General features: G+C 36.0%; 1 long non-coding RNA gene across 1 annotated transcript; it reads right to left on the bottom strand.

Annotated features, from left to right (window-relative positions):
* Positions 1 to 113,546: 113,546 nt before the first annotated feature.
* On the bottom strand, positions 113,547 to 120,142 carry LOC309627989. The gene is made up of 2 exons (XR_014244092.1): positions 117,544 to 120,142; positions 113,547 to 117,401 (listed from the first exon to the last, which is right to left on the bottom strand). It is a non-coding gene; the product is annotated as an uncharacterized lncRNA (long non-coding RNA).
* Between the last annotated feature and the right edge of the window lie 456,574 nt (positions 120,143 to 576,716).

Here is a 576,716-nt window from a genome sequence, read left to right as displayed (position 1 = left end):
GCTACTGGGAATTTTTCACTGGCTGTGTTTTACCGGTAGATCATTTACAGTACCCCTTCACCATGGTGCTTTCCCCACTGTTCCCCCTTTTGCCCCCTTCTAGCTTTTGGTGTTTACCTTTTGCAAAATTGCTCAAAACCAGGTTTCTTCCCTTCAGCCTAGTTTACCTCACCCTATTTAGCTCAATTCCCCTAACTTTTCTTTGGGACTCTGTTTTCATATCCAAAGACCTATTAATGTTTCTGGTAAAAGGAAGTGTCACCACTCTCTGTCTTGCCCTTTAGCAGACCCAAATGTTGGATGGTCTTTTCTTCCTCATTCCACTATACTCATGTTAAGTTAGCAGAAACTAAGACAATATTTTTGGACATTATTTAAGGTGTATATTTAGACAATATTTCAGAAGTATATTTTAGAAATATAGACAACATATATCCCCAAAGATGGGCACGGCTGTGTTCAGTCAGCTTTGGTTTAAAATTATCAAAATCATGGTACATTTGAAACTTAATTTGAATTTTCTCTTCCGGTAAAGAATAAATATCTGCTACCATGTTTTTTAGACTGTATTTCACCAATGTGGGCATTTAATTTTTAGGCAAGACTTCTGGAAAAGGGAAGATTAGAAATAGTTCTAAATCTTTTCTAACTGATTATGTATTAGATATACTAGTCTTTTAAGTTTGAGTAAGAGCATAGTTAAATACTATTGAATTATTTTCCAATTGCTGGCCCAAAGAATTGCCAGTGCAAGAATAGTTCCAGTGAATATTTCAAAACAAGCTAAAACATGTGCTTCTAGTCATCTTTTGAGATGTTCTGAGAACTCTTTTTAACTATGATTATTTCCAAGCCAAAGGTAGAAGTGCACTGCTACATATGAAAGTATTGCACGGATTCAGGCCTCCAGGTTCTCAATAAATTTTCAATGGCTCTGAAAGGGAAGGCATGAAGCTTCTCCACTTTGCTTCATGGTTGGTTATCTCAGTTGGTGATTTTTTTTCTTGTTTATTCATTTATTATTTGTTTCCCTTCTTTTTCCTAAAAATATTATATTGCAAGATGACATAAATTAGACATGAGAAAGAAGAGGCAAAGAACAAACAAAGAAATAAAGGGCAAGGAACAAAGAAAATAGAGGCAGGGAACAAAAGAGCACATACAATGAAATAGGGATAAGGCTTGAACAAAATGACAAAATATCATACTACAAAGTCTTAAAGGTATGTATACCAAGAAGTTGGTAAGAAATGGTAATTCGAGATAGTTCATTTGGCTTTGTTCACGTAGGGGTAGGGCCATAGTTTACAGATTTAATCCCAACTAGGTGCTCACAAATTTGTTCTGATTGTTATGTCAGGGTTACCCTTATGTTAGTTTAGAGAGACTCTTTTGATAATGGCATATTCAGAAGCTTAGAGGGAAGAATGCAAAGAAAAACTCCAAATATGTTATCTTTCTGGAATGTCTTCATGGTGTTCACATTTATTGGAAAGAGTACTAGTGATGCTTTCTTTAGGAAAGCACAAGACATCACATGATAAAACTGTGAGTGGTAAAAAGTCTTTGCAAACTCTTAAATTCAGTAACTTCCAGGTAGGAATATACTTTGAGTCATATAAAAAGAAAGTTACTTTGCTTTTTTGAGTGAGTCTGTCGATATCTTTGAAGTGATTTTGTGATTTTTTTTCTGTGAGTCCCACTAACATTGGCTTTCTAGAGCTTTGGAGCCAAAGAGAAGTTGTTGCTCAAATTAAGGGGGTAAAAGATTTGAAAGAAAAAAGGAATTAAATGTTTTTGACATGTGCACTTGGCTGATTGCTATAGTAGTCAAAATTAAAAATATGTTAAATTAACTATTGATAATATAAAATGGAAAAACAGGATATGTATGTGATTGTGTGTGTATGTGTGAGTCTGTATTTGATGAATTAAATGCTAACTGTTTACATACTATGGGATGGATATGTATATGATAAATTATCATTTTATCAGATCATTTTATGATCATTGTTCAATCATTTTATTATTATTAAAATAATTATTTTCATAGGGAACCACTCCAGAAGAATTTAGTATAACTTAAAATTTAACACACATATTTTCAAATATAATTGGGCTCTGATTTTTAGATAAAAGTGTATCAGATACAAAGTATGATCAAGTCTTTTTGTGTTTAAAATACTGCTTCTTAAAGGGACTATAACAATTAAGAATGTGTGGGGATTCAGGACACGTGTGTTTGCGTGAATTGGTGTAGAAAGTAGCTTTATTTTTTTAAAGGACAAGACTAAGAATGGCCTAAATCTGTAATATTTCCTTATCTACTAGCTTTAGTAAATTATTGAAATCCAATTTTGATTTCTCTTTTTAAGAAATTTTGCATCTATTGGCCAAAGCTTGGCTCCTCTAATTGCTAATATTATAAACTTGGCCAATTTATATGACCTCTATGTCTGTTTTAACTCAACTGTAAAATAAAGATGAAAATAGTACCTACCTGGTGAGGTTACAGTGGAGATTAATGAGAATGCCTGAAAGAGTACCAAGTACCAGCTGCATAAATGTTAGTTACAATTATTACTTTGTTACTTAAATGAAAGATGAATTCAAAAAAAAAAAAAAGATGAATTCATATGATGTTTTAGATACTTTCTTGGGAAACATGCTATGAGAATATGTGTGCTTGGTGTAATCCAGCTCCAGAGGAAACACCTTTGGTGCCTGCTGATGTACCTTGTAAGGCTGAAGCGTAATTGGTTTATTTTTTGGACCAAGAGTTTTCTAAGACTGTTGACTATTTACCTGTTCTAAATTTGCACTCTTCCTATGAATGTAACCAAACCTGCACCAAGGGGAATGATTTTCCTTTATATATCACAGACTAATGAGAATCTATTGACCCTGTTTATCAATATCATTCTTAAAATCTTTCCTCTGCCCTGCTGTTCTTCACCTTGGATACAGATGGTACATTTCATGTAATACATTATTCTGTTTCTTATTTTATGGCCTACATGGGGATTTGGTTTATATATTTTTTGTGTATGTGAAAGTCACTGGAATTTCAATTAAACATTTAAAACAAACAATTACAATTCTAAAAGTTATATAAATTGGTGTGCTTTAGACTCTACTGTAGGGATTGTATCAAAGGCAGAGAAAGAAGAATTTCATTGAGATTCTGTTTCATGTAATAACAAAGCACTGTCTTAGTGGTAGGAAGAGCAGCAAAGGAAAGAAATATATTGTATTCAATTTCAACTTTTATAGGCTTCAGTTTTTATCAGCTAATGTGGAAAATTTACAACGAAGTTGCTTTGAATCCTTATTTGTTTGTTAATTTATTTACTTTTACATAGGCAACGAGAAGGCTATATTTAGTATATACTATTAAAAATATTGACTCAGTTTCGCAATCAATGGAAATCTTAAACTCTTCATAAATTATTTAATAGGATAAAATTTAGAGCCAATAAATAAATAAATAGATAGATAAATAACCTTTTAATACCACATTGCAATTACAAAGATAATATTTTTTGCCATTCACAAAGTACCATGATTAGAATTTCTTTAAATGCATCCATTTGCACATATATGAGAAATACAATTACTCTGTTTATCCTCATAGGGATGAGATGTACTGGACAGATTTTGCTTTTTAATTACAAAGGAAAAGATTATTTCTAAGCAGTTTCTAGATATCAGCCTTGGACAATTTTTTATTCAGTTCTTTCTCTAGAAGGACAAATAACTTCACAAGTAGGCCCTTTAGAAATATGTTTTATAATCAATTATAAAAACACTGAATGTTTCCTTGAGACAGCCTTTTAAAAGGTACTATCATAAATCACATGACCTTAATTTGCATATCCATTTAAAATTCCAAGAAACTACAGTGATACTGAGAAGCACATTGATAAGGCAGTGTTAAAGGTAACAATGAGGAAAGTTTAATGAATGACAGAGGGAAATCAACATATAGCATTTACAATGTTTCAGATATACAAGGGGAAAAAACAGAATATGCAAATACTATCCAGTAATATTAGATAGTAGTGACTAGTTTTGTGATTTCCACAGGTGACCTAATGAAGCTTTCTGTTTCTGGTTTAAGAAAACCATTTTCTCTCTCTCACACACACACCTCAAAGTATTTTTCCATTGTTTCTGTTGTTCAGTGCAGCAGTGTCTCTGTTCTTCCTCTGTCTAACTCCTTTATCTCCCTTTGACCTGTTGTTGACCTCAGCTCTAAATTGCATAAAGTCCCTTTTAGGAGTAAAATTCTTAGATTCTGTGATTCTATTTCCATTCTGCACACATCAGCTGTATTTATCTATTACCAGCACATGGACGTAGAGGCAATTTTAGATTCCTTTTCTATTTCTTTTCCTAGTCTACTAATTTTTCAGGAACATATATAGCATGATAGAAAAATCATAGGATTTACATGGTGAAAAACAGAATAGATGGCTTATATTCACTCATTCATTCCCAAATGATTGCTTACTACATGCCAAGCACTGCACTGGATACTAGAGACTCAAACAAGACATGCTTTCAATTCACCCCACCAGAAAGCTCTCAGGAGAAGGCAGACATATAACAAGTATAAATGAAATGATGTAAGTGGCTTCATCTTGAAAGATAGTGGACTTTTGTCATGTGCTGAGAAAGTCATTCCAGGCACAGGAAGATCTGTGACCAGTAAACATAGATGTGAAGCCACTGAGTGTACTTGGGGAACTACAATAATTTGGTTCAGCTGGAATGTAGAGAGGGCCTCCCATGTGGAGGAGTTTGTACTTTATCATCTAAAATATTGGTCTCCTATGTGTGGGAATGCATGTGGTTGCTTAATATATTCCATCAGAGTATGTAAGAATATATTAGAACTTCTATGTAACATTATATCATCCTTTAATTTTTATTTTAAAGTATACTTTGTCATATATATGTTTCTAACTTATAAGTAAACAAATATACCATGTTGGGAGTATGCTTAAAAGTTGTTTAAGGATGGAATGGATGTGCCACTGAAATGTTTGGAGGTGACTACTCTAGGAATTAGAGCCTTTGAAGAGTTTTAAACCCAAGTGATCTGTTTGGCATTGTAGAAAGGGCCAATCAAATTGTTAGGAATTACTGGAATTTTACATTTAAAAATGCAGCACAATATATAATATAGCACGTGGTCATTGAAGAGTACTTATCGTTGTTACCATCGTCATCCATAGTAATGATAGGTATAAAGAGAGTGTAGTTTAGAGGAGCTAATACTGGCTTTGGCATCCGGCATGCTTGAATTCTGGCTCTGTCAACCATGTGAATTTTTGGCGAGATACTTAAGCTTTTGGAGGCACAATTTCTTCATCGGCAACATGAGGATAACAATTTCCACCTCACCAGTTTGTAGTGAAGATTTCAAATAATGCACATGAAGGACCTGGTATAGGCCATGGTCAACACTCCATAAATACTTACATAAAGAAACAAAGATATTGCAATCACAACGTAATTACTGTCTTCTTATTCACAAGACTTTGCTGCTTGTTTCTTTTTTTTCTTATTTGGATTTTTAAATATTCCCATCATCTTTCAAGTCCTTGACTTTTACAGATGACAGTGATAAGGGCAATTTGCTTATGTTTCTTCTAAAACAAATAAATGTTTATTTTTACTAATGGCCTTATATTCTATTTATAAAAATATAAAATAATATCTTCACATGGAATATTTTGCATAATGGAAAGAGATTTCAGCGAGTGTGATTACTCTCTTGACCATGTTCACACTTTTGAACATGTTGTGCAGAAAATGGCTTTCTTTGGCTTTTACTCAGACTGACTCTGTAAATAAGAATCAGTTTGCCCTGAGTTCAGTAGCATGGGCTAGGCCCTTGGTGACTGATATCTATGTAGAATTGTGTCTTACTAGTCTTATGAAAACAAGGGTAAGTTAGAATGTTTCCCTGTTCAGCAGATAATTTCAAAGAGTGTAAAACACAGCTGTGTTTGGACCTCTCTTCCTTTTGTCTTTTATATAAATATTTTGAATTGATTTTGGCTCAACTGCATACATGGGCCATGATATGGAAAGCAGAATTTTTAAATTGTGAACTAGGCATGACTTTATTGAAGAATTTATTATTCTACCTAGGTGCTATCAAAAATTATTGATAAAAATCAATAAAACCTGTTAAAAAAATAACTAAAATAATTATTTGTGGCTGACATCACTTGGACTTTTGATTATAGCATAGCCCATAATTTCATAAAGAACTTTAACTTGTTTAATTACACAAAGATACACTTTGAAAATAATTTATTATTGGCAAGGTCACCAGTGTGTGTGTGTGGGGGGGGGGGGGGGGAAACCCCATATGTTTCAGTTTAGCCTTAAATAGAAAATGTAGCAGAAGCAAAAGTAGGCCTCAGTCACAAGAAGAGCCTTGCTAGCAGGGGAATCTGTTAACATAGGAGTTTCAGAAGCCAAACCTTGGAGAAATTTTCATCTTAAGTAGATGAATATTTTTACATAGGTGTGATTACAAAATGTAAATCAAATCTTTATTCTACTTCTTAGCATAAAGTTGAGTCTCTCTAAAGCTCTATGCTGGGGATTCCCTGGTGGCGCAGTGGTTAAGAATCTGCCTGCCAGCGCAGGGGACACGGGCTCGAGCCCTGGTCCGGGAAGATCCCACATGCCGCAGAGCAACTAAGCCCATGTTAAATCCTTTATATTGAACATTTTGTATGATGGTTTCAAAAAATGTTGCGTTGTAAAGTTGAAATCAGTTTTTTTTGGTTCTTTCAATTTTTGTTTTCTGATATAGACAACTACATTTGTTAAAATGTTTGTTGTAGCAAACGGTTCTCTCCAAATTGTAAACTACAGTTATGATAAGAGATTGAATTTAACCATTAATCTGGTGATAATTCACTATACATAACTAGCAATTCTAATTAATCCAACATATATAGAAGAACTAGGTAGGTTTTCTTAAATTTAGGAAGAGTACTAAAGGGCATATTTTCTTCTTTTAAAGTGCCCTAAAAAGCCAAATAAAATGACTAATACATTAACTTTAAAACACAATGCAGAATCTTAGTTTCTGATGAATAGGGGGAAGTACTTGGTTCAGTGCTAATTGTGGGATTAATACTGCAGTATTTAAAATTTGAGAGTATTTTAAAATTTCTTATGCAAAATTAAAAAATACTTCTGTGTATTTTAGGATAAAGAAAAGAGCATTATAGGGATATTATTTAGAAATCTTGCTAAATTCTTTACTACTTCTAATAATTTACTTCTAATTTTTTTTTTTTTAAACATCTTTATTGAAGTATAATTGCCTTACAATGGTGTGTTAGCTTCTGCTTTATAACAGAGTGAATCAGTTATACATATACAATATGTTCCCATTTCTCTTCCCTCTTGCATCTCCCTACTTCTAATTTTATATCTGTGTAGACATTTATATCTTCCTTTACATATTGAAAGTCATAGTTGTACCTTTTCATTCTGTATACATTTTATTTGTCTTTCTTTTTTCACTGTACTGGCTAATACCTTTAGAACATTGTTGAATAGAATTTGTCATGGTGGGTATCATTGTGTCTTTTTCTGATTTTAAAAAGAATGTTTCTAGCATTTCATTATTAAGTATGATGATAACGATTTAGATTTTTATTAAGATTTTCAGTAGTTGCCTTTCTCCTGTTCTTAGTTTTCTAATCATCTGGTTTTATCACAAATAAGTATTGAATTTTTATTTAAACATATTTCCTCTTTTTAGTGAGATCAAAGTATGGTTTTTCTCCTTTAGCCTGGAAATTGGGTGAATTTCCTTTAATAGAGTTAAAAAATATTAAGGTAATATTTCATTCTTGGATAAAATCAAGGTAGACATGACATATAATTTTTTTAAGTTTGCATGATACAGTTTGTTATTGCTTTTTCTAAGGATTTTTAATGTTATCACCTTGTGATTTTTCTTATACTGTTTTTGTTGGTTTTGCTGTACATGTTGTACAAGTATTTTATAAATGAGTTAGGATGTATTTTCTCCCTTTCCATAATTTAGAAGACTTTGTGTTGGATAGAAGTAATCTTTCTTTCAAAGTATAAAATAGCCAGGGTCTGGTGGTATCCCGGTGATTTTAACAGCTTCAATTTCTTTAATCATTATGCCCTGATTCAAATACTCCAAATGCTACTAAGCCACTGAGACATTTGGAGGTAGTAGTATCTTGGCATTTGTGCAATGTGGGACTACAGGAACATTCTGTTTTAAAATCTTTGCAGTGGTCGTAGTCATTGACTCATTTATTTATGCTTTCTGCCCTTTTTCTTAATCAGTGACACTAGAGGTTTGCTTATTATTAATTTCAAAGAATCAATTTGTAGTTATTTTTATCTTACATGTTATACTGTGTTTTGCTATTTAATGAATTATACCGTTTTATTTGTTGTCAGTATTTTCTTTTAATTTGTTCTGTTCTCCTTACAACTAAACTTGGATGACAGTCTCCTAATTTTCTGGCTTTCTTCTCTTCTACAATAAGAACACTTTAACATTTTTTACAGATACCTTCTGTAACCTATGAAATATTTAGAAGTGTAATTTTAAATTTCCCGTATTTATTCACCAATTGATTTAGTTAGATAGTATGTTAATGATTGTTTGAAAAATTTTCAGATATGCCTTATGGTCTAATACACCAAATTTTTGATCTAATGTTCAATTTTTTAAATGTTCCGTGTGTGCTTGAAAAGAAGGGCTATAATCTGTGAGGTGCAATGTTAAATATTTGTTTATTAGATCAAGATGTTTAATTATGTTGTCCCAATTTTCTGCATTCACACTAATTTGTTTTTCCTGCTTGGCCTATCATTTATGGAGAAAATTGCATTTAGGTCTCCCAATGATGGTGAATTTATGAATTTTCATTTGTTTGTGTGTTTAACTTATACCTTTAAAGAATATTTTATTAGTTGCATATGTTTAGAAATTTTAAAATCACATTGTAAAAGGGAACTTAATCATTATTTAAAAATCTTACATAGCTTTAATAATGTTTTATGTTTTGTTGGCTGATATTAAACTAATATCAGTATAAATAGTCCAGCTACCTTTTGGTTTTTCTTTGCTTAGTTTGCCTTTTCTAGCCTTTTACTTTCAACCTCTTTAGTTTCTTATGTTTCACTTGTCTGTTGAAAGGCATATCTAGCTATAAATATGTAACACATGAATATTCTATCTGGAAATTATATCTGGAAATCTTTATGTATTAATTGGTGAATTTTGCCCATTTATGTTTTATATATATATGGATTTATTTTTACCATATTATTTCATGCTATGTATGTCATTTGTCTGTGTTTCTTTTCTTCCCTCTTTCTCTTTTTAGAATAGATTATTTTTTTAATATTCTTATATGTTTCCCTCAACTAGATTAGAATTTTTGTACACTCTTTTCATAATTTTTATTACTACTCTTGAGATATTACCATGAATACTGAATTTCAAAGTCTAAAGCTAATCAATATTTTCTTCTCACCACAAAATGGAACAAGAACCCTAGTATTTTTAACTGTTACAAACTCTCATTAAGCTTTACAAGTTATGATTTTTCTAGTGTATTATCTCTGTTGTTTATTTTAGCCTCACACTTCAGGTTTGTTTGTAATCTTTGAATCCAACTAATTGTCCATTCTACTAATTTTTTATTTTCTGAGTCACAGAATTTATTAAATCTTTTCTTTTATCATGTACTGTACTAAGCATTAGGGACATGAGACGAAAAGGGTGGGATCCATGCCATCAATAAATTTTACATTCGACTAAAAAGAGTGTGATAGAATCTTCATCAAGGGACTTCACTAAGAGTGATGTGAGCACAGAGGATAATGTGACCAAATAACTGGAATTATGTATTACGTTTGATTACTGGTATTTTATAAACAATGCTTTTTAGATTTTTTCCATTTTATGTATATGTTTTTACTCACAGTTCCTTCTTAATCTGAAATTTTTTCTATGTGGGTAACTGCATTGCAAATAGACACAGTTTTATTTCCCCCACCCCCATTCTGTATGTCTTTTAAAAGTTTTATTGTCTTGTACTGGCTAAGGCCTCCAGTCTTTAGTTCAGTAGGAGTAGTGGGAGTGGCTTTATTCCCGAACTTAAGGAGGAAGCATTCATTCTCTTACCATGTATGATGTTACGGTAAGATCTCTTTGTAGATGCCCTTTAACAGTTAAGAAAATTCTTTTCTAATCCGGATTTGCTGAGAATTATTATCCTGCTTGTAAATTGAATTTGGTCAACTTTTTCTTCCATATCTTTTTTATGTGATCGTATGATTTTCTTCTTTAGTCTGTTATATGGAAAAATATACTGACTTATTTTTTAATATCGGTTGGTTTATGGCTCAGATTATGGTTTATCTTGGTGAATGCTCCATGTGCAATTGAAAAGATTGTCTACTCTACTGTTGTTATGTGAATTATTCTACAACTGTCAATAAACATCAATTAGGAAAGTTAGGTTGATAATGCTGGCCTGGCCTTCTATATTCATATTGATTTTCTGTTTGTTTTATCTCTTAGTGAGAAAGAGTGTTAAAAGTCTCCAATTATAATTGTAAACTTGTCCATTTCTATTTTTAGTTCTATCAGCTTTTGTTTTATGTGTTTTGAATATCTGTTGTTATATACATATACATTTAGGATTATTATGGCTTTTTGGTGTAATAACACTTTCACCATTATAGAATGTCTCCCTTTATTTCCAATAACATTCATTTCTTGAAGTTTACTTTCTCTGATGTTAATATAGCCACTCAGGCTTTCTTTTAATTAGCATTTTCATGATATATCTCTTTTCATCCTTTTAATATATTTATTGCTTTATATTTGAAGTGAAATTCTTATAGATGACATATACTTGAGTTTTGCTTTTTATCTAATCTATCTCTGTCTTTAATTGGCATGTTCAGATGATTTACATTTAATATAAATATTAATATAGTTGGATTAAAGTCTACATTCTAATTGCTTTCTATTCTGTTTGTGGTTTGGTCCTCTCACCTTAAAAAAATTTTTTTTTCCTGATTGATGTTGAATTATTTAAATATTTCTTATGATTCCATTTTAAGCCTACTATTGCTCTTTTTAAAATTGGTACCTCTTTTATTTATTTATTTTTTGCATCCTTATTGGAGTATAATTGCCTTACAATGTTGTGTTAGTTTCTGCAGTACAACAAAGTACATCAGCTATATGTATACATATATCCCCATATGCCCTCCCTCTTGAGCCTCCCTCCCACCCTCTCTATCCCACCCCTCTAGGTCGTCACAAAGTACCGAGCTGATCTCCCTGTGCTATGCAGCAGCTTCCCGCTAGCTATCTGTTTTACATTTGGTAGTGTATATATGACCATGCTACTCTCTCACTTCGTCCCAGCCCTCTCTTCCCCTCCTGTGTCCTCAAGTCCATTCTCTACATCTGCATTATTCCTGCCCTGCCACTAGGTGCATCAGAACCATTTTTCTAGATTCCATATAAATGCGTTAGCATACGGTATTTGTTTTTCTCCTTCTGACTTCACTCTGTATGACAGACTCTAGGTCTATCCACCTCACTACAGATAACTCAATTTCATTCCTGTTTATGGCTGAGTAATATTCCATTGTACACATGTGCCAAATCTTCTTTATACATTCATCTGTTGATGGACTTAGGTTTCTTCCATGTCCTGACTATTGTAAATAGTGCTGCAATGAACACTGGGGTGCATGTGTCTTTTTGAATTATGGATTTCTCTGGGTATATGCCTAGGAGTGGGATTGCTGGGTCATATGGTAGTTTTATTTTTAGATTTTTAAGAACCTCCATACTGTTCTCCATAGTAGCTGTATCAATTTACATTCCCACCAGCAGTGCAAGAGGGTTCCCTTTTCTCCACACCCTCTCCAGCATTTATTATTTCTAGATTTTTGATGACGGCCATTCTGACCAGTGTGAGATGATATCTCATTGTAGTTTTGATTTGCATTTCTCTAATGATTAGAGATGTTGAGCATCTTTTCATGTGTTTGTTGGCAATCTGTATGTCTTCTTTGGAGAAATGTCTACTTAGGTCTTCCACCCATTTTTGGATAGGGTTGTTTGCTTTTTTGATATTGAGCTGCATGAGCTGTTTGTATAGTTTGGAGATTAATCCTTTGTCAGTTGCTTCATTTGCAAATATTTTCTCCCATTCTGAGGGTTGTCTTTTCGTCTTGTTTATCGTTTCCTTTGCTATGCAAAAGCTTTTAAGTTTCATTAGGTCCCATTTGTTTATTTTTGTTTTTATTTCCATTACTCTAGGAGGTGGGTCAAAAAGGAACTTGCTGTGATTTATGCGATAGAGTGTTCTGACTATGTTTTCCTCTAAGTTTTATAGTGTCTGGCTTTACATTTAGGTCTTTAATCCATTTTGAGTTTATTTTTGTGTATGGTGTTAGGGAGTGTTCTAATTTCATTCTTTTACATGTAGCTGTCCAGTTTTCCCAGCACCACTTATTGAAGAGGCTGTCTTTTCTCCATTGTATATTCTTGCCTCCTTTGTCAAAGATAAGGTGACCATAGGTGCATGGGTTTATCTCTGGGCTTTCTATCCTGTTTCTTTGATCTATATTTCTGTTTTTGTGCCAGTACCATACTGTCTTGATAACTGTAGCTTTGTAATATAGTCTGAAGTCAGGGAGCCTGATTCCACTAGCTCCTTTTTCTTTCTCAGGATTGCTTTGGCTATTCGGGGTCTTTTGTGTTTCCATAAAAATTGTGAAATTTTTTGTTTTAGTTCTGTGAAAAATGCTGTGGATAATTTATACGGATTGCATTGCATCTGTATATTGCTTTCAGTAGTATAGTCATATTCATAATGTTGATTCTTCCAGTCCAAGAACATGGTATATTCCTCCATCTGTTTGTATTGCCTTTGATTTCTTTTCATCAGTTTCTTATAATTTTCTGCCTACAGGTCATTTGCCTCCTTAGGTAGGTTTATCCCTATGTATTTTATTCTTTTTGCTGCAGTGGTAAATGGGAACATTTCATTAATTTCTCTGATTTTTCTTTCTTAGTGTATAGGAATGCAAGAGATTTCTGTGCATTAATTTTGTATCCTGCTACTTTACCAAATTCATTGATTAGCTCTAGTAGTTTTCTGGTGGCATCTTTAGGATTCTCTATGTATAGTATCATGTCATCTGCACACAGTGACAGTTTTAACTCCTGTTTTCTAATTTGTATTCCTTTTATTTCTTTTTCTTCTCTGATTGTCATGGCTAAAACTTCCAAAACTCTGTTGAATAATAGCTGTGAGAGTGGGCAACCTTGTCTTGTTTCTGATCTTAGAGGAAATGCTTTCAGTTTTTTACCATTGAGAATGATGTTGCCTGTGGGTTTGTCATATATGGCCTTTATTATGTTGAGGTAGGTTCCCTCTATGCCCACTTTCTGGAGAGTTTTTATCATAAATGGATGTTGAATTTTGTTGAAAGCTTTTTCTGCATCTATTGAGGTTATCATGTGGTTTTTATCCTTCAGTTTGTTAATAACAGTGTTTCACATTGATTGATTTGAGTATATTGAAGAATCCTGGCATTCCTGGGATAAACCCCAGTTGATCATGGTGTATGATCCTTTTAATGTGCTGTTGGATTCTGTTTGCTAGTATTTTGTTGAGGATTTTTGCATCTATGTTCATCAGTGATTCTGACCTATAATTTTCTTTTTTTGTGACATCTTTCTCTGGTTTTGGTATCAGGGTGATGGTGGCCTCATAGAACGAGTTTGAGTGTGTTCCTCCCTCTGCTATATTTTGGAAGAGTTTGAGAAGGATAGGTGTTAGCTCTTCTCTAGATGTTTGATAGAATTCGCCTGTGAAACCATCTGGTCCTTGGCTTTTGTTTGTTGGAAGATTTTTAATCACAGTTTCAATTTCAGTGCTTGTGATTCGTCTATTCATATTTTCTATTTCTCCCTGTTCAGTCTTGGAAGTTTGTTCTTTTCTAAGCATTTGTGCATTTCTTCCAGGTTGTCCATTTTATTGGCATATATTTGCTTGTAGTAGTTTCTCATGATTCTTTGTATTTCTGTGGTGTCAGTTGTTATTTCTCCTTTTTCATTTCTAATTCTGTTGATGTGAGTCTTCTCCCTTTTTTTCCTGATGAGTCTGGCTACTGGTTTATCAATTTTGTTTATCTTCTCAAAAAACCAGCGTTTAGTTGTATTGATCTTGCTATTGTTTCCTTCATTACTTTTTCATTTATTTCTCATCTCATCTTTATGGTTTATTTCCTTCTGGTAACTTTGGGGTTGTTTTGTTCATCTTTCTCTAATTGCTTTAGGTGTAAGGTTAGGTTGTTTATGTGAGATTTTTCTTGTTTCTTGAGGTAGGATTGTACTGCTATAAACTTCCTTCTTAGAACTGCTTTGGCTGCATCCCGTAGCTTTTGTGTCGTGTTGTTTTCATTGTCATTTGTTTCTAGATTTTTAAAAATTTCCTCCTTGATTTCTTCAGTGTTTCTTGTTTATTTAGCTGTGTATTGTTTAGCCTCCATGTTTTTGTAATTTATACAGTTTTTTTTCCCTGTAATTGATATCTAGTCTCATAGCACTGTGGTCGGAAAAGATACTTGATATGATTTTAAGTTTTTTAAATTTACCAAGGCTTGATTTGTGACCCAAGATGTGATCTGTCCTGGAGAATGTTCCGTGTGCACTTGAGAAGAAAGTGTAGTCTGCTGCTTTTGGGTGGAATGCCTTATAAATATCAATTAAGTCAATCTGGTCTAATGTGTCATTTAAAGCTTGTGTTTCCTTATCTATTTTATGTTTGGATGATCTGTCCATTTTTGTAAGTGGGGTGTTAAAGTTCCCTACTGTTATTGTGTTACTGTCAGTTTCCCCTGTTATGGCTGTTAGCTTTTGCCTCATGTATTGAGTTGCTTCTATGTTAGGTGCATAAATATTTACAATTAGTGTATCTTCTTCTTGGATTGATCCCTTGGTCATTAAGTAGTGTCTTTCCTTGTGTCTTATAATAGTCTTTATTTTAAAGTCTATTTTGTCTGATATGAATATTGCTACTCCAGCTTTCTTTTGATTTGCATTTGCATGGAATATCTTTTTCCATCCTCTCACTTTCAGTCTGTATGTGTCCGTAGGTCTGAAGTGGCTCTCTTGTAGACAGCATATATATGGGTCTTATTTTTGTATCCATTCAGCCAGTCTGTGTCTTTTGGTTGGGGCATTTAATCCATTTACATTTAAGGTAATTATTGATATATATGTTCCTATTACCATTTTCTTAATTGTTTTGAGTTTGTTTCTATAGGTCTTTTCCTTCTTTTGTGTTTCCTGCCCAGAGAAGTTCCTTTAGCATTTGTTGGAAAGCTGGTTTGGTGGTGCTGAATTCTCTTAACTTTTGCTTATCTGTAAAGCTTTTGATTTCTCTGTCAAATTTGAATGAGATCCTTGCTGGGTAAAGTAATCTTGGTTGTAGGTTGTTCCCTTTCATCACTTTAAATATATCCTGCCACTCCCTTCTGGCCTGCAGAGTTTCTGTTGAAAGATCAGCTGTTAACCTTATTGGGATTCCCTTGTATGTAATTTTTTGCTTTTCCCTTGCTGCTTTTAATATTTTTCCTGTGTGTTTAAATTTTTTTAGTTTGATTAGTATGTGTCTCAGCTTGTTTCTCCTTGGGTTTATCCTGTATGGGACTCTCTGTGCTTCCTGGACTTGGTTGACTATTTCCTTTCCCATGCTGGGGAATTTTTCAACTCTAATCTCTTCAAATATTTTCTCAAGGACCTCTTTTAAAAAGTTGTGTTTTGTGGACTTCCCTGGCGCTCCAGTGGTTAAGACTCTGTGCTTCCACTGCAAGGGGCATGGGTTCGATCCCTGGTCAGGGAACTAAGATCCCTCATGCTATGTGACATGGCCAAAAAACAAAAGCAAAAAGACAACCACCCCCCCAAAAAAGTTGTATGTATTTTGTTTTATTGGTTGCTCTAAGGTTTACGATAGAAATCTTTAATTAATTGTAATCTATCTTCAAATGATATCATACTGCTTCACACCTAATCTAAGCACCTTACAACCATATACGCTCTATTCCTTCCTCGCACTTTTTGTGCTATTTTTGTCATACATTTTAGTTATATATATACTTAAAATCCTCAGTATATTCTTAGCATTTTTACATATACAGTCCACTACACTTGAGAGTGATTAAAAATAAGAAATATGTGTTTTTTATTTATCTTCATTTTAACTATTAACGTCACAGGTTCTCTAAAACTGTCTTGGGGCCTCCAGGAACTCCAGGATCACACTTTGACTGATGTAAATCTATTAGGATTTATATAAGCTACGTTATCTTTTCCTTATAATTTTCAATTTTTATTGATCTGAAGTTTAAGACATCTTTCTAACTTAGTACTCTACTTTTGGCAGCAGATGCAAAAGATGTTTTATTAAAAAGCATCATAGTTTGCCTTTGGAATACTAAATCAAAATGTACTAATTAAGGAGATAGACACCTACATATTCCTGAGAAATATGTTTAAGAACTAGTGATTTTATTACTCTTCAGCACTGTGAGCCATTTGTCATAAACACATAGTATTATTGTATATTCTTTTATCTTTTAAGTCATAAGACATATCACCATAGGATGTGGTCCAGTTCTTGGACCTTTTAATTTTTCTTTGGGTAACTCAGTTTATCCTTTGAATTAGTTGAACCATTTCACTGCATTATGAGGTGTCATATAGCAATTGGATCCACTCACATGAAGTAGTGACATCCTGTCAACCATGTAAAGGCTCAAGATTATCAGCTTGTTTATCTACTTCTCAATTGCTCCCAAAGCTGATACTTCCAAATGGAAATAATGAACATGTGAAACATATCTTCTCCTATGCAGATATGGGGCACAGCTCTTACCAATTACACTTCCTACATAGAGTAATGGCAGTATACTTTGAAATATTTGAAATATATAAAACTGTTAGGACATAATTTTATCTAAAGATTTTCAAAATATATATTTTGATTCTCTGCTTTTTGCTTCTAAAACATGCCATCTTCTGTTACCTGTATTCTTTTTGGTGTTCTTTATTGTCAGTTCTTCATCATTTGGGAAAAAGTTATAGAATATCTCTGTGCCTCATCTTTATTTGATGGAAACATTTTCCTTTTTGCTTTCAGGAAATTGCCACTTATAATATGATTATGTAAAATTAAATGGCTTACAGTTTTCAGGTTTCCAGAAATGTTGACATGAATTGGATTTTTACACAAAAATATAGTAGTATGTAATTTTAAAAATCACATGTTAAGATATCATAATTACAATCTACTGAATCAACCTCATTATTTGTGAATGTGAAAGTTCTAGCACTGGGTAATAGATGTGAACTTAAAAGTAAGGCATTAGTCTAGGAATCATTACTTTTTAACCTCTAAAAAAAATCTGTTCTAAAGAGCTTAAATATATATTTGACGTAATTTTCATGTTTATGAAATAGATGGCTGCATAAATGCTAACTATGTGTTTGCAAAGTATTACAAAATACGATATCGCGATAATAAAAATAGCGAGTTTAACAGATTTACAAATTAAAATCAAAGCAATATTTTTTTAAAAACTGCAAGGATCTTTACTTGCTTTTCAGAGACATCATTGAGCTTCAAGTAATCCTATCAAATCTGATTAAAGATGTAAGAGATGTCATTTAATGCTATGAGGATATGATTTCTTATGTTGTTACAAATACTTTTTGAAGTATTCTATAGTAGATCTTAACTAACTAAAGATGAATATTTTTATGGGTACTCATTTTCTAATGTTATTTTCAAGGAAATTGGAAAACATATCTCATTTAATTTTAAACAGTTTGATTTAGTTTATCATGCAACTGAAATCAAATTTCAAATCTTGGGCCAAATGACAGTCTCTTGCAAGTAGATTTTTTTGTTCTATTGGTTATTTGTTGTTGTGTAACAAATTACTCCAAATTTAAAGGCTTAAAACAACAAATAATTAATATTTCATAGTTTCTGTGCATTAGATATCTGGGTACAGCTTAGCTGGGTGCTTCTGGTTCAGGGGCCCATAAGGCTACAATCCAGGTGTTGACTGGGGCTGTGCTCTCATCAGAAGGATTGGCTGAGGGAGAATCTATTTTTAAGCTCGTTTAAGAATCTATTTTTAAGCTGTGCTTATTGGCAGGATTTAGTTCCTCATATGGGATTGTTTGGCTGTGGACCTCTAATCCTTTCTTGCTGTTGGCTCAAGGGTTTCTGAAGGCCCTTGACACATGGGTCTCCCCATAGATGAGCTTATAATATGACAACTAACTTCCATCTAAGCAAATAAGCAAGAAAGCAAGAGAGGCATGCAAAATGGAAGCCACCATCATTTTTTAACTTCTCCTTGGAAGTGACATCCTATCACTTTGCTACATCTTATTCATTAGAAGAGAATTACTAAGTCTAGCTTATTTAGTAGGAAGGGATTACATAAGTCTGTGAATACAAGGAGATGGGGATCATTAGAGGCCATGTTAGAAGCTTTCTACCATGCTTGTTTAAAACTCTTTTTCATTTCTTACACACAGAAAGAAGAAATTTAAAATGAACGCACATTTGGTAAACGTCACTAAATAATGTTGAAGTAGATGCAGTAAAGGGACAATATTTTGTTTCTTTTAGAAAGTATATTTATTTTATTTGTTCAATACAGATATCAAAATTTTTCTGTCTAAATCTTTTACCTATTTTTATTTTACCCTTTTATTTTTGGTGGCATGAGTTCGTAGAGGGCAAAATTTGTATTTCTAATTCTCTTACCATTTCCTACAAATGCAGTGATTGATCTGCTTAAATTCAATTTATTTATAGGTCAGAAAGCCCTAGGGAAGTGTTCTACTTCAACAAGAATACACCTTCAAGATTATGACTTGGAGCTTCTCAATGAACTATTGACCATCCCTTAGCTTTCTAACATGCAGAAGGTTGTATTATCTAATCTATATTTCAGGATCAAGAGAGAAACATCTCTAGGTGTGCTTAGTCTAAGTTCTCTGCGATAGAGGCTAGAAAATCATGAATATGCCTACATTTGCTCTCTTAATAATTCTTGATCTTCCAGATGGACATTTTTAATTTGCACAAAAGGCAAGACTATAAAGAAAGAGACCAACTGATTTTATTAAAATGGTGATGTTTAAATTCCCTTTAGCTTGCCATTAGTTCTCCTATGCTCTGATTTCTCTTCAACAATCCATTAAAATTTTATCTTGCAGAGTGATAATAATAGTCTTTGTCCTGTCATTAATGTTAGCTGTCATTAATGTGACCCAGTCACTATGGCAAGGAATCCCAGAGCCAAGGCAATGAACTATAAAATATAAGACTATCCAAACTAGAGCTTCATTAGATTTAGTGCTTGTCTAATGGCACAGCTTCATAATTTAAATACAGAGGTTCCCAAACATTGCATTCTATGACTTGATACCATTAAATGCTCATCAGTGTGCCTTAATCTGTCTAAAATATTTGTAATGAGCCTAGATTTACATCCCTAAGAATTAGCACTTAGGACGACCAATGACTTCTTTCATTATTCATCATTTCTTGCTTCCCATTAGCACAATTAGCTGCTGTTCCACCCCAAATGATGAGAATAGTTTCAAACTATTCAACAATGTGGACTGAGCCAAAGAGTTTTTAATTTTGTCTGACAGATATTCAAAGGATTGTGAGTCTTCCTGTTGGGTGATAATTTAAAATGTAGATATTAGTGGCCATAATTGCAAAAATTATTCTTTTGCTTATCAGAACAGATTGTAGTAGGATAATATTGATAGCTAAACTGCCCCTATATCTTAGTATGAAACTGAAATTGAGGTAAGCTCCACATATTTTATTAATTCTGCTTATTTTATTTTTATTAATAAAATCATATCTGCCTTATTTTTTCTTTTACATCTTCCAAGATTGTATTTGAAAGTAGTTTTCTCTTTTTAATGAGATTTATATGATCAGACTTCCTTTGATGTTGTTCAGATGCTTTCAGAAGTAACAGTTAGGGATTGCTATTCCCTAGAATGCAATTAAGAAACATGTATTTTTGATAGTCTCCTTCCTTCTCTCGTCTTTTGTCATTTAACTTATTTTCTAGAATTGATAACTTACAATGAGTCCATCAGCCTGAACTTTACTTCTCTTTCAACTCCTGACATTTATAATTCTTCTTATTGGTGAAAAAAAATGGTGGAATCAATGGATTGGAGAGTCTAATAAGGCTAACTCTGTGTGTGTGTGTGTGTGTGTTTGTGTGTGTGTGTGTTTAGTCAGATTAATACAGTGAATAAACAGGTAGAAAATGATTGGAGAATGAGATGTTGAGTTCTTGGAACAGAGGTTTCAGAAATGGTGCAGTTGGTGGTGGTGGCAAGGGCTAGTTTACCAAATGAAGTAAGTACCTGAGATGATGGCAAGGATATCCAGAAATTGAGAAGTCAGGGATGTACTATATTAATGTTAAAAAAAAAAAGAAAGCTAGTATGAATATGAGTAAAAGAGGGAAAAATCATGGAGTAAGGGCCAAAGGCATCGATAAATTGAGAAGTTACTAAATAATAGGAGATGCAAGCAATAAGCAGAGGGGAGATTGGTATAATCTGGTGGTTTATAATGACCATATGTATAGTACAGAACATATTTTTCCTACCACTCCTCTTATCAGGACAGAAATTATTAACTCTGTTATTTCCTGTGTTGCTCTCACAGGCATTTCTTATTGTGTTATGCTGTCATGTTTTCCTTTATGATTATTTTAGGCACATTTAAGTATGTGCTAACACCAGAAATTCACAGAATAAAAAGGGGAGAAAAAAAAATTATAACAAAGGGTTCCACTGGGCTTTGTTGCTTTAGGAGCAAATCAAATACTTTTGATAAATTGTGATTTTCATAACTAATTAGTCTTTGGATTCCCAAATCTTTGCATCTTCCATTACCTGTCTAGCTCCAAACTTGATTGGAGTTCACGATTCCAATTCAACTCCTCTGTGGATATTAACCCTGTAAGATTAATTACCTTAAAACCCCCAATGAAATAAATTCAATGACATTTACTGTACCATTCAGCCATTTACCCCTTTTCATCAATCTTACAATGCTTCTTGAATTGCAATTAAAACCTGTAATAAATAAAGATGCTGAGAGGTTCAAGCAGCATTTCTTAATGATTTAACATTTAGATTGTTGTCAGTGCCCAAAAGCAATTTGGGAAGTAAATTCTGCACAATGAAAGAAGGTAGACAGAGGTCTTCATATTTTTGTTGTCTCTAATTTTTTTATAATGGGTCTGAACTATAGTGATATTTACAAAGATTAGCAATCTTTATAAACAAAACTGCTCTTAATTTCAACTAGGATTTTTCAACAGAAGAGTTTACTAATGAGGGAAGAAAAATTGGAATGGTCTTTGATGTTGTTTCTGTATTTAGAGTTGTTAATGATCTGTTACTGATGCTATTTAGCACCTTATTATTCTCTTAAAACAGTTTAACACCAGTGGAAAACTTGGAGAAAAAAAAATCCAAGTGGACTAATTGAACATAATAATGCTGTATGATTTCTGTGTGATTTCCCTCTTGTCCTGTTCCTGTATATCTTATTATTTTTTTTTTTTAATAAAAAATGGGAATTGCCAAGAACCTTTGTCTTTACTTGAATGGTATAAGTTTAAGTCCCATTCTCACAGGCAACAATTTGTCAAAAGCCCTAATGCTAACACACCATCTGAAAATACTTTCCCCATGGAACCTTGATTTTTAGAATTATGTTTGATTTCAAATTCTACTCTTCTCTTGAAAGTAAAGGCAATGTTGACAATAATATACTCCAGATTAGAGCACAAAGATGGGCCTCGTAAGAAACTCATTTTGTAGTACTCATCCACCCGTACTTTTCATTTGAAATAGATGGCATTATGAATGGAAAATTTTGACTTGATGTGAACCTCAAAAATGACATAAAAAGTTAAAAATAAGAGTCAGCCTAGGAAGGACCGTAAGTTGTCTGATGGTCTATTTCTTTTAATCGCTGCTTAATGGGTACACGGAAGCAATAGTCAATATTGTTAAAAAACTGAATTATTTCATGAGTTAGTCTCTGTAGCAGTAAAAGCAAAGCTTATTTTACCTTAGATAAGCAAAACTGTGTAAGAGCCTAAAGCTTCAAAGAAGTCACATAATAGTCTTCCAACTTATTGCTACCTTTTCCAATTCTTTGGAATAGTTGTATTGTTATCAAGTAATGAGAAGTGTATGATTTATATCTTGCCAAGGTAGAATTGATGAGCAGAAAAAGAAAGCTAAATGAATATATATGATTTTATAGATTTCTATAGAGAGATTGGGTAAATCTGGGGCCATGGGTTCTTATTTTATTTATTTATTTTTCTTTCAATTTTATTGAGATATAATTGACCTACAGCACTAAATTTAAGGTGTACAGCATAATGACTTGGCTTACATATGTTATTGAATAATTATCACAATAAGTTTAGTGAATATCCATCATCTCATATAGATACAAAATTCAAGAAATAGAGGAAAAATATTTTTGCTTGTAATAAGAACTCTTAGGATTTACTCTTTTGACAACTTTCATATGTAACATATAGCAGTATTAATTATTTTTATCATGTACATTACATCTTATTACTTATCTATCTTATACATGGAAGTTTGTACCTTTTGACTGATTTCATCCAGTTTCCTCTCTCCCCAACCCTGACCTCTGGTAACCACAAATATGATCTCTTTTTCTATGTTTGTTTATTTGTTTTTGGAATATAATTGACATACAATGCTATGTTAGTTCCTGTAACACAACGAAGTGATTCAGTATTTCTATACATTTCAAAATGATCACCACGAGAAGTCTAGTTACAGTATGTCACCATACAAAGATATTACATAATTATTGACTATATTCCCTACATTATACATTTCATACTGGCCATTCATTTATTCTGCAACTGGAAGTTTATATCTCTTAATCTCCCTTATCTATTTCTTTCTTCCCTCCCACTCCTCTCCACTCAGACAACTACCTGTTCACTCTCTGTATCTATAACTCTGTTTCTGTTTTGTTATGTTCATTTATTTTGTATTTTAGATTTCATATATAAGTGAAATCACACAGTGTTTGTCTTTCTTTGTCTGACTTATTTTACTTAGCATAATACCCTCTAGGTCAATGCATGTTGTTGCAAATGGCAAAATTTCACTCTTTTTTATGGCTGAGTAAGATTTGTTATATATACATGTACCACACCTTCTTTATCCATTCATCTATCGATGGGCACTTAGGTTGCTTCCATATCTTAACTTTTTAAAATAATACTTTGGTGAACATAGGGGTGTATATTCTTTTGTAATTGGTGTTTTTGTTTTCTTCATGTAAATACTGAGGAGTAGAATTGCTGAATTGTATGGTAGTTCTATTTTTAATTTTTGGAGAAATCTCTGTACTGGTGTCCTTAGTGGCTGCACCAAAATACATTTCCACCAGTAGTGCATGAGGGTTCCCTTTTCTCCATATCTTCTCCAGCATTTGTTATTTTCTATCTTTTTGATAATAACTACTCTGACAGGTATAAGGTGAAATGTTTTTGTGGTTTTGATTTGCATTTCCCTGATGATTAGTGATGCTGGGCATCTTTTCGTGTGCTTGTTGGCCATCTGAGTCTTCTTTGGGAAAACGTCTATTCGGATCCTCTGCCCATTTTTAATTGCTGTTGTTGTTGTTTTTTTTATGTTGAGTTGTATATGCGTTCTTTGTATATTTTGGATATTAATCCCTTATCAAATCTATCACTTGTAAATATCTTCTCCCATTCAGTACATGGCCTTTTTTGTTTTGTTGGTGATTTCCTTGCTGTATCAAACTTTTTAGTTTGATATAGTCCCATTTGCTGATTTTTGCTTTTGTTTCCTTTGCCTGAGGAGACATACACAAAAAATATTACTAAGACTGGTGTCAAAGAGCATACTGCTGTGTTTTCTTTTAAGACCTATGGTTTCTGGTCTTACGTTTAAGTCTTAATCCATTTTGAACTTATTTTTGTGCATGGTGTGTGAGAGAAGTCCAGGTTGATTCTTTTGCATGTAGGTGTTCAGTTTTTTCCCAAATACCATTTATTGAAGAGTCTGTCTTTTCCCCACTGTATATTCTTGCCTCTTTTGTCATAGATTAATTGCCTATAAAAGTGTGAGTTAATTTCTGTGCTCTTTATTCTGTTCCATTTACTTATGTGTCTGTTTTTGTGTCAGTACCATATTGTTTTGATTACTTTGGCTTTGTAGTATAGTTTGAAAGCAGTGTGTGTGATACCTCCAGCTTCGTTCTTTCTCAGTGTTTTTTTTGGCTATATGGGGTCACTGTGTTTCCATACAAATTTTAGAATTATTTTTCTAGTTCTGTGGAAAATGCCATGGTATTTTGATAGGGATTGCATTGAATCTGTAGATTGCCTCAGGTTGGTCATTTTAACAGTATTCTTCCAATCCATGGGCATGGTTTATTTTTTCATTTATTTGTGTTGCCTTCAATTTTTTTCATCAATGTCTTACAGTTTTCTGAGTACAGGTTTTTTACCTTCTTGATTAGATTTATTCCTAGATATTTTATTCCTTTTGATACAATGGTAAATGGGATTGTTTTCTTAATTTCTCTTTCTGTTAGTGTATAGAAATGCAATAGATTTCTGTATATTAATTTTGTGTCTTGTAACTTTACTGGATTTACTGAAGAATTCTAGCAGTTTTTTGGTAATGTCTTTAGGATTGTCTATGCATAGTATTGGTATAATGTCATCTGCAAATGGTGACAGTTTTACTTCTTCTTTTCCAATTTGGATTATTTTTATTTATTTTTCTTGTATGATTGCTCTGGGCTGAACTTCCAGTACTATGCTGAGTACATGTGGCAAGAGTGGGCATCCTTGTCTTAATCCTGATCTTAGAGGAAATGCTTTCAGCTTTTCACCATTGAGTATGATGTTAGCTGTGGGTTTGTCATATATGGCCTTTGTTATGTTGAAGTATGTTTCCTCTATGCCCACTTTCTGGAGCGTTTTTATCATAAATGGATGCTGAATTTTGTCAAAAACATTTTCTGTTTCTATAGAGATTATCATATGATTTTTATTCAATTTGTAAATGAAGTGTAACACATCAGTTCATATGTGGATATTGAACCATCCTTGCATCCCTGAGATAAATCCCACTTGATCATGGTGTACAATCCTTTCAATGTATTGTTAAATTCCGTTTGCTAATATTTTGTTGAGGATGTTTGTATCTATGTTCATCAGTAATATTGACCTGTAATTTTTTTTGTGTGTGATATCTTTTATTGGTTTTGGTATCAGGGTGATGGTGGCCTTGTAAAATGAGTTTGGAATGGTTTCTTCCTCTGCAGTTTTTTGGAATAGCTAGTGGATAATTGTTAACTCTTCTCTAAATGTATGGTAAAATTCATATGTGAAGCCATCTGGTCCTTCACTTTTTTTTTAGGAGTTTTTTAAATTACCAGTTCAATTTCATTACTGATAATTGGTCTGTTCATATTTTCTATTTTTTTCTGAAGTCTTGGGAGGTTTTACATTTCTAGGAATTGTTAATTTCTTGTAAGAATTGTTTTATTTCTTCTAGATTGTCTATTTTATTAGCCTATAATTAGTAGTCTGTTATGATCCTTTGTGTTTCTGTGATGTTGGTTGTAAAGTCTCCTTTTTCATTTCTGATTTTATTGACTTGGGCCCTCTCTTTTTTTTCTCAATGAGGCTTGCTAAATATTTATATATTTTGTTTATATTTTCAAGGAAGCACCTCTTAGATTCCTTGATCCCTTTTATTGCTTTATTAGTCTCTTTATTTCTGCTCTGTTCTTTATAATTTCTTTCCTTCTACTAACTTTGAGTTTTGTTTGTTCTTCTTTTTCTAGTTCCTTTAGGGGTAAGGGTAGGTTGTTTACTTGAGGTTTTTCTTGTTTCCTGAGTTGGCTTGTATTGGTATAACCTTACCTCCTAGAACTACTTTACAGCATCCCATAGATTTTGGATCATTGTGTTTTCATTTTCATTTGTCTCCAGTTATTTTTTATTTCTCCTTTGGTTTCTTCAGTGATCCATTGTTTAGGAGCATATTGTTTAGCTCCACATGTTTATGATTTTTGCAGTTTTTTTCTTGTAGTTGATTTTTAGTTACAGCATTGTGGTCAGAACAGATGCTTGATATGATTCAATTTTCTTAAATTTACTGAGGCTTGTTTTGTGGCCTAGCATGTGCCCTATCCTGGAGAATGTTCCATGTATATTCTGCTGCTTTTGGATGGAATGTTCTGTATATATCTATTAAATCTGTCCATTCTACTTTGCCTTTTAAGGTCAGTATTTCCTTATTGATTTTCTGTCTGGATAATCTGTTCATTTATGCAAGTGGGGTGTTGAAGTCCTTTACTATTATTGTGTTACTGTCAATTTCTCCCTTTAGGTCTGTTAGTATTTGCTTCATGTTTTTGGGTTCTCCTATGTTGGGTGCATTTATATTTACAATTGTTATATCTTCTCGGATTGATGCCTTGATCATTATGTAATGTCCTTCTTTGTTTCTTGTTGCAATCTTTGTTTTAAAGTCTATTCTGATATAAATATTACTACCCTGGTTTTCTTTTGATTTTCATTTTAATGGACACTTTCAGTCTGTGTGTGTCTTTAGATATGAAGTGAGTCTCCTGTAGGCAGCATATATGCAGGTCTTGCTTTTGAATCCATTCAGCCACTCTATGTCTTTTCATTGGAGCATTTAGGTCATTTGCATTTCAAGTAATTACTGACATGTATGTTGCTATTTTGTTTATTGCTTTGGGGTTGTTTTTGTAGTTCTTTTTTGTTTCTTCTTCTTTTGCTCTTTTCCCTTGTGGTTTGATGACTGTCTTTAGTGTTATCTTTAGATTCTTTTCTACTTTTGTGTGTGTGTATCCATTATAGAGTTTTAGTTTACCATGTGGTTAACATGAGGTTTACATATAGCAATATGTATGTGTGTGTGTGTATATATATATATGATTATTTTAAGTTGCTGATTTCTTAAGCTCAAAAACATTTTAACAACCCTGCATTTTTACCCCACCCCCCATGTTTACAGTTTTTGATATCATATTTAACCTCTTTTTGTTTTGTGTTTCCCTTAACTACATATTGTTGCTAGAGATGATTTTACCACTTTTGTCTTCTAAGCTTTATACTAGCTGTATATGTGATTGATTCATTACTTTTACTGTGTACTTGCCTTTACCAGTTAGATTTTTCTTTTTGTAATTTTCATATTTCTAGTCATGACCTTTTTGTTTTCTCTTAGAGAAGTCTTTTTAACATATCTTGTAAAGCTGGATGGTGGTGCTGAACTTTTCTAACTTTTGCTTGTCTGTAAAACTTTTGATCTCTCCATTAAATCTGAATGAAAGCCTTACCAGATAGAGTATTCTTGGTTGTAGGTTTTTCCCTTTTATCTCTTTAAATTATCATGCCTCTCCCATTGGTCTGCAGGGTTTCTGCTGAAGAAGTCATTTGATAACCTCACTGGAGTTTCCTTGTATGTGACTTGTTGCTTTTACTATTGTCTCTTTATCTTTAATTTTTGCAGTTTTAATTACAGTGTCCCTTTTTGTGGTTGCTCTTTGGGTTGATCCTGTTTGGGACTCTCTACGCTTCTTCTACTTGTATGTCTGTTTTCTTTCCCAGGTTAGGGAAGTTGTTAGGTATTGCATTTTCAAAAATGTTCTCTGCCCCTTTCTCTTCTCCTTCTGGGACCCCTATAATGATGCAAGTGTTAGTACTCCTGATGTTGTCCCAGAGGTTTCTTAACCTATCCTCATTTTTTTTTCTTTTTACTTTCATAGATTCTTATTTTAGCGATGTTAAATACATTTTTTATGTTCTTAATTTTTGACTGAAGCTCTATAAATTGGCAGTTAAACCCATGAGTTAGGATAAATTGTTCTGTCTCCCACATTCATTCTCTCTTATCTAGGTAAAATTTTTAAAATAAAATTGAGTAAAATATAATTATCAATTTAGCATGATAATTCATCAAGTTCTGCTATTAGAGAGGTTCAACATTAGCCCAAGAAGACTTTGTTTTATTAAGGGCCTTTCACTCCAAAGAGAGTGAAAATCTAAGAAATGTAAGAATTCATGTCACCATTGATAAATGGATGAAATCATCAATCTTGACCTCAGGGAAAGAATCCAGGATGGGTGGGAACAGGATAGTTGGATCAAAAACAAAAACAAAATAGCTGTCTGTTGTACCTGGGGAATGGCGAAGACAAAAAAACTGGGGGGAAAGGAGAAAAGAGACACCCATCTGAAGCCAACTTTGAAAGACAGTTTGATGAAACAAGTTAAGAAATGTTTTGCACCATCTTCTATACTCTTTGTGAGTTAATGCTAGGGACTGAGTTGTGTTCCTCCCCAAAATTCATTTGTTGAAGCCCTAACCCAGAAAGTGATGGTGTTTGGTGATGGGGTCTTTGGGGGACAGTTAGGTTTAGATGAGGTCAGGAGGGTCGGAAACTCACGATGGTATTAGTGTACTTATAAGGAGAGACACCCGAGAGCTTGCTGTCTCTCTTGCTGTGAGGACACAGCAAAAAGGTGGCTATCTATCTGTAAGCCAGGGAGGAGCTTCACCAGAACCTAATTATGCTGGCACCTTGATTTTGGATTTCTAACCTCTAGAATCATGAGAAAATAAATTTCTGTTGTTTAACCCCATCTGTAGTATTTTATTATGGCAGCCTGAGCTGACCAAGACAGTCTATGACATATTAATTGTAAGATTTTTTTTTCTGGTAGTGTATTAACAGTAATTGTAAGGGCATAAATAAAATAACTTACAGAGGCCAACTGGTAACTTTGATACTTCCGTATTTGAAAGTCATTAGGCTCTGTGACTTCAGTAGTCATTCCTTTGGTTTAGACTTGAAGGCAACTTTAGCTTGCATTTGCTAGGGAAAAAATGGATTCAGAAAAAAAGAATCCATGGAACTACTTCCATTCATTTAATGGCACATATTTATTGAGTGCCTGCAATTTACCAGGCACTATCATGGGTAATGAAGATCTAGGGAGCACAAACAACCCAAAACCCTGCCCTTGTAGAGATAACGTTATAGAAAGGGGATGCACACAATAAACTGAACAACACAATCTATATGGTATAATAGATGTTGATATCTTCTGTTAAGAAAGAAAGAGCAGGAATTGGGATAGCTGAGGATGGGGTTCAGTTTTCATGAGGGCGATCAGAGAGGCTATCAATGAAAAGGTGCCATTTTGGCAAAGACCTGAAAGAGCTTGAGGACAAGCCATATACAAATGGGAGAAGATCCCAGACATAGGGAATGGCAAGGACAAAGGTTCATAAATGGCAGTGTGTCTGTATGTTTGAAAATAAGCAAGGAACCCAGTGTGGCTGGAGTGGAGTGAAGAGGAGAGAATTAGAGAAGTGTTTGTAGGTATGTGTGTGGTGTGAGAGAGCAAGTGGTTAGAAAATTGGCTGTGTTAATGTTTTTGTGTTGACTTTTCAAAGGAATGCTAATGAATCAAACTCAAATATAATAACACATAGTCACAATCACCAGAAGACTTAATTCCTAGAAAACTTTGCAAGTGAAACAGGGATTATAACATTTTTGTGCTGACGGTTTTTTAAGATGGTTGTTTGGTTAACCTGAAGCTCAGCTTCTACATGCTGTGTTTTAAATAGACAAGGATGCTGCTAATTGAGCAAAACCTTTAAGCTGCAATCTTTTTGACGAGGCAAGGTAAGCCAGAGTTTACATTTGAGGCCAAATCTATTCTCTTTGAGGCTGAGGATGGCATTCTCAATCTGTGCAATTTTCCGGATGTGGTTGATATAAAATGAAGCAAGAATGCACTTTACACAGCATAGTCAATACTCTGAATAAAATCAGTGTTTTACAGTCACCATTAGATATTTATTTTTAGCTCTTGGGTATTGATTCTGGACTTTTAATATGTATTCAGGGTGTTTTGTTGCTAAAAATGGTCACTTCTAATTAAGATAATATAATTGTTTTAAAATCCAGGTTAGCATTTTAAACAAATATTTGGGCTATTTATAGTTATAATATTTTGAGAATTGAAACACCATTTAAGGAAAAAAAGAAACTGGGAGGATATCTAAGCTGTAAGACCTGAGACGGATGGGTGTACAGTAGAAACACTTTTGAAAGTTCTATGTACATGGTTGTTTTAACATTTCTTCTTTTTTTTTTTTTTTCTCAAGGTTTTTCTTGAGCTTTTTCTTTTTTTTAACAATTTTTATTTATTTATTTTTTAACAGGCAGTAAGTCTTTTTTTTTTTTTAATTTATTTATTTATGACTGTGTTGGGTCTTCGTTTCTGTGCGAGGGCTTTCTCAAGTTGTGGCAAGTGGGGGCCACTCTTCATCACGGTGCATGGGCCTCTCACTATCGCGGCCTCTCTTGTTGCGGAGCACAGGCTCCAGACGCGCAGGCTCAGTAATTGTGGCTCACGGGCTCAGCTGCTCCGCGGCATGTGGGATCTTCCCAGACCAGGGCTCGAACCCGTGTCCCCTGCATTGGCAGGCAGATTCTTAACCACTGCGCCACCAGGGAAGCCCAACATTTCTTCTTAAAAAAGTTTTAAAGTTATGCTTTTTGCTCTATGCTTTATGAAGATTTCCTGAAGTATTATGGTGAATATCTTACCCAAATTTTATTCTAGGTGATTTTGATTATTATGGAATGTGTTCAGCAGAAAATTAGAAAAAGAAGTGAGATCACACAATAACCTGTCCATGGTAATATTTTCCTTTGATTTTGGAGGAAGGCAGTGGAGACATACACAGCACCAGGATGAGAAGGATGATGGCTAACCCACTCTGTGAACTGTGTCTCAGATTCTGCTTTTAGTATTATTATGTATCATTAAGCCTTCATTGTTTCACGTTGAGGCAATTTTAGTAACATTCTATCTGAACTCCTTGCCTTTCATTTTCTTCCATTCTTTCAGTCCATCCTTCACATCACCACAGAATTCTAATTATAGAATTTATCTTCTAAACTCTGCAAAGACTTGTTAATGTTCCTAAAATAAATTCTGGACTCTGGCACTAAAACCCAGACCCTCATGATCTGGTACAACCTCTCTCTGCAAACTTGCCTGGAAAGATTGGATATCAAAAGGCAATACTTCCCTTCAAAATGTCGTTCTGATGGGCTTACATGTTGTGCACACAATGTGATTATCCTTTTTTTTTTTTTTTTTTCTTTTAAGCTGGCAGCTCCCATGGTAAGAACAGCCCAAGGGAAAATATTCTGTAAATGTTTATGTAAAATTTTAGACCCGGATAGAGGAGTAGCAAACTCTATTTCAGGAACTTGGGCCCTTGATTCATTTTATAGACCCAAAGCAAACTTATTCACAGCTCTTCATCCTCAAGGATAAAAAGGGAAATGTGACAGCTCTCTCTGTTTTCTTCAAAAAGTTATTTTGTGGATTAGTGAGGCAAAATTCTTAGAGTGTTTCCAACGTTTAATATGGGTCATATAAATGTAGATTATAATGAGGGTAGGCAGAAAAATTAGTTGGTTTACAGCATGGTGAGAAAGTTAATGAATTCAGCAGAAGCAACCCATTATGCAGAGACATCTAGGAGGAGTCAAAAGAAACTGTTTACTCCTATTTGCAAAATGACCTTGAAAATTCATTACCTGACCTCACTGTATGCATCGATAAATTCTGCTGTATTTGGAAAAGCCTGAGGGAAATGAGGCATTACCAGAGTACTGGCAGTGTTTACAAGGTCTGCAACAGTAGGACAAATGTTTTCATTGTGTGGAGGGTCTGTGTTGTACGACAGTATAATTAGGTTTGGTCTGATTTCATTTTCAATTAAAGTGATCAGCTTAATTCACTTTTCTTCCAGTTACTAACAAGGTAAATTTGATAATATTTCAGGCTTATTAACAGTGTATCCTTGTTCCTTGTAACTCTTTAGAATATAGTTTTATTTCTCTGGGTTACTAAATGTTCTTGGGTTACTAAATGTTCTCTGGGTTACTAAATAGTTCTTGCCTTATTGTAGATAAGCATCCAAGCTCAAGTTGGCCAACCGTTACTGAGGGCCTACTGTGTGTCAGGACAAGAGAGAAAGCAAGAGGAAATACATGAAAGAACTTGCTGGGTTTGGAGTAGGAAGTACAGAATGTGCAAAATCATAATGTGCTTGAGAGAAGCAGAAGTTGAGGCTATGTAGGTTGGTTAGCAACAGATTGTAGAGGGCCACTGATGTTACATTCTGGAGTTTCCACTTTATCTTTAGATGATGGAAAAACAAACAAGTATAAAAAACAATCAGAAGTATGGTTTTGAAAAGTCCCTTTATTGGTAATATATAAGAGATACCATGCCTATCCCCAAATCCCTTAATGCTAAGACATGAATGGTTAAACAACATGTCTGTAATCCATTCACTCACTTTGGCGAGTGGGCTTGGGAGGCAGACAGGACACTTCTGAGGTGAAGAGGGGGAGAAGGCAAGAGATTGGGTCTGATCTCCTTATATACAAACTAATAATAGACTGCCAAACAAACCAAATAGTCTTTGCTGGCAGGAGTGTCACCTATCTATGGAATGCTTTTAATGAGATATACCTAGTTTCTAGGATTGCTTAGGGTAAACATCTATGGAATCTATGGATTATTGGAGCATGGCTCCTTGAAAATGTCACATAAGGTATGAAATTATTTTATTATAAAATGGACATGTTTTACAACCCAAATGTCACCTTCTAGGTAAGTGAGGTGACATAAGTTATTTGGAAATCTCATCTGTTAAACTGGGCTACACCATGCTTGTGTGCTTGGCGTGCTGGAAGAAAGGGCCTGGGTAGCTGTGGTAGAGGCCCCAGAACTCATATTGCTTGTATTCTTGGAACTATTAGTAAAAGTTGTTGCTGGGTAAGATCTTGATGCCTATGAGTCTGATTTTATAATATGGTCTTTAGTGTTACCTCAGGTAATACAGAATACTCATGAATATTCAAAAAAAGAAGATTTTTCAAGAGTATTGGAATTGTAGAATCAGAGAAAGACTTTAACTGACTAAACCAGTCTGTCCTCAGTACTCTCTAGCCTTATATCCCTTAGTTCTTTTCTTTTTATATCTGTATGAGGATAGCAGCATATCTAGGTAGGGGTGTGGATAATAACAAGTACATTTTGAGATGTGTGGCCATCTTAGAAACTTTGTTGTACTTGGCAGTGGGAGAGGATGAGACAGAAATGGTGGGATACCTATCAACATTTTAAAGTGGAGGGAAACTCTGTCTTTCAGGTGTTATATCTGGCCAAAGAAAAATTATATCTGATTCAGGTCTATTTAGAGAACTTGATTGTTGAGACTGGAGGTCTCCCATACTAGACCAGCAGAGCCACATTATATAAATATCTATAGGAAACAAATTGAGCCCCTCCAGGTCTGGAGTTGAGAGGTAAATCTGCTATCTTGTAAGTCAAATTTCAGACTATATACTCTACACACATTGTCAGAGAAAAGACCAAGTCTGAATAGATTTCTCCTTGTTTAGGGATGAGGAAAGAAAAAGAAAGAAAAAGAAAAAAGATCTAGAGGTAATAGGGAAGAAAATTCCATAATATAAAGGAAAACAAGCACTTTAAGGAAATGAAACTTTTATCTCTAAAAATTGTTTACTAGAGGAATATATATTACTTGTTATTAATAAAACTCAACAAGACTTGGCCTATATAAAACTAGAAAAGGAAGTGATAAGTGCATAATAGATAAGGGTCATATGTATATATGGAATGCATAGAAATGGAATATATAATTTATATATAGTGGAATCTTATAGAAATAAAAAAATGTTTCAAGGAAAGACAAAGTTTAATAATTGAATTGATACATTAAAGACATTGAAAGAACATAATTGGTATTGCAGGAAATCAAATTATTGCTCTAAAGACAAGTTTGAAGAAGCCTCATAGATGTATAAAAATGAAAGATGAAAATGAAGAAAGATAGTGAAGAGTAAGACATATATGGTAATATATTGAATTAATAGATGTTCCCTCAGAAGAAACCAGAACAAATTATATAATAACCAAAGAAGAATCAGCAGAAATAAAAATCACACTAACCTTATTCATCTAATATTTAATACTAACAGGCGAGGATATACAGAATTATACAAAGAAGGCTGCATCTCACCCAAATTTGGAAGCATATGTCAAAATACTAGAAAGATATCCTCATATATACCCTTTCTGAAAAATATTATTCACAGGTCTGTATTAATTGAACAAGAGTATAATAAAAATTAACAATTAAAATCTTTTTTATGTAATGGGGAAAGCAGTACTGATTTTTCCCTTAACTTTGATAATTTAAAACTATCTAGATCTCCTATTTAATAGTCAAATAGTTTCATACCAATAAAATTTAGTACTCAATAGGAAAATAAAATTAAATATGATTCACATGATGAGAGAGAAATAAAGGAAATAATAAACAACAAAAAAATGACAAAAATATAATAAAGATGTATAATAAACAAATAATACCAAGCATATGTTAGGTCAATGAAACTGTTTATCACTGACTTAAAAGTTAGATATTATCAGATTGAGTTAAAAGACAAAATTAAAATGCATTCTACTTGTATTAAAAATACCTTTAAAGTAAGGATATATAGCATCATAAAGATAATAGTCATAAATCTGTATGAATCGAGAACCTATACAGGAAGCAAAAGATACAAAAATAAGATATATATTAACATGTATAAATAACAAAGTTGCATAAAGAAAAAATCTCTTAACTTTACTAAGAGATTACCATTTGTAATCTGATAAGCAGATAAGCATATCTGATGAGCATATTTATAAATGTTCACATATAGGTAGTTTTTACCATAGAAAGAATAATTATTTTAAGTTCCCTTAGAAAAAATGCAAAGTATGATCATAAACTAGGCTGCATATAAATTTGAAAAAAGGCAGACATCACTCAGGGAAGTTCTTAGATTATGATGAAACAAAAATATAAATATATAAAAGTACTCTACACTTTGGAGATGAAAGAGTTAGAAGGCTTAAACTACTTAAACTACCTTAAACTACTATTGTTGCATAGATTAGGTCAAATTATATTTACAGACAATATTTTTTGAGGAGAAATTACATTATATATAAAAATAAACTTGTTATAATAAAATCTATACCTGGAGATAAATACATTGCTTTAAATGTGTTATACATTAAAGGATAAAGAAAGAAAATAAATGGACCAAACATTTAACCTCAGAAATTAGAAAACGATTCAGTGTGTGTGTGTGTACGCATGTGTATGCATGCAGGGAAGGAAACAATAGATAGAAAACAAAAGAAGGAAAAAATATAGAGTTTAGTGTTACCTAGTTAATCAGCCAACCAACCAACCAATCAACAAATGCAGAAAACAAATTCAGAATCAATAATGAAATCTGCGATATTTAAGAATAATTGAGAAAATTGTTCAAAAAGTGAATCTGTCAGCACAATCTTTGTTAAAATGGGAGTGGGTGGGTTTTGTTTTGAGTATTGAATTCAGTTGTTCACAGCATTGTTGCAGAGAGAGTTGAATATGAGACACTTTCATAGACTAGCTTCATCTTTTGAAGAGGCAAATAGATTAAAATCTAATTGTTATTGTTTAGGGCTTGCCCAGTTCAAAATAATAATTTGCTCTAATGTTATTAATTAAATTATAATTCTACTTCAGTCAACATTTGCCTAATGTTACTGATGAATGTTTTTACCATACCATATTACTATAGTTGTAAAATAAAAATTTAGCACTTTGGTATCTTTCCTCTTGTTACAGATTATGAGTTGTTTTTCTTTATAAAATGAAGCATCCATTCACCTCTGGCCTTACTAAGTAGTATCTCATCTTGCCTATGTCTTTCTTCTATCAACAGTAAACTTCTTTTCTTGCATCTTCAATCTTTCCCCTGCCTTCTCTATGGTACATCAGATTTCCTCTGTTCTTTAAAAACATTTTTAAAATCCTGTCACCCAGTCTCTTCTCTTTCAAATTACTTATATACTCATTGCCTCCAATATCTTATTCCCTATTACCTTTGAACTCTTTGTGATTTGAATAAGATAGATGAATAGATGGATGGAAGATGATAGATAGAGATAGATAGATAGATAGATGTCAAGAGCAGCCAGGGATGTAGGAGAATATGATGTGATGATAGTCAAGAGATGAACATGTTGATTTTCTTGAGAAAATGAGTTCCCAGTAATTTTCATAAAATTAATTTCACTTGAAATTTTTCATTTATTTATATGACTCTTTGATGACTGTTTCAACCACTAAACTCATGTCTTTTTTGTATACCTAGTAAAACATATAATGCAATGAATGTTACATAGTAGAAGCTCAATATGGGTTTATTGGATGAAAAATGCATTTGTTGAATGAATCATTGGTCAACTTAGTCAAATGCGGTTTAGATGTGAAATAAGAAGATGGAAAATAATTCAATGAATTTTGTAGTATGGAGGTATCTTGTGATTCTAACCAGTGGTGAGTGTGAAATTATGCAGTTTCCATATTGAATAGGAGATGAGAGTGAGGATACTGCATATGTAATCAACTCATTTGAGCAGTTTGACTGTGAATTTGAAGGAAATAAATGGAGGCTACAAATGGGGTCAAATTAGAAGAGTGTATAAACTGAAATTTATGAGATAAAAGAACAAAATTCCTAATCTTTCTCCCAAACCTGTATCAAACGCTAATAATGTTTTGCCTAGAATACTGCAAAAGCTATTTGTTAGTGATCTCTCCATAATGTATTATTCGCACAGGATATGGACTCACATTTCTTTTTTGTTTTTTCCAACTCAGCATAATTTTAATTGTACTTACAGATATAGGTTAGCACATTAATATTTAACAATCATTTTCACCCTCCAAGCAGACATCATCACTGATTAAAATCTTTTGAAAAACTATTGAATCTTTCAAATTTTCTTGGAATTATAATAACTATAAATTTGTGCTTATAATTCACCAAGCAAACTTCCCTAGAGTTTTTTCCATCATAAATTTCTGAAAATGTGAAAATTATTTGAAAGTTATTACATTTTTTTAAAATATCTTTATTGGAGTATAATTGCCTTACAATGGTGTGTTAGTTTCTGCTGTATAACAAACTGAATCAGCTATACGTATACATATATCCCCATATCTCCTCCCTCTTGTGTCTCCGTCCCACCCTCCTTATCCCACCCCTGTAGGTGGACACAAAGCACCGAGCTGATGTCCCTGTGCTATGCGGCTGCTTCCCACTAGCTATCTGTTTTACATTTGGTAGTGTATATATGTCCATGCCACTCTCTCACTTTGTCCCAGCTTACCCTTCCTCCTCCCCGTGTCCTCAAGTCCATTCTCTACGTCTGCCTCTTTATTCCTGTCCTACTCCTAAGTTCTTCAGAACCTTTTTTTTTTTTAGATTCCTTATATACGTGTTAGCATACAGTATTTGTTTTTCTCTTTCTGACTTACTTCACTCTGTATGACAGACTCTAGCTCCATCCACCTCACTACAAATAACTCAATTTCGTTTCTTTTTATGGCTGAGTAATATTCCATTGTGTATATGTACCACTTCTTTATCCATTCATCTGTTGATGGACACTTAGGTTGCTCCCATGTCCTGGCTATTGTAAACAGAGCTGCAATGAACATTGTGGTACTCTTTGAATTATAGTTTTCTCAGGGTATATGCCCAGTAGTGGAATTGCTGGGTTGTATAGTAGTTCTATTTTTGGTTTTTTAAGAAACCTCCATACTGTTCTGCATAGTGGCTGTATCAATTTACATTCCCACCAACAGTGCAAGAGGGTTCCCTTTTCTCCACACCCTCTCCAGCATTTATTGTTTGTAGATTTTTTGATGATGGCCATTCTGACTGGTGTGAGGTGATACTTCATTCTAGTCTTGATTTGCATTTCTGTAATGATTAGCAATGCTGAGAATCCTTTCATGTGTTTGTTGGCAATCTGTATATCTTCTTTGGAGAAATGTCTATTTAGGTCTTCTGCCGTTTTTTGGATTTGGTTCTTTGTTTTTTTGATATTGAACTGCATGAGCTGCTTGTATATTTTGGAGATTCTTCGTTTGTCCATTGATTCATTTGCAAATATTTTCTCTCATTCTGAGGGTTGTCTTTTTGTCTTGTTTACGGTTTCCTTTGCTGTGCAAAAGCTTTTAAGCTTCATTGCGTCCCATTTGTTTATTTTTGTTTTTATTTCCATTTCTCTAGGAGGTGGGTCAAAGAGGATCTTGCTGTGATTTATGTGATAGAATGTTCTGCCTATGTTTTCCTCTAAGAGTTTTATAGTGTCTGCCCCTACATTTAGGTCTTTAATCCATTTTGAGTTTATTTTTGTATAAGGTGTTAGGAAATGTTCTAATTTCATTCTTATACATGTAGCTGTCTAGTTTTCCCAGCACCACATATTGAAGAGGCTGTCTTTCTCCATTATATATTCTTGCCTCCTTTATCAAAGATAAGGTGACCATATGTGCATGGGTTTATCTCTGGCCTATCTATCCTGTTCCATTGATCAGTATTTTTGTTTCTGTGCCAATACCATACTGTCTTGATTACTGTAGCTTTGTAGTATAGTCTAAAGTCAGAGCCTGATTCCTCCAGCTCCATTTTTCTTTCTCAAGTTTGCTTTGGCTATTCAGGGTCTTCTGCATTTCCACACAAATTGTGAAATTTTTTTTCCAGTTCTGTGAAAAATGCCCATGGTAGTTTGATAGGGATTGCATTGAATCTGTAGATTGCTTTGGGTAGTAGAGTCATTTTCACAATGTTGATTCTTCCAATCCAAGAACATGGTATATCTCTCCATCTGTTGGTATCATCTTTAATTTCTTTCATCAGTGTCTTATAGTTTTCTGCATACAGGTCTTTTGTCTCCTTAAGTAGGTTCATTCCTAGGTATTTTATTCCTTTTGTTGCAATGGTAAATGGGAGTGTTTCCTTAATTTCTTTTTCAGATTTTTCATCATTAGTGTATAGGAATGCAACAGATTTCTGTGTATTAATTTTGTATCCTGCTACTTTACCAAATTCATTAATTAGCTCTAGTAGTTTTCTGGTGGCATCTTCAGGATTCTCTATGTATAGTTGATGTCATCTGTAAACAGAGACAGTTTTACTTCTTCTTTTCCAATTTGGATTCTTTTTATTTCTTTTTCTTCTCTGATTGCTGTGGCTAAAACTTCCAAAACTATGTTGAATAATAGTGATGAGAGTGGGCAACCTTGTCTTATTCCTGATCTTAGTAGAAATGGTTTCAGTTTTTCACCATTGAGAATGATGTTGGCTGTGGGTTTGTCATATATGGCCTTTATTATGTTGAGGTAAGTTCCGTCTATGCCTACTTTCTGGAGGTTTTTATCATCAGTGGGTGTTGAATTTTGTTGAAAGCTTTTTCTGCATCTATTGAGATGACTATGTGGTTTTATCCTTCAATTTGTTAATATGGTTTATCACATTGATTGATTTGTGTATACTGAAGAATCCTTGCATTCCTAGGATAAACCCCATTTGCTCATGGTGTCTGATCCTTTTACTGTGCTGTTGGATTCTGTTTGCTAGTATTTTGTTGAGGATTTTGGTGTCTGTGTTCACCAGTGATATTGGCCTGTAGTTTTCTTTTTTGTGACATCTTTGTCTGGTTTTGGTATTAGGGTGATGGTGGCCTTGTAGAATGAGTTTGGGTGTGTTCCTCCTTCTGCTATATTTTGGAAGAGTTTGAGAAGGATAGGTGTTAGCACTTCTCTAAATGTTTGATAGAATTCACTTGTGAAGTGATCTGGTCCTGGGCTTTTGTTTCTTGGAAGATTTTTAATCACAGTTTCAATTTCAGTGCTTGTGATTGGTCTGTTTATATTTTCTGTTTCTTCCTGGTTCAGTCTCGGAAGGTTGTGCTATTCTAAGAATTTGTCCATTCCTTCCAGGTTGTCCATTTTGTTGGCATATAATTGCTTGTAGTAATCTCTCATTATACTTTGTATTTCTTCACTGTCAGTTGTTACTTCTTTTTCATTTCTAATTCTATTGATTTGAGTCTTCTCCCTTTTTTTCTTGATGAGTCTGGCTAATGTTTTATCAATTTTATTTATCTTCTCAAAGAACAAGCTTTTGGTTTTATTGCTCCTTGCTGTACTTTCCTTAATTTCTTTTTCATTTATTTCTGATCTGATCTTTATGATTTTTTTCTTTCTGCAAACTTTGGGGGGTTTTTGTTCTTCTGTCTCTAATTGCTTTAGGTATGAGGTTAGGTTGCTTATTTGAGATTTTTCTTGTTTCTTGAGGTAGGATTGTATTGCTATAAACTTCCCTCTCAGAACTGCTTTTGTTGCATCCCATAGGTTTTGGGTTGTTGTGTTTTCATTGTCGTTTGTTTTGAGGTATTTTTGATTTCCTCTTTGATTTATTCAGTGATCTCTTGATTATTTAATTGTGTATTGTTTAGCCTCCATGTGTTTGTATTTTTTCAGTTTTTTTCTTGTAATTTATATCTAGTCTTATAGCATTGTGGTCAGAAAAGTTACTTGATATGACTTTCGTTTTCTTAAATTTACCAAGGCTTGATTTGTGACCCAAGATATGATCTATCCTGGAGAATTTGCCATAAGCACTGGAGAAGAAAGTTTATTCTGTTGTTTTTGGGTGGAATGTCCTATAGATATCAATTAAGTCTATCTTGTCTAATGTGTCATTTAAAGCTTGTGTTTTCTTATTTATTTTCATTTTGGATGATCTGTCCATTGGTGAAATTGGGGTGTTAAAGTCCCCTACTATGATTGTGTTGCTGTCAATTTCCCCTTTTATGGGTGTTAGCATTTTGCCTTATGTATTGAGGTGCTCCTATGTGGGTGCATAAATATTTACAATTGTTAAAACTTCTTCTTGGATTGATCCCTTGATCATTACATAGTTTCCTTCTTTGTGTCTTGTAACATTCTTTATTTTAAAGTCTATTTTATCTGATATGGGTATAGCTACTCCAGCTTTCTTTTGATTTCCATTTGCATGGAATACCTTTTTCCATCCCCTCACTTTCAGTCTGTATGTGTCCCTAGGTCTGAAGTGGGTCTCTTATAGACAGCATATATATGGGTCTTGTTTTTGTATCCTTTCAGCCAGTCTATGTCTTTTGGTTGGAGCATTTAATCCATTTACATTTAAGGTAATTATCGATATGTATGTTCCTATTACCCTTTTCTTAATTGTTTTGAGTTTGCTTCTATAGGTCTTTTCCTTTTCTTGTGTTTCCTGCCCAGAGAAGTTCCTTTAGCATTTGCTGTAATGTTGGTTTGGTGGTGCTGTATTCTCTTAGCTTTTGCTTGTCTGTAAAGGTTTTAATTTCTCCATCAAATCTGAATGAGATCCTTGCTGGGTAGAGTAATCTTGGTTGTAGGTTTTTCCCTTTCATCACTTTAAATATGTCCTGCCACTCCCTTCTGGCTTGCAGAGTTTCTGCTGAGAAATCAGCTGTTAACCTTATGGGGATTCCCTTTTATGTTATTTGTTGTTTTTCCCTTGCTGCTTTTAATATTTTTTCTTTGTATTTAGTTTTTGGTAGTTTGATTAATAAGTGTCTTGGCATGTTTCTCCTTGGTTTTATCCTGTATGGGACTCTCTGCTCTTCCTGGACTTGATTGAGTATTTCCTTTCCCATAATAGGGAAGTTTTCAACTATAAAACTCCTCAAATATTTTTTCAGACCCTTTCTTTTTCTCTTCTTCTTCTGGGACACCTATAATTCGAACGTTGGTGCATTTAATGTTGTCCCAGCAGTCTCTGAGACTGTCCTCAATTCTTTTCATTCTTTTTTCTTTATTCTGCTCTGCAGTAATTATTTCCACTATTTTATCTTCCAGGTCAGTTTCATTGTTTTGCCTCAGTTATTCTGCTATTGATTCCTTCTAGAGAGTTTTTAATTTCATTTATTGAGTTGTTTATCATTGTTTGTTTGCCCTTTAGTTCTTCTAGGTCCTTGTTAAACGTTTCTTGTATTTTCTCCATTCTATTTCCAAGATATTGGATCATCTTTACTATCATTACTCTGAATTCCTTTTCAGGTAGACTGCCTATTTCTTCTTCATTTGTTTGGTCTGGTGGCTTTTTACCTTGCTCCTTCATTTGCTGTGTATTTCTCTGTCTTCTCATTTTGCTTAACTTACTACTGTGTTCGGGGTCTCCTTTTCACAGGCTGCAGGTTTGTAGTTCCCATTGTTATTGGTGTCTGCCCCCAGTGGGTAATGTTGGTTCAGTGGGTTGTGTAGGCTTTCTGGTGGAGTGGACTGGTGCCTGTGTTCTGGTGGATGAGGCTGGATCTTGTCTTTCTGGTGGGCAGGACTGCGTCCGGTGGTGTGTTTTGGGGTGTCTGTGAACTTACTACGAATTTAAGCAGCCTCTCTGCTAATGGGTGGGGTTTTGTTCCTGTCTTGCTAGTTGTTTGGCTTGGGGTGTCCAGCACTGTAGTTTGCTGGTCGTTGAGTGGAGCTGGGTCTTAGCATTGAGATGGAGATCTCTGGGAGAGCTTTTGCCATTTGATATTACATGGGACCAGGAGGTCTCTTGGAGACCAGTGTCTGGAAGTCAGCTCTCCCACCTAAGAGGCTCAGGCCTGACACCAGCTGCAGCACCAAGACCCTGTCTGCCACACAGCTCAGAAGAAAAGGGAGGGAAAAAAAAGAAAGAAAAAAAAGTTATTAAAATAAAAAAGAATATTATTAAAAAATAAAAAAGTAATAAAAAAGTAAGAAAGAAAGAAAATAGAGAGCCAACCAAACTAATAAACAAACCCACCAATGATAACAAGCACTAAAATCTATCCAAAAAAAACGGACAGACAGAACCCGAGGATAAATTGTAAAAGCAAAGCTATACAGACAAAATCACACAAAACAGCTTACACATACACACTCACAAAAAGAGAAAAAGGAAAAAAAAAATATATATATATAAAAAGGAAGAGAGCAACGAAATCAATAAACAAATCTATCAGTGATAATAAGCTCTAAATACTGTACTAAGATAAACATAAAACTGGAATCAGAAAGCAAACCCCAGGTCTACAGTTACTCCCAAAGTCCACCGCCTCAATTTTGGGATGACTCATTGTCTATTCAGGTATTCCACAGATGCAGGGTACATCAAGTTGACTGTGGAGGTTTAATCCACCGCTCCTGAGGCTGCTGGGAGAGATTTCCCTTTCTCTTCTTTGTTCGCACAGCTCCGGGGGTTCAGCTTTGGGTTTGGCCCCACCTCTGCCTGTAGGTCGCCTGAGGGCGTCTGTTCTTTGGTCACATAGGACAGGGTTAAAGGAGCACCTGCTTCGGGGGCTCTGGCTCACTCAGGCCGGGGTGAGGGAGGGGTGCAGAATGTGGAATGCGGGGCAAGCCTGCGGCGGCAGAGGCCAGCGTGACCTTGCACCAGCCTGAGGCGTGCCGTGTGTTCCCCCGGGGAAGTTGTCCCTGGATCACGGGACCCTGGCAGTGGCGGGCTGCACAGGCTCCCGGGAGGGGCGGTGTGGATAGTGACCTGTGCTTGCACACAGGCTTCTTGGTGGTGGCAGCCGCAGCCTTAGCGTCTCCTGCTCGTCTCTGGGGTCCGCGCTGATAGCCGCAGGTCGCGCCCTTCTCTGGAGCCTGTTTAGGCGGTGCTCTGAATCCCCTCTCCTTGTGCACCCCGAAACAATGGTCTCTTGCCTCTTAGGCAGGTCCAGACTTTTTCCCGGACTCCCTCCCGGCTAGCTGTGGTGCACTAGCCCCCTTCAGGCTGTGTTCACTCAGCCAACCCCAGTCCTCTCCCTGGGGTCTGACCTCCGAAGCTGGAACCTCAGCTCCCAGCCCCCACCTGTCCCGGTGGGTGAGCAGACAAGCCTCTCGGGCTGGTGAGTGCTGGTGGGCACCGATCCTCTGTGCAGGAATCTCTCCGCTTTGCCCTCAGCACCCCTGTTGCTGCGCTCTCCTCCGTGGCTCCGAAGCTTCCCTCCCCCACCCACACCCCGTCTCCACCAGTGAAGGGGCTTCCTAGTGTGTGGAACCTTTTCCTCCTTCACAGCTCTGTCCCAGAGGTGTGGATCCTGTTCCTATTCTTTTGTCTCTGTTTTTTCTTTTTTCTTTTTCCCTACCCAGGTATGTGGGGTGTTTCTTGCCTTTTGGGAAGTCTTCTGCCAGCGTTCAGTAGGTGTTCTGTAGGATTTGTTCCACACGTAGATATATTTTTGATGTACTTCTGGGGAGGAAGGTTATCTCCGTGTCTTACTCCTCTGCCATCTTGAAGGTCCTCTTGGACTCACATTTCTGATGGGGTGATTTTGCCACCTCCCTCTTTAAATCCCTCCAATAACTTCTCACTAACCTTAGGATATAAACAAATTTCCTAAACATGTCCCACAAAATTCAGCATCCTCTGTTGTCTTCTAACTTCTTGGCCTAATTTCTTGTGTTTTTCCTCTTATTTTCTTTGCTCTACTAACACTTGTCATTTTTAGGACCTTAGGATAATTTTTCCATTTTTCTTTCTAGAACTCACTTCTCTTTTCTCTTGGTCCAATTAATATGTACAGATCCTCTGTATGTCAGCTAAAATCCTACTTCCTCAGGGACTTCTCCCCTGATTTCTCTGAAGAACTTTTATTGCATTATTTGGTTATCTTATAGCAGTTAACACAGTTATAAGTTAATGTTTATTTGTGTGATTGTTTGATTAATGTCTTGGGCTTCCAGCATGCTGGAAGCTCTGTGAGTGGAGGGATTATGCTTCTCTGTGGCCACTATTGTATTTCCAGAACCTTCCATGGTGTGTAGCAGAGAATAAGGGCTCAGTAAAGATATTTTGACTCAATAAATGAACAGCATTCCTTTAAAAGCTGATGAAGGACAGATTCCAAAACTCTTGCATAAGAATTGGACTTTCTTAAAGAAAGATTGAGTTTGTCAGTTGTAAGAGGAGGAAAGAAAAATATGGAGTTAGATGCAAATTATTCTGTAGACTTGTGTTTGGAAGACAATTACGTTCTTGCCTAATGATTTCTCTTAGTATGAGGCAGTCATGTATCCAGAACTTGTGGGATATAGGAAATTTATGGAGAGAAATTAAGGTATGAAATAATCATCTTGTAAAAGGGAAAGGCAAACTTCCTTGAAACCTGAAGGAAGAATGAAGAAATGAACATTCTTATTCCCAGTTCTTTTTCAATCTCTTGCCCCCATGCAGCTTTTTATCCATGGCATTTAAAATGGGTAATTAAATCTTAACATGGTTTTGTCCCTTTCTTTCTTCTTTATTGTTTATTCTCAGTCTTCTTTCTTTAGATGTTGGACATTCAAGCAACTGCCATTGTTTTGGTATATAGCTCTCATATCCCTGATCCCATATCTAAACTTGGATTTCTAACTTCTTTGTAGAAGAAATGAGCTTCATGTTTTTGTCAGAAAAGAATCTGTTAGAATAACAGTTCATTTTCATAAACAGGACTATAAGGAAAAAACAAAGTCAAAAGATCTTAAGGCTTTTTGACTACCAAGCAATGGAATTACAGACTAAATTTAAGTAGAGAACAGATAATGAGCTAATTAGCATATTGTTGTGTATATAGCAAATTCAGGTGTGTATATGTCATTTCCTGTTAAGAATGTTTCTTACATATTCAGTTTTCTATTAAAAATGTAGTAAGTAAATAAAATTTCCTATTAAAAAAACTTGTAAGAAAAACTGTATTAAAAAAACCCCTATAAGAAATGAAAAAATGAAGCAGAAGTAACAAGAGTAGAATATTACAGGGGAGCTTTTTTTCTTTCAGCAAATAAAATAGCCCCAAATTCTATTTCATTATAAGATAGAGTAGCTGATTGCTATTTATTCATTGTGTCTTTATGGTAACTGGTATGTAAGTAGTCTTCAAATAACTCCTTTTTTTTTTAACAAAAGGTGGTAAATAGTTCAGTAGTTTATATTCTCAACAGGGCTTATAAAAATAATATTTTTTTCTTAGTTTCTTGATTATGAAAAATGTCAAGATTTCTCATTAAATACTCTTTTGACTTTGGCTTACCGTTTCCAGAAACAACTTTAATTCTGAAAAAAACGTATTTTGGGACACACGCATAATACGTGTGCATATTTTATTTTCACATGTTGACACCATCTTGAAACTATAAGAATTCCATTATTTTTTGTTTTTACACTCTCCTCCGACTCTGTTTCCAAATACATGTTGTGTATTTCTTTTCTGATATCCTACGAGATGAACCTCTTTGTATTTCTTTGAAAAGTGTATCTTAAGGAGCATTTCCTCAGCATTATTGACACATATACACAAATTCTTTTTGTCAGTATTATTATGAAACCTTGCAAATTTCAATTTCCAAGATTCCTATTACGTTCCATCTGCAGAAGATAGTTTTCAATTTTTGACTTGTTCTGGTCTGTTAGTCTCCTTTCTTTACGCATTGTATACATCCTCATCTTTTACTGGCTAGGATAAAATTAAAAGCCATATTTTTTAATAGAATCATTGCTCTAATAACTACAATAGCTTATTGTAGTTAGGTCTAGAAAAATAGGCATATTCTTGCTGACTTCTTCTAATGTATAAAGCACATCTTTTATTTACCTAATAAACTTGGAAATCACATTCATTGGAAATATCATTGCCTCAAACTCTTAGTTTCAGTTATGTCTCAAAGTTTGCATTAATTTCCTTTGGGAAGCAAGAAACCAAGAAATGGCATGGCTGGAGTATATTTTCTGTATCAAGTGTTACAGAAGCACATTGGTAGCCATGGATAGGCAGATATCCTACAAATGAAACAAGCCCCTTATGATTCATCATACCATCTTCCATTAAGTTAATGGATTACTAAGGACTTGAATGATTTTTGAGTGCTGAATAGGTACTTCAAAACACTTCTTAGTAACATAGAAAACTGTTATTAGCATCACATACTAATCCAAAGATAGTAGTTACTGATGGGTACCTCTGAATTTTGCCACTGCTAATGTGTTTTGAAAGATCAGTTTGTAATATAGGTTAATACATCCCAGAAAGTGTAAATTTTGAGTGTCCACCTCTCACACTTGTTATTCTGGGTGAAAGACCTGGATTTCCCAATTATGTTCAGTCTTAGTCCTAGTCCTCTTTGGTCTATAGTGGAAAATCTGAATCTTACAGCATACAACAAAACGACATAAAACAGATTACAGGAGAAAAACTGAAATTCCATGGCAATATTGCTGTGATTATATTTATGTGCTCAGTAACTTTTATTAGGTCTCATCTATGAAGGAGTGTTACAAAATAATAAGATCACTCATTCTTTATGCATTGATCAGTATGCATTTCTTGGTGTGACTTGGGTATGGTAATATTTATATGATGATAAAAAAAAATGGTATCTTTCTCTGGCAGAGAAGAGGTTACCAGTAATCACTTTATTCTTGACCCTGCTCATGATGGGGATGGCTAAGCCCTTACTTCTTCCTAGGAATAATTACTTCTCTGCACTTTGGAATGCACTGTTGCAAACAGTGCAGCCAGAAACATGCACAGTGAAAAGCAGACTCTTTCAGTCAAAGAGAAGTGGGTTAGGAAAAGTCTTTTCATGTACCATCTATTGAAGAACCCACTTGAAAAAGTCTTGGTGGTTTGGAAGCAACTTATAACATTTGAGGTATATTGGGCCAGTATTTGGAGACTGACCGTTGAATGCAAGTAGATTCACAAATGCGAACTTCATGAGGAATCCAAGGGAATGCTATAGGTAAGCTGATCTGTTTCTTATGTCAAGCATAAGAAATGGATAAAAGATTAAAAATAAAAAACTTCAACAGTATCCATCTGCTATCATTAGTGAACTTCTGACGTCATTCAACACGAATACCTGGTTTGGGATCTATTTCCCTTTGCAGTTTGTCTTCTGTTACTCCAATCCATGTCCCTGATGCTTTAACCTAACTGTGCAGTGCAAAAATGTGCCCTATATTTTATATCTCTAATTATTCTGCTGCCATTTTCCTCCTGGGAAACTTTCCCACATCTCTGCATGTCGGAGATGCACCTCCTCCACAGTTGGTTCCAAGAAGTCCCAACCTTAAAAATATCAGTTTCCTTTAGGTGAAACTTTGCAAATAGTCGTTAAAAAAATCTTAAAATTATATGGACAGTATGTTTCCTATTTATGTTGCACCATCTGATTTGACAGGAGTTTTAATGAAAATGATACAAGTGGAGAAGAATTAGCTTTTAGAATGAGGGAGATAATTATTCTGTTTAAACAAACATATGCACAATCACATCACAACTTCTGTGTTGTTGAATGCTTGGTTTGAAGATTAATTTTGTTGTCAGGTCATTAAGCTTTCTTTGTAATTTAAGACAAATTAGATACTGGCTTTTGGATCTGATGTGTCTGTTGAAGCTGTTACATATAAATAACCTCCAAAGTCCCCCCTCCACTTTTTTTGGACAAGTTGAGTTTTCTTTATTCTTTCTTTCTTTATTATGTTTTAATTGGCAATTTCTTATGGCAAGGTAAGTTCAGAGAGGTTTTGTAGCGGTTCCTCATGTGCAACAGAATGGACCAACTGTGGAAGTAGAAATAGGTCCATCCTTTTAGGATAGAACAGGTACTATGAGACCTCAATGGTCAAAGACCTGATGAGTAACATTGCCAGTATTGGAATAATGATTGCTGTAATTTATTAAATCTGTTTCCAAATGTGTTATGAATATATACAAAAGTCAGTTTTGCATATATAATGAACCCTATTAAAGTGAATGAGTGAAAATATTGTTGGATAAAATCTCAATTTATCCAAAATGTTTACCTTAAAAATGAGACTGGGAATTGTCATTGGACAAAAGAGAATTGCTGATGTTGGGCAAAGATCATGTTATATTTGGCAAGACTCTGCTTTCATGGAAAACAACTGAACCATCAATCAAAAATGATATCAGTATGTAGGATACAGTGCACATTTAGACACACATGGTAATATGAACTGGGATGCGGGTAATACATAGCAAAGAAGAAAAGATAAATAGCCCAGATGCACATGCACAGCTCCTCTAGGTTTTCTGTAATATAAAAATTGCTCTCTATATTTTCCTAGATCCAGAATAAATGTATAGGAACAATTTTGGCTCCGTTAATAGTAGGTTAAATGAAGGATATACATTTCTTACCAAATATGAATGCAAGAAATAGGCTGTTGTTGGTATTAGTTCTCAGTTCACTTGGCTTTCTTTTCATGGTCACAAGATGGCTTACCACCTCCAAGCATCACATTCTCACATTATCAAAGGCAGAAAGCAGGAAGACAGGTGATTTGAGTGAACTCTCCTTATGTATCTGTTATTTTAATAAAGGAACAAGAGCTCTCCTACACCACAGTATATTTACCTTCTATTTAATTGGCTAGAACAATGGGTTGGGTCATTCCTTGCTGTGAATAAGAGGCTGGAAAAATTAGTATCTGTAAAAAGAGGACAGGATGATTACGACTGCCTTAAATCAATTATGATTACCCCTTGGCGCTAGTCACTGTGCAATCTCAAAAAAATTACTGAGTAAGAAGCAGCAGAAAATGGCTATTGGGAAAAATCTAACAATTTCTATGACAAAAAATATAACCTGAAAAACTAGTTGTCGTGTACAGTTGCCAAATCCTTAAGAAGTTTTATCTTGAATCAATTCATAAACAAAAATATGTGTTCCCAGCCAGAACTATAGAATGGCTGAATACAATTTGGAAGACAGTATAATATACAGAGAGCCAAAGATTTCCAAATAATTTTCTTAATTTTTATTATTTTCTCTTTTAAAATTTTAATTTAATTTCTCTAAACGAAAACAAAACAAAACAAAAAACCTACAAAAGCAGTTCACCCATTTCTGCCATCCCTACCCCTTCTTCTTGTGACCACCAATCTGTTCTCTGTATCTGTGAACTTGGCGTTTGTTTTGTTATGTTTTATTTTTAGATTTCATGTATAAAAGAGGTTATATAGTATTTGTCTTTCTCTGACTTATTTTACTGAGCATAATGTCCTTGAGATGTACCCATGTTGTTGCAAATGGTAAGATTTCCTTCTTTTTTTCTGCCTAAATAATATTACATTTTATATATATACAGCATTTTCTTTATCCATTAACCCATCCATGGACATTAGTTGTTTCCTTACCTTGGCTATTGCAAATAATGCTGCAGTGAACATGGGGGTATGTATATCTTTTCAAGTTAGTATTTTCATTTTCTTTGGATAAATACCCAGAAGTGGAATTGCTGTATAATATGGTTGTGATGTTTTTAATTTTTTGAGGAAATGCCATACTATTTTCCAGAGTGGCTGTACCAATTTACATTTCCACCAACAGTGCACATGGTTTCCCTTTTCTCCACATCTATGCCAACATTTTTTTTTTTTAATGATAGCCATTCTTAGAGGTGTGAGGTGATATCTCATTCTGGTTTTGATTTGCATTTCCCTGATGATGAATGATGTTGCGCATCTAACCTGTTGACCAAATGTATTATATATCTTTTTTAGAAAAATGTCTGTTCAGATCCTCTGCCCCATTTTTTAACCAGATTTTTTTTTTTTTTGCTATTGAGTTGTACGAGTTCTTCATATATTTTGGATATTAGCCCCTTTTCAGATATATGATTTACACATATTTTCTCGCATTCAGTAGGTTGCCTTTTCATTTTATTGACAGTTTCCTTTGCTATGCAGAAGCTTTTTAGTATGATGTAGTTCCAGTTTTTATTTTTGCTTTTGTTGCTTTTGCTTATACTGTCAGATTAAAAAAATATATTGCTAAGACAATGTCAAGGAGCTTACTGCCTATATTTTCTTCTTAGAGCTTTATGGTTTCAGATCTTACATTCAAATTCTTAATATAGTTTGAATTAATTTTTGTGTATGGTGTAAGAGAGTGGTCCAGTTTCATTCTTTTGCCTGCAGTTGTCCAGTTTTCCCACCACCATTTATTGAAGAAACTGTCCTTTCTCCATTGTATGTTCTTGGCTCCTTTGTTGTAAATTAATTGACCATATATACATTGGTTTATTTCTGGGCTTTCTATTCTGTTTCGTTGATCTGTGTGCCTGTGTCTATGCCAATACCGTACTGTTTTAATTAATATAGTTCTATAATGTAGTTTGAAATCAAGGAATGTGAGGCCTCCAGCTTTGTTCTTCTTTCTAAAGATTACGTTGACTATTCAGGGTCTTTTGTAGCTCCATACAATTTTTAGGATTGTTTGTTCTATTTCTGTGAAAAATGCCATTGGGATTTTGATAAAGATTGTATTGAATCTGTAGATTGCTTTGGGTAGAATGGACATTTTAACAATGTTGATTCTTCCAGTCCATGAGCATGGACTACTTTTCTATATTTGTGTATTCTTCAAATTTTTTTTTCATTAACGTCTTGTAGTTTTCAACATACAGATCTTTCACCTCCTTGGTTAAATTTATTCCTAAGTATTTGATTCTTTTGACACACATGTAAATGGGATAGTTTTCTTAATTTCTTTTTCTGATAGTTCATTATTAGTATGAAGAAGCACTGCAGATTTGGGGGCATTGATTTTGTATCCTGCAACTTTACTGAATGCGCTTATTAGTTCTAACAGGTTTTTTTTAGATGGAGTCTTTATGGTTTTCTATATATAATATCATGTCATCTGCAGATAGTGACAGTTTTACTTCTTCCTTTTCAGTTTGGATGCCTTTTATTTCTTTTTCTTGCCTAATTGCTCTAGCTAGGGCTTCCAATACAACATTGAATAAAAGTGGCAAGAATGGACACCCTTGTCTTGTTCCTGGTCCTAGAGGATGAGCTTTCAGTGTATCACTGTTGAGTTTGATATTAGGTATGGGTTTGTTATATATGGCCTTTATATATGAATGTGGAGATACGTTCCCTCTATACCTACTTTGTTGAGAGTTATTATAAATGGATGTTGAATTTTGTCAAAAGCTTTTTCTGCATCTATTGAGATGATCATATGATTTCTATACTTCATATTTTTAATATGGTATGTCACATTGATTGATCTGCAGATGTAGAACCACCTTTCATTCCTGGAATAAATCCCACTTGATCTTGGTGTATACTTTTAATGTATTGGTGAATTCTGTTTGCTAATATTTTGTTGAGGTTTTTTTGCATCTATGTTCATTGGGGATATTGGCGTGTAATTTTCTTTTCTTTGTGGCATTCTTGTCTGGTTTTGGTATCAGGGTAATGCTTGCCTCATAAAATGTGTTTGGAAAAGTTCCCCCATCTTCTGTTTTTTGGAAGAGTTTGAGAAGAATAGGTGATAACTCTTACTTAAATGTTTGGTAGAATTTACATGTTAAACTGTCTGGTCCTGGATTTTTGTTTCTTTGGAGATGTTTGATTACTGCTGAATCTCCTTGCTAATAATTGACCTGTTCAGATTTTCTGTTTCATCATAATTCGGTCTTGGTAAGTTGTATGTTTCTAGTATTTATCAGTTTCTTCTAGATTGTCCAATTCGTTGGTGTATAATTGTCCACAGAAGTCTCTTAAATTTTGTCATATTAAATTTCCATTTTTGTTAGTCTCAAGATATGTTTTGATTTATATTTTTATTTCTTCTTTGATCCCATTGGTTGTTTAGTAGCATGTTGTTTAATCTCCACATATTTGTGAATTTTCCAGTTTTCTTCATGTCATTAACTTCTCACTTTATACTGTTGTAGTCAGAAAAGATGCTTGATATAATTTCAATTCTCTTAAATTTATTGAGGGTTATTTTTTTGCCCTAACATATGATCCGCCTTGTCAAATATTTCATGTGAATTTGAGAATGTGTATTTAGTTTCTTTTGTGTGGAATATTCTGTAAATATCTGTTAAGCGCATCTGGTCTGACATATCAGTTAAGGCCAATGTTTCCTTCTTGATATTCTGTCTGGGTGATCTTTCCATTGATGTAAGTGGGGTATTAAATTCCCCTACTATTATTGTACTGCTGTCTATTTCTTTCTTTAGGTTTTTTAATATTTGCTTTGTATACATAATATGTACTTCTGTGTTTGGTGCATACATATTTACAAATGTCATATCCTTTAGTTGGATTGACCCCTTTATCATTATATAACTCTTTTTTTTTTGTCTCTTATTATGTGGTCTTTGTTTTAAAGTCTATTTTGTCTGATATAAGTATAGTTACTCCAACTTTTATTGGTTTCCATTTGCATGGAATATCTTTTTCCATCTCTTCTCTTTCAGTCTGTCCTTCCCTACATCTTAAGTGTGTCTCTTGTATAGCTAGACATTGTCTTTTTACCCATTCAGCCATTCTGTGCCTTTTGAATAAAGAATTTACTCTATTTACATTTAAAGTAATAATTGCCGATTGGTATGTGCTTATTGCCATTTTGTTCATTGTTTTCTGACTCTTTCGTTCTTCCTTTGTTCTTTTCTTTTTCTCTTGCTTTCTTCCCTTGTGATTTGATGACTTTTTGTAGTGTTATGCTTAGATTCCTTTCTCATTATCTTTTGTGTGTCTGTGATAGGTTTTTGTTTTGTGGTTACTGTGAAGGTCACATATACCAGCCTATATAAATATACTGGTCTATTTTACATTGATCGCAAGTTAAGTTTGAATACATTCTAAAACTCTGTATTTTAATTCCCCCCCTCAAAATTTTATGTTTTTGATGTCACATTTTGTAACCTTTTATCTTGTGTATTCCTTAGCTAATTATTGTGATCATAGTTATTTTTATGATTTTTGTCTTTTAACTGTCATACTAGTTTTATAAGTAATAAATTACCTACTTACTACATATTTACTTTTCCAGTGAGATTTATTGTTTTATATGTGTTCTTGTAACCAATTAGCACGCTTTCTTTTCAGCATAAAGAAGCCCTTTAACATTTCCAGTAATGCTGGTTTAGTGGTGATGAACTTCTTTAGCTTTTGCTAGTCTGGAAAACTCTTTATCGTTCCTTCAATTTTGAAAGTTAAATTTGCTGGTTAGAGTATTCTTTGTTGGAAGTTTTTTCTTTTAGGACTTTGAAAATATCATGCCACTCCCCTGGCCTGCAAAGTTCATGCAGAAAAATCTGCTGATAATCTTATTGCAGTTCTCTTGTACATAAGTTGTTTTTCTCTTGCTGCTTTTAATATTCTTCTAATTTTTAGGGGAAAAAAACATGTTTCTTATTTTGTTGGTATTCAAGTTTGTAAAGATTAAAAACTGAGGTACATTTGTTATCATTTTGCTGGACATCAAGAACTTTTATAGGGTGACATTATTTTCATGATACAGGTTTGGGGGCTTGGCAAGCATGTAAGCTGGGTTTAATCAGTCAATATGGAGATGATTAGATATACTTTTTAAGTTTACTGGAGATATATTTATAATCTAGGATGCCAAATTATTTCTCTACAATGAGACATTTCCCTTTTTGGTAAAAAGACAATGTGCGCTTTCTGATAAAAATATTCAGTGTTGATATAAATGTACATGGGTATCTAAATTTAGTTAATTATAACAATGTTTGGTACAAATGGAATTAGGAAGGCAAATAGTCTTAAGTGATATCATTTAAAGTCCAGGGAAGAGTCTGTAATATCTTTCTGCCACAGCAGAGTGTGTCTCATTAGTAACTGGATTATTTGTGTCTGCCAAAGATATATTTTAAAGTGCTTGAATGTTGATGAACATGGATTATCAAAGCTTGTTTTAGGACTTGCTTTTTCCATATTTCATTTCTAAATATGACCCTTTGCTGATGTTTCAGTCTTTCCTTAGCTATGTTAATAATACTGAGTAGACTGGATAAATAGCTTGATACTATGAGCATAGACGATATTCCTTCTCTTTCATTTTATGTTGTACCAATTAGTATGAATTTTCCAGGGTAAACTTATCTTTTTTTTATCTTTATTTCCTTGCAGATCAACTTATTTTTTAAATATATTTTATATACACCCACCCCCCCATATATACCTATGTACATATATACACTTGTGGTTGAAGAATGAGATGTTTGGTAACAATTTAAAGAAAAGATTAAAAATGTAGGAGAGATGGGAAAATAAGATCTCTAGGGCTACAACTGAAAAAAATCAGGGAAAATAATGACCAATCAGCTAATACTTGGCCAGAGAAACAAGGTGAGGTAGATAATGAGAGTGATCAATTAAAGTGAATGAAGGTTGTGAATAAGAACTAGAGGTAACTTTAGGTTGGGAAGAGAAAACAGAAACAATGGATTGCACAGCATGAATTAAGTCTTTTTGACAATGCAGCACTGAGACAGTTAAATGAGCTTTGGGTACATTTTTCTTTCTCTTGGCAGAAAAGAGGTTGAGACATAGGGATAGAAGGCAGCAGAGTCAGCAAATTGTGTTTGGCTAAAACTTATCATTGAGTAACAATCATATCTGTTATATAAATCCTTGTTTTTGGTGATATATTCAGTGAAGTACCACCCTAGACACACCAGAAATATCCCAGAATTAGTCTCATTGGGGTTGTGAATTGGAAAAATTAGAGTCGTAACATAGAATCTTATACAAACCATACTTCATTGTAAGAAGCTCAGAGGATACAGGTTTCAGCAAAGGATACAGGGATATATCTGGATGGAGTTGTTCAGTTAGTGCTGGAATTTTTCCCAATTTCATTAAGGAAAAGATACTCAGGTGGTGGCAATGATTGCCAGCTTCTCCACAGTGAGATCTGCCATGCTAGGAGTTTCTGAATGAAGGTTTTCTCAGCTTCTGGTACCCACATCCATATCACTGAAAGCTCCAGCATTATCTTGTGTAGTTGCAAAAGCAGCCATGGTAAGCCATGCCACCCAGATCAATTTCTAGGTTTAATATCTTACTTTGCTACCAACCTCATGTTGCTCTATTTCACCTTGAATTATATAATAATGACCAGATCCTGCTCTATTCATTGAAGCAACATAAAAATGACCAGTCTTAGGCAAAACTTCCATTACTTCTTTCTTGTGCAAAATGTTGATGGAGGGGGTGCCAGGGACACCAAACGCAGCAGGTCTTCACTCCATTTTACCTAATGTCATCTTTTGCTATCTCAAGCACCTAAGTTAGTCAGCATGTCCAGAGCCATAGTGAATCTGAGACATGGGTATCAATACAAAGAGCATTAGAAGGAACTGAAATATCAGACAGATGTGGTAAAAACCATGCTTTAATTTTTATTACTTTTCACTTATCTTTAAGGAAATCAATGTGGGAAACACATTAAGAACCGGGAAACCAGATAGGCTTCATCCTGTATCTCTGCTTTCTTCAGCTGGTTGCAGCACTTGGGTTGAAATGACTAGCTTCCCTCTGGATTTTTATTTTTTATGTTTTAATTTAATGATTCAGATTACTTTTCTTCCTAAATATATAAGACAAAGTATAATTTCTACTATTTTTTGTTAAATTGGCTTTACTATATTCATATAAAGATCAAATATAGATGATGAAGGAAAACAGGCTACTTATTGATTCCTTCTCACATTTTATCGTGCACATTCCTCCCACCCAGTGTGGTTAATTCTGCTATGATTTTTAGTTTAAAGCTAAGAATACAAAGGTCCAGAGAAAGCACGTGACTGCCTATGGTCACTACTTTATAAGTAACACGGATGTGACTAGAATCAGGTACCCTGATTATAAAGACTGCTTACTTTCTACAATACTACCACCTTATTATATCCACTTTTGTAACTTCAGTGTCTCATTCTAATATGTTAATTCATTTACTGTAGAGCTCTTTCACAAAGATGTTACAGAAATATCATGGAAGGTTGATTAGCAAAACTTTCTACCTCTGTTGGGCCCGCAGGACATATAGATTCTCTTACTGTGCTACCAGAGGGATAGAGCCAGCTCCAGTGTATGTGCAGTTGGTGTTGCTGTCACTCATGCAAGGGCCTTTCGGTACTTGGCCAACTATATGTCAGCATGGCTGTGCTTTCAAATCTTGAAATTTGTTTGTTCCATTCTGAAAACGTGAGTGTTCAATTTAAGAAAAATGTAGAGGCATCTATTCAGAAAACAGATCCTGTGAAAAAAGCAAACATTTCTTACCAGAGGTGGCTTATAATTTAGTTTTCCACATAAAGAAATGTTTCAGTGTTACACATGATAAAAAAAAAAAATCGAGGTAGAAGCAATATACACTTAGCAAGGAGGGTGAGGAAACATGAGGCATGAAGCATCTGCTAGTCTATCAAATCAAGTGACGGATACAACATCTAAAAAAAGAAAGGTTTTGTGAGATGAGTGTGAAAACGTTGAAAATAAAAAGAGCCTAGAAATTGAAACAAGTTCCGTATCTGCAGGTAATAGCACAGAGGGCTTGTGAGACCTCCATCTATTTTATTGCATATTTTTGCTACACCATTATTAAAATGAATTATCAGTTATGCATAAGTAACTGATATTTCCTCTTACAATTTTGTTTTAAAAATAACTATTCTAAAATCTTATCCAGCTCTTATGCCATCATTAATTCTCAGGATAAAGCTTAATAAAATATTCTGAGCCAGATTCATAGGCAATATCAACATGATTCAGATTTGCTTCTTACGTATTATTTTTGTTGGAGGCTCTTCTTTTGGATTGAACGAAGAAATACTTATTGAAATGCAGATTCCTTGGCCCCATAACAGACTTGTTGCATCAGCAGGTCTGGAATGGGGTCTGAAATCTGGATTCTTAAGAATCTTGCCAAGTGAGTCTTGTAGTCATGCAGGTGTGGGAACATCTGCACTATGTAGACCACTTTTGATAGTAACTGGATTATGAAAAAAATACGGTAGTGTTTAGCAGCAGGGATGTTTATTTTAATGGCTTTGTGTTTTGTTGGAAATATGACTGGGGGGTAGGAATGTATAAGAAGAACTGTGGTAGTGAGAAAAGACCAGCCATTGCTCTTGAGTAAACGAAAGAAACTTTTGAAGTTTGGGTGACATAGGGATGTTTAGTTTCCAGATGCGATGTTTAGTTTTTACAGCTTTTATGGTTATAAAAGCATTTTTTAATTTAAATATTGCAGGAAAAATAACTTTTTTTTTTCCTGGTCTGAAGTTCCCTTGCCCTTAATTTTTTCCACTAGTTTTATTAGAAAATAAATATAATAAAACTGTTATATTAATATTTTGATTTTGTTTTGAGTTCTCTTAGGAACTCTTACGTTATAGCAGAGAAGGCTGCATGCTACTTTAATACTCACACACCTATGAGATACCCATTATTATTCTCATTTCATAGATAAATGAACAGAGCCTCAAAGAGGTTAATTAACTTGACCAAAATCACACAGCAAATAAGTGGTAACGCCAACACTGATTTCAGGCTGCCGGGCTCCAAGTCCAAGGAACTTTCTGTAACATCATGCTACTCACTTCAAAGAGTGTACTTGTTGTTCTTCTTTAAAATGGACATTCTTGTCTTCTGTGCCCCATAAGCAATGTAAAAATCCACAAATTGTATTCTTTAAAATCAGTTTGGTCAGATGGTTTGATGGTAGTACTCTTTTAAATAGAAATTCTGAGAACAAGTTCACAAAGGACCACTGTAGTGTGTGTGTGTGTGTGTGTGTGTGTGTGTGTGTGTGTGTTCTGTGCTGCAAAGTGAATGAGGGGTGGTTATGCTATGAGCAGTTTTGTCTAAATAGGCAGATAATTTTCCGTTCTGTCACTATGTACTCTTTCCCTCATGATGTTTTCATATCCTTTATTGCAACTTTCCAAATGGAAATTGCATGATGTCAGGCTAGTTGTACAAGCATGCCTTTTCCATTTTAAAAGCATATGTGGAACTCTGCAAGAAATCAACCACAGACTACTAAAATTTTGTCAGATTTGAGCCTTCTGCACTATTCCAATTAAAGTGGATCTTTCTCTCCACCATGGGAATTACACTGTATGACTGATTACCAAGCACATCATGTAAACGGCTCTTAGAAACTGCAAACAGCCATTATGGAGAATGCAACTTATTAACAAAGGTCATATTAGAATTTCACCCTGGTAACTAATCGCATCAAAGGTACAGTACATCAATAGGCACATAGACTAGGAAGCAGTGTTTTCCAATTAAGTGAATCAGTTTCACCTTCTGAACTATAAATAAACTGCAGCAACAGCTCCTGATTAGGCTTAAGGAGTCTGACTTCCATGGCAAACAAATGCCTCAGAATTTAAGCATACTTAGAAAGGTAATCCTGTAAGGAGTCAATGAACAGATTTAAAGTTTCAGCATTAATGCCTTGGACCTGAGTTTCCTCAAATTTCTGCAGTGCAGGCAGAATGGGAATGTATCCCTCTGAATAGATAAACAAGCCCTGAATTAGTTTTCAGCCTCCCTCAGGATAACTAATTTAACAGAAGTAAACCCATTCTCAAAACAGAATAAAAATATTTACTTCCCTAAGTATTTTACTTAGCAAATAAAATATTTGCTTTCCCAAGTAATAGCTTGGTTGGGCTCCTGCCCCTTCATGAATAAGTGCAATTAACTGTACTCAGTGGAAATTTTAACAAGTATGTTAAAAAACAGATTTTGACCCTTGTTTATTTTTATTTGATGTCTGTCGTTAGAACTAATTCAAAACCCATTCATTCAGTTTAGATCTGAATTTAAAATGTAATCCAGTTCCTTAATTTAAAAGCATTGTACTTAGTAGTTATATAGGGCCGACAATGCTGGCCCATCTTCAAGGGAGGGTACACTTGAGCTGTTTTTCTAATGTTGGTACTGGATTTCTGTAAACTTTGTAGGTCTCAGTTTTCTCATCTCTTAAATGAAAGCCTTGGACTAAATAAGATTTAAGCCTCTTGTAGCTAAAATTTCTATGTATCTATGTACATACATAGCTAACAAAATTTCAGACATTATTTAACCAGCCCGGATAGAAATGATTAGTTTTCAGTATCTACAGTATTCACTGTAATTTTTATTATAATAATGTATGGGAGAGAGATGATAAATACACAAGAATGTAAATTTCTGCAAATTCAAGGAAATAATGGTTAGTATATTTTCCTATTAGGAAGATAAGAGGTTTATTAATTAGAAATACAAGCCCACTTTACATAAAAATCATTTTAGAATTTTTATATAAAACATTCAATTTCTGAAAACAGCTTTGAATAGCTTTTTGTGCTCTTTAAATTTGCATAAAAAGTCCTAGCCTAGGGCTCTGACTGATGATAGGAGATAATAGGAACTGGGTTTTTTCATACCATTTCCTCTTTTACAGAAACACTGGAAACAACAAACTGAACTTAGAAATCTCCCATATCAAATTCCATTATTTAAATTTATAATCTCTTTACCTACTGGGTTTAACAATTCCAGCAATTCCAAGGCAGGGATAGAGGAGGGGAGAAACATTTCCTTTTTTTTTTTTTAACTTTTTATTTTATAATGGAGTATAGCTGATTAACAATGTTGTGATAGTTTCAGGTGCATGGCAAAGCAGAAACATTTCCTTGAACTAAGATTCAAGAGTATTTATTTCAAGTGTTGAGAAAGGGTAATGTGAGGTTGATTGATCATACAGTAGGTGGTTTTGGGGACAGACAAAATTGACCTGCATCACATGAAGTTGCAGATTGAATGTTTTATTTGACATAGAATGGTCCCCGACTTGGTAATAGTTTGACTTATGACTTTACAGTGATGTGAAAGCTATACACATTCAGTAGAAACCGTACTTAGAATTTTGAATTTTGAATGTGTATCTTTTCTGTGGGCTAGAGATACTCAGTATGATACTCTCTCACGATCACGAGGGTAAACAACCAGTATGCTTACACCCATTCTGTACCCACACAACCATTCTGTTTTACACTTTCAGTACTGTATTCAATAAAGTAGATGAGGTATTCAACACTTCATTATAGAATAGGCTTTGTGTTAGGTGATTTTGTCCAACTGTAAGCTAATGTAAGTGTTCTGAGCATGTTTAAGGTATGCTATGCTCAGCTATGATATTCAGTAGTTTAGGTGTATTAAATGCATTTTTGACTTATGATATTTTCAACTTACGATGGGTTTATTGGGACATAACCCCATCCTGAGCTGAGGAAGATCTGTAGTGCAATGGTTGGAAAATGAACTCATCATCTAAATATTCTAGGGTAAAATCTTGGCTTTTGATAAGGTTTTTCCTTAAAGTTTTGTACACATGAATGCAGAATTACTTACCATGACATGCACTGATGTGTGAAGTGAAATTATAAGGTGGGAAATGTTTCTTCATTTTGCCCTCTGTCTGTGTACCTTTTTTGTGTCCTTAAGCACTCTTGTCCTCTAGATACCACTTTTTTTCCATCTCAAAGAAAGACATCTGACAGGTAGATTTACACGAAGCTCTCATGACTTAATATATCATTCCTTCCAGAAGATTTAATATACTTAATTTAATATTTAATGTATTTAAAAGAGGGTTAGAGGATTAACTCAAGTGACTGAGTCTCTACTAATAATATGCTACCTGGATCCAGGAGGTATTTCTAATCAAAAGGATCTTCTGGATGCTCTTCTTATTCTATAACACAGGCAGGTAGCTATTATTCTTTCTTTTCGCAAAGCTGTGAGAAGATGCTGAGATAGTGTAAGCTCATCAGGGTTAGCATTTTTGTTCACTTCAATTACTATTTTTCCCTAGCACTTAGACAAGTGCCTGACACAGAGTAGGCACTTAACGCATATATATTAATTTATGAGTCCTTACTATCTCTTACTATCAAAATTCAGGTATGTCAACTCAGGGCCAGTAGGGACTGCAGCCATCTGTCTGTGAAGCTTAGTATATTGGGAAGCCCAGATATAAGTGGAAACTGGATGAAGAACGATAATGGGCCAGTGTGGTGGAGACTGCCATGGACGTACCAAAATAATTTTCTCTTCTTCCTGAGCAGATAGCTAGACTACATTTCCCAGCCTCCCTTGCATTTAGATGTGGTGGCCATGTGACTAAGTTTTAGCCACCTGAATGTGGGCTGAAGTGATTTGAAATACTGCCAGTCCTAGTTCTTCAAAACCTCCTTTATGATTCTTTATACTTCCTCTTCCCCCATTTGCCATCTGGAAAAGGATCCTACAGAACACTTCACTTTCCTAGGGGAAACTGGATGCCGAAATGATAATGTGGAAATCACCCTGACTGAACAGGAACATCTGTGTTGGATTTCGTGTGTGTGAAAGATAAAGTTTTTTACTAAGCCATTATGGCTTTTAATTTAGGGGAGAATGGAGGACCATTCAGAAAAGGAGTGGTGAAGCAAGATAGGGCAACAGGTAGGAGCAAGGCCGGAGGGATAGAAATGTGGTTGAAACATTAGTCTGGGGAGTATGAGAAGTAAGCAAGTGGATAATTTGGGGTCAGAGTCTGATGCTAGGGAATGAATGACAAGAAATGGAGTTACGCTGAAAGCTACTGATATTAGTTAGTCTTAATATTTGGGGCCAGAGTCTTCCTTTGAAGTTAATAGTTATTACATAAGCTCAGCCCCAGCTGTTCATGAGTGTTCGTCATTCTACCACATAAAACTTAAGATCTCACAGTCTTATTGCCTAACAAGTCTTCTCTTAGCAGATAAAAGCTTCTCCAAAGACCTTGTTTAGAGGTAACACTGAAGTAATTTTCCTTTTATCCATTAAAGTTTTAATTAACAGTTACTTTGTCCTTGAACCTTTCATATTTAGTGAGAATTTATTTCCAATAAGCCATTATTGGAATGCCATTAATGTCTTAAAGTCTCCACCTGTTGTGCTTAATTTGTCTGGTTTATGTATTTATGGAGAAAAACAGTGTAATAATTTTTGATTCTTCTGCCAACTTACTTCAGTGACATTTTTTTGGCCATTTTTAAAGAGTTTCTTTACTTAGATTTTAATCTCTATAAGTGCATGTCAAGCTCAACCATCTCCTTAGGGAGGCTTTCCCTAATACTCCACCCCTCAGACTTAGTTGTTGACCCCACTTATGTGTTTAAAAAACAACAACAACAAAAAACACCCAGCTTTGTCTTCCCTAATCATAGGAATTCTACCCTGATACAACTGTACCTAAGCTTATATGTCTCCCCATACTAAACTGTGAGCTCAAGGAAGTGTTATGTCTTATGCCTACACTTTCCACAAGGTAGATGCCCCAAAAAGTATTACTGAAGAAATAATCAATGAACTAACTAAATATTGCTATTGTATTATATTATTTTAGTGCTTAAAGCTAGTGCTCTATAAAATTTCAAGAATATAATAAATGCCATTTTTGTGATAATGATAAATGAAAAAAAAGCCTTAAAATTTTTTATCAAGGTATAATATATATAAAGCATATAGAGTGTGCTAATCTTAATTGTACAACTCAACTAATTTTTCATATATATTCATGCATTAGCCTCTACCTGTTTCCCACACCCCAGGAGTTTCCTTTCTGCATCTTCCCAGACAACACCAATCCTTTCCTCTTCCTGAGATACACACTATTCTTACTTCTATCAATTATTTTCATACTTAAAAAAAACTATACTACAGTCAATACCAAATATTGTTGTTGGTGAAATAAATTACTGTGAAGTAACAATAATGTGAAGACCTGACCTACAATACAGACTACTGCCCAATTCTCAAATAATCCCTTGGGGCATTTGATATAAGATAAAAATTTAAAATTAAAAAACTCAATGCGAAACAGGATAATTTCAAAGAAATACACACCCAAACTACCGAAAAACAAGGATAAAGATAACAAAGATAAAGGTTCATTCTTTATACATGCATACACCACTTATTATCTATTGCTATGATAATCCCAAAAGATTGTCAATGACTGAAAGCTAAAGGAACATAAAAATGTGCTTATAGGAAAAAAATGTAAAGTGTAAGATATGTTTTATGAGAATGGGACAGTGGTGACACAAATCTTTGAAAACCAAAATTTGATCCTTATACCCTAAGTGCTATGTTTCTCAACAGAAAGATGAAAGAAAGAAAGGGAAAACAGAATATCATGAAATACAAAGTCCACTTGGTGTTTAATTCTGTTTTTTTTTTTTTTTTAATGTTGGAACCTTCAGCAATATTAGGTTAAAAGTTCATTGCTCTTTACAATGTGGAATGGACTTCAGTTCGTCACAGTGCTAGACAAATGCTTTGAAGAAGAGAAAGTCATAGGTTTGTCCCATGTAACTAGTTATTTTGGGATGTAGTGAGGGAGTGTCTGTCTGCACTTTAAGATGCAAAAGGAACATGAACTGTGAGAGGCTTTCCCATCAGGGCAAATGCAAGTATACAGACTGCTCCTTTGTGTTTTGGTAGGTAATTTCATCTTTGTCATAGGTTTTTTTTTTTTTTTTTTTTTCTTTAGGGTATTAGAATTCTATAAAGTTGAATTTTCAGGTACTGAATGGCAGGTTCCCGGAAATAGGAGAGGAAATTGTTCTAGCTAACTCTGCCTCTGAGGCAAATGTTTACTGAAGAACAGCCACTAATTAATCTTGGAACAATAAAGCCCTTTTCCTGTCCTGTCTCCTGTTAATAATGCATGACTGAAAGTTATGTTCTAACTGTAAATCAGGACAAACAAAACATACCACAAACTTATTTTCCTCTCAAGTCCAATAGCTTGATATGTGTGTTGTTTTAATATTCCCACTTGGGGCTGTACATCTAATGTTATCTTTGAAAATGTGCTAACAAGCCTGAAAGTATTGGGGCTTTTTATCACATTTTTATTACAATGGAGGATTTTGAAAAATGAAATCTGATGCTTCTTACTCAGAATGTAATGTGAAAGCAAATTAGGAAATAAGAACATGGCAGTAGAATTTATGCCACATGGTAGAATTGTCTTAATTCATTATCTTGCATGAAGTACATTTTTTCTTTCATTTATGACATAGCTATTTTTATGTTGCTAACATATTTTTAATAAGAATGCTGTTCAGTGTTCTTTTTTTATTTTCCTCCAGAAGATCTTTTATAGTTAAACAGATCTCTAGGAAGGGGGCTTGGATGACCCAATAGTAATGTGTTAAGGCCACTGTCATTGCCTTTAAAAATGTAGCAGACTATTAGGAATAATACTGAGGTGAAGTTTTAAAATTCTAGAGAAGATATTTTGGAACTCTGGGGAGAATTGTTGAGTTGGAAATTAACTCATCATTCAGATACATAGTAGTCTGGTTCAAACGAAATGGACTTCTTTACAAATATCAATAATGCTGACAATTATGAGTTATAAATTCATAAATTTACCATAATAAGAAATGTGAGGCCACATTGAACACTCTAGGACAGTCCAGTTTAACTACTAAATGCCTTTGTAAAGTGGATAATTTACTGAATTCCACTGAGACTTATTTCTACATAGTAAAATGCAAAGATCGAATTAGACCTGTGTTATAAAAAATATAATTCAAGGACCCATTAGGTTTCATAGACTGATATCTGGGAACTTGGTGGGGAGAAAACTTGTGTGGTATTAGGATCTAAATTGAATACCCAGTTGCCATAATTGGAATTAATATAGCTTGTTGTGTGGATCTTATGCCTCCAAAGATTTTTAGGAAAAAAAAAGAAAAAGACTTATGATAGATCTATTGGTTTTCTCCTTACCTTAGGAAACAGACATTCATCATAAAGCTACAGATAGTGCACCTTAGTTAAAGTGAGGATGAATCAGATTGTTTATCCTAAGCCTAGTTGTCATCAGAGATGATGTCAGAAAAGAAAGAACTATGGGCAATATCTGTGATAGTTTCCCTTGGTGAGGGGTCTTCTCTGTATCCTAATAGGGGAAACTTTTAGCGGTAACAGAGGCCTACACTGTGGCTCCTGTGTGTATGGATATTTCAGGAGCTTCTGGTCAGTCATCTGGGCAGGACTGGAAATATCTGGAGCAATAATCTGGGCAGAAAAGCAGCAATAGAAGCAGGCATTCAATCTGCCAAAAGTAAAAAGAGATGCAAACTCTAGTTGTGCTGCTTTAAACAGGCACTTCCAGTAACAATGGGGATGGTAACATCGCTGGCAATCAACTGTTCGTTATTTTACAAGAACTTTCCCAAAGATGGAAGTAAAGTGTTTTATTTTTGCACAATTCATATATCAATATATCATTCTCCTTTGACTTATGAAAGAGGAATGAGTTTGATAACTGAAAGAGCTCATTTATCTAACAAATTTAAAATTAGCTGTTTCTACATGACAGTCTTATTTTTTATTTCTTTGAAATTGAGAGGAAAAAGATTCTCCATTGTAAGTGGATTAGTTAAGTTGATATATAATATTCTCCTTTACATCATCTTGCCATATGTTTATAGGACAAAGATCATATTGCTGAGTTCACAATATAAATTACAAGTATCTTTGTTATTACATGAACCACTATGTAATAACTAATTATCACTTGTTGTGGTAGTTAATTTTATGTGTCATTCTGGATCATGAGATGCCAGGTATACGGTTAAACATTATTTCTGGGTATGTTTGTGCAGGTGTTTCCAGAAGAGGTTAGCATTTGGATCAGTGGACTGAGTAAAGGGAAATGACCTTCCCAATGTAGATGGGCTTCATCCAGTGGGTTGAGGGCCTGAATAGAACAAAAAGGTGGAGGAAAGGAGGTCTTTCTTGTTCTAGCTCTCTTTTTCTTTCTCTACCTGACTACTGAGCTGGGGCACTGATCTTCTCCTGCCCTTGGCATTCCTTGTTCTCAGGCCTTCACACTTGGACTGAAATCTACACCACTGACTCTCCAGCTCTCAGGCTTTGTAACTACACCATTGGCCTTCCTGGGTCTCCAGCTTGGAGACTGAAGATCATGGGACTTCTCAGCCTCCATCACTGTATGAGCCAATACCTTATAGTAAGTTTCTTTATATATATTCTTTGCTTCTGTTTCTTTGGAGAACCCTGACTAATACACTTAAATCACAAAACAGACATTGCATAGATATGAATTATCATAACTATAAGTACTTATAAATTATCAGGTAATTGGCCAGTTGTTTTTGAGCAAATGTTCTATTGTTGGAAATTTTGTCAGTGCAAAAATTATCTACTGTTAAAATTTTATGGGTAGGGCTTCCCTGGTGGCACAGTGGTTGAGAATCTGCCTGCCAATGCAGGGGACACGGATTCGAGCCCTGGTCTGGGAAGATCCCACATACCGTGGAGCAACTAGGCCCGTGAGCCACAACTACTGAGCCTGCGCATCTGGAGCCTGTGCCCCGCAACAAGAGAGGCCGCGACAGTGAAAGGCCCGCACACCGTGATGAAGAGTAGCCCCCGCTCGCCACAACTACAGAAAGCCCTTGCACAGAAACGAAGACCCAACACAGCCAAATAAATAAATAAATAAATAAATAACTAAAGTTATCTCCTTACCATGAACCTCCCAGTAAAGATTTAAAAAAAAAAAAAAAATTTATGGGTTTATTATGTTCATATTTTTTCAAATTGTTACACATTTTTAAATAATTTCTAAGTTATTATATGGTATTTTTCTCATATGTCAGGATAAAAATGTAGGTTTTAGAAAACAAAATGGAAAGCCATCAGAGAAGTAAACAAAAGAAAATATTTTGTATTATTTAGATACATTTTTGGAGAAAATCGATGTAATGCTATAAAAAGGAGATTTCAGAGCTATCAATCTCAGTGTAATGTAGCACTAATGTGTCACTGATGAAGAAGGATGCGAATTCAGCTTCTAGCTTCATGTCAACCAGAAATGGTAAATTTCAAGAAAAACTGGGATAAAATGTACATGAAGATTCATTAAACCAAATATATTTTCTGGAGATCTGGATACTTGATGTAACATGAATATTAAACAATGGAAAATTTAAAAATTACCAAATGACAGAACAGACTTTAGAGGCATTAATGAATTCTTCCAAATTGCTAAAAATATACTAGATACTTGTTACTTTATTACAAACCAAAGGATTTTATATATGTTTTTCTATTTTGCAAATTAGGTGGGGATGTAAAATGTTCAACTGAAGAATGAGAAGGGGCAAAACATAGACAACATTCATGACAACATCTTGACAAAGATGAAAAGAGTGAAAATAGCGTTGTGTTCAAATTTGAAATCCGATAAACTATTGAAACTTTCTAAACAGAGTAGAAGTGAACATAAGAATACTGGCAAGGTTTTGTTGAGCAAATGATATACAAAATTTAGTTTTTGCCAAGGCAATGACTAGTGTTCAGAGGATAATCCAAGAAGCTCTATGATATTTATATCATGGGATTTTCTTCTACTGTAGAAAAATGTATCAAAATGAACATTTTAAGTTTTCTTTTAAATCCAGCAAAAGACATAGTCATAGAACAATCATACATATTCTTGGAAGAGTACTTAAAGAAAAAAAGAACAACCAAAATCTAGATATAAAAACATAATTTGAGGTGTAAGAGATACAATAATACTGCACATATGCTTGGAAAAGAGAATGGGTAGAAGATACTCAAAATAGTTAAAGATATTTTACACGTCTGTGCATTGTCTAAATTTGTGGTAAATAGTAAGGTATTGGGTGGGCCAAAAGTTTCGTTTGTTTTTTTCCATGAGATGGCTCTAGTAGCACTTAGTTGTCTTTAACTTCATTCAGTTTTTAGATTGTATATGAAAGCTGTCATATCAGCATGCATCTTGAAAAAGACATCAAAATTGGTGAATTTTTGTGTAGCCATTTTAGTATTGAAGATGGAAGAATAAAAAGCAACATTTTCTGCGTATTATGCTTTATTATTTCAAGAAAGGTAAAAACGCAACTGAAACGCAGAAAAAGATTTGTGCAATGTATGGAGAAGGTGCTGTGACTGATCGAAGATGTCAAAAGTGTTTGCAAAGTTTCGTGCTGGAGATTTCTCGTTGGATGATGCTCCACGGTCGGGTAGACAAGTTGAAGTTGGTAGCAATCAAATCGAGACATTAATTGAGAACAATCAATGTTATACCATGCGGGAGATAGCTGACATACTCAAAATATCCTAATCAAGCGTTGAAAATTATTTGCCCCATCTTGGTTATGTTAATTGCTTTGATGTTTGGATTCCACATAAGTTAAGCGAAATAAACCTTCTTGACTGTATTTCTGCATGTGATTCTCTGCTTAAACATAATGAAAATGTTCCGTTTTTAAAACAAATTGTGATGCATGATGAAAAGTGGATACTGTACGATAATGTTGAACAGAAGAGATCGTAGGGCAAGGGAAATGAACCACCACCAACCACACCAAACGCTGGTCTTCATCCAAAGAACGTGATGCTGTGTATATGGTGGGATTGGAAGGGAGTCCTCTATTATGAGCTCCTTCTGGAAAACCAAACGATTAATGCCAACAGGTACTGCTCCCAGTTAGACCAACTGAAAGCAGCACTCTATGAAAAGCATCCAGAATTAGTCAACAGAAAATGCATAATCTTCCATCAGGACAACACAAGACCGCATGTTTCTTTGATGACCAGGCAAAAACTGTTACAGCTTGGCTGGGAGGTTCCGATTCATCTGCCGTATTCACCAGACATTGCACCTTCGGATTTCCATTTATTTAGGTCTTTACAAAATTCTCTTAATGGAAAAAATTTCAATTCCCTGGAAGACTATAAAAGGCACCTGGAACAGTTCTTTGCTCAAAAAGATAAAAAGTTTTGGGAAGATGGAATTATGAAGTTGCCTGAAAAATGGCAGAAGGTAGTGGAACAAAAGGGTGACTACGTTGTTCAATAAAGTTCATGGTGAAAATGAAAAATGTGTCTTTTATTTTTATTTAAAAACCTAAGGCACTTTTTGGCCAACCCAATAAACATCTATATTGGTTCCTATACATTTAAAATGCTTTTCAGTGTGAACTAATACTGAAGTATACTAAAAATATATTTACCTGCATAAGTTTGCCACCATTGTCAAAACAGCAATGAGAAAGTCGAATTGATGCCTTTGTGCCATAGAATACTCATTAGTGGATACTCTTCTAATGCTCTTTTAGAAATTGTTGATGTATTTATAAAGATCTAAATCCTGTAATGAAAAACAAAGATATATTTTGAAAATATACTTTAAAAATTTGTTTGGTCTGCACTGATGATATTTTAAGCAAACTTAATGTTATAGGCAAAATGATGCATGAACAAAAATCAGTGTATAACAGTCCCTGAAATCATTGAAAAGATTATGAAATTCTTTGAAGAAAACAAATGGTTGACATTTATGAAAAATATTATTGATGCCACATAAATTACACACTACCATTACTAACACCAGTTTATCCAATTCAAGAAAAAGGATAAAGAAGACTCATTTTGAGTGTGAACCTCATAATCAGCACATCTGTGATTCAAATATAATCTGAAAATCAATTTTTCCATGTCAAATGCAGTTTCTTCCTTATGAAAGGCTTACTGTGTTGAAAGAATTAGATTTTATATGTTTAAAGTAGCATATATATTTACCAATAAAATTGACTGATGAACATAGTAAGAAATGTGCTATTGATGATACCTCTATTCTTGAAGAACTAAAATGCTTAAATTTTATAAAACCTAGTACAGCTTTCATTATCATCTTGTGATATATTTGGACACAAACTTGCTGGACATCTTTTAAAATACCTTCATAGCCCTTGTTCTATATTACCTTTGCCAGCAAAGGAAGAAGTTCCTCATAAAATATATTAAAAATGACTTAAGATCCACCCTGTCACATTAATCAAATTTATTTTTTGATAGAAAACAAATATTGGAGCAAGTATGCATGGAAGTTGTAATAAACACTTTCATTTCCATGAAAGCAAGGAGTGTAACTCACAACAAATTATTATATCCTAGTGACCTTGACTTTTAAATAACTGTAATTAAAACTTCAAATTTGTTACATTATTTTCAAATTTTGATTTATAGTAGTTGTACAGAATGACTTTGTTTTTTGTCACTGTTATTATTAAAAATGAAAAAAATACTTTCACTTCTTTGAGTTGAGGATGGTATGATTCTTTTCTAATTTGCCTAAAGACTGTCTGCTCCAAATACTCCCTTTTACATTTCAAGAGCCGTGTCTGGGGTTCTCAAATCATAGAATTTTATTTTTAAGTCATAGTTAGGATTTAAGATATGATGGAAGGAAAGTTTCCACCAGACAAAGAGGTGAAGGAGAAAGTGCTGTGCTTTTGTAAATGGGGCCAGAGGAAGGGTGACTATGATGAGAATTCTGCCTAAGACCACCATGGAAATAAGGAGAAAGCAGAGTTTCTTTGAAGAAGCAGGAATATCTGCATAGATAGGATATTAGATTTTTAAAATTTACTGTGTATTTCCCAAACAACAACAGCAAAAAAACAACAACAAGCGTCCAAAAACCACTGTTTTAAAACTGAGATAGACTAAGATAATTTTGGTGCTGAGTTGAAGGTCTCATCACACTGCTTCCCCTCTTCCCACTATTGAGTGGGAATGGGGAATCTGTAGTAGAGATTAGATCTGTTTCTGGTAAAAACACAAACAACATATTTCAGCCATCTAAATTGTAGAGTGTAACTTTAAACTCATGCTACATTAACATTTAACGTTTATTATGCATTAAAAACACTCTGAGTCTTTTATATCTGTTCAGTTATTGTTCATAAAAACTTATGAAGTAAGTTTAAAGAGATTAAGCAAATGCCCAAATCATAGAAAATTACTTGCTCCACCAAAAATGTGTGCTCTTTGCACTTTATATTACCTCTTGATAACAAAAGTTTATTTTATAATTATTTCTGGAGAAAGAAAAGCAGATGGCAGTGGGGGGGTGGTGGTGAAAGAGAAGTAAGCCCAGGCAGAGGGAGGATGGGAAGGAAGGAAAGAGTGGAGGAAGAGAGGGAGGGAGGAAGGGTAGAAGGGACTGAGAGAGGAAGGTGAGAGGGAAGGAAGGAATTGAGCCCACTCCTTGGGTTTAGAGGTATAAATATACATGAGAAAGATGTGAAGAGATTATAACTGCTCAAATTGTTGTCCTCTCACTCAAAGCAAATACCTGGAAAGGAAGAAAAAGGAGAAAACACCTCCAAAGGATGAAGAAATTGTAAGGGAATGATTGGATTCTAAAAGTAAGTGTTTACATTTCTTTTATTCTAGGATTAGATTCTGTTCTATGAAAGAACTTGTAGAAGGACTATTAGAGAGTAGCTTTTAAGAATTTTAAAGATTAGGAATTCCCTGGCAGTCCAGTGGTTAGGACGCAGTGCTTTCACTGCCAGGGCCCAGAGTTGATCCCTGCTGGGTGACCTAAGATCTCACAAGAGGCATGGCCCGGCCAAAAAAAAAGAAAAAATTATGAAGACTAAGATGAATGTCAGAAAAGGATATTGGAAATTGTAATTTGAATTTTTACCATGGTAATATGGGTCTAGAGAAAATAGCATTATCAGATGGATATATAAAGGATTGATGGTATCTAAACAGTCATGATGAATAGCTTGATATTAAACTGGAGCGAGAATTTTAATGCAGAAACAATGAGTTTGCCTCTCAACACTGGCAATGGCCTACATTTTATAGCAATGACCTATATGGAGAGAGATGTGCCATGTTTGAATTTGCAAATTACACAAAATTGAGAGGGACGGTAAAATATTGCATGATAAAGAAAACTAGAGGCAAATTAATGTCAATATGTTGCTGTGATAAATATAAAAAGATATAAACCATTCTGCAGTTTATTTAAAGAAAACACAAAACTTTACAAGTATAAAATTGGCTTAGACCAGTGAGCTTTCAGATGACCTGAAGCTCAATATGAATTGTTATTGTCATGTGGCTGTTGGTAAATCTACTTTGAGCCTGGACTTCATTAAAAAGAGGCACATTATCTCAAAAAAGGAAGTACCATGGCTAGTTCCGTACACCATTCTTTCAAAGAGACACAGGAAAAGAAGCAAAGGGTAGATTTGGAGAAAGTGACCAGTCCAGAGGCAGAGAGCATTGCAGGCCTTTAAGGAGCCAGGCTTCTTTCAAACTGCCTTCTGTATTTAAAAGCCTGTGTGGTGAAAAGTCAGCACACTTACTCAGTAGGATCTCTGGTTCTGTGGAAGTAGTGTTAATGAATAGAAATTGCAAAGTAACTCATTTTTTACTTAATTTAAGGCAGTATTTCTCACATCACAATTGCCTGAATGAGCTGCTTCAGGAGGTAGTAGGTTTCCTTTCACTGGAGGTCTTCAAATAGAAGTTTGATGACCAGTTGGGGGAATGTATTTAATACTGTTCATTGCTTTGTCACCTGTTCCCAAAACAATGTGTGCCACACATTATTAGCCACCAACAAATACTTATTGAATGAATGATTGAATAGAAGGAAGTTACTTATAATTAACATTTATGGAGCCCTCATGATTGGTCAGTGACAGCTAATTTTCCAAAACTTTATAGGAGGGGACAGTTACTTTTTTCATTTGGCAGACAGAGAAGTGAAAGCTAGCAAAGGGAAAAACACTTGCTCAAGTCACCCAGAAGTGAGTGGAAGAGGCAGGATTTTGATTGTGCTGTATCAGTGTCCTGAGCCTGTTTCAAGTTTCAGAATGTGGTTGACCTAGATAATTTATAAGATTCCTTCATCAAACACTCCCTGATATATGCTGTTATTAATTAAAGAAGGAGGCCAGGAGATGAGGTGGTTCTAATACCTTAGCAGCCTTTATAACAAAACCAAAACCTAAGCCTGTAAACACCTCAAGGTTGAGAAATCAAAACCTAAGTGCAATCAATCACAAACAGCCAATTAAACTTTTCCAAATAAGGCAAAAGCTTAAGCTATAGCCAATCAAATAATTTTCTTGTTTTGCTTCTTCCTTTTCTCCGTAAAAGTGTCTCTCCTATTTCCTTTCAGTGGAGAGCTCTAACCACTTCCAGTTTGCTACTGCCTGATTGGAATTGACTTTTGCTCAAAAAAACTCTTAAAATTTTTAATATACCTTAGTTTCTCTTTTAACAATGCTGGTAGGAAGGACTTGAATTTACCAACTCTTAACTGCATTAGAACCAATTTATTGACAGAATTTGTTACCATTAAAATAGGTGGGTAGGGGTTTGGTCTCTGAGACAATTACATAAATGTTATGGACATTATACTTAATTAGCAGGAAGAAGCACAGGAAGGCAGCCAGGCAGATTAATAACAGTGTATATATAGGTTTGAGTAGCTGGAGGCCAGGATGGCTCTGGAGCTCTGTTGTATCTTGGATGCCTAGAAGAAGTGTATGGCGATAGTGGAAGGTGGAGCTAATAACAGATTGCACTACTTTGCAGTCTTGCTGGGTTTAAGCTGTTAGTTACATTTTGAGGATTAATGCAGAGTGTGAGCTCTTTGAGGCCAGGTTTAACACCTTACTAATATTTACATCCTTTGAGCCTTACACTGTGACTTTCAAAAGTATCACACGAAGGATATAGTCAGGATAGGATAAATGTGTGGTGATTGCCATTGTCCTTAGGGCAGCTGGAATGGTACTGGCTTTACTTTGTAACTCTTACTAGTAACAAGCCCTTGCTTGTTACGGTAACCCTAAAATTTACTAGTAGCTTATCTTTAAGATTTACCTCAAATTTTATTCTGGAAAGTATTACATGACCTACTTGTTTAACTACCTTGGTTTGTTTGCTGTTTTTAAAATTATTTATCATTCTGTGTATCCATTTTATAACACCACTATGACAGATTGTAATGACCTCTTTAATTATCTGCATGCTCCCACTTCCCTCGCTCCCAACTCCGAACTCCTTGATGGTGTGGTAAACATGCTACTCATCTAGGGTTACCCTCAATGTCTAGCAAAATGCTTAACAAGTAATTAATGCTGCCAAAGCAAAAATTGCACCAAGATAGGCAAGGAAGACTTTATTTGAAGCTACTGCAATAGAGGAGAGAGGCCAAAACTCAGTCTAAGGTCAACCCTACTGAACCAAAGGGTGGGAGAGTTTTTAAGAGCTGGATGGAAAGATAAACTTTTTCCTGTCTTCATGACAGAGGGTCGTTTTACAGCTTGGAATAAGTTAGGCTTCTGCCTTCCCACAGAAACTGAGAAATAGGGTTCTGTCTTGCTTGATGATTACATTTTAAAGGGATGGCTTGTAGGTCCTTGAGAAAGACATTCTTGGGTTGTAAAATTAGAAAGAGTCTTTTAAACAAATTACAACTCAAAGGGTTAGAGAAGTAATTTATATTTGCAAGTTTTCTAAAGTAAATTCTCTAAGTAAAGGGAGTTCAAGGGCATAGAGTCAAGAAGAAGCTTGTCTAAAGTCTAGTTAAGCTGAGGGGAACATTAAGGCCATTTTGGTCAGTGCTCACTCAGTAAGTTGTTGAATGAACGAACAAATGAATAAATAAAGTTCATTCCTTAGGATCCTAATATTAAATGTGTCATCTTATTGAAAAAGTAATATTAAAAGTAATTAAAGCAAATTAAAATAATATTTAAAAGCCTTCTTTTATCTCTTGTTCATTTGATACTTCATTTTGTAAGTTCCACACCCCCCAAAATATGTTACATGTTGAATATGCATAAGGTTTTAAAAAATTTAAAAAACTCCCCCATTTTTCAACTAGAAGCATCTTTATAAATCATTTCTTGCAGTGGAGCACACAATGATATATTAAATAACTTAAAAAAATTTTTTTTTTCAGAAACTGTTGTATTTTCAACATTTTTCTTCATTCTCAAATCAAAAACATTACATCAGACTCTGAAATATTATGTACAAACTTTCTCTGTGGTAGCTACAGCTATAAAATAGAAATAATAATGCTTTCTCTTCCTACCTTGATGGGTTGTTTATGAGGAGCAAATGAGAATGTGAAAGCACTTTAGAACTATAAAAATAACTGTAGAAATGCAAGGATAAAATGAATAATGAACATATAAAGTCGATTATGGAGATATTTTTATTTTCTTTAATAATAATTTCTAAAGATATGATATGAAGACTCAGGCTATCTCCTAGGACATGGAAAATAATATTTGGTAACCATTACCTTAAAATTATTGGTAAGTCTGAGTTAGTGATATGTTTATTGAATTTTTAACAATCAATACAGTTAATGTTTCAAATATACTGAGTAATGGTCTCTCAAAACACTATAATTTCTAGAAGAATAATTATCAGGGAGATAGTGTCAAATGCTTGTTAAGATTACAGACTTTATTATTTGGATCCTGGTAGTCTATTTTCAAATCCCAGGTCTGCTACGTTTCAGGTCTATAATCTTGAAAAAGTTATATGAACTCTCTAAGCCTCTGGTTTGTCATTTGTGAAGTAGGAAAAATATCTACCTCCTTTGGTTGCTGTGAGGATCAAATGGGATGGAATATGTAAGGCACTGACTGAGCACAGTGACTGACTCATAGGGAGGTCTCAAAACTTGTATAAAATACACACACACACACATACACACACATACACACTTATACATAATTAGACCTAAAACACATATATGTAATCCTAACCTGTACAGATTAACTTTTGGTTATATGTCATTGGAACTTCCAGTGGTCTTGAAACAGTTCATTTTTAAAAATTTAAATGCCAATATTTATAAATCTTTATCACACAATCATTTGACGTATGTTTTCTGTTTCTGCAGAAATTTTGATGGTGCAGAAATTTTAGCAAGCCTCATATAGTATATCATTAATTTTAAATTACTCTTGAAATAAAGACATTTACCAGACCATATTTGGAAAATGTATGAGAGGTACTGTAGTACAGAAGCAATAATACTGGTTGGAGTTTTTGAGATACAGGCTTTTCATTTACCATCTGCCTTTGAGGAAGTCACTCATTTTCTAGAATCCCAGTTTACGGATCTGTAACCACTTAGATAATTAAAACCACCTGAAAGGATTATTGTAAAGATCAAAGAGTTAATACATTTAAAAACACTTTATAAAATTTAAGAGCTTGTTTAAGCCATCCCTCAGAAAAATGATGAACCCTCCTCAAAATTTGGTTTGGATGTCAAGACTGATGTTACTACATACACACCAAGAGGGTATAAAAAGGTTTATGACTCACTTAAATGAGGTTTTCTGGGCAGAGCAAGACAGACTCCCAAGATGGTTAAAAAATGGCTTGAGAAAGCAGGGAAAGGAGACTAGTAAGGGGTTTTTATGGTGGTTAGGCAATGGAGCCAAGGTGAGGGTCCCATGGTGCCAAATGTGGGAGTGCCTGGGATTATTTCGTATCAGCTTGTCCAGATGGGGGGCAGAAGGGGTGGGCCTTAAAAAGCTGTCAGCGACCAAACATCAAAAGTAGAGCCAAACTATTCGTTTAGCCAGTGCAAAATTATGAACTTTATTATTAAACTGTCAGTGCTGGTACTGTGGTGCTGTCTGCTGCTCCACAGCCACTTCCTTTCTTCCTCTTTGTTGAGAACTGATCTGCCACAATAAAGGCTGAAAATGAAACCTGGCCAATGGGACCTGAGAGGAAGTCTGCTGGAGGGCTATTAGGAATGATTTTACTCTCTAATAAGAAGAGTTGCATAGGAGTCAAAATGCTTCATTTCAAAATATCATCAGGATATTTTGTGATTCAAATTCACAATTGAATACATTAATAAAATTTAGATTTATTCAAGAACATTTCAGCATGAATCCAGAAAATCCAATGTGTTCCAAAAAGTCTAACCTGAGTAACTTAAGAGAAAAGTAAATGAAGGCAAATATGATGTTTCTTTGTGGTACCAACTCATTTTAATAACAGTAGCTACCTCCTGGTAATCAAACGATCTAATTGTTGGTAGTAAAGTACTTTGATTGATAAAAGCACAATGAATTTCTGGTCACTTAATAAATATACTTTGTAGACTAGATACAAAATTTCAAAGTATGGAGTCTGTGTGTGAAGCATTCTTGGCTGTGATCAGTTTAGATAGATTGATTTAAAGTATGACTCCTTTCTTTGAGAATCAGTACTTTAAAAGGGGATTGTAGTAGACAGAATAAAATGGCTTCCTAAAGATGCCAAACCAAAAGTCTGGAACCTGTGACCATGTTACATTACACTACATCACTTTGCAGTCAGTGAGGGAAAGAGTTTTAGGTGCAAAGTCCTGCATTCTTCAAACACTATCACAGACTTGGCGGTCTAATTTCATTCTCATAATCTTAACCCTGAAGTCATGGGCAAACATAACTGTATTTAACTGACTTTATGGGTTTCGTCCCCCTGCCAGTCTTAGTGAGGTGGCATCATGGAGATATAACTTTTGAATATCTATCTGACAGTTTTCCAACCAAAATTATTTATGTAAATAAAACAGCCTGCATTCTCATGGAATTATTTAAATGTATTGAGGAGAAAAGTATTATTTTCTTCCTCAGTTGAAGCCCAGGAAAGTAAAGAATTTGTAGATCCTTCTTTGTTCTTAAATCCTAACATCAGCTTTTATATATTTTTAAATGTTAATTATTGGAAATAGACAAGCTGTGAATAAAAAGCTTCAAATGTTTTTTTTTAATTTAAAATTTTCCAAATATCTTTTCTACTTCAGAACCTCTTTTTTAAATTCCATCTTCTCCATTTTCCCTTTTTCTGTGTGACATTTGAGGGAGAAATGTTGAAAGCTAAAATGCTGTTTTGCTTCTTGGTAGTTGTAGCTTCTACTGGGTATCCTTTGACAATACAATTATGTAATGATAATAAAAATAATAATGCATCATCATATACCTTAAGGTTATGTTTCTGATTTCTCCATCCAGTCATCTTGTTAAAGGGCCCTCAATTCAGAAACTATAAGGAAACATAAGTCAAGAAATCTATTTTTTTCCCTTCTGTTTCTTAATTCTCCATTTCTTAAATTACATGGCAACATTTCTGTGTTAAATGTTTGGAAAATTGTATACTTGTTTTTGCATGAATAAATAGGAAATGAGGCTGGCTCAGTTTTTCCTGAGGAATGGTCCCTGTCTTAGAGTCCCTTTCTAAGTATATATTGATCATTTTGTAGTTACACAGGCAGCCATGCATAGCTGAAACATGATCATATTAAAGTTGTTTCTTAGATATACAGTTTTGGCTGGTAAATTGCAATTCTGAAACCATATCTGTAAGTTACAGTATCTGTCTTAGAATAGCATAAAACCTGACATCTTATTTCATCATTTGGGTTACTTGTCCCTTGCCTTATAACCCTTATCATTAACAATGACGTGAAGAAGTAAGCAACTGATTTTCCCTACAAAACCCATCAATCTCATGTGCTTAGTTATCCCAGATGTATTCTGAGAGAATTTATGCCAAAATGATAAACTTGGAAAGTCCATGTTATGTCAAAAAATATCCGTAAAGGAAAACTTTCCAGTATTTTACTATTAAGTGATAAATCTGCATTCCTTGTGAACTTTACTGTAACTGTTAATTGCCATGACTCCTACGTATGAATCAAAGTGTCAGCACTGTATTGGTATCTTTACATTCAGAAGACGTTATATACTTCTAGAAGTCATATTTCCTAGTCCTCACCTAGGAAATATGAGTCAAAATATATTTTGACTCCATTGCATACCATAAGAAACCATTTTTGATATATCTGGATAATATACACCATTGTGGGTGGTGGGATGTGACTCCAGGTAGCTCATTTAATAATAATATTCATAGCATATCTAAATTGTGCAGTTGGCTTGAGATAAGCATGTTGATACATAACATCTATTTTAAGAGACCAGTAAAATACGGGTAAACAGAGGCCTTCTGTAACTATTGAAGAACATTGTTATATTCCCAGGAGTAAAAACTGACTCACAGACACAGAATATGTAATGTGGAAAAGAGTGTTACAGTTCTAATCCAATATATCAATCCAGTTAAGTTCCACTGTAGCACTTATTCATCTCTGTCTTATGGCAGAGTTAGTCATTTTATATGTCTCTCTCTTCTACTAGACTACCACTAATTGAAGGGTATGTCATATGTATTTAAAAGCAAAGAACAGGTATTCAGTATATGATTGTGGGATTCAGTTGCTTAATGTAGTAGAGAAGAGAGAAAAGTTGGTGAAAGGTGAAAAAAATAGACTAAATTCAATTTGTGGTACTTGCCATTGATGCTTTATGTGCAAAAGACCATTGAAAGAAATTGGAGGTTATTACACATAGTACCAAGCACCTCACTTATTAGTAAGTCTCCTCTCTGGCAACGTCAACTACATAGAATCCAGATGCCTTGGACATATGCTTTTCTGTCAAGCATCTCTTTAGGGAAATGGCCCCACTTTATTCTTGGTCTATGTGTTTAATGTAAGGTTGATGTCACCTGCTAGGTCTAGGTATGAGAATATCCTGTACAAAGTCTGTGTAATCACAACACCTCAGAGACAGGTTCAGGAGTTCATGACTCAAGCAAAGTTGGTAAGAGACCTACTCAGAGGATTTTGTTAGAACTGTTAGAAAATAACATCCCTTTATTTCCTAGAATTATTACCTCTCCAAAAATTTAAGCCTAGAGCTGCCAGGGATCATCCTCACCTTCTCATAGAAAGAATTTAGCCCATAAATAAGCCAACATGGGAAAAGTAGAGTAGAGCGATAGAAAGAGATGCTCAGATGACTTGTTTAAATCATCCTTTGAGTTCAGCAGCCCCTCTAGCCAGTTGTACCCAGAACTTTAGATTTATGATATTTGGAAACATAAGAAACCTAACCAATATTATAAATAGGAAACGGGCTTGTACTTTCCAAGTGGCAGACCCGAAAATGTGGAATGTGCTGAATAGAGATAGATTGACTGGCAATGGAGATTTCCCTCCCAAGGTTGCAATGTTGGCATATTTTTATATACATAATCGAAGTAGTCATCAAACTGCTACCTATTTTAGATAAAATGTCTTTCAAGGTCTATATTTTAGGTCCCTAAAAATTGCCAGACTGTGAATAGCTTCTTGTAAATGTGACTTGGTGAAATAGACATCACTCACAGGTGTTAGTCATCGAGCTAGAGGCAATAATTAGATAAAACCTTGGGTTAGTTCCCTTTGTAGATAGAGTGTTTTGTACTTTTAATTGAAGTTGGAATAGTAGAGTTATGTTGAAACTAGAATTTTGAAATTCTGTGGGAAGAGAAGTGTGCATTCACAAAGTTTGGAACGTAGTGGACACAGTGACCACAATGACTATGTGAAGCCACGATTCCACCATTTTTAAATCATGGGGCTCAAGGGAACCTGACTCACCCTGTGAGTTCAGGAAAAAGCACGAGGCACAGTCCTGACTATCAGAGTAAGATGGAGGTTAGTTCAAGGATAGGGATACAACCAAACCAGGCCAATCAGTGCCCACCTCAAAACATTTGCAGCATAAGAGCACTCTTCTTTTTTTCTTTTAAATTTTATTTTATTTATTTTTTATACAGCAGGTTCTTATTCGTTATCTGTTTTATACATATTAGTGTATACATATCAATCCCAATCTCCCAATTCATCCCACCACCTCCCCCATCTCCCCTTGCTGTCCATAAGTTTGTTCTCTACATCTGTGTCTCTATTTCTGCCTTGCAAACCGGTACATCTGTACCATATTTCTAGATTCCACATATATGCTTTAATATATGATATTTGTTTTTCTCTTTCCGACTTACTTCACTCTGTATGACAGTCTCTAGGTCCATCCACACCTCTACAGATGACCCAATTTTGTTCCTTTTTATGGCTGAATAATATTCCGTTGTATATATGTACCACTTCTTCTTTATCCATTTGTCTGTTGATGGGCATTTAGGTTGCATCCATGCCTGGCTATTGTAAATAGTGATGCAGTGAACATTTGGGTGCATGTCTTTTTGAATTATAGTTTTTGTCTGGGTATATGCCCAGTAGTGGGATTGCTGGGTCATATGGTAATTCTATTTTTAGTTTTTTAAGGAACCTCCATACTGTTCTCCATAGTGGCTGTATGAATTTACATTCCCACCAAAAGTGCAAGGGGGTTCCCTTTTCTCCACACCCTCCCCAGCATTTGTTGTTTCTAGATTTTCTGATGACGCCCATTCTAACTGGTGTGAGGTGATACCTCATTGTAGTTTTGATTTGCATTTCTCTAATAATTAGTGATGTTGAGCAGCTTTTCATGTGCCTCTTGGCTATCTTATGTCTTCTTTGGACAGATGTCTATTTAGGTCTTCTGCCCATTTTTTGACTGGGTTGTTGTTTTTTTTAATATTGAGCTGCATGAGCTGTTTATATATTTTGGAGATTAATCCTTTGTCCATTGATTCATTTGTAAACATTTTCTCCCATTCTGAGGGTTGTCTTTTCATCTTGTTTATAATTTGCTGTGCAAAAGCTTTTAAGTTTCATTAGGTCCCATTTCTTTATTATTTTTTTATTTCCATTAATCTAGGAGGTGGGTCAAAAAAGATCTTGCTGTGATTTATGTCAAAGAGTGTTCCGCCTATGTTTTCCTCTAAGAGTTTTATAGTGGCCGGTCTTAGATTTAGGTCTTTAATCCATTTTAAGTTTATTTTTGTGTATGGTGTTACGGAGTGTCCTAATTTCATTCTTTTACATGTAGCTGTCAGGTTTTCCCAGCACCTCTTACTGAAGAGACTGTCTTTTCTCTATTGTATATCCTTGCCTCCTTTGTCATAGATTAGTTGATCATAGGTGCGTGGGTTTATCTCTGGGCTTTCTATCTTGTTCCATTGATCTATATTTCTGTTTTTGTGCCAGTACCATATTGTCTTGATTACTGTAGCTTTGTAGTATAGTCTGAAGTCAGGGAGTCTGATTCCTCCAGCTCCGTTTTTTTCCCTTAAGATTGCTTTGGCTATTCGGGGTCTTTCGTGTCTCCATACAAATTTTAAGATTTTTTGTTCTAGTTCTGTAAAAAATGCCATTGGTAATTTGACAGGGATTGCACTGAATCTGTAGATTGCATTGGGTAGTGTAGTCATTTTCAAAATATTGATTCTTCCAATCCAAGAATATGGTATATCTCTCCATCTGTTTGTGTCATCTTTGATTTCTTTCAAGAGTGTCTTATAGTTTTCTGAGTACAGGTCTTTTACCTCCTTAGGTAGGTTTATTCCTAGGTATTTTATTCTTTTTGTTGCAGTGGTGAATGGGATTGTTTCCTTAATATCTCTTTCTGATCTTTTGCTGTTCGTGTATAGGAATGCAAGAGATTTCTGTGCATTAATTTTGTATCCTGCTACTTTACCAAATTTATTGATCAGCTCTAGTAGTTTTCTGGTGGCATCTTTAGGATTCTCTGTGTATAGTATCATGTCATCTGCAAACAGTGACAGTTTTGCTTATTCTTTTCCGATTTGGATTCCTTTTATTTCTTTTTCTTCTCTGATTGCTGTGGCTAGGACTTCCAAAACTATGTTGAATAATAGTGGTGAGAGTGGACATCCTTGTCTTGTTCCTGATCTTAGAGGAAATGCTTTCAGTTTTTCACCATTGAGAATGTTGTTTGCTCTGGGTTTGTCATATATGGCCTTTATTATGTTGAGGTAGGTTCCTTCTATGCCCACTTTCTAGAGAGTTTTTATCATAAATGGGTATTGAATTTTGTCAAAAGCTTTTTTTGTATCTATTGAGATGATCATATGGTTTTTCTTCTTCAGTTTGTTAATATGGTGTATCACATTGATTGATTTGCATATATTGAAGAATCCTTGCATCCCTGGGATAAATCCCACTTGATCATGGTGTATGAGCCTTTTAATGTGTTGTTGGATTCTGTTTGCTAGTATTTTGTGGAGGATTTTTGCATCTATATTCATCAGTGATATTGGTCTGTAATTTTCTTTCTTTGTAGTCTCTTTGTCTGGTTTTGGTATCAGGGTGATGGTGGCCTCATAGAATGAGATAGGAGTGTTCCTTCCTCTTCAATTTTTTGGAAGAGTTTGAGGTGGATGGGTGTTAACTCTTCTCTAAATGTTTAATAGACTTCACCTGTGAAGCCATCTGGTCCTGGACTTTTGTTTGTTGGAAGATTTTTAATCACAGTTTCAATTTCATTACTTGTGATTGGTCTGTTCATATTTTGTATTTCTTGGTTCAGTCTTGGAAGGTTATACCTTTCTAAGAATGTGTCCATTTCTTCCAGGTTGTCCATTTTATTGGCATAGAGTTGCTTGTAGTAGTCTCTTAGGATGCTTTGTATTTCTGCAGTGTCAGTTGTAACTTCTCCTTTTTCATTTCTGATTTTATTGATTTGAGTCCTCTCCCTCTTTTTCTTGATGAGTCTGGCTAAAGGTTTATCAATCTTGTTTATCTTCTCAAAGAAACAGCTTTTAGTTTTATTGATCTTTGCTATTGTTTTGTTTGTTTCTATTTCATTTATTTCTGATCTGATCTTTATGATTTCTTTCCTTCTGCTAACTTTAGGTTTTGTTTGTTCTTTGTTCTCTTGTTCCTTTAGGTGTAAGGTTAGATTGTTTATTTGAGATTTTTCTTGATTCTTGAGGTAGGATTGTATTGCTTTAAACTTCCTTCTTAGAACTGCTTTTGCTGCATCCCATAGGTTTTGGGTCATTGTGTTTTCATTGCCATTTATCTTTAGGTATTTTTTGATTTCCTCTTTGTTTTCTTCAGTGATTGCTTGGTTATTTAGTAAAGTATTGTTTAGCCTCCATGCGTTTGTGTTTTGTACGTTTTTTTCCCTGTAATTGATTTCGAATCTCGTAGCATGTGGTCAGAAAAAGATGCTTGAAATGATTTCAATTTTCTTAAATTTACTGAGGCTTGATTTGTGACCCAAGATGTGATCTACCCTGGAGAATGTTCCATGTGCAATTGAGAAGAAAGTGTAATCTGCTATTTTTGGGTCGATGTCCTATAAATATCAATGAAATCTGTCTGGTCTATTGTGTCATTTAAAGCTTGTGTTTCTTTAATAATTTTCTGTCTGGATGATCTGTCCATTGGTGTAAGTGATGTGTTAAAGTCCCCTACTGTTATTGTGTTACTGTTGATTTCCTCTTTTATAGCTGTTAACATTTGCCTTCTGTATTGAGGGTCTCCTATGTTGGGTGCATATATATTTATAATTGTTATATCTTCTTGTTGGTTTGATCCCTTGATTATTATGTAATGTCCATCCTTGTAACCTTCTTTATTTGAAAGTCTATTTTATCTGATATGAGTATTGCTACTCCAGCTTTCTTTTGATTTCCATTTGCATGGAATATCTTTTTCCATCCCCTCACTTTCAGTCTGTATGTGTCCCCAAGTCTGAAGCGGTTCTCTTTTAGACAGCATACATATGGGACTTGTTTTTGTATCCATTCAGCAAGCCTGTGTCTTTTGGTTGGAGCATTTATTCCATTCACGTTTAAGGTAATTATCGATATGTATGTTCTTATGACCATTTTCTTAATTTTTAGGGCTTGTTTTTGTAGGTCCTTTCCTTCTCTTGTGTTTCCCACTCAGAGAAGTTCCTTTAGCATTTGTTGTAAAGCTGGTTTGGTAGTGCTGAACTCTCTTAGTTTTTGCTTGTCTGTAAAGCTTTTGATTTCTCCATCAAATCTGAATGAGATCCTTGCCGGGTAGAGTAATCTTGGTTGTAGGTTCTTCCCTTTCATCACTTTAAATATATCGTGCCACTCCCTTCTGGCTTGTAGAGTTTCTGCTGAGAAATCAGCGTTTAACCTTATGGGAGTTCCCTTGTATGTTATTTGTCATTTTTCCCTTGTTGCTTTTAATAATTTTTCTTTGTTTTTAACTTTGTCAGTTTGATTACTGTGTGTCTCGGTGTGTTTCTCCTTGGGTTTATCCTGCCTGGAGCTGTCTGCACTTCCGGGACTTGGGTGGCTATTTCCTTTTCCATGTTAGGGAAATTTTCAACTATAATCTCTTCAAATATTTTCTCGGGTCTTTTCCCTCTCTCTTCTCCTTCTGGGACCTCCATAATGCAAATGTTGTTGAGTTTAATGTTGTCCTAGAGGTCTCTTAGGCTGTCTTTATTTCTTTTCATTCTTTTTTCTTTATTCTGTTCCACAGCAGTGAATTCCACCATTCTGTCTTCCAGGTCACTTATCCATTCTTCTGCCTCAGTTATTCTGCTATTGATTCCTTCTAGTGTATTTTTCATTTCAGTTATTGTATTGTTCATCTCTGTTTATCTGTTCTTTAATTCTTCTAGGTCTTTGTTAAACATTTCTTGCATCTTCTTGATCTTTGCCTCCATTCTTTTTCTGAGGTCCTGGATCATCTTCACTATCATTATTCTGAATTCTTTTTCTGGAAGGTTGCCTATCTCCACTTCATTTAGTTGTTTTTCTGGGATTTTATCTTGTTCCTTCAACTGGGACATATTCCTCTGCCTTTTCATTTTGTCTGTCTTTCTGTGAATGTGGTTTTTGTTCCACAGACTGCAGAATTGTAGTTCTTCTTGCTTCTGCTGTCTGCCCTCTAGTGGATGAGGCTATCTAAAAGGCTTGCGCAAGCTTCCTGATGGGAGAGACTGGCAGTGGGTAGTGCTAGGTGTTGGTTGTTTCTCTGGTGGGCAGAGCTCAGTAAAACTTTAATCCTCTTGTCTGCTGATGGGTGGGGCTAGGTTCCCTCCCTGTTGGTTGTTTGGCCTGAGTTGACCCAGCACTGGAGCCTACCTGGCTCTTTGGTGGGGCCAATTGCGTACTCTGGGAGGGCTCACGCCAAGGAGTACTTCCCAGAACTTCTGCCAGTGTTCTTGTCCTTGAGGTGAGCCATAGTTATTACCCCCCACCTCTGCAGGAGACCCTCCAACACTAGCAGGTATGTCTGGTTCAGTCTCCCATGGGGTCACTGTTCCTTCTCCTGGGTCCTGATGCACACACTACTTTGTGTGTGCCCTCCAAGAGTGGAGTCTCTGCTTATCCCAGTCCTGTCGAAGTCGTGCAATCAAATCCTGCCAGCCTTCAAAGTCTGATTCTCTGGGAATTCCTCCTCCTGTTGCCAGACCCCCAAGTAGGGAAGCTTGGTGTGGGGCTCAGAACCTTCACTCCAATGGATGGACCTCTGTGGTATAAGTGTTTTCCAGTTTGTGAGTCACTTACCCAGCGGCCGTGGGATTTGATTTTATTGTGATTGTGCCCCTCCTACTGTCTCATTGTAGCTTCTCCCCTGTCCTTGGATGTGGGGCATCTTTTTTGGTGAGTTCCAGTGCCCTCCCATCGATGATTGTTCAGAAGTTAGAAGAGCACTCTTTTTTAACCTGCCATTAGCTAAGCTGCTGGTGACTACTTTTACAAATGTGGAGAAAGCCTATTTTAAAGTGAAAACAAAACAAGAAATCAGAGGTGAAAAATGGAGAAAAAATGATGGTGAAAGAGAGAGAGGAAAGAAGAAAATAAAGGGAGGAAGGGAGGAGAGGATGAAGGAAGGGAGGGAGGACAGAGAGGAAACCTGGCAGTATTCTTGGATCCAGTCTTTATTGAGGCTAGACATATTTCTGATATTGTCTACAATGTGAGTCAATAAATTGTCCTTGGTCTAGTCAAATTTGAGTCAAAAATAAAATCGAGTTGTATTTCTGTTTTTTTCAACCAAGAGAGTAGTTACAAAGATCACATTTTAAGAGACAGATTTCCAAGTAGATAAAAGAAATATCAAAAGGTTCAACTTCAGAAGCTCATGTGTTCCTCTCATGTGAAAAAAACCTTAGATCTTAATCCACAGCCAATACGATAGTATAATTTTGCAAGCAATTCCAACAAATTTGATTTTTTGAGTTTTCAGCTTTAAGTAGATAAAATACAGCTGATTTGTTATAGGGAAAATGCTATGGACAGGCATATTAATGACAGTAAGTTATAACTGACTACATGATATAAAAGAAAAGATATAAAATCTGTGAAAAATTTACACAAATACTAGAAAAATCTATAGTTATATAAGGACAACTAAAATATGAATAAAGTCCTTACAATGAGTGCCATTTATTGAGACATAATCAGTTAATTTTATTGTTACCTCATTTAGTTCTCATAACCATTCTGTGAGTTAGGTGTGATCATGTTCCCTATTCTCCAAATTGGAAGCTGACTCTCACAGAGGTGGCCTTAATCATCATATATTGCTGGTGAATTAGTTAGGGTAATACAGGTGAAGCTCTAGTAACAAATACATCTCAACATTTCTGTGGCTTAACCCTGTAAGTCCTTGCAGGACATTTGGTCCTATCCAAAACATCCGTAAGACATTTGGTTTATGCCGAAACTTCCTTGATATTTCATCGTATCCAAAACCATTTGGCATGGATCAAATATGCTCATGTATGTTTTGGATAGGACCACATTTTTAGGACCTTTTGGCATGAACCAAATGTCTTATGTACATTTTGGACAGGACCAAATGATTACTAACCCTGTAAGTGTATTTCTTGCGTAAGAGTTTTGAGCAGATAATAAGGTCTGCAGAGTAGCTCTCCTCTCTGCTATCCTCGGTACTTGACTTTGAACATCCCAGTCACAGAAAATAGAGAGACCATGGAGGAGCCTGTGAGGGAAGTATTTATGCACCAGATCTTGAAGTGGCACATACCATTTCCATGATATTCCATGCACAGAACTTACTGCAAGGGAGGCTGCTTTATGTTGCCTAGCTGTGGGCTCAAAAAAGAACGGACCATTTTTAATGGATAGCTAGAGGTATTGCCTTCCTTGTTTACTTTAAAAATTTTAGTTAATATAGTGTTAATAAAATTACAGAGAAAGGTGCACTGGAAGAAGAAGAAAACAACCATAAAAAATTTAAAAATAAATCCCTTTCAAGACACTAGAAACTAGAACAAGTTCCTGGATGGATAATTGTCAAAAGTAAAGATAGGGTAAAACTGAAAATTCCCAAAGGAAAAATTATTATTAAGTTGCTTCTGTTTTCACATTTCAGAAGATCAGTTAAGTTTTAGAAAGAGCATGGGATTTGAGATCAGAGAGAACTGGGTTTAAATTCTAGCTTGAACATTAACTAACCATTTGATATTGGATAGCTGTCTGTCATCTCTGAGCTTCTGTTTCTTTGGTGGAAAATGGGTACAATACATACCAAATAAAATTCTTGTAAAGACTAAGTTGATATAAATAAAGGATCACTATGTGTTAATTGCTACTCTTAACATCGTGTGTAAAATAAAAATTGAGTAGCTAGTTCATTTTAATTGTATTTCACTGTTTAAAATGCTCAGCTGTGGATTTTTATATTTCCCCTGTAGTACAGAATTTACCTTGAGCTGGGATTTGGGGGAAGGAGGGATGTGGTGAACAAATAGTTTTAGATGGAAAAAGCAAAAGACTGTAGGGGCAGAGAATGAGGTGGTTCAGGGGTGTGTTTTGTCCTCTAAAGCCACATAAAATTCATGTGACTACTCTAAATTTCTGTGGTGGACTAAATTGTTTGTCGTGTTTTTAGATTCACTGAATTAAGTGGCTTCAAAGCTTGGTTTTCTCACTTTCTTGGAATCCAATCTCATATAGTGTTTATGGGAATATTTATTTGTCCATCAGGATTTCAGCAAGAGTAAATACTGTGAGAATAAAAGCTAATTAGAATAAAACAAACCGTCACTAACTCCCCAACAATAATAAAAATTAAGCTTAACTGTGGACCTCAGCTGTCCTTGAAGATTTAATTTGCTTCTTCTAATTCTTTGTAGTTACCTTATTTTGGGTATCTGCATTATTAATTGTGAAATACTGAAGTAATGCTTTGAGGTATAAATCTTTATAGTTTCATTGTCTCTAGCATAGAGCATAATGCCTTATATGAAGCAGATTTTGCATGTACTTATGTATGTATGTATGTGTATTCAATATTTAATGTACTCAGCCTATATCTCAGAAAATGTGAGACTGAAGAAATGCAAACACAGTATGTGGTTAATTGGTTGCTTTTAAAAATAATGTTATCATTTACTTTCATTGTTATATTTTAGCACATTAAACTCCCTTGACCAGGAAGTGTTCTTTCTTACTTTCTAGTTGGTAACCAGGCATTCATCCATTCATTCATTTATTTATTCATAATTAATTCATTTATTCATTTGTTTAGCATAGAACCCTTTTCTTCTCACCATTTTCTCTTCAATGACTCCTATTTATCTTTCAAGTCTCAGAGTATAGGTTTCTCCTTCTGGAAAACCCTCCCTTATCCCAAATTCAGGAGAAATATTCTTTTTTTTTTTTTTAACATCTTTATTGGAGTATAATTGCTTTACAGTGTTGTGTTAGTTTCTGCTGTATAACAAAGTGAATCAGTTATATATATACATGTATCCCCATATCCCCTCCTTCTTGTGTCTCCCTCCCACCCTCCCTATCCTACCCCTCTAGGTTGTCAAAAAGCACAGAGCTGATCTCCCTGTGCTATGCCGCTGCTTCCCACTAGCTATCTATTTTACATTTGGTAGTGTATATATGTCAATGCTACTCTTTCACTTTGTCCCAGCTTACCCTTCCCCCTCCCCGTGTCCTCAAGTCCATTCTCTACGTCTGTGTCTTTATTCCTGCCCCTGGGTTCATGAGAACCATTTTTTTTTTTTAGATTCCATATATATGTGTTAACATACGGTATTTGTTTTTCTCTTTCTGACTTACTTCACTCTGTATGACAGACTCTGGGTCCATCCACCTCACTACATATAACTCAATTTCGTTTCTTTTTATGGCTGAGTAATATTCCATTTTATATATGTGCCACATCTTCTTTATCCATTCATCTGTTGATGGACACTTAGGTTGCTTCCATGTCCTGGCTATTGTAAATAGTGCTGCAGTGAACATTGTGGTACCTGACTCCTTTTGAATTATGGTTTTCTCAGTGTATATGCCCAGTAGTGGGATTGCTGGGTCATATGGTAGTTCTATTTTTAGTTTTTTAAGGAACCTCCATACTGTTCTCCATAGTGGCTGTATGAATTTACATTCCCACCAACAGTGCAAGAGGGTTCCCTTTTCTCCACACCCTCTCCAGCATTTATTGTTTGTAGATTTTTTGACGATGGCCATTCTGACCGGTGTGAGGTGATACCTCATTGTGGTTTTGATTTGCATTTCTCTGATGATTAGTGATGTTGAGTATCTTTTCATGTTTGTTGGCAATCTGTATGTTTTCTTTGGAGAAATGTCTATTTAGGTCTTCTGCCCATTTTTGTATTGGGTTGTTTGTTTTTTTGATATTGAGCTGCATGAGCTGCTTGTATATTTTGGAGATTAATCTTTTGTCTGTTGATTCATTTGCAAATATTTTCTCCCATTCTGAGGGCTGTGTTTTCGTCTTGTTTATGGTTTCCTTTGTTGTGCAAAAGCTTTTAAGTTTCATTAGGTCCCATTTGTTTATTTTTGTTTTTATTTCCATTTCTCTAGGAGGTGGGTCAAAAAGGATCTTGCTGTGATTTATGTCATAGAATGTTCTGCCTATGTTTTCCTCTAAGACTTTTATAGTGTCTGGCCTTACCTTTAGGTCTTTAATCCATTTTGAGTTTATTTTTGTGTATGGTGTTAGGAAGTGTTCTAATTTCATTCTTTTACATGTAGCTATCCAGTTTTCTGAGCATCACTTATTGAAGAGGCTGTCTTTTCTCATATTCTTCTTTTTTAATTTGATAGAGCTGACTAGTTCCTCTGTTAAACCATACTGCATTTGCATATTTGTCTCTTCTCATATTAAATTCAGTAAAGAAATCAACAACCAAAATTATTAAAAAGAGATCCATTCTTTGCTCACTATTTCTCAAAGAAGGCCAACTCTAATTTTTAACCAAAGCAATAGTTCTTAAAATTGTTTTCCATAGTAGATGCCCTTGAAGCTTCTCTCCAAGCCCTATTTTTCCTTCCTCACCAAAAATACTTCCCCAAATTGAGGACAAAGTACTCTTGGCTCTTTCACCCCTCCTGTCACCTACCTGGGCCTATGGTTTTCTTTTCTTCCTTCTTCAGTATGATATCTTCCCATGCAGTGCTCTTCTCAGAGCACTGTGCAGATTCATACTGATCCTAGAAATAAATGTATGCTGCCAACAGAAATGAGAAAAGTAGAGAAACTGAAAGGAAACACTTAGAATCCTTTATAGCATATTGATAAGTTCTTTTGTGTGATGAATCTAGTAACCAAACATGGGCTTGAATTTTGTCTTTTTTAATTTCATTTTTATATTACTTTATTTTTATTGTATTTAAAAATTATATTGGTGTGCGATGAATTGGGGAAAAAGCTAGCCCTTCAGCACAGTTTGAAAAACATTGTTCTAGTTTCTTTTGGGGTTGATATCCAATGTATTTAACTACCTTTACAGCACATATACCATCTAATTGGAGTGGAAGCCAAAACAAACCATGTTTTTTGCCTTCTGAACAAGTGTTTGAATATCATCCCCACCTCTCCTAGAAGTCTCTCTTTCCTGATTTCCCCAATCCTATAAAACAGCTCAGGAACAAAACAAGCCTTTACATGGTGAGGCAGCAGGAGAGGCCAAGAAGCCAAAGACAAAGTCCTCTTTTGCAGCCTGCTAAAAGTCTAAGGAGGGTGGCAGGCAAGAGAAGTAGAAAGGGTCAGAGGCTAGGGTTTGTCAAGTACATATAATTTAGCATCTTTTCTTCTATACCTATTACAAACTATAAAATTATTTTAGAGGAAAAGGACCGAAGACCTGATATACATTTATATATAAGATTAATCTCTTTTGTTACGGATTTGAAATTTCAGTTTTTTAAGAGATAATAGCAGATATCCAAAGGGAAGGATGTTAACAAAGATAATGCAGGAAGATAAGAAGAGATATTGAGTTTAAAAATGACTTTAGTAGATACTTTGTATTTTGTGCTTCATTATAAAGATTTTGAATAAGACCATAGAAGTCAAGATGATTAACTAGAAGGAAACTTCTGTTTAAGTTAGGTTACTTTTCATGTGTCTATTATTATCCAGTTTATTTGATTGTGTCTGATTTTATAACAAAAATTCCACAAACACTCTAGCTACTGCTGTACTTTTAATCCAAACATGCTATATATTCTACTTTAAAACAATTCCTTTAATGGTCTATTGAGCTGTTTAAATTCTTAGATGGCAGTGTTTCTAAAAATAAAATGTTTATGAGATAAATTGTCTTGAGAGATATGTATTTGTAAGGGCATTTGCATCCCATTTTGAAAATGGCTTCAGGTTGGCTTTCTACCCCGTCCTTTGTTTTCTAAAAGCATTTCCTTGGGACCCACATACTTTGCTTTCTCAAAGCTTTTATTATACAGGAAATACTTTGCATTATTTAGGAAGGCATTTGAAAATAACATGGTTAGCCACCTTCCTTCTAGCGTCAGTAATCCCTTCCTTTTGCTCACATCATCGTTAGATTTCAAATGTTGATCCATGTTATAAGTTGATCATTTTATGAGGTAAGTAGGCTGTATAACCCATTCTCCACTCATATACGCTGGCTACATCTTTCTCTTCCATTCATATTTACTGCTTAAAATATCATCACATTCAGATAGCTCTCAAATCACCTTCAGTTGTAAGCATTTTCCTTGTTGACAATCTCAATTGTCAAGAGCCTAATGAATACCTTTACTTGCATATACCTGGATTCCTTAAACACAGTACAGTTGAAATGAAATGAATTTTCTCTACCCACTCTCATTCTCATCCCTGATGGAATAATTTACTCTTTTTTATTGTCATTATTTTTATTAGTGGTGACACCAATCTTCCAGTTGCCTAGGATACAGTATCTTATCCTTCTCCCTTTCCCCTTTATGTGATTAGTCACTAAATCATGATTTTACCTCAAAAATGTCTTTTGTATCTTATCTCATCTTTTCTCTTCTTACTTCTCTTCCTTTGGCCTGCACTTTACTTCTTACTTTAAATTTCTTGTCATCAATTTCACTCCCCATTCTACCACTAATATTTTCTTTCTGAATCACAGGTTGGTTCATAATGACCTTTCCTCATCTCAAAAATCTTCCTGTTTTCTACTACTTGCAGAATAAATCTAAACTCTTTAGCATGGAATTCAAGGCCTTTCAAGATATGTGGTTTAATATAAATAAGAACCTCACTGAATTCAGTATCTTCCTCATTTCTAGGACTTGCCCTTTCACATGTCTCTATTTTTTGGAATATTTTTCTTTCTAATTCTTTTGTTCACATATCATTGTTCTCCTAAACTTTCAAAGTTTACCTGAATTGCCTCCTTATTTACATAGGAGGCTCATTCCTGTGAAATCCTAGGGTAATTGGTTTGTATCGCTGCTTTGCTTTGGCTTTATTACAAATATAGTGTAGTTTTATCACAGATTCATTTAACTTAATCACCTATATATGTGCTCAGAATTTCAATAGTACTGTTGAATCTACCTCTACCTGCCATCCTTTTCAAAGAAAACATGAGTTGAAAGTCATAGATTTTGAGTTCTCCATATTGGTCTCAGTTCCCATGGGCTTTTGGTAGCAGTATCTTGCTGAGTTATGGCCTGATGTGGTCCTTGTTTGGAAGAATGTAGCATATTTTGTGTATTTTAACAATGTCCCAAAATACTAGTCAAATGGTAAAGAAATAATTCTTACTACGTCATTCCTTCTCAGCCTGTGCTGGACTAATTTAGAGATGTATGTTCATTTCCAGTGTGGCATTTTCCTAAGGAGATTTTTGATTTTTGAATATGAAGCAAATCTGCAAACTTTTAGGTTTTAAACTTTTAGTTTTAGAGTTTTGAATTTCCTGTGGGCATCTGTATGTCATTTGTTTCCTTTTTAGTATGTATCGCAATGCTCTACTCATAGTGTTTGGGGCATGCTTTTTAAGCTAGATTTATTTTGGCTGTGTCTAAACAACATGGGCCTCAGAGAGAGCAAATAGTCTCAAGCAATATTAGGATTCTTCTATTCTTCTGTTTTTGTTGTATGGTAGGAATTCTATATATCCTCTCCTTTAACACTACATGATCAATTGAAACATTCTACAGGAAGCCCTTACTACTGCTTTTGTGAATTACTAGAATTGGTAAGAATCTTAACTTCTTGTTTCAGTAAGTAAAAGTGCTGGGCTGATCTGATTGGATTTGCTTGAAATTTAAGGAGAAGAAAGTTCACCTCAGCCCTTCAAAGAATCAGAAAACAGTGTCAAGTGGCTCACAAATGTGGTGAATTTGTGTCATGTGGATTCAGACTCACAAATTATAGTTAACTGTGACTTCCAGGCATTCTCAGTGCTTTTAGTTTGATCAAGAAAACAGTGGTTTAATGTACTTACATGAATACATATACATATATATATAACTTTATATATGACATATAACCATATAACATTATTACATTTTAGAAATAATAAACTCTCCTTTTCTATGATGTTGTGACATTTTAATGCCTTTGCAGGAAAAAATGGCATAGAGTCTTCTGCAAGTTATAACATTTCAGTTTTACACTTTAGAGATTTCATCTTTTGATGGAATCCTTTTTATAACCTGACTAATGTAAGGTTATGTTGTCTCTCATTCCACCTTTGATCATCCTCTCAGCAGAGCAAGGCTAATGTCATCATCATTAAGCTCTGGAAGAATTTCCTGCTGGTTTTTTAGATAATCACAATATTTTTCATTTTATGAAAAGCATGAAAGGAGTTTCTACTTCTCTCTCTTATTTCTTATATTGAGTGTTTGGGATGGAGGCAAAAAGGAGTAATAAAATAAGGATCCTGAATAAGGCAATCTTAACTATCCTTCTAAATTAAACCTTCTCCCAGAAGTATTATCCCATGTGATTTCTGGATGGGCCTCTGCCTGAAAATGAGGCTTTGGATTTAGGAACCAGGTTAGATGTTTATCTAAATTGTCATATTTCAACTAGATCTTTAAACCTCATCGTGGATAGCCAAGTACAGTAGCTACCAGAAATCTAGCCTGAAACTGAAAGCTTATTGTTTTTAGTGTTTGGCTTGCTATCCTGCCTAATATTTTCTACCACCGTTCACATTCCAATTAAGCTATTGAGAATAGATTACAGTTTTATTATGTTAATGCCATATTTTGTGTTGTTTTTGTAGAACTTTTTCATAATTGGAATATGATAAATACTATATGAAATTATTTCATTTATGCAAAGCATATCTGCTGTGCTTATATCAATGTCAAGGAATATTATTAGTATCTGGACTGCTCTAGAATGATGGTGGAATCTGAATAATTAATTGTCTGCTGAAAGGTCAGCTTGGTTGTCTCCACAAACGTTTCAGAAGGCACATTATGTTTCAGTCATAAAGTACTTAACCATAGCTTTGATTGTTTATTTCTTACCGCCATTATATGAGGTCAGAAAGAATTATCTTTGTTGCTGTGACTCTATGAATAGAGGAATTGAAGGATATGGAAATAGATGGATACTGTGCTTACGCCAGTTACCAAAAGTTATACCAAGGTCACAGATACAATAGAAATCTGAAATTACGTGTCTAAGCCCCTGTGTGTTGTTTCATTGTTCAATCAAAGGAGGCAGATTACTTCTTAGATGTGGTATGTTTGCAATTTTTAGCTTGGAACAAAACAATATCTTATATTTATATAGCACCTTTAAACTTCATCTCATCCAATCATTCAGCAAATACTTCTTTAGTGTCTACTATGTGAACTGCACTGTGAAGGAGTGTGTACATGACAATGTCATATTTTCTGTCTTTAAGGAGCTTCATATACCTAATTCATCTTAATATAAGACATAAAGGAGGGGAAAGACACAGTAACCATTGAAAGGAAGCATTGAATCAAAGATCAAAGGGCAGAAGTTGATTTTAAATCTTTTAAATCTTTTAAATCTTTCTTCGCTTTCCTAAGTTCAGGTGTAGGCCTGAGGCCAGGGTGTGTGGCCACCTGGACAGCAAGTGATTTGGCATGCCTTTGAATTAATAATCTTTAAATAGTTGTTTAATATTTATTTGAGTAGATAAGAAAAGTTAATTTCCTATTTACTAAACTTATAAATCTTTTTTAGTTTCAAAATGAGCCATTTATAAGTTGCTAGGATGAATGAATCTTGGTTCAGAGTCTCAGATTTGAGATTTAATGTTTTAAATTTTTAAGTCATCCATTTAATTTTTGCTTTTGAACCCTTGGTTAGTGCTATACTGATGAAAAACTTTGGGCCTTCCGTGAGTTCCTGCCATCCTAGAGTCATGTCATAGTGACAAGAGAGGGATAGAGTATATTAAGTTCTCAAGTACTGCTACAAACTGAGTGCTAATAAAAGAAATGGAAAAAAAGTAGGAGCAAAGTGTGCACAGATTAATATCTCAGAATATTATTTCAGGCACATTCTCTTTCAGTAAATTGTTGTATAGTCATCAAGTTTTTTGATCTAGGTTCTTTTTCTCAGAGCTGTCCAAGAAGATCAGACATGACTTCTTATCCCAGGAAAGTAACTAGCAGGTTTTGCAAGTCTAATAGAGTTGAGTAGGTTCCTCAGCAGGTGATGCAGCCCCGTTTCCCCATGAGATCCTCTTTCCTCCCAGCCTTGGGCCTCTGCTCTTACCCCTCTTCAGAGAGCCAGGCACAGGCAAGCAGAATTCCCCTTGCAGGACTGGAAGATAAACAACTATCTGTGGTTTAAAGCCATCCATGTGGGAATTTTAGGTGTTAAGCTGCCAGAGGCATTATCACTTACTTAAAACCCTACTGTCATCTCTTTCTTTTAATATTCCACCAACTCTCTGGACTTCTTAGTCTGAGCTATCACCCCAGGCCGCATCAACTCTGTCTAAATTTGCCCACAAAGAGTTCTGGAAAAGTAGGAGAGCTCTCAATCAAGTGACCAAGTCCTTATACCTCCACATTTCCATCATGAGTGGGCATTTCTGACTCTTTTACTTCCTGGCCCATGTCACTATTATCTGGCATGATGGAGAAACTGGAGTGGAATGTCACTAGATCATTATGGAATTAGAGAGGCTCCATTCCTGTTCCATCTCTGGATTCCTGAGACCACCCCTAAAAGCCTTAGCTTCCGTGTCATTCGATGTGCCCCCTGACCCCTGTGTACAACCCGTTATGCAGTGTTCTTCTACTCCATGGGCAAATCAAAGAGGAGTCCTTCCATTTTACTAGTTGCTAGTTGCTGCCCTAGTATGTTCATCCTCTAAGACTCTCTACAAAGAGAGCTGCCTGGCCTTAGAGGGCGAAACCAAAACTTACAGAAAAGAAGGGAAACAAAAACTTGCTAACAAGGGAAATAAAAAAATACTGTAGGTTTTGGTTTCTCTTCCATATTCTTTGGTAATTTCCTTAAATACACAATTTCTTTGGAAGACATACCAAAGGGCTTAATTTAGATAATAAAGTAAATCTTTAAATTTGTGCTTTGCACCCTCTGGTTTTTTAATTTCAACTGACTGCAATTTCTGACTCAAGGTTCCAGGGCTGGCTGATGGTTTGACCTATAGTTGTACCCCTGAATTTGAACATCTGAACCAAAAAAAAAACCAAAATAAAAAACAAAAAAACACACACTGTACAGAGATAGGAGTCATTGACAAGTGATCCTAATTCAGAAGGAGCATGATCAATGTGCATTTTGCCACTTTGTTAATTATGTTATAAATATTTCCTATTTAACTTGTATCATATTTTCGATTCTGTCCAGTGATCATTTTAGCAACTTTTGCTGTTGGTATCTCAGACATCTGCCTGATTGGTCCATCCTCTAATCTAACAGTTTGGTCCACCCTCATGTCTTGCTTGGACCCCTGTAATAGCCATCTAATTAGTTTCCTGTCTCTGGTCTTGCCTTATTCCAGTCATTCAGCCACAGGGTATCCAGAGGTGTGTATCTAAAATGCAGATCTAAGCATGTTACCCCCTTGCTAGAACCTTTCAAAAACTTTCCAGAATCTATGATAGTGAACTACATAAGCTACATGTTTAGATTACCCTGGAATGTCTTTAAAAGTGCAGAATACTGGGCCCTGCTTCACACATACTGATTGAGAATTTCTAGTGGCACTGGGAAATCTCTGGTGGGGTTTGGAAATTTGCATTTGCATTTGAGCAAGAACCCTGGGAAATTCTTATGACAAAGTTTAAGAATCACTAGTTTAGAGACAGTAAAAAAATAAAAGTCATTAAATATGATAGCCTTGCTTATCCCTATACTATTATTATGGACTCTCTGTTCAAGCCATGCTTGATTACTTGTAATTTCCTATTTCTTTTATGTCTTCATGCTTTTGCACAAGCTATTTCTTCTTTCTTGAATGCCCATTCTTATCTTTTTAACTGGCTAATTCCTACTTGTTCTTTAAGAGACAGTAGGAACAATTTTTCATCTGTGAAGCCTTCCCTGACCTCCCACCTCCCACAGAGAACCATTTTCACCCCTTTAGGTGCTCCCATCACACAATAAATACTATCATTACAGTGAGAAAAGGTTCAAGTTAAAGTTAGTGGGCAGCTGTGAGTATTGTGACCAAAGACAGAGCATGAACTTATGCACCTGACTGTAACTGTGAGGGTGGTAATTATACCTTATCCATCTTCTATATCAGCATGCACTACAATGGCTGTTGTGTAGAAGCTATTCAGTAGTTTTTTTGAATAATGTATTAAAAAATAAATGTGTAGTAAGAAAAAGATAGGACTTTGTTTCCTAGGACTTAACAATTCAAGTCAGGCCAAAGCTGAACAAAAAGTCACTAAATGCATTCCATTCTAAAGATAGCTAACAAAAACTGGTACCACATTTCTCCTGCCAGGCCTTACTAAGTGCCATTGGAATCAGGCTTTCTTTTACCACTGATGACCTCAACTTTACTTTCTGCTCAGTATATCTAAGAAGTATAGAGAGGCAAGGGATAAAGGGAGTGTTTTCAGCATCATGGGCCTCATGGGAAGTAAACTGTGGCTGGTGAGAAGCTTTTCCGCTGTGAGGATGAAAGGTGGGCACTCTGCCACCAGTTTTAATAATGGGGACACTCTAAGGGAATCACTCACATACCTGTACTACAATGAAAGAGACTGGTGTTCTTTCCCTCGACTGAATATACACTTGGGCAGTGGGTTTCTAACTGTTCCTCTGCCTTTCTAAGTAGCGGAAAATAATTGGAGAGAGGGAGCAGGGCAGGCTGGTGTGGGTGTAAAGCATTCTGCATGCTGACTGGCGTGGTATGGATGTGTGAATTTCCCTTGTGTCTGGTGCACAGTATGAAAGGTAACTGATTTTTAGCCACCCTTGTGAGAACCAACCCAGGAGGGCTGATGGCCAAGGAAGATGCCTTTACATAAGGCAAACACCTTGGGGTGGAAGCTGGGAGGATAGTGGTGGAGGAGGATGAGCTTGAACTCCCATATCCGGGAACTGTGGAGTGGAAAGACCTGTGAAGGGTGGTGGTACTCTGAGGCAGATGTGCCTCATGAGAGAGGCGCACTTGACAAGCAGAGGCCATCAGTCCCTGTTGGTCAGAGAAGCAGCAATAGCCACTACAGAGAGAATTTTAGCTGTACCAGTTAAGTTCACTGACGTTCACCATTTCCCATTCTTTCTCCTTAGCCTCATTATTAGAGTAGCTATTCCTAGAAGAGGAAAAGAAAAGAAGGACTAAAAAAGCAGACATGACTCCTTTCCAATGAATGTTCCTGAAGCCATAATTACAGCCAACAATGGGGACAGGGAAAGCTTTAAATAGATCATCATGTGAAATTTTAAACGGAGTTGGACTAACTATATAGTCAACAATGTCCAGAAGGCTATAGAAATTTCCTAAGATGGTCGTGAAAGAATCTGGTTCCCAGTGGGGAACAGCAATTCAATAGAACATTTTGGAAGGCAGTGATTAAAGAAAAATAAACCATTCTATATTTTTATACCATCAAGTTGAGCTTTCTTTTAAAAAATCCAGTTTACTTGAATGAAAATAATGAACACTAGAAGCAACAAGCATTCACCAAGGGCTAGTTATATCCCAAAAATATGATTCCACTTTTTGAACGTGTTTATAGAGGTTTGGAAATACTCAAGTCCAATCAAGATGAACAAAGAAGCCTCAGGATAAGAATGAAGATAAAGAAACTTGTAGTTTGTACATGTGTCTAAGGGAATAAAAGTGTCAACCAGAGGAGAGTAAGGTTTATATTGAGTTTAGAAAAGGAAAAATAACAAAATTTCATGGACAGTTTTTACTTGGCATTTCACATTAAGGAGAAGCATTGTATTGAAGTGGAGAGTTTAAGAGTATAGCAGGGAATAGGAAGTTCCTAGGCTGGGCTTTGATGTCAAAGGGACCTGAATATGCATCCTGACTCCACTCCCTAAAGCAATGAGGTGTTCTCTGGACTTCAGATCTGTGCCTAGTAAGTGAAAATAACACCATCACCCACTTTGGATGCAAATACTGTTGTGTAAATAAGTGAAATTATGTATATGCATAATATGATAGCTGACACAGAGTAAATCTTAATAAATGTGAATTTCTTTTTTTTCCAAGAGAAGGGTATTCCACTGCTAGAGAAGGTATTAGTTCCTCGCAGTTTTCTAACAGATGAAACCTCTTTCAAAAATATCCAACTTTAACACTGGTTCAGCCCCCATCAGGCTACATTTAAATAGTAAATTCTGCCTTCTAGATGTTTTGATTCTGACAGTGGGTGATTTGGATCAAGACACCAGTGTAGCTAGGTTTATGAAACCCAGAGCTCCATTCTTTCTTAGTGAATCATCATTCTCTTCTGGGTTTGGTTACTCACATCCTCACTTGAGTCCCCAAAGACTGATCAGTTCTTGATGACATGATAAAATTAGGTTTCTGGGTTAGCAAAGCTAAGGGCTAGCCCTTGGAAAGTGGTGACCATGTGAGGGTGCGACTTCCCACTCTCTAAGGACCAGTTAATCTTCATGTGTCAGATTGCCGCTACCTCTCTTTTGAATTGCTCTGGGGAACCACAGTATGACCTTAAGAACAGACAGTTTGGGGAACAAAGCAAATCTAGACTGTTTCATGAAACTATAGCTATAATATAGACATGCACAAAATGGCAAACTCATCAGGCAGGATAGTTAGGCAGATTAAACAGCAGGCACACTCTTCCCCTCAGGGCAGAAAATGACATGAAACCGCAAGCCGGCATTAAGGACAAAGGTTGGCAGTGGTAAAAAATTGTTAGCCACCTGCCAGTTCAGCAGAACAGCAGGTGCACATGTTAAATGTCCATGAAATCAGAATGATTTTTTAAAGCTTTTGTGTGGTTATAATGTCACTTTTCACCCTTTGGAAACAAGACAGTGCTGAGGTGTGTTTTTAAGTCTTTGTCTTGAGAATAAATGATAATTTTATTTCTTAAGTTGAAGAAAAATGTTAAAAAAAAATTCTGAATCAATCCATGGACATGCATTCTTACAATAAACTTTCAAAATTTAACCTTTCCCCCCATTATAACATTTCAAGAATGTTAGGAATTATTTGGTTAACTCTGCCATTAATTTTGATTTCTTATATAAAAATAATTACTTTTACCCAAATTGCTGCTTGATAGTATTCCTTGTGGTTTGCTGATGGCTTGGTATGTTAAAAATGTAACTTGCAAAACGAAGCTTTCTGAAATACTTCCTGGATTATGTGTTGAGCCCTTGTCTCACTGAACTTTGCGTCTATGTTAAATTATGGTATCTGACAAATAGACACTCAGTAAATATTTTTTCAATCAATTCATTAATTATGTTGCTTAATAGATTTCAGAAGATGTCTTTAGGAGGATAAAACAATTTGAGTTGAAAAAAAGTTCGTGGATGTTTCATAAAATCATAGATGTTTAGTGTTAAAAAATATATCAAAGGCCATCTATTTCATCTCCTTAATTTTAAAAAACAGCAAACTAAGGGCCAAAAAGGTGAAATGACTTGTAAAACATTATCGGCTAATCTTTTAAAGATTCAAATATAAAAATAACTTCTTATTTAAATATATAATTTTAAGCATATAGTCGTCATTATACTAATTCCACTCCTACTTAAAGAACTCAAGAAAATAATTTTCTTTCTGTTTTTTTTTTTTTTTCAAAGCTTTTAAAACTTTTTTTTACTTTTCTCCTTTCCTTAACTACCAGGTCTTATGATGATGATATACAATATTCCTTTACCAACTAAATATGTAACTACATTATTCTTGTAAAAAAATGTGAAACATACAGATTCAAATGATTATTTCGACCAGAATTTTGAATCAGTACCATTTGTAAAAATCTTAATTTTCTTGGTGAAGGTCAATGAGTTGCTGAATGTATCTTGCAATTCCATATGATTAGCAATGTAAGATACATATAAAAACTATTTCTTGAAGGTTTTATCTAAAATCTCCTTATTTGTTTGGTTTTTTTTTTTTTTTTTTGGAAAGAAAAAATCAAGAATTATGTATTTTTTCCATCAGAGAAAGTTATTTTAAAACATAAAAAAAAAATTATAAACACAATCGTACAAATAAAACAATGCAACATTTTGCTACTTTACTTATTTAGGAACATTGGTACCTAAGAAAATAATTTTTTAACATCTTTAATCCATCTGTGGATGATGCAGTTCTCGTCTGATTTCCATTGGTGATTTATAATATCAGCTGAGGATCCATTTAACCTCAAATGAGTAACACAGTCTAAACTTTTCTTCAGTATTTTCACTAAGGTAATGTTTTATAATAAATATACCTCTATATTCACAACTAATGTGGATATGTTTAATATTATGAAATAGACCCTCAAAACATTAAAATATTTACATTCTGGCCCTCTGGAGAAAAAGTTTGCTGACCATGCTCTAAACTTTGAGAAATACACCTGTGAGATCTTGTGATTTTTCTCTTAGGTTCCAAATAAAGTTTATTTAAAATTAGGTTTTTCTTTCAAACCTGAAGCACATTCTCAATCTTCTGTAACCAGGTCAGAACTGGAAAGAGAATGCCAACAATAAAGTGACAATATTTTAATAATCTATTAAAATACATCAGATATAACCTTATTTTGTAATATCAGGAAAATAAATAAATATATTAATTGTTTCACAATTCATTCAGTAAATTATTTCTTTTTGAGCACCTAATCTATGTTGGGAATTGTTCTAGTGTCTGGGTATACAGTGGTGCCTTTCATATAGTTTATATTCTCCTGGAGCACTTAGTCAATAAGTGCTAAAACTACGTAAATAAGTTAGGTAGTTTTGAAAGTAATCTGTTTTGAAGAAAACAGAGTGAACTGAAAGTATAGCTAGTGGCTTGTGAAGGACGGGGGAGTACCATTTTAAATAATTGCCAACATTTATCAAACAACTACAGTGTGCCAGGTAATGTTCTTTGCAGTTTACACTTACTCACTGAGGGCTAGCAACCACCCTGTGTAAAAATAAACCCATTTTACAGATGAGGAAACTGAGACAAAGAAGAGATCAGTAACTGCCTAAGTCACACAGCTAACTTGTGGTAGGAGCCAAGATTTGAGTCTAGGAAGTACAAACTCAGAATTCACCATTCTGCTGAGCAATCAGTGAAGATTACACTAAGCATACTTACTGAATCATAATATGGATCAAGCCATAAAAACTCCTTGTGGAAGAGAGTGCTGGGCAGAGGGAATAGAAAGAATACAGGATCGGGGCTGAAATGAACTAGGGCTGTTTGAAGAGTAGATAGTGTGGTTATTGCAGAAGGCAAGGGGAAAAATAGTAAGAAATGATGTGAAACTATATCGCCACATGAAGGCCATGGAAAAGAACTTAGATTTTATTCTATTTGGGATGGCTTTAAATCAGGAAGTGACTTGATTCGATTTATGTTGTAAAAAGACCTCTCTGACTGCTCCTGGGAGATGGACTTCAGGAGAACAAGAGTGGAAACAAGGTATAGAAGAGACTCCTAATCGCCTACCCAATATCCCTTCCTTCTTTTTTCTACTAACATAACCCCAATTTTCTTCAGGTTGCAATGCACACTGGTAAAAATTCCATTTCTCAGTGTCCCTGGCAACTAGGAATGGTCATGTAATTGCTATGGCCAAAAGAGACTAGCTGAAGTCATTTGGTGCGACTTTGGGCAAAAGCTCTATATGTGGAGCTAACTCTGCTGGCAGCTGTTTTTCCTTCTCCTGCTGCTTCTTCCTCCCCAGAACATGGAGATAAAGGATGGAGATGCAAGGACCAAATTGCAACTGTAAGTAGAACTACAGTGTGGAATCTGTAATCAAGGACGTCTGAGGGACAGAATGACTCAGGGACGAGGACTGTTGCACAAGGCCTGAACCACTATATTACAACTTCTAGCTTCATGAGAGAAAAATCATCTTCAATTTTATCTAAGCCACTCTTATTTTCCAATATGCAGTCAAATTCATTCTCTGCAAACTGAAAATAAAGGGTTCTCAAAGTAGTCCAAGCAAGAGAAGTTAGTGGTTTGGATACAGTGGTATCTATGGAGATGGTAATTCAATGTAATGCTGGTTTAGAGAATGCACTCCATAAATATTTACTTGAAAGAAACAATGAATGAATCAATAAATGAATGAATTGAATACTTTAACTTGCTAAAATGATAAGGTAGTTAAAAGACTATAAAACTAATATTCACCATGATTGCAATCATGTTAGAATATCTTTTAAAAATTAAGTAACGTACAAAAGGGAAATTAGTAATGTCTTTCTAGTTAAAATAAAAATGACTGAAAAATTACATTTAGCTTCTTAAAGCCTCATTTAATCATAGGTTCATTTGGAAGAGAAAGCAAACTAAATCCATCTAGGCCACCATATACCGGCAGCTTCCCAGCGACAGAAAAACATTTAAATTCTATCAGATGGGGGAAGCTGTCTTTTTCTGAACTCTAAGGAGACAAAGTCATTAATCTTTTCCTTTCCAATCCTTACAGCTTTACATATGCCACATTTGCCAGACCGATACTTTTGGTGGGTACATTAAAGACTTTTTAATCCCTCTTCTTGTGAGATCAATGTAATCTCCATCTACTGCCTGCTTTATACATTAGGGGATTCTATAAACCAACCAAAGAATTTAATAACAGTGATGGCTGATGCACTGGATAATTTAGAGATGCAGCCACCTGACAGCTGATTCTTCAGTGACTCCACTTCTACTGAGAGAGGTAAAAGAAAATGCTGAAATTGTCAGTCCGCTTCTATTTTTTATGAGCAGATTTTGTACTTTTTGGAGCTATGGGATGGAAGTGCATTGAAGGAATGAACTTCATGTGCCAATCTGCAAAGCAATCCTTGCTCTTTCTTGTGATGGGAATAATACTTGTGGAAGCATTTTTCACCTGAGGATGGCAAAGCTCCTCATTAAAAATGAATTTATTAAACCTCCAGGGCCCTCTGTAGAAGAGGAATGGTCAGCTGTTATTTTATCAAGATGGGAAACCTGGGCAAAAAGGAGTACGAGTGACCAGATTACAGTATCAAAATTTGGCAAACTTTATATGCTTTCTGTCCTGGTTTTATAACTGAGGTCAGTACAGCCATGAGGCATATTGGTACTTTAATCACCAATGGTGTACAAGAAAGAGGAAAATGTTAGATGCAGGATTTCTCAATCTCAAGACTACTGACATTATGGGCCAGATCATTCTGTTTGGGGGGTGAGCTGGGGGCTGTCTTATGCCTTATAGGATGTTTAACAGCATCCCTGGTCCCACTAGATGCTAGCGGCATCCCCCATTGTGACCACCAAAAAATGTCTGGGACATTGCCAGATGTCGCACAGGGGACAATATGCCCACTGTCTGTTCATCAAGAACCACTTAAACTGATGTAAGCTCAACAGGGAACTTAAAAACAATCTAGATTCTAGAACTGGCACTTTCGAAGAGTATCCAGCTTCACATGTAGAACGTCCAAAGATAAGATGCAAACACAAGCTTGATTTCAGCAAACATCATAATAAAACAGTGAGATGATTCAGAGCCCAAGAAGGCTTCGGGTGGCAAGTAGTAGTAAAGGCATTGGAGAAGGCAAGAGTGATTTAATTTGAGTGATCCATCCATTCAGCACAAGTGAAAGAAAGTTGGTCAAAGATAGGTGAGGTCTCGGGGCCTCACTGAGCAGGCTGGGATACAGGGCTGGGTGAATGTCAGGCAAGAAGCTGAAACCTGACTAGTGACGTAGAATGAACCAGTAGAGTAGGATGAGAGCTTTCTCTGTCACTCTAGACTGTGCCAGAGGATAACTTCTGTGGCTGAAGACACCGCACATAAACTTCCTTGGGAAGTGAGTGGTGCTGAGACTGGTAGAGAAAGGCATCAATAATGATTGAGGACAAGGGGGAGTTGGGGGTCATCATTGATCAAAGTTTCACTCTCTTCATAATTAATGATTAGTTGCCAGATCCTAATTTATCCCCTGAGTCTATATGAAATCAATTCTGAAGCTGTAATTACTGGGAGAAAGTAATTTTTAAATATTTAAATACCATTTAAAAAATTTTAAATAGCAACTGTAAAAAGCATTACTATCATTGTCATCTAGTATCTGAAAGAAAAGCTTTCCCTTTGGGGCTGGCAATCCTTTTCTCTCTCTGTGATTGTGTATCTTCTTTCAAAAGTACTAAGAATATTTTTTCCCACAGTAAAATATATTCAAGCCAGCTTAGAATTTATATGGGGTGTGGTAATTTTTACAGTAACCTGTCACTCACTAATTCATTTATCCATCCATCCAAACAGTCCAACTACAAACATTTTTTGAGCATTTTTTGGTGTTAGGCACACATCTAAATATGGGGCGTGCAAATGTAAAAGACCTCAGTTAGATCATAGAATCTTAGGGATATGATAATTAATTATGACAATGTTAATTCATGCCATTTGCAACACATTGCAGATAACCATGCCAAAGGCACAATATTTCAGTTAAAATTTGAAGAATTACTGACGTTTCACTGGATGAAAACATGGATTTTAGGACATAACAGTCAGAACCAGCAGGGAATACAGAGGTGTGAAAGAATGTCATGATGAGAAAAAAGGAATACAGTTGACAAAAGCAGTTGGAGCTAAGCCTAGGAAGATGGGCAGGAGCAAGTTTGTGAATATTCTTATTTGGCAGGCTAAGAGATGGAGATTTTAACTTTTCAGCAGAGGACTTACAGCAATGGAGTGACTTGACCACGTTCGTGTTGTAGAAAGATAACTCTGAAAGTAGAGTGGAAGATTTATTAGACTTGAGACAGAGACCAGGAGAGACTGATTAGCTGGTTATTGCAGTAGTGAATGTGACAAGTGATGATGGCCTGAACTGAAGGAGTGACAGTGGGATGGAGAGAAGAGAGTTGGTCTGAGATATGTTTAGGTGGTAGGAGTAAATGGATTTGGGAATTGGGTTGGTTTTATATGAAGATGTTAGCAACTGAGGAATCCTGGGCCAGTGTTCCGAGTCTGCTTTTAGATCAACATGATCTACCTGTGAATAGTTTGGCAGTTGTTATCAGCCACAAACCATGGACATTTCCCTACCATTATCAACTATCACTCAGGAATTTCTGGTTATTTTTGCCACAAGTGTTTTATCTTATTCTGTTTTATTTTCTTAGCTTTGACTTAAGGTATTCATTTGGCCCTAGGCTCACCACTCTTTTTCTCTTGACTATCTGGAGACAGGACTGCTGATCTCTCCCTCGTTTCTTGGACTCAAATTCTAACATGGATATACCTTATCTATTTAAATAGATAAACAGCAGTCCTTATGGCAAGTTTTTATATTGGATGAGTGGATTAATGGAGATCCTTTAATTTATAAGAGAATATCCAGTTGTAGATGTCTAGTACCAATTACATATTCATCTGGTAGCTCAAGAATCAGGACCGGGCAAAATGCAAGTATGAGTATTCTCAAGTTTTATTTGGCCATTGAATTCATGAGAATAAATATGACCTTGAGAGGGAAATGTATAGAATAACAGAAGGTCAAAGATAGAAGTTAGGAAACAAAGTACTTTAGTGCTGAGTGAAGAGGTAGGGTTAAATGAAGGGAAAAGAGGGAATTGGTAATAGACTTAGGAAGAGAACGATATTCTGAGTTCAAGAGGGGAAAAAAACATTCTTAAGAAAACAACAGTGGCAAATACCTCTGAGAGATCAAGCAAAATAGTAAATTTAAAATGCCCACCAGGACCTAATGAAACTTAAAAGCTTTTGCACAGCAAAGGAAAACATAAACAAGACAAAAAGACAACCCTCAGAATGGGAGAAAATATTTGCACATGAAGCAACTGACAAAGGATTACAAAATATACAAGCAGCTCATGCAGCTCAATATCAAAAAAACAAACAACCCAATCCAAAAATTGGCAGAAGACCTAAATAGACATTCCTCCAAAGTAGACATACAGATTGCCAACAAACACATGAAAGAATGCTCAACATCATTAATCATTAGAGAAATGCAAATCAAAACTACAATGCGATATTGTCTCACACTGGTCAGAATGGCCATCATCAAAAATTCTAGAAACAATAAATGCTGGAGAGGGTGTGGAGAAAAGGGAACCTTCTTGCACTGTTGGTAGGAATGTAAATTGATACAGCCACTATGGAGAACAGTATGGAGGTTCCTTAAAAAACTAAAAATAGAACTACCATACGACCCAGCAATCCCACTACTGGGCATATACCCTGAGAAAACCATAATTCAAAAGGAGTCATGTACCACAATGTTCACTGCAGCTCTATTTACAATAGCCAGGACATGGAAGCAACCTAAGTGTCAATCAACAGATGAATGGATAAAGAAGATGTGGCACATATATACAATGGAATATTACACAGCCATAAAAAGAAACAAAATTGAGTTATTTGTAGTGAGGTGGATGGACCTAGAGACTGTCATACAGAGTGAAGTAAGTCAGAAAGAGAAAAACAAATACCGTATGCTAACACATATATATGGAATCTAAAAAAAAAAAGAAGGTTCTTAAGAACCTAGGGGCAGGACAGGAATAAAGACGCAGATGTAGAGAATGGACTTGAGGACACAGGGTGGGGGAAGGGTAAGCTGGGACTAAGTGAGAGTGTGGCATGGACATATATACACTACCAAATGTAAAATAGATAGCTAGTGGGAAGCAGCCGCATAGCACAGGGAGATCAGCTCGGTGCTTTGTGACCACCTAGAGGGGTGGGATAAGGAGGATGGGAGGGAGACGCAAGAGGGAGCAGATATGGGGATATATGTATATGTATAGCTGATTCACTTTGTTATAAAACAGAAACTAACACACTATTGTGAAGCAATTATACTCCAATAAAGATGTTTAAAACAATAATAAATAAAAATAAAATCTAAACAAAGTGTTTGCACATAAAAAAATAAAATAAAAAAATAAAATGCCCACCAGATTCTGAACCTAAGAAGTACCTAGCTATAATATTAAAATAATTTTATTAAGTAATGAAGGCAGAAGTCATCTCTGGATTAAGAAGGGAATGGTAAGTGAGAAAGTGAAAAAAAATAATTTTAGTCTGTTCTTTGAAGGACTTGGGCAGTAAGGTGAATTACAGAGCAAGGATTATATACTCTGGGAAGAATATATGGCAAAGAAAATATATTTAAATGGGAAAGAATAAATATGTTTAATATGCTGAGAAGAAAATTGCGAAGTCCCAACAGAAAGGGGGTATCATCAATCAAGCAGGGTCCCAGATGGAGCAGTGGTGAATGAGATTGTTAACATAGATGGAGCTGTCTGTCTTGGAGGTGAGGTGGGGCATCTAATTTGAGACATAATGGAAGGAAGAAAGAATAGGTGTGGGGGAAAATAGTAGGTTGGTAGATAGTAGATAGATGAGTTTGAACGTGGTAAGAGGAAAGTTGATGGAGTTTATGTTTCGTAGCCTATTAGATTCTCAGAGGAGTATGAGGCAAAATAATTTTCTGGGACTGAGGGTAACAGACTGAGATAGGGTTGTAAAAATATAATAAGGACTTAGAATAACTAAAAGAAGGTACAAAGGGAACAGCCTAGAAAGCAGTAAAAGGAATCTCAAGCTTTATTGGAATTGTTTAGTTGAGGCCAGATATGTTTTTATTGCATCAAGTTTAATAGCATAGTTGCAGAAGCGTTCCTGTTAGTTGGCTAGGTCTTAGGGTAGGAATTAGCAGTGAATTCTTCATAAGGACAGAGAAAAAGAAGAAAGGAAAGGGGCAATTAACCTTTATTTAGCCTTTATATCTACTGATCAACTTTACACACATTATCTCATTTAATCATCACAGAATGTTCAGAGGCAGACATTATTTCCATTTTACTGAAGAAGAATCTAAAGTTGAGAAATTATAGTGCCTTAGAGAAGGTCACAAGTTCCAAATGGCAGACACAGGATTTTAACCTGTATATGTCTTATTTTACATTCAGTGCCCTTTGAACTAAATTATGCTAGGTAGGAATTAGGAATTATCTGAAGTCATTAACCAGTGGGTCTAGATAGAGTGAAGAAAGCAGATGAAACATAGACAGGGCTTTTGAAGGAATAGAATAGAGTAGGGTCAAGAGAAAGGGTAATTAAACGTTATTGAATAATTGGTGCATTTAGTGCATAGCCATAGAGGATGTAAAAGAAGAGAAGGATATAGCCAGAAAGTAGAAATTGGAAGGTCGAGAATCCAAAGGTGAAGAACATCCAAGTGATAGAGAATCCTAATGTGAGGTCCTAAGAGTCCTTCCTTACCGTAAAGGTGAATTATTCTGGATTCCAAGGAACAGTGATATTAGGACATTGATTAAGTTAACCAGTTAACCATGTGAAAGCTGAAATGGTCCTAAAATGAAAGGACTTAGGTTGGCAAAGAAGAGGATGAACCTCATGATTAAGGTACCAGAAAGACAACGGTAAAAATTCTCACTCTGCCACTTTTATTTATTTATTTATTATTTTTGGCTGCTTTGGGTCTTGGTTGCTGTGCGCAGGCTTTCTCTAGTTGCGGTGAGCAGGGGCTATTCTTCGTTGTGGTACGCGGGCTTCTCATTGCAGTAGCTTCTCTTGTTTAGGAGCACGGGCTCTAGGCGCATGGGCTTCAGTAGTTGTGGCTCATGGGCTCTAGAGCGCAGGCTCAGTAGTTGTGGTGCACGGGCTTAGTTGCTCCACGGCATGTGGGATCTTCCCAGACCAGGGCTCGAACCCGTGTCCCCTGCATTAGCAGGCGGATTCTTAACCGGTGCGCCACCAGGGAAGCCCTCTGCCACTTTTAGATGCCACCTTTGGAAACTTGAAATCTTCTCTAAGTATTGAGAGACAAGAACCTCAGGAACAGATGGAGAAGAAGGGTTTTATTTTATGATTTGTTTTTAACCAGCCTTTACTTTCAATCAAATTTCTACTCCCAGTTAATCTTTCATTAAACCCATAAAATTACACTTTTTTGTAATCTTTTAATATGTTTTGTCTAAACCTGGAAACCTTTTTTTTTTTCTTTTCAACACTAATAAGTGACTTTTAAATCTCTTTAGTTCACTTTAGGTAACAGTGATTAAAGCAGGATGGCTTCAGTGGAAAATTGGAAAATCTCCTTGCTCTGTTGTCTTGCCCCTCCCAATTTATTTTGAAGTACAGAATAATGGAATAGATTAATCCTGCTCAATTTATAGTGCTGCATTATTAACCAAAACTGCTTTTTTAAGTCTGTTTATGTTTCAACAAACCATAGATAAATGGTTTTACTATAGGGGATTTATGCTAAGTCAAATTACTGGGAAGGAATAAAATCTCTATGCTTCTAATTACAGCACTTCCCATTATTATTAGAGAAGAAGATGATTTCTCTAGTGGGTGCCAAGGATATGAAAAGCATTTTTATTCTTTCTTTAACAGAATCAGAAAAGGAAAATGCTAAAACCAATCATAAAGGTCCATAAGTGACCTAAGCACAAGTTCCTGTGTAGAAGAATGAGCCCCAATACCACAGATCGGTTGGTTACCTCCCACTGTGTGCTACTCTTTCAGTGCCATCATACATAACTTTAATGTAGTTATTTTTTCATCATCATCACCTGTTAGTGTCTTCTGGATGTCATCTCTGGCCAGAAGAACTAATACTAAAACTAATAATGTAAAATAGGGTGTTACAATATTATTTGGTAACTGGCACTTATAAATGGGAGAAAAGTTTTATCTTTTACAGTCAGAGAACACATTAACAGCATCTTTCCTTAGACAAAAAGGACGCTCTTAATCTCCAACCTATTAATAATTCTCATGTATGCCCTATAGGTTCATTTTGTCCTTTGAATTTACTCTTTTTTTTTTTTTTACTTAGCCTTATTCAGTATATTTTCTAAAGGTGCTATAGTGGACCATTTACATCACTATCCTTGAAAATACTGCTCTTTCAGATTTTGTTTAGATTCCTTTTGTGTTGCTCGTGACTAGGTGGGATGGAAAGGAAGCAAGTTGGTGGTGAATTAATGAGCATAAAGGTAAATTTGGAGACTTAAAATTTTGTATTATTGCAAAAGACAATGAGGATAAAAATCAACACTTTGGGTTGATAAATATATAAAATAAAATTTTAATTTCAAACCTGTGTAACCATTGTGGGGCACTCTTGAGTATGGAATGGAGCAAAGTCAATAATTAAGCCAGGACAACAGAATTAATCCAGGATTGTCCTAGGCAAACCAAATGCATGGGAACTCTGCTTTTATGCCCTGTACACCATTTCATGCTATTTTATGGTTATTTATGATGCTGCCTTATCTGTTTTTGGTCAGTTGAAAGCTTCCTGAATGTGATGTTATTTCTCTCTGCATGCCATTGTATTTTCCACAGTGATTTGCATGTAGTACATCGTCAGTACATCTTTTCCCAATAAATGATGAATATTTGAAATAGGAATTAGCATCCTCTACCACAATGTGACCAGCATGGCACACAGCAACTTCAGTTTCACATGAAAGACATTTTTCTGATGTCCTGCCTCTTTCCTTTGTATGATAATCCTGTTAGAAATCTTATTATCCTCCAGAACTCCATCCTAATTTTTTATCTTAAGCTCACTTAAAAGTAATATTTTTGTATTTTGTTATCTGTAATTAGATATATATTCTACTTGGCTTCCACTTGTTGAATGTATGAGGTCTTGTCCCAAATTCACCCAGTTTATACAAGATCAAATCCTTGGTAATCTCTCTAAAATACTTTCAGTCTCTTCTCTCAGCTATAACTGATTCAATTTACAGAGCAGTTACAAGTGAAGGAATACTTATTTTTCAATTACATTTGGACCTGTCATGGAATTCTAGAACTTTAGATGGAAAAAATTCACTTAAATATTACTTAAGTCAACTATCTCACTTTTGGATGTTAAGATCCTGATAATTAAAATTACTTACCCTAGGTCAAATAGTGGTAGAACAGAGACTTACATCAGTAAATCCTTTACATTTATATTTTAAATCTTTATATGTGGATTGTAAAGATTTCCTATTTAGAAAAAAAATAATCCTTTTGGATAGTGTATCCCCTGCAATGATCAAAAGTTTGCCTATAGTGGTTTAATCAAACAAAAGCCTATGTGTCATAGATAAATAAAAGTCTAAGACAAGTGATATAGTGATGATACAGGAGCTTTAAAACATCAATATTTCAGGCTTCTACTGTCTTTCTTCCTGTCTGTCCATAGCCTGTAGTTTAATTCTCCTGATTTTCCCATAATCTCAAAGAAGCTACCCAATTTACACATTTCCATCCAATTTTTAGACAGGGAAGAAGAAGAAAGTACAGTATGTATATTTGGAAGGCAAAACATTCCCAGAAGTCTCTAGGAGACTTGAATCTCATTGGCCACCATGGATGTGAGAAAGGGTGGGACATGTAGGCTGTTTCTTTTTAAACTGATACATTACCACTCAAAAAACCCTACAATATTTTTCTAATAAGGAAAAAGAATAATTGAGTGTTCAGTAGGCATCTAGCAGTGGGCTTAAGTAGGAAGGGAATTTATAAAATTATCTGAGTATATCTAGGAAGATCAGAGAGTCTGACTCAAACCATGGGACTAGGAGTGACACCCAAGCAAGCCTCACTGTCATTCTGGTACAAACACCATTCCTACTACTTGACACCAACATCTCACCATGCCAGGACTTGATAATTATCCACTCTACACTTGCTTTCCCCAAGGAGCTAGACTTACAACTTATTTTCCTGCAAACATTCTTTTTCATATTGATTATTTGCAAAACTTGTATCCCTGATGGTTTAACTTAATGAATTCAGTCAAATTTGGTTGATAATGACTGAAGATGATCTGAAGCTATGTTGATATGTTACCACTTTTTCTGACAATTTTACATCCACAGGTCCTTCTGTGGTTTTATGCAAGGGGAAACTAGTGATGTGGAGAGTTTAGGTTCCACTGCAAGGCTTTAGTATAGACATGTTTTAGGAGACATAGTCTTTGCTAAAGTGTCTGAAAGAACATTAAGCAGGGAGTTAACCTCGGTCATGTGATTTATCATAGGGAGAGAGCACATGATTTTGGTTTTTGGAGTCAGAAATTTCAGATTAACATCCAGCCACTATAACTACTGTAATGTGACCTTGTACAAGTGTCTTCAACCAGTGTTTCAGAGGTAAAATGAGGGAAAGGAAGTCTTCCTTAATAGGCTACTCTGAAAGTTAGAAACAACTATGTGTGTGATGACACTGTCATAAACTGTAAAGGGCTATGCACCCTTTACGTGCTAGATTTTATTAGTAAAAGATAAAAATATGTAAACTGAAAACAGGTGCTGACCTTCCTTTAAAGAACAGCTCTGTCAGGGCCATGAGCTTTGTTTTAAACATTTGCATGCTCCCCTTGCTGCCTCTGCTGAAATCACTTAAACATTTCTGGATTTCAACTTCTTCATTAGTAACAGAGAGAATTACTTGCTTTTTGTTATCACAAGAAGGATGTGGTGTAGATGTTTAAGAATCCAAAAAAAAAAAAAAAAGAAAAATTTACTGGTCTCCTAGGAGTTGCATAGGAAAATGTGTTTACAGTGGAGAAGAGCATAACCCTAGGAGAATGGAACCAACGTACCTCGTCAAATCATAGAGATCAAAAACATACACTGGACATACATTTATAAGACACTGATGAAAGAAATTGAAGACAACACAAACAGATGGAAAGACATACTGTGTTCATGGATTGAAAGAATTAATACTGTTAAAATTTCCATACTACTCAAGGCAATCTGCAGATTCAGTGCAATCCCTATCAAAATGACATTTTTCACAGAACTAGAACAAATAATTCTAAAAGTTGTACTGAAACACAAAAGACCTCCAATAGCCAAGACAGTTTTGAGAAAAAAGAACAAAGCTGGAGGTATCATGCTTCCTGGTTTCAAGCTATACTATAAAGCTACTATCACCAAAACAGTATGGCACTGGCACAAAAAAAGACATATAGGTCAGTGGAACAGAATAGAGAGCCTAGAAATAAGCCCACACTTACATGGGCAGTTAATCTATGACAAAGGAGGCAAGAATATACAGTGAGGAAAAGACAGCCTCTTCAATAAATGGTGTTGGGAAAACTGGATGGCTACATGCAAAAGAATCAAACTGGACTTCTCTCTCACGTCATGCACAAAAATAAATTCAAATGGATTAAAGACATACATTGAAGACCTGAAACCATAAAACTTCTAGAAGAAAACATAGGCAGTACTCTTTTTGACATTGGTCTGAGTAATATTTTTTGGGATGTCTCCACAGGCAAGAGAAGCAAAAGCAAAAATAAACAAATGGGACTACATCAAACTAAAAAGCTTTTGCACAGTAAAGAAAACTACCAGCAAAACAAAAAGGTCACCCACTGAATGGGATAAGATATTTGCAAAGATATATCTGATAAGGTGTTAATATCCAAAACATAAAAAACTCATACGACTCAACATCAAAAAAAAAACAACCAACCTGTTTTTAAAATGGGCAGGGGATCTGAATAGACATTTTTCCAAAGAAGACATACAGATGGGCAACAGGCACATGAAAAGATACTCAACATCACTATTGCTCAAGATCACTAATTGTCAGGGAAATGCAAATAAAAGCCACAATAAAATATTACCTTATACCTGTTAGAATGGCTATTAACAGAAAGACAATAAATTACAAGTATTGCCAAGGATGTGGAGAAAAGGGAACCCTCTTGCACTGTTGGTGGGAATGTAAATTGATACAGCCACTATGGAGAACAGTATGGAGGTTCTGTTATACCTGTTAGAATGGCTACTAACAGAAAGACAAGAAATTACAAGTATTGGCGAGAATGTGGAGAAAAGGGAACCCTCTTGCACTGTTGGTGGGAAAGTAAATTGATACAGCCACTATGGAGAACAGTATGGAGGTTCCTTAAAAAACTAAAAATAGAATTACCATATGACCCAGCAATCCCACTACTGGGTATTTATCCAAAGAAACAAAAACATTAACTCGAAAAGATATATGCACCCCTATGTTTACTGCAGCATTATTTACAGTAGCCAAGATAGCTACCCAGGTGCCCATCAATAGGTCAGTGGATAAAGAAGATGTGATATGTAGATATATAATGAAATGTTACTCAGACATAAAAAGTATGAAATCTTGTCATTTGTGACAACATGGATGTACCTTGTAGGTATTATGCAAAGTCAGATAAGTCAGAGAAAAACAAATACTGTGTGATTTCACTTATGTGTGGAATATAAACAACAAAACAAATGAACAAATATAACAAAACAGAAACAGGGTTATAGATACAGAGAGCAAACAGGTGGTTGCCAGAGGAGTGGGGAGGAGGAAAAAAAATAGGTGAAGCAGATTAAGAGGTATAAACCTCCAGTTGCAAAATAAATGAGCCATAAGTATGAAATATACAGTGTGGGGAATATAGTCGATAACTGTAATATCTTTGTATGGTGACGTATCACAACTAGACTTATTGTGATCATTTTGAAATGTATAGAAACATCAAATCACTGTTGTATAACAGGAACTAACATAGCTTTGTAGGTCAATTGTACTTCAAAAACAAACAAACTCATGAAAAAGAGATCAGATTTGTGGGGGATCAGAAGGGGAGTGGGGGAGGAGGAATTGGATGAAGGCAGTCAAAAGGAACAAACTTCCAGTTATAAGATAAATAAGTACTAGGGATGTAATGTATAACATGATAAATATAATTAACACGGCAGTGTGTTATATATAAAAGCTTTTAAGAGAGTAATTCCTAAGAGTTCTTATCACACAAAAAATTTCTATTTAATTCTGTATCTCTGTGAGATGATGGATGTTCACTAAACTTATTGTGATGATCATTTATTGATAAATCTAAGTCAGATCATCGTGCTGTACACCTTAAACTTACACAGTGCTGTATGTCAATTATATCTCAGTATAACTGGAAGGAAAAAAACATACACTGGAAAGAATTGAGGTGAGAGACTGGAAAAGGGAAAATTCTGTAGGACCTTAAAGGGCAGAATCATTGGCTTTAGTATCAAGTCAAGGAAAATGGCACTAGCGCAGAGCAGTGTCTCCCTCTATATATTGCAGGCAGGGGTTTCCAAAACTCATTAAAGGAATCTCATAACTTTCATTTGGCTGCATTCAGTTGCAAGTTTCCAGAGAAAATAGGCTCTCTTTATTGTCTCATACTGTCTTCTTTGGATGGCTTTTCACATTTCCTCCTTCAGCATCAGTATACCTAATTCATAAAATGAAGGTCATATTTAAAGGGAAAGTGGTCAGTGTAGGGGAAGGCAGGGTGTGTCATGGTACCATCTTGCCAAACATCACAGCTTCTGTTTCGTTCTGCTCCTCACTCACCACAATTTTAGAAGCTCAATATCATTAGATTCTCTTTGGATCTATTAGATCAAAGTCTGAGCTTTTGGGACACTAGCATGTCTTGGGACTTTGTGTGACTCAATGCAGGAGAACCTTTGTCACATATTATGGCAAACAATTGATTGGATGGGGATGCTTTCTGTTGATTTGAGAAGACTACAGTGTCAGAAGTTAATTGTGAGCTGCCTGATGTTTTTATAGCTCTACAGACAGAAAGAGGACTGGCAATAATTTATTTGTTGTATGCTATCTTTTGTTGAATGCCTACTGTGTATATATCATGGTGTGAAAACTATTAAATACACTATCTTTTAAAATTCTCCTTACAATTCTATAATGCAGTTAATGCCCTTTTACAGATGAGGAAGCTGAGACCCAAAGAAGATAAGTAACTCACCCAAAGTTATACAAATAGTACACAGTGAAACCAGGGTTTAAACTCATGTTTGGATGACACCAATGTTTTTGTAGCTAATGACCACATTATTCTTCTTATTCTGCTATTTAGAATATCTTTTCCATCAACCATTAAAATTAAAGCAAAAAAAAAAAAAAATCAAATACTTTCAGGAAGGTGTACCAGTCTCCTTGAAGACAGACAACACTTTTCTATATTTCTGGTGAAAGTATGCCATCAAACAAACAAACAATGAAAAAAAAACCACTGGTATGTAGGTAAATTCAGTTACTGATTGAGATTAGAAAACAGAGTAAGTAGATTTAGCTATAGATTCAACTAACAACATTTAATTTATTTGCTCTTATGAACTTAGTAATCTAACCTCAATAATTGAAAACAGTCTTTTCACAGAAGGAGTCTTGGTAGGAGGGCAATATATTGGCACAAGAGAGATTTGGCATTTACAGCACCCACATAAAAAAGAGGGTGGTAAAAGTGAAAAAAAGGCAGAAGCAAAGAAAATATTTCAAAGTATTCCTATGTCTGTTTCATGAAAGAAAGCACTGCTCATCACACCAACAAAACACTTTTAATTAGGGGGTCTGTTAATCTTCGGTATTCACCAATCTATGAACCATTCCAAATTGCATTTAGTTATAAATAAACTGAATCTTCTCAGACTTTGAATCCTCTCAACTGACTCAGGCATGATGAAGATTACCCTTAGATGTTGCTGCTTGTATCTAAGACAGATTAAAAATTCCACTACATTTTTAATCCATAATTGTTTCTAGTTTTGACTTTTCAAATATTCCCGGGGGAGTTATGACTGCTCTCTGATGTACAGAGTCTGGTGGTTTGATCAACTAGTCCCATAACGTGCATGAAGAGCAGGAGGTAGACTGCTCCATGCCACGCCCCAGAAGTAATTTGCATCATGTTTGAGGCTACCTGACACCACCAGGGAATGAGATACTCAAAAAGGATTTCTCAGTCTTTGACATTTCAGAAACTGTAGAACAGCTGAAGGCTTGAATGTCATTAACCGATGAGATTTGTTCAAGTTACCCCATTCCTCCTACTCTACCCAGTTTAATTGGTAAGTCAGTGTATGGATCCATCCTGTGATAAAAGGCCAAATGTCTACTGGTTTTCCCAGCCTGACTGATGAGTTTAAAGGAGCTCTTTCTTTGCTTTCCTTTCTTTCTCCTTTAAGAATAGAGTAATTAAAAGTCACAATATAATCCAAGCTTTCTTGGGTAAGGCAAGATTTCGCTTTATGAAATGGGAAAAAAAGGTTGGGAAAGAAAGTAATATTTCTAGAGGAAAAAAAATTAATATCCTGAGATTGGGTTTTCTTTTATGTTTCTGTTTTTGTTTGGCTGTACTAATTCTCTTTCAGCCAGTGTGCCCTACCTATTGCATGTGTTCTGCAATATCTGCTGTTGAATCTGAATGGCCTCGTAAACTGTTTGACCCATAATATCTGCCATAAGATGTCAGATAAATGATAGGGTTGGACTGTTAAAAAGAATCAAAAGAAGTATATAAAGTGGGATGTTAAATAGGCCTTTAATGATGGCTGGAGGCACATTTCTTGTCCACAAATGCACAAGAAGGTAAACAGAGCAGGGATTTCTAGAAATATTATGAAAGTTATCAGGAATATCTCTGCATCCTGGGCTATTTGACCAGTTATCAAATAGGTGGTTGGAGCCTGTCATGAATTCAGGTGATCAAAGAAAAGGCTGAACATGTGTCAGTGAAAGACACTAGGATTGCGTCACCAGAGAGACAGGATCACGGTGCCTTTAAATAGTCCTGATTCAGCGTCCCCTCCCATTTCCAGAAACTCATCTTTCTACTAAGAGAAGACTGTGAGCATAGTTGTACACACATCTTCCTTTTCGGAAATGGTTAACTATTATTTATCCAACTAAGCTCACATCTTGGTACCTTTCAAGCTTTATATTCTAAAATTCCTTTTACATTTCTTACCTTCCAGTCAAACCAACTCATTGATTGCTATTTGAACATGTTTTCTGTTTCTATGTCTTTTCTCACGCCGTTCTGTCAAATAGTATGCCCTTTCTTCCATCTTATTCCATCCATCAGACCCTGTGCTGCCTCTTTTCTGAAACCTTTCCTGGTGTGCCCAGCCAAAAGAAATCTCTCCCTCCCTTGAATTCCTCATACGTTTTTATTATCTCTCTGATGAAGTTCGTATTTTACCTTATATTATGTTTTTCTTCCCTACTATAGAAAAAGCTCCTTGAGTGTCCCATCCTTAATATGATACTATATTTTAATAATCTAGTTAGAATTTCTATCTTGTCAATAGAAAACAATGTAAGAGTAAAGAATGAAGATTTTCCATTTTCCTTTATTTTTTTTAATACTGTATTTTGAAAAGTTATGTAATGACATTCTGAAATGAGTGTTTGTATAGTAATGATGAAATAAGTAGCTTAAATGGAGAGAGTATATAGTTAGGGAATTCTGTGTGTCTAGCATAAAATGTTATTCAGTATGAATTCAATAAAAGTTTAGTCATTCCTCATTATATTCACTAGAGAATGTATTAGAGGCATATAAATGATAAGACATTTGTGGACAAGTTACTTAGAATCTATAATATGCAGGACAACAAGTTAGGGATTTAATAAGCTATCTCAGGTCCTTATAACAACCATGCAAGATAGATATTATCTCCTCTTACAAATGGTAAAACCAAAGTTTATGAAGAGTAAATGACTTGCTAAAGGGCATGCACCTAATAAATATAGCCAACAATTCCAAAGCCTGGCCTTAAAAATGTCAGTCTTTAAATCTAACAAAAGAAATCTCAGTAAGAGATGAAGACAAGGCAGCTGCTGAAGAGGAGATATCTTTCTGCTTCATTTATTGATTGATTGATTCATCCATTCATTCGACAAATTTTTTTTTTATTATAAGCTTTTTTTTTAATTTAATATTCACAATACTCCTGAAGTATAAACATTACCCTGCTTTACAGAGAAAAAAACCTGGATCTTAGACTATGTAACTGACTCAAGATCAAAGCAGCTATATAAATATTACAGCACAAACTTAAAGGTTTTTCTGACCCAGTCCCTCTTCTTAACCATTATGCATGTTACTTCCCTTCAAATTCTCTGGATGTTGGTTTTCTCATCTGTTATATAAGGGGAATGTAGCACAACCTAAACTTTTCTAAAGTTCATTCTGGCCTTTTAAGACATTGGTATTCTAGTGAGGTCTGACTCTCCCCACCCCCAAAAAAAGCACATTGTATCAATAGATCTAATCAACCTCCTTGCTGGAACTTACGTTACGTCAACAAAGTTATCATTACTATATGTAATATAGAAAGTAAAAATCCATACATTAAAACGTACAGATGAAAGGATCACAATGTTGACAAATATTTTTGAGTCCCATATCAGCCACTGTTCTAGAACAGAATACCGCAGTGAACAAATGTATTTGGTCACAAAAGAGCTGATGAATCTCTAGCCATCACATCTACATCCTAGGCAAAAGAAAGGGAAAAGAGAAGAGACATATCCTAGTCTCTGCCTTTTAAAGGATTTTTGCTGGAAGTCATTTTTAAAACCTTTTTCTTATAGCTTACTGGCCAGTGCTTAATCACATGGCCACCCCCTCATGCAAGCCAGGCTGAGGAATGGAGCTTTCAGTTGTGCTCATTATTTTCATGCAGATTGTTTCCGTGCAGTTGCCAGTATGGCCCTAAGCAGCTTCAAGATTCTGTTCAACCAGCCTGGCAATTCTAGTGTGTTTAAAGTGTCTTTGCAAAACAGCACTTTCTAAATAATTTCTGCAAAGCTTCCACAGTTCGGTCTTACTGCCCTAATTTAGGTTACATTTACACTATCACTGTGCCGAGAAGAATGACGTTGCAAAATGAACCAAGCCAGTTTGATCATGTGCAACTATTAGATTCCTTTTGGTAAATGTCAGTAGCCTCCAATAGTTAGAGGCAAGTGATGGTGGGGGGTTCTCCCCACAACAGTGTCATACCAGATATCAGTGAAAACAAGTCTGGAATATAATCCTGACACAAGTACAAGAAGACACAAAGTCCTCAGACAAACTGTGTTATGGCTTCATTAAAGCCCCAGCTTTATTTTGATGCTTCAAATGTGATAATCATCTGTTGGCAAGATTCAGCTCACATAACTGGTGGGAGTCAGGAAAGCAAAAATCATCTGAACTAAGTAGATACACATAGGACCGTTTAGGAATAAAGCTGAGAGTAGGATTCCTAAGGACAAGATTACTCTGCTTCCTTGATTTTTATGACCTGTTTATTCAAGGGCAGGAACGTCTCTGAAGTACTTCTACTAAAATCTATATGTGTTGAAAACTACTAATCCACTACTGAAAACCCATCTCTAATATCCATTATGTTCACTAACAGCCAATAATTTTAACTTTAAAAATTCAATTCTAGTATGTGATTATGCTAATTAATTAAAAATTCTGGTGTTGATTAAAGATAAAGATACTTGGAATGCTATCACCAGCTGCCTTGGAGTTAGTCCTTTGGAATAAAAATCAAGCTAATTATATTTGGAATCTGCATTCCAAATTAGCACAAGTTGATCACCCTTAGGTAAAGATTAAAACTAACATACGCTCACATTTATATCTCACTGTCTATACTATATTTTATTTTATTTAATTTTTTAACATCTTTATTGGAGTATAATTTCTTTACAATGTTGTGTTAGTTTCTGCTGTATAACAAAGTGAATCAGCTATACATGTACATATACCCCCATATCCCCTCCCTCTTGCGTCTCCCTCCCACCCCTCTAGGTGGTCACGAAGCACCGAGCTGATCTCCCTGTGCTATGCAGCTGCTTCCCACTAGCTATCTATTTTACATTTGGTAGTGTATGTATGTCAGTGCTACTCTTTCACTTTGTCCCACCTTACCCTTCCCCCTCCCCGTGTCCTCAAGTCCATTCTCTAGTAGGTCTGTGTCTTTATTCCCATCCTGCCCCTAGGTTTTTCATGACCTTTTTTTTTTTTTTTTTTAGATTCCATATATATGTGTTAGCATATGGTATTTGTTTTTCTCTTTCTGACTTACTTCACTCTGTATGACAGACTCTAGGTCCATCCATCTCACTACAAATAACTCAATTTTGTTTCTTTTAATGGCTGAGTAATATTCCATTGTATGTATGAGCCACATCTTCTTTAACCATTCATCTGTCGATGGACACTTAGGTTGCTTCCATGTCCTGGCTATTGTAAATAGAGCTGCAATGAACATTGTGGTACATGACTCCTTTTGAATTATGGTTTTCTCAGGGTATATGCCCAGTAGTGGGATTGCTGGGTCATATGGTAGTTTTATTTTTTGTTTTTTAAGGAACCTCCATACTGTTCTCCATAGTGGTGGTATCAATTTACATTCCCACCAACAGTGCAAGAGGGTTTCCTTTTCTCCACACCATCTCCAGCATTTATTGTTTGTAGATTTTTTGATGATGGCTATTCTGACCAGCGTGAGGTGATACCTCATTGTAATTTTGATTTGCATTTCTCTAATGATTAGCGATGTTGAGCATCCTTTCATGTGTTTGTTGGCAATGTGTATATCTTCTTTGGAGAAATGTCTGTTTAGGTATTCTGCCCATTTTTGGATTGGGTTGTTTGCTTTTTTGATATTGAGCTGCATGAGCTTCTTGTGTATTTTGGAGATTAATCCTTTGTCCATTGATTTGTTTGCAAATAATTTCTCCCATTCTGAGGGTTGTCTTTTCATCTTGTTGATGGCTTCCTATGCTGTGCAAAAGCTTTTAAGTTTCATTAGATCCCATTTGTTTATTTTTGTTTTTATTTCCATTTCTCTAGGAGGTGGGTCAAAAATGATCTCATTGTGCTTTATGTCATAGGGTGTTCTGCCTATGTTTTCCTCTAAGAGTTCTATAGTGTCTGGCCTTACATTTAGGTCTTTAATCCATTTTGAGTTTATTTTTGTGTATGGTGTTAGGAAGTGTTCTAATTTCATTCTTTTACATGTAGCTGTCCAGTTTTCCCAGCACCACTTATTGAAGAGACTGTCTTTTCCCCATTGTATATTCTTGCCTCCTTTATCAAAGATAAGGTGACCATAGGTGCGTGGGTTTATCTCTGGCTTTTCTATCCTGTTCCATTGATTAGTGTTTCTGTTTCTGTGCCAGTACCATACTGTCTTGATTACTGTAGCTTTGTAGTATAGTCTAAAATCAGAGCCCGATTCCTCCAGCTCCATTTTTCTTTCTCAAGTTTGCTTTGGCTATTCGGGGTCCTTTGCATTTCCACACAAATTGTGAAATTTTTTGTTCTAGTTCTGTGAAAAATGCCAGTGGTAGTTTGATAGGGATTGCATTGAATCTATAGATTGCTTTGGGTAGTGTAGTCATTTTCACAGTGTTGATTCTTCCAATCCAAGAACATGGTATATCTCTCCATCTGTTTGTATCATCTTTAATTTCTTTCATCAGTGTCTTATAGTTTTCTGCCTACAGGTCTTTTCTCACCTTAGATAGATTTATTCCTAGGTATTTTATTCTTTTTGTTGCAGTGGTAAATGGGAGTGTTTCCGTAATTTCTCTTTCACATTTTTCATTATTAGAGTATAGGAATGCAAGAGATTCCTGTGAATTAATTTTGTATTCTGCTACTTAACCAAATTCATTGATTAGCTCTAGTAGTTTTCTGGTAGCATCTTTAGGATTCTCTACGTATAATACCATGTCATCAGCAAACAGAGACAGTTTTACTTCTTTTCCGATTTGGATTCCTTTTATTTCTTTTTCTTCTCTGATTGCCTTGGCTAAAACTTCCAAAACTTTGTTGAATAATAGAGATGAGAGTGGGCACCCTTGTCTTGTTCCTGATGTTAGAGGAAATGGTTTCAGTTTTTCACCATTGAGAATGATGTTGGCTTTGGGTTTATCATACATGGCCTTTATTATGTTGAGGTTGGTTCCCTCTATGCCTACTCTCTGAAGAGTTTATATCATAAATAGGTGTTGAGTTTTGTTGAAAGCTTTTTCTGCATCTATTGAGATTATCATATGGTTTTTATCCTTCAGTTTGTTAATATGTTGTATCACATTGATTGATTTGCGTATATTGAAGAATCCTTGCATTCCTGGGATGAACGCCACTTGATTATGCTGTGTGATCCTGTCAGTGTGTTATTGGATTCTGTTTGCTAGTATTTTGTTGAGGATTTTTGCATCTATGTTCATCAGTGATATTGGCTTGTAGTTTTCTTTCTTTGTGAAATCTTTGTCTGGTTTTGGTATCAGGGTGATGGTGGCCTCGTAGAATGAGTTTGGGAGTGTTCCTCCCTCTGCTATAATTTGGAAGAGTTTGAGAAGGATAGGTGTTAGCTCTTCTTTGAATGTTTTGATAGAATTTGCCTATGAAGCCATCTGGTCCTGGGCTTTTGTTTGTTGGAAGATTTTTAATCACAGTCTCAATTTCAGTGCTTGTGATTGGTCTGTTTATATTTTCTAGTTCTTCCTGATTCAGTATCAGAAGGTTGTGCTTTTCTAAGAATTTGCCCATTTCTTCCAGGTTTTCAATTTTATTGGCATATAGTTGCTTGTAGTAATCTCTCATGATCCTTTGTATTTCTGCAGTGTCAGTTGTTACTTCTCCTTTTTCATTTCTAATTCTATTGATTTGAGTCTTCTCCCTTTTTTTCTTGATGAGTCTGGCTAATGGTTTATCAATTTTATTTATCTTCTCAAAGAACAAGCTTTTAGTTTTATTGATATTTGCTTTTGTTTCCTTCATTTCTTTTTCATTTATTTCTGATCTGATCTTTATGCTATCTTTCCTTCTGCTAACTTTGGGGTTTTTTTGTTCTTCTTTCTCTAATTGCTTTAGGTGTAAGGTTAGGTTGTCTATTTGAGATGTTTCTTATTTCTTGAGGTAGGATTGTACTGCTATAAAACTTCCTTCTTACCACTGCTTTTGCTGCATCCCATAGGTTCTGGGTCGTCATGTTTTCATTGTCATTCGTTTCTATGTATTTTTTGATTTCCTCAGTGATCTCTTGGTTATTTAGTAGCATATTGTTTATCCTCTGTGTGTTTGTTTTTTATAGAGTTTTTTCCCTGTAATTGATATCTAGTCTGATACTGTTGTGGTCAAAAGAGATAATTGATATGATTCCAGTTTTATTAAATTTACCAAAGCTTGGTTTGTGACCCAAGATATGATTTGTCCTGAAGGCTGTTCCATGAGCACTTGAGAAGAAAGTGCATTTTGTTGTTTTCTAATGGAATTTCTTTTAAATATCAATTAAGTCTATCTGGTCTAATATGTCTTTTAAAACTTGTGTTTTTATTTCTTTTCATTTTGGATAATCTGTCCATTGGTGAAAGTGGGGTATTAAAGTCCCCTACTATTATAATGTTACTGTCGATTTCCCCTTTTATGGCTGTTAGCATTTGCCTTATGTATTGAGGTGCTCCTGTGTTGGGTGCATAAATGTTCACAATTGTTATATTTTCTTCCTGGATTGATCCCTTGATCATTCTGCAGTGTCCTTCTTTATCTTTTGTAATCTTTCTTTTAATGTCTATTTTGTCTGATATAAGAATTGCTACTCCAACTTTTTTTAAAAGTTAATTTAATTTTTTTATACAGCAGGTTCTTATTAGTTATCCATTTTATACTTATTAGTGTATATATGTCAATCCCAATCTCCCAGTTCATCACACCACCCCCACCCGCCACATTCCCCCCTTGGTGTCCATACATTTGTTCTCTGCATCTGTGTCTCAATTTCTGCCCTGCAAACCTGTTCATCTGTACCATTTTTCTAGGTTCCACATATATGCATTAATATATGATATTTGTTTTCCTCTTTCTGACTCACTTCACTCTGACAGTTTCTAGATCCATCCGTGTCTCTACAAATGACCCAATTTCATTCCTTTTTATGGCTGGCGACTCCAGCTTTTTTTGATTTCCATTTGCATGGAATATCTTTTTCTATCCCCTCACTTTCAATCTGTATGTGTCCCTAGGTCTCAAGTGGGTCTCTTGTAGACAGCATATATATGGGTCTTGTTTTTGTATGCATTCAGCCAGTCTCTCTTTTGGTTGGAGCATTTAATCCATTTACATTTAAGGTAGTTATCGATATGTTTGTTCCTATTACCATTTTCTTAATAGTTTTGGGTTTGTTTTTGTAGGTCTTCTCCTTCTCTTGTGTTTCCTGTCTATAGAAGTTCCTTTAGCATTTGTTGCAAAGCTGGTTTGGTGGTGCTGAATTCTCTTAACTTTTGCTTGACTGTAAAGTTTTACTTTCTCCATTGAATCTGAATGAGATCCTTGCTGGGTAGAGTAATCTTGGTTGTAGGTTTTTACCCATCATCACTTTAAATATATCCCGCCAATCCCTTCTGGCTTGCCGAGTTTCTGCTGAAAGATCAGCTGTTAACCTTATGGGGATTCCCTTGTATGTTATTTTTTGCTTTTCCCTTACTGCGTTTAATATTTTTCTTTGTATTTAATTTTTGATAGTTTGATTAATATATGTCTTGGCATGTTTCTCCTTGTATTTTTGCTGTGTGGGATTCTCTGTGCTTCCTTGAATTGATTATTTCCTTTGCCATATTAGGGAAGTTTTCAACTATAATCTCTTCAAATATTTTCTCAGTCCCTTTCTTCTTCACTTCTTCTTCTGGAACCCCTATAATTCGAATGTTGTTGCGTTTAATGTTGTCCCAGAGGTCTCTGAGACTGTCCTCAATTCTTTTCATTCTTTTTTCTTTATTCTGCTCTGCAGCAGTTATTTCCACTATTTTATCTTCCAGGTCGCTTATCTGTTTTTCTGTATCAGTTATTCTGCTATTGATTCCTTCTAGAGAATTTTTAATTTCATTTATTGTGCTCTTCATCATTGTTTGTTTGCCCTCTGGTTCTTCTAGGTCCTTGTTAAACGTTTCTTGTTTTTTCTCCATTCTATTTCCAAGATTTTGGATGATCTTTACTATCATTATTCTGAATTCTTTTTCAGGTAGACTGCCTATTTCCTCTTTATTTGTTTGGTCTGGTGGGTTTTTACCTTGCTCCTTCATCTGCTGTATATTCCTCTGTCTTCTCATTTTGCTTAACTTACAGTGGGGTCTGCTTTTCACAGGCTGCATGTTTGTAGTTCCCGTTGTCATTGGTGTCTGCCCCCAGTGGGTAACGTTGGTTTAGTGGGTTGTGTACGCTTCCTGGTGGACGGGACTGGTGCCTGTTTTCTGGTGGATGAGTCTGGATCTTGTCTTTCTGGTGGGCAGGACCGCATCCGGTGGTGTCTTTTGGGGTGTCTGTGAGCTTAGCATGATTTCAGGCAGCCTCTCTGCTAATGGGTGGTGTTGTGTTCCTGTCTTGCTAGTTTTTTGGCATGGTGCATCCAGCACTGGAGTTTGCTTGGCATTGGATGGAGCTGGATCTTTGTGTTGAGTTGGAGATCTCTGGGAGAGCTCTCACTGATTCATATTATGTGAGGCTGGGAGGTGTCTGGTGGTCCAGTGTCCTGGACTCAGCTCTCCCACCTTGGAGGCTCAGGCCTGACACACGGCCAGAGCACCAAGACCCTGTCAGCCACACAGCTCAGAAGAAAAGGAAGAAAAAAAAATCGAATTAAATAAAAAATAAAGTAAAATAATATTAAAAAATTTAAAAAAAGAAAAAGAAGAGAGCAACCAAACCAATAAACAAATCCACCAATGATAACAAGCACTAAAGACTAAATTAAGGTAAACATTAAAATCAGAAACAAATCAGTCACAGACAGTAAACCCCAAGTCTACAGTTGCTCCCAGAATCCACTGCCTCAATTTTGGTACCATTCGTTGTCTATTCAGGTATTCCACAGATGCAGGGTACATCAAGTTGATTGTGGGGATTTAATCTGCTGCTCCTCAGGCTGCACGGAGAAATTTCCCTTTCTCTTCTTTTTTGCACAGCTCCTGGGGTTCAGCTTTGGTTTTGGCCCCACCTCTGCATGTAGGTCGCCCTCAGGCATCTCTTCCCCACCCAGACAGGAGAGGGTTCAAACAACGGCTGATTAGGGCTCTCTTGCTCTCTCAGGCTGGGAAGAGGATGGGGTACAGTAGTCGTAATTGGAATGTGGGGTGAGCCTGCAGTGGCAGAGGCCAGCATGACATTGCAACAGCCTGAAGCTTGCCTTGTGTTCTCCTGGAGAAGTTGTCCCTGGATCTTGGGACCCTGACAGTGGTGTGCTGCACAGGTTCCCGGGGGGTAGGGGGTGTGGGTAGTGACCTGTGCTTGCACACAGGATTCTTGGTGGCAGCAGCAGCAGCCTTAGCATTTCATGCCCATCTCTGGGATCTGAGCTGATAGCCGTAGCTTGCGCCCATCTCTGGAGCTCGCTTAGGCGGTGCTCTGCCTTCTGTGGGCACACTGGGAAGGAATCCCCTCTCCTTGCACACCCCAAAACAATGGTCTCTTGCCTCTTAGGCAGTTCCAGACTTTTTCCCGGACTCCATCCTGGCTAGCTGTGGCACACTAGCCCCCTTCAGGCTGTGTTCATGCAGCCAACCCCAGTCCTCTCCCTGGGATCTGACTTCCGAAGCCTGAGCCTCAGCTCCCAGCCCCGCCCCTGCCCCCCCAGTGGGTGAGCAGACAAGCCTCTCAGGCTGGTGAGTGCTGGTCGGCACCAATCCTCTGTGCGGGAATCTCTCTGCTTTGCCCTCTGCACCCCTCTTGCTGCAGTGTCCTCCATGGCCCTGAAGCTTCTCCCCCGCCCACACCCCCATCTCCACCAGTGAAGGGGCTTCCTAGTGTGTGGAAACTTTTCCTCCTTCATAGCTCCCTCCCAGAGGTGCAGGTCCCATCCCTATCCTTTTGTCTCTGTTTTTCTTTTTTTTCTTTTGCCCTACCCAGGTATGTGGGGATTTTCTTGCCTTTTGGGAAGTCTGAGGTCTTCTGCCAGCATACAGTAGGTGTTCTGTAGGATTTGTTCCACATGTAGATATATTTTTGATGTACTTGTGGGGAGGAAAGTGATCTCCACATCTTACTCCTCCGCCATCTTGAAGGTACCCCCTATACTATATTTTAATATTAATTACAGACCAGGTAACATTTCACCTCTAAATATTTCAAAATACTTCTCGAAAACTAAGAAATGTCTGCTTTCATAACCAAAATAATAAAACACCTAATAAAGTGCATTAAAATGTCTTAATATTAACTAATACCCCATCCCTATTAAAATTTTCCTAATTACCTTAACATATTCTTTCCTGATTATCTGCTTAACTAAGATCTACCTGTCACAACTTTTATGTCCCTTTAGTTTTCTTTTCTTAAGTAGCACCTTTTTGTGAAGAAACTCTCATGAGCTGAAGCATATTGGTTGCCCTAGTAAATGTTCCCTCTCCACCTTTCAGATTTGGCTGGTCAACCTTGTTGTATTGATTATTTTCTTCCCAATAATTCCTGTAATTTCTCCTTAAATTACAAGTTAAATTTAAAGGTTTAACTAAATTAAATTGAAATATTTTTAGCAACAAGATAGTGTATACTTTATGAAGACTTATTTTTGGTGTCATTATGAACTCGTGCCTTTTTATAAATTCAGTTCATACAACTATATAAATTTCTTTTTTGATGCCTAAATTATTACACTTTTGTCCCATTTTAACCTCTTCAATGTGGTTCCTTGACTCCCATGTCCTCATTGCATGACCCATTTAATCTTTGAACATTTCCTTGCTTTCTGACCCAGCAAGAAGTTCTAATCATCTTTTAAGGGGCTTAAACTGGCCTTTTCCCATCTGCCTCTCTGTCTTGGGGAGACTCCCTATCTGGCTGGAGTATGCCATGAGTCAGTATGGAATTGACTGTCTCATAACAGGGCAGCCAACCACTTGTGACATCTCTCGTCTGTTTGATGAGATGCCCCTCCAGTTTGGTGTCATCCTATGGAATGTGGAAAGCTGACACCATGTTGTTATTGCTTACACTAAGTAACAAACTGTCACAGTTGAGGTCCACTGTGTCCTGATCAACTTATCTATGGTAGAATGGCAAGAACAGCTTAGCAGCTGCTGCTGCTTGCTTATACACTGCTCAGTTGCTTCACAATACCACCATATTGAAATTTTACATATTTTGCAGTTCAGTTACGAACGTTGCTAGATATTTTTTTCTGCCTCAGTTACCTCTTTAGAATAGGAAATAAGGCAGCATTGCAGAGGATTTTATATAAAATCATAAAAATTCACAGTGTCTTTTATTGAGCAACGAAGATTGATTTTAACTTAAGACCAAGCTAACTTTTTAGTTAAAACAATAAAAAAATGGTCACATATAATTCTGTGTGTTTTTACCCAATGCTATTCACAGTTAAACCAGAAAATAAGAATTGTTTTAAATCTTTCCTCCTCATTTCCTTTTTCTCTGTGCTCTCCTCTTGTCTCTCCTCTCCTTTTCTTCAAAATCAGATATACAAGACTAACATGGCTTGTATGAGCACCTACCCCAAAGTCATGTATAATTTCATGAAACAAAAACCTAAAGCAAGAAAAATGTAGCATGCTTGGAAATATGTTATATTCAAAATAAAATGAAAACTTGAACAAAATCATCTCTAACACAGCTAGTTTCATTTTACATACTAGCTTCCTCTTCCAGCTGCCAATGTATCAATACATTTATATTGTTATAATCAATTTACATACCATTTGCATTCTACTTTAAACTCCTCACATTTCTTATTTCTGTATTATCTCCTAAATACTCTTTTGTATGTCCATGCTTTCTCATTTTTATATATTTGGTTACTTTTTTGGTTATTTATTATTTATAACACTATGATTACTATCTTTTTCTTTGACTAATTTTTTTTCCTTCTGTGGCATTATGTCCTTGGGACTAGTTCACATGGACAGTGAATTAATGTTAGCCCTGGATATCAGTCCTTGTTCCATCACTTACAATGTAAGAAACCTATAAAAAGAGGGTAATATGAAAGAAAACACCTATATCATTGGGCTTATAGGGAATTTATATGAGATTTCATATACAAATCTCACACAGTGCTCTGCAATAGGAAATGCTGAATAACTATTACATATAGCTATTATTATTTTTATTCCAAAATACAAATTTTTTACAATACCAATTTACTTTAAAATTCCACCTAGTGTTTATTATTTCACTGTAACCACACCAGCGCTGGGAATTATCATTTCAAAATACAGCCATGTACACAAGAAAAATTTGCTAGTTTAGCCCTTATAAAATAGTTCCCTGCGTTTTTTAAATGTCACTCCCTTTAGCAAGCGAGAACTAATTTTTCTCGGTATGCATGTTTACTATTATATATCTTCTTCTATGAATTACAATTTATTTGTTATTTTTATTTATTCAGGTATTGATATTTCTTAAAAGCTTGAAAATTTTTATCTTCTTATTTGATGATCCCATTAGTTAAATTTTATTATTTTCTCATTGCACATTTATTCTTTATTTGTTTGAATTAGGCAAATATTCTCTCTAATATTTGCTTCCTCTTTATCCTTCTACAAATTTCTAATGAGCATAAAAAATAAAGTCTTAATTCTTATCCTGTGATGTTTTGCATTTTGAAGATGATAAAATAATTGTTGCTGTTTTTATGTACTTGAAGGGCTGACATGTGGAGAAAAGTCTATATTCATTCTCTAAGGATAAAAAAGGACTAATGAGCATCAACTTTGAAGAGACAGAATTCATCTTAATATCTTTTTCTTTTCACTTTTTGTTTTGACATCAGAGCTAACCAAAGAAAGAGTTAGAATGCTTGTCAATGAAAGTCATCAATAGAAGCTGAACCATCTTTGAGCAAAGAGATTGTAGAGGGTACTCAAGTATCAGATGGTTGGTTTGCATAAAATTGACTTCTGGGTTTTATTCTGGCACAGCAATTTCATAATTTGTGTGTTATCTAACTATATTATTGGGTCTTATTGGTTAATTTTCTCTCTCATACCATTATTTCTATGTCAGTCTATCAATGTATGGTATTCTGCTTTTCTTTTTTTTTTCATGTGTATTTCCTCAATTTGACTTGAGCTCCTAAAGAGAAGGGGCTATATGATTGAGTCATTTGTGTCCTTAATATACATTATAGTACCTAATACATAGTAAACAATAGATGAATATTTGTTGAAAGAATTGAAGAAAACATGAAAGGAGAAATAAATGAAAAAATATTTAAATGTGTGGATACTTTGTTGGTGCAAAGCAATCTTTATGGCTGCTCTAAAATCTCACCAACTAATTCCTTCTATAATGAAAACATCATGATTTTGTCCTTTTATAGAGAAAATTTATGTTTGATATATATACCACATGTTATCAAATATATAAAATTTCAGTCTCTAGGAGAAAAGCATTTAATGCCTGACAAACCACATGTGGTTTAGTTTATTTTAAGAAAAGACTTACAAGACAGTGAACCATCTTTTTTTCTCATTGACATCAGGAACAGGAAATAACATTTCTTAAGATAAGGAGCTAAGGGGCATTTTGCCAGATATGTTCTATAAAGTCATAAAATCCTACCTAGATAGAAACTTCAATGTGCAAACAAAAATAGAGGATTCAATTTTAAAGTATGCTAATGTAGAACTTACGGGTGATAGAAAAACAGGAAAATACTGCTGAATAAATTCTGGGAAAAACTCATTGAATAGGATAGTCTGACATACTAGGTAAGTCCTTTCAGTGAAGGACTGGTTCCTCAGCTACAAAGATCTACCTCGCCAACATTATTTCCCTTCCCACAGCAACTCAGATCAGTACCCAAACTTTCAGGAACTGTAAAGATCTGGCCATCTTAGCCCAACTGGGGGAAACTCTGAGGGGCCATTGTAAATTCAAACTCCCTGTGAGGGTGTCTTAAGTTTGTTGGACTTGCTTAAAACTGTCTTAGTTAGCTTAGGCTGCTATAATGCAATACCGTAGATTGACTGTGTTAAACGTAAGACACTTGTTTCTCACAGCTCTGGAGGCTGGAAAGTTCAAGGTCAAGGTGCTGGCAGATGCAGTTCCTGGTAAGGACTCTCTTACTGGCTTAAGGATGGCTGCCTTCTTGGTGTGTCCCCATACACATGGTGGAGAAAGGGAGAGGGAGCTCTGGTCACTTTTCCTCATTTTTTAAAAATACTAATCCAATCATGTAGGCTCCACCCTCATGACCTCGTCTAAAAATAATTACCCCCTAAGGGACCCACCTCCAAATACCATCACATTGGGGGTTAGGGCTTCAACATATGAATTTTGGGGAGATACAAGAATTCACTTCATAACAACATCTCAACTTCTCATTTGATTCTGTTTTCTTTCCTTTCCTTTCTCATCCTTAAACATTGTGCACGTGGAAGTCCTCAGAACACTATAAATAAAAAACCCAACTTTAGACAACACTGTAGAAAATATTAAACTTAAAACTCTGTTTGCTATTTTATGGTATTATGTAATATCCATGACATTTTTGACTACAAGTCAAGCTTGTAAACTTAACATATATTGTGACTTAAAATGTCCATATGACATAGTCATGCTTTAAGAATTCATTCTGCAGTTTTCCCCTACTCCAATTATTTCTTGATAAAGTCACTTTATTTAATGATTACTATATAATAATTTAGTTTTAGATTTGTCTCTCAGATACATCACTTGTTAGCAAAATTTAAGCTAATTTCTTTGTTTCAGAATTTCCTGATCCTGCAAAATGGGAGTCTAAATAACTTGTATTTTTTGTATAATTGATAGCAAGTCAAACTTTTGTGAAACTTCTTTTTAAATTCTAAGACCTATGCACATATAAGGAGTTTTTCTTAACAATGTAGTAAATATTTTAAAAAATTAAATATGTTAAAGCTTACTTTGAAGAGATAATAAGTAATATTAAAACATTGCATCTCTTAGTAGAAAAGTGGTTTTCCATGTGAGCTGAGCATCAGAATCAAAAGGTGAATTTTAATTAAAACACAGTTTTATTCTTAATTCACTCCATAAAGTCAGCATTACCCTAATACTAAAGCTAGACAAATACACTACAAGGAAAAAAACTACAAACAATATACCTTATGAGCATGGATGCAAAGATATTCAAAAAAAAAATACCAACAAACTGAATTCAACAGTATATTAAAAGAATTACACACCATGACCAACTGGGATTTATTCTTGGAATGCAAGGATGGCTTAACATTCAAACACTAATCAGTGTAACATGCCACATTAACAGAATAAAGGGGAAAAAAAGCACATGATTATTTCAATCGATGTAGAAAAGATATTTGACAAAATTAAGTATCCTTTCATGATAAAAGAACCCAACAAACTAGGAGTAGAAGAAAACTACTGCAACATAATAGAGGTCATATATGAAAAACCCATAGATAACATACTCAGTGGTGTAAGACTTAAAACTTTTGTTCCAAGATCAGGAAGAAGACAAGGATGTTCACTTTTGCCATTTCTATTCAACATAGTACTGGAAGTCCTAGCCAGAGCAATAAGGCAAGAAGAAGAAATAAAAGGTATTGAAATTGGAAAAGAAGAAGTAAAATGATCTTTCTTTGCAGAGGACATGATCTTGTATGTATAAAACCCTAAAAATTTCACAAAAACCTGTTGAACTACGAAACAAATTTAGCAAGTTATAGGATACAAAATCAACATGCAAAATTCACTTGTGTTTCTATTCATTAACAGTGAAAAATTCAAAATAGAAATTAATAAAACAATTCCATTTAAAATAGCATCAAAAAGAATAAGGTACTTATGAATAAACTTAACCAAGGAGGTGAAAGACTTGTACACTGAAACCTACAAAATGTTGCTTAAAGAAATTAAAGAAGACAATAAATGGAAAGACATTCTATGTTCATTAATTGGAAGACTTATTGTTAAGAACTCAGTATTACCCAAAGTGATCTACAGATTCAATGCAATCCCTATCAAAGTCTACTTTTCTTGTAGAAATAAAAAATCCATCCTAAATTTTACATGAAATCTCAAGGGACTTTGAGTAGTCAAAAATAATCTTGAAAAAAAAAGTTAAAGATCTCATACTTCCTGATTTCAAAGCTTTCTATAAAGCTACAATAATTAAGACAGTGTGTTACTGGCATAAAGACAGACATATAGACCAGTGGAATAGAATAGAAAGCCCAGCCATAAACCAAGAATGCCACATTTATTCACTGAGGAAAAGACAGTGTTTGGAATGAACAGTGTTGTGAAAACTGGATATACACATGCAAAAAAAAAAAAAAGTTGGATCTGAATCTTACTCCATATACAAAAATTAACTCAAAATGAATAAAAGACCTAATTATAAGAGCTAAAACTATAAAATTCTTAGAAAGAAGCATGGGGGAAATTATTTATTGGATATGACACCAAAAGCACAAGCAGCAAAGAAAAAAATAGTAAGTTGGACTCCATCAAGATGGCAATGTGGCATGTTACACTGATTAGAATAGATAAAGCTATTTTTAAATCGTATATCTGATAAGGAATTAATAGCCAAAATATATGCAGAACTTCTACAACTCTACAACAACAACAGCAACAACAAAACAATCTTATTAGAAATGGGCAAAGAACTTGACATTTCTCCAAAGAAGATAAAAATGGCCAGTGAGCATATAAAATGTTGCTCAGTATCACTAGTCATTAGGAAAATGCAAATCAAAACCACAATGAAATACCACTTCACACCAATTACGAGGTCTATTTTAAAAAACAAAACAAAAAGCAGGGCTTCCCTGGTGGCGCAGTGGTTGAGAATCTGCCTGCCAATGCAGGGGATACGGGTTCGAGCCCTGGTCTGGGAAGATCCCACATGCTGCGGAGCAACTGGGCCCGTGAGCCACAATTACTGAGCCTGCGCGTCTGGAGCCTGTGCTCCGCAACAAGAGAGGCCGCGATAGTGAGAGGCCCGCGCACCGCGATGAAGAGTGGCCTCTGCTTGCCGCAACTAGAGAAAGCCCTCACACAGAAACGAAGACCCAACACAACCAAAAATAAATAAATAAATAAATTTTTAAAAAAACAAAAAAAACAAAACAAAACAAAAAAAAAAAAAAAAAGCAAAATAAGTGTTGGTGAGAATGTGGAGAGATTGAAACCCTGTGCATTGCTGGTGAGAATATAAACGGTGCTCCCACTGTGGAAAATGATACAGTGGTTCCTCAAAAACTTAAACATAGAATTATCATATGATCCAGCAATTCCACTTCTGGATCTATATCCCAAAGAATTGAAATCAGGAACTCAAATCAATGTTCACAACAATGTTACTCATAATAACCAAAAGATAGAAACAACCCAGTGTCCATTGGTGGGTGAGTGGATAAACAAAATGTAGTATATACATATAGTAGAATGTTATTCAGTCTTAAAAAGGAAGGAAATGTGACACATGCTACAACATGGATGAAACTTAAAGACACTATACTAAGTAAAATAAGCCAGTTACAACAACAAAAAAACACACATTGTATGATTCCACTTATATGAGGTACCTAGAGTAGTCAAATTTATAGAGACAGAGATTGGAATGTTGGTTGCCCATGGTGAGTAGTGGGGAATAGGGAGTTATTGTTTAATGGGTACGGAATTTCATTTGGGAGAAATGAAAAAGTTCTGGAGATGGTGGTGGTAGTGGTTGCATAGCAATGTGAATATACTTAATGCCACTGAACTTTACACTTAAAAATGGTTAATGTGGGTAAATTTTGTTACGTATTTTTACCACATTTTTTTAAATGCAGTTTTATAAATGTATATACATTTCTAGAACCCATCCCTGTGAATCAGAATATGTGGAGTTAGTCCCCATAATCAATTTTTTTAAATTAATTAATTAATTTTTGGCTGTGTTGGGTCTTCGTTTCTGTGCGAGGCCTTTCTCTAGTTGTGGCAAGCGGGGGCCACTCTTCATCGCGGTGTGCGGGCCTCTCACTATCGCGGCCTCTCTTGTTGCGGAGCACAGGCTCCAGACGCACAGGCTCAGTAGTTGTGGCTCACGGGCCTAGTTGCTCCGTGGCATGTGGGATCTTCCCAGACCAGGGCTTGAACCCGTGTCCCCTGCATTAGCAGGCAGGTTCTCAACCACTGCGCCACCAGGGAAGCCCCCCATAATCAATTTTTAATAAAAAGTTCACACATGATTCTTGTGCAATCACATTTGAATAGGTCTATTCTGGAATGTTCATGAGAATTCTTCAACCTATGTTCTGCTCTGCAGCTATTCTGTAATGTAGTAATACATCTGGAATAAGTTTTTAAAAATGCTAGGAGTGGCGTTAACTGGACTTCTCATGTCATGCTTTATTATATTCTTTATTATATCTTGATTCAGAATTCAGACTTACATTAACTGTTGAGAGAAAAATTTGATTAACTTGATGGATCTCATTTTAATATCCTATCCTGTATAGTATTGGCTGCCTGCGGTTACCTTTAAAGGACACTCTATTATAATGATCATTTTTATGGTCTGGAAAAAGATGACAAAGTATCAAAGAGTTCATTTGTTTAAATATATTTATAATAAATTTAGAGAAAAAGTATAGTTTTTACATAATAAAAGTATCATGGTTTGACAAGAAAGGACTGGACTGGAGTTTAGAAGCCTTGAGTGCCACGCCTAACTCTACCACTACAAAGTGCACAACCTTTGGTAAACCACTCACCTACAGGGTACTCTGCATGTTCATTCATGAAGGATGGTTTGATGTTTGCTCTTCTGTGGATCTTTTATCTCAAATTTCATTCTCTTCCATTTCATTCCCTTCCAGTTAATCTCACTACAACTGTGACCATCGCTCAGTCTTGCAACAAGCTTCTCCCACTGAGCTTTGTGGAACCTCTGTGAGCAAACTCTGCATCCCCAACCTTTCCGATAACATTTTCATTAACCTTAGTTGAAGTCTCTCTCTTTTTTTGGCAATTAGTATCGTCTCACGATAGAGTCTGCATTAAAGATTGTTCCTTCTCTCACTGTGCTTGTTTACTCTGATTCACATGACAAGTGCTCAGTGTGCTTGTTTGATTGTTCAGGGAGTCACCACAGGCAGGTGGCTTATGGGCCAGAGATGATCTCAAGATGTGTTTTGCGGTCTTCAGGTGGTTGGCTTCCAAAGTAATGGAAAGCACAGTTTTTAAATTTGAATTACTTTGTAGGAGTTTTCTATTAAAAATAAGAATTTCCAGCTTCTCTTTGAAATTGGAACACTGGTAAAGAGCATGCATATTCCTGTGTGGCAACAGTTATTTGAGACTAGTAGTAGCTGTCTTCTTAAATGAAGCTTTACATTATCCACTTCACTGAAGTCTGTACTATTCCCTGTTCCTTCTCTGTGTCTCATGGGGACAGTCAGTTCCTATTTACCATCTTATATTTTACTCATCGTCATTTATGTACATTTACTTCCAGGCCCTGTAGGCATTTGAATTTCAAACTTTGACCCAAACTCTGTTACTCAGTGCCACCATTACTCCCTGAAATTTTTATTTATTCTATGGAAGTCACAGCCTCACCACTCCATTCTTGTCTACTATAATATCCAAAATATATGTTTTATGAAGACTAAACTGTGTTATGATTTATTCTTTTAGGTATTAATAGATGTTCCTCTAGAGCAGAGGAAAATAAAAATACTTGGAGAAAATGAGGCGAAGCATAATGGAATGGGTCTTTGAATGGGATTTTAAGATGCTACTCTGCATTGTGGGTCTCCTAAAAAGAGAAGCAGTCTGCAGCATTTCCTAACTCGTTAAACCATAGAAAACTCTGGCATCATTCCTCGTGGATTCTTATCAGTTGGAAGGATATGTCTTGCTAGGCTTATGTTTGTAGTGGTATTAATTTCATTTTTGTTGATCTTGCATCCTCACATGCTCTTCAGCTACTGCAAGCTCACTCTTCTACATCTCCCATTTTTTTTCGACTTACCAGCCTCATTACGAAGTGAAGCCTTACTTCACTTGCTACCCTGCTTGGAAAGGGGCAACTATTTTAACAATACTCCACCTAGCTCATTTGAATGGTGATTTTTCAGCTAGGGTGGTCTGGAGAGGAAGGAGGGCACTAACACAATCAAAATCACATGGGTATTCTAGTGATTTTCCAAAATACACACACCCTATCCCTGAATCTTCTTATAGACCTACTGGTTCCTGAAAGTTCTGATATTCTCTTGAGGGGCACATGGCCATAAACATTTTCATTGATTGCTTATTATTACTAGTCATGAGTATTTTATCTCAAGAAGCATTTACTAGTAATAGCCAGTTCTTGATTTTGAAATGAGGGATTTTGAATTAAATGTTTCCTTCTGATAAAAAACATGGTATAGCAGACATCAGATAGATGGACTTTGGGACTAGAAATTCAGTAGTAGAATCAGTATTCCAACCTAGCTTGATTTGGGTCTGGTGTTAGAACTTACACTAAGCTTCTACACTGAAGCGTTTCTCTCTGGGAACAGGTGTTATACTTTCATAATGGTGACTTAAGGATTATGTCGGAAAACATGTAAAATACTCAATATAGAGTAGTTTCCCTCTAAATGCTATTCCTTTTCTTCTGCCAGTTAGAATGATTAATGAAATAAGCCACTGTTAATTTCCTTAAGGGAGGAAGAGGTTGAAGATTAGGGCATTTCTCTGCTGAGAAAGTATTACACTGTTCTGGAATGAGGTGTTATTTGCCCTGTAAATGATGACTTGTTGCTTTAACAGTTCTGTAGAGGAGAGGAGATCTTGCTTCCTCTCAGCAGTCCTTATTAATCCCCTTGCCTGGGTGACAGAATGCTGTAATACGTAAATTTTGCAGAGTGAGTGTTTCTCTATTATTTACTCCTTGTGAAGAGAAACATTGATCAAATCCAGCATATCTGTACTGGTGATTTATTATTCCATTTTATTCTCTTGCAAGAAGATTAATGATTGAGGTAAAAGTCCATTCAACTATTGGAGAAATAAATATATATGCTACTTGGTTATTCTGTTACACCAAAAGAATTTTAAATCTTTAAGGTTACATTGGGTTTCAGATAGCTTTGAGCAAGAAGTTCCAAATTTCCCCAAGAGTTTTGACTGAGGGGGTCTTTTCTGTTCTTTTTTGTTTGTTTGTTTTGTAATTAAGTTATAATGTCCTGAGTTCTAAAATTCACTGTGAGGGACTTCCCTTGTGGTCCAGTAGTTAAGGCTCCACGCTCCCAATGCAGGGGGCCTGGGTTCGATCCCTAGTCAGGGAACTAGATCCCACATGCCTCAACTAAGAGCCCGCATGCCACAACGAAGATCTGCATGGTGCAACTAAGACCCGGTGCAGCCAAATAAATAAATATTAAAAAAAATAAAATAAAATTCACCGTGATATTTAAAGCTTATAATAAGTCATGTTAATGGAAGCAGTTTCAGGCATAAATACTCTGGCACTCTGATCTTCTAAAAAGAAAGAATTGTTCCCACATGAGGAAATAGAAGGTGGGTTGGAGAAGCCTCACTTCACCTGTGTCTTGAGAGGTCACCTTGGGGAAACCAAAATCTACAGTGAAAGAGTGAAGCAGAGGCCTCCCATCCTTTAGGTTGTACCTTTATTTCAGCAGTCAAGTAATTCATCCTGTTATTTTAGACACAGTACCTAATGCATCTGGGGATAAAATACTAAATAGTGACTATAATTGTCCTACTGATTTGCTGTCCCTACATCTGCTCCTTGGTCTTGGAGTTGTTTGCATGATCCACTTCTTACCAGATCTGTCACCTACGTTCTGCCTTCTCTTCCTTTCTTGTCTATTCTAAACTTAATGGTTAATCTTTTGAGCTGCACTCTTACCAGCATCTTCAACTCACTTGCTCCCCTAGCTTTCCTTCTGACCTAGTCAGAAAAATCTCAGTCCTTGGTCAGTCCTATAATTCTCTTTTTTTTTTTCCCTGGTCTTGAATTTTTGTTGCAAAAAAAAAAAAAAAAAAAAAAAAAATTCCAGTTTTGAATGCTATTGCCACTAAATATTCATGTCCTTCAACTTTAGCTGCACCCAAGCACTGACCAGTCTGTCATTTTACATGGACTGGCCATGCTTTTTACCATTTTTCTTAGCAATGATACTACTCTTCACCACAATCTTCAGTCATGCTTCACACGACAATCTTGCATTTAATGCAGCTAGAATTCCTTAGGTGGGTCTAGCACACATAACAAAGAGACACTCTAGTGATGAGGGGCAAAGACAAATTCAAGTCTAATGTGCATTTTCTATACAACATACAATACCATTTTAAAAAGATACAAATGAAAAAGTATGAAAATTAGACTAAAATGATTTTTTTTAAAAAATCATTCAGGTACAAAAAAAAAATCTTCAGGTACATTCTCTACTTTTCCATATTCTCCCCCATATGCACAAATATAGCCACTTTCATCTTTATCTCCTTTAGTTTCAGTTACTGCAGACTTGAGATTATCTTCTTTTTTTAAATTTTTAAAATTTTTTCGTGATGAATAGGCAATTATTTTATTTCAGTTACTTCAAATAAGTTAACTCGTGTGTTTGTATGTTTGGTCAGGTAATGGCCATGAGATTGGGTCAAAATTTGAAGTCCTAAATGTATGTTTTCTTTTTCTTTTTTTTTTAAATGTCTTTATTGGAGTGTAATTGCTTTGCAACGTTGTGTTAGTTTCTGCTGTACAACAAAGTGAATCAGCTATATGTATACATATATCCCCATATCCCCTTCTTCTTGAGCCTCCCTCCCAGCCTCCACGTCCCACCCCTGTAGGTCGTCACAAAACATTGAGCTGATCTCCCCGTGCTATGCAGCAGCTTTCTAGTAGCCATACATTTTACATTTGGTAGTGTATATATGTCAGTGCTACTCTCACACTTCGTCCCAGCTTACCCTTCCCCCTCTGCATCCTCAAGTTCATTCTCTACATCTGCGTCTTTATGCCTGCCCTGCCACTGTGTTCATCAGTACCGTTTTTTTAGATTCCATGTATGTGCGTTAGCACACGGTATTTGTTTTTCTGTTTCTGACTTACTTCACTCTGTATGACAGACTCTAGGTCCATCCACCTCATTACAAATAACTCAATTTCATTCCTTTTTATGACTGAGTAATATTCCATTGTATACATGTGCCACATCTTCTTTATCCATTCATCTGTCGATGGACACTTAGGTTGCTTCCATGTCCTGGCTATTGTAAATAGTGCTGTAGTGAACATTGTGGTACGTGTATCTTTTTGAATTATGGTTTTCTCAGGGTATATGTGAGGTATATATATGAGATTGCTGGGTCATATGGTAGTTCTATTTTTAGTTTTTAAGGAACCTCCATACTGTTCTCCATAGTGGCTGTATCAATTTTTACATTCCCACCAACAGTGCAGGAGGTTTCCCTTTTCTCCATATCCTCTCCAGCTCTTATTGTTTGTAGATTTTTTGATGATGGCCATTCTGACCAGTGTGAGGTGATAACCTCATTGTGGTTTTGATATGCATTTCTCTAATGATTAGTGATGTTGAGTATCTTTTCATGTGTTTGTTGGCAATCTGTATGTCTACTTTGGAGAAATGTCTATTTAGGTCTTCCGCTCAGTATTGGATTGGGTTGTTTGTTTTTTTGATATTGAGCTGCATGAGCTGCTTGTATAGTTTGGAGATTAATCCTTTGTCAGTTGCTTCATTTGCAAATATTTTCTCCCATTCTGAGGGTTGTCTTTTCACCTTGTTTATGGTTTCCTTTGCTGTGCAAAAGCTTTTAAATTTCATTAGGTCCCATTTGTTTATTTTTGTTTTTATTTCCATTACTCTAGGAGATGTGTCAAAAAAGATCTTGCTTTATGTCATACAGTGTTCTGCCTATGTTATCCTCTAAGAGTTTTATAGTGTCTGGCCTTATATTTAGGTCTTTAATCCATTTTAAGTTTATTTTTGTGTATGGTGTTAGGAAGTGTTCTAATTTCATTCTTTTACATGTAGCTGTCCAGTTTTCCCAGCACCACTTATTGAAGAGGCTGTCTTTTCTCCATTGTATATGCTTGCCTCCTTTATCAAAGATAAGGTGACCATATGTGCGTGGGTTTATCTCTGGGCTTTCTATCCTGTTCCATTGATCTATATTTCTGTTTTTGTGTCAGTACCATACTGTCTTGATTACTGTAGCTTTGTAGTGTAGTCTGAAGTCAGGGAGCCTGATTCCCCCAGCTCTGTTTTTCTTTCTCAAGGTTGCTGTGGCTATTCAGGGTCTTTTGTGTTTCCATACAAATTGTGAAATTTTTTGTTCTAGTTCTGTGAAAAATGCCCTTGGTAGTTTGATAGGGATTGCATTGAATCTGTAGATTGTTTTTGGGTAGTATAGTCATTTTCACAATGTGGATTCTTCCAATCCAAGGACATGGTATATCTTTCCATCTGTTTGTATAGTCTTTAATTTCTTTCATCAGTGTCTTATAGTTTTCTATATACAGGTCTTTTGCCTTCTTAAGTAGGTTTATTCCTAGGTATTTTATTTTTTGTTTCAGTGGTAAATGGGAGTGTTTCCTTAATTTCTCATTCTGAATTTTCATTGTTAGCCTATAGGAAAGCAAGTGATTTCTATGCATTAATTTTGTATCCTGCTACTTTACCAAATTCATTGATTAGCTCTAGTAGTTTTCTGGAGGCATCTTCAGGATTTTCTATGTATAGTATCATGTCATTTGCAAACAGTGACTGTTTTACTTCTTTTCCAATTTGGATTCCTTCTATTTCTTTTTCTTCTCTGATTGCTTAAATCTAGCAACTTCTGGGGCTAGAAACAAAATATTACTTCTGTCTCATGTATCTTTTCTGTCTAATCACTCTTGACTCCTCTTTGTCTAGAAACATAGTCAAGTGTTTTCCATTCCTCAAAAGAACCCTGCTTATGTCATCTATCCCTTTTCAGTTACCATCTAGTTTCTCTTTTGCCTATATCACCCAAACTTCTTGAAAAAAATGGTTAGCCCTCATTTCTATCCTTTTCTTTACTCTCCAATCTACCATAATTTGGTTTTTGTTCTTAAAACACTATGAAAATTACTCTTGCCTAAATAACCAATAGTTTACTTATTGCCAAGCCCAAAGACCACCTGTAATATTTGAGACTCTTAATCACAATATCCATGATAATAATCATATTAATGAGAACTAATATTTACTGGCATTTTCTGATATGACTTGTTTATGCTACGCATTTTCCATTCATTATCTCATTCAATCCCCACAGTGACTGTATGAGAGAGTTACTGTTATTATCCTCATTTTACTGACAAGGTTAGAGTCAGAAATATTACATAAATTGATGTCACACTGTTAGTAAGTGGCAAAGTCATAGCTGAATCTAGATCTCCTTAAACTGTCCAATCCCTTCTCTTTGGGGAAACCACACTCTCCTATTTTTTCCATTGACCCCTCTGACTCTACCATTTATTTTTTCTTTGCAGATTCCTCTCTTTCATTCACCCCTTAAAACATTGCTTCAGAATTCTTTCTGTACAACAGAATTAACTGAAGATGTTTTTAAGACTACAGATATCATGGACCTACCCCAAAGACTGAATTAGAATAGCCAGGGTTGGGATATTATACATACCTAGAAATGTGCATCTTAATCTCTCACATCATTTGTAAAATATAGTATAGTTTGAGATCCACTGCTACACAATCTTCTAATGATTTCATCTAGTTTCATGATTATGCCTACCAGTATAAACTGGTGTCCCAAAATGTATATTCCCTAGCAAAAGGTCTCTCAGTTTTTTATTCTGTCCTCAATCTCTGGTCTCCAATATATTTCTACCTTATGGAAAACTGAATCTGTACATCGTGCAGTAAACTCATCATTTTCCCCCTGAAGCCCTTGGAGAAACCAGGCATATGGTCATTCTTTTTCTAACTGCTTGGATGATTTCCTTTAGCTGCAAGATAATATTTGAGGCTCTTAACATGGTATGCATAGCCATGGCATGGTAATCTGTCCGCTACCTATTCTACAGCTTTTTTTGGTCAGTAGTTAATAACCCAAAATGTATTTGTCATCTTTCTGGAGTACTTATACCTCCTTCTATACGTGCTGTTCCCTGCCTGTTTTGTTTTTACGCTGTGGCCTAAAATGCTATCCTCGCTTTGTTAGCCTCTTTTACTCCTTTCAGAATTGTATAGGTATCACCTTTTCATGGAATTGTCGATTAATTATCTTTTCCATTAGCTACACATTTTGGTTAGATGTGCCTCCTCCACATAATACCCTATGACTACTAACTGCTGTGCCCCTGTCTGCTGCTTTATTGAACTGAAGTGATGGTACTTTCTAGCACATTGCTGCATGTTGGAACTAAGCCTGAGTAGCCCTAGCTGTTGCTTGGTGTTCGCTGATTTCCGTTTTAGAGGGTATACATTGATTCTAGTCAGTTTCCCAGACTTGACTGGATAATACCCTGCTTTATTCCTGTTTTTTACCAGGCCATGCTGAGTTCCCATTGAGCTTGAAAATGCTGCAATTATGACGAGCTTTAGTTCTAAGTGATGAAGTGGACAAATTGGGAGATGATAAAATACCACAGGAGAAGTATATAGAAGTGTTAAGGGAACAGAGAAACAACCCAATGATTTTGCTACTGAGAGGGTGTTAGGGATGTATTCCTAGATTAATTGAATTTTGAGTTGGGTCTAGTTTCATAAATGTAGATACTTTAAGTTTCTGGAAATTTTGAATGATGCCGGAGGTGCTGTATTAAAAAAAAAAGAATTGATTGCTGTATTGTCAATTTTTTAAACCATGATTATTTCTTTATCATTTATCTATACTTTCAAAGAATGCTTAATGTAGTCTATCCATGATTACCAGCATTGAACAACTCCATGGACACCATCAATATTTTCTTCTATCCCATTTGATCTTGTTGACCGTGACTATCTTCATAGTGCTAATAGTATTCACACTGAATGCTATATGAATAGTATTCCTTGGAGTTGGGCACTAGAGTATCGTGGTTGAAGGCAACTAATAAATACATTTGTAGAGCATCGGTTATATAGCCAATCCTGGGCTAGGTCCCCTGTGCCTTTGCAGGTACAAAAATGAGTATTAGATCTGCTTTCCTGAATCAAGGATTTTTAGGCAAGGTTATAGAAACGAAATTTATTTATGTGTCTGATAAGGGCAGTGAACTATATTATATAAATAGGTGGTACATTGTTAAGCATAATGAAAATTGCTAGAAGACAGAAATCAATGTCAACTGGAATAACAGAATTTTCTGAGAAGTCTTTTGAAAGCAGAGTAAGGTATAAATAATCAGGGAAAGGAGATGAGTAATGTAAAGCAAACTAAAGCATGACATATGGAATTGCACAAATGATACCAAAATCTGGAAGAGGGTTCAGAAAATCTTTCAAATAATGCTTGTTTGTGGTCAGCAGAGGATGCTGAAAAATTCTCTCAGTAACCAAGGCTAATGAGATCAGTGTTTTGTTCACTTGTTTGTTTTTCTTTCACAACTTAATATCTTACTGTCTCATAAATACTGTCCAGGTTTTGATAAAGAACCATCACCCATGGGCATCAAGGCAAACCAAGTAAACATTTATAAGGAGCAGTTAGTTCCTTTCTTCCTGGCCTTGATTTTATTTACTCAATTAATTATTTATTCTTAACAAGGAACATTGCTTCCCTATGCTCTTTTCATCCTTTTGAAGTAATCAGCAGTGAAGGGAGGCAAGGCAGTAAATGGACTCTGTATGGAGGGATAAGAGAATTGCAGACAACTGTTGTTTTAAGTCCCATGACTATAACAGCAGCAGCTTGGTAATAATAATAAAAAAGTAATTTATATTGAGCATATCTATGAAAGGTTATTATATAGAGAATGATGACTGGTTGTTCTCTATCACAAGTAGGCACAGAAAAAGATGATCGGGATTTAAATATTAGTAGACTATATAACTGAAAGAGATAGTAATATTTTACCAGTAAGACTTTGACATAAGTAGGAATGGTTATTCATCTGTCAAGAACATTTTAAGTTAAAGTTTGTATATAACTAGGCGGTTGGATTCAAAACCTATCTTGTATAAAGATTATCACTATTTTTTTTAATAACTTGGAATCCTAGAGAATTAATTCCTAGAATAATAGCCTGTGTTGCTTAAAAAGCACTTTACATCATTATTTTGTTTTCTTTTTGAGATGGTTGCTTGACTCCCCATATTCCAGTGGAGAAGATACACCCTGAATAATTATAGAACCTGCTCAATGTCACACAGCTACTTAATAGTGGTGGAGTAGGAGCTCAAAACTAGGTATTCTGACACCAAAGTCAATGCTTAAATTGCAGCTTTGCCATGAAGAACCCTTCAAAAATATTCTACAGTGGCTCTCAAGTTGTAGATAAAGAAATTGAGACCAAGATAATTAAAATTACAAAATTTTAAAAGGAACAGAATTTGAATCTCCTGTCTTCATGCAAGTGTGCTTCCCACTAAGTACAACTCTCCTGAGCGCTCCTACATATGCAGAGAGCAGTCTGAATGAGTGCTTGTGCATCCACATTCTCCTTGCACGTCCAATTTGTCGCAGGGACACAAAACTCCACTTCCTTCTGCTGCTTTTTGTTCTTTAGTGACAGGATAAAACATGAAAGTCAAAGAATTCATAATACTGTCCTCATCTCCTGTCTCCTAAAGATATAGTATTTCTTATGCTGATGGTCTCCCAGGAATTTGCTGATGGTGTTGACAAAGTCATAGGAAACCTGGAAGAAACTAGACAAGAGAGTTAACTAACGTGTCCATTAGAAAAAGCATAGAGTGCTTTATGGAAGGAAATTGAAAAGGCTGGATGAATGGGTAGGTGAAATAGTGGAGAGTGGGGTGGAATGGTAGAAATGGAGAAGAGGTAAATTTGTGAACAACGGCTATGATGAGAGGATTTCTCAGAAGAGAGATGTCTGTAGAGGATTTTTAGGAAATTTTGCGCTGTTTGTGCAATTTAATTCCTTCTTCCTGATCCTCTACCACCTTTACAAGGGAATTCAGTAAAATCCTGCATTGCTCTTCAATGCTTTTAAATTACATTTTTGAGGTAATGGGGGAAATGCTTCAATGATCACTTTATGTGAACAAGAAGCTCAATTCCTTTGGTTTGTTCTTATACTTATGCCTTTAAACACTGAATTTCATGCCTAGTGTTAAAATTTTATTACAGTGAAATACTAATCAATTTTATAATCTCTTATGTGTTTATTTATTCACTTATTTTTACTTTGGAAATTAAGGGTTTGTTGTTTTTAGCTAGTAAAGTTTATTATGGTTTCTCTTTCTTCAACATCTTTCCTATCCAGTCAGTCTTCTTGTATGTCTGTTAAATTTCTGACTTTACCACTCCATGCTTAAAATCTACCTTCAAGATTAAATCTTTACTCCTTCTTTGGCATATAGAATGCATCATTATCTAGACACAAACCTACCAATCATGTCTCCTAGTAGGCATGTACCTAGAGTGTGGAGTACCTGATACATTGTCCCACTTTAAGGTCTCTAAACATGCTGCTCTTCTTTCTTGTCAAGGACCTTTGCACATACCATCTTTGTATCCTTTCTTTTGGCTTTTTTTTGTCTGATGAATATAGTCTTCAAAATGCAGCTTAAAAATGCCATTTGTCTTGTCTGCCCAAAGCACAAAAAGTTTTGCTTTATTTGTATAGCTTAAGGTTTTGGAGCTTCCCTTTGTTATGGAACATACCACAGTATTGTGCAGTGATGGTCTTCATGCCTGTGTGGTGTTGGTTTTGATGATAGAGACTGTGTCTTATTCACATATGTTTGTTTAGAACAGCGCTTGGCATATAGTAGGTGCCAATAAAAATTTTGCTGAATTAAATTGGATTTGACTAGAGGATCAAATTTCTTAAACAAATTACCTGATATTTCTACATGGTTTAAATCAAGGAATTTTGGGGAAAAGAAGAAACACACATCACAATCCTTGGGGCCTATTACTCCATTCCTTCATTTATGCAAATATGATTGATAGACTTCTCACTAGAGGTAGAATTTTTTGAAGACTAGGCCCTTGTCATCTGTTGAGAAGGTGGCCTGCAGAAGTCTTATTCACAAAGAGATAAGATTTCTGAGATTTTGTATTGTGACATATTTTGAGGGGTGGACTGCCACTAAATGGGGTAGAAGAAAGACAAAGGAAGCGGGAAGTCTCCAGGTTATGGGGTGCTGGGTACTACATAGGTGATGGAGAAATTGCATGAACAACAGCATTTGTAGGACCAATACTGATTCCTATATTACAACTCATTTAGATTCTAGAATTCTCCTTGCTATGTGGTCTACTGGAGATACGGCCTTGAGCAAATCATTTCATGCATTTTAACACCTCCCATCTAAAATTTTGGAAGAGGTGAAGACTGATTAATATGAAGAATTAGGAGAAAATAGGGCAGTTTGTGTGGTATGTTAGGATGAGAAAATGGGGTGGGTTATTATCATGTGTGTATAACACCTCCATTTTGCCTGGTTTCTAATAATTTTAGGTCTGTTTTAGTATTAACTATCTGCAGCATCCCCCTTCCCTCCTGGGACTTCCCGTTTACAACTGGATCCCCAGAGATGTTTTCCAAGGCCCTCTTATAATTTAGTCCCAGAAAATAGACTAATTTGTGGCATTTTTAAGGACAGTTTACCTTCAAGGATCAGAAAGGGAGAAATGGGTCTTATCTTCACTACTTTACTGACCTGTCAATATTAATTTTGCTAGTCCAATGTTAGAAAGCAGTAAGAAGTAGTAAAATTCCTTCTGCATTCTCTTCAGTGTTATCTCCACTAGAACATTACATGTTTCTGGATACCTATTTAGAATACAGAAGACACTGCAGCGTGAACCTGACAACTCTTATGAAAGAACAAACAGCCACTGATGAGTCATTTGCTCAGAAAATTTTTACCTTGCTCTTGTCAGTGCCTCAGCCAACGTCTTACGCTCTAGAAGTTGCCCTCATTGCTTAGAGGAATCCTTTGTTGCAAATGTGCTAGAAGCTGATAAACTCAATCTTTGAGTCTTTTATGTTTGATATTTCATTAGACAGTACAGTGACTTTTTTTTTCTCTTTCTTTTTACTTTGGCCTCTGATGGTAATAGCAGGTATCTCTCTTTCAATTTAAGTATAATTGAACTTGAGATTAGCTGTTCACAGATGCTGGTAAACTTTGCCATGTGTTGCCTAAAAACAAATTCTAACTTCAATTTGAATAGCACCTTCACGTCAGTGCTCTAAATTGCTTCGCAGTAATACATCATCAATATTTTGCAACAAGGCATCACTGAGCAGCATATTCAATGACTTAGCCATCATTTCAAATAATCTAGAGAAGCAATAACCAGAGGAAAGCAGGTCTTTTTTTTAAACTGTATAGTGATATAGATTTAATATTTTCCAAGTGTTTCACCCTTAAACCATGTTTAGAAGAACAGTCTAACAGAAAGATGTAAAACTGCTCCAGAGGCACCATTAATATTTGCATCAGTATATTCAAATCAAACAACAAAAACAAACCACTACTATACACATAAGTTTATACCTGATATTTCATTTAACACTACAGCTTTGAATGCAGTGTATGAAACATTTTTAAAAATTAAGAACGGGTGTACAATTTGCCCAAGCTAGGAACAAGAAAAGTCATGCTGGATATCTTTCTCCTCTTCTTCACCACATCCAGTACTCTAATGCCTCCAGAATCCATATTATTCCATTGTCATATCCATAGTTCAGTGCTCGTTTTTTACTTGTATTAAAAAGTACCCATACATCTGACTGGGTTTCTTGAACCTAGTTTTGCTTGGACATTCTACCTTACCACCTTATATATTCCTCATAATAAGTGCCAGGGTGAATATAATGGAAATGGATAATGTCTCTTCTTAGCTGAAAGTACTTTCTAATGACTCTCCATAGATTTTTAAATGTTTAAAGTCCTTAGCATGACACATAAGGCTTTTCATGAATTGACTTCTATCTACATTTCTACTCAAATCTCTTTTTATTCACAAAATGAACACTCATGGTGTCTCAACACGTTAAACTCTCTGTAGTTCCCTGAACATATGACCTTCTCTATCATATTTGGACTTTTGAATGCATTAAATCTCCTGCCAAGAAAATATAATCATCTGTTTACTCAATTTTTTCCCTCACTAGGGCAAGATCTGTTGCATATAGTCATTAATGTCTGATATATGATACCTAATACTTGATTTCTGAATTGAACATAATTTAATATGAAGCAATAAAAGTACCACTCACATCTTCTGTTTATTGCACAAAGCTAGACACAGGCTACAATCCCAAAATCTTAAATTTTTAATATTTTACAAACGTTATGAATCTCTTTTAAAACCTGTTGAAAGCTGTAGACTCTCTCAGCAGAATAAAAGGCACAGATACTCTTGCATACACAAATTTCCATTCAGCTCCAGAATGTTCATAAACACCTTGAATTCAATTTGGAGATTTGCAGCTAAAACACCCTGCTCTAAGGCATTCCCATGTTGATAAACATACCATTGGGGAATTTGTTCATTTGTGTTAGCTTACTCTGTCTCATTTCAGTTTAGAGAATCATGGAATCTCAGGATTGGCAAAACCTCTAAATATTTATCCCAATTTCATATCTAACATATGAAACATCTCTACAATGTTTATATCACATGCTTTTATTTTTTGTGTCAAATATTGTTATTTAATGAAAGTGAAGGCACTGTCTCCTAAGCTTGACCAGATATACTTTGAAATATCCTGTCTAGTTAAGAATTATCTGACACTTCTCATTTGAGCTCAGACATAAGTGGAGCTGGAAAGTCATCACTCTCATCCTTTAAATAAGAAAAAGCTAAGTAAACTTAAAATCAGTGACTTCTTTTGGACCCATCAGAGAACTGAGATTGAAGGGCAAACTGTCTCCTTGAAGTCTGGAGTCACAGGAGCATCCAGAGTTGTAGCCAAGATATTCTTACCTGGAGTAGAAGCCATAAACTGGTAGGAAGAAATAATGGTAATTTTAGGGACATCCCTGGTGGTCTGGTGGTTAAGACTCCATGCTTCCACTTCAGGGGGCACGGGTTCAATCCCTGGTCAGGGAACTAAGATCCCACATGCCATGCAGTGTGGCAAAAAAAAAAAAAAAAAAGTAATTTTAATGAATTTCTGTAGATTGAATTAGGCTAGCATGAAAGTGAGAAATTCTCAGGGACCCCAGTCTTGGGGGTGTCCTGAACACTACTTTTGAGTTTTACTTCCAGAAGTCTACAAGGTTCCCATAGTGGAAGGTTCCCAAGGTTCCAAGATAGTTCCCCCTGTAGCTCTGGCAAAAATATGGGGAGACTAACCGTTGTGAAATACATCTACAGCATTCTCTGTTAACAGAGGCTTACTGTCTATGGAAAGAGACTTTACAGGAGCCTTATTCTACTTGGGGACAGACACTGCTCTCACTCCAGCCATATCCAACTTTCTTATCTCGCCAAAGTGTGTATGGGGAAACAGAGTCAACAGGGGTCAAGCTACAAGGAAATAGACTGGGAACACTGAGGCAGGGAAGGGTAGGGAGAGAAAGCTATACCACTGGAGAAACAATTCTGAAGGTTACAGCTCTGATATATAAGCCAGCTAAAATGCTGAGATTTAATCAGAAAATTATAGACTGTTTCTACTTCTTCACACCTTACCACCATACTAACAAGCTCCAGTATAACAACAGGGGATTACAGCTGAAAGAGCTGCAAGACACAGGCTCTCTCTCTGAACATGAATATTTACAGAGGTCCAATATCAAGAAAGAGGAGAAAAATAAGGACAATAGAGCAAACTGAAGCCTTGGGCATCTATAGTTATAGCAAACATTAAACACAGCCCAACTCCTAGCCAAATTAACATAAATACTTACACTAAATCCTATTTATCTCAGTTCCTATTGCCCAATACAACATATATGTCTTTCAAAAATAATTATAAAGCATGTCAAAAAGGAAGATAAAACATAATGTGAAGAGAGAAAGCAAGAATCAGAACTAAACTCAGGTATGACACAGATGTTGGAATTTTCAGACAGGAAATTAAAATTAATAATTATTAACATGTTAAGGGATCTAATTGGAAGAGTAGACAATATGCAAGGACAAATGGGTAATGTAAGCAGAGAGGAAAACTCTAAGAAACATTCAAAATAAAATGCTAGAAATCAGACACTATAACAGAAATGAAGAATACTTTCAATGGGATCATCAGTAGGCTTGACACAATTGAAGAAAAAAGTGCGTAAGCTTGAAAGTTGATCAATAGAATCTTTGCAACTGATATGCAAAGAGAAAAAAGAGAACAGTAATAATGAAAAGCAACAGAACAGAACATCCAAGAATTGTGGGACAATTTCAAAGTTGTAACATATGCACAATTGGAATATTAAAATGAGAAGAAAGAGAGAAAGGAGGAGAAGAAATATTTGAATTAATAATGGTTGAGAAGTTTCCAAATTAATGACAGACACAGCACAACATACCCAAGAAACTCAGAGAATAGCAAGCAGATCAAGAAGAAAAAATGTTAAAAAACAAAACAATAAAACAACAACAAAAAAATAAAAAACTTGATGCCTCATATTCAAATGTGAGATAACCAAAGACAAAGAGAACATTTTGAAAAAATCCAAAGAAGACAACAAAAACACCTTAGAAGAACAAGGGAACAAGGATAGGGATTATACTATACTCTCAGAAACCAGATGAGTGAGAAAAGAGCAGAGTGAAATATTGAAGAAGCTGACAGAATAAAAACACCAATATAGAATTCTAGATCCAGTAAAATTATCCTTTCAAAGTAAAAGAAGAATAAACACTTTATCAGAAAGAGAAAAACTGAGGGAATTCATCTCCAGCAGGCCTGCCATAGAAGAAATAATGAAACAAGTTCTTCAAGCAGAGGGACATAATATAGGTCAAAAACTTGGATCTGCATGAAGAAAGAAAAAGCATCAGAGAAGAAATAAAGGTAAAATAAAATCTTTTATTTTTCTTATTCTTAATTGATCAAAAACCTAAATGTGTGTTTAAAGTGGCAATAGTAACAATATATTTAGTGTTTATAGCATATGAATGAGTAAAATAAAGGACAGCAATGCCACAAGGTATTTGAAGAAAGAATTGGGGATACATGTTTTAAAGTACTTGTACTTCATGTGAAGAGACAGTGTTATTTGAAGATTCATTAAAATTAGTTATAAAATTAGTTAAAAGGTAAACTCCAGAGCAATCACTAATTTTTTTAAGGATGTATAATTGATACACTGAGATAAAAGATAAAATAGATTCATATAAGGTGCTTAATTAATACTAAAAAGAATAGAAAAACAGGAAAAATGAAGAAGAAATACAACAAATAGAAAAGAGTTACAAACATGGTGGTTGTTAATTCAACCATGTTAAAATTCACTTTGTGAATGATCTAAATACACTAATTAAAAGGTAGAGGTGGTTAGATGTATAAAAACCAAGACCTACTATATGCTATCTATAACAATTTCACTTAAAAAATAAAGGGATGGAGAAAGATATACCATCGTAACACTAATCAAAAAAAGCTGGAGTAGCTACATTTCAAACAAAACAGACTACAGAACAAGGGAAAGTTGCAGGGATAAAGAGGGACATTATATAATTATAAAGGGTTCAATTCTCCAAGAAGTCATTACAATCCTATAAACGAAGCATAAAAATATATGAGGCAAAAATTGGTAGAACTGAAAGGAGAAATAGAAAAATGCACTATTAAAGTTGAATATATCAATACCCCTCTGTCAGCAATTGATAGATAAATAAAAATTAAATCAATAAGGATAGATATAAACTCAAATGACACTATCAGTAATTTGATCTAATAAACATTTAAGAGAATACTCCATCCACAACAGCATAACACATTCTTCTCAAGCTCTCATGGAACATTTACCAAGATAAACTACATCCCAGACCACAAAACACATCTTAACAAATTTAAATATATAAAAATATTTCAAATATGTTCCCAGATCACAATGGAATTAGACTAGAAATCAATAAAATAAAAATAATTGACAGTTGCCAATATTTGAAAATTAATGAACACATTCAAAATAACACATGGGTCAAAGGAGAAGTCTCAAGAGAGATTTTAAAATATTTTGAGTTCTTCAAGATCAGCAAAATTGAAAAACTTGTAGCCAGGTCATAAAAAAAGGAGAGAGAGAGAAGGCATTAAGTGTGCATATCAGAAAAGAATGAGTCATCATCATTACTGATCACATGAAGAGTAAAAGAGAGGAAAGGAATACTTCAACCAACACTGTGCCCACAGATTTGATAACTAAGATAAACTGGACCAATTCCTTGAAAGACACAAACTACTAAAACTCATATAAGAGAAATAGATAAATATCTGTTAAAGAAATTGAATGGATAATTAATAAACTTCCATGAAAAAAAACCCCAGCAGGCCCTTTTGGTTTTACTGATGAATTCTACCAAAAGGGTAAGGAAGAAATAATATCAATTCCTCACAATTTCTTCCAGAAAATGGAAGCACAGGGAACATTTCCTAATTCATTCTATGAGGCTAGTAGTATAAATACTACAACTAGATAAAGACATTACAAGAAACAAAATGGCAGACCAATATATTTCATAAACATCGACTCAAACAACTTCACAAAATATTAAAAAATCAAATACAATAATGTATAAAAAAAAGTATACATCATGCCCAAATGGGATTTATTCCAGCTTTGCAAGGCTGATTCTATATTCAAAAATCGTATGTTAAAAATAAAGGAAATTAAGTGTGGGGTATATTAATAACGTATGACCAAATACCTAGTACTGTAGCTTAGCCAAGTTAACAATAATATTAACCATCACAAAGACTTACTATAATGTTACAGTAATAAATATATCATGATATTAGTTAAAGAATAATACATGGATCAATGGAACAGAATAGGGAGCACAGAACTATACCCGCACAAATATAGTCATCTGATTTTTGACAAAGGCACAAAGGCAATTCAATGGAAAAATAATTGTCTTACCAACAAATTGTGCTGGAACAACTCGATGTCCTTATGATAAAAAGAATGAACCTAGATGCATACCTTATACATTACATGAAAATCAACTCATCAAAATAAATTATGGACCTAATATAAAATGTGTAGAAGTAAACACGAGGAAATTGACAAGAGTTTAGGTTTGGTACTGAAGTTTTAGATATAGCTCAAAAGAATTATACATGAAAGAAAAACTTGATAAGTTGAATTTTACTAAAATTAAAAATTTCTGCTCTGCAAAAGACAGTGTTAAGAAAATGAAAAAATGCGCCACAGATTGTGAGAAAATATTTGTAAAGCACATATTTGGTAAAGGACTTCTATCCAAAATACAGAAAGAACTCTTAAAATTCAACAGTAAGAAAACAACTCAATTTAAAAAAATGGGCAAAATATCTGAACAGATAACTCACCAAAAAGGTGGACAGATACCAAATAAGTATATGAAAACATGCTCAGTATAATTTATTAGAGAAATGCAAGTTAATAATGAGTTACTACTGCAAACCTACAACAGTGGGTAAAATTTTAAAAATCTGGCAGTACCAATTGCTTGTGAAGATGTAGAGCAACGGGAACTCTCATTTTTTAAATTAATTAATTTATTTTTGGCTGCATTGGGTCTTTGTTGCTGCATGCGGGCTTTCTCTAGTTGCGGCAAGCAGGGGCTACTCTTCTTTGCACTGTGCAGGCTTCTCATTGTAGTGGCTTCTCTTGTTGTGGAGCACAGGCTCTAGGCACTTGGGCTTCAGTAGTTGTGGCTCACGGGCTCTAGAGTGCAGGCTCAGTAGTTGTGGCGCACGGGCTTAGTTGCGCCGCGGCATGTGGGATCTTCCCGGACCAGGGCTCCAACCCATTCCCCTTCATTGGCAGGTGGATTCTTAACCACTGTGCCACCAGGAACGTTACGCTCTCATTTGTTTTTGATGGGAATGAAAGTTGGTACTGTCACTTTGGAAGACAGCATGGCAATTTCTTAAAAAGCTAAACATAGTTTTGCCATATGACCCAGCAATCACATTCCTAGGTGTCTACCCAAGTAATTTGAAACTTTGCTCAAAAACCTGCATGCAAATGTTAATAAGCATCATTATTCATAATTTCCCAAAATGCAAAGCAAGTAAGATTTTCTTCACTAAGTGAATGGATAATCATACTGTAGTACATCTACATGATGGAAATCTATTTAGTAATAAAAAGGAATGAGCTATCAAGCCACCCAAAGACATAGATCTTTAATTCATATTGCTAAGTGAAAGAATCTAATCTAAAAGGGCTATATACTGTATGATTGCATTTATATGACATTCTGTAAAAAGAAAAAATATTGAGATGGTAAACAGATCTATGTTTGACAGTGCTTTGGGGAGAAGTTGAATAGAAGTAAGGGAATTTTTAAGGTGGTGAAACTATCCTGTGTGATACTGTAATGGTAGAAACACGACACTGAATTTGCAAAACTCATACAGTTTTACAGCCCAAAGAATGAAAATTAATGTACAAAAATATTTTTAAAAATCACTTAAGAGGTCAAGGAATCTCACTGTGGAATGCAGAATGTGACAGATGAATTTACCTGTAGTACAGATGTATGAAAGGACTCACTGAAGGGACTGGGGGCAAAGGTGCTGACCTATGCAACTTTGGAAATGAGTGAGTTTGTAAAACTAGAGGTGATGTCCTCTAGTTGATAAAATTGTTTCCCATGAGGATATAGGTTAACAGTTTAACAATTAAGTGGGTAGTGGTTGGTGGGAGCCAGGTTTACGCTGTTGGAGTGGGAGGTTATGAATAGCAAGTAGAGGATGCTAGAATGATCCTTGTGGGAGGGGATTAGAGTTGGAGACATCAGTCTGAACTGAAGTTTGGGCTTAATATAGATAGATATGTTTATACCTGAGTTGGTATACCATATATATTTCCTTGATCTTTCAACTGAGAGGCACTAGAAACAATAACACTCTAGTAACAATGAACACACATAACACCTAGAACTTAGTTTCTAATCATCATTCTTTGATGTAGTGCCAGAAAGTAAGAAAATGCACACACACATGCACGCACACACCCCATCAGTGTGATATGTCAAAGGGATATAGGTGCCAACTGAGAGAGCTTCTAATTGCCAAAGTTGAAACAATTTGAGCATCAAAATAGATAAAGTAATATTGAATTATAACCGAAAGTATAAAATAAATATCCATGAGTCCATACTGATATAAATGACTAACTAACTAAACTAACAAAATAAATATGAGAGCATAGACAAATCTCCCATGCAGAAGAATTCCAAATTATTTTATATGCCTACTCTGACATCCACTCTTTAAGTGTGGGCGACACACTTGAAGTGACGTCATTCCAAAAAGTACAGTATGGAAAGGGAAGGAAAAGTAACTTTGCAGTGTAGAAACCTGACCAACCCTACCTCAACCAGAAACAGGTGGTCAAGGTTAATGTCAACAGTGATAAGTCATATTGGCACTATATACCCTTGATACGATGTGATGAGTGTGGCACTCTACCTCTTTGGTCTTCCTCCCTGAAGCTCATAACCCCACATGAGGGAGACATCAGACAGATTCCAATGAGGGACATTCAACAAGATACCTGGCCAGTCCTCCTCAAAATACTGAGGTTATCAAAAAACAAAGAACATCTGAGAAACTGTCACAGCCAAAAGGAAGCAAATGAGATTTGATGAATAAATCTAACGTGATTTGCTGGATGTGAAAACCTGGAACAGAAAAAGGATATTGGTAAAACTAAAGAAATCTGAATAAAACATGGATCTTAAAAATAATAATATGTGTTTGTTTTTTAATTGTTACAAATGTATCATACCAAATGTTAGATGTTAAAAATAAGGAAAACTGGGTATGGGGCATGCATAAGCTTTCTGTGCTATCTTTGTAACTTTTCCATATATCTAAAGCTATTGTAAACAAAGCATTTATTTTAAAAAGTATCTAATGTAGTAGATTCCAAGATAGTATGGATGCTATTTTCTATATCTGTATTATCAAGTTCACTAACAATCTATTCTTTGCTACTTAAAAATTAAATCCAGAGTAGGCAGTTTTTCTCATTGCCATTCTCAATCTGTTGAGAAATGAACTTGGCTGAAAGATAAATAATGCTGTTATTTTTCTTTTGTTTATTAGATGATCTGCTTTTAGTAGAATCAGAATTAGATGTCTGAGTAGTTGCCTATCCTTTTATATATCCTGAATTAGTGCCAGTTTTGTGATTTTTATATTAAAAACAATCTGTGGATCTACATTCTCTACAATGTTAAGTAATTTATTGCCTGTTCTCACAGTATCAGTTTTATACTCAAATACTTGATCATTTCAGGCAGTTTTTTTTTGTGTGTGTGTGTCATTTCTCTCAGGATTCAGTTCTTATCTCTATTATGTTTTCTCCTTGTTGACCAGAGGTGAAGAGCAAGTGGAAACAGGAAAGGCCTCTTTAGTCCTAGGTTTGAAACTAATACACCATTAACCCTGCCTTCCTCCTTCTATTGGTGAAATCAAAGCACATGGCCTTTTCTAACAATCAAGAGCCAAGCAAGTATTCTCCGTCCACAGCAGAAGAGCATTTAAAAATTTTCAAAAGATATGGTAACAGAGAAAGAGGAAAATTAAGACCAGAAACACAATTAACATCAGTATTTTTTGTTCACTTTTCTACCCCTTGATCCTGGAACAGAGCCTGATACATAATAGGTATTCATTAAATTTCTGGTGAATGAGTGGATGAGGGAATCTTTGGCTATGTAGATAGATACTTCACTTTCAAGGTTCTTAGATACAGAGATGCAGGTGTATATTGCATGTAGAACTTACAGTGACTTAGAATGATCCTAACATTGTCATGTTGTCTTTATGATTCCCAGTCAAACAAGTGTTCAAGCGTCTACAAATTATATTAAATTTCAAATGTTGTGCTCATACTTTGTGTATGAGAATATAGTCATCTATATGAAATATTTTTTTCCGAGTTTTTCAATTTCTTTCCTGAGAAAGTGTCTGTGTAATAAGCTTTCATATTTTCTTGTGAGATTTGTGAAGATTCTCTTCATGTTGCATGACCTCTTTTTAGAAAATTATCTCACCATTATTAAGATGTCAGTGAGTAGAATCCTTACATTGATTTTTGTCTAAGGAGCATTTTCTTATGTTGTTCTTGTTTTCTTTTATCTTCTTTTTCTTTCAAGTGTAAGAAAAAGCAGCACTGTTTGGATTGCTGTGTCTTAGATTTTCTCTGAATTTCTCTGTATTTTGAGATTTTGAGAGAAAACATGTCACAGAAATCCAATCAATGCATAGAAATACACTGATACCTCTAGGAGCCGACAAAGATAAGAATGATTCTGGGACCTATCAGGCGATTTCTGAGGATGTATCAATGTTTAGGTTTTAAAATCAGAGAAGACCGAGGGCTAAAAACAACAGTTATACTATTGCTGTGGGTGTGGATCCTCCCTTCAGGACGGAGGCTGTTATTCCTCCTGTTGGCTGATGGTCCACACAAGTGTCCCTTTCCAGGAGCGCCCTCTGTGCAAGGGGCTGCCTCACCAAACCTTCTCTCGCCCCTCCCTCAGGGGAGTCCTGCTTCCAGTGACTGGTTTATGTGGGTTGCAAATGCCTGGCTCCTGGCTTCTACTGGAGGTGACTCTAAAGAGCTGGAACTCCCTGTGAGACCTGCTGAGTCCTCTGCTGAAATCACATCACAGGTCAGCGTCACCCTCATCTCAGTCTTGCTTCCGTCTCCTCTTTTCGGGCATTCTTCTCCATTCCTCAGTAAATCTCCAGCACTCAAATCTCTATCATGGAGTTGGCTTCCAGGGAACCTGAATAAGCCACTACCTGTAAGAATTCATTCAGCTCATTTGTAGGGATGTAGGCAACTCTGTTCCTTCTCTTTCTTTTCTTGTCATGTCACATTTATAATATAAGATAGCGTATATTCTCTGGAGAGTCATTTAATTGAGGAGTTTCTAGCCTGATGCAAATGGGCTGTAGATAGTCCCACAAAATGATATTCAGCTACAAGTATTCAGCACAAAAGAGAATTAGAAAAATTGTTTCCAGCTTCCACACTGCATAGGGAAAGTTTTCTCAACAATGGATGATTGTACACAAATGTACAGATGTAAGAGAAATGGAGCAATGATATATCAAATATAAAATATGTAAATCTACATCTTGATCAACAGGCTTCTGTAAGTCTTAAAAATAGCAATGGCAAAAACAAATGCTGCAGAGAATTTGAATTATTGACTAGGATACCCAGGAAGAGATTATCAATTATGAATTGTGATAATGTTTCTAGCTGTGTTTTTCTTTAGTTGAATGTCTTATCAATAATTACTAGATGTTTGCCACAAGAGTGAAAAAGAGAAATCAGCAGCTTTTCGGAAGAGAAAAAAAATTCTTCTGTTGGACATAAGTAATATTAGTTATATAAATATTCTTCAGTCTGAAACAGCTGAAGAATATATAACATTGTCCTAAGGAATTAATGCACTTTCCAAAGTGCCAAAACTATTACTAAAATTAATTTTTAGTCTCATAGAATCTAGTTTAATATTAATAACCATTTTTTCTCCATATTAAAATATAGATAACTTTTTAATGTTGCTTTGTAAACTTCTGGGGAAAAATATATCACCCTTGTTAATTACCTTAACGTGAAATTGTAGCTTTATTTGGCATTTAAAAAAAAGAGTGCTTTATAGAAAGCAAAGAGAAATCAGGCTCTAATATAGTGATATTACAGTTCACTAAGTATAAAATATAATAAGATGAAGGAACACATGGAAATTTCCAGTTTAACTGCAGAAGCATGGCTTATATGTGTACACACTTTTACATATATAGTTACTTGGGCATGGTTTCGTGTGTGGTTGTATGAGCATGCATGTGTGTGTGTAGTTGTGTGAGCTATGTGCGTGTGCTGTTGAGTGATGAATTACTCTGTACTAGGGTAGCAGAAGGAAGATTCCACATATCCTAGTCTAGGATTAAATATCGATTTCCTTAGAAGGTAATGAATTAGAGAATGAAAAGATATTAAAGTGTAAGTACTATCATCAAGCTATCAAATACATTTATTGAAGATGTTTTTAATGTATGTTTTTATACACAACCCTTCCCTAAATAGGAAAAGAGATGGATCCTACCCATGAGGAGTTTATATTCTAAGAAAGTCATAAGCATCCTGATTTATACTATATTGATTCACTTAATGTTAGCAACATAAATACTTGGGGACTTCTTAATCCAAGCTTCTCTCCCACAGCCACCAGGCAAATATTTGAACAGGACACCTGCATTCTTAACTTTTATTTTCAGAGTCTACCAATATTCATAGGAAAACAAAGAAGAATCCCTTCTGCAAGTTGGTTCTGGTCCCCTGACTCATCACATGCAACTACTGATAGAATGATTTGATTTGTTCTCTTTTTCCTCCTTGACTTTGAGTTCTTTCCTCTCTCCCTCGCCCTCTGTCTCTACCCACCCACCCCCCAAAACCCTGTTTCTCTTCTTGAAATAATTACTTCAATAGAAAATTTCCCCTAATATTTGAAGTCAGGGAGAAATTTTATAAATTATCCACTTAGGGAATGCTGCAATAGGGAATTGATTACATAAACTGTTGCAAATCTGAGCCTGAATGCACCATTGCAGATTTCCTGGCCATATCTTTACAAATATGTCAGTGCTGAGCTGACTCATACTGAGGTCATCTTCCACTCCTGCCCCCACCCCCTTGGAACTTCCCTTGCTGTGGTACCACAGCTGGGTACCAAAGTAACATCTAGATGACTATGGCCACCTAAATCCTCCTTGCATCATGTTATTTCCCCTCAGTGTCCATCTGAAACATAGCACCTTTCAATCATCCTTCATCTTCTTTGTACACATTTCTATACTATTTTGCCCTTTAAATTCTGAAACCTTTCATTTATTACCCCAGCACCTACTTCCATGATAAGCAGCCTTACTAAATCTTCAGCCTCTTCACTGAGCCATCCAGCTACCTCCTGCCTTAATAAAGACTTGTTGATACATTGATGATATTATTATTATTACTATTATTGTTATTCACAGAAGAATACTTTATGCCACACCCAACAACATGGTCAAAAGCCTGAAAGTAAGATTAGCTTTCTTCTACCTCTTCATTGACATTTCCAAATCAATACTCTCTCTGTGGGGAAAAGTCCCTCCTCTGAGATTAATACTGTATGTCTATGCCACCTCATCTCTTTTTATCGCAATCACTAGCCAACATCTTAGTCATTTCTTTCTATCTGGTGAAGTCTTTGATGTTTTCTTTCTACTACATAATTCTAAGCATTAGCCAGGGTGATTTCAGTATTTTCAGTACTCATGTTGATAATGAATCCAATACCTTAGTTCTTTCTGTTCCATGGTATCCTGGATTCAAATGAAATTTCATTTCTGTTCTACCTTAATAATCAACACACTCAGTCACTCTGTGACTCTGGCTATTATAAGCACCAAACCCCAATATCTTACTTTCTGTTTATAGCGTTAATGGTTTCAGTTATTTTATACCCTTAACTTCAACTATTTTTTAAAATCACATAGCCACTCCTATTTCCTTGATGCCACTGTCTTCTCTCAGTAGTTCAGCTTTCTTTCGGCTTCACTTTTGTTGCTCTCAGGGTATGTTTTATGGTTCCTGATCAATACCATCAACTATGTTGCATTCCTGCTTCTGTTTCATCCTCCCAGCAAAACTACAACCCTGGGTTCATGCTACTGATTTCCTGGGGCTAAAGGAGTTAGAATAAAACAAGTCAGCCTTCAAGCTACAAAAATCATATTCTCCAACCTCAGATGGTACCTCAACCTAGCAAAATTATTTTACTTGTTCTTGGCTAGTTACTTCTGTTCTCCACAACAACTGCACTAACCCTTCACTTGCTTGCTGTCTCTCAGCAGATGACTTTACTTTCCTACTTTCTACTTCAAAACAAAACAAAACAATTAAGTATCAGTGACTTCACTCTCCTGCCCCAAATTCACTGATACCAGAATGTATCCGCACTTCCTTTCCTATAATCTCAAAGGAAAAGATGCTAAACAGCACTAGCTGCTACAACAGGCAACCCTGAAAGACCGTAGCCCAGTAATCACAGCTCCATATTTATGTTTATTCCACATATAATTGCCATATCTTCTTTGTTTGTTTTTTAATTCCCATGTATCACTTTCTCAACATAATGGTAGTTGCTCAACATAATGGTAGTTGGCTTAAAGACTGCTTTCACTGTTCAGGGGGTTCGTTCAGAACCTTGCAGCTCAGGATTTCCCTCTCTGGTTGCCCCACAGAGGGCACCCACACAGTATTTCTGACCACCAGGGTGACTTTGGTTTTAGCCAGGTCCTCTTTGACAGGCTGTTTCCCTAGTCTTCCCATATAGCTTCTGACTGGTCTGTCTTATCGTTATTACATCCAGCTGTTAGACTCAGTTAGTTTCTAGCTGACTGATCCATTGTTTTCAACAATGCCCTGGGTTATACTTTGTACCAGTCTGAACCAAATAAAACTACGCCCTTTGGCAGGAGCAGGGTGTTGCCAGCTTTTGGGCTTGCTCCACCCTCCCACTGGATGGATGCGGAGGATGGTTGCAGCGTGGTACGGCACTGCTGCGCTGTAGAGCAGGAGCTGGGGAGACTGGGAACTCAGTCTTCACCAGCTTTCCCACCCGTACCCTCCCTGTGTGTGTGTTGGTGTGTGTTTGCAGCGTTGGGCGGGCAGGCAACAGAAATGGGTGCTGCAGGCTGGATGCTGCTACCACGTTGTACAGATCTTGTGCAGCCCAGGGTTGGGGAGATGGGATCTGCCAATAGTCACTGGCTGTCAAATTTACCCAGGATAGCTTTCCCACCCCAGAAAGCTGTGGAAATGGAATTTGCATTTTGGCTGCCAAGCTCACCATAGGAGTTCTCCCTTAATACAGAGTTTTAAGGAAATAGGGGACTACATGTACTCTTTATCTGTTGATGCATCCGTATTCTATGTAGTAGGAGTGGGGACTGGGGCAATGATCACACTGCCTTGTGCCACGACCTGCTTGGTATAGGCCTTCCACGGCATGCAGCTCTGGGAAGTAGGGTCTGCTGATGTTCACTGGCTGTTGAATTCACCCGGAATAGCTCTTCCACCTCAGGGATCTGAAAGAGACGTGAACTGCTGGAACAGTCTACAGCAGCACAGAGGGCCAGGGGTATGGATGCAGCCTTTAGCTCTAGTGTCACGGCCTCCCATGACATGACTCTTTTCAGTAGGCTTCATAGATTATGTAGAATTAATGTTTCTTGAATTAACTGTAAGCCCTTTGATCAATCTCTAGACAAGTTGACTAATTGACTTTGCTAATTTAGACCAGCTTAATAGATATCTCTCTGGGGGAGAAGTTTCCTCCAGGTTCTCACACTGTCATTCTAGAAGTCCCATCTCTGAACTCATTATATTTTATCCAAAAATCTGATTCTCTGTTATTAATATCACTAAACGATATTAATATCACTGTACACTCAGGTAGCCAAGCAGTAAACTGTGTAAGTTTTCCTAGATTTCTCTATTTCTTTCACCACCATATCTAATTATTGACTAATTCCTGCCAATCTCACCTCTTAGATATGCTTCAAATCTTTCTGTACCTCTCTAGTCCCACTATTTACCATTCTACTTAAGACTTTCATCTTCTCTCTCCTGCAGTATTAGAATGGTATCCTCAATAATCTCCATGCACTCATTCTTGACCATCTTAAATCTATCCTTCCCACTCAATTCAGAATAACATGTATAAGATGTGAATCATTACAATCACCTACTAAACACCCTTTAACAACTTGCCTATAGAATGAATTACTAAATCCTATCGTGGTTTTATGGCCCGTATGTGAAAGTCTCAAGTCTTTCCACTCAGTGTCTTGCCTTTTATTCCCTGGTAATGATAAAATGTCCGTGTGTTCACTTAGGCCATTTATTTCACATTTTCATTCCTTTATACAGATTATTCCTTTGCCTGGAATACCTATCTGTCTTCCTCCCTCTTGATAATTTTTACTCCTTCAAGACAAAATTCAGGCATTTTACTCCTCAGAGAGGCTCTCAGGATCCTCATCTTATGAAAGGTGAAATAAAATGGAGTTGCTTACGTCAAGCGTTTCTTAAATGGAGGAGGCCATTGAGGAGGTGGGCCTTATGCACGTCCTCACTGGGTAGGAACATGAACTGTTGAACTGGGCCAAACTGCGAATATTCCAAGAACTCTGCAAGAACCCCTGCAACTTGCTCTGGTAATCTAGGACTTTTGCTTAGTGATGGATTTAGCAACTGATCATGTTTAACCAAGACTAGCCTTCTGCCAGCAACACCAATTAAAATTCTTTGTGAACAACTTCTATAAGCATTCCTTTTTGTCTTGAAAACCCCTGAGTTTTTCTCCTTAGTGGGACACTATTTAGGTTGCTACCCAAATCTGTGTACCCCGAATTGCAATTCTTTGGTCCCAAATAAATACTTTTATCATTGCTTCCTAGAATTCTAGATTGACAAGCTAAATGTCCCCTGTTTTGCTCTCTTAACCCCCAGTGAAAACCTCTTCATATCATCAGTCGAATTTTATTATCTGTGAAGTTCCTCCTGCCATATCCTGTGTTCCATGAGGCAGGGGCTCTGTTTTCTTCCTCCAACTCCTCAATGGCTTCTTACTTTTCCGAGGATGGATACCGAAATCCTTAAAATGATCTACAAGGCTCTGGGTAAACCATGCGATTTCTTTTCTTGAGGCCTTTGCAGATTCTGTTCTTCTGTTTGGAATGGCCTCTCACATTCTGCCCCTACTCTTGCCGCCCCTGAAACACTGACACACAGATTTCTTCTCCTTGTTAACTTGAACTCATCCTTCTTCTTTCACTTTAAATACCATTTTATCAGGGAAAACTTCTCTGATCCTAAAATTAGATTAACTTGCACTTGTATTCCCTAGATATCCTTTTTATTGTTTCTTCATATCAGTTTATAGTTATACATTTTTCTGATTATTTGATTAATGCCAACCTTTCCCCAGGAGGATTTAACTCTGCTGACAAGGATTGTATTTACTTTGTTTTTCCTTTTACCCCTCATACTTTACACGTTTCCTGGCACTTAGAACACATTCAATAAATAAACTGGTTGGCTAAGCTCATGAATGGCTAATTTACTTTTACAATGACATCGGTACTCAGCTCCATGCTTCATGTATAATAGACTTTAAACTATGGTTTTTGAACCAAAATTAATGTTGCAAAGGCTGACATTCATGAGATATTTAACAGTGAAAAATGAAACTATTAGTAAACAACAAAAACAAGTCAAAAATATAAATATATTTCAATTTTCCACTGAATTATTTTTATTGACAACAAGACAATATTTAATATATTCAGTATTTCGGGGCTGCCAATTAGATGGACTAGACTTAGATTTCTACAAGTGTATGAAAATATCAGTCTTCCTTTTCCTCAGCAGGAACTCCTCTGTGAAGTCTTGGTTGGAACCCTCCCATCCCCCAACCTGTCACATCTTGAGTAAATCACCTCTGCCCAGAAGGGTTCTCTGGATGTGTAGTACCTGTCTCTGTCATCTCACTTGGGTACATTAAATAATTTGTTTACATGCCTGTCTTCTGGGCTGGAATGTGGGCTCTTTGGGGAAGCAGTTTTGTCATTTTAATCTTCATCTCCTCAGCATCTACCATGGTGTCTGGCACAAGAAGGTTTTCAGTTAATAGTTGTACAATGAATAAATGAGTCAATTAATGAGTGTCTCAGAATCATGAAATGCTTTTCATAATGAAAATTATAATAAATGGCTTAGCCTAGAGTTACTTCATCTGAAAAAGCCTTTATCCTCACAATAAGTAAGCCAAACGATTATTTGCTGAGTTTTCTTTATGCTTGACATAGTTTATGCTTCTACTTTTAATCTATTTGTCATTTATTCATGTATCTGCTTCAGTGTGCTATCTTCTCTTGTGGGAAACTTTTGCTGATCTTGAAAAAAACCCCAAGTCTGAAATTGATCATCAAGGAAAATTTAACACAACTAAGAGAGTGTGGTTCTAATTACATTAGTAGAATAAAAGTAATTGTTCTTGCATTTCTATATAGCATCTTCCTTTGAAGTCTCCAAAATACTTATATAAAGGAAAAAAGAAATTCTCAGTTTTGTGATCTAATTCTTAAAGTGGTATTATTCTAGTCACCCCCTCAAATTGTAATGATACAGTAAAATATAATGGAAAATAACAACTAAAAACAATTATATAATATTTTCCATCAAAAATCTCATTAGCACTCTAAAGGCATTTCATTTATTTTATAGTGCATGTCAACAACTGCTTGTGTATAGCTTGTTATCTATACTTCTTTCCCAGGTTGGACTGGTTACTACCTGCCAATGGGTCTGTACTTTTAAAAAATGTATTACCATAGTACGCGTGGTTTAATGTACTATCTAATATGCTAATGTACTATGCATTATGTGATGTTATGGGACACAGGCAGGGTAGTTAACCTCAGACCAGGTTTTAGAGCATCCTGAAAACCCCTGAAATCAGCCACGCAATGTATTTTTGACATTGACATCCTTTGGGGAAGGGTGGTCTTAGAATTTTAAAAAATTAGCAATTCTGAATCCCGATTCTCAATCCCAACTAACTCATGTTACCTTTCCACTGGATAGGTACAAGGTTTCCAACACAGATCCCAACTCTGAAACCTGTTTGATTTAGCCAGCCTGTTTTATATTCCATTAACATAATGACTTGCTTTTACTCAGATAAATTCTTTATTGGTTAGGAAATTTGAGAGTTCTTCCCTTTAAGAGAAGCATTCAAAATATATTGAATGTTTCTGTCTTTATTGACTACACTTTTATTTATTTATTTTGATAAATCTCAGCTAGCCAACTCAATACAGTCTGATAAATGAGTGGGCTTATAATAAATAAGAAAGTCTATCAGTTGGCAGGGATGGTAGCACACAAACTAGAGGATACTAAGAAAGCCCTGATTGAATAATATATGACACACTACAAGCCTACTAGAGTGAAAAGCTTTTCCAGACTGAGGGGTTAACTCTCATTTCCTCTGGTACAGGCTTGTAAAGGGGAGTGTTTAAGACATACTAACAATGCTAGAGCGCTGCATAATAAGAAGAAAAAACTCACCAAAGTGAAAAGGGTAAAAATAACACATCTCAGTAGTTACTTACTTTTGTGTAACCACTCGCAGAGGCTGACTTATAATTATAGAAGAAAAATGTAAGCAAACAGAACTAAAACATAGCTTACTCATTTCCCCAATAAGATTAGGTTTAATTCAAGCAAAACAACAAACCAGAAGATTTAAAGAGAGAAGACCATAAAAAGGTTGCTTATGAAGCTATTTCCCATGCTCTGCTTATTCACGTTTTCATCTGTAGAGACCTGTCACATTATGTCCTAATGGCACCTTTGATAACATGGACAAGCACAAGTAGAAATAGAGTAGCAGCGGCAAATCAGCTGATTTACACAGTACTTTCCAGCATTGGAATTAACTTCGCATGTGAATTTTTGCTCCCTGTAGGCCAAAAGCCATCCCCCAGAGCAGGCTCATTTGAACCTCTGTGGTGTACTTAATATGCTCTGGATTTCAGTGGCTCTAGGAATGGAGGCTGAGCACTACCCAGTGTCAAAAAGTGTTTTCCAGCCTCATGTCAGAGTCCTTTAGCACTGCAACATTTGTAATTTCTGAACAATTCCCATAAAATTGTGGGAATTTTAGTGGTTGTCGACCTGAACTAAACTCCCTATGGCTAACAATGTCATTCTCTCTCTCATTTCACTTTCCAGGTTGATAAAAATCAATACTTTCTCTCATAGAATTCTGGCTTTCCAAGCAGTGTTCAGGTTTATGTGAAATGTGTGGAGCAGATAGGACAGGAGCTGTTATTTGATCTTCCAGAGCCATTTCCTGCATTCATCCAAGTAGGGCACAATGCTAGAAGTGTTGTAAGAAACAATCATTTTGAAATTAATCAGTTGTAATTTTTGAAAATAGTTCACTATGTTATTAACTTCTAGCTTCAATCAAACTCCTGTCAAAATAAAATCTTAGAGCCTAATGCCCATTATTAACTCCCATTTGGTTTGATTTCAGTTGTCACTGATTTATTCTTAAAGTTTATAGCTACTGTATGCTTGAAATTAAAAAAAAAAAAAGCTAAGACGAACATAGTGCTGTGTGTGACCTCCTGTTCGGGTTTTACTCTGCATCCCCCTGAAAAATGAGGAGAAATGGATTTGCTCGCGATTCTTCTCTTTTTTTTTTTTTTTTTTTGGAAGAAGCTCTTCATGGTGTGAAACTTTCCTAAAATTAAATTAATGTAACTAGACATTCTGAAAATGATTCCATTTCCTATTGTCTGGGCTTGTAAAAGATAATTCAGTCTCTTCTATGTGATAGGTTCACTTCTATGCCATGCTCTAAGCTAAGAGTTGGCAAACTTTATCTATAAAGGACCAGATAGTAAACAGGCTTTGCAAGTTCTATATTCTCTTTCACAGCTACTCAACTTCTGCCATGGTAGTGTAAAAGCAGCCATAGATAACATGTAAATGAGTGAGTGTGTCTGTATTTTACTAAAACTTTATCTACAAAATCAGGTACTGGGCCAGACTTGGCCCTTAGTCCATAATTTGCCAAACCCTGATCAAAACTAATGATTCTCAAACTTTGGTTCACATTGGAATCATCTGGGAGCTTGGCTCAGACCTATATTGGGAATCCACCACGTAGCTAGTGAACAAAATGGATGCATTCTGATTCCCTGTACGTATATATATATAAGCAGAATTTATATATTTAATAAGCAATTCAGGTGATTCTGATGCATCTCAAAGTATATACATCATTGCTCTAGGACATATAATTCTTTTCTTTTATTATTTTTTCCATGATTTTTTATTTATTATTATTTTTTTATAGATCAGGTTCTTATTAGTTATCTATTTTACACATTTTAGTGTATATATTGTCAATCCCAATTTTATTTTTAAATTTTCTTTTGGCCATGCCACACAACTTGCAGTATCTTAGTTCCCGACCAGGGATTGAACCCAGGCCCTTGGCAGTGAAAGCTCAGAGTCTACCATACATCACATTTTTTTCATCACATCTACTTTGGGACATTATGATATGAAAGTTGCCAGTAACCCAAATTCCCCTGTAGCCTCCCTTTAGTATTATCACCAGATGTCTTTTTAAAATATTTATTTCAAATCACTACCTAATTCTACATAGATTTAGTACTATATATTTTCTTATTTTTCTCTGAACTACGTTACATCAATGCTTTTTCTCTTATGCATTCTCCTTACTACTGAACAAATCAAGAGTGTTTACACTTAAAGTGATTTTTAAAAATCAAGGATCTTAGTTCTACAATAACTGTGGTTTAATTGGATTCTTTTAATAATGTGAATAGAGACTTCTAAATAAACCAACGTGTAGCTCTTGAGAATGTAGGGAACTATCTATGTATAAAGCTGGAGGTAATTATTCTGCACCAGTGTACACAAGAAAGGTTATAAACTATGGAGAGAGGCCTGTGGCGGTGGCACTTGGAAGGGCAGGTGGAAGGCAAGACTAGCATTTGCACAACAGAAGATAAAACAGTAAACCCAAAAGCTGGGGTCCAATTCCAGGAGGTATTTTGTATAAGAACTGAGCTCCAGTTTGCAGAGTACCAAATCAACACACACAAATTTGTTGAGCTTCTGTGCACTAATAACAAACCATCAGAAAGAGAAATAAAGAAAATAATCCCATTTCACAATTGCATCAAAAAGAATAAAATACCTATAAATAAATTTAACCAAGGAGGTGAAAGACCTATATATTGAAAACTACAGGACGTTAATGAAAGAAATTGAAGAGGTCACAAATAAATGGAAGGATCTTCCTTGCTCGTGGATTAGAAGAATCAACATTGTTAAACTGTCTATACTATGCAAAGCAATATATAGATTCAATGCAATCTCTATCAAAATCCCAATGATATTTTTCACAAAAATAGAGCAGACAATCCTAAATTTGTATGGAACCACAAAAGACATTGAATAGCCAAAGCAATCTTGAGAAAGAAGAACAAACCTGGAAGCATCATGCTCCCTGATTTCAAACTATATTACAAAGCTATGGTAATTAAAATGGTATGGTGTTGGCATTAAAACAGACACAGAGATCAATGGAATAGCATGGAATAGCCTAAGAATAAACCCAGGCATGTACGGTCAATGAATTTACTGCAAAGGAACCAAGAATATACAATGGGGAAAGGAAAGTCTCTTCAATAAGTGGTGTTGAGAAAAACCAGATGGCCACATGCAAAAGAATGAAACTGGACCACTATCTTACACCATACACAAAAATTAACTCAAAATGGATTAAAGATTTAAAGGTAAGGCCTGAAACTGTAAAATGTCTAGAAGAAAACATAGGCAGTAAGCTCCTTGATATAGGTCTTGGTGGTGAATTTTTGAATATGACACCAAAAGCAAAAGGAACAAAAGAAAAATACGTGGAACTACATCATACTAAAAAGCTTCTGCACAGCAAAGGAAACCATCAACAAAATGAAAAGGCAACCTACTGAATAGGAGTAAATAACTGCATATCATATATCTGATAAGGGGCTAATATCCAAAATATATAAAGAACTCATACTACTCAATAGCAAAAATATATAAAATAAAATCTGATTAAAAAATGGGCAGAAGGTCTGAATAGACATTTTTCCAAAGAAGACATATAAATGTCCAACAGGTGCATTAAAATATCCTCAACATCATTAATCATCAGGGAAATGCAAATCAAAACCACGATGAGATATTACCTCACACCTGTTGGAATGGTTATTATCAAAAAGACAAGAAATAACAAATGTTGGTGAGGACATGGAGAAAAGAAAACCTTTGGCACTGTGGGTGAGATTATAAATTGGTGCAGCCACTCTGGAAAACGGTATGGAGATTTAAAAAAAAATTAAGTAGAATTATCATGTGATCCAGTAATTCCACTTATGGGTATTTATCCGAAAAAAATGAAAACACTAACTCGAAAAGATATATGCACCCCCATGTTTATTACAGCTTTATTTACAATAGCCAAGATATGGAAACAGGTTTAACCTAAGTGTCCATCAATGGATGACTGGATAAAGAAATTGTGATACACATACACATGCACGTGTGTGTGCGCACACACACACACTGAAATATTATCAGCCATAAAAAGTGAAATCTTGTCATTCGTGACAACATGGCTGGACCTGGAGGGCATTAGGCTAAGTGAAATAAGTCAGACTTAGAAAGACAAATACTGTATGATCCCTCTTACACATGGAATCTTAAAAAAACAAAAACAAAAACAAGCTCATAGATACAGAGATCATTTGTGGTTGCCTGAAGTGGGGATCGGGGGTTGGGAAAAAATTAAGTAAAACAACAACAAAAAAACCAAAAACAAATAAAGCTTTCTTACTAAAAAAAAAAAAAAAAAATTAGCTCCATAAATTCATACTCCACATTTGTCTTCTCTACTGTTATATTGCCACCATGCCTGGTGCTAGAGTGGACATTCACTACATAAGTATTGACTGACTCACTGACTCAGGAGTAGGTGACAACTAGGATGAAAACTATACCAGATTGGAAAAAGAATTTGTGGGCTTTTTATACCTGTGATATAAAATTTAACATTTATAAAGACATCACTGAAATGCATTTACATCCCATGTAATGGGATTAAATGCCCAGTGCCCCCAAGAGTTTTGGGGCAAGCCCTACTACCTAAGGTATTTGCTTCATGCAACTCAGAAATCCCAGATTGTTCTATGGAAGTTCATTTATGGTAAGTTAGAGAAGAAATTTTCACTGGAATTTTATCTCATTTATATTTCCAAGGAAATCTTTTACTAGGGACCAAAATGCAGTACTTATTTTATTTGTGCAATTGTGTTATGACTGACATCAGTTTTACATACACATTAGATTTCTAGTTGATTAACCTCAAACTGTCAAAATCATAAGGAAAGCATTACTTACGTAGTGACAGTAAAGAATAAAGAAACATTCCTTTGCTAAAGCATAACATGTGGGAAATCTTTGTTTTAATGCAGATGTTGTAATTATCAACCTTAAAACATTGATTTTCTTAAGCATGCAAAATAATTATCTTACCTTGTAAATCTTTTTTTTTTTTTTTTCTCTAAGAAGCTGAAGGTAATAAAAGCTTGCAAACTAATATACGTTGAAAAACACAAGTGATCTTTGGGGAAAGTAAATAATCTGTTTCTTAATGCTGTTTCTTCACTCAGAACTAAGTTTCATTAAATAGAAATGACAAAAGTGCATTTCCTCATCATAGAGCATGTCTCACCCAGGACCTTTTATTTCCTTTACTTCTGTGATACAACTCCCAAGGCTACTAAAAGAGAAGACACTGGGAAAGACTAGGACACTCTATGCACATAAGAATTCCCTATGAGTTCATCTTTTCATATGTATGCATGCCTGCGTTTGTGTGTGTGTGTGTGTTTTATTGTATACTATAGTGGAATGATCTCCAGAATAGAGTACAAATATATGAATATCTTGTCTTTGATAAACAGTAGAATACTATATGCTCCACTTTTACTTCCCATTTTTTCACTTAGCAATATATCCCAAAGATCATCCATAGTATATAGAGATAGTTCATAATTCTTTTTAAAGTTGCACAGTATTCCATAGTGTGAACATACAATAATTTATTCAACATTTGAAGTTTACAAGTGGTGCTGTGATAATCAGTCTTGCACATTTTTTTTTTTTCATTTTTTGCCTGTGTGTTTTTTAGATAGATCTCTGAAAGTAGAACTGCAGACTCCACTGGTAAAATGTGTGTGTTCATTTTGCTAGGTATTGCCAAACCAGCTAGATCTGAGAGAGCTTGCTTTCCCACAGCCTCACAAAAAGAATATGCTGTCAAATTTTTAGGTTTTTCCAGTCTGATAGTAGATAAATGAATATTCCAATGAGTTTTAGTTTGCAATTTTCTTATTATGAGAAAGCTGAACAGTTTTCTAATCATGAAAGGCTTGAGGTCAATTTCTAAGGTTAAGGTCCATTGCATTTCCTTTTTCTTTTTCATTTATTTCTATAATGTTGTTAGCATTTATCTTCTTTGTTTTCAGGAGTTTTATATATTAGGGATCTCAACTCTTTGTGATGTAAGTTGTCATTATTTCCCGGTTTTTCATTTATCTTTTTTCTTTGCTTATGTGTGTTTTGGCATACAAGAAATTTTCTTGTTAAAATTTTATGTAATTAAATTAAGTTAAATTAAATTAAAATATTTTGTTGATTTTGGACTTTGTGTCATAATCAGTAAGATTTTCTCTGCTTCCAAATTGTAGAGAAAATTGTACATATTTTCTTCTACTACCTGTATAATTTCACCTCTTTACATTCAATTCTCTAATGCAGTTAGGGTTTATAAATTGTAATTAATCCAATTTTATTGGGTTTTTTTTCCTATAAGGACCTTCAGTTTCATCAACACCTCCTATTAAAAAGAGTAATTTTCTCCTGAGATTTGAGATGCTGCCATTACTGTGTTTGGAATTTCATGTACAACTAGACTATTTCTGGATTATCTATTCTGATCTATCCAGCTGTTTCTCTATTGATGCATTGATACCAGACTTTTTTAATTACAGAGGTTTTATAGTATGCGTCAGTGTTTAGTGGGGCTATACCCCTATCAATGCGGTGATTTTTTTTCTAGTGGGTTTTTTTTTTGACTTCTTGCTTGTTTTTTTCCCAAATGAATTTTATAATCAGTTTAGTTCCAAAAATATAAAGCATTGACAACAAAACTGGTAAATAAGAATTGCATTAAGTTTATAAATTAGCATAAAGAAAACCAATATCTTTATGATGTTCAGTCTTCCTATCCAAGAATATCATGTTATTTATTTATTTATTTAAGTCTAAATATATGCCTTTCAGGAATGTTTTATGGTTTTGTAAGTTTTGGACATTGTTTATGCTATTTTTTAAAATTTTAATTTTTTAAATATCTTTATTGGATTATAATTGCTTTACAATGTTGTGTTAGTTTCTGCTGTACAACAAAGTGAATCAGCTATATGATGTATACATATATCCCATCCCTCATGAGCTTCCCTTCCTCCCTCCCCATCCTATCCCTCTAGGTGGCCACAAAGCACCAAGCTGATCTCTCTGTATTACACCACAGCTTCCCACTAGCTATCTGTTTTACACATGGTAGTGTATATATGTCAGTGCTACACTCTCAATTCTGTTTATGCTATTTTAAGTGGCAAACATAAAAATAAAATCGATTGTTTCCCTTTTATGTAAGATTCTAGTTCTTAAATTGATGTATATACATTTTGTTATACAGTTCATTATACTAAGGTAGTGACCATCAATTCCTGTATTTAAGAATTTTTAATATGAATGGGTATTGTATTTTATAAAATGTCTTTTTTAATGTAAATGTACTTTATTTTTCTAGAAATATTTTCTTTGCTTAGCTTCCAAAACCTATTTCGTTTCTCCTCCTGCCACCCTGGTTTTTCCTTTCTTCCAAGCCCTAAAATCTGTGTTCTTCAAAGTTGGGATGATTCGGAACTCATTCCTCTATCATCTTACCTATCTGCTCTCTCTCCTTAAGGGATCTTGTCCAGGCTCCTGTCCAGGCATCTATACACTGATAACTATCAAATAATTATCTGGAAGCCTTAGATTAATATATCCATCTACTTACACATCTTCTTCCCTTACATAGCTAATAGCTATTTTAAACTAGACTAAATTCTCGACTTTCTTCATCACAGAACTGCTTCTCACCCCAGTGTCCTCCTCTCAGTTATATTTCAGCAAACACTTAGATGGGGCATACTATGTTCCAGACACTATTCTAAGTGATTTATTAACCATTAACTCATCTAACACTTATAATAACCCTGTGAGGTAGTTACTATTACCATGCTTATTTTACCAGTGGGGAGACGGAGGTATGGAGAACTCAAATGGCTTGTCCAGTATTCCAGTTAGTAAGAGAAAGCTCTAAGGTTAGTGGGCACTTTGAATGCAGAGTGCTTTTTACCATCACACAATGAATTCTTCTGCTTGTCCAGGCCAGTGAACTTGGAGTTATCCTTGACTCTTCTGTTCCTTTTGAACCCCACAAATACTGTACTACCAAATCTAATGACTCTTTCATCAAGATAGATCCAGAATCTGAACACTCTTTACCTCATTCATTCTGAACACCTTGATTTAAACCACCATAATTTCTTGCCAATAATATTAAAATTAAATATTAAAATAAACTAGTTCCCTGCCTCTTACGCTTTTTGCTTCTATAGTGTATTCTCCACATGGCTTCTATTGTCCCATTTAAAACATACGTCAGATCTCGTCTGTTCTCTGCTGCAAACCCTCATGGTCTTCCCAAATTGAATAGCAGAAGTCCAAAGTTTCTAAAATGACTTGTCTCCTACTTGACCCAGCCTTGTTAATCTCATCATGCTTTCTATGGCATCCTTATGGTGCCTTGAATACACCAACTACTCTCTCAACTCAGAGCCTTACAACTGGTCTACCCTCTGTCCAATACACCCTCTCCCTAGATGTCTGCATTTTGCTTTCAAATTTCTTTCAATTCTATACTCATAGGTCATCTTCTGAAAAAGATCTTTCTTAAATATCTTTTGTTAAAATAAAACTTTCACTCATCAATCTCATCTGCTTTTTTAAAATAGCATTAATCATCATCTGAAATATTATATATGTATATTTTATATATATATATATATATATATAATTTATTTGCAACATACCCCAATTAGGGATTTTAAGTTTTTTACTGTTAGATCTTCAGTACCTGAAAATGTACTTGGGAACCAAATAAGCACTCAGTAATTATTAGCTGAATATATAAGTAAGTAATATGCATGGTTCCCTTGGCTTAATTGATTAATAGCTCTTCTCATGGAGCATTCCACAGTGCTAATGTTCCGTGGAGCACTATTTAGGAAACTGAGTTAAGTATTAGACATGGTGTTTTTATTTGAACTTGAGGGGAAGCTTACCAGTTTCTATTTTGCTTTGATTGTTGACTAGCTAAATGATGATTTTGAATTAAGCCAGTTTTCTCCTGCCTCTGTTTACTTGTGTCCCAACTGCATCTAGAATATATTCCTTTAACTTTATCCAAACTAAACCTCTGTGTGTTTTACAGAATAGATATCCCTCAAATATAGGTCTCCTATTCTTTTCTGCTTATCTTCAACATACTCACCAGGATTGGCTAATAGATTTCAACTTGTCATCCAACTCATAGATTCATTTGAGGCCAAGAAGAATTAAAGTGTTGCGGTAGTTTAAGTGGCTTAGTCAGGGCTCAGGTAGAGTGTCTTTGATAAGTCAAGATTGCCTAGGGTCAGAAAGGGTGAGTGACGATGAGTGACACACATCTTTCATGTTTGAATTACAATGTAAGTTCCTGAGAGAAATTAATTTATTCACTTAAAAAAATCTATTTACTATCTAACATAAAACACTGTTAGTATATTGCCAATAATAGATACTTCAGACATATTTGTTGTTTGCATGATTATTCTGTGAATGCTAAAGAAACATTTATTTGTATCCTGAGCATGAATCTCATCCCTCTGTTTCCTAGGCAGATTTTTCCTTTGTAAGAGTAAAAGATCATTAATCCCTAATATATTCTAGATAAATCTTTCTGTGGCACCCAAATGTCACCTGTCCATATATCATGAAATAGAGTTCTACAAGTTATCATATGAGAGAAAAGCATCTCTTTTATCTGTATACCTTTCTTGTGAAAAATAAAAATAATTTATATTTTTTTGGGGGGTAACATGTGTTATAATACTCCTCAAAATAATTTTTGAAACACTGCTAACATCCAGTAGCTCAGTGTGAATTCTTGTTGAACTCAATAGAAGTCCACTTATCATTTTCCTAACTGATAAAATCATGCTGCTGACAGGAATAAGAAAAGATACAAGTGAAGAGTTTACAATGCCTAATTTTTAAAAGAAAGTTTCCCAACAGGTTGCCTCTTTCTCAAAACAAAAACACACTGTACCAGACAATACAGGTACATGATGATGTTTCACTATATTTCCAATAGTCAGTACTTGACCTCTAGGGTAGTGATTTGAAGCAAGTGAAAAGCACTCAATTTCAAAGCATTTACCAAACTTCAACATGAAATCAGACTTTTTTGTGTATGTGTATGTAATTCTTTCTTCTCTGGGTTCTCAGCCTGCTTGTTGTTTGTGATTTTTTTTTTTTTAACAAAATCCTTTTAACCAAGCATAGCCATATTTACAGACCTTGTTTCTATGGTCTCTGTGGGTTTAATTGTTCTTACCTCAAAAAGAAAATAAATCATGCACCACCATCAATGAATGCCTGAACAATGGTTGGTAATTATATTTTTACCATTTCTCCTTTTTATTAAGTCCATCAATCCATCAGATCTGTCAGCTAAGCCATTAGGAACCTGATCTAGAAGCTTTCATCTCTAGATAAGAAACTTCATGAGTGTGGTGGTATTTGGCCAGCAGCAGGGTGTAGTGCAGGCCTGAATCAGGTGAGCTGTGAGAAGCATAAGGAATTTGATGTTAGTCATATCTGATAAAGCTAGCTTCAAATCCCAGCTTTGTTATTTATTACATGACTTAACTTCTTCAGTCTCAGTTTCTTTATCCATAAAATGGAGAGAAAGGTAGGTAGCTTATAGAATTGTTATTTCTAAAGGAATGCTTGGCATATTAGAAGGAAATCTGTAGACAGATATAAGCCAATTACATTCTAATTTAAATAAATAGTTTGCCTTGTTTTAATATGCTACCATTTTTGTATCAAGTTATTAGTACCTCCTCTATGTTCTCTTCTAGTACTGTGATATGCAGAAATAAGCATAGAGAAGTCTACACATAAAGCATTACAGGAATGCTTGACTATTAGAATATCTTTGTTACTTTCTAATTAATTCTTCACATATGCCATGAAAATGTTCTTTCACATATGTAAATCAAACTACGTCACCTACTTGCTCAAAATTATTCAGTGGTTCCCATTCATCCATGCTAAAGAATAAATTATATACTCACTGAAAATCCAACTACAAGTTTCTACTCCTCTCTCATTTCAGCATCATATTCCAACAACATTGCTTTCTGATAAACTCATCTACCTCAAATTCAACTCTCATGAAGTCTCTTCTGACATACTAGGCAAATATACATTTTTATTTTACACTCTTACTCCATTTAAAGCAATTAATATCTTGTAAAGAAGCATGTGTATGAGTGCATGAAATGTGACTCCAAGACCCAGTGATGGGATGGTCACAGATGCAACTTATGAGGGTTGCCTAATTTGCAAAACTAGGGCCAAATGGGTAAACTTAGTAGAACCAACCTTGCTGCACTAATAACATCTAAGTGGGAATAACACCTTGGGTATAGCTAGTTTACATACAGCTAATCATAAACTCCTAAATGTATGGGCCTTGTCTTTCATGGTTATATACTTAGCACCTGTAGGCAGACAATAAATATATATTAGAGAATGAATGAATACTTTGTCTTACTTGCAGTATAAGCCATGCCCTAAGCAAAAGCAATTTTTTACAAACATTTTATTTATTAGGAAAAAATCTGGAGTTAAAATTGGCTCTCAAAAAATCTAATGTTTCATATATTTGAAATGTGAAAAAAATGTCTAGCTGATTTTTTTTTCAAGTTCCAGCACATTTATTAACTTCTCAGTTACTAATAAGAAAACAGACATTTTGTCAAAGAAGACATACATTTGGCAAATGAACACAAAAATGTTCATCATCACGAATTGTTAGGGAAATGCAATCACTCCACAGTGAGATACGTCTCCACTCTTTTAAAACAGGAAATATTCAAAATACTGACCATACCAACCAAGTATTTGTGAGGAACACAGGGGAACTGGAATGCTCCCATACTGTCGATGGGGCTGCATTTGGGTACAGTCATTCATTTTAGAATATGAAACCATATGTTCATATAAAGAATTTTATATACATATTCATAGTAAGCTGATCTGTGAGAGGCAAACTGGAAACCACAAAACGCCATCCTGTAACAGATGAATACCAGTGAAATAATGGTATATCCAAACAGTATATTTATCAGGAAAAAAGTGAATTATTCACATCGGCAACTTTGATGATTCTCAAAGTAACTATGCATGGAGATAAAAGAAGACAAGCACAGAAGTAAACATTAAGGCTCCAATGGTATAAAAGTCTAGAAAACACTGACTAATTAAATGGGAGAAAAGTCAGTCAATAGTAATTGCCTGAAAGTCCTGGGAGAGTCAGAAGGTAGATATGGCAGTGATGGATGTTTGTTATGATGATGGTTCCGTGGCTTTACAAGTATTAAAACTTACCAAGCTGTGCATTTTAGGTATGTTCTGTTCAGTGCATACCAACTATACAGCTAATTAAATTTCAATAGAAATTGGCTTCACATAAAAATCTTAATCTCTTTGCTAAATCTCCTTTTCAATAGAACTCTGGCAACCATACATTAACCCCATCACCTCTCCTTGCCCATGGGAGGGAATCTGTAGCAGTATCAGTGAAGACTGGTGAGCAGTGAAAGGTGTTTCCACTTAAGTTATCCAGGAACTCTGCCTGGGTCCTAAAATTCACATGCCTGAACTACACAATTTCCACTCTCATTCCCCATTGTTTTCACTGGGCTATGTGATTCCTAAAACCTTTACATTATTTAGTCTGACACTGACTGGGGGCTCAGGAGGAGAGAAACAGCTCTGGAACTCCTGAGAATTTCTTTAAAAACCTTATCCTAAACAGTCACAGTCACTGGAACATTTGTGGATGAAACTTTAGAAAAGGCTCATCCCTTCTTGTTTGTTTGTCTCTCACTCCCTATTAATTCCGTGAGTGTTTCTGTACGAAATTGCTCCCACCTGATATTCAAAATACTGACCATACCAACCAAGTATCTGTGAGGAAGAGGAACACCAGCCTACCACTTTGTGCACATGATGGCACATGGCTCTTTTCCAGCTGGACCTAGAGAATTTCTTCTCTTGAACAGTACTGGGGGCATGATGTGACATCCCATGTGAAAAAGAGAACCATTCATGCTGCTCCAAAAATCACTGGTGGTTCTCACAACTGTCCTCATCTCAGGGTGACCTCAGGACCCACCAAAAATCCTGACATTCAGGACTCAACATTAGTCCCACAGAGCCCTGCAATCTACCCTAGGAGGCCTTGGACAACAAATTGAACCGAAACTGGAGTGAAAACTATTCTCTTCCATGATGCTATCCTCACTGAGGTATACGAAGTTTGGAGCACTCACAAAACCTGTTCCTCATCATCCTGACAGTCCAATTTGGTTCTCAGCACCAGTCTGACAGTGAACAAACCCCAAGATGAAAGGTGGCTTAAATAATAGTCTTTATTATGGTATAGAGCAGAGCAAACTGAGGCAGATAGTTCCCAAACAGAGTGACTTGGACCTAGAAAAACCGATCCTGAGCATGATATGAGACAATGCCATCAAAGAAGTTGAAGCTCTGTGAGCCACCAGCAGAACCCAGACTGGATTCCCATGGTCAAAGCTGCTTTGGTCCTGACAGGACCAAAAAAGAATGACAACACCCAAGTGCTCAGGCTATTCATGCATTTCTAAGGGGATAAGAGAGCACAAAGGTCTACCTACCCTGATCACACTGAGGTGACTGGTACCAAGTATGGGGATCTGCCACTTGGGAGAGGTAAGAAACTTACAGTGACATTAAGTCAGAAAGTACAGCATAGCTCCTTAAAAGCTTCCTACGAACCTGGTAATTGTAGGCACTCTGCACACTAGGGCTGTTCAGATGTATGGCATTCAACTTCCAGCTGATGACTCCCTTACAGAGCCTATTCAGTATGATGTATTAACTAAGGAGACAGCTCATTCACTGCTCTCCTCATCTTCGTTGGAAGGCCTTTCTCCAGTGTGAACTTTCTGGTGATGAATGAGGTTAGACCTTCAGCTGAAAGCTTTCTTACATTCACTGCGCTCATAGTGTCTGTCTGGGCTGTTAAGTTTCTGGTGCTCAGAGCAGACCTTTGACAGAAAACGTTTCCACATTGGCTGCACTGCTGAGGCCTTTCTGTGATATGAACTTTGTGGCGTTGAGTAAGCTGGGTGCTTTGGCTAAAGAATTCTCCACATTTAGTGCACTCGTGGTTTTTCTCCATTGTGAACTCTGGTGCTTAATAAGAGTAGAGCTTTGGCTAAAACGTTTCCCACATTCACTGCACTTATAAGCCTTTGCTCCAGTGTGAACTCACTGATGTGAAACGAGACTAGAGTTTTGGCTAAAATGGTTCCCACATTCACTACACTCATAAGTCTTTGCTACAGTGTGAATTCTCTGATGGACTTTAAGGTGGGAGCTTCACCTAAAGAACTTTCCACATTCACTACACTCATAAGGCCTTTCCCTGGTGTGAATTCTTCTATGTTTAATGAGACTGGAGATGTACCTAAAGACTTTCCCACATTCACTGCACTCATAGGGCCTCTCTCCAGTGTGGATTCTCTGGTGCTGAACAAGCATGTGTTTACAGCTGAAGGCTCTCCTGCATTCTCCGCATTCATAAGGCCTTTATCCCGTGTGGACTCTCTGGTGCTGAACAAGTTTGCTTTTAGTGGTGAAGGTTTTCCCACATTCACTGCACTCATAAGGCTTGGCTCCATTGTGAATTCTCTGGTGCACAATAAGTTGAGAGCTTTGGCTAAAGAACTTCCCACATTCTCTACACTCATAAGGCCTTTCCCCTGTGTGTGAATTCTTCTATGAGTAATGAGGCTGGAGTTGCATCTAGACTTTACCACATTGACTGCACCCATAAGGCCTTTCTCCAGTGTGGATTCTCTGGTGCTTAAATAGTATGGGTTTACAGGTAAAGGTTTTCCCACATTTGCAGCACTCATAAGGCCTCTCTCCAGTGTGGACTCTCTGGTGCTGAGCAAGTCTGTATTTGCGGCAGAAGCCTTTCTCACATTCACTGCATTTGTAAGGCCTTTCTCCAGTGTGAATTCGCTGGTGCTAAACAAGTGTGTGTTTGTCGCTAAAAGCTTTCCTACATTTGCTGCACCCATAAGGCTTTTCTCCAGTGTGGACACTCCGGTGCTGAACAAGTATGTGTTTACCTCCAAAGGCTTTCGCACATTCATCACATTTGTAAGGCCTCTCTCCAGTGTGGACTCCCTGGTGCTGAGCAAGCCTGGACTTCTGGTAGAAGGCTTTCCCACATTCGTGGCACTTATACTGCCTTTGTCCATTGTGAGAAGCCTCCATACACTCGGTGTCCTTTTGTGGAGTGACCTGGTGCTGGAGAAGGCCAGAGGTACCAGGGAAATCCTTCCCAGGCTCCTGGCATGTGAAAGACTTCTTGCATGCACGGACTGTGTGGCTCTTCATAAAGGTCTACCCACGTCTCTTCTAAAGAGTTTCTCTCCACTGTGCTGGTGAAAGTTCACACCTGCCCCACACAGTTTCTGACCAGGGTTTGTGCCAAGGTCCTCAGCTAGATGCAAACCACCTTCTAAGTACAGGCAGAACCTCTGCCAGGGATAGGACTTCAGGGTGGACAGGTGTCTTTGAAGTATTTATTGGTGGCACTTCTACAGAAACTTTATGCTCAGAAAGTGTCTCCTCATCCTCTGCTCTATGCCAACACCCAGGTGAAAGACACAGGATGGGGTGGAACACACAGAGGAGCTGGGGTCCACAACTCACTCCTTTGGGAATGGTTTTCACCAGGGCCTTGGCTGCTGGTGACACGTGTGCTGTGTGGAAAGGTGTGTCCAGGCTCAGGAAAATCTGACTGTCACTGAGTAGCTGTGTTCAAGGACTATTTTAAGGATAGGTGGGGAATTCATGACACGTTAATGTAGGCCAATATTGGAGAGCACATCAAAGTGAGGATGGAGAAGACCACTGAAGAGTGGAAGACAGACAGGTGAGGGATAATCCTGGGTTCGAATTCAGAGTTGAAATGACAGAAGGAGCAAAGTATCAAGAATGGGTAGGAAAGATAGAAATGAGGTACACAGTCACTATAATTGGCCCTAAAACATTGTGGGGCACAGGACGTGTTCCTGATATGATCTGAACCCAGCCATGATATCACTTCTTCCTCCTGATGCCAATCACCAAGGCAGGTCCCAATTTGGGTCTCTCTAGCTGTGCCTGGAGTCATGTCTACTCTGTCACATACCCAGGGTTCACCTCCCAGCTCCAGTTGGAAAACAACATAGGACCTAAAAGATGAAAGTCTCAGCCTTGGCAACCACAGCACAGCCGACAAGGAAGTAGTAATAGAGATGTGGTCACTGTCTAGCCAATGACACAACAAGTGGCAAAGGTCTCCAGGATCACATCACGGTACAGGAGTCTCTGGGCCTCATCAAGAAGCCTCCATTCCTCCTGGGAAAAAGTACACAGCCACGTCCTCAAAGGTCACACAGCCCGGTGCAGGGTTCATAAGTGGTTCCTGCTGAACATGGAACCTGAATTGGACCCATCAGCACGGCCCTCCCAGCGCAGTCTGTGGGCGAAGCAGGGGCCCAGGCCCGGCGGCCCCTGCCCCAGCCCCGAGACAGAGTCAGGCCGGATGGCGCCCACACCGAGCCTCAGACCCCCCTCAGAGCAGCCAGCACAGCGCCCTCCTGGCTCCCTGACCTCACGCCGGCCCAGGGTTGCGAAGCTCACCACCAGTAAACAGACTGGAGTTTACAAAATGCCGCCCGCCGTCCACGCTGGAAAACCTGCCCACCTTGCTGATTTTTAATGTAAGTCCTATTTAAACGGACAAAATGGAAAAAAAGCTCATATATGTACACTCTGTATGTAATCAAAGAATTTTACACGTAAACAAGTAGTTGATGAAAGTATAGCACATGGTCTCAATGACACTTTGCTACAGAGTGAGAGCTATAAGGCCCATCATCTCTAAGATTGCATTCCCAATGTATTAATAGAATAAGGTTCAGTATAACACGGACTTGAAACCCTAATGACCTGGAAATGTGGTTTCAAAAGAATTTTCCTCCATTTAATAGAATAAATTTTGGATTTCCAATAGATCAAATAGCAGATCTCTTTCAATTTTTGTTTCCTTCCCTGGTATCAAGGTCCTTGCGAGTGTGTGTGTGTCTGTGTGTGGTTACTAGGTATATTTCAGGAGGTCCTCTCTAGCCTGCTCATATTTGTATGTTTCTTTCTCTAGAGTGTCCGAAATAAATACTGTCAGGATTAGGGGCCTTCCCCATGGTTATTATTGTCTTATTGGGATTGAGGTGCCCTAGGTTTAAATTGGCTTGGAATTAACCTCTTGGCGTGTTGATAAGCCATGACCCTCAGTTGAACCCAGAGCCTTTGTTTTTACAAATTTGTAAAAAACAGTAATTTTACAGTTACCCGTTAGGGTATGGTGTCTTCTAGTTCTTTAATAGGGATAGGGATGAAACATTTGTGTCATGGAGTGCCATAGGTATTTTCTTCTATAACCTTAAATATCAGGGTCTTTTTTGGTGACAGAGGCATGGGCAACAGTGGTAGAAATATGTAAGGCCTCCTAGGATCCCAGTTAGGATATCTGGTTTTGGGAGTATGGACGACGTCTTTCACATGAGTGACTACTTAATGGACTCATAGGTGGCACAGGGGATCAGTCTATCTACTGAGTTCCACAAAATGAAGAGCAATACCTTATTGAAACAAATAACCATGGTCACAGGATGAGGGTCATTCTCCTGAGTGTATAATAATCACGGCTTATGCTGGAATAAAAACACATGACTCAATACAAGACACAAGGAACCTAAGACACAAGGTACAGGCCGAGACACACAACCCGGCTCCATTTTAGGGAGGGCCTCAATCCCATATTCCTGCCCCTAAACACCAGTTTTTAAAACTTGCAACTTGGGTTCATATATGTAAAACAGACACTTGGTAGGACTTTGTAAAAACACCACAGCATAGATCAAAGCCCAGTCTTACCAGCAGGCAGCAGCACAGCTCCAAGTGCAGGCTAGCCAGCGGGCAGCCACTCCAAGGGCTTGCTCACCAGCAGGCGGCAGAGCCAGTTTGCAAGTCAAAGAAAGAGACAATCCTACAGGTGATGGTGGCTCAGCTCCTAATCATTCTGCTCACAGCACTGTGGAGGGTGGGATCAACCTTTCTTCCCGCAAATTGCTTCAGATGTCAAGACAGATGATGTCACACATGCATCGAGAGGATCTGAAAAGGTTTATTTCACACAAAATAGAGCAGGGCAGGTACACACGCTTGTCTGGAGTGCCTTGAGCTATGTGGAGGTAATGGCTTTGGTTTGTATTGTGGTTAAGGGATGGGGCTGAAGGGAACATTCGCACGTGTGGATGAGGGTTTGCATGGTTTGATCTTACCTCTGGGTGCCATAGGAAGGAACACCAGACTTTCTTACACAGGGCAAGAGGGGGTAAAGGAGGGGTGGGTCCTGAAAGCTGTCAGAAGCCAAACATCAAAAATGGAGTCAGACTCTTTAGGACATGAGTTGATCATTTAATGAAACTTTTGATTTGCAATGTTTCCTCAGATTGTCCACCAGTGATTTTCTCCTTTTCTTTCCACTTCTCCAAACTCAAAAAGCATCTGATAAAAGACAATGATATGCTTCTCTCTCAATTTCTGTCCATATTACATATAAGAATTAAATCAGTTTCCCAAATCTTAGTTACAATTACCTGTTCAGTGTTTTTCTTCACCACTCAATTATAAGCTCCCAGGAATGGCATTTGGTTTTTGTACCACTGTCATATGGTTTGTATCCAAAAAGATCCATTAAATGAGTTATGAGTTATGGATATAGCATATTTTAGTTACTCATTACATGGAGAAGTTCCTAAATGAATTTGACTCGAGAATGAAGAATACTCTCTTAAAAATCAATAAAGCACAATGCAATAACAAAACAAAACACACAGTTTTGCTCTTTATATCCTATGTTGTCTTTGACAAGGCATTTAATATCTTCAAACCTCATTTTCCTAACCTGCAAAATGAAGAATTACTTTCTCTGAAAACCTGTGAACATTTTTTTCCAAGATTTTGTCTCTGGAGGGACTCCAAATGATAAATTATTGCTTAAATATTAATAGAACTTCGTCATTCCTTCACCTGAATAGTCATCTTCTATTGATAAGTAATGATAACCTGAGGGTTTTAAGCTCAAAGGGTGGATGTACAATACATTGTAAGAGGGGAATAGAATGGCACCCCACCTAAAATTGAGTTCCATCCACTTAAATGAGAGGTCCTCTGTGCCCTCTTAAATGGTGCTTCAATATCATTACTTATGCACGTCAACAAACATCACAGAATAATTAGGGAGAGTAGAAATCATTATAATGTCAGCCCTTCCTATTATAGAATTGTAACCACTCAATATGGAACTGCCTAAAGCAATTGCTGAATGCGGTACATCCAACTGTATCTTCTTCGGAGGCCACAGAACCATCTTACTGTAGCCTGCAGGTTTCACACAAGGCCCTTTCCTCAATTAGGATTTAATCACCTTGGAGAGCAGCTGAGAATTTCAATCATTATTTTTTTCCAAGTTCCCATCAATCTTGTCTATTGAAGTAACTTGATTATATTTCTTCCTCTACAAGTATGCTAAATCTTCTTGGTGAAGGAAAATGATGGGGGGAAATAAAGTGAAAGAAACTAATTTTTATGGGATATGTAAATGAAACTCCTAAATAATTGTTGTTTTAAACCACTCCATTATACCTGTACCTTAATACCTTGGGGACAGGAAGGAGTCCCTTTAAGGGCCACATTTCTTATTACTTTCTGCAGCAATTTGGACCAAATTTACCATTAAGGTCTGAGGTCAACATATACTATGGTTAAGAGCTACGGATTTAGAGACACATGGCTCTGGTTTCAAATCCCAGCTCCACCACTTATGAACCACGTAACATATATTTACTTATCATCCTTGAGACTCAGTTTCCTTATACCTAAGAATGGAAAGTAATAGTAGCTACTTCAGATGAAGACTGTAAATTAAATGCAGGCAATGATCTCAAGTACCTAGAACAGTTCCTGATACATAATAATATTTTAAAATGGTAGCTATCCTTTTTGTGAATTTTTGAATTTTATTTTATTTATTTTTTATACAGCAGGTTCTTATTAGTTATCTATTTTATACATATCAGTGTATACATGTCAATACCAATCTCCCAATTCATACAACCACCACCACCACCCCCCACCCCGCCACTTTCCCCCCTTTGTGTCCATACGTTTGTTCTCTACTTCTGTGTCTCAGTTTCTGCCCTGCAAATCAGTTCATCTATACTATTTTTTCTAGGTTCCACATATATGCGTTAATATATGATATTTGTTTTTCTCTTTCTGACTTCACTCTGTATGACGGTCTCTAGATCTATCCACGTCCCTACAAATGACCCAATTTCATTCCTTTTTATGGCTGGATAATATTCCATTGTATGTATGTACCACCTCTTTATCCATTCGTCTGTCGATGGGCATTTAGGTTGCTTCCATGACCTGACTATTGTAAGTACTGCTGCAGTGAACATTGAGGTGCATGTGTCTTTTTGAGTTATGGTTTTCTGTGGGTATATGTCCAGTAGTGGGATTGCTGGTTCATATGGTAATTCTATTTTTAGTTTTTTAAGGAACCTCCATACTGTTCTCCATAGTGGCTGTATCAATTTACATTCCCACCAGCAGTGCAAGAGAGTTCCCTTTTCTCCACACCCTCTCCAGCATTTGTTGTTTGTAGATTTTCTGATGATGCCCATTCTAACTGGTGTGAGGTGATATCTCATTGTAGTTTTGATTTGCATTTCTCTAATAATTAGTGATGTTGAGCAGATTTTCATGTGCCTCTTGGCTATCTTATGTCTTCTTTGGACAGATGTCTATTTAGGTCTTCTGCCCATTTTTGGATTTGGTTGTTTGATTTTTTAATATTGAGCTGCATGAGCTGTTTATATATTTTGGAGATTAATCCTTTGTCTGTTGATTCATTTGCAAATATTTTCTCCCATTCTGAGGGTTGTCTTTTCATCTTGTTTGTAGTTTCCTTTGCTTTGCAAAAGGCTTTAAGTTTCATTAGGTCAAATTTGCTTATTTTGGTTTTTATTTCCATTACTCTAGGAGGTGGATCAAAAAAGATCTTGCTGTGATTTATGTCAAAGAGTGTTCTTCCTATGTTTTCCTCTAAGAGTTTTATAGTGTCCGGTCTTAACATTTAGGTCTCGAACCCACTTTGAGTTTATTTTTGTGTATGGGGTTAAGGAGTGTTCTAATTTCATTATTTTACATGTAGCTGTCCAGTTTTCCCAGCACCACTTATTGAAGAGACTGTCTTTTCTCCATTGTATATCCTTGCCTCCTTTGTCATAGATTAGTTGACCATATGTGCGTGGGTTTATCTCTGGGCTTTCTATCGTGTTCCATTGATCTATATTTCTGTTTTTGTGCCAGTACCATACTGTCTTGATTACTGTAGCTTTGTAGTATAGTCTGAAGTCAGGGAGTCTGATTCCTCCAGCTCCGTTTTTTTCCCTCAAGATTGCTTTGGCTATTCGGGGTCTTTTGTATCTCCATACAAATTTTAAGATGTTTTGTTCTAGTTCTGTAAAAAAATGCCACTGGTAATTTGATAGGGATTGCTTTGAATCTGTAGATTGCTTTGGGTAGTATAGTCATTTTCACAATATTGATTCTTCTTGTCCAAGAACATGGTATATCTCTCCATCTGTTGGTATCATCTTTAATTTCTTTCATCAGTGTCTTATAGTTCTCTGCATACAGGTCTTTTGTCTCCCTAGGTAGATGTATTCCTAGGTATTTTATTCTTTTTGTTGCAGTGGTAAATGGGAGTGTTTCCTTAATTTCTCTTTCAGACTTTTCATCATTAGTATATAGAAATGCAAGAGATTTCTGTGCATTAATTTTTATATCCTGCAACTTTACCAAATTCATTGATTAGCTCTAGTAGTTTTCTGGTGGCATCTTTAGGATTCTCTATGTATAATATGATGTCATCTGTAAACAGAGATAGTTTTACTTCTTCTTTTCCAATTTGGATTCTTTTTTTTCTTTTTCTTCTCTGATTGCTGTGGCTAAAACTTCCAAAACTATGTTGAATAATAGTGGTGAGAGTGGGCAACCTTGTCTTATTCCTGATCTTAGAGGAAATGCTTTCAGTTTTTCACCATTGAGAATGATGTTTACTGTAGGTTTGTCATATATGGCCTTTATTATGTTGAGGTAGGTTCCCTCTATGCCTGCTTTCTGGAGAGTTTTTATCATAAATGGGTGTTGAATTTTGTCAAAAGCTTTTTCTGCATGTATTGAGATGATCATATGGATTTTATTCTTCAATTTGTTAATATCGTGTATCACATTGATTGATTTGCATATATTGAAGAATTCTTGCATCCCTGGGATAAATCTCACTTGATCATGGTATATAATCCTTTTAATGTGTTGTTGGATTCTGTTTGCTCTTATTTTGTTGAGGATTTTTGCATCTATGTTCATCAATGATATTGGTCTGTAATTTTCTTTTTTTGTAGTCTCTGTCTCGTTTTCGTATCAGGGTGACGGTGGCCTCATAGAATGAGTTTGGGAGTGTTCCTTCCTCTGCAATTTTTTGGAAGAGTTTGAGAAAGATGGGTGTTAGCTCTTTTCTAAATGTTTGATAGAATTCACCTGTGAAGCCATTTGGTCCTGGACTTTTGTTTGTTGGAAGATTTTTAATCACAGTTTCACTTTCATTACTTGTGATTGGTCTGTTCATATTTTCTATTCCTTCCTGGTTCAGCCTTGGAAGGTTATACCTTTCTAAGAATTTGCCCATTTTTTCCAGGTTGTCCATTATATTGGCATAGAGTTGCTTGTTGTAGTCTCTTATGATGCTTTGTATTTCTGTGGTGTCCATTGTAACTTCTCCTTTTTAATTTCGAATTTTATTGTGTCCTCTTCCACTCTTTCTTGATGAGTCTGGCTAAAGGTTTATCAATTTTGTTTATCTCCTCAAAGAACCAGCTTTTAGTTTTATTGATCTTTGCTGTTGCTTTCTTTGTTTCTACTTCATTTATTTCTGCTCTGATCTTTATGATTTCTTTCCTTCTACTAACTTTAGGTTTTGTTTGTTCTTCTTTCTCTGGTTCCTTTAGGTGTAAGGTTAGATTGTTTATTTGAGATTTTTCTTGTTTTGTGAAGTAGGCTTGTATTGCTATAAACTTCCCTCTTAGAACTGCTTTTGCTGCATCCCATAGGTTTTGGATCGTTGTGTTTTTGTTGTAATTTGTCTCTAGGTATTTTTTGAATTCCTCTTTGATTTCTTCAGTGATCTGTTGGTTATTTAGTAACGTATTCTTTAGCCTCCATTTGTTTCTGTTTTTTACGTTTTTTTCCCCTATAATTAATTTCTAATTTCATAACACTGTGGTCAGAAAAGATGCTTGATATGATTTCAATTTTCTTAAATTTACCAAGGGTTGATTTCTGACCCAAGATGTGATCTATCCTGGAGAATGTTCCCTGAGCACTGTAGGAGAAAGTGTAATCTGCTGCTTTTGGATGGAATGTCCTGTAATATCAATTAAATCTATCTGGTCTATTGTGTCATTTAAAGTTTGTGTTTTCTTATTAATTTTCTGTCTGGATGATCTGTCCATTGGTGTAAGTGAGGTGTTAAAGTCCCCCACTATTATTGTGTTACTGTCGATTTCCTCTTTTATAGCTGTTAACATTTGCCTTATGTATTGAGGTGCTCCTATGTTGGGTGCATATATATTTATAATTGTCATATCTTCTTCTTGGACTGATCCCTTGATCATTATGTAGTGTCCTTCCTTGTCTCTTGTAACATTCTTTATTTGAAAGTCTATTTTATCTGATATGAGTATAGCTACTCTAGCTTTCTTTTGATTTCCATTTGCATGGAATATCTTTTTCCATCCCCTCATTTTCAGTCTGTATGTGTCCGTAGGTCTGAAGTGGGTCTCTTGTATACAGCATATATATGGGTCTTCTTTTTGTATCCATTCAGCAAGCCTGTGTCTTTTGGTTGGAGCATTTAATCCATTCATGTTTAAGGTAATTATCAATATGTATGTTCCTGTTATCATTTTCTTAATTGTTATTGGTTTGGTTTTGTAGGTCCTTTTTTTCTCTTGTGTTTCCCACTTAGAGAAGCTCCTTTAGCCTTTGTTGTAGAGCTGGTTTGGTGGTGCTGTATTCTCTTAACTTTTGCTTGTCTGTAAAACTTTTGGTTTCTCCATCAAATCAGAATGAGATCCTTGCTGGGTAGAGGAATCTTGGTTGTAGGTTATTCCCTTTCATCACTTTAAGTATATCATGCCACTCCCTTCTGGCTTGTAGAGTTTCTGCTGAGAAATCAGCTGTTAACCTCATGGGAGTTCCCTTGTCTGTTATTTGTTGTTTTTCCCTAGTTGCTTTCAATAATTTTTCTTTGTCTTTAATTTTTGTCAATTTGATTACTTTGTGTCTTGGCATGTTTCTCCTTGGGTTTATCCTGCCTGGGTTCTCTCCGTTTCCTGGACTTGGGTGGCTATTTCCTTTCCCATGTTAGGGAAGTTTTTGACTATGATCTCTTCAAATATTTTCTCGGGTCCTTTCTCTCTCTCTTCTCCTTCTGGGACCCCTATAATGTGAATGTTGTTGAGTTTAATGTTGTCCCAGAGGTGTCTTAGGCTGTCTTCTTTTCTTTTCATTCTTTTTTCTTTATTCCGTTCCACAGCAGTGAATTCCACCATTTTGTCTTCCAGGTCACTTACCTGTTCTTCTGCCTCAGGTATTCTGCTATTGCTTCCTTCTAGTGTATTTTTTCCATTTCAGTTATTGTATTATTCATCTCTGTTTGTTTGTTCTTTAATTCGTCTAGGTCTTTATTAAACATTTCTTGCATCTTCTCGATCTTTGCCTCCATTCTTTTTCCAAAGTCCTGGATCATCGTCACTATCATTATTCTGAATTCTTTTTCTGGAAGGTTGCTTATCTCCACTTCATTTAGTTGTTTTTCTGGGGTTTTATCTTGTTCCTTTATCTGGTACAAAGTCCTCTGCCTTTTCATTTTGTCTGTCTTTCTGTGAAGGTGGTTTTCCTTCCACAGGCTGCAGAATTGTAGTTCTTCTTGCTTTTGCTGTCTGCCCTCTGGTGGATAAGGCTATCTAAGAGGCTTGTGATGGGAGGGACTTGTGGTGGGTAGAGCTGGCTATTGCTCTGGTGGACAGAGCTCAGTAAAACTTTAATCTGCTTGACTGCTGATGTGTGGGGCTGGGTTTCCTCCCTGTTGGTTGTTTGGCCTGAGGCGACCCAGCACTGGAGCCTACCCGGCTCTTTGGTGGGACTATTTGCGGACTCTGGGAGGGCTCACACCAAGGAGTACTTCCCAGAACTTCTGCTGCCAGTGTCCTTGTCCCCATGGTGAGCCACAGCCACCCCCTGCCTCTGCAGGAGACCCTCCAACACTAGCAGGTAGGTCTGGTTCAGTCTCCTATGGGGTCACTGCTCCTTCCCCTGGGTCCTGATGTGCACACTACTTTGTGTGTTCCCTCCAAGAGTGGAGTCTCTGTTTCCCCTAGTCCTGTCGAAGTCCTGCAATCAAATCCCACTAGCCTTCAAAGTGTGATTCTCTAGGAATTCCTCCTCCTGTTCCTGGACCCCCAGGTTGGGAAGCCTTACATGGGGCTCAGAACCTTCACTCTAGTGGGTGTACTTCTCTGGTATAAGTGTTTTCCAGTTTGTGAGTCACCCACGCAGCCATTATGATTTGATTTTATTGTGATTGCACCCCTCTTACCATCTCATTGCAGGTTCTCCTTTGTCTTTGGATGTGGGGTATCATTTTTTGTGAATTCCAGTGTTTTCCTGTCGGTGACTGTTCAACAGTTGTGATTCTGGTGCTCTCGCAAGTGGGAGTGAGCGCACATCCTTCTATTCCTCCATCCTGAACCAATCTCCCAAGTTCACGCTTTTAAAGTGTACAATTAAGTGATTTTTAGAGTATTCACAGAATTGCACATCTATCACCACTTGGTAGCTATCTTTTTTATTTCTTATTCTCTATTACACTTGACACACTTATCTTCAGTCCCTCACTGGGTCAAATGAAATAAGATGGATTTTCAGAAGATTATCTTCATGGGGGTATCTAGAATTAGTCATCATTCATTTTTTGAAATCATAGAGTTTAGAGATATCTACAAAGGGAGGCCAAAGTGGGGAGAAACATTGTTTATCTTTGCTTTTATTTTAATCTTTGAATATTTGAAGATTAAATTTAACTGGTCATTAAATACATTTATTGGCATATAATGGTTAATCATTCACTATCATTGAATCAAAACATCCTTTCCATTTAAAAAAAATTAATTCTTTGAGATTTCTTTAGGAAAATAATATGAGTTGATGTTTTAAAATGAACTGTCAATACTGTATCTCTTAACCTTAAATTAAGGCTACAAGTACTCTTAGGCAATTATTTTTGGTTCTTTCATTACACTCTAACTAGACATCTATTTGCATTGCCTTGAAATTATGTGTTTTTATATCATCCTTTACCTCTTCATTCTGAGCTTGTCAAGGTTGGGAAGCACATGCTTCATCTTTGTATCAGATAAGGCCTCAACAAAAGCCATAATAGATGCTAATCACCCTTTATTGAATGAAGAAACAAACACATGGGTGAATGAAGAAACAAACACATGGGTGAATGAACACCCTCTGCTATCAGGCCAATTTAGAACTTTACCCTTGTATTCAGAGGATCCTGCATCTGCCTAATTTTAAAGGCCATCAGAGAAGAGCATTTCACAAAATTTTCTGACTTTGTGTTTAATTCTATATCTATCAAGAAATTTTTTTCTTCTGTAGCTGTAACTGCACATACTTTCAGGACACTTTCTTGAACTTTAGCCTTAGTGTAGGCTACAGAACCCATCCTTGGTAATATAACCCACCCTTGGTAATACATAGCTCACAAGTGTTGAGGAGTATTGTCTTTTACTCTCCAACCAAGTAGTCATATCACCCATTTTTCTCAACACCTTTTTTCTCATCTCCTCAAGCTATAATAGTAATAATAATTATTATAATTATAAGTAATATATAATAATTAACATATGCTATGCACTCTTCAAGCACTTTGCATGTATCAAATAACTTAATCTTCACAACACTCATATGAGAGGTATTATTGCTATCCACGTTTGACATATGGGGAAATGGAGGCAGAGAACATTTAATGATTTGCAAAAGGTCACATAGCTAATAGGTAGCACACCAGGATATAAACCCAGGATGTCTGCTCTTGTCCATTGAGCCACCAAATTACTTTCCCCAGAGCAAAAACTTCTCTCTCCAGCTTATCATTTCTTTGGGGTTTAATTGTGTGGTATGGGTGCTGTCTATGATAATGCCAAGTCACACATGGTGTCCTTCATTTTGTGAAGCATAGAGTGAAAAAGATATGAGGACTCCTGGTATTGGCCAAGAAAAGATTAATTGCCATTAGAAAAGCACTCCTTTGATACAACCAGAAAACTGGACTAATATATGAAACAACTGTTTTTCAACATTAGGCAATACACAATGATCTACAAAAAAGGGGTAAAAAATGAGGTTAATCTATGATTGCTTCACCTTCATATCCAAAAGCAGTTTCCAGACTGCTACAGAGAGAGGTGAAGAGGGGGCAAGATCCTAAACAGAGCGTAGCAGTCACCCTGAATTGAGAACATAGAAATCAGAGTGACAAGAAGGCAGGGTGGCTAGAATATGTAGGGCAGAAAGAGACCTGCAGATTTGCAGAGAAGTGACGATGCTCTAGTCTCTGGCTGTGTACTTAGTTGGACATCTATGAGATAAAACTACACAAACGTGGTGCGAAAAAAAAACACTAGAAAATAGGAGCTGAACAATTTCCAGCACTTACTCTGATATAAAAATAGTTTGCATTCCCACTAGAATAGGGGGAAGTGGCCCAGGAAAGCACTGCATGTCTTGGTAGGTAGGAGGTCTTACTTTTAGAGAAAAGGATATTTTTGTGCTCACTATGTCACCTATACTTAAATAGAAACATTCAAATTGAGTGATCCAAAGTCCTCTTTGGTGTCTCTCTGTTGGGAAAAGCAGTGAATTAGCTCACCTAGTTTTGGATGGTTGCTAATACATTTCACACTAGAGCTAAGAATTTAGTCTCATAGAATCCTCATATAGGGGGAGAAGACCTAACAAATTTCCTTTTAGTACTTAGATCCCACTGGGCAAGGAGAGTAACCATTGGTGTTAGATAATTGATTATTGCATTCTGCACTTTGGAACATTTAAATCAGAAATTAAGAAGAGACTCCAATGTTGAGGAAATAATAGAAGAGAATGGGGAAAAAAGAAGAACAGAATGGGAAAATGGAAATGAAATAGTTGGTGCCTTTTGATATTAGAAAGTAGACATATTGAGTGGCACTTAATAAATATGCCCTGCTTATAGCATGTCTGCTCAAATTCTTATTGTTTCAGCTACAGAAAGTGTCTGATATTCTAGGCCTTCTTGGTGATGAAGCAGACAGTTGTAATGAAAGAACTAGAGATAGTTTACAGACACATTTTTACTCATTTATATACCTTTGGACCCAGTATTGTTTGATATTTCTTACAGTTGGAGTGAGAAGAAACATGTAGATAATTGTTAACGGTAAATAATCTTTTGATTTAGATTTCCAAATTTTAAGGTACAGCCAACTGATTCAGTGCAAATGTGGGAATATTAAATTTATTATCAGTATTTCAGAGGGAATGATGATCAATATCAGGCTGTGACTTATCAAAAGATCATTTAACCTCCTGGCTTGATAGTTGTCACTAGCTAGGTCAGGTTAATAATGAATCCTTTACCAACTATATTAGTTTTCTGTTACTGAATAACAAATATCATAAACTTAGCAGCTTAAAACAGCACACATTTTATTATTTCACAGTTTCTGTGGGTTAGGAGTTGGGAATCTAGTGACAGAGTAGCTGAGACGTCTGCTCAGGCTCTTAGAAAACTGCAATCAAGATGTGACCAGACTGCACTCCTATCTGAGATGAGGAAGAATCCATTTCTAAGCTCACAAAGGCTGTTGACAGAATTCATTTTCTTGTGACTATATACCACGAGACCTGGCTTCTTGCTAGCTGTCTGTTGGAGGCTGTGCTCAGCTCCTAGAAGTTGCTCACAATTCATAGAGGCCACCCACAGTTCCTTGCCATGTGTCTTTTCCAACATGGCTCCTTACTTCATCAAGCCTACAAGTAGAGTCTTTTGAGAGAGTCTGTTAGCAAGACAGAACCTTGTAGATAGTAACGCAATCATAGAAGTAGCATCTCATCACCTTTGCCATGTTCTGTTGGCTAGGTAGGAGTGACAGGCCCCACCCATGCGCAGGGAGTAAAGGTTATACAAGGATGTGTATACTAGGAAACAGAGATCACAGGCAGCTGCCCTGGAGTCTGTCTGCCACACCAGCTAATGTATTAGTGTTGTCACAGTGAGATAAGAGTCATGTGGCGTGGATGTATCTCCTTTTGAATTTCACCTGTCATCTAATTTTCTTTACTCTTGTTATTGAATATAAATGCTGAAACCATTCTGATGAATAGTGTCAAAGTTAGAAAAATCCAGAAGGACTAAAATGAGCTCTGTCTTTGAGATGTTTTATGTTTGGGTTGCATTTTACACTTTTTAGAGCATTTATATAGTTTTTCACCTTGTTTTTTTTGCAAGGAAAATAAATAGTTTCATAAAAGATCTGTAGCTAGAATATAGTCCTGTCCATGTTTAATTGAATGTTCCTTCCAGTGGATTTCACTAACTGAAAATATTAAGGAAGTTCTCTTCTCTTCTGCTTATTACTCAGCAATTATGAAGCTGGGTATTTGCCTACAGAATGTGACTGAGAATTCCACATGAATATGGAATCAAACTTTATTTTAAAATAAAAATTTGAAAATAGTAATAAAAAAGTAAGATATGATTTCTCCAAATGAGACTTCTTTTTTGTTTTTGAACGGAGTGAATACAGCATTGAGATAATTAAGCTATCCTCTGCGATCATGATAAAACACAATATTTCTACACATATTCTATCTTATAGTTTCTATGTTTTCTTATTATAAAAATAAGACTTCTAATATTGTTAAATAAAGTTCTATCAAAACAGATAAAAAGCCTGTTCTTTCCTATGTAAATTTCCACTTTTAATGTAACTTTTTTTGTTTGTTTCTTCTATAATTTTCTCTAGGCACTGAAGAGAGACCAATAATTTGCATTCCATTCCTCTTTACCAAAGGAATACAATGTGCATACTGCCTAGTTTGTAAAAACTTAAAATTATTGTATATATTAATACTGAGTTCTGCAAGAAAAAGTTTTTTTCTTATCATTAACTCCAATGGGCTGAATCTAATTTCTCAGCCATACTGGGCATTCATATATATTTTGTATATTAATTTTCAGATATCAAAAATGTGAAAAGTAAAATAGAACAAATGTGCTTTGAGAACTTGCAAAAGAGAAGCCATCAAAAGCATCCAAGTTGTCACAATTCTCTTTGATTCTTTTTTTTTTTGGCTGCGCAGCATGTGGGATCTTAGTTCCCAAGCAAGGATCGAACCCGTGAGCCCTGCAGTGGAAGCGCAGAGTCCTAACCACTGGATCACCAGGGAATTCTCTTTGATTCTAAAGCTCATTTACTTTTCCCTAGGGCTCCAGTGCCATAAGCACCATCATGCTTTGCTGCCTCCCTAAGGAACATATTTCAGTGAGTGGTTCATTTATCGCCTTACTTGTAAGTAAGGGAAATATTGCCAGGTAGAATACCAAGGAATTTTATTGTATCATACAGACTGGAAGCATATTGGTGAAATATTATAAGACAGTGTATAGTAAGTGCATGACTTATTCTTGAAACAGTAAAATGAGACTCAAAATGTCAACTTGTGTGAGTGACAATTGTTTGAATCTGGAATGAAATGTTCTCTCTATTTCAGTTTCACTTGGTTGCTCTCTATTAGGAAGTGCTGGAGGAATCCAGCAGTATGACTAAGAAGATTGTCAAAAGGAATGTCTTTAGAGGAAGCCCAAGCTATTATTTAGGTTGATACGATAGTATTAAAATCACAGCCATTAGGGACAAAGCAAAGAAAGAGTTAACTGCAAAAGGTACTACATGAAGGGCAGAGACAGGAAGATGTTTTCCTGGCTACTTATATCTAAATTCAAAGACTCTATAATTGATATACACTTGGAAAAGTGATGATGGGACATTTTCTAGTAATGACATAATTCTAATTCATCATGGCTGATCATCCATCAAAGCTTTGTTTGTGATGCTTTGACTGATAGAAGAAAGAAATCATTCCCTATTTTAGTCAGAGAGCGAAGGGACAAATGCACTTTAAAAATTGCACTCTGCTTTCAAGATAAAAATAAATAATCAAATGGACACTATCAAATAAATAGCTAATTGTAACAGATCCTTGTCTTGTGATAGCAATTAATACTGCCATGAAAACAGGCACACATAAACACCGCCATTAGATGACAAGAGTTAGCCTTTTGTGTTGAATCCCCCTTAACTGATGGGCCTAGGCACTGATGAGAGTTTCAGGAGTGTCCCAGGGGTGCCTGGATGTGGGTCACCGGAGGGCAAAGGACACATCCATAACCGTGGGAGCCAGAGTAGTAGCTCCTTCAAATAGTCTTTTGAACAAAGTTATTGCCAAGAGCTAAGATGGGGAGATAAGAGGGTAGAAGAAGCAAGTAAGTCAAGAGAAAAGTTGTCTGGGCTAATTCTGGGCATGGGGATATGCAATAGGTGAGGGGCAATATCCATGTGCAGGAAAGTTTCATTTAAGGTGAACAGCATGGAATGGATAGTGTATACATGTTTATGGACTCCGTATTATGACTTGGAGGAAAGCAGCAAACATATATATTCCAGAGAAAGGCTAACTCCATGGAACAAATATATCCACCTAAGGAGAAGTTGAAACAATTACTCGTGACATACAGTCATTCTTGTTGAACAATTTCAGAGTAAATGGACACTGTAACTGGAATTGATATGTAAACACTGTGATTCATAGAATCATACAGACATTTTTCTACTTGATTTTATTTAGAATTATATTATCGGACACAAAATGAGAAATACATTTAAAAATAACAAATAACATTTTAACGGGTTGTTAAAGTAGAACATTTGATTGAGTCAACAAAATCAAATAAAGATGATATTACGAAATGAAGAGCCAGAACGAAATGCAAAAATATTAAGGAAATATTCGAAAATCAATTATATTATCCCTTGCCAAAATTGGTATTATAAAGTGTCAGATTATTGGAGATTGAGAAAGAATTTCTTTGGAAAGCCTCCACCATTGGCCCCTCCTTTTAATCCAAGTATAGAGGGAGAACATGACACATGCCGTGTGCATTGGAGGAGCAGGAATAGAGGATACCATGGATTAGTGTCTGCATCCACCTGAGATACCTAAATGGTCAGGGCTGAAGTGACTCTGTGCGGATGGGCCTACACTCCCTGAGCATGTGAGGGCTAAGGACGAGTGACTGCGTCACTTGAACATGATGTGGACACTGGTGAGATCAAACTTGAGTAAAATCATTTCAGGTCCTGACCAAGTGGGTTGCTTAGAGGAGCAAACAGACTCAGCACAAAAAAGTTGTACATGAATTGCTGGACTCTGATGGGCTGAGGAAGAAGGAAGTGATAAGGTGAGAGCACGGTCTAAATCAAAAATACTCCAGGTGAGAGGTCGGTAGCAACTGGGGCAGGACCAACCAATGTGCTGTGCAAGCAAAAGCCAGGACCAGAGAATATAGAACCGGCTATGACAGTAACAAGTACAAATGTTCACCTCTCTAATTAAAATCTCTCCCTCCTTATGCTTCAGCTTCAGAGGATTCAGAAACCATGGTGAGCAATATAGTGGAGGAACACAGGGAGAAAAAAGTAAGCTGAATATGCCTTCTTACTTGGCTCATTTATTTTTCTATCTTCTGTAGGCCCTAGCAGGGAGCAAAGTAGCTATAACTTTGAAGGAAAGTGGGATCTTGGATTATTATATTAGTGTGGATATGCTAAGAAGTGAATCAAATCTATGCATTTGTTGCTTTAAGGAAACTTTGTATTGTCTAAATTTTGAGCAGTAAGCAACTATTACCCAGGATAGGAAAAGCAAGCTTTTCCAAACAAAGATAAAAGGCCAGGAAAGAAGAAAAAAGAAAATGTTGCTTTGGGATTGGATTCCATTAGTCTTGCTTGTTCAGTGTTCTAGTTGTGTTATATGTTGGATCCATTCAGGATTTTTTTTTTAACAATCTATGCACATTATTACAGTTGCAGGCTGGATGTGCCTCAAAAATCTTTAGACATAAAAATGAAGCCAGGACTTCACAGAAAAATTAGATGAAGATCAGAGTTTTAGTATTATAGTCATTCTAATTTTCTGAGTCTCACTGTGTTTGACAATTTGAAGTAACATGGCTCTTATTATCTGAGTCATCACATGGGTCATGACAGTGCCTGAGTTTTTACCCAAGAGCAGGCGAAGAGCTTACCACACGAAATGAATTTGAAAAGACAGTGGGAGATAAAACAGTCTCTTTGTGATTATCCGCCATGTAGGGCCTACCAGTCAAAACAAGAAGAAAAATAACAACAACAAACAAACTCATCTCACGAGAAACTGAGTTTATATTCAGCACATGATTTAGGCTCTTGAAAGTTTATGATCTCCATCTCTGTAAGAACTTGAATGAATCTCTTGATGCTAAATTACGGTTATTTGACAAGAGGAAATTCATGCTGGTCAAAATCCTATTGCCATTGAAAAATACCTGCTTTTTCATTCTTGGGGATTTTCTTTCTCTGTACCTCCAGGTAATAACGCTATACTCATTACAATGCTATTTAAACTTTTGGGAGGACATCACAGACTCCTTTTAGAATCTGAAGAAAGTTTTCGACACTTTCTTCTCCTGCTTATAAATATGCATATAGACACTTAGGACTGATCTGCTGCTTTTGGTGGCCATACCACTCCCTCTTTCTTAGGGTAAATCTCCCCCCTCTTCATTGGTGGAACCCAGTTAATTGTGGTTTATTTGGAGCTGATGATGTAGTTCCAGTCCAAACCCAAAGTCCTGAGAACCAAGTGAGCCAATTGTGTAAGTCCCAGTGGGAGTTCGAACACCCGAGAACCAGGAGCATTGATGTCTGAGGGCAGAGGAAGATGGACGTTCCTACTCAGGCAGAGAGGTCCAATTCTCCTTTCTCTACCTTTTTTTTTGTTCATTGCAGAGTGGGTGGATAACCCCCTGTAACTGGTGAGGGCTAACTAATTTCTTTACTCAGTGTACTAATTCAAATGCTAATCTCTTCTGGAAACACTCTCACAGATACACCCAGAAATAGTGTTTTACCAGCCATCTGGGCATCTCTTAGCCCAGTAAAGTTGACACATAAAATTAATTATTATATCCCTCTGTGGGGAAGGGGCCCTTTCTCCCTTAAATTTTCAGGTGGCAGGATGTGAGTCTTGGGCAGGTAGAAGTCATCATTTCTGCCACATTTCAGAGATCTATATTGAGGTAAGGAGAAGACAGAGCCCTAATATTTTTTGAGCTTTGGGAACAAGAGTTTCTTGAAGCCAACTGTACTTTTTGACTTTTTGGTAGCACGAGCTAAGAAATTCCCTTTCTCATTTAAACTAGTTTGCATTGGTTTTTGTTTCTTTGTTTTCTAACACATGTACTAAATGCTAAAGTTTGCTTATAATTTCATGGATTTCTGGATCCAGGAAATTCATTAACCTCCCAAACCATGTTAAGAAAGCTGCTTTTTGTGTAATGTATTGAAATGGAGCCCTGAAAATTGAGAAAAAGAGAAACTGTCACTGAAGGAGAAGGAAAGACAAGTAGTTCATAATTCTTGAGTGTTTCCCAATTCCCTAGTGTTCCTGGTTTACCTCTATTACCTCTAAGAAAGAAGACACATATCTCTTTGGAACATTAAAAAATCCAGCAAGATGTTAATTATACATTGTTAAAAAGCTGCCAGCTCCTTTCGCAGAGGAGATGCCATCTCTGTGATTGGTGAATCAATTTTCTCTGCTAATCTGCGAAAGTTCTTCAGCCCTTAAGTTCTCTGGAAATATGAATGCAAGATATTGAGTGTGAAATGTTAAAAACAATAACTAGTTATTCATGCCATTCAAATGCAATTTGTTTATAGGAAAGACCTGACTTTTCTGAAGTGGTATATTCAGGTTTCAAATTAAATACTTATAGTAAGAAATATGTTATCTTATGATGTGTGTAATTATAGTTTACCTCTCAATTCTTTTCTTATCTTTCATTCAGTGTGTTCAACTTATTTATATCTCTGAAAGCATGTGGTACATAACAGGTGATCAAAAATAACTGTCACATGAATGAATGAATAAGTTATGGGAAAAGAATGGACAAACTGCGGGTAACTGTGCCCAGTCATGAACGCCACATGTGTTTTTACAAACTTGCTACTTCTTCATTGTGCTCCTTAGAATGCTATGACGTTTTTAGCCACATAAATACATGAAGTATTTTCCCATAAAGAGTAAAGTTGCTGGTCATAATGGTAAAGAGAGGGTGGTTTTGTGTGTGTGTGGTATGTGTATCTCTATAATTAGGCGCTAACAAAATATAGAGTAGGCACACTCAGCTATCTCTGAGCAGGAGTGGATCAAACATCAGCTCACCAATTCCACTGACATTCGTTGCACTGGAATATGATTGTGCTGAATCTAAATCCAAGGTCAGGACAACCAGAGGAGGCCAGAAGTTTAGGTTAGTGGGTCCCTCACAGGAGTCAGTCTGAAACAGAAAAAGCATTAGTGAGCCACATGCCCCAACAACTCGAGTTAAAACAAAAAAACAAAAAACAGAAGAAGAGAGAATAAGATAATTTTAAGATAAAAATAACTCAGGTTAAAAGTGACAATCAAAATTTCGTGCCTTGAAGTGGAAAACAACCTTAGGCATTACCTGACACAACTTCCCAAATAATGAGGAAATATTCTATCCTATCCCACGCCCCTTTTATCCTTCTAGTGGTGTTCCACCTTCTAAAAAAAACTGTGTTGATAAAACCCCAGGGTAATAAGCCTCATGAAGACAGAGGAATCCCTGGGTGTTTAGAGAAAATGACAGAGGCTAGTAGGGCAGAAGTCCTCCTGGGCAGGTGCTCCCTGGCAAGGTGGATTGCAAACCTCAGTTCTTCCTCACCTCCATATTCTACTCTCCCATTTCCTTTCTTTCTTTCATTTTATTTCCCCTCCCTTTATCCGTCGTTCCTCCCTAGTTCTCTAGCTCTCTCCTTTATCTCTAATATTGCCTTCTTCCATCATGCTGAATTTTCTTTAATCAAAGTAAGTTCTTTAATCGAAAAGTGGTTTTTATTTCCATCTTATGGGGCTTCAAAATACAGAAGACAGAAATAGGAGAAAAATGGTGAATTAGGGGCAGAAAAATACGTGAAGGAAATCTGACCCTCTGCACTCTCCCGTATTCCTCTGTAAATTAGATTCTATGAAAGAATGGTGAGGGGTGGGTGGCAGACAGCAGAGCCAGAAGGGGATCAGGAAGTGAAATGTACTTAAACAGCTTCTTTGTATTCAAGTATAGGCTATCACGGATCATACTGAACACACTGTATCTCTGTGTGTATGTTCTGCTTGTGTGTTTAGATTTATAATGTGAAAAAAAAAGAGGAAGAACTGGTTTTTGAAGGCAAGGACTCTACCAGTAGGTGAAAAAGGGAAAATTCCATTTTTCCCTAAATTGCAAAGAAATGTCACCCATTGAAAAAACAACTGGTAGACTATTACATACTGAAGATAAGTTACACATTCCCACAGTAATAGTTACCTCAGGTGAAAATCTTTAAATCTTTCCTTTGTGATTTAGGATTGACTTTGTCTTTTATATTTGACTTGCTGAGCTTTCCATTGAACATTTTACCTTCTCGAATAGTATGCTCCATATACTCACTTACGTCTCATTCAAAACACCATGAGCTATTCTCAAGGCTTCTGCAACGGCCTTCTAAATTGGTCTCCCTTCTTCCCCTCTTGCTTTCTAGTCTATTCTCTAATGCTTAGCCAGAGTGATCCTGTTAAAGTGTAAATGAGACTCAGCCATACCTGTGCCTTATCCAAACCCTTCCACGGACAACAGGCTTTATACTGCCCAGCCCCTTTCTACTTCTCTAACTTCATCTTCTGATATTCTCCTTTTTGCTTTTGTTCTCTTTTGGTTAAGAATACTGTCCTCCTTGCTGTTCCTTGCATTGAACACCTTTTCCTTAGTTACCAACATGACTCACAGTATTATTGCCTTCAGGTTTCTGCTAAAATGTCATTTTGTCAGAGATACAACCTTGATCACTTTATGTAAAACTGCCTCTTCTCATCATTAGCATTCCTTATTCTCTTATTCTCACACATTATTTGTTTGTTTATTGTCTGTCTGCCATCACTTGAATATAAACTCCCAGAGGACAAGAATATAATTTTGTTCACAGCTGTATTCCCAATTCTTGGAAGAGTATGGCACTGTAATGAAAATCTGTTGAATAAAAGATTGTTCTCAGTACATAAGTAACATGCACAGATTTCATGGTATGAGTACCTAGATAATCACCAGTAGATAAAAACAGTAATATCTACTTTTACTAATTAACCTGAGATAGAGTTCAAGGGATTTGCAAGAGATTACACATTAAAAACATAGAACCAAGTCTGGAGACCCTGTCTTCATAATTACTTCTTTTTCTATTTTTCTTGCATCTTGTAAGGGAGAATCAGCTGGACATACTTCCAAAACATAAAACAGCAAAGCTTCTGACACCTGGCAAAAGGGCAGAGTAACGAGCTGCCTTATTTATAAGAAGTTATGTTCAGAGAAAAAAAAATCCAAGTGGTAGAAAGTAACTGTTGAGTGTGATGTAACAAAGCTTGGAGGATATGCCACAGCCAAGTCAGAATTCAACTTTCAAATCCCTACTAGAATGTCATGAGACATTATACATTGTTAAAAAGCTGCCAGCTCCTTCCCCAGAGGAGATGCCATGTCTGTGATGGGTGAAGCAATTTTCTCTGCTGATCTGTGAAGGTTCTTCAGCCCTTGAGTTCTCTGGAAATATGAATGCAAGATATTGAGTGTGAAATGTTAAAAACAATAACTAGTTATTCATGCAGTTCAAATGTAATTTGTTTACAGGAAAGACCTGACTTTTCTGAAGTGGTATATTCAGGTTTCAAATTTAATACTTACAGTAAGAAATATGTTATCTTATGATGTGTGTAATTATAGTTTACCTCTCACTTCTTTTCTTATTTTTCATTCAGTGTGTTCCGTATGATCCGTGATAGCCTATACTTGAATACAAAGAAGCTGTTTAGGTACATTTCACTTCCTGATCCCCTTCTGGCTCTGCTGTCTGCCACCCACCCCTCACCATTCTTTCATAGAATCTAATTTACAGAGGAATACGGGAGAGTGCAGAGGGTCAGATTTCCTTCACGTATTTTTCTGCCCCTAATTCACCATTTTTCTCCTATTTCTGTCTTCTGTATTTTGAAGCCCCATAAGATGGAAATAAAAACCACTTTTCGATTAAAGAACTTACTTTGATTAAAGAAAATTCAGCATGATGGAAGAAGGCAATATTAGAGATAAAGGAGAGAGCTAGAGAACTAGGGAGGAACGACGGATAAAGGGAGGGGAAATAAAATGAAAGAAAGAAAGGAAATGGGAGAGTAGAATATGGAGGTGAGGAAGAACTGAGGTTTGCAATCCACCTTGCCAGGGAGCACCTGCCCAGGAGGACTTCTGCCCTACTAGCCTCTGTCATTTTCTCTAAACACCCAGGGATTCCTCTGTCTTCATGAGGCTTATTACCCTGGGGTTTTATCAACACAGTTTTTTTTAGAAGGTGGAACACCACTAGAAGGATAAAAGGGGCGTGGGATAGGATAGAATATTTCCTCATTATTTGGGAAGTTGTGTCAGGTAATGCCTAAGGTTGTTTTCTACTTCAAGGCACGAAATTTTGATTGCCACTTTTAACCTGAGTTATTTTTATCTTAAAATTATTTTATTCTCTCTTCTGTTTTTTTGTTTTTTTTGTTTTAACTCGAGTTGTTGGGGCATGTGGCTCACTAATGCTTTTTCTGTTTCAGACTGACTCCTGTGAGGGACCCACTAACCTAAACTTCTGGCCTCCTCTGGTTGTCCTGACCTTGGATTTAGATTCAGCACAATCATATTCCAGTGCAACGAATGTCAGTGGAATTGGTGAGCTGATGTTTGATCCACTCCTGCTCAGAGATAGCCGAGTGTGCGTGTGCCTACTCTATATTTTGTTAGTGCCTAATTATAGAGAAGGGATAAAATGCCAAACAAGACAGACATGACTTCTGTCATCACAGAGTTTTAAATCTCATGCGGGAGACAGACATGTAAGAAATTTTTAAAGCGAGATGCACTGGTAAAAGAGAAATGCAAAATATAGATGTATGTAAAAGACTGGAGGTCTCTGAAGAAGTGACATTTAAGGTAAGACCTGAAAGTTAGTAAGAGTTAGCAAGTGAAGGACAGAGTGGGAGGAAAATTCTAGGCAAAAGCAGGCAAAAACTCTTTGATAGGAAACATCATAAGATCTTAAGGAACTGAGGAAACGTTGCCGGGTCAACGAGTATGAGAGGGAACGTGGCATCCAGTTGAGGTGGGAGATGTAAGGAAGAGTCAGAATACTGAGGTCTTGGAGGGCATGAAAAAGATTTTGGATATTACGCTAATGGCAATGAAAATTCGTAGAAGTCATTAACCAGATAAGTGACATTGACTTATTTAAATATTTAAAAAATTTCTCTGGTTTCTTAGTAGAGAATGTATTAGTGAAGCTCCAGAATAAAATGGGAAACTGTTAAAGAGTGATTTGCAGGAGAGTTGATGGCTCGGGCTGGCAGGTTCAAGTTGGGTTGGAGGGAAGTCAATAGCTTCAAGAGATGTAATAGAGTGACTTAAATACTAAGAAATTGAAATGCTTTTGGAAGAAGGAGTAAATCAGTGGCAGAACTGAATTATCTGTCTTCAAAACTGAGATTCATTTTCTGATAATTGTCATAATATTTATGGGAAAAGAGATAGAATTCTTGAAATATTATAGGTATGCTTCAAAAGATGAGGGAAGTATAGTGACTATGTACACGGGGGTTTTAGGTGGTTACGCTATGTCTAAAGGTAGTTTTCACACAGACTTTTCAATCTGTCCAAATCTAATAGCTATAAATATAATTTTTACCAATTATTTACTACTAGTCCAAAAAGTGTTAACTGTTTAACTACTTCATTTATACCATTTTGATTGCTCTTCTGTTTTCTCCAATCCAAGTATCAACATTTTTTCAACACCAGTCCTAACTTTAGTGCCTAAATGAACTTAAAATTACTAAATGATTGGCTTTTATCTTTTTTTTTTTAACTGAGGAATAAGATGTACACAATTTGAATGTCTAATAGTTATGTTTCTAAATACGTATAGGATATCATCATGGACCTTGCTCTGATGTATACACATAACAATACGGTAGGCCAAGTATGTAGTTTTGTATAAAAGGTTGACATTTTCTTCTATCAAAATGGTAGTGTTCCAAATTCATTTAAGTATAAGCTGTTCAGTGGGAATTAAAGTCACATATTAAGTAATTTAGAGAAAACATAGGCATTACTGAAATGAAATTGTGCCAATTAAAAGCTGCCTCTTTTAGTGAATTATTTAATCTCATTAATGTCTGGTAGTTAAATCAAATCCCATAATTCAAAAATATCTAGGGTTTTTAGTAAATTTCTAAACAACAAAGAATTGGCAATTTATTCATGACTAATAAAATGTGTTCTTCATAATTTAGTTTCCAACATCCTAAAATAATTACATTGTTCAGATTAAGCACTGTAGAATTGGCTCTGTTTAAAATCCCATAGTGTTAAATGCCTCACCTTTAAATAGCCTCACCATTAGCTCAATTAGAGTGGAGGGGGGGGGGCTTTACTCTCATTTTCTTACTTGGTGTACTCAAGTTTCCTTAAAATTTTAAAATTTTTACATGAACCCCAAATCTGCACTATCAATATAGGACGTCTATCAAATAATAGAGAATTTACTGGGAGCAGATCAGGAAGAGAAACACAGTCATTTGTTCACACATTATGTTTCATTCACGTCACGTACTCACACAGATGCATTTACTCAGTCAATAATTACTTTGACAAATATTGAGTAAGCATGCCATGTGGGTTTCAAAGTAGAGATGAATAAAACACAAAAATTAGCCCGCAAAGAGCACATAGTATTGTCGGAAAGTCACGTAAGTGGTGACTCTAACATCTGCGGTATAAAAGATGTCTATGCAGGGAACTGTGGGAGATAGAAAAGCAGCGTCTTTCTCAGCTGGAAGAAGTCAGAAGAGACTTTTCAGAGGAGGGAACTTGATTTTTGAAGCATGAAGATGAGACAGCTAGTTGGGTCACAGAGCAGAAACATTTCTGATAAAAAAGGTACTTTTTAAGCATTTGTAAGGGTACCAAACAGTGAATGACCGTAAAACATTGAGAGGATGGCAGTCAGTTCTTACTGGCCCGCACACAGGGTGCTGTCATGACGGAGAAAAAGAATGACAAGTAGGGCCTTCTGTGCCGGGCAGAGGGATTGGACTTTACACCAAGTTCAATGAGAAGCCCTGCCAGTTCTCTGGGATGGGTCAGCAATGCTGATGGAGGATAAGTGAAAGCAAAGGAAATGGAAAACACTTGAGTCCACCAAGAAAAATAAACTTATGGTTGGATGACAAGTACCTTGCAATCACTGTCTAACAGGGCATACGTGAGTAGCCTGATGTTGAAATAACTATAGATGAAGGGGTTTATGGTGCAAAATGTATGCTCATGGCAGAAATTCCTGATTGATTTTAGATTAAAAAAATAATGCTACATCAGAGCAACTTTAAATTTTTATCTTGTGGGTAGTAGGAATTGTATAAATGATGTTTGTGTTTTGGATTAGCTGAGAGTGTAGAGCCAAATCTGAAGCCCTGCCATAATAAGAGGGATCATTTTGTCATACCTATTGAGTCACACTGCTGGCTTTACCATGTCCCCACTCTTTATTTATTTATTTGTGTTTATTATTTCATGATACCATCATATTTTCTTTTGGATGTCATTTTGTGGGGGGGATGTATAATAAAATAATAATAATAGCTAGCATTTACTGAGAACGTATAATTTACCAGGCATTGTTATAAGTGCTTTTTTATTCCAAAACCAAAGCTATACAGTAGGTATTATTATTTCCATTTTACAGCTGAAGAAACTGAGGCAGAGAAAGGTTACTTGCTTTGCCCAAACATTGTTGCACTGCTATAGCAAAAGTGTGATTCTGGGCCAGTATGCTTAATTACTTTGCTAGCCACATATTTTTGTTTTTCCTTCATCTGCAGAATTGGAGTGGGATATAATTAAAAGGTACAAAAATTGCCATAGGGACTCAGAATCAGGGATTAGTTAATCTGCATGTTTTATTCCATTTTGCTTAAAAATGCCTTCTGACTGAGAGATTTAAAAATCTTTAATATATTTTCTTCTTTCAGTACTTTTCCTTTTGACTCTTTAATTCATTTGAAACATATATGGTTAAAAGTGTTATATATATTACCAGGTTTCCCAATTGAGTAACCTTATCTTTTTGATTGATTAGTGTTGTCAAATTTATCAGATAACAAATTTACATACATATATATATATTCCTTTTGGAGGGCTATAGTCTTCAATTAATTTGCCTGATGATTCTTGTATTCTTTCACTTTTTGTTGATTTATATTAGTTATTATCTCATTTACATTTCATATACTACTGCATTGATTAGAAATTATAGAAAATGCTAATAATCATCATGGTATCACTTTAGTGTTTCATTTTTAATTATAATAATGGTTCTTATAACATCAGTTACAATGTTAACATGATGCAAGGTGAAAGCCTTCCATCTATTTGCGTAAGGTAATGGAGTTAGTAAATGGCATGCCTGGGACTCAGACCCATGCATGCCGAGCTCCAAGTCCATGTTTATATTACTCTATACTCCATCTAGGAGTTTTGAGCAGTCCTGCAGCTTTGAATCTATTTCAGTGTTTCTATGATCATCTCAGTGGAATGCAGAATATGATTTAAAGGCACAATATCAGAATTACTTTAATATTTTTGTCATATATATTTTTAAGGTTTTGAGATTATATTGGGCATATTTCTATTATATCACTTGTAATATATACCTATCCTAAACTGTACAATCATTGTTCATTATAGATTCTATCAGGTTTATTAAACACTTGGCTAAGTATAAAGGAAAAACTCTTAGATGAAATCTGCTATTCCTTCCTACCCATTCCTTTCAATAGGAGTAGATTAGAGGATTCTGTACCTAAAGGCATGTTTACTTGTAATATGTTTCAGTTTCTATTAAACCTATGCTGTAGCTTCTTAAACTGCTGATATCAGCAAGTTAACATTTTTGTTTTTAAAATATGTAGACTATATATGCAAGTGATTCTCTGTGTACTAATCATGGAACTGTCTGTTGACACCTTGGACTCCTGAAAAAAGAAATTACACTAAGGAAATAGAAAGACTAACAGTCTTAGATTGTACAGTGCTATTGTTTGTTATTCTGTAAGTGTGATTATAAAAAAGGAACCAAGAAATGATGACATCAAACAATACTTAATAATTTTTTATCTAATCATGAAGTTTTTTTGTTTTTTTAAAGTCTTCATTTTTTTTTTAATTTAATTTACTTTAATTTAATTTTTATTTTTGGCTCTGTTGGGTCTTCGTTTCTGTGCGAGGGCTTTCTCCAGTTGTGGCAAGTGGGGGCCATTCTTCATTGCGGTGCGCGGGCCTCTCACTATCGCGGCCTCTCTTGTTGCGGAGCACAGGCTCCAGACGCGCAGGCTCAGTAGTTGTGGCTCACGGGCCTAGTTGCTCCACGGCATGTGGGATCGTCCCAGACCAGGGCTCGAACCCGTGTCCCCTGCATTAGCAGGCAGGTTCTCAACCACTGTGCCACCAGGGAAGCCCTAATCATGAAGTATTTTGACTGTATGTTGCACAGCTTCAAGTTTTAATAGTAAGAAACTTGCACTATGCACACCACTTTATCAACTTCTGTAGCCTTATTGTGATCTGATTTGTCTTCTTCTAGCTAAAGGTATTCACCTTTGGCAATTTTCATTTCAGTGTTCTGTATTATTTCCTTTATTTTCTCTATAGAAAACAGACTACCTCCTATTTATTGAACAAATATTGTGTTTCTGGCAGTGAGCTAATTGAACTATTTTCATTATATCAATTACTCTGCATAACAACCATGGAGTTTGCTATTATTATTTCAACTAAATGACTTAAAAAATACATGGTGAGAGAGTGAAGTGCCTGTTTGTGTACCAAGATTTGCACCAGATCTAGACTGATTTCAGAGTACTTACACTTAACCTCTTCTAGACTATGCAACTTTCCAATATCCTACCACTGTCAAGGATAAAGCACTTAGAATGAGTCAGTACTCTGTTCATTTTCACCTTTGCTTTCAATCACACTAGGAGAATGACAGCGTGGGCCCATTAGGAATCTACATAATGCATCTTAGGTAATTAATTATCCTAAGGGAAAAGATCATCAAAATCCACAAGTTTGGTTCCAGGGCAATTGGTAAACATGGAAAAAGGCTCATTATTAAGATGGTTCTACAACTTAGCCCCTATGAATGTAAGGGGGCTTAAAGGTTAAAGAGCTACTGCTCTATAAACTTTGGGAGATAATGAGACCAGATTTCTCAAGTAGTTCTGCTACTGATAGTAATGGCTGAAGTCACTTTGGCTCCATTATATCATTATATTGAGTACTGTGTTTGTGAAGGATACAAAAGCTTTGGTAGAGGTGGTGCTGTTAGTTGTCAGGCTGCCAACAGCAGCATTGCCCTCACTGACTCATTCAGTACCATTGTCACTGGACACCGGTTTTCCCAGAAAGGCCGCTGCATGTGCTATTTGCAATTTCTTTGGTAGTTTTTGGAATTGCTGCCTTCTTTAGCTGTGTTTGCCTGTAAGCGTCCTTTTATCTTTTTTGAATTTCTTCCTTTTCATTTCCTTTATTTTTTTTTCTTTATTGCTTTAATGCCTAACCTTAACTGCATAGGAAACATAAGGAAAAATGCCATTCCTGCTATAAGAACTTAGCGCCTACAATGTGCCCAAAGCCAAAGCCAGGATTCTAGCCTTATTAGCTAAACCCAACCCTTCCGAAGATGAAGTACAACATTCCTGTTGGGCAAAGGTCTATTCTAATGTTCTGTAAACAGTAGGCTCAATTTCAAGTAATGCAGAGGAAACTCTGTTGATGCTACTTCCTTTGAATTGAAGTTTATTTATTAACTCCACCATCGAGAACGTTTGGGAAACACGTTATATGCATACCATGCAGGAACATTCCTCTCACATGTACCACCGTTTTTGTTTGTTTGTTTAACATTTCCTCCCCTCACTGTCATCTCATTTCTGGATTATCACTATAGATTATCGTATTTCCAATCTCTCCGTGCAACAGTTCATTCTAGATATTTATACATGTTTAATCCCGCCCCCAAAATCACTATTTTCTTCAGGCCGTATTTCTGTGCTCAAAAATCTTACTGTTTTGCTTACTATATCATATTTTCTATTCTCAGGATCAACACTAGGCTTCTGAAACTGGAATTGAAGTCACTTCACAATAGAACTGATTGCTAACTTTTTTTTTTTTTAACATTTTTATTGGAGTATAATTGCTTTACAGTGTTGTGTTGGTTTCTGCTGTATAACAAAATGAATCAGCTACATGCATATGTATATCCCCATATCCCCTCCCTCTTGCATCTCCCTCCCACCCTCCTTATCCCACCCCTCTAAGTGGTCACAAAGCACTGAGCTGATCTCCCTGTGCTATGCAGCTGCTTCCCACTAGCTAAAAATTGGTACAGCCACTATGGAGAACAGCATGGCGGTTCCTTAAAAAACTAAAAATAGGGCTTCCCTGGTGGCGCAGTGGTTGAGAATCTGCCTGCCAATGCAGGGGACACGGGTTTGAGCCCTGGTCTGGGAAGATCCCACATGCCGTGGAGCAACTAGGCCCGTGAGCCACAACTACTGAGCCTGCGTGTCTGGAGCCTGTGCTCCGCAACAAGAGAGGCCACGATAGTAAGAGGCCCGCGCACCGCGATGAAGAGTGGCCCCCCCGCTCGCCACAACTAGAGAAAGCCCTCGCACAGAAATGAAGACCCAACACAGCCAAAAATAAATAAATAAATTTAAAAAAAAAAAAAAAAAACTAAAAATAGAACTACCATATGACCCAGCAATCCCTCTACTGGGCATATACCCTGAGAAAACCATAATTCAAAAAGAGTCATGTACCACAACGTTCATTGCAGCACTATTTACAGTAGACAGGACATGGAAGCAACCTAAGTATCCATCGACAGATGAATGGATAAAGAAGATGTGGCACATGTATACAATAGAATATTACTCAGCCATAAAAAGAAACGAAATTGAGTTATTTGTAGTGAGGTGGATGGACCTAGAGTCTGTCATACAGAATGAAGTAAGTCAGAAAGAGAAAAACAAATACCGTATGCTAGCACATATATATGGAATGTAAAAAAAAAATAAAAAAGGTTCTGATGAACCTAGGGGCAGGACAGGAATAAAGACACAGACATAGAGAATGGACTTGAGGACACAGGGAGGGGGAAGGGTAAGCTGGGACGAAGTGAGAGAACAGCATTGAGATATATACACTACCAAATGTAAAATAGATTGCTAACTTTTTAAACCCTATTCTTTCCTACTTGTTTTCATTAATTTTCAAGCGACTACATTCTTGGAGCAGACCTTATAAGTTGCCATCTCCATGTCTTTGATAATACTGTTTTCTCATTATCTGGCCATTTTTAACCCCTAATTCAAGATTCAGTCTAGAGCTCATCTCCTTTATAAAGGCTTTTTCTAGACCAGAGTGGCCTTCCTCCTTCACTCTTAAAATTCTTTTCATGCCTTTTATTCGTTTTTCTTTTATTGTTCAAGTAACTTGCAGCGGCCTAGAAGAGAAATATCTTATGTGTATTTCTCTGTATTTCCTACAGTACCTAATATAGTACCTGTACATGGTAGATTTCCATTTTATATTTATTGGTTGACTGGTTGATTGTACAAAAACAACATAAGTAGTAGTTTTTGACCTTTAAGAGTTTACAATATAATTATAATGTTTCATTTTTTTTTTCTGGAGGATTCTCAAGGGATTTGGAAGTATTCTTAAATCATGACTCATAAGAATGAGTTAAGGATACAGCTCAGAATCTTTTCTGTGTAAAATGAGGGTATTGTCCTACAGTATCCGCCAGAGTTCCTCCTATTATAATCTATTCTGTAGGAATGCAGAGAAGGAATCTATTAATGTGGAGAAGATGAGACTTTTTGTTTTAGTACTGAGGAATTTAAAAGTTCCTCAAGCAAAAGGAAGAGATTCTAGGTGGTAGGTAGTGAGCTTCCCACAATAAATAGCTGAGAGAAAACAACAAATAGTCTATATTTAGGTTATCAGGAAATTAACCTGGTCTGGATACAGGTTTCTTGAATTTGCATGAATGACATAAGCCTGGAGAAGTAATATTGGGACAGATCCCTATAATGCTTTCATCACAGACATGCATAAGGAAGCTACTTACAAGGTGAAACTAAAGATACGAAAGAGAAAGTCTACTTACACGTCACAGTGCTGCTCCCACTTAGAAAAAAAATTGTTTCAGACATTACTTCACGGCTTTTTGCTTTTCAAGCCTTGTATGTATGGCTTATATAAGTGTCTGAATATAATTGAAACTATCAGCTTTCTTTCCTTTTCCTCTATTGAAGTTCTCCAACTTACTTTTGAAAAACCGCAAAACTTATAACTTATTTTAGAAAGTACGCAATGTGTCAAAGGTCCCCAGAGTTGACTTGGAGAAAACTCTGAACATGACTTCAACCAAAAAAGAAATACTTCAAATATTTTATAAATGCTTGCTATATTACCTGTATCAGCAACGCAGCTGGAGAAAATTACTGCAGAAGCAGGGTAAGACCTGGTGGTACAGAGTGTGCTCTGAGGCTGATTGTCCAGTAGTTCATGCAAACTGTATCTTCTATGCCAGGATGAACTTGTGTGGGTAGGAAGAATATTATTGAAAGCCCGCAGAATCATTATATCCATTTCTATGAAAAATGAAATACTTAGAAGGAGGGCACATAAGAAATGACTAAAAATGGAAACATATAAAGTCTGCCTCATGAAGCTGTTTGCTCACTGGATAGGAAAAAATATATGGAACAGTTGATGGGCTTTACTGATGCTATATCATAAATAGTACTCTATCCAACTGACAGAATTAGTTAAAGCATACTCAACACTTTATTTCCAAAGACAGAAATAGAAGATTTATGTTTTTGTATAAAGAGCTATTTGTTAATAATCAAGTAAATATTTCTGTGCTTATGTAATGCATGAGCAATATTAGAGATTTTTGGATTGTCCTAAGTAAGGAAATAAGAGAAAATTCTCTTTGAACAAAGATGGGATTGTGAATTTAGTTTCTTGGCTTAAGCATGTCCCTCCTAGAGCTACCTGTTTTCCCTGCACAGTTGTTCACAGCATCCAAGTGCAGTTAATCTCTCTGTTTAGTGGACATGGATATTTTTGCAGCGCCTTAAGAGTTTTGTCGGTTGCCAGATCATTAATGGGCTATGAATTATGCAATAAACTTCTCCTGCACCAATAAAGAAGAAGCCAGCAGTGAAATCTGGCCTGAGAATAGATGAAATGCAACAATAAAAGCCATAAGCACATTTTTTCATTTGGAAGTCCTATTAAGAATAAGAAATAATTCATGTTCAAATGGTTTTGTATGACAGAGATGCTGTAATGAAAGAGTTTGCAGAACTTTTAAAAAATTGAAGAAGAAAAAGGAGAAGATCATGGGACTTGAAACAGAGTCTGTGACTGGGAAGCAGGGAGCTCATTGCCTTTGTTTCCTTCTTCCTATTAAAGTCTTGGGCTAGTAAAAATTACATTTATAATCACAAGGTTATGGGCCCTATATATATAATTTACCAGGCGGTTATTTTTATGAAAAGAAAAAAAAACTCACTTGCTGTTTTTTAAAGCACTTTCATGTAATGTCATTTTAAATTCATGTTAAAGATCTGAAAATGTTTTTGGGTTTGAAGCTGCTTTTCTTGATGACAGAGCTCTTTCTGGGTTTGAGAGTAAAAGAATGAGAGAGAAATAGCATTTCTTCTTAAGCAAAATACCAAGTAGGAATGCTTTAGCCTGGAGTTGCAGTTTATTTTGAGTGAGTCTGCCAGTATGTGAAATTTGGTCATTTTGCTTTTGGATATCTACAGAGTGGAGAAGCACTTGGAATAAGTATATATAGTGCTTAAAAGCATGGGTATGAGACATACGTGGTTCATACACTTTGGTTCTTTCACTTACTAATTGAGCTTTGGACAAATTAGTTATTCTCTTTGTTATGGATTGAATTCTATCCCCACTCCTGCCCAAATCATATGTTGAAGTTCTACTACCCAGTACCTCACAATGTGACCTTACTTGGAAATAGGGTCATTGAAAATGTAAATTAAGGTACGGTGGTTAGAGTGGGCCCTAAACCAATATGTCCTTATAAAAAGGGGAAACTTGGACATAGAGATACTGTTGGGGAAACTAAGTTAAAACAAACTCTTCTCCCAACCCAGAGAACCTCTCCATAAAGGTAGTAGAAAAGGAAAACCGTTTTATTATTGAATGAGAGTTAAACCAGAATGTGATGTGCATCCCTGACCATCACTAAGAGATTGTAAAGAAAGAAAGAAATCCTCATTCTTAGGCAGCCAAGCAGATACAACCCATCGCATGCATGTTTTCAAGATAAACAATATATAGTCAAGTAAGAGGACTTGTCAGCACTTTCTGTCACATGTAGCTCACACTAACTTTCCCTAGTAGTTGGAGTAACTATCTATGTTGGCTAATTGGCTTTATCCAGAAGGAAACAAACTTCTCAAATCTTCATGACAGGAGGTAGTTTTGCAACTTGGAACAAGGTTCCACCAAAGTAAGCCTCCTGCCTTCCCACGAAGCTGGGAGGTAGAGGTGTTGTGTCCCTTGAGGATTCTCCTCCACAGCCCTCAGAAGGAACCAATCCTGCTGGCACCTTGATCTCGAACTTCTAACCTCCAGAACTGTGAGACAATACATTGCCGTTGTTTAAGCCACTCCGGTTTTGGTACTTTGTTAAGGCAGCCCTAGCAAACCAACACACTCTTTATATTTCAGTTTTCTCCTGGAATGGGTGGGGTTTGGGAAAGCATGAGAACTGTAAAATGGGTATGGTAACACACCTACTTCAGAGAGTTGTTAAGAAAATTAAATAAGTTAAGCATATCAAATGCTTAGCAAAGTGCCTGGAGCATAATACTCAATACATCTTACCTGTTATTACCATTCTTCTTTCCTTGAGCAAAACACAATATTACACAGTATTATTGGATATAAAATCAGGAGGTTAGACAAAATTCTCTCATGTCCTTTGCATCTCTGAAATTCAATTATTCTATTTTTTTCTGTCTTAAAATTTTAAGCCCCCTTTGTTCATTTCACTATCAATCAAAGTATATTATCTCCTATTTAATTCAACAAATATTTATTGAGTATTTTCTGTGGAATATACATGTAAAATTTGATTAGGTAAAGTAATGGAAATATAAAATGATATAGAGGAAGCACAGAAGACAGAGGAATCAAATCTGGGAACAAAAGGGAAAAGTGAAGGCTGAGCAGATCAGATGATGTCTGGAGTGAAGTTTGGAGATTGACTTCATTACCCAGGAAAGGGCAGAGATAGTCATTTTAGGCCCAGGGAGCAGCAGAGCCAAAAAAACAATTAACAACATAGAGTAGTTCTTACTGCTGCAAATATTTCTGGAGCCTAAAATTGTGCAGGGAGCAAGGGGAGATGTGGCTAAGAGGGAAAACACAGCCAGATTGTGTCAGAACAAAGGGAGAATGGGAAAAGAACTGAGAATGAAATGCAATAGGTAACAGAATTTTGAATACAAATGATATCTAATGTGTAATGGGAGCTAACTATAGTCAGGCCCAATTCTAAGTACTTTTATGTCTATTAACAACTGTAATATATATGGCAACACTGTCAGGTAAGTATTTTTATCTTCAGTTGACAGGAAAAGAAACTCAGGCACTGAGAGATTAGGTAATATGTCTATGATTATTATCTAGTAGCAGAGGTAGAATTTGAAACTATGTGGGTTTGGTCCAAAAAAGAAAAAGGTGTTCTACATCCATTATGCTGTAGCAAAGAGTTTCAGTTGCCATATGCAGATTACATGGAGGGAGGTAGACCAGAGCAGAAAGGAATCCTCATCTATGAATCCTATCTGTTTTTTATGGTCCTTCTCAAATGCCACATTTTCTGCAAAATTTTCCCTGATGCCCTCCACCAGAAGTCATCTCCCCTGTTGTAAATTCATTTAGTACACGTTTTGTTTTGTTTTGTTGTAAACAGTGTAGGGTTTATATCACTTCTAAAATTTGTACCAAAGTGATTGATATGACTGCCTTAGCTTCTTTATATGAGTTAACACTTTAACACTAAGAATTGTATGTGAACAATGTTTGGAAAATAAAAGGTACAAAATAAGTATCTGGTGGATGAATAATTAGAAGGGAAGAAAAGGAAATAAGACAACAGCAATCTATTTCTGGAAGCTGGTAAGTAGCCAAATGAGTGGTAACCGAGTGCCCTGAGGCAATTTCTGAATAAGTAGGAAAAGCTGAAAAATAAAGTGGTTTCCACAAATAATTTTCCAAAGACTTAGAAACTGGTAACACTGGGTTTGGGATTAAGGAGGGGTGGCTAATAAGCAGGGAAGATGGGTAGGTCTTTAGGTCTGATGTCGTGACAGGCTGGGCAGGAGTGGGTTTAGTGAGACTGCAGGGACAGGAAAGGATATAAGGTATATTATTTAAAAAAGCAGCAAAGGACTCAGGGACTAACTTCATAAAGAAAGGGAAAAAGTGAAGTGGCATTAGATACAATGTATTAAATTTTGCCAACAGAGTGATCAGAGAAGTTTTTTGTTTATTTAAGTTTTTAAGTGAGGATCTGATGCTCAGCTGGTATTTTTATTTCCTCTACTTTGACACACATTCTGTTAAGTCTTACTAAAGACTCTGTTGACTAATCTAACCAAATATTCTAAGCCATCACAGAAGCTTTTAGCCAAACCGAAGGTGAGAGGATGATGAGGAAACACTTACTGTCCTTTTGTGAAAATCCAAATGTTACACTTTGCTGCAGATCATGTGTTGACATTTCCTTAGCATATGTCTGTGACCACCCTCTTTAGCTTCATCCCAAGTCAGCATCCCACACAGAAGCTGCTTAAGAGTCCTTGCTCTCATGGCTTCTTGGCACACAATCCTGTGTTCCCTTATTTGGTCTTTTCTAGTACATTAGTTCCAGTTATCTGGCTCTTCTATATATTTGCCCTGAATTGTTACAAAGAACAAATTCTGTATGTGAGGTGACACTGATGGAATTACCCTCACGTCAAGAAACAGTTCAAGATTTTTCTGGAATACACTGATCCTCTCCTTTTTCTTATAATTCAATCTTAATGATATAAACTAGGAGTCTGAGGAAATCTACTGAGAGATTATTTCATGATTAAATGGAAGAATCTGTCAAATCTGCACACTCAGGAGACAAAACACATTCCTTAACGGGGAGTTTTTTTTTTAATCTATTGCATAGCTACAATTAAAAAAAAATTTTTTCCCCTGGTGTTCACACAATTCTATGTTCTATTCTTGAAGTTGTTTTTTGTTTCTTGATTGTTATTCATTTTAGTTAAAAACATAATGAGAATGAAATTGGAAAATGAAACCGTATATTACATTTGAATAAAATCATAATTTTAATTTAAAAACTTTTCAATATCAAAACAAACTTATACAAAGGAAGGTTGTAGAATTCACATTTTTTGAGAACTTGTAATATGCTAGTTACTTTATGACTCATTAAGTCAGCATTTCTATAAGGTAGTTACTCTGTATCTCTATAAATGAATTCTAAAGTACTATATAGATCTATATGTATATAGATCTGTGTATCTGAAGTATATATTACTATTGTATGAATTTCAGTACAGGTAATTCTTTCCCAAGGAGATTAAATTATCATAGTAAAATGTGAAAATTTGTATTTAAATCTGATTGATGAATACTTTTATGTTATACTATATCCAATTGTCTGAGACATATGTTCTCAAACCAATCTTGTTATCCTTTAGGACTCCTCCCTACAGTTATTTTTTTGTGTATGTGAAATATCAGCATAAGAATTTTATTGTATATTGAGGTATGTATTAAATTTTGCACATATTTTCTCATTCTGAATTTACATTTTTTCCTTCTGAACTTATATAAAATTAAATGTTTAATGTTCTCAAAGTTTTATAATTTATTTGTTTAACCACAGTTTAGGAAAACACATTCATATTGAAGAAAAATATTTTTATATCTGCTACAGATTTTACATTACTTTAATAAAGAAGGAAAATAGTAGGTATAGTAAAATGAAATAGTAAATTAAAACCATATATATATATGGTCTCTATATATATATAGACACACACACACCAGATAACAGAAAATGGGATGGGGGTCTGGATTATTCTGTAAATGAATTACCCATTCTTTAGAAATGTGCATTTACTGTAGTTTTTCATTATATGTTGTTTATACTGCATTATTGCTTTAATAATAATATGATTTATTATTAATTCAAAATTGTGTCCCTGAACCATTATATATTTTTACATTTTCTGAATATAACAATAAGAAACCTGAATCAGGGATAGTTTGAGAACACGGGACCCACCAACTGATGGATAATGATTTGTAGATAAAAATTAATATATAAATATTGATGTTATAGTAGTTATATTGAATGATGTTTATGAGGTTATATAACCTACACGAATATATTTTGCTTATTACATTACCTAATTCCACCTAAGGGAACACGATATGTGGCTAAAAGCCAGAATCTAGCAGATATGCCCCTGTGCATGTGGAACTGCCCAGCTCACCCTCTGACACATAGGAGGTCCTCATTGTTTATTGAACCTAAAGAGAGGAGAAGTTTAAAAAAATGTTTATGCCAATAAAAATAGTTTCATCTTTTAAATTTAGAAATTTAGGCAGTGGATGCGCAAGATACATTTTAATGAGTGCAATTAAAAATAGTATTATATCTTGGAGGCTAATTGACCCATTCTTTCAGAAAAAGACCAAAAATTAACTAACAATGTATAGTTTGGTCTTCAACTCATGATTAAACAGGCTTCTATTGCACTGTTAGGGAACCCTCCATTGGAAAATCATTTCCAAAGCAAAATGGGTGGGGAGTCAATGATGAGGGTAGTCTGTTTTTGTCATGTTCCATGTAGTGTTTAAAAGTATCAGGGGGCTACGAGGGTAATGTATTGCTCCAAGTATGATTTCTTGGCTTTAATGCTTTGTACCAGCAGGAGCCATTCAGGTTTTGGTGATATCATTTTCTGAATAAGCTTGCTGTCATTTTATCATTTGTCATTTATGCCTGCCCCTAGGCCCTCTGAGCTTGCCTTACACCTTTGGGTTTTCATTCTAGCACACAACACAGTATTTGCCAGCTCAGGCTTCCCGTAGTTCCTCTACTCTGGGCCACCAATACATTCTTTGAAATTTATCTTGAATTACTTTTAGACAGAGTCAACATTTTTTTTTTTATAATGCAAAACATCTTTAAGAGAAAGAAGGGAAACAAGCAAATATAATGAGAAATAGGATCAGAAAAATCTCTTTATGTACTTGATCCTTTATCAGAATAAAATAAAACAGTAAGTATAGGAAAACCCACTGGTTGAAGCCCTGCGTTTTTGAAACACTTATTCTTATATTGATCAGCGGATTAGTGTTAATAATGAGTTATGGATAGTTAGCAGATATTACTGGAGTATAATTTCTTATTCACTGTATAACATTTTTAGAGCACACACTCATATTAGGCTAGATTTGAACTAACTTTCTGGAAGGATGGGACTGGGAGAGTGGAAAGAATTACCTCCTAGGTCCTCACTTGATTAGTTTGGGAGACTGGTCAAAATAATGGATTTTATCATATTTTTTAACTCACTGCAGAAACAATAGAATCCCCTGCCCTATAGAAATTTTGACGTTTACTTTTCAACTTGAGATCAACAGGTAAATTTAATCAACTTCTTTTTTTGTGTGTGATTTCTCATTTATAATGCAGTTTAAAATTCTGCATGGACTTAGTTTACTAACCATCAAACACCCTAATGCTCTTGATTTGAGAAGTCTTAGGGAGGAGTCAGGTACCTGCCAACAGGTCCAATTTCAGCCTTATTGCGTCTCTTGGGTTTTGTTTTATTTTTTTTGTTTAACATCTTTATTGGAGTATAATTGCTTTACAGGGGTGTGTTAGTTTCTGCTTTATAACAAAGTGAATCTGTTATACATATACATATGTCCCCATATCTCTTCCCTCTTGCATCTCCCTCCCTCCCACCCTCCCTATCCCACCCCTGTAGGTGGTCACAAAGCACCAAGCTGATCTCCCTGTGCTATGTGGCTGCTTCCCACTAGCTAGCTATTTTACGTTTGGTAGTGTATATATGTCCATGCCACTCTCACTTTGTCCCAGCTTACCCTTCCCCCTCCCGGTATCCTCAAGTCCATTCTCTGGTAGGTCTGTGTCTTTATTCCTGTCTTGCCCCTAGGTTCTTCATGACCATTTTTTTTCTTTTTTTTTCCTCCGATTCCACATATATGTGTTAGCATACGGTATTTGTTTTTCTCTTTCTGACTTACTTCACTCTGTATGAATATTACTCAGCCATAAAAAGAAATGTCTCTTGGGTTTTATGCAAAGACCACAGTTGTTGCTTTTTGAAAATACCATAGTGCGTCTGTTTCCTAGAGTTCACTTTTACTATGGCATCTAAATATTTCCTCAAAAAATGTTGTATTAGAAGTAATAATCTGTGGGGGCGATCAAGAACAAATATTAAATATTCTAAACTTGGATCTCATATCTTTTCACCTACAAAACTTCTTTTTGAGCCCAACATTTCTTAAAACTTTTTCTTAGATGTCTTGATAATGTGACTTTCAGTTTAATCATTTAAGAAATTAAAGCAGCTTAAGAAATTATCACCACTCACTAAGAAATTGTCATTCAAATTTAATTTAGTCATTAATTAATAATACTACTACTAACATTTTACTGTTAATCAGTACTACTTATTTTTTCTGTACTACAAGATACCGTGCATCAAACCAAATGTTCTACATACATTGCTTCTAATTCTTATGTGTGTATTGTGAATTAAATATTACTATACTCCCTCCCTCATTTCACATATTGGATAACTGAGGCTGAGGCTCAGGAACTTTCTCACTTTATTAATTTTCTTCGAGTACCAGGTACTGTGCAGGACCTTAGGGTTACATTGAATGCATAGGGTATATTACTGGAAACAGATATGAAAGCATGCCATTATCCAAAGATCTGAAACTTTTTTGTTCCACTACTCTGAAAGAGCAGCTAAGATGATTTAACCTTCAGCTTTGTTACTTCCAAATGTCTAGGTTCTCTACTTTGAAAACTATCAGCATTCTTTCAGTTGCAAGTAACAGAAAACCAGTTCAATCTAGTTTAAGGCAGAAAGAAAATAAAACAAATAAACAAAATTAAGTAGCTTCTGAAGGATACTGGAAATATTCAGATAATTGAAGAGCTTCAGAAACCTGGGAAATTGTGGGACCGGGAGGCTATAGATAGGCAAGAAATAAGGTTTAAACCAACACACAGATCAGTATTTAAGGGTCTTTGCTGTGAAATCACAGTACTTTCTGAACTCAGATATAATTCTAGATTCACCAGTTATTTTCCCTGAAAAATTAAATGCACTCAAAGATAAGTAAAAATAAGGAAGCAACACATAATCTGTGTATAATGTGGAAAATTACTGTATCTCCAAAAATAAATGAAATGATCACTCAGGCAAAATATCATGTCACCTGCAAAGGGGAAAAGTTCAGATTAACCTCAGACTTCTGTACAGCAGCAGTCACAAGCTAAAACGTGAAAACCACCATATCTACAAATATCTTCATGGAATGGAAATGTGGTGACATTTAATAGAAGATAAAAATAAAAATCTCATTAAAAACAGTCATCCTAATATAAACCAATTTATCAGGACTAAGATGAAATACATCATATAAATAAATGTGAAGGGACTAAACTTTATGATTAAAAGAAAATTATTTTAGGTTCAAATCTCAATGAAAATCTCAACTTGATATCATTTGTAAGAGAAATATTATGAAATGAACTCAGAGTGCTTGAACATAAAAGGCTGAGTAAGGAACACAATAACAAAAATAAAGAAGAGTAACCATCCTGATATCAGAGAAGTTAATTTCTGACATAAAACCAATAGATATGACTAAGAAAGATTAATCCAAACTGAGTATTTTTATGTGTACATGTGTACGTTTTATAACATCAAAATTTATAGGCAAACTCAATAAGAAATCCAAAATAAAGTAGTGCCTAAGAATCTATATATTCTCATTCAAGCCATTTTCACTTTACTTTCACATTAAGTTGATGACCAGGTGCACTGGATCAGCTTTACTCTTTGGGGAGAATTCTCCTCTCCACTGTCTTTCAAGAATACCCCTAATTGTGTCTGCAATCCATTCATATGCATTTTTGGCTTGTGAACATATATTGAGCTGACTCAAGTGTAAAACAAGCTCAGTTTTTTTCTTCCTCGTTCAGCTGGTTTATTGTAACATTCTCATATAGCTCTAAGTGCAAGTCCAAAGAAGGGTACTTACAGGCAGCCTACTTATGCCTTCTTGTCTTGCTCAGGCTCGTTGCCAGATGTATTATTTCTATTTCATGATGAACTACTACTGAGCAAACCCAACTTTCTGATTTGCAAGTCCAATGGAACCCAGTTTATAATGGCAGTTGTAGGCGTATGGTCACATTGTGTCTTATGGCCAAGAATTCCATTTCTACTAGGACTCGTTAACAGGTCAGGAACGGTTTCTCAAAGGCTATATAATTCTCTATTGGAGATGCCATGGCCTTGTTCCAGAATCCCATGGACCTGCATTGTGATACTCCCACTGGGGCTTGCCACAGCTCCATATGGCATCTTTTCCCACCACTTAACACCACCAACATCATAGTGTCTGCTGGATGGTAATGACTCAAACAATAATGCCTCTTACAGCACAGCCTAAATTTGTCACAGAATCCTTTCCTTCTGTGGGACTCACTCAAGGCTAGGGCCTTCCATGTATCCCCATATATGGGCTGGTTTATCGATAGGTGTAAAATGTATTACTTCCAGAAGCCAGTGAGTGCTGTGCTTCCTTCATTGTGGTAAGGAATGAATGATGCAGCAATTTGTCTTTTACTTTGACAGGGCACCTGATGATTGGACCTCTAAAAGCTTTACAGAAGTCACAGGTCTTAAGCATTTATATGATTTATCTCCCTCTGAAGTGCGTGTATCTCACCAAGGTCTTTAGCATACTAGCATACTAGCCACCTCTTGCTCATTTTATCAATAAGTGTAATGTCACTGATGTAATGAGTCAGTGTGTCATTTTCTTAAATGTTCAGGTGGTTTAGATCTCTTTAGACTATAGAATAGCATGGGACAGGAGACTTAAAAAGCCCTGAGGCAAAGCCTAAAAAGTCCTGTAAATGAATTCTATCTTCTAATTGCAGTAAAAAAGAATGCATTTACTAAATCAATAATCCTATTAATCTGTTCTAAGCAATGATAACACATTTAGCATAGCAGCTATGATCAGGGCTGAGGTAGTCTGCAGTCTTTCTCCAGGATCCATTCAGTTTCTTCAGGGGTCAGATTTGTGAACTGAATGTAGTAGAGACTGCTACTGTTGCTTCTTTAGGTCCTTTATCACTTCACTAGTTTCTGTTGTCTCTTCAGCCTGTGATATTGTGTTTGAATTGTTATCTTGGGCAAGGTAGGGGATTCAGTTTCAAAGATTTTTCACTTGACCTTTCCTACTATGATAGCTCTCACCCTACAGGCTAAGAACCCAATGTGGGAGTTACTTCAACTGCCAAATTTATCAATTCCAATAATATACTTGGAGTCTGAGGAAATAACCACTGGTATGCATCTGAAGACACAGTGGGCCACTGGGAGCTAGACTCTGTCCAGAACATCATTTATTATTACCTTATTCCCATAGGTCCCCATTCTAACAGAAGGGCCATGATGGTATCTATGCCAACTCAGCCCATTTTAGAGTCTGTTGTTCACTGTAAGCCAGTCTCAAATCCCCATCTAACAGCCTCTTTTCTCTGACCACTCTGGGTACACTTGTGATAGTTTGAGTCCTCTGAGAAGTGGACACCAAAATGGGACTAGACATACAAGAGATTTATTTACTAGGAGACATGCCTGTGAAAGAGAATGGGAAGTGAGTCAAGGGAACTGCTAGCTCCATGAGTCTGTCTTCCATGTCTGAGCCTTACAAAGGAGAGAAGGAAGGAAAAATAAGTTGGGAGGATGAGTCTTAGATTTCAGTACAGTTCTAAAGAAGTTCAGCAAAACCCATAGGAAGTCTTTGACCAAAGTTACTTTAGTATCCCTTATTTGGTGGGAGCAGCCCATGGGATGCTTGCTTCTGGAGCAAATGCTACATTCTTGAGAATGTAGCAACTGGGGCCGTCAGTTAATTATGCTCCCAAAGTCAGAGATTTGATAGATGCATTTTCATGGCTGGCACAGTACCAGCATGTGTGTACATTCACACAGATACATACATTCTCCCATATAAACAACTACAGAACAATTACATTTATGAAAGTTTATTAAAATATAAACTACTCAATCATCTGTTATGATATAATATTATAATGTATATATGTATAATATAATGTATCACTAGTAAATCTGTTTCATAGCAGGCATGCAATCGTGTTTCTATGGTTAGGAAATCTGTTAATCATTCACCATGTTAATTCAAAACAAAAATCATGTGATTGCTAGAAATGCTAAACATAAATTGGCTAAAATTTTTCTTCAGTTGTTTTAGATTAAAAAATTCATAGTAAAATAGGGATATATGGATTGCTTTTTAATATGAGTATATATATGTATATATTTGTTTATTTAGCATTATGTCTTGTAATGAAATACCAGAATTTCACAGTCAAGACAGAGAAAGGATGTTTAATTTAATTTTAGTTAATTAATTTAAAATTGTTCTAGTTACTAGTGGTACAATTAGTTGTGAAAAAATAAGGTATTAATAGAAAAAATATTTATCATTGCAGATGACAATTGTACAACTCAAGAGAGTGAACTGGAATGTTATTATGATTAATAAGAACACTCAGTAATGTAGCTGCACCCAATATTTACATATAAAAGTATCTTTCTATATAGCAATAAATCCAAGAGAAAATACAATGAAGGAAAATATCTCATTTACAATAGGCAAATAATATATACAATACTTAGAAAGAAGGTTAACAAAATGTATGCAAGACCTACGTGAAAACAAGTTATAAAGCTACTTAGGGTCATAAAATAGGGCTTTAACAAATAGGAAGGCATTATCTATTGTTGGATTGGGCAGCTAAATATAGATGTGTCACTTTTCTCAAAATAATCTATTAATTTAACAAGATATAGTGCAAATGCTGGGCTTTTTTTTTTTTTTTTAAAAGCAGATTATCTTTTAAATTCTTATAGAAAAAAAACCTTGCCTAAATAAAAAAAAATTCTGAAACTGGTGAACAATACAGGCAATACACAATAGGCCTTATAGCTTATCCAAGATCTGATTAGCATAACTCCCAGTGACAAGACTGACACATGTTCCATTTCTACAGTTACAAGGTCAGCCAAACTGTGTGAACACAAGATGTTGAGAGTGATGGATAAAGAATTGTTTCCAGCCAAAGTATATTATGTACTTTATTCCAGAAATTTTTCCATTCATTTATTCAGCATTCAGCAATTGTTTATTGAATTCTTATTCTATGCCAGGCTCAGTTCTTGATGCTGGGGGTAGAACAATGGACAAAAGAGACGATTCCTGCCTTCATGGCTTATACAAGCTAGTGGGGATCATACAGTGCACTGTGTAAGTTTAAGGTTAAGAAGTGCCCCAGCCAGTGACAGGGGTCTCCAGCACATGTCCAGGCAGGACTGTAGTGCTAAAGCCTCTTGCATGCAAGTCTGCTCCTGAAGGGATAGTTGAGCTTCCTCAAGTTCTGACTTGGCTCTCCCTGACTCACATTTAGGATCTACAACTGTGTACCTGTTCTGGGGACACAAAAAGATTTATCCTTCATCCAACACTGGAGAATACTTCTGCCCCTGAGCTGACTTCTTTACCAATCTTTTAGTCAAATTTGTTTAATTTACCCAGATAGAGTCTTTGTCTTGACCTCTCCTTCAAACTGAACTTACTACCAGCATCTGCCAATTAAATGATTTATGCAGAAAGCTATTCTTAATAAATGTTAAAATAAATTTTAAAGTTAAAATACTTAAAATAGTATAACTGATTCAAAAATAAAAAGCCATATTAATGGAACACAATAGAGGTCAGAAATCCAGATAAATGTGAAAATTAATATGTGATATGAGTGGCATTGATTAAAGTGGGTCATTCAATTAGTATTGCTGAAAACATTGAAATAGTCACAGGAAAACAATAAAATGTCATCCTCCCCCCCCACCCCATTCTTAGTCATTATCCCACAGTAAATTTCCAATGAACTAAGTATCTTTCTGACATTATCATTGTGGTAAGGACACATAATGTGAGATCTATCATCTTAACAAATTTTAATTGCATAATACATTATTGTTGACTATAGGTACTATATTGTAGAGCAGATCTCTAGAGCTTATTCATCTTACTTAACCGAAACTTTATGACTGTCGATTGATAACACCCCACTTTTCCCTCCCTCTGGCCCCTGGCAACCATCATTCAACTCTTTGATTTTATGAATCTGTCTATTTTAGATACCTCATGTAAGTGATATCATATAGTACTTGTGACTGGTTTATTTCACTTAGCATAAATTCCTCAAGGTCTTTCCATGTTGTTGATTGTTGTAGAATTTCCTTCTTTTGTAAAGCTGAATATTATTCCACTGTATATAGATACCACATTTTCTTTATCCATATGTCTGTCAATGGGCATTTTTGTCATTTCATCTTAGTTATTGTGAATAGTGCTGCAATGAACATGGGAGTGCTAATATTCTTTTGGGATCCTAATTTCAATTCTTTTGGATATATACCCAGAAGTAGGATTACTGGGTAGTTCTAGGTTTAATTTTTTGAGGAACCTCTGTATTGTTTTTGATAGCATCTGCACTATTTTGCATCCCTAACAACAGTGTACAGTGGTTCCAGTTTCTCCACATTCTTGCCAACATTTGTTGTGGTTGTTGTTGTTGTTTTTGATAAAAACCATCCTGACAAATATGAGGTGATATCTCACTGTGGTTTTGATTTGAATTTTCCTCATGATTAATGAAGATGAATATCATAATATAAAATAGGAGCCATTAAAAAAAGTACAAGAAGGAAACATTGGAGAATTTAATTGCACTTATTTCTAAGCATTGAAAAATATCCAGAAGCAACAGTAGGGCTAAGTGTTGATTTGAGCTGCATTACAAAATTTCTTCATGGCAAAAAATCCTTAATAAAGTCAAAATATAAGCAAAATTTGAGAAACAAAATGTTTGCAATACATGAGAGAAAAAAGAACTAAAATAGGATTTGGTGATTGTTACTTCTGTTGCTTTCTGTTATTATCCTTTGCTTTTAATGGTTGCCCTTTGGAGAGCTTAAGTGTATTTTACTATTATTTTTACTTAGATACTCTTAAAAATGGTTTGCAGTTATAAAAAGAATATTTGCACCTTCCTTTTAAGTAATTTAATAACAGTAAATTCAACTTTGACTAAGGTGAAAGTGGAATCAGTTCACCCTGACTTTAACCTTTACAGTTTTTCACAAGTTTAATTTAAAAGGTTAAAGTAAAACAATTTCATATTTGAATTAGAGGTATAGGTGATACATTTATATGTGAATCTACACAATCTTTAATCATGTTCAGGAGAAGATAAAAAATGATATGCAAAGTTATGATATATTTAAATGTCATTTTGTGGACAAAAAGGAAAATGTGTAGACTATTTAGAAAATTGATATGTGATATGATATTTATTTTACTCTCCTTTCCACCCAATTAGGACCAAATCAAAGTGTTCTTTTTTTTTAAAACAATACCTGAATATTCTGTAAATTCTGATTTTGTATCAAAATATCCAAGGCAGCAGAGAAGAGAAACTGAGAAATTATTCCACAATAAAGAAATATTTGATAATCACCAAAATAATATACCCCTTTCTCCATCCAACCTGAAGATACAGTTCTTAGTAGTGATGACATGCCAGAACTAACGTGTTCTGGCCAGACACAATGGATTTTGATTAGGTAAGATGATGGCAGCTTCCTTCTTAGATGAACATATTATTACTGCTTCACAGTAAATAATCTTTTGATGTATCTGAGAGTTTGCCTATCACTTTATTTTTTTTCCACAAATTGTATTTCATTGTTAATAATCATGGACGTTTCTAACTAGTGTCTAAGTAGTTAATGGTATTGCTGTGAAGAAAGATGTGTATTTTAATTTGTAAAACAGGGATTATGCTGTTTTTCCTTTATTATTTAGGAAAAAACATGTTCAATCCATTTTAGTTATTTTGTTTACACAGAAGACATGTTGACATAATTCCAGTGGTGACACATTTATGGTGAAAGACTGTGTATACTGTAAATAATTGGTTTAATTAGTAATATCCTTTTGTATATCAACTCAGACATCAAATTGATTTTTCAGAAATATTGATCACATCCTGTTTTTCTTGTGCTTAGAACTTCGTATTGTTGTTCACAAAGTTTCAGATATTTAACCTGACTTAAAAACCTTACTATATAGATTCTGCTTACTTCTCCAGTCTTAGTGGTTAACACTTTCTCTCTTACTCTCTTACTAACTTCCTGAATTCCAGTTACACTGGTCTTCTTCATCTTCTTCTGTTTTGTTTATTTAATTTTTTGAAATACCACAGACTCTCTCACCTCAGGAACACATGCATTTTCTCTATGTAGAATTCTCACTAAAATTAGTCCTACTCTTGATTTATGTTAAGTAACCATATTTTCATATGTCTGGTCACCCAGACTTGATAACTTTGAGTTAAAATCTTTGAATTCTCTACCTTCTTTATAACTTCTCAATCCTATCACATCCCAAGTGCTCTCACTTTATTGTCTTCCTTCCATTGTCATTATACTTCACAACCAGTCGAGGGTCATGTCTTCAATCATTTTATCTAGAATCCTGCTTTCTAGACACTGCTATTCCTCTCCATTTCATGTACCCAGGCAGATTTTTTTCCTCCCACTTCACTACTTTAGTTATTTTGTTTGTTTGTTTTTTTGTGTTTTAACATCTTTACTGGAGTATAATTGCTTTACAGTGGTGTGTTAGTTTCTGCTTTATAACAAAGTGAATCAGCTGTAGATATACATATTTCCCCATATCTCATCCCTCTTGCGTCTCCCTCCCACCCTCCCTAGCCCACCCCTCTAGGTGGTCACAAAGCACTGAGCTGATCTCCCTGTGCTATGTGGCTGCTTCCCACTAGCTATCTATTTTACATTTGGTAGTGTATATATGTCAATGCTACTCTCTCACTTCATCCCAGCTTACCCTTCCCCCTCCCCGTGTCCTCAAGTCCATTCTCTACATCTGCGTCTTTATTCCTTTTATTCCTTTCCTGCCCCTAGATTCTTCAGAACCTTTTTTTTTCTTAGATTCCATATATATGTGTTAGCATACGGTATTTGTTTTTCTCTTTCTGACTTACTTCACTCTGTATGACAGACTCTAAGTCCATCCACCTCACTACATATAACTCAGTTTCGTTTCTTTGTATGGCTGAATAATATTCCATTGTATATATGTGCCACATCTTCTTTATCCATTCATCTGTTTATGGACACTTAGGTTGCTTCCATGTCCTGGCTATTGTAAATAGTGCTGCAGTGAACATTGTGGTACATGTCTCTTTTTGAATTATGGTTTTCTCAGGGTATATGCCCAGTAGTGGGATTGCTGGGTCGTATTTTTAGTTTTTTAAGGAACCTCCATACTGTTCTCCGTAGTGGCTGTCTCAATTTACATTCCCACCAACAGTGCAAGAGGGTTCCCTTTCCTTCACACCCTCTCCAGCATTTGTTGTTTGTAGATTTTCTGATGGTGCCCATTCTAACTGGTGTGAGGTGATACCTCATTGTAGTTTCGATTTGCATTTCTCTAATGATTAGTGATGTTGAGCATTCTTTCATGTGTTTGTTGGCAATCTATATATCTTCTTTGGAGAAATGTGTGTTTAGGTCTTCTGCCCATTTTTGGATTGGGTCGTTTGTTTTTTTGGTATTGAGCTGCATGAGCTGCTTGTAAATTTTGGAGATTAATCCTTTGTCAGTTGCTTCCTTTGCAAATATTTTCTCCCATTCTGAGGGTTATCTTTTCATCTTGCTTATGGTTTCATTTGCTGTGCAAAAGCTTTTAAGTTTCATTAGGTCCCATTTGTTTATTTTTGTTTTTATTTCCATTTCCCTAGGAGGTGGGTCAAAAAGGATCTTGCTGTGACTTATGTCATAGAATATTCTGCCTATGTTTTCCTCTAAGAGTTTTACAGTGTCTGGCCTTACATTTAGGTCTTTAATCCATTTTGAGTTTATTTTTGTGTATGGTGTTAGGGAGTGTTCTAATTTCATTATTTTACACGTAGCTGTCCAGTTTTCCCAGCACCACTTATTGAAGAGGCTGTCTTTTCTCCATTGTATATTCTTGCCTCCTTTATCAAAAATAAGGTGACGATAATGTGCATGGGTTTATCTCTGGGCTTCCTATCCTGTTCCATTGATCTATATTTCTGTTTTTGTGGCAGTACTATACTGTCTTGATTACAGTAGGTTTGTAGTATAGTCTGAAGTCAGGGAGCCTGATTCCTCCAGCTCCATGTTTCTTTCTCAAGGTTGCTTTGGCTATTCGGGGCTTTTTTGGTTCCATAAATATTGTGAAATTTTTTGTTCTAGCTCTGTGAAAAATGCTATTGGTAGTTTCATAGTGGTTACATTGAATCTGTACATTGCTTTGGGTAGTGTAGTCATTTTGACAATGTTCATTCTTCCAATCTGAGAACATGGTATATCTCTCCATCTGTTTGGATCATCTTTAATTTCTTTCATCAGTGTCTTATAGTTTTCTGCATACAGGTCTTTTGACTCCTTGGGTAGCTTTATTCCTAGGTATTTTATTCTTTTTGTTGCAGTGGTGAATGGGCGTGTTTCCTTAATTTCTCTTTCAAATTTTTCATCAGTGTTTAGAAATGCAAGATATTCCTGTGCATTAATTTTGTATCCTGCTACTTTACCAAATTCATTGATTAGCTCTAGTAGTTTTCTGGTAGCATCTTAGGGTTTCTGTATGTATAGTATCATGTCATCTGCAAACAGGGACAGTTTTACTTCTTCTTTTCCAATTTTTATTCCTTTTATTTTTTTCTTCTCTGATTGCTGTGCCTAAAACTTCCAAAACTATGTTAAATAATAGTGGTGAGAGTGGGCAACCTTGTCTTGTTCCTGATCTTAGTGGAAATGGTTTCAGTTTTTCACCATTGAGGACAATGTTGGCTGTGGGTTTGTCATATATGGCCTTTATTATGTTGAGGTAAGTTCCCTCTATGCCTAATTTCTGGAGGGTTTTTATCATAAATTGGTGTTGAATTTTATCAAAAGCTTTTTCTGCATCTATTGAGATGATTGCATGGTTTTTATGCTTCAATTTGATAATATGGTGTATCACATTGATTGTGTATATTGAAGAATCCTTTCATTCCTGGGATAGACCCCACTTGATCATGGTGTATGATCCTTTTAATGTGCTGTTGGATTGTTTGCTAGTATTTTGTTGAGGATTTTTGCATCTATGTTCATCAGTGATATTGGCCTGTAGTTTTCTTTCTTTGTGATATCTTTGCCTGGTTTTGGTATCAGGGTGATGGTGGCCTTGTAGAATGAGTTTGGGAGTGTTCCTCCCTCTGCCATATTTTGGAAGAGTCTGAGGAGTATATGTGTTAGCTCTTCTCTAAATGTTTGATAGAATTCGCCTGTGAAGCCATCTGGTCCTGGGCTTTTGTTTGTTGGAAGATTTTTAATCACAGTCTCAATTTCAGTGCTTGTGATTGGTCTGTTTATATTTTCTATTTCTTCCTGTTTCAGTTTCAGAAGGTTGTGCTTTTCTAAGAATTTGTCCATTTCTTTCAGGTTGTCCATTTTATTGGCATATAGTTGCTTGTAGTGATCTCTCATTATCCTTTGTATTTCTGAAGTGTCAGTTTTTACTTTTCCTTTTTCATTTCTAATTCTATTGATTTGAGTCTTCTTTTTTTCTTGATGAGTCTAGCTAATGGTTTATCAATTTTGTTTATCTTCTCAAAGAACTAGCTTTTAGTTTTATTGATCTTTGCTATTGTTTTCTTTCTTTCTATTTCATTTATTTCTGCTCTGATCTTTATGATTTCTTCTGCTAATTTCAGAGTTTTTTGTTCTTCTTTCTCTGATTGCTTTGGGTGTAAGGTTAGGTTATTTTTGAGATGTTTCTTGTTTTTTGAGGTAGGATTGTATTACTATAAACTTCCCTCTTAAAACTGCTTTTGCTGCATCCCGTAGGTTTTGGGTCATTGTGTTTTCATTGTCATTTGTTTCTAGGAATTTTTTGATTTCCTCTCTGATTTCTTCAGTGATCTCTTGGTTATTAAGTAGTGTATTGTTTAGCTTCCATGGGTTTATATTTTCTACATTTTTTCCCTGTAATTAATATCTAGTCTTATAGCGTTGTGGTCGGAAAAGATACTTCATACGACTTTAATTTTCTTAAATTTACCAAGGCTTCATTTGTGACCAAGATATGATCTATCGTGGAGAATGTCCCATGAGCACTTGAGAAGAAAGTGTATTCTGTTGTTTTTGGATGGAATGTCCTATAAATATCAATTAAGTCCATCTTGTTCAATGTATCATTTAAAGCTTGTGTTTCCTTATTTATTTTCATTTTGGATGATCTGTCCATTGGTGAAAGTGGGGAGTTAAAGTCCGCTACTATGATTGTGTTACTGTCATTTTCCCCTTTTATGGCTGTTAGCATTTGCCTTATGTATTGAGGTGCTCCTATGTTGGGTGCATCAATATTTACAATTGTTATATCTTCTTCTTGGATTGATCCCTTGATCATTATGTAGTGTCCTTCTTTGTCTCTTGTAATAATCTTTATTTTAATGTCAATTTTGTCTGATAAGAGTATTGCTACTCCAGCTTTGTTTTGATTTCCCTTTGCGTGGAATATCTTTTTCCGTCCCCTCACTTTCAGTCTGTATATGTCCCTACGTCTGAAGTGGGTCTCTTGCAGACAGCATATATACGGGTCTTGTTTTTGTGTCCATTCAGCCAGTCTATGTGTCTTGGTTGGAGCATTTAATCCATTTACATTTAAGGTAATTATCCATATGTATGTTCCTATTACCATTTTCTTAATTGTTTGGGTTTCTTATTGTAGATCTTTTCCTTCTCTTGTTTTTCCTGCCTAGAGGATTTCCTTTAGCATTTGTTGTAAAGGTGGTTTGGTGGTGCTGAATTCTCTTAGCTTTTGCTTGTGTGTAAAGGTTTTAATTTCTATGTTGAATGTTTATGAGATCCTTGCTGGGTAATCTTGATTGTAGGTTTTTACCTGTCATCACTTTAAATATATCCTGCCAATCCCTTCTGGCTTGCAGAGTTTCTGCTGAAAGATCAGCTGTTAACCTTATGGGGATTCCCTTGTATGTTCTTTGTTGCTTTTCCCTTGCTGCTTTTAATATTTTTTCTTTGTATGTAATTTTTGATAGTTTGATTAATACGTGTCTTGGCGTGTTTCTCCTTGGATTTATCCTGTATGGGACTCTCTGCTCTTCCTGGACTTGATTAACTATTTCCTTTGCCATATTAGGGAAGTTTTCAACTATAATCTCTTCAAATATTTTCTCAGTCCCTCTCTTTTCCTCTTCTTCTGGGACCCCTATGATTCAAATGTTGATGCATTTAATTTTCCAGAGGTCTCTGAGACTGTCCTCAATTCTTTTCATTCTTTTTTCTTTATTCTGCTGTGCAGTAGTTATTTCCACTATTTTATCTTCCAGGTCACTTATCCGTTCTTCTGCTCAGTTATTCTGCTATTGATTCCTTCTAGAGAATTTTTAATTTCATTTATTGTGTTGTTCATCATTGTCTGTTTGCTCTTTAGTTCTTCCAGGTCCTTGTTAAATGTTTCTTGTATTTTCTCCATTCTATTTCCAAGATTTTGGATCATCTTTACTATCATTATTCTGAAGTATTTTTCAGGTAGACTGCCTATTTCTTGTTCATTTGTTTGGTCTGGTGGGTTTTTACCTTGCTCCTTCATCTGCTGTGTGTTCCTCTGTTTTCTCATTTTGCTTAACTTACTGTGTTTGGGGTCTCCTTTTCGTAGGCTGCAGGTTCATAGTTCCCGCTGTTTTTGGTGTCTGCCCCCAGCGGCTACGGTTGGTTCAGTGGGTTGTGTAGGCTCCCTGGTGGAGGGGACTAGTGTCTGTGTTCTGGTGGATGAGCCTGGATCTTGTCTTTCTGGTGGTGTGTTTTGAGGTGTCTGTGACCTTATTATGATTTTAGGCAGCCTCTCTGCTAATATGTGGTGTTGTGTTCCTGTCTTGCTAGTTGTTTGTCATACAGTGTCCAGCACTGTAGCCTGCTTGTCGTTCAGTGATGCTGGGTCTTAGCGTTGAGATGGAGATCTCTGGGAGACCTTTTGCCATTTGATATTATGTGGAGCCGGGAGGTCTATGGCGGACCAGTGTCTGGAACTCGGCTCTCCCACCTGAGAGGCACAGGCCTGACACCCGACCAGAGCACCAAGACCCTGTCAGCCACATGGCTCATAAGAAAAGTGAGAAAAAAAAAAAAAAAACAACGGACAGACAGAACCCTTGGACAAATGGTAAAAGCAAAGCTATACAGACAAAATCACACAAAGAAGCATACACATACACCCTCAGAAAAAGAGAATAAGGAAAAATATATATAGTTGCTCCCAAATTCCACCTCCTCAATTTGGGATGATTCGTTGTCTATTCAGGTATTCCACAGATGCAGGTACATCAAGTTGATTGTGGAGATTTAATCTGCTGCTCCTGAGGCTGCTGGGAGAAATTTCCCTTTCTCTTTGTTCGCACAGCTCCTAGGGTTCAGCTTTGGATCTGGTCCTGCATCTGCGTGTAGGTCACCTGAGGGCATCTGTTCTTCGCTCAGACAGGACGGGGTTAAAGTAGCAGCTGATTAGGGGGCTCTGCTCACTCAGGCGGGGGGGAGGGAGGGGTATGGAATGCCGGGCGAGCCTGTGGCGGCCGAGGCCACCGTGACGTTGCAGCAGCCTGAGGCACGCCATGTGTTCCCCCAGGGAAGTTGTCCCCAGATTACGGGACCCTGGCAGTGGCGGGCTGCACCAGCTCCCAGGAGGAGCGGTGTGGAGAGTGACCTGTGCTCGCACACAGGCTTCTTGGTGGCGGCAGCAGCAGCCTTAGCGTCTCATGCCCGTCTCTGGGGTCCGCGCTGATAGCCGCGGCTCGCACCCGTCTCTGGAGCTCCTTTAAGTGGCGCTCTTAATCCCCTCTCCTCGTGCACCAGGAAACAGGCAAGAAAAAGTCTCTTGCCTGTTCGGCAGCTCCAGACCTTTTCCCGCACTCCCTCCCGGCTAGCTGTGGCGCACTTACCCCTTCAGGCTGTGTTCACGCCACCAACCCCAGTCCTCTCCCTCTTCAGATGCGACCGAAGCCGGATCCTCAGCTCCCAGCCCCCGCCTGTCCCGGCGGGTGAGCAGACAAGCCTCTCGGGCTGGTGAGTGCTGCTCGGCACCGACCCTCTGTGTGGGAATCTCTCCGCTTTGCACCCCGCACCCCTGTTGCTTTGCTCTCCTTTGTGGCTCTGAAGCTTCCCTTCCCCGCCCATCCCCTGTCTCCGCCTGCAAAGGGGCTTCCTAGTGTGTGGAAACTTCTCCTCCTTCACGCTCCCTCCCAGAAGTGCAGGTCCTTTCCCTATTCTTTTGTCTGTGTTTTTTCTTTTGCCCTACCCAGGTACATGGGAAGTTTCTTGCCTTTTGGGAAGTCTGAGGTTTTCTTCTAGCGTTCAGTAGGTGTCCTTTAGGAGTTGTTCCACATGTAGATATGTATTTCTGATGTATTTGTGGGGAGAAAGGTGATCTCCATGCCTTACTCTTCCGTCATCCTGAAGGTCTCTCCACTTTAGTTGTTTCAAACATTTGTTCAAAAGTCTTTAAGTTTCCACAGAACCCATTGAGTAAAAACCAAATCATTTTTTTAATACATTTAAGAAACTCTATACTGTATCTCTCATTATCCTCACTATTTCCTTATAAAATTGTTTGTTATACAACTGATTATTCCCTAATTGCTTTTTTTCCACATTTGCTCATGTCATGCACATTTCTAAGAATACCTGCCTTCATCCATTCCCCACATTCCCAATTATAGTCATTTCCAATTTTTAAAGGAATTCAGATATGCAGACTCAGACAACTTGCTGCTACACTGAAAACTCTGAGTAATGTCTAATCACAATTTGCAATGGGTACTTCTTTCAAGGCACATCTAATACCTTGACAACAATTTTTATTTCATATAACCTTTATTAATTTTGGTTTCCTACTAAGAGAACTTCCCTTCTGTGAGCCAACTGCTATTCTTCTAGTCAGAATTTACATTTACTTTCTTCCACTGTGTTAGTTTGCCTTACTGGTGCCAGTTTTCCTCCTCCTGTATCCGTGCTTTTTGCCATGTGACTTGGCAGTTCTTTAAACTTGGAGTCAAGTCTATTTTCATTTCTCTTGACTTTGAGATTGGCCATATGTCTTGTTTTGGCCAATGGAATGAGGTAGATATGACAAGGTACCATTTCTGAGCCTAGGCCTTAGAGGCCTTGTATGTATCTGTGGGTGCTGTCTTGCACATATGTATTGCTATGAAAATAACATGCCATGGCTGGAGGCTGTCCATGCACCTGCAGTGAGAAACAGAGACACTCAGTTGCTTAAGCCTGAGGAAGAACTGCCCAGCTGAGCTCAACCTAGATTGCCATTGAGTTTTGGAGTGTTTTGTTATGCAGCAATAGCAATAAAATTCATTTATACTAACATAGTTTTAGTTTATACTTCTGTTATTGCAGTTCCCTTCTTCCTCTGACTATATTTGACAGAGATAATCCATTCACAAATGTTAATTATATACTAGATTACCATCTTCAAATGAACAAAACTAAATGTCTCATGGATATTTTATTATATGTATTTATACATTTGTTATCTTATTGATTTAACTTCAGAGGTAAACTTTAGCTTTCAGGTCCCATTTGTGTAGGAGTCATCCCTTAATCATCACTGAATCCCTGCTAGCCCTTCCTATACACAGTACTCTGCACACAATAAGCATTCCTTAGTGCTCATGGAATGAATGAACAGATTTTAAACTTATACTATTCCAAATGGTACAAATGTATTTTAAATTGAAAAATATTTCTGATAATCATATGGTATCATAGTTTTATAATTTTATTACTGATTCAAAATTTTAATTAAAATAGCTATTTTTAGTTATTAGGTATAGTAATTTTTGGCAGATTCTCTTTTGCATATAAAGAGTGGGAGATTCCACCCATGTTCATGGCAGTTTTTTCACAATACCTAACAGGTAGGAGTAATCCAAATGTTCAACAGATGAATGGATAAGCAAAGTGTGGTGTATACACACCATAGAATAGTATTCAGCCTTAAAAAGGAATTTTGACACATACTACAATGTGGATGAATCTTGAGGATGTTATGTTAAGTGAAAGAAGCCAATCACATAAAGACAAATACTGTGTGATTCCACTTATGTGAGGTACCTAGAGGAGTCAAAGTCACAGAGAGAGAAAGGTAGGATGGTATTTGCCTGAGGCTGGAGGAAGGGAGGAATGGGGAGTTGTTTAATGGACATAGAGTTTTAGTTTTGCAAGAGGACGAGTTCTGGAGATGGATGGTGATGATGGTTGCACAACAGTGTGAATGTACTTAATGCCCCTGAACTGTATATTTAAAATTGTTAGAATGGTAGATTTTTATTTTGTGTGTATCTTATCATGTTAAAAAAAATGGAAATAAAAGAGTGGAAGAAAAAAATTTATTAGGTACTCTTAATATGTAAATCAATGGATATGAAAAGGCCTGATGAGATATTTAAATCTTGATTTATGTTTGATGCCCCTGCCAATATTTATTTGTCAAAGAGTCTTTGTGGTGAATGAATAAAAAGAAACTTTACATAGTAATTTTCCTTTATAATTAAACTACATATTCATGGTTTAGATTGTGGTCTATGTTTGGCACGTGGCTAAAGTGTGTTGATCACTATAGAAACAGTTTAGTGGATGGTTAAGAGTCCAAGCAGAGGTTCCAATCTCAACTCCAACACTTACCAGCTGCGTAAACTTGGGCAAATTGTTTACTCTCTGTTTCTTCATGTACGTATGAATTAATACATATGAAGCACTCAGAAAACTGCCTGGCATGTCGCAAATATTACAGGATCAGCTATTACTGTTATTACTGAGAAATCTTGGGATTAAAATCTAAATTCTATTATCTTTTAGGAAAGTCTGGCAATAGGATTTTTTAGTAAAATATTACCTTATTCTTTCAGGACATTGTTGATTCTGAGGGAATTGTTGATTCTGAGAGAACAACTGCTGTTTTGGAGAAACTTGCCAGAATCTCCCTCCCTTTAACTTATTTCAATGCTATGTCGAGGTAGCTGTACTTCTAAGTGCTTATCCAGTAAAGCCTATGCAAAGGAAAGGGACAAGAATTTACAGTTCAGGGCCTCTTGGTTTCTATCTTAAATGTGCACAAATCTGGAGTAAAGGGGGAATGAATCTATTACCATCATATTGGTATTTTGGCCTTTTTCTCTCTTTTTAAGTACACTTCCCAGTAGCCATCTTTCCTCCATCATTTAAATAATTGGCAAGCAGTGCAGCCCTTAACAGAAGGTGGGAGCTTATTTATGTCTCCTCTTTGTCTGTAAAGACAAAAGAGAAGAACAAATGAGATCAGATCAAGGAGTTCTTTGTTTTATAATCTCTCTGGAGAAATATAGGAGTTTCCTCCCTCCATGCTCATATTTCTTGTTGATGAAGACACTAATTAGTTGTTCAGTGGCATGTGCTTCCCTTGGGTATTTTCAAGACCTACTTCCTTCCATGATGCATGTGCTTCTCTTGTATGTTTCTTGCTGCTCTTCCTAAATTCTGTCCATGAGATGGAAGAGAAGACTAAAGGAACATCAATCCCCCCTCATTTTTTTTTAGACTCAATATATGCCTAAAAGCTCATATTAAGTGCATGTCAAAGGAAATTTATTGCAGTCAGGCAAACACTAAATTGGCAACACATCAGGTAAAAACAAAGGGCCACTGACTATGATAAAGCTCAAAGATGAGAAGTCCAAATCTTCTCCTGATACATGTCCTAGCTAGAATATTTATGTTCTCATAGCGTGTTTCAATGCTGAGCACAGAAAGTGATATGACAAAGAAAGTTTTCTTTAATGATTAGAACCAATTCTATGATTTCCAAAAGCTCAATTTCTTACTCATTCTAAGTTAGATCTGCATTGAATGTATCACTGATTTCATTAGATTCACTGACTTCATCTATTCAAAAATATTTAGAAAGTGTTTCTTCTATTCAATATATTGTTGTGTGAACATCATAGTAGGTAAAAGTTTATCAAATTCATCAAACTAAAAGACAAATCTACTGGATGACACAGATCAAAAATTATTGGGAATTCCCTGGAGGTCCAGTGGTTAAGGCTCTGTGCTGCCACTGCAGGGGGCACGGGTTCCATCCCTGGTGGGGGAACTAAGATCCCGCATGCCACTTTGTGGGACCAAAAAAAAACAATTATTTTGGGAGATTGGTTAAATGGATGCAATCTAGCAATAGAAACCTTGATATGAAAAAAATATATAAAAACCCACACGAGTACAGAATTTGAGACATCCTAGGACTTTAGCTTACTCCATATTCCTTTTGAGTATAACAGTATGATGCACCAATTAGCAAACAAACAAAAAACAAATAAAAATACAAAAGCAAAAATTAGTAGGACCTTAGGATGCAATCATAGAATTATAGAAGAATATGCTTCTATAAAGAGACATTAACAGACTGGAATGAATCCTTAGAATAACAAACAGGATAGTGAAGAATTTAAACAACAGTTTGAAATAAGAAGCTGTTCGGCTTGAAAATCTGAAAGCTTAGTACAACAGTTATTTTTCAATGGTGGAATTATTCTACATGGTTACAGAGATTATCCATCAGTTTATTTATTCATGCATTAGTTTATAATTTTATTAATTGAGAAACATTCATTGGCACATCTAATATATAGTCCACATACGTACTGTGTAATCATAATGCAATAATGAACAAAAGAGAAGTGGTCCCTGGTTTATTTGAGATTGTAGAATGAAAGGATAAATACCATCGGTTAAAACAAAGTCAAAGCAAGCAGATTTCAGATCACAAAAAAGAAAACTTCCTCTCAAACAGAACTGCTCCCAAATAGAATATATCCCTCGGGTATGATGTTTCTGTTTCTGTTTTTGTTACTAGAGGGATAATGTGTACCAGATGGCCGCTTGTTTGGAAATTCAAGCACTGAGTGAAGTTCTATACCAAGACTCCCTCTCTGTAACATTTTATGATATGTCTCTACTTTAGTTCCTTTATTTGAGGACAGTTTAGTCAGGTACAATGCAAAGGAGATGTTATGATAATAAAATAATCAAACATGAAGGTTTCTTTTTTCCATGAGTAAGGTTAGGATAAACACAATCGACATGAAATCTTGTTTTTCAAGCTTCCTACTTATTAATGACACTTTTGGTTTATCATTTCAGTGTTCTCAAAGAAAGTACACCCATAAAGCTTCCAAATTACAAAGATTGCTATTGTGTTTGTTGATATGGAATGGGGAAAATTAAGATGGGACGGAAGATTCCTAGTCTACAGCAGGTAGTGTTTATAGATATTGAACTGCCTGGTATAAAACCCATCTCAGATTAGGTTAAGATATAAACAATGTATTTATACATAACTATGTGGAAGTCTAGTGATGGATAATGGTTACAGGAACAGATGTCTTCACTCTTCCAATCTATCATCAAGTATCTGCCTTTTTCTTTCTCCACCTCTCAATTCTTTCTACTGTGGTGACTTTATTTTCCGGCAGCCTCTCTATATGTAGCAATAATGAGACCTTCCAGTTAATCCAGGCTAATAATGTCCAAAGGACTTGCAGTATTTGATTGATGGAATCCTTCTTCCATGTAATATTCCTACTGATTCCCCCAACTTGCTTCTGATTGGCCCTCCTTGGGTCATATATACACTTGTATGCCCAACCTTATGATGGAGATTGTGGTAAAGGTGGGGATATGATCAATAGTCTCATACTGTGGGAGAGCGATAATTCCCCCCAATAGATTAATTGCTCAGTAGACAAAAGTATGCCAGAGGACCATTAGAAATACTGTCCCACTGGCTTCGTTATTCGGAGCTTATGTGATACAATTGGATAAAGATAATATCAACAACAAACTTTCTTCAGCAGTGAAGAAGTTTTACATGATATTAGTGCAAGCCTCATACTCTTCACCAAGATCTAAAAACAAGTAAGGATCCAAAGGTATCCCAGAATTACTAAGCCAAAGAAGTGTGCCATCAAATCACAAAATTTTATCTTACATCATTTTCTGAGTATCTTTCTCCATGCTAACAGATTTCCACCTATATGAATTAGACCTTAAGTATATCACTTGCAGCTCTGTGCTTAACCTGCTCAGGTATTGAATGACAATGCTTCATATTTATTAAGCCTTTTTCATGTAAAGATGGTATATAATCTTCATGCCATCCTCCTGAAGATGACAGGCATTATCCTCATTCTGTAGATGGAGAACTGGAAAGCTTTCAAATGGCTCCAAAATCACTAGCTAGTTGAGAGCTAAGTAGAGTAATTCTAACTAGCACTTCAGTGTTCTATCTGCCAAACTCAGAAGGCAAAATGTTATGAAGTTTCTTCTTTGATTCATTTTAATTTGATTCACCTCAATTTTATTTGCTAAGCAGTATTGAGAACCTACAGTGTGCTCAGTGTCATCCTAAATACTCTGAGCAGTGCAGAGGATGCATAAGGCAACATCCCTTAACCTTATGTGTTTAATAATTTAATCACAAACACAGCACACAAGCTCAAGGAATAGCTGATAACAATTTGAGTTAACACACATTACATTCTTAACTGCAAAAATTGATGGAGATAATAGGTGCAATTTTACTTGAGATATTATATCAGAAAGTTTAGCATTGATTCTCTCACATACTGAAAGCCCTCCATAACACAATATTAAAATTTGTTTTTTTAATTCATCTACTCTAAATTAGTTTTTGTATACCTACAGTAAGCCAGCCAAGAGCATCAGTGCTGCATGCACAGTGGTGACTACAAAAGTACTATTCTGGTCCTCAAGGAATTACATTTTACACAAGGAGAGATATTAATGAACATCTGTACTGACCAATGATACAACTTGTTACATGTGGTCTGAAGGAAAGTCCAACTTCTAGAGATAATAACAGAAACTGGCTTGGGTTTGGAGAAGGGGAATAAAAAGGTTAAGGCTGAGGCATTTAAGCTGAAACTTGAAGAATAAGTGGAAGTTTATCAAATAAGGATTGAGGTGAAGAGCAACCCTGGAAGAAGGAAGAACTTGAAGATATACCATCTCAGAGAATAGCTTAGAACAGGTAAATAACACAAAGACATATTTAGGTATACAACAGTGTGGTTTCTCTTAACTTGTTCTTTAGATTTCCGTGGCAAATGGAAGTTTGGCATTATGTTGGTTCAGAAAATCAGTGGGTGTCCAGGGACTACCAAATATAAAGGAAATCTCAAAGGGAAAATACACGATTTTAGCAAGAATTCTTGTGTGGATTTGGGTGAGAGCTCTAGAAATCAGGACAAAGAGAATTAGGGTGGTGCATAAAGTTGTGCTCTAGCAAAGGGCTTTTAAGTTACTTGCATATAAATGTATATTTTTTTGAATTTTTGAATTTTATTTTATTTTTTTATACAGCAGGTTCTTATCAGTCATCCATTTTATACGCATCAGTGTATACATGTCAATCCCAATCGCCCAATTCAACCCACCACCATCCCCACCTCCCCGTGGCTTTCCCCCCTTGGTGTCCATACATTTGTTTTCTACATCTGTGTCTCAACATCTGCCCTGCAAACCAGTTCATCTATACCATTTTTTTAGGTTCCACATACATGTGTTAATATACGATATTTGTTTTTCTCTTTCTGACTTACTTCACTCTGTATGACAGTCTCTAGATCCATCCACGTCTCTACAAATGACCCAATTTCGTTCCTTTTTATGGCTGAGTAATACTCCATTGTATATATGAACCAAATCTTCTTTATCCAGTCGTCTATCGATGGGCATTTAGGTTGCTTCCATGACCTGGCTATTGTAAATAGTGCTGCAATGAACATTGGGGTGCATGTGTCTTTTTGAATTATGGTTTTCTCTGGATATATGCCCAGTAGTGGGATTGCTGGGTCATATGGTAGTTCTATTTTTAGTTTTTTAAGGAACCTCCATACTGTTCTCCATAGTGGCTTTGTCAATTGACATTCCCACCAACAGTGCAAGAGGGTTCCCTTTTCTCCACACCCTCTCCAGCATTTGTTGTTTGTAGATTTTCTGATGGTGCCCATTCTAACTGGTGTGAGGTGATACCTCATGGTAGTTTTGATTTGCATTTCTCTAATAATTAGCGATGTTGAGCAGCTTTTCATATGATTCTTGGCCATCTATATGTCTTCCATGGAGAAATGTCTATTAGGTCTTCTGCCCATTTTTGGATTGGGTTGTTTGTTTTTTTAATATTGAGCTGCATGAGGTGTTTATATATTCTGGAGATTAATCCTTTGTCCATTGATTCGTTTGCAAATATTTTCTCCCATTCTGAGGGTTGTCTTTTTGTCTTGTTTATGGTTTCCTTTGCTGTGCAAAAGCTTTTAAGTTTCATTAGGTCCCATTGTTTATTTTGTTTTTATTTCCATTTCTCTAGGAGGTGGGTCAAAAAGTATCTTGCTGTGATTTATGTCATAGAGTGTTCTGCCTATGTTTTCCTCTAAGGGTTTTATCGTGCCTGGTCTTACATTTAGGTCTCTAATCCATTTTGAGTTTATTTTTGTGTATGGTGTTAAGGAGTGTTCTAATTTCATTCTTTTACATGTAGCTGTCCAGTTTTCTCAGCACCACTTATTGAAGAGGCTGTCTTTTCTCCACTGTATATGCTTGCCTCCTTTATCAAAGAAAAGATGACCATATGTGCGTGGGTTTATCTCTGGGCTTTCTATTCTGTTCCTTTGATCTATGTTTCTGTTTTTGTGCCAGTACCAAACTGTCTTCATTACTGTAGCTTTGTAGTATAGTCTGAAGTCAGGGAGCCTGATTCCTCCAGCTCCATTTTTCGTTCTCAAGATTGCTTTGGCTATTCGGGGTCTTTTGTGTTTCCATACAAATTGTGAAATTTTTTGTTCTAGTTCTGTGAAAAATGCCAGTGGTAGTTTGATAGGGATTGCATTGAATCTGTAGATTGCATTGGGTAGTAGAGTCATTTTCACAATGTTGATTCTTCCAATCCAAGAACATGGTATATCTCTCCATCTATTTGTATCATCTTTAATTTCTTTCATCAGTGTCTTATAATTTTCTGCATACAGGTCTTTTGTCTCCTTAGGTAGGTTTATTCCTAGATATTTTATTCTTTTTATTGCAACGGTAAATGGGAGTGTTACCTTAATTTCTCTTTCAGATTTTTCATCACTAGTGTATAGGAATGCAAGAGATTTCTGTGCATAATTTTGTATCCTGCTACTTTACCAAATTCATTGATTAGCTCTAGTAGTTTTCTGGTGGCAGTTTTAGGATTCTCTATGTATAGTATCATGTCATCTGCAAACAGTGACAGCTTTACTTCTTTTTTTCTGACTTGGATTCCTTTTATTTCTTTTTCGTCTCTGATTGCTGTGGCTAACACTTCCAAAACTATGTTGAATAATAGTGGTGAGAGTGGGCAACCTTGTCTTGTTCCTGATCTTTGTGGAAATGGTTTCAGTTTTTCACCATTGAGAATGATGTTGGCTGTGGCTTTGTCATCTATGGCCTTTATTATGTTGAGGAAAGTTCCCTCTATGCCTATTTTCTGCAGGGCTTTTATCATAAATGGGTGTTGAATTTTGTCGAAAGCTTTCTCTGCATCTATTGAGATGATCATATGGTTTTTCTCCTTCAATTTGTTAATATGGTGTATCACGTTGATTGATTTGCATATATTAAAGAATCCTTGCATTCCTGGAATAAACCCCACTTGATCATGGTGTACGATCCTTTTAATGTGCTGTTGGATTCTGTTTGCTAGTATTTTGTTGAGGATTTTTGCATCTATGTTCATCAGTGATATTGGCATGTAGTTTTCTTTCTTTGTGATATCTTTATCTGGTTTTGGTATCAGGGTGATGGTGGCCTTGTAGAATGAGTTGGGGAGTGTTCCTCCCTCTGCAATATCTTGGAAGAGTTTGAGAAGGATAGGTGTTAGCTCTTCCCTAAATGTTTCATAGAATTCACCTGTGAAGCCATCTGGTCCTGGGCTTTTGTTTGTTGGAAGGTTTTTAATCACAGTTTCAGTTTCAGTGCTTGTGATTGGTCTGTTCATATTTTCTATTTCTTCCTGGTTCAGTCTCGGCAGGTTGTGCATTTCTAAGAATTTGTCCATTTTTCCCAGGTTGTCCATTTTATTGGCATAGATTTGCTTGTAGTAATCTCTCATGATCGTTTGTATTTCTGCAGTGTCAGTTGTTACTTCTCCTTTTTCATTTCTAATTCTATTGATTTGAATCTTCTCCCTTTTTTTCTTGATGAGTCTGGCTGATGGTTTATCAATTTTGTTTATCTTCTCAAAGAACCAGCTTTTAGTTTTATTGATCTTTGCTACTGTTTCCTTCATTTCTTTTTCATTTATTTCTGATCTGATCTTTATGATTTCTTTCCTTCTGCTATCTTTGGGGTATTTTTGTTCTTCTTTCTCTAATTGCTTTAGGTGCAAGGTTAGGTTGTTTATTTGAGATGTTTCCTGTTTCTTGAGGTAGGCTTGTATTGCTATAAACTTCCCTCTTAGAACTGCTTTTGCTGCATCCCATAGGTTTTGGGTCGTCGTGTCTCCATGGTCATTTGTTTCTAGGTATTTTTTGATTTCCCCTTTGATTTCTTCAGTGATCACTTCGTTATTAAGTAGTGTATTGTGTAGCCTCCATGTGTTTGTATTTTTTATAGATCTTTTCCTGTAATTGATATCTAGTCTCATAGCGTTGTGGTCGGAAAAGATACTTGATACGATTTCAATTTTCTTAAATTTACCAAGGCTTGATTTGTGACCCAAGATATGATCTGTCCTGGAGAATGTTCCATGAGTACTTGAGAAAAATGTGTATTCTGTTGTTTTTGGGTAGAATATCCTATAAATATCAATTAAGTCCATCTTGTTTAATGTATCATTTAAAGCTTGTGTTTCTTTATTTATTTTCATTTTGGATGATCTGTCCATTGGTGAAAGTGGGGTGTTAAAGTCCCCTACTATGATTGTGTTACTGTCGATTTCCCCTTTTATGGCTGTTAGCATTTGCCTTATGTATTGAGGTGCTCCTATGTTGGGTGCATATATATTTACAATTGTTATACCTTCCTCTTGGATCGATCCCTTGATCATTATATGGTGTCCTTCTTTGTCTCTTGTAATAGTCTTTATTTTAAAGTCTATTTTGTCTGATATGAGAATTGCTACTCCAGCTTTCTTATGATTTCCATTTGCATGGAGTATCTTTTTTCCATCCCCTCACTTTCAGTCTGTATGTGTCCCTAGGTCTGAAGTGGGTCTCTTGTAGACAGCATATATACGGGTCTTGTTTTTGTATCCATTCAGCCAGCCTGTGTCTTTTGGTGGGAGCATTTAATGCATTTACATTTAAGGTAATTATCCATATGTTTGTTCCTATTCCCATTTTCTTAAATTTTTGGGTTTGTTATCGTAGATGTTTTCCTTCTCTTGTGTTTCTTGCCTAGAGAAGTTCCTTTAGCATTTGTTGTAAAGCTGGTTTGGTGGTGCTGAACTCTCTCAGCTTTTGCTTGTCTGTAAAGGTTTTAATTTCTCCATCAAATCTGAATGAGATCCTTGCTGGGTAGATTAATCTTGGTTGTAGGTTTTTCTCCTTCATGACTTTAAGTATATCCTGCCACTCCCTTCTGGCTTGCAGAGTTTCTGCTGAAAGATCAGCTGTTAACCTTATGGGGATTCCCTTGTGTGTTATTTGTTGTTTTTCCCTTGCTGCTTTTAATATGTTTTCTTTGTATTTAATTTTTGATAGTTTGATTAATATTGTCTTGGCATGTTTCTCCTTGGATTTATCCTGTATGGGACTCTCTGTGCTTCCAGGACTTGATTAACTATTTCCTTTCCCATATTAGGGAAGTTTTCAACTATAATCTCTTCAAATATTTTCTCAGTCCCTTTCTTTTTCTCTTCTTCTTCTGGGACCCCTATAATTCGAATGTTGGTGCGTTTAATGTTGTCCCAGAGGTCTCTGAGTCTGTCCTCAGTTCTTTTCATTCTTTTTTCTTTATTCTTCTCTGCAGCAGTTATTTCCACCATTTTATCTTCCAGGTCACTTACCCATTCTTCTGCCTCAGTTATTCTGCTATTGATCCCTTCTAGAGTATTTTTAATTTCATTTATTGTGTTTTTCATTGTTGCTTGGTTCCTCTTTAGTTTTTCTTGGTCCTTGTTAAATGTTTCTTGCATTTTGTCTATTCTATTTCCAAGATTTTGGATCATCTTTACTATCATTATTCTGAATTCTTTTTCAGGTAGACTGCCTATTTCCTCTTCATTTTTTAGGTCTGGTGTGTTTTTACCTTGCTCCTTCATCTGCTGTGTGTTTTTCTGTCTTCTCATTTTGCTTATCCTACGGTGTTTGGGGTCTCCTTTTCACAGGCTGCAGGTTCGTAGTTCCTGTTGTTTTTGGTATCTGTCCCCAGTGGCTAAGGTTGGTTCAGTGGGTTGTGTAGGCTTCCTGGTGGAGGGGACTAGTGCCTGTGTTCTGGTGGATGAGGCTGGATCTTGTCTTTCTGGTGGGCAGGTCCATGTCTGGTGGTGTGTTTTGGGGTGTCTGTGGCCTTATTATGATTTTAGACAGCCTCTCTGCTAATGTATGGGGCTGTGTTCTTGTCTGGCTAGTTGTTTGGCATAGGGTGTCCAGCACTGTAGCTTGCTGGTCGTTGAGTGAAGCTGGGTCTTGGTGTTGAGATGGAGATTTCTGAGAGATTTTCGCCGTTTGGTATTACGTGGAGCTGGGAGGTCTGTTGTGGACCAGTGTCCTGAAGTTGGCTCTCCCACCTCAGAGGCACAGCCCTGATGCCTGGCTGGAGCACCAAGAGCCTTTCATCCACACGGCTCAGAATAAAAGGGAGAAAATATAGAAAGAAAGAAAGAAAGAGGATAAAATAAAATAAAATAAAATAAAGTAAGATAAAATAAAATAAAGCTATTATAATAAAAAATAAGAAAAAAATTATTAAGAAAAAAATTTTTTTAATTTTTTAAAATAAATTTTTTAATTTTTTAAAATAAAAAATAAGAAAAAAATTATTAAGAAAAATATTTTTTTAGTTTTTTAAAACAAAAAATAAAGAAAATTAAGAAAGAATTTATTAAGAAAAAAATTTTATTTTTAAAATAAAAAATAAGAAAAAAATTATTAAGAAATAATTTATGAAGAAAAAAAATTTTTTAAGTAAAAAAATTAAAAAACGGATGGACTGAGCCCTAAGACAAATGGTGAAAGCAAAGCTAGACAGACAAAATCTCACACAGAAGCATTCACATACACACTCACAAAAAGAGGAAAAGGGGAAAATATAATATATCTTGCTTCCAAAGTCCACCTCCTCAATTTGGGATGATTCGTTGTCTATTCAGGTGTTCAACAGATGCAGGTATATCAAATTGTTTGTGGATCTTTAATCCGCTTCTTCTGAGGCTGCTGGGAGAAATTTCCCTTTCTCTTCTTTGTTCGCACAGCTCCCGGGATTCAGCCTTGGATTTGGACCCGCCTCTGCGTGTAGGTCGCCTGAGGGCGTCTGTTTTTCGCTCAGACAGGACGGGGTTAAAGAAGCAGCTGCTTCGGGGGCTCTGGCTCACTCAGGCGGGTGGGGGCGGGGAGAGAAGGGTACGGAGGCGGGGCGAGCCTGCGGCGGCAGAGGCCGGCGTGACGTTGCGTCAGCCTGAGGCGTGCCGTGCGTTCTCCCGGGGAAGCTGTTCCTGGATCACGGGACCCTGGCAGTGGCGGGCTGCACAGGCTCCCGGGAGGGGCGGTGTGGAGAGTGACCTGTGCTCGCACACAGGCTTCTTGGTGGCGGCAGCAGCAGCCTTAGCGTCTCATGCCCGTCTCTGGGGTCTGCGCTGACAGCTGCGGCTCGCGCCCGTCTCTGGAGCTTGTTTAGCCGGCGCTCTGAATCCACTCTCCTCGCGCACCAGGAAACAAAGAGGCAAGAAAAAGTCTCTTGCCTGTTCGGCTGCTCCAGACCTTTTCCCGGTCTCCCTCCCGGCTAGCTGTGGTTCGCTAACCCCTTCAGGCTGTGTTCACGCCGCCAACCCCAGTCGTCTCCCTGGGATCCGACCGAAGCCCGAGCCTCAGCTCCCAGCCCCCACCCGCCCCGGCGGGGGAGCAGACAAGCCTCTCGGGCTGGTGAGTGCTGCTCGGCGCCGAGCCTCCGTGCGGGAATCTCTCCGCTTTGCCCTCTGCACCCCTGTGGCTGCGCTCTCCTCCGTGGCTCTGAAGCTTACCCCCTCTGACACCCGCAGTCTCCGCCCGCAAAGGGGCTTCCTAGTGTGTGGAAACCTTTCCTCCCTCACAGCTCCCTCCCACTGGTGCAGGTCCCATCCCTATTCTTTTGTCTCTGTTATTTCTTTTTTCTTTTGCCCTACCCAGGTACGTGGGAAGTTTGTTGCCTTTTAGGAGGTCTGACGTCTTCTGCCAGCATTCAGTGGGTGTTCTATAGGAGCAGTTCCACGTGTAGATGTATTTCTGATGTATCTGTGGGGAGGAAGGTGATCTCCGCGACTTACTCTTCCGCCATCTTGCCCAGACCCCTCCTCAATGTATTTATAAACAAATCTCATAAATTTTTGTTTTCCCATCAGTACGTAGAACATTTCTCTGTATATAACAGGTGTTCAGATAAATTTTATGGATTGATTGAAGCAATCATTTCAGTGGATAAGTTTAGTAAAACCAGATCAAAATAATTATGATGTTTGAAGTAGGTATATGCTTTCAAGAAACTGGGGGAATTCCCTGGTGGTCCAGTGTTTAGGACTCCGTGCTTTCGCTGCTGAGGGCCCGGGGTTCAATCCTTGGTTGGGGAACTAAGATCCCACAAGATGCACAGCAAGGCCAAAAAAGAAAAAGAAAAAAGAAACTGATTGCAATGGTTTCCCATTATTTGTTCCTTTTGCCCCCATAGCATCTGGTGCCTTAGAACACTTATCCCTCTGCAGCAGAGTAAGTTCCAGTGTCTGTGATTGCTCCTGTGTTGAGTGCCTAGGCAGTGACTATGCTTGATTCATTTGTGTCCACAGTATCTAAAATAAGTGGCGTAAAATAATGCTTTATATTTACTGAATGGCAGAATGAGCAAATAAATGAACAAATGAATGATCCAATCTTCTTGGATTATCAGTTGGTTAAAACTGATGCAGAAGAAAGGAAATAAAAGGAAGTAGCACACTGTACAACACATATTAGTCACTCAAGAGTTGTGTCCTGAATAGATAAAGCTGCACTGAAAAAAACAATTGATATGATTTGACTAGATACTAGTTATGTGAAAGGTGGTGATGAGTTGAAATATACTGAAGATTCATACTTTCAATGTTTTTTAACCTTTTATATGCATAAGAATCACTTGAAGTGGTTTTTTTTTAAAGTGCATGTTTACCAAGACCAACCCAGAAAGGTTCAATTCAATAGATTTAACAAGAATACCAGTACTTCTATAGCAGGTGGCCCAAGACCACATTTAGAGAAATTCTGCATTAGACATAAATAGTAGCACCATTCACTCTTTTGAAAAATTCAAAGGAAGATAATTTTGTTCCCTTTGAGTTGATAAAGGACTATTTTAAACAACTCAAATCTTCTGCTCTTTTTTGTAACAAACATTTGTTGAAAGAAAGAAACAACATTTGATACTGATTTCTCCCTTTGATTCTTGACCTGGAGAAAAGCAGTGCAAATTATAAGCTGACTTTCAGTATCATTCATTATTTAAACACCTTTAACCAAGCATTTAGAGTATGTTTCAGCAGTTTAAAAACTAATGCTCTACACAGAAACCCAGCTGGAACTTTCCCCATACCTATGGCTTCATACCCAATTAGGTTCTTAACACCAGGCCAGGAGGTGACCAAAAAGAGTAGGTCATGGAACCACTATAAACAACAGGGCCAAGTGTATATCTGGCATGGCCAGTTTGTAACAGAGTTTTCAGGAGTGCTGCTCTTCTCCTTTGAAATGAAATAGAAGATAGAGCCATATGAAAAAGACCACAGGTCTGTTTGGAATTCATTCCCACATCTTCTAGGAAGAACTGTTTGTCCCACTGCAACTATGTGGTTTTAGTGGTATTTCTATGTATTTATATGTCCCTGGAATCCTGGCAATAGTTAATTTCAATGAAAATGGACATCCAAACCAGCTAGGATCTTCAGAGGCATGCCTTGGAAGTCTTGAACTAGGAATAGAGAAATGCATTCCTACCCCATATCTGGTCGTGAAATGGATGTGCTGCAGCAGTTGTTCTCTGCATTGAAGACTGGCTTTGCCAAAGAAAACCAAGAGCGTGTGCCTGGGTGTGGGGGAGTGAGGCTAGAAGGAAAGTGATGGAGGAGAGTTCGCAAGCAGTCTAGTCCCTTGTTCTTGATGTCTTGGAGATCATTTGCCTTTATTGTGGCTACATACACTTTATAACAACTCTCCCAATTTGCCTAAGTCAACTTGATTTGGGTTTTGTAAGAAACAGACTTTATTTTTTAAGAGCATGTTTAGTTTGACAGCAAAGTTGAGCAGAAGGTACAGAGATTTCCCGTATACCCTCTGCCCCACACATGCACAGCCTCCCCCATTATCAACATCCCCTACCAGAGTGGTACATCTGTTATAACTGATGAACTTGGATTGACACATCATTATCTCCCCAAGCCCACAGTTTACATTAGGGTTCTCTCTTCATGTTGTACATTCTGTGAGTTTGAACAAATGTATAATGCCTTGTATCCACCATTGTAGTATCATATGGAGTAGCTTCATTGCCCTTAAAATCTTCTGTCATTACAGCCAAGGATTTCTAACAAATTTGGATGTGGGATTATTTGTCAGTGACTCCATTAAATTGTTGTGAGTTAACTTTTGAGGAATAACTTCTGATGTTGTGAAACTAATTTAAAGTTTGACATAAACATGCATTACATTATAAGAAAAACTCCTTAAATGGAAAAAAAAAAAAAAAAGCTTTTCTTCTGCTTTCTGCCCACACTCCCATCTCAAAGGTAAACATCTAAGAAACACAGCATCTATAGAGGCCTTGGATGCGGGAAACAGCATAACACTTTAAAATCTCATTTTCTTAAATATGTTTCTATTATACTTCACTGATGAAAAATTATGCTTTTAATTCTAATGACTCTTAGCCAAGGTCTATTTAAAGTGTCTCCTTATGTTTCAGAGGTATTTTGCTCAAATCTTGTTTGGAATATGGATATTTTATTAAGTTATTCGTGTTTTCTTGTTTCAGTAGTAAATGGTCCAAAATGTTTTTTTAACAGTCATAAATAATCTGTTTGCTAAATGCCCAAACTTTTACAAAATTCAGTCCCTCAAATCTTATTGTCTTAAATTTAAAATTCACCCATGCAATTATCTGAAGTTCATACATCATCTTTAATTATGTTCTGGTTTCCCTGCCACTTGGTGAATGATGATTACCAACTTCTCATTGTCTTTCTGCTTTTACTGTTGTTTAAAATTTTTCCTTTAGATTTGAGGTTGCTGTTTTCTCATAAATTCCTCTAAATTGTTTCTTAATATTTTCTTAAATTTGAATCTTGATCCTATGTTACAATTTGACTTTTTGCTTCTGTGACCTAACGCTCCCTACACACTATTTTCAAAGTTTAGGGAGGAAGAAAATGTTAAAAAAAAAACATAAGTAAACCCGAGAGAAGAAACATTAGATTATTCCTGATATTTTAGAAAAAAGGAACTCCATTTCACTGAGACTCTATAAACCAAGCACACAATAGAAAGTAACTGGGGAGAATGGGAAGGACAATTCTAACAGCAAAGTTTCTTAAAGAATGGAGAACTTAGACTTGCATCTGTCCTTTCAGAATGCAGCAGTTGATGGAGATGATACGGCAGAAAAAGGTGAGCAGTGACTTCATATGGTGTGAAAGCCTCACAGGTAAGACTTGAAGATCCATCAGTATTTTTTACTGTCCTGATTTGGAAAACATTACTATTTTGCACAAAGTGGACATGTGTTCTTCAAACCTAATAAAATGAATGAGTGAGATATATCTAAGACAATTTCCTATTACTATAATATTAGAAGAGGATCAAGAGAGAGATTTTCTCAAGTAAAGCTTATTACATGTGAACATGTTTTATCTTTAGAATGAGAAAAAGTAGTTAAATACGGGCTTTTAATATTACTTTCTAGATGCTATGTCTGTCAGTTTCTTCCTTATATTGGTCTCCAGATGTCCTTCTGTTCAAATCCAGAACACTAGAATTCTTACAGGTTTTCTAAGCTTCTGAGAATAATATTTCAATGGTTTGTTGAGTTTTAACTGCCAATTATTAGGTATTCTCTAAGTGAAGACTTGTTACATAATATTTTTATAACTTTATAATGAGAATCTATAATTATCCTCATTTTTGTTATGAAGATTTCAACACTTTCCGAGTTTGTCACCTTAGTTTTTGAAAAAAGGGGAAGCCCATTTGAATACCAATCTTTCTACTAGCTTGTGTGCTTTTTGAAGGCATATTCTAAATTTTACATCCCCAGGGCCTCTCATTTGTTAAATGAATGAAGAAAATGAAGCAAATTTAAAGTAGAAAGTTATGTTCCCTTGACTCACAGTCTTTCTGTTTTCCTTAGATTAGGTCAACTACTAGAAGGGTTTTTTCCCAAAAGGTTATATACCAGATGACATTTGGAGTGGCATTTCTTTATAAGTGTCCTTATTTTGAATGAATTTATGTATGTAATGCATTTAGGACAGCCTTGTCTCAGGGTAAAGATACGTTTTTTTCTTTTTCTTTTGCTATTATTATTATTACAAACTGTCTCTGATTTAAATTTATATAAATGCTACTAATAGCCACTGAGCATGGAAGAAGAAGCAAAAAAAAAAAAAATTAGGAAAGAATGAAACCATTCTCTTGACTCTTAAAGCTATTTTTCTCTTGTGAGAGCACCCTTTCTAATTCATATCATAGATTACGAATTTATTCATGCCTATTTCATTAAAGAAACATCCCTTTCTGTTTCTGAACACGATGAATGGCTCCTGCTCTTTTGAAAGGTGACAATGCAACATTAGTTTGATTTTTGTGTATGGCCGTAATGGTCTTTGCTAATGGCCTGAAGCAATAGATTCAGATGAAAAATTAAAATGTTTACTATCCTTACTCCTGTAATATGTAAGAAGAGTTCCTCAGAGAACGTTTTCATTATCGAGAATGATTTATCCTGTGTGATTTATTTTGCTGTGAAATTCAGAGGACAGACACATTTTTGACTTTATATACAGTTTCATCTCTTCATGAGGCAACAAGAAGTGAAATAACCTCTCAGGAAACATTGAAAGCAGACACTTATTATGTGAAACAGTTTGAACTATTCAACATCCACTGCTAATTCTGTCATGCTTTGCTAAAATAGTGCAGCATTTAAATACTGAAGAAGCAATATACTGATAATGAAACCATTTCCAGGCAAAGAACTTAGAACAGGTATTTAGTCTGGATAGTTTCATTATAAATGTCTGTGAGTCCTAAAATTATTTCAGGCTAATACAATGCAAAGCACTGCATCTGGAGGAAAAGGCATATACCTGTTTTAATCAAAACCTGATACAGGAAGGACCTTTTTAAGTGAAGATTCCCTTAAATGGAAAAACAACTTTTCGTTGGGCTATTAATACACACATGTAATTAATTCAACTTTAAATGTTATTCACTTAACCCAAAGTTATGAAATGACTTCTATATGCCAGGCATTTTCTTATTACTAGAAAATTCTGAAGTAATAAATGGGTAGGTTAAATGTGTTAGCATATTAGAGCCCAAAAACAAAAGTTTCCAATAAAAATTAAAGTGTTAATTCTGATCGTAGTTGAATATTTTACTGACTGCAGCAAAAATGTTTCTGATTTATAATAGCTTCTTGTTTTCCTTGTTTTATTTCATGTGGTTTTCAGTTGTTGTGTATAAGTGTCTCATATATGCATGATGTGCTACTAGTTCACAAGAAAGAAAGGGTGAGAAGAGACAGCTCAGATTAAAAATGGATCAACTCTTGCTAATTAGGGTAATGGGAGGCCATTAACTGTATTGTAACCAAATCATGAAAAACATTGGTTTACAAGTTTTTTTAATATGTTCATATCTCCCAGTAAGTTCTTTATTTCTTTTTCCTCGCTGCTCTCTCTCTGTCTTTTTTGTAGCTAAATTTAAAAAATGATTATTATAGTGTAGTTTACCAATTTTGTTTCTTTGCCTTAAATCTTTAGGGCAGTGGTTAAATGAGGTCACACAGATCATACCCTAGTCCTGCTACCTCGGGGAGTGAGGGAGACAAGCACTTAACATTTCTAGACTTTGGTTTCCTTATCTGTGCACACAGATAATCATAGTACCTACCTCATATTATGAGAATTAAATGAGATGATGCACATAAACTCAATACAACATAAGTATTGAGTACATATTATTTACCTAAAATATTTGATTTTAAAATTGCATAGTCGCAAAGTGAATTTCAGGAAAAGGTAGTTTTCACTGGTGTCAAACTGGCAGTATAATATCTATTAGTGATCAAAGTGCTTTGAAGTCTGTCCTTAAGAGAGTTATGTTTTATTCTGTGAATTAGATGCCAATGGACAATTGTAGGTAAAGCCAGGAAGGAAAGCTACTTTTACTCAGAACTTTAGCTTCTCAGGAAGTATTTACACAGGCGTCCACTGTAATTTCTTCCCAGGAATGAAACAGGGCCTCACAAATTACCCTGCTCTTCCCTAGAGCTGTTCTCCTTTTAGATAGATGGGATTTTTCACCTCTCATTTGCGTGTTCAATTGAGGTGGGTTGTTTATGGAAAGTGAGGGGCAAGAGGAAGAAAGACAACAGAGCTTGAATTGTGTTTCATTCTCCTGAGCATTCTCAGGTAACACATGGAGGAAATTTGAAATCAATGTCTGAGAGCTACATTTCTGAATCATCTACCCTCCAGTAAGCATGTATTATAAAGAAATGATAAAAGTGAAAGTTTTTGTTTCTATGTAGTAAAAGTATCACATAATTTTCTATTTTTATGTCAGATGGACTTCAAAATTCTCCTCGCAGAATATCAGCAAAACCTTTTTTAAAAAAACATTGCATCTGCAACTCAACAATTTAGTAAATATTAGGGATGTCTATCAAGTTACTCTTGGTAAAATCTCACCCTGATTGGGTGGAGAGGCATTGGTTTTTCTTAAATGTTAATCCCTGAATCCTATCTTTGTCTGCCTTAAAATCTGGTTTGGGGTGTTTTCTTCAGACAAGCCTATGAGTCCTTTAATATTTGAACTCTGAATCTAAAGAAATGATCAGATTAAACATGTGTTTATCTTTACAAATTCTGCATGTAGAAATTATATATTTCATAAATAGCTGTCCACTATTAACATATCGGGTAAGGTGGATTTGGGCACATAGATGAGTGGACTGCTAACAGAGCCTGTGTCCTCATAGTTCAGGAGCTATGAAAAGTAATAAATTTTATTATAGACATTAAAGACCCAAGTATGTCAGAACCTTCACTCAGGTTTGTGCTAGACTGCAAACATCACATAATCAAGATTGTGAGGGCTATCTGATAGTTGTAGAGTTCTTTCAGTGTGACCTTGAGGATATGAAATTAGTTCCCCTTTGTCTATAATATGTGACTCAATTACTTTGTGAAAATAACCGGTAGTGTTTATTTGTGGTCAGATACTAGGATTTTAAGACTGCATTTATATTCCTAGGAGAAATGACTGAATACAAGAGTGCTCTTTTGATAGATTAATGTTTAAACTGGTACATGCATTGAGAGTGTAAGATGGTGTCCAAGCTATGATGTACCAGTGACACATGTCTGCCTGTGTGTGATCCTCACAATGCTATAATGTGCTGATTCTAGTGTGACAGGATGGTGCTACCCATTGTCAGTAGATCTGAAGTCCTGACTTGCATCCATTTGCCAATACCAAAGCTATACTTGCTGCAGTTAAGCTTTGTTGGTCTGGGCACATGTGACATGTCAGAGATAAATCCTCTATGGTGAATTGAATAGGCAACTGTCAGTTTATTAGGCTTTAAAACTAGTTAGGGGGAGAAATCTAGAGCAATTTAATTCTCATAAAATTTTTACCAGTCCTTACTTTTATATCTACCTAGGTAGCTAGCTAGCTAGCTATCCATCCATCTATCTATCATCTGTCTTTTCCTCTCTGAGTAATTTGTATATGTGTTTGGGGCATGGCTATATATCTCAAAGACACTTGGAGATGCAAAATTAGTCATTCGTTTAGTGGGTTGCAAAATTGAACCAAAGCTGCAATACAATAGTGTAGAAAAAATATAACTTCTTTACTTGGGATATAAACAATCAGTTCTTCCTTTTCTAAGCCCCTTTCATTCATTAACCATAAAAGAAAAATCAAAATTTCCTGTCCTGTTTAAGCAGTAGCCCAATCCAATAATTTAAATAGTATCTTCAAGTAACATCACCTTCTTAAAATTTTTCATAGGTGTTCCACAACAACATCTGCCTTTTAGAAGGTCTTGTTTGTGGTTGGGTGATCTTCACATGGAATAGATGAGTCACTGGGTAAGATGAGACCTCACCCCTCTGATCTCCAGGAGAGGTTTCTTGCCCGGTCTATGGCTGGGCAGTATTCTGGGCACTGTAGCTGAAGCCTCCTCCTCATCAGATCTTTTGGCTTGATGATAATCCTGAGGCATTGTCTGGCTCAGCCAGTTTCATTTTGTCTCCAGCTGGGGTTGGAGACTCCTTGAATGTGTCTAGCAGTGAATTTCATTCAGCCCAGATGTGGGTGATCAGCTCTGTAGCTCTCAATACACAGCCATCTCCTCCTCTAGTAAGTCCTCTATCTGATTTCTCCACCGTTCCTGGGTCCTGTCTAATCAGATAGCCCAAATGGTGACCCAGGAATCTGGATGCAATTACCAGACTGCAGTAACTAAATTGATAGGTCTGTACTTCATTGGGTGAAGAGGCAGTCTGAAATATAGTCTCTTTGAAGATATATAGGGGTGAAAATAAATGGGGTGAAGTGAGGATGGAAAAAGATCTCATCATCTTTGTTTTTGATGTTACCCACACTTACCCAATACAACTCACTATTACTTAGCCAAAGTCTTGGAAGGGGAACATTGGGATACATATGAATAACCATTTAACACCTGTTTCTTTCTCTCTTTTTTTCTGTCTCTAAAATCCATATCTTAAAATGGACAAATCAAAGAGGGCTTTTTACCTGGGGAGATTTCTTTAGAGAGAGTTCCATGAACATAGATCTCCCAGGCTTGATTGTTTAAATACTAATGAAGAAATAAAATAATATAGAAGATTTTCTTCTAAGGCAGTAATCTGCCATACATAGGACTATAATTGGCATTGGTGAAACAATACTGAAAAAGAGGGCCTCACTTTGCTGATTAGTCCTCACTTTTCAGATCGGCTCATTGGAAGTTTATTAAAATATTTAATAAGGACCTGGAGTTTCTCCCCTCACATCTGAATCTTAATTGCCAGGAGTACCTTATAGTGAATGAATGAAAAGTCCAATCATAACTGGAAGACTAATTTTCTCATCTTAAATCTTGGTAATTCTTATGAAAGCTGACAATGACATATTGTTCTATCCAGTTCCTATTAGCCATTTATCTTCTTTACGAACCATAAAGAAAACAGAATTGCAGGGTGCAGTGACTTCTGAAACCAACTGCACAGGGTTGGGCCACACCTCACAGAGTAAGGGCATCGTCCTCCACAAGACAGGCTTCACTACAGACATTGGCCACAGTTCATAGGTCCACAGGCCACCCTCACTTATGACCAGCTGGCTACAAATTTGTGGGTCTCCAGTACCCCATCAGTTTTTATAATTTGCAGAAATGACACATACAACTCAGGAAAGTGCTATACGTATGGTTAAAGTTTTATTATAGCAAAGGATACAAATCAAAACCAACCAAAGGAAGAAATTCATAGGATGAGGTCTAAAAAGGGCCCAAATACAAAGCTTCTGGTTGTCCTCTCCGTGTGGATTCCTGGACAGCATTATCTCCTCCTGGCTACAGCCTGTGACAATACTCAGAGTACTATGAACCGAAGCCTTTGGTGTCCTGAATTTTTACCGGGGTTCACTCACAGGCTGCTCATGAGGCTGACCTTAACTTTTTAGCCCCTCCTAGAGGTTTGGTCTCCAGTTCCTCTGGAGATCATAAATGATAAGGCATGTTCCAAAGCCCCTATCCTAAATCACATTGTAAGATTGCCTATTGGCCAAAGCACCCAGGCAAACAGAGACATTCTTATCAGGCAAGGCATGCCAGGGGCCTAGATTTCACCTCTCCGTAGCCTAAGGCAAATGTCAGAGAGCTCTTTGGAAAAAGTTAATTCTTCACTACACAGCAGGGTCCTTTTATAAATAAATCCAAGGACTTGTATGCATGTCTGCACTTGAAACAAAGCCTGAACTTGTAAACACACCTGAACTTGTACACAAGTCTGCACTTGTCTTCAAGAGTCTCAAGTAAGTTTCTGGTTAACCTTTATCTGCTTCTTTTACATTTATTTCTCTTTGAAAAGAATATTCCTCCCCGTCATTTGTTTAAAAAGCCCCATTCATCTAACAATATACTTGTAAAATCTTTTAAAATTTTATTTTCTATTGGTCAATGTAACTAAACACAGACATCTTTAAAGTAGTTTAATATTAGTATGTTTTATGAATATAGTTTCTTGCAAAATTATGAACTTCTTGAAGGCAGGTATTATATATCTTTTTTACTTTTGATTTCTAAGGTCCTCAAGAGTATGTGTTTCATATTATAGTTACTAGTATATATTTATTTGAGTGAGTGTAAGTGAATGCAGTCAAGTAGCAGGAGGATTACATTCTAGCCTGTAAAAAGCATTGGAAGGTAACTACAGTGCTCAAAGAAACTTCATAGTTCAAATTAACCAAATTATTATGGTGATAAGTCCCAACAAAATGGGAATCCACTTGATGATAAACAATGTCAACTCTTTTACCACCACAAAAGGCATGAACTACCATCCTAAATATGACAACACTTTGTGTCATTTAATGGTAAAACACATCCACTTCCAGTAAAGCCAGGAAACACTTCCAGTATGTTGTCATTCTTTTTACCTGATATATTACTTGGGTAGCTGGAATTTTAGCTTTAGTCTAAGCTGTCCCCAGCACATTCAGACATGTTTTGCAGGAATCAAATTCATGTGAGGATATTTGAAAGAAAGGCTTACACGTATCCAAGGAGGGAGCATTTGAGAGCTCAGTGGAGAAGTTGGTCCCCAGATTCTAACCCTCTGAAGAGAATCACTGTAAGTGGAAGATGGAAGGCCTCATCCCCAGGGAACCTTGAGTTGTTTGTGGCATTGGAAACCCTGCACTGGGTAGTGATGTGTGAGTCAAAGTAGGGCAGAAACGTTTTTTTCCATTTCGTGAGGATTTAGCATGGCTTCTCTGCACCAGCGAATGAATGCAAAGCTACTTTAGGACATTGAGGGTCCACTGTAGCAGTAGCAGTAGCAACAGCAGCAGCAGCAGGGGGCTGGGAGTCCTTTAAAGGAAGATATCAGGGTCAGCCAGGGGTTGGCTCGGGGCAAAGGTGGACTCTATTAAGATGTACCTACTTTAAATACTCTGTTGATGAAATTTGGGTTATTTTTTCTAGCTTGTATTGGGTGTAAAAATGTTACAGGTACAGTCCATTATTTCAAAAATTGTACCAGATTTATGATCATCTTTTATGCAAGACAGGTCACCAAGAAATCATCAGTAATGCTAAGTAGCTCAATTGCTACCACTAGTCTGCATCCTACTGGGTCATCTCTATTCTCCTCCACGCCCACTGCTTAGGAAAACTCCATCCAAGGTTCCTGATTCTTAAAGTTCCCTTGAGAAAAGGCTGTGTTTCCTGGAATCAGAAGTAATGGAAGGAGATAAAAGCAAGATGAGAAGAGCGCAAAGGAGGAGGCATGCTAGGAAGCCTTTTGAATCTTGAGTTTTCTCCTTGCTCCTCGCAGGGACAACTCACAGTGGATTTTCAAGCTGCAGGAATGAGCTGTGAGTCCATATTCCAAACTTAAGCTAGAGGGATGGTAGGGAAGCTTTTGGCAGAAAGCAGCAGGTGGCAGAGGAAATGGAACCGTATGGTCCCACCATCTAATGAGGCAGAGGGAGGTGTAGGGGAAGGAAAATTTTCTTCTCTACCCTTTCTAGGTTCTTCTGTCTGGTCTAAGAATTAAATCGACATGAGACAGATTAACAGGAGAAAATCAAGTTTAATTATGTATTTATAGAGGGCCCCATAAGAAAAACGAAACCCAAGGACAAATTAAGCAATCGAGGCTTATATGCCATTTGAGAGAAGAAGGGGGTAGGGGTTTGGGACTTCATAGGGGTGGAAGGCTATTCATACGGAGATAGAAAAACAAATGTTTGGTGAACAAATGTTTGCTATGCCATGCAGAGATAATGGGAACCAGAGAGGTCTTTGGTCTCCAGGCCCTGCTGAATTCCCCCTACAACACCTGGTCCATAGTTTTTGTAGATATCTCTGGTGATAGTGCTCTTCCTGGAGCAGGCCCTTAATCTAAATCCTTTTAGGCAGTTAAGGAGAAGGTAAAAAAAAAAAACTTACTGAATCTGCTGTTTCACCCTAAAATAATCTTAATACCAAAGAGACACATTTTGGGGTGGCAAATTTTGCTCCCCTATAAACACTTGTAATGAGATAGTGATGAGGTCACCATAGACAAGGATGCAGTTTCTATATTAGTCAGCATTCTCCAGAGAAACAGAACCAACAGGATATATAAAGAGCTATAAGAGTAAATTTATTATGGGAATTGGCTCACATGATTATGGAGCCTGAGAAATCCCACAATCAGCTGTCTGCAATCCGTAGAACTAGGAAAGCTGGTGGTATAATTCAGTCTGGGTTCAGGGCCTGAGAATCAGGTGGGCTATTGGTGTAAGTTCCACAGTCCAAAGACCCTCGAACCAGGAACTCTGACTTTAGATTCAAGGACAGGAGAAAATGGATGTCCCAACTCAAGAAGGGAGAGAGAGAATTTGCCCTTCTTCTGCCTTTTTGTTCTATTCAGGCCCTCAAGGGGTAAGGATCTTATTTATTCAGTCTATTAATTCAAATGCTAACCTCTTCTGAAACAGACACACTCAGAAATAATGTTTCATCAGCCATCTGGACATTCCTTTAGCCTGATCAAGTTGACACATAAAATTAATTCTCACAGCTCCTTGTGCCTTAGTTCCTAAATTCCATCCTTACTCCATCCTCTAAACCCCATTTCTGCTCTTTCAGCTCAAGGATTTTGAGTTGGTGAATTTTGTACCAGTTGTTTGAGGTAAATTCAGCAAGCATGTTTTGGTACTATATTTTGCCTGTTTGTTCACTTAGTGAATTTTTATAGTTGAGGTACATTATTATTTAAACATTTTGTGAATTATTCTGTGGGCATAGCTACCATGTATAACACTATTTCCATGGAGACATACATTCTGAATTCCAGTCAAATATCATATACAACTATGTAGGCAGAATAATGACTTTTCAATGATGTTCACAGCCTAATTCCCAGAATCTATAAATATATTACCTCGCATGGCTAAAAGAACTTTGTAGATGTGATGAAGATTAAGAAGATTGAGGTGGGGAGATTATCCTGCATTATCTGGATGGGCCCAATCTAATAAAAAAAAAGTCTCTGAAAGTAAAAAGCCTTTCCCAGCTAAGTCAGAGGCTATGGTCAGAGGGAGATGTGACAGTGGAAGAATGTCAAAAAGATGGAATGTTCCTGATTTGAGGGTGGAGGAAAGGACCCAGAAGCCAAAGACTGTGGGTGGCATCTAGAAGCTGCAGGAGTCCGGGAAACAGATTCTCCCCTTAGAGCCTCCAGAAAGCAACACAGCCTTTCCAATGCCTTGATTTTAGCCCACTGATACCCATTTCAGATGTTTGGCCTCCAGAACTATAAGGCAATGCATTTATATTGTTTTAAACTATCAAATTTTGTTGTAATTTGTCTTTTCTAATACAACAACCAATTTATAGAACATATTCAATTAATAAGTAGTAGACTGCTTGCATTAATTGTTTCTTTGGGGTTTAAAGATATAGTATTTTTTATGGAGATGATGCCCCCAATCTATGCACAGGTACACACCTGCAAACATACATGCGAGCACAGACATTCTCTTATTTTATGAATCTGTACAGGCACAGTGCTAAGGGTTTAATGTATGTTCTCTTACTTAGTTGTCTACACCATTTCAGATAAGGACTAGTAGAGCCCTTCAAAAAGATGGTGCTTTCCTTAAAGTTCTATAGCTACTAATTGAAGGAGCTGGAACTAATCAGGCCTGTCTGACTCCAAAGTATATTTGCTGTACTGTACCACCACAGAATGAATTCAGAACTAAAGCTGCCATGTGCAGACATCTGTGCTTTATTTAAAACTATTATGTAAAACTAAAATAGTATAAATCACTAAAAGGCACCACAAAGACACATATTAATCAAACTATCAAAAATTAAATACAAAGAAAAAATATCAAAAGCAGCAATGGAAAAGCAACAAGTAACATACAAGGGAATCGCTATAAGGTTAACAGCTGAATTCTCAGCAGAAACTCTGCAAGCCAGAAGGGGGTGGCAGGACATATTTAAAGGGATGAAAGGGATAAACCTACCACCAAGATTACTCTACCCAGCAAGGACCTCATTCAGATTCAATAGAGAAATTAATAACTTTACAGACAAGCAAAAGCTAGGAGAATTCAGCACCACCAAACTAGCTTTACAACAAATGCTAAAGTAACTTCTCTAGGCAGGAAACACAAGAGAAGGAAAAGACCTACAAAAACAAACCCAAAACAATTAAGAAAATGGTAAGAGGAACATACAAATTGATAATTACCTTAAATGTAAATGGATTAAATGCTCCATTCAAAAGACATAGACTGGCTAAATGGATACAAACACAAGCCCGTATATATGCTGTCTACAAGAGACCCACTTCAGACCTAGGGACACATACAGACTGAAAGTGAGGGGATGGAAAAAGATATTCCATGCAAATGGAAATCAAAAGAAACCTGGAGTAGCAATTCTCATATCAGACAAAATAGACTTTAAAATAAAGACTATAACAAGAGACAGAGAAGGACACTGCTTAATGATCAAGGGATCAATCCAAGAAGAAGATATAACAATTGTAAATATTTATGCACCCAACATAGGAGCACCTCAATACATAAGGCAGATGCTAACAGCCATAAAAGGGGAAATTGACAGTAACGCAATCATAGTAGGGGACTTTAACACCCCACTTTCGCCAATTGACAGATCATCCAAAATGAAAATAAATAAGGAAAAACAAGCTTTAAATGATACATTAAACAAGAAGGACTTAATTGATATTTATAGGACATTCCATCCAAAAACAACAGAATACACTTTCTTCTCAAGTGCTCATGGAACATTCTCCAGGAAAGATTATATCTTGGGCCACAAATCAAACCTTGGTACGTTTGGGAAAATTGAAATCATATCAAGTATCTTTTCTGACCACAACACTATGAAACTAGATATCAATTACAGGAAAAAAAATCTGTAAAAAATACAAACGCATGGAGGCTAAACAATACACTACTAAATAACCAAGAGATCACTGATGAAATCAAAGAAGAAATAAAAAAATACCTAGAAACAAATGACAATGAAAACATGACGACCCAAATCCTATGGGATGCAGCAAAAGCAGTTTTAAGGGGGAAGTTTATAGCAATACAATCCTACCTCAAGGAACAAGAACAATCTCAAATAAACAACTTAACCCTACACCTAAAGCAATTAGGGAAAGAAGAACAATAAAAACCCAAAATTGGCAGAAGGAAAGAAATCATAAAGATCAGATCAGAAATAAATAAAGAAGAAGTGAAAGAAACAATAGCAAAAACAAATAAAACTAAAAGCTGGTTCCTTGAGAAGATAAACAAAATTGATAAACCACTAGCCAGACTCATCAAGAAAAAAAGGGACAAGAATCAAATAAATAGAATTAGAAAAGAAAAAGAAGTAACAGCTGACACTGCAGAAATACAAAGGATCATGAGAGATTACCACCAGCAACTATATGACAATAAAATGGACAACCTGAAAGAAATGGACAAATTCTTAGAAAAGCACAACCTTCCAAGACGGAACCAGGAAGAACTAGAAAATATAAACAGACCAATCACAAGCACTGAAATTGAGACTGTGATTAAAGACCTTCCAACAAACAAAAGCCCAGGACCAGATGGCTTCACAGGCGAATTCTATCAAACATTTAGAGAAGAGCTAACACTTATCATTCTCAAACTCTTCCAAAATATGGCAGAGGGAGGAACACTCCCAAACTCATTCTGCGAGGCCACCATCACCCTGATACCAAAACCAGAAAAGATGGCACAAAGAAAGAAAACTACAGGCCAATATCACTGATGAACATAGATGCAAAAATCCTCAATAAAATACTAGCAAACAGAATCCAACAGCACATTATGAGTATCATACACCATGATCAAGTGGCGTTTATCCCAGGAATGCAAGGATTCTTCAATATATGCAAATCAATCAACATGATAAACCATATTAACAAATTGTTGAGAAAAACCATATGATCATCTCAATCGATGCAGGAAAAGCTTTTGACAAAATTCAACAGCGATTTATGATAAAAACCCTCCAGAAAGTAGGCATAGAGGGAACTTACCTCAACATAATAAAGGCCATGTATGACAAACTCACAGCCAACATCGTTCTCAATGGTGAAAAACTGAAACCATTTCCACTAAGATCAGTAACATGTCAAGGTTGTCCACTCTCACCAATATTATTCAACATAGTTTTGGAAGTTTTAGCCACAGCAGTCAGAGAAGAAAAAGAAATAAAAGGAATCCAAATTGGAAAAGAAGAAATAAAGTTGTCACTGTTTGCAGATGACATGATACTATGCACAGAGCAACCTAAAGATGCTACCAGAAAACCACTAGAGTTAATCAATGAATTTGGTAAAGTAGCGGGATACAAAATTAAACAGAAATCTCTTGCATTCCTATACACTAATGATGAAAAATCTGAAAGAGAAATTAAGATAACACTCCCATTTACCATTGCAATAAAAAGAATGAATACCTAGGAATAAACCTACCTAAGGAGAAAAAAGACCTGTATGCAGGAAACTATAAGACACTGATGAAAGAAATTAAAGATGATACAAACAGGTGGAGAGATATACCATGTTCTTAGATTGGAAGAATCAACATTGTGAAAATGATTCTACTACCCAAAGCAATCTACAGATTCAATGCAATCCCTATGAAACTACAAATAGCATTTTTCACACAGCTAGAACAAAAAATTTCACAATTTATATGGAAACACAAAAGACCCCGAATAGCCAAAGCAACCTTGAGAAGGAAACACAGAGCTGGAGGAATCAGGCTCCCTGACTTCAGACTACTGTAGTAAAGCTACTGTAAAGCTACAGTAATCAAGAGAGTATGGTACTGGCACAAAAACAGAAATATAGATCAATGGAACAAGATAGAAAGCCCAGAGATAAACCTACACATATGGTCACTTTCTGTTTGATAAAGGAAGCAAGGTTATACAATGGAGAAAAGACAGCCTCTTAAATAAGTGGTGCTGGGAAAACTGGACAGCTACATGTAAAAGAATGAAATTAGAACACTCCCTAACAGCATACACAAAAATAAACTCAAAATGGATTAAAGACCTAAATGTAAGGCCAGACACTATAAAACTCTTAGAGGAAAACAGAGGCAGAACACTCCATGACCTAAATGACAGCAATATCCTTTTTGACCCACCTCCTAGAGAAATGGAAATAAAAACAAAAGTAAACACATGGGGCCTAGTGAAACTTAAAAGCTTTTTCACAGCAGAGGAAACCATAAACAAGACGAAAAGACAGAATGGGAGAAATTATTTGCAAATGAAGCAACTGAAAAAGAGTTAATCTCCAAAATATACAAGCAGCTCATGCAGCTCAATACCGAAAAAACAAACAACCCAATCATAAAATGGGCAGAAGACCTAAGTAGACATTTCTCCAAAGAAGATATACAGATTGCCAACAATCACATGAAAGGATGCTCAACATCACTAATCATTAGAGAAATGCAATTCAAAACTACAATGCTGTATCACCTCACACCGGTCAGAAAGGTCATCATGAAAAAATCTACAAACAATAAACGCTGGAGAGGGTGTGGAGAAAAAGGAACCCTCTTGCACTGTTGGTGGGAATGTCAATTGACAAAGCCACTATGGAGAACAGTATGGAGGTTCCTTAAAAAACTGAAAATAGCACTACCATGTGAACCAGCAATCCCACTACGGAGCATATACCTTGAGAAAACCATAATTCAAAAAAAGTCATGTACCACAGTGTTCATTTCAGCTCTATTTACAATAGCCAGGATATGGAAACAACCTAAGTGTCCATAAACAGATGAATGGATTAAGAAGATGTGGCACATATATACAATGGAATATTACTCAGCCATAAAAAGAAATGAAATTATTTGTAGTGAGGTGGATGGACCTAGAAACTGTCATGCATAGTGAAGTAAGTCAGAAAGAGAAAAACAAATACTGTATGCTAACACATATATATGGAATCTACAAAAAAATGGTTCTGATGAACCTAGGGGCAGGACAGGAATAAAGATGCAGACGTAGAGAAGGGACTTGAGGACACGGGGAGGGGGAAGGGTAAGCTGGGCTGAAGTGAGAGAAGCATGGACATATATACACTACCAAATGTAAAATAGATAGCTAGTGGGAAGCAGCTGCATAGCACAGGGAGATCAGCTTGGTGCTTTGTTTCCACCTAGAGGGGTGGCATGGGGAGGTTGGGATGGAGACACAAGGAGGAGATACGTGGATATATGTATATGTATAGCTGATTCACTTTGTTATACAGGAGAAACTAACACACCATTATAAAGCAATTATACTCCAATAAAGGTGTTAAAAAATAAATAAATAAAAAGAAACATGATAAGGTTATGTGCAAACTTATGAAGAGCAGTATTTCAGATGTAGATGAACACAATCTCATAATACTTGTCAGATGTTCGTCTCCCAGGACAGTCAGCTCTATGTCTGACCTTAACTCATCGCCACAATTCACACTGACAGACCTACTTGGCTTGGCATTACCCTGAAACAAAGTCCTAAAACATGGGAAGCTTCACTAATGATTCTTGTACATTGTGTAACCTAGAAAGAAGAAGCATTAAAATTATTAAAATAATAATAAAATAAAAACAGAGCATTTATGGTGGAAGTGAGGTGTTATATATTTTTTTCTTGATGCTTATTCCAGTCAGCCAAACAATCATGAGAAGGATCCTAAAGGCAAAGGATTGAGATGTATAACTCTGAAAGACTGAAATATGAGGCCCTTGATAGTACTCTCTGCTTCTGAACTCACATGAGCAAGAAAAATTGAGTCATTATCATTTTATAAATTAGTCATTTTGAGAACTACTTATCTCTTTGATTGCCCTCCTTATAATAGAATCTTTTGGAACTACCTAATAAATCTTTATTTTAAGGCAAAACAATGTCCAACTTGAGATTTCTGTTGTTAGGAAGAGAACATCCCATCAATCAACAGGTGCCAGCATTGTTACAACTGAATCTGAAAAGAATACAGTTTAACCCAGTTGAGTACGTGTGATGTCTTTATTTTTTTTAAGGCTTATAAAGATAGACCAGTTGGTGCCTGTGGCATGTCAAGTGTGAGCTAGGTACTGAACAACACAGAACTGAAATAGTGTTTCTTGTACCATGAGCTTATCTTTCAGTGCACACTGATATGATTGAAGGCTGCTGAATGAATAGAGTCTAAAAAAAATAAAAGAGCCTTTGTCATAAATGTAAAAGATTTTTTTTCCTTTGAGGTTTAATTATATTTTGCTTAATACATTCCTTCAAAATATTACACTTGGAACTTACACTCTAATGAATTTTATCAGGTTAGTTGTCAAAAAATAAACATGGGGAACTGTCTAGAGGCAAACAAAAATATGATTAAGACAGGTAAAATAGATAGGTAGTGGGAAGCAGCCGCATAGCACAGGGAGATCAGCTCGGTGCTTTGTGACCACCTAGAGGGGTGAGATAGGGAGGGTGGGAGGGAGATGCAAGAGGGAGGAGATATGGGGACATATGTATATGTATAGCTGATTCACTTTGTTATAAAGCAGAAACTAACATGCCATTGTAAAGCAATTATACTCCAGTAAAGATGTTAAAAAAAAAAAGAAAAATAAAAAAAAAGACAACACAGGCAAATACAGAGTTATCTCCAAAGTCCGGGGTTTATTGTGCTTTTAATTTTGAGAAACAATCCTCATTGCTGATGGTAATATTTCAGGAGTTTTTCAAAGTATTTTAAGAAAATAGGAATGGAAGTCAGAAACTAGAACATTTGAAGAAAATTGAATAGTTGTCAGGAAAGGAAGGCTTGGACTGGGCATTCCCGCTGTAGTTGTATACACAACTTGAACTATTTCCAGAAAGAATTTGTGTGATTGGTGTTCTTCCCGTCTTTGTGGGTGCATTTGTATCGATTTAAGTCAAGTTCCAGAGGGCCAATATCCTTATCTGTGTACCCCTCACATGTGCTAGTAGAGTGGTAGACACATAGTAGGTATGGAATGCAATAACTACTAGTTGTAATAATAAAAGGATAAGAGTGATGAAAGGCAAGGACAAAGTGTCTTCTTAGCTCTGAAGGCCACAAACTCTAAGCCTGCATATGGGATTAAAAAGTTTCTTATCATAAGTCATTCTTATTGTGAAATACTTTGAACAGTTTGGATGACATTTAAATGAAATGGAACCAAATTGTTACTGCTTTTAAATCTCGTTGTATGGAGTTTGCAGTGTGACCTACTCCACTGCAGTATTTTCATTTACACTTCCCATTCATTTCTAATGTCTACTGACATTGTTCTCTGTGTTATATCTGCCAGAATGGATTGAGGCCATCCAGAGAGAGAGAGATATTGGAACCAGTGGAAAGTGATTATAGGTAGCATCTGGCAGGAGTCATTTTCTCTTAAGGCTTTGACATGTCATTCCTGGTAAATCAGTTCTGTTAGTTATCTAAAGGCACCAGATGTACCATAATAGATTATGCCAATAAATCTTTTGTGGATTATATATATATATATATTTTTTTACTATTGCTGATTTATTGCAGTTTATATAAGCTCAACTATGTTTGTCTAGAAATGGATTCCAATTTAAGCTTCTTAGGTGCTTCCTTATAGAGTAAATGTTTCTGAAAGTTGTTCTTGCATGATATGATACAATATTAAAGATAAATTCTTTTAGCAGATACTAGTATATTGATAAACTATTTTATCTGTTTGACTTTGAATTTTTCAGGAGATTAGGTCTTGTTGAATTCAATAAATACTGCAGATACATTTTTAGTAAAATAATTTATTCCATCTGTGTGAAATGAGTCTTGCTGGGTAGTTCAAAATGTGTAACAATAAAATGGATGTATCAGGGGTATAGTATTTGGGGACTCATGATTGTTTGACGATAGATGTGAACTGGAGTCAGGATGTTAGTGCTGTACATGTTCTTTTGAGTTACCTTTTTTACTTTATGAACACTAGCCATAACTAACCTAATTTATAAACAAGCTTCTTATTACTTAGAGCCATGTCTATTTTCTACCTCAACACTTACTTAAATTCTACACTTCCTTCTGGGTTTAGTTCATGTCTGATTCTTTAAAATTCTTACTAATGTCCAGTAGTCATTAATGCCTTCTCTATCTTAATATCTATTGTAGTATAATACACAGAGCCAGAAATATCAATAGTTATCACACTTAGATTCTTTCTTCTACATAGTGGTTGAATTTCTGCTCATGCCCCAAGACCCAGATCAAGTATTTCTTCTCTGATTCATCTAAGCAAATTGATCAGTGTATCCTTTGTGCCACTCTTGTGCCTAGTGTATACCATTACCTTTGTATTTGTCACACTCTGATACTGTTTTCTATTTTTATTTGGTCTCACCTACTCTTCTTTTCTGAACTCTTTTGGCTTTTGCTTCTCAATATAAAGTAAACAGAAGGGAAAAGTAAAAGGGAATGTGGCAGGTATATGAACTTTTCTACATCTTGATTTTTTATTTTACCTAATAGCGCTAATGTCTATTAATATGTTGTATTTTAAATATTTGCTTGAACACTGTTCTTAAGCAATTCAATCGCTCAGTTTCCACTGGTTTTACAGGCATTTTTTGAGTAGCTACCAATGTGCTCATTTCTCTGCTTAGTGCTGTAGAGATCACATAGTATTAAATAGAGTATTTACCTGAAAGGAATTTATTTACTCTTTAGAGAGAGAAAAGATACATTGCTGAAAAACTCCAGCATTACACTAAACAGAACCTAAGTGCCACTCCAGCATTACACTAAACAGAACCTAAGTGACAAATTGAGTGATGCAGCAAATCAATAACATGGAATTTGGGGGGATGAAGAAGTATAAGCAATGGCATATATAATAAACTGGGGATAGTGGAAGATGTGCAGACTATTTTCTTATATGTAGGTGTCTTCAGTGCAAAACAGTGGAAGACCTTCAGAGAGCTAAAGTTAGCTTTATATCCTTCCCATACCAGTAACAATTGCTTCACACAACATACTTAGTAACTTAATCTTTGTCTGAAAAATCCTCTCGCCTTTTAATTTTCACACTGAAGTTGAAAACACATTCCATGAAAAATTGGGAGCAGAAAACTTGACCTAATAAAACATCTCTATAAAATAGTATAGCCATTGTCACTATTCATCTCTAGCTTTCGGTCAGTCTGTGAGATTTAATACTCAAAAACCAGTGAATCTACTTACTGAACATTGTCTTATCTGCAGTGAAGTCATAATTTTCAAGCCTGACTTGCTCTTTCAAGAAAGAGTCAAGGAAAAAAACACTACCATGGTTACCTTCTCAAAAGCTTTGTTACTTAGTAGGATTGAGGGTCTCACGCTCATATTTTTGGCTTGTGAGATGCTGATACATGGATAAAGTGGTTGATGATGGTTTTATGATGTCAGAGAAACTTTCGTACTTCTGAATCTGACACCATTAATTTCTTTCCTGTAATTGTGTCAATAACATTTTGTAATGTAATATTAAATCATTTTTTATAAACAACAGATCGGGCACCAGTCTGCCTTACTCTGATGTCTATGGGAGGCTTGCCAAGGATATGGCTGATGAAACACAACTTTAGACAAGCTCCATCTGTCCCATTTAGACGATATACAGTGTCAGATCTCAGTGGTGGAAGTAATAACTGCAAGCTGCTCTCCGGGCAGACAGCAAGAGAGGGCTACTGATCACACTGATTAAAATAAACAAACCCTTAGGGTGGGTTGTAGTCATTATAAATTTAAACTAGATAACCACTTTCAGATAGACTTCTGCATTTAGGGCCACTGTTATGTGGAAAAATGAAGGTTCACTCATTTCAACTGTACATAGTTTTGATTTAGCCATTAAGAAAATATTTTGGAGGTCATGTTAATTTCCCCAATTAAGAAAAAACATTTAAAGCACATAGAGCTATATATAATGTTTCCCCAAAATATCAGGACTCAAGGGCATCTTTAAGCTGGGTCAGGAGCTCATGATTCAGTCAGGCTTTGCTGAAAAATTTTCCAAAACAAGGTCAGAATGGAAAAAATGTGTTTTATCCAGGGTCAAGTGGAACTTTCTCATTCCATTTGGAGTTTTAATAGGCGTTTCAATTACAACATAAGAGTCATTAATGGGGATGAACCTTGCAGAACCAGAAAACTTCTAAAAAACCTAAAATCCATTGAATGCTGGGAGGAATTCTTCCCAAAAAGATTTCCATTTGAGGTTATCAGTAATTATGTAGAAATGTTTCAAGGATAGACTTCTTTTTATGTTGCTCTACTTTATATTTCTAATAAATAATAAACTAGTTTATATATTAGGTATCTACTTAGTCCTTAGAAATAAAATTTGAAGCCCTTTTGAGAATATTGAAAATGAACAAAGGTGATTAAGTTTAAACTGAGAGTGAATGCTTTTCTGTAGTCATAAAATGAAGCTTGATTATCCATATGTGTGTAATTGACTTCTGAGGTCAAAGTTTATATTAGCCTGCTTTTTACACTTCATTGCAAATTTGGTGAGTAAGAATGCAAAGGGATTTGTTTTACTCAATGGTGAGGGTTCATTTTCATAATTATCAGGCAACATTTACTGCAGACCAACTAAGTATTTATTTTGTCTTGATTTCCAATGAGAATTTTATTATGTAGAAAAGAAGCAATCATTTTTTTTTTTCCTGAAGCAGAAAGCCATCTAGTAAATTGAACTGCGGTGACACAAGATGCTAACATAGCTCTAGAAATGGAAGGCATTATCATAAGGAAGGAAGCACATATCTAAGTGGAAAGATAACTTATTCATTTTAAGCTTCATGTTTCCTCAACCATCAAATAAGAAGGCTGACTGATGATTTCTGGAATTCCTGCCAGCTCTGATGTTTCATTTTCTTTGATCAATGAATTTTCTTTCTAAACCAAAATAGCACAAACTCAGTGTCATCCGTGTGTACAGCTTCTAATAGCTTAGAAATTTTAGGGTCAGAGTCTAATAATTCAGAAATTCTGGGGTGTCGTCTAGGTCAGCGGTCCCCAACCTTTGCGGCATGAGGGACTGGTTTCGTGGAAGACAGTTTTTCCATGGATGGGGGAAGTGGTTGGTTCAGGTGGTAATGCGCGCGATGGGGGATGGTTCTGGTTCAGTTGGTAATGAAAGTGATGGGGGGGATGGTTCAGGTGGTAAGGCGAGCGATGGGGGATGGTTCTGGTTCAGTTGGTAATGCAAGTGATGGGGGGGATGGTTCAGGTGGTAAGGCGAGCGATGGGGCGCCATGGAGAGCAGCAGATGAAGCTTCTCTAGCTTGCCGGCTGCTCACCTCCTGCTGTGCGGCCTGGTTCCTAACAGGCCGTGGACCCGTATCAGTCCGCAGCCCCGGGGTTGAGGACCCCTGCTCTAGGTCATATTTTTCAACTTCAGTGCTAATGGCATTGGGACCAGATAATTGTTGTGGGGACTATCCTGTGCATTATAGGATTTTTAGCAGCACCTCTGTCGTCTACCAAGTAGGTACCATTAGCAATCCTCTCTGTCTTCCCTAACCCTACACACCCACTTCAGAAGTAATAAGGGAAAAACAAGTTTTAAAATGAGGAGATACTATTATACACACAACAAATTTGGTTAAAATGAAAAAGTTAGATATTATCAAGCATTGGCAAGAATATCAACTATTGAACAATAGGAAATCTGATTAAAATGCTGGTGGAAATGTAAGTCAATTCGTTTGAAATCAGTCTGATGTTATCTACTGAAGTTAAAGATATTTATACCCATTGACCTAGAAGTTTTACTGAGTTTACACGCTACCAAAATGAGTGCTCAGTTTCACCAGAATATTTGTATAAGTATGTTTATAGCATCTTTTTCTGTAATAGCCCCAAACTTGGAATGTACTATATTATGGTAGAATGGTTAAATAAAATAAGATTTTTTTTATAAATTAGAATACCACATAGCTATAAAATAAGTTAACTATAAATACACCAACATGGATGGGTATTAAAAACATAGCTTTGAGCAAAATAATCCAAATATAAAAGAACACATAACTTATGATTTCATTCATGTTAAGTTCAAAACAGGCAAAACAAAACCACATAGCTTAGGAATACAGCCTTAAGGAATAAAACTGTGAAGTCAGGTTAACTCTGGGAGGAAGGAAGGGTGTTGTCACCAGGAAGAGGCATTTGAGGGCCTGGCAATATTTTTTTTCTCTTGCCTAAGTGTTGGCTATATAGGTGTTCATATTACAATAACTAGTTATACACTTACATTGTAGCATTTTTCTGATGTGTGTTATGTTTTACAAAAATTTAAAAACAAACAAAAGTTATCTTATTTGCATTAAATATAGTGGAACTGACATACTGGTAAAATAGTTGTTTTTGAATTTCTTTTAAGTCTTCAAGCAGAAGGCAACACTTAAAATAAAGAGTTCAGTTGGTAGGCTGAATTTTACATTTTAAAAAGTGGATTTTATGGATATTTTGCGGAAAGGTGCTACCTCAAATAAGCCAAAAAGAAAATTGAGTTAGCGCATCATAACAAATTAAAATTTTAGACCTTTCAAAAGGAGCCCAGGGTCTTCATTTTCTACTCTGTCCTTGAAATATTTCTAGTTCTTTTTTCACATTATCTTTAGAGTTGCCCCTTTTGACAAATGCCAAAAATGAAGTAATAAGGCCAGTTATAAGTATTTCACACTTTGCTGGGCCACTAACTTTCCTTTTTATCACTTTATCACCACTACAATCTCATTCTCTAACCAACCCCAACTTACTCCTTTAAAAAAGCATCTTTGCTTATTAAGGATTCCCTCATTCTAAATTTTATGACTTCCAGCAATCAGAGGTGATGTTCCTCATCTCCGTTAGTCAAATCCAAAGCCAAAACCTCTACCTCTGCTCATTTTCTGTGTTCTTTCCTGTCAAATGGAAGAAATGACCCTACTCAAGATAAACCCAAATCTTTGTTTCCCATGCTTCCATTGCCTTCTTTTTAAAGACTCTGCTCCTTTATAATTTTCAATATTTTTCTCCAGAATCAAGTCTCTCTATATATACTCTTTAATTTTTATCAGCATGTAATATATACCAGTATTTCTCATCTTAAAAAAATAATTTACTCTATATTCTCCTTAAGTCACAAACCTATTTCTCTTCACCCCTTCTCAACAAAATTGTTCAAATATGTTATTTACAGGATACATCTCTATTTCTTCAGTTCCTACTTGTACTTAATCCATCCCTTCTTGGTTTTCATCTCTGTGTCTCTGAGTCTGCTCCTTTCAGGGAGCACTGAACCTCTCTATTTTCCAAATATAATGAACACCTCTGCATCCTTCTCTAACTGGAGTTGATCTGAGAGCATTCAAGCCACTCCTTGAAACACTCTTCACTTGGCTTCTTTTGTATACATTTACACTTCTTTCCTTAGATGATCTTGTCCTGTGTCAAAGTTTGAAAATCTTATCACCATCTATATGCTGATGTATCTTCAATCAGGAATTATCTCCTGAGTGTCACATTTTTATTCCCAAATGCCTACTTGATATCTCCACTTGAATGTCAGGTGGAACCATCTCATATTTATTTAGTATGATCAAAATGGGGCTTGATACTCCTTCCTCTCCATCCCTCTACATCCCCTAGTCTTCCCCATTTCAGAAGTGGCTTCACTACCATCAATTCTTAAGTTAAAAATCCTCTGTGTAGCCCATCTTCCCACCCACATTCCAAACATCAACAAACCTTTCAATTTAGCTTCCAAAATATCCTGCATCTGTCTACTTCTCTCTGTGGTTTCCACTGTTCTTCCAAGCTGCCATCATCTTTTGCTTGGATTGCCAGCCTCTTACTTATCTTCATGATTTTATTCTTAATATTTTCCAATCCATTTTAGACAAACACAGTCAATTTTTAAATTTAATTTTTAAATTAAATCATGTCGCTCCCCACTTAAAACCTCAGTGGCTGCCAATTGCTCTTTTAATAAAATTAAAATCCCTTACCAGACTACATGAACCAGCATGACCCAGATCCTCTATTCTTTTCCAGCTTCACATATTGCCCCTTACTCATTGTGCTTCATGAGCAATGATGATCTTCTGTCACCTCCTTGAACACTCCAAACCTTTCCCTTCTCAGAGCCTTTGCACCTGCTCTTCTCCCTACTCTTCCTGACTGGCTTATCTTTAATCTTCAAACTTCAGCTCTTTACAGCAGCCTTCCAGAACTGCCCAAACCTTCTAGTTACTTCTATACCAGCACACAGTTCATTTCCTTCATAAAAATAATCAAAAACTGTAATTATTCTGCTTGATCATTTATTAGTTTAATATAAATTTCCCACACTAGGGATATAAGCTCCAAGAGACAAGAGCCTTGTCTGCCACTGTCCCAATACCTAGGGGAGGGCCATACACATGGATGATTCCCTGTCAATACCTGCTGCATCTGTGACAGCCTGGCTGAAAATGAAGTAATTAACTAAGTACTTAATTAAGTAATGGATGAAAGAAACAAATCTAATTTCTAGAAACATGAGATCCATCGGTTTTAAAAAATTGCTGTTGGATACAATTAATATGCAGTATTTCCCAGGAAGATTGTAATCTAGGAACTTCCTGACCTGAGTTTTATGTTTTTGCTCAAACTTAACATCCCTTTGGATACAGATAGTTTTGAGTGATAGGTAGGGGAAGATGCATCTTTTTACCCTCAATATGTTATTAAAAGCAATTAAAGGAGAGGGTGTGGTGTAGGGAATTTTTCCTGAAGGAACATGAGATTATCTTATATTTACTGAAATATTTTGATCAACAGTGATTTAAATTAAATGTTGATGATATCTCTTTGGTACAGTCACCTTTTGTTTCTTTCTCATCGAAGATGGGATCAGATTTCACAAGTAACTAAGACTCTTAGGGCACTGATTTTCTGTGAACCAAAGTGCTTTTTTAAAAAAATTATTCTGGTTTCAGATCTTTCCCTGTATATTCAGAAAGTAAAAAGAAAAAAAAATTGCTTGTTTTAAATAACTCTATGAGTTAATAGTGTAAAGCCTCCATATTATTTAGGACATAAAAATGGTTTTCGATATGCAGAGAGGAAATATCAGAGCTTTCTGTCTTTCTTTAGCAAAGAAATGCAATAAATACAATATAGCTTTTAGGACAGATAATTCACTATCAAGGACATCATTAATTACCAAATATATAATTCTTCTGATTTTCTATTTTTTTTGAAAAATTTTCTACCTTTCATCTACCCTCCAACTATAGTAGATTTGTGACATTTTCCCAAAAGGTCATCAATTCTGTAGACTCATTTATAGACTCATGAATTTTGAAAAGAAATTGAAGTAAGATATTATAATCATCCTTATTTTACAAATGTGGAAACTGAGAAGTTAATTCACTTTCTTGCAGTCACAAAGATAGTAACTGACAGAGCCAGGGTTGAAAGCTCAGCAATCTGACTCCAGGACATGTCTCTTAACATCTGTGCTGCAACACTGTTTGTTCCCTGTTTGCTTTTCTGAGTGAATTAGGTATAGTAATCAGAGAGGATTTAAACATGTATTTTTAATTTTTATTTATTTATTTATTTATTTTTGGCTGTGTTGGGTCTTCGTTTCTGTGCGAGGGCTTTCTCTAGTTGCGGCAAGTGGAGGCCACTCTTCATCGCGGTGCGCGGGCCTCTCACTGTCGCGGCCTCTCTTGTTGAGGAGCACAGGCTCCAGACGCGCAGGCTCAGTAGTTGTGGCTCACGGGCCTGAGTTGTGGCTCATGTTGCTCCACGGCATGTGGGATCTTCCCAGACCAGGGCTCGAACCCGTGTCCCCTGCATCGGCAGGCAGATTCTCAACCACTGCGCCACCAAGGAAGCCCAAACATGTATTTTTATATCATAGAATTTTATAAATTTGATGTTTTGAAGTTTTGCTTATAAATCATATGAGTCAGTGGATATAGTATGGGATTTGGATTCTGCTTGTTTTCTTCAACATAAAATGAGAGTGAGAACAGTACTACCTGTACAGAGTAGGTGTTCACAATGTAAGATCTCTTCCATCACCTTTAATCAAGGATATGCATTGTCATAGGTCTGATTCCCTAGAAGGAAAGCCTGAGGTGGGATTCAAGAGCAAGTGATTGAGGCCATTCTTTAGGAGAGGCGACTAAGGTAAGCAGAATAAGATTCAGGGAAGACGCCAGGCAAGAATGTGAGTTTAACCTTAGCCTGAGTGCATGGGAGCTCTGGAGCACCAGTTGTACCTGAGAGTTACTTCTGGAGGCAAAAGGTGTAGCCATTTTTATCTTTGTGTCCATTACGACCAGCCAATGGAACCCAGCTACAAGTGGAGGATGAGGATGCGGAGCAATGTGCTTTCCCTGTGGGGCAAGGTGGCTTATATTCAGCCACTGGGAATTCTCTGGAAAAGGGGAAGCTGTGCGCCATAAGCATCCAGCACACAGCAGATGGGGGACGCCTACTCCAGCCCCAGTAAGGGGATTTGGGTGGTATCCCAACAGTATCTACTATATTAATGATGTCTAGAATTTGCTATCTCAATTCACATGTGTGTTAGGACTTTTTAAGTCATAATAATATGTTTGAGAGGTTAATTTAACCACTGCCTGTATGCATTTGTTCCTTAGCATGGTGACATTGCTAAAGTTTTCATACGTTAATTCAAAAGTGGATAAGATTTTCTAAAAGATTCCAAGACTTGGAGTTTTGAGTCCTAACCTTTATTTATTTATATATTTTTAAATTTTTTTCAATTTTATTTATTTATTTATTTATTTATTTATGGCTGTGTTGGTTCTTCGTTTCTGTGCGAGGGCTTTCTCTAGTTGCGGCAAGTGGGGGCCACTCTTCATCGTGGTGTGCGGGCCTCTCACTATCGCGACCTCTCTTGTTGCGGAGCACAGGCTCCAGACGCGCAGGCTCAGTAATTGTGGCTCACGGGCCTAGTTGCTCCGCGGCATGTGGGATCTTCCCAGACCAGGGCTCGAAACCGTGTCCCCTGCACTGGCAGGCAGATTCTCAACCACTGTGCCACCAGGGAAGCCCCCCTAACCTTTATTTCTTGCAGTCAGTGAATTATTAAATAATTAGCAAAATTCTTCTCCCATGTAGCAAAGACACAAATTGCTGGTACTATTATCAGCATAACATGTTTTAGAATTAACATGAATTATACCTATAAGAGCTTGCTAGCTTTAGAATTGTGGGCGGGTTGTCCTATTAACAAGACCAATAGCTTAAACTGAATTCTTTTTTCCTATTGTATTTCACTTTCTTTGCAGTCAGAAAATTACAAGAAAGTCAGAGTAGGTGTAATTTTGGGAGTGAGTCAAATTTTAATAAAATTGTATATTTCTTAGACATTTCTCCAGTCAATTACTTACCTTTAAATATCAGTGAAATTGTTCCACAAAGGAATAATCAATCTCTGAGGTCCCTCCTTTACTTATTCTGAGTTCATGACACTTTACTCACTTCTCATGACACTTTACTTGCATGTTCATTCTTCTGTCATTTCTCAGTTCAGCTTCACCAAAAAGCTCTTTGAAGATACAGTAAGCACATTCTCCCTCCTCCCTGGCATGTATACCACAGCTCCCCTTTCTCCTGGAAACAAGGCTGATTTAGTGTTGGCAATACAGCTTTAGAGAGATATATATATATATCTACTATGCTAGTTGTAAGTACCACAATACTGGTACTTTTGTTGCTATAAAAATGTTAGTTTAGCATTTAAAAATCTGAGAACTGAATCACTTACATTTTGAGAGAACTAAAGCTACATTCTATTTATGAACAGAAAAAAAATCACCTTACCTGGAAAAGTGTTCAGACAACATCCCTCCTAGGTATCTTACTGTTATTTTAAACCTTATTTCTCATCATTATTAGGTTTTTATTTTACATCATATGTAATGGTACCATTTCTTTCAAAACCAGGTTGGAGAAGCACTTCTGGAATGACAGAGTAAAGACCTCTAAAATTCTTTTCCTCCATAAATATAAGAAAAAGTAAAGCTATATGTGTTTGCAGATGACTTCATCTTGTATCTAGACATCCTAAGGTATCCACTAATAAAACTATTAGAACCTATAAACAAATTCAGCAAGGTTGCAGGATATAGAACCAACATATAGAAATCAATTATATTTCTATGCCTTTATAATTACCAAAAATGCAAAAATGGAGTTAAGAAAACAATTTCATTTACAGTAGCATCAAAAGGAATAAAATATTTTGGAATAAAGTAATCAAAATAAGTGCAAAACTTGTACTCTGAAACTATGAAATATTATTGATTGAAATTAAAGAAGACCTAAATAAATGGAAAGATAAGACATATTGTGTTCATGGATTAGAAGACTTAATAATTGTTAGGATAGCAGTATTCCCCAAACTGATATATAGATTCAATACAATCCCTATCAGAATCTCAGCTGTCTTCTTTGTAGAAATTGACAAGTTGATTCTAAAATTCATAGGGACTTTATAACCAAAAACAGCCAAAACAGTCTTGACAAAGAACAAGGTTAGAAGGCTTAGTTCATGATTTGAAAACTTAGTATAAAGTTACCGCAGTCAAGGATATTATGGTACTGACATAAAGATAGATGTATAAATTCAAGGGATAGAATTGAGAGCCCAGAAATAAGCCCACATTTGCATGGGCAACTGATTTTTGACGAGGATTCAAAGACCATTAAATGGGGAAAATAGTATTTTCAACAAGTGGTGCTAGGACAACTAGATAGCCACAAGCAAAATAATAAAATTGTACTCTTCTTCATATCTTATATAAAAATTAACTTAAAATGCATAAAATACTGTTGTGTTTCAGTCTCAGCCTATTGGTAACCAGTGTTGTGGCTGGACTAGCCCTCGTGGTTCTTACTATGATTACAAGGTGCCCTCAGCAATAGCCATCAGGACACTTTGAAAGAGACAATGCTTATTACTTACAGGTTCTGGAAATTACATGGCACACCTTGGGCCACACACTGAGGTCAGGTGAAGGGGGTGGAGAGAGAGAGAGAGAGACCCCTGGGGTTGCTTTTATTGGGGTCTAGAGTGGGGGCCTAGGGTCTTGAGAGCCCACTCTTTATTGGTGAATTTAAAACATAAGAACAGGAATTTAAAGCACAGGAAGAGAAAAAACAAGCTGCCCAAATGGTCTGGTATAGAAATCAACCAAAGTCTCTATAACAAAGAGTTCTGGGGAGGCCAGGATGGATGGAGGGCCTCTTTCTTTATCTATCTTTAGTCATGTGGCTGGCAATGTATTTACTTAATGTGAGAGTACCCATCTTGGAAGTGGATGCCATCAAAGCTCAAGTCAGGTACTTGCATTACAAAAAGAAAAGCCAACCATCAGGGCTTACACTACACTATATTTAAGATCTAAAACTATAAAACTTTTAGAAGATCATATAGGAACAAATCTTCATGAGCTTACATTTGGTAAAGGATTCTTAGCTATGACACAAAAAGCATAAGCAACAAAAGAAAAATAATAGATAAATTGGACTTTATAAAAATCTTGTGCATCACTAATACCATCAAGAAAAAAATCCACGGAATAGGAAAATATATTTGCAAATTACATATCTGATAAGGGTGTTGTAACCAGAATATATAAATAATTCTTAAAATTCAATGATAGAAAGAAAAATAACCTAATAAAAATGGACAAATTATTTGAATAGCTGTTTCTCCCAAAGAGGTATACAAATATTCAAAAAACACATGAAAAGATTCTCAACATCATGTCATTAGGAAATGCTAGTCAGAACCACAGAGAGATAGTATTCATCCTCACTAAGATGGCTAAAAAAAAAAGAAAGAAAGAAAGAGAAGAAAGAAAGAAAAAGAAAAACAGAAAATAACAAGTTTTGATGAGGTTTGCAGAAATTGCATTGCTGGTGGGAATGTAAAATGATTCAGCCACTTTGGAAAACAGTTTAGCAGTTCCTCAAAATGTTAAATATGTACCAGGATTTCTACTTATAGATATGTACTCGAGAGAAAGGAAAAGGTATTTTTATGCAAAAACTTGAACCCAAATTTCATAACAGCATTATTCATAATGAAAAAGTGCAAACATCGCAAATATCCGTCAACTAATTAATGGATAAGCAAAATGTGGCACATCTATAGATTGGAAGATTATTCAGCAATTAAAAGCGATGAAGTACTGGTACATGCTACAACATAAATAAACCTTAAAAACATTATGCTAAGTGAATGAAGCCAGTTACAGAAAAATACATATTTTATCATTCCATTTATATGAAGTGTCCAGAATAACGATATTTACCAACACAGAACATAGATTAGTGACTGCTGGGCGCTGAGGGGAGGAGAGAATGGGAAGTGACCGCTAATGGGTAAGGAGTTTCTTTAAGGAATGATGAAAACTGCGAATATACTGAAAATCATTGTGTTGTATACTTTCAAAGAGTGAATTTTATTGTATGTGAATTATACCTCAATAACGCTCTTACTTAATAAAGCAGTGTTGGCTCTGATCAACATCTGTAAGCTGTGGGTGATAAAAACAGTTATCTTGGAAAGGAGTATGGGTGTCATGATAACTGTGCTCCTTCCCTCTCAGGGATACATTCCCATTGCTCCCGCATCACCCACAACCTTTTTCCTCTCTGATAAAACAATATCTGATAACAAAGATTAAAAGATGCTTGTATTAAATTATTGTAAGTTTTTTTGCAGCAAGAATCAACCCGCAAACCTCAATGGCTTAAAACAAGGCCAAATCAAGCCATCCACCTGTTTTTGTAAATAAAGTTTTATTAAAAAAAAAGATCAGCCACGCCCATTCATTTACATATTGTTTATGGCTGCTTTCACATTAGAATGGAAAGAACGAGTTGTTGAGATAAAAAAATGTATGGATAGAACATGTGTGGCTTACAAAGCTGAAAATAGTTACAGTTTTACTCTTTACAGAAAACGTTTCTGATATCTGCTCTAAAACAGCAGAAGCTTATTTCTCACTAATACAGCATCCTTGTATGTCTGAATGATTCTCTGGGGCAACTGTGCTCCATAGGATGGCTCAGTGTTGCACATCCAAATCGATATGCGCTTCTATATTTGTCAAGACAGCAGAAGAACAGGAATGGACGATTGCACTCTGCTGTTAATCTGCCTAAGTGTGACACATATCAGGGCTGCACACGTTTCATTGGCCGATGTAAGTCATGTGCCAATGCCCAACTTCAAGGTCATGGGGAAGGGCAGGTCTAATAATTATTCCTGTAGTCACTGATATTTTGTTCATTCCTTCACCTGAAGCAATTCATCTGAGCGTTTTCACATACGTGATTTCAAAATGATTCAACCTTAGATAGGTCCCTTTGGGTTTTATTATCTTCATGACTGTCAGGCTTTTGCAATAATTTTTCTGAGATTGTGACTTCTGTGTTTTCTATTCTAAGAACTGATAAAGAATTCTAATATAAAAGCTGATGATACACAAATTCTACATAAGATGAAACATCTTTTGCATATACATGTGTGAGTCTGTATATTAAGAAAACATATTCAAGAAACTTACTTTAGACAATGAATAGCATTTCAAGGAAGAGTTATTTACATTGCAAAATAATCCACCATTGACTTGTCTTTTTAATTGTGGAATTCCTTTCTGCATTTTAAATTATTGCATTATGAATAATTTGATTTAGAGGTGATTTTCAGGAGCTAAGTTATTATAGAAACCAAATTGCATTTTTCCTGAGTAACATGCAAACTCAGCTTTCATTTGGGTGTTTTTGAAGTATGAACAAATCCCTTTGAAAAGTATTCAAGGGAAAATGTATAATAGAAAAGAAGTGGGAAGGACTGTTTCACTGCTGTTCTAAAAGTTAGTATTTTGTAACTGCAAAATCAGACTCTGGGACCAAATAATTTATAAACCCTGAATTTATTTATTGTAGAGTAAATGTTAGGAGAGGCATTCCATGGATATACCAAATTGTTTAAGCTACTCTTCACTTGTATTTCCTGTTGTCAATCACTGCCTCTACCCAATCTAAAATTCATTTTAAATGAACTTTAGAATAATATTACTCTTTTGAGCCTGTTAGCTCTATTAAAAGGTTTAAGAATTTTGAAAAATATGCCTGGTCTTATGTTTATGTGTTCCCCAGGCTTTATGAAACTGCGGAGAGTGATTTCTTTCTCTAATATTTAATCTGGAAGCCATTCAAACATAAGCAAACCAAAATTAATACACTGGAAAATATTCAAATTTCTTCAGAATTTGCCTGTGAAACATCCCTGGTGGTATTCCATGCCAATACCCAGAAAGAGCTATTATAAATGCTATGTATATTTTGTCTGGTCTCCGGCAGCAAATTATGATCAGAGACTGAGATTGTCTTTGCCGATAATTTATTTAACACATTCACTGTGGGAATTATAATTTCACAAGCCAATAGCATACAGGGTAATGTCTCTTAATAAGCCAGTAAAGAAAAAACATACTCCAAATCAATAATAAATTAACTACGTTATTGTTCCAGGCAAGAGGGAGATGAAAGGAAGGTCCAAATTTAGTTGAGGTGAACCTTTCTAACTTGGTCCTTAGAAGAGTCGGCTTAGCTAACTACCTACCGAGCTGATGTCCATGCTGGTGCAAAAGCAGAAGTCCCTTGTTGCTAGAGCACCTTGCTAGGGAGCAAAAACACCGGTGTTGGTGGGCAAGGTTACTTCACGGGACCTCTGCATAGTTTTCACCACTGCTGACAAAGAGTCGGCTTTGCCCAAGCAGGAGCTAATGCCCCAAGGTCTTCAGAGAGCTAATTAGATCAGGAAAGAGTAGCCTTGCCCAGACCAAACACTCTTAAATTCCTTGTCAAACTTCTCGGTATTTAACGCTTAAAAGTCCCCTGGCCATAGTCATTCCTCTACATGTTCTTATCGATAAGCCCCAGCAGTGCTTATCAACAGCTGAGCTAGTGAGTGCTTATGGAAGAATACCCGTGTTGATGATGACATTCTGATACAGCTTCCTCCATGTAAACAACTTCACTCTTAGAACAAAACGACTTCTTTCTTTGATCAAAAAAATATGGATTTGAAATCATATCAAACGAACACACAACGATATATGTAGTTAAAATGATCAATAATGACAGTGTTGTTTCAATAAGGTATAAGGTAAAACAAGGCTCATTTATACCTATTCACTGAACAGAATGAACAAGAAGTAGCATCTTCAGAAATCATGAAATGCATGACTTCTAAGGTAATACCTCCTTATGTTCTAATTTTTTTTTATTCTCCTTTCTATTGTTTCTTTTGTTAGCTCTTCCTCCCTATAACAATCTTGGTCTCTCTACACTCTGTTTCCTTTTGTTCTCACTTGTGGCATGGATCCACTTACATAGTTTCATGTATATTACTCTGAGGTGAATATAAAAATTCTACTTACCTAATTTTTTTATGTATGAAGAATTATTGCAAGAACAACACTTCTCCCTGCCCTTGAGGATTTCCTGTTTACTTCTTCACTCATTCAGTTAACTTTTTGATCATTTGCTGTATCCTAGAGACTGCACTAGCAACCTGCCTCCCAGACCCAAAAGTTTCCTGAACCTCAATTCAGTTACCCCCATTACAGAAATGCCCCATCCACTAGAATTTCTGTCTCAGATAAATGGATTAATGACCATTTAGTTAGGAGATAGCAGACATATCACTGTCACTACAAGGTAAGTGTGTGGAAGGTGATATTCTTACTGTTGCTGGGAGTGCACACTTCTGGAATCTTGCCCTCTTGATTTCTCTCTCTCACACTCACATGCATATATGCACTCATATGCACACAGAGTTATTTGGTTTAATAATATTAGTATATTATAATGTGTAATATTTAAGAATGCAAATTCTGGGTCTGTTATTTTGGGTTCATATCCCAGCAGAACCACTCATTGGCTGTGTGACATTGAGCATGTTGAAAACTGCTACATATGTCAGTTACCTCATCTATAGATTAGTAGTATAACTACTACTAATTAAAAGTAGTACCCACTTCATTGAGTTGTTATGAAAATTAAAAGAAATCATATGTCAAAGATATTTAGCACTGTGATTGAGTTATCATGGACACTAGGAATGATACATATTAAGTTAGAGATGCTTTGTGGACTACTTTAAAATCAAACAATTTTTAAAATGATTTTTATTAAAAAATGTACTACAAATTTCAATTGATTTATAAGCATATTCTCAGAGAACAACATGTTTTTATAATTGGAGATTGTTTAGATGTCTAGAACTCAGGAATTTCACAATCCTCAAGCCTTTAATACCAAAGTAACATTTGTCAAAGCCCCATACTGAAAGCTTGAAGAAGTTTATATTTTCCAATTGCTTTTTTTGCCATAATAAGTTTTTGGAAATTTCCAAGGAAAGATGGTAGTTACTTCTCATCTATACCAACTCTCCTTCTCTTGAGTATTTTAATATTTTATAGGTTGCTTCTTGCCACCATGTCATAAAGTTTTCCAAGCTACTGCTGTTCTGTCAACTACCATCCCCTCTCCAAGTGTGAACACTGGCCACTCTCTTCATTTTCCAATGCAGAACTAAGACTAGGACTTAATGAACTTCACTGAAAGCTTGGGTTTAAATGAAGGAAAAAGGAAACTTTAAACTCTATCACTGCTCATGAAGTCTTTCCATCATGCTTCTCAAAGAAGTGCCCTCTACTGGCTAGCTCTTTTTGTAGATCCCAGATTGTCTTCATGGTGGAAGGGTCAACCAATCTCCCCTCAAAAAAAGTCCCTTTGACCAGACTCCTCTGCCTAGAGTCCAAATTAAATGGGAGCTGGCTTTAGAGAGAAGAGAAACCTTTCTCTATTTTGGTTTGGTGGCATGACCACAATTTAAGTATCATTTTCTTTTCAACTGTTTCCCCTTCAAGAAATCAAACTCTCATTTGTTTCTCTGACTACAACCTCTGATCTTTCCATCTCCTCCATCCTCTTACTTCTACTGACTCTGTTTATTGTTTTTATCATGACTTCGATCTTTCCAATTCTTTCAGTTAATCATTTTATTTCAGATTATCTTGTTAACCCCTGGAATCTGGTACATCTTTTTACCACTCAACTGAAAATGCTCTCTTGAATATCTTCAATTCCTTCTTATTCCCAGGGGGAGAAAACATGACTGATCTCTGAAACAGTAGGAGAAATGGGCCCTTTTCACTTCTTCCTCTGGTGAGATAGGGTGCATGTAAGAAGCATACATTCTGGTCTACACCTTATTTACTTATTCATGTTTGTGGCTATATCTACTAAGATAGCTAGGTACACAACATTACCTTTTCTTGGACTGTTCCATTCACTTCTATACCAATTCTCAAACTTACTTCCAAAAGGAAGCCTCTGCCCATTAAACCCATCCACCTCCAATTCCTTCCTTATTCAAAGTATTTTTTTTACAGTGTTACAGTATGCACTATTTTAATTTTTAGTTTTAGTTTATTGCTTTGTAGGTGCTTCCAAGTTTATCAGAAATGTGTTTTTAATAACTAAACAAATAATAACATTGTGTCATGTGGGAAATGTTTCTCATTTTTCTACTCCACACCTTCAAAGAATCTACTTCCTCTTTCACTATAGTGAATGCTCAATAAATACAATTATCTGGCATACATATATGCCTGATAACATCTTATTTCTTTCAGCTTTGAGTTAAAGACAATGAATCATTTAGGAGTATTTTACAAAAATTAGTTTAGACTAATTTTATATGTATAGATACATATAGATATAGGTATAGAGGGACTTCCCTGGTGGCACAGTGGTTAAGAATCTGCCTGCCAATGCAGGGGTCATGGGTTCGATCCCTGGTCTGGGAAGATCCCACATGCTGCGGAGCAACTAAGCCCATGTGCCACAACTACTGAGCCTTCGTGCCACAACTACTGAAACCTGTGTGCCTAGAGCCCATGCTCCACAACAAGAGAAACCACCACAATGAGAAGCACGCGCACTGCAACAAAGAGTAGCCCCCGCTCGCCGCAACTAGAGAAAGCCTGCGTGCAGCAACGAAGACCCAACACAGCCAAAAAGAAATAAATAAAATAAAAAATAATAAAAAGCCAGTTCTTAAAAAAAAAAGATATAGATATATAAATGTCACTGGATAAAGGTTTACGTATGTCATCGTGAATTCTACTGAGACTGGAAGGACAGAACTACCTCTAACAATGTTTATCATAAGCATGATTTATTTTACAAGAAGAGCTTTCCAAATTCAAAAGGAACACTCTATTCATCATCACAATCCATTACACAGGGCTTTGTAGAGAATTACACTGAGCAGAATGTTAGTGTCTTAAAAGTTTACATTTTTATTGATTTTAAAACAATGAGACCAAGTTTTACTTTGATCATTCTAACTGGACTATTGAATTCGGGGGGATGAGCACAGAGTATTTTATTAGCTTTATACCCCCTCCAAGAGCTTTAGTCAACAATTAAGAGCTTTTTCTTCCATTGATTTGAGTACCAACCAATGCTAGCAAATGAGAAAATCAAAGCGACAGTAAATTTGAACTCTGTCTATGATAGTATAGCTGAAATACTTCTGTTTGAATGAATCTGTTCATCATCTGTTAGACAGGTTGTTTCAGGTGTATCCTTTCAGGAGTCGTGTTCTAAACTCTGGTCTGCTGTGTCTTACTATCAAATTGTAAGAGTCCTAGTTGATCTTATGGTAACTACATTGACCTTATGTAATCTTGTCAGAGCATTGCTCTTTGGTTTATTATGGCTTATTATTTTTCCAAGTCATCAATTAAGAGGGAAAATGCTAGTTTGTGCAGACCCCAAATCAATAAATCTGTATATATCTACACCTTTCTCTGTCTCTTTTTCTCTCTCTGTCTTTGATCAAATAAAAAAGATTATTATTTTTAAAGAATCATTAGACTCTCTGCATTCACCTCTTTAACCTCTTTAATAATTGTATAACTCCTTTTGGTGAATCATGATAAATATCAGACAGGCACTCCCTCACCTCTTGCTTTCATGCCATTTCCCACCCACTTCTCTCCTTATAGGTTGCCAATTTCTTGCACTTTGGTTTGTATTTCCTGTGTTTCTTTTTATAAAACTAAACAGGTATTTTCTTCCTTATGTAAATTGTAGCATACTATATGTCGACTTTAGACCACTTAATATTCCAGGAAATTACTCCATATCATTTAAATAGAATTTGCCTATTTTTTCCCCTATTCCTAAGTATTTTATGGACAAGGATCCTAACTGAAGAGCACCCTCTGTGATTGTATAATGAAATTCGGTATTTTTCAATGGGTGATATTGGTGGTGGTATAGTTGTTCTCTTTCATGTCTGCACGTTAATTTTTTCCTCTTCCTTCTTTCCTTCCCTTCACCTCCAATCTCCAAGAGGCACTATCACTGTTGTATTTATCTCATTCTTCCCCAGAGCACTGCTTCTCCAAGTCTGCAATTTTTATTTTCATTTTCTTTGAAGCCTTTTTCCGGTAGGTGGTGCTGTGAATGATTGGGGCTGATATCTGTGTTCAGTATTTTAGTTATTAGCCTTGGGACCTTTTCTTTCTGGGGGTGTTTTTTTCTGTGTTACATCTAGGGTCTCCACTCTGCTCTCCTCTTTTCGTCAGAGTCTCTTAAATACTTCTCTGTCTGCTCTCTATGCATACAAGCTTGCAGTCACAATGCATACTCAAGCATTAGTTCTGTCAGGATTTGGAGTTTATTTCTCTACATAAACGTGGCTATAAGTGTGTGGAATTTCCCATCTTCTAATGATGCTGAAGATATGGGTCCTGTGTGATTTTCTTTGAGGTTTCTGTTGATCATATTATTTTGAGGAGATTGTATGAAAAGATTCAGATTCCAGAGATTGTCATTATCCTCCAAACAGGGAATGATTAAAATCCAAACTTTTTACATGGTTTAAACTGTGCTTCACAATCTGGACCCATCTCAACTTCATCTTCAGTTATTCTGACAGTTCTTTCTGCTCTAGCTGGGCTCAAGTTCTTTGCCTTTAGAATGTCTCTTATAGATACCCATAAAAATAATTTTACTTTAATATGTATTTTGATATTACTCATATGTACTATCTTTAATGTAAGTAGAATTAATTAAAATTCTCTTGCATAATGATTATTACTTCTTTTTCCAACAGAATACATGCACAATTTCCCCTCCCTAAATATCTATTCATGATTTTTTACCACTTACTAATATGATTTAAACATGTTAAAATATGCTAATGATTGATTTTCTAATTTGTAAGACACCAATATCAAGCTAGTAACCTTGAGAGCATAGAACTAAATGCACTTTTTAATTCGAGAGAGCACATTTCTTCTTTTTTCCTCTTGAATTTTAAATTCTACTGACTGGAAGAATGGCACAGTTGAAAAAGTCAATGCTTTTTTATGTTGGTAATGTATCTGAGGCTTAGTAGAACTAGCATATATACAACACAGTATTAAGGACAATTTTTCAGTCTCTTTTAAGAATGTTAAAAACATGGAAATTATATTGACTGTGATAATATCGTAATTCATTGGACAGAATACAGTAGCTACACTATCATTATTTATATCAATAGACTCATTAAGGAGCTTAAGATTTTTCTCCTTGAGTTATTGTGCTCCTCTGAATAGTCAATGAAACCTTTGGCCATTCCTTTGATCCAGAAATCTGCCTTTGTTTCTCTGGAGAAGCACTAGAGAAATTATCTTAGAGATACTGTAGACACTTAAAAAGAAGCCTACACATTCCTTTCAATATAACCACTCTGGATTATTTACCATGGATTATTAACTAACATGGTTGGCAAGCAGAATTTTAAAATTAAAAAGACCCAGTTTCAAATTCACCTTCACTTCACGCTTCATACATTAAAAAGTTGTTTAATCTAATTTTCAGCTTGTGCACCTGTATGTTAAGAAAAATAACATCTATCTCATGGAGGCACTATGAAATTTGATAAAGTAATGTATACCAAGCTGCTTTTGCAGTAATTGGCAACTCATTGTGGCTCAACAAGAAAGCTATTGATATTCTTCAAATCTCTTTGAAATCAGAGTGCACATTAAGGTGGCTTATTAGAGGTGATATCATTTGATGTTTCTTCATTTTTATACCATAATGCTTCTTGGGAACTGCTCTGTATGGGTAGCAGAATTTTAAAGGAGTCTTATAATTAGTCTCTAATTGTGGCTGTTCTTAAATAGTTCAATCAAGTATACAATAGAAGGAACTTTTGCTAGTTCGGTAGATTAAGATATTACTCTGCAGGTATGTCTTCTCAGGGCACCTTTGAGACACAGTGTCCCAGAGGAAGCAACTACTCAAAATGGAGAGATATAAATCAGAGTGACTTCTCATTGAACATTTCAGTAACATGTGTCTGCTACTGTTCTAAGAATTTTAAAATACGTTAATTCATTTACTTGTCATATTAACCCTCTGAAGTAGCAGAGTAGACAATATCCATGGCCTACTCTGCTCACCTTTACCTATCTGTGCATTCATACCCCAGCTGCTGTGAGTGCTGGATACTAATTGTTCAGACATTTTCCCATCTTTGGAGAATTGTCCTCCCCTCTCACCAGAACTGTCTTATTGGAGAGATTAGCCCCAATTCTCATATAAGGGTACAAAAGACTGCTTTTTGCCTAACAGTGGAATAACTCCATGCTTCCCCAATAGGTTCAAGTTGAAGTAGGCTCCAGCTGTGGTAGCTACTCTCCAAGATGGCTCCCCAGTGAATCCATATCTCTTGGTATTTATCTGTTTATGTTGTCCTTTCCTATATTGAATCTGGGGTAGCCCAATAGGATGTATAACCAATAGAATAGAATATTACCAATAGAATGTGGCAAAAGTGACACTGCAGTTCTCTGAGGTTAGATTATAAGAACTTTCAAAGCTTCTACATTTGTCTCTTGTAATATTTATCCTGGGGAAGGTAAAGCACCATGTTAAAAATGTCTGATTATCCTATGAGGGCTATGATGTGAGGAGCACAAGCCATGTGGAGAGAATCTGGATGGAGACAGAGCAGATGCTGACCTGCTCCAGGTATTCCAGACATCCCAGTCAAGTGTCAGACATGTGGGTGAACATGCTATCTTGGATATTTCAATCCCAATGGATTCAACATGGGGAAGAAATGAGGACCCTAAGCTTATGTCTCCAGTTGCATTGTCCCAGTCACCTTCAGTCATTTGAGCCACCTCACCTCACTGTACTCTGTCCAAATTTCTGACCCACCAGAACCATGAGATAATAATATTGTTTTCCACCACTAATTTGGGGGGAAGTATGCAGCAGTAGATGACAAGAACACCTGTGAGACCACACACTTGCTTAGCTTCTTCCTCAACTCTATGCTGCTTCCTCTCCTTTCTTCAGTGCAGTCCCTCAATAAATCACTTGCACAAGAATCATCATCTCAGCTCGTCTTCTAGATGACTATACCTAAAACTTGTAGGTTCTATTAGTATTCACACTTTATAGATGCTCAGTGGAGGCACTGATGAATAAAATAACTAACCGGAAGTCACACAGCTAATACTTAAGAGAGCTGGTACTTGAACCAGGCCTCAGAGCCCTTGTTCTTAACCAGAATGCTATCAGAATGCTATTTAGCTCCAGACCAGAGGTACTTCTGCCTACCATGGGCAGAACATCATGTTGGGCTCCTATATTAAACCTCCAAATCACATAAGCCTTACAATATGAAGAGCAATCATTTACTCATTTTCTGATTTTTTTTTTCATTCTGAGGGTCTGTGTCTTCTACTGAGAGAAATAATCCACTGTCTTGTTTAGCATGTAAGCTTTCTGTGAGATGGCAGCATGACAACACATGGGGGCCCTGGCTGTTGGCCAAGGACAGTGGTGTTCTGTTCACACCATGCCAATCCTTTTGTCACTTGTTAAAAATTCAGTGTTATCTACTCTCCCAAATATTTCTACCATCTGCCTACACATGACTTTGACAATGACTATGTGGTAGTTGCAGCTGTGTGCCTGATACCAATTATTATAATGTCAAATGGCCAAAGCAAATCCATTTTCAAGTATCTATTTTTAAACTCTGCCCTCCCAGTTTTCCCCAGCACCCTGGATCCCCAAAGCACCTTGCTTATTCTTTTGAAATATTGTGATGGTCTCGGAAACTACTGATGCTTTCTGCTTCATAAAGGAAAAAAGTGTCATAAAAATCTATACATCCATCAACCAAATTAAATAGCTTTTGGGGCTAATTTTTTAAGATCACAATTAGAGATATAGTGTGTACTGGTAAAAGTGTTCATTTAATTTTGTTAAATGGAGCCAAGATAACTTGATAATTTTACAGTAGCATTTTCCCAAATGTGTACTTATAAATAAGTCAGTGCTTGCATTATGGATCTTAAGGTTCTTTTAAAAGTTTTTGGGAAATATTACATAGTTTAAAATGGCATAGTCTTAACTAGTGTTGTCTGACATGTTTGGCAGGTTCCCAGCAATAAGAAATTCCTGAAATAGCAAAATTTTTTTCCCAACAATTAACTTTAATAAGAATATGTTCATCTCCATCTCCTCACCAGCTTAGCTGTAAAATATCAGTTAATATTTATTACCTGCTTAGAGTAATAATAAAAAAAATTTTCATACATGTGCCCTTTGAGACAAAGACCTTCCATGTGAAATGCCTGGCATTAAACTGAGCACAGCCAGAGGCTGGAGAGTCTCACAAATATAAGAATGAAGACAAGAAGATATAACTCACTCTGGAAGGAAAGCAAATGATAATACCAAGATAAAAATCTCTTGGTATCTATCTTGGGAAATTTTGGCAATTAACTGTGGGGTTCCATTTAGTGAGACTCCAAAGTGTCAGAAATATAAAAAAGAGTGTAAAGGTCAAAATACAATGGAAGTCACCGATCAATACAAAAAGTCCTAACCAGTTGCTCTGTACCTTTCTTCAACAAACAAACAGACAAAAATAAAACAAACAAAGAACTTACTTATGTTTTGCTCTGCAAATCCTGCTGGATTTAACTAGAATTTTATTTTGGGTAAGTTTCACTCAGTTTCAGTGACCATGCTGCTTCTGCACCTGGCTAACTAGCACTCATTCTCCATATATCCTCTTAGGCTTTACTGCCTCTGAGCCCCTCTGATCTTTAATAAGTAGCCCTCTTTGGTTTTCCCACAATGCCATGTTCTTCTATCCTAACACCTGTTCTTCTGTATGATAATTACCTGCTTGTTAGTCTTATTCACAATTGTATACCCAATGCTTAAAATTACATGTAAGGAACATAGTTGGTGCATGACAAACATTCATTTATCCCAATATCTATTAAGCAACTACTACATTCCAGGAGCTGTGCTAAGTACTAAAAATACAACAAATAAGAAGTCAAACATTGTTCCTGACATCATGGAGCCTCCATTTGAATGTAGGACACGTAGGACAGTAAACACTATTTCTTTTGGGTCAATTCAATATACTTTCTATTAAGGATAGCGTGATAATTGTTGGATCCCATCGAGACTGCATTCATTCTGTCGCATCTTTACCATCCATTAGCCCTCTTTTGTCTTTCCTTCCTTCTAACCTAGCTTGGATTTCATGGTCCATTATTGTCAGCGCTCCTTTATGTACATCTCAACTCTTCTTCCTCTGTAACACTTGCTTGGCAAAGCCTCAACCACGGGTCAACACAATTCTCTACCTACTACATTCCTCAGAATGGCTACTGAAAAAAAGAAAATCCTGCTGCCTGAATTTATTCTGTTTATGAGTACAAATTTCAAGCTGCTCAGTTATCCTGCTCTATTTACCTTATCAATTCACCCTCTCATCCTTTCATATCTCCCCACTCTCCCACATTTTCTGGTTTTCCCTTCCTATTAGATCAATTACCTCAGCATATAAACATGCTATAATATCCCATCTTAAAAAAACAATCTACACAGTTCTCCAGCTACTTCTTCAATAATCAGCTAGTTTTGATGGTAAAATTCTGCCAAAGAATTCTTTATGCTCACTGTCTTCTATTTTTTGTTTTTCCATTCTCTCTTGCTCCAGCCATAACCAGCCTTTCATCTAGTCTTGTCTGGATCACCAATTGCCACTATGTTGCCAAGTCAAGCTGTTTCTCCGAAGTCTTCTGCCCAATAGCACTTGACATTTTCTTATTACTTCTGGGACATTACACTCCCCAGGTTTTCTTATTTCCTTGCTGTCCAGGACCCTTGACTGGCCCCTCTATTTTGATTCATCCTGTAAACATTTTAGTGTCCTTTGTAGCTCTCATCCCTCGTGTTCAAACACATCTCCTGGGTGACTTCATCCAGTCCCAGAATTTTTATATAAGCTGATGATTCTCAGAGTCACATTTTTAGCCCCAAACTTCCCCCTGGGCACTAGACTCATACAGCATATCTAACTACCTATTGCTATTTCCACTTGATGTTTATGTGTCTTACATATATAGGACTTTTAATCCATTGCCTGGGATACTCTCTCCTCATATCTTATAAACCTTTTCTTCATGCCATTCGAGTCTAAGCTTAAGTACTGTTTCTTTAGAAAATCCCATCCTACCTAACCATCCATTCAAACCCTTTCCCAACTGTATGTACATCCTCTTACTCCGCTATATTTTCCTTTAGAGTATTTACTTGCTTATTTTCATCTCTCTTACTAGACAGAAAGATTCATGAAGACATGCATTACTGTATCCTTAGAACCTAGAACAAAACATAAAACACAGAAGGCATTCAAAAATGTTGATAAATACATAAATAAAATAAGCAAATAGATAAAATAATTACAGATAGTTATACTCCGAAAGAAAAAAATAGGTGGTGTTGTATTTAAAAACAAAATAACTGTGGAAGGGTGAATAAAATTGTCAGAGAGGATCTCTCTCTGAGATAATGACTAAGACTTAAAGGTTGAGAGTGAAGCTGCCTTGTGTAAAGCCAGGGAAAACACATTCAAGGAAGAGGGAATAGAAAGTGTAAAGAACCTACACAAAGAGCTTGTTGAATTCCAGGAATTGTTGGAAGACCTTTGTGACTGTAGCACAGTGAATGAAGGAGGGAGTGGCTTGAGATCCGGATGGAGAGATGAGTAAGAGGTAATTAGGAGCTGCTTATAGGCAATGATAAGGGCTTTTAGTACCATTTTTAGTGAAATCAAAAACTACTGCAAAGTTTTAAGCAGGGGAGTGGCATGATCCTATTATTTTGTAATAAGGACTTGCTGTTCAGTGGATAATGGATGGAAGGAGAGCAATACAATAGTAAAAGCAACAGGGAGAGCAGTCTTGTGGCTATTACACTAGTCCAGGAAAGAGATGATGATGACTGGTCTCGGGCTGTGACAGTGACATGGAGAAAATGACACAGGTTTGCAATTTATTTTGAATCTAGAATTGATAGATATTTTTAATAGATTGAATCTGGGATGAGGTAAGGGAAAGAACAAAATTAAGTATGACTCTCAGATATACGTAGGAACAGGAAGACCTGTCAATTTCTAATTTAAAGAAGAGTAAGTAGGATAAGATTTGCAGAGGAAAATCGAGTCATTTGGGTTAGATTAAATCTGAGGTGCCTATGAGATATGCCAGTGGAGATGTCTGAGCTCTGATAAAGTTTATGTAATTGAACTTCTGAGGTGGTTTTATTATATTCCCCACTTTACAAATGAATTTACTGAGATATAAGAGGTTAATTAATTTCCCCACATCCTTCAGCAGCAAATGGAAAAGTGAGAATTACATTAAGTCTGTCTCACTCTAAAACAGTGTATATAACTCATTAAGGTTAGATGATCTGGGAAGAAGTCTGTTCAAGAAATACAGATTTGGGAGTTGTCAGCACATGATATTATATATCCATTGGTGTGACTACCTAGGAAGAAGAGAGGGCTGAGACCTGAAGGATATCAACCTGTAGAGCTGGCTAAAGATAACAAAGGACATCGAGATGGTCTGACCAATTAATTAAGTAAGAGAAAAATCAGGAGAAAGTTTCATGGCGGCAGAGAACACAGTGTTGCTGATAGGAAGGAACAGTGAACTGTGTTGAATTGCTGAGAATTCGAGTAAAATGAGTACTAGAATGATCCACATATGTTTCATAAACAAATAAGTGCATGATTAAAGGTCTTCAAAAATATATTTCCTCCAGAAACTCATCAACCTCTTTTATTCCTTTCAATTTTTAAAAACTATGCTCAGACTGGATCTTAAAAAAAGTATAAAGTATAGGAAAAAATGGAGAAAATAAGAAGCATTACTAAGTCATGTGACTTTGGACAAATCATTCGACTCTCTCTAAAGTTCCAAGTCCTTGTCATAAAACAAGAAAAGTTGTCTATTCTATTTCCTTTATAAGCTTCTTGGAAACCATATGTGGTGATGGGGTGTTAAAATGTTTTTAAAAACTCTTGAAATATTAAGCCATATTGGTTCTTTATACATATGTGAACATTTACATTTTCCCTTATTCTATCTTCCCATTGAATAGCAAACCTTGAAGACTGTAACTTCTACTGTTTACTTAGTTCAGTTGGGCCTAGTACTGTAGAGTGCATTTAACAGGGTAAAAAAGATGTCAAATCAGATGCTGTTTTCCAGATGCTGTGATATTGTGATTCATAATAAGAAATGCATATTTGGTCTTCTAGCCATTCCTGGCACAGATCTCCTAAAACCCTTGGAATTTCCTAAATGAAGAGAACAGTTTTGTTATGTTAATGAAGTGATTTTTGGAAAGCCCTTGGGTAACCTTAAGAATGGGGGCTGTTTGCCAGGGGAACCAACACTGTGATTGGAGGGTTGGAACTTTTCAGTGCTTCTCACCCTCCCACCTCTTCCACCTCCGCTCCAACCTGCTAGGAGAGGGGAGGAGCTGGAGTTTGGATCAATTGTCCCTCTATCTGGATGTTTATCTATATCTTTTTTTCATGTCGTTTTACAATAAATATAATACAGTAATCCAGTAGGTAAAATGTTTCTCTGAGTTCTGTGAGCTGCTTTAGTAAATTAATGAACCTGTAGAGGGGGTCATGGGAACCTTTGCCTGTAGGTCAGAAGTCCAGGTAACAACCTGGGCTTGTGACTGGCGTCTGAATGGTGGGGGGAGGGGCAGTCTTGTAGGACTGAACCCTTAACCTGTGGGATCTTATGCTATCTCCTGATAGATAGTGTCAGAATTGAGCTGAATTTTTTGGACATGCCGCTGGCATCTGAGGAATGCTTGTTGGTGTAAAAACACCCCCAGTGCCCCACATTGGAATTTGGTGATCAGGAACCCAAAAGAGGTGCCTTCATACATTTTGTAATTGTTATTATTGTTAATAGTATCAGTATTTGTAGGTGGTCACTACAGTCATCTACCCCCAACATTTTTTCTAGGAATGTAAATAACAAATTTTTATATTTTTAGGTACATATTTACTCCTGTCGTAACTCACATAAAGTTGCAATACAATAAGGTTGTGAATGATAATCCTAAAGTTGGAGGCTTTCTTGGCCCTACTCCACAGTTGTGAATTTTTTTTTAATGGAAAATAAGGAGGAATACCTGAGAATGGTTTCATTTCTTTATAGAAGGCTGTGTGTATAAATATCCTTCTAGCACCTATATACTTCGCAGCCATATTACAAGGAACCCATAATTACTAAGACGTGAGAGATAAAGAGATAGAATAGCAATATAAGCAATAATAACATTAACCATTTTAAAGTTTTGTTGGACAGACTAAGCACAAAGGCAGTCTGAAAATATCAGCAACAGCATATCTGAAAAGACAGTGTTCATACAGAAGTTAGTAACAGTCCATCATAGAAAACATAGGGCTAAAAATGAGCAATTGAGAGTAAAAAAATACATAAAATCAATATCCCTATTATATGTTAGCTAATTATTTAGAAATTTAAGTCTAATAGTCAGTAGATTTTGTTACAGGACCAGAACCACCTTTTCACTATAGCCATTGCCCTTTGGTGTCCTAGAATGACTTTACAAAACAAATGCTGGTCTGGAATTTTTATAAGCCAATTTGGTCTTTTCTGACCAAGTTCCAAAATGGTCGTTCTGAACAAGGCTTATAATTGAGACCACTATAAAGCTCTAATCTTACTGTAATGTGACAGCAACGACTACCATTTACAGTTTCCTCTCTACACTCAGGGGACTCATATACTGTGATGGAGAATGGGGAAAACAGGATCAGAAGAAACCAGAGAAAACGGTTTGGTTTTTTGACTATTAACTTGGAGTTATTTGTACAAAGAGTTCCTCTAATCTACCCACAGACTTGGGATACTTCAAGCATAAGCCCTAGGGAATTCAGAGTTTTTTGTAGGTTCCTATTGGGATTTCCTTTGGCTTTTCTCCCTCATTTTCAGATAAACAGGCTAGACAAAAATCAAAATTACAGAGATATCTAATAATAGAAAGACAAAAACATTCTGAGACAAAATGGGTTTGGGGAATACTATTTAATAGATAAGGAGTGCAGGCATCTGGAGTCACAATGGAAAAATAATTCAAATAATAAAACTGGGTTTCTGGAGCCCCTCAAGCTAAGCAGACTTCGTAACAGGCAACCACACTACCCTCAATTCAGAATGACTCAACCTTTAACCAATTTATAATTTAATTTTGAAATTTAAGAAATGTTTAAAGTATTTTGCTAGAAATTATATCCCATCTCTTTTGCATCCTAATGATCGCCAGAGAGGGGTGGTTTCTCAAGGACAGTGTCAAAGAAAAATTGCACCAGATGGAGTTAAACAGGCAAGGAAGACTATTTTAGTCAATTACCATAAGGGTGAGAGATTGAACTCAGCTCCACTGAAACAAAATGCAGACGAGTTTTTAAGCATTGACTGGATCCTCTGTGTTTGCTAATCAGCACTTGTCAAAGCTGGGATTCTACCTTCCCCTAGAGACTTGTAGATGGAGCCCTATCTTTAATGAGGACTACGTTTCCGGGAGAATATTTACATCTCAAAGGGGCAGAAAAAGAATTTACAATGGCAAGTTTTCTAAAGTAAGAAAAGGGAGATCAGAGGTCTAGAGTCAAGAAGAAACCTATCTAAAGTTTGATTAAGCAGTGGGGAACATTCAGGCTGTCTTGGTCAACAGTTATAGGACTCATGTCCTATACAGATACTCCTAAAACTGTCTTTTATGATGTATGTACTTATAGCCTATGAGTTATTCAAAGCAACATGCAGAGATTTCTGGGAAATCTGGATAAAGATTTATGAGCTCCTCAAAGCTCTGTGCCATGGCTCTACCTCTCACCTGCGAAGACCTCATACGCTGTTTTGAAAGAACTCAGTTTTACAGCATGAGATCAACTGATGCTGTGCTGAGGCACAAATGTTATTTGCCTCTTCTTCAGCCAGCAGGAAATCCCTGGAGAGGGTGTTATAAGTAAGAAGGCTAGAGGTGACGTTGAAGGAAAAGCAGTTGCTTCTGACTGCTAATGTTTAATCTGTCCCCTACAGAAATGAAAGCGACCTTTTATCTTTGAGTAGAATAAGGTGATTTAGAAGGGGAACAAGATGACTTGCAGAAGTTGATGCTGATGCCTGAGTAGTAAATTCAATTCAGCACATGACTAATGCGAATTTCAAGACTGAGATAAACTTCACTAATGTAATGGCTTCTGGGGAATAAGTTCAGAATTTCTTTTAAGTCTCTTAAACTGTTGTTGCCTTGACATTGTGGGTTACATTGAAGTGGCAATGTTTGATCTGCCACATTTAATAACTTGTCATTATTTCTGTCATCTTCATAGAAATTTGCTCCAGGCTGAAACGTGACTCACAAGTTGAAGGGAAGTCGTAAAGTACTTTTCCCAAATCTGAGAACTTCATAATTTAATATAAAACAAAACAATAATACATACAATATAAACACTTTAATAAATGCCTGTTTTATGATCAAGGTGTTTGTTTAAAATTGTTTTTCAAATATTAACTTAATATCTATAAGGTCCCTGAATTCTAGTAAATTTGTATTGTATTCTAGTAAATTTGTATAAACATAACTATTCTGGTGTGTTTACAATACTTTTATTTCTATTTCCTACTGTTTAGTACTTATGATTTAATGTTATTTTCTATAACACATTAATACGAAATCTTTTGAAAAAATATTATCTTATAACTAAGTAGCAAAATGGTCTTAAAAAAGTTTTATCAAAGTATAATTGACATACAATAAACTACACTTAAAGTGTAGTTTTGATGAGTTTTGACAAATGTATACAAACATGGAACCATCACTGCAGTGAAGAAAATGAACATCATCCATCACCCCAAGTTTCCTTGTTCCATTTTTTTTTTTTTAATTTATTTATTTTTGGCTACGTTGGGTCTTCATTGCCTCGGGTAGGCTTTCTCTAGTTCTGGCGAGCGGGGGCTACTCTTCGTTGCGATGCTCATGCTTCTCATTGCGGTGGCTTCTCTTGCTGGGGATCACAGGCTCTAGGCGCGCAGGCTTCAGTAGTTGTGGCACGGGGGCTCAGTAGTTGTGGCCCATGAGCTTAGTTGCTCCACGGCATGTGGGATCTTCCTCGACCAGGGATCAAACCCGTGTCCCCTGCAGTGGCAGGTGGATTCTTAACCACTGCGTCACGAAGGAAGTCCCCCTTGTTCCATTTTTAGTGCTGTACTCTTGCCCTCTCTATTCTTACTCTTGAGGCCTCTGTCCAGAAGCAACCTCTAATCTGCTTTCTGTTATATATTAATTTGAGCTTTTTAGAATTTCTATAAATTTTATGTAAATGGAATCATACATTATGCACTTCTTTAGTCTGCCTTTTTTACTCAGCATAATTATTTTGGGATTCACCCACATTTTAGTGTGTATGAAGAATTCATTCTTTTTTAATTGCAGAAATATTCTGTTGTAGGATGTATAAGATTTTATCTATTCAGCTGTTCATAGATGTCTGGATTGTTTCCAGTTTTTGAATATCATAAATAAAACTGCTATGAATACTTACTTAAAAGTATTTGTTAGGCTGTATACTTTCATTTTTCTTGCTAAATATCTAGCAGTATAATAGGGGAATCATATGATACATGTATGTGTAACTTTTAAATAAATTGCCAAACTATTTTCTCAAGTTGTTGTACCATTTTATACTCCTACCAGGAGTGTATGAAAGTTCCAGTTGCTCCATATCCTCACCAACAATTGGTATGCATGGACTTCTTAATTTTAGTCATTGTAAAATAGGTGTTTAGTAGTATCTCCTTATGGTTTTAATTTGCATTTCCCTAATGAATAATGATGATAAGCATCTCTTCATGAGCTTACTTACTTGCCATCCATACATCTACATTGGTGAAGTGTCTGTTCACATCTTTTGTTTATTTCTATTTTGGGTGGTTTGATATGCTATTATTGATTTTGGAGAATTCTTTATATATTCTAGATACAAGTCTTTATTATTGCCTTAAAATGCAATATCCAAATCTGTGGCTATTCTGTCCGTTATCTTAACAGTATCTTTTTAACAGAAGTTTTTAATTTAAATGAAGTCACTTTGTCAATTGCTTCTTTTATGAATTGTGCTTCTTGGGTTATACCTAAAATTTTTTTTGATAACCCAGGTAATAAAACTTTTCTCCTAAATTTTCTTTTACAATTTTTGTAGTTTCATTTTTTATATTTAGAACTGATTGATTTGAATAAATTGTTTAATGTCCTTTGTGTATAAAGATTTATTTTTGCATATGGTTATCCAATTGTACCAGCATCATTTGGTGACAATATTATCCTTTCTCTACATATTACCTTTATACCTTTGTTGAAAACCAGTTATCCATATATGTGTGGTGTCTTCCTGGACTCCCTTTCTGTTTACATAATTGATTTGCCCATCCTTATGATAATACTACACTGTCTTGATTACTATAGCTTTATTATAAATCTTAAAGTCACTTAGTATTAATATTCCAACTCTGTTCTTTTCAAAATTGTTTTGGCTATTCTAGGTCTTTGCATTTTCATGTCAGATTTAAAATTAGTTCATCAATTTCTCCAAAACCTTGATGGGATTTTGATTATGAATCTAAAGATCACTTTAGGGAGAATTGGCATCACAACAATATTGAGTCTTTCAATCTATGAACAAAGTGTATCTTCCTATACATTTATGTGCCCTTTAAATTATCTCAGCAATGTTTTTAGCTTTCAGTGTTGAGCACTTTGGCATATCATGTCATATTTATCCCTTAATATGCAATATTTTCATGCTTTGTAAATGGTATAGTTTTTTTTTTGTTTGACTTTCCAATTACTCATTGCTAGTATATAAAAATGTAATTTTGTGTGTGTGTTGACATTGTATGCTACAACTTTGATAAGTTCACTTGTTAGCTCCAGTAGCCCTTTTTAAAAAATTCCATTGATTTTCTACATATAAAATCATGCTGTCTGTGACTAAAGACATTTTTACTTCTTCCTTTCCAATCTGGATGCCTTTTGTTATTATTATTTATTTTATTGCTTATATTGCCTTAATATACTGGCTAAAACTTCCTGTAAAATGTTAAATAGAAGTGGTAAGAGGAGATATCTTTTTCTTGTTCCTAATTACTGGAGGACAGCATTCAGTATTTTACCAGTTTATAGGATATTAGCTATAGGTTTTCACAGATGCCTTTCACCAGAGTAAGTCAGTCTTACTTACTAAGATTTTTTTAATCGAGAAAGGATGTTAGAATTTATTAAATTTGTTTCCCATGTCTACTGATAAGTCTTTAGCTTTTTCCTTTTTTTAGTTTTTTATTGTGGCAAAATACATGAATTGATTTTCAAAAGTTAATCTTTTATTTGATCATGGTGTTTTTGTTTGTGTTCTTGCATCTGTGTTCATAAGAGATTGATGTGTAGTTTTCTCTTGTTTTTAATCTCTCTAATTTGGTATCAGAATAATTCTGGCTTTATGGAATGAATTTTGAAATATTATTTGTTTTTGAGTCTCTGGAATAAATTGTATAGTATTGGTATTGTATTTTTTTCTAAATTCTTGCTTGATAAAATTTACTAGTGAAATCATCTGGACCTGGAGTTTTCTCTTTTGGACAGTTTTTCTCTACAAATTCAATGTTTTCAATATATGTAAGACTAGTTGGGTTATATATCTTTCTTGAGCAAACTTTGGTAGTTTATGTCTCAGTGAATTGATCCATTTCATCTATGTTGTCAAGTTTTTTGGCATAAATTTGTTCATAACATTGCTTTATTATCCTTCAATATCTAGAGAATCTGTATTAAAGTCATCACTGTCATTCCTAATATTTGTAATTTGTGTCTTTCCTTTTTCTCCTTATCAGTCTTGCTAGAGATTTAATAATTCTATTTAGCTTTACAAATAAGATTTTGGCTTCATTAATTATTCTATATTGTTTATGGTTTTCTATTTCATTGATTTTCACTTTTTAAATGATTTCCTTTCATTTACTTATTTTGGGTCTAATTTGCTTTTCTTTTTTTAGTTTCTCAAGGTAGAAGCTGAAGTTATTGATTTGATACCTTTCTTCTTTTCTATATAAGCGTTTAGTGCTAGAAGTTTCACTCTAAGCATTGCTTTTGTGTCATCCCAGAAGTTTTGATATGTGTTTTGTCACTTTTATTTAGTTAAAAATCTTTTAAATTTGCATTTTGATTCCTTCTTTGATCCATAGATTACTTAGGAATGCCTGAGGAATTTCTGGAGATCATTATTTTCTGAGTTCTAATTTAGCTCCATGTGTTCAGAGAACATAAAACGTATGACTTGGACATTTTAAAATTTGTTGAGACTTGTTTTATGGCCCAGAATATAGTCTATTCTGTGTAAGTGAAAATACAGAGTTTGTGCTATTGTTGGAAGGAATGTTCTATTAATGTCAATTAAGACAATTTGGTTGATTGATTTGTCCAAGGTTTACATATCCTTACTGATAATCTGTCTACTTATGTTCATTACTGAGAAAAGAGGGTTGAAGTTTCTAACTATAGTTGTGGATTTGTCTGTTTCTCCTTGCAGTTCTGTAAGTTTTTGAAGTTTTGTTTTGAAGTCCTTTTATTATGTGTATAAACATTTTGGATTGTTAGGTTTTCTTGATGAAATGACCTTCTTTATCCCTGTCAGTATTCTTTGTTCTGAAATCCATTGGTTTAATAACAATCTAGCCACTCCAGATTTCTTTTGATTAGTGTTAGCATGTTATGTCTTTTTCCATCTTTTTACTTTTAACCTGTGTTTTATATTTGAAGTTCATTTCTGGTTGGCAGCATATATATTGGGTCTTGCTTTTCTAATCAATCTGACAATCTCTGCTTTTTGTGTTTAGTCACTTACATTTATTTTGACTGTTTATATGATTAGGTTGAAGTCTATTGTGTTATTTGTTTTCTATTTGTCCCCCTTTTATTTTCTTCCTCTTTTCTTCTTTTTCTGTCTTATTTTGGATTATTTTTTATGTTTCCATTTTATATTCCTTGTGGCTTATTAGCTCTAACTCTTTGTTTTATTATTTTAGTGATTACTTTTTGTTTATAATATACATTTTTTACTTAACATAGTCTAACTTCAAGTGATATTATATCATTTATGAAAAGTATATAACCTTATAGTAATAAACTTACATTTCTTCCTTCCTGATCTTTGTGTTGTTGTTGTTATACATTTTACTTTCATACTTTTTATTTACCCTGCACTATGTTTCTAATATTTTTGTTTAACAGTCAAGTCTCTTTTAAAGAGCTTTAAATAATAAGAAAAATCTTACATATTTACCCAGAGAGTTACCATTTATTGTACTCTAATTTTTGTGTATATCCACATTTCCATCTGGTATACTTTTCCTTTTCCTTAATACATTCCTATAATATTTCTTGCAGTGTGATGATGAATTCTTTGAGTTTGTGTATATTTAAAATACTCCTTATTTCACCTTCCTTTTACAAAAATACTTTCTCTGAGTATAGAATTCTAAGTGAAGTTTTTTTTCTTTCAGTGCTCTAAAGATATTGCTCTAATCTCCTCTCACTTGCATTTTTTTCAATGAGAAATCTTCTTTCATGTTATCTTAGTTCTTGTCTTTTACACTGAGTGAATTTAAGATTTTATCTTTATTACTGGTTTTGTAGTTTTCTTCATTTTTCTTATATACTTGCAGTTCAATGATGTACATGAAGCTTATAGTTTTAATCAAATTTGGAAAATATTCAGTCATTTTCCCTTCAAATAATTTTTCTGTCCTGCCCTTTCTATGTCCTATTTTTAATGGGCTCCTATTTTGTGTATGTTAAGATGTTTCAAATTTCCCCACAGCTCACTTATTCTCTTCTCTTTACTTTTAATACTTTTACTTTAATTAGTTTTATATATTTTATTTTTACACTCTATTTTTCAATCTTCAAATTCACTTATCTTTTCTTCTGTACTGTATTCTGCCTTGTATCTGATCTGTGTATTTTTTATCTCAAATATTGTAGTTTTTGTCTCTAGAATTTCTATTTGGATGACTTTTTAAACATATTTTATGGGTTTACTTAACATTTGAACATATGCATCATTGTTATAACAACTGTTTTAATATCCTTTTCTACTAATTATAATATCTTTATCAATCATCTAGTTTTAGGTTGATTTTTTTTCTCACTGCATCAGAGTCCCTGCTTGTTCTAACACCCACTACTTTCCTATTCAAGAATTTTAACTTTTTGGGTACTAAATATTTTTGTATTTTGTATTCTCAAGTATATTCCTATGACACAGTGAAGTTATCTGGAAGCAGTTTGAGCCATTCAGGTCTTCTATTAGCATTTATTAGTTGGGACCAGAGCAGTGCCCAGCACAGGAATATTTTTTCCCCACTACCTATAAAAGGCTATTTTGTGTACTCTGCTCAGTGTCTCATGAATCATGAGGATATGCTGTCCATTCTGGCTGGTGAGAACAGGCATTATCCCTGACCTTATGTGAGCAGTGAACAGTGTTACCACCAGCCCTTCCAGGTGGTTCTTTCCCCAACCCCAGCAAGCAATGATTAGTACTCAGAGAAATGCTCAAGAGTAACTCCGTGCAGATCTCTGGAGTTTTCTCTCTGTGCAATTTTCTTCTTCCCGGCATTCTGTCCTGCAAAGTCTAGTTGCCTCGGTCTCTCTAACTTCTCATCTCTTTCACTTTAACTCAGGGAATCTACTGGGCTTTACCTGGGTTCCCTCTGCCTGTGCCTTGGCTGGAAACTCTTTTGAGGGAGTAAGCTGGAACAATCACAGGGATCCCCTTGTTTGTTTCCTGGTCTCAATGATCACTGCCCTTTGTTGCCTAATGTACAATATCTCACAAACCATTGTTTTATATATTTTGTCCAGTTTTAGGTTGTTTTAGGAAGGAGGACAAACTCTGGCCTATTTTTCCATTCTGGCCAGAAGACCAAAATGTTATTTTTTTAAAGATATTTTTATTACACTATTTTGCAAAATACCTTTGCCTGAGTTTATCCCTCTGGCTCACATAGATCCAAAAGATTTTTTCCTAACGCATTTTCAATAACATTTGCGATGTCAATTTGGAAGTGATTTTATGAACTCTGAGAGGTGTGAGATGACATTCTAAATAGTTTTTATTAAGCTTATTTTCAGTGTCAAACTGGAAGGGAAAAAGCCCTAATTGATTATGATCAGGATGTCCTGAAATAAAATGAGTTTGATTTCAGAACCTTTTTCATTCCTTCGGGAGGTCTCCCTTTGCCATTACTAAACTAAAATAATTAGCCTATCTTGAAGATGGCTTCTGTCTGAGGATGACTTTATCCTGTATCACCAATCTTTTCTGAAGCATAAACTGATGACTAAGTTTCTAGCTGATCCCTCAAATCCAATGCTCCTGGGGTGGGGGGGGGAATATATATATATATATATATATATATATATATATATATATAAAATCTTAACAACTTGTCACTAAATTAGTCACCTGGAAAAAATTTTCCTTGTTGGCTCTAAGAATAAATGAAGATTAATTTTGGGGTGGGTAAAAACATAAAAATGAGCAGAGAAGGGCAACATAGGAAAAAAGAAGTTGAAGTAACATGGTAGGACTGTGAAATCTGAAAGAGTAGAGACAACCTAGAATGTTTAAAAAACAGAATGAATAGTGTTTGTGTCTATGTTGTTCACATTTCTACGGTGTAAATATGCTTTATATCGCTATACCTTCAGATAAATCTGTTTGTGCTCAGAAATCCTTAGACAATCTTATGAAGCAGGCTAAGATTTCTAAGAGAAAAAAGTCTTAATAAACTGTCATTGGCTAATATAATATAGCAAGGCTTGACTAGTTCCATTCCCAAGCAATAATTTACATAAATTACAAAATGTAGATACAATGAAAGTATGAGGTAAGCTCATGTCTTTATTTTATCTTATTGAAGTATGTTGATTTACAATTTTGTGTTAATTTCTGCTGTATAGCAAAGTGACTCAGTTATACATATGCATACATTCTTGTCATGTCTTCGTTTAGTGCCAGGATAACATTTGTATGCTTGGTCTATGAAGTATTTCTTTTACAGAATAGAAGCTCACCTCTAAACATCTCCTAACATGTTAGTTAGCTATTGCTGTTGAACACATTATCCCAAAATCTAGTAGCTGAAACAATAAACATTTAAAGTCTCACATTTTCTGTGGGTTAAGAATCCAGCTTGCCTTAGCTGTGTGCCTTGCCCTCAAGATCTCTCTCATTAAGGTGTCAGCTGGGGTTTGGCAAATGAGAGAAGATTCACTCACTCAGTAATTTTTGAAAAAACTCACTTTCTCATGGGCTCTTGGACTAAAAATGTCAGTTCCTCACTGTTTTCTAGTGAGAGACTTCCCTTAGTTTCTTGCTTAGTGACTTCTCCATAGGGGAGATCACACCATGGCAGTTGGCTTTCCTCAGAGAAAGAGAGAACAGTCATATGGAATTCAGTCTTTTTATAAGCTAATTTCAGAAGGGACATAATATAATTTTTTCTGTATTTTTTATGTTAGAGGTATGTCACTATGTCCAGCCTACACTGAATGGGAGGACCTGACTACTAGGAGGTAGGGATCATTGTGGGCCATCTTAGAAACTGCCTACCACATCCAAGTAAAACAAAATGTGGTAATTAATGCTCATTACTGTCAATCAAAGTAAATTATTAATTAACTTAGGCCATGGATAAAAATAGGTATCTCTCCTTATGTTGGTTGAGGAAAACTTTAAGAATTTGTGACATTGTCTAACTATAGTTTATGCCCGAGTGAACCAGAAATTCAAAAATACATGCTTAATTATAAGATTATCCCCCCTGTGATTAAATAATTCTTCTGTTGAAACACTATGTATATATAAGTTTGGTAGTTCTCTTTCTTATTTGTTTCCTTTTAGTAGTTGGTAGTATGTCAGACATTTTCATATGGGAAATTAAATTTTATGATTGTGTCCACATGGTAAGGAATAATCAGCATGCAAAAGATGGAAATATTTTCTGTACAGTGAATTACTTCAACAGAAGCTGAATCACAGGACTAAGCACAATTGGTAAAAATTGCCCACACCTCACTACTTCTTTTCCAAAGCTCTTGATGCATATAGTCAGATATTCTTGCCAGTGTGATTGAAATAGCTAAGTACAGGCTACTTCAGCTGACATCTGGGTTACACAAGTTCCAAATCAACCTAAATATACCCCCCACTCAAGTTGCTCTTCTTTCTAATTTTATGTTTTTGTTAATAGCATCAACATACTTAGATTCTCAGCATCATCACTTCTTTTTTTTTTTTTTTAAATATGTAAGATACATTTATATAATGATAAGTGTAATGAAGAACATACTACAGGATAATGGGATACAATGACAGGGGTGAGAGGTGGGGTGGACTGGGGGCGGCACTTGAGACTTGAGTCAGTATACACAGCCTTGGGACGAGGTTGACTTTTTTTTTTTTAATTTATTTTTGGCTGCATTGGATCTTCATTGCTGCGTGCGGGCTTTCTGTAGTTGCAGTGAGCGGGGGCTACTCTTTGTTGCAGTGCAAGGGCTTCTCATTGCGGTGGCTTCTCTTGTTGTGGAGCACAGGCTCTAGGTGTGCAGGTTTCAGTAGCTGTGGCGTGTGGGCTCAGTAGTTGTGGCTCACGGGCTCTAGAGCGCATGCTCAGTAGTTGTGGCACATGGACTTAGTTGCTCCGTGGCATGGTGGGATCTTCCCAGACCAGGGATAGAACCCATGATCACTTCTTATTCTATGTAGCACTCTCCATATAGTCATTCAGTTGCAAAGAGTTCTAAATTCAATGCATGCAATGGCCCTCACATCTCGTTGGCTGTCTTCCCAGAGCTACCACACACAAATTCTCTCTTCCTTGGATAAGTTTAATAAGCTTTCTTGGGCTTTCCTTATTCAAAATTTTCTTTCCAATATTCTTTTTATTCTTTCAAGAGTGAGCACCTCAAATAATACAATGTATCAATCTCTTGAGATAACATATTCACTCCTCAAACTTCTTAAGTTGAAACATGCTATTCTTTACCAAACTTATGTTAAGGTTTAATTGCCTGTTTTCTTCTCATGGCTGCTGCTGAAACTTAGCTTACTGTATTTATTTTTGCCTGTTTTAAATTATGTAATTTTCCCCTATCTTTCCATCTGTACTACTACTGCCTTCCCAACCAACATGTCTAAAACTTTCACATCCAGCAATAATTCTAATGGTAATTCACTCATGGAACCTTACTTGATTATGCTATCTAAAAGAAATATTTCTCCATCCCATGTTGTGTTCATACTTAATATTAACATTTTGTGTTTGTATATTTTATCACCCTTATTAGACTACAAAATAATACTGTTCATCAGTTTTTTCGACCTAGTATCTATCACAAGATCTTATATATAGTAAACGTCAAAGAAAATGTAAAAGTTAATTGGACGAATAGACCAAACCATGGTATGGGTATAAATACCACACCCACCTGCATACGCATATATGTAAACACAAGCAGAAGCGCTCATTACATTTTGTGATATCTCTGCTCAGACACTTCCAGTGATGGGATGGGGTTCATCCAGGTCATTTTTCATTCTGTTGCTAGACCACTCTATCATTCTTCATTCTGTTGCTAGAACACTCTAATTGCCTGAATATTTTTTCTTTTTATTACTATTTTTTATTTTTAAAATTTATTTATTTATTTATTTACTTATTTATTTATATCTTAAGGTCATTAATTTTATTCAATCTTAATTTTCTCATATTTCAAGTGGGGTTAATCTTGCCAATCCATTTACTCTTTTTTCTTTTTAAATTTTTATTTTATATTGGACTATAATTGATTAACAATGTTGTGTTAGTTTCAGGTGTACAGCAAAGTGATTCAGTTATACATATACATGTATTTGTTCTTTTTCAAATTCTTTTCCCATTTAGGTTATTACAGGATACTGAGCAGAGTTCCTGTGTGCTGTACAGTAGGCCCTTGTTGGTTATCTGCTTTAAATATAGCAGTGTGTACATGTCAATCCCAAACTCAAATGAAATTAGAACAGTCTTTAATGCCATACACAAAAATAAACTCAAAATGGATTAAAGACCTAAATGTAATACTGGGTACTTTAAAACTCTTAAAGGAAAACATAGGCAGAACAGTCTCTGATATAAATTGCAGCAGTATCTTTTTCAATCTGTCTCCCAGAGTAATGGAGATAAAAACAAAAATAAACAAATTAGACCTAATTAAACTCAAACCCTTTTGCACAGCAAAGGAAACCATAAACAAAACAAAAAGACAACCCAAAGAATGGGAGAAAATATTTGCAAATGATGCGACCAACAAAGGATTAGTCTCTAAAATTTACAAACAGCTCATGTGACTCAATATCATAAAAAAAAAACCCAATAAAAAAATGAGCAGTTTATTTTTGTGTATGGTGTTAGGGAGTGTTCTAATTTCATTCTTTTACATGTGGCTGTCCAGTTTTCCCAGCACCACTTATTGAAGAGGCTGTCTTTTCTCCATTGTATATTTTTGCCCCCTTTATCATAAATTAGGTAACCATAGGTGCGTGGATTTATCTCTGGGCTTTCTATCCTGTTCCATTGATCTACATGTCTGTTTTTGTTCCAGTCCCATACTGTCTTGATTACTGTGGCTTTTTAGTATAGTCTAAAATGAGGGGGGCTGATTCCTCCAGCTGCGTTTTTCTTTCTCAAGATTGCTTTGGCTATTTGGGGTCTTTTGTGTTTCCATACAAATTGTAAAATTTTTTGTTCTAGTTTGGTGAAAAATGCCATTGGTAGTTTGATGGGGATTGCATTCTGTAGATTGCTTTGGGTAGTATAATCATTTTCACAACATTGATTCTTCTGATCCAAGAACATAGTATATCTCTCCATCTGTTTGTGTTGTTTTTTATTTCTTTCATCATTATCTTATAGTTTTTTGTGTACAGGTCTTTTGCCTTCTTAGGTAGGTTTATTCCTAGGTATTTTATTCTTTTTGTTGCAATGGTAAATGGGATTGTTCCCGTAATTTCTCTTTCTGATCTATTGTTGTTAGTGTATAGGAATGCAAGAGATTTCTGTGTATTAATCTGTATCCTGCAACTTTACGAAATTCATTGATTAGCTCTAGTAGTTTTCTGGTGGCATCTTTAGGATTCTCTATGTATAGTATCATGTCATCTGCAAACAGTGACAGTTTTACTTTTTCTTTTCCAATTTGTATTCCTTTTATTTCTTTTTCTTCTATGATTGCCATGGCTAGGACTTCCAAAGCTATGTTGAATAATAGTGGCAACAGTGGACAACCTTGTCCTGTTCCTGATCTTAGAGGAAATGCGTTCAGTTTTTCACCATTGAGAATAATGTTTGCTGTAGGTTTGTCATATATGGCCTCTATTATATTGAAGTAGGTTCCCTCTATGCCCATTTTCTGGAGAGTTTTTATCATAAATGGGTGTTGAATTTTGTCAAAAGCTTTTTCTGCATCTACTGAGGTGATCATATGGTTTTTATTCTTCAGTTTGTTAATATGGTGTATCACATTGATTGATTTGCGTATACTGAAGAATCCTTGCATCCCTGGGATAAATCCCACTTGATCATGGTGTATGATCCTTTTAATGTGCTGTTGGATTCAGTTTGCTAGTATTTTGTTGAGGATTTTGGGTCTATGTTCATCAGTGACATTAGCCTGTAATTTTCTTTTTTTATGATATCTTTGCCTGGTTTTAGTATCAGGGTGAAGGTTGCCTTGTAAAATGAGTTTGGGAGTGTTCCACATTCCCTAACGCTATACACAAAAAAAACCTGAAAATGGATTAAAGACCTAAATGTAAGGCCAGACACTATAAAACTCTAGAGGAAAACATAGGCAGAACACTCTATCACATAAATCACAGCAAGATCTTTTTTGACCCACCTCCTAGAGTAATGTAAATAAAATCAAAAATAAACAAATGGGACCTAATGAAACTTAAAAGCTTTTGCACAGCAAAGGAAACCATAAAAAAGGCAAAAAGACAACCCTCAGAATGGGAGAAAATATTTGCACAGGAAGCAACTGACAAAGGGTTAATCTCCAAAATATACAAGCAGCTCATGCAGCTCAATATGAAAAAAACAAATAACCCAATACAAAAAAGGGTGGAAGACGTAAATAGACATCTCTCCCAAGAAGACATACAGATGGTTAACAGGCACATGAAAAATGCTCAATATCGCTAATTATTAGAGAAATGCAAATCAAAACTACAATGTGATTTATCACCTTACACCAATCAGAAGGGCCATTATCAAAAAATCTACAAACAGTAAATGCTGGAGAGGGTGTGGAGAAAAGGGAACCCTCCTACACTCTTGGTGGTAAAGTAAATTGGTACAGCCACTATGGAGAACAGTACGGAGGTACCTTAAAAAACTAAAAATAGATCTACCATATGATCCAGCAATCCCACTCCTGGGCATATGTCTGGAGAAACACATGGTTTGAAAGTATACATACACCCCAATGTTCATTGCAGCACTGTTTACAATAGCCAAGTCATGGAAGCCACCTAAATGTCCATCAACAGATGAATGGATAAAGATGTGGTACATATATTTTTTTCTTTCAATAATCTGAAATCTGACCTTTAATTCTTAGTAGTACATATTATAACAATATTAATAATAGTTCCTTCATAATTTTTTAGTGAATTATAGCTTATAAAAATTTTTACCTAAACAAAATTCAATAATTTTCCTGAAGAGTCACAGAATAAACCTGCCCTCTTATCCACTGCTTTTCTGTGTCATATTAACACTCCTCTGTAAATATTAATCATGTGTGAAGATCCTCTGCTTGTTCTTAAAGTTAGCATTAAAACTCCTTTGGATATGTCAGAGTAAGGGTTAATATTGTTAAGCTAAAAAGAGCTCAGACAAATAGTGTCAAGAAGCATTATTATTCTAAAAATAGGAAAAGGGCACTAAAGAGTCATTTAGAAGAATAAAATAATAACTATGTGACTTGATAGAGGTGTTAACTAATGTTAAATCATATTGCAATACAAAAATGTATCAAATCAACATAGTGTACACCTTAATCTTGCATAATGTTATATGTCAAATGTCTATTATACTTCAATTTTAAAAAAGAACTAAATAAGATAGTGTACATAAAGCACTTATGAACATGTCTTTGTAGAGAGAAAGTCTATGGGGTAAATTATTATTGTTATAGTTTTAATGTTTGTGGTGACTATATAAAAAATGTTCAGCCTTTCTGGGAAAATATAAATATAGTTAAAATTACCTGTACATGTGTGATTAAGAAAATATCCCATAATTTTAGTAGTGCTTATCTCTGGGTTCTGAGGTTCTTGGTAATTTTTAATTTCTTTTCTATAGTTTTTGTATTTTTCTAGTTCTTAAATAATATGTTTTCTTCTGTAATAGAAAATAGAATTTTATTTCTTTGACTGATAAACATCTCTTTTGCTGCTTTTTCATTTTAAATATCTCAGTGTCTTCTTAATCTAAATCTTCCTGACACTCTTGTCTCAGATCCACAAAGTCCTGTTGTTTTTATCCTTTGATATAACTTTTGTTCATCTTCTGTATAAGCTTATTCCATACCTGATGTACTCAGTGACTACAGTGGCAGTTTTGTTAATTTTTTGGATTACCTTTCTTCTTACTTTCAGGTAAAAATTACTCAAGGTTATTTTTTAGAATGGAATTATTGGATCATTGATTCTCAACTGTCTCTGTTCTTAATCATCCTTATACACTCTGATGGTCATTCTCATCAATATCAATAGCTCACTATGACAATACCTCAAACTAGGGATAACAAAGTCTGTGTATATAGCATATCATTGAGTGTATGCATGTGTGTGTGTTTGTAAATGGTTAAAAATAGATCTCACAAGTAATCCTGAAAAAGTTCCCTCCAAACCCTCATTGAGATTGCTCCTTAAGGGCTCCCATCCATCTGAGACATTTAATTTTCCAGATCTTGGCTGTGGAACACTGTGTGGAGTGATGGAAATAGTCCTGAAGTTGTTATCAGATGACCTAGGTGTAAGGCCTTGCTCTTTCATTTACAAGTTTGTGACCCAAGGCAGTCACTTAGCCCTTTTTTTCTTTCCTTCCCTGATTTTAAAGTAGAGATAAAATATCTCATAAAGAGATTAACAGGATAAAAAGAGTTAATACATAAACTCTTTGTAGGATAAAAGAGTTATACAACCAAAGACATGCTTATTACTATTATTTTCTTTTAACTTTGAAGTGTGCTTACTTAACATTTAAGACCTCTTTCTCACTGTGCTCTCTCAGACCTTTCATTACTTTGAAATCCAGTGTTACATTCTCTTTTTAGGCTTTTTCACATTATCAGTTAGTTCCAATTGGTTCTTTCTTACTGGTCAGGCCACTTTGGGGGCACTGTAAGAAAAGTCATCCCTAGAAAATGTGACAAGCATGATTTTTAAAGATTATAAAGTGCCTCCATAAATCCATTACAGTCTCTTAGACATAAGCAAATTATTGATATACAGATATTGTGATAGGAATGGAGACAGAAAAATGAACATAGAAAGCACAAAGTAAAAGCAACACATATTAAATGTAGTTGATAAAAAATAGGTCAGTGTACAATCAGTTAATTTAATATAAACATAAACAACAATAAATACCAGGACACTCAATTGCTTAATATCTTTCAATGGCTTCCATTGCATGCAGACTCAAATACAACCCCTAGATTTTTTGTTATTTAAAATTAACCTGAAAAGTCTCCTGAGAAGATGGCAGAGTAAAAGGATGTGTGCTCACTCCCTCTCGTGAGAGCACCAGAATCACAACTAACTGCTGAACAGTCATCGAATGGAAGACACTGGAACTCCCCCAAAAAAGATACCCCACGTCCAAAGACAAAGGAGAAGCTGCAGTGAGATGGTAGGAGGGGCGCCATCACAATAAAATCAAATGCCATAACTGCTAGGTGAGTGACTCACAAACTGGAGAACAAATATAACACAAAAGTCCACCCACTGTAGTGAAGGTTCTGAGCCCCACGTCAGGTTTCCCAACCTGGGAATCTGGCAACGGGAGGAGGAAATCCCAGAGAATTAGACTTTGAAAGCTAGCAGGATTTCATTGCATGACTTTGACAGGACTGGGGGACACAGAGACTCCACTCTTGGAGGGCACACACAAAGTAGTGTGTAAATGAGGACCAGGGGGAACAAACATTGACCCCATAGGAGAATGAATGACCTACCTGCTAGTGTTGAAGGGTCTCCTGAGAGGTGGAGGGAGGCTGTGGCTCACCATGGGGACACGGACACTGGCAGCAGAAGTTCTGGGAAATACTCCTTGGTGTGAGTCTCCCGGAGTCCGCCATTAGCCCCACCAAAGAGCTGGGTAGGCTCCAGTGCTGGGTCGCCTCAGGCCAAACAACGAACAGGGAGGGAACTCAGCCCCACCCATCAGCAGCCAAGTGGATTAGAGTTTTACTGAGCTCTGCCCACCAGAGCAATACCAGCACTACCCACCACCAGTCCCTCCCATCAGGAAGCTTGCACAAACCTCTTAGATAGTCTCATCCACCAGAGGACAGACAGCAGAAGCTCCACAGTCCTGCAACCTGTGGAACGAAAACCACATTCCCAGAAAGGCAAAATGAAAAGGCAGAGGACTATGTACCAGTTGAAAGAACAAGATAAACTCCCAGATGAAGGAACAACATAAAACCCCAGAAAAACAATTCAAAAAAATAAATTGGAGCTAAGCAACCTTCCAGAAAAAGAATTCAGAATAATGATAGTGAAGATGATCCAGGACTTCGGGAAAAGAATGGAGGCAAAGATTGAGAAGATGCAAGAAATGATTAACAAAGACCTAGAAGAATTAAAAAACAAACAGAGATGAACAATACAATAACTGAAATGAAAAATACACTACGATGAATCAATAGCAGAATAAATGAGGCAGAAGAACAGATAAGTGACCTGGAATACAGAATGGTGGAATTCACTGTGGCAGAACAGTATAAAGAAAAAAGAATGAAAAGAATTGAGGACAGTCTCAGAGACCTCTGGGACAACACTAAACACACCAACATTTGCATTATAGGGGTCCGAGAAGGAGAAGAGAGAAAGAAAAGACCCAATAAAATATTTGAAGAGATTATAGTTGAAAACTTCCATAACGTGGGAAAGGAAATAGCCACTCAAGTCCAGGAGGCACAGAGAGTCCCAGGCATGATAAACCCAAGGAGAAATACGCCAGCACACATAGTAATCAAATTGACAAAAATTAAAGACAAAGAAAAATTATTAAAAACAATAAGGGAGAAATGAAAAATAATATACAAGGGAACTCCCGTAAAGTTAACAGCTGATTTCTCAGCAGAAACTCTAAAAGCCAGAAGGGAATGGCACCATATAAAGTGATGAAAGGGAAGAACCTACAACCAAGATTACTATACCTGGCAAGGATCTCATTCTGATTCAACGGAGAAATCAAAAGCTTTACAGACAAGCAAAAGCTAAGAGAATTCAGCACCACCAAACCAGCTCTACAACAAATGCTAAAGGAACTTCTCTAGGCAGGAAACACAAGAGAAGAAAAGGACCTACAAAAGCAAACCCAAAACAATTAAGAAAATAGTAATAGGAACATACATATTGATAATTACATTAAATGTGAATGGATTAAAGGCTCCAACCAAAAGACACAGGCTTGCTGAATGGATACCAAAAAAAGACCCATATATATGCTGTCGACACAGACCCACTTCAACCTAGGGACACATACTGACTGAAAGCGAGGGGATGGAAAAAGATATCCCATGCAAATGGAAATCAAAAGAAAGCTGGAGTAACAATACTCATATCAGGTAAAATGGACTTTAAATTAAAGAATGTTACAAGAGACAAGAAAAAACACTACATAATGATCAAGGGATCAATCCAAGAAGAATATATAACAATTATATATGCACCCAACATAGGAGAACCTCAATACATAAGGCAACTGCTAAAAGCTATAAAAGAGGAAATTGACAGCAACACAATAATAGTGGGGGACTTTAACACCTCACTTACACCAATGGACAGATCATCCAGACAGAATATTAATAAGGAAACACAGCTTTAAATGACACAATAGACCAGATAGATTAAATTGATATTTATAGGACATTCTATCCAAAAACAGCAGGTTAAACTTTCCTCTCAAATGCACATAGAGCATTCTGCAGGATAGATCATATCTTGGGTCACAGAACAAGCCTCAGTAAATTTAAGAAAAATAAAATCATATCAAGCATCTTTTCAAACCACAATGCTATGAGATTAGAAATCAATTACAGTGAAAAAACATTAAAAAACACAAACACATGGAGGTTAAATAATATGTTACTAAGTAACCAAGAGATCACTGAAGAAATCAAAGAGGAAATCAAAAAATACCTAGAGACAAATGACAACGAAAACATGACAATCCAAAACCTGTGGGATGCAGCAAAAGCAGTTCTAAGAAGTTTTGAGCAATACAATCGTACCTCAAAACAAGAAAAATCTCAAATAAACAACCTAGCCTTACACCTAAAGGAACTAGAGGAAGAAGAACAAACAAAACCCAAAGTTAGTAGAATGAAAGAAATCATAAACATCAGAGCAGAAATAAATGAAATAGAAACAAAGAAAACAATAGCAAAGATCAATAAAACTAAAAGCTTGTTCTTTGAGAAGATATACAAAATTGATAAAACTTTAGCCAGACTCATCAAGAAAAAGAGGGAGAGGACTCAAATCAATAAAATCAGAAATGAGAAAGAAGAAGTTACAACGGACACCACAGAAATACAAAGCATCATAAGAGATGACTACAAGCAACACTATGCCAATAAAATGGACAACATGGAAGAAATGGACACATTCTTAGAAAGGTATAATCTTCCAAGACTGAACCAAGAAATACAAAATATGAACAGCCCAATCACAAGTAATGAAATTGAAACTGTGATTAAAAATCTTCCAACAAACAGAAGTCCAGGACCAGGTGGCTTCACAGGTGAATTCTGTCAAACATTTAGAGAAGCACTAACACTCATCCTTCTAAAACTTTTCCAAAAAATTTCAAAGGACAGAACACTCCAAAACTCATTCTATGAAACCACCATCACCCTCATACCAAAACCAGACAGAGATACTACAAAAAAAGAAAATTACAGACCTATATCACTGATGAATATAGATTCATAAATCCTCAACAAAATACTAGCAAACGGAATCCAACAGCACAATAAAAGGATCATACACCATGATCAAGTGGGATTTATCCCAGGGATGCAAGGATTTTTCAATATGTGTGAATCAATCAATGTGATACAACATATTAACAAACTGAAGAATAAAAACCATATGGTCCTCTCAAGAGATGCAGAAAAATCTTTTGACAAAATTCAACACCGATTTATGATAAAAACTCTCCAGAAAGTGGGCATAGAGGGAACCTACCTCAACATAATAAAGGCCATATATGACATACCCACAGCAAACATCATTCTCAATAGTGAAAAACTGAAAGCATTTCCTCTAAGATCAGGAACAAGACAAGGATGTCCACTCTCACAACTATTATTCAACATAGTTTTGGAAGTCCTAGCCACGGCAATCAGAGAAGAAAAAGGAATAAAATGAATACAAATTGGAAAAGAAGAAGTAAAACTGTCACTGTTTGCAGATGACATGATACTATACATAGAGAATCCTAAAGATGCCACCAGAAATCTACTAGAGCTGATCAATAAATTTGGTAAAGTAGCAGGATACAAAAATAATGCACAGAAATCTCTTGCATTCCTATATACTAACAATGAAAAATCAGAAAGAGAAATTAGGGAAACAATCCCATTCACCATTGCAACAAAAAGAATAAAATACCTAGCAATAAACCTACATAAGGAGGTAAAAGTTCTGTACTCAGAAAACTATAAGACACTAATGAAAAAAATCAAAGATGACACAAACAGATGGAGAGATATACCATGTTCTTGGATAGGAAGAATCAATACTGTGAAAATGACTATAGTACCCAAAGCAATCTACAGGTTCAATGCAATCCCTATCAAATTACCAATGGCATTTTTTACAGAACTAGAACAAAAAATTTTAAAATTTGTATGGAGACACAAAAGACCCCGAATAGCCGAAGCAATCTTGAGGGAAAAAACAGAGCTGGAGAAATCAGGCTCCCTACTTTAGACTTTACTACAAAGCTACAGTAATCATGACAATATTGTACTGGCACAAATACAGAAATATAGATCAATGGAACAGGACAGAAAGCCCAGAGGTAAACCCACGCACCTATGGTCAACTAATCTATGACAAATTAGGCAAGGATATACAACGGAGAAAAGACAGTCTCTTCAATAAGTGGTGCTGGGAAAACTGGACAGCTATATGTAAAAGAATGAAATTAGAACACTTCCTAACACCATACACAAAAATAAACTCAAAATGGATTAGAGACCTAAATGTAAGACCAGCCACTGTAAGACTCTTAGAGGAAAACATAGGAAGAACACTCTTTGACATAAATCACAGCAAGATCTTTTTTGATCCACCTCCTAGAGTAATGGAAATAAGAACAAAAATAAACAAATGGGATCTAATGAAACTTAAAAGCTTTTGCACAGCAAAGGAAACCATAAATAAGATGAAAAGGCAACCCTCAGAATGAGAGAAATTATTTGCAAATGAATCAATGGACAAAGGACTAATCTCCAAAATATATAAACAGCTCATACAGATCAATATTAAAAAAGCAAACATCCCAATCCAAAAATGGGCAGAAGACCTAAATAGACATTTCTCTAAAGAAGCCATACAGATGGTCAAGAGGCACATGAAAAGCTTCTCAATATCACTAGGTGTTAGAGAAATGCAAATCAAAACTACAAGGAGGTATCACCTCACACCAGTTAGAATGGGCATCATCAGAAAATCTGCAAACAACAAATGCTGGAGAGGCTGTGGAGAAAAGGACTGCACTGTTGGTGGGAATGTAAATTGATACAGCCACTATGGAGAACAGTATGGAGGTTCCTTAAAAAACTAAAAGTAGAAGTACCATATGACCCAGCAATCCCAATACTGGGCATATACCATGAGAAAACCATAATTCAAAATGACACATGCTCCCCAGTGTTCATTGCAGCACTGTTCACAATAGCCAGGTCATGGAAGCAACCTAAATGCCCATTGACAGACGAATGGATAAAGAAGATGTGGTACATATATTCAATCGAATATTACTCAGCCATAAAAAGGAACGAAATTGGGTCATTTATAGAGGTGTTGATGCATCTAGAGACTGTCATACACAGTGAAGTAAGTCAGAAAGTGAAAAACAAATATCGTACATTAACGCATATATTTGGAATCTAGAAAAATGATACAGATGAACTGGTTTTCAAGGCAGAAATAGAGACACAGATGTAGAGAACAAACATATGGACACCAAGGGGTGAAAGCGGCATGGGGGGGTAGGTGGTGTGATGAATTGGGAAATTGGGGTTGATATATATACACTAATATGTATAAAATAGATAACTAACAAGAACCTGCTGTATAAAAAAATAAAATAAAATTCAAAAACAAAATAAATAAATTAAATTAAATTAAATTAACCTTTGTGTGTGTTGCAAATGTGTGTGTGTGTGTGTGTGTGTGTTCCCTACCTTTTAAAATTTTTCTCATGTTTAGGAAAGATATTTTATTGTTTAGGTCATACTTGAATTGAGTAAGTATTCAATGAATACATTTTTTTCTTTCTTTTTTATTAATTATTTTTTAAATTTGAGTATAGTTGGTTTACAGTGTTGTGTTACTTTCAGGTTTACAGCAAAGTGAGTCAGTTATACATATACATATATCCACTTTTTTTAAGATTCTATTCCCATACAGTTCATTACAGAGTAATGAATAGAGTTCCCTATGCTATGCAGTAGATTTTTATTAGTTATCTATTTTACATATAGTAGTGAGCATATGTCAATCCCAATCTCCCAGTGTATCTCTGCCCCCCTTTTCCTCTTGGTAGGCATAAGTTTGTTTTCTACATCTCTGACTCAATTTCTGTTTTGTATATAGGTTCATTTGTACCATTTTTTAATATTCTACATGTAAGTGATATTATATGATATTTGTCTTTCTCTGTCTTTGTTTTTCTCAGTATGACAATCTCTAGGTCCATCCATGTTGCTGCAAGTGACATTATTTCATTTTTTTTAATGGCTGAGTAATATTCCATCTGTTAAACAACCTTAATTTTAATGTGGTTTCTAATTCATTGACTAATTAATAGAAAATATTGATAAAATAAAACCAAAAATCCCATATTATTCTTAGTTATAATTTCCTATCATATGTGTATATTTTAAATGTAATAGGTGAGAAAGCATTATAACCATTATAAATATAATTGTTATTTGGATCTGCCAAAATAACTGTAATAACTTTAGATTTGCTCTTAAATTAGTCCTTTATGAAAGATGTAGTCCATGGTTCTCACAATATGAAATATTTTTAAAGGCATAGAATTTGAAGAGAATATCTATGTTTCAATTTTTTATCTCCCTTTTTTCTTGCCCCTAAATTACCAAATATATTAAAATCTGTACTTCCCTGACTCTTGTTTTAAACCCAACAAAACTCTTCATTACTTTGAAAGACTAACAATGTCCCAAATAGATTTATTATTAATTCAGTGTAGAGCATTACTCTTTGTGCCATGTTCAGCACTCCCAATTTCAATTTATTTCCTCACCTCAGGGTAAACTCAGATCTTTGATTAATGTCATTTGATAACAGAGTGCAATTCTGCGTGACATATTTTCAGTTGCCAAAGACAATGCTTTGATGAACACCTTTAAAACAGAATAAATTTCTTATGCACTAAAACAAATACCCTCATACACTTCTGCAACTACAGTGAACACTTTTCAGGGGTACACATGTCAACAAAATTTTCAAAAGACAATGAAAATATTCCAGCAGTAGTGTTTTTCTCTCTCTCCAAATCACCAGAATTATTATTACTGGTTCCCACTGAAGCCACCTTTCCTGAAGTTACCAGGGATGCAGGTACAAATGATATACAGGTGCAAACAATTGGCCCAGTTCTTCAATCATGAATACTGTGAAGATATCAGAGGGGCCTCTAAATAAACAGAAGGCAGATTCTGCTTCCACGGGTTAAAAAATCCCCTTAATCTAGACCATTAAATTAGAGCACTTTGATATTTAGAGCTAATTATGACAAAGAAACGAATATTCCTTAACTATGAGAGTTGTTTATCAAAATTAAATTGCAAATCACTAAAATACTGATTCTGTACTGAAAAACAATTCAGAATGTTTTTATACAGGCATGTTTAAAGCGATATTCAAATGATCAAGAAAATGGCCTTCAACATATTTCCCTCTGATTTCATAGTCAAGGCCATGCTCTGTGGAATTCAGGCTTTTTTTTTTTTTTTAAGAGGAGATACGATCGTTGTCCTCAAATAGTACAAAACAGCCATAGTGTAATACAAAGTAAGAATAAGAAATCTGTTTCAAATCCTAATACCACACTGTTTGTGTGGGTGCTCTACTCCTGATTTAAATTTATATTAATAGGACTTAATCTGGTGCTGGACAAGAGCTGATGTACAGTATTTGTGTTTGAGTCTATATATATTGCCTTATTTCTCGAAAGAATTTTGAATGATTTTTTTCTTCCATCAATTTTTTTTTTAACATCCTTATTGGAGTATAATTGCTTTACAATGTTCTGTTACTTTCTGCTGTATAACAAAGTGAATCAGCTATACCTATACATATATCCCCATATCCCCTCCCTCTTGTGTCTCCCTCCCACCCTCCCTATCCCACCCCTCTAGGTGGTCACAAAGCACTGAGCTGATCTCCCTGTGCTACGCAGCTGCTGCCCACTAGCTATCTATTTTACACTGGTAGTGTATATAAGTCCATGCCAATCTCTCACTTTGTCCCAGCTTACCCTTTCCCCTCCCCATGTCCTCAAGTCCATTCTCTACATCTGCCTCTTTATTCCTGTCCTGTCCCTAGGTTCATCAGAACCATTTCTTTTTTAGATTCCATATATATGTGTTAGCATATGGTATCTGTTTTTCTCTTTTTGACTTACTTCACTCTGACAGACTCTAGGTCCATCCACCTCACTGCTAATAACTCAAATTCGTTTCTTTTTATGGCTCAGTAATATTCCATTGTATATATGTGCCACACCTTCTTTATCCATTCATCTGTGGATGGACACTTAGGTTACTTGCATGTCCTGGCTATTGTAAATAGTGCTGCAATGAACATTTTGGTACATGACTCTTTTTGAATTATGGTTTTCTCAGGGTATATGCCCAGTAGTGGGATTGCTGGGTCATATGGTAGTTCTATTTTTATTTTTTAAGGAACTTCCATACTGTTCTCCATAGTGGCTGTATCAATTTACATTCCCACCAACAGTGCAAGAGGGTTCCCTTTTTCCACACCCTCTCCAGCATTTATTGTTTGTAGATTTTTTGTTGCTGGCCATTCTGAACTGTGTGAGGTAATACCTCACTGTAGTTTTGATTTGCATTTCTCTAATGATTAGTGATGTTGAGCTTTCTTTCATGAGTTTGTTTGCAATCTGTGTATCTTCTTTGGAGAAACATCTGTTTAGATCTTCTGCCCATTTTTGGATTGGGTTGTTTGTTTTTTTGTTATTGAGCTGCATGAACTGCTTGTATATTTTGGAGATTAATCCTTTGTCAGTTGATTCGTTTGCAAATATTTTCTCCCATTCTGAGGGTTATCTTTTTGTCTTGTTTATGGTTTCCTTTGCTGTGCAAAAGCTTTTAAGTTTCATTAGGTCCTATTTGCTTATTTTTGTTTTTATTTTCCTTTCTCTAGGAGGTGGGTCAAAAAGGATCTTGCTGTGATTTATGTCATAGAGTGTTCTGCCTATATTTTCCTCTAAGAGTTTTATAGTGTCTGGCATTACATTTAGGTCTTTAATCCATTTTGAGCTTATTTTTGTGTATGGTGTTAGGGAGTGTTCTAATTTCATTCTTTTACATGTAGCTGTCCAGTTTTCCCAGCACCACTTATTGAAGAGGCTGTTTTTCTCCATTGTAAGTTCTTGCCTCCTTTATCAAAGATAAGGTGACCATATGCACATGAGTCTATCTGTGTGCTTTCTATCCTGTGCATTGATCTATAATTCTGTTTTTGTCTCTTGATTACTGTAGCTTTGTAGTATAGTCTGAAGTCAGGGAGCCCAGCTTTGTTTTTCTTTCTCAAGATTGCTTTGGCTATTTGGGGTCTTTTGTGCTTCCGCACAAATTGTGAAATTTTTTGTTCTAGTTCTGTGAAAAATGCCATTGGTAGTTTGATAGGGATTGCATTGAATCTGTAGATTGATTTGGGGAGTATAGACATTTTCACAATGTTGATTCTTCCAATCCAAGAACATGGTATATCTCTCCATCTGTTTGTATCATCTTTAATTTCTTTCATCAGTGTCTTATAGTCTTCTGCATACAGGTCTTTTGTCTCCATAGGTAGGTTTATCCCTAGGTATTTTATTCTTTTGGTTGCAATGGTAAATGGGAGAGTTTCCTTAATTTCTCTTTTAGATTTTCCATTGCTAGTGTGTAAGAATGCAAGAGAGTTCTGTGCATTAATTTTGTATCCTGCTACATAACCAAATTCATTGATTACCTTACCTCTAGTAGTTTTCGGGTAGCATCGTTAGGTTTCTCTATGTATGATATCATGTCATCAGCAAACAGTGACAGTTTTACTTCTTTTCCAATTTGGATTCCTTTTATTTCATTTTCTTCTCTGATTGCCATGGCTAAAACTTCCAAAACTATGTTGAAACTAGTGGTGACAGTGGGCAACCTTGTCTTGTTCCTGATCTTAGAGGAAATGCTTTCAGTTTTCACCACTGAGAATGATGTTGGCTGTGGTTTTTTCATATATGACCTTTATTATGTTCAGGTAGGTTCCCTCTATGCTCACTTTCTGGAGAGTTTTTATCATACATGGGTGTTGAATTTTGTTGAAAACTTTTTCTGCATGTGTTGAGATGATCATATGGTTTTTATTCTTCAGTTTGTTAATATGGTGTATTACATTGATTGAATTGTGTACATTGAAGAATCCTTGCATTCCTGGGATAAACGCCACTTGATCGTGGTGTATGATTCTTTTAATGTGCTGTGGGATTCTGTTTGCTAGTATTTTGTTGAGGAGTTTTGCATCTATGTTCATCAGTGATATTGGCTGGTAGTTTTCTTTTTTTGTGACATCTTTGTCTGGTTTTGGTATCAGGTTGATGGTGGCCTCATAGAATGAGTTTGGGAGTGTTCCTCCCTCTGCTATATTTTGGAAGAGTTTGAGAAGGATAAGTGTTAGCTCTTCTCTAAATGTTTGATAGAATTTGCCTGTGAAGCCATCTGGTCCTGGGCTTTTGTTTGTTGAAAGATTTTTATTCACAGTTTCAATTTCAGTGCTTGTGATTGGTCCGCTTATATTTTCTACTTCTTCCTGGTTCAATCTCCGTAGGTTGTGCTTTTCTAAGAATTTGTCCATTTTCTTCCAGGTTGTCCATTTTATTGGCATAGAGTTGCTTGTAGTAATCTCTCATGATCCTTTGTATTTCTGCAGTGTCAGTTGTTACTTCTCACTCTTCATTTCTAATTCTGTTGGTTTGAGTCTTCTCCCGTTTCATCTTGATGAGTCTGCTAATGGTTTATTAATTTTGTTTATCTTTTCAAAGAAAGAACCAGATTTAGTTTTATTGATCTCTGCTATTGTTTTCTTCATTTCTTTTTCATTTATTTCTAATCTGATTTTTATGATTTCTTTCCTTCTGCTAACTTTGGGTTTTTTTGTTCTTCTTTCTCTAATTGCTTTAGGTATAAGGTTAGGTTGTTTTTTGAGATTTTTCTTGCTTGTTGAGGTAAGATTGTATTGCTATAAATTTCCGTCTTAGAACTGCTTTTGCTGCATGCCATAGGTTTTGGGTTGTTTTGTTTTCATTGTTATTTGTTTCTAGGTATTTTTTGATTTCCTCTTTGATTTCTTCAGTGGTCTCTTGGTTATTTAGTAGCATATTGTTTAGCCTCCATTTGTTTGTATTTTTTACATTTTTTCCCCCTGTAATTGATATCTAGTCTCATAGCATTGTGGTCAGTAAAGACACTTGATACAATTTCAATTTTCTTAAATTTACCAAGGCTTGATTTGTGACCCAAGATATGATCTATCCTGCAGGATGTTCCATGAACACTTGAGAAGAAAGTGTATTCTGTTGTTTTTGGATGGAATGTCCTATAAATATCAATTAAGTCCATCTTGTCTACTGTGTCATTTAAAGCTTGTGTTTCCTTATTTATTTTCATTTTGGATGATCTGTCCATTGGTGACAGTGGGGTGTTAAAGTCCCCTACTATGATTGTGTTACTGTCGATTTCCCATTTTATGGCTGTTAGCATTTGCCTTATGTATTGAGGTGCTCCTATGGTGGGTGCATAAATATTTACAATTGTTATATCTTCTTCTTGGATTGATCCCTTGATCATTGCATAGTATCCTTCTCTGTCTTTTCTTAGAGTCTTTATTTTAAAGTCTATTTTTTCTGATATGAGAATTGCTACTCTAGCTTTCTTTTGATTTCCATTTGCATGGAATAACTTTTTCCAACCCCTCACTTTCAGTCTTTATGTGTCCCTAGGTCTGAAGTGGGTCTCTTGTAGACAGCATATATACAGGTCTTGTTTTTGTATCCATTCAGCCAGTCTATGTCTTTCGGTTGGAGCATTAAACCATTTACATTTAAGGTCATTATCAATATGTATGTGTCTATTACCATTTTATTAATTGTTTTGCATTTGTTATTGTAGGTCTTTTCCTTCTCTGTGTTTCCTGCCTAGAGACATTCCTTAAACATTTGTTTTAAAGCTGCTTTGCTGGTGTTGAATCCTGTTAAGTTTTGCTTGTCTGTAAAGGTTTAATTTCTCCATTGAATATGAATGAAATCCTTGCTGGGTAGAGTAATCTTGGTTGTAGTTTTTTCCCTTTCATCACTTTAAATATGTCCTGCCACTCCCTTCTGGCTTGCAGAGTTTCTGCTGAAAGATCAGCTGTTACCCTTATGGGGATTCCCTTGTATATTATTTGTTGCTTTTCCTTTGCTACTTTCAATATTTTTTCTTTCAATTTAATTTTTGATAGTCTGATTAATATGTGTCTTGGCATATTTTTCCTTGGATTTATCCTATATGGGTCTCTCTGCCCTTTCTAGACTTGATTGACTATTTTCTTTCCCATGTTAGGGAAGTTTTCAACTATAATCACTTCAAATATTTTCTCAGTCCCTTTCTTTTTCTCTTCTCCCTCTCTGACCCTTATAATGTGAATTTTGGTGTGTTTAATGTTGTCCCAGAAGTCTCTGAAACTGTCCTCAATTCTTTTCAGTCTTTTTTCTTTATTCTGCTCTGCAGTAGTTATTTCCACTATTTTATCTTCCAGGTCACTTATCCGGTCTTCTGCCTTAGTTGTTCTGCTATTGATTCCTTCTACAGAATTTTTAATTTCATTTATTGTGTTGTTCATCGTTTTTTGTTTGCTCTTTAGTTCTTCTAGGTCCTTGTTAAACGTTTCTTGTGTTTTCTTCATTCTATTTCCACGATTTTGGATCATCTTTCCTTTCATTACTCTGAATTCTTTTTCTGGTAGACTGCCTATTTCCTCTTCATTTGTTTAGTCTGTTGGGTTTTTACCTTGCTACTTCATCTTCTGCATATTTCTTTGTCTTCTCATTTTGTTTAACTCACTGTGTTTGGTTTCTCCTTTTCTCAGGCTGCTGGTTCATAGTTTCGTTGTTTTTGGTGTCTGCCTCCAGTCGGTGAGGTTGGTTCAGTGGCTTGTGTAGGCTTCTTGGTGGAAGGGACTGTTGCCTGTGTTCTGGTGGGTGGGGCTGGATCTTGTCTTTCTGGTGGTCAGGGCTGCGTCCGGTGGTGTTTGGTGGTGTCTGTGAATTTAGTATGATTTTAGACAACCTCTCTGCTAAGGGGTGTGGTTGTGTTCCTGTCTTGCTAGTTGTTTGGCATGGGGCATCCAGCACTGCAACTTGCTGCCCGTTGGGTGGAGGTGGTTCTTATTGTTGAAATGGAGGTCTCTGGGAGAGCTCTCACCGATTGATATTACGTGCGCCCAGGAAGTCTCTGGTGGTCCACTATCCTGAACTCAGCTCTCCCACCTCAGAGGCTCAGGCCTGACACCAGGGTGGAACACCAAGACCCTGTCAGCCACGTGGCTCAGATTAAAATGGAGAAAAAAAAAAAGAAAATATAAATTAAAAAATTATTAAAATTAAAAAAAGAAGAGAGCAACCAAACCAATAAACAAATCCACCAGTGATAACAAGCACTAAAACTAAACTAAGATAAATGTAAAAATCAGAAACAGATCAGTCGCAGACAGCAAACCCCATGTCTACAGTTGCTCCCAAAGTCCACTGCTTCAATTTTGGGACGATTCATTGTCTATTCAGGTATTCCGCAGATGCAGGGTACATCAAGTTGATTGTGGGGATTTAATCTGCTGCTCCTGAGGCTGCATGGAGAAATTTCCCTTTCTGTTCTTTGTTCGCACAGCTCCTGGGGTTCAGCTTTGGTTTTGGCCCCAACTCTGCTTGTAGGTTGCCTGAGGGTATCTGCTCCCTACCCAGACAGGAGGGGGTTAAAGCACCGGCTGATTAGGGCACTCTTGCTCACTTAGGCTGGAGTGGAGGGTGGGGTACGGTAGTCATAAGTGGAATGCGGTGCGGACCTGTGGTGGCAGAGGCCGGCATGATGTTGCAACAGCCTAAGGCACCCCATATGTTCTCCTGGGGTAGTTGTCCCTGGATCTTGGGACCCTGGCTGTGGCGGGCTGCACAGGCTTCCGGGGTGGGGGGGAAGGTGTGGATAGTGACCTGTGCTTGCACACAGGATTCTTGGTGGCAGCAGCAGCAGTGTTAGCAGTTCATGCCCGTCTCTGGGGTCCAAGCTGATAGCCATGGCTCGCACCCTTCTCTGGAGCTCACTTAGGCAGTGCTCTGCCTTCTGTGGGTACACTGGGAAGGAATCCCCTCTCCTCGCGCATCCCAAAACAATCATCTCTTGCCCTTTCCACAGGTCCAGACTTTTTCCCAGACTCCATCCTGGCTAGCTATGGTGCACTAGCCCCCTGAGGCTGTCTTCACACTGCCAACCCCTGTCCTCTCCCTGGGATCTGACCTCCGAGGCCTGAGCCTCAGCTCCCAGCCCCCACCTGACCTGGTGGGTGAGCAGACAAGCCTCTCAGGCTGGTGAGTGCTGGTCGGCACTGATCCTCTGTGCGGGAATTTCTCTGCTTTGCCCTCTGCACCTCTGTTACTGTGCTCTCCTCCGTGGCTCCGAAGCTTCCCCCTGCCCTTCCTCCTTCTCTGCCAGTGAAGGGGCTTCTTAGTGTGTGGATACTTTTGTTCCTTCACAGCTCCCTCCCAGATGTGCAGGTCCTGTCCCTATTCTTTTGTCTCTATTTTTTCTTTTTTCTTTTGCCCTACCCAGATACGTGGGGAGTTTCTTGCCTTTTGGGAAGTCTGAGGTATTCTGCCAGCGTTCAGTGGGTGTTCTGTAGGAGTTGTTCCACATGTAGATGTATTTTTGATGTATTTGTGGGGAGGAAGGTGATCTCCACATCTTACTCCTCTGCCATCTTGAAGGTCTCCCCCTCAAATATTAACATGGTAACAATATTAAGTTTCTTCTTGGAATTTTAGGGATTATGCTTCTTTCACCTTGTTTATTGGGATCCAAAAGTTCATTATAAGTTCTTACTACATAAATAAAGACAATTCATATACAGAACGTACCATCTAAACTTAGCATATATGTATGTGTTTATTTTTACATAAATATATTTTTAATTTATTTAATGAGAACTTGTTTGTATCTAATGAATACTTATGATTTTCTGAGCACTATTGTAAGTGTAATTTGTTAAGATGGCTCACAACAGCTCTATGAGTTAAGTGCTATTATCATCATTACCCCAGTTCTCTATATGAGAAAAATGAGGCATAATGAGGTTAGTTATTTTGCTGAGGTCACAAAGCTAGGCAGTTACAGAATTAGAACACAGGGTACCTACCTTTAAAGCTTACTAAATTCATGGAAATTCTGCAAAATTACTGACTTTATTTTGTGAGTTGTACCTAAGGGCTTGTCTTCCATACCTTTAATTCATGGTATTTTATACTTTTTTTTTTTTTTGGTTTGTTTGTTTATTCACCTCTTCCTTTGGCATCACACTTTTTCTTTTTTGCTAAAATTTCTTTCTTCATTAAGAGAGCTATCAGTTTCCAAATACTAGGATGCATATTTGTGACTGAGCTTTGTGTTTCATTGTGAAAACTTCTACAGTGCTGTTTGTTCTTGGCATGTTGTCACGTGTCATTGATAGACGTTCCAAAGTTCTTTGGGAAATGTGGGTTGAATTCTGCACCTTTCAGGTCCCCAGTCTCTTTCTTCTGCAGTGTAGTGTATTTCAGAATATGAAAACAACTCTTGGGGCAAATCATTGTCATCTGTCTGCTTCATAAATGCGAATGCATTTCACAAGTTGGAATCAAACTGTCGAAACAAAAACCGTTAAACAGTTATTTTATCTTTCATGGCAGAATTGCTTAATGGACAAATGGATATGCAGCAAAGATGTTTATGGCAAAGAAGTTTATGGTAAAAACACTGAACATGAAAAATCCCATGGTCAATCTAGCAGAAATTCCTGGGTTCCATATTAAAAAATAAAAATCACTATGCATAACTCCACTGCTACCATTGTTGTAAGCCACCATTCTCTTTCAGCTGGATTATTGTGGTTGCCTTCTAACATGTCTCCTCCATGCCTCCAGTCCCGCCCCCCACAGTCTACTCTCCACATAAAAAACTGAGTGATTTTTTAAAAAACACATTGCCAGTTACATCACTATTATGCTCATAATTCTGCTCTGGATCCCTAGCTCAATCAGATTTAATGTAGGAGTTTTTAAATGGAGTGTGTAGCCCTACAGGAACTCTCCCTGTAGTTCTCTTGTGAAAGGAACTTTCTCTCTCTCCTCAATCACCATCTCCAGCCCCCTTGCTCCTTTACTCCAGGCAATCTGTCCTCTTTGTGGTTTGGCTCAGTAAACACAGAAAATGCAAAACACTCTTATAGTTCTTCTTCTTCCAGGGACTTCACCAAAGGGCTCCATCAGTTACTTTAGTTATCTGTGGAAATGTCACCTAATCAGTGAGGCTTTTACTGTGTATTCCTATAAAAGAGCAAGTCCACTGCCACTCTCATACTTACTGCCCCTCTTTTTTTCTGCTTTGCTTCTATTCATTCTACCTAGCAGCTTCTTTAGTATATTGCCCGTATATTTGTTTATTATCATTCTCCTCCCTAGAGTGAAATCCACAGATCACAAGGGGAAGAATTTTTTCAAATCTAGGCACTGCTGCATTTATCATGGGTGCCCGAAACAGTGCCTGGTACCTAGTAGGCACTCAATAAATATTGGATTAATACATGGATAATGAAGGAAGAGGAAGAGAATATGAGAGGAATAGAAAATGGAAGGTAGAAAAATACCACAGGTAAGTAACTATCAGCAAATGGTCTCTAGGATCTGTTAGGTACCAATGAAATAATAAGAAGCTCCAGTTTTTACTCTGTCTTTTCTCTATACTTCCAGAATTGTAGACCAAGTTTGAAAATTCTGATTTATTGCTCAACTTTGTATTTCAACCATTTCATAAATTAGGTATCCTTTTTGGTGTCTCTGCTAAATTACTGCCTGTTTTGTGATAAGATTTGTCAATATTATATTTATAATACAATATCATAACCTATCTTTTATCCAGTATTTGCATTAGGCCTAACCTAAGGAGAAAGAGTAAAACAGGGGTTACTTCTCATCACACACAACTTTTTCTATCTGTAACTTTCTCTGGTGTTTTCCTTTGCCTCTACTCTTCATGCCCACTGACTCTATTTTGAGAATTTTCTCTCAGGTCTTCTCTGCATATCCGACAATCTGTGATGAGAATATTGACACCTTAATGTGAAGTTTAATCAACACCTCTTGTCTCTCAGATGTTATTTAATTTTAAAGCTTATTTGGTATATTCATCTCAAGCATCCTGTTTAAAATTTTTCTCTAAGCTCTACATATATTCAGATATTTTTTCATGCATCTATATCATAGGCCCCAGAAGAGGGATACATGCAAACACTCAAAACAGAGTCTCTCCCATACTGGAATCTGCAAGTCTCCTGAGAGCAAGAACCTTTCTCATTCACTTTTAGATCACACATTTTGAGGATTTCAAGTAGATTAAACATTTAATAAAATTTTATTGAATAAAAATATGTAAAATTTCTAGTGGAATAAACAGTAGGAAACTGCTTTTTAAAATAAATAATGTTCATGGCCATGGATTTTGTAAGGTTGCTATTTTATGTCTATTTATATTTTCTCATTGTCTGTTTTTGTGTTTGCCATTATAGAAGTTTGTAGCTAATTTATTTAGACCAAGTTAAATTTTCTGCTCTTGTAACACATCCATGAGAAAATTTTCTTGTTGATATCAAATATATCCAAATTTCATGTATATTATTCATTTTTAGCATATTTATCTAATACAATGAGAATTATACCCTTGCTAAAGCATACAGTTTATTATTCATAGTAAAAAATAGGATGGAGGATTTTCTGTGTCCTCTATCCTTGAATATTTTAAAGCAAATGTCCTCTTTCTTAAAGATTTCTTAAGGATTGTGGAAAATATGTCAACTTCTTTTAGCAAGAGTTCTGATAGGTGAGGTTCTGCATTGCTGATATGAAGCTGCTCAGATTTGCATCCATAGACCACATAAATTCCATATCTTATTAAATTCATCATTAAAATGTTGTTGATTGTCTTGTCAGCTTCCCAAAGAAGTCTTCTGAACACATTCTTCTAGAGAGTTTTGATTATTTATTAAATCATTTAGCATCAAGCAAACAAAAAATCCAGTTTATGTTCATTAGATCATAGGATGAAAGCTACAGTTGAGAGAAATAATTTTCAAGAAATAAAGAAACAAAAATCCCTTTTAATAAAAGGACAGCTTGCATGAATATACTTGTTTAAAACATGTGTAATTGAGTATACTTTCAAATTGCAGAGTGATTTGCTAGAGTAAAAAGAAAAGTGATGATATTAAGAGCTACCAGCCATAACTGTTTTCCACCATTTGTTTTGGTAATGGATCTACCTGTTACTGACTTCTAATCCCTGTCTGTATGGGCTAATTATTTTGAAGAGGGAAAGGAAGAGAGAGGGAGGTACAAATAGGGTAAAGTCTGAAGGTCGATTTAGAACTCCACAGAGGCTAATTAAAGAGCATGGATAGTAGACACTTTGGTCTTTTCTGGTTGACCTGTCCTGTCTGGACACATGGAAGACTATTCTTCACAGTCTACTTGTAGTTAGGTGGTATGAGTCATTGTAGTCAATAGACATGAGCGGAAGGAATAGTTGTCACTTTGGGACTGGGGCTGTGTAAACATCCTTCTGCAGTCCTCTTCTCTTTTCCTTCGGCAGTATTCTGAAAGCCACACTTTGTGATGAAGAAATCATAATATGAAAATCAACTAGACCTCTCCAGATACCATTTAGTAGAAAACTGCCCTGAAAAGTTATTGAACCTCATCAAACTTTGCACTAACAAGGCATAAACTTTTCTTTTATTAAGCCACATATATTTCAGGGTAATTTGTTATTTCAGCTACATAGTCTTTATGTTACATAACATGACATAACCTAATCTTTTTGTTAATGACAACTATGCTTATTTTATCTGCCCTGAAGTTCAAAGTGTGCTGAGTTGGATATTTGGGCATACATCCTATGATATACATCTATTGAGCACCCCAGCTTGTCCTTCTTGATTCATATAATGTTTATTGAGTTCCCATTCTCCAATGGCGGTCTACTAGGCAATAGGAAAACAAAGTTTAGTGAGATATAATAATCTAACAATGTAGAAAGATTATGAACAAGTAGTTACAATTCTGTAATATTAGTAGTAAGGCCAATGCTCTGTTAAGAGTTAGAAACCAAGAGCTAAAGAATATTTGAGGAAAATATTACCTAAGTGATTCAGAAAAATAGTCACAGAAGAAATATTGGAGATATACAATGTGAATGCTAAAAGCTATGAAGAAAGTTTCACTGCACAAAGGAGAAGGGCTTTCTGGATGGCAGAAATGCCATATTCAATAGTACAAGGCACACATTTGACACATAGTTAATGGAAGCTAGTTGCTAGCCTCTAGGTCAAGGTCATTAATGTATCTAGATATATCCTGCAAACAGTGGAGAACCACTGACAGATTTTTAAGTCGGGCAAACACATAATTATATATATTTTTTCAAATATTTTGGAAACCATGTAGAGCATGGACAAAACAGGGAGGACTTGGAGGCAGGAAGATTAATTTGGTTATTGAAATAATACAGATGAGAATAATTCAAATCTCTATAATAATGGTAGTGCACATAGAGAGAATGATGTACATTTTAGAGCCATTGGTAGCTGGGAGCACTTGTTATATTGAGGGATGTAAATGATACAGGAGAAAGACGAGATAGTGATTATAGTGAAGTTTCCAGTTTATGTGACTGGGAAGAAAGTAATGCTATTAATACCAAGAAGATCCAAAAGGAAGGAAATGTGGTAGGCAGAGTAATGTCCACATAAGATATCCATGTCCTAATCTCTAGAACCTGTAAATTTTACCTTATGTAGAAAATAATTTGCAGATCTGGTTAAGTTCTGCATCATGAAATAGGGAGATTATCCAGGTAGACCTTATGTGTACTCACAAGTGTTTTATAAGATGGAAGCAGAGGGAGATTTCAGACAGAAGAGGAGAAGGCAATGTGAACACGGAGTCAGAGATTGGAGTGAGGTGACCATAAACCAAGGATGCCAGTAGAAGCTGAAAGCTGGAACCTGGAAGAGGCAATAAATGGATTCTCCCCTGAAGTCTCCTGAGAAAGTACAGCTCTGGCAGTATATTGATTTCAGCCCAATGAAACTGATTTCAGACTTCTGGTCTCCAGAACAATAAAAGAAGAAATTTCTGGTGGCTTAAGACAGTAAGTTTGTGATAAAAAAAAATTTGGGGGGGTAGCTGCACCACGCAGCTTGAGGGATCTCAGGTCCCTGACCAGGGATGGAAGCTGGGTTTCCATAGTGAGAGCTCCAAATCCTAATCACTAGACCACTAGGGAACTCCTGGTTTGTGATAAATTTTTACAGCAGCAGTAGGAAACTAACACAAGAAGTTTATAAGATTAGCCTAGAATTTCTGGCTATGATACCTGTGTGTTATATATTTGTATGTTCATGTATGGTTTTGAAGTATGTGTGTATATGCATATGTGTATGTTTAGGTATGGGTACATAAGAATTGATGGAAGTGTAGAAGAAGAGAAAGGCTAAAACTGAAATAAAACAAGCAACTTGGAAAACTTATGCTTCTTACTTCTCTCCACTGATACTACAGTCAAGATACTGGATATGAAAATATCAGAGGAGGTTAAGAGGGAAAGGTTGTAGGCAGGCCAGGAGAATCATCCTGGCTGGTAGAGAAGGTGCTGCAGGAAAGGCTAGCATGGACTTTATGATTCCCTGCCTGGGACTGTGAACCTCAAACTCTGAGCCTCCCCACATTTCAAATTCCTGTACACAAGCCCTACTTTTTCCACCATTCTTCCATTAATGACTTTCAAGAAAAAAGTGATAAAAGAAAAATTTCATGAAAATCACTTGAGGCCTCTAGGTAGAAAATAGTGGGAAATAAAAATGATATTTATGACAACGATGAGGTAGTGCTTCTGTATCCTCCTCCCTGTATGTCCAACCACTTGGAGAGAGTAGAGATCAGGACATTTATACAGGACCATGCTCTGAATTGAGCAGAGAATGCTGTAGAATCCAGTAATACTTTGTGAATGCTCTTTGTATGAGTTTCTGTAATGAGTGAATAATAATTATAGTAAACAACAACTGAGTCAGACACCGTTTCAAGGGCTTTTCATGTGTCATCTGTTCATTCCTCATAATACAGCCATGATAGAGGTTTTACCTGTAAGCTCATCTCCATTTTAAAGATGGAGGAGTGGAGGCACAGAGAGATTAGTTCACAGCCAGTATCAACAGAGTCAGGAGTCAAACTGAGCCTACCTTCTCAACCAACTGTTACAGATTTTACTCAAAGTCAGATGGCACTCAGATTCATTTCTACGGCTCCTATTCAAATTTTCTAATTTTGGGGATCAGCTTTAATGCTTAGGCAGTGTTGTTTTTTTTAATTTCAATTTAATTTTTATTTTATATTGGAGTCTAGTTGATTTACAATGTTGTGTTAGTTTCAGGTATACAACAAAGTGGTCAGTTATCCATATACATATATCCATTCTTTTTCAGATTCTTTTGCCATATAGGTTACTACAGAATATTGAGTAGAGTTCCCTGTGCTATACAGTAGGTGTTTGTTGATTATCTATTTTATATATAGTAAAGTGTATATATTAATCCCAAACTCCTAATTTATCCTTCTGGCAGTGTTTTGAAGGTGACCTTTGATATATGTGTTACACTCAGCAGCAGCAGCAACAGCAATAACAATATGAAGTCAACCAGTTCTGGAAGCCCTCCTAAACATCTAAGGTTTCACTCATGGTTCCTGAGCTCAGGCTCTACCAGAATTCAGTTACTGAAACAGATATAATACACTTCTTCCTTCCAATTCCTCCTTCTCTCTCTCTCTTTTTTTTTTTTCTCTTGGCAACAGATTTTGATAATTGTCAAGCTACCCAATAAAACATTTATGCTGATAGACCTAATCAGAGCAAGTTTCTGATTTGGATATGAACACACATATAATAGTTGATAAGATAGAATGATTGGGAAATAAAATATTGTGGTTAAGTAGCAAATCATTTTTTGAAATCCTTGTTGAAAATCACTCTAAACTATTCAAGATACTTCTCTTTTTTGATGAAAAATTTTTTTATGTTTCATGGTTGTCACTTAAAATTGGCATTCACATTTAATATTGATGTTGATAAAGAAAACTTAACAACCCACACTAAATGTATAATGACCCCACAGTATAAACTGAATTTGCCATTGCAATTTTTAACATTGCCTTAAACAACTTATTTCTTATTTATATTTTTTTTCTCTAAATGCAAAAGATAAAATGTAAAGTCAAAATACTTTGAGTTTTCTAATAAGTAGATTTTCAATTAATTTAAACTTAGGCCCCTAATAAAATTTTTCCATGTAACCTCTGAATGTTGAAAAAAAGAGTCATATGGCAAAAATAAATTATTTCATCTTTTAGATAAAACATTTGAAAACAGACTCTTTTCTTTAAAACTATTCATTTTCATTTCTATTATTGTAAAAGTAGGACACGCAAAAAAAAAAAAACATTTCAAACACTTTCTGAAGGATGTGCAATTGAATATCTGTCTCCAGGACACAGGCCCAGTCTTCCTCTTTATGTACACAGTTTTGGACTGCTTCTGATTTTAGTACATCTGTTGGTTGCCTATATTAGATTAATTTTAGGCTTATGCCATTATTTCTTTATTGATCAATTATAAGTGTTATCTGACTCTGTTTATTGGAGACTAACTTCAGTTAAACTCGTTCCTCTTTCCCCCCACTTTTCCATGTTTTATAATAAATATTGGTTCTATTGATTTTTATATAATTTTAAATAATGTACTTAAAACTCTATTTTTCCATCCATCAGTCTCAAGAATCTCTTGACTTTCTTCCCCCCTCCTTTCCTTCTCTACTTTACATTTCTGTCAGCATATCATGTGCATTCTACAGACTTCATGATTACAAGTCTAATATTACAGACTTCCTTGGTTTTACTACAGCTTGACTCTGAAAATTTAAGGCTGAGACATAGTGTTTGCCATATTAAGGTTATGTCAATATTATTTATTTCGGAACCAAGTAGAGCATCAGAGGAGTCATTGCTCCGTGTCACTGAACTTTTGCAACTAGAAAGGGAAAACCCGAAGGTACCAAAACATTCTCTTTTTTACACTTTATTCATCATTTGAAGTCATTTCACATTTTAGTTTGCTTTGTACTATCTTTCTTACTTAGGCTCTACATTTTCTCTTGGATTTTCTCCTTACCTTTCTGGTTGTTTTTTTTTTTTTTTTTTGTCCCAAGAACTATATGCCTTCTTCAAATCAGTAAGGTCAACCTCTAATGGTTTCTTGAATGCGCTGATAAATAGTGACTCTTCCTTAGGCCTGCTGAATGGTTGCCACTCTGGATACTTCTTGTCTGCTCCTTTCTGAAGTTCATGTCTGACACTTCCTTAGATGACTTTTTTTTTTTTCCTTCAGAATGGATGCATGGGAGGTAAACTTTCTGCATCTTATTTTGTTCAATTTCTATAGATGAAATATATTGTCATTTAGCTTCCAGTGAGGCTGTGGGAAATCTGAAGTTTGTAATGATTCTCACTTCCTTCTGGAGGATTTGCTTTTTCTCTCTGGAAACTTAATCTGAGGGCATACGTCTGTGTCTTTAGCTCTGAAAATTTCCTTTTTGTTATTTTTTGGATAAATTCTTCCTCTCCTTTTTTCCCCATTTTTTTCTGGTATTTAAATATTTCACAATTCTTCCTATGAAGGAATATGGAAATATGGATCGGCAATATTTTCTCTCAACATTTTCCATCTATTTGTCTTTATAGTTAGTTCTATGTTCTGAAATAATTCCTTACCTTCCATTCTGCATATTTCATTGGATTCAATTTTTAGTAGTCACATTTAAAATTTTATGTTTAATAAAGTGTTACCCAAATTCATAACAGGCTGTTTATATTTCATTGAAACAATATCTTATCTAAAATCTATGAACATATTAATTAGAAGTAGTTTATTGTTTGTTTACACTCTGGTCTCTAACCTGAATTTTACTGCTTGTTTTTCAGTATTAGTTGTCTCATTTGTTCATCTTTCCCTTTCCCTTTTGAACTATTGAATTCCTAAAATATTCACTGTTCCTTAATTGGTCATTGATAAACATAAAATAAAGGGTCATGTTGATTAAGTATGTGGCTGGCAGGAGTTTCCTCTGATGTTATAAGCCTGTTCCTTTTTTTTCTTTAATATTTACTTATTTATTTGTTTGTTTGTTGGCTGTATTGGGTCTTAGTTGCAGCACCCAGGCTCCAGAGTGCATGGGCTCTGTAGTTGTGGCGTTCAGGCTCTTTAGTTGTGGCACGTGGGATCTTAGTTCCCCAACCTGGGATTTAACAGGTGTCCCCTATATTGCAAGATGGATTCTTAACCACTGGACCACCAGGGAAGTCCCTATAAGCCTGTTCCTTGAATAAGAACAATGTTTGTGCTGTGTGTATATATGTGATATTTTGAGGTTTTACCATCATATTTCCAGGACATGAGTATGAAGCAGGCATACAGGTAAAAATCCAGACACATTCAAATACCAAAACAAGGCCAGTCTGACTAATGTGAACAAACCCTCAGCCTGGGAGCCACGGATCTTCCTCGATCTATATCTGACATTGAGGCAAACAGCACTTCCTGATATGCAGGAATGGGGGTGGTCTGAACATGCACTTCTTTCAGATTGATTCTCCATCAATCATTGTGATTTCTGCCCTTCCTTCCACACCCTCTCTTCCTTAGCTCCTAACTCTAAGGAACTGTACTGTGCAAAATCGCTCCTAGCTCCACTGCAACTTTTTCTGTTGAATAAACTGAGCACTAGCTCCTTTTATTCTAATATATCCATCAAGATGCTCCCATCAGTCTTCTGTCTTCCTGAAATTCGTTCTAATCTTTTGACTGCTGATGTTTCTCTGTTGCCATTCTCAAAAGCTCTGTGGATTTATTCACTTTCATATTTCTTCACTGAACACTCCATGGATTTTTGAGATACAGGAGAATTTAATAAATTTTCTTACTCTAATAACTGGAACCAGATATCCTATGAGAATTTCTAAATGTTATTTCATAAAGAAAAGTGATTCACTTATTTAAAGTCAATACCAAAGAAATATTCCCATATATGTATATATGTATATGTATATATATAAAGAGTTAAGTTCTTCTTTCTACAGTATTTACACATATCTCCAAAGATAAACTAAATGAACAAGAAAGAATTCAAGGAAAAAACATTTTTAGAGATTTGAAAACCAAAAAGCTTTATATAATATTTATTTTCAAAAACAAGTTAAAAAGCGATTGACAGATTGAGAAAACGTAATTTCAATACATATAACTGAAAATAACTATGCCAGGGCTTCCCTGGTGGCGCAGTGGTTGAGAATCTGCCTGCCAGTGCAGGGGACACGGATTCGAGCCCTGGTCTGGGAAGATCCCACATGCCGCGGAGCAACGGGGCCCGTGAGCCACAATTACTGAGCCAGCGCGTCTGGAGCCTGTGCTCCACAACAAGAGAGGCCGCGATAGTGAGAGGCCCGCACACCGCGATGAAGAATGGCCCCCGCTTGCCACAACTAGAGAAAGCCCTCGCACAGAAACGAAGACCCAACACAGCCATAAATAAAATAAATAAATAAATTTTAAAAAAATAAGCTTTAAAAATAAATAAATAAAATAACTATGCCATGCATACCAAACTCTTAAAAAAACTCATAATTTATTATATTTAGAAAAATGTTAAACATTATAACTGGAAAAAAAAGCTACAGGATATGAAGGGATAAGATTAAAAATGAAATGGCTGATAAATATTAAAAACAAAAACTTCATGGGGAAAAATTAAAATTTTTAGCAGATGTAACATGACTATTTTGGATGCAAGTGCCAAAAACACAATTTGAACTAATTTAAGCAAAAAGGGAGTGTGCTAAAGGAATATTGATGTAGTTTACTTAATCAAAATAAGAGGTACAGGCCACAGTATGCTTCTGGGGATTCTAACTGACCCAGTGCTTCCAAGACATTTACTCTCTCTGAGTGATTCTCATATGTTCAACTCTCTGCTTAGATAGAGTCTTTTCTGATATAGAAAGTGAATATCTGCCTTATTTAGTGGCCCTAAATTCCTAGAGTTAAATCTATCTTATTTAGTGGCCCTATGGGAGAGATCCTGCTTGTTGGGAAGAACTGTGACCTACCTTGACACACATGCTTATCATAAACAAATAAGTAAGGCTAGGGGTACTGATTGCACCACACTGGTTTCCATGTCATGGGGTGGTGACTGGGTTGGCTACCAACAAAAGAAGATGGAGATATTCTGCTTGCCAGATGAAACAAGAACTACAAAGCTATGTAATGAATTAAGAGGAGATTTTCTTAAAGGGAAGATATTGCAAAACAATGGAACAAAATGTTCTTAAATCCTTTCTTGATAGTCTTCCACCCACAAGGATTTTGAGGATGTTGACCTACCAGGAAAAATAATAAATAGGGAATAAAATATCCCCCCACCCCTTTTTTATGGCAGGGTCACTGTTGACCATCACATGGGTTTAATGGACAGGTATAGATTGAAGCATGTGGCATTACCTAAACACTAATAAGGAACTGAATTTTTATGCATTTCCAATCTCATTATCAAATTTTAACCAAAATCCCACATAGTGAGATCTACCAAGCACTTGGGTGGTCTTTAATAGAAAGAAAAGACCATACTACCCAAGGCAATCTACAGATTCAATGCAATCCCTATCAAATTACCAATGGCATTTTTCACAGAACTAGAAAAAATAATTTTAAAATTTGTATGGAAACGCAAAAGATCCTGAATAGCCAAAAGAAACTTGAGAAAGAACAGAGCTGGAGGAATCATGTGCCCTGACTTCAGACTATATGACAAAGCTACAGTAATCAAAACAGTATGGTACTGGCACAGAAACAGACACATAGATCAATGGAACAGGCTAGAGAGCCCAGAAATAAACCCACACACTTAGGGTCAATTAATCTTTGACAAAGGAAGCAAGAATATACAATGGAGAAAAGACAGCCTCTTCAATAACTGGTGCTGGGAAAACTGGACAGCTACATGTAAAATAATGAAATTAGAACATTTTCCAACACCATATACAAAAGTAAACTCCAAATGGATTACAGACCTAAATGTAAGACTGAATACTGTAAAAATCCTAGAGGAAAACTTAGGCAGAATACTCTTTGACATAAATCACAGCAGCATTTCTTTTGGATCCGTCTCTTAGAGTAATGGAAATGAAAACAAAGATAAGCAAATGGGACCTAATTAAACTTAAAACCTTTTTCACAAAAAAGGAAACCATAAACAAAATGAAAAGATAACCTACAGACTGGGAGAAAATATTTGCAAAAGACAAGGGATTAATTTCCAAAATATACAAAATATACAAATAGCCTAATATCAAAAAAAAAAAATTAATAAATGGGAAGAAGATCTAAATAGACATTTCTCCAAAGAAGACATACAGATGGCTAACAGACACATGAAAAAAATGCTCAATATCACTAATTATTAGAGAAATGCAGATCAAAACTACAATGAGGTATCACCTCACACCAGTCAGAATGGCCAAAATTAAAAAGTCTACAGGGCTTCCCTGGTGGTGCAGTGGTTGAGAATCTGCCTGCTAATGCAGGGGACACGGGTTCGAGCCCTGGTCTGGGAAGATCCCACATGCCGTGGAGCAACTAGGCCCGTGAGCCACAACTACTGAGCTTGCACGTCTGGAGCCTGTGCTCCGCAACAAGAGAGGCCACGATAGAGGCCCGTGCACCGCGATGAAGGGTGGCCCCCGCTTGCCACAACTAGAGAAAGCCCTCGCACAGAAACGAAGACCCAACACAGCCAAAAATAAATATAAAATAAATAAATAAATAAATAAAAGATTATTAAAAGACCAAAAAAAAAAAGTCTACAAATAATAAATGCTGGAGAGGGTGTGGAGAAAAAAGAACCCTCCTACACTGTTGGTGGGAATGTAAATTGGTGCAGCCACTATGGAGAACAGTATGGAGGTTCCTTATAAAACTAAAAATAGAGCCACCATATGATCCTGCAATCCCACTCCTGGGCATATATCCAGAGAAAACTATGATTCAAAATGATACATGCACCCCAATGTTCATAGCAGCACTATTTACAATAGCCAAGACATGGAAGCAACCTAAATGTCCATTGACAGATAAATGAATAAAGAATTTGTGGTACATATATACAATGGAATACTACTCAGCCATAGAAAAGAATGAAATAATACCATTTGCAGCAACATGGATGGACCTATATATGTATAACTGAATCACTTTGCTGTACACTTGAAACTAACATAGTATTGTAAATTAACTATACTTCATTTTAAAAAAAGAAAAGTAAAAAGAAGATAAAAAGTCAAATGGGTCCCAAGGGTCCCTGACTCAGCTTTCATCTTATCATGGGAGAATAAGCAGAATAAAGGGGCCACATCCAAGAACAGGATTACTTTTTAGTAATGTGTCCCAATCAGTGAACTGAACTTTATCCTATTAGATAAACAAATGACTAAATTGGAGGACGACAAAGGAAGTAGATGAGAGAAAGGAATGGGCAATTCTTTGCTCTACTATGTAACTTATCCAAATTGAAGTTTATAAACCTCATATGATCACCTAAGACTCCCGTCATTAATTTTCACTTCTCTTTTTGGATATACTGGACTTTATTTACAGAATTTAAGAGCTGAAAAGAAATTTAGAGATTGTTAATTTCAACTGCATACTTTTTTTTTTTTCCACAGCAGGTTTTTATAGTCATCAATTTTATACACATCAGTATATACATGTCAATCCCAGTCTCCCAATTCATCACACCACCACCACCCCAACTGCCACTTTCCCCCCTTGGTGTTCATACGTTTGTTCTCTACATCTGTGTCTCAATTTCTGCCCTGCAAACCAGTTCATCTGTACCATTTTTCTAGGTTCCACATATATGCGTTAATATACGATATTTGTTTTTCTCTTTCTGACTTACTTCTCTCCATGTGACAGTCTCTACATCCATCCACATCTCAATAAATAACCCAATTTCATTCCTTTTTATGGCTGAGTAATATTCCATTGTATATATGTACCACATCTTCTTTATCCATTCGTCTGTCGATGGGCATTTAGGTTGCTTCCATGACCTGGCTATTGTAAATAGTGCTGCAATGAACATTGGGGTGCATGTGTCTTTTTGAAATATGGTTTTCTCAGGGCATATGCCCAGTATTGGGATTCCTGGGTCATATGGTAATTCTATTTTTAGTCTTTTAAGGAACCTCCATACTGTTCTCCATAGTGGCTGTATCAATTTACATTCCCACCAACAGTGCAAGAGGGTTCCCTTTTCTCCACAGCCTCTCAGGCATTTGTTGTTTGTACGTTTTCTGATGATGCCCATTCTAACTGGTGTGAGGTGCTATCTCATTGTAGTTTTGATTTTCATTTCTCTAATAATTAGTGATGTTGAGGAGCTTTTCATATGCTTCTTGGCCATCTGTATGTTTTCTTTGGAGAAATGTCTATTTAGGTTTTCTGCCCATTTTTGGATTGAGTCGTTTGTTTAATATTGAGCTGCATGAGCTGTTTATATATTTTGGAGATTAATCTTTTGTCTGATGATTCATTTGCAAATATTTTCTCCCATTCTGAGGGTTGTCTTTTTGACTTGTTTATGGTTCCCTTTGCTGTGCAAAAGCTTTTAAGTTTCATTAGGTCCCATTTGTTTATGTTTGTTTTTATTTCCATTACTCTAGGAGGTGGATCAAAAAAGATCTTGCTTTGATTTATGTCAAAGAGTGTTCTTCCTATGTTTTCCTCTAAGGGTTTTATCGTGCCTGGTCTTACATTTAGGTCTCTAATCCATTTGGAGTTTATTGTTGTGTTTGGTGATAAGGAGTGTTCTAATTTCATTCTTTTACATATAGCTGTCCAGTTTTCCAAGCACCACTTATTGAACAGACTGTCTTTTCTCCATTGTATATCCTTCTCTCCTTTTTCATAGATTAGTTGACCATAGGTGCATGGGTTTATCTCTGGGCTTTCTATCTTGTTCCATTGATCTATATTTCTGTTTTTGTGCCAGTACCATATTGTCTTGATTACTGTAACTTTGTAGTATAGTCTGAAGTCAGGGAGTCTGATTCCTCCAGCTCCGCTTTTTTCCCTCAGGACAGCTTTGGCTATTCGGGGTCTTTTGTGTCTCCATACAAATTTTAAGATTTTTTGTTCTCGTTCTGTAAAAAATGCCACTGGTAATTTGATAGGGATTGCATTGAATCTGTAGATTGCTTTGGGTAGTATAGTCATTTTCACAATATTGATTCTTCCAATCCAAGAATATGGTATATCTCTCCATCTGTTGGTATCAACTTTAATTTCTTTCATCAGTGTCTTATAGTTTTCTACATACAGGTCCTTTGTTTCCTTAGGTAGGTTTATTCCTAGGTATTTTTTCTTTTTGCTGTAATGGTAAATGGGAGTGTTTTCTTAATTTCTTTTTCAGATTTTTCATCATTAGTGTATAGGAATGCAAGAGATTTCTGTGCATTAATTTTCATCCTACAACTTTACCAAATTCATTGATTAGCACTTGTAGTTTTCTGGTGGCATCTTTAGGATTCTCTATGTATAGTATCATGTCATCAGCAAACAGTGACAGTTTATCTTCTTCTTTTCCAATTTGGATTCCTTTTATTTCTTTTTTTTCTCTGATTGCTGTGGCTAGGACTTCCAAAACTATGTTGAATAATAGTGGTGAGTGTGGGCATCCTTGTCTTGTTCGTGATCTTAGAGGAAATGGTTTCAGTTTTTCACCATTGAGAATGATGTTTGCTGTGGGTTTGTCATATATGGCCTTTATTATGTTGAGGTAGTTTCCCTCTATGCCCACTTTGTGGAGAGTTTTTATCATAAATGGGTGTTGAATTTTGTCAAAAGCTTTTTCTGCATCTATTGAGATGATCATATGGTTTTTACTCTTCAGTGTGTTAATATGGTATATCACATTGATTGATTTGTGTATATTGAAGAATCCTTGCATTGCTGGGATAAATCCCTCTTGATCATGGTGTATGATCCTTTTAATGTGTTGTTGGATTCTGTTTGCTAAATTTTGTTGAGGATTTTTGCATCTATATTCATCAGTGATATTGGTCTGTAATTTTCCTTTTTTGTAGTATCTTTGTCTGCTTTTCATATAAGGGTGATGGTGGCCACATAGAATGAGTTTGGGAATGTTCCTTCCTCCACAATTTTTTGGAAGAGTTTGAGAAGGATGGGTGTTAGCTCTTCTCTAAATGTTTGATAGAATTCACGTGTGAAGGCATCTTGTCCTGGACTTTTGTTTGTTTGAAGATTTTTAATCACAGTTTCAATTTCATTACTTGTGATTGGTCTGTTCATATTTTATATTTCTTCCTGGTTCAGTCTTGGAAGGTTATACCTTTCTAAGAATTTGTTCATTTCTTCCAGGTTGTCCATTTTATTGGCATAGTGTTGCTTGTAGTAGTCTCTTAAGATGCTTTGCATTTCTGCAGTGTCCTTTGTAACTTCTTCTTTTTCATTTCTAATTTTATTGATTTGAGTCCTCTCCCTCTTTTTCTTGATGAGTCTGGCTAATGGTTTATCAATTTTGTTTATCTCCTCAAAGAACCAGCTTTTAGTATTTTTGATCTTTGCTATTGTTTTCTTTGTTTTTATTACATTTATTTCTGCTCTGATCTTTATGATTTCTTTCCTTCTGCTAACTTTGGGTTTTGTGTGTTCTTCTTTCTCTAGTTCCTTTAGGTGTAAGGTTAGATTGTTTATTTAGATTTTTCTTGTTTCTTGAGGTAGGCTTGTATAGCTATAAACTTCCCTCTTAGAACTGCTTTTGCTCCATCCCGTAGGTTTTGGATCATCCTGTTTTCATTGTCAATTGTCTCTAGGTATTTTTTGATTTCCTCTTTGATTTCTGTAGTGATCTCTTGGTTACTTAGTAACGTATTGTTTAGCCTCCATGTGTTTGTGTTTTTTATGTTTTTTTCCCTGTAATTGATTTAGAATCTCATAGCATTGTGGTTCAGAAAAGATGCTTGACATGATTTCAGTTTTCTTAAATTTACTGAGGATTTATTTGTGACCCAAGATGTGATTCATCCTGGAGAATGTTCCATGCGCACTTGAGAAGAAAGTGTAATCTGCTGTTTTTGGATGGAATGTCCTATAAATATCAATTAAATCTATCTGGTCTATTGTGTCATTTAAAGCTTGTGTTTCCTTATTTATTTTCACTTTGGATGATCTGTCCATTGGTGTAAGTGATGTGTTAAAGTCCCCCACTATTATTGTGTTACTGTCAATTTCCTCCTTTATAGATGTTAGCAGTTGCCTTACGTATTGAGGTGCTCCTGTGTTGGGTGCATATATATTTATAATTGTTGTATCTTCTTGGATTGATCACTTGGTCATTATGTAGTGTCCTTCCTTGTCTCTTGTAACATTCTTTATTTTAAAGTCTATTTTATCTGATACGAGTATTGCTATTCCAGCTTTCTTTAGATTTCCATTTGCATGGAATATCTTTTTCCTTCCCCTCGCTTTCAGTCTGTATGTGTCCCTAGGTCTGAAGTGGTTCTCTTATAGACAGCATATATATGGGTATTGTTTTTGTATCCATTCAGCAAGCCTGTGTCTTTTGGTTGGAGCATTTAATCCATTCATGTTTAAGGTAATTATCGATATGTATGTTCCTATGACCATTTTCTTAATTGTTCTTGGTTTGTTTTTGTAGGTCATTTTCTTCTCTTGTGTTTCCCACTTAGAGAAGTTCCTTTAGCATTTGTTGTAGAGCTGGTTTTGTGGTGCTGAATTGTCTTAGCTTTTGCTTGTCTGTAAAGCTTTTGATTTGTCCATTAAATCTGAATGAGATCCTTGCCAGGTATGGTAATCTTGGTTGTAGGTTCTTCCCTTTCATCACTTTAAGTATATCATGACACTCCCTTCTGACTTGTAGAGTTTCTGCTGAGAAATCAGCTGTTAACTTTATGGGAGTTCCCTTGTATATTATTTGTCATTTTTCCCTTGCTGCTTTCAATAATTTTTCTTCGTCTTTAATTTTTGGCAGTTTGATTACTGTGTGTCTTGGCGTGTTTCTCCTTGGGTTTATCCTATATGGGACTCTCTGCACTTCCGGGACTTGGGTGGCTATTTCCTTTCCCATGTTAGGGAAGTTTTCGCCTATAATCTCTTCAAATATTTTCTCTGGTCCTTTCTCTCTCGCTTCTCCTTCCGGGACCCCTATAATGCGAATGTTGTTGCATTTAATGTTGTCCCAGGGGTCTCTTAGGCTGTCTTCATTTCTTATCATTCTTTTTCCTTTATTCTGTTCCACAGCAGTGAATTCCACCATTCTATCTTCCAGGTCACTTATCCATTCTTCTACCTCAGTTATTCTGCTATTGATTCCTTTAGTGTATTTTTCATTTCAGTTACTGTGTTGTTCATCTGTGTTTCTTTGTTCTTTAATTCTTCTACATCTTTGTTAAACATTTCTTCCATCTTCTCGATCTTTGCCTCCATTCTTTTTCCAAGTTCTTGGATCATCTTCACTATCATTATTCTAATTCTTTTTCTGGGAAGTTGCCTATGTCCACTTCATTTACTTGTTTTTCTGGGGTTTTATCTTGTTCCTTCATCTGTTACATAGCCCTCTGCCTTTCCATCTTGTCTGTCTTTCTGTGAATGTGGTTTTTGTTCCACAGGCTGCAGGATCGTAGTTCTTCTTGCTTCTGCTGTCTGCCCTCAGTTGAATGAGGCTATCTAAGAGGCTTATTCAAGTTTCCTGATGGAAGGGACTGGTGATGTGTAGAGCTGGCTGTTGCTCTGGTGGGCCAAGCTCAGTAAAACTTTAATCTGCTTGACTGCTGATGCATGGGGCTTGGTTTCCTCCCTGTTCGTTGTTTTGGCCTGAGGCAACCCAACACTGGAGCCTAACCGGGCTCTTTTGTGGGGCTAATGGTGGACTCTGGGAGGGCTCACACCAAGGACTACTTCCCAGAACTTCTGCTGCCAGTGTCCTTGTCCTCATGGTAAGCCACAGCCGCCCCCTACCTCTGCAGGAGACCCTCCAACACTAGCAGGTAGATCTGATTCAGTCTCCCCTGGGGTCACTGCTCCTTCCCCTGGGTCCTGATGCGTGCACTACTTTGTGTGTGCCCTCCAAGAGTGGAGTGTCTGTTTCCCCCAGTCCTGTCAGAGTCCTGCAATCAAATCCTGGTAGCCTTCGAAGTCTGATTCTCTAGGAATTCCTCCTCCCCTTGCCATACCCCCAGGTTGGGAAGCCTGACGTGGGGCTCAGAACCTTCACTCCAGTGGGTGGACTTCTGTGGTATAGGTGTTCTCCAGTTTTTGAATCACCCACCCAGCAGTTATGGGATTTGATTTTATTGTGATTGCACCCCTCCTACCATCTCATTGTGGCTTCTCCTTTGTCGTTGGATGTGGGGTATCTTTTTTGGTGAGTTCCAGTGTCTTCCTGTCAATGACTGTTCAACAGTTAGTTGTGATTCTGGTGTTCTGGCAAGAGGGAGTGAGAGCACACCCTTCTACTCCGCCATCTTGGTTCAGGGCCTCAACTGCATACTTTTGTACCAAGCTGATACTCTAAGTAGATCGATAACTCTTTGAATTCAGGTTTCCTGACACACAGTTTTGTGTGCTTTCCAATATATGTGGCTGACTTTCTACAATTAAGCTTGCTTCTTCACTGAAAAATATTTACTTGTCTCTCTCTCTGTCAATCAATCAGTCTACTCTTGTTTCTCTGTGTAATCTTAAGAGAATTTATTTTCTCTATAAAATGATGTCTAATAATTAATTTCCATCTGTGAGTTCAAGCTCAATAAAAATTGTACCCAATCTCTTCTGCTTTTTATTTAAAATAACTTGAATTCCTGAAGATTTTCCCCCAATATGTAAGTTTATTTCAAGGTTTTATTTCCTATGATTAGGGAAAATATTTCTTCATGTTTATGGATATCTTTACTTTTTTAACTATTTAATTAGTTTATTTCCTAATTTCTCATGTAATTTGTATCTGATGTAGTCCCAGAATGGATAGACACATACAGAGATACATAAACACACACATACACACATTCTGCTGTAGCCTTACTATTGTAATATTTCAAGTTAGAAGTTTTTAGTTTATTTTAGGAATGGGGAACTATACACTGGTTTTCTATAGGCTACCCTGAAATATGATTCAGAGAGAGATATGTCATATCATGATATACCTGCCCCTTTCCTGTCATTGAAATGTACAAGATCAGAAAGCCCTGCCTTTTAGCAATTGCAAATCTCATCAATTTAATTCAATATCACAGAATATAGATAGTAAACCTTAACTATTTAATGTAATATTTACTATGCATATTTGTGTGGAATCTCACAACAATTGTGAATTGTGTGTGTCTGTATGTCTGTGTGTCTGAGAAAGAGGGACAGAGACATAGAGAGAGTTATATATTGGACTCTTGCAATCTGTGTAGTACAAGGTGACATTTCAGTTTACCTTAATTACTTTTTTTTTTTTGCACAAACACCATGTCAAAGTTAGTCCTATTTGTAATTTTGTGCTTTTGAAATTTTGTGTGATATTATTGTAGGTGCCATACATATAGAATAAATTGTGTAAAATTTATAAGAAAATCAACAAGCAAATAACCTATATTACACCACTGTTTCAACTTTCTACTTAATATTAGCAGCAATTAACTTTATTAAAAATGCTTGTGGAAAACTTTAGAAATATATTCTTTAATTTGTTCATTTTAGAACAATTTAGTAGAAAGGAAAATATATTTTAAATCTGGCTATTAATAATTTCTTTCCTTCTACCTTGAGGTTAATAAGTATCTCAGAATTAATTGTTGAATTATTGAAGTTGTCACTGCATAGAGGATAAAGATAGAAGCAGAAAAGTATAAAATATTTCTAAAAAAAGAAAAAAACCTGTTTGCTCTGTAAGGAAAATAAGGAAACGTAACTAATAATGATTTGTATGAATCAATTTACATATGCAAAAGAAATTATCTAGAAATAAACATTTGCCTTAATAACATAATGCTAACCAAACTTCTTAGGGAATATTGAAAAATGCAGTTTTAATTTTAATATGCACATGAGATCAATTAATGTACCACATATGCAAATATAAAGGCAATGACCCTGATTCCAAATGCTTGTTACTTTTGCAGTTGGCATATGGCTCTCTCTAACAGCAGACATTAATGATTTCAATAAATTAGCTGCTAATGTCATGTAATGAACTCTGATTTGTGTTAATTCAGGCATTACTTAGCTATTTCATGTTAATTTTTTTGAAGAAATCAGCTTTTAAGGCAGTATTAGAATTTTGTTTTGTATCTAAGAGTTTAAAAATGTTAAGAATAAGGAGAACATTTTGATTTAGATATTTTAATAAGACAAAAACAGCTTCACAAAGTGGGAATGCAGAATGTGACTCACAAAATGTAAATAAAAATGTGTTTCTAATAATCCAAAGTTTTAAAAAATATTGCTTACATTGAACAATAATCATGCCAAAGGGTTGAAAGGTTTATTATTGCTCATATTAAAATAGCTGATGCTGAATACCTTTCTTGAAGTCTTTCCCACCCCTATTATTTTTATCTGTTGTGGAACATGACGAGGTTAGTCTGGTAGTTACTGGTGGTGGTGGAGGTAATAATAATTCACAGATATAATAATGTAATGATTCACAGATAAGGCAGAAATAATATTCACAGATACATACGTATATATGTATGTCTGTGAATTATATACATATGTAACTTAAATACACACACTAGGTTAATGATTTTTATGAAATCATTAGAAATAAGATATGCTAAAAAAGAAAATATTTTCTTTTTGATGTATGCCAAGTAAAATTAAGAAGCTTTTTCTTATAAGTATGGTCTTATACAAATGGATTAATTATAGACATCAATTTACATAAAAGCTAATAAACATGAATATTTTCTATATGATTCTTGTGGAAGAGTAAAAAAATACAAAAGAATACAAAAAATACAATCAAAGTTAAAATTGTACATTTTTCTTAACATCTCATTTAACTTTCTTCACTTCAGTTTCCTTACTAGGAGTTGGTTAATGGTAATTAACTCATACAACTGTTATGGGAATTTAATGAGGTGAGATATGTAAAGTGCCTGGTAAATGGTAAAGATTAAAGACCTGTTGGTAAAGAAGTGTGGTTAAATGCATAGTGTCACCTGATGAAGCCCAGGTGTTTCCTACCTAAATCTCCTTCTGTCCATTTTGCACATTAGAGCTAGTGTTACAGTCAGCATAAAATGTAAATCTGATTTACATTATGACTGCTTTGCTTAAAATTCTTCAGATGATACATCTAAGAAAAAAGCCAGACTTCGTACCAGGAAATGCAAAGCCCTTCACATTCTGACTTCTATTTTCTTATGTCGTCTGTCAGTCTTTGTAAATCATATCTGTCAGTCTACCCACCCTGAACTATTTGTATTTATCTGAATAGGACACAGTATTATATGCCCTCATGCATATTTAAAACAATATCCTTTCTGCCTGAAATGCTTGCCTTGATTTTAGTTTCCTGGGGAATTTCTACTGATCCTTTTAGACTCTGGACTGTGATCGTTGATACATTGGGTAAATATTTCAATCTCGTTCCCATAGCACCTTGAATACCTTGTACTTGAGCATATTACAGTATATAATATTAATTTGTTTTCAGGTCTCTCTCTCTCTACTGTAGGCTCTTATCATTACCAAGATTAGTATTGTATTCAGTATGTACATTAACACACAGTGTTTAATACAGTACCTAGCATATAGTAGACTTTCAGTGAATATTTCCTGAATCTTATGTTGAAGATGATGCAGGATTTGAGCTTGTAAGATGTTCTGCCAATATGAGAAATTAGGTATAGTATTTAAATGGATCTTGGGTATTTCAAATAAATCATGTTTTTATGAGATACCATTCCTGTTTCTCAGCAGCTGTATTTTCATGTTTAATTCTATGAAATATTAAATTCATCTGTTTTTAATTATAAATACTGGAAATACTGAGTTATTTCCCCATAAAATAATCTTTGTTTTTTCGTGCAGGGTACTCTGTGTTTCATTGGCTTGGGAAAACTTTCTCACTTCATGAATAGAACAGAAAGTATGGCAAATTCACTCAGTGCTAATCATGAGTTGAGTATTTTGATGTTTCACTTCCTCCTCTAAGACAAAGTTAGAGGTGCCAGGAATATGGAGTTGCAACTTGTGAATCTTGATAATCCGAACATACACAGGAGACCAAAAATTACCCAGGGCCCATATAGAAGTAGGTGATAGATACTGAATTGCAGTATATTGAAGGATGTGGGAGCTTTAAACCTTGTTTTTCTTGTATTTATAGTTGGCCCCAAGCACTTTGTTTTTCTTTTTTTTTTTTGGCCATGCCTCATGGCATGTGGGATCTTAGTTCCCCAACAAGGGATCCAACCTGTGCCCCCCTGCAGGGGAAGCGCAAGTCCTAACCACTGGACCACCAGGGAATTCCCTCTTGTATTTATACTTGGGATTTTAGGATGGATCAGTATATATGGAGTAGCAAAATGAATTCTGTGTGGTTGGGGAAGAAACTCGAACTAGAAACTCAAGCATTTCCCAGAGATTTGCATGTGCTGGTTCTCATAACTATCTAGTTTGTGGGACTCCTATATTCCTAATTGTCTGCTGCCCATATCATCACTTCAGTGAGGTACTAAGGTTTTGGTTTGCATTTGCTTTGATTATTGGAGCAGACAATGGGCCTTCCATCTAATGTAGGGTGTCCTGACATTCCAGATAAAAGTGGTCAAGTGGCGACTTCAGGATTTTTTATAGACAGATTGTCATTTTTTTGAAGTATAAAAGTTACCTCTTCTCATGCCATCTGTGGTTGCATAAAATGCTGAGTTTTTTAAAAAATTTCTAAACATTCTAAATAAGTCCAAAAATGGCTTGTTTTATAAGATCACTCATAAGTTTTACATATTAGAATATTCATGTATAATATTTTAGACCCCCTTGCTAAGTTGATGTTGAATCATTGCACAGTTTTGTGTGTGTGGGGGGGGGTTTCTGTAGGATAGGAGAATGTTCCCAGAATACATATATCTTTTAATTTCTTTTTCTAATAAGTCACATGTTATACTTTTTAAATCAAATAAGTAGAAGATTGGGTGCTTATAAGGGCTAGGATGTGTTGATCCAACAACCTAAACTGAGCACCTGGACAGAATGAGAGCTGCTCATGAATTTCAGTGTATAAAATTGAGGTAGGCATTTGGAGAGTCACAATTGGGGAAAAAAGAAAACCAAAGTGAAGCAGTCAGTCTAATTCAGATGTTGGTCTAAAGAGGCTAAGAGGAAAAGGAGCAGGTAGCCTGTTGGCTCAGCAGAATTAATCAGAGCAAGAATTAAGAGGGAGAAAATATTGCCTTTGAAAAGGGAAATATAAAAAAGGCTTTTTAGTTGTATTAACCAGGGTTCTCCAGAGAAACAGAGGCAATAGGAATACATCTCTCTCTCTCTCTCTCTCTATGTATCCATATATATATACAGCAAGAGAGAGGGAGAGAGAGATTTATTATAAGGAATTGGCTCACATGATTATGGAGGCTGTCAAGACCCAAGATCTGTAGGTTGAGTTGGCAAGCTAGAAACCTAGAAGAGCAGATGGTGTAGTTCCAGGTCGAAGGCCAGCAGACAGACTTTACCCAGGAACAACTGATGTTTCAGTTGAAGTCTTAAAGCAGGAAAAAAGCCAGTGTCCCAGTTTGAATACCATTAGGCAGGAAGGAATCTTCAATACTCAGGGGAGGGTCAACCTTTTGGTTCTATTCAGGCCTTCAACTGTTTAGGTGAGGCCCACCCACATTATGGAAGGCAATCTGCTTTACTCAGTCTGCTGATTTTAATGTTAATCTCATCTAGAAACACCCTCACAGAAACACCCAGAATAATGTTTGACTAAATATCTGAGCACCCTGTGGCCCAGTCAATTTGACCCATAAAATTAACCATCATATTAGTGGAAACAGAAAATATAAAGTCAATGAATTCACAAATCACAGATCTCTGACACCTTGTAGAAATTAGACAAAATGACCACAAAATTTCCCTGAGCTTTGGATACAGTTGGGCTGGACCAAATGGATTAGAGGGTTCACTGTGGCAGAGTTGAATAGGTGGAAGTCTCAGTTGTTCAAGTGATGAGGCTACCTCCCCATGCCAAACACCTTATGATGAGAAAAAGAGGAAACTCACACTCACAAAAAGGAAGTAAAGTATAATTAGAGGGAGAGTCATTTGTGGTCTAGCAGCTAATTCCACACTGGGAGAAGGTACTGGAAGAAATTTGGGAAGAGTTTATCATGAATTAAATAATTTGAGAAATGTACAGATTAACTTAAACCGGGTATTCACATAACATCAGAATGTACTTTGTCCTACTAACTTTGTTCAAATCCATGCAGATAACTGATCATGTGGTTTCATGCCTGTACGTTTCACCTATTGTACTTGTCAGCCTGTGAGAGACTTTAGAACTGGGAACATACTGAAGATTATCCTCCCCACGTCTGTGTAACTTGTTCAAGGATCAGAGACGTTGTAGTAGTCGGCATCTTAGACTAGTTCTGTTGCCCTTACTGTGGTTGGACCCCACTAGGACAGGTAGCAGAAATGGAAAAGGGAATCAGTGCTGGCAAGAATCACCTGGTTGGAAATCAAAAGAAACAGAGTGCAATGGTTTGTCCTAAGGAGACGCTAGGAGGCAGTCTTGGAATAGTTTCCTCAGTTTCAAACCATGTGTGCATTTTTCATGTGCCTTAAGACCAGAGACTATGTTTTGCTTCTGTCGTTGCTATTTGTCAAGATCTCATAAAGCACCAGAGAACTTGTAATGTCTTTGATGTCAGTGCTCCTTTTCACTCATTCCTGTATCTCTGCATTCCACGTGCCCTTCACTCTGACAACTGCTGATTACAGTCACAGGGTTCAGTTTACAGTTGCTCAATTCATATTTGTTGATCATTTGTTTTATAATAAAAAAATCTTACCTCACCTTTAGTTACTCGACTCTGTAAATTATGCAGATGAATGCCCATTGCATACTGAGGTCCTGGCTGAAAAGCCTGGGCGTTTGTAACATTTGAGTTGAATCTTTACCAAGAATCACTTGTGTTCATTCCTAAATCTATTTATTCCAGTTAACATTGTCGTTGCAATCATAAACTTTAAGTATGCTTGTTCAGATGAAATATGAGTGTGAAAGATGAAGTGTTGTTGCTTGTATGAAAGCGAACTTGAATGCTTAGGATAGACTTGATGAAGATGAAAGGAAAAGAAAATCTGCTGAATGATGCATAGGCAGAAAATTGCAAAAAAGTGGGAGAAAATTTTGAAAATCTGGAAATAGTCTACACCATACTGCTTAGCAACTGTCTTGAGTTCCAACTCACTTTGAAGAAACTCAAGCTGAAATTCATACATGAGATAGTTTGTGCAAGGAAGACAGTGCAGAACTTTAACTACATTAAAAATAATGGGTGAATGGATGTGCATTTTATACTTTATATTAAAATAATATGTTAAAGGTACTTGTAGGCTTTTATAATCCCCCATTTTAATCAGATGATTGGCTAAATATCTATACTAATATTTTTGGCTACAAGACATCTACTGTGGTCAAGTTGATTTTCTTAGCATCAAAAAATTAATCATTATTCGTCCTATTCCTTATGTTCTAACAATATTTAGGCCTTATGGCTGTTAAATATAAGCATAGGAATTATTACTTTCCAAGAAAAAAAATTGTATCCAATTATAGGAGATACTATTTTGCATATGGGTTGCAGTAACTAGGAAAGTCATTAGAAGGAGGTGGGACTTGAATTGGAATGAAGAGAAATAAGTCAGCAGTGGTGGAGTGTGGGGAGTGGAGGCCAAGTCTGTTCAAGAGAACATTAAGGGATAAGAAAACCAAGAGGTTGTAACTGGAAAAGCAGCTCCAAACTATCTACCAGATCCAAAGAGTCTTATTGAGGAATAATGTGATTCATCTGTAGAATGGAGACAGATGGTATCAGCTTTTGATGCCATGCCAAGTATTTGTGATTTATTTCTTTGTGTGGAGTTATCAAATGATTCTGAATAGCAGTAATAGTAAAGAGAGACAACCTAATTAAAGCCATATTTTATGTGGAATCAATTCATTAGATAGATAAAAGGGGCAGGAAGATGAAAGATGTGGCAACCATTAGGAAGATTATTATAAACAAATCTTTGAATTATATGACCCCAACTCTCTAATTCTCCATAATTACTAATATAAAAGAGTATTAACATTTTGTCCTAATTTGAATAACTGTCCTTTTACTGTTGTTATTCTTTGCAGTTACTCTGAATTTTCTAGCCTTTTAGTTGAAATCATTTTAATTAGATCACATCATATATGTATATATGTAAATACACACACACACCACACTCACACATATATGTTTATAATTTATTATTTTATAAGACAAATACAATGATATATTTTGAACGGTTTGTTCTGACCTATCACTGTAGTAGTCTCTGGAATATTCTGACAGTTACAGATCAGCTGGCTTGATTCGCTCAATTCCACAGTATGAGTTACTTGACCTTGATACATTTTGTAATGCTATTTCTATCTGCTCCTCAATTTCTCTGACTTATATGTCTCCATGTAACCTCAGTTTTATCTCTCCTTAGCTTATTTCATAAATCCTTCTCTTCTAGTCACCTGTCTAATACTATCTCAGTATACCATCTAATAGAGGATGCCCATTAATAGCAGTAGTAAACTCTAAACTGCAGTAAATTATATGACTGGAATTTTTATCTAGGCTTTTTTTCTCATAAAATATGTGGTTTATTGTGTCCCTCCTGAACAGGCTTTGTCAAAAATGAACAGCATATAAATATTTGATTTATTACATTCCTATCCACAGCACCAAAACTGAAATGCCATACCTAAAACACCATTTGTCATCAGGGTGGTAAATGTTCAACCAGTCTGCTTGAATTCTTCATGGGCATAACTAGAACTAGGATTTATATGACCAAAAGAAGAAAAAAAAAACTACAAACAATTATAGTGGTTAGTATTTCGCCTGGATGAATACATTTCCATTCTCATTACTAAGAGAAAAATGTGAAAGGGACTAAGAAAAGAATTTAAATCTACTTATAATCTCCAAACATCATTTTGAGCAATAATATCAACTTGTCACTCAGAAAAATTTAACAGAGCTGACTGTAAATATCACCATTTGACAGAATGTTTCATATCTCCTCTCTTCTCTTGTCTATCTTCTATGAATTTATGTATAATGTACCCTCTCATACCTAATTGATTACTGTGAAGGGCTTGCTAGGGATCTTCTACCTGAACTCTGTGTTTTAGTGGTGGAGGAATGTATAGAAGAAGGATGGATATCATCACTCGGTACTGTACTTGGTTGAGAGAATAGGCTGTCCACAAGCCATCAAATAGCCAATGGGTAAAAAATAATTTATTCATTTAACAATTATTAAGCACTTACTCTAGACTAGTTAGCTTACTGAGGTTAAATCTGGCTTTAGAACACCTGCATTTTAGATTTTCCTTTAGATAGTCCTTCTCAGATTTCTTTGCTGGCTTCTCCTCTCCTCCTTGAACTCAAGGTTGGTGTCAAGTGCTCAGTCTTTGGCTTTCTTTTCTTATTGGTCTATACTCTCTCGTTTCAGGATCGTACCACACAGTGTCATGGCTGAGAACTATTTGCATTCTATAGACTGCCAAATTTGTATCTTCAATCCTTGACCACTTTCCTAAATTCTGGATTCATATATCCAACTATCTACTCAAGTATCTCCATTTAGAGTCTATAAGACGCCATGAATCAATATGTCCAAAACTGAACTCCTGGCTTCCCAAAACCCTCTTTACTTCTAGCTTTTTCATTCCATTTGAAGACACCTACACCTTTTTAGTTACTCAGGCCAAAATGTGTGGAACATTCTTTGACTCTTTTCTTCTTCTCATAGCTCTGTATCCAATCTGTTAGGAAACACTGTTGACTTTACTTCCAAAATATATCCAGAGTCAGACTTCTCACCACCATTCACACCTGAGCCACAATAGAATTATCCTGTTAGAACATAGATCAGATCAAGTTATTCAGTTCTAAGTACTACAGAAGGTTCCCATTTTACTCAATGTATGAGCCAAAGTCCTTCTGATGGCCCATGAGGTTCCACATGATCCAACTCCCACTTGTCTTTATCACTTCATTCCTTTTCACTTTTCTCTTTCTCACATTTCTCCAGTCACGTTAGCTTCCCTGCTTTTCCTAAAATATGCCAGGAACATTCCTGCCTCAAGACATTTGCACTAGCTCTTCTTTCTGCCTGGAATGATCGATTAATCACAAAATATCCACATAGAAAACTCACTCACTTCTTTTAGTCCTTGCTTACATGTCATCACCTGAATGAGTCCACCCTATTTAATAGCTCTATTAAATATTTAACACACTTGTCTTTTCTATTTTTTATGGTGTATATAAACATCTAACACAATTCATTCTTATGTTTGTATTGTCTATTACAGTTTTTTTTTTTTTTCTGTCTGAAATGTACCCCCTGTGAGGGCAGGGACTTTAACCTTTTTTTTTTTCTTTTTTACACTGATATATACTGGGCATATAAAACAATCTCTTGTACATACCAGATTTCATCTAGTCTGAAATGCACATTTTAAAACTTTTAAAATATCTTAGTAAACAGGATACATTTTACTATTGATAGCAAATCATAGATCAATTAAACAGATTTTTCTTTCTTATTTGTGCATAAAATAGTATAGTATAATGTACCATTGACAGCATGCTAGTTTTAATTAAATACAAAGGGAGGCAGTTAATGAATATTTGTTGAATGAAAGAGTAAATGACTGAGAAAGAACAAAACACAGTTTTTCCTTTAAGGAATTTACAAGTTAGTTGAGTAGAAGACGTGTAAAGGGACATTTATAATAGCACAATGCACAAGCTTATATAAAAGTAGTATCTGCTAACCCCAACCTCCCACTCCATCCCTCCCCCAACCTCCTCCCCCTTGGCAACCACAAGTCTGTTCTCTATGCAGATGTAAGGTTAGCAGATGTAACCTATTATATATAGAATGGATAAGGTCCTACTGTATAGCACAGGGAACTATATTCAATATCCTATAATAAACCGTAATGAAAAAGAATATAAAAAAGAATGTGTGTGTGTGTGTGTGTATATATATATATACACATACACATGTATATCTGAATTTCTTTGTGGTATAGCAGAAATTAATACAACATTGTAAATCAACTATATTTCAATTTAAAAATAAAAGTAATATCTGAATACAGAAAAGAAATTTAATTTTATAGCTGAGGAGTAGGAGGGGATGGTCAAAGAAAGTTGTTGCCAGTATCACCAGGAAGGTAAGAAGTTTTGTTAACACTAGGGTAGAAAATCGTTGGTCAGAGAGATAAGAACATAGTATGGAAAGTGCCCTATGGTGAAAATTGAGTAGAACCATCTACAATCTATAATTATTGTTATAGGAGTTTTCCTGAGCTTTCTTTTTGAACACAGTTTTAAGGTTACTATAGTAAACCTTTGCACTAATTGTGCTTATATATATGAAATTTGAGTTTATTTAGATTTACATGTATGTGCTTTTTTCTTGATTGTGAGAGTTTTATTCTAATATCTGGGAAATGTAATTTCACTCCTTTTGGGAATAATTAGAAAAGAAGTCATAAAAATCTGTGCCCCTGTATTTCTACAGGATGTTGATGATGTCTGGAAACATGGTTAGTATGTTTGGATTTTTTACAAACTGAAGAGGTCCTTGATAATATTATGTATATTTTCCTAAGTTTCCTGACTTCAAAAACACCCTCTAGAGATGTTTTCAAAGAAAGTTTTAAAAAGTTAAAGCAAGGATGTTATGGTAAACCCAGGTCACAGAATTGCAATCTCAAGTTTATTATGAGAGAGAAAGGGAGAGACAAGGTAAAATAGACAACTGGGATCTTCCTTGGCATAAAACTGACCATAAACAGTTTACCTTGTTATGGTGTATGAATGGGAGATCTTTAGTGTTTGTTTGATTGCTTTGTTTGTTTGTTTGCTTTTGGTGGGGTGAGAAGTGAATTTGACAAACATCTTCTCTGTAGATAAAGTTAACTACCAAAATTATCAAGTTAAATATCAAGCAAAATACCAAATTATTTGGTGCTTTGGGACCATAAGATGGGACATTTGAATGATGATCTATAAATAGTATCAGAAATATATTGAGAATTTGGACAAAAGAACCAAACACACAACAAATACACATAATAGTTTTTGGTTTAGCATGTTATCTATAGCAAAAAGAAATTATAAGCATCACATAAAAATGAGGAAGGGAAACATTAGAAATATTTAAGGTGCAGGGATGAATATTTATGGTGTAGTGTCTATAAACTCTATTTCACCTTATTTAGGTCTAATTAATTCATATAATAATGTGAACAAAGAAATATGTATAATTTAAAAAAATCTTTTCTAAGAGGAGGATGAAATTTCATAAAATAAAATAATTATTCTGGGAATTCTAGATACTTAACAATATTGAGGCTTCATTGACTAATTTGTTCATTTCTTTCATTAAAACTTATGGCACACTTCCTGTATTGTAACCACAGGACCTTGTGCTGAGTTAGCTATGAAGAATACCTTCTAGTGAGAGCCTCTAGCAGACGATACTCTACTTAAATAGGACCCGTTTTATTTTTGCTACTGTTTACCACTTGAGCCCTACCATCTAGCACAGTATTTGATGCCTTGCATTTATCCTTGATTTCTCTCCTTTCACACCCCACATCCAACTCATCAGCCCCTCTTATCACCATTCACTCCACACCCAACTGCTTCCTGGCATCACCTGCTCCAATGTTATTTAATTTTTTTTTTTTTTAACTTTTGGGTTTATTTATTTATTTATTTACTTATTTATTTATGGCTGTGTTGGGTCTTCGTTTCTGTGTGAGGGCTTTCTCCAGTTGCGGCGAGCGGGGGGTCAGTCTTCATCGCGGTGCGCGGGCCTCTCGCTATCGCGGCCTCTCTTGTTGCGGAGCACAGGCTCCAGACGCGCAGGCTCAGTAGTTGTGGCGCACGGGCCCAGTTGCTCCGCCGCATGTGGGATCTTCCCAGACCAGGGCTCGAACCCGTGTTCCCTGCCTTGGCAGGCAGATTCTCAACCACTGCGCCACCAGGGAAGCCCCTCATTTTTAACAAGACTATCAAAATGACCTCTTAATGGTTTTCCTGCTTCTTCTCTTACATACACCCGCCCCCCAAACGTCTGTAAGTCTGTTCTCCATACAGCAGTCAGTATGATCATTTTAAATTTAAATCTAATTGTATAATTAGAAGTGTCAGGAATAAGTCAAGAATTCAGGGCTCCTATCTTCTTTCATCTTTCCATGAAACTAAGGAGCTTCATTTACAATTTGAATTCATGTTATGTACCAACTATGATCCAATCACATTTATCATTTAAATATGTAGTTGCATGAAAGAAAGATTACTTTCCTTCATATTATTAAGTATGAAGTACATAGTCTGGGTACTAGCATGCTGTACTAGCTACTCTTAAAAAAAAAAAAAAAGATGCCTGGGCTGAGTCCAACCTCTCATTTTTCCAGTACTTTCTGTACAAATCAACAGATCTCCTAAGCCACCTAAACAGGGCAACTAATATAAATGTTCACTACCCCAAAGTTTCTGTTTCTCCATCTTTACCTTCTTGAGTTTATATTGTATTCATTATTTTCATTTCTCAAGCCATTACTTTGTTTAATAAGTTAGAATGGCATCATTGTACATCAGGTAGCCTAATCCTGAATCCTGAATCGTTAATCTGGAATTAGTTTCTTATCTCAACCAGCCTCATGTTATCCAGCTTCTCATCGACCCCAGTTTTAGATCTCAATATCACTCTTACAAATGTTACACTTATTGTCACATTCTTCTTCTACACTCCAGCATACCTGAAGAAGTGCTTTAAATCAGTATCTGTTTGAAGTGAGTGTGCTTGGAATTTTTAGCACCATGTTAGCAAGAGGTTCTTTGCTTACTAGAGAAATCTGGAAATACAAAGCTTAGATTCATTTATACCTCCAAAAATACCATACAGATAATATTAAGTTCTTAGGAGATTAAATTAGAGAAAATAAATTACTCTTTATTCTTATTTACTAGTAAGCAATGGCATTTATGACAGGTACGAAACTATTTTACATTAACTCAACAAGTACTTATTAATCTCCTATTATATGGAGTACCATAGTAAATGTATTGGACAAAAATCCTTATGCTCATAGAACTTGAAGTTTAGTGAATATTGAGGAACAATTTAAAAATAAGTAAGATGTAAGATATTCAGTAGGCAATAAGCGTTTGGGGAGCATTAGAGAAGGAAAGTGTGATGGAGAGTTTTGGGGGCAGTGTCCATGTATAAATCAGGGAGTGTCCCACTGAGAAGATGACAGTAAGTAAAGGCTTAGGCAGGAAAGTGAGTCATGGAACTATCCTTGGGAAAGCGTTCCAATCAGACGGAAGCACCCATGCAAAGACTGAAAATAATATTGGGCACATTATATTTCATCAGTCATAAATTTGACTATACCCAATTTCCTGATATAAAGTTTAAAACTGTTGGTCCCAGAAGTATGTTTTGACAATTTCATACAGCAATAACTGTTATAAGCTGAACTGTGTGCTCCCAAAATTCATATGTTGAAGTCCTACCCTCAGTACCTCGGAATGTGACTATTTGGAGATAAGGTCTTTCATGAGGTAATTAATATTAAATGAGGTTATGAGAGCGGGCCCTAATTTAATATGACCAGTGTCCTTATAAGAAGAGGAGAATAGGACACAGACACACACAGAGGGAGGGCCACATGAGGACAGAGGGAGAAGACAGACATCTGTAGCCAAGGAGAGTGGCCTTAGAAGAAACAAGCCTACAGATACCTTGATCTCTGACTTCTAGTCTCTAGAAGTGTGAGAAAATAAATTTTTGTTATTTAAGTCACCCAGCCTGTGGTACTTTCTCATGGCAACCCTAAAAAAATTGATACAGTAATATTTTAACTATCCTAACTGTTATCCTAATTAAGAAATTTGAAAACCAAAGATGCATCTTTAGAAGATACTCTTGTAGGATATCAAGTAAGTTGTTATGTTTTCCTGAAAATTTATTAGTGCTATGGCTTAGACATGGGGGATCCAAATACCATAGGAAGTACAAGTCATTGCACAGTTATCTTTTATTATATTTTCTGTTCTGAACATGTTAGTCTGGATTAATAAGAATAAGAGTTATTTTGAAATCTTATCAGAGCAGACCTCCATTATACAAAGCACAGCTGTGGAAATATTAATTATCCTACAGTATTGTATTGTATTACAAAATCAAGCCAGTCAGGAAATCAAGGTATTGGAAATGTACTTCAGTCAAATCTTGTAAGAGAGTCTAAATAGTTTTAAAAGCCTTTCTTATAAAGGCATACTTGGCAGACACCCTGTGCAGTGATGAATATGCTTACATCTTCTGGAGGACGTGACAGCCAGCAGGGGTTTTGGAGAATCTGAAATTTGTGAAGAGGTAATTTTTTTTTTCTTTTTTTTTGCAAACCTTATAACCCATGGAGTAAACAATGTACAGATAATCTGCCTGTTCTCCAGGCTTCTTTTGGTTAACTTCACGAGAGAGCAAAGATTTATGTGCGGAAGTTGTTTCTGCATTGACCTCTTGTGCGCTCCTTTCAGAATATGAAAAATGGCATCATCTGATTCTAGAAGGGGGTGACAGGACAGCACACCATTATAGGGGTGCATTTGCAGATTCCTGCTGCTTGCTCTTCCAGGAGGTTTACACTGGGCAGAAATAAATCTATTCTTGCTTTCACTTATCTTTGTCATTAATATGTTGTGCAGAAAGAAAATTCCAATAAATCTCTGTTAATTCCAATTTGCACCAAGAGTTTTCAAGAAGCTAGAGATGAACCCAGTTGAGTTCAGCATTGCATCTTCACCTGCAATAATTCTTCAGTCTGAAATAACCTAGAAGAAAATGAGCAGGAGAAAGCTTTGAGAGTCTGAATTAGTAGAACTCATCCTTGGTACCCATTCTTTTTATTGTTACTGTGCCTAAAAATTACTATGATAATAGTAGCTGTCATTTATTGAGGTTTGCTTTTAATCCTACCCATTAATTTACATTTATTATCTCGTTGAATGTTCAAAATACTTCTCTGAATTGACTTATAATACTCTTACTACAGACATAAAGAAATTGATGTACAGAAAAGCTAAATAATTTGTCCAATGTCACACAGCTAAAGAGTTGATGAAAAATTCAAACCCAGTTTGACTCCAAAGTTTGTTTGTTTAGCCCCTAAAATACACTACTTAAACAGCTTATATGAAATGGATGTTTCGTGCATTTAAGTATCTTTCTCTTCAGAAATGAAAGGCGGAACTGACACATCTCCCAGCCTGGTTTTGAAGGAATAGTTACATGTCAGTAAGGTTTGAAAGGATGACTTTGTGTCCTGATATACGTGCTTGATATTTTCCTTCCCACCTCCCCTGTACCTCTCTTTACCTTTCTCCACCCATGCCATGCCCCAGGAATTGATCTACATGGATTACATTAATGGGTTCTCTCCCTCAAACTTCCAGTGGGTTTAGACACTGGGGAGCTCAGGCAATAGATTGGAAGAGGAGAATGAGGCGGGAATGATTATTACTTTTACTCCCTCACTGTGGTGCAGCCAGGATTCAATAGAGTCCCTTGACTAAAGATTTCAACTCCTTGAGACAGTCTTTCCACAAAGACTTCTCAGCCTCTGAATGGTGGTAATTCTTTCCCTCCATTGGGTAAGAATGGTGTCCTATACTCACTAGCCATGGGGGATTGTTCTATCCCTCATGGTCTTCCTATACTGCCCCCAATCTTGTATGTTCTTCCTTTACAAAACTCTCCTTGAATTATCATAATTTGTATATACTGAATGGTTACCTTGATTAATACAATTTAAAATATTGTATGGACTAATATAGAATACTGTGCTTCTTACTTTTTTATAACCAGTCACTGCATTAAGCATGCTTTCTTATAGTCCCCAGACATTTCCTCAATCTCTCCTCAAATCTCTCCTTGCTGTCTACCTTTGACATACTAAGTATCAGGTCAGGGTCCAAATGGATCTAACCACTAAAGCGTGATATAGGGGATAAATAAAACAAACAAAACCCCATAATGGACTACAATTGTGACTCCTGTCTTCTATATAAAAAATAAAATATATCCCTACTGTACAAAATTCATTAGTGATGATTCATTAAAATAGGCCTGAGTAGTTTTTCTTTATTATACTTAATTTCTTAATATATTTAGTTTCTTAAAATTTCTTGTTTTGGAAAAAAATATACAAGATACATATTATTTCTTTGCTAGAAAATTAGTTAGAATTCTTCTAGAACACTGAAACATTGATCAACTGTGAATTATACTAATAATCATCATCATGTTCAAGCAATATTGATTGAGGCCTCGGGGTATGTGCATAATAAAAAAGTTTACATATTGCAGTCCATAAGATACATTTCCCTACCTAATGAAGAACACTACTAAATAGAAGAGGAGGTAAAGCTTAGCAGTTTCAGACACTAATCACAGAATAATCTATTGCTTTTATAATGGAAACCAGTTTGACTCTTGAACTTGCAGCATTTTCTCCAATAGCAATAAAATTGGGGCCTTGGCCCCAGCCCTGAGAGAACACAGTTTTCTATTATTCTCTTTAGCTCCAACAAAAATGATCTTCTTCATGAAGTGATTTTTTTTTTTCTTGTTGAAACATTTTATGACCCGCTTACATTGCTTCACCTTTGTACTATTCCATGAGAATAATAATGGGGAAAAAAAGCTTGAAGTAGTCTTTTATTTTTTCCCTTCTTTTGCTCTGTTAATAAATGAATTGATTTGAGAGAAAGTAAGAATTGCTTAGACAAGTCTAATGGTTGCAATCATTTCAGAATAGATTGTTGGCTATTGATTAAATTGGAATGCTACACGTGAACACATTTGTGATCTGATTTCAAATAGCAGAGTTCTGATTTGGTTTTGGTAGACTATAAGTGACTTAAGGTAGTTGTTTACTTAGAAATAAAAGCCAAGTCTTTATCAAGGTTCTTTTTGTTTGTTTTTGTTTTACGTGTTTACATACAGAAAACAACAAAACACAATAGTTTTCTATACAAGAGTGATAGTACCTGCTCAGAGCAATATGACTTATACTCATTTTGGTGACACTTGTTGTGTTTGATAACATCAAATAGTTTCTTAATTCCTAGAAGAAGGAAAGGCGCCGAACTATCAGGGTGGTTTTGCCGGCCAAATGGCAGTGATGAATAACTCATAGCTATACTGTGTCATTTTTCCCTAACTACTGTTATTCTAAGTAAATGTCTGTGTAATATTTTTCTCAAAAATTTAACCTATTAGCTACTAATCTAAAGAACAACAAAAAATGTCATCTCATACCAAAAAAAGAAGAAAAATTACAAGTTTAGTAATATCACACCTAATCAAATCTCAAGACCACATAAGAAATACATTATGGCATTCTCCATTTAACATGCAGGAAGAAAGTTGATGTATGATATTAAGAGAAATGTATTTTAATTTAAAATATTATTAAAATTGTAGTTGTATTTTAGCTGTGCTTTAATTTAGCTCTATTACTTAAAATCTGTATCTAAATAGTGATAATATTTAAGGACAAATGAAAGACACGTGATGTTTGCTTTGAATTATAAACTCTTAAATAAACTAGAGTAAAATTAATAAATAACTGTTATAATTTGAGGTAATTCTACCAACACAAAGAGGAGAAGAATAATATGACAAAGGGGTGGAATGTCTGATTGCTTAGCTCCGTCCTTTAAATTCTAACCTCCCATACGATGACAATCAGGGAAGACTCTCATATCATAGTCAATAGGACTACTTTGTCTTATTGAGAGATTACAAAATGGTTACTTTGATCAGTTTCATATGAAAAAGGAAAGAAAGGCATTGGACTGGGAATAAGAGATCTGGCTCTTCTATTACGTGGTTGTATAATCTTAGAAATCATTTTGCCTCTGTGGACTTTCTGTATCCAGCAGTACTGAGTAATGATTAAGATTACTTATTCTTGGAACCGATTTGCTGAAGTGAAAATTACAGTCCACCATTTATGTGTGTTATTGGGCAAGATTCCTAATGTCTCTGTTTCCTCACTTTCACAATGCAGACCATAGTATCAGCTCATAGGCTTGTTGTGAAGATTAAGCAAATAAATACATTTAAACCATTTAGAATAGTGCCCAGTCCATTTTAAATTCTTAATAAATGCTAGCTTTAACATGCTACGGTGCTGTCATGAATTAATTGAATTTTTTAATTTAATTTTGATTGACATATTGCATTTATTCAAGATCTGAATATAAAATGAAAACAATGGCTTTTTAGATTCAGCCCACTCGTTCACGTGAAATTCTATATTGACGAGTGCTTTGCCAAAATGTAAATGTAAGGAAGAGAATGGGCCATTTATGGTATAACACATTTGGCTCAATTCAGATGAAGGCAGTCAGGCATGTGAGGCTGTCAGCACTCTTCCTTCCTTCCTACTTATCTGGTATCCATTTGCAAGACTGGCCCAAGCAGCAGAAATTTGGTAAGGAGGTGAAAGAAGGAGGTTCTTATGGTACTCAAAGCAAAAAGAAAAAGGTTACTTATTGTGTTATTGATATCTGTTTTTCTCTCAGCTTTGGGGATTGGCTCTGAAATCTCTAAAAGGATTTCATATAAAAACAGTTTTAGAGATGGTTTTTGAGAGATCTGGGACATATGTGGCAGATGGTAATGTGCAAGCTACAGTTGGGGTTGTATAATATTGTCCTTATCACAATAAGGGATTCTTTAAGGCTCCAGAAACATAACAGAGGCTTTTATCAAAAAATTTAATTGTAGTAAAATATACATAACATAAAATTAACCATATTAACCATTTTTAAGAATACAGTTTAGAGATGTGAAGTACATTCACGCTGTTGTGCAAACAATCTCCAGAGTTATTTTCATCTTGCAAAACTGAAACTCTAAAGCCATTAAACAACTCCTCATTCACTTCTCTCACCAGGCCCTGGCAACCACCATTCGCTATTCGGTCTCTATGAATTTGATAACACTAGATATCTCATACAAGTGGAATCATACAGTATTTGCCTTTTTGTGACTGGCTTATTTCACTTAGCATAATATCCTCAAAGTTCATCCATCTGTCGTATATGTCAGAATTTCCTTCCTTTTTAAGGTTGAATAACATCCCATTGTATGTATATATACCACATTTTGTTTATCGATTAATCTATTGATAGACACTTGGATTGCTTTCAGTTTTTGACTATTGTGTATAATGCTGCTATAAACAAGGGTGGTCAAATATCTCTTAGAGACCCTGCCTTCAATTCTTTTGAGTATATACTTAGTGAATTTTTTGGATCGATAGTAATTCTATATTTAATTTTTTTAGAAAGCTCCATAATGATTTTCATAGTGTCTGCATTGCATTTTACATTCCTGCCAACAGTGCACAAGAGTTCCAATGTCTCCACATCCTTGCTAACACTTGTCATTTATTTATTTTTTATAGTAACCATCCCACTGAGTATGAACATAAGAGGGACTTAAAATTTCTTTCTTTTCCTCTGGATTAAAAACTCCTCAAGGCAAGTATAAGTGTCTTGTTTACTGCTATAGACCCTGTGCTTCATGCCGTGTCCAGAACTCAATACAGATTCGATAAGCGTGTGTGAAATATAAATATATAAGGAGCACAGCATAGTTTGGGCACCTCGCGTGTTCTGCAACTCTACGATATGCCAGAGAGCAGCATCCCAGGCAAGGTGATTTCCCAACATGCTCAGGAAACAGATCAGAGGTGACCTTCCTCTCTGGAGAGATTTGAGGAGAGCAAATATCAACAAGACAGCTGTTGAGGAGAAATATAGATAGAAATTTCTGTAGGAATACAGGTATTAAATGAGTACTTTTGAGACACTCCATAGGGCTTTCTGGAATTATTAAAGAATATGTTAGACTTAGGAAAGTAAAAACGGAGGACAGCAGGGTTGCTGATGTTTTACAACTAGGATAAGTCAACAGAATTCAGACATTACAATTTAAGTGACTACAATTGGGTTTTAATTCCAAACAGCTATACTGAGCCCAAAATGGGCTGAATTTTCTCTAATTATGAGTTGGTATTTCTGACTAACCTGCTCATTAAGTCTTCACATTATAAACAAATTGATAGTGATCTTATTTCAGGCATTAGTAACAGTAATTGTTAGTAAAGAATTGATAATGGACAACACCAGTTAGCTTTAGCTCATGGATGTCAAAATAACGCTTGATCTAACAATGACTTCCATTGGATGATACTTCTTTCTGTAGAAAAGATTTGCCTAAAACATAGATGATTATAGATGCTAGGTAACAGTTGAGAGGTCATGGAACAATGTACATAAGTCATATGATTACCTACTTTGCTGGGGCATATGGTCCTTGTATCACTGTATGAAACAGCTCAAACTTAGAGCTAATTGAATTAAAAAACACAGGAAGAATTTGCTAATTTGCAGTAGAAGTAGGGTCAATAATAGAAGATCTAGAGAGAGCTGAAATTACAAAATGAGTGGAGACTGTAAGTTTCTACAAGAAAACAAGCCCGTAGACGAGAGACAATAATTAGATGCATTTGGAGATTGAGAGGCAAATGGAGAAGAGTTATCCCCTGGTTTCAGAGAAAGAAGGAGAGAGCAGCCTGAATCTAGAGTTGTCTCACTTTGTTTATAGGTTTTCTGTTCCAGTTCAGTCTACAGGCATTATTAAAATCATCCCACTTTTTCTTGAAATAACTTGAGCTACCATCCTTCGAAATCACTCTAAGAATTATATCCAGTGGTTAAAGCTGATCCCAAACCTGCTTTTATGTGCTGAGAGCAGTTTCATTCTCCACTACGCTTTAGTTTGTAAATTGGTTAAACATAGTAGAGGGTCAGACAGTAAAGTTTTGCACATCATGTTATTATTTACTCTCTTATATTGTAAGTCACCTGCTTTTGCTATGGAAGTTTAATACTAGAATTAAGTACAACTGCCATTTACGGCGTGCATTTTATTCAGTAGGTATGGAGCTAGGTACCTCAAAATACCTCTATGACATAGGTAGTAATATCCTATTTTATATTGATATATGAAGAAATGAAAGCCCAGAATGTTTAAGGATTGTTTCAGAGGTCACACTCAGGTCTTCTAAACTCCAAAAACAAAGGCTCTGAAACATTAGAATGAGAGAGGATGATACCCGCTTCTATGTCGAAAAGCCCAAATCTTGTCAAAGAAAAATTCTGTGTTTAGTCCTCAAACATCCATAATGTGTAAAGTGCTAACGTGTAAAGAAATTTAAAGGGCAGAAATTTCATCTGTGCTAAGATATACGTAAGTCATACTACATTAATACTACACAGGAGCTATCTGTGGCCACGACACTCCTCTCCTACCAGGTGCTTCCTGGGTTTCCTCCAGTGCTTCTTGTAGTCAATGGTTCTGACTTCTGAGTCAGAGCTGTACCCTTGACCTTATATGTCACGAGGCACCACTGTATCCTAATCATATATATATTGGAAGCCCTACTAAGCTGTCTGCACTTTACAGATTCACCAGGTGAACCAACATTCTCCATTCCCTTTGAAAAACATACCAACCTCTCATTGTAATCATGGCTGAGTGCTCACTGCTAGTAGGCCCCTGTCTAGGACCCTACCTACTCCTGCTCCTGCTGTTTGAGTTCAATGCTTAACTAGAGTCAGCCTTGTTTTTTCCCTACTGTGCCGGTCGATTGTCCCTAAGTTGAATCATTAAATTCAAATACCTATTACATAAGCCAATGGAGTATGAATGCAGAAATAAGAACAATTTCTGTTGTCATGAAATCTAAATTGAATACTGCGGAAAGACTCAAGAAGGAAAGAAAAATATTTTTAAAAATGCTGTGGAATTGGATGTGAGCGAGTCAACTCTAAAAAACTGGGATACAAATCTTTTTTAAAAAAAACATTCTACCCATACTTTTGCTGCGTTCTTGATACAGTTTGAGAAATTCTAAGCTCATGTTAACTTTGGGGCATGGTTTATTCAAAATAGGTGATTCTAAACTCCAATCAAATCTACACCCAAAAAAAGCTTTGGCCCTATATCAAAAGTTTAGCAAACAAATATATACTTTCAAATTTAAGTCAAAATAAAATATTTAAATTAGGAATGTGTCACTTTTTTGGTCCACAACTTAAAGTGGATATTAATTAGTCTACCAATTCCCAAGCCCTCTGGATTTGGATAATAGCACTTTTATTCTCCTCCTATTGCTTAAAGTCAAAATAGAATTTGTTATTAGATTTCCCCCCTTTACCCCCAAAACAGACTTTTATTATGTAATTGCTATGGATTATTTGGCATTTTAGCATGGTGAGGGAAGCCAAGGTGGGGCAGAAAACATTATACTGGGAGGAGGAGCGTTCAGAGGCAGGGGCAGCTAGGACTCAATAATAAGATGTAGAAGTTAGCTAGGTGAGATTTGTTTGTTTTCTTGCAAGGAGTGAATTCACTATTACTTTACATAAGGAATACAAACCAGTGTTATGGTGTTTCAGTTTCTTTTATTTACTTCTACGTTTATATTCCACCTTTTGCTAAAATGATTTGAAGTGCTGTATCATAAAAACACAATTCACTAAGACTGGACCATTAACTGAGAATTGTTCTCATTGAGCATTTATTGCATTCCAGTTCTATGTTGTATCTGAAAATGTCCTTGCATTCCAAAAATTAGAGCTTGTAAACAGTTTGAAAAAAAAGTCAACTCTACAAAACTGCATATGTCTTTCCCTCCCTTTCCTCTCTAACTACCCTCCTCACATTTAGTAATCAAAAGAAGAAATTTAATATAATCATGTTGCAAACTTACATAAAGCTATATAAAGAAGGTGTCTATAATAATTTTTTATCACATGCTCTAATTTGCTTTTGTTTAGCTTTATATACATAAGTAACATATATATGCAGTTATGAAGAGGAAAGTGGTTGTTTTTGAAGGTGACTGTGTTATAGAGGTTTTGTTTTTTACGTATGGCTAGAACATCTGTAAAAATTAAATTCAGGACTTGCTTACTTATCACTTTTACACTTTCAATCTGAAAACTTCTTCATTATTTTTTTTGCCACCCTACTCCAAAGACTGTGCCAGCCTAATAGCTATAAATCTTTTTGTTCCATTTTCTGCAATAGTTTCCAGACTATAAAAAGTCTACCACACTGCTTATGGGTCTAATTTACTGAATCAGTAAATATGCCCCACCACTTGATTGACAACAGTGAATTCATTAATTTCTAGCAGAAATTTTAGACAAGAGGGTCAGCTCAGGATTCCTATTCTCGGATGAAGGCACAGTGATGCCCCTATGCGTGCTTTGCTCTGGATCCACTAGTGGTGATCTCGTCATGTCACTTGGCGTCCAGTAGAACCAAAAGAGATTGATACATTTATAATTATTATAGATGTCCAAGCCTCATTGTGGAAGAAAAAAGTGTATTAGAATTTTGAAGTTATTTTAGCTCTGCATTCTCTGTCTGTTGGGTCCTCAAAAACATCTTAGGTTTGACTGGCTCAAAAATATATTTAGATCTGATTGATCAAAATAAAGCAAGCTGGTTTCTGTTTTTATTTTTTAATATCCAGTGCGCCTGATGTGGGATTTTTATAAGAGGTTCAAACAGAGAGAAGCAAATATCTATTTTAACTAATAAAATATCCATTAAAAAAAAGTTAAAGAGGTTCATTATAGCTCTGATCTGCTCATTCCATTAAAGAAATTATTAAAGATTGCTTCAGGATGTGGCCAAAGTAATGAAGTGCTCAGAGTAATATCTTATAAACGTCATTCTTACAACTAATGGCTTCTGAGTAGCCATTTTAAATATTAAACCTTTTAAACATCTTTTTTGAATATTTATGATTTTGGGAAAGAGACTCTACTTATTTAGAATGTATCCCCTTGTACATTTGTATGAATGTATGTTTATACGTGTGGTTTATGTGTACAGGGCACTTAAACTATAATCTGGCGATTCAGGTTGATTCTAATTCCATCAATGTACACTTGGATTTGGGACAAATAGATGTCACTAAAATGTGCCCAGCTTCACACTGCTAGCAGCCTTCTTTTATATATTTAATTTAGTTCTTTCCAAATCTCACCAAAAAAAAGGTCACATCCAAATAAAAGATTTGTAAATTTCATGAGAGCAGAGACTCATAAATGTTTTGCTATGTCTTGTATGCTCTCTATTCCAAGAAGGGTGCCTGGAATATAATTTAAGAATTAAAAGGGCAGGGTACAGAATAATATTGCCTGCATGGGAATCTAACGTCATCACTTACTTGCTGTGTAATGTTGGGTACGTTGTTTAACTTGTTCATGCCTCAGTTTCCTGAAACATAGAATGGATCTGATGTCTGCTGCTATGTTTGTATCTAGGCTGTATCTATTCCATGATCACGTCAATTACAGCAAGATCCTGTATACTCGTCTAATTGGATCATAAACTCAATCTAAATTTTAGTTTTCTCATACCAATTCATAGCCCATTTGAAAATTTCACTTTGAAATCTACCTCAAATCCTTTTCTTGAACACTGAAATAACTGATCTACTAATCTTATGTGGTGTGGGTTTTGTGTTACCCTTTTTTTTTAAAAAATTATTTATTTATTTTTGGCTGCGTTGGGTCTTCGTTGCTGTGCGGGGGCTTTCTCTAGTTGCAGCGAGCAGGGGCTACTCTTCGCTGCGGTGCGCGGGCTTCTCACTGCGGTGGCTTCCCTTGTTGCGGAGCACGGGCTCTAGGTGCGCAGGCTCAGTAGTTGTGGCTCGCGGTCTCTAGAGCACAGGCTCACTAGTTGTGACGCACGGGCTTAGTTGCTCTCTGGCATGTGGGATCTTCCCGGACCAGGGCTCGAACCTGTGTCCCCTGCTTTGGCAGGCGGATTCTTAATCACTGCACCACCAGGGAAGCCCTTGTGTTACCCTTATTCTACCCCCCTTTTATGTCCTCATAGTAGTATATAAACACTTGGAACTTTTAAGCTGAATAATGTGTGTTGTGTGTGGGGTGTGTGTGTGTGGTATGTGAGGAGAAGGAGCAACTGTGCTTGTTGCTTTGGTGTAACAATACTCTTTCCCCTTTTTAAAGATCAGTGTGGGCATCAATCTGCTCAGATTAATAGAACATGTCAGTGTCTTGCATTTACTTGACATTGCACTAGCTAACTCACGATTCACATTTTTCTCGAAAAAAAAGAAACAGAAAATATGCTTTAATAAAAAGAGCATATATATGGTTTTCTGGTTTAAAATGTAAGAATTTTTTTTTTTTTTGGTTTGCTCTTTTAATTTCACAATTTCTCCATTTTCTTATAAGTGGGATATTTCTCAGAAGGGCTGAGTCTGAATTTTGTGCTAAAGAATGAAGAGATTAACCATGTAAAGGGATAAGAAAGAATATACATGACTCTATGGTTTCATAGGGATAAGATCAAAATCTCCTAATTTGCAGTGAAACCAACTAGTCATGGTTTCACTAGCTGCTGTGGAGTCCTGGGGATGAGGTGGTATTTATCTACTTAGGACTGATAATAGCTCCATCAACACTGTTGGCAATATCGAGGGCTGCTGAGAGTTCAACAGAGTTAGGGACCAACATGTATGCATTAGATTTGACTATAAAGTGATCACTAGAGCTATGCAGTCAAGTGGTGTGAATGCTGTTCTATTATCTGAGCCCTGTGTCAGGGTATCAGAGGAGTAAGGAACAGATCCTTGCTATTCAAACAGTGGTTTATGGTCCAATGGCATCAGCCCTACCAAGGAGCTCGTTAGAAATGTAGAATCTCAGGCACCTCCTCACAACTACTGCATCAGAATATGCATTTTAACAAGACATCCAGGTGATTGCCAAGCATGTTAAAGTATGAGAAGCACTGGTTGTAGACACCAGTTTTGAGAAGGTTGCCTATGAAAGAAGGGACAAAAAATAAGACAGCAGGTAGAGGAAGAGATATAATTCATGAATTTTGTTGTTATTATTATTATTGTTATTATTAACAGACTGAGCACATGGAAAATGATAATAGGCAACGTTTAAAATACATATTACATATAATATCAAATCAAACATTAACAAAATAGATGTTATTTTCAAAGTATAGATTTGGAAAATGAATCTCAGAGAAGTTAAGATAATTTGTCAGTTATAAAATAAGATGTTGAACCATTTTTCAAATGTGGGTCTGTCTGTCTGCAGATGCTCATACCCATTATTATAATTAAGGTTGACTCTTAATGAGAAGAAACATACTGAATTAAGCAAAGGAAGAAAGCTATGATGGTTGAGACTGTTAATTTTGGTATTATCATTGATGGTACCAAATGGCATAGGAATTGCTTAATTTATTCACTTCCCAATTATTTTATCTAGCAAAGCAAGTCAATTTGGCTAATAAAACAATCAATGGGCATTTTTAGACGATATTTTGTGATATGGCAGGTTCATGACAGGTATAATCGCTACTAGAGTTGCTACTATTTTGGGAAGCTAAATATTGTGAAAAACTTGAATAAAATATAATTTCATGTAAACATAGCCTCCTAGCTGGTAGTCTATCGATGTTGTGGTGTCCATCCCAGATAGTCTTCACAGAGTTGATACACTCCATCCTTGAGCTGCATGGCTGACTCCTTTCCAGGAATTGTCCTTAGCTAAAGGGATTTTTTTTTTGCCCTCTCCTTGGGCAGCTCAACTCCAATGACTATAGAGGTATAAAGGCTTAGCCCTCTTGTTTCAATTTGGTCTAACTGGAGAGAATCTGAGCTCCAGCATGCTGTGTGGGATCAGCTGAGGCCTCCGCTGCACCTGCATTATAGTTCCGTTCAATGGTGTGCTGGGGCCAGCTCCAAATGGCTGCCGAGAGGGAATTTTGTGCATCATTCCCAATTCCCCATTTAGTGAGTTTATGCCAGTAGTTTGAAAGAATTAAATACATCACGGAAATCAGCAAATGCTACAAATCAAGGATTTTTTTTTTCCTGGAGAATTTGTTAAACTGTTACCAGCACACCACAGTTTCAAATACTACTTCTGCTCAAACCTACATTCCTTACTTCTTTAAATTTGTCATGCATTCCTCAATAAACCCCCTGCACGCACACCTTTCCTAGCATCTGTTTGGAGGGAACCCACCTAAAACAATGGCATTGTTGCAAAAGTCAGATATTTTCAACACTTTACAGAAGGGTTTGGCAAACAATGGCCAAAGGGCCTCGTCTTGTAAATAAATCTTATTGGAGCACAGTCACTCATTCATATATTTATGATCAATGACTACTTTCATGACAGAATGCCAGAGTTATATATGTCTCACAAAACCAAAAATATTTACTGTCTGGCCCTTTACAGAAAATGTTTGCTGACCTTTGAACTACTGGATAACTTTTATGTCTCTCTAAGACAATTTAAGCTTAAAGGTATCCAAAACTAATCTCACTATACTTCCTCTCCTCCATTTTCTATAATATTCCTGTCTCTGTGTGTTTCTTCTTTGTTTTCAGTGTCATAAACCATCCATTTTCCGAAGAAACACTTGAGTTCATGTTTGTCTCTCCATCCTTACTGTACTAACATTCAGAATTGTATATATTGTTTGGTGCCACCTTTTATCTGCCCCATTTATAAGCCATTTCTGCCATGTCAGTTTTCTCTCTATGTTCTTCTGAGAATGATTTTTCTAAAACATAAATTTTATTATACAAGTTTTAGGCTTAAAACCCTCATTCAGTCACCATTGATCAAATAAATTGCAAACCCCTTAATTTGGTATATGTGCTCTTTTTTTTTTTTTTTAACATCTTTATTGGAGTATAATTGCTTTACAATGGTGTGTTAGTTTCTGCTTTATAACAAAGTGAATCAGCTATACATACACATATATCCCCATATCACCTCCCTCTTACATCTCCCTCCCACCCTCCCTATCCCACCCCTCTAGGTGGTCACAAAGCACCGAGCTGATCTCCCTGTACTATGCGGCTGCTTCCCACTAGCAATCTATTTTACATTTGGTAGTGTATATATGTCCATGCCACTCTCTCACTTTGTCCCAGCTTACCCTTCCCCCTGCCCGTGTCCTCAAGTCCATTCTCTACGTCTGCCTCTTTATTCCTGTTCTGCCCCTAGGTTCTTCAGAACATTTTTTTTTCTTAGATTCCATATGTATGTGTTAGCATACGGTATTTGTTTTTCTCTTTCTGACTTACTTCACTCTGTATGACAGACTCTAGGTCCATCCACCTCACTACAAATAACTCAATTTCATTTCTTTTTATGGCTGAGTAATATTCCATTGTATATATGTTCCACATCTTCTTTACCAATTCATCTGTTGATAGACACTTAGGTTGCTTCCATATCCTGCCTATTGTAAATAGAGCTGCAATGAACATTGTGGTACATGACTCTTTTTGGAATTACGGTTTTCTCAGGGTATATGCCCAGTAGTGGCATTGCTGGGTCGTATGGTAGTTCTATTTTTAGTTTTTTAAGGAACCTCCATACTATTCTCCATAGTGGCTGTATCAATTTACATTCCCAACAACAGTGCAAGACGGTTCCCTTTCTCCACACCCTCTGCAGCATTTATTGTTTGTAGATTTTTTGATGATGGCCATGCTGACTGGTGTGAGGTGATGCCTCATTGTAGTTTTGATTTGCATTTCTCTAATGATTAGTGATGCTGAGCATCCTTTCATGTGCTTTTTGGCAATCTGTATATCTTCTTTGGAGAAATGTGTGTTTAGGTCTTCTGCCCATTTTTGGATTGGGTTGTTTGTTTTTTTGATATTGAGCTGCATGAGCTGCTGGTAAATTTTTGGGATGAATTCTTTGTCAGTTGCTTTATTTGCAAATATTTTCTCCCATTCTGACGGTTGTCTTTTCAGCTTGTTTATGGTTTCCTTTGCTGTGCAAAAGCTTTTAAGTTTCATTAGGTCCCATTTGTTTATTTTTGTTTTTATTTCCCTTTCTCTAGGATGTGGGTCAAAAAGGGTCTTGCTGTGATTTATGTCATAGAGTGTTCTGCCTATGTTTTCCTCTAAGAGTTTTATACTGTCTGGCCTTACATTTAGTTCTTTAATCCATTTTGAGTTTATTTTTGTGTATGGTGTAAGGGAGTGTTCTAACTTCATTCTTTTACATGTATCTGTCCAGTTTTCCCAGCACCACTCATTGAAGAGGCTGTCTTTTCTCCGTTGCATATTCATGCCTCCCTAAGAGGGTTATTCCCTCTATGCCTACCTTCTGGAGGGTTTTTAATCATAAATGGGTGTTGAATTTTGTCGAAAGCTTTCTCTGCATCTATTGAGATGATCATATGGTTTTTCTCCTTTAATCTCTTAATACGGTTTATCACATTGATTGATTTGCATATATTGAAGAATTCTTGCATTCCTGGGATAAACCCCACTTGATCATGGTGTATGATCCTTTTAATGTGCTGTTGGATTCTGTTTGCTAGTATTTTGTTGAGGAGTTTTGCATCTATGTTCATCAGTGATATTGGCCTGTAGTTTTCTTTCTTTGTGACATCTTTGTCTGGTTTTGGTATCAGGGTGATGGTGGCCTCGTAGAATGAGTTTGGGAGTGTTCCTCCCTCTGCTATAATTTGGAAGAGTTTGAGAAGGATAGGTGTTAGCTCTTCTTTAAATGTTTAATAGAATATGCCTGTGAAGCCGTCTGGTCCTGGGCTTTTGTTTGTTGGAAGATTTTTAATCACAGTCTCAATTTCAGTGCTTGTGATTGGTCTGTTTATATTTTCTAGTTCTTCCTGATTCAGTATCAGAAGGTTGTGCTTTTCTAAGAATTTGTCCATTTCTTCCAGGTTTTCCATTTTATTGGCATATAGTTGCTTGTAGTAATCTCTCATGATCCTTTGTATTTCTGCAGTGTCAGTTGTTACTTCTTTTTCATTTCCAATTCTATTGATTGAGTCTTCTCCCTTTTTTTCTTGATGGGTCTGGCTAATGGTTTATCAATTTTGTTTATCTTCTCAAAGAACCAGCTTTTAGTTTTATTGATCTTTGCTGTTGTTTCCTTCATTTCTTTTTCATTTATTTCTGATCTGATCTATATGATTTCTTTCCTTCTGCTAATTTTGGGTTATTTTGTTCTTATTTCTCTAATTGCTTTAGGTGTAAGTTTAGGTTGTTTATTTGAGATGTTTCTTGTTTCTTGAGGTAGGATTGTATTGCTATAAACTTCCCTCTTAGAAGTGCTTCTGCTGCATCCCATAGGTTTTGGGTCATCATGTTTTCATTGTCATATGTTTCTAGGTATTTTTGATTTCCTCTTCAGTGATCTCTTGGTTATTTAGTAGTGTATTGTTTAGCCTCCATGTATTTGTATTTTTTACAGATTTTTTTTCCTGTAATTGATATCTAGTTTCATAGTGTTGTGGTCAGAAAAGATACTTGATATGATTTCAATTTTCCCAAATGTACCAAGGTTTGATTTGTGGCCCAAGATATGATCTTTCCTGCAGAATGTTCCATGAGCACTTGAGAAGAAAGTATATTCTGTTGTTTTTGGTGGAATGTCCTATAAATATCAATTAAGTCCATCTTGTTTAATGTATCATTTAAAGCTTGTGTTTCCTTATTTATTTTCATTTTGGATGATCTGTCCATTGGTGAAAGTGGGGTGTTAAAGTCCGCTACTATGCTTGTGTTACTGTCAATTTCCCCTTTTATGGCTGTTAGCATTTGCCTTATGTATTGAGGTGCTCCTATGTTGGGTGCATAAATATTTACAATTGTTATATCTTCTTCTTGGATTGATCCCTTGATCATTATGTAGTGTCCTTTTTCTCTTGTAATAGTCTTTATTTTAAAGTCTATTTTGTCTGATGTGAGAATTGCTACTCCAGCTTTCTTTTGATTTCCATTTGCATGGAATATCTTTTTCCATCCCCTTACTTTCAGTCTGTATGTGTCCTTAGGTATGAAGTGGGTCTCTTGTAGACAGCATATATATGGGTCTTTTTTTTAATCCATTTAGCCAGTCTATGTCTTTTTGTTGGAGCATTTAATCCATTTACATTTAAGGTAATTATCAGTATGTATGTTCCTATTACCATTTTCTTAATTGTTTTGGGTTTCTTATTGTAGATCTTTTCCTTCTCTTGTGTTTCCTGCCTAGAGAATTTCCTTTAGCATTTGTTGTAAAGCTGGTTTGGTGGTGCTGAATTCTCTTAGCTTTTGCTTTTCTCTAAAGGTTTTAATTTCTCCGTCGAATCTGAATGAGATCCTTGCTGGGTAGAGTAATCTTGGTTGTAGCTTTTTCCCTTTCATCACTTTAAATAGGTCCTGCCACTCCCTTCTGGCTTGGGGAGCTTCTGCTGAAAGATCAGCTGTTAACCTTATGGGGATTCCCTTGTATGTAATTTTTTGCTTTTCCCTTGCTGCTTTTAATATTTATTTATCTATTTTTTAATTTTTGATAGTTTGATTAATATGTGTCTTGGCGTGTTTCTCTTTGGATTTATCCTGTATGGGACTCTCTGTGCTTCCTTGACTTGATTGACTATTTCCTTTCCCATATTAGGGAAAGTTTTGAACTATAATCTCTTCAAATACTTTCTCAGTCCCTTTCTTTTTCTCTTCTTCTTCTGGGACCCCTATAATTCAAATGTTGGTGTGTTTAATGTTGTCCCAGAGGTTTCTAAGACTGTCCTCTATTCTTTTCATTCTTTTTTCTTTATTCTGCTCTGCAGTAGTTATTTCCACTATTTTATCTTCCAGGTCACTTATCCATTCTTCTGCCACAGTTATTCTACTATTGATTCCTTGTAGAGAATTTTTATTTCATTTGTTGTGTTGTTCATCATTGTCTGTTTGCTCTTTAGTTCTTCTAGGTCCTTGTTAAACGTTTCTTGTATTTTCTCCATGCTACTTCTACAATTTTGGATCATCTTTCCTATCATTACTCAGAATTCTTTTTCAGGTAGACTGCCTATTTCCTCTTCATTTTTTAGGTCTGGTGGGTTTTTACCTTGCTCCTTCATTTGCTGTGTGTTCCTCTGTCTTCTCATTTTGCTTAACTTACTGTGTTTGTGGTCTCCTTTTCACAGGTTGTAGGTTCGTAGTTCCCATTGTTTTTGGTGTCTGCCCCCAGTGGCTAAGGTTGGCTCAGTGGGTTGTTTAGGCTTCCTGGTGGAGGGGACTAGTGCCTGTGTTCTGGTGGATGAGGCTGAATCTTTTCTTTCTGGTGGGCAGGACCGCATCTGGTGGTGTGTTTTGGGGTGTCTGTCACCTTATTATAATTTTAGGCAGCCTTTCTGCTAATGGGTGGGGTTGTGTTCCTGTCTTGCTAGTTGCATAGGGTGTTCAGCACTGTAGCTTGCTTGTCATTGAGTGGAGCTGGTGTTAGCGTTGAGATGGAGGTCTCTGGGTGAGCTTTCACTGTTTGATATCATGGGGAACTGGGAGATCTCTGGCAGACCAATGTCCTGAACTCGGCTCTCCCACCTCAGAGGCACAGGCCTGACACCTGGCTGGAGCATGAAGACCCTGTCAGCCACACGGCTCAGAAGAAAAAGGGGAAAAAAAGGAAGAATAAAATAAAATAGTTATTAAAATAAAAAATAAAAGAAATAATTTTCAATAAAAAATTAAAAAGTAGTAAAAAAAAGAAAAAAACAAAAAGAAAGAAAGAAAGAAGAGAGCAACCCAACCAGAAAACAAATCCATCAATGATAACAAGTGCTAAAAGCTATACTTAAAAAAAAAAAAAAAACTGATAGACAGGGCTCTAGGACAAATGGTAAAAGCAAAGCTGTACAGACAAAATCACACAAAGAAGCATACACATATACCCTCACAAAAAGAGAAAAAGGAAAAATATATACATATATATATCTCTAAATATTAAAAAAAGGAGGAAGAGAGTAACCAAATTAATAAATAAATCTACCAATGATAATAAACTCTAAATACTAAACTAAGATAAACATAAAACCAGAAACAAATTAGATGCAGAAAGCAAACCCCAAGTTGCTCCCCAAATCACCGCCTCAGTTTTGGGATGATTCGTTGTCTATTCAGGTATTCCACAGATGCAGGTACATCAGGTTGACTGTGGAGGTTTAATCCGCTGCTCCTGAGGCTCCTGCAAGAAATTCCCTTTCTCTTCTTTGTTCACACAGCTCCTGGGGTTCAGCTTTAGATTTGACCCCGTCTCTGCATGTAGGTCACCTGAGAGTGTCTGTTCTTCACCCAGACAGTAGGGGGTTAAAGTAGCAGCTGATTAGGGAGCTCTGGCTCACTCACGCTGGGGGGAGGGAGGGGTACGGAATGTGGGGCGAGCCTGCGGCAACAGAGGCCAGCCTGATGTTGCAACAGCCTGAGGTTTGCCGTGTGTTCTCCCGGGGAAGTTGTCCCTGGATCACGGGACCCTGGCAGTGGCGGGCTGCACAGGCTCCTGGGAGGGGAGGTGTGGAGAGTGACCTGTGCTTGCACACAGGCTTCTTGGTGGTGGCAGCAGCCTTAGCATTTCATGCCTGTCTCTGGGGTCCATGCTGATAGCCACAGCTTGCACCCATCTCTGGAGCTCGTTTAGGCGGTGCTCTGAATCCCCTCCCCTCATGCACCCTGAAACAATGGTGTCTTGCCCCTCTGGCAGTTCCAGACTTTTCCCCAGTCTCCCTCCTAGCTAGCTGTCATGCACTAGCCCCCGTCAGGCTGTGTTCACGCAGCCTACCCCAGTCTTCTCCCTGGGATCTGACCTCCAAAGCTGGAACCTCAGGTCTCAGCCCCACCCGCCCTGATGGGGAAGCCGACAAGCCCCTCAGGCTGGTGAGTGCTGGTCGGCACTGATCCTCTGTGTGGGAATCTCTCCGCTTTGCCCTCTGCACCCCTGTTGCTGTGCTCTCCTCTGTGGCTCCGAAGTTTCCCCCTGCCCACCTCCCGTATCCACCAGTGAAGAGGCTTCCTAGAGTGTGGACCCTTTTCCTCCTTCAAAGCTCCCTCCCCAAGGGGCAGGTCCCATCCCTATTCTTTTGTCTTTTTTTTTTTCTTTTTTCTTTTGCCCTACCCATGTACGTGGGTTGTTTCTTACCTTCTGGGAAGTGTGAGGTCTTCTGCCAGCATTCAGTTGGTGTCCTGTAGGTGTTGTTCCACATGTAGATGTATTTCTGATGTATCTGTGGGGAGAAAGGTGATCTCCACGTCTTACTCCTCCGCCATCTTGATGGTCTCCCCATGTTCTTTCTTTGTATGACCCTTCTCCTTTTCCAGTATTACCTGTCAACAGTCTCCTTCAAATACAGCCTCTACTTTAACGCCACTGATGATCTTTTACAAATCAGAAAAGCTCTTTGTTTTCTGTGTCTGTGTAAATAGATTCAGCTGCCTATAATGGTTGCCTCTTTTCTGATTCATAAAATCCTATTTATCTCTCAAGGTCCAGCTCAAACGTCCCTTCTAACTTTAAGGCTTCCATTGCTCCATCTAACAAAATTAATTACTCTTTCCTTGGCATTCACAAAGCATGCTGTACTTATCTCTATTCTGTACTACATTGTGTTTCAATATTTAATTTTATATATAGTGGGGCCAGTACTGTTTGCACATCTGTCTCTCTCCGCCCAGTGAGTGAGTTCTCAGATAATGGACAATATTTTGTTATTTCTTTTTATCTTCCCCAGAACCTAGGACAATGCCTGAGTTTCCATTGGTTCTTAATGAATGCTGCCTGTATGGATAAATAAATAAAAATGTATCCCTTGAAATATCTTGAGATTTGTCTTAGAGGGGGTATAATCTTATCAAATGGTAGGAAGTGGTGTATACTACATTATAAGACATTATCAAGTTTCAGAATTTTGAAAAGACCACTGCTTTCTGAGTAACATATATTTTAATTTGAGTGTTTTGAGTTTTGATGAAGAAATGCCTTATGCAACTTCTGGAACTAGAGAGAAATTTTGGATTTCTTAGGCAATTTATTTTATCATTTTGCTTGGCTTGAAGCAAACAATAAATGTTGAAATTCCTATTCTTGCCATTTTTGCATGCCCTTGAAAAATGGTTATGGGAGATTAAATAAATTACACAAATGGCATTTTATCAACTTTTTCCTTTTAAAATCATATCCTGAGATAGAGTTCCAAAACTTCATGTTTCCTGACTTCTCAGCTGCCATAAAGTTGGACATAGCTCTTTAATTTAAAGGATTAAATTGGTTTTAACTGAAAGAGTAGAGCTTGGTTTTCTTTCACAGATTGCAGTGGGAACATGAGTGCTGCAAAGCTATTAGACCTCTCATATGAAACATTTCAAATAATTTGGAATATCTCAAACAATGACATTCAGTATCTCCCAAGCATGGTCATCCAGAATATTAAAGCTAGAAGACCAGGTTATTTAATGATTTAGTACCTTTTTAGATATTCCAGTAGCACCAATTTAATAAATCATAACCTCATCTGGAATAACATTTGATTCAGTAATATTTTTAAAATGTCTAATTAGCACAGAATATGTATGGCAAAAATGTAGCAAGCCCAAACATAAGACAACAAAACTCAAGCAATAGAAAAGAAATGATTAAAGATGCAACAGGTGAAATTGACCAGTGATTTTTCTTATGATCACATAAATATTAAAAACATCTTTTGGAAAAGAAGCCCATTGAAAATAAGATTTTATAGCAATTTGAAATGTGAAATTTCTATCTTTGACATGTTACTGATTTGCAGTGCCATTTATATAATCAACAAGAGAACTGAAATAAGATTGATTTTTCCTTCATTCAGTATGAAGTACAAATTTTACATTTTATCCAAACTTATTGCTACTGCCAGCATGGTAAAAAGTTCTATATGCAAGTTACCTTTAAATTGGGATACATACATTTTTATTTTTAATTTTACTTCAAAGTTGTTGGAAGCAGTTTCATTAAAGGCAAAAAAACACAGCTAATTTTCTTTTAAAAAACAACAACATAAGCTGCTCCTTTGATTTCTTTCTACATTAAAAAAAAATGCTGTCTGAATATACTTCAAATATCATGAGGCAAACATTCTTTAATGAAATGTTGATTTTTCACATCATTAACCAATTGGTTTTATTCTTTTTCTTCCCTTCTTATTTTGCGAACATCTGAAATTATCTTTTTTTTAATAGTCCATTATGGACTATACTTTAGCTTTCTAAGTACACAGGGAACCTATATTTTCCCACACAACTATAACAAAAATTCATTATTTTTCTAGTGATTTTAACTTATGCTCTTGACTCATCAGAAGGAATGCCAATTTTTCCTAAGGGAAGACTATGTTTTAACTATTTCTTAAGTATTTCACATTTTCTAACTAGTTCAGGGTCAGATTCATTAAATCATAAGTAAATTCATCTGAAAGTTTGGTTTTTCATTCTTAATGCACTGTTTTCCAACATTCTCTATTCTGTTACATCTTCCTAAGAGTAACTGGGACCGTTTAGAGTACTGGAGATAAACTGGTGAGGGAAAATCAAGCAGAAGAACCATGATGTAAAATGTAGCAGCGTGGACTTATTTCATGTTGTCCCTAAACAGAGGGTAAATGTGTGAAGGTAACTGCACTTTCAGCAATTAAAAAAGTTACATAAAAATAATTTTCACTTACTGGGACATGCTTCAGAATAGATTTCTCATTTGATTGCATAACCCGTTTCTGAGCTTCTTAAAGCAATCTGATTAATGTTAAAGACAAAATTAAAAACCATTTTTAGTCTTTTTCTTCCTTCAATACCTAGAAAAGAGGAAAATTTATGACTGTAGTTTAATTTTATTGCTACTGAACCTTTCTTGAAAATGAACTGGCAGATGCCATTACTAGGTTAATTGATTTAATAATGTTCCTATGAATAAGCTGGCACTTCTGACTTGAATTGCTTTCTCAATTGATTGGTACTCTACAATAGAATTCTATAAAATGTATAGAAGGAGCAACAAGGAACTCAGCTCTGGATTTTTCGGTTAATTCATTAGCATTTAGAAGTCTAAGAAATCATTGCATTTTCAATTTGCTAAGTACATGGCATTTGTTACTAATAATTAGGCACATGCATTGCTTTTACATAGGCTCTTTAAAATGCAGTCTTGTAAAAATCACACTAGAAAAAAAAGTGTGTTAATAATCTAGTGGTGTGTTTATTTTTCAAATGCCAGCAAGTAGCACCTTCTAGGGATTTACAAGATGGAAGAAATCAAGATCAGTTAAGGCAACCTGCAGGGCAGGCTTCGTTCCGGAAAAACAGGAGGAAAGGGGAGTGTCACAGAGAAACTGCAAGACAGGAGCTGCCACCTGAGGCAGGAGTCAGCGGGTGGGGGGACATATCCAGTAGAGCATTGGGTCAGCAGGCAAGCAGGCAGGCTGCTCCTCACCCTGTGAGTTTCTGAGCCTTGGAACATTGAGAGACTTTGGGGGGGAATGTGGAGGGTGTAGGTGCCTGGCTCCAGTTGCAGCTGGGGTGGGGGACAGGATGATGAGGAAGTCCCCACCCCAGAGATCTTCAGTCACTGAGAGACAAGCTTGGGAGAGAGGGCGATACCACTCAGGGTTGAGGGAAGGGCACTTAGATGAAGTAGGCAAGGGGCAGGTATGGTGGCATCAATAACTGTGGTGAGGGTGCAAGCCACAGAGGGAACAGTGGGGTTACAAGAGGCCGGGCCTGGGGATGGTGGACTCAGACCTTTGGATAGGCTTCTGAGGCCCGCCGTGATGCGGGCACCAGGCCCAGGATGACCATGACCTCCTCACAGCACTGGCAGCTCACGATGACCCAGAAGGCCATCTGTGCCCATAGTTTGTCCCTCTTGTACAGGAAGTTCCCCACCCAACTACCCAATCTTTGCCCAGGGCCCACAGGAAAATCCTACATTTGGGGTTCACCATGTTCTCTTCCATGTCCTTTACAAGCACTATAGTAATGTAGTGCTATGTTTATATACTGTATATCTAATAGAGATTTTTTAATTAATTAATTAATTTGCACCGGGTCTTAGTTGTGGCAGGTGGACTCCTTAGTTGCAGCAGGCAGGCTCCCTAGTTGCCCACGCAGGCTTCTTAGTTGTGGCATGCGAACTCTTAGTTGTGGCATGCATGTGGGATCTAGTTCCCAATCTTTAGACTTCTGGATCTTATATTTGTTTTGTAATGAGCACTACAAGTAAATAAAGCATGCTTTCTGGCATATATAAACACAAAGTAGCCATTTTTCCACCTTATCTTTTAAGGCTTAGCTCAATTCCCCTTCTTTAAGATACTTCTCTCCTTAGGGAATTATTTCTCTTTTCTGTATTTTAATGGACTGTATGTATTTGTATTCACTTATCATGGTTTCTACTATATTATATCATACAGATATATTTGTCTATCTGTTCCACTAAGACTCCAGTAGAAGACATGATATATAATAAATGCCCAACCATGTTTGTTCAATTAGTTAACTCACAGTATTATAACACAACATGCTTCCTTGGTATCCTCTTAGTATCTGGCTTCATTAACAAAATGTAATGACATCTTATTTTTGAGTGATAATACATTTCTTGTTTAAGTAAGATTTCTTTCTTCTTATTTTGTATTACTTATCAATCCTTGAACATAGAACTATCATGAAAGCAATATTGATGTGGAAAATATTATAAATTTTTAAATTATTGTTTTTAATTTCTCATACCATCTATATATTTATTAAATAAATATTCCATATTTATAATGAGACCTTGATTTCTTTTGAGTGGATTAAACAACACAAATTTATTTTCTCACGTTTCTGTAGGCTGAAAGATTAAGGTGCCGTCAAAATTGGTTTCTGGTGAGACCTCATCCTGGCTTGTGGATCACCACCTTCTCTATGTCCTCAGATGACCTTTTCTCTGTGCACACATGGGAAGAGAGATCTCAGGTGTCTCTTCCTTTTCTGTTGGATTAGATTCTATTCTATCAGATTCCAGTTCTATCGGATTAGGGCCTCATCTATTTTTATGACTATCTATAAATAGTCCTATAGATTAGGATTCAGATTGAAGGAGAATACTCTGCCTTCAAAAGACAGAAGAAATATTCTAAGTCAGAGAGGAAATCTTAGCACTAGTAGGTACTACCCTGGGTAAAGTATTTTTACTTTCCTGGGATCCCTTTCTTAAAATATTTAAATAAAGAAATCAAAACTCATTTTCCCCAGATTGGTCCTTGATAGCCACAGAAGAGAAAACCTTATTCAATTTCTTATTTAAAAATCAATTTTATCTAATAAGTATTTATCAAGCACTTATTGAGCCAGGTCCTATGTTAAGCACTGAGAATATTTCTGGGATAAAATGTACATAATCCCTGTCCTCATTTAGCTCACATTCTCAAATAGGTGACAAACGTTAACTAAACAAGATTTATTCAATTAAAATTAAGAAAACTGCTATGAAGAGCAGAGAGAACTATTCTAGATGTTCCAGAAATATTTCTTTAAGGTAGTTCCATTTAAGACAATTTAAGTACTGTATTAGCTTACTATTGCCACAAACTCAGTAGTTTGAAACAATACAAATTTACCATCTTACAATTCTGGAGACCAGAAGTCCAAAATGATTCTCACTGGGCTAAAGGCAAGATTTTCAGGGATGCACTCCTTCTGGGGCAGAATTTGTTTCCTTTCCTTTTTCAGCTTCTATAAATCACCCACATTCCTTTGTTTGTGGTAAGCTTCCTCCAATTCAAAGGCAGCAACTATGGTTGTCACACTGTTCTCATGCTGCCGTGCCTGTGGTTCTCTCGCTTCTGCCTCCCTCCTCTACTTTTAAGGTGTCCTGTGATTACACTGAACCCATCTAAATAATCTGGGAACATCTGTCCATATCAAGGTCAGCTGATTTTATCAACCCTATTTCCATCTGCAAATTTAGTTCTCATTTGCCATATAATCTAATATTCATAGGTTCCAGGTTTAGGATTCAGGCATCTTTGGGTGGCCATTATTCTGCCTACCACAAGTAGCAACGTAAATGAATGGGACTTGGCCCTGCAAAGGCAGGTAAGGAAGGAGAGCAGTTCAATCAAAGGAAACAACATGAGAGAAGACTGTAGACTGTAATAGAGTGGTATGACAAGGACAAAAGTGGTCTACCCCTCAAGCAGAGAGCACGGGTAAGAGTGAGACATGATCTGTTGACCTCGTTACATGAGAATCAGTCTTTTGGTCAAAAAATACAGCCATTCACGTTATCTAGTGACGCGTAATTCCTGAAATTTCTAATGAAACTAACATTTCCATCAGCAAGAATCTCAACAGTTAGTTATTTAAGAACAGGACATAGAACCAATATCAGAATGACTTAATCTGATGAGGAACATTTTGTTCCCTGTTCTTAACACAAAGTCAGATAAACTTCATCTTCTATCTCAGTAACATGGACAATTTTCTAGTGGGTTCTTTAGGTGGCGACATCAGAAAGATTTGTCTAGGTGAATGCAATTTGAAACTTCATCAGTGTATTCTGTTTTGCTAAATTTTTTCAAATTTGTTAAAATTTTGCTAATTATTTGAATTTTACATTGTTACTAAACAAATTGAACTATGACTTATGTTTCACAATTAACTTAGCTGTTTCATGGACATCATGTTTTGTATCGTAGCAAGTTTATCTTTTTCTTCTTCTGTAACAGCATGAGACTGCATTGCTTGTGACAGTATTACCTTATAACTTGGGATAGTCCCAAAACATCCCTCTCCATATTTCTGTTCATCTACCCTGTCTCCCTCCCTCATCAATCAAGGCTTCCAACATCAGGATTCCTGTCTTAAAAGTGGCTCTTATAGATGGAATATTTGTGTCTCCCTAAATTTATACATTGTAGTCCTAACCCCCCGTAAATTGGTGCAGCCAGTATGGGAAACAGTGTAAAGGTTCCTCAAAAAATTAAAACTAGAACTACCATATGATCCAGCAATTCCACTTCTGGGTATTTATCCAAAGAAAACAAAATTTGAAAAGATGTATGCATCACTATGTTCATTGCAGCATTATTTAAAATAGCCAACACATGGAAACAACTTACATGCCCATCAATGGATGAATGGATAAAGAAAATGTGATATATATATATATATATATACACACACACACATGCATACACACACAATGCGATATTATTCAGGTATGAAAAAGAATGAAGTCTTGCCATCTGCAACAACATGGATGGATCTTGAGGGCATTATGCTCAGTAAAATAAGTCAGACAGCAAAAGATAAATATGATATGATCTTCCTTATATGTGACACCTAAAAACAAAACAAAATAAAACAAACACACGAAAAACAAATGAGCTCATGGACATAGAGAAGAGATTTATGGTTTCTGGGAGGTGGAGAGTGGAAAGTAGGAGAAATGGGGGAAATGGGTCAAAAAGTAAAAATTCCAAGTTAGAAATGAGTAAGTCATGGGGATGTAATGTACAGCATAGTGGCTATAGTTAATGCTGTATTACATATTTGAAAGTAGCTAGGAGAGTGGACCTTGAAAGTTCTCATTACAAGAAAAAAAGTTATAACTATATATGGTGATGGATGTTAACTGGACTTATTGAGGTGATAATTTTGCAGTACATAAAAATATCAAATCATTACATTGCACACCAGAAACTAATATAATGTCATTATACTTCAATAAAAAAGATCTAAGATGAATAAGTAAAAACAACAATAACCTATGCATTTATCTTCTTGTCTTCAATATATACCTATAAAGTTATCAATAAGAATATTTTACTCCCAGAGCTTAAAGAAGTTTAATGCTTTTTACAAATATAAATTTATATGACATGAGAATGAACCTTACATAAAATTTACTTGACACTTGTCAAGCATTTAAAGAAAACTGAGAATCTGTAATTTGACCTTCAGTGAACTATGAGTGAATAGAAAATATTTTTCAATCGAGAGTGAAGGGTAAGTGACTGGAGGGATAGAAAATAAGTCACCCTGAAAGTCTGAATTTCTGCAAAATTTCACAAAAGCTCTAACTTAGTCTAGGATTTTTGATACATACTGGCATTTAAACAAATTTAGAATTTAGAAGTTATTAATATATGCAAAATATAAATACATATTTCTTCTGCATCATAACTAAGAAACTCTTAACTCAGTAAAAGCTTCCTATTAATTATATGAAACACAATTTCTATTGAATACTAATAAAAATGAATTACAGGCCTTGAAAAGAATGTCACCTGTTCAATTTATATGACTGTTTCATTTTTAATCAGAGCTTCTTCTCAAATGGTTCTTCTTTTTTTCATAGTCACAGAATAAAGGAATTGTTAGAAATTGACCTTGGTAATTAGGCTCTAAAGATGAAAAATTTTAGTGGTGACAGGATGACAGAATTGAATGATTAGCAAAGGAAAAGCAAAGTTTCTATGAACTTACCATACTTGAAATTTTCTCATTTATAAGCATGTCACTTTACCACTAAATAAGAATTATTTTTGAGGAAAATAGAATGTTATATGATTTTTCTTCCTGCTAAAATGGGCATAGATAAGCACATATCCTACAGGTAGGGAGTATTTGTACATTCAAAACTGGGTCAAGGAGGAGGAAAATGATGGGGGTGCTGATCAGGAGTAGAAAGACTAGACAAAGTGTTACTAAAATGCAAATAAAATTGGGAAAGAATCACATTTGCATATAATTTTAACTAAATACTATTTATCAAATATCTGGATTTTTTATGGTTTTACAAAATAATAGATTATTTAAATAATAATAGACAAATTTAGTTACAACGTGTATAATCTGTTAATACTCAAACTGTGTACAACACCTTAAAGATAAAGGATACTCAGTGCTGGCCTTGAGGAGTAACCATTTTAAAACACTCAAACTGACATTTTAACCAACTTTGTTACCATGGAACCCCCTACAAAGGCGGTCTGAATCTCATTCATGGAAATCTCAAGGGGAATAAGAGTGGGCAGAACTGTCACAACAGATTTCCAGAACCAAAGATACTATGGGGGTTCATATACAAGCTTTGTGACTCTTTTTCTAGCTGCTTCCTAAGGCACACTTCTCTCCTAAAAGTTCGGAGCCACATTGACACTCCCTGGAGAAACTGTAATGTTTAGCTAATAATCATGATCAGTCGTTATTTGTAAATGTGGTCAATTCTAAATTTTACTCCCACCTTCTCTGGATCAGCCAGTTCCCCTTTCTTTCCCAAGGGAGCCATTTCAGTCTCTGTACTTCCCGCTCTCACTTAGGAATAAATTCCTTTCACTCTAGACTGAGAAGTCCCAAGATGGGCCAAGACTCTCACGGAGTTGGGTGGGTGAGTAGGTGCTCTACAGGGCAATCTGTGTGACTTTGTATGTGGTAGAAACAAAACAAAATAAAATTATTAAGTAAAAGGTTAATCACAGAATTTCTAGAAGAGACTTCTCCGGGCAAGAATCCTCCTTAATGGACTTGTTTGGTTGTGGAAATGAGCCTTTCTGAGTATGGCTTGGAAGATCAATAGCAGATCAAAGAGAAAACCAAACTGCTCTGGAAAAAAATGAAAAGGGCTTTGGAGACTGAAATCGGGGATTCTAGGGAGATTAATGAAAGAGTTCTGGTAGAGACAGAGGGGCTATATGAACATGGCAAATGACTGAAGCTTGCACAGAAGAAAACTGCAGTGACAGTTTCCCTTAAGGGAAGAATAACCAAGGCACTTTAAAGAACGGGGTTTAAAATGCTAACACACACACCTTTTCCCCAATCCAGGTGCCTAATATACATGATCTAGAAGTGGAGAAATAATGGATTGAGTAGCATGTGGAAATTCAGTGCAACTCTTCCCATCTTTATCAATTTTAGCTCCTGCTCATGGGTCATCTTTCAGTAGAATGGCTAAAATCCAGTAAACGGACAATACCAATTACTAGTGAAGAGGTACAGCAACAGGAACTCTCATTCATTGTTGGTGGAAATTCACAATTGCACTGTCATTTTGGAAGACAGTTTGGCAGTTTTTAAAAGAGCTAAACAGGGTCCTACTATACAATCCAACAATTGCACTTCTGCTTATTTACCCAACTTATTTGAAACTATGTCCACACAAAAAAACTGGCATGCAAATGATTATAACATCTTTATTCATAATCACTCCAAACTGGAAGCAATCAAGATGTCACTCAGGTGAATGTGTAAACAAACTGTGATACAGCCATACAATGGAATACAATGGAATATACAGTTTTTAAAAGGAATGAGCTAACAAGCCATTCAAAGACATGGATGAATTTTAAATGTATTCTGTAAAGTGGAAGAAACAGTGAAAATTCTACAAACTGCATGATTGTAGCCATTTATATGACATCCTGGAAAAGGAAAAACTATAGAGAAATTAAACAGATCAAAAAAAAAAAAAAAAAACAGATCGATGGTTGGCAGGAATCTAGAGGGGGAAAAGTTCAAATATGTGAAATGCAATGGAATTTTAGGGATGTGAAACTATTTTCACATCATCATTTTGTATGATAGTATAACTGTGAATATATGGCACGATTCATGTACCTATGTACTTATAGAACTTGACAGCTCAGAGTAAATCCTATTGTACATAAAAAAATTATGAGGGCATGAGTTCTATGATAGAATGCTGTCTGTGGCAAAAGAATGTAACTGTATTACAAATAGAAGAAACAACCTCATATTGGGGTTCGAAGGAAAAGCTGCTGACCTATGTAACTTTGGAAGTGAGTATAATCTGTAAGACTAAAAGTAAAGGGAAGTGTACATAACTCTGTACTGCAGTAGATAAAGTTTTATTACATGGGGGTGCAGACTTACAATTCTGAAACCACTATACATGTATCCTGAAATTTAACAATTATGTAAATGAATGGTAGATGGTAGGATTCCTCATTGTGAAAGTGGAAAGGTACATACCAGCAAGGAGAGGAGGCTAGAATAATCCATGCCATAAAGGACTCAGTTGGAGACAACAGTATGAACTCATGTTTACCTTTGCATAAATACAGATGTTACATAGAGAAATAATTACATATATGTGTACATACATGGTTTAATATATGTATATATATATTTCCTTGCTTAGTCAGGTGAGAGCATCTATCAGCAACAACACCTGACTACACTGAGTGTCCAGATCTTGGCTCCTAATGCCATTTTCCAATGAAAGGAACCAGGGGTACTTGGAGAAATAGCTGATTTAATAAATACAAGATGAGCCTGAAGCATTTTACAGTGCCTGAAATTAAGGTAGCGCTAAAAAAATTACAATAAAAAACATAAACAATGGTAGAGGTGTATCAAAGGGACATAGGTACCAAATGAAAGAGCTTCTAGTTGCCAAACATAAAACAATTTGAGCTACACATGCACATACACACACACAATAATATTGGATCATAACCCAAAGTATAAAATGAATATCCATGATGAATAAGTAAATGGGGAAAAATAAACAAATCTGGGCAGAAAATTTTCAAAGTATTTATGTAAATAATCCACCCTCCAGGAGGTAGAGTAAAACTCCCCACTCTTTAAGGATAGGTTGCACATAATGACCATCTTCCAAAGACTACAGTATGGAAAAGAAGAAAAATTAGTAACTTTACAATGGAGAAATCTGACAAATTCTATCTCAACTCAGGTGATCAATTTTAACATTAACAGTGATAACTCATGTTGACAGTATGTACTTTTGATATGATGCAATGAAGACGACATTTGACCTCTGTGGTGTTCCTCCCACAAACTCAGAACACTAGATCTAATTATGAGAAAAATCCCAATCGAGGGGTATTATACAAAATGCCTGAATAATACTTCTTAACATTGTTAAAGTCATAAGAAATAGGCAAGTCTGAGAAGCTGTCACAGTCAATAGGAGCCTAAGGAGACATGATGACAAAATGTAATGTGATATCCTACATGAGATCTTGAAACAGAAAAGAATATTAGTTACAAACTAAGGAAATGTAACATATGGACTTTAATTAATAATAATATATCAGTATTGGTTCACTAATTATGAACAATGCATCATACTAGTATAAGATGTTGACAAGAGGGTAAACTGGGTGTGGACAAAACTTTTTGTGTTATCTTTGTAACTTTTCTATAAATCTGAAACTGTTCTAAAATCAAAAGTTTATAAAATACTAAAAGATTAGTTCTGAAAATTGAAAATTACATTTCTTATAGTGGAGTTCTGGATACAGGAACTTGTGAGTAAATATATAGACTTCTAATACAAGCTGAGCAAAAATACATTTTATTGACAGAAGGTTGACTATAATAGATCATGTAATTAAAAGAAGAATGTGAACAAGATGTAAATTTCTGAATATAGTTAAAAAAGATAGGATGAATTCATCTTACCAACAGTACATTCTGTTCAGTCCTGTGTCCTAGCAGCACTGAAGAAGAAATCTTATTATCTAGCATCCATTAATCAACTCGGTAGGAAATACACACCACAAAACATTAGAGTGATGAGGATTTTCTTCAGTATTTTAGAAATCATAAAGGTAAAATTAGTATTTTGTTGCATTGCTTAGAGAAAATAACATTTAGCTTTCATTGTCATTATTATCATTGGCAAGTCTTACTTGATTTTGTTGACAATTTGTTTTGTTAGAATATTAGCTATTATTAGTCTCCTAAAGAGAAAGAAAGAGCTATCTTTAGGGAGAAGCCATTTGACATAGAAATATATGTGACAGCAGAGTTGTAATATCTTAGGTGGGAAACATGTTGATTTAAAAATATGAATAGAAATCGTAGCATAAACTTCAAACATTTCAGGTATCATAATCATTAATTCTTATGTATTCTATTTCTTAGGTTTCCTTATTATCTCAAACAGTTGGATTATTCACTGTGGAATACATTCTTTATTTTTTTTTTTTAAAGATTTATCGATCGATTGATTGATTGATTGCTATGTTGGGTCTTCGTTTCTGTGCGAGGGTTTTCTCTAGTTGCGGCAAGCGGGGGCCACTCTTCATCGCGGTGCGCGGGCCTCTCACTATCGCGGCCTCTCTTGTTGAGGAGCACAGGCTCCAGACGCGCAGGCTCAGTAGTTGTGGCTCACGGGCCTAGTTGCTCCGCAGCATGTGGGATCTTCCCAGACCAGGGCTCGAACCCGTGTCCCCTGCATTGGCAGGCAGATTCTCAACCACTGCGCCACCAGGGAAGCCCTGGAATACATTCTTAATCAAATGCATATACGATCTGTACAATTGTTAGCTATTTTATTATCACTGGCTGGAACTCTGTGTTCTTGATCAGGTACCGTTTTTATAAAAATGTTTAAGATAATTTATTAGTCATTTTAGCAAAATGGAAAGGCAGTGCCCCCTTACCAAACCCATACCCACTCAACAGGCTAGAAGGCAGCATGATTTTGTGATGAGCAGCATTGGTGAGATTTCTTGCTACCTATCATGGTGGGAGGAATGTTCATAGAAGAATAGAGTCTGATGGGAAGCCAGGTGACTTTGTAAAAACTATCTATATCTTTAAAATACCATCTCTGGGAGAAAAGACTACAGTTACTGAAATGCCTATATTTTATTGCTGTTTTCACATCAACACCAATGGGTAAACATACATAATTTTAATGATCTAAAAAGATATGACTTACTTAGACATTGTGATTATTTCTGTGATTACAACATGGCAACTCAATATATAAAAACACATCTTTTGTTTCCAATTATACCTGTTCCTGAACATTTCCTTCATGCTAATTTCAGTTTCTGAAATAAGCAGCTGAAATCATTGAATTTGCGTTTCCTTTCATCTCATATTTGTTTAAGCAGACACCTGGGAATTTCTGCCTATAGGGAGAAATATAACAAGATGATTCAAAGATACAGCTTACAACAAAGATGTATTGTTTTCTTTTTTTTGCTGTTATTTATATAAAGTTCAAATTTCCCCTTACTTTCCCCAGAATTAAAACTGTTTTATCCTCTTCAGCTAGATGTTATTGGTGGGAAAAAAAAAATGAACCCTGCAACTTGAAAGATATACCTGGAAAATGACTTTGATTAAACTTTATCATAAGTAGAGCTGAAAAAGCAACATATTTACAACGATCTAATTTTTCCTATTAGTTCTTGGAATTCAAGTAAACTCATTATTTCCATTTAGGTAACTTACATGAATGCCTCAGTGAATCACATTATTAATCAAACAGTTATAGAACTTACTATCTTCATCATTTTAGGTATTATATATAACATGAATTTTGCTCATGCTGAGTATGTAATCTAGTTGAGGAGACATGTCTTAACATATAATTGAACATACAAGAGAGTTAATACTATTATCAATAATGGTCAAAATATGTCACATAATCTAATGTTATTAATTTTCATGAGAAGGTTAAAGAAGATTAGACCAGAGAGGCAAAGCTTTAAGAAAGGGGTGAATTTATATTGGGTTGGCCAAAAAGCGGTTTTCTGTAACATGTTATGGAAAAACCCAAACAAACTTTTTGGCCTTCCCAATACATGTGTTTAACTGAATAAATAAAGTTAAGATGTTCCTGAGGAGTGAAAAATATATTTCAAAAAAATAAGAAGAGATGAAAGGCAAAGAGAGCATGGGAAGATATGACTAAAAAGTTAGACCCAACTTCTCCCACTTTTATTTGAAGCTCCAAATCAGTGAACCTGACAAGGACTTTAAAACCTTTCACAGATACGTACTAGGAGGCCAAGTTATTCTGTTAGGTGAGTATAATTATGAAAAAAGCAAGCAATTAAAAATCACAGTGATGTCTAGTAAAAATTTTAACGTTACCTAAAGCAAGAGCTAGGAAGAAATGCTTACCTAATAAACGAGGGACTATCAATCTTCGTGACCCATTTCACATATTCCCTCTTATTCTCTTTTTAAAAGTGTCTACTTTTTACTTCATGATTAATTGTCAGGGTAACTGAGTAGCTCTTTCCTGAGCAATATAAATGTCATTCACTTCTCTTGAAACATGTTTGGTACCTCTTCTTAGAAGCCGAAAATCTCAGACTTCAGTAATCTCACAGCCAGAGAATGATAAATTATCTTTCAAGACAGCAACAGGGTCAAACTTGTGGAGAATAGATTTCTAAAATTAAGTTACACATGGAAATTGGTATTTTGTTGTATAAATTGGCATATCAGTGAAAAGTTGGTAGAATATGCCACAATTATTCTATTTTCATCGACATAAAATAATCCTTTGATAAAACAAAATGTCATGAGTCATTGCAAATAGTGTTTTTTCACATGCCCCCTTTTAAAAAAGGGATATATCTATGCTTACAGTACTCTAAACATTGTTTTGTATATTTTGTTACTTTTATTTGTATTACCGTTCTCACCTTTGAAAGAATAGTGTAGTGTAGGGGCTAAGAACTTAGTACTGTACTTAGACAACCAGAATTCCAGGCTCCTCACAGCCACTTTCAAGCTGTATGACCTGTGCCTCACTCCTTTGTGCCTCGGTGTCTTCACTGTAAACTAAGGAAAAGAATAGTGTCAATATCATGGGTTATTGTAAGGATCAGTAGAATTAATACTTGAAAAGCCTTTAGGGTATTGCCTGGTATATGGTATTTGCTACCATTTTATTATTACCTGGAAAAATTCCTACTCGTTTTTTCCTGGATTCCCTTCTAAAAACTCTTTTCTGACAGACTTGGACAGAATTAATCATTCTCACCTCTGTGTGACCACTCTATTTTTACTTATACCTAGCTCTTTTCCTGCTGCATTTCTTATATGGTCATCTTTCCTGCTACACAGTGAGCTTCCTGAAGGCAAGATTATGTTTTACACATCCTGTACCCCTGCAACAAAATGAAGTGCCAAGCACATACTGCACCAATGATTATCATTCCTGGCGGAATCACTGTGAGGAGTCCTCAAAATATGTACACTCTGAGATGAGGATTCAATAGGAAATTTAGATCTTTTTTTTAGAAAGTTCATTGTATGGTTTTCATGTTCTGACTACTTGAGATTCTCTCTGGTAGGCACACAATAAACAGGTAAATAAAGAAATGAGTTATACTTTCTCCTTGCCTGCTATTTATAAATGTAAGCATTCTTATTTCTCATTCATTCTGAGTGTCTTGTAGGAAAATTTCATTTATTGATGGAAAAGAATAGCTAGACATCATCCAATTTGTGTAATTACTTTTTTATATTTGGATACTATTATGTGTCACTTTTCAATTTTCTCTGATAAAATCTAAATAATTACATATAATATCTTTGGATTTATTTAGGAATGTCTCTGGGTATGATTCAACACCTGACCAAAAGAGAATTTAATCAGGCAAAGAAAAACTTCAAATGTATAGGGTAACTGTACCCAAGCTTTGTATATGTTTCTACTTTCAAGAGTTCTTTATTTGAATGTGGTGATTTATGTTTGTCTAATATGTCCACAGGGCAAATTAGTTAAAACACATAAAATGTTCCTTGTTATCTTTAGGTTTCAAAGAGGGGAAGAGTATATGTAGATAATATGTGAAGAAAACTTCTTTGAGGAAAAAAACATTTAAAAATGAAAATCAAATCAAATCTCTCATTGAAACTATCAAATAGTGTGTTGTAACCATGAATTTGGAGTATTGTTGAAAATAGGAATACATTTTGATAGACATATTTTGATATTATTAATAGTTTTAGTATTAGTAACTTTTTTATTACATTGAGATCTATATAATCTTTTTGTTTGTTTTACTGGCACAATTTCAAATTTTTTGTTGCAGTTTTCCAAAAGTTTTGGAATGGACACACACATGTACACACACACACACACTTTTTTTTCTTAATTACAAACAAGATGAACAGATAATTAGTAAAATGTCATTTGGCCATCAGATTAAATTAAATGAATCTGCACCTGTATAGTGGCCTTGGAACTAAGAGATAAAGTAAACCCATGTGTCTTTCTGTACTCCTGGAACAAGTGTATTTTATCAAAAGACAGATGGTTGTTTAGCACCTGCATAAAGAACATGAGGGGAACATTAACTCTTTTCTGAACTTATTGAAATCCCCATGTATTTATTATTTCTCATTATTTTTTCATTAACTGAAATTTCCACTTACCTTTATAATATAATTGGATATTTAAATGGTATACATTGTTTCCTGTTTTGTATTCAAATCTCTTTGGTTATTTTCAGTAGCAGATATTTTAAACATTTCCCCACTCCAAATATATTTTTTGAAGAAAATACATACGGTAAGGTGTTCTCTCATTTGAAAATCACTTGCTGTGTCATACTTAAATACTGAACAAAATTAATGAACTCACAAAAACATATTTTCCTATAAGACTTCTGGGTCATTCAGGTTGATCCTATGGTTCTCTGAAATATTGTTGTAAAACTTTTTCATAAAAGAGTTTTTGAAGGATCTTTTGTGACAAATTCCTAGTACACAGTGGGTTTTTGTTTGTTTGTTTTTGACCTGTAGCTTTTAAAAATTGTCAGTACGTAAGGAAAGTCACTGAAACTGGGGACAAAATAATAGCTATACCTTTGAGTTTCATTCAAATTTTTTGCAACAATGGTATTCTATCCCTCTCTTTTATAAAGCTGAAAACAAGTTTCTTGGAGCTGAAAACTCACTTGGGAGATCCATCTTCTCTTGTGCTCCCAAGGAGGATTCTTTCAAATCTTGATCTAAAAGGAAAATTCTAATTGACAGTTATGAGCATGTAACCCCTGCTCTAAGCCAGGAAGGTACCTGTGTTTACCTTACGGGTTATTACTGATTAAAGATCTAGATCTTGTCCAGTAGAGTTTCAAATAATTTCTGTCCATTAGAAAAAAATCCCAGATGTTATATTTTTAATTCTCTGCAAGTATTAATCAGTTTTGTGTCTTTCCTAGTTTTCTAGTTCCCCAAAATACCTAGTTTCTCAAAATGCTGTTTCAACCAGCTTTTTCATTTACTGGTTTCCTATTTTACAAATTAAATATATTTTTGATATATATCATTCTGTATTTGAAAAAATGATTTGAGCATATTATTAATCTTTATACGTCTCATAATGCACTTTTTAATTTATTTCACAGAACAGTTTGATGTGCTTGTGACAGGTAAGCCTCAATGAACTGTCTCCCAGACAGTGAGGCTACTAAAAGTTGAACTGATTATTCCCAAGATCAATCTTTATGGTAAAATTTCATGAGAGAGATTCTCCTTTGAGTATCTTTTCTAGTTGGAAGGTACAATGAGAAGATAAAGTTCATGCCAGTGATATTCTCAGTGTACTCTGAAAATTCCAAGCGATTAGTGGATAGTGGGCTCTTTCACTTATCTTTCTAATGGTTAAGATTATTCATGATCTAGAGTAACATTGTAAAGAATGGACTGCATTATGCTAACTCATACATAAACTTAAATCACAAGTCTTACCCAATTCCAAAAGGTTACTATGTAATTGCTTCAATATTTTAAGAGAGCCTACATTTGAATTTTGTTCCTGATAACAAGTCAAGCAGTGGTAAAGAATTAATTTATATTTCTTCTATATATTATTATTGTTACAAATTAGTGAGCTAGTGTTTGGAAGAAGAATGAAGCAACATGTAATTTTTATTAAATAATTGGTTTTCTTAAATCATATGGCTGCATAAGGATATATGCTCATTTTCTTCTACGCCTACGCATTACTTAGATGTTCTTGGAAGAAAGGTAGATAAATTGGAAACAAAAGTAAAATCCTAAAACAAATTTTCAGTCATTCGGAAAAGAGTAGGATAAAATCCTGAGTTATTTTAACTCTACTGCAGGGACTAATCAACTAGTTTCCAGTGCTTTTTTTTGAAATAGATTTTAAACACAATGTCCTTGTTTTTTCCTTTTATACCATTCCTCATGTTTGAGTTATGCATCATTGGTAGTGATTTAAACCATGGCATCTACATCTGGTCTTTATTACATGCTTTATTGCAAACTTGAATGGCATTTTTCAAAGCCTGGAGGTTTTTCATATTTCCTTTAGTGAGATTTATGCAATAGAATTTGTAGAGTCAGAAAAAAGAGAATCAAGAAAAGAGAGTTGATGACTCTATTTAATGTAACCTTAGATTGCCACAGGCTAACTCAGACCTAAGGAAAAAAAATCAAGTACCCAACTTAAATCAATGGCTTTAAATTCTTTTTATTTTTTTAAATACTGTATTGAAGTTCTAATTCCACCAGTCTTCACAAGTGGCTGCTTGTGATGCCAGAATGCCTTCTAACTTTTTTTTCTCTCTCAGTATCAAGGGCAACTTATTTAAGGAAATATGCCTATCACAGTTATAGAATGCTTAGAAAACTATTTATTGAATGAAAGGGCAATGTAAAAAATCTAAGTAGTCTTTGCACTGTAAGACTCCTTTCAGCAATGGGCAGATGCCCTCCAGTATCTGGGGCAATCAATAAACTAGGATTGTTTCCACTAAGAGTTACATATTTCACAGGCATCATGATATAATGTAAAGCACCAGACAGGCATAGATTTTTAATCCCATCTCTGTATGGCTATGGGAATGTTACTTGGCCTACTAGGTTTTAGTTTCCTCTTATATAAAAAGGAATGTGACCTTGGAAGGTTGCTGGTAGATTAGAAATAATGGATACAGAGCACTTGGAACATAGAGTCATTCTGTAATAGCTGTTAGTAAAAATTATCCCACCCCAAGTAGAAAGAACTGTCGTTTTTTTTGGTTGCTATTGGATACCCTAATTGATTCATGTTCTTTTGCTCTCACAAGGTAACCTTGTTCTTTCAGGCTTACTTACTTTTCTGTGAGGAGTTTATATCATGTCCTCCCAGGAATTGGGACAGGAGCTGTTTTTCTGTCAAAGCTTGATGCTAAGCTCAGTTGTCTCTTCCACTGACCTTCCCCATTTTTTCTGAACTGAAGTTTTGTATTTCAAATCTGTGCCTAATCAAGGTGGAAGGGACTGGAAATACAATGCTGAGTTAGATATGATCCCTGCATCTGGGATCTCCTATCTTCCATGTCACTAATTCTCATGTTTGTTTTAGAATGCTTCCAGCAGAAAGCCCAGGAACCTAAATGCCAATACTATCCTTAGTAGACTGATTTACGTAAGCTGTTCATGGTCTCAATTTCATTGCTTCTCAGACTATTAAAATAAAATTTTAAAATAAAATCTCTCTACAATACAATTGATTGTTGAAAACCAGAAAAAAATATATAGTGCCCTCTCCCTCTTCCAATACTTCCATCCTTAAATTGCTGCTGCAAATGAATAATAAACCATTTATTATACAAATGTTTACTGGGAAGCTACTAAAGTTCTAGGGATACAGCACTTACTAAAACGAACAGCAGTCCCTCATGGAACACACACATTTGAGCCTTGGCCTTGTGTGGAACATATGTTGTATAGGCTACCATATGTAGGTGATGGGAATCATTTTTTTTTTAATTTTATTATTTTTTCTTCTGCTTTTATTGAGATATAACTGATATACAGCATTGTATAAGTTTAAAGTGTACAGCATGATTTGACTTACATACATTATGAAATGATTATCACAGTGAGATTAGTGAATGTCCATCATCTCATATAGATTCAAAATTAAAGAAATATAAAAAAAAATGTTCTTTGTGATAAGAACACTGGATTTCCTGTCTTAACAACGTTCATATATAACATATAGCAGTGTTAATTATATTTGCCATGTTGTACAATACTTCCCTAGTACTTATGTATCTTATAATTGGAAGTTTGTACATTTTAACTGCCTTCCTCCAATTCCCCCTCCTTCCCCCACCTCTGGTAGCCACAAATCTGATCTCTTTTGCTCTGAGTTTGTTTGTTTGTTTGTTTCTGAAGTATGTTAGTTCCTGGTATACACTATAGTGATTCGATATTTCTTTACATTGCAAAATGATCACCAAAATAAGTCTAGTTAGGGTATGTCACCATGCAAGGATATTGCATAGTTATTGACTATTTTCCCTACACTGTACATTTCATATTCGTGACTCATTTGTTTTGCAACTGGAAGTTTGTACCTCTTAATCTCCCTCACTTATTTGTTTTCTCCCCTCACCTGCCCCCCCGCCCTCAGGCAACCACCTGTTCATTCTCTGAATCTATAACTCTATTTCTGTTTAGTTATGTTTGTTCATTTGTTTTTTTAGATTCCATATATAAGATAAATCATTCAGTATCTATCTTTCTCTGTATGACTTATTTTACTTAGCATAATACTCTCTAGGTCCATCAAGGTTGTCACAAATGCCAAGATTTCATTCTTGTTACAGCTGAGTTATATTCCATTGTATATATGTACCACACCTTCTTTATTCATTCATCTATTGTTGGGCACTTAGGTTGTTTTTATATCTGGCTATTGTAAGTAAAGCTGCTATGAACACAAGTGTGTTTCAAATTGGTGTTTTCATTTTCTTCGGATAAATACTGGGCATGGAATTGCTATGGTAAGTCTATTCTAAATTTTTTGAGGATCTTCCATACTGTTTTCCATAGTGATTGCACCAGGATACATTCCCACCAACAGTGCATAAGGGTTCCCTTTTCTCCACGTCCTCACCAACACTTGTTATTTGTCTACTTGAAACTCGTGGTTTTGATTTGCATTTCCCTGATGACTAGTGATTTTGAGCATCTTTTCATGTGTTTATTGGCTATCTGTATACTTTCTTCAGAAAAATGTCTGTTCAGGTCCTCTGCCCATTTTTAAATTGGGCTGTTTGTTTTTTTGGATGTTGAGTTGTATGAGTTTATTGTATATTTTGGATAGTAACCCTTTATTGGAAATATTGTTTGCAGATGTATTCTCCCATTCAGTATGTGGCCTTTTCATTTCATGATAGCTTTCTTTGCTGTGAAAAAATTTTGTAGTTTGTTATAGTCCCATTTGTTTATTTTTGCTTCTGTTTCCCTTGCCTGAGGAGACATATCCAAAAGAATATTACTAAGACTGATGTCAGAGAGCTTACTGCCTATATTTTATTCCAGAAGTTTTATGGTTTCAGGCTTTACATTTAATTCTTTAATCCATTATATATTTATTTTTGTGCATAGTGTGAGAGAGTAGTCCAGTTTGATTCTTTTGCATGCAGCTGTCCAGTTTTTCCAACACCATTTATTAAAGAGGTTATCTTTTCCCCACTGTACATTCTTTCCTCTTTTGTTGTAGATTAATTGTCCATATAAGTGTGGATTCAATTCCAGGCTCTCTATTCTTTCCCATTGATCTATGTGTCTGTTTTTGTACCAGTACCATACTGTTTTGATTACGGTAGCTTTATAGTATAGTTTGAAACCAGGGAGCCTGACACCTCCAGCTTTGTTCTTCTTTCTCAAGATTGTTTTGGTTATTTGGGATTTTTATGTTTCCATACAAATTTTACAATTATTTGTTCTAGTTCTGTGAAAAATGCTGTTGGCATTTTGATAGGGATTGCATTGAATCTGTAGCTTGCCTTGGATAGTATGGTCATATTAACATTATTAATTCCTCCAATGCATGAACACAGTATATCTTGCCATGTGTTTGTGTTGTCTTCAGTTTCTTTCATCAGTGTCTTGTAGTTTTCTGAGTACAGGTCTTTAACTCTTTGATTAGATTTATTCCTAGGTATTTATTCTTTTTAATTAGATTGTATCCTTTTCTTAACTTCTGATAGCTCATCATTAGTGTATAGAAATGCAACAAATATCTATATATTAACATTGTATCCTGCAACTTTACCAAGTTCATTGATGAATTCAAATAGTTTTTGGTGGTATCTTTAGGATTTTCTATATATAGAAATGTCATTTACAAATAGTTACAGTTTTACTCCTTTCCGTCTAATGTGGATTCCTTTTATTTTATTTTTTTTCTTGTCTAATTACCGTGGCTAGAACTTCCAATACTATGTTGAATAAAAGTGACAAAACTGGACATCCTTCTCTTGTTCCTGATATTAGAGAAAGTGCTTTTAGCATTTCACTATTGAGAGTGATATTAGCTGTGGGCTTGTCATATATGGTCTTTATGATGTTGAGGTATATTCCCTCTATATCCACTTCGTGGAGAGTTTTTATAAATAGATATTGAATATTGCCAAAATCTTTTTCTGCATCTGTTGAGATGATCATATGATTTTTATTTTTCAATTAGTAAATGTGATTGATTTACAGATATTGAACCATCCTTGCATCCTGGGATAAACCTCAGCTGATCCTGGTGCATAATTCCTTCTATGTATTGTTGAATTCAGTTCTCTAATATTTTGTTGAGGATTTTTGCATCTATGCTTATCAGTGATATTGGCCTATAATTTTCTTTTTTGTGCTGTCTTTGTCCAGTTTTGATATCAAGGTGATGCTGGTCTCATGGAATTAATTCAGAAGTGTTCCTTCCTCTGCAATTTTCTGGAATAGTTTGAGAAGGATAGGTGTTAACAACTCTTTAAATGTTGATAGAATTCAATTGTGAAACTGTCTGGTCCTGGATTTTTGTTTGTTGGGAGTTTTTCTTTTCTTTTTTTTTTAATTACTGATTCAATTTTATTACTGGTATTGGTCGGTTCATATTTTCTATTTCTTCCTGGTTCAGTCTTTGGGAGATTGTACATTTCTAGGAATTTGTCCATTTCTTCTAGGTTATCCATTTTATTGATATATAATTGTTCGTAGTAATCTCATAATTCTTTGTATTTCTGTGGTGTCAGTCATAACTTATTTTTCATTGGTGATTTTATTAATTTGGGCCCTCTCTCATTTTTTCTTGATGAGTCTGGCTAAAGGTTTACCAATTTTGTTTACCTGTTCAAAGAACCATCCTTTAGTTTCATTGATCTTTTCTATTGCTTTTTAGTCCCTTTTAAAAAAATTTCTGTTCTGATCTTTATGATTTCTTTCCTTCTACTCACTGGGTTTTTTGTTTGTTTGTTTGTTTAAAGTTTTGTTTTTTTTAATACTTTATTATTTATTTTTGGCTGTGTTGGGTCTTTGTTTCTGTGCGAGGGCTTTCTCTAGTTGTGGCAAGCGGGGGCCACTCTTCACCGCGGTGCGTGGGCCTCTCACTATTGCGGCCTCTCTTGTTGCGGAGCATAGGCTCCAGACGCACAGGCTCAGTAGTTGTGGCTCACGGGCCCAGTTGCTCCACGGCATGTGGGATCTTCCCAGACCAGGGCTCGAACCCATGTCCCCTGCATTGGCAGGCAGATTCTCAACCACTGCGCCACCAGGGAAGCCCACTCACTGGGTTTTGTTTGTTCTTTTTCTAGTTCCTTAGTAAGATTAAGTTGTTTATTTGTGATTTTCTTGTTTCCTGAGGTGGGCTTGTTTCAATAACAACTTCTGTCTTAGAACATTTTTTGCTGCATCCCATAGATTTTGGATTGTTGTTTAATTGTTTTCATTTGTCTCAAGGTATTTTTAAATTTCTTCTTTGATTTAGTCAGTGACCCTTTTTTCATACCCTCACTTTCAGTGTCTTTAGATCTAAAATTAGTCTCTTGTAGACAGCATATAAATGGTCCTTGCTTTTATATCCACTCAGACACTCTATATCTTTTGACTGAAGCATTTAGTCCATTTACATGTAAAATAATTATTGATAGGTATAAACTTATTGCCATTTGATTGTTTGGGGTTGATATTTTAGTTCTTTTTTGTTCCTTTTTTCTTTTTTTTCTTTTTTTTTGTCTTCTTTCCTTGTGATTTGATGAATATCTTTAGTATTATGTTTGGATTCCTTTGTCTTTTTTTGTGTATGTATCTATTATACATTTTTTGTTTGTGGTTACCATGAGGTTTATATATAGCAATTTATATATACGTGTGTGTGTGTATATATATATATATATATATATATATATATATATATATGATTATTTTACTTTCAAACACATTTTAAGAACCGTGTATTTTTACTCACCTCCCCCCCACAGTTACTGTTTTTGACATCATATTTTACATGTCTTTCTTTTGTGTATCCCTTAACTACTTATTGCAGATATAGATTTTACTACTTTTGTCTTTAATCTTCCTACTAGCTTCGTACATGGTTGATTTACTACTTTTACTGTATATTTGCCTTTACCAATAAACTTTTTCCTTTTCATGTTTCTAGTGGTGGCCTTTTCTTTTTGGCTTAAAGAAGTCCCTTTAACATTTCTTGTAAAGCTGGTTTGGTGAACTCTTTTAGTTTTTATTGTTTCTAAAACTTTTAATCTCTCCCTCAAATTTGAATGAAATTCTTGCTGAATGGAATATTCTTGGTTGTAGGTTTTTCCCTTTCATCACTTTAAATATATGATTCCACTCCTTCTGGCCTGCAGTTTCTGTTGAAAAGTCAGCTTATAGCCTTATGGGAGTTCCCTTGTAGGTAACTTTTTTGCTTTTCCCTTGCTGCTGTTAATATTCTCTCTTTATTTATTTATTTTTAATTAATTAATTTATTTTTGGCTGCATTGGGTCTTCGTTGTGGTGTGTGGGCTTCTCATTGTGGTGGCTTCTCTTGTTGTGAAACACGGGCTCTAGGTGCGCAGGCTTCAGTTGTGGCACATGGGCTCATTAATTGTGGCGCATGGGCTTGGTTGTTCCACGGCATGTGGGATCTTCTTGGACCTGGGTTTGAACCCATGTCCCCTACACTGGCAGGCGGATTCTTAACCACTGCACCACCAGGGAAGTCCCTCTCTCTTTATTTTTAATTTTTGCCATTTTAATTACAGTGTGTCTTGATGTGGTCCTCTTTGGGTTGATCTTGTTTGTGTCTCTCTGTTCTTCCCAGACTTGGATATTTGTTACCTTTCCCAGGTTAAGGAATTTTTCAGATATTATATCTTTAAATATGTTCTCTGCCTCTTTCTCTCTCTCTTCTCCTTCTAGGACCCCTATAATATGAATGTTAGTATGCTGGATCTTTCCATAGAGGTCTTTTAAACTGTCCTTATTTATTTTTATTCTTTTTGCTTTTTTCTGTTCAGCTTCAGTGATTTCCACTATTCTGGCTTCCAGATCTCTGATCCATTCCGCTACATCATCTAATCTACATCATCTTCTCATATTCTTCATATATATTTGGTTCTTCTTTATATTTTTAACTCTTTGTTAAAACTTCTAATTTTTCACTCTCTTCATCCATTCTCCTGAGTTCTTTGAAGCATCTTTATGATCATTACCTTCAAATCTTTATCAGGTAGACTGCTTATCTCTACTTCATTCTTTTTTAAAAAATATATATATATAAATTTATTTATTTATTTATTTTTGGCTCCATTGGGGCTTCATTGCTGAGTGCAGGCTTTCTCTTTAGTTGCAGCGAGAGGGGGCTACTCTTTATTGTGGTGTGTGGGTTTCTCATTGCAGTGGCTTCTCTTGTTGTGGAGCACAGGCTCTAGGCACACGGGCTTCAGTAGTTGTGGCTCATGGGCTCTGTAGTTGTGACTCATGGGCTCTGTAGTTGTGGCTCACGGGCTCAGTAGTTGTGGCTTGCGGGTTCTAGAGTGCAAGCTCAGTAGTTGTGGCGCACAGGCTTTGTTGCTCTGCAGCATATGGGATCTTCCTGGACCAGGACTCGAGCCTGTGTCCCCTGCATTGACAGGCAGATCCTTAACCACTGTGCCACCAGGGGAGTCCCTCTACTTCATTCTTCATCTTGGGTTCTATCGTATTCCTTCATTTGGAACGTATTCTTCTGTCGCCTCAATTTGCCTAATTTGTTGCTTTTATTTCTATGTGTTTAGTAAGCTGGTTACGTTTCTCAACCTTGGAGAAGTGACCTTTTGTAGGAGATGTCCTATGTGTCCCAGCAGGGCACTCCTCTCTGATCACCAGAGCTATATGTTCTAGGTGTGTCCCATATGTGGGCTGCATGGGTCCTTCTGTTGTAGCAAGCTGACTACTATGGGTGGTCTGATAGGCATGGCTGACCCCCAGTCTGGTTGATTGCCAGGCTCTGACTCATGTGGAGGCTGCCAGTCACAGATGGGTTGGGTCAGGTCATGAAGCAGTTGGCTGCAGATCCTTGGGGGTTCCCAGGGCTAGTGCTGTCCTACTTGTGGGTGTGTAGCCAGGTTCCAGGGTGGGTAGTGCAGGGCCGGGGACCCTGGATCTATATCAGCCTGCTGGTGGGTGGGACTGGTTCCTGACATGGCTAGCTGCTGTGTTGGGGAGTCCCAAAGCTGGTATCAGCCTTCTGGTGAGTGGGACTGGATCCTGGGGCAGCTGGCTGAGGTGTCCAAAGTGTCTCAGAACAAGTGTCAGCCTGCTGGTGGGTGGGGCTGGGGCACAGGGTGTCCCAGAGCTAGTCCCAGGCCAGTTGTGAATGGATCTAGGTCCCAGGGTTTCTGGCTGCAGGGTCCTGGGGTTTCCAAAGTTGGTGTTGGCCTGCTGGTGGGTTGGGCAGATCCTGGGGCTGCTGGCTGAAAGTCTCAAGGTGTCCCAGAGCTGGTGTTGGTCAACTGGTGGGTGGGACTGGGTCCCGGGCGTCCTGGGGCTGGTGCCATTCTGCTGGTGGGAGGGCTATTTCCTCACATGACAGGCTGAGGGGCTGTGACGGTCTCAGGGCTAGTGCCTGCCCACTGGTAGGTATAGCCAGGGTGTTGCTGCTGGCTGCAGGGCCCTGGGGTTCCTGAAGTTAGCGTCATCTTGCTGGTGGGTGGGAGTGGGTCCCAACATCTGACTGTGTGGTCCCTGGGGTGTTCCAGGACTATTGCTGGTGCTCTGGTATGCAGGGCCAGGTCCTAGAGCTTTATGGTGGACAGGACCATCTCCCAAAATATCTGTGGTCTTAGGGCAGTTGGCCTGCTGTTGGGTAGATATGTGTCCCTGCCCAGTTAGCTGCTTGGCCTGAGGCATCCCAATACTGGTGCCAACAGGCTGGTGGGCAGGGCTGGGTCCCATCACTAATAAGCTAGAGGGAAGATTCCAAAATGGCGCTTGTCAACACCAGTGTCCTTGCGGTAGAATGAGCTCCCAAAGATGGATGCTGCCAGTGTCTATATCCCTATGGTGAGCTCCAGTTGCATCCTGCCTCTACAGGAGGCTCTCCGAGATGAGCAGGTGCGTCTCACCCAGGCTTCTTTTAAATTACTGTTTCTGCTCTGGGTCCAGAGTGTGTGAGATTTTGTGTGTACCCTTTAGCAGTAGAATCTCTATTTCCCATAGCCCTCTGGGTCTCCTGAGAGTAAGCTCCACTGGCCTTCATAACATGTTCTGAGATCTCATCTTCCTGGTGCAGGACCCCTGGGCTGGAGAGCTTGATGTAGGGCTGACACCTCTTGCTCCTTAGGGAGACTCTCTGAAATTGTCATTATCCTCCCATTTGTAGGTCACCCACCCAGGTATATGGGTCTTGAGTATACCGCATCTTCACCACTCCTACCCGTCTCACTGTGGTTCCTTCTTTATATCTTTAGTAGTAGAAGATCTTTTCTGCTAGTCTTCTGGCCTTTCTCATCAATAGTTGCTCTGTAAATAGTTGTAATTTTAGAGTGCCTGTGGGAGGAGGTGAGCTCAGGGTCTTCCTACTCTGCCATCTTGGCCACTCTAGGAATCTTTTTTTTTTTTTTTTTTAATGCATTTCTTTCTCTGTTCTGCTATTGGTTTCTTTGGAAAGCATCAATTATCTGCTAACTGGGCATCATTGCAGGTTCTATAACCATTCATCAGAAATTTAAGATCCCTTTCTTAAGGCACAGGCAAGACCCAAAGTCCTATTTAGGCCAGAATAACACCTCAGGTTAGAATTTTATCCAGGACATTTATTATTCTTTTATTTTTGAGCTAGAAAGCCGTACTGAAGCACATTTTGACAAAGGGAGAGTGTGGGTTTTTATTTTGATCCTGGGAATAAGATATCAGTTTCTTTTCTTTTCTGCCTGAAGCTATTTGCTTGCTTCACTTAATAATTAACCCCTCAGAAGAACCAAAAAGCAAAAACAAAAAAAAAAAACTTTTCAAGGGTAAAACTATAAGTTTTTTTCTCAGACCATTAATAATTTGGTCAGCAGAAGCTGAATTAACTGTAAAGTTATAGCTATAAAAGCTGTTTTACATAGTGGAAAGAGAGAGCTCAAGAATGACCTAGACATTTGTTAAAATCTTTACTTCACCACCTGGCTACTGTGCAGTCTTGGGTAAGTTTCTAATATGTAGTAAGCTGAAATTTCCACACCTGTAAGATAAAAATAATATTACCTATCATATAGATATTTGGGGGGAAAATGAATACCATAAGTACAATACTGTGACTAGAACATGGTAAGTAGTCAGTAGGTAGTAATTGTTCTCATTGTTATTATCTTTCATAAATTCACAGGAATTAGAGAATTAATATTTTTAAAAACTATTTAAAATGTGAGTAGTATTGTAGAAATTTAGAAGAAAAGGTAGCATTTTTACTTGAACTGAAATATTGGATCGGGAATAGACCTTAAAGATTTCTCTACTTCCTAGAATTTTCCTCTCTCCCAACCTGACAGAGAATGTTGAGGAAATCTTTGTTGAAAACTTGTATTACAGATATCTCCACTTTTAGATAAGAATAACTTATAGATAAAATAACATTCAAATTCATAAAACCAGTATTTTACTAACCATTGTTCATGTGTCAAAAATTGGTTTAGATGAGAAAAAGTTAGATATGTAAAATTAAGAAAAACAATATTCTCAAAACTTTGCTTTCTCATGGATAAATTCTTTCACTCATTTGCAAAATGCCATAAATTGTTTAAAATGCTAAATATACACATTTAAATAAAATTTAATTTTTTGTCTATTACTGTGTAAGAATAAAGTAATATAGAATAAAATCTTTCTTTGAAGGTAAAATAATATAGAGTTTTACCCTTAAAAAATGGGATGTCTTGAGACCTACATGTCTTTATTTCATACTCTACAAAGTCAGCTTCAAAGCATCTAGTCCAGACTTTGTTTTCGGAAAACAAAATTACTTTTTAAAATACAATACATGACAGATGGATGAAAACATATACACACATGCACGTTGAGTGTTCTTTGACACTGATTCCTCACTGGTGAAAGGAGAGTCTAATGAGAGTTCCTATGAACGGTGACCAGCAGGTGACACAGAAGGACTGTATGCTCACCTTTCTCCCTTAATTTTACTTTGTTAAGACTTGACATTGTTCATGTAAGACAAGCTTTGCTTGTTCCCTAACATTGTACTTCTTTCACCATCATTTAGTGTTTCAAATCATTTATAAACTCATGAAGATGAGATGAAATACAATACATTTTTCCTAATGGAATCTTAATCTTTTTCTCATTCAGTAGAAAACTGAAATTTAAGTTACCATTACCTTTGGGCAACTGTGAGATATACACTAAGTCTCTGGAGTTTAAAGTATCATGTTGGGTTTCTATCTTTGAAAATATTAACAACTGTAAATGCTAAAGCTGGAGGGTTAAAAATGTTTCATTGAAATTCTTGTGGAAGTAAGGTGCTGTGGTCAGAAGAATCTCTCTTCTCTTGACTCAAATCCAGCCTAAGAACCTGTGGAATCCAGGTGTGGGAAAGCTGTATGCCTAGCTGGACCAGCATGCCAACACAAGTACCAAAGAAACTTTGCCTCGTAACAACTTCATGAAATCGATATTGCCCCAGTTTTGCTGCTGTGGAATTTGATGCTTAAAAAGTTATGGCAAATTAAGGAGGTCACACAGCTGATAAGTGGTGAAAAAGACTCTCCTTGACTAAACTTTATTCAGCTCCTCTAAGCCCTCTTGTCAACCAGACCAAACTGTGACCCCAGTCCTGCTAGGCCTGCATAGTCCAATTTTTTTTTTGGCTGTGTTGGGTCTTCGTTTCTATGCGAGGGCTTTCTCTAGTTGCGGCAAGCGGGGGCCACTCTTCATCGCGGTGCGCGGGCCTCTCACTATCGCGGCCTCTCTTGTTGCGGAGCACAGGCTCCAGACGCGCAGGCTCAGTAGTTGTGGCTCACGGGCCTAGTTGCTCCGTGGCATGTAGGATCTTCCCAGACCAGGGCTCGAACCCATGCCCCCTGCATTGGCAGGCAGATTCTCAACCACTGCACCACCAGGGAAGCCCGCTGCATAGTCCAATTTTAGTGAGAACCCTGTTAAGCCAGTTTAGAGAGAATCCTCTACCCTCTATATCTGATCAAATTCCTCATGCCCCACCTTGGCCTACCTTCAGCAAAAATCCCAAGTCACTTTAGCAAGAATTCCCCTTACTCTTAATGTCTCCTCTTAGTAATTTTCCATCCACCAACAGCCACCACCAACCTGCTCCTCTACTGTGTTCCCTTTTCCTTATTGTATTCAGGGTAGAGCTCATTCTCTCTCCTCTGTTGCTATAGTCTTGACACCTATCACAATAGTCTGGAATAACGTTTGCCTTACCATTTTACCAAGTGTCAGAATAATTTTTTTCTTTAACAGAGACAAAACCAAGAATGGAATCAAGTCGGCTGAACTCAAAATCCTGGTTCTTTTCCTTAATAGCTCAACATTTGATATTTTTATTCTCTAACATTAAATTTCTGTTCTATTAACTAGACATATTAAAATATTTTTTTAAAAAGCAGTAGACAATTCTATTTTTGGATAGCAATGAGCATAAGACACCTAAAAATTTCTCAAAATCACTTTTTTATGTCACAAAAGTATTTATAATATGGTTTATTTCCTTTTTAAAAAATCTCTGCAGGCCATATGGTCTGTGGGCCAACGCCTTCTCTGAACTATCCAATGAACTTGGTCAAACATACTTAGTTTAACAGGAAGAGAGAGAATTAGCAGATTTTCTTTTCCATTGTAGAGTCTTTTTTTTTGGTAATTTTATTGAAGTATAGTTGATTTAAAATGTTGTGTTAGTTTCAGGTGTACAGCAAAGTGATTCAGTTATACTTATACATATATTCATTCTTTTTTAGAATCTTTTCTCATATAGGTTATCATTGAGTAGTTTTAATGACTTTTTCTACTGTCATAAATATTAGCTAATGTTGCATTGAGTTGGTGTGTGATATATGTGATTTAAAAAATGGGTATATAAAGTAAGCTTCCAAAGAATAGTGGTTTTCATTTAATACCTTCATTCATTCATTATGTGGTAATATTTGTTATTATTATTATTGCTGAGAGAAAAATGTAGCAAAAATTCTTATTAGAAAATCCCTTTTTTGTGGTAGCTATGATGTCTCTCATCACAACTAAGTTTAAACAATTAGAGGTGATTTTCAAAATCTGTAGTCCTATATTTTGGCTATATTAAAAATAGAGTTTGTTACTACTTATCACTTTTATTTTTTAATTAGACAAGAAAGTGTTCATTTTTCTTCATAGTTGACACTTTCCTTCTACTTCATCAAAAACTTTCATTTTCCTAACTTTAATGCTTTATTGCTGCCTGCTGCCCTTAAAGAGATCATGTTTTCCATTGCCTATAAAAGATCATGCTTAAATTGTGTTCTTTGCTACATCACACAAACAATCGTTTTAATAGTTTTCCTTATTAACTGTACTTTGCCTACTTTAAGAAAAAAGTCAGATAAACAAACATCTTCAATCACAGATGTTTTATTTATACTGATTTTATTACTCAACATTTATAATCCCTTGAATAAAAACAATTACTAGTGACTTAGGCAATACTTGAAGATCATATCATTTTCACAACCACTGTATGTGATAATTATTATAATGCCCAAATTTTAATCTGAAGGGTTTAATTTACTTCTCTCAATTCCCACAAACTGTAAGTAATGAATCTTGGACTTGAAACTTGGTCTTTCAACAGCAAATTCAAAGCATTTTACATTTGATCTTCACAAATGTACAATTGAGCAGTAAATATTTATTGTTGATGCTTAATTAAAGTTGTCTGTATCCATTAATCTATTTCTCTACGCTTCAGAAATGTGCTTACCGTGCCGTGAAGAATATTGAAAGTAAAGCTTGGGTGTTTCAATAGAAAATCTTAAAGATATCTGGGATTTATTTAATGGGACCTATTTCATTGCAGAAAAAATAAAATATTCTAATGTATACTTATGCAGCATCAAAAAAGAGCATATCCGACATCAAAAATCTTTGGCGCAGGTTTATTCTGTTAAAGTGTGTCATTCACTTTAATTATCTGGAATACTTTCCCTCTTCTGTTTAATAATGTTTATATATATATATATATATATACACTTAGAGAATGAACTTATGGTTACCGGGGGAAGGATAGCGGGGAGGGATAGGTTGGGAGTTTGCGACTGATGTGTACACACTGCTATGTTTGAAACAGGTAACTAACAAGAACCTACTGTAAAAAACTAATTAATTAAAAAAAAAAAAAAAGACTTTCCCTGACCCCTTCCTCTCCTGGAACTATCTTACTAGCCTATCTTATTGTCTAAGGAAATAAAAACATTTATATATATATATATATATATATATATATATATATATATACTGCAGCTTTAAAACCATTCTCAGAAACACTAGGTTTACATATATGTACTTGGCCTGCTAAAAATGTATTCAGCCCACCCCTATGTATCAATAGCTCCCCTTAATCCGTACCTCCTACTGTTCCTTGTTCTAAGAAGCTAAGACAACACTAGCATTTGCCTGGGACAATTATGCTTAGAATTTACAAACAGATGCTAATGCAAGCCAAACAAGTAGTTTGTGCATTTAGAAGTGGCTTGAATTTCTTTTGGGCTTGCTACTTTATTCTTGTTAGTCCCCTGCCCGACTGCCATCAAACTCAGTTCAATTCCATTTAAGGCTTTAGCATACAGACTGCATTTGTCATCACAGCTGATAAAGACAGAATTTATATGATTATACCGATTTTTGCAACTTTACTACTGAATTCAATTTGAAGTCAAATATATTTTATAATTTAAAATATGTAAAAGAATATGGCCTCAAAATACATAGTACTTAGTATTGTCCACTTTGAATGATAATGAGCTGTCTTCCACTGAATAAGAGTTGGTATTAGTACTGCAAAACTTTATAAGGCATTTACCACAAACTGGAAAAAAGTTCTATTCAGCACTGAATTTAGGGCTGAAATCTCCATTTCAGCATGGAGGCAGTGTTACCTCTGTTTAATGATCTTATTTTAAGTTTTGATAAAAACATCCTCATGTTTTAAAGGTTAATGTTCCTGAAAATATTCAAAGCAGATTTCATCAGAAAATATTTCTTCTTATTCACAGTTGTATGTATGCCATATAGTGCTTTTTAAATAAATGAGAGAGATGCCTTATTACAAGAATGTACCATGTAGATTAGACTGCCTATATAATGCAAACACTGATATATTAATGACTGCACAAGCAACTGGTTTCTTTCTTTCTTTTTTTTTCTTTTTTAACATCTTTATTGGAGTATAATTGCTTTACAATGGTGTGTTAGTTTCTGCTTTAAAACAAAGTGAATCAGCTATACATATACATCTATCTCCATATCTCATCCCTCTTGTGTCTCCCTCACACCCTCCCTATCACACCCCTCTAGGTGGTCACAAAGCACTGAGCTGATCTCCCTGTGCTATGCCGCTGCTTCCCACTATCTATTTTATATTTGGTAGTAATATAAGTCCATGCCACTCTCTCACTTGGTCCCAGCTTACCCTTCCCCCTCCCCGTGTCCTCAAGTCCATTCTGCACGTCTGCATCTTTACTCCTGTCCTGCCTCTAGGTTCTTCATAACCATTTAAATTTTTTTCTTAGATTCTATATATATGTGTTAGCATATGGTATTTGTTTTTCTCTTTCTGACATACTTCGCTCTGTATGACAGACTCTAGGTCCATCCACCTCACTACAAATAACTCAATTTCATTTCTTTGTATGGCTGAATAATATTCATTGTATATATGTGCCACATCTTCTTTATCCATTCATCTGTCGATGGACACTTAGGTTGTTTCCCTGTCCTGGCTATTGTAAATAGTGCTGCAGTGAACATTTTGGTACATGATCCTATTTGAATTATGGTTTTCTCAGGGTATATGCCCAGTAGTGGGATTGCTGGGTCGTATGGTAGTTCTATTTTTAGTTTTTTAAGAAACCTCCATACTATTCTCCGTAGTGACTGTATCAATTTACATTCCTACCAACACTGCAAGAGGGTATGCTTTTCTCCACACCCTCTCCAGCATTTATTGTTTGTACATTTTTTATGATGGCCATTCTGACTGGTGTGAGGTGATACCTCATAGTAGTTTTGATTTGCATTTCTCTAATGATTAGTGGTGTTGAGCATTCTTTCATCTGTTTGTTGGCAATCTGTAAATCTTCTTTGGAGAAGTGACTATTTAGGTCTTCTGCCCATTTTTGGATTGGGTTGTTTGTTTTTTTAATATTGAGCTGCATGAGCTGCTTGCACATTTTGGAGATTAATCCTTTGTCAGTTGCTTCATTTGCAAATATTTTCTCCTATCCTGAGGGTTGTCTTTTCAGCTTGTTTATGGTTTCCTTTGCTGTGCAAAAGCTTTTAAGTTTCATTAGGTCCCATTTGTTTATTTTTGTTTTTATTTCCTTTTCTCTAGGAGGTGGGTCAAAAAGGATCTTGCTGTGATGTATGTCATAGAGTGTTCTGCGTATGTTTTCCTCTAAGAGTTTTAGAGTGTCTGGCCTTACATTTAGGTCTTTAATTGATTTTGAGTTTATTTTTGTGCATGGTGTTAAAGAGTGTTCTAATTTCCTTCTTTGACATGTAGCTGTCCACTTTTCCCAGCACCACTTATTGAAGAGGCTGTCTTTTCTCCATTGTATATTCTTTCCTCCTTTATCAAAAATAAGGTGACCATATGTGTGTGGGTTTATATCTGGCCTTTCTATCCTGTTCCATTGATCTATATTTCTGTTCTTGTGGCAGTACCATACTGTCTTCATTACTGTAGCTTTGTAGTACAGTCTGAGGTCTGGGAGTCTGATTCCTCTAGCTCCGTTTCTCTTTCTCAAGAGTGCTTGGGCTATTCGGGGTCTTTTATGTTTCCATACAAATTGTGAATTTTTTTGCTTTACTTCTGTGCAAAATGCCATTGGTAGTTTGATAAGGATTGCATTGAATCTGTAGATTGCTTTGGGTAGTATAGTCATTTTCACAGTGTTGATTCTTCCCATCCAAGAACATGGTATATCTCTCCATCTGTTTGCATCATCTTTAATTTCTTTCATCAGTGTCTTACAGTTTTCTGCATACAGGTCTTTTGTCTCCTTAGGTAGTTTTATTCCTAGGTATTTTGTTCCTTTTGTTGCAATGGTAAATGGGAGTGTTTCCTTAATTTCTGTTTCAGCTTTTTCACCATTAGTGTATAGGAATGCAAGAGATTTCTGTGCATTAATTTTGTATCCTGCTACTTTGCCAAATTCATTGATTAGCTCTAGTAGTTTTTTGGTAGCATTTTTAGGATTCTCTATGTAGAGTATCATGTCATCTGCAAACAGTGACAGCTTTACTTCTTCTTTTCTGATTTGGATTCCTTTTATTTCTTTTTCTTCTCTGATTGCTGTGGCTAAAACTTCCAAAACTATGTTGAATAATAGTGGTGAGAGTGGGCAGCCTTGTCTTGTTCCTGATCTTAGTGGAAATGGTTTCAGTTTTTCACCATTGAGGATGATGTTGGCTGTGAGTTTGTCATATATGGCCTTTATTATGTTGAGGAAAGTTCCCTCTATGCCTACTTTGTGGAGGGTTTTTATCATAAATGGGTGTTGAATTTTGTTGAAAGCTTTCTCTGCATCTATTGAGATGATCATTTGGTTTTTATCCTTCAATTTGTTAATATGGTGTATCACATTGATTGATTTGTGTATATTGAAGAATCCTTGCATTCCTGGGATAAACCCCACTTGATCATGGTGTATGATCCTTTTAACGTGCTGTTGGATTCTGTTTGCTAGTATTTTGTTGAGGATTTTTGCATCTATGTTCATCAGGGATATTGGCCTGTAGTATTCTTTCTTTGTGACATCTTTGTCTGGTTTTGGTATCAGGGTTATGGTGGCCTCGTAGGATGAGTTTGGGAGTGTTCCTCCCTCTGCTATATTTTGGAAGTGTTTGACAAGGAGAGATGTTAGCTCTTCTCTAAATGTTTGATAGAATTCTCCTGTGAAGCCATCTGGTCCTGGCCTTTTTTTGTTGGAAGATTTTTAATCACAGTCTCCATATCAGTGTTTTGATTGGTCTGTTTATATTTTCTATTTCTTCCTGGTTCAGTCTCAGAAGGTTGTGCTTTTCTAAGAATTTGTCCATTTCTTCCAGGTTGTCCATTTTATTGGCATAGAGTTGCTTGTAGTAATCTCTCATGATCCTTTGTATTTCTGCAGTGTCAGTTGTTACTTCTCCTTTTTCATTTCTAAGCCTATTAATTTGATTCTTCTCCCTTTTTTTCTTGATGAGTCTGGCTAACGGTTTATCAATTTTGTTTATCTTCTCAAAGAACCAGTTTTTGGTTTGGTTGATCTTTGCTATAGTTTCCTTCATTTCTTTTTCTTTTATTTCTAATTTGATCTTTATGATTTCTTCCCTTCTGCTAACATTTGTGGTTTTTGTTCTTCTTTCTCTAATTGCTTTAGGTGTAAGGTTAGGTTGTTTATTTGAGATGTTTCTTGTTTCTTGAGGTGGGATTGTATTGCTATAAACGTCCCTCTTATAACTGCTTTTGCTGCATCTCATAGGTTTTGGGTCATCGTGTTTTCATTGCCATTTTTTTCAAGGTATTTTTTGAATTCCTCTTTGATTCCTTTAGTGATCTTTTGGTTATTAAGTTGTGTATTGTTTAGCCTCCATGTGTTTGTCATTTTTACAGATTTTTTCCTGTAGTTGATATCTAGTCTCATAGAACTGTGGTCAGAAAAGATACTTGATACGATTTAAATTTTCTTAAATTTACCATGGCTTGATTTGTGACCCAAGATATGATCTATCCTGGAGAATGTTCCATGAGCACTTCAGAAGAAAGTGTATTCTTTTTTTTTGAATGGAATATCCTATAAATATCAATTAAATCCCTCTTGTTTAATGTATCATTTCAAGCTTGTGTTTCCTTATTTATTTTCATACTGGATGATCTGTCCTTTGGTGAAAGTGGGGTGCTAAAGTCCTCTACTATGATTGTGTTACTGTCGATTTCCCCTTTTATGGCTGTTAGCATTTGCCTTATGTATTGAGGTGCTCCCCTGTTGGGTTCATAAATATTTAACAATTGTTATGTCTTCTTCTTTGATTGATCCCTTGATCCTTATGTAGTGTCCTTCTTTGTCTCTTGTAATAGTCTTTATTTTAACGTCTATTTTTTCTGATATGAGAATTGCTACTCTAGCTTTCTTTTGATTTCCATTTGCATGGAATATGTTTTTCCATACCCTCAGTTTCAGTCTGTATGTGTCTCTAGGTCCGAAATGGGTCTCTTGTAGACAGCATATATACAAGTCTTGTTTTTGTATCCATTGAGCCAGTCTATGTCTTTTGGTTGCAGCATTTAATCCATTTACACTTAAGGTAATTATCGATATGTATGATCCTATTACCATTTTCTTAATTGTTTTGGATTTGTTATTGTAGGTCTTTTCTTTCTCTTGTGTTTCCTGCCTAGAGAAGTTCTTTTAGCATTTGTTTTACAGCTACAACAAATTGCAAAGCTGGTTTGCAAAGCTGGTTTTGTGATGCTGAATTCTCTTAGCTTTTGCTTGTCTGTAAAGATTTTAATTTCTCCGTCGAATCTGAATGAGATCCTTGCTGGTTAGGGTAATCTTGATTGTAGGTTTTTCTCTTTCATCACTTTAAATATGTCCTGCCACTCCCTTCTGGCTTGCAGAGTTTCTGCTGAAAGATCAGCTGTTAACCTTATGGGGATTCCCTTGTATGTTATTTGTTGTTTTTCCCTTGCTGCTTGTAATATTTTTTCTTTGAATTTAATATTTGATAGTTTGATTAATATGTGTTTTGGCGTGTTTCTCCTTGGATTTATCCTGTATGGGACTCTCTGCGCTTCCTGGACTTTACTGACTATTTCCTTTCCCATGTTAGGCAAGTTTTCAACTATAATCTCTTCAAATATTAGCTCAGACCCTTTCTTTTTCTCTTCTTCTTTTGGGACACCTATAATTCGAATGTTGGTGTGTTTAATGTTGTCCCAGAGGTCTCTGAGATGGTCCTGAATTCTTTTCATTCTTTTTTCTTTATTCTGCTCTGTGGCAGTTATTTCCACTATTTTATCTTCCAGGTCACTTATTCGTTCTTCTGCCTCAGTTATTCTGCTATTGATTCCTTCTAGAGAATTTTTAATTTCATTTATTGTGTTTTTCATCATTGTTTATTTGCTCTTTAGTTCTTCTAGGTCTTTGTTAAGTGTTTCTTATATTTTCTCCATTCTATTTCTATGATACTGGATCATCTTTACTATCATTACTCTGAAGTATTTTTCAGGTAGACTGCCTATTTCCTCTTCATTTGTTTGGTCTGGTGGGTTTTTACCTTGCTCCTTCATCTGCTGTGTGTTCCTCTGTCTTCTCATTTTGCTTATCTTACTGTTCTTGGGGTCTACTTTTCACAGGCTGCAGGTTTGTAGTTCCCGTTGTTTTTGGTGTCTGCCCCCAGTAGGTTAGTCTGGTTCAGTGGGTTATGTAGGCTTCCTGGTTGGGGGGACTGGTGCCTGTGTTCTGGTGGATGAGGCTGGATCTTGTTTTTCTGGTGGGCAGAACCACATCCAGTGGTATCTTTTGAGGTGTCTGTGAACTTAATATGATTTTAGTCAGCCTCTCTGATAATGGGTGGGGTTGTGTTCCTGTCTTGCTAGTTGTTTGGCCTAGGGTGTCCAGCACTTTAGCTTGCTGGTCATTGAGTGGAGCTGGGTCTTAGCGTTGAGATGGAGATTTCTGGGAGAGATTTTGCCATTTGATATTATGTGGAGCTGGGAGGTCTCTGGTGGACGAATGTCCTGAACTCGGCTCAACCTCAAAGGCACAGGCCTGACACCTGGCCGGTGCACCAAGACCCTGTCAGCCACATGGCTCAGAAGAAAAGGGAGAAAAAAAGAGAGAAAGAAAGAGAGAAAGAGAGAAAGAAAGAGAGAAAGAAAGAAAGAAGGGAAGAAAGAAAGAAAGAAGGGAAGAAAGGAAGAAAGGAAAAAAGAAAGAAAAAGTTATTAAAATAAAAAATAATTAAAAGAATAAAAAAATTAAAAATAATAAAAAAAAGAAAGAAGAGAGCAACCAAACCAGAAAACAAATACACCAAAGATAATAAGCGCTAAAAACTATACTACAAAAAAAAAAAAGAAAAAACCAACAAACAGAACCCTAGGACAAATGATAAAAACAAATCTATACAGACAAAATCACACAAAGAAGCATACACATACACACTTACAAAAAGAGAAAAAGGAAAAAAATATATATATATTGTTGCTCCCAAAGTCCACTGCCTCAATTTTGGGATGGTTTGTTATCTATTCAGGTATCCCACAGATACAAGGTACATCAAGTTGATTGTGGAGATTTAATCCACTGCTCCTGAGGCTGCTGGGAGAGATTTCCCTTTCTCTTCTTTGTTCGCACAGCTCCTGGGCTTCAGCTTTGGATTTGGCCCCAGCTCTGTGTGTGGGTCGCCTGAGGGTGTCTGTTCTTCGCTCAGACAGGTCGGGGTTAAAGTAGCAGCTGATTAGGATCCTCTGTCTCACTCAGGCAGGGGGGGAGGGAGGGGTATGGATTATGATGCGAGCCTGTGGTGGCAGAGGCCAGCATGCTGTTGCAATAGGCCGAGGCCTGCTGTGTGTCCTCCCGAGGAAGTTGTCCCTGGATCACGGGACCCTGGCAGTGGCGGGCTGCACAGGCTCCTGGGAGGGGAGGTGTGGATAGTGACCTGTGCTCGCACACAGGCTCCTTGGTGGCTGTAGCAGCAGCCTTAGCGTTTCATGCCCATCTCTGGGGTCCGTGCTGATAGCCGCGGCTCGCGCCCGTCCCTGGAACTCCTTTAGGTAGTGCTCTGCATCCCTTCTCCTCGCGCACCCCGAAACAATGGTCTCTTGCCTGTTAGGCAGGTCCAGCCTTTTCCCCGGACTCCCTCCCGGCCTGCTGTGGTGCACTAGCCCCCATCAGGCTGTGTTCATGCACCCAACCCCAGTCCTCTCCCTGGGATCTGACCTCTGAAGCCAGAGCCTCAGCTCCCAGCCCCAACCTGTCCCAGCCGGTGGGTGAGCCGACAAGCCTCTCGGGCTGGTGAGTGCTGGTTGGCACTGATCCTCTGTGGGGGAATCTCTCTGCTTTGCCCTCTGCACCCCTGTTGCTGTGCTCTCCTCTGTGGCTCTGAAGCTTCCCCCCTGCCACCCCCTGCCTCCGCCAGTGAAGGGGCTTCCTAGTGTGTGGAATCTTTTCCTCCTTCACAGCTCCTTCCCAGTGGTGCAGGTCCCATCCCTATTCTTTTGTCTCTGTTTTTTTTTTTTTTTTTCTTTTGCCCTACCCAGGTACATGGGGAGTTTCTTGCCTTTTGGGAAGTTCTGAGGTCTTCTGCCAGCCTTCAGTAGGTGTTCTGTAGGAATTGTTCCACATGTAGATGTATTTCTGATATATTTGTGGGGAGAAAGGTGATCTCTAAGTCTTACTCTTCCACCGTCTTGTAGGTCTCTGGTTTCTTTCTTCTTTCCTCTTTTGGTTAATTGTTTAGGAGTGGTATGGAAAACAGGGTGGTAGAAAGGTATATTAGGTATTGTATTATGGGTGAAAGGGTGTAGAAAATAGAAGGGAATATTGAATGTTTAGTGTAGAAAAGGAAAGGAATCTTGAAAGAAACACAAAAATATTGATACTTTCATGAATCAACACTCCTTGTACACATCAAAACTTCCAAATACTTTCCGATGAGAGTTCTTACATATTTAACTCTGAAGTCTTTTGACTTTTTGTTTTCTTAGGGAATGTTTTTGGGGATAGCAGACATATTAGCTCTCTAACAGACAATTTGAACTTATTCTATTATATTGAAGGCCATTAAAATCAATTTGACTGGCAAACGAAAATTAAAATGTAAAAGTATTAAAACTAATCTTTGTTATAATTAACGAGGCTTGCATTAGGAACAACCATAAAGCCCAACACTGAGAAATGGTGTTGAAAATTCTTTGTGATTCTTCTTCCAGTTTCATTTTGATTTCTATCTCTAAAAACACTTGAAAAGTTGTTTGAGCATGATGTTAAATGGTGAATGCTAGAGATTATGGTATTACAATTTCATATATTTGCTTGATAAGCATTTGCTTTATTCCCTCCTTTCCTTTTCCCCTCCCTCTGTTCTTTCTTCCCTCCCTCCTTCCATTTCCCATTCCTCCCTCCACCCTTCCCCCTTCCTTCTTTCCTTTTTTCCTTCTTTTCTTTCTTTCCAGTTCTTAATAAAGAGTTCATGCAATATAAATTGCATTGACAAAATTGCCTTGGGAGGATTTAATCTTAAATAACATTTCTTTCATTTATCAAATTTTAATATTCATCCTATACAATGCTATAAAAATAAACATTATTTACATAAGTATTTTAAAAAAATATTCTAACATATAAAAACGTGTTATTTTTAAAAGAGAAAATATCTGTAGTTTTATATCTATGTAGATATTTGCAGATAAGTGTTGGGAAACACTGCAAACTAAGTAAGGTTTTCTTTTTGAAGCCATGTTGTGTTTTGTCTCTGCTTCATTTTCAGCTCTCATATTGTCACCATCCAAGCCCTCACTTCTCTTGTCTCACAGAGATTGTTACTGCTGTGCTCTGTTTTGCACCTTAGGTTGAACTTTATTGATATATTATTAGATAAGGCAGAAAAAGAAATCACTGAAACATCTGCCAAAGATCATCTGGAACTTCCATGTGGCAAGAGAATGTTTTTAGCATCCAGCAGAAATGGCTATGTATTCTCTTCCTGAAGGCATTCACATGAAGGTCCTCTATCACTATCCCTGCTTATTTTCCATTATTTAGTCAACTGACAATCAAAATATTCTTCTTGGTGCTCGTCTGATTCCTCTACTGCCTTTATTTAAGTCCATTTCTTCCTTGTGTTCCTCTGAAGAGAAATGATTAAATAGCAGTTTCCTCAAGACTGAAAAAAAAGTCTTTATTTTTGAAAATCCACAAAATTACAGATTCCCTTAGACGAAAAAATTGGGGTCATAGGCACAGAAATAAGTTCTATCAAATGGAAGAGTCCCAGGTATTAAAAGGTAAACTAGATTTTAGCATACAGATGTCTTTTCTTACACAAAACCTGACAATTGCAGGTTTGAGCAGCTTATTTTATAGTCATTGCTTCCTCTTCAATAACTCATTTTGATATTTTGTAATTTGCCAAAACGTGCCTTTGTGATCCCACAGGCTCTTAACTACTTTGTAACGAGTGTGTATGAACAGATGGAAAATGTTTTCAGTTTCAGAGAAAACCACTAATGGATGTCACCAGCTATTAGAAAAGCTCAGGTGGCTCCATTTTCCAAGGAAAGGTGTTGTCATAAAGCTCTTCATTTTTTAATAAAATGTTTGCTCATTTATACCTGGATGGTAATTTAAGATTTCACAAGTCTAAACAGATTACAACTATAGTTGGAAATTATTTAGTGCTAAATAACCTGGAAATCCAATCTCAAGAATCTCACCTGAAAACAGTAATGACAATCCAGGTCATTTTATCAGAGCAACATGAATTACTATAAAAACAATCCCCCCAAAGAAGTGGACAAAGACATTTCACTAAGAAGTCAAATGCATGCTTGAGCTTTGCTGATAATCCCTCTTTTAAAGTAAAAGGGAGTATACCTTCTGTCCTCAATGTGTATCCCAAACAAACACATCTTCTCAAAGAGAAACACCTCAAAGGAATAATTGTAGCAGAGGCTGTTCCCAAAGTATAGTCTATCTCATGTTCAAAAGGTAGTTACTTGTTCTCCAAAATGCAGAGCCATTAGCTGTTAACTCTCCGCTCAAAATTCACACCAGCTCCTTCTTTTACAAAGCTCTTGGTCTGATATCCTGTGGAAGAAATAAGAAGATTTCTGGTCTAAGTTTATTTTCGGCCTTTGTTACCTCTCTTTTACTTAGTTAAAACGTTGGTCAAAAATAAATGCAGTACCATCTGTGCAGTGATTGATCTAGCATGTGCTTATTTATTTAGAGCTCCACTAACAGGAATTATTTATATGTAGGTTAGGAAAGAATGGAGCTAGCAATTCTTTCTAGCAAAGTAAATTCCTATAATTTTAAGGAGTGCTTCATGGTTGCATTTCTTCCTTACTTGGATATGAAGTATTCAGTATATATTTTGGATAAACACTTTTCTCTTGTCATGGAAAATAGGTGGTCTAACACCATCCAGAGTGCTGACACTACACTTCTTTTAGTATCATGGACATCATGTAAATGTAATTACATCAAAACCAAAGTTATTAACAATAATATATATCTTTTAATAAGAGTGCTTCAATATACAACAAAAAAGTTTAAAAATTTATAGGTCTAAGGGCTACGTCAAATGCACATTGGAGTCTCTTCATATTTTATTTCACCATGGAGACAAACCATCTGACAGTGGTACTTCTGATGAGCCTACATTTTAGAGTAGTAGCAATTAGACAATGTTGTAGAAGCAATATACATGAGAAAAGTCACTGCTTTTAAAAATATAACTACTCTAAGGGTATCATTTGTTTTGATCTCAATGACTTTTATGTATAGATTCATAGGTTTAGTAATATAATTTTCTAAACAAGACAAATGGCACACACCTCACTTTCTTCTTCATTATAAATGCTAGGAAGTTCCCACTTGTGACTATATTATTTAGCTAGGGATTATTGATATAATTTTCTTAGCCTCACTATCCAGCTTTTATAACTTGCTTTCATTTTCATTATTCTTTTCAAACAGATCTTGGTCATATGGTATGCATTATATTTTTTAAAATTTCAAATCAAATCAACTTTTAATCATTTGTTTATGTAGATGTGGCTTTAAGTCTAAATGAATTGTTTATAATAAGATGATCTTACTCTTCTTAAACACATGTTAGAATAGAATTTAGAATCCCATTGTAATATGGCTTAACAAATGAAGGGCTATAATTAATTCATGAGTTTAATTATTGTCCCTAAGCATAGCCATCTGCATTAGAGTCACCCATGAAATTTTTGGCCTCTATGAAGGGATGTGTTAATTTCTGACTTTGAATATTAACATTATTAAGACATGAAATTTTATGCTTCTGTTCTTTTTACTTAAATGAACACACACACATACATAATTATCTTAATCACACATGAAATTAATAGAAGATTAGATAATGAAGAAGAAAAGATTAGTGAACTTGAAAAGATAGTTAAAGAAACTATCCAAAACGAGACAGAGAAAGAAAATCTGTGGAACAGCTTCAAGTTGCCTAATATATATGTGATTGGGGTCCCTGAAAAAGGGGAAGGGCAGAAAATATTTGAAGTAATAATAGCTAGAATTTTTCCAATTTTATGAAAATAATAAATCCACAGATTTCAGAATCTCAACAAATCCCAAACAAATAAATATGAAGAAAACTACCTCAAATCATAACATAATCATATTGCTCTGAAATAAGTACAGAGGAGCAAATATATAGAGATGATAGCAGATTTCTTATCAGAATGATGCAAGTAGGAAGACAATTGAGCAGTGTTCTTCCACTTTGTCTTCGTTATCCCTCTCACACAGAAGACTTTTTAAATATATATTTTTTCCTAATCAATCCTGCCTGATGAAATCTCAATACTTCAGATGTAAGGTATACAGATATACATACCGATATTTGTTCAATATTATATATATATTGTATGTACTGTGGCTCTTTTGAGAGACACAAATCATTTCATATGACCCCCCCACACCCCAAGAATAAACTTTCACTCCCTTGAGGGTGGTATTGCCCCATTGAGGATGCATGCAGAAAGTAACATCTTGAAAATAATAGGGGAAACTGTCAATCTGGGATTCTATATCCAGCAAAACTTTCCTTCAAAAAACTAAGAAATAATAAATACTTTTTCAGATACAAAAGTGCTGAAAGATTTCATCACCAGTAGAGCTGTACTATAAAGAAGGAAGGGCAGAGGGAAGGCAATACCAGATCAAAATCTAGATCTACACAAAGAAATGAAGCACAGAAAAAATGGCAACAGCTTTTGAAAATATAAAGGCTTTTCCCTTTATTACTTACATCTCTTTAAAAAGATAATTGACTAAATTAAACTATTAACAATGTTTTGTGAGGTTTGTAACTTTACGCCAGTGAAAAGAAACAGAAAATAAACATTAAAAATACTCAAAATAATGGCTATTAATAAGAGGTATGAAGAAAATAAAAGGATATAATGATTTAGTAATTGACCACAATGGTGGAAGCAGGCACTGGTATTGAAATGATAAAGTTCTCCTTGAGGGGCTCAGGAAGTCAACCACAGGAGAATTCTAAAGTCAGAATAATCAAGGTAGGAGAAATAGTTAGAACAAAGATTCTTAAAAAACCTACACAGAGATCAAAGTGTGTGTTACAGTGATAATAGATGGGATGATTAGTTGTCAACTCCACAGAAAGAATACAGATTGGGGGGAGTGTTCAAATAAGGAATAATAATCAATAAGTCTCTGGGGTCAAAAGGACCTTGTTCTGGAGAGAAAAGAAAAAGGAGAAAGAGGAAAAAGATAGATAGGATTAGACCTAAAGGGAATATTTTTTGACACCTCTCATTATTGAGTTTGACATACCGAAGGATATTATAATAACATGGTTTTAATCTAAGCGTATTCATTCGACCACCTAAAAAGCATATTCTCTTATTTTAGATTATCATATATGGTAATAACTTGAGAATATGACCATTAATCTTTCATTACTGTGACTCCAGTACTAGTGTATAGCTTTCCTATCAAAACTTTCATATCCCCCGTTGGACTCTATGCCAGAGCTTTATGACATGGTCAGAGCTAACCCTTTTTATTCTGTCTAAACAACCTGTTACTTAAATGTAGTTTATCACATAACACAGAGGCACAATGTTATCAATTATCTCAGACATAGCACAGATAATCTAGTATATTTACTTGCATTTTTGCCCAGGTCTTAATAATTGTTTGGTTAAAGTTGGCATAACATCGTAGCAATCTTTTCTTCTATGTTTATTATTCATGAGGGTTTTTTTCACTATCTTTATTGGAGTATATTTGCTCTACAATGGTGCCTTAGCTTCTGCTATATAACAAAGTGAATCAGCCATACATATACACATATCCCCATGTCCCCTCCCTCTTGCTTCTCGCTCCCACCCTCCCTATCCCACCCCTCTAGGTGGTCACAAAGCACCAAGCTGATCTCCCTGTGCTATGCAGCTGCTTCCCACTAGCTATCTATTTTACATTTGGTAGTGTATATATGTCCATGCCACTCTCTCACTTCATCCCAGCTTACACTTTCCCCTCCTTGTATCCCCAGGTCCATTCTCTACGTCTGCATCTTTATTCCTGTCCTGCCCCTAGGTTCTTCAGGACCTTTTTTTTTTTTTTTAATTCTATATATATGGGTTAGCATACAGTATTTGTTTTTATCTTTCTGAATTACTTCACTCTGTATGACAGACTCTAGGTCCATCCACCTCACTACAAATAACTCAATTTCATTTCTTTTTATGGCTGAGTAATATTCCATTGTATATATGTGCCACATCTTCTTTATCGATTCATCTGTTGATGGACATTTAGGTTGCATCCATATCCTGGCTATCGTAAATAGTGCTGCAATGAAAATTGTGGTACATGACTCTTTTTGAATTCTGGTTTTCTCAGGGTATATGCCCAGTAGTGGGATTGCTGGGTCGTATGGTAGTACTATTTTTAGCTTTTTAAGGAAACTCCATACTGTTCTGCATAGTGGCTGTATCAATTTACATTCCCACCAACAGTGCAAGAGGGTTCCCTTTTCTCCACACGCTCTCCAGCATTTATTGTTTGTAGACTTTTTTTTTTAACATCTTTATTGGAGTATTTTTGCTTTACAATGGTGTGTTCATTCTGCTTTATAACAAAGTGAATCAGTTATACATATACATATGTTCCCATATCTCTTCCCTCTTGCGTCTCCCTCCCTCCCAGCCTCCCTATCCCACCCCTCTAGGTGGTCACAGAGCACGGAGCTGATCTCCCTTTGCTATGTGGCTGCTTCCCACTAGCTATCTATTTTACATTTGGTAGTGTATATATGTCCATGCCACTCTCTCACTTTGTCACAGCTTACCCTTCCCCCTCCCCATATCCTCAAGTCCATTCTCTAGTAGGTCTGTGTCTTTATTCCCGTCTTGCCCCTAGGTTCTTCATGACCATTTTTTTTTCTTAGATTCCATATATATGTGTTAGCATACGGTATTTGTTTTTCTCCTTCTGACTTACTTCACTGTGTATGACAGACTCTAGGTCCATCCACCCCAGTACAAATAACTCAATTTTGTTTCCTTTTATGGCTGAGTAATATTCCATTGTATATATGCGCCACATCTTCTTTATCGATTCATCTGTTGATGGACATTTAGGTTGCTTCCATATCCTGGCTATTGTAAATAGTGCTACAATGAACATTGTGGTACATGACTCTTTTTGAATTATGGTTTTCTCAGGATGTATGCCCAGTAGTGGGATTGCTGGGTCGTATGGTAGTACTATTTTTAGTATTTTAAGGAACCTCCATACTGTTCTGCATAGTGGCTGTATCAATTTACATTCCCAGCAACAGTGCAAGAGGGTTCCCTTTTCTCCACACGCTCTCCAGCATTTATTGTTTGTAGATTTTTTGATGATGGCCAATCTGACCGGTGTGAGAGGATACCTCATTGTAGTTTTGTTTTGCATTTCTCTAATGATTAGTGATGTTGAGCATCCTTTCATGTGTTTGTTGGCAAAGAAGAGAAATAGACGTTTCTCTTCTTTGGAGAAATGTCTATTTAGGTCTTCTGCCCATTTTTGGATTGGGTTCTTTGTTTTTTTTGATATTGAGCTGCATGAGCTGCTTGTACATTTTGGAGATTAATCCTTTGTCAGTTGCTTCATTTGCAAATATTTTCTCCCATTCTGAGGGTTGTCTTTTCATCTTGTTTATGGTTTCCCTTGCTGTGCAAAAGCTTTTAAGTTTCATTAAGTCCCATTTGTTCATTTTTGTTTTTATTTCCATTTCTCTAGGAGGTGGGTCAAAAAGGATCTTGCTGTGATTTATGTCATAAAGTGTTCTGCCCATCTTTTCCTCTAAGAGTTTGATAGTGTCTGGCCTTACATTTAGGTCTTTAATCCATTTTGAGTTTATTTTTGTGTATGGTGTTAGGGAGTGTTCTAATTTCCTTCTTTTACATGTAGCTGTCCAGTTTTCCCAGCCCCACTTATTAAAGAGGCTGTCTTTTCTCCACTGTATATTCTTGCCTCCTTTATCAAAAATAAGGTGACCATATGTGCATGGGTTTATCTCTAGGCTTTCTATCCTGTTCCATTGATCTATATTTCTGTTTTTGTGCCAGTACCATACTGTCTTCATTAATGTATCTTTGTAGTATAGTCTGAAGTCAGAGAGTCTGATTCCTCCAACTCCATGTTTCTTTCTCAAGACTGCTTTGGTTATTCGGGGTCTTTTGTGTTTCCATACAAATTGTGAAATTTTTTGCTTTAGTTCTGTGCAAAATGCCATTGGTAGTTTGATAAGGATTGCATTGAATCTGTAGATTGCTTTGGGTAGTATAGTCATCTTCACAATGTTGATTCTTCCAATCCAAGAACATGGTATATCTCTCCATCTGTTTGTACCATCTTTAATTTCTTTCATTAGTGTCTTATAGTTTTCTGCATACAGGACTTTTGTCCCCTTAGTTATGTTTATTCCTAGATATTTTATTTCTTGTTGTTGTTGCAATGGTAAATGGGAGTGTTTCCTTAATTTCTCTTTCAGATTTTTCATCATTAGTGTATAAGAATGCCAGAAATTTCTGTGTATTAATTTTGTATCCTTCTACTTTACCAAATTCATTGATTGGCTCTAGTAGTTTTCTGGTAGCATCTTTAGGATTCTCTTAGTATCATGTCATCTGCAAACAGTGACAGCTTTACTTCTTTTCCGATTTAGATTCCTTTTAGTTCTTTTTCTTCTCTGATTGCTGTGGCTAAAACTTCCAAAACTATGTTGAATAAAAGTGGTGAGAGTGGGCAACCTTCTCTTTTTCCTGATCTTAGTGGAAATGGTTTCAAGTTTTTACCATTGAGAACGATATTGCCTGTGGGTTTGTCATAAATGGCCTTTTTTATGTTGAGGTAAGTTCCCTCTATGCCTACTTTCTGGAGGGTTTTTATCATAAATGGGTGTTGAATTTTGTTGAAAGCTTTTTCTGCATCTGTTGAGATGAACATATGGTTTTTATCCTTCAATTTGTTTATATGGTGTTTCAAATTAATTGATTTGTGGTCGTAAATGATACTTGATACAATTTCAACATTCTTTAATTTACCAAGACTTGATTTGTGACCCAGGACATGATCTATCCTGGAGAGTGTTCCATGAGCACTTGAGAAGAAAGTGTATTCTATTGTTTTTGGATGGAATGTCCTATAAATATCAACTAAGTCCGTCTTGTTTAATGTATCATTTAAAGCTTGTGTTTCCTTATTTATTTTCATTTTGGATAATCTGTCCATTGGTGAAAGTGAGGTGTTATAGTCCCCTACTATGACTGTGTTACCATCGATTTCCCCTTTTATGGCTGTTAGCATTTGCCTTATGTATTGAGGTGCTCCTAGGGTGGGTGCATAAATATTTACAATTGTTATATCTTCTTCTTGGCTTGATCCCTTGATCATTAGATAGTGTCCTTCTTTTTCTCTTGCAGTAGTCTTTATTTTAAAGTCGATTTTGTCTGATATGAGAATTGCTACTCCAACTTTCTTTTGATTTCCATTTGCATGGAATATCTTTTTCCATCCCCCCACTTTCAGTCTGTATGTGGCCCTAGGTCTGAAGTGGGTCTCTTGTAGACAGCATATATATGGGTCTTGTTTTTGTATCCTTTCAGCCAGTCTATGTCTTTTGGTTAGAGCATTTAATCCATTTATATTTAAGGTAATTATCGATATGTATGTTCCTATTTCCATTTTCTTAATTGTTTTGGGTTTGTTATTGTAGGTCTTTTCCTTCTCTTGTGTTTCCTTCCAGAGAAGTTCCTTTAGAATTTGTTGTAAAGCTGGTTTGGTGGTGCTGAATTATGTTAGCTTTTGCTTGTCTGTAAATATTTTAATTTCTCCATCGAATCTGAATGAGATCCTTGCTGGGTAGAGTAATCTTCATTGTAGGTTTTTCCCTTTCATCACTTTAAATATGTCCTGCCACTCCCTTCTGGCTTGTAGAGTTTCTGCTGAAAGATTAGCTGTTAACCTTATGGGGATTCCCTTGTATGTTATTTGTTGCTTTTCCCTTGATGCTTTTATTATTTTTTCTTTGTATTTAATTTTTGATAGTTTGATTAATATGTGTCTTGGCGTGTTTCCCCTTGGATTTATCCAGTACGGGATTTTCTGTGCTTCCTGGACTTGATTGACTATTTCTTTTACATATTAGGGATGTTTTTGATAATCTCTTCAAATATTATCTCAGACACTTTCTTTTTCTCTTCTTCTTATAGGTCCCCTATAATTCGAATGCTGGTGCATTTAATGTTGTCCCAGAGGTCTCTGAGACAGTCCTCAAGTCTTTTTATTTTTTTTCTTCATTCTGCTCTGTGGTAGTTATTTCCACCATTTTATCTTCCAGGTCACTTATCCGTTCTGCCTCAGTTATTCTGCTATTGATTCCCCTAGAGAATTTTTAATTTCATTCATTATGTTGTTCATCATTATTTGTTTGCTCTTTAGTTCTTCTAGGTCCTTGTTAAACGTTTCTTGTATTTTCTCCATTCTATTTCCAAGATTTTGGATCATATTTACTATCATTACTCTGAATTCTTTTTCAGGTAGATTGCCTATTTCCTCTTCATTTGTTTGGTCTGGTGGGTTTTTACCTTGCTCCTTCATTTGCTGTGTATTTCTTTGTCTTCTCATTTTGCCTAACTTACTGTGCTTGGGGTCTCCTTTTCGCAGGCTGCAGGCTCATACTTCCTGTTGTTTTTGGTGTCTGCCCCCAGTGGGTAAGTTTGGTTCAGTGGGTTGTGTAGCCTTCCTGGTGGAGGGGACTAGTGCCTGTGTTCTGGTGGATGAGGCTGGATCTTGTCTTTCTGGTGGGCAGGACTGCATCCATTGATGTGTGTTGGTGTGTCTGTGAACTTAGTGTGATTTTAGGCAGCCTCTCTGCTAATGGGTGGTGTTGTGTTCCTGTCTTGCTAGTTGTTTGGCATGGGGTGTCCAGCACTGTAGCTTGCTGGTCGTTGAGTGGAGCTGGGTCTTAATGTTGAGACGGAGATCTCTGGAAGAGCTCTCGCTGATTGATATTATGTGGGGCTGGAAGATCTCAGGTGGACCAATGTCCTGAATTCGTCTCTCCCACCTCAGAGGCTCAGGCCTGACAGCTGGTTGGATCACCATGACCCTGTCAGCCACACAGCTAGAGAAGATGGGCTATGAGTTGGGTGTCAGCCACTGCCCTGTTGTAGCTCTGTCTCAGCTATCTCCAAAGGTTCACCCAGATACATTGGGTTATTCCACCATTCCTGAGAACTTGCACATGCCAGTCTGGGATTTGTAGATATCCTCCTTATACTCTTCATTGAAATACCTTGCATTCATGGTGGTGAGAGATATGCTAATAGTGTTGGTTCTCTTCAGTTCAGAGACTGGGACAGTCTGAGCCTTCATCTGGCCAAGTCAGGAGCAGCTGGCCAGCAGTCCCAAAGTGATAACTTGTCAGATTTCAAGAAGACTTTCTGCAGCACCCGAGCAGTAGTCCCAAGCAGCTGCTCCACTCAGTTGCAGCACTGTGACCGGAGAACTGGGTTGGACCCTCAAACAAGAATTTCTGCCAGCCCTAGAGCCTGGCTTGCCCACCCAGGCAAGGAGCTGAGGAGAGTGTCTCCTGGCCCCGTCCCACCAGAGGGGCGGACACCTGGAAGCTGTGCAGCCGACAGCACAAGAGCTCTCATGTTTTTCTATCAGTGTGTATTCCCCACTCCCATAACCCTCCCCTGAAAAACTTAGCATCTGTAGTTTGTTTTAAAAAAGATTTCTAACACTTTTCACAGAATTTGGGGATTGCTTATAGCTTATATGAAAATTTTAAGTAGTGATGTTCTACGTCATTAACACATGATAAGACAAAACTTTCAAAATATTAAGCCATAATTTCTCTGTGTTTCCTTACATGATTTGACCTTTTCCTCACTCAGAGGAGGGCTAATTTGGCTAAGAGAATGCAGTGGTTAAAAGCTGCTTTTTGTGTTTCAACAGCCTTGTAATTGGAGGGAAATAAAAGCAACTCACATTTTGAAAAATAAATATAGGAGAGACTATCTATGGTATAAAAGCCAGGTATTCTATCTTCGGACTAGATCAGAATGGAAAAAGAAAAGTATCAGAGTAGAAAGAGGGAGTGGTTAGATGTGGGAGAGTCCCTTTGAAAAAGGGTTTAGAATTCAAGTGGGATGAGCCTCAATTGGAGTGGGACAGTGAGAAACCAGTTAGGTTTGTGTAATCTAAGAGCAAAAACAAAAAACAAAAACAAAAAATGGTGAGTGTGTATATTTCTTGGTAAACGTTAGGAAGTTAGAAAGACCCAATTCTAGGAATATATATGTAATGTCTAGAAATGAGCTTACTTGGTTCTCCCTTGCACCAGTATAGTATAGGTGTACCTGAATAATTACACAAACTTAAGAGTGCATTTGGCATTAAACTAGACATCATGTGACATCCACAGAGATACTCTCCTGTCCTGGGATGGTGTGAAACACTAAAGTGAACACCAACAAGGAATGCTACTGAAAGTAAGAGAAATTAGTCAGACATTAACATGGGATGAAGCAGAGGCACTGGAATGGATCAGTGATGGATGATCATTCAGAATGATGAATGTTTCACTGAATGTCAACAGAGACTGACGGCTATGAGGACAAGATATTACCTACAGAATCCTTGCCATTCTGCAGGGTACACACAATTCTTGGCAGTAGGGTAGGGAATTTAAATGGACTGGTTTTAAGTTTTCCCATCTCCACTGAATAGGAGCTTGAAATAAAAATTATACTGAATTATAAAAAATAAAGAAAATGTCACTTCTTGCATATTTCTGGTTTTGGAGTGAGACATGCACCTTCTATGAATAGAGTCTATGTTTCCTCTGAGGCACATCTTACATTACATTTGAACAGTCAAATATGTCATTCTCTGTGTTTGCTTTTTCTCATATACCTGAAAATGGCAACAAAACTCAGACATTTTTAACTCATTTTTTCCAGATGATTTGTATTGGTTATCAAATGTATTACTTAAATTTAAAAAACAAACCCACAATATCTTTTTCTGTAGAAAAAAAAAAGACTCTTCTAAAATTATAACTATAGTTGATATCTTTTGCATGTATTATATTCAGTTCGTGGAACATAATCACATTAAAGGATCCTAACTTAGGACCTCACCCTATCAGGTTATATGCCACATATTGTTTATAAATTAGTTGGACACTTTCTCTCTACTTATATTAGCAATTCTAACCAGATTTTTTTTCAAAATTTATAGAGTATTTATTTAAAAAAACACTTAGAAACAGTATGGTTAAGTCTCAGGTAGTAATATACTTTTCTAATTCACTTCTAGATTGTTATCAGTTTATATCAAGTTATATAAATTTGCTTAGGTTATAATATCTGATCCACTTCTGAAATCTCAATATCAAAAATATCTTTCTCTTTCTCTGATCATATCCTATTCATCCAATTTACTTATTAAAGAAACTTTACTGCAGTGATTCTTTGATTTCATCGAGATCTCTAGTCCACTTATTGTACCACTTTATCATTATTAATCAGAACTCTCTGGTGTTCATTTTTCCTAGTCTAACGTACAATTCATACTCCATCATTGTCATTATTTCTTACTTTTATTTTGCATCCGTAGTACTAAGCTGAACACATTAAAGTGATATAAACCCCAATATCCATTTATTTTCTCCAGATCTGTACTACAGCACATAAATGCTTGGTTGACATGAATCATTTCATATTACACATTTTAAGCAGGTAATCAAGACTACTAAACTCTCTTATAGTGCTTTCTTGTTGGGCTCGTGTTCTCCTGCCATGAAATATTCCTTCTCTCTTTTAACCCTAAACTTCTTCACCTTTAATCTGAGCTGAATATTCATCTTTTAACTCATTGAGAAAGTGGAAGCCACCAGAAACCATTTCCTTCAACATTCCACCACAAAATCTACAGGTTTATCTATCCCACACCCATCTTCTCTTTCTGTCCTACCACAGTTTAGAGTGTTACCCTTCTTATCAAAAGCTAGTCCATCCCTGCATTCTTTGGATCCAGTTCCTTTTCAAAAAGCTCACTCTTTTTGTCATATCTTCTGTTTCCTCCCTCGAGATTCTCTTCCATTATAGCCAGCTGATAATTCCTGCAAGCATAAAACACATTTTTGCTAGCTCCTATTTGTTCTGTGAACTGCATATTCCTTCCACCTTCTTTCTTGGCTTCTACAAAATTCACCTCATTGGGGTTTCCTTTTACCACTTATTCAATCTTCTTTGCCAGCTCATCCTCCTAAACCAAACCTTTAATTGTTGAGATCCTCAGAATTTGGTCTTTGTCCTTTTATTCATTTCTTTTTGATTACTTCTCAGTAATGTCATTGACTCCAAAGAATTCCAGTGTCATCTGTATGCTGATGACTCAAAAATTATCTTTTCTCTCCACAGGCATCTCCTTTGACTATCTGTTTCTCTTAAATTGCATATCTTGCTCCTTTCAATAAATGCCACTATCACCCACCTGAGTCCAGGAATTCAGAAATAATCATTTATTATTAATAGTAATCTGTCATACAGAGTGAAGTAAGTCAGAAAGAGAAAAACAAATACCGTATGCTAACACATATATATATGGAATTTTAAAAAGCGGTAGTGATGAACCTAGTAGCAGGGCAGGAATAAAGACGCAGATGTAGAGAACGGACTTGAGGACACGGGGTGGGGGGAAGGGGAAGCTGGGATGAAGTGAAAGAGTAGCATTGACATATATACACTACCAAATGTAAAATAGATAGCTAGTGGGAAGCAGCTGCATAGCACAGGGAGATCAGCTTGGTGATTTGTGATGACCTAGAGGGGTGGTATAGGGAGGGTGGGAGGGAGGCTTAATAGGGAGGGGATATGGGGATATATGTATATGTATAGCTGATTCACTTTGTTTTACAGCAGAAACTAACACAACATTGTAAAACATTTATATTCCAATAAAGATGTGAAAAAAAAGTAGTAATAATTTATATTAGTAACTATATTAGTAATTCTCTAAGCTAACAATTGCTCCCTCCTATCCTTTCCTATTGATTATAGCTCTGAAATATATTGATTACATATTTGAATTGTATACTGATTATATTTTGGAAATATCTGCCAATTTTTAGATTCTTTTACTATATGATTGTCCTTTATCTTGAGTTGCTATTAACTATTATCTGAATTACTAGAGATACCTCCTGTCCATTTGCTTCAACTTCTTCTCTACATGGCAGTAAAAGTGATCTTTTAAAATGTAAGTTGGATCACATTGTTCTACTAAAAAGTTTGAGTTGTTTCCCAAAGCTCTCAGAAAAAATTTAACGTTTACTGTGATCTATACAGTTGGGCATGATTCACTTCTACTGAATCACTAAACTCACTTCACACTTGTGCCCCTCCATCTCCTTCCCCAATCACATTGATCTTTTCTCAGTTGTGAGAATATGTGAAATTATTTTCATTAGTTTGGGTGGAAATATACATGTTGGACCCCAGTTCCCACTAAATGTGCCCCACAACTTCCTCTTCATCTGATTCTTTTTCATTTTTAAGTCTTATCTTACATGACATGTGCTCAAAGAGACTCTCCCTCACTACTTTATTTAAAGTAGTTTTTTCCTCAGTGATCTCCTACCTTTCTAATTTATTTCTTAGCTCTTATTCACCCTAAAAGTATTTTCTTTGTCCTGTATTTGTCCCTTTGTCTGTCTGCTCTACTAGAGTGTACATTCCATGAGGTTAGGTACTTTTTCTCCTAGTTTACCGCTTTTTCTCCTAGTTTACCACTTTTTCTCCAATACCTTTAATGGGGTCTGTCATACTGTAGATGCTCAGTAAATATATATGTTGACTGAATTGCTCCTCATCAAAGGTATTTTTGATAAATAGCTATCATTATATCTGATGGATATAAAGCTTGGCAGGACATTTTGAACTGTTTATCTTACTTCTTGTAATAATCAACCACACAGGTAGGAAGATGACTATATTCCTAAGGATCTTTCATTTTTCCTATTTGTGGTAACTTTTGCTAATTTACCTTTGCTTTCCAAATAAGACTATTGGAATTGTGCCCTAATCACAAATTTTAGGACATATTTGAAGTTTGGACACATTTTCTTACATTTGGAGGTGGGGTGGTATTATTAAGAAAACTCCCTAAATAGGTGCTTGATGTTCACTAATACCTAATTCCAAACTTTATGATGGTCAGTGCTCTCCTTCTCTATTGTAACACAACAAACTATCACCAAATTTAGTGGCTTAATACAACATCCATCTTGTTATTATTCTCTGTATTTTGTGGATCCAGGATTTAGGCAGAGCCCACAGGGAAAGACTTGCTTCTGCTCCACAAAATGTAGCCTCTCACTTGGGATAACTCAAACAACCGGAGGCTGGAACAGTTGCCGACTAGCTAGGCACCTCTTTTCACATTATCTCAGGGTTTCTTCTTTTGGTTTCTCCACATCATCTTTTATCTTGGTGTCCTCGGTATCATAGCCTCAGGATAGTTGAACTTCTTACCTGGTAGCTCAGTATTCCAAGAGCAAATGTTCTGAGAGTGGAAGAAGATGTCAGTCTCTTGAAGCCAGTATCTGAAAGCAGGTACAGCATCACTTCCACTGTATACCATTTGCCAGAGCAGCCACAGAGCCTGCAAAGATTCAAGAAGAGGACACTTAGAGGAATGCCAAACAAATTGTAGCCATCTTTAATCAACCAAAATAAGGTACTGAGTTTTAATTATAAGTAGAAAGATGTTATTAAAATAAAAACAAGTGAAGGGCATATCTTTCTTATTAATGATGTTATTGAAAAATCATGGGCACTTCTGCCAATTTATAATTGATAATTCATTCCTTTACGAAGATGAAGCATATATTGTATTAGCCTCATATTCTTTACTGAATGCTCATTCATCCCAGTTTTGGTGTTTCAAATGTTGGCAATTATTGATACTTATATACATCCCTATGCTTTTATGTCATCCAATTTTAAATAATAATTTGGCTGATCCAATGAAACTCTCCTCTAAGCCTTTCTTTTTCATTTTTTTCTTCCTTTCCATGTTTTAGTAATAGAAAATTTATTTCATGGTGTGGTGTGTGGTTTTTGTTGTTGCTGCTATTTTTGGTCATTGTTGTTTTTCTTTTCTTTGTTTTGGACACTGTGGAAGGTGAAAGGGAGGAACCTCAGATATTCCAAATGCAAGAATGAGGACCTATGCTTTGAACAACATGTGGGTTCTCTAAGCTTTTAAATGTTTTGTTTTATTTAATCCTCACAACAAACTATCACAACAAATGCTCAAGTTATATAATTGAGAAAAATGTTTAATATAGGTTAATGAAATTGCACATTGGATTGAGAAATGTACCCATAATGAAAGCAGGAGGCCATTCCTTGAATTTATACTGACATTTTTATGGACAACATTAGTCTGGGTCTTGATCCTGATTCTGTACGTACACAAGCTTTCAACTTTTACACAAATGTTAGATTAGTGGATCTCTAAATTTCCTATTGGTTATAAAACTCCATGAAGACATACATTCTTGAAATAAATAAAATGTCTTTTGAAGATCAGGAGAACACAATTTTTGTTAGTTAATTGAGTTGTTTAAATAGATGGCAAATTAGAAAGCAGGACTTATGTTGGAAATTCCTTGGCTATAATTCACTTTTACTTATACCTGGAAATAACTTTTCACGTGTCTTGAAATTACTCTTTGGTCTTGATCCATCTTCTGAACAATATTTCCTTTTTCATGAAAGTTAGCATGTGTTTACAGCTGAGTAGTTTTTTTAATCTATTTCCTGCCAGTAGAATTTTGGATGTCTATAGGACTCTGTTCAATTTGTGTTGTTTCTGTTTCTTTCAGTTCAACCTGGCATCTTGCTGAATATGGAAATCTTTTAAAACTTTGTAGATCTCCTATTAATCTTTTTTTTGTCCACCACATTTGACAAAAAAAAAAAAAAAAAATACCTGTAGATTTCTTCAAAATAAGCACTTTTAGAACTTATATTTCTCCTAAGGAATAATGTCCTTATACTTCTTAGGAGCCCTATTTTTTATTCAGAGAATCTGTGAATTATACTTTTTAGGTCTTTAAAGGGTCTTTTGTCTGACTAAACAGTGCTTTCAGGCACTGTTTTTTCCATCCATCAGTTTCATTTTTCTTTTGGTCTGAAAATTTGTTATCTTTTGCTTAATAACAAATTAGTTAGTTACTTCCAAAACAAGCATTTATTATCTCATGAAGTTTCTAAAAATCAGAAACCTAGGGGTAGCTTAGCTGGGTGGTTCTGACTCGAGCTCTCTCATGAAATTACAGTTAATCTGTTGGTGAGGTAGCAGTTGTCTGACTGCTGAAGGATACATATCCACACTTACAACCATGGAAGTTGGCAGGGGCTTCAGTTCCTTGCTTTGTAGCCCTCTTCATGCAGCTGGCTTCTCCCAGAATGAGTGACCAAAAGAGAGAACAAGATGCCACACTGCCTCTTGTGGCCTAGTCTTAGAGTCAGAAACCATTAATTCTCCTTCATTCTATTAGTTAGAAGTACGCCCCCAGGTCCAGCCAACACTCAGCACAAAGGCACAGATACCAGGAGTTGGGTATCACTGTGAGTCAACTTGGAGGCAGACTACCACAATGCATTTCATCGGTTTTGTATTATCCATGGGCAGTGACATCTCAAGTTTTACTTTTGCTTTATTATTGCTCTTATCTCTTCATACAACTCCATATACACTTGTATCTTTTCATCATGGGTTTTTTTTCTCTGTTTTCAACTTCATGTTTTGTTTTGTGCTTCAATCTCTATTAATTCTACTGATCCGTATTCTAGTTTTTAAATTCTCTTTTCTGCTGGGTCTAATGAGATGTTAAACCCTTCTACTGAATTTTAGTTTCAACTATTGCATTTTTTAGCTTTAAGATTCACCTTTTGCTGTTTTTATTCCTGTTCTGTGTGAAATTCTTTATTTTAAAATTTCTTGTAATAAACATTCTAATCCTTACGATTTAAAAGTTCAATACCTATTATTTTCTCTATATCCACTTTTCACAATTTTGATATTTTGATTTTTGTCTTATAATACAGGCAAGCTTTAGTTTACATGCTGGAAATTGCGTAATAAAAATAATACAGATTCTTCATAATAGTATCTTCCTTCAGAAAGGATTTAATTTTCTTCCAGTAATTAGAATATGGACATATCACCCTCCTAGTCAATGTTGATAAATTTCCAGTTTGCCTTTTTTCCCCAGGGCCTAACACTTATAAGGTTGAACTGAAAAGTTGGGATGTTTACTTGGCCTTTCATATTTGAAAAGCCCTAAGTGCTAACTTCATCTCCCTAGTGTGATAAGGCTGTTAAAATTTCTGCTTAGCTTTTAGAAGCTGCTATAGATTTGATATTTGCAAATATTACCCTAAGAATGAGAATCTTTGGAGTCAATAAATAAATATAAATTTTATTCAAAATGTTGTACTTGCTTCTCTCTGGTTCCCTTTCCTCTGTGTCTTGACCCATAAAGTCATACTTTATTTGTTAGACCTCAATGACAATTTTTGTCTCCTCAGCCCAGTGAGACTGTTATAAGATCTAGATCACTGTATGTTTTTGCTCGTTGCCCCTGAACAGTGAATAATCAAATTTCAAGCCTGGGAATGGGTGGAAATTTAGCACTCACATCAATATATTTCCCATCCTAAAACTTTGTCTCTCTAATACCTGCTACCATGTTTAACTCCTGATGCTTTCAAACACTGCTTTTGTATTTTAACCAGATTTTATAGCTGTTATTAGTGGGAGATTTAGTCTAATGTCATTTATTTTATCTATTCCAGAAGCAGAAGTCAAATCAAGTAATTACAACATATATGCACATTTAATCCACAGATATGTAGTTTATTTTTTCACTTACTCATAATTAGTTCTTAAAAATGTTGAGTTCAGAAGCTCAGATTTAGCTATGGTTCTATAAGATGTACTGGGAGCCAGAGTATAGATATACTGGTTGAAGAGAACATCATGATACAATCTGGATAAGAATAGATAAATATTTTTTTCTGATAGTAGAAACTTATTCCTCTGATACCTGCCATATCAATTGACCTCAAGCCCAACTTTGCTGAAACAGTATAGGACCACAAAATAGCACATTACATTCTGTTTTCTTAAAGATTCTGCTTGGAACTACCAAAACCCAGAGGGAAAATATATTTCATTGGGATTAATAGATAATATCTCTTGAATGCAAAAAGTTAAAACTATATTATGTCTACAGTTGTGAACACTTTAGCCAAGAGAAGATGTAATTTTATTTATAGATTCTTGCTTTGAACTGCATTTAACTTTCTCAAAAGTATCTTTGGGCAATAAAACTTTCTGTGATTTTCTAAAAATATTTTATTTTTGGTTCTGGCTTTTTTAGGTAAAAAAGGTTATAACATTTAAAATTTTTATAGAACTGAGAACGAATGTGATAATATAACAAGGCTTAGAGAAGTAAAGTTATAGTATATTAGAAAATGGCAAATATGCTTTAAGAAAACATTTTAACATTTACAGTTTTTACACTCAAGATCAGATTTTCTATTGAAATAATTATAATGCCAACTCATTTTAAAAATTGGTTATTAAACTTGAAATTTATTGGCACAATTTTTTATTGTCTACATGTTGCTACTTTATTTTTTTCAAGTTTTTAAAAAATTTTTTTATTGGAGTATAGTTGATTTAAAATGTTGTGTGGCACATTTAACTGAAACTCTACTCCCTTTCCACAAAACTTTGAAAAAAATCTAAATACATTAACATGCCCCACAAAACCATGCATGATCTGAGTCCTCATAATGCGGATGAAATTACCAACTTTCCAAGTTCATCTCCTGTCTCTACCTAGTTGCTTCCTTGTCTTCAGCCACTGGAATTATGCTGTTCCTTCAAATTGTCAAGTATTCTCACCTAAAGATCTTTTTCTTATTCTCTTAAATTGTAGAGCTCTTCTTCCAGATTTTTAAATGACTTTCTCAATTGTTTCACTTGTCTTTCCTTGCTTTTTATATTTTCAGATTCTCTCCTCTCATTATTGTAACAAAATAACATTACTCTGTTCTCTTACCCATATTGCATTTTAAAAATAGCTTCTAACATTATATATTTGTTATTTTACTTGCTTAGTATCTCTTTTTTCCCACTGAAGTGTCAGTTCTGTGAGAAGCTGTATTATCAGTGCAAGTATTAGTGCTTAAAGAGAGTAAGTAGAGAGTAAGTTGCTATTTGTTATTGAATAAAGGACTCCCAGGCCCTTCACACACACATACAAATAGAAAAAGACAGGATGTAACTAACAAAATAACATTTATAGAATTAATCATCTGACAAAGATATGTTTCTATTGATTTTTTATGCATAATTTCCTTGAGAAGCAAACTGATACTTTGATCCCATCTTTAGAGGTGTTTGATCCCATCTGTTTAGAGATACTAAGCAAGAATCAAAGTATTTGGATCCTAGTGATGAAACATAACTAGTAGTTAGGTATGTGTTCCCTGGAGGGTGAGAGACAAGGGTTCAAATCCCAAGTTTGTCTTTTATAAGTGCTACTGTGTAATATTGGACAAATTGCTCTCTACACCTCAGTGTCTCACCTATACAATCAAAATGACTATAACTATAATACTTCATGAAGTGGAATAAACTAGGTACCTTCTAAAACAGACTAATGAAACAATAAAATTTAGTTATTATTTTCACTATTAGTTCTTGTTTCAGGAGATACAGGCTATGAATGACCACTTATGTCTCTGAGGCTCATTTTTCTCATCTTCAAAAATAGAATTTGCAAAACTTACAAATGTTTTTGTCTTTGAAGGTAGAGAATAGTTAGTGGTTGCTCTTACCATTTAGAGTATCTCAACACTGAAAAACAATAATTAGGATTCTATTCTATTTTCTCTTTTCCAAAGTAAGTAAACAATCTCATGGCTTTTAATACCATCAAGGTTGACATTTTTATTTTATTCTCAGTCAGAGACCAGCTTCATGAAGAGCACAAGACCTGACTTTACTGTTATTAAGGAACACTGTCAAACACACAACTCCTAGGCTACTATGTCTTTCTTTGCCATGTGGATGGGTCAAGGGTAGTGGGAACAAACTAGTCTCTAATTGATCTTACTCTACCATGGTGCATGTGGAGTCAGCAAAGTTGGTATCTCCTTTGAACTTTCCCTATATTCTCTATGTCTTTAGGTGAGATTCATTTATAACAGGAGATTTTTAAGTTCAGTTAAAAACAAACAAACAAAAAAACCTCAGTGTAGCTTAAATAAAGAAAGGATTTTATTGGCTTACTTATCTGAAAAGTTAGAGGCAGGCAATACTGGATCCAGTCTCTCCTAGGACTTCATGTCTCTGACTCTCCCGTATGCTTTAATGATGTCAGTTTCCATACCAGAGCTCCAGATTCTCCTGTTAGGATAGTAAAATCACTACAGCATATTCAGACCACACATTTTTACAGTATCCAATCCAAGAGAAATTAGTGTGTGTCTTCTGCTATATCTTGAAATCTTGGCGATTACTTGTTTCCATTGATTTGAATCAGCTTTCAGTGGCCAGGGAAGTTTGTTTTAGGCCATCAGTTCTACTCAAGCCATGTAGCTAAGAATGGGAAGAACAAAAAATGTTGATGGAGAAAAAAGAATTGGACCTGAAGAAGCAATCAGCAAATGTCTACTGACCTGTTTTAAGTTACACATTTTCGTATTGAGAAAACCTGTCTGATAAATACCACCAGGAATACACCAGCAATAAAACAAATTTGGTTTTTTTAACTTTCTGCAGTATTGGCAAACACTGTCCATGAGTAACGCTGGGGCAGATAACTAAAGGGGAATGGGAAAGGACTTTTAATATGGCTTGCATTTCTGCCTAATGACTGTTTCTAAGGAGCAATTTGGAGAAGCATGAAACATTGCTAGATGTTTGTCACAGCAGTCTTATTCAGGAGGCAGGAGAAACAAAGCAGGGCTAAGGAAATCATTGGTAAGGAAGCCATAATTTCTCAAATTATGTGTCCTTGGCCATGTCTAGTTGAAAACATTCTTTTAGTTTCCGTTAGAAATGCTATACTCTGATTACTAGTCACATTAAGAAGATGACTTTGGGTTTTGTTTCTTAAGAAACTGCAAACTTAGGGTAAATGAGGAATGCTGTGAAAACAAAAAACAAAAGTGAACCAAAAAAAAAAATCCTCTTATTTGAAGAACTGAGGATGGAAATTAAGGCTACTTCAATTGTGACCCAAAATAGTTCAGATCCTTTAAGCAAAGACAGAATGTTCCATTTTCACTGATTTAATTTCAGTTAAGTTTCTCACAGCTGAGGGTTTTAATCAACAAGGTTTCTCAGCACTAGGTGTTTGAAGTTAGTAAAAGAAGTCTACATATTCAAAATAAATAACTGCCACACTTTAAAAAAAAATGATATATCTTTTTAGTGCAGTTTTAAGTTCAAAGCAACATTGAGGGGAAGGTACAGAGATTTTTCCGTATGCTTCCTACCCCTTATATGCATAGCTTCCCCAATTGTCAATATCCCCCACCAGGATGGCACATTTGTTACGATTGATGAACCTACATTCACACATTGAATCACTAAAAGTTTACAATGAAGTCCACTCTTGGTGTCGTATATTCTATGGGTTTGGACAAATATATAATAACTGTACCCAACATTATAGTATCATACAGAATAGTTTGACCACCCTAAAAATTCCTCGTGCTCTGCCTAGTCATCCCTCTACCCACCCCCAAACCCTTAGAAACTACTGATTTTTTTTTTTCACTGTCATATGGTTTTACCTTTTCCAGAATGTCATGTAGTTGGAATCATACAGTATGATGACTTTTCAGATTGGCTTCTTTTGTTTAGTAATATGCATTTAAGGTTCCTCCATGACTTTTCATGGCTTGATAGCTCATTTCTCTTTACCACTGAATGATATTCCATAGTCTGAATGTACCACAGTTTATCCATCCATCTACCAAAAATATCTTTGCTGCTTCTAAGTTTTGGCAATTATGAATAAAGCTGCTATAAATATCTGTGTGCAGGTTTTTTGTGGACGTAAGTTTTCAACTCCTTCAGGTAAGTACCAAGGAGTTTAATTGCTGGATCATATGGTAAAAGTATATTTAGTTTCATAAGAAACCATCAAACTGTCTGGCTCTATAATTTTGCTTTCCTACCAGCAATAAATGAGAGTTACTGTTAATTCATGTCCTCTCCAGAGTTTAGTGTTGTCAGTGTTCTATATTTTGGCCATTCTAATAAGTATGTAATGGCATTTTGTTGTTTTAATTCGCATTTTCCTGATGAGAAGTGATGTGGAACATCTTTTCATATGCATATTTGCCATCTGTATATCTTTGGTGAAACATCTGTTTAAGGTCTCTGGCCCGTTTTCTAATTGGATAATTTTCTTCTTATTGTTGAGTTTTAAGAGTTCTTTGTATATTTTGGAAAATAGTCCTTTTTCAGATGGGTCTTTGTGAATATTTCCCAGTCTGTGGCTTGTCTTCCTATTCTTTTGGCATTGTCTTTGGAAGAGCAAAAGTTTTTAATTTTAATGAAGTCCAGTTTATCAATTATTTCTTTCATGGATTGTGCATTTTTTTTTTTGTCTCTAAAAAGCTGTCAATGCAAGGTCATTTAGGTGTCCTCCTGTTTTTTTTTTTTTTATGGGTTTATAGTTTTGTGTTTTACATTTATGTAGGTCTGTGATCCATTTTGAGTTCATTTTTGTGAAGGGTGTGAGGTCTGTCTGCAGATTTAAAAAAAAATTTTTTTGCACGTGGATGTCCAGTTGTTCCAGCACCATTTGTTGAAAAGACTATCTTTCTTCCATTGTTCTGCCTTTGCTCCTTTGTCAGAGATCAGTTGAATGTATTTATGTGGATCTGTTTGTTTTCCCTATTCTGTTTCATTGATCTATTTGTCTGTTTTTTGACCAGTACCACACTGTCTTGATTACTGTATCATTAAAGTAAGTCTTGAAGTTAGGTAGTGTCAGTTTTCCAACTTTGTTCTTTTCCTCCAATATCATGTTAGCTATTCTGGGTCTTTTGTCTCTTCATACAGACTTTGGAATCAGCCTGTCAATATCCACAAAATAATTAGCTGGGATTTTGGTTGGGATTACATTGAATCTATAAATCAATTTGGGAAGAACTAACCTCTTGACAATATTGAATCTTCCTATCTATGAACATGGAATATCTATTTATTTAGTTCTTCTTTGATTTCATTCATCAAAGCTTTGTTGTTTTCCTTATGTACATCTTGTACATCTTTTATTAGACTTATACTTTAACATTTCATCTTTTTCGGGGGTAATGTCGATAATATTATGTCTTTAATTTCAAATTCCACTTGTATATTGCTGGTATATAGGAAAGTGGTTTGACTTTTGTATATTAATTTTGTATCCTGAAACCTTGCTATAATTGCTTATTTTAGGAGTTTGTTGTTGTTGTTCTTGTTGATTCTTCAGATTTTTTACATAAATAGTAATATCATTTGCAAACAAAGACAGTTTTTATTTCTTTTTTCCCAATCTGTATCTTATTTCCTTTTCTTATCTTATTATATTATCTAGAACTTCCAATATTATATTTAAAGGAATGGTGAGAGGGGATATCCTTGCCTTGAACCTGATTTTAGTGGGAAAACTGAGTTTCTCACCATTAAGTACTATGTTATCTATAGGTTTTTTTATAGATATTCTTTATCAAGTTGAGGAATTCTTCTCTATCCCTATTTTACTGAGAGTTTTTATCATGAGTAGGTGTTCACTTTTGTCAAATGCTTTTTCTGAATCTATTGATATGGTCATGTGATTTTTCTTCTATATTCTATTGATGTGATGTATTATATTAATTTATTTTCAACTGTTGAACTAGACTTGCATACCTGGGATAAATCCCACTTAGTCATGAGGTGTACTTTTTTTTATACATTGTTGATTTTGATTTGCTAATATTTTGTTGAAATTTTTTGCAGCCATATTTCATGAGTCTAGTGTTCTATTTTTGTAATATTTTTGTCTGGCTTTGATATTAGGGTACTGTTGGCCTCATTAAATTAGTTAGGAATTGTGTCTTCTGCTTCTGTTCTCTGAGATTGTAGAGAATTGGTATAATTTCTTCCTTAAATGTTTGGTAGAATTCACCAAAGACCCAACCTGAGACACGCTATAACTTATTGTTAACTAAAATATCCGTGAAAACCCTTAAACATATGTGGTAAAAAAAGTAGTACTATTCTTTGTTCTGGTTTTTTTTTTTTTAATTTTGTTTTCCCATGGACATTTAGTCTAAAAATTAACTTTAGGAACCTTTTATTCTGTCCTAATAATTTTTCAGATAAGAAACCAGAGATGTGTATTGGTGAACTAACTTGCTCAAGTTCACAAGCTAATTAGTGCCAGACCTAAGAGTAGGTTCTCTCTCCACAATACTGCACTGTTACCAGCTAAGTGGCAACAAATAAGAAATGTTTGTACAGAAAGGTGCATGCTACAATGCTACTAGTTGTAAGAACTCACTCGGACAGAAGTTCCTTCCCCTTAAATAATCCATCATCTTCTTCCATGGGTCTGCTATTTGTATGCCATTCATTTGGACAGTTTAATTATTGATAAAATAATTTCAACTGCCATTGGAAAAAAAAACTTTTTATTATTTTATCGGAAAAATATTAGCTACAGCTTTTCTCATCTGAAAAAGAAAAAACACCAACTTATCAAGAAGGAAAAGTTGGAGGGCTATCTTCTTAACTATGATGATTTGGGAAGTAAAATCTCATTATGGGAAGAAAAGGGGGCAAAAAAAGTGTTTGCCTTGATAGCTAAAACTGACTCTTCACTGTCCCTGGTCCTTCTCAAGGGATCTATTGATACTTTCATCCATTCAACAGACACTTTTGAACATCATTTTGTGTCAGGCACTATTCTAAACTATAGAGACATATAGTAGCAGTTATTAAAGTAAAACAAGTCCTTGCCTTTAGAGAACTTACTTTCTAGTGAAGGGAGGCAGAAATAATCCAATAAGGAAATAAATATATAACATTCCAAATAAAATAGGGAATGGGATTTGGGGACATTCATTCAACATGTATTTATTTCACATCTGTTATATGTAAGTGCAATCTCACCTCTTGGAAATGCAAAGACAGAAGTGTTTCATCCTTGGGAATTCACAGTGGGAAACACAGATGGATAAACAGGTAAAGTTAGATTAAAGCTTTATAGAAGAGCAAAAATGGAATATAGAAACTTATACATTCTGCCTTATTCTTTCCAGAGTTATGGTGATTGGGAAGATGCCATTAGCATAAGCTAGTTGGGAGAAAAGTAACTACCTGGTCAATTGTCAGCCCTACCCTAATGATCAGACCTCTCATTGCTGAACTTAGATAGATTTTTACTATAGCAAAGGAACTGTAAATAAAAGAACTGTGAAAGAACTATGGGTATTCTACAGAGTAACTCAGACTATTAGAAACATAATATGAGCCACAAATAAAAGCCACATATGTAGTTTAAATTTTTCTAGTTGCTTGATAAAAAGTGAAATGGATTTTAATAATATATTTTATTTAACTTGATATGTTCAAAATATTATCATTTCAACATTTAATTACTATAAACTTATTAATGAGATTTATATATTTTTCTTTCCATACTGTCTTCAAAATCTAGTACATATTTCCACCTAAGGACAACTCATTTTGGACTAGTGATATTTCAATTGTTCAATAATTCATGTCTACCATATTATACAGCATAGCTATAGAACTTTCCATCTCAGCCTACCCTGCCTTTCCACTGATATTTTTATCTTAGACAATAAAGATATGTAGAGATTTCAGCATAGTTAGAGTATGGATTTTCTAGATTGTTTTTATTACAAAATTGCAGCTGGCAATTTTGGGAACTTTTCTGTTTATGTTGAATATTTGGTTAATATTTCTAATAAGTTACAAGGTAGTAGACATTTTTGTATAGAGAAAAATGATGCTGTATCTGAATAAAATAAGCTGAATTTCTGTGAGCCTCTTACCCCTGCTAAATTACTGTAAAATTATTAATTATTTTAAGAATCAAACAAAATTTTTTTTTTGGTCCAATAACAATGAGAGTATGAAGGTCAGGCTCAAGTGTCCCAAGATTTTCTGAAATTGTAAAACACAGTGTAACAGAGAAGAAACTTCATTTCTTCTGGTTTCTCATTGAATTACATAGTCACTAAGAACTGCCAACTTGCTGACTATATATATTTTTAAGTTCAAAAGGCAAAAGGTGAGTATTCACCATTGACCTGCTTGTCAAAAACACTGAACAATTTTTTCTAGATGCTGACAGTTTATATGATTTTTTTCCTGCTTTGTCCTTACAACCTTCTCTCACAGGTGTTTTCTTTCTGTGCTTTTTCAGAACATTTGTTCAGGTGATGTTTGAATTTATAAACTCACTAAAGTATAAGATCTAATTTAGTCAATCAGAACCAAGAGTCTGTAATCTGGAAAGGTAGATTTTAGGTGTCACAATACAGTGTAAATAAAATACATCATTTAAAAAATAATCTATTTTTGATATTTAATTAGTAAGTTATTGGTAATTATGACTCAACATAACTATGGAAAAACTAATAATGAAATATCCTCCAAATATAAATGCAGCGATATTCTTATAGGACACAAATTAAAAAATTATTCTTTTATGTATATAATCTGACCAGAAAATGAAAAAAGTTAATTATTTTTCACTGTAGTAATTTATGGTTAACTTCCATTTTTTAATTTTTCTAATTGAATAGTTAGTTGATAGCTATATAAAGAAATTTTTATTCCCCTATACTGTTTCCCTGCCTTTGTTTCAGGTCAAGTGGTATTGAAGCATTGATCTTTTGTAGGTTGCAATTTTCTCTTTAATACAACTTGAGGACACCACTATGTTCACCCCAAAACAAGCTGAAATGCAGTCATAAAATACATACAACAGAATGCGTTATAAACCTTTAACTTTTCTTTGGTGATTTACTGGGGAAATGTTTAAACCTCTCAAAGAATTTTAACATTCCTGAGTATATTTACTTCTATTTGTATTGTGTTGGTCCACTTTACTTGAGGTATTAACTTGAGAAAAAAGATCTGCCAAATTACCTTAGGTTTCCTATTTGTCAGCATAAAATACAAAATGTTAAAAGATTTTTCTTCTAAACACAATTTATTTTTTAAGTCAGTATTTAAAACTTAGGAGTTGACCAAGTTTACTAATTGAACATTTTTATTATTAGATTATAAAGTTGCTTAAACATGTCTGTGTATGCCATTTATTTTATCCTGAGACTACAGATTTTTAACTTAAATCTATATTCTATGTTACTGGGTTGAACCTCTCCTTTAAATTATCATAATTACTTTTCCTTTGATGTATATTCCTCTTTTAAATTTCCTTTGGTATGAGAATCTGCAGATATTTTATAATGTAGTATTTGTTCCTCCGTGCTTTATTTGTTATAGCATGCTATGAAAGCTACATTCAGACTTTTAAAATTTCATTAGACATTTTAGTAGTAACTTCCTACAAAATTTTTAAGGAAAGCATCACTATTTTATAGTTAAAAAAGGAAGAATAGGATAAAGAGGCAATTCTAGAAATTCCAAATGGTCTATTCAAATCTAGGGGCAATTGCAGTAGACCATGTTGATTTGCCAGAGATCTAGTGTCCCAGTTAGCTAGCTATACAGATAGACTCAGGCATCTGAAGTGTATTTTCTTAGCATCATTTTTTATCTAGTTATTATAAGCCTATTCATTAAGTAGAAAGAAAACACAAAAAATTTAGTCATGGGATGGAAATTACAAAAGTAGGATATTTTATTGTTAGCTGTCTAAGGAAAAGAGCCAACATAGGTTCTCAGGATGTTTATTAGGACAAAGTCCTGATAAATGATTTTGACCAAATGAAAATAATTGAAAGGACAGGTAAACTGAGGTATAGAGAGTAGACCAAATTATCTGAAAGAGTATTTGTTCAACAATTTTTAAAAATTTTTTATTTTGAGGTGAGTATAGATTCACAGGAAATTGCAAACACACACACACACGCACACACACACACACACACACACACACACAGATTATGCATGCTTCACCCACATTTCCCCAGTGGTAACATCATGAGTAATCATAGTATAGGATCAAAACCAGGAGATTGACATTGGTATATGCTACACAGAATTCATTTGTGTGTGTGTGTGTGTGTGTGTGTGTGTGTGTGTGTGTGTGTATGTGTGTGATATGTAGTGCTATGCATTTTTATCACATGTATGGATTCATGTAACTGCCACCACACTCAAGATACAGAGCTGTTACACTACCACAAGGTCCATCAGACTAACCCTTCATAGCCTTGCCCAAACTTTCTCTCATCTCCATCCCTAACCTCTGTAAACCACAAATCTATTGTCTATCTCTATAATTTTGATATCCAGAAATACCAAATAAATGGAATGATACTATATCTAATCTTTTGAGACTGGCTTTTTATTCACTCAGCAAACGCCCTTGAGATCCACCCAAGTTCTTGTATGAACTTCACATTCTCTTTCTCCTCTCTAGGATTTCAGTGCTAGACAGATAGTCCTGTATTGGTCTGCAGGTCCTTGAGGCTCTGTTCTTTTTTTTTTTTTTAAGTCTGTATTCTCTGTGTTTCTCAGATTATTCAGATTGGGTAAAGTCTATTGACATATCTTTGATTCACTGATTCACTGATTCTTTTTTCCGTCATCTCATTCTGCTATTGAGCCTATCCATTGAGATGTTCTCCCCCAACCCTCTTTGGTTACTATATTTTTCAGATCTATGATTTCTTTTTGTTTCTTTTTTATATTCTCAATTCCTTTGACAAGATTTTCTATTTTTTCACCTGTTTCATGACTGTTCATAATTGCTCACTGAAGCATTTTAATGATCAGTACTTTAAAATGCTTGTCTGGTAACTACAGTTTCTCAGTAATCTCAATGTTGGTGTCTCTCGATTGTACTTTATACAAGTTGTTTATTTGTAAAAGAGAAATTATTTGAAAAAGAGATTTTTTTATTGTCATGTGGCTACTTTGGGTATTACGTTGTGAGACTCTGGATTCCATATAATCTTTTTTAGTAGGCAGTTGTCCTGTTTAGGATACATTGGAGTTAGATGAGGGTGAAGGTTCAGCTCCTCATTGGTTCTTGTTGACACCAAGGTAGGGTGGGGGAGATCAGAGTGCTGAGTAACCTTGCCTCACACAGCCTCATTCAGTCTTGTTGCTGCTGGATGGGAGTGAAGGCTCAGCTCCTCATTAGGTCTTGCTGGTACCGAGACATGGTAAGTGGAGTGCTAACTAACCCACCTTCTACCACATCGTTAGGTATTATTGCTGCTGACTGTGGTTGGTGGCTCAGCTCCCTGCTGGACCTTCATGAAATGTCCATAGTAGGTGAATTAGAGCATTGCCTAATTGCTTCTTCTGTATAGAGGATTGAAGACCTACTTCTTGTTTAGGTACACTGACATTACCCTAGTAGTATAATTAGAGCATTGCCTCTTTATGCCAAGTAGGGGATGGAAGATCAACTCCTGTGGTTGGCAAACTCTAAAATTGTCCCTCAATGTTTTTTCTCTTTAATCCCCATGACCATAAGTATAGAGATATCTTGCCCATGATTATGTCGTTACAGAGTAAAATGGATTTTGCAGATGTAATTAAGGTTTCTAATCAGTTGACTTTGAGATAATCAAAATGGAAATTATCCTAGTGGGTCTAATCTAATTATATGAACCCTTTAAAAGCAGAGATACTTCTCTAGCTAGTAGCAGAATGGGAAGTCAAAGATATTCAAAGGAAAAAAAAAAAAGATTTCAGACATCTTTGCTGGTTTTAAAGATGGAAGGGGCCATGTTCCAGGAGCATAGAGCAGCCTCAAGGGGCTGAAAGCAACCCCTAAGCAACAGCAACCAATTATTAAAAGTAGGATTACGGTGGTTGATTATATGAATAAGATGCTTAAGATTTTTCTGAGACATGCATATTAAGCTACCTGATTATGTCCCTTGAGTGGTATCCCTAGGCCACTACCAAGCCATCTGTTGTACAGCACCTTGTATTATGTGACTCTCAATATGTTGATCTTAATTTAATTACCTAAGGATGGCCCAGGTCATTGCTTCATTACTAAAAGTTAGAGTAATCCAAAGTTTCTAAGTTACCCTAACTCTTAGTGGAATTTAAAAAATAATAATCACAATTTGTTTTCTCTGAGTGCTGTGATAGCAGAATGTGAATGAGAAAAATCATAAATGAGGATGATCTGTGGAGAGAGATCTGATTTTATGCTGGGTATAAAGAATATGGCTTAGAATAATTTGGTTTGTTTTTCACTGAATCACTATTTTTTATATGAATTGTCATTTTAAAACTTTATTATTGCATGGATTTTGTAGATATGATCCTTTGTCAATACAAAGACTCAATAATGGAGCAGAGGAACAAATGCAAAAGAAAACTTTAAAGGATTTTCCTATCTCCGTATCTTTGATGGCAAGGGCAGTGAGCAACAGTAGAGCACATAGATAGATAAGAGCACATAGATCCAGAAAAGGTGGGAGAATCTCCTGCTAAAGGATTCTTGAAGAAGTTTCATTGCAAAGTTAATTTTATGGAAATACAAGGAATGCTCACAGGAACAGTCAGGATTTCAAGGCTGCTTATACAAAGTTTTAAAATCTATTACAGTACAAAAGTGAAATGCAGACTTTAGTGGAAGAAGCAATAATTTCCTGAATGTTAAAGAAAACACTTAACAGTTATATAAAAGTAGGAGTAAACTTTATTTACAACAGCAGCTATATTCTCAAATTCAGTATTGAAATCAATCACGACTGAAAAGCTAAAGTGTCATTTATAAGCTATTCCCTCATGGTTCCTTTTTACTCAAATCACATTTGGAGCCTGTCTTCTGTGATAGAAGGTAACATATGCTGAATGTACTGGGTGGCATTTGCAATATGCCCTTCCTGAAATCCCAAATCATATTTATAAAGAAAGGTTCAGTCAAAAAACATTTTCAACCCACTTACTGATACATACTTTATAATCTTCAGTACTTTCCCTGTTTCCTAATATACAAGTTTGTTACAAACTGACTATCATGCAAAGGAGAAGAAAATAATAATTTTTACATGGCAAGAACACAAGATTTCAAGCTGATTTTTACATTTGTGAATATGTGTCATTGGCTAGATTTGCTTAAACATTCCCTGAAATGAATTCAAGACTGTTTTCAGGTATCAGATGAAAAAGCATATGTAAGAATAAATATCCTATATTTGTGTTACTGAAGAGTTTCGTTTCCTCCATAGATATATTACATATAAAAAGTAAATCAAAAAATAAGGCTAAAAAAATTGTTTCCTGAGCATCTACAAAATTTATTATAAATTTGTTGTTCCCTTTCCAACATTAGATGTTTGTGTGTTGTTACCAAAACTATTTATGCACAAGTGAAGATTTTCAAAGTGCAGGAGGATTTAGGGTGGAGAAATGGAAGAATGTATTGAATACAATGATATACAACTATATACTTTTCAAAATAGGCTCAATTTTTTTTACCTTAAATGGCTTAAATTTTGCTATAACTACAAAGTAAATAAGAATTGCATAATCATGCATATCTTAAAATGAAGATTTTGAATATAAAATATATACATTTAATATATGGCAAACCTTTGAAATTAGTGAAAATTAAATTAAAGTCTAATAAATACCTATTTTTAGCTGGCTAGCTATTTGAAGAATAAAATGAAGCTGGATTTCTCTGTCTCTATATCAGAAATAATTCTGGCTGACTCAGAATTTTAAACAAAAAAGGCAGCTACTAAATAAATTATGAGTGATTATTCATTGTGGAAAAGTGACACAAATTCCAAAAGAGCCTTATGTTGAAATAAAATCATCACAAAAAATTATGGAAGATAAATTCAGAATCTAGTTTTATGGTTAAAAGAGATAATATGCACATTCTTTTTATTATAAAAGAAACAGTAATAAAACAGTAAAAGGAACATCCCAAATAAATGAGAGTAAAAAATGAAATGAATTATAAAACAAATGATCAACCTCACTAATAAAGAAGTTAAAAATAGATTTCAAAAAGTACCTTCCCTGTCTATTTATATTTCTCTATACCAATATATATGTTCACATTTCATCAACAGTCACAAAAAAGAACTTTCTTTTCTCCATGCCAACAACAGTCTTAGTTATTTTTGTCAATCTTAAATGGATGGGCAAAGATAGGCAAAGACAAAATTATTGTTGGCATGGAGAAACAAATCTCTTTATATGCTGTTGATGGAATGTGAACTCAATTTCTACATCATTTTGAATCATTTATTAAAAGACAAACATTTTAAAGAGTTTGTTTGCCATATTCTCATCCTTAGAAATTAATATCACAAACATATTTGCATGAATGGGACAATACAGGCATCTATATACTGTTGACCCTTGAACAATACTGGGGTTAGGGGCACCAACCCTCTACACCAACCAGCTGAGGACCCGTGGTACGTATTTAGTGAAAAAAAAATCTGCATGCAAGTGGACCCGTGCATTTCAGACCAGTGTTGCTCAAGGTCAACTGTAGAAGGTTTTCAGTTTTTCACATCGTTTGTGCTCTTTCTCTTTAGTAGATTGATAAATGAAATATGATGCACCCATATGACTATATCTATTTGTAGCAACAACAAAAAATTAAAAATGGATGTTTAGAATTTAGTGTGAAACAGCAAACAAAACATTGTAAAATACTTAGTATAGTATCAGGATGTTTATTAAAATATGCAGTAATAATATATGATTTATTATCATGCAAGCATATAAGACATATTGAAATGAATTAATCATATTTCATCATTTATTTCACAAATACTTTGAGACTCCACACTGTGTCAATCGTGTGGTTCTTTCTCTTTTTTATTATGTCATTATTACACAACCATATGATTATTAATTATTTTGTAATAGTTGTGCAAATAGTTGGTACACATATACCTACATGGTAAAAATAAGCAATAAAATGAACATCTTTTAATCCACAATCCAACTTAATTGGAACTTTGCCAATAACACTGCATCATCTTCTGTGCTTCTCCAAATTACCATCAAATGCCTCCTTTTATTTTAATTATTATTCCCAAACTGTGTGCATTATTCCCTTACTTTTCATTTAGTATTTATCAAAGTATAATATTCATATAGGAAACAACAAGTAAGTGACCAGTTTGATGATTTTCACACTTACACAATAAAGCAAAACAAATACAAAAACAAAAAAATAACAACAATCCCCAGATGGAGAAACAGAACTCTACTAGCACCCAAGAAGCTACTCATTCCCCCTTTAAGTCAATATTTTCTTTGAACGGTAACCACTTCCCTATCTTCTTACACACTGTATCACTTTTGCCTTTTTTTGAATTTTATATAAATAGAATTATTTCATAGTGTTTTTTTCCTTTTGTTCAATATTATGTTGTAAATTTCGCCTATCTTGTTCAATGAGGCAATGGTTCATATAGTCTCGTTAGATAGCTGTTTGTTATAATGTAGTCTAATTTATTGTTTTTTCTCATTTACAGTTTGTACTTTTGCATCGTGTCTTTAAAATATTTTATACCCTGTGACTATAAAGATAACATATATTATATTTAAAATTTTTTATTGCTTACAGTATTTAAATTTAAATCAATAATCAATGTGGAATTATTTTCTATGTATGCTGTGAGTTAGGGTCACAAGTTTCATTTTTTTCCATAAGGATTTTCATACTGAATAGCCCACGCTTTTTCCCATGCCTGAAACCCACACTTTCATCACTGCATTCCCACATCACTCTTACATGGTTTATTTAGAGTTACACATATGATATGGCTGCATAAAATCACTGCAGCCTCTTCAGCTTACAACTAAATCTTTGGATAAAATACAAAAAGTCTCCTTGGAAAGAAAAAGAAGAGACTCTGCATTGACAAATTGTAGAGAAATAGAAAGGAACTGGCTACCTTTTGCACTGTCTGTAGTCATGCACAGAACATGATCAAAAGGCATTACACTGGCCTTCTGTTTCACGATGAGGCCTGTGTATTCTCACTTCCCCATCAGCATCGTTATTCAAAACAACGGGTCTCTTGTTAAAATTTCAAATTTCTTGGGTGAAAATGTATCCACGGGGTTCAGATGAGGCCAGGCATTGCTTCTTCAGTATCTCAAGCGCCAGAAAAATATGTTAATTCCTGAAGGAAACGATATTAAACTTGTATCAGATTCAGCTGCTTTGATTCAGCAAGCCCCAACAGTTAAAAACACGGATATCAGAAAAATTTTGGATAGTATTTATGTTTCTGAAAAAGGATGTTCAGCAGGCTGATGATTAAGGCCTAAGTTGTCCAGCTACAAAAACAGTAAGGTGCTGGATGATTCCTGTTTATGATGTTTTAAAGACACAATTAATGCCCTGTGTCAGAAAAAAAAAAAAAGTTCATAAGCAGCTTTTCACTCTTTGAATGGGCCAGGCACATTTCCTCTTCTCTGACCTCAAGTTGGAGGACCAGGTCATTTTGTTCTGGGCAGGGTAGAAGTAATCCACTGATTGCCTCCTCTTTCCACTTGGTTTCTGTGCAGACTGGCATCCTTCTGGCCATAGGCTTATACATCCACCTGAGCAGTGTCTATAGTGCTGGGGTTGGCTCCATCTTTGACAGAGTTCTGACTGAGCTGGTGTTCAAAATGAAGTGGGTGGATAAGCTGTAGCTGGGAATCCTGCAAGCCATTGTGCATTTAACCCAGATGCCAAGGGTCTATCCAAACTCCCAGAAGTTCTGTGGAAGTTTATGTTATTCTTGAGGCCTATACCAAGCAGAGGTATCTGGAACAACCAGGCAGCTTTGCAAAACTGCTGCTGTGCCCCCCGTCCTGTGCTCCATCAGCTTGAAATGCCTGGAGCATCTCTTCTTCAAGCTCACCGGGGACATGCCCATTGACACCTTCCTCATGGAGATGGAGATCCTGCTGCAGATCACCTGAGCCTCACCAGTTACAGCCCCCTCTACCTCATAATTGTTTATGATAAATGTAAACAAGTATAATCAGATTGTAGAGGGAAAAAAAAATTTGGAGAAGTCGAGCACATTAGGGAAATGAAGATATTAAGGGAATAAAGAAAGGTATTCTGAAATGAATGAAAAGTAAGAGCATTTGCACTGGCAAGCTTACTGTATGAGAAATGTTAAAGAAATTTCTTTAAGCTGAAGGAAAATGATACCAGAGGGAATCCTGGGTCCTTAAGAATGAAGAGAGACCAGAAATGCTAAACACCTAGTTAAATACAGTAGACTATTTTTTGTTTTAATTTCTTTAAAATATAAACACATATTGACAGCAAAAAGTATAACAATGTCCAATGGGACTTTCAGCTTATGTAATAGATTTAACAACTATGAGAGAAAGCTTATGGGGGTATAAAGAGACTTAAATGGCAGCAAACATCCTATATTTTATTGAAGTAGTGCAACATTATTCTGAGACGACTGTGAACACTTGAATATGTGTATTTAAATTCCTAGAGTAAGAAAACGTTATACAAAGAGATTATAGCTAAAAATCTAATAGATACCTTAAAATACAGTGATCCAAAAGGAGGGGTAAAAGGTAAAACAGAGCACCAAAAATCAGAAAAGACAAACAGAAAACAAGCAATAAATGAGACTATATCAACCACATGAGACTATATCTAACCATAACAATAATTACATTAAATGTTAATGGTCTAAGCACCAAGAACCAGAGACTGACAGAGGTAGAATAAAATGTAGAACTGCATGATATGTGGCCTACAAGAAAAAGATTTTAAATATAAAGTCACAGGTCGATTAAAAGTAAAGAAATAGAATGAGTCTTACCATACAAACAGTAAGCTTAATAAGATTGGAGTAGCTGTCTTAACATCAGATAAAATAGACTTCAAGACAAAGAATATTACCAGAAATAAAGTAGGACATTTTATAATGATAAAAGTTAGAAATCTTCAATAGCACATAATTCAAAATGTATATGCACCTCAAATAAAATAGCTTCAAAATATACAAATCAAAAATTGAATGAATTGCAGAAAGAGACAATTCAACAAACATAGGAGATATTAACATCCCTCTCTCAACAACTGATAGAATAACAAGACAAATAAATCATTAAAGATATAGGAGATCTTAGCACTATTCATCACTAGAAATATTATTTATTATATTATCACATTCAATATAATGTATACTCAATACACATTCTTTTCTATGGAAAAGAATGCTATTTAGATAGACCATATACTGGACTATAAAATAATACTCTAAATTTAAAAGGATAAAATACATAAAGATTTTATTCTCTGACCAAAATAGAATTAAATTAAAATAAGATATGTAGACCTCTGCCCCAAATATCTAGAACTTAGTAAAATACATCTATATAATTCATGGGTCAAACAATACACTCCTGGATCATAGATGAAATCAGAAAGGAAATTAGAAAATAGTTTAAACTGAATGACAATTGAAATCCAGCTGATCAATATTTGTTTGAATCAGCTAAAGAAACACTTGGTGGGACACTCATAGCTTAAAATGTTTATATTAGGAAAGAAAAATAATCTAGAATAAATTATCTGTGGTTCCAAATTAAGGTATTAGAAAAAGAAAAGCAAAGTAAACCCAAAGTAAATAGAATTAAAGAAATAATAAATAGAAGAGCATATATAAATGCAATGAAAACAGATAGGCAACAGAGACAATTAGAAAAGCTAAAAATGTGTTTTGATATGATCAGTGTCATCGATAAATTCCTAGGTAGACTAATTAAGAGAAAAAGAGGTAACACAAATCATCATTATTAAGGGGGCTACTGTTACAGATATTATAGGAATTAAGATGTAATAATTGAATACTATGAACAACTTTATGCCAACAAATTTGATAACTGAGATGAATGGACATATTTCTTGAAAAAGATAAATTATCAAAATTGGCACAACCCCTCCCCTGCAAAATCTGAGCTGTATATCTATTGAAGAAATTGAATCTGTTATCAAAATAACTCCAGAAAATTTTCAAGATCCAGATGATTTTGCTGGTGAATTTTATTAAACACTTAAGGAAGAAATAACACATATTTAACATAAATCTTTTCAAAAAATAAATGAGGAGGGATGACTGATCAGTTCTTTTAATGAGGCCATTATGAACCTGATATTAAAATCTGACAAAGAAATTGGAAAACAGAAGGAAGCAAGGAAGGAAGGGAGGGCGGGAGGGAGAAAAGGGAAAAGAAAATTACAGAAATGGCTTATTGATACATGCAATAGCAAGGATGAATATCAATATCATTGGTACATAGTTTATGATTCCGTTTACATAAAATTCTAAAGTTGTAAAATGTTTATATATGCTAATTACTGTACTTAATATATCTTAATAAAGTTATAACCTATAACATGATAGGAAAGTGCCTAACAGAGCATATAACAAGTGTTAAATTTTCAGTAAATTATTATTGTATTAGTAGTTTCTTTGGGTTGCCATAACAAAATGTCATAAACTGGGTGGTTTAAACAACAGAAATTTATTGTCTCAAAGTCTGGATGTCTGAAATCAAAGTGATGGCAAGGCTGGTTCCGTCTGAGGACTATGAGGGAAAATCTGTTCCATGCCTCGTCCCAGCTTCTGGTGAATTGCTGTCAATCTTTAGCCTTCTTTAGCTTTCTGATACTTCACTCCAATCTCTGTTTCTATCTTCACGTGGCATTCTCCCTGTGTGCCTGTCTGCCCCTGTGCCTAGTTTCCGCGTGTTATAAGAAAACCGGTCACACTGAATTAGGGCCCACCCTAATGACTTCATTTTAACTTGATTACCTCTGTAAAAATTCCTTCCAAATAAAGTCACAATCAAAGATATTGGGAGATTGGGAGTCAGGGCTCCAACATATCTTTTTTGAGGGATAACAATGAAAGCCCTTGGAGGAAGGAATATATTGCAAGAAATAGAAAAATCATTTAAAAAATTAAAAGTTTTTTTTTTATATTGAAAAAAAATTCTCTTTCCAGATTCTCTGTTTATACATCACATTTATGAAGACCATTTGTTCACCCAACTCTAGCTGGTGGTGTTTGAAAGCCACTCTGGTACTCACTGTCCAAAATTAATCTAGACCAACTCCTCTTTATCTGCTTGATCTTGCTCTTTTAAAAAATTGCTCTTCAACTTCTTGTTCTGTAAATACGTCTCCATACTTAGCATTTGCCTGGCTCCTTTGATGAACAACCAGGTTCGGGTTCACTTTTCTGCTTGACTTGGTTGCTGTCATCTAGGAAACCACTTTTGGTGTTTCCAGCCTTTTCCCTAGGCCCTTCTGTGTTCATCTATCAAGTCCAGTTTTAGTACCATGAAAATGACTGGCTTTACATATCCTCTGTTCAGTCTCCCACAGAAAATGCCCTTACTGATATTTCTGAACAAATCAAAACAATTCTGTGCTCTCTTCCATGTAACAGCACTTGAAAATATTTGAAGAGAACTATTTTATGCTTTTAATGTACTACTTTTTCCTTTGAATTGCCCATCTAAGCCTAGTTTTTCTTAAATTCTTACATATCCTACAAGGATAAACTCAAACATTACCTATATAAAAATTCTGCAAACCTCAAACCCTGGCTGTGTTGATCATGACTTCTACCAAGTTGCAGTTCTCTGCATGCCTTAGATTATCTATTATAATTTATTTTAATTATTTATTTAATCTTATTTTACCCACAATGCTATCTGCCCCTTGAGTAAGGATATCTTGTTTAAATCATCTTTTCAATTCCAGGGCAAAGAATTAAAATGAAAATGAAAACTTACAGGCAATCAGTAAATTAAATTTGAATGAATGAATGAATAAAAGAGTCATGAGCTCTGTAAGCATTATCTTCAAGTTGAATAGTCATCAGTTCTCCAATATCTTATTATATTAGGTCTACTATCTGTCTGATTAAACATCTGAGTGCAGGCTCATTAGTCCATGCTTTGCTTAAAATGCAGTAAGCAGAACTGAACAAAATGATCTTGAAATACAACTTCCAGTTAGAAGTTACTGCAAGTTTTTGTTCTGAGAACGACACGTAGCATTAGTTAGGATAATCTAGATTTTGGTGAAATATAGTACCTGTGATGGTTAATTTTATATGTCACCATAACTGGGCTAAGGGATGTCCAGATAGCTAACCTTATAGCTAACCAGTTAGGGTTAGGGTTAGGGTTAGAGTTAGCTAACATTATTCCTGGGTGTGTCTGTGAGGGTACTTCCAGAAGAGATTAGCATTTGAATCTATAGACTGAGTAAAGAAGATTGCACTGACCTATGCAAGTGGCATCATCCAATGCAGTGAGGGTCTGAATAGAACAAAAAAATGGAGGAAGAGAAAATTTGCTCTTTGCCTGAGTTGGGACGTCTATCATCTCCCACTCTCTAACATTGGTGCTCTTAGTTCTCTGGCCTTCAGACTTGGACTGGGACTTATTATCCTCCACCTCTCCCCACTCCCCCTTCTTGGGCCTTTAGACTTGGACTGGGACTTAAACACCATTGGCTTCCCTGGTTCTCAGGCCTTCAGACTTGGTTCTCTGGAAGATATCAGATGTGGGACTTCTCAGCCTCCACGATTGCATAAGCCAATTCCTATAAAAATATATAAATGTATAGATATATACAGATCTCCCTCTATATATACATACATATATACATATATATATATATATATGTAATTGGTTCTGTTTCTCCAGAGAATCATGACTAATACAGTACCCCAATTTTAACTACTTTAAAAATGCTGTAATTCTTTCTCAGGTAACATTGCAGGCTTGGGCAGATATACTCTGAATATTTATTTGGGGCCTAGAGTAATAGCAGCCCTTTTATCCTCTATACGTCACGTGCAAATTCACTTTTGAGATTATCAACCAGAAAGAAGAAACACTACTGTAGCACAAGCATAGGGCTTTTTATTAACCAGTACTCACATCGAATGTGCTTTCTGCTCACAGACCGTTGGCTGGAAATTAGTCACCTGGCCAAAACTAATTGCAAAGCAAGTTGAAAAATGCAGCTTAACTGTGTGCCCTGAAAGAAGAGGAAACAGATTTGGGGGAACATATAGCAGTTTTATATATGCTGTAGAGACATTCTTTTGTCAGAAAGATTGTCATAAAGGGATAATTAGGGGAGTGAGATAATGACCCAACTACTGAAACCAGTAAAACTTTAGCTAACTTTCTTTGATAGAGCACTATGTTAAAGGCACTGATCTGAGTGAATATCTATCTCTCTGTCTACCTATCTATCTGTCTGTCTGTCTATGAACCTACCTACCTATAGTTCTAGCAAAAGAGTGAGTTAAATGTACTTTAAATTTAGAAATTAAGCAAGAACTCCATCTATTGTGAAATATAATGCAGATACTAGCTGATGAAGTTAAAAACTAATAATAGGGACTTCCCTGGTGGTGCAGTGGTTAAGAATCCGCCTGCCAATGCAGGGGACATGGGTTCAATCCCTGTTCTGGGAAGATTCCACATGGCGCGGAGCAACTAAGCCTGTGCACCACAACTACTGAGCCTGTGCTCTAGAGCCCACAAGCCACAACTGCTGAGCACACGTGCCACAACTACTGAAGCCCATGCACTTAGAGCCCGTGTTCCACAACAAGAGGAGCCACCGCAATGAGAAGCCCATGCACTGCAATGAAAAGTAGCCCTCGCTTGCTGCAACTAGAGAAAGCCCACATGCAGCAACAAAGACCCAACGCAGTCAAAAATAAATGAATAAATAAATAAATAAAACTAATAATAAATTTTATTTTTGAAAAGTAAAACACAACAGAGCAATTTTTCTTAACATCTTGTGTGTATCTATCTATAGATCTAGATATGTTAATACATATGAATATATTTATTTAAAAATCATAACAACATTATGAGGTTGATTGATATGATACACAATTGTCTCAATTTTACAGAAGAAAAAAATATAAGCCCAGAATTTTCTCAGGTCACATACTGATGAGACAGATCTAGGACTGAACATAGATCGTTCACTCTGGTAGCTGAACTATGAGCCATCATGATGTAGACTACCTTTGGCTATACTGGCAGCAGGAGGTATAAAAGAAATAAGACAGGTTTCAAAATAAGATAGGCCCAGGCAATGTGTTGAATGCAGGAGAGTAAGGTATAGAAATTTATAAAATATTCCATGATCTAATGTATATTTTGAAGTCCTAGAAAGGTCATGTCACTCTGCTAGATATAAGAATTATACCTGTACACTTGAGAGAATTAATCATTAATCAAATTAGACTGCCTCACTGTCTATACCTGAAAAATAATCATCAATCATCAATTCTTCAAAGCAACATTTAATATTTGCCAACTTCATAGTGTGTTTTCATACAACACCTCTTTCTAGCTCTTTTTATAAAAAATAAACATTGCCTGATATGCAATGAGAGTTTGTTGGTGATGTTCCTCTGTTAGATACTCTGCCAGTGGAAGAGCCAACTATGTGAAGACAACAGCAAAGTTCTTTCAAATGAAAAAGGAAGGTCACTACATAAAAATTTATGTCTTAGAAACGTTATATTTTTGGCGTAATGCCTATACTGATTTTAATAATTATACAATTTTGTTCTTCACATTCATTCCCTTAATCCTTACAGTTTTCATTTTTTATATTGTATAAGCTAGGGATTTTATTTTTTTCCACACAAATAGGCAATTTTAATAACATCACTTACTGAAAAGTCTGTCATGATCAATGATAATCTGCAATGCCTCCTCTCTCCTATGCCCTGCTTTCCTATATACGTGATTCTGTTTATAGTGGTCTGCTGAGCAATAATGCCTACAGGTATTTTGAAAAGTGAGTCCTCAGAGCTAGTCCTTCTTCCAATTTTTTTGTTTTTTATGGTCCACTATTTTTCATGTGATTTTTAGGATCAGCTTCTCAGTTCATGAAACACCTTTTGAGGATTTAAATAAAATTGTATAAAACTTATATATTTCTATATTTGTTTAGAATTTCTTATAGATCTTTTGACATAGATTTTATACTTTTCTCTGAAAAGTTCTTCTATATCTTTTATTAAAATTCCATATCAGACCTCCTAAAATTTTGATATTTTTTTCTCTTATTGTACATGCTATATATTAAAATAACTAATCTTTCTGTTTTGGAGACACAATAAATTTTGGAAGTAGACATTATATGATCTCACATATTATAAATATTCTCTACAAAGTTACTTGAAATTCTTGAGGAATAATTATGAGCATGAAGAAAAACTTGCTCTTTTGTGTTTTCCTTTCCAAACATGTAAATTGTTTTAACTTCAGAAGCCAATACCTGTTCATATTTTCTATTTCTTCCGGGTTCAGTCTCAGAAGGTTGTGCATTTCTAAGAATTTGTCCATTTCTTCCAGGTTGACCATTTTATTGGCATAGAGTTGCTTGTAGTAATCTCTCATGATCCTTTATATTTCTGCAGTGTTGGTTGTTACTTCTCCTTTTTCATTTCTAATTCTATTGATTTGAGTCTTCTCCCTTTTTTTCTTGATGAGTCTGGCTAATGGTTTATCCATTTTATTTATCTTCTCAAAGAACCAGCTTTTAGTTTTATTGATCTTTGCTATCGTTTCCTTCATTTCTTTTTCATTTATTTCTGATCTGATCTTTATGATTTCTTCCCTTCTGCTAACATTGGTGGTTTTTGTTCTTCTTTCTCTAATTGCTTTAGGTGTAGGGTTAGGTTGTTTATTTGAGATGTTTCTTGTTTCTTAAGGTAGGATTGTATTGCTTTAAACTTCCCTCTTAGAACTGCCTTTGCTGCATCCCATAGGTTTTGGGTTCTCGTGTTTTCATTGTCATTTGTTTCTAGGTATTTTTTGATTTCCTCTTTGATTTCTTCAGTGATCTCTTGGTTATTAAGTAGTGTATCATTTAGCCTCCATGTGTTTGTATTTTTTTACAGATTTTTTCCTGTAATTGATACCTAGTCTCATAGCGTCGTGGTTGGAAAAGATACTGGATACGGTTTCAATTTTCTTAAATTTACCAAGGCTTGATTTGTGACCCAAGATATGATCTATCCTGGAGAATGTTCCATGAGCACTTGAGAAAAATGTGTATTCTGTTGTTTTTGGGTGGAATGTCCTATAAATATCAATTAAGTCCATCTTGTTTAATGTATCATTTAAAGCTTGTGTTTCTTTATTTACTTTCATTTTGGATGATCTGTCCATTGGTGAAAGTGAGGTGTTAAAGTCTCCTACTATGATTGTGTTACTTTTGATTTCCCCTTTTATGGCTGTTAGTATTTGCCTTATGTATTGAGGTGCTCCTATGTTGGGTGCATAAATATTTACAATTGTTATACCTTCCTCTTGGATCGATCCCTTGATCATTATATAGTGTCCTTCTTTGTCTCTTGTAATAGTCTTTATTTTAAAGTCTATTTTGTCTGATACGAGAATTGCTACTCCAGCTTTCTTTTGATTTCCATTTGCATGGAATATGAACAGACAACCACAAGCACTGAAATTGAAACTGTGATTAAAAATCTTCCAACAAACAAAAGCCCAGGACCAGATGGCTTCACAGGCAAATTCTATCAAACATTTAGAGAAGAGCTAACACCTATCCTTCTCAACCTCTTCCAAAATATAGCAGAGGGAGGAACACTCCCAAACTCATTCTACGAGGCCACCATCACCCTGATACCAAAACCAGACAAAGATGTTCACAAAGAAAGAAAACTACATGCCAATATCACTGATGAACATAGATGCAAAACTCCTCAACAAAATACTAGCAAACAGAATCCAACAGCACATTAAAGGGATCATACACCATGATCAAGTCGGGTTTATCCCAGGAATGCAAGGATTCTTCAATATATGTAAATCAATCAATGTGATACACGATATTAACAAATTGAAGGAGAAAAACCATATAATCATCTCAATGGATGCAGAGAAAGCTTTCAAAAAAATTCTACACCCATTTATGATAAAAACCCTCCAGAAAGTAGGCATATAGGGAACTTTCCTCAACATAATAAAGGCCATATATGACAAACCCGCAGCCAACATCATCCTCAATGGTGAAAAACTGAAACCATTTCCACTAAGATCAGGAACAAGACAAGGTTGCCCACTCTCACTGCTATTATTCAACATAGTTTTGGAAGTTTTAGCCACAGCAGTCAGAGAAGAAAAAGAAATAAAAGGAATCCAAATCAGAAAAGAAGAAATAAAGCTGTCATTGTTTGCAGATCACATGATACTATACATAGAGAATCCTAAAAATGTTACCAGAAAACTACTAGAGCTAATCAATAAATTTGGCAAAGTAGCAGGATACAAAATTAATGCACAGAAATCTCTTGCATTCCTATACACTAATGGTGAAAAAGCTGAAACAGAAATTAAGGAAACACTCCCATTTACCATTGCAACAAAAAGAACAAAATACCTAGGAATAAACCTACCTAAGGAGACAAAAGACCTGTATGCAGAAAACTGTAAGACACTGATGAAAGAAATTAAAGATGATACAAACAGATGGAGAGATATACCACATTCTTGGATTGGAAGAATCAACACTGTGAAAATGACTCTACTACCTAAAGCAATCTACAAATTCAATGCAATCCCTATCAAACTACCACTGGCATTTTTCACAGAACTAGAACAAAAAATTTCACAATTTGTATGGAAACACAAAAGACCCCGAATAGCCAAAGCAATCTTGAGAACAAAAAACGGAGCTGGAGGAATCAGGCTCCCTGACTTCAGACTATACTACTAAGCTATGGTAATCAAGACAGTATGGTACTGGCACAAAAACAGAAATATAGATCAACGGAACAGGATAGAAAGCCCAGAGATAAACCCATGCACATATGGCCACCTTATCTTTGATAAAGGAGGCAAGAAAATACAGTGGAGAAAAGACAGCCTCTTCAATAAGTGGTGCTGGGAAAACTGGATAGCTACATGTAAAATAGTGAAATTAGAACACTCCCTGACACCATACACAAAAATAAACTCAAAATGGATTAAAGACCTAAGTGTAAGGCCAGACACTATCAAACTCTTAGAGGAAAACATAGGCAGAACACTCCATGACATAAATCACAGCAAGATCCTTTTGGACCCACCTCCTAGCAAATGGAAATAAAAACAAAAAGAAACAAATGGGACCTAATGAAACTTAAAAGCTTTTGCACAGCAAAGGAAACTATAAACAAGACGAAAAGACAACCCTCAGAATGGGAGAAAATATTTGCAAATGAAGCAACTGACAAAGGATTAATCTCTAAAATGTACAAGCAGCTCATGCAGCTCAATATCAAAAAAACAAACAACCCAATCCAAAATTGGACAGAAGACCTAAATAGACATTTCTCCAAAGAAGATATACAGATTGCCAACAAACACATGAAAGAATGCTCAACATCATTAATCATTAGAGAAATGCAAATCAAAACTACAATGAGATACCATCTCACACCGGTCAGAATGGCCATCGTCAAAAAATCTACAAACAATAAATGCCAGAGAGGGTGTGGAGAAAAGGGAACCCTCTTGCACTGTTGGTGGGAATATAAATTGATACAGCCACTATGGAGAACAGTATGGAGGTTCCTGAAAAAACTAAAAACAGAACTACCATACAACCCAGCAATCCCACTACTGGGCATATACCCTGAGAAAACCATAATTCAAAAAGAGTCATGTACCAAAATGTTCATTGCAGGCTATTTACAATAGCCCAGACATGGAAGCAACCTAAGTGTCCATCACCAGATGAATGGATAAAGAAGATGTGGCACATATATACATTGGAATATTACTCAGGTGTAAAAAGAAACGAAATTGAGTTATTTGTAGCGAGGTGGATGGACCTAGAGTCTGTCATACAGAGTGAAGTATGTCATAAAGAGAAAAACAAATACAGTATGCTAACACATACATATGGAGTCTAAAAAAAAAAAAAAAGGTCATGAAAAACCTAGGGGCAAGACGGGAATAAAGACACAGACCTACTAGAGAATGGACTTGAGGATACAGAGAGGGAGGAGGGTAAGCTGGGACAAAGTGAGAGAGTGGCATGGACATATATACACTACCAAACATAAAATAGATAGCTAGTGGGAAGTAGCCGCATAGCACAGGGAGATCAGCTTGGTGCTTTGTGACCACCTAGAAGGGTGGGATAGGGAGGGTGGAGGGAGGGAGCTGCAAGAGTGAAGAGATATGGGGACATATGTATATGTATAACTGATTCACTTTGTTATAAAGCAGAAACTAACACACCATTGTAAAGCAATTATACTCCAATAAAAATGTTTAAAAAAAAAAAAAAAAAAGCCAGTACCTGCATTTTATTTCTCACTAGAAGGAGTCCTTTCCTAATTTCTAAATTTAAAGTACATTTCAATCATTTTGTGGTACACCTTTTTATCAAGTTGTGGAAGCTTACTTCTATTGATAAGTTGCTGAGATGTTTCAGTGAAATACTAGTCTTTGTATTTTGCATTGATTTTATGTTTCTCACCTTAAAATGTTAATATATTTAATAACTTTTATATTTATTTTAATTATAAATTATACTTGCATTTCTGAGACAGATTGAACCTGATCATGGTATATACTTATTTTATGAAATTTGTTGCATTCAGTTTGCCCATATTTTGTGCACAATATATTTATGATAACTTGTGAAATTAGATGATAATTTTAGTTTATCACATGATTCATTCCTGCCTTTGGTATCAAAGATGTACTTGCTTTATGTAATGAAACTGGGGACATTCTGTTTTTTTTCTATTATCTCAATGTTTATATGAGATTGATAATATATATTAGTTGAAGTTTTGATAAAACTTTCTGATAAAAACATCTGAGTGTGATGATTTATTTTTAGGGAGAATTTTAAATATTTATTTGATTATTTAATACTTATAAAACACCATATGTTTCTAGTTTTTGTATAAGCTTGGTAAGTTATGTTTCTAAAAGGTGTACATTTTGCTTGTTGTCAAATTTATAGCATCTATATTTTCATAAAACCAAGCAATGATGATTTTTAAAAGTCTTTACTGCTAGTATTATTTTTCCATATCCTTTTTTTACTCTTTGGTCTATCTTGCCAGAAGTGTGCCACTTTTATTAATTGTTTCAAGGACATGTCCTTTTAGTCTATATTTAATATTTCATTAAGCTTTTTTTCTTGTTTTATTTCTAGATTGTCTAGTATTCTTTTCATATTCATCTAGCTTCTGGATTAAACACTAATTTAATTTTTTAAAAAATCAATATTTTAATAGATGCATTTAATGTTATAATTTTCTAAGTATATTTATTTAGTTATATTCTGTGTCTTGTCTCTAGCCTCATACAAATATTTCAGAGCTCTTCTTGCTGCCATGACACAGCCCATCACAAAGAGTTTCTCATAGAATTTCCATCGTAATTAAAGGACCATCAAAATATCTTTTGAAGTCTTATAATTTTCATTTTGGAGTTCACCCATTTCATTAAAAGTTATCTGCTTTACCTGTAAAAGTGATTTTATGTTTAGTTCAGGTGAAGGGAGGGGATAGAATGGTACAATGAGACCATTGTCATAATACATGTTTAAAAAACCTAGGAGTTTAAAGATTTGAAAATATATATGTGTGTGTGTGTATATATGTATATCTATTCTTCTTAGTATATTTCTTATGTATTGTTGTCTTTTCTGGGAAAAAAAAATTAAGTTCTTTGTTTTATTTTATTTATTTATTTATTTTTGGCTGTGTTGGGTCTTTGTTTCTGTGCGAGGGCTTTCTCTAGTTGCGACAAGCGGGGGCCACTCTTCATCGCCGTACGCAGGCCTCTCACTATCGCGGCCTCTCTTGTTGCGGAGCACAGGCTCCAGACGCGCAGGCTCAGTAGTTGTGGCTCACGGGCCTAGTTGCTCCGCGGCATGTGGGATCTTCCCAGACCAGGGCTCGAACCCGTGTCCTCTGCATTGGCAGGCAGATTCTCAACCACTGTGCCACCAGGGAAGCCCCTCTTTGAATCTAAAAGTTTATCTTGATTTTGGGTATAAATTTTTCTTATCTTAAAGGTCCCCATGAAAATTCTCTAAATCCTCACTTTCACCTTGCCCTGTCTTTTCTTCGATACTAAGCACAAACAAAGCCAGCCTAAAGTCAATTTAGCTTCACTAAGAGTTGAAGATAATGTTGGAGACAAACATCAGATTGGAAGATAGCCAAGCACTATAGTCAAGCACTGGTGCGCCATGCTGCTTCCACCAAAAGTGGCATATTGGTCAGTACTTCAAACCCTTGGTTTCTTAGATCTCATTAGAACTCCCCAAAATGCCTTTTGGCTATTTTTCTAATCAACACCCTGATGGAGAAACAAAGTCTGAAACTCTTGTCACTTATAGTCTTACACTTCCTGTTTCCTGTAACTATGTGTATTCTGCTGATTCTGTACAGTACTAGGAATAAAATGAATACTGACATTTGCCTGCAAACTATGTGGAATGTGTGACAAGTGACACAATTCACTCTACAAAGTGAAAAACCAGACATTTTAACAAGTAAAATGATTACCTCCCAATTCTCTCTGATATCAAAACTGTTAGTTGCTAGCCTTCATCTTAAGGATGGAACTCAACTGTTCATAAAAACCTCTCTTAATGAGGAATGGCTGGCTAGTGACAAATGATCATTATCCTTCCTTCTTAGCAAAAAAAAAAAAAAAAAAAGACCTTGACATGATGAAGTGCTCTAATCGACTGTAACCTCTCTTTTGTTGTTGAAAAATCTATTAACCTATGGGGAACTGTGTGGCCTTAAAGGCCAAAGAGTCAGCATTGCTGATTGAGGAAGATCTATATTTTTTGTTTGGCAGTTTTGCCCAAATTAAAGTAATGAGAAAAATGGCCATATTTTTTTCCCCCTTTTTCCCAATAGTATGTTTTGTTTTTTTTTTTCTCCCCATTCTGTCTGATTACTTATCCTGAGGTGAAAGCGTTTTTAAATAGCTCAGAGTGCTCTGCCTGGACCTTTTCTGTATCTGGGATACTTCTAGAATTTTACACAGGTGGTACAGCTCAAGCTGGCACTGCCTTCTCCTTGGCAGTGTCTCAAATATTTATCTGAGGAAAGAAGGTATAAGGTTTCCTCCAGACTTCTTGATGGTCTCAATTTTTCAGAGTCAACAGCCTTACTTTTCCATAGGGAAAATCAGTGTTTAAATCAGGATTAATAGTAGTATAGATCCTGGGTTCTACTTTAGAATGATCTCAGTACTGGAATTATTAAATGAACTCAACATGATTGACAACTTTTGACTAAAGTCATTTTTTAAAATTCTTATTACACTTTCAAATAATAAAACAGCTAAAATCCTTTTTTTATTTAGTGAGTTACCATATATGTTTACAAGTGCATTCTATGTATATGCTAATTTTATAATTGGATAAAAGTGACTATTTTAGAAAGATATCTAGATATAGATATAGATATAGATCTTTTTTCCCATGGAAGAGGAAGGCTATATCCTAAAGCTGGGAGATAAACCCTAACAATCTAAATATGGCCATGTATAAGGACGTCCCTTGCCTTGGGATTCTTCCTTTTGTGAAACTGCTAAATGATCTCCCTTAGTGAATGGCTTAGGATACACAGTCCCTTTCATACAGTTTTCTAGTGTCAAGATAGGAAGGGTATGCTAGAGAACAGAAGTGAGCAAAAACAACTCTTGGGGAACAGTCACTATCAGTTTATATTAATTCAGACCTTCACTTTCCATATTTCCCTCAGCTACCTCCTGGCCCTATGAGTCTTCTTCTTTTATATTAAAAAATATACGTCTTCATGCCCTCTTATTCATTCTTTATTAAAACTTACTTTCAGAAAATATGTTGATAACCATGTAAGATTTTCAAAACATTAACAACAGGTAGACCATGGTGAGTGTCCAGTCAGAACTGATGGTAGCCATGGGGCTAGAACAGGATGGTGGGTACCTTCTACTGTGCAAGGCACCAACCCTGGGAGAAAATGTGTTGGATACATATATATAGATAGACTTCCTGGCACCTTTGAAATCACCTCAGAATCAAGCTCTTTTTTCCTGGGGTCAGCTATAAAGTAATGTATAATTATATGCATTTCATTGGCTGATTTGTCTCTGAACACTCTGGGGCTGTTTTATTATTGAGGTTTAGGAAATTTAGATTTCTGTGGGTTAAAGTACATTGGTCCTGGGATTACATGCTAAGGAACTACCAAGTACAGAATCAATGAGTTTCAAATTTCTTTATCTCACTGGTTTCTGTAATGTTGGTTATCACAGTCTCAGTAAAACTGAAAAGTCAAAATATTTTATTTTAATAAATTCGTTCAAGAGATATTCATTCCATATAATATGAAATTGTTTAGATATATTTTGTTTACCTTATAAACATGATTTTAGCACTTATGAAAACAGATGCAAAAATTCTGAATTAGATATTAATTAGCATTATATTTCAACCATATATCAAGAATAATACACTATGGCCAAATAGGTTTAACTTCAGAAATGGAAGGGTGGCTTCAATGCAATTATGTATTCATATATAATCAGTTACATCAACACATAAGGGAGAAAAACATGAAGATAAACATATAAAAATGTAGAGCATTTGATAACATTTCACTTCCATAGTAAATAAAGCACTAAACATATGTAATAGAAGAAAACTATATAAATAATATAAACTACTTAAATTTACTTAATAAAAATATTATACCAAGGCTTCACTGGTGGTGCAGTGGTTAAGAATCCTCCTGCCAATGCAGGGGACACGAGTTCGAGCCCTGGTCTGGGAAGATCCCACATGCCGCGGAGCAACTAAGCCCATGTGCCAAAACTATTGAGCCTGTGCTCTAGAGCCCGTGTGCCACAACTACTGAGCCCGCATGCCACGAGCCTGTGCTCCGCAACAAGAGAAGCCACCGCAGTGAGAAGCCCACACACTACAATGAAGAGTAACCCCCGCTCGCCACAACTAGAGAAAGCCCATGCACAGCAACAAAGACCCAACACAGTCAAAAATAAATAAATAAAATAAATAAATTTTTAAAAATAAATAAATAAAATAAAAATACTATACCAATGTGGAAATCTTAAAAAATTTTAATTAAAACAGGAACTAGCCAGGGATGCCAGCTATCACCTGTATTTGTTTAATGTTGTCTTAGAGATTCTAGCAGATGCATTGGACAAGAAAATTAAATAAGCAGCATACATATTGGAAAATAAGAGGCAAGTTTAGCTCCTTTACTATCATTGAATTCCTTATGGTTGAATTCCTCAAAAACCTGAGAGCTTCCAGTGAAAAACTGCCAGAAAAAAAAAAAGATAATTTGGTTGTATACAATATTAGCATGTAAAGTCATTTATTATTTATGCCAGCAATATGCTCCCAGTAGTAAAAATTGGAAAAAGATGTTATTCACAATACCACATAAACACTAAAAACTTAGAAATATGTTTTAAGAAGATACAGAAATTATATTAAAAATCTTGGTGAAATATATAAAGATCTAAACATATGGCAAAATACAAATGTCCTTGGTTATGAAACCAGTATCTCACAGATATGAATTCTCCAAATACTTTTATGTTTTCAAAATAATTTTCCTATATCCCTTGTATAAACTAGCTTCAGCATTCATACGGCAAAGTAATATCTTACAATATCTAAGAAGAAATTTTAAGAAGAAAAAGAGTGCTAAATTGTCAATATCATATTATCTATTAATATGACCATAACATCAATGTTGTATGGTACTAGCATTGGCATAGATGAATAGAACAGAACCACGCAGCATGATATGCAGAGGTAGATTTCAGTTCAGTATACAAGAATATATTCTATGAAAAGTGGTATTTCAATTCAGTGGGAAAGGGATATATTATTTCTTAAATAATCTGGCCTAAGAGGACCTTCAAGATGGCAGAGGAGTAATACGTGGAGATCACCTTCCTCCCAACAAATACATCAAAAATACATCTACATGTGGAACAACTCCTTCAGAACACCTACTGAACGCTGGCAGAAGACCTAAGACTTCCCAAAAGGCAAGAAACTCCCCACGTACCTGGGTAGGGCAAAAGAAAGTAAAAACAGAGACAAAAGGATAGGGACAGGACCTGCATCTCTGGGAGGGAGCTGTGAAGGAGGAAAAGTTTCCACACACTAGGAAGGCCCTTCACTGGCAGAGACGGAGGAGGGGGGGAAGCTTCGGAGCCACGGAGGAGAGTGCAGCAACAGGGGTGCGGAGGGCAAAGCAGAGAGATTCCCACACAGAGGATTGGTGCCGACCAGCACTCACCAGCCCGAGAGGCTTGTCTGCTCACCCGCCGGGGCCGTTGGGGGCTGGGAGCTGAGCTTGTTGTTTGTGAAAAAAACAAATATATATATTTCTGAGATATATATATATATACATATATCTTACAAAAATCCAAATCAATACCTGTACAGTCCAAAAGCATGGAAAACATTATTTATCAAAAGTAGAACCTTAGAAACTATAAAAAACGATATAAGCATACTACTTTGAGAAATTATATATCTATATAATCTTCAATTCAGAAAAATACTCAAATGGTAAGAGTCTAGATTCTGGAATACACCAGGAGTTCTTAGCTCTTACAAATTCACAAGTAGAAGCAGCAACTCAATGCATAAATAGGCCAAGATTTTGAATAAAATTGTGAGAAGAGCCTATTCAAATGCCTAACAAACACGTGAAAAAAATTTTTTATTCACTAACAGTAAGATAAATGCCAATTTCGGTAACATGAGGTAGTTTTATATGCATCAGACTGGAAAATATCAAAATGAGACAAAAACATTTTGCCAACTGGCAGGATGGGAGAATGGTATTCTCATACACTGAGAGTTATAAAATGTGAAATTACAAATACACCGAAAAACAAACTGGAAAAATATATTAACATTTTAAGTTATTTTTGTATTATTCTAGCGAACTGAATTATACAAATCTATTTGCTAAAGCATGAGAACTTAAAGAAAAACATATAAGAAAGTTTTCTGCAGCATTTTTGTAGAAACAATATACAAACCTATCATTATTTGTGATAATGTATCAAGTTGTGTCGTATCTATACCATGAGGTAACATGCAGCCATTAGAAAGAATTAGTTTAAGCTCTAATAGTTGGCTTTCAATGTATTACAAAAGGTATGTTGGAAAAGAAATGTAAGATGCAGAAAAGTATGTCATACTAGTTTTTTTTGGCAAAATGATGATGAATAATCTCTTATAAATATATAGATTTAAGCAGAGACATAGAAAAACATGGAAATATGCATATTCCATTATTAATTTGGTTTACACAGAGGGGAAGAGAGAGGTAAGAGAGATGAAGAGGGTAAGACAGGCGTTTTAAAGGCAGCTCTTTTAAATCGGCCTACATTCATGTAAAATTTGGTATATGTGATTAAGTGACCTTAAATTAAATTTCCAAATAATTGGAAAGATTTTTAAAAATAAGGAAGAACTTTAAAGGAGATACCCCAGACTAGGTATTGAGTAGTTCATATAATAAATCTTATTATTTTTTTACTTGTACTTAAAAATATTAATCAAGCTTATTTAAATGTGGTAAAGAGGTTTCATTTCATGATGTTAAAAAATATAACAAAATCACTTTATTCCTTAACTTTTTATATAATGCATACTCCATGTGAATTTCTTCAAAGATGATAGTAAGAAAAATAAGCAGTGAAATGGCTAAGTAGCTGTCATTTGTAGTTTGCATAGATGATGTCACATTTGTTTATGCTTCAATAACTATTATCTTCCTGTCTACTTCAGAAGTTTCATTTCACATGTGACAGACTGCCAAATTGAGGGTGTATTTCTATTTTCTTTATGAATATTCAATCTTTTAGGGTGATTTAAAATGTATTATTATCAGAAAACTTGGAAGAATATTATATAGTACATATATTGGTATTTATTTTGTGTGTGGTAATAAATTTTTCACCTTAGGACAGAGCTAAAAACAACATTTAAAAATGTTTAAATTGACTTTATTTTTTAGAGCAGTTTTAGATTCACAGCAAAATTGAAGGGAAGGTACAGAGATTTCCCATATATCCCCAATCCCACACATGTATAGCCTACCCCGTAATCAACATTCCCAAGAGTGGTACATTTGTTACAACTGATGAATTACGCATAGGCACATCATAATCACCCAAAGTTCATGGTTTATGTTACAGTTCACTCTTGGTATCGTACATTCTATGGGTTTGGACAAATGTATAATGACAAGTATCCATCATTACAGCACAATACAGAGTATTTTCACTACCCTAAAATCCTTGGTGCTCCAGCTATTCATCCCACCCATGCCCCTAGCCCCTGGAAACCACTGATCTTTCTACTGTCTGCATAGTTTTGCGTTTTCCAGAATGTCATATATTCTGGAATGATACAGTATGTAACCTTTTCCAATTGGCTCCTTTCACATATAATATTCATTTTAGGTTCCTTCTTGTCTTTTCATGGCTTGATAGCTCTTTTTTTTTTTAATGAATAATATTTCATAATCTGTATGTACCATAGTTTATTTTTCCATTAATCTACTGAAGGGCATCTTGGTTGCTTACAAGTTTTGGACAATTATGTATAAAGCTGCTATAAACATCCATGTGCAGGTGTTTGTGTGGACATAAGTTTTCAGTTAATCTGGGTAAATACCAAGAAGCTTGACTGTATGATTGTATGGTAAGAGTATAGTTCATCTTATAAAAAACAACCAGACTGTCTTCCAAAGTGACTGTGCTATCTTGTAATGAATGAGAGTTCCTATTGCTTCACATCCTCATCAGCATTTAATGTTGTCAGTGTTCCATATTTTGGCCATTCCATCAATGTGTTTCAATTTGCAGTGTTGTTTTAATTTTCATTTCCTCAAAGACATATGATGTGGAGCATTTTTTCATATGTTTATTTGCCATTTGTAAATCTTCTTTGTGAGGCATCTATTCAGGTCTTTGGCCTGTGTTTTCAATTGGATTGATTGTTTCTTATTATTGAGTTTTGAGTTTTTTTATATTTGATAGATTCTTTGTATATTTGCATATTTATCCTTTGTCAAAAGAACATTTTTTATGTTATTCTTTTTCTTACAACTTATTCCTTTATCAAGAACTCAACTGACACAGAGATACAATAAGAATCATTATGACTAAGATAAAGCAAAGACATGTACCTGAAAGAGCTGTACTAGCTTGTTATAGGAGTAATGTAGATTATAAAAATTGAGATCATCCTCTGAAATTGTCAGCCTTCATTCTCTTGTAATTTAGGACCATGGGAATAACATTTTAATTATGTTAATGTGAAGCAGAAGTATACCACATTTAAAGCAAAATTGGTGTTACACTGAATTTTTAGTAAAGCCTTTATATCATTAGGAAAGTTACAGTTGCTAGGAGATATTCTGAAGGGTATATTTTCTAACTTCTAGAAATGTACGTTTTCAAAGTCCAAGTCAGAAACATATGGCAATTAAAGATATAAGTAGGATAAAAATAATCCTAATTGGAGTCTGCAATGTAGAATTTATAAGGAAAATATCCCCTTATTTTTGAAAGTGGTCATTAATCATTCCAACTATATAATGGTATGAAAAATTCTACATTTGCAATGAAGACAAAAAGGGATCTTGTATAGATTATGAAGGAGCAAAAAGGCCACTAGAACCAGGAAAACCATTTTGTCTTGTTTTTTATACAAATGAGCCATCTGGCTTTGAGAAAATTAGTTAATATTTCTTATCTTCTGCCCCGGTGTCTTATGACTATATAACCCAGTTTACTTTTATAGTCCTAGTTTATGTCTGTGTCCTAGTAAAATATTAATCAAGTACCTTTCACTGTTAAAACTGTGTTGCGGGCTTCCCTGGTGGCGCAGTGGTTGAGAGTCTGCCTGCCAGTGCAGGGGATACGGGTTCGAGCCTTGGTCTGGGAAGATCCCACATGCCGCGGAGCAGCTGGGCCCGTGGGCCACGACTACTGAGTCTGTGCGTCTGGAGCCTGTGCTCTGCAACAAGAGAGGCCACGATAGTGAGAGGCCCGCGCACCGCGATAAAGAGTGGTCCCCGCTCTCCACAACTAGAGAAAGCCCTCGCACAGAAACGAAGACCCAACACAACCAAAAATAAAAATTAATTAATTAATTAATTAATTAAAAAAAAAACTGTGTTGCTTTAGACTATATTATAATTGTAACCTTGTTTATGTGCATATACTTTTTTTACATGGTGTTTAAGTCCCCTTGAAGTTTATTCGTGGAACTCATAGAGAAGTGATTCTTTTTTTTTAAATTTATTTATTTTATTTATTTATTTTTGGCTGCATTGGGTCCCCATTGCGGCACGAGGGCTTCTCATCATGGTGGCCTCCCCAGTTGCGGAGCCCAGGCTCCAAGCCCACAGGATTCAGTAGTTGTGGCTTGCGGGGTCCAGAGCGCAGGCCCAGTAGTTGTGGCGCACGGGCCCCGCCGCCCTGCAGCATGTGGGATCCTCCCAGGCCAGGGCTCGAACCCGTGTCCCCCGCATTGGCAGGCAGGCTCCCAGCCACTGCACCACCAATGAAGCCTGAGAAGTGATTCTTAATTTTAGTGTGCATACAGATCTCTTGAATGCTTGTTACATATCACATATAAAGCACTGGGTCTCTCTCCCAAATTGTCTTGTTTGACAGCTCTGTAAGGGTGAAAAATGTCTTTTTACTCAGGTGGCAATCGTTAGTGTTGTTCACTGCTATGCCGTTCTCTGATTTCAGGCATGGTGGAATTGCTTTCTGTGGACCCTTTGTGTCCTTTGTGGTTAGCTGGGATATGTGACTAGTTCTGGCCATTGAGTTGAAGATAGAGGTGATGTTTGTTACTTCTGGGCTGGGACCGTTTTTTTGGGCACAGTAACAGGCAACATTTGAGATGGTAGCTGATCTGCTAGCCTTATTCCTTGACTATTAGCAAAGATTTCTTCCTTGCCAGTCCTTGATGCTGATTATGGAAATGAATGAGAAACAAACCTTTTCTACTTTAAGCCATGGATATTTTTTAGCCTTTAGTCAGATCTAGCCTGTCTTGATTGATACGTGCTTCAGTCCACATTTTGCGAACATTGGGTAGAAACTTTATTGATCTAAAGTTAATACTTAATATACTAGAGGAATCCCAATAAATTATGCGTTACAATATCTAAAGATTGTATGTTAGAGAAACAATGATAAAAGAGTTTCTAAAGCTATTTTCAGAATGGTAGATGGAACTAGAGGAGGAAGAATTAAGAGAAGAAAGTGTTGCAAGAATATCAAATGGTCACGTGTCAAGTGCTGGGAAGTTAAGTAAAATAAGGACTGAAGGTGTGTACTGGATTTTGTTGTATGGTGACCAGTTTTTGGTTGGCAAGGGAAGATTTTGTGAAGAGTGTTGATAAGTCAGCAAAGAAGAAGGCCATTTAGACAACCAGTGTAAATTACTCTTTGAGATATTTTACTTTGAAGGGAAGAAAAGCAATATGTGGAAGAGACAGGTGTACTGGGAGGGATAGTTTTAATTATATGAGAGATTGTAACAATGCTTTTCAATCCTATACATTAAAATAATCTAAAGACTATTTTTTAAAAAAGATGTCCAGGACCTACTAATGGCCAATTAATCAGAATCGCTTGGCATTTGTAAAAGCACTCCACGTGATTATATTGTAGAGTCACATTATGAGAACTATTGACAGAAACATATTTGAATTCTAATGGGAGGAATTTAGTGGATTGAAAATGTCTCTGAGACACAGAAAAGAAAATTATAGCAAAAGAGTCCTAAGAATTCCAAAGAATTTGGGACCAAAGCTGAGATAAAGAGCTGAACCTTAAGTAAGAGAGATATTTTCTTTTTCCCACATTATAGCATAAGGGCAAGAGGAGAATATTTATAGTGCATATCATTCTGTTTATTAGAGACAGAATGTTGACAGAGTTTTCATCTGATAGAAACTTCTATTTTTGTTAGTGTAGCAGAGGAAAAGTAATATTCTTAATACAGAGAAATATAAGGAGGTCAGAGGTTTAAGGAGAGCTAACTTACTGGAGAAACATTGTGATGTCTCTGAGAAATATTGAAGTCCTTTATGAGACTGAAAACCACAAATTATTATAAACTTCTCAGGTATGTGATTTTTCTCCAGAAATGTCCAACTACCTGGTTATAGTCAAGGACAAAGCTTCTGATTGGGTTCACTGTGGTTGTAGATTTGCCATAAGATTGTAACTGGAAAGCAGTGGTGCAGGGATCTGGACATTTTCAAGATAGTGATTGAAATGAGGGGTTTTTTGCTTGGAATTAAAGCTGGATATGGAAAAAATAAAGGGATGATGGCACTGATTTTACATCATATACTGTTGGTCTGCATTATGACTAAGAGCAGGAAATTGAAGAGGGAAGAGATCGTGGCCAGAGAATGGCATGTTTAAGTTAACAATTTAGGAAATGAAATAGTTTTAGGTCATGGGAAGAATATAAGATCAGGTGGCAGAGAAGTACTGGAGGATAAGGTTATTAGTCTTAAGGAGAGAGAAAGACTGATTTGCTAGTGTTCTTTGGAAAATTCATTTTCAAGGACATTGATATGTTAAAATAGTGACAAGGGTTAGGTTGGAAAGGATAGATTTAAAAGTCTTCATTGATTGATGACTAATGATTAATGGCTAATTGATTAATGGTAATGATAGGGAAATTTGGAGACTGCTGCAATGAAGGAGGAAGAGGTGTATAGTAAGATATGATTAATTCATTGGAGCTGCAGGACCTATAAAACTGGAAGAGCCACTACCTAGAAAAGTCATTGGAGAGCTGTGAGCATGCCATCTCTACCTTCTGACCTTGAGGTACGTGGGGTGTGAGAGAGAGACAGCTGTGATAGAACATTACAGATTTTCCCATTTCAGTTACGTAATGGGTGGTAGAAATAATGAGATAGTGTGAGTTGGTGAACACTACAATGAGATAATAGGAGTTGGGATGATGTTGCGAGGAGATAGATGCTAAGGAATCTCCTTTCTAGATTCTTTAACTTTAGGATTTCCACTGATTTCTTAGAGGTGATTTCAGTGTCTTCTGCTTTGGGGAAGGAAGGTGGATTTAACCAGACAACCTCGAAAGCATCTTTTCCACTGTCCTGAGGCTTGAAGTGTTCTTCACTTCACGTGAAAGTATCAGTGCTTTAAATTTGCCTAAGGTAATTGTATAATATCATGATGATATGGGAAGTCATATAACTAAAACCCCAAATAGAAAAGATTTAGGAGTGTCTAATAAGATATAGGCTACTTTCCTGAGAGAGTTGTTATCTACATGGCAACCGTATCCCATTAACTATTTTAAGCTGCTTCAGTTACTGTTCTCTCGTTTGTCAGAAGTGAGTAAAGAAACGAAGGAAATGAGTATCATTGGGAGACTTCTTCAAAGTCACAAAAACCTTCTCAAAGCTTCTAATATGTATAAAACACTTACATAGGGACAAGCTGTTTCTATATTGAGTCAAGTAATTAGTACAGTAGTTACCTGGATATATTTACCTTTTATGACCAAATGTTGTCTTTTCCTTCCCACAATTTTCTCTGGAACCTAAAACACAGGTATTAAAACAAATGAACCACACCTACTTGAATTGGTATTTCGAACTCCGTTTCTTTGAGATCTATTGATATTTTCTTGGAAAGGATTCACCACCAACACAATTTAAACTTTTCAGTGTGACTTTTTAAATACAAATATGCATTTCCATCAGTCACAAAGTAAAAACTACCTCAGCAATTTGAACATGGGCCATTTAATGCAAATCATTATGAACTAGTAAAAAGGGTAACTTCTAAAAGGTTTGCAAACTGGTACTCTAGGAATACGGAAAAGCCAACGCAGGGGGCAACTACGCCCACTAGGGCTGAGAAAAAGCGAGCAAGGAAGAGACTAAAAACTTAGGGAAACATCCTCTGGCCTCACCTCCATCAATCCTGAGATTCTGAACTTGTGGAAGAGTGTGTGGCTGCCACAGAAACACACAATCTATCAGAGGCAGAGAAACTTGACGGAAGGAATAGGTGAGGACTGAAGGGCTGAACGATCAGGAGACAGAGAAATTCACAAGGGAGTCTGGGCAGGCCAAAGCTGGCTTGTAATAACAGTCCGCTGGGGCCAGGAAACTTGCTGAAAGGTCCAGGTGAACCAGGGCTGGTGTGCAAGGGCCACTGAGATAACCACCACAGGACCTCCCACAGGCCCAGCTGCTAGTAGGCATGCCCCCAAAACAATAGCACTTCATAGTCAGGAAGAAAGTCATCTTACTTGTGCTATATCTTCACAATGACCCTCCTCTATCCTCTATGAAAATGCCTAACGTTGCTCTAGTTAGCTAAAGAGAAATGTTTACAGAATTCAGCCGTAGAATCATCATCATAAAAAGCACCTCAAAAAAAAGCATGCACTTAGAAGTGAAAGGAAATATACTGATTGTTGTCACAGCTTCTACATCGCAAAATCAGAAAACAGTTCCTAATTCTGGAGTCTCAGAAACAGAGGAACAAAAGTAAACTACACACAATTATCCGTCCGATTTTACGCTTCAACGTAGTATTCCCCAAAGATGAATTTTGGAGTAATTAGGCAAGATGAGCAACATTTTATGTTAAAATGCCAATTCAAACTTAGACATGACTGAAGAATAATAACAAGCTGTAATACATTAAGATTGCTTTTATAAAATACATAGAGATAAATTTTATAAGCGACAAATTTTATTTTGTAAACATTTGACTCATTATGTGCCAGTTTTGCAGGTTGATGTAAATGGACATAGGAGCTGGAGCAACCCCTATGTCCACATTGTCTATCTGTTGGCCACCATCACATATCATTCACTTACAGTACTTAATGCTTTGGGTTAATTGTTTTCTTCACTAGCTGCTTCTTTAGAAATGTAAATATCCCCAAGAGGATTATCCTGTTTAACTACTGTCAGCTACCTCTGGAGTCAAAAACATATGCAGCTTTTAAACAGTCATTACTATTCATACAGGCAAAAAGCACTCCCCTGGTTCTCAGAGAAATCTTGAATGTTATTCTTACCAAAAGCCAAATTCTGGGGCTTCCCTGGTGGCGCAGTGGTTAAGTATCCACCTGCCAACGCAGGGGACACGGGTTCGAGCGCTGGTCCAGGAAGATCCCACATGCCGCGGAGCAACTAAGCCCGTGCGCCACAACTACTGAGCCTGCGCTCTAGAGCCCGCGAGCCACAACTACTGAAGCCCGTGCACCTAGAGCCCGTGCTCTGCAACAAGAGAAGCCACCACAATGAGAAGCCCGTGCACCACAACAAAGAGTAGCCCCTGCTCACCGCAACTAGAGAAAGCCCATGCACAGCAGTGAAGACTCAACGCAGCCAAAAATAAATAAATTAAAAAAAAAAAACAACGCCAAATTCTGCATGTAAAAATTAGTCTAAAATCATAAGTATTATTTATCATAAAATTTCTCAGATTTTAATATCTTGAAGTGGATTTGAGGCTATCTTGCTCAATTGCTCATATTTTCTGTTTAAGAGAGGGGCAAGGGCATGTAACCCATGATCAGTTTTAGTTACTGTGGGGACACAATAGTACTCAAATCACCAGCCCACCCAATATAATTCAACTTCCTCTTATTACCGGTGAGGTACAATGAAGACAATGCACAAAAAAAGTGGAAGGGCTTAAAAAGATACTCAGAGAATCATGAAAGCTAAAGTGGAATCACTGTGATGGACATCTCAGAACTTTGACAAGGGCATGCTCCAGTTCTAACTCTGTAATTGTCTCTACATCATTCCAACTCACTGTTAAAAAAAAATATTCAGCCAACCAATCAGCTGATTCTTGTGGCTGTTGTTGCTTTTACTGGTCTCTATATACAATAGCATACAGCTGACCTGACTGCCGTTATATTTCTCACTGAATTGACTTTTGTAGGCTAACCAAATCATTGGAGCTTTTGTTAGGCTTCAAGCATAACTGGAATCCTGCCTGTGAAAGATAAATAGCATTGTTAATCAGCATCTATAAACCATGCTTAACAAATGGCAGTGCAGAAATACCAACAAGAAAATTTCGTTTCGTTTTTAAATTTGCCTTTACTCAATATGTCTCAAGAAGAATGGCAAAAGATTTCCAATCAGTTATTGGACTGTAGGAAGAAGTGAGGTCACTGCGTGTAGTATGGTCATAGGGCGCATTTGGAAGAGAATCTTACATTGGAAGTCGTTTGGCATGAACATGAGTTTCTGGAAAGTAGCTAGTATAGGCCAAACCACTGGGTATTCAGCCTCAAGAATAATACTAGATGCCATAGATACATTTGAGGGTATTTTTCCATTTCACAATGGCCTCTTGTGACTGAGAATTGCCTCCCTGACCCCCAGGGATTAAGTGCTATTGTTGTACTAGTGACACTGTCATTTTAGCTGCAATTAATCAGACAAGATAAGCTGCTGCCTCATGCTGGGCCAATCATATTCTGTCCCTGAGAATTCTGGATTGGGATTCAAGGACACTGCTCAGTCTCTCTGTATGAGCTGGAATTATAAATTGTAAACTCAGGAACTGTGGGGTGTCCGTACTCAGCTATGAGAGTGGGAAGCCATGTGATGTATAACCTTGAAAACTGAGGCAAATAATAGAGAAAGGCAGAGGCAACTATAAGAGAGGAAATTCATTTTGGCTTTATAGTTCCTGATTTCAATCCCTTGGAAGTAACCATTACTTATTTTTCTTTTTCTATCCTTTCACTAATTCCTCCTTTTTTTTTTTTTTTTTTTTTTTTGCTTAGGGTAGCTCCAATGATTAACTTGAGGATATTTTTAAAAATCACAGTTTTATTCTTTTTTTTATAAATTTATTTATTTTATTTATTTATTTTTGGATTCATTGGGTCTTAGTTGCTGCGCATGGGCTTTTCTCTAGTTGCAGAGAGCGGGGGCTACTCTTCGATGCCGTGCGCAGGCTTCTCATTGCAGTGGCTTCTCTTGTTGCGGAGCACGGGCTCTAGAGTGCAGGCTCAGTAGTTGTGGCGCTCGGGCTTAGTTGCTTCGCTGCATGTGGGATCTTCCTGGACCAGGGCTCGAACCCGTGTCCCCTGCATTGACAGGCGGATTCTTAACCACTGCGCCACCAGGAAAGCCCCCGCAGTCTTATTCTTTTAATGTATACCATAATTCCTTTCACTAGACCTTCAAAATGTTTACGGCACATGTGTCTAAGTGCCTTACATAGAATGGGTGCTCAAATTAAACCGTACAGGAAGGTAACAGAATTAATAACTAACAACATTTTGTGCCTTATGTTAAAATATCAACAACAAACATTGTGTCCAGTTTTGTTACACTTTTTTTTAACTAAAATAAGCCATTCATAACACAGGTAAAACTTTTTCCTTTAATAATGATTGTTTCTATATATGACAATACCGTTTTCAGAAAAGAATTTTGCCAAATAATTTCTCCATTTGTTTTATTATTTTTTTATCAAAGAAAATGATTGGCACATTTTTTTCTAAATTTTAGCTGTTTGATTGCATTTCTTGGGAGACTTTGTGGTATAGGTTATTGTAGCAAATTTAAAGAAAACCAAGAATAAATAGTTTTTAAACACCTGTCTTGTATTTAGGTTCTTATGGGCAAGTAATCAAGCAAACAGGAGGTTGTAATAATAGGATATATAAAAACTGAGTGCCAATAAAAATTTAGAAACAACATAAATTATTATTACTGATATTAATATTGGTAATAGTTAAGATGGTCTTTGAAGTCCCAGTAGTAGTATAACTGACATTTAACAAGTACCTATTCTGTGCCATGAACTCTGCTACAACTTTTATGATTTTCTCATTAATCTTCATAACAACTATGATAACTGTTATCATTTTACAGATGAGAAGATGAAAACTTAGTGACATTAATAATTTTTAAATGTCTGTGAGGTTCAATTAAGTATTTTAATTTTATGTTTTGAGAAGATGCGTTTTAGTATGTGAGACCCATACTCTACATATGAAACATAATCATTATAATTTTTCTTTTGAGACTTTTTCTCCTGACACTTTCATCTACCTTGAAGCAGACCTTCTCCACATCCTTAAGTACTTAATAAAGAGTATGCAAAGGTCATTACTAAATGTTCCAGCCAAAATATTAAACCCAAAATATTTGCCCTAATACCAGCCAACTAAACATTATTGTCAAGGGAACAGAAGTCCCTATATCTTTTACTATTCTTTCTTCAATTTTTCATAATTTTTTTTTCTTTCTGATGTTAATTTTCTCCTCAGGGTATGACATCCTCTGATATTTGAAAATGAATGGTGTTTCCTCCAAGTTTTGAGTGACTAGGAGGTTGTTAAGATTATAAATGTGTATTCTCAGACACTTGAACATTGTTCATAAATTGGATTTTTGAAGTGTTAGCAGTGCTCTCTTTGAGGGATTAATCTCTCCTTCAATAGAGTTGGGGAGGAGGAGGATCTGCCTAAATGTAATATTTGACCAACTTTATCACACTCAGTTTTTAAAACTCAAGACCCCAACTTATCACTTGAGGAATTTTTCATCTCTTTAATCTCATATTTCTCCTCTGTCAGCCAGATCACACATTTTTAGTGCATTTCCAGAATTTTGTCTATGTATCTTAAATATGTTTTCATCCCTATTTTCATGTCATTCCATCTTATTTCAAGGGTTTCAAGGCAAGTGCATCAGTAAAAACATTTTACTTCACTTATTTTCACCTTATAAAATTCACGGAAATAAGTGGAACAAAGAGATATGTTGGAAAGCATCTTAATCAAAGATAGGGGTGTCCCTTTCCTCTTCAAGGAAAACTTTACTTTACCATAGGGGCACCTCTAATTTGGAAATTTCCATCCTAAGGAGAAAGTCTAAAAGCACATTTTGTTCCTTCTTTACTCCTAGATAGTAACCAGAACGTCTAGGGAAATGTTTTGGAAATTTAGTAAATATAACCCTTTCTCTGATCTAAGAGGATTGCCCATGGTAATATAGAAACTTGACAGTGATAGTGAATCTTGCAAGTGATTGGCATAGTACAAAGCAGGCTTTGTTAAAATCCAAAAATCTTATTCTCCTAAAAGATATCAGTTCCACTCCAGTTTTGAATTTAATAACTTAAGGAAGCTAACCGTTTGTTTCTAAAGTTGGGAAAGCAGATCCTCAAACGAGATAATCATATTTACAAAGCCATCAGTTACTTTCATAGTCAAGGGCAATTGCTAGGAACTCTTGACAAAAGAGGAAATAATAAGATTGGGGGATGGTATTGTGGATTCTTTCTTTAAATAATTTTAACTTACAAAAATATTTCAAACAAGGTGACGTAAAAATAACTATAGTAATCATGATTGATGATACAAATACATTCTGCTATTTAGATTTTATAATGCTTTGCAGAATATATTGTTCTCTTTTAAAGGTTCTATAAAAAAGGCATGGAGGATTTTTTTTTTTTTTGACCTTTACAAAGATGATGCAATGACATACAGAGTTCAGTGGTTTGTACAAGGACATATTGTTGTAAGTATGATAAATGAAGCCCAATTCCAAGTCCCTGTGTGGTATAGGGTAGGACTTTCCAAAACTGTAGTATACATTTGAATCACCCAGAAAGTTTGTTTAAACCAATTTCTGAGTGCCACCCCTACAGACTGCTTCAGTGCATCTGAGATGGGGCCAAGGTGGACTTTTCCAACAAGCTCCCGAGTGACAGTAACACAGCTGCTCCATGGATCACACTCTGAGCAGCTGATTCTGACAGATATTTGTTTTAATCTTGGGGTAGCACATTATAATTCTTATTTTTTAAGTCATTTAAGCTTTTTAAACCACATTCTCCTTAGCCTCACATTAAAAAAAAAATCATATCTAGTTTTATTGTGAGAACTAAATGAAAATAGGTTAAAAGCATCTAGTCTATCCTGAGTGCTCATGTTACTAATTCCATTCTGCTCTCTATGGAGCCATCCTGTGGAGTTTTATTGATTCCTCCAGTTCCTTTCTCCTCAAGATTGCCACTCTATTCCCATTCTGATGGAGTCAAGCAACCTTTAACGCTTCATTCGGACATCTTCCTGAGAAAGTATTGAACTGAAAATTCAGCAGTTGAGAGAATTATTTATTATTAGAAGTATTAAGTTCTTTTTACGACACCAGCTCTCTGCTAAGTTTGAGATAGATTCATCATTTTAATAGTTCTTTCAGAGTTTTATCATAAAAGTGACTCATTAATTCAGACCATTCTGAAAAACTGAATGTGAGAATTCGGGAAAAGGCAAGGCCTAAGTTGAACTTGTCATCATCTGTGGGATGAAATTTCTTCTAGTGGACATATTGACATATGAGTACAAAATTATTTGAAGGTATGCATGTAATTTAATTGACAGAGTAAACTAATCTAAAGCATTTTAATAAAGAGTTGTTTTAATTTGAAACAAATTTTATTTTATGCTATTTTGCTTCACTGCAACTGTGAGCTTCAATTTTCAAGTAAACACTAAAAATTTTAATAAGATACATTTCTATCTACTCAAGTACAAAAAAGTCATGAAAATACTTTTATATAGCATTTTAAATAATTATGTTTTTAAATATAGTATTTTACATTTTATTGCTATGAAATTTTAAATCAATTTTATTGAGATGTATGTAAAGAAAACGTATGGCAATGCAGGACTATACATACAAATTCATGCATATTAAATATTTTTAAAAAGTGAAATTGGAGTTCTTACATATCATTTTTTTTTAATTTGGAAGAAACCAAAAGGTATACTTAAAAAACACTATTTCTTTAAATGACAATTGCTGTAACTTCTATACTAAAAGGAAAATAAAACTAGATAGCACAATGAAAATATTTTGGATTCCACATGATTTAAGTCCAAATAATACTTTCCAAATTTTTCCCAGGCATAGAACATGTAACCAGGTCACTTCAACTAGTATTTAATATGGGTTGCATTTTATTGATGATTTATTTATATCTGTTAATAGTTGTATGGGAGTATTGGAGAGTGTTTCAGTTCTACTACTAAAGGACTATCTTCCTGAATTAACCCTCCTCTTTCTGCTTTGTCCTTATCTTGTATAAGGTTCAGGCCTTGCTTTACCAATGTCTTGAACTTGCAATTCATAATCGTATTTCCTATCTCAGAGTGCCTCATATTTGGTCAGGTTGATGCTGAAACTACCCAGTGTTTTAATTCCCCTGACGTGGCTTCAAGAGATTCCTTCAGATTTGTTCCCATTTTCGTTCCACTAGTGCAGCTCAATGTATTCACGTCAAGGAACATCTTTTTGTTATGTACCTACCAAAGATGAGCAGGTAGTGAATACCCTAAATTAAGACTGTGAACATTTCTTAGATAGTAGGACATATAAAAATTCTGTAGACCTAATGTCATTAAAAACTTCTTCATTACATATTTCTTGTTGAAATGAAAACAGGGCCTAGAAATTCTCTGAAATGACCTCAAGTAAAGAAATTATAATAATAAGGAAATTATTGTGTTAGACAAATGAAATACGGAAAAAACTCCACAAAAACAAGAATGAAAATTTAGGGTTCGTGGGGAGAAGTCATATTTCACATAGCTTAACAAATTAGGTAGAACCAGTTTTCTATACTTGTGACTTAAATAACCATAGATAATTTTTTAAAAGCTACATATTAGAACCAAGTCCAAATGTATGTATTTCCATGAAGAAATACTATGGAATAAAAATCTGCATGTTAGTTTCCAGATACATGGAATAAATAGATATTGTATTGCATTTTTTAGGTAGACACTCCTAAAAAAGCAGAAATTGCAAACAATTTTCCCTGGGAATGAAGAGGATATGGTGTTTAATGATATTGCTGTGGTTTTGCATTGAAATCTGTCAATGTGGTTAGGCTGAAGTATTTCCCAGAATTCCCTTTCTGCTTATGGTGTGACAAGAGAAAGATTCCTGTGTGAATTTTGGAGGACGGAAAGGAACGGTATATATATATATATATACACACATATATATATATATATATATATATATGTGTGTGTGTGTGTATATATATATATATGTGTATATATATATATATACACGTGTGTATATATATATATATACACATATATATATGTTTGTATACACACACACACACACACACACACACACACACAGAGTTCTTATAGTTCTGCTTCTCTGAGTAAACCCTGAACACAGAATTTGGAACAAAGAGTGGCTGCAGAGTAACCTACTGTCCTGATTTGCTAGGAATATGGTGTTTTCTGGGATATGAGGTATTCAATACTATCATTGGGACAATTCTGGGCAAACTGGGATGATTCATCAATCTACCTCAGAGAACCAGAATTTTGAGGATGAGTTTTCTGAATCGTTTTAGGGTTTCCTGAAACTGGTTCTCTGATTTTATTAGCTTTAAACACATTAATGTTTATGTTTCCAGTGGTGAAGTGGGCACTGGGTAATCCATGGCATGCATGGCAAGTGGTCACTCAAATTATCATGTATAGATACCTGTAATCAATTGCCTATAAAAAGCAAGGCACTGGGTAACAAAGTATTCACTACTATAAAAACTTAAGTGAAAATGAAAAGAGTATAATGGGCTTGGTTGTTTGCTTCTAACCACACTGAATAATTTAGGGAAGAAAACGGTGTGATCATGCTTTAAATTCTCAGCTCAAAGAAACTGAAAGCTTCTATAATTGTCCTGAAGGAAACCTATATCTTTCATATCTCCAGAACCAATATTTCTGAAAACCACACTCAATGTCTAACCCTGCAGATGGCTGAATAATAATGCAAGTTGAATTCCCAATGTCTCAAGGTCACTCTCAATAAAGCTGGAGCAAAGATTGAGAAGGAATGCAATAGTAAAATTTGGCATGGGGGCAAATGAACAGATTCCAGTTAAGCTGAGAACCTTGAACCCCTAATTTATGCTGTGTCTTCTGTAGAATCAGCTCTGCCTAAGAAGACTAGCCTCCCTCGCCTAAAGAAACTATAATTTGTTCCTGTGAAGCAGTTGCCTTGCAAAACACTGATGATTCCTCCTCAAAGCCTTTCCTACCACCTATCCTTGTGTCCAGATTCATAACCAGATTCAAGTCCCATCAGGCCCCAAAGGATCTGAGGTACAAAATGTGTCCCATGAGGAAGTATCATGCACACTAAAATAATTGCACAATTTTACCAATATGTATCAACTAAAGCCTTGGGAATATGTGTGGGGATCAAGCTTAAGAGAGGAGTGTTCAGATTGAAGAAATATGAAGTTGGGCTCCAGATTCAATGTTTTAGCTTGAGAAGGTTAATAATGACTCTAATTGTTTGCTTGGTTGGTTGACTGAAATAAGGATCCAAAGATACCTTACACTCACTAAAGATAGATACACACACAAAGATGCCTTACACTAATAAAGCCAATAGGCCAGAACTTCTTTGGTATACTGTAGATCAAGGTATCCAAAGGCTTAGAATGGCTAGAGGGCATTTATCACATAAGTCTTGCCAACCCACCTTCATGGAAATCCAGGGGATATGCTCTTCACCATACCTGTAAAAATTAAATTTGTGAAAGAAGCCTCGGCATCCTTGAAGAGCTCTGTGGTCACTCTTCTCTATGGTAGAATTGCTACCATAGAACTGGGATTCCCTAAATTCAATGGGGATAATTGGATCCCAGGGTACAGGGACCAAGTGGCAGCACTTAATTGCCAAAGACAAGGTGGTCATAGTTTCTGTAATGGATGGTAAAGCCAAAGCAGTAATCAGAATATTCTGACCTATAGAGATACGGTGTTGGCTAGTTGATCTTTGGTGTCCCTGGAGTGAAATAGATGAGCAGAAAACTACAGTGTTACTTGATCTGTATAAATGGGAAAGCTCTAGGTCCAGTGAACAGAGGTTTGACTGGAATAATCCAATCAAAGAACAGTGGGCCTTCCTTCATTTAATTCCCAAATCTGAACCAATTCACAGACCTAGAACTCCTTGAATGAATGTAATGCTAGGTGCTCTTGAGGAAGAACCCTGGTACACTGCCAAAATTTTATACTGCTGATTTTCCTCCCTGCCTTCTTTAAGGAGAACTATAGCCATTTTCCAGTATAACTTTGAGTTAAGGAAGGGAGCATAATCAGACATTTTAGGGATTACAAAATACTGGATAAGAAATGAAATTAAGACCTAGAGACCCAAACACCACTGTTAAAGTAGTGGCTAATAGAGTAGAGGCTAATGGCCAGGTGATCAAGGGAGTTTCGCCTTTAGTTAAGCCTACAGTGTGCCCAGTAGGTCCCTGAACCCATTCTATGGTTATTTCCTCAGTTCCAGAGGTATAATTGAAATAGACATAGTGAACAGCTGGTGGAGTCTCTGTATTTTATTCCCTCACCTTTGAAGTAAGGGCTGTTATGGTAAGAAAGGACAAATAGAAACCACTAGAACTACCTCTCTCTCTCTCTTCCTCTCTCCCTCTCTCTCTCTCTATGTATATATATCTATATCTATATAGATATAGATATAGTAAATGAAACAAAAACAATACCTCATTTCAAGAGGGATTGCAAAGACGGGTGACACCATCAACTTGGGAAATTCAGGGACAGTGATTCATACTGTCAAAGAGAAACAAAGTTGGGTAGAAGTTAAAGGTGGTAAAGCCAGATTTTTTTCAGCGATAACTACCAGAGTTGGAAGAGAATTCAGCATAAACTGAACTCAACTTTGCAGAAACAAAAGGCAGGAGACTTTTGAAATGCTGGGTATGCTATAGGAAAGACACTGAAGGGCCTTAAGGGGAGGTTTGATCCATGTGGCCAGGCTATCTGGCTTTGCTAATTGATGCTTATCTAGAAGAGAAACAAAATTCTGGTATTTCTATGACAAGCAGGGGGAATAATTGTACAAGTTGGAGTGAGGTGCCGGTAGAATTTAAGCACCTCTCCTCCCACAGGGACTGGGAATAAAGAGAGTTATCGCCCTGAATATTTGCATTTCAAAGAGAGGACTCCCAGGTCCTTATGATGACAGTTCTGGGGGGTGGAAGATTAACATCTCAAAAGGGCAGAGAAAGGATTTATAATTATAAGTTTTCTAAAATAACTGCTCTAAAGGGGGTTCAGGGCCTATCAGCCTATCATAGAACAAAATTCTCCTGGCAGTATTGAGCTTTCTTAGGCAGGCATTTTAAATGGGGGTGGGGTCATCCTAGGGAAGCACCTTAAGCTGCTACAAGTCATGCTGGAGTTTGGTGCAGGGGTCTCAGTGCAGGGGTTTGGATGGAGAGTTTAGGTGCTGAGAGTTTTTTCAGTTAACACTACAACATTCCCCCTCCACTCACCAATTTGGCCTGTGTAGAAGAAAAATGACTCTTTTAAAAAATGACTGATAATTATTAACTTAATGAGGGGGTGACTCGAATTGCAGCTGCTATAACAGATGAGATTTTGGTGTAAGAGCAAATATATACATTCCCCGGCACCTACTACATAATTACTGATTTGGCAAATGCTTTTTTTTCTCTACATATTGTATTAATTTTCCATTGCTGCTGTAACTCATTACCATGAATTTAGTGGCTTGGAACAACACAAATTTATTATTTTATAGTTCTGGAAGTCAGAAGTCTAAAATCATTTTCCCTGGGCTAAAGTCATGGTATTAGCTGATTCCTTCTAGAGACTCTGGGGGATGAATCTCTTCTCTTGTCTTTTTCAGCTTCTAATGGCTGCCTGTATTCCTTGCCTTGGGGCCCCTTCCTTCATATTCAAAGTGGTCACTCCAATTTCTGCTCCCATTATCACATCTGCTTCTCCTCTGACTCCTCCTGAATCCCTGTTACAAAGACCTGTGTGATTACTTGGACCCACCTGGATCCAGGATAACCCCATCATCTCAAGATCCTTAATTCAGTCACATTTCTAAAGTCCCTTTTGGCATATTCATCAACATTCACAACTTCTGGGGAATAGGATGAGAACAACTCTACTTTCAATGTCACATCCCCTTCTCTAACTTTGACCTTCTTGTCTCCCTCCTATAAGACTCTTGTGATTACATTGGGCCCATGTGGATAATCTCCCCATCTCCAGACCTTTAACTTAATCATATCTGTAATATCCCTTTTCCGTGTAAGGTAACACAGTCACAGGTTTCTGAGATTAGGATGCAGACACTTTGGGGATGCCATTATTCTGTTTACCTAAAGCCCTTATCATGATGTGAGATGGGTTTTGTACAAAGGTGGTTCTGTAAACAACTATATGCACTGGTCATAGACCAATTTTACTCAAAGTTTGTGACACAATCATCTATTTTTAAAATAGTAGAACTAAGGAATGTAAATATATACACATATATTATATATGTATGTATATACATATACATGTTTTATAGGACATATAGAGAAACAGTTGTTGTGTCAATCTAAAGAGACAAGTTTCTTTAGAAGAAGTATTTATTTACCACATGGCTGAGTGTCTGTTATCTGTCAGACACTTTAGGTGGTTACTATACATCAATGAACAAAGTAATGATCCAGTCCCTCATGGAACTTACATTCTAACGGAGAAAAGATAGACAGTAAATAATGATCATAGTAATCTGTAGATTAGAAGATGGTATAAGATATAGGGAAAAATGAAGCTAGAAGAGTGGAGTTTGCTGGATGACGAGTTGCAAGTTTAAAAAGGGTCACTGAGTATGTGGCTATTGAATGAAGACTTGAAGGATTTGAAGGAGATGGTCTTCTAGAGAGGAGGAGAAAGGACACAGCAGGCAGAGGGAACAGCCAGGGCAAATGCTGTAAGGTGGCAGGAGGCCTGGTGTGTTCATGGAGATGCAGGAGGCCAGGATGTGGAGTGAAGTGAGTAAGAAGGTAAATGTAGGGCAAATTCTGCGGGCCTTTGAAGGCCATTTTCAGGACTTTGGCTTTTATTCTGTGTAAAACCATTGCAAGATTTTAAATATAATATTCACATTATCTGATTTATATTTTCAAAGGGTTATACACAGTTTCCCCGGATAGAGGCCAGGTCTAAGAGAAGGGGGGAGGACTTCCCTGGTGGCGCAGTGGTTAAGAATCTGCCTGCCAATGCAGGGGACACGGGTTCGAGCCCTGGTCCGGGAAGATCCCACATGCCATGGAACAACTAAGTCCGTGAGCCGCAACTACTGAGCCCATGTGCCACAACTACTGAAGCCCGCACGCCTAGAGCCTGTGCTCTGCAACAAGAGAAGCCACTGCAATGAGAAACCCGCACACCGCAACAAAGAGTAGCCCCTGCTCGCCGCAACTAGAGAAAGCCCACACGCAGCAAAAAAGACTCAAAGCAGCCAGTAGAGAAAGAAAGAAAGAAAGAAGAGAAAAAGGGGGAAATGTAGTATGACTTCAATTTCAGAAATGGAGCAACTGAAGTATGGAATTGCTGTCAACTGAGATGGGTTGAGCAGAGTGGTTTTAGGAGGGAAATGAGGAATTCAGGTCTGGGCATGAGGAGTTTGAAATGTTTTTTGTTTGTTTGTTTGTTTTAATTAATTTATTTTTTGGCTGTGTTGGGTCTTTGTTTCTGTGCACGGGCTTTCTCTAGTTGCGGCGAGCGGGGGCCACTCTTCATTGCGGTGCATGGGCCTCTCACTGCCACGGCCTCTCTTGTTGGCGGAGCACAGACTCCAGATGTGCAGGCTCAGTAGTTGTGGCTCACGGGCCCAGTTGCTCCACAGCATGTGGGATCTTCCCAGACCAGGGCTCGAACCCGTGTCCCCTGCATTAGCAGGCAGATTCTCAACCACTGCACCACCAGGGAAGCCCCTGAAATGTTTTTAAGACATCCAAATGGAATTGTCAATTTGTGGTATCAAATCGGATATCTGAGTAAAGAACACAGCTAACAATCTAGGATAGAGACATAAATTCAGGATTCCTGGACATTTGAATGTTATTTAAAACTATGAAACTAAAAGAAAAATGAATTTAGATATAGAGAAGACAGATAACCAAAGAATGTGCCCTGCAGCCTCCAACATTGAAGTAGAAGAGTAAAGGAGACTTTGAGACAGGAAGTAGTAAGTTGTGAAATAAACAAGCTGTCGAGTTGTGATCAATGATGTAGACCTGGGGACCAAAAAGATCAGAATATCACAATATTTCTCAAAAACCATTGCCATTATTTCTGTCGGCTTTATTTCTTTCTTTTTCTTTTTTAAAATGCTAGGTTGAATTCTCAAAATTAGTGGGTGATTTTGGAACCATTTCTTCCATTATTGAGAAGGAAATTCAGCTCTTTGAAGTGTAAAAGGCTGTGATGCAATGATTACTAGATACTATTTTCACTTGAGCTGAGACATTTGATCCTAACCTTCTCTCCCTAGTGAATCCAGACTTTGGCTCCATTCTCTGCACTGATTACTGAGGCCCAGTGAACGGCCTTAATGAATTATAGTGGCAACTCCCTGGTGATTATTGATTTCATCCGGCTCACTGAACAGAAATAAGTACTTTCTAACTTGTTGTGACATTGAATAGACGTGTTTATTTATTAAAGGATGTTGTAATGGCAGCATGCCACCTTGTCAGAAGAAAGAACAAGTTTCCTTTTCTGGGACAGAGAGAGCATCAAGGAAAGACTGGCAAATTAGAGTTTGCTACAAAAACCCAACAAATGGCCATCTATGTAGTTTTGAAATATGACAGAAGCAAGAAAAAGAAACTAAAATTAGATTCAAATGCCTCTGAATTTCTTCTCAACCCTGACACACACTAGCTTTGACTTTTGGTAAATTATCCAACACCTTATTATCAGGTTTTTCATCACAGAGACACAGATGATGACAGAAACTACAAGGATCATTCTATACATACAATGAAAATAAATGACTCGGTAAAGTTTACAGTGGTTCAGAAATACAAAATACTATTGTCATTATTAATGACTAGATTTCCAGTGCCTTTAATCCAGCTAAAATTAAGGCCAGATCAACTGTTATTACGCTCGAACTTCTACATTACTTGAACATTTGAGCTTTCTTGAGTTTTAAATTAAATACCTTATTGAAGGCCACCAAAATAGGAACAGACTCAATTCATTTGTAGAGAAATAACCCAAAGTATAAAAATTATGTAAGTCTTCTACTTGTAAAGATCTTGTTGAGGGATTTCTGCATTTGAATTAAAGACAAATTTTTTTTCCAGGAAATATAGACATTGTTATCAAAAAGAAGTATAGTGTTGATAAAAGGATAATTTGAATAAGATTTTTTTCATATTGTGATGGATTCTTTAAAAAGTTAATACTTGTAATAAGAGGTATATAATGAAAACATGAATAATATATGCCTTCTTTATCCCAAACCTACATTTCCAATTTCTTTCTCTTGAGATAATCAGTGTTACATAATTATAAATTATAGTATCCTCTCTAATATTTTAATGCCCCTAAAACATATGTACACATGCATTCTGTCCTTGAATGAAAATTAGTTTGGTTCAAAATTATATATTCTTAAGGATCAACAACTTTTTATTAAAAGAAATAGGGTCATGGCATTTAAGTAAAATGTAAATACTCTGAGTATAGATATTCTAGTATAGTCTGGCAAACTCTTGAAGAGAAAATTGAAATGAGTTTTGTGTCTACCTATCAATCCAAGGGGAGTGAGAAGAAATGTCTGTAGCATGTTTCCAAATATGCAGGTGCTTGGTACCACATGAGTAAACATTTGGATGATGTTTATATTTATATAAACCGATAAATAGCCTATGTGAAAGCAATATTGAATGAATTCAACTTTGACTTTCCCTCAGAAATTTCCAGATCCTCCTATAAAATTAAGAATAGATTTCTCCTTGATGGCTCCATTTTTACACTTCATACATCTTGTGTGTGTGTGTGTGTGTGTGTGTGTGTGTGTACATTACCTTAAACAATAGTATGGCAGTAGATAAACTCTATTTAAAAATCATCAAGGACTTTTTTAAAAATCATATGTATTTTTCAATTGTGGTAAAATACGTAACAGAAAATTTACCATCTTAACCATTTTTTAGTGTACAGTTCAGTAGTATTAAGTATATTCACATTGTTTGCAAACAACCTCCAGAACACTTTTCATCTTGCAAAACTGAAACTCTATATACCAATTAAGCAACTACTCCCCATTCCCCGTATCCCCCTTGGTAACCACCCTTCTACTTTCTGTCTCTATGAATCAGACTACTCTAGATATTTCATATGAGTAAAATCATACAGTATTTGCCTTATTTGTGACTTGCTTATTATCAATATATACCACAATTTCCTCAAGTTTCACCCATACTGTATTGTATATTAGAATTTCCTTCCTTTATAAGGCTGAATACTGTCCCATTGTATGTGTATGCCACATTTTGTTTACCCACTCATCTGTTGGTGAACACTTGGGTTGCATCCAACTTTTGGCTATTGTGAATAATGCTGCTATGGATGTACACATGTCTGTTCAAGTCCCTGTTTTCAATTCTTTTGTGTATATAACCAGAAATGGAATTTCTGGATCATATGGAAATTTTACTTTTAATTTTTTGAGGTACCACCATACTGTTTCCACAGTGGCTGCAGTTTTTTACATTTCTACCAACAGTGCACAAGTGTTCCAATTTCTCCATATCCTCACTAATGCTTGTTATTTTCTGTTCTTTTAATAGTTGCCATCCTATTGGGTATGAGGTGGTATCTCATTGTGGTTTTCACTTGCATTTCTCTGATGCTTGGTGAAATGGAACATCTTTTCTTGTGCTTCTTGGCCATTTGTATATCTTCTTTGGAGAAATATTTTTCAAGACTTTTGCCCATTTTTATGGGTTGTTTGTGTTTTTGTTGAGATATAGAGGATCTTTATATATTCTGGATATTAACCTTTATAAAATAAATAATTTGCAAATATTTTCTCCCATTAGGCAGGTGCCTTTTTGCTGTGTTGACTGTGTCCTTTGATGCACAGAAGTTTTTAATTTTAATGCAGTCCAATTTATCTATATTTACTTTTGTTACCACTATTTTTGGTGTCATAACCAAGAAATCATTGCCAAATTCAGTGTCATGAAGCTTTTCCCTTGTGTTTTCTATTAAGAGTTTTATAGGTTTAGGTCTAATATTTAGGTCTTTAATCCATTTTGAGTTAATTTTTACATATGCTAAGAATCCAACTTCATTCTTTTGCACGTTGATATCCAGTTTTTCCAACACCATTTGTTGAACAGTCTTTTCCATTGAATTGTCTTGGCATCCTTGTCAAAAATTATTTGATCATGTATTTCAGGGCATGTACCTGGGCTCTCTATTTTTTCCTCTTGGTCTGTATGTCTGTCTTTATGCCAGTACCATTTTGTTTGATTACAGTAGCTTTGTACTAAATTTTGAAATCAGGAAGTATTGAGACATCCCACTTTGTTCTTTTCACAATTGTTTTGGCTATTAAGGGTCTCTTAAGATTCCGTGAATATTAGGACGGAGCTTTCTTCTATTTCTGAAAAAAACCACCATTTTTGGGATTTTTACTGGAATTGCATTAAATCTGTAGCTTGCTTTGAGTAGTATTGACATCTTAACAATATTAAGTCTTTCAATCTATGAGCACAGGATGTCTTTCCACTTATTTGTGTCTTCTCTAATTTATTTCAGCAACATTTTGTAGTTTGCATTGTACAAATCTTTCACTTCTTTGGTTGAGTTTATCTTTAAGTATTTTATTCTTTTTGATGTGAGACCAGCTGGATTCTGTGGTACCAAGTTCATTCTGGAATCATCCAGGATGATAAAGGGTCTGGCTAAAGATTCTCTGGGGCTGTTATGTTCATCAGGAGTCCTGAAATTCTGATCAACTTGGTCTTGTGGTATCATGTCCATGCTGTAATCGCCCATGTGGATAAACGAGTGGGTCTGGGGAATCCCAGGTGCCCCTCTGTTCTGGGCAACAGAGGGCTGCATTGGTAGGTCTAGCATGAATCCCCTCGGAGTGCCCATTTTCTCTTGATGTGCCTCTCTATGGATATGAAACTTCTTCAGTGTGTTGTCATCAGGGATTTTAATTTTGAAATAGCTCAGAACCACAATTTTCTTTTAAAGCAGTCTATTTGATAAATGCTACATTTCTGACTTGGTAAGTATGGGGTTTACATTATTTTCACACCTTTGAACATGACTAATTTATAGTCAGTGGAATTTCAAACCTGAACATTGGAATCAGACAAGTCCTCATTCTCAGGACCTGTAAAGGCGATGATTATGTCATGTTACATGGCACCATTTATCTGAAAAAAGCGGAAATTATCCAGATGGGCCTAAATTAATCACATAAGCCCTTAATCAAAGAAATTTCTCTTGGTGATGGCAGAAGACTAAGGCAGAAGAGGAAGATGGGTACAGCAGAAGGGGCTGTCAGAGATTTGAAGCATAAGAAGGGCTCAATACCCTGTTGCTGCTTTGAACTTGGAGGGGGCTACATGAGAAGAATACAGAAGGCCTCTAAAAGCAGAGAGTGACCCCTGACTGATAGCAGCAAGGAAACAGGGACTTCAGATCTACAACCCCAAGGAACTAGATTCTGCCTATATCCTGAATAAGTTTAGAAGATTCTTTCCAGAGACTACAAATAAGAACCCAGAGCAGGTATCACTTTGATTTCAGCCTTATGATATCCTAAGAAAAACCCAGCCAGCCAAGTTGGACTTTTGACGAAAAGAACCACGAGGTAATACATTTGTGGTGCTTTAAGACACTATGTTTGTGATAATTTGTTATACCACAATAAAAAACTAAGAAAGGTCTCAAAGTAGCACTTGGTTCATTGAAGGTGTTCAGTAAATGTTAGCTCTCCTTCCTGCTTTACACAAACTCTTAATATCATTGTTGGGTACATCGACTGGTTTCACTTAACATTTATGTAAAAGAACAAAAATTATTACCACGCAAGGCATAACAGAATGCCACCTTCCTCAAGAAGATTTCTCTGATCTTGGGCAAAAAAATGTTTTTTTTCCCTCTTTTTGAATGACTATAATGGTTTTATTTATATCGTTTTACCCCACTAACTGTATTTTGATGTTTATTATAATTATGCATAGATATCTTCAGAACTAGGCTATACATCCTTTGAGAGCATAGACTAGATGTTATTCATCTTCAGTTCTGATCTTATTGTTTGCTCCATTAAGTTGTGCACATTTGCATCTCTTCAAATATTTATTGAATAAATACATGTTTACTGATTCACTACTTGATGTATTTTATAATCAAATATACTCAATTGACAAAAAAAATCTTACTGCTAAAACTATAATTATAAGCTGATAATGCCTGTGGAATAAAGATCTGCTAATAAATATTGAGAAACTCTATAAGTGGAAAAGTTAGCTGATCGTTACTAGTTCTATTTTGAGTCCTCCATTGCATTTGTAGCTGTCCTTTGTCTGATTTATTTCCTGTCTTGCAAGTGACCTGATTTCCTAGCTGCCTGATGGTAACAGGTGTCCCATAAATGTTAAACAAGAGAAAAAGGTTTGGGAAAGTATTTGAAACATTAAGAATAAAGCTTTAGTGTGAAGAATTCCCCACCATTTGAAGAGGGCCAAAAGTCATCAATAATCATTACAGTATCTTACAAGGGCAATATAATTTTAAAACATTTGTCAAACACTCTTTAAAAAATACTTACCTTAACATCTTATAGTTGAAAGAGTTCAGAATCTAAATATTTACCACTTCTTTATCTTGTCATTATTCCTTAGTAATTCTTAGAGAGGTCAATGACTTGTATGTAAGGGTATCAAATGTCTACACTTTTCTTTAATATCTTTCAAATCTGAAAATAAATATAAAGGGAGAAAGTAATGTTAGTTCTATTTGTATAAATTTATGTTTTAAGTAGGTTTCTGGGCTAAATATAATGAGAAGAAATAGCAAAATTAGATTCTAAATAAATGATGAGAATTCCTATTCAACACAGGAATGAAATGATATATTTAGAAAGGTCAAAATTAAGACTTTCAGAGGGAATTCATGGTACATTTCAATTAAACAAATAAGAAATCCACAGTCATATTTTAAATTTTGTTATAAAATAAACCATTCATGGCTATAAATGAAGTTTTAAAATTACTTCAGGTATTGCTTTAGGAAAATACATTAATGTGGCTAAAAATACTTCTCCCTCCTGAGTCCTACCTTTTCATGTTCTTAAGCGTTCCATTTTCTGGGGGACTAAACTTTCATTCAATAGAAACCAATTGATTTACTCTGTGTGACAATAAAAATCTGGTTTTGTGTCATCTGGAATCATTTTTGCTGTGGTAATTCTTTCAAATATAGCGCTCCTTAAAATAAAAATAGAAAATATGTTTATAAGTACGCATATATATAATTATTATTATCATCATATTAATTAAAGTACAATAATATAATGGAAAGTTGAAGACAGTTGAAACCTGCAGTACTATAAGCTAAATACTCTTAGGGATTTTAACACCTGAGAATGGGCTTGAGTTGAAGAGCTAAAAAGAAAAAAATCTGTGCTAATTAATGCTAATTAATATAACTAATGATTAAAGTAAACACATAAAGATTGAACATAAGATTGAACTGAAAGGCTGATAAAAAAATATTTTTACTTGACTATAAACTAGTTTTATTAAAGTAAACTACCATTTAGAGAGAATAGGGGCCATTAATATTACTGCATATTTAGGAGAAAATCAGAGAAAACCAAAGGATGTTGGGCAAAAGCTTCAGAGGAGGAATTGTGTTTAGATGAAATAGGTTTGTATAAAATAGATGATTGCTGAATAAAATCTTTTTGAAAAGTAATGAGACAAAAATAACAATAATAAAGTAATGAAACAAAGCACTTATCTAGTTTATCTTTCTAGAATTTCCAAAGACTTTAGCAATTGAGACAACATTCACAGATCATACCTTAAAATTAATATCATGATTACAAATGTTATTTGAATCAGTATATGCACAGAACTTTAAAGTTTACAAAGGATATGTGTATTAATTTATGTATATACATTATATATATGCATATATATAGTTATGTATATACATACACAGTTTTTCATAACTTTTTTTTTGTTTGTTTTGTTTGTTTGTTTTTTTATACTGCAGGTTCTTATTAGGCATCAATTTTATACACATCACTGTATACATGTCAATCCAAATCGCCCAATTCAGCACACCAACATCCCCACCCCACCCCAGTTTTCCCCCCTTGGTGTCCATTTGTCCATTCTCTACATCTGTGTCTCAATTTCTGCCCTGCAAACCGGCTCATCTGTACCATTTTTCTAGGTTCCACATACATGCATTAATATATGATATTTCTTTTTCTCTTTCTGACTTACTTCACTCTGTATGACAGTCTCTAGATCCATCCACGTCTCAACAATGACTCAATTTCGTTCCTTTTTATGGCTGAGTAATATTCCATTGTATATATGTACCACAACTTCTTTATCCATTCGTCTGTTGATGGGCATTTAGGTTGCTTCCATGACCTGGCTATTGTAAATAGTGCTGCAATGAACATTCGGGTGCATGTGTCTTTTTGAATTACGGTTTTCTCTGGGTATATGCCCAGTAGTGGGATTGCTGGGTCATATGGTAGTTCTATTTTTAGTTTTTTAAGGAACCTCCATATTGTTCTCCATAGTGGCTGTATCAATTTACATTCCCACCAACAGTGCAAGAGGGTTCCCTTTTCTCCACACCCTCTCCAGCATTTGTTGTTTGCAGATTTTCTGATGATGCCCATTCTAACAGGAGTGAGGTGATACCTCATTGTAGTTTTGATTTGCATTTCTCTAATAATTAGTGATGTTGAGCATCTTTTCATGTGCTCGTGGCCGTCTGTATGTCTTCTTTGGAGAAATGTCTATTTAGGTCTTCTGCCCATTTTTGGATTGGGGTGTTTGTTTCTTTAATATTGAGCTGAGTGAGCTGTTTGTATATTTTGGAGATTAATCCTTTGTCTGTTGATTCGTTTGCAAATATTTTCTCCCATTCTGAGGGTTGTCTTTTCGTCTTGTTTATGGTTTCCTTTGCTGTGCAAAAGCTTTGAAGTTTCATTAGGTCCCATTTGTTTATTTTTGTTTTTATTTCCATTACTCTAGGAGGTGGATCAAAAAAGATCTTGCTGTGATTTATGTCAAAGAGTGTTCTTCCTATGTTTTCCTCTAAGAGTTTTATAGTGTCCAGTCTTATATTTAGGTCTCTAATCCATTTTGAGTTTATTTTTGTGTATGGTGTTAGGGAGTATTCTAATTTCATTCTTTTACATGTAGCTGTCCAGTTTTCCCAGCACCACTTATTGAAGAGACTGTCTTTTCTCCATTGTATATCTTTGCCTCCTTTGTCATAGATTAGTTGACCATAGGTGCGTGGGTTAATCTCTGGGCTTTCTATCTTGTTCCATTGATCTATGTTTCTGTTTTTGTGCCAGTACCATATTGTCTTGATTACTGTAGCTTTGTAGTATAGTCTGAAGTCAGGGAGTCTGATTCCTCCAGCTCCATTTTTTTCCCTCAAGACTGCTTTGGCTATTCGGGGTCTTTTGTGTCTCCATACAAATTTTAAGATGATTTGTTCTAGCTCCGTAAAAAATGCCATTGGTAATTTGGTAGGGATTGCATTGAATCTGTAGATTGCTTTGGGTAGTATACTCATTTTCACAATGTTGATTCTTCCAATCCAAGAACATGGTATATCTCTCCATCTGTTGGTATCATCTTTAATTTCTTTCATCAGTGTCTTATAGTTTTCTGCATACAGGTCTTTTGTCTCCCTAGGTAGGTTTATTCCTAGGTATTTTATTCTTTTTGTTGCAATGGTAAATGGGAGTGTTTCCATAATTTCTCTTTCAGATTTTTCATCATTAGTGTATAGGAATGCAAGAGATTTCTGTGCATTAATTTTGTATCCTGCAACTTTACCATATTCATTAATTAGCTCTAGCAGTTTTCTGGTGGCAGTTTTAGGATTCTCTATGTATAGTATCACGTCATCCGCAAACAGTGACAGTTTTACTTCTTCTTTTCCAATTTGTATTCCTTTTATTTCTTTTTCTTCTCTGATTGCCGTGGCTAGGACTTCCAGAACTATGTTGAATAATAGTGGTGAGAGTGGACATCCTTGTCTCGTTCCTGATCTTAGAGCAAATGCTTTCAGTTTTTCACCATTGAGAATGATGTTTGCTGTGGGTTTGTCATATATGGCCTTTATTATGTTGAGGTAGGTTCCCTCTATGCCCACTTTCTGGAGAGTTTTTATCATAAATAGGTGTTGAATTTTGTCAAAAGCTTTTTCTGCATCTATTGAGATGATCATATGGTTTTATTCTTCAATTTGTTAATATGGTGTATCACATTGATTGATTTGCGTATATTGAAGAATCCTTGCATCCCTGGGATAAATCCCACTTGATCGTGGTGTATGATCCTTTTAATGTGTTGTTGCATTCTGTTTGCTAGTATTTTGTTGAGGATTTTTGCATCTATATTCATCAGTGATATTGGTCTGTAATTTTCTTTTTTTTGTAGTGTCTTTGTCTGGTTTTGGTATCAGGGTGGCCTCATAGAATGAGTTTGGGAGTGTTCCTTCCTCTGCAGTTTTTTGGAAGAGTTTGAGAAGGATGGGTGTTAGCTCTTCTCTAAATGTTTGATAGAATTCACCTGTGAAGCCATCTGGTCCTGGACTTTTGTTTGTTGGAAGATTTTTAATCACAGTTTCAATTTCATTACTTGTGATTGGTCTGTTCATATTTTCTGTTTCTTCCTGGTTCAGTCTTGGAAGGTTATACCTTTCTAAAAATTTGTCCATTTCTTCCAGGTTGTCCATTTTACTGGCATAAAGTTGCTTGTAGTAGTCTCTTAGGATGCTTTGTATTTCTGCGGTGTCTGTTGTAACTTCTCCTTTTTCATTTTTGATTTTATTGATTTGAGTCCTCTCCCTCTTTTTCTTGATGAGTCTGGCTAATGGTTTATCAATTTTGTTTATCTTCTCAAAGAACCAACTTTTAGTTTTATTGATCTTTGCTATTGTTTTCTTTGTTTCTATTTCATTTATTTCTGCTCTGATCTTTATGATTTCTTTCCTTCCACTAACTTTGGGTTTATTTTGTTCTTCTTTCTCTAGTTTCTTTAGGTGTAAGGTTAGATTGTTTACTTGAGATTTTTCTTGTTTCTTGAGGTAGGCTTGTATAGCTATAAACTTCCCTCTTAGAACTGCTTTTGCTGCATCCCATAGGTTTTGGGTCGTGGTGTTTTCATTGTCATTTGTTTCTAGGTATTTTTTTATTTCCTCTTTGATTTCTTCAGTGATCTCTTGGTTATTTAGTAACGTATTGTTTAGCCTCCATGTGTTTGTGTTTTTTATGTTTTTTTCCCTGTAATTCATTTCTAATCTCATAGCGTTGTGGTCAGAAAAGATGCTTGATATGATTTCAATTTTCTTAAATTTACTGAGGCTTGATTTGTGACCCAAGATGTGATCTATCCTGGAGAATGTTCCGTGCGCACTTGAGAAGAACGTGTAATCTGCTGTTTTTGGATGGAATGTCCTATATATATCAATTAAATCTATCTGGTCTATTGTGTCATTTAAAGCTTCTGTTTCCTTATTTATTTTCATTTTGGATGATCTGTCCATTGGTGTAAGTGGAGTGTTAAAGTCCCCCACTATTATTGTGTTACTGTCGATTTCCTCTTTTATAGCTGTTAGCAGTTGCCTTATGTATTGAGGTGCTCCTATGTTGGGTGCATATATATTTATAATTGTTATATCTTCTTCTTGGATTGATCCCTGGATCATTATGTAGTGTCCTTCCTTGTCTCTTGTAACATTCTTTATTTTAAAGTCTATTTTATCTGATATGAGTATAGCTACTCCAGCTTTCTTTTGATTTCCATTTGCATGGAATATCTTTTTCCATCCCCTCACTTTCAGTCTGTATGTGTCCCTAGGTCTAAAGTGGGTCTCTGGTAGACAGCATATATATGGGTCTTGTTTTTGTATCCATTCAGCAAGCCTGTGTCTTTTGGTTGGGGCATTTAATCCATTCACGTTTAAGGTAATTATCGATATGTATGTTCCTATGACCATTTTCTTAATTGTTTTGGGTTTGTTTTTGTAGGTCCTTTTCTTCTCTTGTGTTTCCCACTTAGAGAAGTTCCTTTAGCATTTGTTGTAGGGCTGGTTTGGTGGTGCTGAATTCTCTTAGCTTTTGCTTGTCTGTAAAGCTTTTGATTTCTCCATCAAATCTAAATGAGATCCTTGCCGGGTAGAGTAATCTTGGTTGTAGGTTTTTCCCTTTCATCACTTTAAGTATATCATGCCACTCCCTTCTGGCTTGCAGAGTTTCTGCTGAGAAATCAGCTGTTAACCTTATGGGAGTTCCCTTGTATGTTATTTGTCGTTTTTCCCTTGCTGCTTTCAATAATTTTTCTCTGTCTTTAATTTTTGCCACTTTGATTACTATGTGTCTTGGCGTGTTTCTCCTTGGGTTTATCCTGTATCGGACTCTCTGCGCTTCCTGGACTTGGGTGGCTATTTCCTTTCCCATGTTAGGGAAGTTTTCGACTATAATCTCTTCAAATATTTTCTCTGGTCCTTTCTCTCTCTCTTCTCCTTCTGGGACCCCTATAATGCGAATGTTGTTGCGTTTAATGTTGTCTGAGAGGTCTCTTAGGCTGTCTTCATTTCTTTTCATTCTTTTTTCTTTAGTCTTTTCCGCAGCAGTGAATTCCACCATTCTGTCTTCCAGGTCACTTATCCGTTCTTCTGCCTCAGTTATTCTGCTATTGATTCCTTCTAGTGTAGTTTTCATTTCAGTTATTGTCTTGGTCATCTCTGTTTGTTTGTTCTTTAATTCTTCTAGGTCTTTGTTAATCATTTCTTGCATCTTCTCAATCTTTGCCTCCATTCTTATTCCGAGGTCCTGGATCATCTTCACTATCATTATTCTGAATTCTTTTTCTGGAAGGTTGCCTATCTCCACTTCATTTAGTTGTTTTTCTGGGGTTTTTTCTTGTTCCTTCATCTGGTACATAGCCCTCTGCCTTTTCATCTTGTCTATCTTTCTGTAACTGTGGTTTTTGGTCCACAGGCTGCAGGATTGTAGTTTTTCTTGCTTCTGCTGTCTGCCCTCTGGTGGTTGAGGCTATCTAAGAGGCTTGATGGGAGGCTCTGGTGGTGGGTAGAGCTGACTGTTGCTGTGGCGGTCAGAGCTCAGTAAAACTTTAATCCACTTGACTGTTGATGGGTGGAGCTGGGGTCCCTCCCTGTTGGTTGTTTTGCCTGAGGCAACCCAACACTGGAGCCTACCTGGGCTCTTTGGTGGGGTTAATGGCAGACTCTGGGAGGGCTCACGCCAAGGAGCACTTCCCAGAACCTCCACTGCCAGTGTCCTTGTCCCCAAGGTGAAACAGAGCCACCCCCCCGCCTCTGCAGGAGACCCCCCAACACCAGCAGGTAGGTCTGGTTCAGTCTCCCCCAGGGTCACTGCTCCTTCCCCTGGGTCCCTATGCGCACACTACTTTGTGTGTGCCCTCCAAGAGTGGGGTCTCTGTTTCCCCCAGTCCTGTCGAAGTCCTGCAATCAATTCCCACTAGGCTTCAAAGTCTGATTCTCTAGGAATTCCTCCTCCCGTTGCCGGACCCCCAGCTTGGGAAGCCTGACGTGGGGCTCAGAACCTTCACTCCAGTGGGTGGACTTCTGTGGTATAAGTGTTCGCCAGTCTGTGAGTCACCCACCCAGGAGTTATGGGATTTCATTTTACTCTGATTGCGCCCCTCCTACCGTCTCACTATGGCTTCTCCTCTGTCCTTGGACGTGGGGTATCCTCCTTGGTGAAGTCCAGGGTCTTCCTGTCAATGATTGTCCAGCAGCCAGTTGTGATTCTGGTGCTCTCGCAAGAGGGAGTGAGAGCATGTCCTTCTACTCCGCCATCTTGGTTAATCCTCCCTCTCAATTTCCATAACTTGTTGATTATCCTGATTCTACCAATGAAGCAGCTTAGGCTCAGAGAGTTAAAATGGTTTGGCTCACGGTATATAAGAATATAAAAAGGAGCTATAGACAAGTCAGTAATCCATATAATAATTCTGACAGTTTTAATTCATAATCAAAGCTATTTCTACCATACTACTTTGCCACAAAAGAACACATATGTACTCATTTAAAGTCAAAATTATAAACGACAATATTGAGGATTCTAAATGAAAGAATATTTTTGGTAATTAAAAAACAAAAGGCTGGGGAATCATTTCCTTGACCCTTGAGAGAAAGTCAGTCCAAGGATACATTACGAATGCTTGTATTACTATAGAGAAGTTGGATATTATCTGTGATGGACAGACCCTAAGATTTCTCAACCCCTGGTGTCAACTTGTGGTATAATACTCTCCCCTTGATTGTGGGCAAAACTTATGGCTTCCAAGCAATAGAATATAGGAAAGGTGATTGGATGTTATCCCTGGGGTCATGTTATGCTATATAAATCCTCATTTTAGCAGATTAGAGTTTTTTATTTGCTTGGTGAAGTATGTGTCCATGTTAAGAAAGTCCACGAAGCATGGGACTGTTGGTGGCCTCAAGGACCTGAGAGCAAACTCCAGCCTACAGCCAGCTGAAAGGAAATGAATTCTGCCGACAATTTGAATGAGTTTGAAAGCGGATTATTTTCCAGTCCAGCATTCAGGTGGGAGCACAGCCTAACACTTTCCAGCCTTTTGAGATCCTTAGCAGAAGTTGCAGCCAAGACTTGACAGATGACATACAGAATCTAGGTGGTAATAAATGTGTGTTGTTTTAAGCTACTGTATCTGAGATAAATTTGTTACTAAGCAATAGAAAACTGACAGCAATTTTGGTACCCAAAGCAGGGTGCTTCTGTAACAAATACCTAGAAGTGTGGAGGTGGCTTTGGAACTTGCAAAGGTATGGAGGTTTGAGGGAGTTTGAGGAGCATGGTAGAGAAAGCCTAAATCGCCTTGAAAAGGCTTTTAGTAGAAATCTGGACTATAGTTTGTTACTACTAAGGGCTCAGAAGGAACATGTTATTGGAAACTAGAGGCTATGGATTCTTGTTTCATAGTCACAGACAATTTAAGGAAAATGTCTCCTACAGTTATGTGCAAAGCAGAAGTGATAAATGGTGAAGTTGATTATATAGCGAAGGAGATTTCAAGCAAAGTGTTGAAGGTGGTGCCTTTTTTTCCCTGTTGTTTATAGTAAAGTGAGAGATTAGAGAGATAAATTGAGGGGAACTTTTTATTTAAAAAAGTATCAGAACTATAGGCAATAGAAACCTACTGAGGGATATATGTGGGAATAATGTGATCAGATTTATATTTTAGAAAGATGGCATTGGGAGTGGCATGATTGAAGAACAAGCAATGATATTGGCTAAGGATATTGGTTAATTTCTACTTACAAAATTAACAATAACCACTTATTCAGAAAGTCTTCCATAAGCAATGAAAGTTCGATGTCTTTTCTCTGAACTTCCACTGGTGTCTAAAAAACTCTATAATACTCCTGATATTGTATTGTAATTATTGAATAATTTGTGTATATAATATATTGACTATACATTTCTTTTGAGCAGTTTCTTAATTTCATGTTGCTTCTGTAACAATTTACCACAAATTTAGTAGCTTAAAACAACACAAATTTGTTATCTTACAGTTCTGGAAGTCACGAGTCTGAAATTAATCTTATGGGCTAAAATCAAGGTTTTTGGCAGACTTGCATTCCTTCTGGAGTGTATAGGGAGGATCTGTTTTCTTGACTTTTTCATCTTCTAGAGGGCTTCTAGAGGGCTTCTTCATGTCATGACTTATGGTCCAGTCCTTCATCTTTGAAGCACATCACTCCAACTTCTGCTTCTGACATCATGTCTTTCTGACTGCATTTCTCCTGCCTTCCTCTTTCCCTTATAAGGTCTTTGTGATTACACTGGGCCCACCTGAATAATCCAAGATAATCTCCCCATCTCAAGAATCTTATTTTAATCAAATTGGCAAAGTCTCTTTTGCCATGTAAGGTAACTTATTCATAGTTTCTGGGTATTAGGCTGTGGACATCTTTGGTGGAAGGCATTATCCTATCTACCACATGTAGGGTTTACATTTTTCTTCTCTATATCCCCTCCCTAGCATTGTTCCAAAGCCATGGTACCACAAAGCCTAAGTAATCAAAGATTTGTTTATAAGATACATATATAACCAACAACTAGCCATCCTTTTTTTTAATTAAAAAAATTTTTATTTTATTTTATTTTTTTAACATTTTTATTGGAGTGTAATTGCTTTACAATGGTGTGTTAGTTTCTGCTTTATGACAAAGTGAGTCAGCTATACATATACATATATCCTCATATCTCCTTCCTCTTACGTCTCCCTCCCACCCTCCCTATCCCACCTATCTAGGTGGTCACAAAGCACCGGCTTCTTCCCACTAGCTACCTATTTTACATTTGGTAGTATATATGTCCATGCCACTCTCTCACTTCCTCTCAGCTTACCCTTACCCCTCCCCGTGTTCTCAAGTCCATTCTCTACATCTGCATCTTTATTCCTGTCCTGCCCCTAGGTTCTTCAGAACATTTTTTTTTTTTTTAGATTCCATATACATGTGTTAGCATACGGTATTTGTTTTTCTCTTTCTGACTTACTTCACTCTGTATGACAGACTCTAGGTCCATCCACCTCACTACAAATAACTCAATTTCATTGCTTTTTATGGCTGAGTAATATTCCATTGTATATATATGCCACATCTTTATCCATTTATTTGTCGATGGACTCTTAGGTTGCTTCCATGTCCTGGCTATTGTAAATAGAGTTGCAAGGAACATTGTGGTACATGACTCTTTTTGAATTATAGTTTTCCCAGGGTATATGCCCAGTAGAGGGATTGCTGGGTTGTATAGTAGTTCTATTTTTAGTTTTTTTCAGGAACCTCCTTACTGTTCTCCATAGTGGCTGTAACAATTCACATTCCCACCAACAGTTCAAAAGGGTTCCCTTTTCTCCACACCCTCTCCAGCATTTATTGTTTGTAGATTTTTTGATGATGGCCATTCTGACCAGGGTGAGGTGATACCTCATTGTAGTCTTGATTTGCATTTCTCTAATGATTAATGATGTTGAGCATTGTTTCATGTGTTTGTTGGCAATCTGTACATCTTCTTTGGAGAAATGTCTATTTAGGTCTTCTGCCCATTTTTGGATTGGGTTGTTTATTTTTTTGACATTGAGCTGCATGAGCTGCTTGTAAATTTTGCAGATTAATCCTTTGTCAGTTGCTTCATTTGCAAATATTTTCTCCCATTCTCAGGGTTGTCTTTTCGTCTTGTTTATAGTTTCCTTTGCTGTGCAAAAGCTTTTAAGTTTCATTAGGCCTCATTTGTTTTTTTTTTTTTTTTTTTTCCATTTCTCTAGGAGGTGGGTCAAAAAAGATCTTGCAGTGATTTATGTCATAGAGTGTTCTGCCTATGTTTTCCTCTAAGAGTTCTATAGTGTCTGACCTTACATTTAGGTCTTTAACCCATTTTGAGTTTATTTTTGTGTATGGTGTTAGGGAGTGTTCTAATTTCCTTGTTTTACATGTAGCTATCCAGTTTTCCCAGCACCACTTATTGAAGAGGCTGTCTTTTCTCCATTGTATATTCTTGACTCCTTTATCAAAAATAAGGTGACCATATGTGTGTGGGTTTATCTCTGGGCTTTCTGTCCTGTTCCATTGATCTATATTTCTGTTTTTGTGCCAGTACAATACTGTCTTGATTACTGTAGCTTTGTAGTATAGTCTGAAGTCTGGGAGCCTGATTTCTCCAGCTCTGTTTTTCTTTTCAAGATTGCTTTGGCTATTCGGGGTCTTTTGTGTTTCCATACAAATTGTGAAATTTTTTGTTCTAGTTCTGTGAAAAATGCCATTGGTAGTTTGATAGGGATTGCATTGAATCTGTAGATTGCTTTGGGTAGTATAGTCATTTTCACAATGTTGATTCTTCCAATCCAAGAACATGGTATATCTCTCCATCTGTTTGTACATCTTTAATTTCTTTCATCAGTGTCTTATAGTTTTCTGCATACAGGTCTTTTGTCTCCTTAGGTAGGTTTATTCCTAGGTATTTTATTCTTTTTGTTGCAATAGTAAATGGGAGTGTTTCCTTAAATTCTCTTTCAGATTTTTCATCATTAGTGTATAGGAATGCAAGAGATTTCTTTGCATCTCAATAATTTTGTATCCTGCTACTTTACCTAATTCACTGATTACCTCTAGTAGTTTTCTGGTAGCATCTTTAGGATTCTCTATGTATAGTATCCTGTAATTTGCAAACAGTGATAGCTTTACTTCTTCTTTTCCGATTTGGATTCCTTTTATTTCTTTTTCTTCTCTGATTGCTGTGGCTAAAACTTCCAAAACTGTGTTGAATAATAGTGGTGAGTGTAGGCAACCTTGTCTTGTTCCTGATCTTAGTGAAATTGGTTTCAGTTTTTCACCATTGAGAACTATGTTGTCTGTGGGTTTGTCATATATGGTCTTTATCATGTTGAGGTAAGTTCCCTCTATGCCTCCTTCCTGGAGGGTTTTTATCGTCAATGGGTGTTGAATTTTGTCAAAAGCTTTTTCTGCATCTATTGAGATGATCGTATGGTTTTTATCCTTCAATTTGTTTATATGGTGTATCACATTGATTGTTTTGCATATATTGAAGAATCCTTGCATTCCTGGAATAAACCACTTCGTCATGGTGTATGATCCTTTTTATGTGCTGTTGGATTCTGTTTGGTAGTATTTTGTTGAGGATTTTTGAATCTATGTTCATCATTCATATTGGCCTGTAGTTTTCTTTTTTTGTGACATCTGTGTCTGGTTTTGGTATCAGGGTGATGGTGGCCTTGTAGAATGAGTTTGGGAGTGTTCCTCCTTCTGCTATATTTTGGAAGAGTTTGAGAAGGATAGGTGTTAGCTCTTCTCTAAATGTTTGATAGAATTCACCTGTGAAGCCGTCTGGTCCTGGGCTTTGGTTTGTTGGAATATTTTTAATCACAGTTTTAATTCATTACTTGTGATTGGTCTGAAATATTTTCTATTTCTTCCTGATTCATCTTGGAAGGTTGTGCTTTTTTAAGAATTTGTGCATTTCTTTCAGGTTGTCCATTTTATTGGCATACAATTGCTTGTAGTAATCTTTCATGATCCTTTGTATTTCTGCAGTGTCAGTTGTTACTTATTTTTCATTTCTAATTCTATTGATTTGAGTCTTCTCCCTTCTTTTCTTGATGAGTCTGGCTAGTGGTTTATCAATTTAGTTTATCTACACAAGAACCACCTTTTAGTTGTACTGATCTTTGCTGTTGTTTCCTTCATTTCTTCTTCATTTATTTCTGATCTGATCTTCATGATTTCTTTCCTTCTACTAACTTTGGGGGGTTATTTTTGTTCTTCGTTCTCTAATTGCTTTATGTGTAAGGTTAGGTTGTATATTTGAGATGTTTCTTGTTTCTTGAGGTAGGATTGTATTGCTATAAACTTCCCTCTTAGAACTGCTTTTGCTGCATCCCATAGGTTTGGGGTGGTTGTGTTTTCATTCTCATTTGTTTTAGGTATTTTTTGATTTCCCTTTTGATTTCTTTAGTGATCTCTTGGTTATTAAGTAGTGTATTGTTTAGCCTCCATGTGTTTGAAATTTTTGCAGATTTTTTCCTGTAATTGATATCTAGTCTCATAGTGTTTTGGTTGGAAAAAATACTTGATATGATTTCAATTTTCTTGAATTTGCCAAAGCTGGATTTGTGACCCAAGATATGATCTATCCTGGAGAATGTTCCATGAGCACTTGAGAAGAAAGTGTATTCTGTTGTTTTTGGATGGAATGTCCTATAAATATCAATTAAGTCCATCTTTTTTCATGTATCATTTAAAGCTTGTGTTTCCTTATTTATTTTCATTTTGGGTGATGTGTCCATTGGTGAAAGTGGGGTGTTAAAGTCCCCTACTATGATTGTGTTACTGTCGATTTCCCCTTTTATGGCTGTTAGTATTTGCCTTATGTATTGAGGTGCTCCTATATTGGGTGCATAAATATTTACAATTGTTATATCTTCTTCTTGGATTGATCCCTTGATCATTATGTAGTTTCCTTGTTTGTCTCTTGTAATAGTCTTTATTTTAAAGTCTATTTTGTCTGATGTGAGAATTGCTACTCCAGCTTTCTTTTGATTTCCATTTGCATGGAATATCTTTTTCCACCCCCTCACTTTCAGTCTGTATGTGTCCCTGGATCTGAGGTGGGTCTCTTGTAAACAGCATATATATGTGTCATGTTTTCGTATCCATTCACCCAGTCTATGTCTTCTGGTTGGAGCATTTAATCCATTTACATTTAAGGTAATTATTGATACGTATGTTCCTATTACCATTTTCTTAATTGTTTTGGGTTTGTTTTTGTAGGTCTTTTCCTTCTCTTGTGTTTCCTGCCTAGAGAAGTTCCTTGAACATTTGTTGTAAAGCTGGTTTGGTGGTGCTGAATTCTGTTAGCTTTTGCTTGTCTGTAAAGGTTTTAATTTCTCCATTGAATCTGAATGAGATCCTTGCTGTGTAGGGTAATCTTGGTTGTAGGCTTTTCCCTTTCATCACTTTAAATATATCCTGCCACTCCCTTCTGGCTTGTAGAGTTTCTGCTGAAAATTCAGCTGTTAACCTTATGGAGATTCCCTTGTATGTTACTTGTTCCTTTTCCCTTGCTGCTTTTAATTTTTTTCCTTTGTATTTAATTTTTGATAGTTTGATTAACATGTGCCTTGGTGTGTTTCTTCTTGGATTTATCCTGTATGGGACTCTCTGCGCTTCCTGGACTTGATTAACTATTTCCTTTCCCATATTAGGGAAGTTTTCAACTATAATCTCTTCAAATATTTTCTCAGTCCCTTTCTTTTTCTCTTCTTCTACTGGGACCCCTATATTTCGAATGTTGGTGTGTTTAATGTCCCAGAGGTCTCTGAGACTGTACTTAATTCATTTCATTCTTTTTTCTTTATTCTTCTCTGCCGTAGTTATTTCCACTATTTTATCTTCCAGGTCACTTATCCGTTCTTCTGCCTCAGTTATTCTGCTATTGATTCCTTCCAGAGAATTTTTAATTACATTTATTGTGTTGTTCATCATTGTTTGTTGCTCTTTAGTTCTTCTAGGTCCTTGTTAAACGTTTCTTGTATTTTCTCCACTTCCACAATTCTACTTCCACAATTTTGAATGATCTTTATTATCATTACTCTGAATTCTTTTTCAGGTAGACTGCCTATTTCCTGTTCATTTGTTTGGTCTGGTGGGTTTTTACCTTGCTCCTTCATCTGCTGTGTGTTTCTCTATCCTCTCATTTTGCTTAACTTACTGTGTTTGGGGTCTCCTTTTTGCAGGCTGCAGGTTCATAATTCCCGTTGTTTTTGGTGTCTGCCCCCAATGGGTAAGGTTGGTTCAGTGGGTTGTGTAGGCTTCCTGGTGGAGGGGACTAGTGCCTGTGTTCTGGTGGATGAGGCTGGATCTTGTCTTTCTGGTGGGCAGGAACGCATCCTGTGGTGTGGTTTGGGGTGTCTGTGACCTTATTATGATTTTAGGCAGCCTCTCTGCTAATGGGTGGTGTTGTGTTCCTGTCTTGCTAGTTGTTTGGCATGGGGTGTCCAGCACTGTAGCTTGCTGGTCGTTGAGTGGAGCTGCCTCTTAACATTGAGATGGCTTTCTGGGAGAGCTTTCACCATTTGATATTACATGGAGCCAGGAGGTCTCTGGTGTAGCAATGTCCTGAACTCGGCTGTCCCACCTCAGAAGCACAGGCGTGACACCCAGCAGGAGCACCAAGACCCTGTCAGCCACTCGGCTCAGAAGAAAAGTAAGAAAGAAAGAAGGAAAGAAATAAATAAAATAAAATAAAGTTGTTAAAATAAAGAGTAAAAAATAATTATTAAAAATAAAAAAATTTAAAAGTAATAAAAAAAAGAAAAACAAAAGAAAGAGAGAAGAGATCAATCAAACCAAAAAATGAATCCACCAATGATAACAAGTGCTATAAACTATACAAACAAAAACAAAAAGAAAAACAGAAAACGGGCAGACAGAACCCTAGGACAAATGGTAAAAGCAAAGCTACACAGACAGAATCACACAAAGAAGTATACACATACACACTCACAAAAAAAGAAAAAGGAAAAAAATATATATATCTATATATTTTTTTAAGAAAGGAGGAAGAGAGCAACCAAATCAGTAAACAAATCTACCAATGGTAATAAACTGTAAATACTAAGTAAAGATACACATACAACCAGAAACAAATTAGATGCAGAAAGCTAACTCCATGTCTACAGTTGCTCCCAAAGTCCACCATCTCAATTTTGGGATGATTTGTTGTTTATTCAGGTATTCCAGAGATTCAGGGTACATCAAGTTGAATTTGAAGATTTAATCCGCTGCTCCTGAGGCTGCTAGAAGAAATTTCCCTTTCTGTTATTTGTTCACACAGTTCCTTCTATTCAGCTTTGGATTTGGCCCTGCCTCTGTGTGTAGGTTGCCTGAGGGCATCTGTTCTTCGCTCAGACAAGACAGGGTTAAAGTAGCAGCTGATTAGGAGCCTCTGGCTCACTCAGGCCCGGGGGTGGGGGAGGGGTGGGAGGGAGGGGTACGGAACGTGGGACGAACCTGCAGCGCCAGAGGCCTGCGTGACGTTGCAACAGCCTGAGGCTCACTGTGTGTTCTCCCGGGGAAGTTGTCCCTGGATCAAGGGACCCTGGCAGTGGCGGGCTGCACAGGCTCCTGGGAGGAGAGGTGTGGAGAGTGACCTGTGCTTGCACACAGGCTTCTTGGTGGCTGCAGCAGCAGCTTTAGCGTTTCATGCCCGTCTCTGTGGTACGCGCTGATAGCCGTGGCTCGCGCCCCTCTCTGGAGCTTGTTTAGGCGGGGCTCTGAATCCCCTCTCCTCGCGCACCCCGAAACAATGGTCTCTTGTCTCTCTGGCAGTTCCAGAGTTTTTCTCGGACTCACTCTCGGCTATCTGTGGTGCACTAGCCCTCTTCAGGCTGTGTTCATGCAGCCAACCCCAGTCTTCTCCCTGGGATCTGACCTCCGAAGCCAGAGCCTCAGCTCCCAGTCCCCACCTGTCCAGGCGGGTGAGCAGATCAGCCTCTCGGGCTGGTGAGTGCTGGTCGGCACTGATCCTCTGTGTGGGAATCTCTCAGCTTTGCCCTCTGCACCACTGTTACTGTGCTCTCCTCCATGGCTCCGAAGTTTCCCCCCTGCCATCCCCGTCTCCGCCAGTGAAGGCACTTCCTAGTGTGTGGAAACTTTTCTTCCTTCACAGCTCCCTCCCAGAGGTGCAGGTCCCGTCCCTATTCTTTTGTCTCTGTTTTTTCTTTTTTCTTTTCCCCTACCCAGGTACGTGGGTAGTTTCTTGCCTTTTGGGAAGTCTGAGGTCTTCTGCCAGCGTTCAGTAGGTGTTCTGTAGGAGTTGTTCCACATGTAGATGTATTTTTGATGTATTTGTGCAGAGCAAGGTCATCTCCATGTCTTACTCCTCCGCCATCTTGAAGGTGTCCCCCTTGGCTTCTTTTTTAAATGGGTCACTTTATCAAGTGTTTCTTGCCGGGACATATGCTTTCTGACAATCCTAGATCTTTGGGTGGCCTCAGCTAGTGTCACTGTTCAACAATATAGTGATCTCTGAGAAAACTGTTGCCCTTGATATAATGACAGTACCATCCTGTTTGTCCATTTGACTGAGTGATCCTGAAAAAGTCACAGCCCCATATCGTCATTTTCTACATCATCATTTTACACGTGTGTATGAATGTAACATATTTAATAAAGACCTGATGAAAGTGTCTTAGGGAGGATTCTGATACTTTTCCATGTCTCCAGAGTTAACTCTTCTTCAGATCTACATGTTATCATTCTCATGCCTCTAGACAGTTTCCACTCTTTACCACAAAAAATGCTTTTTTCTTAAGATTGATTCATTTGTTTCTATTTTCTCACATCTTACCTTATCATCATAAAGTTACTTTTCTATATTTCGTTCTGCCTCATGTATTCCCCAATTCTGATCTAGTTAACCTAAGTTATTCCATGGAGGGCTTTTGAATTAATTCCTTATATAAATCACAAACCTCCATAGTTCCCACTGAATCTTCAAAATAGATTTAATTATATACACTTGCTGTGATTTGATCAGTCTGATCACAGCAGAGATCTTTTCTCATGTCCTCTTGAAACACTGAATGTGAAACTCATCAGTAGGTATGGTGGAATTGACATTTGCAAAGAGACCATTTTAAGCTTCTATTTCCTAGTTGATTAAACACCCTCAGGAACCGGTATTCATAGCCTTCCAAGGTCATGCCAACTACAATGATATGTTTTAAATAAACCAGTGCCTCAAGGTAATTCCTATCACCTTTCATTTCATCTATCAATCACTGGAAGTAAGTGTGTTGCTTTTAGATGCCTTGCAGTATTCTCTCTGATAAATCCTTACAAGGCAAATCAAAGCTGTCTTTATGTCATCTTTAATCACAGGTATTGAGTACCACTGATTATCAAATCTAAATATATAATCACATGCTTGACATTAGGCAATTTTGGACACAAGATATGGCATTTAATTTTAGAAAATATGTCCAACCTGTTTTTTTAAAATAAAAATCTTGCAATTGAGATTGAATTGATAGTACCTGAAAGGGATAGGTGTATGGACTAAATGGTAAGTAGTTATTTAATGCAATACGTTAGTTTATAAAATGCAGAAAGAGGGAGGCCTCCAGATTGTTTTCTTAAATGTCATTAATGCTATGATAACATTCAATAATATTTTGCCTGGCTGGCAATAATTAAAATAATAGATGACATTTGTTGATTGCTGAGATGTGATATATTGTCTTACACATTTTATACAGTGAGTAATCAACATAGTTATTTAGCTACTATTTTCTTCCCATTTTCCAATAAGAAGACCAGAAGAAAGTTTAGAGAAATTTGGCAATTTCTCCCCAATTTTGCAATACTGTGAGTGAAGGAATTTGTTCTTAACTCATATGGCTCCAGAATTTTACCTGGACAATCATAGAGAAGGAAGCATTTTTAACTGCTACCTTGGATTAATGCCTCAAACTCCTCTCCCCTCCTTTTTTGTTACTGGTAAATTCCAGAAATATGAAACAGAAGAGTATGAGACATAAGAAGTTATTTATTTCCTTTCCTTATTTGACTTATTTATTTGCTCATGTTCTGTTTGTATTTTAATGGAACAACCTTGAGCTCTGTTATATGCTGAGTGCGATGTCAATTAGAAAGTTAGAGGATGGAGAATGGATAATTGAATGGAAAGAAAGGTTTGAAGGAAAAGATAAGAAATGGAATAGTGCGATCTAGGATGCACGATGATGAAGTAGCCACTGGCACTATCTATTCCTTAGAGACAGGAGATGAAAAGGTAAACATGGGCATGAGGCATGTAGGTCTGCAGGGCGGAAATAAGGCAGTTTATGCGTATTAGCTTCAGCTGCTTTTGGGTAGAGAGTCATTATCAGCAATGAACAAGGAGGATTATGAGAGTTATGAGACTTGAATAAAAAGCTAAACTACTTGAATATTTCATGTGTCAACTAAAAAGACTTAGAGAAACAAACAGGCAGTATTAAGTTTGTGATTTATAATGATGGCATTGAAATCATAATGGAGTAATCATAGTTCAGGCATGCAAAATGGAGTTCGGAGGCCATTGAGGATCTGGTCTTAGACGTATCTCTGCACCACTGAGAACTTGAACTTTCTGTGAACTGTATCAAACCCAGGGACACCAGCCATTTTTAAAACAACCTCTGCTAGCTGCAACTTGTGGTCTCAAGGTTGTCCCCCCTTGTAACTATGAAGCCATTTCAGACCCCAACCAATCCTTGCTTAACAAACACCCTTACTTCTTGCCAGCTTCAATTATAATTCTTTTTATATAATTGAAGTATAATTGATGTACAATATTATATAAGTTACAGGTGCATAGTATAGTGATTCACAATTTTTAAATGTTGTACTCCATTTATAGTTATTATAAAATATTGGCTATATTCCCTGTGTTGTACAATATATCCTTGTAGCTTATTTTATACCTAATCCCCTACCCTTATTTTTACCCCAATTATAATTCTTGATAAGCAACTCATATAACTAACTTCAGCCTTGTGATTTTTGCCTTTATAAGCTTCCTCCATTTTGTAGTCCAGTGGAACACAATTCAAGTGCTTCTTGAATCTGTATTGCTTGGGCTGCAGTATTAATAAACCTCAAAGAGACACCTCTTTATTTCAATCAGTTCTCCATTTATGAAATTTTGGTTAACAATAAATATGCAGGATTGTGGTTGCTGTTCTGTATGTGTGCATCTGTGTGTGTGTGTGTGTGTGTGTGCATGAGTCTGTGTTTATGTAAATCTGGTTGTAGAGGCAAAGAAAACATTTAATCTGCATTCATTAAGGTTTAGAAGTTTACCCTGCGGTGCTGGGATTGATAAAGTTAAAAGTGTCAGCTAGAAAGTTTGCAAAGGAAAACGTGCAGCCCATGCTGGACAGAGAAAGAAGAAAAAATATTATGTGGCCAATGGCGCATAGGAATATAGGGGTTTTAAAATTTTGGTTATAAAGAACAGTATAGTGACAATAAAACTGTTGTTGTCCTAGAATGATAATAGTTTAGGTAAGAGGGTGTTAGGTTATATGACTAGATCAGACATGGAATTTGTTTGTGCTTCTGTGATGTACTGAATGTACCCATGAAGTTTGGTTGTCATAGAGGGATTGAAATAAAGACCTGGGCTGTAAAGAAGGTCAAAGAACTCTGAGTGTGGACGGTGTATCAGCTTTCACACATTAATATGGACGATACTGAGAATAGTAGATGGAGTAGGAAGATGAGGGCTATGAGTCCAAGGCCAAAATTGTCATGGAAAGTGATAGGGTAAACCTGTCAGAAATTCTTAAACGATTAATTTAGGTGATATAAGCCTCAAAAGAGGAAGTTCATGCATGATTGCTAAAGAGAAATAATGTGTAAGTGGCAATATCACTATTTAGCATGATACATACTATAATTATTTATCTTGTTAACTATGTGTCTTCCCTAGGACTATATAAGGTCGTGAGAGCAGAGAATTTTACATAAATGGTTATTGATTTTTCCTTATTCTTAAAATTTGTCTGGCATATAGTTAGTACTCAATAAATATCTGCTGAATGGAAGCTGGAAGAATAAATCAAAGAATGATGAATAAAATGGTAGATGAAAAATAAAAATGTGGACTTTGCCTTCTCATCCTATGATATGAGTAGGTGAAAAAAAAAGTAGATGTAAGAAAAGTGGCATCTTGAGGGAAAAATCCATCCAGTTTTTAGTTCAGGCAAAGAAGCAGAAGACAATTTGACGAATTATATTAGAAAGTGACTGGGTCCAGGGAGAAAATATGGAAAGTACTAGGAGAAAGCCATTAATGGCCAAATAGCCTGCTGACTTGGCAGAAATGAGGCAAAAATGATATTAGTTTTATGTCGTGAGAAATACGAGGTAAAATTTTGCACCATTATATCAATTAGGGTCACGATAAGAAACAGATGGTACATGCAAAGGATTAGTTGCAGAGAGGGTAATAAAGGAGCTATTTATAGAGATGTGGGCAAAGTAAAGGAAACCAACAAGAGATGGTAAAGCACCTAGGAACTAGCAACACAGAAAGTCAATATTGCCCTCCTGAAGGGTAAGGAAAGATGGTGGTGCTATTAAATCTGGCAAGAGCTCTAACTCTGGGATGGGCACCAAGAAGGTGCTATTGTCTTAGGTAGAGGAGTTCAGCCACTGTCAAAGTGCAACCTGCCAAGGAGCAATAAGGGTGGGGGCAATAGACACACTGACCTTCCCCTGCTTCTTCCCATTGGTGTCAAAGATTGACAGAATCAAACCAGGAGCAAGAGGGAGTAGAGAATGGACCTGGAGATACACAACCATTTATCATGATGTTGACCACCAACGGAGGAGCAGAAATATGTATATGCACTTTTATGTATATTGTGTACTTGTAGGTTTGAGACCTGTTTGGTTTGTGATGCCCATGCTTCATGCAAGTGGCCATATCAAGCTGGCAGCTAAAGATGTGGGTGTAGAGTTGAGCTCTCCAATACAGTGATGTAGCTACTGGGCATTTGAAACGTGGTTAGTCCAAAGTGAATTGTGCTGTGAGTGTAAATACACACCAGATTTTGAACAGCTAGTATGAAAAATTATATAAAATACCTTTTTAATATTTTATATTTATTTTGTTGTATCGATTGGTCTAAGTATATTTTAAAATTAATTTTATGCTTATTTTTACATTTCTTAAGGTGGCTACTAGAAAATTTAAAATATATATCTGCCTTTTATTTGTAGTTCACATTATGTTTCTATTGGACAATACCGATCTAGAGCTACTAAGAAAAGTGGTCTTCACAGGGAATATAAAGTAAGATGGGTCTGGGGATTCTAGACTTCTCTTGGTAGAAGCAGAGACAGTTTTATTCCAGTAACACAAGTTTTTAAGTTCATAATCTTATACAAGCTTTACACATCTTTGTGCCCAGAAAGATATATGGATCAAAGTTATGGCTCACAAGGGGATGGTGGTATATTTATATTGATGCTTTCCAATTTCTATAGGGAATTTTGTTTAAAGTTTTATTTAGATGTTCTCAGCTTTTATTCTAGGTCTTGAACAATTTTACTTCAAAATTTTAATTCATTATTAGCTAGACTGGGAAACTTGTAATATTTTCAAGGCTTATTCTTATATTCTTTTTTTTTAGTACTTATCTATCACTTTGAAAAAAAAATTTAAATACAACAGAGCTTAGGTAAGGATTGGTTTTAAGTTATTTCAGATCTATGGCAACGATTTCAAAAGGTTCTTAACAAAGAAGACTTGAATATTTTTTAAATTTTGAGAAAAAAGAATTTCAATATGCTTATTACGTTTCTCTCTGCTATATTCTTCCTTAATTTTCTATTACATGAGTTTCTGGAAGCCATCTGCAAGGTATGCCAAGTACTACAAAACTGAACAGGACTCTTGGGGTTTCCTGCATGCCATTTGGTCCCATTATAATGAAATCTAAATCCCAGATCCCAATACTTTGTGGCTATTAACATTCTATTGAACTTTATAAAAGAACTAAGCTATATAAACCCTTGTACCTAACTGAAGTTGTATTGAAATAATGATATTATGCTTTCTAAGAAAAGGATACCTGCTTCCTATTCCATGCAAAGTATTGCAATATCCAGCATTTGATGCTGCAAGAAAGATTTGTAGAGGCTGCTCTCAGAATTCGCAGCCCCCAAAATACCAGCTGGAGAAAGGTGAGGAATGGCAATCTCATGATCTTTTAGTTTTGATGATGCAACATGCAACACCGTACTTTGTGTATGATGGTTGCCAATATTTATATCACTTAATTTGACTAGGAAACATGTACTTCAGAGACAGATCTTTTCATAGGTTAGGAGGAACATACTGCTGGGTTTTTCTGTAAGTCAGCCTTAGCATAAGCCAATGACAGATATGCAACCTATTTGAAGTGGAACAATAAAAATGGTTTTTATAAGGTAAACCCTGGGGTGGAGAAACCTTGGAGAGATTACAACAGACTGGGAAAATCTAGACCAACCTTATTAATACAAAGACACCAATATATTATGGACAAAAATTTCTGATTTCAAGAGCTAATACACAGTAAATCTCAGATTATCTTTTTCTTTTGTAGTATATTCAATTAAAGATTTCTGAGTTGTAGGCCATCAATGATGTGGGAACTTAATAGGAAATAATAATTAGAATATTGGGTTGGCCAAAAAGTGCCTTCGGTTTTTAAGTAAAAATAAAGACACATTTTTCATTTTCACCATGAACTTTATTGAACGTATTCACCCTTTTGTTCCACTACCTTCTGCCATTTTTCAGGCAACTTCATAATTCCATCTTCCCAAAACTTTTTATCTTTTTGAGCAAAGAACTGTTCCAGGTGCCTTTTACAGTATTCCAGGGAATTGAAATTTTTTCCGTTAAGAGAATTTTGTAAAGACTAAAATAAATGGAAATCCGAAGTTGCAATGTCTGGAGAATACGGCGGTTGAATCAGAACTTCCCAGCCAAGCTGTAACAGTTTTTGCTTGGTCATCCAAGAAACATGCAGTCTTGCATTATCCTGATGGAAGATTAATGCATTTTCTGTTGACTAATTCCGGATGCTTCTTGTTGAGTGCTGCTTTCAGTTGGTCTAATTGGGAGCAGTACCTGTTGGAGTTATTCGTTTGGTTTTCCGGAAGGAGCTCATAATAGAGGACTCCCTTGCAATCCCACCATATACACAACATCACCTTCTTTGGATGAAGACTGGCCTTTGGTGTGGTTGGTGGTGGTTCATTTCTCTTGCCCCACGATCTCTTCCATTCAACATTATTGTACGGTATCCACTTTTCATTGCCTGTCACAATTTGTTTTAAAAACAGAACTTTTCATTATGTTTCAGTAGAGAATCTCATGCGGAAATAGGGTCAAGAAGGTTTTTTTCACTTAACTTATGTGGAACCCAGACATCAAAGCGATTAACATAACCAAGCTGGTGCAAATGATTTTCAATGCTTGATTTGGATATTTTGAGTATATCGGCTATCTCCTGCGTGGTATAACATTGATTGTTCTCAATTAATGTCTCGATTTGATTGCTATCAACTTCAACTGGTCTACCTGACCATGGAGCACCATCCAGCAAGAAATCTCCAGCACAAAACTTCACAAACCACTTTTGACACGTTCGATCAGTCACAGTACCTTCTTCGTACACTGTACAAATCTTTTTTTGCGTTTCAGTTGCTTTTTTACCTTTCTTGAAATAATAAAGCATAATATGCCGAAAATGTTGCTTTTTTCTTCCATCTTCAATATTAAAATGGCTACACAAAAATTCACCAATTTTGATAAGTCTTTTTTTAAATGCACGTTGATATTACAGCTTTCACATACAATCTAACAAAATCATTTCAAATGAAGTTAAAGACAACTAAGTGCTATACTAGAGCCATCTTACGGAAAAAACCGGACGAAGATTTTGGCCAGCCCAATAATTGCTTAAAATAAAATATTTTCAGAAGCTTACTGTAAGTCAGGCTATTCTAAGTGGTTTACCTACATGTATTAATTTAATCATTAAAATAACTATTAGGTGAATTTTATTTATTTACTTATTTATTTTTATGTTCCAGGAAATCATCTTATTTATTTATTTAATCTTTAAAATGTATTCCAATCTAGTCATTTTATTTTTTAAATTTTTATTTATTTATTTATTTTTATACAGCAGGTTCTTATTAGTTATCTATCTTATACATATTAGTGTATATATGTCAATCCTAATCTCTCAATTCATTCCACCACTCCCTCACTATCCTCTCTTGGTGTCCATACATTTGTTCTCTACATCTGTGTCTCTATTTCTGCCTTGCAAACCGGTTCATGTGTACCATTTTTCTAGATTCTATATATATGCGTTAATATATATTTGTTTTTCTCTTTTTGACTTACTTCACTCTGTATGACAGTCTCTAGGTCCATTCACGTCTCTACAAATGACCCAATTTCATTCCTTTTTATGGTTAAGTAATATTCCATTGTATACATGTGCCACATCTTCTTTATTCATTCGTCTGTCGATGGGCATTTAAGTTGCTTTCATGACCTGGCTATTGTAAATAGTGCTGCAGTGAACATTGGGGTGCATGTGTCTTTTGAATAGGTAAATTTTAATATAATTACTTTTATAGATGGGAAACTAAGGCATCAAGAGTTTAAGTATTCGGTTGGCCAAAAAGTTTGTTCAGTTTTAAGTCAAAATAAATGACACATTTTTCATTTTCATGAAGAACTTTATTGAACAACATATTCACTAACTGAACAAACGTTTTGACCAACCCAATAATTGCCCAAAGTAGATCCGGAGGCGGTGGTAAGCTAGACTTTAGGTTCATATTTGTGTGGGGAGATTAACAAATAAGGTAAAACAAGGCCTAAAATAGGTGATCCTATTTATCTCTGGAATGTATAGGCTGTATGGCTACAACTCGCTGAGTCTGCTTGAAATAGGAAATGAAAGATCACATTTGCACTAGCTGTAACCCAGTGCCAGGAATGAACTTTGCTTTAGAGAGCACTGTATGTCTAATGTTTTCTTTAAAAAGTCAAACTTCTGGAACTTAAGCAATGACTTTTCATGAGATGTGATCTGTAGAATCTTGAGTTTATGATCATACAGGGGCTTCTGTTGTTCGCTATATGCCAATTAGGAGAGATCAGATCTAGTAACACTGCCTTAGCAGGGGATGGGGGCCTTCAGGAACGCTGTAATTATTAGTGGGTAAAACTTCACTCACTTGCATAAGTCCTATTTTCCTGAAAATTCAGAGATCATAGGTGATTTTACATGTTTACCAGCCCACATTACTCATTTTATCTGAACTCATTTTATCTAGGGTGCCATAAGTGCTTACCATATTTTAGGTACTGCACACTTTACATATCTCATTTCACTTAACCCTTAAAGCAATCCTGAGGGGTAAGTATTGTTTATTTTTCTGACAGGGAAATGAAGGGTCAGAGAAATTAAGTAATGTGTCCCAGGCCACATAGCATCTAATTGACAGGGTTACGAACCCAGGCATCTTTGACTCCAAAACTTTTATGTTTAACCCCTATGTTTCATAAACACAAGCTCAAAGTTTAGTTTCAAAGATATAAGCCCTTAAAAAAAAAGAGGAGAAATAAGATTTACTTTTTTTTTGTAAGATGGAAACATTAAAAACTTAGTTTATTAAACTGAATAATTGATACATAAATATTACTTGAGAAAATTTATAAATTAAAAACTAGAGAGAAATAAAACATTTTTAAATCAATATTTTGTAAGTTGAAATGAGCAGGTATAATTGCATAAGAATACTTTTTTCTTTAGTTCTTAAAAAATTTTTAATTAAAAAACCAGTTTGCATTTTCTAGCACTGGCCATTTAATACTGCACAATTATTCCACTTGATTCATGTGTTTAAGTGTTTTCAGATTATTCTTTGTATGGATTCAGTCTGCACTTGGCCCATATGAGTCCCCTTTACATTTCCATTCACAAGCATGACTTCTCAGATTTGTGGAAGAGCTGCCTGCAGACAGCTGGACCCCTCTTTGCCCAAGAGTCCAGGGGATTGGGAGTGCCTGAGAAATAACATGCCCCGATTGAATCCCCTCATAATCAATTGTAAAAATTAATAAACAGAAACTTCAATTAAATTGAATTGGGAGACCAAAAGGAGGAGTTCTCATGTCCTGAGGCAATAGCAGAGCCCAACAACTCCTCTTCTTTCCCAGCAAAGACTCAGCCAGTGAAAGCCTTGGACTCTTTGTTTACTAGAGAGCTCTCAACTTCCTTTTCCTCCCTGTAAAAGCATTCTCCTTCCCTTGCTGTGTGGGGACTTACACGTGCCTCCTCCTGGTTGCAGACCCAAATAGCAATTCTCTGCTGAGCCCCAGTAAACCCATCTTTGCTGGAGAAATATCTGGTAGTCTATTTGTTTCAGGTCAACACAATAGCAGAAGGGTGGAGGTGAGTGAATAAATACCCTAGCCCCCTCACCCTTGACCATGCTAATTCTGAGACATGTTTCACACAGTTTTCCAGAGTGTCCTGTGGAGTTGAGCTATGGCCAGCAACCATCAAAGTTCATTTAAAAATGTACCCCCTATTGCCTGCATTCCTCTCACTGCATCACTTTCCATGGCTCTGTCAGCATTCCCAAATAAATAACAAGTACTCAGCCCTTGCCTAAGAATTTGCTTCTGGGGGTAACCTCGACTAAGGCATTTCTCACATGCAAAGCACTGTACTGGTAGTATATTTCTATGAGACAAACATGGTTCTTGACTATAAAATTTAAAAAAAAAAGCAAAGTCAACTTTATTTCTAATCACTTTTACCTACTCATATATGTTTATATGAGATCATATTAGATAAAAGCAAGGCATGAATAATCAGCACACATACAATATATATAGCATATATATATACATATAGCACACATACAATCATGATATAACCTTGGTAATTCACAGCAGCTTTAAATTTATGAAAAAACTAGATACAAAATTTAGGTCTCTAAGAACTAGTTTGAAAAATTAGAACAATTTATATTGTGTGATAAAGTATTAATAAAGATTCCTTTTTATGCACAAATATAGAAATAATATGAGACGTGCAAATTATAAAAATTCATCAAGAATTGCATAACTTCAAAAATGACAGGAAAAAAGAATTTTGTTTTAGCTATGGCCAAGTGGCAGTCTACTTAAGCTGGGAAACAAGTATCTATGACAACATTAGTATCTTGACTACAGTTTTATTGCTTAAATGCCCAAGTTTCTTTCTGTGAGTGATTTTCGGTGTCTATTGTGCTGTTATTTTACTCTTACCTATTTTTTACGATTTAAAATATGTTCACATCCAGCATCAATGTTACCCAAGCATTCATTATTTAGTATTGCTAACGTCCCTAATAAAAATCATTCCTAAAATCATTAATTGTGAGTCAGAAATTACATGTGACAAAACAGTACCAAAAAAAAAAGAGAGACCAAGTAAATAACGTGACACACTCTGAGGTTAATTTAGAATTGTATACTCTACAAAATGCAGAGGTGATGCAACAATTTTTAAAAGAACACTAAAGCAGAAATGCTTATAATTTGAAAACCTATATATTAAGCAGGCAAGGATGATTAAAAAAATTCTGGTGATATGGATCCAAGATCCACACCATTATCAGCACAGAAAGTGTGTAGATTCATGTGCTCTGGGAATGCCTCTTGCATACTTTATATTTATTCCTCTGGAGAAAAATAAGTTTTGAATGATATAAATTTTGAATTACAAGGCTTCTTCAAGAATATATCTCTAGCACAAAATGCAAGTATTCTCTCTTCAAGATTGTCAAAGTGCTAATTTTACATCATCCTCAATGAAGTGATATTGAAATCTACCTAAAATAAGGGTATTTTAAATAAGGGTTGGTTTATAAAAACCAACTAGAAATTAATTTTTCCCTGTAGTTTGTTTTGGTTTTATAAAACACAATTGGTTTAGTTGTTATCAAAATCCTCAACAATTATTTATTATATCCTGCTGTATTTATGTTATGAATGTTTTGTTATACAGGTTCAACTGCTTTAAAAATAAGTTACATAAGTGATGTAAAATTATAGCTAATGGATACTTCATACTATTTTGTAAATCAAATACAGTATTTCTGATGGGGTCAGTTTGAACGGCAGGTTTTGTTTGTATGAGGTTCTGTGTGTGTGTTGTTGTTTGTATCAAATACGTAGGTGGTCAAACTTCCCTACAGATGAATATTTCTTTACAGGGGTTCTGTGGCATCATTAGAAATATGGAGAATATTATATATCACTTTTGCCTTGATATAAAATATTCCAAGTGTGCTTAGATATTACAATTATTCCAACATGATAATTAAAATGCTTATTATAATTATTAATGCCTCAGTTTTCCATTTTTAGTCTTTTCCCCTTTATCCCTGTTCTGGTCTATTCCTTTTACCATATTTAGTTAATATACACTATTTTATAGTTTTTTTTAAATTCTGAGAGAGAATTCTTTAAAAAAAATTAAATTTCTCAATTAACATGATGAAATAAAGTTTTCCTCTATTATTAATAATTTAAGCACTGTGCTATAGTATATAATATTTGCTCTTTGATTATAGTTTTGAAAGTTATAAATAGAATTGAACAAAATCAACTAACTGGAAAGATATAGCGTTTCTTTCTGCATTTACTTCTCCCATTCTTCCTATCCCCTTCCTGTCTCCTACCCTCCTTTGGAGTACTCCTCTTTCTCTTAAAACATTTAAAAATCTTTAACACAGATAAACGCTATAGCTTTATAGCAACACTTTGTACTGACTTGTGCTCAATTGTAGCAGAGTATTTTTCAACTTAAGAAATAAATCAGCATTTATATTTAATGAAACAACCATCAGAATATAGAAACATTAGATTATGTCTGTGAAGCATTAGAAAAAAGCCAAACATTTTTAAAAGTTTGTGCTTCTGAGTCCAGCCATGGCACTATCTCCGTTCTTCCATTTCCCCTCCATAGAAACTGCTTGAGGGGCTGGGGAAAGCAAACCAGTTCTTCTCACTGACTTTTTCCAACTGCCCTGAAGTTAGGGTTCAACTGGGAAGGAGAGTATTGATCCTCATTTCATCTAGGAGCTGCATTTGGTCTGCCCTGGACCATGCATCTGAACCATATAGTGACAGTTCCCACCAGGTCTTAACTGAACCTAGGGACCCAGTTAAGTAGGTGACACAGTCGAAGTTTCTGGGCCCTGTTTTAACCCAGAGTATGCAAAACAAGACTGGTGTCAGCAACCTGTCAGACACATTCTTGAATATCGTGTCCTGTGTCAATTCCACAACATGTTTACAAGATAACAAGGGACACACTGAGACCATTGAAACAACTGATAATTTCTCTATATTGTGAGCAAAAGTATTTGCAATGGTTATTTTCATGTGTCAAGTTGGTTAAGCTATGTTACCTGTTAGTCAAGCAAATACTAATCCAGGTGTTGCCGTGGAGATAGTTTGTAGATGTGTTTAACACTACCACCGGTTGACTTTAAGTTAAAGAAATTACCTTGATAATGTAGGTGGGCTTCATCCAATTGGATGAAAAGCCTAATGAGCAAAAAACTGAGTTGTTTTTTGTTTTTATCTGAAGAAGGAGAAATTCTTTCTCACATTTGCAGCATCAGCTCCTGCCTGAAAGTTTCCAGACTGACCTGTCCTTCGTCAGTCTCCATAAGCACATAAGCCAATTCCTTGAAACAAATCTCTTTATTTTATAGATGATAGATAGATAGATAGATAGGTAAATAGACAGATAGATAGATAGAGACATAGATACAGATGTAGATGTCACAGGTTCTGTTTCTCTGGAGAACCTTAACTAATACAGTATTATTTACACGGTGCTCCGTAAAAGCATTCTTCTTTGCTAGCAAAGTTAGCTTTTTAACTTTTCCAATATACAAGGCATCATCTAAGTTGTTTTTTAAGTAGAATGTAATCTTGTTAAGAGACTGTAGTAAGAAAATAGGACTGACACCTGTCAATTTTTGTCTCATAATACTAAGATTGCATGGTATGATTTTGACTACAGTATATGATTCATATTATAACAATATAACTCTAGTCTGTACTTTCAATTATTTTTGATCTATAGTACTTCTCTTTTACGCCACAACTCTAATTTTGCTATGGTTTAAATTTTGCTTTAGTTCCTCTGATATTTCCACTAGTTATATTTGCTCTGCAGTTATTAAAATCATTCCTTTAGCTTGAAAAGGGAAAAGGAATTGGTTTTATCTTATCTGTCAAATTTAATAATTTTACAGTGCTATCTGGAAAGCTAAGACTAAGGATTTTTAGTCTATGTTCCTGATCAGTAGGAATAATTGATGTCTTTGATATCTGCCTTGTGTGTGGAAGAAAAGAGGCAGAAGAAAATATGGTACTTTTGGGAAACTGTTATCTATATAGTGGTGCTGGAAAAATCCTTATCACAAGCCCTGATCTCTCCTCTGAGCTCTAAATCTAGACCCAATGACTTCTAGATTTTTCTTCTAAATGGCACTGCTATTCATATAATCATCTAAACCAGAAAAGATACTCATCTTAAGCTCCTTTTTTCTCTATGTCCTTCATTCTCGCTGGCACTGAGCATTGAAAATTCTGCTTCCTAAACATTTATCTGTCTACCCCTCATATGCAGCCTTGTGTATGCTCCTATCACAGCACTTAGTTAAAGGTTACTTTTTAACTCTTCCACTAAATGATACATCTCGTAAGAACAGACATTCACTTTTATCTAGCATAGCTAGTGGCTAAAACAGTGTATGACACCGAGCAAATTATCAATAAATGTTTGTTAAGTGTATGGGCATCCTCTATAAAGACTTTTCCATCCCCACCAAGACTAAGTCTAATTTAATTTCCACCTCTGTCTGTGTTCTTAATTCCTCCTAAATACTTGCTACAAGGGACTGGGGAACTTGTTTTCACTTATTTGTTAGCATGACTGTCTCACACTAGTACATGTTAAATTATTCATAGAAAGCACATCCCAAATCTTTTCTATACCACTTGGACCCAAGCGCAGTTCTTGATTTTTATTCTCTCAACAAAAGTCCAGTTTTAGGAAAAGACAACAAGAATTCTTGAGCAAAGAAAGAATCAGGAAATGTGCTTATAGTCTGGGTTCCAAATGCATTTTCAGGCACAGAGAATGAATTCTGTGTTTTAAATATTTATTGTTATTAATTTTACTCAGAATATAAACATGGCTGTTCTGGATGAGAAACAGATTAGTTATTATTATTTAAGTGACAGTAAAAACACTGGCCCTCTTTGCCCTGGTTTTACCCCTGAGATGACACATTTAAAATCAGATGAAAAAATCTAGTGTATGTATGGCCAAATACTCCATAGGGAGGGATGAGAAAAATGGATTTTCTCTGCTTATATATAGTATAGGAGGCGCAGAAACCTCTGTCCTTTGGAGGTGGGATGAAAAGGATTCTGAGTTCTCATTCTAACCACATGGAAAGAATTCTGGGTTCTCACTCTTGGGGCCAGATATACCCAGTGTTTCTGGATTCCAGTACCTAGAGATGTCTTTAAGGTCCTGGGCATGATTTTCCCTTGAAATATAAACATCCATCTCAGGAGTTAGGTAAACTCTCTGGAGTGCTCTCATGATCTATGTAGGTGAATATTAACCTCCCAATACTTGCTTTTAGTCCAGGGTCCCAAGTTTTAGGAAAATTTATTCAGAACGCTACAGCTCTGTAGAAACACACAAATAGTTTCTCTAAATTGCCACACTGTGGCTGTAATCTTTTAAGACCCAGCCACCCCAGTGAAGTGTGTCCTGAGGAGCCATAGCTGAACATGAGGATGTGAACTAAGATAACCAAAGTGTAGAAGCTTTAAGGCCTGTGCAGGGAATGATACCAAAATAGGTATCTCTGCAGAGCGGAGAGGCATCTATGTGACTTTACAAATATAAGCTTCAATGATGATGCTATGGCAAAGAGTAGCAACCAGATGATTGGAATAAAGTAAAAATAGTTATAATATCAGAATATTATGAATTTTATACCCCATACACACTCCTAAAGCATTAGGTCTAACAAATGAAAAATCTTAAATAAAAATATTAGTGTATCAATTGAGTGCTACATTAAAATGATGACACATGATTACTTAGAATTTTTTTTCCAGCACTGAATACAAGACAGTTTAAAGTCTCAATATCAAAAAGCAAACAACCCAATCAAAAAATGGGTGGATGATCTAAATAGACATTTCTCTAAAGAAGACATACAGATGGCTAAGAGGCACATGCAAAGATGCTCAACAACACTAATTATTAGAGAAATGCAAATCAAAAGTATAATGAGGTATCACCTCACACCGGTTAGAATGGCCATCATCAAAAAATCTACAAACAATAAATGCTGGAGAGGGTGTGGAGAAACGGGAACCCTCCTACACTGTTGGTGGGCACAGCCACTATGGAGAGCAGTATGGAGATTCCTTAAAAAACTAAAAATAGAGCTACCGTATGATCCAGCAATCCCACTCCTGGGCATATACCCTGAGAAAACCATAATTCAAAAAGAGTCATGTACCACAATGTTCATTGCAGCTCTATTTACAATAACCAGGACATGGAAGCAACCTAAGTGTCCATCCAGAAGGTGTGGTACATATATACAATGGAATATTACTCAACCATAAAAAAGAATGAAATAATGCCATTTGCAGCAACATGGATGGACCTAGAGATTGTCATACTGAGTGAGGTAAGTCAGACAGAGAAAGACAAGCATCATATAATATCGCTTATATGTGGAATCTAAAACAATGGTACAAATGAACTTATTTACAAAACAGAAATTGAGTCACAAATGTAGAAAACAAACTTATGGTTACCAAGGGGGAAGCAGGGGAGGGATAAATTGGGAGATTGGGATTAACATATACACACTACTATTTATAAAATGAATAACTAGTAAGATCCTACTGAATAACACAGGGAACTTTATTCCATACTCTGTAATTACCTACATGGGAATATAATCTGAAAAAGAGTGAATATATGTATATGTATATGTATAACTGACTCAGCTGTGCAGCAGAAACTAACACAACATTGTAAATCAGTTATACTCCAATAGAAAAAATTAATTGAGAAAAAGACAGTGTAAAGTATTAAAACTGTATAATTAAGCACAACAAAAATTTAAAGTTGAAAACAAGTTCCATTACCACTATGTTTAACAAACAAATTATAAGTTGTAATGAAAAACTAAATATGACATCAATACCAAGGTGGAAAGGCAGATCTATGGGGTCAATGAGAAAACCCAGAAATAAATACATGTGTGTATGTTTGTATGCTTTTAGTATAGATATACAGTTAGTTTCTACTTGGTAAGGAGAAGATGAGTCATTTAATGAATGATGCAAGCCAGTTATTTCTTTGAGGGAAATTAGGTGAAAGTATCATAGTATCATAGCAGATATTTTTTTTAATGAAACTTTTATTTGGAAATTCTTGTAGATTCACTTGCAATTTTAAGAAGTAATATGGAGAGATCCCTATACCCTTTATCTAGATCCCCCCAAAGCAATACCTGGCAAAGCTATTGCGCAAAATCACAACCAGGATAAGGACATTGATACATTCAAAATACAGAACACTTGCATCACCACAGGATACCTCATATTGACATTTCATAGCCACGCACCCGCTTACCTCCCAAACTGACCACTCTATTCCTTGAGTGATTAGATTTTGTTTGTATTTATTTAAGTGGAAAAAAACTAAAATTATTTGTGAGCTAAGCCTGCATGTAAATTATATACTGTAGTAGATAAGGTAAAAAGAAAAATTCTAGATAAATTAAATAGAGTTAAAAATATTTCAGATCAGATTTTTGAAAAAATATAGAGATGCTACAATCTATATCCACATAGACAGATATGTACACACATACATACTTACATACCTATATACATACATAGGGAGAGACACACACATATGTGTATGTAAACACACATACACACGCAGATAATAGACACCCTCCCATGGCTTTTTAAGTTATTGTCTCAAAGAATCACTTGGGAGGATGTACAAGGAATTAAGTAGATGTAAACAAACAGCATTATACATGTGTTGCTCTGATGCAGAAATTTTATTGCAGTTAAATTTTTAGAGCACAAAAACCTTAGGCTTACAATTGCTTTGTCAATCTCCAGGTTTTAACTTGGTTAACGATGATACCATGAAAATTTAGAGAAATAAATTGTAGTCTTTGGAGATAAGGGCAGTGTTTACAGAAATAAAATAAATCTTAAAGTTAACATTAAAAAATATGAGAGAATATTCTTCTCTGCTTTCACAATTTTACCTATTGTCTGTTTCTATTTTTCATACTTTTTTGCTTTCTTCTTGGTTTCTCCTTGAAAATCCAGGCTGCAAAGGAATATATGTAAATCATCCCACTTATTTTATTTTTTAAAAGTAGGATACATATTAATTTAAGTTACAACTAAAATATTTTAATAATGAATCCAACTATAAAGTAACCTCACCTTTGTCATTCACTGATAATATTCATATATATGTATATATCTCACATATCGTTTACTCTTTTGAGTCTCATTTCAGATGTAGACATTAAGTTATATCAGTAGCCATGAACTCTAGTATTATAATATCAAACACACGCATACACACACCTGCCCAAACACATAGTTGGACAGTAGAGCTGACATACTGAACATGCAAGCAAGAGCTCGAAGCTGTTTTCCTGTTTTAGAAGCACCTTCAAATCAATGTGCACAATGTCCTCAAAAAAAGAAAGTTGCTGAATCCACAACTCTTCTTCAAATGTATGCTTGAAAGGAATTTATTCTGTTGTTATATGTAAGTGGGACATTATATGAGGTCATGGAAAGATATCCCCATCATAGTCTCTAGAGCATAAATGCAGTAAAAGAATTTATTCAATTTTTCTCACAGTCATCCTTGATTCTTATCATGTAATGTTAAGGTACAATTTGGTAATGGATAAACTTAGTTTAAATACATGTTTGATATAATTTCAATTGTTTAGATACTGCTTAGACTTTTCCACTGATGTATCCTTATCAGTGAAAAAGGGTCAACTCTTGGGGATAAAGGCAGAGGCCCAAAGAAAGACCTTTGTGTGCAAAATCTATTTGCATAAATTTTTGCATTCAAAGACACAGTACTTGCATAGTTTGGGCAAGTCATTATCAATACTATTTTTCACAGTTTTTGGAAAGAAGAGATTTTGAAGATATATTTTTTGACAATAATCTGGCAACCACATGGCACACCTTACTCCCCTGCACGCCCCGCCACCCATATGCAGACGGTCAACCAAAAACACCTGCATTCACTGTTACATAGAAAAGGAAACGTTACGATTTTGCAGATAAAAAATATGATTCATAAGAATATGGGTTTTTTTTATAGTAACACATCTAATAAGTGATGAAGCTAGGAAAAGCATGTCTTTTGCAAATCCAACCAGATATTCATTTCTCTACAACACAGGCAAAAACAAAATTCCACAGGAGTGATCTAAGGAGACTGACTGAGAGCATGTGAGCTGGAACTTAAAATACCAAAGAAATAACAAGTAATAATTTGACTGGAAAGGAGAGGGAGAACATCTCATGTGGAAGTAAAATTCATCAATGCCATTGAATGAAATACTGGAAATGTTGTCTGATCTTGAGCCCAGTTGTTTCCTCAACAAAGAGAGAGTTTAAACAAGAGCTCTGCTTCTAGTTTGGACATACATATGAGTAGCATCAACAGAACACAGTGGTATTCTAGGGGGTGTATAGATAGCATTCTTCTAAAATATCAACTTTACTCAAGGTATTGAAAAGAGATATGCAATAACATTATTCATTCATTTATGTATTCATTGCAACCAAAACATATGCATTAATCATTTAATACATGCCAAGCATGGTGTGAGGAGAGGTGAAAATATGTAATTTTATGTCAGAAAGGGGAAAATTAAATATATATATATATATAGAGAGAGAGAGAGAGAGAGAGTCATTTTTTCTGTTTAATTTACAAGTTTTTATTATGACCTTTTATTAAGAGCTCATAAATCACATTCTTAATCTGGTTCTGTTTACTACTTTTTGCCTCCACAAATTCTCCCAAAGTTATAAAAAATAAAAATTTATAAATATACATTGAGGATTATGAACAGTTTTTACACAACAACAGTCGGGTCAATGTTTCAGTTTGTCTAACATCTCCTAGTGTGTCATCTAGAACAGAATTACAGCAGTACAGCCTCTTGGTACTGGGAAAGTATAAAAATGTTAGGCAAGGATATGACATGACAATTAACGTACTTAAAAAAGATAATTTTGTGGCCACGTATTCTAGAGATTCGTAAGGTGAGAGAATGACAAAGCCAGGGTAAATTGTGGATTATTATGAAAGTATAAAGGGGATCATTTGAGATTCAAGTAGCAAGCTTGTCTGAGCAGTAGAGTTGTGTCAAGAGGCAGAGAGAACATCTGATGTTGTTATTTTGCAAGAATCTAGACATCAAAACAGTACAGGTAAGGGAATTGAGACAAAGAGTTTGGTATTAGGTACTTTATTTTTATCTCGTTCCTTGCGTGCACCAAAATGTTCCCTGCATTCCCCGTAAGATTTACATTCTTGGAAACTAAGGTAGGAAAAATTGTCAAGAAAGAGTCAATTAGGTCATACGTTCCAGAAAGACCAAGTCAATGAACTGAGTAAAAGCTGCTAGATGTGACAATTACACTATTATCAATGACCTCTAAAGGAGAAATTGTAATAGAATCATGATAACAAAGCTTGTTTTTACTACCTCCCACCCTGTGACTATCTCATTGCTCTTCCAGCCACCACTGGTTTTTAGAACATAATGGGAATTAAGAAATGATTGTTTGATGAGTGAATAATGATCAAAATAGGAAAGGGTTAAGAATTAGATTGGATGTTAAAAGTAGGGGAAATGAATGAAATATACAATCTCTAGAACTATTTAGTAAATAAAGATGTGATTAACTCAAAAGTATAGATAGGCTTATAGCTCTTAAAGGTTACCTTAGGTTAGGGAAAAGTTGTTTTGGAGACTAGAAAGACTTGACTAAAATCATAGCCAGAGGAGAAAGTGTGACTGGAAGGAAATTGGGGAGAAATACGGTGTGAGAGAAAGGAGGAAAAAATTGAATAGAGGGCACAGGATGTAAGTGAATATAATCTTAAGGAGAAAAATCTCTCATTTTTTTAAATAGATCTTTATTGGATTATAATTGCTTCACAATGCTGTGTTAGTTTCTGTTGTACAATGAAGTGAATCAGCCATATGCATACATATGTCCCCATATCCCCTCCCTCTTGAGCCTCCCTCCCACCCTCCCTATCCCACCCCTCTAGGTCATCACAAAGCACCGAGCTGATCTCCCTGTGCTGTGTTGCTGCTTCTCGCTAGCTATCTATTTTAGATGCGGTAGTGTATATAAGTCGATGCTACTCTCACTTCATTTTTTTTTTTAATTTTTATTTATTATTTATTTATTATATATTTTTTGGCTGTGTTGGGTCTTCGTTTCTGTGCGAGGGCTTTCTCTAGTTGCGGCAAGTGGGGGCCACTCTTCATCGCGATGTGCGGGCCTCTCACTATCGCGGCCTCTCTTGTTGCGGTGCACAGGCTCCGGACGCGCAGGCTCAGTAGTTGTGGCTCACGGACCTAGTTGCTCCGCGGCATGTGGGATCTTCCCAGACCAGGGCTCAAACCCGTGTCCCCTGCATTGGCAGGCAGACTCTCAACCACTGCACCACCAGGGAAGCCTCACTTCATTTTTTAAAGCAGTTTTAGGTTCACAGCAAAATTGAGAGGAAGTTAGAGAGGTTTCCAATGTACCCCAGCCTCCACACATGCAGAGCCTCCTCTGTTATCAACATCACTTTCCAGAGAGGTACATTTGTTGCAATTGATGAACCTACATTGATATATCATGATCACCCAAAGTCTATAGTTTAACTTAGGGCTCATTCTTGGTATTGTACCTTCTGTGGCTTTGGGCAAAAGTCTAACGACAGGTGTCCATCATTACAGTATCACTGCCCTAAACAACCTCTGTGCTCCACTCTCTTTTTTTATTTCCAGTTTTATACTGAATATAAAGGAGTAAGAAGGTCAAGCTTTCCAAAAGCCTTTTAAATATTTTTGACGTTACTAAGTTTTTAGTCAAAAAGCAGACTTAGTTTCAAGGTAATCAGGCCAATCAGACCTCAGAGCCGTGTACCCAGGGAGATTGGTAAATTTCTCTTAAGGGAAATTTTTAATGACAAGACAGATAGCCATCTGATAGACTCCATTTGTTTCGATTGCTTCTGCACTGTTGGAAAAGGTGACTTTGAGATGGCTTCCAGCGCTACATTTTTACGATTCACTGATTCACTTAACCATCAGTACTAACTACAGAATAATAATTCAAGCAAATCATAAAATTTTGGTCTCCAGGTTGCAATCAATTTATGTGGAGTCTAACGATTCAAACAAATAGCTTTTACTGCAATTATGAACACACACTTTATAAAACTAGACAGTATAAACTGTTATACTTTATTTGAACACAAATATTACATTCTCAAGTTCTCATCCAGTAAGCTACATGTGACTTCTAATCGTTTGCTTATTCTGCTAGAGCTCTCAAATTAGTGTACAACATTTATGACTTAATGTTTCTAGTATATGCTAAAATGTTAGCATATTTGTGCCCCAAACTTGTATTTTGCAGATAGCTTATACAGTGTTATATTTGAGACAGAGATGAGGGACATAATAAAATGGTATATTCTAAGTCCTTGTTCCTGTTTGAATTTTTCTCTGGTTGTTCATTGAATAACCTATTTAGCTCTATTTCATGATTATTGATATCACTCTATCTTGTTGCCTCTGCTAATTTGATTTTTTTAAATTAATTTATTAGAGTATAGTTGATTTACAATGTTGTGTTAGTTTCTGCTGTACAGCAAAGTGAATCAGTTACACATATACATGTATCCACTCTTTTTAGGATTCTTTTCCCATATAGGCCATTACAGAGTATTGAGTAAAGTTCCCTGTGCTGTACAGTAGGTCCATATTAGTTATCTATTTTATACATAGTAGTGTGTATATGTCAATCCCAATCTCCCAATTTATCCCTCCCCTCCCCTTTCCCCTTTGGTAACCATAAGTTTGGTTTCTACATCTGTGATTCTATTTCTGTTTTATAAATAATTCATTTGTACCATTTTTTTAGATTCCACGTATAAGCAATATCATATGATATTTGTCTTTCTTTGTCTGACTTACTAATTGGATTTTAACTCTGGGAAAACTCATATTTTTGTCTCTTATCCCTGTAAATCCTCAGACCTTGCTTTGCCTCACTCCTAACTTGTCATCATGATGTCTAAAGTTCTTTCCCTTTCAATTTAGTCCCCTGGTCAGCCTAACGTGGTAATAATACACAAACAATGTTAAAGAAATCTAGCACTTCAGGAAAATAAAAATTAAAAAGTCCAAGAGAGTCTATTACTTCAGTGAACTCCCCTAAAGTAACCACTTTTGCTTTTTTGGGGTTTGAATTCTTGTGAAAGTTTAACTCATAACTCTGATATTATTCTTTTCTCAATATCCATGGACTTTGTTTGAAAGATGAAGATTACTTTATTTTTCATCTATACCTTTTATTGGATATTCTAGGGGAGGGAACTAAACACAGAAACTCTGAATGATAGATAACTAAAAAAACATTATTTTAAAATTGAGCTTGATTTTCTACATATTTAGGAAAATATCCAATAGTCAAGAATAAAGAGGGCTCCTGCTTAAGATATAGAAAGTGGCAGGAGAATACAGCTCCCATTCTAGCAAAAACAAATTGGAAAATTTACAAAATTATATTTTAAGGCCTCAAAAGGCTGAGATAATCAAATAACCTAATGAGCTAAATTTCAAGAAGTGACAAACCCTTCTTAGAAGAAGCAGGGCCCAGGCAGTTATCACCTTTGCCAAAGCAGTAGGGAGAACAGGAAGATACCACAGAAACAAAGAGCTGAACTTTTAATAAATTCTTAAATCCTGAGGATTAGTTGGACTGATCGTTTTAAAGCCCTGTAAACCCTAGAAATAAGGAAAGTGTGCCCCTATTCACCCACTCCTTTTCATAATTTTTTTTTTTGAATGTTCAGGGAAAATTTTAAGGCAAGGCAGGGAAACAGAGGAAATCAACCTCATAATTACAGAATTACAGGCACTCAGATCTTGCCTAAATCTGAAGGAAGAGCAAGAGATCCTAGGAAACTCTCACTACGCTTGCATTCTGGACACATCACTAAAAATGGGTGTGAAGTAGCTGCATCTGTCTCTGCAGGATGGGTATGAAAATTGAAAAAAAAAAAAAAAAAAAAAGACATCCCCAGATATCCAAGCACTCAGGGCCTGCATAAGTCTGAGGGTGGAATAAGCTATCTGAGAAAAATCTTTTCATACCTTGGGACTTATGATGAATACCATAAAACAACAGTATACCTCCATTGAGGGAGCAGGAACACTGAAATTATACTCCTCCAAAGAGGAGGAGAGACACAGGATCTGCCTAAGTCTGATGGCAAAGTAAGGAAATTGGGGGGAAAAAACCCAACAAAAACCCTCTCAGCACACCAGGCCTTGCAGTAAGTGAAAGCTATCTATTGCTGAGCATAAACTAGGAGAGCTGATAGACCCACAACTGAGCAGAGATGCATAGGGCCTGCCTACTCTGAGTCCAGGACTCCATAAATAACTAAGGGAGGGAAAGGAGCATGAAGGGAGAACCGTACCTCCCTTCTCAAGTCTAAGGGCAAACCAGGAGAATTTAAAGAGTATATGAAGCACAGAATGCAACCCAGACAATATCAAAGGCTAGGCCAGCTAAGTAACAGTCTGGATTGATTAAACTTTTCCCACAATAATCACCTGATAGAAGCAAAGTCATCTTTTCTGACTGTAAATAATATTAAACTTAGTCACTACTGTACTTTTATACAATGTCTCACATTCAATAAAAAATTATGAAATGCCCACAAAAAAACCAGCACACATAATACATTGACGAGACACAAAATAAGAAATAGAACCAAATTCAGATATGGACCAAATGTTTCAAGAAAGATTAGTATCACATGGAGAAATTCCACCCTAGAATAAGGAAAAGTCAAACAACAAAAACAATGCAAAGTCTATAGATTTGAAGCACAGAAATAAAATAATTTTACTTATTTGATTTTTTTCCATTGATTTTCACTTTTTGTCTGGAATTCCCAGGGTAAGATTTCATGACAGATATGCCACATTTAAAAAATTTTTTGTATTTTTTTCATTTTGATCTAGACTGTGGAAAACACCTCTTAGTCTTTATCTCCCTGAACACAAACTTATTATTTAAGGACAAATGTTTATTTAGCCCTTTTTTTCTTTTATTTCAGAAATATTTTTCAAATTCCTAAAAACTATTTGTTTGCCCATTTTTAGTGTCACCTATTCTATTTAAGAAAAATTGAAAAAACATACATTTAGTAGATCTTACATTTCCTTCAGGATAAATCAAAGTTCCTCATAGTCATCTGAGTCAATAACTATATTGTTAGCTTCTCATAGTTTCTACTTATATGAATGTCTCTAGTATTTTTTTCACCACTGAACACCTTAATCATACTTTAAATTCCGAGCCTTCAAACTACATTAATAGTGCCTAGGTTCTCCAAAATACTCTACATGAATTTGTATGATTTGTTGAAATCCCATTTTTCCCCCCCAAAAAAATGTAACTTCCAAAATTACCAGCACACTTAAGTGAATAGACATTTCCAAATACATACTTAATTGAAAAAATTTTCTGAATGTGGTTTAGAGTTCATTAGTTTCTCTCCCATTTCTTTCTTTTAACAAGACTGTATCACAATCCAGCTGACTGTTGACACAGTTTTTAAGTAATGAAATATTTTATTTTTCTCTGGAAAAATCCATCCCTTTATTTTTGCTGTAACATTTACATATTTAAAACTCTTCCATGTTATGTATTATTAACTAACAAATTATTAAATGCAGTATTAATACTATTCATTTAGTTATTAAGCAAAGATTGACCATCGACTATGTTCATAACACTGTAGGAGACGTTGTGTATACAGAAATTAATAAAAGAGAATATATCCTGCCTTTTGGTGGATACTCTCTAGTGGGAAGATAGACATCAGAAAAGGACGCAGCTAAGTGCATATAACTGTACTCTGTAAGTAAAGATATAAAAAAGAAGTAGAGTGAACTAATAGAAAAAATATTTTCTCTCCTTTTGCCCATAATATAACCCAGCAGTTTTTCATAATGCAGTTTACATTTTGAACAAGTCTGACCATTTTCACTAGCTCACAATTTTGTGGGTTTTTTATACTTCATAATAATAGAATTCATGAGAATGTCTCTCCTTTTTAATGTTGAAATATATCTTTGGATGCTCAAAAATATGGCAAAATATTTGATTTTTGAGGAAAAATATTACATGTTTTCCTATGAAAGATAGTACATTAAACTTATCCAATAAAAAGAGGGATTATACTACTTCTGTCTATTAGAAACTAATTTAAAATATAAAGACATAGAGAGGTTAAAAGTTTTTAAAAATGGGAAAATCATAACTATATATTAAAAGATATATATAAAAGATTTAGTTAAGCATGAGTTAATGGGTGTGATTATTTTACTATCAGAAAAGTAGACTTCAGAACAAGAAGTATTACAAGGATAAAGAGAACATTTCATAATTTGAAGGGGACAATCTATCAAGAATATGTAATACCCTAGATGTCTACGAGCCTGGGGAAGAAATCTCTACACTACAGCAAAGGAAAAACTCTGTTTCCTCTCCACATTCTCAGAACACTTCACTTCTAACACCAGATGTGTGGGATTTTTCCACACCAAGCAATTCTCCAAGTCTCCAGACACCACCTGGGTGTCCTGCAATTCAATTCAGTACTGAAACTATCTACCTGGGGTTAGCATCAGATCCCACAAGTTAAGGGTTCAGTCCCATAAGACTGCCTCCACTTGAGACACCAATCTCAAGTCCCAGGTTGTCACCTGTACTTATGACTGACCAGCTATAAATCAGGGTTCCTGCAACCCCCTCCGTGGCTTGATAATTTGCAAGAACAGTTCACAAAACTCAGGGAAACACTATGTTTACCAGTTTATTATACAATAAAAGATATGATAAAGGATAGAGTTGAACAGCGAGATGAAGAGATATGTAGGGCAGGGTCCAAAAGAGTCCTGAGCACAGGAGCTTCTGTCCCTGTGGAGTTGGGGTGTGTCACCCTCCCAGTAGGTAGATGTGTTCACCAACCCAGAAGTTCTTCGAACCCCATACTTTAAAGAGTTCTCTGGAGACTTCATTGCATAGGAATGATTGATTGTTAATCTCCAGCCCCTCTTTCCTCACTGGAGGATGGGAGGGTGAGGCTGAAAGTTCCAAGCATCTAATTATGGCTTGGTCTTCCTGGTGATCAATCCCCATTATGAAGATATCCAGCAGTCCACCAAGAATTGCTTCGTTAGAAAAAAAGATACTCTTGTCTCCCAGAAAACTCCAAGGGATTTAGGAGCTCTGTGTCAGGAACTGGTCACAAAGACCAAACAGAACAAAGAATGCTCCTAGCACCCTTATTGCTTAGGAAATTATAAGGGTTTTAGGAGCTCTATGCTAGGAACTGGGTCAAAAACAAAATATTGGAACAAAAGATGCTCTTAGCACCCTTAAGAAGGTACAAGGGTTTTAGAAGTCCTGTCTAGGAGCCAGAGAAAAAGACCAAAATATATATTTCTTATTATAACACAATACCACAAAACCCATTAACAGAATTAAAATAAATGAAGTATCCTCAGAGCATCTAAAAAGAACATCTTGATTTTGCCCTTGTGAGATATTACCCAGATGACCCAATTGAGCCATTATCTACCTGAACTTCTTACCTACTGAACTGTGAGATAAAAATGTGTTTTTGATGCCACTAGATGTGTGGTAACTTGTTATGACAGTAATAGAAAACTAATACAAATACCAAAACTGACTCAAGAATAGACAATTTGAGTAGACCTACATCAATTAAATAAATTTAATTCATAATATAAAACCTTTTACAATGAAAATATTATGTCCAGATAGCTATACGTGTAGATTCTGTTAAACTTTTAAGAAAGAAATAATACTAATGCTGTATTAACTTTTTCAGAAAGGAAGAAGGGTGCTATATTAATTCATTTTATGAGGCCGTCATTATCTTAATACTAAAACCAGAAAAAAAATTATTATACTAATGAAATCCATGACATAATATCTCACATGCTCATTGATACAATATAATATATTAATATAAAATATATAGTATAATATATAAAAATATAACATGATAATAACATATCAAATTCAATGATACTTAATAGTCTAATACACTATGCCTGAATTGTTTTATTTTCTAGAGACGTAAGACACAAGACATAGATTAACTTCTAAAAACAAATCAATGCATTTATCCATATAACAGAATAAAGGAGAAATACTGTGGTCTAAGATACTTTCACTTCTTACCACAACTACTGCAGTAGCATCCCAACTCATCTGTCAGCTTTCACTCCTGCCTATTCCTCTATGCAATCTAAGGCTATTTTAGAAAGTGTTAGTTAAAACTTGTCATATGCCTACTCAAACTTATAGTGGATTCCCATTATACTCAGGGGGAAAAAAATCTAAGCTCTTACTGGTATAAAAGCCCAACATTATTTGTCCTCTTTCTCTTGTTTTGGACCCCATCTCTAACCACTTAGTCTACTCAAGTAACACCATCATTTTTCTACTCTCTAAATGTGCCAAGCATGAAGTTACCTAGGGACTTGGTTATTTCTCTACCATCTGACTTATGCATGAACTTATGCATGACTTGCTGTCATACCCTGCTAATACTCTCCATATTTTTCTGTTTTAAGTTTTTGACCACTTCTCTTTTTTCCTAAATTCATAATGGCTTAGTGTCCAGAAATATGAAAAAAATACGACAGAAGGTCATTTATATGACATATAAATTTTGTGGAGAATTTTAAGTAAAAAAATACAAATTTTGCCACACAGCATTTCAAGCACAATTGTAATGTGTAAAAAAGTGTATCCGGAGGAAATCTAAGGCAATGAAACTATTTCTAAATGATATTATAATGGTAGATACATGTCATTATACATATGTCAAAATCTATAGAATGTACAACACCAAGAGTGAATCCTAATGAAAACTATGAACTTTGGATAATAATGATATAACAATATAGGTTCATTGATTGCAACAAATATACCACTTTGGTGACAATGTTGAAATGTTGACAGTCAGGGAATTTGTGCATGTGTAGGGGCAGGGGGCATATTGGAATGCTCTGTACGTTCTCTTTTTTGCTGTGAACCTAAAAATACTCTAAAAAGTAATGACTATTTTTTAAAAGTAGATTCTTTGATTTACTTGGGAATCCAGCGTACTTGACAAACACTGAGATTTAATGTTATTGAAAACATTTAAAAATATTCTGGCACTTAATATTTTATGACAATTACCTGTGTTTTTTGAAGTTAGAAGATACCTTATTTGGTTTAACATTTAAGGTTATTTATTTAACCATTCTATTCATAGAGACTTTTAATTATTATAGGCATAGAAAAATGCTTAGACAAATAATTTATAATGAACACTTTAATTTGTAAGCAGTTCTTGCATATGGTTTATGCATTATTCCCCATTCATCTTTTCTTAACCATCACAAGCCATTATTTCTCTTAACTAGTAATAAGGTCTACAACAGGCATTGAGATACTAATATCTCTCTTTGGATCAAATACGATTTAATTTTTTAATAAAAGTTTTAGAAATAATATTTAAAATATGCATTCAAAGCACATATGCCATGAAATACTAGAAATGAATGAAATATTTAAGAAGCTTGGATGGATCCTAAGGAAATGATCACTTTTGAGCTGTAATCCAAGAAAGAATTCACCCATGTGGAAGGGTGCTTTGTCAGCATCAGCTTTGTGTTTTATTTTTAGGATTTCCAAAATTACACAGTTGATGTAGGTCTACAGGGTTTTATTCGTAATGATAAAAGCCCATAAATTCTGAAAATCTGAAGATTTTTTAAATAACTCATCTGGCAGTAAAATCTGATTTGACTTGAACTTGTTTGGAGGAAATTCCTGACCTGAACTGGCAGCAGGCTAATTATAGTCTTTATTTATTCTTCTTACTGTAAATATTTATATATTTCCCTGAAGATGTAATGATATGGTCACTTAAAGAATGTTATCATAGATCCAGCTGAAAGGTATTATAAAATAGATTGCATACACACCATACTACTTTTTGTACAATCTGGTAATTCCTGACATCTAAAATCCTCTGGCCTTAATGGCTTTGAATAAGAAATTGTCAACCTGAACATCCTTATGAAAATAGATTTTGAACAATATAGATGGGTGATCATTGAAAAGTAATGAGCCTAAACCTATTCTTGACATGTAATAAGCACTAAATAAATGTTTATTATTGTTAACTTGAATTATTGGTCTCTAAACTGTAATAAGAGTGTCAACTAGACATCAAACAGGACATCTCAAACTCAACATGTCTAAAACTGAGATGAATTCACTCCGACTGCCAAAACAAACAAACAAAAACTTCTTCACCTGCATCCTTTCCCATGCCAACTCAGTTATTGCAAATCTAGACTTCTGCTTATTCAGATCCAAAACCTTGGTACCAAACTTGATACACTGATAATATTCATTCTAGAATGCAAAACATTCTAGTATCAGAAAATACCATTGGAATCAGTTGGCTCTAACTACAAAATATATTCAGAGCCTGACCACTTTTATTCACTTCCATTCTTAACTCCCTGTTCTAAACAACAGCACTATTTCATCTGGATTATTGTGATACTTTATAACTGGCCTGTCGACTCTATTTGATCTTCCCCCAACCACTATATTCTCAACAAGGCAGCTTAGTGATCTTTTTAAAACCTTATTCAAATCATGTCATTCCTCTGAATAAATTTTTGAAAAGGCTCTCAAATTTACTCAGAGTAAAAGCTGAAGTCCACAGTAATCTTTAAGAACCTAGGTTACAACTTTTTCTCTGAAATTACCTGCTAAGATTCTTTCACTTACTTATCACATTCCAAGCACACAGGCTTTCCTGTTCTGTCATATGCCTGGCAAGTTCTTACCTTTTGGCCTTGTCCTGGCTGTTCCCTAACCTCTGTAACTCTCTTTCCAAAGATGTTTCCATTGTTAAATTCCCTGTCTCCTTCAAGTATTTGTTCAAAGCACATCTTTATCCTCAAAGTGGATTACTACCCCCTCCCCCCTCCAAGCCTAATACTCCAGATTCCTCTTATCCTGCTGTATATATTAATTTTTTCATAACACTTAGCTTTTAACATAATATGCAACTAATTCATTTCTAAAGTTAATTTTTTATTGTCAAACTTCCCCAACAAGATTATAAATCCACAAAGACAGGGATCATTGTTTTGTCTTCTATTGTACCCTAAACACCTAAAACAAAAATAGGCACATAATAATTGCTCAATAAGTATTTGTTGAATAAACAAACAATATTCAATTTTTTTTAACTTTTTATTTATTTATTTATGGCTGTGTTGGGTCTTCGTTTCTGTGCGAGGGCTTTCTCTAGTTGTGGCAAGCGGGGGCCACTCTTCATCGCGGTGCGCGGGCCTCTCACTATCGCGGCCTCTCTTGTTGCGGAGCACAGGCTCCAGACACGCAGGCTCAGTAATTGTGGCTCACGGGGCTCAGCTGCTCTGCGGCATGTGGGATCTTCCCAGAGCAGGGCTCGAACCCGTGTCCGCTGCATTGGCAGACAGATTCTCAACCACTGCGCCACCAGGGAAGCCCCAATATTCAATTTTTATATTACTTAAAGAGAGTTTCAGAACTATAAATAGTTTTTATGAACTTCCAAGAAGGAAGTCTTGTTTTCACTTATGAAGATTTTTTTGGTCCTTAAAAATTGTTAGTTCTCTATACGTCATTACAATCCAATATAGATGTTACAGAACTGAGAAAAGACTGAAGGAGAGCAATTACAAATATAGACAATACATTGTACAGTTTCCCAACATAGAGGATATGAAGTAGCTAAAGCATGACCAGTCATTTCTTTAGTGTTCCTTAGTGTTTGTTATTCCAAACCAAAGTGTTTTCAACTTAGGTGCACATGATAAGGATGAAATGGTATTTCAGGGAGGTTGGAAGAGGGTGAAGTTTTCCTGGAGCATCAAAATCTATCACTTCAGCACTTTTAGTATAATGTAGAATCTAAAATATTAAAAACACAATTGTTGAAACTCAACAATTTACCAAAATCCAAATTATAACTCTAGAAATAAAGATTAAAAATATTCATTTGCTTCTTAAAATAGCCTAGTTAATATTTTTTGCTAGTACTGAATATCCTTTTGGGAAGAACTAACACCATATACATATTCTAGCTAAACAAGTAATAGAACGAGAGATTTTTACACCAAATCCTAACAAAACTTGTAACACATAAGAATATAATTAATAAAATATGGCAGCTCATATTTCCCATATACCTAAAAATCATATAGTTGTTTTCATTTAGTAGTTTTCATATTTTTTCTTTCCACATGAAATAATGAAATGAAATGAAAAATTTTTTCATTTTTTATAGGCTAGAATGTGCAAAGAGGTATTAAATGTTTATTGATTGATTTGACATAGTCCATAAAAATTTACAAATATAACAATAGTAATGTAAATACATAACAAGATACACTAACATTCTATATATGGTTTAATTTCTGTTTCAGTGAAAAATAGCTGGCACTCTAAAAATATTGTGCTTGCTCTATCTTAGGGACTGGGGTTTTTACAGCCAACAAAAATAGATCTGGTATCCGGCAAAATGAAGCTTTCAGTCTAGTGGGGGATATATATATATATCCAAAAACAAGGATCTCAATAGAGAATATCAACAGGGTGAAAGGATTGCTATTTTAGAGAAAGTGGTCATGACAAACTTCAAGGAGCTAAAACTTAAGGTGTAACAAAAAATGAATTAGAAGATGCTTGCTATTTGAACATGGAATGAAGAACATTCCAGGCATGGTATACACCATTTGCAAATGTCCTGAGGCTGAAAGAACTTGGCTTATTCCAAGAACCCAAAGTCATTAGAGTGCCTAAAGCACAGTTGGAAAGATACAGAGGAATGAAATATGCAGAAACTTTCAGACCAGAGTAAGTAATATGGTTTAACTCTAACTATAATGGGAAGTCACTGAAACACTTAACCTGCAAAAAAATATGATGAGATTTATATTTTAAGTTTGCTTTTGCAGATGAATAAAAAAAGTTAGGAAGTAAAATGAATAGAGGTGGGGAAAGAAGTTTGGATGCTACCAGTAGGGTTTAGGCAAAAGATGATGGTGGTGTGAACTAAATTTATGAATGCAAGATGAGTAACAGAGGATGAGTGGAACATGTATTTTGTATATAAAATCAACAGGATGGCTGATAGATTGCTGGTTTTGGAGAGATCATGGGGACGTGCAAAGAAAAAATCAAGATGAAGACTCAGGGATGGATAAATTAATTAGGGAAACAGCAGAGAGGTGATCTCTAAACCCAGGGAAACATGATATCACGGGTTAGAATGTTCAGAGAAAAAAGGAGTGAACTCACGTTGGTACCCAGGGGAACCCAGATATGTGGAGGCTTCATGCAGAAAGAGGAGTAAGCAACAAATAGCAAGGCAAATACAGAGAAATAAGAGGAAAACAAGGAACAGTTGAAATGGAGCAGGACCCCATGGACCGCCCCGCCCGTGTCCTCCACCTGCCTTTTGTCTGTGGAAAAACCTTAGCCAGAGAATAAGTTTAATCAGAGAAGTGAGAAAATGCAGAAACAAAGGAAAACTGTCCAACAAGACTAAATAATAACAGTTTAGTCATTAAGCAAAGTCAAGGACCTTTAGTCCCTTCCTAAGGACTATAGATAATATTCTGAGCTGTATCCTGTGAGCTGTCTTGTAGATACTGAAACCCCCACCAGGTGGAAGAAGTTAACTACATGATGACCAGCCTGTAGCCATGACATAAGCTGCCACAATTCTGAGAAGTGGCCTCAAAGAAATGGGAACAAAGCGACCCTGGAACTGAAGATTAATTGTACCTAAAACAATGAAGATGACACTGGTCAGACCACCAATGACCAGTTTCAAGATGACTGACAGAGCTGATTGTGCTGTTTCTGCATGTAGCCCCCTCCCTCCAACCGTAAAAGCTCTTGCCCTCTGATTGTCGGGGGTGGGGTGCGGGCCAGTTGGCCTTTGGACAGGAGTGTGCTCTTTTCTGTGGTTGCCAGCATCCAAAATAAAGCAAACTTTCCTTTCCACCAACTTGCCTCTTTATTGGCTTTTGAGCAGTGAGCAGCCAGACCGCACCTTCAGTTACACAGTAATATAAGTGATGCTCCCCCTCCCTTCCCAATCCAACCCCAAACAGTTTTTCAAGGAAGAAATTAGTTTGGGACAGTAGGTCATAGTTTAATGCTGATGTGGATAATCTACAGAGAGTTTGGTGACAGTATGATAATAATAGTATAGAGAGACAGGATTAACAGAAAAGAAGACTTTAAGAAAATGAGATAAGGGATGATCTGATCAAAAGTGGAGGAAGTACTCTTTGTCAGAAAAAAAAGGTTTTGTTATTGTAAGAATAGGTAAAAGAGAAAACAGCAATTCATCCACATACAAGCTTGTAAATGGAGCAATATTTATTGCTGAAACTGCACATCACATTCATTCAGGCATTTATGCTAGATATAGACAATGTTTTTCCTCTGCAATTGGCATAATTTTATTAGATTGGATCTCATTAAGAAGTTACTTTCTTTTGCCTTTAAAAATTCACACTTTATCAGTAATCCTATTCTGCAAAGGGAAATTTTAGACCTTCAGATCAATGCTTAAGTCAAAATGTTCTTTTTTTAAGTTACAGTACATTGTATAGTTCATTATAGAATACAAGATATATTATGAGAAATTGGTAATGCATTTCAGATGTGATGACTTTTATTTTTCATAAAATTTCTGCATGTTAAAAAATTCTGGGGGGCACTTTCAAGATGGCGGAGGAGTAAGACGTGGAGATCACCTTCCTTCCCACAAATACATCAAAACTATATCTACATGTGGAACACAAGGCCTAAGAACTCCTACTGAACGCTGGCAGAAGACCTCAGACTTCCCAAAAGGCAAGAAAATCCCCAGGTACCTGGGTAGGGCAAAAGAAAAAAGGAAAAACAGAGACAAAAGAATAGGGACAGAACCTGCACCTTGGGGAGGGAGCTGTGAAGGAGGAAAAGTTCCCACACACTAGGAAACCCCTTCACTGATGGAGACAAGGAGTGGGCGGGGGGGAAGCTCCAGCGCCATGGAGGAGAGCATAGCAACAGGGGTGCAGAGGGCAAATCGGAGAGATTCTGCACAGGGGATTGGTGCAGACCAGCACTCACCAGCCTGAGAGGCTTGTCTGTTCACCCGCCAGGGCGGGTGGGGGCTGGGAGCTGAGGCTCTGGCTTCAGAGTTCAGATCCCAGGGAGAGGACTGGGGTTGGCTGCGTGAACACAGCCTGAAGGGGGCTAGTGCACCACAGCTAGCCAAGAGGGAGTCCGGGAAAATCTCTGGACCTGCCTAAGAGGCAAGAGACCATTGTTTCGGGGTGCCTGAGAAGAGGGGATTCAGAGCACCGCCTAAACGAGCTCCAGAGACGGGCGCAAGCCCATCCTGGAAGATAAAATAGTGGAAATAACTACCGCAGAGCAACATAAAGAAAAAAGAATGAAAAGAATTGAGGACTGTCTTAGAGACCTCTGGGGAAACATTAAATGCCCCAACATTCGAATTATAGGGGTCCCAGAAGAAGAAGGGGGAAAAAAAGGGACTGAGAAAATATTTGAAGAGATTATAGTTAAAAACTTCCCATATATGGGTAAGGAAATAGTCAGTCAATTTCAGGAAGCACAGAGAGTCCCATGCCGAGATAAATCCAAGGAGAAACATGCCAAGACACATATTAATCAAACTATCAAATATTAAATACAAAGAAAAAAATTAAAAACAGCAAGGGAAAAGCAACAATTAATACACAAGGGAATCCCCATAAGGTTAACAGCTGACCTTTCAGCAGAAACTCTGCAAGCCAGGAGTGGCAAGACATATTTAAAATGATGAAAGGGAAAAACCTACAACCAAGATTACCCAGCAAGGATCTAATTCAGATCGATGAAGAAATTAAAACCTTTACGGATAAGCAAATCTAAGAGAATTCACCACCAAACCAGCTCTACAACAAATGCTAAAGGAACTTCTCTAGGCAGGAAACACAAGAGAAGGAAAAGACTTACAATAAAAAACCCAAAACAATTAAGAAAATTGTAATAGGAACATACATATCGATAATTACCTTAAATGTAAATGGATTAAATGCTCCCACCAAAAGACATAGATGGGCTGAATGGATACAAAAACAAGATCCATACATATGCTGTCTATAAGAGACACACTTCAACCTAGGGACACATACAGACTGAAAGTGAGGGAATGGAAAAAGATATTCCATGCAAATGGAAATCAAAATAAAGCCAGAGTAGCAATTTTCATATCAGACAAAATGGGATTCAGAATAAAGACTATTACAAGAGACAAAAAAGGACACTACATAATGATCAAGGGATCAATCCAAGAAGAAGATATAACAATTGTAAATATTTATGCACCCAACATAGGAGCATCGCAATACATAAGGCAAATGCTAAGAGCCATAAAAGGGGAAATCGACAGTAACACAATCATAGTAGGGGGCTTTTACACCCCACTTTCACCAATGGACAGATCATCCAAAATGAAAATAAATAAGGAAACACATTTAGCATTGCAACAAAAAGAATAAAATACCTAGGAATAAACCTACCTAAGGAGACAAAAGACCTGTATGCAGAAAACTATAAGACACTGATGAAAGAAATTAAAGATGATACAAACAGATGGAGAGATATACCATGTTCTTGGATTGGAAGAATCACCTTTGTGAAAATGACTATACTACCCAAATCAATCTACAGATTCAATGCAATCCCTATCAAACGACCAATGGCATTTTCCACAGAACTAGAACAAAAAACGTTCACAATTTGTGTGAAAACACAAAAGACCCCGAATAGCCAAAGCAATCTTGAGAAAGAAAAACGGAGCTGGAGGAATCAGGATCCCAGACTACAGACTATACTACAAAGCTACAGTAATCAAGCCAGTATGGTACTGGCACAAAAACAGAAATATAGGTCAATGGAACAGGATAGAAAGCCCAGAGACAAACCCACGCACATATGGTCACCTTATTTTTGATAAAGGATGCAAGAATATGCAATGGAGAAAAGACAGCCTCTTCAATAAGTGGTGCTGGGAAAACTGGACAGCTACATGTAAAAGAATGAAATCAGAACACTCCCTAACACCATGCACAAAGATAAACTCAAAATGGGTTAAAGCCCTAAATGTAAGGCCAGACACTATCAAACTCTTAGAGGAAAACATAGGCAGAACACTCCAGCAAGATCCTTTTTGACCCACCTCCTAGAGAAAGGGAAATAAAAACAAAAATAAACTAATTTGATCTAATGAAACTTAAAAGCTTTTGCACAGCAAAGGTAACCATTAACAAGATGAAAAGGCAACCCTCAGAATGGGAGAAAATATTTGCAAAAGAGGCAACTGACAAAGGATTAATCTCTAAAATATACAAGCAGCTCAATACCAAAAAAACAAACAACCCAATCCAAAAATGGGCAGAAGACCTAAACAGACATTTTTCCAAAGATGATATACAGATTGCCAATGTACACATGAAAGGATGCTCAACATCACTAATGACTAGAGAAATGCAAAGGAAAACTACAATAAGGTATCACCTCACACTGGTCAGAATGGCCATCATCAAAAAATCTACCAACAACAAATGCTGGAGAGGGTGTGGAGAAAAGGGAACCCTCTTGCACTGTTGGTGGGAATGTAGATTGATACAGCCACTATGGAGAACAGTATGGAGGTTCATCAAAATACTAAAAATAGAATTACCATACGACCCAGCAATCCCACTACTGGGCATATACCCTGAGAAAACCACAATTCAAAAAGAGTCATGTACCACAATGTTCATTGCAGCTCTATTTACAATAGCCAGGACATGGAAGTGACCTAAGTGTCCTTCGACAGATGAATGGATAAAGAAGATGTGGCACATATATACAATGGAATATTACTCAGCCTTAAAAAAAACGAAATTGAGGTATTTGTAGCGTGGTGGATGGACCTAGAGACTGTCATACAGAGTGAAGGAATTCAGAAAGAGAAAAACAAATACCTAACACATATATATGGAATATCTAACACATATGTATATGGAATCTAAAAAAAAAAAATTAAAAATGGTTCTGAGGAACCTAGGAGTAGGACAGGAATAAAGGTGCAGACATAGAGAATGGACTTGATGACATGGGGAGAGGGAAGGTTAAGCTGGGACGAAGTCAGAGAGTGGCATGGACATACCAAATGTAAAATAGATAGCTAGTGGGAAGCAGCTACATAGCACACAGAGATCAGCTTGGTGCTTTGTGTCCACCTAGAGGGGTGGGATAGGAAGGGTGGGAGGGAGACACAAGAGGGAGGAGATACGGGGATGTATGTATATATATAGCTGATTCACTTTGTTATACAGCAGAAACTAACACACCTTTGCAAAGCAATTATACTCCAATAAAGATGTTAAAAAAACAATTCTGAATTTAAATAATTCGTTCAATAGTTTAAAAATGTCTTACGTGTAAGATAATCTCACTTGCTATAACAGAAATAAATTATTCTTTTTCTACTATTAAATGTTTTTTGAATAATTAGTGCTAGAAAATTTAACTAATGAATAAAATCAGATTTTGCTATTCAGAAGTTTATTTTGTCAATGAAAGATGTGCACCGTACAGCACTAGAATCCAGATTATTCTGAGAAATTGTGAAGCTTTCAGAATGTGGGTTAGATGTGGATAACTGCTTTTTTAAAGTGAGATTTAAAGCAATATGTCTTTCATAATTTCAAAGGTACTTGTAGAGTAGCAAACAATGTTTGGCCTTCTTTTAATTTCTACTTCTTCAGTTCCTCCCCATGTAAAGATTTTCCTACCAACATATTGACAGACCATGTAAAATATATACCTATGATTTGTGAGCAGCTTAATAACTTTAGACTTTATTTCCACATGGTGTAACCAATGATTTAAATTATGGAATTTTTAGTCCATTCCATAAATTTATGTATTTCTTTCTTGAATCAAAGAAATATGGATTTCCCGAAAGATGAATACATGCTGTTAAGCCCATTTTTATTTTTCTTTGAAGACATCTCATAGACTACCACTACAATATGGTATTTAAATAATGATAAATTGTGACAGAATTTCAATGAGATACAGAAAAAATTGTTCAGGGCACATTATATGTATTTTCAATTATTCCATTTCGTACGTATGAGTCATGAAGCTAGGACTGGCTGAAGCTGCAATAGGTGAAAGCGTCATATTTAATCACACTAATAAATTGTATATTCTCAATCACCAGGTTGTTTAAAATACATTTGAAATTCCGAAGAGCTTACTAAGTGAACAAATTAAAATCACTCAGGCTTGGCATATTTAGGATATGATATATAGCACAGTTTACCTCTCAGGCACTCAGTATATATTTCCTCATGACTCTGAAATAGCTTTAAAAAACATATTATTACTTTGAATGTTTAGTATAGGCTTGGCTCAAGAATTAGACTTTGAGATGATGCAGAACTGAACGTGAATTAATTCATGTTTGCCAAATATTTGTTCATTAACTGTTCTTTTTTTTTTTTTTTTAAGAAATTCACGTTCTTATTTATTGGTTGATTTATTGATTGATTGCTGTGTTGGGTCTTCGTTTCTGTGCGAGGGCTTTCTCTAGTTGTGGCAAGCGGGGACCACTCTTCATCGTGGTGCGCGGGCCTCTCACTATCGTGGCCTCTCTTGCTGCGGAGCACAGGCTCCAGACGCGCAGGCTCAGTAGTTGTGGCTCACGGGCCCAGTTGCTCCGCGGCATGTGGGATCTTCCCAGACCAGGGCTCGAACCCGTGTCCCCTGCATTGGCAGGCTGATTCTCAACCACTGCGCCACCAGGGAAGCCCTCATTAACTGTTCTTAATAAGTAAATTAATCTCAGGTGTCACGGGGAAAAGAGTCATCATATATAAGCATCTTTATTCCTGAATGCTTGCTTTTACATGGGTTATTATATTAAAAAAATTAAGATCCACTGGAATATATAACTTCCTAAATGTGTGGATAGAGGTTCATTATGTTAAAATTGACACAGAGAATTTGGGGCTCACAGAATTCTTGAAGTAAATGAGATAAAGCACATACTTTGAATAACCTGCTGGAGG

The sequence above is a fragment of the Balaenoptera borealis genome (genome assembly GCF_965194805.1).
Source record: "Balaenoptera borealis genome assembly, chromosome: 4".
NCBI classification, from domain to species: domain Eukaryota; kingdom Metazoa; phylum Chordata; class Mammalia; order Artiodactyla; family Balaenopteridae; genus Balaenoptera; species Balaenoptera borealis.
The sequence above is the reverse complement of the archived record's forward strand: the minus strand, read 5'-3'. Positions and strand labels throughout refer to the sequence as shown.